At 45.1% G+C, this 576716-nt stretch overlaps 4 protein-coding genes and 2 long non-coding RNA genes across 12 annotated transcripts; 3 read left to right on the top strand and 3 right to left on the bottom strand.

Annotated features, from left to right (window-relative positions):
- Positions 1–48940: 48940 nt before the first annotated feature.
- LOC146026997 (uncharacterized) lies at positions 48941–54204 on the top strand. Its single transcript, XR_014454617.1, has 3 exons — positions 48941–49105; positions 53445–53571; positions 53893–54204. It is a non-coding gene; the product is annotated as an uncharacterized LOC146026997 (long non-coding RNA).
- Positions 54205–62221: 8017 nt separating this feature from the next.
- On the top strand, positions 62222–83408 carry LOC146026996 (uncharacterized). The gene is made up of 5 exons (XR_014454615.1): positions 62222–62386; positions 66914–67030; positions 73196–73322; positions 73865–73991; positions 83208–83408. It is a non-coding gene; the product is annotated as an uncharacterized LOC146026996 (long non-coding RNA).
- Positions 83409–136916: 53508 nt separating this feature from the next.
- On the top strand, positions 136917–155366 carry DNASE1L3 (deoxyribonuclease 1L3). The gene is made up of 8 exons (XM_083156255.1): positions 136917–137164; positions 142578–142666; positions 145743–145832; positions 145958–146070; positions 148035–148150; positions 148921–149078; positions 153016–153112; positions 153218–155366. The coding sequence occupies exons 1-8, from the start codon at positions 137033–137035 to the stop codon at positions 153317–153319; spliced, it is 897 nt and encodes a 298-aa protein (XP_083012381.1). The 5' UTR covers positions 136917–137032; the 3' UTR covers positions 153320–155366.
- A 12944-nt stretch (positions 155367–168310) lies between these two features.
- On the bottom strand, positions 168311–172249 carry LOC146026995 (protein SPMIP1). The gene is made up of 2 exons (XM_083158020.1): positions 171700–172249; positions 168311–168574 (listed from the first exon to the last, which is right to left on the bottom strand). The coding sequence occupies exons 1-2, from the start codon at positions 172121–172123 to the stop codon at positions 168456–168458; spliced, it is 543 nt and encodes a 180-aa protein (XP_083014146.1). The 5' UTR covers positions 172124–172249; the 3' UTR covers positions 168311–168455.
- Positions 172250–174524: 2275 nt separating this feature from the next.
- Positions 174525–398484, bottom strand: FLNB (filamin B). 4 transcript variants are annotated; one of them, XM_083156251.1, is made up of 47 exons: positions 398061–398484; positions 298245–298493; positions 297214–297311; positions 294958–295105; positions 292052–292170; positions 290031–290108; positions 286105–286267; positions 282014–282214; positions 274668–274805; positions 272255–272381; positions 266958–267094; positions 260917–261110; positions 259523–259636; positions 258894–259037; positions 254595–254718; positions 253069–253226; positions 251195–251285; positions 249203–249372; positions 241159–241276; positions 240780–241042; positions 236735–237332; positions 235446–235619; positions 232858–233020; positions 231248–231408; positions 229761–229928; positions 222449–222572; positions 220825–220981; positions 219508–219697; positions 212751–212998; positions 211827–211898; positions 210676–210778; positions 210422–210562; positions 208400–208528; positions 207670–207843; positions 205852–206010; positions 204816–205019; positions 204570–204722; positions 202751–202873; positions 197907–198173; positions 195412–195549; positions 193789–193904; positions 191009–191141; positions 185019–185195; positions 182987–183205; positions 179529–179588; positions 178808–179011; positions 174525–176832 (listed from the first exon to the last, which is right to left on the bottom strand). In XM_083156251.1, the coding sequence occupies exons 1-47, from the start codon at positions 398350–398352 to the stop codon at positions 176645–176647; spliced, it is 7869 nt and encodes a 2622-aa protein (XP_083012377.1). In that variant the 5' UTR covers positions 398353–398484; the 3' UTR covers positions 174525–176644. The 4 variants fall into 4 exon arrangements, with proteins under 4 accessions (XP_083012377.1, XP_083012379.1, XP_083012378.1 ...); XM_083156253.1 differs by lacking the exon at positions 211827–211898 and having other exon boundaries at positions 398061–398483; XM_083156252.1 differs by lacking the exon at positions 179529–179588 and having other exon boundaries at positions 398061–398481.
- Positions 398485–459278: 60794 nt separating this feature from the next.
- Positions 459279–573561, bottom strand: SLMAP (sarcolemma associated protein). Of its 4 annotated transcripts, XM_083156248.1 has the most exons (23): positions 572459–573560; positions 535205–535352; positions 532258–532330; positions 523809–523845; positions 521155–521217; positions 520907–521002; positions 518019–518090; positions 516276–516416; positions 513802–513939; positions 511165–511333; positions 511030–511080; positions 506618–506668; positions 492367–492426; positions 484625–484705; positions 482580–482639; positions 480642–480767; positions 479865–479939; positions 474894–475214; positions 474282–474399; positions 471842–472013; positions 470799–470933; positions 466143–466232; positions 459279–464172 (listed from the first exon to the last, which is right to left on the bottom strand). In XM_083156248.1, the coding sequence occupies exons 1-22, from the start codon at positions 572654–572656 to the stop codon at positions 466149–466151; spliced, it is 2469 nt and encodes an 822-aa protein (XP_083012374.1). In that variant the 5' UTR covers positions 572657–573560; the 3' UTR covers positions 459279–464172; positions 466143–466148. The 4 variants fall into 4 exon arrangements, with proteins under 4 accessions (XP_083012374.1, XP_083012373.1, XP_083012376.1 ...); XM_083156247.1 differs by lacking the exon at positions 466143–466232 and having other exon boundaries at positions 572459–573561; XM_083156250.1 differs by lacking the exon at positions 511030–511080.
- Positions 573562–576716: the final 3155 nt, after the last annotated feature.

Genomic DNA, 576716 nt, shown 5'->3' with positions numbered 1-576716 from the left:
TGGGCGTAATTGGGCCATTTGAGCTGCAAGATAGTAGAGGCGGAAGTCGGGTAGTCCCAGTCCTCCCGCCCCCTTGTCAATAGTTAGCTTTGTTAGTTGGACCTTTGGCCGAGTGTTATGCCAGATGAATGATGAAAGTTTGCTATTAAATGTTCTGAATAGTTTCTTGGGGAGAAATACTGGAGATTGTTGCACCTGGTATAACAACTGTGGGAGCAGGACCATCTTAATTAAGTTGATCCTGCCCGTCACTGACAGGGGGAGTTTACTCCATGATTTGAGTTTTGTTTCCAATTTACTCATTGTTGGGAGTATATTATGCTGTATATATTCCTCTGAGTTTCGCGATATCTGAACCCCCAAGTATTTAAACTTGGTTGTCCAGCCCAGCGGAACCGGTGACGGCAGTTCCTGGGGCAGCGTAGTACCTAAGTACAGGATATATGACTTCCCCCAATTTATTTTTAAACTGGAAAGTTTACCAAAATCTGAAATTACTTTTATAACCTGAGGCAGAGCCTCCCTATAGTCATACAGATATATTAGTACGTCATCTGCATATAGGGATACCACGTCTATACCCTGAGCCAATGGGTACTTAGCTCTGGTTCAGCACCGTGTAGCAGGAGCGTGTTTGTTTTCCCTGCTGGGGAGCTCTCCCATATCGTGCTCCTTACTCCCGCGCCGTCGTGGCCCCGCCCCAAGGGTTTTATGCCGATGTTATGTTATAAGATCTGAACTCAGCAGAGAGAGAAACGTCATACAGTGCAGTTATTTTGCTTATTTGTGCAAAATAAATATCGATGCAAAAGAAACCTATGGAGATCATGATTCCCAGGTATCCCAAAGCAATCCGAACAAGTAATGCTTTTGCTGTTCCGTCACAAGTACATAGTACTTGGTCTGTGGGAGACCCGGGACGGGGCCCGTCGCGCACCACTCGCTGCGCGTACTCACCTCGCTGCGCTCCGTCTCTCACCTTCGGGCCTGCGACGGTCCCGGTACCTTCCTCATGCTCCACTAGTTTCCGGAAGCGACTGCACCTGTAGGGGGAGCAAAGGGGGGAAACCCCCTAAGGGGGGGACGGGATGCTCATCACAGGCACTATTGGCCTCAGAATGGTTACACCCGCTTGTGGAACACGGCAGGTGTAACTGGGGTGGGGGAACGCTCCGGGGAGGGGAAGGAGCACAAACAACACGACAACAGATTCAATACAATCTCTACTCACCAGTCGTTTACTGGTCCGCCGTCACGCTTCCAATGCGGATACCGGCACCTGAAAATAAACTCACGTAACCTCCTGCTCCCTAGGGCAGGGCAATACACCAACGCGCCTGCGGCTTAACGCCCGCGCAACCTGCGGCCTGAAGCCGTCTTACGTAACTCGCGACCTAGCGCTGGATCCTTAGATGCCACAGCCTAGCGTCGCGCAACCTGTGACCTAGCGCCGGATCTCCCGATGCCACGGCCTAGCGTCACGCAACCTGGTGCCTACCGCCCGCGCAACCTGTGACCTAGCGCCAGATCTTCCGATGTCACGTACTAGCGTCACGCAACCTGGCGCCTAACGCCCGCGCAACCTGTGACCTAGCGCCGGATCTTCCGATGCCACGGCCTAGCGTCACGCAACTTGGCGCCTAACGCACGCACAACCTGAAAAGAACACAATCTGCACAGGGCCACGATTGGTGAACCCAAGTACAGCATACAGTACACGGTGTCAAGTAAAACAGTACAATGTAAAGAGACAACACTGCACCAACACCTAGCGAGGGCCTACCTCCCTCTGGCTGCTCCCAGCCTTACCACAATAACCGTTGTGGCGATACCTGAATTCGCAGCCTGTCGATACAGGCCTGTTACTTCTACGGGGAGGCCTCAGCCCTAGCAGGGTCTGGGCCTCGTACACAACCATGGCCTTGCGCCCTGCAACACAGATGGGCCTGGTGCCCAGTAACACATATGGGCCTGATGCCCAGTAACACAGATGGGCCTGGTGCCCAGTAACACAGATGGGCCTGGTGCACAGTAACACAGATGGGCCTGGTGCCCAGTCACACAGATGGGCCTGGTGCCCAGTCACACACTCGGGCCTGGTGCCCAGTCATACAGATGGGCCTGGTGCCCAGTCACACACTCGGGCCTGGTGCCCAGTCATACACTCGGGCCTGAGGGCCGACTATATGGTGGCATAAAGCCCAGGGCACCACTGGGCCTAATGCCCGACACACACAAGGGGCCTAATGCCCAACAACGCACAAAGGGGGCCTAATGCCCAACGCACACACCTGAGGTCCCCACGGGCCTAGAGCCCGACTATGGTCCCGCAGGCCTGATGCCTGAATTGGGCCCACGGGCCTTTTGCCCGAACACCTGGTGGTCTAGGGAGGGGACCCGCATGTGGACTTACCCGTCCTAGGGCCTTCCGCTGCACCAAGCCTGGTCCAGCCACGAGGGTGGTCCGTCTTCGCCGGAGGTGGGATGCTTCCCACCACCGCCGGGCTTCCTACAGCCTTAACCGGGGCGGCGGTGGCCGGGGCAAGCTCTTTTGCGTTGCACCCCGCCGCACCCGGGCTTCCTCCGTCTTCGCCGGCGGTCCCCGGCACTGTGTACTTCGCCCGGCGGGCGGCAGCGTGTAGTAGTTCTGCGCACACAGCTGCCGCCTCCCGGGGCTTCCGGCGGCTGTGTCTCTCCGTTCTCGGGCTGTCTCCTCTGCTCCTTCTCCGTCGCCGAACTCAGCTTCCCGCTCCCGGTGCTGGTTAGTTCAAACCAGCATCCGGGGGTGGGGCTCGTGACGTGGCGAGCCCGGATTGGCTCGCCGCCACCGCTTCCCATTGGGCGCCAGAGCGAGAGCCATGATTGGCTCTCCTTTGGCGCCGTATTTGAACTCCCTTTGTTAGTGGGGATCAGCGGCGAAGGCTCGCCGCTGCCCCCACACCCGGCGTCATTGGAGGGTCTGCTTCCGGCTCCCTGGGGTGGCGCCAGGCCACCCCAGGCCAGGAAGCAGGCGCCACCCAGCAGCAGGGCCAGTGACCGCACGAGTACACTGGCCCTGGCTGCAGGGGGAGGCGCCACCCGGCGGCGGCACTGCCCCTTTCGTCCCGGTGCTACTGCACCGGGGCGTACTTCTACATGTCCATAGTTTCCGATGTTATGATACATATTTTTTTTTTTTAAATAATCTTTATTTTTCTTGACACAATTCACATATAACATATATAGCCCCGATGGGGTGCACCAAGTAACAATCAAATACATAAAAAAAAAATTTTTTATACATACATCTCTTTCACTAATTTTAGGTGTATCCCCCATCCTCCCTAGTCCACCCGGAACCCGCCCCCCCTCCCCCCTTCGCTTGGTATGGTCTGAGATGAATTGACATTATGGCTCCTAGTTGTTATGCCAACTGGCTATTCGGCCGCTGCTATTCTGCATTGCTATATTTTATTGCACCCTACATGTTCCTTTTCTTAACAGCGCTATCTAACAATATATAGTGTATTCCCCAGTTCGGACAGATTTATTGTTTATTAATTTATTATTATTATTATTATTATTTTTTTTTACGCTTTAGGACTTTTAATGGCTATTGGCGTGTATATGCATACTAAAACAAAGTGTGAAAGGTGGTGGGGATATATGATCCCTCCCTTCTCCCTTTTTCTATAAACATTATTTGAAAGCACAATCTTGTTAATACGTGTATTGTGTTATTATTTGTACATATTTGTGTAATATAAATTATTATTCCTCCCCCCTCCCTTTCCCTTCTTTTTCCACCTTATTTAATAACCTCTTTGTAGCTATCGTGTATGTGCGTTTTGAAATTTTTTTACTACTAGTGCTCCAATTTTGGTGCATTATATTTATTTGTCTATCTATTGTATATCGTGAGTTTGCTGCCTATATTACTAGACCATTTCGTGACTTTTTGTGTTATATTTATTTTTAGTTCCGAGCCGCATGCCCTTTTTGTAAATTAATGGGAAATAACTCATTCCAACGATGCCACATTTTATTGTGTTTAGATAGCGTATCTCGGCTAATATAGAGGGATTTTTCTTGTTTGTAGGTGTATTTAACTAAAGCTTTCCAGCATGCAAATTTCGGGCCGTTTTTCGCCATCCAGCTCCTAGCAATTATTACCTTAGCTAAGGCGCAAAGGTTGGAAATATATTGCTTATCACCCGGTTCTAACTGCCTTGTATCTAATATATTGAGCAGGCAGCCTCTTGCTGACAGTACCGTCTCGGGGATGCCAGAGTCTACCAGGACTTGAATAACCTCCGCCCAGAAAGGTGCTACCATTTGACACTGCCATAGAAGGTGAAAGAAAGTCCCAGTCTGCTGATTACATTTAGGGCACAATATGGATGCCCTGCCATTAAATTTTACCATTCGAGTTGTGGACAGATATACTCTGTGCAATATATAATATTGTACCTGCTGCACCCTGAGTGCGTTTGTGGCGTAAATCGGATTGGAGACCGCCCCTCTCCAGTCTTCCCGCTCTATTGGCCCCACGTCCTGTTCCCATTTTTGCCTCAGGGCTTCCATTTGATCCTTCCCCTTATCCCGATTAAGTTGCTTATAGATCCTACTGACCAGTTTTTTTGCCCCGCCTACCTTTAATGAGCTTTTTATCGGGGATTCAAGTAGGGTTGGAAGGCCCACCGGAAACTGGGATGTCAATGCCGATTTAAGCTGCAAGTATCTATACAGGTATGATTTGGGGAGGCCAAATTTTCCACCCCTAGTTCAGCGAATGTTTTTAAACGGCCTGAGTGATATAGTTGACCGAGGGATATTATGGAGTACCGCTTCCATACTTCTTGAACTTCAAGTGTTCTAAGTTCATTGAATTACCAAGGGTCATCAATTGGGTGTTGTGGGTCAATGGTTTGGGTATTCATCATGCTGTCCACCTCCTGCCAAACTTGTATGGCTTGCTTAACTAAAGCTGGGTCTGCTGCCTGTATACGTGATTGCAGTATTCAGTTACTAGGGGAGCAGCCTGGTGAAGTCACTGCGACCACTGCCCACGCCAAGTCACTATCTTCCGTGTCCACTAGCCATGGGCGTAATTGGGCCATTTGAGCTGCAAGATAGTATAGGCGGAAGTCAGGTAGTCCCAGTCCTCCCGCCCCCTTGTCAATAGTTAGCTTTGTTAGTTGGACCTTTGGCCGAGTGTTATGCCAGATGAATGACGAAAGTTTGCTATTAAATGTTCAGAATAGTTTCTTGGGGAGAAATACTGGAGATTGTTGCACCTGGTATAACAACTGTGGGAGCAGGACCATCTTAATTAAGTTGATCCTGCCCGTCACTGACGGGGGGAGTTTACTCCATGATTTGAGTTTTGTTTCCAATTTACTCATTGTTGGGAGTATATTATGCTGTATATATTCCTCTGAGTTTCGCGATAACTGAACCCCCAAGTATTTAAACTTGGTTGTCCAGCCCAGCGGAACCGGTGACGGCAGTTCCTGGGGCGGCATAGTACCTAAGTACAGGATATATGACTTCCCCCAATTTATTTTTAAACTGGAAAGTTTACCAAAATCTGAAATTACTTTTATAACCTGAGTCATACAGATATATTCGTGCATCATCTGCATATAGGGATGCCACGTCTATACCCTGAGCCATTTGCAATCCGCGGATACCCATGTGGGTTCTTAATTTCGAGGCCAGGGGTTCTATTGCAAGTGAAAATAAAAGAGGGGAAAGGGGGTACCCCTGCCTTGTTCCCCTCCTAAGTCTGAACGCGGGTGATGTCCATCCGTTTAAGGAGACCCTTGCTGTTGGGTGATTGTATAGAAGTTGAACCCACTTGATAAAATTGTCCCCTAGCCCAAATTCCTTTAAAGTGGCCCACAGGTATGACCAATCCACAACATCGAATGCTTTAGTAGCATCTAACGATACTACTGCGGGTTGGCTTCCTGGTTCTAATGGCAGTTGTAAATGGGTGAATAATCTGCGTAGATTGACTGATGTAGATTTATCCGGCATAAACCCTGCCTGGTTAGAATGAATTATTTTAGATATATTTTTCTTTAATCTATTAGCCAAGATTTTTGCAAGGATTTTTGCCTCATTTGATAGCAGGGAAATAGGTCGGTATGAATCTAGGCTAGTTGCCTCCTTCCCTGGTTTCAAAATCACTATTATCCTTGCCTCGACCATCGACGAGGGGATCTCCCCTTCCTCGAAACATCGAGTCAAGGTAGCATGCAATTGGGGGGCAATTATATCTACATGTTTTTTAAACACTTCTGCCGGGATTCCGTCTAACCCAGGGGCTTTCCTATCCGGTAGGGTTTTAATAGCCTGGTACACTTCATTTAATTCTAACGGTTTTCCCAGGTCTTGACTTTCAGTTTGAGAGAGACAGGGTAGATCAATCCTGTCTAACTGGAGCTTAATTTCCTCTGGGTTAAGCTTAGCCTCAGAGGTGTACAGTATAATTCCTTAAAGTAATCGCAGAACATTGCCCCGATCTGGGGTGTATCGGATATCAACTGGCCTTGGGGATCGCTTATTGGGCCAATACAAGAGGGGGGGGGGGGGGCTTCAGCTTTCGCAAGGTATGCCAGATAACGTCCTGATCTATCTGATGTTTGGTATGCCTTGCAGGACTGGTGGATCAGTAGTCTGGAGTTTTCATCTTGAACTGCTTCCAGACAGATTTTTTGAGCTGTTTGCCAGTTCATTCTTGCTGTTTCTGATTTATTTAATATGTATTCAGATTCAAACCCCAGACACCTATCCTCCATTTCCTGCAGGCGCTGCTTCTTTGCCTTGTTGCTCTCTGCTATTCTTTTTCTATATACCCCGCGCATGTAGGCTTTAAACGTATCCCATTCAATGGCTGCTTTTGTTGATCCCTGGTTAGTCTCCCAGAATTCTCTCCAAAGTTTAATCATACTTTTGTCTTGCCCTAGGTAATGTAACCATGCTGGATTTAGCTTCCAATACCCCTGGTCCCTTTCTACTTCGTTAGAGAATTCCATCATTATAGGGGAGTGGTCGGATACACCACGTGGTTTATACTCTATATTCCTGACCATCGATCTAAAGGAATCCGATACCAACATTAAATCTATTCTCGAAAATGTTTGATAAGCTGGAGAGAAGCAGGAGAATTGTAAGGTTTTTGGATTTCGTTCCCGCCAAATGTCTGTCCAACCCACATCTCGCATGAAGTTAGCAAACGGTGTCCCCGATACCCCTCTGGAGGAATTAGTGAAGGGGGAATGGAAAGCCCATCCTACCCATCGCTGCTTAAGAGCCAGGAGTCTCCCTCCTATTAGACGTGTTTTGGAGAGACAAGCAATATCCACCCCGTATGTCCGTAGCTGGTTCATAACCAGGGAACGTTTGAACTTATTATTTAACCCCCTCGGTGTTCCACGCTATCAGCTTAACCATCTACACGATCCCTTTAGTATTTGCAACCAGTGTATATTGCAGTCTGCATCAATTGTTTCCTTTTTACCACATTGTAAATGTTTTATATAGCGGCCCTCAGCCAAGCATCTAGACATATTTCTGTGTACATAGGAACTTTTACTGATATTCCCTATTACCAAGCGACCTTCCTTCCCGCCCCCCACCCCCCACCCTGTATACCCATACCCTGTAGGCATACTTGAATCCCATCCCTCCCTAAAGAAGAAAAAAAAGAAAAACAGACATAAACTCCTCACTAACAAACACATTCTAGACATCACTAAGAGAACAAAAAACCCTTTAGGGGGGCTAAAAAATAGAAACATCAAGGGCCACCCCTGTGCGGGAAGAGCAAAAGAGGGGTGGGCTCCCCAGCAGGTAGCTTTTTTTTTTTTTTTATAATTCGATTTTATATCACATTCTAATATTTACTACACAGGCTTCTTATGTCCAGGACCAGCACTTTTTGTTTCCAACCACTGAGCTGCTTCAGCGGGGGAAGAGAAAAACATAGTAGTATTATTGTCCACCACCCTGAGTTTGGACGGAAATAGCATGGAATAGCTAAGGTTTAATTCACGTAGTTTTTTCTTAATGTCACCAAATCTTGCTCTTTCCCTTTGTACTTCGAGCGCGAAGTCGGGAAACACAGCAATCTTGTTTCCGTTAGATTACATTAGTGGGCCGTTAGCCCGAATTGAGCGTAAGACAATGTCTCTGTCAACAAAACTTAAAAATTTGACAATAAAAGTGCGCGGTGGTGCTCCAGGTGGATGGGGTTTCGGGGGCACCCTGTGGGCACGCTCGGCCGCAAACTGGGGTGTAAATGCTGTTTTTCCCACTGTGTCTAACAGCCAGTTTTCCACGAATTTCAGGGGATCTTGCCCCTCTGCGTTTTCGGGTAACCCCACAAATCTGAGATTATTGCGCCTCAATCTTCCTTCCATTTCTGTAACTTTGGCTTTTAGATCAGATGATTGCTGAGTGACATTAGACAATTTCCTAAGGCACTGGGCATTTGTATCTTCTAACAGTGATATACGCTTCTCGACCTCCTCCATACGCTCGGTTATAGCTTTAAAATCTGTTTTTATGGAGAGAAGTTCCGACTGCAGATCTTTAATCTGCCCAGATAAACGGTGCTCAGAGCTGGAAATGGCTTCAAGTATTTGTTGTAGCGAAGGGTCTGGCGCCTTCTCTGGACTTTTATGTTTTGTGGGGGTGGCATGTGGTGTAGTCGATGGGGTCTGAGGGGGGTTGCTGGGTTGGGATCTGGCAAATTTTTCTAGCCGGGCTGCTGTGGTAGCATTGCCGGTTTTACCCATGCTGTTTTTAGGTAAAGTGTTTAGGTTTATCAATCCTATGGACAGAGGTAAGTGCTTTGAGCAGGGCAATGTCCAGTTTTTAACACCCAGGCTGCTCACTCGGTCTTACGCTTTGGGGGTAGGGGCCGGGTTCTAGGCCCGCATATCCCTAATCTGCTCACAGTGTCAATATTTAGGAGTAAGATGCACCAGGAAAATACAGGAAAAAAGGAGAAAAAAAAAGAAAAAAGAGGATACAGGCTATACTGCACCCGTTTCCTGCGTCTTCCCTTTACTTATGGAGAGACCTGGGTACCCTTACAGCTATAGCTTTTGCTGGAGCAGGCCTCAGGATATGTCCACTCTGGGCAGGTTGATTGTGCTGGGGCTCCTGGTAGCCCACTGACCCAGCAGCCAAAACACAATACCAATATCTAGTGATGAAATGCACCAGGGGAAAAAGGATAACAAGAGGTATACTGCACCCGTTTCCTGCGTCTTCCTTTTATTTATGGAGAAACCAGGGTATCCTTGTAGCTGTAGCTTTTGCTGGAGCAGGTCTCAGGATGTGTCCACTCAGGGCAGGTTGGTTGCGCTTGAGCTTTGGTAGTCCACTGACCCGGCAGCCAAATCCCCTACAGCCCTTCCTCACTCTCCCACCAAGCCTCCGGACCCAGAAGCCACCGCTCGGCACTGCTTTGCTCTGTTTCGCCCGATGGGTACTTTCGTGGCTCCAGCCGCGGCAGTATGCCCTTCTATGTCCCGCAATGACGCGGGCTGCCGATTCCTTTACCAGCGTTTTGGTCCAGCCAGCTCCGGGACCTCAGGCGCAGCCGGGGCTCGGTCAATTCCGGACGTCGGGCGCAACGTGCAGTCACTCTGTCCCCGTCTGCCGCACTCTATGATTTCAAGCATCTGGACTGTATGGAGCCGGCATCGCGACGCATGGATCCAGCGACCGTCAGCAACTGCGGGGAGCCGGCTCAATGGGTACTTAGCTCTGGTTCAGCGCCGTGTAGCAGGAGCGTGTTTGTTTTCCCTGCTGGGGAGCTCTCCCATATCACGCTCCTTACTCCTGCGCCGTCGTGGCCCCGCCCCAAGGGTTTTATGCCGATGTTATGTTATAAGATCTAAACTCAGCAGAGAGAGAAACGTCATACAGTGCAGTTATTTTGCTTATTTGTGCAAAATAAATATCGATGCAAAAGAAACCTATGGAGATCATGATTCCCAGGTATCCCAAAGCAATCCGAACAAGTAATGCTTTTGCTGTTCCGTCACAAGTACATAGTACTTGGTCCATAGTTTCCGATGTTATGATACATATAATAATTGTACTGGAAATAAGCTGAAAGAACAGAAAATGAAGTCAGTGAATGGAACTTAAATTAACAATATATATGTAGCTTGGGTCCTTAAAACGATTCTCATTTATAAATAACTAAATGAGTGAACCCTTCAACCAGCGCTTGTATAGGAATAGAAGGATTACTTCCCTTCAAGTTTCATAAGGTGTCTCCTTCCTTATTTGTCAATAATGTGTCACAGCCTCCAAGCGATGTACCATGTGAAAACAAGGTTAGAGGATCATCGCATAACACAGTATTTTAATTGACACATATAAAAGCATACATCAAAACACAAAATCCAAACATTAAAAATGAGCATAAAGTGACGTAGTGCATAAAGCCAATGAGGTACAATTACCGGATGGTATTGAACTGTGATATTACAACAGTTCAAATGGGCCTGGCTTGATGCCAATGTGGATCCCGGGTCACATACAGGAACAACCAGTCCGTGGGTAATGGCCTCAGCAGATATACGACCGTCACTTCCACCGACGCGTTTCGGACCCTCAGCTGGGTCCTTTTTCAAGGTGAGTGCTCAAACAGTGTTTCCCCATCCTATTTATAGGTGCAAGTGTCCAATAACTTACAGTCTATCACCCGCGAAGTCGCGGGTGTACTTGAAGTCACTTCCGGGTGTACTAAAGCCGGAAGTGCGCTACGGCGTCACTTCCGGTCACGGAGACGCCACGTCATGAGATTGTAGAACCATAATCTCCACCTCCATGTCCCTCTCGGTGGATCAGGTGATTGCATTGTCCGGATCCTGTGACTCCAGATAGTCACATGAGCGCAAGTCCATGTTATATTTACGGAAGTCCATTTTTACTACTGGCAAACGTTTTGCCCTTATTTCATGTGCAAGTATATAAATATAAAAACAAGAAAAGATAATTAAAAACATGTAGCAGCATAATAGAGATCTTTACAATAAAAATGCAGTAACAACCAATAAATCATAAAAACCATTTCAACTCAAAATCGGCATTTATCCCATTGGGTTTAAGGCTGTTATAATTGTAGATCAGCTGCATCTCAGCTTTAGCTAGCTCCTGCAATTACCCTCCACAAATTTTAAGCCCATAAAAGTAGTAATGTGTTTAAGTGAACACGCATGGTGGGTTTTAAAATGTTGAGATAGGGAGTGTGTTTCAACCCCCTTCTCGATGTTCCTAATATGTTCCCCCATGCGTGTCTTAAAGGGGCGAGATGTCCTCCCAATGTAAAACTTATTACATGAACACCCAATGAGATAAATAACGTTCTTCACATTACATGTAATGAACTCACATATTTTGTGTTCTATACCATTTGTGGTAACCTTTTCTACTTTTTTGTCCCCTTTTATATTGACACAGGATTTACATGAGCCACACCTGTGGAAGCCCCTAGTTCTGATTCCTCTCCTAGGGTTGCCTCCTGGGTGCATGCTCTCTGTTAATTTATTCCCCAGATTGGGGGCTTTTCTATATACAAAAGATGGGGCCATAGGTAGTTCATTCCCTATAATAGGGTCTTTTTTCAAAAGGTGCCAGTGCTTTCTTACAGAGTGTTCCACTTTCTTAAGTTGGGCATTATAGTTGGTAATAAATGCCCACTTTTTTGTTTCATTTGGTTGATTAACGGTCTCCATTGATTTTTCTTTAAGTAAATCTACTCTATTAATATCATTAACTTTAGTAATGTTGTTAGTAACTTGTTCTTGGGCATAGCCACTTGCCACAAATTTTTCTGCCATGGCATTTGCTTGTTCAAGGTATACTTTTTCATCGGTGCAGTTTCGTTTAAGACGTTTAAATTGTCCCTGCGGTATAAAGTTCAATCAATTTTTGTGGTGGCAGCTATCCAAATGAATATAACTTAATGAGTCGGTAGGTTTATAAAAAGTCTTTGTTTTGAGACATCCTAGATCTTCATATATAGTGATATCCAAAAAATTAACCGATTTCTCACTAATTGTAAACATTAACTCTATATTAAAATCATTATTATTTTAGAAAGTACAGAATTCATCTAAAAGAGTACGACCACCTTTCCATAAAAACAATACATCATCGATGTAGCGGGTCCAGGACACCAGGCTCGCTCCAAATGGGGTATCTGCCCATATGTAGTCCAACTCCCATTGTCCCATGAACAGGTTTGTGTAACTAGGAGCGAACCTGGTGCCCATCGCTGTTCCAACCCGCTGTATAAAATAATCGCCTTTGAACATAAAATAATTGTTATTGAGGATAAAACTGACACCTTGTATTAAAAACTGTTGCAAATTAAAATCTAAAGTGCAAAAGGTCCTTGGTGTCTTTTAAGTGCGATTTATTAGATAAAACAAGTGGTTGTAAAAAATAATCTATGAATTCCGATAGATTAGCTGCTACTCATTCAATACCTGATACAATCGGACGCCCCGGAGGTGCCAGGGGGTCCTTATGTATCTTCGGTAAGACATAGATGACCAGTGTCATAGGTTCCATTATATATAAAAAACTCGCCTCTTTTTCTGCAAGGGTACCATTCTTTTGATAGATATCAAGGAGAATTTTTAAGTTCTCCATGATCTTTTTGGTAGGGTCTGCTCTTAGTTTTTGGTAGGTCTCCCTATCTTCCAACTGGCGATAGACTTCCGCTTCCTATTTATCAGTATCCATCACTACCACCCCTCCGCCTTTGTTGGCGGATTCTCATTTATATTTAACATCAGATAAAATACAGCAGGGGTGGATAAACTGTTCCTTGAGATCTATCAACCATTCATGATTTCCAGGCCACCTGTGGACCTGTAGAATGTGCCGGTTAGGAATGAATAAAGCACATAAATATAATTATAATAATGATAATAATAATAATTTAAACATGTGACAGTAATGACTGCACATGTGCTCCAGCTAGGTGGTTTGGAAGCGTAGATTATGCAAGCAAAATAGATTTATATTGTAAATCACACCAGAAATAAATAGCCTCCAAAGAGTATAAAAAGATTTTATACAAATAGAATACAGATTCAGGTCAGACCACAAACACATATATACAAGTGTTAGAAGACATTAATTATTCCCTTCTTTTATAGTGGTTTTCCACATCCAGATAAACATTTTTACAAAACAGATAATCACTGAGTCGCACAGTATCTCCTGCACCGATTAGAGATGTTTATTTTTGTGTTTAATCCACAGAGGTATCGTGCACAATAGACACTCCATTGCTCTTCTAATTCGAAGGCTCGCCGCTGCCCCCACACCCGGCGTCATTGGAGGGTCTGCTTCCGGCTCCCTGGGGTGGCGCCAGGCCACCCCAGGCCAGGAAGCAGGCGCCACCCAGCAGCAGGGCCAGTGACCGCACGAGTAAACTGGCCCTGGCTGCAGGGGGAGGCGCCACCCGGCGGCGGCACTGCCCCTTTCGTCCCGGTGCTACTGCACCGGGGCGTACTTCTACATGTCCATAGTTTCCGATGTTATGATACATATTTTTTTTTTTTAAATAATCTTTATTTTTCTTAACACAATTCACATATAACATATATAGCCCCGATGGGGTGCACCAAGTAACAATCAAATACATAAAAAATTTTTTTTTTATACATACATCTCTTTCACTAATTTTAGGTGTATCCCCCATCCTCCCTAGTCCACCCGGAACCCGCCCCCCCCCCCCCCCCCTTCGCTTGGTATGGTCTGAGATGAATTGACATTATGGCTCCTAGTTGTTATGCCAACTGGCTATTCGGCCGCTGCTATTCTGCATTGCTATATTTTATTGCACCCTACATGTTCCTTTTCTTAACAGCGCTATCTAACAATATATAGTGTATTCCCCAGTTCGGACAGATTAATTGTTTATTCATTTATTATTATTATTATTATTATTTTTTTTTACGCTTTAGGACTTTTAATGGCTATTGGCGTGTATATGCATACTAAAACAAAGTGTGAAAGGTGGTGGGGATATATGATCCCTCCCTTCTCCCTTTTTCTATAAACATTATTTGAAAGCACAATCTTGTTAATACGTGTATTGTGTTATTATTTGTACATATTTGTGTAATATAAATTATTATTCCTCCCCCCTCCCTTTCCCTTCTTTTTCCACCTTATTTAATAACCTCTTTGTAGCTATCGTGTATGTGCGTTTTGAAATTTTTTTACTACTAGTGCTCCAATTTTGGTGCATTATATTTATTTGTCTATCTATTGTATATCGTGAGTTTGCTGCCTATATTACTAGACCATTTCGTGACTTTTTGTGTTATATTTATTTTTAGTTCCGAGCCGCATGCCCTTTTTGTAAATTAATGGGAAATAACTCATTCCAACGATGCCACATTTTATTGTGTTTAGATAGCGTATCTCGGCTAATATAGAGGGATTTTTCTTGTTTGTAGGTGTATTTAACTAAAGCTTTCCAGCATGCAAATTTCGGGCCGTTTTTCGCCATCCAGCTCCTAGCAATTATTACCTTAGCTAAGGCGCAAAGGTTGGAAATATATTGCTTATCACCCGGTTCTAACTGCCTTGTATCTAATATATTGAGCAGGCAGCCTCTTGCTGACAGTACCGTCTCGGGGATGCCAGAGTCTACCAGGACTTGAATAACCTCCGCCCAGAAAGGTGCTACCATTTGACACTGCCATAGAAGGTGAAAGAAAGTCCCAGTCTGCTGATTACATTTAGGGCACAATATGGATGCCCTGCCATTAAATTTTACTATTCGAGTTGTGGACAGATATACTTTGTGCAATATATAATATTGTACCTGCTGCACCCTGAGTGCGTTTGTGGCGTAAATCGGATTGGAGACCGCCCCTCTCCAGTCTTCCCGCTCTATTGGCCCCACGTCCTGTTCCCATTTTTGCCTCAGGGCTTCCATTTGATCCTTCCCCTTATCCCGATTAAGTTGCTTATAGATCCTACTGACCAGTTTTTTTGCCCCGCCTACCTTTAATGAGCTTTTTATCGGGGATTCAAGTAGGGTTGGAAGGCCCACCGGAAACTGGGATGTCAATGCCGATTTAAGCTGCAAGTATCTATACAGGTATGATTTGGGGAGGCCAAATTTTCCACCCCTAGTTCAGCGAATGTTTTTAAACGGCCTGAGTGATATAGTTGACCGAGGGATATTATGGAGTACCGCTTCCATACTTCTTGAACTTGAAGTGTTCTAAGTTCATTGAATTACCAAGGGTCATCAATTGGGTGTTGTGGGTCAATGGTTTGGGTATTCATCATGCTGTCCACCTCCTGCCAAACTTGTATGGCTTGCTTAACTAAAGCTGGGTCTGCTGCCTGTATACGTGATTGCAGTATTCAGTTACTAGGGGAGCAGCCTGGTGAAGCCACTGCGACCACTGCCCACGCCAAGTCACTATCTTCCGTGTCCACTAGCCATGGGCGTAATTGGGCCATTTGAGCTGCAAGATAGTATAGGCGGAAGTCAGGTAGTCCCAGTCCTCCCGCCCCCTTGTCAATAGTTAGCTTTGTTAGTTGGACCTTTGGCCGAGTGTTATGCCAGATGAATGACGAAAGTTTGCTATTAAATGTTCTGAATAGTTTCTTGGGGAGAAATACTGGAGATTGTTGCACCTGGTATAACAACTGTGGGAGCAGGACCATCTTAATTAAGTTGATCCTGCCCGTCACTGACAGGGGGAGTTTACTCCATGATTTGAGTTTTGTTTCCAATTTACTCATTGTTGGGAGTATATTATGCTGTATATATTCCTCTGAGTTTCGCGATAACTGAACCCCCAAGTATTTAATCTTGGTTGTCCAGCCCAGCGGAACCGGTGACGGCAGTTCCTGGGGCGGCATAGTACCTAAGTACAGGATATATGACTTCCCCCAATTTATTTTTAAACTGGAAAGTTTACCAAAATCTGAAATTACTTTTATAACCTGAGTCATACAGATATATTCGTACATCATCTGCATATAGGGATGCCACGTCTATACCCTGAGCCATTTGCAATCCGCGGATACCCATGTGGGTTCTTAATTTCGAGGCCAGGGGTTCTATTGCAAGTGAAAATAAAAGAGGGGAAAGGGGGTACCCCTGCCTTGTTCCCCTCCTAAGTCTGAACGCGGGTGATGTCCATCCGTTTAAGGAGACCCTTGCTGTCGGGTGATTGTATAGAAGTTGAACCCACTTGATAAAATTGTCCCCTAGCCCAAATTCCTTTAAAGTGGCCCACAGGTATGACCACTCCACAACATCGAATGCTTTAGTAGCATCTAACGATACTACTGCGGGTTGGCTTCCTGGTTCTAATGGCAGTTGTAAATGGGTGAATAATCTGCGTAGATTGACTGATGTAGATTTATCCGGCATAAACCCTGCCTGGTTAGAATGAATTATTTTAGATATATTTTTCTTTAATCTATTAGCCAAGATTTTTGCAAGGATTTTTGCCTCATTTGATAGCAGGGAAATAGGTCGGTATGAATCTAGGCTAGTTGCCTCCTTCCCTGGTTTCAAAATCACTATTATCCTTGCCTCGACCATCGACGAGGGGATCTCCCCTTCCTCGAAACATCGAGTCAAGGTAGCATGCAATTGGGGGGCAATTATATCTACATGTTTTTTAAACACTTCTGCCGGGATTCCGTCTAACCCAGGGGCTTTCCTATCCGGTAGGGTTTTAATAGCCTGGTACACTTCATTTAATTCTAACGGTTTTCCCAGGTCTTGACTTTCAGTTTGAGAGAGACAGGGTAGATCAATCCTGTCTAACTGGAGCTTAATTTCCTCTGGGTTAAGCTTAGCCTCAGAGGTGTACAGTATAATTCCTTAAAGTAATCGCAGAACATTGCCCCGATCTGGGGTGTATCGGATATCAACTGGCCTTGGGGATCGCTTATTGGGCCAATACAAGAGGGGGGGGGGGGGCTTCAGCTTTCGCAAGGTATGCCAGATAACGTCCTGATCTATCTGATGTTTGGTATGCCTTGCAGGACTGGTGGATCAGTAGTCTGGAGTTTTCATCTTGAACTGCTTCCAGACAGATTTTTTGAGCTGTTTGCCAGTTCATTCTTGCTGTTTCTGATTTATTTAATATGTATTCAGATTCAAACCCCAGACACCTATCCTCCATTTCCTGCAGGCGCTGCTTCTTTGCCTTGTTGCTCTCTGCTATTCTTTTTCTATATACCCCGCGCATGTAGGCTTTAAACGTATCCTATTCAATGGCTGCTTTTGTTGATCCCTGGTTAGTCTCCCAGAATTCTCTCCAAAGTTTAATCATACTTTTGTCTTGCCCTAGGTAATGTAACCATGCTGGATTTAGCTTCCAATACCCCTGGTCCCTTTCTACTTCGTTAGAGAATTCCATCATTATAGGGGAGTGGTCGGATACACCACGTGGTTTATACTCTATATTCCTGACCATCGATCTAAAGGAATCCGATACCAACATTAAATCTATTCTCGAAAATGTTTGATAAGCTGGAGAGAAGCAGGAGAATTGTAAGGTTTTTGGATTTCGTTCCCGCCAAATGTCTGTCCAACCCACATCTCGCATGAAGTTAGCAAACGGTGTCCCCGCCCCCATTGCTGGGGTATGGTTACCTCTCCGTCTGTCTAATACTGGGTCAAGAATGTTATTAAAATCGCCTGTACATATCACCGATGCAGATGTATTAATTGCTGCGAAGGCAATAGCCTTAACCAATATCTCATACGAGAAGGGGGGTGGGACATATACCGCCAGTAATATCAAAGATAGCGAACCAACCTCACAGTCCAGAAAAACATACCTGCCACCTGGATCTATCTCTACCCGATTACTTTTAAACGCCAGTGTTTTTCTAATAAGTACCGATACCCCTCTGGAGGAATTAGTGAAGGGGGAATGGAAAGCCCATCCTACCCATCGCTGCTTAAGAGCCAGGAGTCTCCCTCCTATTAGACGTGTTTTGGAGAGACAAGCAATATCCACCCCGTATGTCCGTAGCTGGTTCATAACCAGGGAACGTTTGAACTTATTATTTAACCCCCTCGGTGTTCCACGCTATCAGCTTAACCATCTACACGATCCGTTTAGTATTTGCAACCAGTGTATATTGCAGTCTGCATCAATTGTTTCCTTTTTACCACATTGTAAATGTTTTATATAGCGGCCCTCAGCCAAGCATCTAGACATATTTCTGTGTACATAGGAACTTTTACTGATATTCCCTATTACCAAGCGACCTTCCTTCCCGCCCCCCACCCCCCACCCTGTATACCCATACCCTGTAGGCATACTTGAATCCCATCCCTCCCTAAAGAAGAAAAAAAAGAAAAACAGACATAAACTCCTCACTAACAAACACATTCTAGACATCACTAAGAGAACAAAAAACCCTTTAGGGGGGCTAAAAAATAGAAACATCAAGGGCCACCCCTGTGCGGGAAGAGCAAAAGAGGGGTGGGCTCCCCAGCAGGTAGCTTTTTTTTTTTTTTTATAATTCGATTTTATATCACATTCTAATATTTACTACACAGGCTTCTTATGTCCAGGACCAGCACTTTTTGTTTCCAACCACTGAGCTGCTTCAGCGGGGGAAGAGAAAAACATAGTAGTATTATTGTCCACCACCCTGAGTTTGGACGGAAATAGCATGGAATAGCTAAGGTTTAATTCACGTAGTTTTTTCTTAATGTCACCAAATCTTGCTCTTTCCCTTTGTACTTCGAGCGCGAAGTCGGGAAACACAGCAATCTTGTTTCCGTTAGATTACATTAGTGGGCCGTTAGCCCGAATTGAGCGTAAGACAATGTCTCTGTCAACAAAACTTAAAAATTTGACAATAAAAGTGCGCGGTGGTGCTCCAGGTGGATGGGGTTTCGGGGGCACCCTGTGGGCACGCTCGGCCGCAAACTGGGGTGTAAATGCTGTTTTTCCCACTGTGTCTAACAGCCAGTTTTCCACGAATTTCAGGGGATCTTGCCCCTCTGCATTTTCGGGTAACCCCACAAATCTGAGATTATTGCGCCTCAATCTTCCTTCCATTTCTGTAACTTTGGCTTTTAGATCAGATGATTGCTGAGTGACATTAGACAATTTCCTAAGGCACTGGGCATTTGTTACTTCTAACAGTGATATACGCTTCTCGACCTCCTCCATACGCTCGGTTATAGCTTTAAAATCTGTTTTTATGGAGAGAAGTTCCGACTGCAGATCTTTAATCTGCCCAGATAAACGGTGCTCAGAGCTGGAAATGGCTTCAAGTATTTGTTGTAGCGAAGGGTCTGGCGCCTTCTCTGGACTTTTATGTTTTGTGGGGGTGGCATGTGGTGTAGTCGATGGGGTCTGAGGGGGGTTGCTGGGTTGGGATCTGGCAAATTTTTCTAGCCGGGCTGCTGTGGTAGCATTGCCGGTTTTACCCATGCTGTTTTTAGGTAAAGTGTTTAGGTTTATCAATCCTATGGACAGAGGTCAGTGCTTTGAGCAGGGCAATGTCCAGTTTTTAACACCCAGGCTGCTCACTCGGTCTTACGCTTTGGGGGTAGGGGCCGGGTTCTAGGCCCGCATATCCCTAATCTGCTCACAGTGTCAATATTTAGGAGTAAGATGCACCAGGAAAATACAGGAAAAAAGGAGAAAAAAAAAGAAAAAAGAGGATACAGGCTATACTGCACCCGTTTCCTGCGTCTTCCCTTTACTTATGGAGAGACCTGGGTACCCTTACAGCTATAGCTTTTGCTGGAGCAGGCCTCAGGATATGTCCACTCTGGGCAGGTTGATTGTGCTGGGGCTCCTGGTAGCCCACTGACCCAGCAGCCAAAACACAATACCAATATCTAGTGATGAAATGCACCAGGGGAAAAAGGATAACAAGAGGTATACTGCACCCGTTTCCTGCGTCTTCCTTTTATTTATGGAGAAACCAGGGTATCCTTGTAGCTGTAGCTTTTGCTGGAGCAGGTCTCAGGATGTGTCCACTCAGGGCAGGTTGGTTGCGCTTGAGCTTTGGTAGTCCACTGACCCGGCAGCCAAATCCCCTACAGCCCTTCCTCACTCTCCCACCAAGCCTCCGGACCCAGAAGCCACCGCTCGGCACTGCTTTGCTCTGTTTCGCCCGATGGGTACTTTCGTGGCTCCAGCCGCGGCAGTATGCCCTTCTATGTCCCGCAATGACGCGGGCTGCCGATTCCTTTACCAGCGTTTTGGTCCAGCCAGCTCCGGGACCTCAGGCGCAGCCGGGGCTCGGTCAATTCCGGACGTCGGGGGCAACGTGCAGTCACTCTGTCCCCGTCTGCCGCACTCTATGATTTCAAGCATCTGGACTGTATGGAGCCGGCATCGCGACGCATGGATCCAGCGACCGTCAGCAACTGCGGGGAGCCGGCTCAATGGGTACTTAGCTCTGGTTCGGCGCCGTGTAGCAGGAGCGTGTTTGTTTTCCCTGCTGGGGAGCTCTCCCATATCGCGCTCCTTACTCCTGCACCGTCGTGGCCCCGCCCCAAGGGTTTTATGCCGATGTTATGTTATAAGATCTAAACTCAGCAGAGAGAGAAACGTCATACAGTGCAGTTATTTTGCTTATTTGTGCAAAATAAATATCGATGCAAAAGAAACCTATGGAGATCATGATTCCCAGGTATCCCAAAGCAATCCGAACAAGTAATGCTTTTGCTGTTCCGTCACAAGTACATAGTACTTGGTCCATAGTTTCCGATGTTATGATACATATAATAATTGTACTGGAAATAAGCTGAAAGAACAGAAAATGAAGTCAGTGAATGGAACTTAAATTAACAATATATATGTAGCTTGGGTCCTTAAAACGATTCTCATTTATAAATAACTAAATGAGTGAACCCTTCAACCAGCGCTTGTATAGGAATAGAAGGATTACTTCCCTTCAAGTTTCATAAGGTGTCTCCTTCCTTATTTGTCAATAATGTGTCACAGCCTCCAAGCGATGTACCATGTGAAAACAAGGTTAGAGGATCATCGCATAACACAGTATTTTAATTGACACATATAAAAGCATACATCAAAACACAAAATCCAAACATTAAAAATGAGCATAAAGTGACGTAGTGCATAAAGCCAATGAGGTACAATTACCGGATGGTATTGAACTGTGATATTACAACAGTTCAAATGGGCCTGGCTTGATGCCAATGTGGATCCCGGGTCACATACAGAAACAACCAGTCCGTGGGTAATGGCCTCAGCAGATATACGACCGTCACTTCCACCGACGCGTTTCGGACCCTCAGCTGGGTCCTTTTTCAAGGTGAGTGCTCAAACAGTGTTTCCCCATCCTATTTATAGGTGCAAGTGTCCAATAACTTACAGTCTATCACCCGCGAAGTCGCGGGTGTACTTGAAGTCACTTCCGGGTGTACTAAAGCCGGAAGTGCGCTACGGCGTCACTTCCGGTCACGGAGACGCCACGTCATGAGATTGTAGAACCATAATCTCCACCTCCATGTCCCTCTCGGTGGATCAGGTGATTGCATTGTCCGGATCCTGTGACTCCAGATAGTCACATGAGCGCAAGTCCATGTTATATTTACGGAAGTCCATTTTTACTACTGGCAAACGTTTTGCCCTTATTTCATGTGCAAGTATATAAATATAAAAACAAGAAAAGATAATTAAAAACATGTAGCAGCATAATAGAGATCTTTACAATAAAAATGCAGTAACAACCAATAAATCATAAAAACCATTTCAACTCAAAATCGGCATTTATCCCATTGGGTTTAAGGCTGTTATAATTGTAGATCAGCTGCATCTCAGCTTTAGCTAGCTCCTGCAATTACCCTCCACAAATTTTAAGCCCATAAAAGTAGTAATGTGTTTAAGTGAACACGCATGGTGGGTTTTAAAATGTTGAGATAGGGAGTGTGTTTCAACCCCCTTCTCGATGTTCCTAATATGTTCCCCCATGCGTGTCTTAAAGGGGCGAGATGTCCTCCCAATGTAAAACTTATTACATGAACACCCAATGAGATAAATAACGTTCTTCACATTACATGTAATGAACTCACATATTTTGTGTTCTATACCATTTGTGGTAACCTTTTCTACTTTTTTGTCCCCTTTTATATTGACACAGGATTTACATGAGCCACACCTGTGGAAGCCCCTAGTTCTGATTCCTCTCCTAGGGATGCCTCCTGGGTGCATGCTCTCTGTTAATTTATTCCCCAGATTGGGGGCTTTTCTATATACAAAAGATGGGGCCATAGGTAGTTCATTCCCTATAATAGGGTTTTTTTCAAAAGGTGCCAGTGCTTTCTTACAGAGTGTTCCACTTTCTTAAGTTGGGCATTATAGTTGGTAATAAATGCCAACTTTTTTGTTTCATTTGGTTGATTAACGGTCTCCATTGATTTTTCTTTAAGTAAATCTACTCTATTAATATCATTAACTTTAGTAATGTTGTTAGTAACTTGTTCTTGGGCATAGCCACTTGCCACAAATTTTTCTGCCATGGCATTTGCTTGTTCAAGGTATACTTTTTCATCGGTGCAGTTTCGTTTAAGACGTTTAAATTGTCCCTGCGGTATAAAGTTCAACCAATTTTTGTGGTGGCAGCTATCCAAATGAATATAACTTAATGAGTCGGTAGGTTTATAAAAAGTCTTTGTTTTGAGACATCCTAGATCTTCATATATAGTGATATCCAAAAAATTAACCGATTTCTCACTAATTGTAAACGTTAACTCTATATTAAAATCATTATTATTTTAGAAAGTACAGAATTCATCTAAAAGAGTACGACCACCTTTCCATAAAAACAATACATCATCGATGTAGCGGGTCCAGGACACCAGGCTCGCTCCAAATGGGGTATCTGCCCATATGTAGTCCAACTCCCATTGTCCCATGAACAGGTTTGTGTAACTAGGAGCGAACCTGGTGCCCATCGCTGTTCCAACCCGCTGTATAAAATAATCGCCTTTGAACATAAAATAATTGTTATTGAGGATAAAACTGACACCTTGTATTAAAAACTGTTGCAAATTAAAATCTAAAGTGCTATTTTGTAGGGCATTTGTAATAGCAGCTATCCCATGAGTATGATTAATTATCGTGTAAAGGGATTTAACATCTGCCGTGACCAGCAGGTAGCCCTCTTCTCATTCATACTGAGGTAATTTTTGCAAAAGGTCCTTGGTGTCTTTTAAGTGCGATTTATTAGATAAAACAAGTGGTTGTAAAAAATAATCTATGAATTCCGATAGATTAGCTGCTACTCATTCAATACCTGATACAATCGGACGCCCCGGAGGTGCCAGGGGGTCCTTATGTATCTTCGGTAAGACATAGATGACCAGTGTCATAGGTTCCATTATATATAAAAAACTCGCCTCTTTTTCTGCAAGGGTACCATTCTTTTGATAGATATCAAGGAGAATTTTTAAGTTCTCCATGATCTTTTTGGTAGGGTCTGCTCTTAGTTTTTGGTAGGTCTCCCTATCTTCCAACTGGCGATAGACTTCCGCTTCCTATTTATCAGTATCCATCACTACCACCCCTCCGCCTCTGTCGGCGGATTCTCATTTATATTTAACATCAGATAAAATACAGCAGGGGTGGATAAACTGTTCCTTGAGATCTATCAACCATTCATGATTTCCAGGCCACCTGTGGACCTGTAGAATGTGCCGGTTAGGAATGAATAAAGCACATAAATATAATTATAATAATGATAATAATAATAATTTAAACATGTGACAGTAATGACTGCACATGTGCTCCAGCTAGGTGGTTTGGAAGCGTAGATTATGCAAGCAAAATAGATTTATATTGTAAATCACACCAGAAATAAATAGCCTCCAAAGAGTATAAAAAGATTTTATACAAATAGAATACAGATTCAGGTCAGACCACAAACACATATATACAAGTGTTAGAAGACATTAATTATTCCCTTCTTTTATAGTGGTTTTCCACATCCAGATTAACATTTTTACAAAACAGATAATCACTGAGTCGCACAGTATCTCCTGCACCGATTAGAGATGTTTATTTTTGTGTTTAATCCACAGAGGTATCGTGCACAATAGACACTCCATTGCTCTTCTAATTCTAGGTTAAACTGGAACCTACCAGTCGGTTTCATTAGTCTCTCAAAGAAGCCACCCAATTGTGTGTAGGTATGTGTGTGTATACATACAGAGAAACAGTGGAGAATTGCTAGATGTAACAGGCAGTTGGTATAAGATCTAAACTAAGCAGAGAGAGAAACGTCATACAGTGCAGTTATTTTGCTTATTTGTGCAAAATAAATATCGATGCAAAAGAAACCTATGGAGATCATGATTCCCAGGTATCCCAAAGCAATCCGAACAAGTAATGCTTTTGCTGTTCCGTCACAAGTACATAGTACTTGGTCCATAGTTTCCGATGTTATGATACATATATATATATATATATATATATATATATTTTTTTTTTTTAAATAATCTTTATTTTTCTTGACACAATTCACATATAACATATATAGCCCCGATGGGGTGCACCAAGTAACAATCAAATACATAAAAAAATAAATTATACATACATCTCTTTCACTAATTTTTGGTGTATCCCCCATCCTCCCTAGTCCACCCGGAACCCGCCCCCCCCTCCCCCATTCGCTTGGTATGGTCAGAGATGAATTGACATTATGGTTCCTAGTTGTTATGCCAACTGGCTATTCGGCCGCTGCTATTCTGCATTGCTATATTTTATTGCACCCTACATGTTCCTTTTCTTAACAGCGCTATCTAACAATATATAGTGTATTCCCCAGTTCGGACAGATTAATTGTTTATTAATTTATTATTATTATTTTTTTTTTTACGCTTTAGGTCTTTTAATGGCTATTGGTGTGTATATGCATACTAAAACAAAGTGTGAAAGGTGGTGGGGATATATGATCCCTCCCTTTTCCCTTTTTCTATAAACATTATTTGAAAGCACAATCTTGTTAATACATAGAAACATAGAATTTGACGGCAGATAAGAACCACTTGGCCCATCTAGTCTGCCCCTTTTTTTAAACATGTTACCTCAAACCATATTTGATCCTTATTTTTAGTAAGGATATCAATATGCTTATCCCAAGCATGTTTAAATTGTACTACTGTATTTGTGTCTACCACCTCTGTTGGGAGGCTGTTCCACTTATCTACTACTCTTTCTGTGAAGAAATTCTTCCTCACATTTCCCCTGAATCTTCCTCCCTCTAGTTTCAGTGCATGTCCTTGTGTTCTGTTGCTCCTCTTCCTGTGAAGAATGTCTCCCACCTGTACCTTGTTAAAGCCCTTGATATATTTGAAAGTTTCTATCGTGTATTGTGTTATTATTTGTACATATTTGTGTAATATAAATTATTATTCCTCCCCCCTCCCTTTCCCTTCTTTTTCCACCTTATTTAATAACCTCTTTGTAGCTATCGTGTATGTGCGTTTTGAAATTTTTTTACTACTAGTGCTCCAATTTTGGTGCTATATATTTATTTGTCTATCTATCGTATATCGTGAGTTTGCTGCCTATATTACTAGACCATTTCGTGACTTTTCGTGTTATATTTATTTTTAGTGCCGAGCCGCATGCCCTTTTTGTTAATTAATGGGAAATAACTCATTCCAACGATGCCACATTTTATTGTGTTTATATAGCGTATCTCGGCTAAAATAGAGGGATTTTTCTTGTTTGTAGGTGTATTTAACTAAAGCTTTCCAGCATGCAAATTTCGGGCCGTTTTTCGCCATCCAGCTCCTAGCAATTATTTCCTTAGCTAAGGCGCAAAGGTTGGAAATATATTGCTTATCACCAGGTTCTAACTGCCTTGTATCTAATATATTGAGCAGGCAGCCTCTTGCTGACAGTACCGTCTCGGGGATGCCAGAGTCTACCAGGACTTGAATAACCTTCACCCAGAAAGGCGCTACCATTTGACACTGCCATAGAAGGTGAAAGAAATTCCCCGTCTGCTGATTACATTTAGGGCACAATATGGATGCCCTGCCATTAAATTTTACCATTCGAGTTGTGGACAGATATACTCTGTGCAATATATAATATTGTACCTGCTGCACCCTGAGTGCGTTTGTGGCGTAAATCTGATTGGAGACCGCCCCTCTCCAGTCTTCCCGCTCTATTGGCCCCACGTCCTGTTCCCATTTTTGCCTCAGGGCTTCCATTTTATCCTTCCCCTTATCCCGATTAAGTTGCTTATAGATCCTACTGACCAGTTTTTTTCCCCGCCTACCTTTAATGAGCTTTCTATCGGGGATTCAAGTAGGGTTGGAAGGCCCACCGGAAACTGGGATGTCAATGCCGATTTAAGCTGCAAGTATCTATACAGGTATGATTTGGGGAGGCCAAATTCCACCCCTATTTCAGCTAATGTTTTTAACCATGGGCGTAATTGGGCCATTTGAGCTGCAAGATAGTATAGGCGGAAGTCAGGTAGTCCCAGTCCTCCCGCCCCCTTGTCAATAGTTAGCTTTGTTAGGTTTTACCTTTGATATCGTCTCTGAGTGCCGCCTGCTTCGTCATTTATATATATATATATATATATGCATATATATATCCTCAACTATATCGGTGATGCCCCTAGTCACCTTGTGTATACAGGGCTTAAGTGTAAATGTATACCGAGAACATATTATCATGCCTTTTTCCATTCTTAGGTGCGTATGTTTCATAAAACAGATGATGAGGCCATAAAAGCAGACTACTCTAAGGTTACCTGGACTGCAGATTTGTCATCAAGTCAACAATCAAAGATGAAGCACAGCTAGAGGAGTCTTAAATCAGGTAATTAATGAATTTTAATTACTGATAATCTCTTCTTGGTATGTATTTGCACTTTAAAAATAGGTCTTCTTGTTAGGTACTCTTCTATTTTTCTACATTGCCATTTGTTAATGTAGAGCTTGTGCTGTGAATCAGCTTCATAAAGAGCGTCAAATTGCGGTAACGGACTGGGAGTGAGGGAAGAATCCCTTGGACCCAGAATTTTTTCATTCATTGCACTACCAATAGATAGTGATTTTTATAGACAGTGAAATAGATAGAGATAGATCAATCTATCCCTCTCTCCCTGTACAATAGTGCAGTTTGGCCAACAGGAAGGGGGGAAACCCACATATGTTTTTTTTTTTTTTTTATAATCATGAATTTTTATTTGGTAGCATATTATATATAATAACATACATTTTTGGATACACAGATTACAAGAGTACAGTGGATGTTTGCACTATATTATACATAGTAATAAGGTTAATTTTTCACTTTTACAGATTTTTGTTAATCGGGTGTTGCTTCTGTGGTGAAATCTGTTTACATTCCTGTATTCAAGTTTGAGAGGAACAGATCAGCTGTGTTCCAATATCGTGTATATACCAAAGAAATTTTTACATTTAACAATTGAACAGTAATAAACATTTTTAACTCAACACATTTGCATTGTCTTTCTGATCCTTACTGTGTGAATTTTCATTGATACATGTGAATACACACTTTACATAGCCTAGTCTTGTTTATCACACAAGTTTTTCTGTGTCAAAAATAGTACATAGGTAGAATTTGGGGAATACAGTTTGAACTTAGTTAGGGGTTGCAGGTTTAAGGGAGGAGGGGAGAGGAAAGATTGTGGGAGGGGATTTGGGAGCTGATTCTTAGAAGGTTGGAAGGGCTGTGGGGTAGGTGAGAGAAAGGAAATATAGAGGGATATAGAAAGAAGATGGGGAGAGAGGGTAAAGGAAAGAGAGAAGGTTGCGCTGGGTCTCCGGAGGTCACACAGGTCTTGCGTCGAAGAGCTTTCAGCTTGAGATTTTTCCGCTACATCAGGATCTGACAGTGTTTTGTATCGTCTTGAACTAGACGTCCGGGTCAGTCAGGAGTGTGTGTTTTTAGGGTATACATATGCGTAGTTGACGTGTTGTGTCTGGAGAGAGTGATTTGATGTAGTTATCCCATATATTGAGGAATTTTTTGTGGGTTTGTTGTTTTTTTGTGTGTGTCCCCAACCATGTCAATTTAAAAAACAAGAAAAGTTTGTCTTCAAAGATTTGCATGGAGGGCGGTAAGGGGGACAGCCATAGCTGCAAAATAGATTTTCTAGCCACGCCAGCTATTACTGAGAGGAATCTTTTTTCCTCTGGGTTATTGTGTATGCATGATTTTGTAACCCCCAGGATCGCCCATTCTGGGGAAATGGTGAACTTTATTTTCATTGTGTGGTTGATAAAGTCATCGACTTTTGCCCAAAATTCTTGTATTTTAGGACAGTCCCAGAAGCAATGTGTCAAATTTGCACGAGGGTGTGCACATTTAGGGCAGGAAGGTGAAGATGTAATGCCTATTTGGGCGGCTCTCGATGGAGAGATATAGCTTCGGTAGCATATTTTATATGTCATTTCTTTATAGGAAATATTTGGCATATTCTGTAGGGATTGTTGTAGTGATTCTAATATGTCTGGGTAGGTTAGATGCGGAAAGATTTCAATCCATTTATGAATACCTGTGGAGAAGTTACGTGAAAAAATGGGCATCCGAATAGTGGAGTAGAAGAGGGATATAAGTTTGGGTGTTTGGTTAGGTAATAAGAAGCATGCATCTAATGGGTTGGAGCAGTCCTTATTCGTTAGGTCCCTTAGAACTGCTTGGGCATAGTGTTGTGCTTGGTGTATTGCTAAAGTGTGTGGACTAGTGAATGTATACTTGTTCGTAATCTGGGAATATGGAGAGGGGTTTGAGTGTCTCAGTGTTTGTGAGTTGTTTGATTGAGGATAACCCCAAATTTGTCCAAGTATTGAACGGGGGGCCCGATTTCCCCTCTTGGAACGCTGGGTTACGCAGAAATGGGAGGTGTATGGATTTTTGGGAATTTAAGTTCCATGATTTGCGTATTTTATACCATATTGTTCTGGTGGACATCAAAATAGGGTTATCCCGTATCAAGGGGGGTATGTTTCTTTTGTACATGTGTAAGAAGGCTATGAGATGTAGATTTGGTATTAATTGTTGTTCCAGAGCCGAGTTTGCATAACTATTGGTGGAATTTAGCCAGTCTTTTATATATCTACATATTGCCGCTTGGTTATAAAGTGCTAGGTGTGGGAAGTTTATGCCTCCCTCTTTCTTGCTTTTTTGAAGGATTTTTAGACTCATCTTAGGTTTTTTGCCCGACCATATGAACCTGCGGACGGCGCTATTGATTTGAGATTCGTCTTTATTGGATAGTATGATCGGGAGGATTTGGAGGGGGTAGAGTAGCTTTGGGAATGATAGGTGAGCTCTCCCCAGGAAGGATAGTTGTAGGTCTTGCCAGTGGCGCAGTTCGGAGATAACTTTTTCTATTATTGTTGTTATGTTTAGTTTATATATCAAAGTTAGGTTTTTGGGGAGCCGGACTCCCAGGTATGGAATGCTAGTTGTGGCCCATGTCAGTATAGTGGACGTGCCCAAGCGGGACAGGTCTGGTTGGAAAGGGATAGGGCCGTAGATTTTTGTACATTTATAGAGAATCCCGAGATGGTGCCAAATTGTTCTATTTTTGAGATTACTGCTTGTAGGCTAGTATCAGAGTTTCCAAAAAACAACAAGAGATCGTCTGCAAATGCCAGGATTTTAAGTGATTTGTTATCAATGTTTATGCCCTGGAAAGAGGACATATTGTCTAGCAGGCGCAGTAAGGGATCTAGGGAGAGATTGAACAGGAGGGGTGATAGGGGGCAACCCTGGCGGGTACCCCTATGTAAGGTGACTGGTTTTCCGATTAGATCGTTGACTATTAATTTCGTGGATGGGTTGGTGTAAAATAGCCGAATGATGTTGACAAACCTCGTGCCAAAGTGTCTATGTTCAAGTACCCCATAGAGGTGTTCCAAGTTATCTTGTCAAATGCCTTTTCTGCGTCAAGGCTTAGCAAGATGTTATGTTTTTGGTTGTTGGCTTTGGCAGATGCTATGGCTGTTATCGCTGATCTCACTCCCTGGACGGATTGTCTGCCTTGTGTGAAACCTAGTTGGTGATGTATAAGTAAGGTTGGCATTATAGTTTGCAGTCGGGTTGCCATGATCTTTGCCAAAAGTTTGAAGTCCTGGTTTAGACAGGTTATGGGTCGATAGGAGTCTACTTTTTCTGTGTCTTTGTTCGGTTTGGGGAGTAGAATGGTATGGGCTTCATTGAATTCTGGGTAGTTTGGGTTTTCTTTCTGGAGAAGCTGGAATAACTCCAAAAGGTTGGGCAATATATCGGGTTTTAGGATTTTGTAGTATTCTCCACTAAATCCATCGGGTCCCGGAGATTTGTTTAGTTTTAAATTTTTTATTGCTGAGCTTAGTTCCTGCGCTGATATGTCAGCTTCCCGGAGTTTTATCTGTTCTTCCGACAGCCCTGGGAGTCCAGCCTCCTCATAAAGAAAGGATGCCGGGGAAGAGGGGGGGAGAGGCGGAGAGTATAGGTTTGAGAAGAATGTGTGGAACTGTTTGGCAATATCTGTGTGTGAGGTGCTAGATCCTGATTGAATTTTTAGGCGTGTTACGTATTTTTTTCTATGTTGTTGTCTAACCATATATCCCAATATTTTACCCGATTTGCCGCCGCAGTTGAAATATTTTTTTTTTCTAGTCTACTCTCAGTTGGGCTTCGTGATTTAGATAGGATTCCATAAGGGTCTTGTGGCGGGAGTACTCTGTTTTATTTTCCTCCGTTGGTCTGTCTACATAAGCTCGATATGCCAAATTTAGATTTGTAGAGAGATTGAGGAGTTTGTTTCTCCTGTCCTTTCTTCTGCGAGATATGTAGGCAATAATATGGCCTCTCATAACCGCTTTTGAGGCAGACCAAAAGAGGACGGGGTTTGATTTGTGACAGTCGTTATCTATGGAATACACCCCCCATTTTGATTCCAGGAATTTGCGGAAGTCTTCCTGTTTATAGAGGTAGGAGGGGAATTTCCATGTAAGGTTAGTGTTTACAGGAGTTTGTAGGTTTATATTTAAATGGATAGGGGCGTGGTCCGAAATTAGTATATTTTCAATTTTTGCCTCTGAGATTCTCGGTTGAATGGAATCCCTAATGAGGATGTGATCGATTCTTGTGAAGAGTTGGTGTACATGGGAAAAATATGTGTATTCTTTCTCATTGTGATGTAGTGTTCTCCAAGGGTCTAATAGATTATGTGTGGTCATTAGTATAGTTAGACTGTCTCTTTTCCTGTTGGTTCGCTGTGGGAGTGGTGGGGATCTGTCTAGTGAGGAGCAGTGTTCCCTCTAAGCTGTGCGCACGTGCGCGCGCACACAACTCAACGAACGTGCGCACAGACATTAGAACAGAGCGCACTAAGCAGCAGTGGTCCCTTTATGCAGTTGTGGACTCAATTAATGTGTGTTTCACCCATTAACTACATTGTGTGCTGTGTTTTGAATGTTTAAAATCATTTTGAAGTAAAGTTAACACAAATGCTGAAAGTCATTTTCCAGTTATATATAAGTGACACACAAAAATTTTAATTTCCTTCCAAAGTTGCGCAGCCAAAATCTTTTGCCGCACGCAGCCTTCGTAAAATTAGAGGGAACATTGGTGAGGAGTCATATGTAAGGTTGTAGTCTCCCCCCACTATAAGGTTGTGGGTGTTTTTTGACAATATTAAGTTGGATATTTTGGTATAGAAGGGTAGGTTTGGGGAGTTGGGTGCATATATATTCATAATTGTAAATATTTCTCTGTGTATTTTTAGGGTTAGGGTTAGTGTTAGGGTCCGGGGACCCCCTTGCCACCCCTACCTCCGTTGCCTCGAACCGGGATTGGCGGACGTGTGCAGAGAGCTAGGCTTCACCAATAATAGCCACGTCCGAAGGAGCCAGTTACTCCGGCTCCGACCCCGATGCCACCTGGTCTTATGAGAGGACAACACGGCCGCCAAGGCTAGCAGAGAGCAAGGGTATAACTATCTAAACCCACAGAAGGCAAGGAGCCCCCGGATACCCAGTGAGGAATACCCACGGAGGAACTACACAATAGTACGTGATAGATCCAGGGGAATAAACGTAACAATACGGGAAGGTGGTATGAATAAATATATAATAATTATAATGGTAGCAACAATGCTAAGTAGATGGTAAGCTATCACAGAAAGGATGGCAACAATGCCAAAAAGGTGGAATATAATAACAAGATAAACAGGCAACAATGCTCTCAAGATGGAATATAATGACAAGATAAACAGGCAACAATGCTCTCAAAATGGAATGTAATAACAATACCAGAAAAGGCAATGCTCTGGCAGAGACTTATCTGTAGCAGGACAAGGATCACAGCACTGGGCACGGCTTGTGACGTCTGGGACCAGGAACACTAAGGCACTCCAAGAGGATATCCAAAGCTATAACCGGCGTCTGTTCCCAGCAGACGCTGGCTATTTATTCAAACAGTGCCGCCTGTTTGTGCTGACGTCAGCCGCGCTGACGCCGCACGTTGCCGGATGTTTCAGGGAGGTTGCCTAGCAACCTCCCGACGCCGGGCCGCACAGGGGAGGAGGCTCGGGACGTTGCTAGGCAACGCCCGACGCTGAGCCGCACGGGGGAGGAAGCTCGGGACGTTGCTAGGCAACGCCCGACGCTTCCCTTCCAGAAGATGGCGGTGACCGCTGCGTCCAGCGGCTCTGGCGCTGCCTGCTAGTGGCGATGCACTCGGAGTCGCCTGGCCTTCGCAGCGGTGCCCGCTACGGCCCCTGACAGTACCCCCCCCTTGAGGAGAGGTCAACCGACCTCCAGCCCCTGGCTTCAATGGGTTTTGCCTAAAAAATAACTTTTTCAAGGACGGGGCATGAAGATCCTTATCCAAAACCCAGGACCTTTCTTCAGGGCCGTAACCTCTCCAGTGAACAAGAAAGAACAAACGACCTCGGGTAATCTTAGAATCAAGAACACTATCCACTACAAATTCCCTGTGGCCCTGACGAATGACCGGTGCCGGCCTGTGAGCACAAGGCCGATAGGCAGGTTTGAGTAAGGAAGCATGAAATGTGGGATTGACCTTTAAAGAACGTGGAAGCAGGAGACGGAAGGCCACAGGATTGAGTCTCCTTACAATCTTATAGGGACCAATGAACCGAGGACCCAACTTCTTCGATGCTTGATGGATGTTGATATTTCGGGTGGATAACCATACCCAGTCTCCAACCTTGAAAGAGCAAGGTCTCCTGTGACGATCGGAAAAGCGCCTTGCGGCCGTGGTCGCAGAGAGGAGAGCCCTACGGACCATAGCCCAGGTACCTCTCCTACTGGTCACCCACCTGGGATTACCTGTTCTGGCGGGAACAGGATCAAAAGAATTTGCCCGAGGATGGAAACCATAATTACACCAGAAGGGAGACATCTTGGTGGCAGAATGTCGGCCATTATTGTAGGCGAATTCTGCAAAGGGTAGGTTCTCCACCCAATTCTGTTGGGATTTAGAGACATAGCATCGCAGGAACTGCTCGAGTGTTTGATTAACCCGTTCAGTCTGCCCGTTGGATTGTGGGTGATAAGCGGAGGAAGGGCTAAGCTTAATTTGTAATGCGGAGCAGACTGACTTCCAAAACTTGGCAACAAAATGGACGCCCCTGTCTGAAACAATATCTGAAGGAAGGCCATGCAACCGAAAAATGTGGCACACAAACAAGGAGGCCAACCTTTCCGCGGAAGGTAAACCGTTCAAGGGAACAAAATGTGCCATTTTACTGAATCTATCTACCACCACCCAGATGGAGTCAAAACCCAAAGACTGTGGCAGATCGGTTATAAAATCCATGGAGATATTTGACCATGGCCTCCTGGGTATCGACAAGGGAATCAACTGACCTATAGGAGGACAACGGGGAGATTTATTTCTTGCACAGGCGTCGCAAGCAGACACCCATTCCTTGACATCTCTCTTTATGGTGGCCCACCAGACAGCCCTTGATAACAAAGATAAAGTTTTATCAATGCCAGGATGTCCCGCAGATTTACAGTGGTGAAACTCAAAAAAAATCTTTTTGCGGAGCTCTAAAGGAACAAAGAGTCTACCCTCTGGAACGGCCTTGGGAGCGGATGCTTGTGCCAAAATGACTTGATCCAGAAGGCTGTGAGTAAAACCAGCAATGATACAAGAGGCAGGAATAATAGGTTCCAGCTGTAAGTGAGGGTCTTGGAGAGCAGAAAAACTTCTCGAAAGAGCATCGGCAACGACATTTTTTGACCCTGGCCTGTAAGTAATAATAAAATTAAATCGGGCAAAGAATAACGTCCACCTCGCCTGCCTGGCATTAATTCTCTTGGCCGATTGAAGGTATGCCAGATTCTTATGATCCGTTATGATAGTAATCTGGAACCTAGCCCCCTCCAGCCAATGCCGCCATTCCTCCAAGGCTGCTTTAATGGCGAAAAGTTCCTGATTGCCTACGTCATAATTACATTCAGCTGAGGAAAATTTCCGGGAAAAAAAAGCACATGGATGTAAAAAGCCGTCCTGCCCATCCACCTGTGAAAGAACTGCCCCAATCCCCACCTCTGAGGCATCCACCTCCACGACAAAGGGCAATTCAGGATTGGGATGCCGCAAGACCCCGGCGGAGAGAAAGGCTGCCTTCAACTTTTTGAAAGCATTAGCAGCGGCATCGGACCAGACCGAAGGATTGGCACCTTTCTTGGTTAATGCAACTATGGGGGCCACAATGTCAGAGAAGAATGGAATGAATCTCCTATAATAGTTAGCAAATCCTAAAAACCTCTGAGTGGACTTGAGGTTTGATGGTTGTACCCAATCCTTGATGGCCTGAAGTTTTACTGGGTCCATTTGAAAACCCCGGGGAGAAATAATGTATCCCAGAAAAGAAATACTCTCCACCTCAAACTCGCACTTCTCTAATTTAGCATATAAATTGTTCTCCCTCAATTTTTTGAGAACTGCGCACACATGCAAGCGGTGTTGTTCCAAAGATGGGGAGAAGATTAGGATATCATCCAGATACACTACAACAAAAACTCCCCAAAACTCCCTTAAGACGTCATTTATAAAATCCTGGAACACAGCAGGTGCATTAGCGAGGCCAAACGGCATTACCAGATACTCATAATGTCCAGTATGCGTATTGAACGCCGTCTTCCATTCGTCACCTGCTCTTATGCGAATTAGATTGTACGCCCCCCTCAAATCGATCTTAGAAAAAATGGATGCCTTACGTAACTGATCAAAGAGAACTGAGATAAGTGGAAGAGGATACGAATTTTTAACCGTAATGACATTGAGCTGTCTAAAATCAATACAAGGGCGTAGGGAGCCGTCTTTTTTTCCCACGAAAAAGAACCCAGCTCCGACGGGTGACTTAGAGGGCCTAATGAACCCTCTTTTGAGGTTCTCCTCAATGTACTCCTCCATCGCCTTCTCCTCTGGAAGAGACAAGGAGTATAGTCGCCCCTTGGGAAGTTTGGCCTCAGGAATCAGATTAATGGCGCAATCATAAGGTCTATGAGGAGGCAAGACGTCTGCTTCCTTCTTGGAAAACACATCAGAGAATGAAGTATATGGTTCAGGTAACCCAGGAACTGAGGGAGTCACCATGCGGACTGGAAGAGCCAGACAATTATAAGTACACTGCTCACCCCAACTTAAAAGCTCCCCTGATTGCCAATCAAAACGTGGGTTGTGCAACTTGAGCCAGGGCAATCCCAGTACTATGGGTGAAACAGGACTACAAAAAATAAAAAAAGATAAGAGCTCGGAATGGGTAACCCCAACCTGGACCTGTAGAGGGATGGTGCGATGGGTAATGACTCCGCTGGGCAACCGATTGCCATCTAGGCCATAGACAGAAATCTCTGGTGACACGGGTATGAGAGAAATCCCCTGTTCCTGAGCTAATTGGGAATCAAGAAAATTACCCGCAGCCCCACTATCAATAAATGCCTGGCCCTCCCACCTATGGATCTCAGATGAAATACGTATGGGAACTAGGAGAGAATTACTGGAAGATATAAGAGATAGGCCTGACAAGATGTCTCCCTGCATCCTCAGGCCTTGGCATTTCCCGGACGCTCAGGACAAGAATTTACCAAGTGTCCCTGGACTCCGCAGTACAGACAGAGTCCCTGGGATCGCCGTCTTGCCCTCTCCTGTGGAGATAAGCGAGTTGCGCCCAGCTGCATGGGTTCCCCAAGATCGACGGTGGAATCCTTGGGAACACTGGGCAATGGCGCCAAACCTGCACCTCGTTCTGAACGTCTCTCACGGAGCCGGCGATCCACCCTGATAACCAGCTGCATGAGATCGTCCAAGGAAGTCGGTGCTGGGTACTGGACCAAGGAATCCTTTATTTGGTCGGACAGCCCAACCCTAAATTGGGAGCGTAAGGCGTATCTTGGGCCGGTTATAATGTTTGGGTCCGGGGACCCCCTTGCCACCCCTACCTCCGTTGCCTCGAACCTGGATTGGCCGACGTGTGCAGAGAGGTAGGCTTCACCAATAATAGCCGCATCCGAAGGAGCCAGTTACTCCGGCTCCGACCCCGATGCCACCTGGTCTTATGAGAGGACAACACGGCCGCCAAGGCTAGCAGAGAGCAAGGGTATAACTATCTAAACCCACAGAAGGCAAGGAGCCCCCGGCACGTTGCCGGATGTTTCAGGGAGGTTGCCTAGCAACCTCCCGACGCCGGGCCGCACAGGGGAGGAGGCTCGGGACGTTGCTAGGCAACGCCCGACGCTGAGCCGCACGGGGGAGGAAGCTCGGGACGTTGCTAGGCAACGCCCGACGCTTCCCTTCCAGAAGATGGCGGCACCCGCTGCGTCCAGCGGCTCCGGCGCTGCCTGCTAGTGGCGATGCACTCGGAGTCGCCTGTCCTTCGCAGCGGCGCCCGCCACGGCCCCTGACAGTTAGTAGTATGTAACGTCCTTCCGGGTTGATGTCTGTGTCTATTATCTCATAGTGCAAGCGTTTGTGTATGAGGATAGCAACTCCTCGTTTTTTACTAGTGTAAGGTGCAGCGATGCATTCTCCTATCCAGGGTCCTGCTAATTTAGCAAAGGGCCCTGCAATCCAATATGTTTCTTGTAAAAGAATGACGTCTGCACTAAGTGATTTCAAATGTCCTAATACTTTTTTGCGTTTGATGGCCGAGTTTAGCCCCGCTACATTCCAGGATAGGATGCGGAAGTCTTGTTTGGTTTGTTGGTGAGTGTGGTGTGTTATCCGATACCTGATTTTTGGCGGTGTCTGGTTAAGTTTGTCGTGTGTGTTGGAGGAGACATCCGGTCCCAGCAAGCCAGACGTCTCTGATCCTCTTCTATGTTGTTTCGCCTCGGAGGTCCAGCGCAAGGAGTAATAGAGAGAGAAAAGAGAAAGGAAGGATGGAGTGGGGAAAACAAATTAAACAAGAAAACAGTTAACCATGGTGCGTACATATTTTCTTTAACGTATTAATCATATTTTGCCGACCAAGTGTTCCTGGTTGGAAACATTCAGCCGGGAAGGGTCAAGAATAAACCCTATTGTCTCAGTCGATCGAACAATTATAATATTAAGTTACATTAGTGCCATTAGTAATTCAGTCGTTTGGAGGGGGGTTGAGATATACTTAAGCCTCCTGGGGGGTATTGAACAGCATGGATTTCCCGTCTACCAGAACTCTCAATTTAGCTGGGTATTGTAATGTGAATTTATATTTGTTTTCATATAGAAATTTACATATTGGGCTGAACTCTCTTCTCTTATTGGATACTGTTGCAGAGAAATTATGGAATATCAGCACAGGAAAATCTCTGAGTTTTAATGTGGGGGATTTCCTATAGAGGCGAAGGACGTTTTCCTTGTCTCTAAAATCTAAGAATTTGGCGATGACCTGTCTGGGTTTTGAGGCATTTGGTGCCCTTTCGGGACCTATGCGGTGCGAACGTTCAATTTGTATGATTCCGTTGGGGGTTGGAACTTTAAGGGCATTTGCTAGATCTACGCGCAGAAGATATTGTAGGTCACCACCCTTTATTGATTCGGGAATCCCCACAAACCGTAAGTTACATCTTCTATTTCGATTTTCTAGTTCGTCTATTTTGAGTGCCATCTCTTCCAGAGCCGCTGATATAGGGTCTATTGTGTTCTGGAGAGATACTGCAGTGTCTTCTAGGTCGCTTGTTCTGGTTTCCAATTCTACTATACGTTTGGTGTTTTTGTCGATTTTGGAAACTATAGAGTCCAGAGATGTTTGGATAGAATTCAGCTTCGCATCCGTAGATGCTTGCATAGTGTCCAGTTTTTTATCAAGTTGTTGGAAGAATGACATTTCTGGGGCAGAAGAGTCAGATTGTATCAAGGTAGGATCTGGAGGAGGAGAAGATTGTGAGTCCTCTGAAGTGCTGGGTTGTGTGCCAGTGGGTTCTTAAATTGTGGCTTGGGACCTGGTTTGTTTTGTTTAACCATATTTTGGGGTATGTGATATGGTTTCTGTATGAATCTGTCCATACCCTGGAGGGCGAGAGTTTGTAGACTTGTTTACTAGGAGGCTGGTGTGGTATTTCTCTTAGGTCATCGGAACATTGTGGCCCTCATGTATCTGAGCATGATGAGCGGTGGAACATTGGTCGGGCATTGAAGGTATTCACTGCATTAGGTTATGCATGTTTCTGCTTTTCTGTCTTAGAATGTGATTGGGTACTCATATATCGTAGGTCAACCAAGGCTGATTGTTCACATAGGTCTTATAGGTCCCAGTAGGTCAACATACAGCAGTGGTTAGAAAAGTAAATATGCTTTTGTTGTAGTGACACTGAATGAGTTTTGGCAGTTCTACCACTAGATGGCCGCAACATGCAAGTTGTGGCCAAACATAGGTTTTAAGCTTGTGAGCTTGCCTTAGGAAAGTGGTTCTTTACAACAGTTGTTTAATAGGTATTGGGGGGGGGGGGGGGGGAGTAAGAGATTAGGAGGGCGTAGATTGTACGTAGTGAATATAGTGGTGAATATAGTGGTGAACCGTATTGCAGGAACACTGTCACTAACAAGGTCTGCTCTTTGCAGCTTTCAGATAGCAGTACTTATATCTGCCGTGGGGTTTGCCTTTTGTTGTCCCAGTTATGTTATCTTAATTGGGTGATGTCTTGTGGTCTGGATGATTTCCAGGGGTTACCTGGCTGACCAGGGTGTTTAGGGGGAAAGAGGGCTGGAAGGAGGGGAAAAGCCGTATATGGCTGCAATGGGTTAGGATGTCAGTCCAGGCTGTGATTGGCACGTTTTGGGGGTGGTTGTGCCTGCCACAGGTATTTGTGGGGTATATGGATGTCAGCAGGGATGTCAGCGCCCGTTCAATAGAGGCTTTAGTCACAGGGGCCTGCCGCTTGTCTCACAGACTTATTTTGTCCGACTTGGGTCTGGTCGTGGCCCCCTGCAGTCAGGCCGCTCTGGGTGTGGTGGCGTTCCGGCTCACGCCGCACAGTGGAGCCGCTCTGTGTGGTAGGGGGGGGACTGTCGGGTGCTGACTCACCGCCTCTCTCCGGTGTCCTCCCCTCGGGTGTGCTGTGTGGTGTTCTCCCGCACTCCCGTTCTTTGCGGCCACGCTTCGCTTCAGGTCCTCTGCTCGGGCGCAGTGCAGCTCGGCTTGCTGATATGGAGATGGCGTCTCCCGGGATCTTTGCCGAAGCGCTGCTGGAGGTGAGCGAGGCCAAACGTCGCACTGTCAGTGCGGTCTCTTCTCCCGATGCAGTAGGCCCGGGCACAGGTTTGGTCTTGGCACCGGGGATGACGGCGGGGGAGAGGATCTGCGCTGCTGCTGAGGAGTGTGGAGGCAGCTCTGTAATGGCGGTCTTGGCGTTTCACGAGGGGTAGGCCTTGCACAATGCAGGCAGGATTCCGGGGTCAGTGTTGCTCCAGTCTTTCCTCTAATCTGCCATCTCGGTTGGCCAGAATGTCTCCTTCTTGTTTTTGTGAAGGAGACTCTTTTATGGAAGGAGGATGGGGCAGATGGAGATAGATTTAGAGTACAGGAGCTGGAGAGCAAGTCTAAGATGCGGCCATCGCGATGCTCCCCACATATGTTTTTTAGGCAGCGCAATCCCAGTAGATAAATCTATCAATCTACCTGTTTACTTCTATAGTAAATATATATATATATGCATATATATATATCCTCAACTATATCGGTGATGCCCCTAGTCACCTTGTGTATACAGGACTTAAGTGTAAATGTATACCGAGAACATATCATGCCTTTTTCCATTCTTAGGTGCGTATTCTCCATAAAACAGATGATGAGGCCATAAAAGCAGACTACTCTCAGGTTACCTGGACTGCAGATTTGTCATCAAGTCAACAATCAAAGATGAAGCACAGCTAGAGGAGTCTTAAATCAGGTAATTAATGAATTTTAATTAATGATAATCTCTTCTTGGTATGTATTTGCACTTCAAAAATAGGTCTTCTTGTTAGGTACTCTTCTATTTTTCCAACAGGAAGGGGGAAAACCTTGGACCCACATATGTTTTTTAGGCAGCGCAATCCCAGTAGATAAATCTATCAATCTATCTGTTTACTTCTAAAGTATATATATATATATATATATATATGCATAAATATATATCCTCAACTATATCGGCGATGCCCCTAGTCACCTTGTGTATACAGGGCTTAAGTGTAAATGTATACCGAGAACATATTATCATGCCTCTTTCCTTTCTTAGGTGCGTATTCTCCATAAAACAGATGATGAGGCCATAAAAGCCGACTATTCTGAGGTGACCTGGACTGCAGATTTGTCATCAAGTCAACAATCAAAGATGAAGCACAGCTAGAGGAGTCTTAAATCAGATAATTAATGAATTTTAATTACTGATAATCTCTTCTTGGTATGTATTTGCACTTCAAAAATAGGTCTTCTTGTTAGGTACTCTTCTATTTTTCTACATTGCGATTTGTTAATGTAGAGCTTGTGCTGTGAATCAGCTTCAAAAAGAGCGTCAAACTGCGGTAACGGACTGGGAGTGAGGGAGGAATCCCTGGGACCCAGAATTTTTTCATTCATTGCACTACCAGTAGATAGTGATTTTTATAGACAGTGAAATAGATAGAGATAGATCAATCTATCCCTCTCTCCCTGTACAATAGTGCAGTTTGGCCAACAGGAAGGGGAAAAACCCACATATGTTTTTTTAGGCAGCGCAATCCCAGTAGATAAATCTATCAATCTATCTGTTTACTTCTGTAGTAAATATATATATATATATATATGGACTTGCAAAAGGTGATCTGGAACTCCAATACCTTTGTGTACAAAAGCGGGTGCCACAGCCAAACGAAAATACAATTCACAGATGTGTCCAAAGGTTCCCCATGCCTGGCACTCCCCAGCAGCTCAATAAAGAGACCTACAGACGGTCTAATCGACAACGTTTCGGGAACTTTTTATTGTGTTCCCTTCGTCAGGACAACAAAAATATATGTTACAGAAAACATTTAAATGCACTTACCACCACCACCACGCTGCTACGTTCCCCGCCGCGCCGTTCCCTGGAGTCGCAGTGACGTCATCATCCTCCGCTCCCCTGACGTCTCACCCGAACACATGGTACTAGGCGCCGCTGGAGGCGCAGTAGCTTCACCTTTAGAACACCACAACAGTAACCTATAGCATATAAAAGATAAGAACGGTTTTAGCTTCAAAACACCAAAAATTGCGGCCATGCAATAACCTCCAACATAGTACAATAATAAGAAGCAGCATACACCTATGCATAATTGAAAAAAAACCTTGTTCTAACAAGGATGTACTTGGAGAATTACATTCATAATTTATGCATGGCCAAGCATGGTATTGCATGCTTGTCCTGAATAATCAAGTCAAGGGATAATGCACCATCGATGGTAATAAGACCTTACGATGTTTTAATTAAATCTAATGCATTTCTGAGTGACATGGACTCTAGAACCATGCAAAATAGCAAATGCAGTAGCAAATAAATAGCTTATACATGATGTCGAACCAAAAATATGAAAAAGTGTGAAAAACCAGAAAAAATCCACACCATTATCATAATTCAAAAACAACCTGAAAAAAATGTAAATGAAAAAATCTTTTTCCATATATAGATAGAAAAGTATATTTTCATAAAAATAAGCACAGCCAAGATAAATAGTGATCAACTATACAAGGCTGAGAACAACTTACGGGCTGGGATGTAAATTATTAGATATACAACCGTCACAAAAAAACATTTCAAGGACATCAATTCGTTGAGGCCCAAAGGATGCACCGTTTGTAATATGTGCATCCATTTTGCCTCTTTTTGTAACAGGATTTTGTTCCTGTTGCCTCCTCTATGGTTGGGGGGAACCCAATCGATCATTTTGTATTTTAATGTGGCCAAAGAATGGCCCAGTTCTCGAAAATGCCTCGCCACGGGCTGTTCGGTTCCCTTTCCCTCCAGAGCTTGTCTGATACTGCAGCGGTGCATTCCCATCCTCTCTTTAAAGGTCCTTGCGGTCTTCCCTATATAGAGAAGGCCGCAAGGACATCGGATGAAATACACCACAAAAGAAGTGGAACAGGTCAAAGGGTATCTGATCTTGTACCGCTTTCCTGATCTGGGGTGGGCAAACGTGTCACCCACTTCCAGATAACCACAAGTGGTACATCCCAGGCATTTTGAGGCATTTGGTGCCCTTTCGGGACCTATGCGGTGTGAACGTTCAATTTGTATGATTCCGTTGGGGGTTGGAACTTTAAGGGCATTTGCTAGATCTACATGCAGAAGATATTGTAGGTCACCACCCTTTATTGATTCGGGAATCCCCACAAACCGTAAGTTACATCTTCTATTTCGATTTTCTAGTTCGTCTATTTTGAGTGCCATCTCTTCCAGAGCCGCTGATATAGGGTCTATTGTGTTCTGGAGGGATACTGCAGTGTCTTCTAGGTCGCTTGTTCTGGTTTCCAATTGTACTATACGTTTGGTGTTTTTGTCGATTTTGGAAACTATAGAGTCCAGAGATGTTTGGATAGAATTCAGCTTCGCATCCGTAGATGCTTGCATAGTGTCCAGTTTTTTATCAAGTTGTTGGAAGAATTGCATTTCTGGGGCAGAAGAGTCAGATTGTATCAAGGTAGGATCTAGAGGAGGAGAAGATTGTGAGTCCTCTGAAGTGCTGGGTTGTGTGCCAGTGGGTTCTTAAATTGTGGCTTGGGACCTGGTTTGTTTTGTTTAACCATATTTTGGGGTATGTGATATGGTTTCTGTATGAATCTGTCCATACCCTGGAGGGCGAGAGTTTGTAGACTTGTTTACTAGGAGGCTGGTGTGGTATTTCTCTTAGGTCATCGGAACATTGTGGCCCTCATGTATCTGAGCATGATGAGCGGTGGAACATTGGTCGGGCATTGAAGGTATTCACTGCATTAGGTTATGCATGTTTCTGCTTTTCTGTCTTAGAATGTGATTGGGTACTCATATATCGTAGGTCAACCAAGGCTGATTGTTCACATAGGTCTTATAGGTCCCAGTAGGTCAACATACAGCAGTGGTTAGAAAAGTAAATATGCTTTTGTTGTAGTGACACTGAATGTGTTTTGGCAGTTCTACCACTAGATGGCCGCAACATGCAAGTTGTGGCCAAACATAGGTTTTAAGCTTGTGAGCTTGCCTTAGGAAAGTGGTTCTTTACAACAGTTGTTTAATAGGTATTGGGGGGGGGAGTAAGAGATTAGGAGGGCGTAGATTGTACGTAGTGAATATAGTGGTGAACCGTATTGCAGGAACACTGTCACTAACAAGGTCTGCTCTTTGCAGCTTTCAGATAGCAGTACTACTCTCAGGTTACCTGGACTGCAGATTTGTCATCAAGTCAACAATCAAAGATGAAGCACAGCTAGAGGAGTCTTAAATCAGGTAATTAATGAATTTTAATTAATGATAATCTCTTCTTGGTATGTATTTGCACTTCAAAAATAGGTCTTCTTGTTAGGTACTCTTCTATTTTTCCAACAGGAAGGGGGGAAACCTTAGACCCACATATGTTTTTTAGGCAGCGCAATCCCAGTAGATAAATCTATCAATCTATCTGTTTACTTCTAAAGTAAATATATATATATATGCATAAATATATATCCTCAACTATATCGGCGATGCCCCTAGTCACCTTGTGTATACAGGGCTTAAGTGTAAATGTATACCGAGAACATATTATCATGCCTCTTTCCTTTCTTAGGTGCGTATTCTCCATAAAACAGATGATGAGGCCATAAAAGCCGACTATTCTGAGGTGACCTGGACTGCAGATTTGTCATCAAGTCAACAATCAAAGATGAAGCACAGCTAGAGGAGTCTTAAATCAGATAATTAATGAATTTTAATTACTGATAATCTCTTCTTGGTATGTATTTGCACTTCAAAAATAGGTCTTCTTGTTAGGTACTCTTCTATTTTTCTACATTGCGATTTGTTAATGTAGAGCTTGTGCTGTGAATCAGCTTCAAAAAGAGCGTCAAACTGCGGTAACGGACTGGGAGTGAGGGAGGAATCCCTGGGACCCAGAATTTTTTCATTCATTGCACTACCAGTAGATAGTGATTTTTATAGACAGTGAAATAGATAGAGATAGATCAATCTATCCCTCTCTCCCTGTACAATAGTGCAGTTTGGCCAACAGGAAGGGGAAAAACCCACATATGTTTTTTAGGCAGCGCAATCCCAGTAGATAAATCTATCAATCTATCTGTTTACTTCTGTAGTAAATATATATATATATATGGACTTGCAAAAGGTGATCCGGAACTCCAATACCTTTGTGTACAAAAGCGGGTGCCACAGCCAAACGAAAATACAATTCACAGATGGGCCCAAAGGTTCCCCATGCCTGGCACTCCCCAGCATCTCAATAAAGAGACCTACAGACGGTCTAATCGACAACGTTTCGGGAACTTTTTATTGTGTTCCCTTCGTCAGGACAACAAAAATATATGTTACAGAAAACATTTAAATGCACTTACCACCACCACCACGCTGCTACGTTCCCCGCCGCGCCGTTCCCCGGAGTCGCAGTGACGTCATCATCCTCCGCTCCCCTGACGTCTCACCCGAACACATGGTACTAGGCGCCGCTGGAGGCGCAGTAGCTTCACCTTTAGAACACCACAACAGTAACCTATAGCATATAAAAGATAAGAACGGTTTTAGCTTCAAAACACCAAAAATTGCGGCCATGCAATAACCTCCAACATAGTACAATAATAAGAAGCAGCATACACCTATGCATAATTGAAAAAAACCTTGTTCTAACAAGGATGTACTTGGAGAATTACATTCATAATTTATGCATGGCCAAGCATGGTATTGCATGCTTGTCCTGAATAATCAAGTCAAGGGATAATGCACCATCGATGGTAATAAGACCTTACGATGTTTTAATTAAATCTAATGCATTTCTGAGTGACATGGACTCTAGAACCATGCAAAATAGCAAATGCAGTAGCAAATAAATAGCTTATACATGATGTCGAACCAAAAATATGAAAAAGTGTGATAAACCAGAAAAAATCCACACCATTATCATAATTCAAAAACAACCTGAAAAAAATGTAAATGAAAAAATCTTTTTCCATATATAGATAGAAAAGTATATTTTCATAAAAATAAGCACAGCCAAGATAAATAGTGATCAACTATACAAGGCTGAGAACAACTTACGGGCTGGGATGTAAATTATTAGATATACAACCGTCACAAAAAAACATTTCAAGGACATCAATTCGTTGAGGCCCAAAGGATGCACCGTTTGTAATATGTGCATCCATTTTGCCTCTTTTTGTAACAGGATTTTGTTCCTGTTGCCTCCTCTATGGTTGGGGGGAACCCAATCGATCATTTTGTATTTTAATGTGGCCAAAGAATGGCCCAGTTCTCGAAAATGCCTCGCCACGGGCTGTTCGGTTCCCTTTCCCTCCAGAGCTTGTCTGATACTGCAGCGGTGCATTCCCATCCTCTCTTTAAAGGTCCTTGCGGTCTTCCCTATATAGAGAAGGCCGCAAGGACATTGGATGAAATACACCACAAAAGAAGTGGAACAGGTCAAAGGGTATCTGATCTTGTACCGCTTTCCTGATCTGGGGTGGGCAAACGTGTCACCCACTTCCAGATAACCACAAGTGGTACATCCCAGGCATTTTGAGGCATTTGGTGCCCTTTCGGGACCTATGCGGTGTGAACGTTCAATTTGTATGATTCCGTTGGGGGTTGGAACTTTAAGGGCATTTGCTAGATCTACACGCAGAAGATATTGTAGGTCACCACCCTTTATTGATTCGGGAATCCCCACAAACCGTAAGTTACATCTTCTATTTCGATTTTCTAGTTCGTCTATTTTGAGTGCCATCTCTTCCAGAGCCGCTGATATAGGGTCTATTGTGTTCTGGAGGGATACTGCAGTGTCTTCTAGGTCGCTTGTTCTGGTTTCCAATTGTACTATATGTTTGGTGTTTTTGTCGATTTTGGAAACTATAGAGTCCAGAGATGTTTGGATAGAATTCAGCTTCGCATCCGTAGATGCTTGCATAGTGTCCAGTTTTTTATCAAGTTGTTGGAAGAATTGCATTTCTGGGGCAGAAGAGTCAGATTGTATCAAGGTAGGATCTAGAGGAGGAGAAGATTGTGAGTCCTCTGAAGTGCTGGGTTGTGTGCCAGTGGGTTCTTAAATTGTGGCTTGGGACCTGGTTTGTTTTGTTTAACCATATTTTGGGGTATGTGATATGGTTTCTGTATGAATCTGTCCATACCCTGGAGGGCGAGAGTTTGTAGACTTGTTTACTAGGAGGCTGGTGTGGTATTTCTCTTAGGTCATCGGTACATTGTGGCCCTCATGTATCTGAGCATGATGAGCGGTGGAACATTGGTCGGGCATTGAAGGTATTCACTGCATTAGGTTATGCATGTTTCTGCTTTTCTGTCTTAGAATGTGATTGGGTACTCATATATCGTAGGTCAACCAAGGCTGATTGTTCACATAGGTCTTATAGGTCCCAGTAGGTCAACATACAGCAGTGGTTAGAAAAGTAAATATGCTTTTGTTGTAGTGACACTGAATGTGTTTTGGCAGTTCTACCACTAGATGGCCGCAACATGCAAGTTGTGGCCAAACATAGGTTTTAAGCTTGTGAGCTTGCCTTAGGAAAGTGGTTCTTTACAACAGTTGTTTAATAGGTATTGGGGGGGGGGGGGAGTAAGAGATTAGGAGGGCGTAGATTGTACGTAGTGAATATAGTGGTGAATATAGTGGTGAACCGTATTGCAGGAACACTGTCACTAACAAGGTCTGCTCTTTGCAGCTTTCAGATAGCAGTACTTATATCTGCCGTGGGGTTTGCCTTTTGTTGTCCCAGTTATGTTATCTTAATTGGGTGATGTCTTGTGGTCTGGATGATTTCCAGGGGTTACCTGGCTGACCAGGGTGTTTAGGGGGAAAGAGGGCTGGAAGGAGGGGAAAAGCCGTATATGGCTGCAATGGGTTAGGATGTCAGTCCAGGCTGTGATTGGCACGTTTTGGGGGTGGTTGTGCCTGCCACAGGTATTTGTGGGGTATATGGATGTCAGCAGGGATGTCAGCGCCCGTTCAATAGAGGCTTTAGTCACAGGGGAATGCCGCTTGTCTCACAGACTTATTTTGTCCGACTTGGGTCTGGTCGCGGCCCCCTGCAGTCAGGCCGCTCTGGGTGTGGTGGCGTTCCGGCTCACGCCGCACAGTGGAGCCGCTCTGTGTGGTAGGGGGGGGGACTGTCGGGTGCTGACTCACCGCCTCTCTCCGGTGTCCTCCCCTCGGGTGTGGTGTTCTCCCGCACTCCCGTTCTTCGCAGCCACGCTTCGCTTCAGGTCCTCTGCTCGGGCGCAGCGCAGCTCGGCTTGCTGATATGGAGATGGCGTCTCCCGGGTTCTTTGCCGCAGCGCTGCTGGAGGTGAGCGAGGCCAAACGTTGCACTGTCAGTGCGGTCTCTTCTCCCGATGCAGCAGGCCCGGGCACAGGTTTGGTCTTGGCACCGGGGATGACGGCGGGGGAGAGGATCTGCGCTGCTGCTGAGGAGTGTGGAGGCAGCTCTGTAATGGCGGTCTTGGCGTTTCACGAGGGGTAGGCCTTGCACAATGCAGGCAGGATTCCGGGGTCAGTGTTGCTCCAGTCTTTCCTCTAATCTGCCATCTCGGTTGGCCAGAATGTCTCCTTCTTGTTTTTGTGAAGGAGACTCTTTTATGGATGGAGGGTGGGGCAGATGGAGATAGATTTAGAGTACAGGAGCTGGAGAGCAAGTCTAAGATGCGGCCATCGCGATGCTCCCCACATATGTTTTTTAGGCAGCGCAATCCCAGTAGATAAATCTATCAATCTACCTGTTTACTTCTATAGTAAATATATATATATGCATATATATATTCCACAGGATCCAACCCAGTCACGGTGTAGGACATGGGCATGCCCATGATGAAGGTGCATTTCTGAGCACCGAAACAGCTGTCGGCGGGACTTGATGCGGGACTTGATGGGTGGAATACTCTCACTTACTAACATGCTAAGTACACCCTCTCTCCTGCTTTTTTCATGATCAGTTTTTCATGATTTTTTGTCTGTTTCATGCACTTTATTATGCCTATTATTAAACTTTTGATATTTTTTGAACATTGGATGTTGCTGGCGTCCTAATACTGCATGTATTTAACATATAAGAGCCTGGCACTCCCCAACTGGATCCTATAAGTGTGCAGCCTAGCCTCAAGACCTCTCTATATATATATGCATAAATATATATCCTCAACTATATCGGCGATGCCCCTAGTCACCTTGTGTATACAGGGCTTAAGTGTAAATGTGTACCGAGAACATATTATCATGCCTCTTTCCTTTCTTAGGTGCGTATTCTCCATAAAACAGATGATGAGGCCATAAAAGCCGACTATTCTGAGGTGACCTGGACTGCAGATTTGTCATCAAGTCAACAATCAAAGATGAAGCACAGCTAGAGGAGTCTTAAATCAGATAATTAATGAATTTTAATTACTGATAATCTCTTCTTGGTATGTATTTGCACTTCAAAAATAGGTCTTCTTGTTAGGTACTCTTCTATTTTTCTACATTGCGATTTGTTAATGTAGAGCTTGTGCTGTGAATCAGCTTCAAAAAGAGCGTCAAACTGCGGTAACGGACTGGGAGTGAGGGAGGAATCCCTGGGACCCAGAATTTTTTCATTCATTGCACTACCAGTAGATAGTGATTTTTATAGACAGTGAAATAGATAGAGATAGATCAATCTATCCCTCTCTCCCTGTACAATAGTGCAGTTTGGCCAACAGGAAGGGGAAAAACCCACATATGTTTTTTAGGCCAGGGTGTTTAGGGGGAAAGAGGGCTGGAAGGAGGGGAAAAGCCGTATATGGCTGCAATGGGTTAGGATGTCAGTCCAGGCTGTGATTGGCACGTTTTGGGGGTGGTTGTGCCTGCCACAGGTATTTGTGGGGTATATGGATGTCAGCAGGGATGTCAGCGCCCGTTCAATAGAGGCTTTAGTCACAGGGGCCTGCCGCTTGTCTCACAGACTTATTTTGTCCGACTTGGGTCTGGTCGCGGCCCCCTGCAGTCAGGCCGCTCTGGGTGTGGTGGCGTTCCGGCTCACGCCGCACAGTGGAGCCGCTCCCACTCCCGTTCTTCGCAGCCACGCTTCGCTTCAGGTCCTCTGCTCGGGCGCAGCGCAGCTCGGCTTGCTGATATGGAGATGGCGTCTCCCGGGATCTTTGCCGCAGCGCTGCTGGAGGTGAGCGAGGCCAAACGTTGCACTGTCAGTGCGGTCTCTTCTCCCGATGCAGCAGGCCCGGGCACAGGTTTGGTCTTGGCACCGGGGATGACGGCGGGGGAGAGGATCTGCGCTGCTGCTGAGGAGTGTGGAGGCAGCTCTGTAATGGCGGTCTTGGCGTTTCACGAGGGGTAGGCCTTGCACAATGCAGGCAGGATTCCGGGGTCAGTGTTGCTCCAGTCTTTCCTCTAATCTGCCATCTCGTTTGGCCAGAATGTCTCCTTCTTGTTTTTGTGAAGGAGACTCTTTTATGGATGGAGGGTGGGGCAGATGGAGATAGATTTAGAGTACAGGAGCTGGAGAGCAAGTCTAAGATGCGGCCATCGCGATGCTCCCCACATATGTTTTTTAGGCAGCGCAATCCCAGTAGATAAATCTATCAATCTACCTGTTTACTTCTATAGTAAATATATATATATATAAATGGGTAGTGGAAGGTGCGGCACTCAGTCGACTTGTAATCCATACGAAATAAATACACAACTCACTGGTTGCTTAACAACGTTTCAAATGTATTACATTTGTCATCAGGATAAAGTACAAGTGCAATGAAACATACCTTTATAGACACAGACAGGGGAACAGTGTGAGAGGGCGGAGCAGTAGCGGCCGCCCCTCTGGTGGGGGAGTGACGTCACAGAGTTACAGCCCGCAGGCAACGTAAGGACGTTTGAGGGAATCACCATGGTAACATGAAAACATACTGTGAAAATAATACAGAGTTTCAGTATACAACGAGAGAATACAACCATAAACAATGTACTGCAGAAAGGCATGATCAATTACATAAATATGCAAAGGTGAAATACAGTTCACAACACATGAAATAGGGGACAGGATTCTGTCATTTTTAACGGAATACAGACAGCGGCAGAAATTCATTCAAGCCTCTAGGGGAGACAACATTAAGGCGATGTATCCAGCGTGCTTCGAGTTGTAACAGTTTTTTTGCACGATCACCTCCTCGGATGGAAGGGGGGACACAATCAATGATGCGGTAGCGGAGGGAGTTGAGCGCATGTCGACACTCAGCAAAGTGTCGTGCTACCGGCTGATCACTGCTGCCGCTGAGTAGGGCTTGTTTGATGGAGCTACGATGTACACCCATCCTTTCTTTGAATTTACGCTCTGTTTTGCCTATGTAGTATAGACTACATGGGCATACAATAAGGTATACAATGTAACAGGAATCACATGAAAAGCGGTATCTGATTTTATATTTATGGCCAGTATGGGGATGGGGAAATTCATCGCCTGTGAGGAGGAACTGGCATGTCACGCATGGACATCTGAAGCAACCGTTTCTGCTGGTTTGAAAGAACATTTTATTGCTTTTAGGAATGGATATTTGCGTTTTGACTAAAAGGTCACGAAGATTTTTCCCCCGTGAGTAACAAGGCATAATTGATTTATTGCTGAACGGAAGTGATTTATCACTTTGGATAATTGGCCAATGATGTCTGGTGGTTTTGTTAATTAGGGAGGAGGCCTGGTTGAATTTATTTACCCACGGGACTCTGGTATTCTCAAGGGAATCACTGGCAGAAACTTTGTTAGTTTTAGGGGTCAATAATGTATTACGATCCAATTGAAGCACTTTATGCTTATTTTGTAAAAGGGTTTTGTGGTCATATCCTCTATCAAGAAATTTCATGATCAGGGAATCAATTTGTTTAATGCTGTTGTTTCTGTCACTATTAATACGGAAGATGCGTAGCATTTGCGAATATGGAAGTCCGTTAATCAGACTTTTGGGGTGACAGCTTTGGGCTTTAAGAAGTGTATTGCGATCCGTACTTTTAGTGAACACAGTGGTGGAAATGAGATTATTGATGATATTAATCTCTACATCTAGGAAATGCAGTTGAGAATTACTTAATTCAAAAGTAAATTTAATCGGACCTGATTTGTTATTATATTCATTGATGGCATCAGTAAGGACATGCTGGTCCCCCACCCAAAACAATAGCAGGTCATCAATATATCTTTTGAAAAATAAAATATACCTGGAAAAAGTAGCATCAGCAAAAAACATGTCATGTTCGATTGAAAACATAAATATATTTGCATATGCCGGTGCTGCCGAAGAGCCCATAGCACAGCCCTTAGTCTGTAGGTAAAAGTCATTGTTGTATACAAAAAAGTTGTTAGTAAGGATAAGTTCTAGAAGCAGTAGCAGAAATTCAATTTTGGGCAGAGAAAAGTCACTTTTTGTCTCTAGAAATTTGCGTACCGCTAATAAGCCAAGATCATTGGGGATAGATGTGTATAAATTCACAACATCAATTGTGGCAATAATGCAATTGTCAGGTAGTGAAGAAAAGTTCTCAAACTCACGTAGTAGAGATGAAGTGTCCAGCAGGAACGTGGCTTCTTTTTGGATGAGTGGTTGTAGCTCTGCATCGAGGAATGTAGCGGCCGGTTGAAACAGGGAGCCATTTGCAGACACAATGGGGCGGCCTGGGGGCGATTGGAGGCTTTTGTGGATCTTGGGTGTCGTGTATAACGCTGGAACCACAGGATGATTAGGTAATAGAATGTCCGCAACCGTAGATGAGATGATGCCAGAATCCACTCCAATGTTAAGCACCTCTTTTAATTTGCTGGAACTGGAGGTAGTAGGGTTACATGTCAGTTTTCTGTAAGTGGAATTGTCCGAGAGCTGTCTCATCACTTCAGCATGATAGTCCTGGAGGTCTTGCAGTACTACTGCACCCCCTTTGTCCGCCGGGCGGATCACAAGATTATTGTTATTAGCCAAAGTGGAAATGGCTTGACGTTCAAGTGGTGTGAGGTTAGGGTGAACTTTGGGCATGTGGTTCATTGACAAATCCATGTCTCTTTCAATCAACCGAGAGAATGTCTTGATGCTGGCATTGTGGGTCTGCGGGTCAAACGTAGAGGGCGGGGCAAATTTCTTGATAGCTGGAGGTATCGGGTCAAGGGGCATAGGGTTCACCACTGCAGGTTTTAAATGGAAGAATTCCTGAAGTTTAAGTTTGCGTATGAGTTCAAACTTTTCGATGCGCCATTGCATCTCGTCAAATGGTACTGTAGGGACAAATGACAGTCCATGACTAAGAAGCTTAGTCTCACTGTCACTTAGATCGTAAGATGACAGGTTGAAGATTAACGTCTCTGCTGTATTGGCTGTCTGCCTCTCCTGTTTCTGCTGTAGTTGATGCCTCCTGCATTGACCTCCTCGTCGCGTAGGATATCGCCTGCGGCGAAACTGGCTTGCCGGGTACGTACACCTAAAGGGTGTTTACCTGTAATACATTTGAAACGTTGTTAAGCAACCAGTGAGTTGTGTATTTATTTCGTATGGATTACAAGTCGACTGAGTGCCGCACCTTCCACTACCTGTAACTACTTTGTGAAGGCACCGGCCGCAAGTTATTGCCTATCTCCAGGAGTGCCTAGCCCACGACTTCTATATATATATATGCATATATATATATATATATATCCTCAACTATATCGGTGATGCCCCTAGTCACCTTGTGTATACAGGACTTAAGTGTAAATGTATACCGAGAACATATCATGCCTTTTTCCATTCTTAGGTGCGTATTCTCCATAAAACAGATGATGAGGCCATAAAAGCAGACTACTCTCAGGTTACCTGGACTGCAGATTTGTCATCAAGTCAACAATCAAAGATGAAGCACAGCTAGAGGAGTCTTAAATCAGGTAATTAATGAATTTTAATTAATGATAATCTCTTCTTGGTATGTATTTGCACTTCAAAAATAGGTCTTCTTGTTAGGTACTCTTCTATTTTTCCAACAGGAAGGGGGGAAACCTTGGACCCACATATGTTTTTTAGGCAGCGCAATCCCAGTAGATAAATCTATCAATCTATCTGTTTACTTCTAAAGTAAATATATATATATATATGCATAAATATATATCCTCAACTATATCGGCGATGCCCCTAGTCACCTTGTGTATACAGGGCTTAAGTGTAAATGTATACCGAGAACATATTATCATGCCTCTTTCCTTTCTTAGGTGCGTATTCTCCATAAAACAGATGATGAGGCCATAAAAGCAGACTACTCTGGACTGCAGATTTGTCATCAAGTCAACAATCAAAGATGAAGCACAGCTAGAGGAGTCTTAAATCAGATAATTAATGAATTTTAATTACTGATAATCTCTTCTTGGTATGTATTTGCACTTCAAAAATAGGTCTTCTTGTTAGGTACTCTTCTATTTTTCTACATTGCGATTTGTTAATGTAGAGCTTGTGCTGTGAATCAGCTTCAAAAAGAGCGTCAAACTGCGGTAACGGACTGGGAGTGAGGGAGGAATCCCTGGAGGGCGAGAGTTTGTAGACTTGTTTACTAGGAGGCTGGTGTGGTATTTCTCTTAGGTCATCGGTACATTGTGGCCCTCATGTATCTGAGCATGATGAGCGGTGGAACATTGGTCGGGCATTGAAGGTATTCACTGCATTAGGTTATGCATGTTTCTGCTTTTCTGTCTTAGAATGTGATTGGGTACTCATATATATCGTAGGTCAACCAAGGCTGATTGTTCACATAGGTCTTATAGGTCCCAGTAGGTCAACATACAGCAGTGGTTAGAAAAGTAATACCCCTTTTCCACTTGCAGTCCCGGGTCAGACCCGGGAATGTGTACCAGGATGCTTCCCGGGACACTACCCGGGAATGTACCCTTTCACACTGCATTCAGACCCGGGATCGACCCGGGACAGCCCCATTCATACTGATCCCGGGAAATCACTGCAAATACCATATGAAATGGTCATTTTAACTAAAAAAAAAGTGATGACAAGGGTGTTTAAAATTATAATTTTTTTATTTGGTTTAGCACCTTTGGTTTGTAGGTGTAATTTTTATTTGCCTTTCATTTTACCTTTGTATAGACACAACAATAAAACAATAAAGAAACCCTCCTCCACCCGTACCACCCCCATCCCAACCGCCCCCGTCCCAATCCCGCCATACCAACCCCCCGTCCAAACCGCCCCCATACCAACCTCCCTCGTCCCAACCCCCCCATCCCAAACAAGAATTGCTTGAAGTTTAGCATTTCAAGCTAACCGAATGCACAACCAGTTGTGCATTAACACTTTAGTCAGGCATGTCCGACGTTGGCCCTCCAGGTGTTTTGAGGCCGCACATCCCAGTATGCTTTGCAATAGTTTTTGCATTCTCTAATAGCAACACTGTGGCGGAGCATGCTGGGATGTGTGGTTTCGGAGCGTCTGGAGGGCCAACGTTGGACATGCCTGCTTTAAGTGCAAAACAATGAACTACAGGTACATAAACGCATGCCCTCCAACATGGCCCATTCCATTAGGTACAAAATGCTCTGTTTCTGGACTTTCCTGCCAGTGGCAGTTGCAGAGTTGGAGCTGCAGCACAATCCAATGTTCAAAAAGGGGAGCCACACCTAATGCCACTCAAAACATCACTGTCCTGGACTCACTGACAGTTGATGTGACCCCCCTCTTTGAATTGTGGACTATGCTGGAGTCCAACCTCTGTAACTGCCACTGGCAGGGAAGTCCAGGAGCAGAACATTTTGTACCTAATGGAGTGGGTCATGTTGGAGGGTATGTAAACACTGAGGTAAACTAGTGCCGAGGCACTTTAAGTGCAACACAAAATGTACTAGTAGTGCATAAACACTGAGGTAAACTAGTGCCGAGGCACTTTAAGTGCAACACAAAATGTACTAGTAGTGCATAAACACTGAGGTAAACTAGTGCCGAGGCACTTTAAGTGCAACACAAAATGTACTAGTAGTGCATAAACACTGAGGTAAACTAGTGCCGAGGCACTTTAAGTGCAACACAAAATGTACTAGTAGTGCATAAAAAACGAGGTAAACTAGTGCCGAGGCACTTTAAGTGCAAAACAATGAACTACAGGTACATAAACACTGAGGTCAACTAGTGCCGAGGCACTTTAAGTGCAAAACAAACAAAAAAAATTAAGTATGTGCCTATAGCTTTAAGACAAATTGCGAAAAACTGAAAACTCTGAGGTTTGCTCATTTGCAGCATTGCTTGAACCAAAGTATGGTCCATGATTATATGTGGAATAACCCGGTTCAGGGTATTGTGAGCTGTGGTGTTGGTTAGGAGCTTTTGGATTATTGAACAAACTTTCCAGGAACGCCATGTTCATTTGCTGCAATTCCCTATGACGCTCAAGAGCCTCTCTATTCATGCGTTCCTGCATTGACAGGATTTTAGAAAGAAATGAGTCCTGCATTTCACGCTCGGCCTCTAAAAATTTGTCGATCCTTGCATTCTCCTGTGTGGACATAGCATTGTCCATTTCTCGGAGCTCTTCAACAAGGGCACTTGTCATGGCTCTAGCTGCTTGCCCCGCTTTGTTCATTTTCTTCGTTCTAGGTGGAACGTTGTAAACTGTAAAGATAAGATATAAATTGAAAATGACCATACATAAAAATAGCAGCTTTGGCAAACTATTTAATCAGTGGCGTAACTAGAAACATGTGGGCCCCATAGCAAAAGTTTATAAGGGCCCCTATTTCTCACCTAATGCTAAAAAATGCATAAAGCATATAATAATTTGACAGGCAAAATGGGCCCCTCTCAGCTCTGGGCCCCATAGCAGCTGCACCCCCTGCACCCATGGTAGTTACGCCCTTGTACACACTGCGACATCACTGCAGGTTATACTTTGATAACTGTATATTATGTCACACCCCCCCCCCCCTTCCCACAGCCTACAAGTCCCATCATGCCTTGCCACAGTTTTGCTATTAGGCAATGCTTAAACTGTGCCAAGGCATACTGGGATATGTAGTTCCACAACTGCTGGAGGACCACTATGCTGTGCATAACCCTATGCCCAACCTCCACCCCACCCCCAACCTAACCCTATAGTGTGCTATGTGTCTTTAAAAAATAAACTTACTGTTTTTCTGCAAAGTTGGGGAGACGGCACTTTGTGGAAACCCACTGTCAGTGGTCGCAGCTTCCACGACCTCTTCAACTGTGACGGATATGCTGCCATCAGGGCTGGGCAGGTGGGTGGATGTTTCATGCTCACTACAATCAGTTGTGTCCTCAATTAGCAGGGGTGATGAGTGGCAGACTTCACTTGTCTGTGTATCTTCAGGGCCTTGGCTGCTTTCTGCAGCAATGTACTGTGAACTTGAAGACAGACTCACAGGATTGCAGAGAGCTGTGTGCCCGAAGACGGTTGCGCAGATGTCATAATATTCCCACTCGATGCGGCCAGCCCCACTCTTTTTACGGTTGTTGTCATGCACCTTCATGAACTTCTTTCTCAGGGTCTTCAGTTTATTGACAACTTGCTGTTGTGTCCGGATCATGCCTCTGGCTTCAAGCAGCTTTGATATGTTTTTATAAACCACGGCATCTTTGACTGTGCCAGTAATTTGGCGTTTTATCTCCTCCTCGCCCCTTATGCTCAGGAGCTCTCTCACTTCCTGGTCCGTCCAGTTTGCCATGATGCCCGTCTGCTCCGATCTGCACATGTCCAGGGCTTCTCTTCCGCTTTCCAGTGCGATTACAGATGACATCAGCATTGTGAGCCCAAACAAAGCTCCAATCAGCAGCTTTTTTAAAGTCCCGTGTACCCGATCCCGGGTACGGGACCATTCACACTGGCCGCATCCCGTGTCGATTCCGGATCCTACCCAGGTCAGGACCTGTGTAGAGATCCCGGAATGCTGAACACGGGATATCCCTCAAAGACCCTTTCACACTGCACTAAATCCCGGGTTGATGCGCGTTCATGTGCAAAAACCCGGGATATTTTTGCAAGTGGAAAAGGGGTATAAATATGCTTTTGTTGTAGTGACACTGAATGTGTTTTGGCAGTTCTACCACTAGATGGCCGCAACATGCAAGTTGTGGCCAAACATAGGTTTTAAGCTTGTGAGCTTGCCTTAGGAAAGTGGTTATTTACAACAGTTGTTTAATAGGTATTGGGGGGGGGGGGGTAAGAGATTAGGAGGGCGTAGATTGTACGTAGTTAATATAGTGGTGAATATAGTGGTGAACCGTATTGCAGGAACACTGTCACTAACAAGGTCTGCTCTTTGCAGCTTTCAGATAGCAGTACTTATATCTGCCGTGGTGTTTGCCTTTTGTTGTCCCAGTTATGTTATCTTAATTGGGTGATGTCTTGTGGTCTGGATGATTTCCAGGGGTTACCTGGCTGACCAGGGTGTTTAGGGGGAAAGAGGGCTGGAAGGAGGGGAAAAGCCGTATATGGCTGCAATGGGTTAGGATGTCAGTCCAGGCTGTGATTGGCACGTTTTGGGGGTGGTTGTGCCTGCTGAGGATTGTGGAGGCAGCTCTGTAATGGCGGTCTTGGCGTTTCACGAGGGGTAGGCCTTGCACAATGCAGGCAGGATTCCGGGGTCAGTGTTGCTCCAGTCTTTCCTCTAATCTGCCATCTCGGTTGGCCAGAATGTCTCCTTCTTGTTTTTGTGAAGGAGACCCTTTTATGGAAGGAGGATGGGGCAGATGGAGATAGATTTAGAGTACAGGAGCTGGAGAGCAAGTCTAAGATGCGGCCATCGCAATGCTCCCCACATATGTTTTTTAGGCAGCGCAATCCCAGTAGATAAATCTATCAATCTACCTGTTTACTTCTATAGTAAATATATATATATATATGCATATATATATATATATATCCTCAACTATATCGGTGATGCCCCTAGTCACCTTGTGTATACAGGACTTAAGTGTAAATGTATACCGAGAACATATCATGCCTTTTTCCATTCTTAGGTGCGTATTCTCCATAAAACAGATGATGAGGCCATAAAAGCCGACTATTCTGAGGTGACCTGGACTGCAGATTTGTCATCAAGGAAAATAGCAAAAAACAATAAAAAATAAAAAGTAAACAGTTCCTTGTTGTAGGATGGCTCACACTCGCACAAAGCCAGTGTAATGTAACTGGCCGGAAAATAGAACAACAGGCTTCCAGCAGTGCTTCACACTGAAGCTAATATGGTTAAGTACTCGATGGGTTAATCACTTGCTTGATTATTGCTTTGGTTGTTATTGAAGCAAACAATGCGTCCCTTATCACACCAATATAGCAACAGCAGAAATCTTCGTGAGTGAAGAATCCTAATTGCAACACCCAGACAAAACAGTGGAATGGTATGTCCATATATATATCCTCAACTATATCGGCGATGCCCCTAGTCACCTTGTGTATACAGGGCTTAAGTGTAAAGGTGCCCATACACGTACCAATTACCCGGTACTTTTTGTGCTAAAATAGCATCGTTGTGCATATGTTGTGCATGGGATGCGATGCTATTTTAGCACAAAAAGTACCGGGTAATTGGTACGTGTATGGGCACCTTAAATGTATACCGAGAACATATTATCATGCCTTTTTCCATTCTTAGGTGCGTATTCTCCATAAAACAGATGATGAGGCCATAAAAGCAGACTACTCTCAGGTTACCTGGACTGCAGATTTGTCATCAAGTCAACAATCAAAGATGAAGCACAGCTAGAGGAGTCTTAAATCAGATAATTAATGAATTTTAATTACTGATAATCTCTTCTTGGTATGTATTTGCACTTCAAAAATAGGTCTTCTTGTTAGGTACTCTTCTATTTTTCTACATTGCGATTTGTTAATGTAGAGCTTGTGCTGTGAATCAGCTTCAAAAAGAGCGTCAAACTGCGGTAACGGACTGGGAGTGAGGGAGGAATCCCTGGGACCCAGAATTTTTTCATTCATTGCACTACCAGTAGATAGTGATTTTTATAGACAGTGAAATAGATAGAGATAGATCAATCTATCCCTCTCTCCCTGTACAATAGTGCAGTTTGGCCAACAGGAAGGGGAAAAACCCACATATGTTTTTTAGGCAGCGCAATCCCAGTAGATAAATCTATCAATCTATCTGTTTACTTCTGTAGTAAATATATATATATATATATATATGGACTTGCAAAAGGTGATCCGGAACTCCAATACCTTTGTGTACAAAAGCGGGTGCCACAGCCAAACGAAGATACAATTCACAGATGGGCCCAAAGGTTCCCCATGCCTGGCACTCCCCAGCAGCTCAATAAAGAGACCTACAGACGGTCTAATCGACAACGTTTCGGGAACTTTTTATTGTGTTCCCTTCGTCAGGACAACAAAAATATATGTTACAGAAAACATTTAAATGCACTTACCACCACCACCACGCTGCTACGTTCCCCGCCGCGCCATTCCCCGGAGTCGCAGTGGCGTCATCATCCTCCGCTCCCCTGACGTCTCACCCGAACACATGGTACTAGGCGCCGCTGGAGGCGCAGTAGCTTCACCTTTAGAACACCACAACAGTAACCTATAGCATATAAAAGATAAGAACGGTTTTAGCTTCAAAACACCAAAAATTGTGGCCATGCAATAACCTCCAACATAGTACAATAATAAGAAGCAGCATACACCTATGCATAATTGAAAAAAACCTTGTTCTAACAAGGATGTACTTGGAGAATTACATTCATAATTTATGCATGGCCAAGCATGGTATTATGCTTGTCCTGAATAATCAAGTCAAGGGATAATGCACCATCGATGGTAATAAGACCTTACGATGTTTTAATTAAATCTAATGCATTTCTGAGTGACTTGGACTCTAGAACCATGCAAAATAGCAAATGCAGTAGCAAATAAATAGCTTATACATGATGTCGAACCAAAAATATGAAAAAGTGTGAAAAACCAGAAAAAATCCACACCATTATCATAATTCAAAAACAACCTGAAAAAAATGTAAATGAAAAAATCTTTTTCCATATAGATAGAAAAGTATATTTTCATAAAAATAAGCACAGCCAAGATAAATAGTGATCAACTATACAAGGCTGAGAACAACCTACGGGCTGGGATGTAAATTATTAGATATACAACCGTCACAAAAAAACATTTCAAGGACATCAATTCGTTGAGGCCCAAAGGATGCACCGTTTGTAATATGTGCATCCATTTTGCCTCTTTTTGTAACAGGATTTTGTTCCTGTTGCCTCCTCTATGGTTGGGGGGAACCCAATCGATCATTTTGTATTTTAATGTGGCCAAAGAATGGCCCAGTTCTCGAAAATGCCTCGCCACGGGCTGTTCGGTTCCCTTTCCCTCCAGAGCTTGTCTGATACTGCAGCGGTGCATTCCCATCCTCTCTTTAAAGGTCCTTGCGGTCTTCCCTATATAGAGAAGGCCGCAAGGACATCGGATGAAATACACCACAAAAGAAGTGGAACAGGTCAAAGGGTATCTGATCTTGTACCGCTTTCCTGATCTGGGGTGGGCAAACGTGTCACCCACTTCCAGATAACCACAAGTGGTACATCCCAGGCATTTATGACACAGGTATTTGTGGGGTATATGAATGTCAGCAGGGATGTCAGCGCCCGTTCAATAGAGGCTTTAGTCACAGGGGCCTGCCGCTTGTCTCACAGACTTATTTTGTCCGACTTGGGTCTGGTCGCGGCCCCCTGCAGTCAGGCCGCTCTGGGTGTGGTGGCGTTCCGGCTCACGCCGCACAGTGGAGCCGCTCTGTGTGGTAGGGGGGGGACTGTCGGGTGCTGACTCACCGCATCTCTCCGGTGTCCTCCCCTCGGGTGTGCTGTGTGGTGTTCTCCCGCACTCCCGTTCTTCGCGGCCACGCTTCGCTTCAGGTCCTCTGCTCGGGCACAGCTCGGCTTGCTGATATGGAGATGGCGTCTCCCGGGATCTTTGCCGCAGCGCTGCTGGAGGTGAGCGAGGCCAAACGTCGCACTGTCAGTGCGGTCTCTTCTCCCGATGCAGCAGGCCCGGGCACAGGTTTGGTCTTGGCACCGGGGATGACGGCGGGGAAGAGGATCTGCACTGCTGCTGAGGATTGTGGAGGCAGCTCTTTAATGGCGGTCTTGGCGTTTCACGAGGGGTAGGCCTTGCACAATGCAGGCAGGATTCCGGGGTCAGTGTTGCTCCAGTCTTTCCTCTAATCTGCCATCTCGGTTGGCCAGAATGTCTCCTTCTTGTTTTTGTGAAGGAGACCCTTTTATGGAAGGAGGATGGGGCAGATGGAGATAGATTTAGAGTACAGGAGCTGGAGAGCAAGTCTAAGATGCGGCCATCGCAATGCTCCCCACATATGTTTTTTAGGCAGCGCAATCCCAGTAGATAAATCTATCAATCTATCTGTTTACTTCTAAAGTAAATATATATATATATATATATATGCATAAATATATATCCTCAACTATATCGGCGATGCCCCTAGTCACCTTGTGTATACAGGGCTTAAGTGTAAATGTATACCGAGAACATATCATGCCTCTTTCCTTTCTTAGGTGCGTATTCTCCATAAAACAGATGATGAGGCCATAAAAGCCGACTATTCTGAGGTGACCTGGACTGCAGATTTGTCATCAAGTCAACAATCAAAGATGAAGCACAGCTAGAGGAGTCTTAAATCAGATAATTAATGAATTTTAATTACTGATAATCTCTTCTTGGTATGTATTTGCACTTCAAAAATAGGTCTTCTTGTTAGGTACTCTTCTATTTTTCTACATTGCGATTTGTTAATTTAGAGCTTGTGCTGTGAATCAGCTTCAAAAAGAGCGTCAAACTGCTGTAACGGACTGGGAGTGAGGGAGGAATCCCTGGGACCCAGAATTTTTTCATTCATTGCACTACCAGTAGATAGTGATTTTTATAGACAGTGAAATAGATAGAGATAGATCAATCTATCCCTCTCTCCCTGTACAATAGTGCAGTTTGGCCAACAGGAAGGGGAAAAACCCACATATGTTTTTTAGGCAGCGCAATCCCAGTAGATAAATCTATCAATCTATCTGTTTACTTCTGTAGTAAATATATATATATATATGGACTTGCAAAAGGTGATCCGGAACTCCAATACCTTTGTGTACAAAAGCGGGTGCCACAGCCAAACGAAAATACAATTCACAGATGGGCCCAAAGGTTCCCCATGCCTGGCACTCCCCAGCAGCTCAATAAAGAGACCTACAGACGGTCTAATCGACAACGTTTCGGGAACTTTTTATTGTGTTCCCTTCGTCAGGACAACAAAAATATATGTTACAGAAAACATTTAAATGCACTTACCACCACCACCACGCTGCTACGTTCCCCGCCGCACCGTTCCCCGGAGTCGCAGTGATGTCATCATCCTCCGCTCCCCTGACGTCTCACCCGAACACATGGTACTAGGCGCCGCTGGAGGCGCAGTAGCTTCACCTTTAGAACACCACAACAGTAACCTATAGCATATAAAAGATAAGAACGGTTTTAGCTTCAAAACACCAAAAATTGTGGCCATGCAATAACCTCCAACATAGTACAATAATAAGAAGCAGCATACACCTATGCATAATTGAAAAAAACCTTGTTCTAACAAGGATGTACTTGGAGAATTACATTCATAATTTATGCATGGCCAAACATGGTATTGCATGCTTGTCCTGAATAATCAAGTCAAGGGATAATGCACCATCGATGGTAATAAGACCTTACGATGTTTTAATTAAATCTAATGCATTTCTGAGTGACATGGACTCTAGAACCATGCAAAATAGCAAATGCAGTAGCAAATAAATAGCTTATACATGATGTCGAACCAAAAATATGAGAAGGCCGCAAGGACATCGGATGAAATACACCACAAAAGAAGTGGAACAGGTCAAAGGGTATCTGATCTTGTACCGTTTTCCTGATCTGGGGTGGGCAAACGTGTCACCCACTTCCAGATAACCACAAGTGGTACATCCCAGGCATTTATGATTGCCTGGTTTACGTGTGAGGAAATTGGGGGCAGATTTCTTATATTTGGTTAAGTCATTACTGACGACCTTGTCCTTGATGTTAGCACCTCTTCTATAACCTGGCATCTTTCAACATCGGTAGGAGAGGATCGTGTGACACACTGGGCCAGAGATCCTTGGCTACAGAAATGATAGCGGGGGATCCAGTTGTGAATTCCATAGGCCAGATGACTTTTTTAGTGTTTGCTTCTTTCTTGGTCGGTTGTAGGGCTTGTTCTCTTGTTATTTGCAGGGCCCGTTGTCTCTCTTTTTGCAGATCCCGTGCATGGTAACCCCTTTGTAGAAATTTAGTTACAAGGTTGTCAATTTGTCGTTCTGCTTCCTTTCTGTCACTGCATATCCGGATCATTCTAAGGAATTGCGAAAATGGCAACCCTCGTTTTAGCGCTGCTGGATGATGACTTGCTGCATTTAGATACGTGTTCCTGTCGACATCTTTATAAAAAACGGAAGTGCTGATGACATTATTTTCCAATTTTACTGCGACATCGAGGTAATGAATACAGGAATCACTATATTCAGACGTAAATTTGATATGTTCGTCTCTGTGATTGATGTCCAGTAACAGTGCTTTGAGGTTCTCTTCTGACCCCTTCCAGAAAATACAGATATCGTCTATATAGCGACAGTAAAAGGTTATAAATGGAGCACAATTAGGGTCATCAAAAAACACTGACTTCTCGACCAAAAACATAAAAGCATTTGCAAAGCTAGGGGCCACTGAGGACCCCATAGCACACCCCTGTTTTTGACGGAATAGGGAGCCATTAAATGTAAAATAGTTCCTTGTGAGCGTCAGGGTCAATAATTCGATAAACAAATTTACATCTGGGCCTTTGTAGTCATTGCTGGTACACAAGAGCTGTCTGGTTGCCTCTAAGCCCCGCCCATGCGGGATGCTTGTGTATAGGCTAACCACGTCGATGGTTGCCATCAGGTTCCTTTCAGGTAGTGGTGAAAGAATGTTCAATTTTTGTCAAAAACAAGTAGTGTCCTTCAAGAAGGTGCTTTGGCTCTGGATTATTGGCTGAAGGTAGTAATCAAGGACCCGTGATGCAATGTAGTAAATGGATTCTCTGGCTGAGATTATCGGCCTGCCCGGCGGTTTTATTGGATTTTTATGGAGTTTGGGGAGACAATAGATCAACGGAATTTTGGGGTTTTGTACTACTATCCCTTCCTTGATTTTATCCGTGATCAGATTCTTGGCTACAGCCATGTCAAGTATGTCAACCAATTCCTTTTGATAAGCACGGGTCGGGTCTGATGATAATCTTTCATATACTGATGTATCTTGTAATTGGCCCTCCAGTTCTTTGATATAATTGTCAACATTTTGGACCACTATCCCACCCCCTTTGTCCGCTGAATGTATAATAATATCAGTGTATTCGCTCAGATTTTTTAGCGCTTGTTGTTCAGCAACTGACAGGTTCATCTTCATTATTGGACTCTTGGACTGTTGTTTAATGGTATTGTCCATTGAAGCAGTGAACTGTTTGATAGCGATATTGTTTGAGGGGGGTTCAAATGTTGATTTATTCATAAACGTAAGGTATTCACCTTCTGTGCGTTCTTGTTTGCCAAAAAATTATTTGAGCTTCAAGCCCCTGTTGAATTTGTATAGGTCGATTTTACTCTTAAAAGGGTCGAAGGGGTTAGAGGGGACAAAGGAGAGTCCTTTGTTTAGGACACTCTCCTCGCTGGTCGTGAGGATGCGGTCTGACAGGTTGAATATTAGGGTATTCTTCCCCGCCAGCGCTTTCCTCTGCCGCGCCCACTGCCCCCCTCTTCTTGTAGATTGCCTCTGGTGGCCGCTCATCTGTCCCTGGGGGTAACCCCTAAAGGGGGAAGTTTCGAAGTGCTTGGGGCTGTAAGGGAACTCTCACTTTCCGTAGAGGCCCCCGTGCTTGAAGAACCCGTATCAAAACGAGGTTTTCTATTGTAGCGGCCTCTGGTCTGTCTTCCGGATTGATTACTGTAATTCACCCAGGCATAGACTTTATTTTCTGAGTAGTCCCGATCAACTGTCGCTCTTTTAGATTTTTTGAATTTTAGAAATTCTGCCTTGTAATAGTCGACCTGTGTCGTCAGTTTTTCTAGCCACTTGGTAGATTTGTCTTGATTGAGACGTTCAAGATGGGTTTTTTCTAGGATGTTAATGTGTTCTCTTAAGTCCTTAAGCTCCCTTGAGGACTCTTCCACCACTAGTACAATAAGGTCAAATGATTCAATATCGCCGCCCACTTGCGGCAAAACTCACTGTTATGCCTGCCTATTGTGGGGATGTTTTTCAATCTAAACCCCCTTGGGATCTTTTTGTCCCGGTGGTAATCAGACAGTGTTACAGCATGTAGATAATAGTCCACCTCTCTTTTCTTTAGTTTTAAAATGTTATAGTAGAGTTGTTCACAGCTCTCTTCTCCTGCTGTATCAACCAATTTTTCTTTAAGTAGAATATTATCTATTTCAATGCTAGTGTAGATGTGCATGTCACCTAGGGGTAAGTCGACATTGCGGAAACCACCCACATCTGTAGATTGTGTGGACATATCTGGCAGTGTGTACACCACCAATTCATCCAATTGATGGACCAAGGTTAATTTGGAACAATTTTTAAAGAGAAACTTTTTATGAAAAAAGGAAAATAGCAAAAAACAATAAAAAATAAAAAGTAAACAGTTCCTTGTTGTAGGATGGCTCACACTCGCACAAAGCCAGTGTAATGTAACTGGCCGGAAAATAGAACAACAGGCTTCCAGCAGTGCTTCACACTGAAGCTAATATGGTTAAGTACTCGATGGGTTAATCACTTGCTTGATTATTGCTTTGGTTGTTATTGAAGCAAACAATGCGTCCCTTATCACACCAATATAGCAACAGCAGAAATCTTCGTGAGTGAAGAATCCTAATTGCAACACCCAGACAAAACAGTGGAATGGTATGTCCATATATATATCCTCAACTATATCGGCGATGCCCCTAGTCACCTTGTGTATACAGGGCTTAAGTGTAAAGGTGCCCATACACGTACCAATTACCCGGTACTTTTTGTGCTAAAATAGCATCGTTGTGCATATGTTGTGCATGGGATGCGATGCTATTTTAGCACAAAAAGTACCGGGTAATTGGTACGTGTATGGGCACCTTAAATGTATACCGAGAACATATTATCATGCCTTTTTCCATTCTTAGGTGCGTATTCTCCATAAAACAGATGATGAGGCCATAAAAGCAGACTACTCTGGACTGCAGATTTGTCATCAAGTCAACAATCAAAGATGAAGCACAGCTAGAGGAGTCTTAAATCAGGTAATTAATGAATTTTAATTACTGATAATCTCTTCTTGGTATGTATTTGCACTTCAAAAATAGGTCTTCTTGTTAGGTACTCTTCTATTTTTCTACATTGCCATTTGTTAATGTAGAGCTTGTGCTGTGAATCAGCTTCAAAAAGAGCGTCAAATTGCGGTAACGGACTGGGAGTGAGGGAGGAATCCCTGGGACTCAGAATTTTTTCATTCATTGCACTACCAATAGATAGTGATTTTTACAGACAGTTAAATAGATAAAGATAGATAGATCTATCCATCTCTCCCTGTACAATAGTGCAGTTTGGCCAACAGGAAGGGAGGAAACCTTGGATCCACATATGTTTTTTAGGCAGCGCAATTCCAGTAGATAAATATCAATCTATCTGTTTACTTCTATAGTAAACATATATATATATATATATATATACATATATTTTTCTATCATACCAATGGTGGTCACTGGGACAGTGGGGTGTGGGTGGAGCTTCAGCTACAGGCACCAAGAAGATTGACAATCTTTTTCGTGCAGCCCAGGCTCCTCCTCCTCCACGCCCCCCTACAGGCTTCAGTTTTTTCTTGGTGCCTCAAGGCACAGGTATCAAGGGACAGGGCTCCGTGCCCTGTCAGACTTTTATATTATTTTTTTCCTTTTTTTTTTTACAATTGGGAGACAGCCTGCGTCAGCAGCGCTGCTCCCCTGTGGCTGGAAACGGCACGCTGACTTTTACAGCCAGACCTGCCGTTTTTTCCTCGCGACACGGAGGAAGCTGCGCCCACCCACAGGTAAGCGGGTCCCTCTGAGGGACAGTCGTTCGCGGCGCGCACCGCTAGCAGCATATGTCACCAGGGCATGGTGCAGCCTGGTGACCCTGGCAGTGGCACCCAGTTGTTTCTGCACGGCCACTAGACCACCAGGGTGCCGCGCTGTGGAGCGCCATTTTGGCGCAGGGCACTGTTGGTTCCAGGGGAGGCGGGTCGGATCCACAGCTCCCCGCCTCCACTCTCAGAGCGGGCACAGTCACTGTTTCCCGCCTGAGCTCAGCTTCTCCACGTCCACTCAGCGTACAGTAAGCGCCATTACAGGACTTCGCTGTGGGAGAAGCGCACCAGGTTTCCTGCTCCTCTACACGCTACAGGACCAGGTTTTCAGCAGCCCTCTGTACCACACTATATTAGCGCTGGTCAGAGAGTATCGTGTTTTGTTTTCTGTCCCCCATCTGAATACTTTTTTCTGTGTCAGAGGGTGATAGTATACACTGTGTTATTTGTTTCATTGCATTAGTGTGTTTGAGGATTCTGTGAGAGTATGTCACAGAAGCCTTCCAAAGCTAAGCCTGTCAGGGAAGCTCCTAAGCTGCATGCGTACACATGTACAGAATGTAAGGAAAATTATTCCTCTGTGCAGGACCAGGCTGGTATGTGTGAGCGCTGCTCTGCACAGGACCCGCTTGGGGGCCCCTCAACCCCACAGGCAGTGGAGCCCAGTTGGGCTTCCACTCTTTCATCTGCCATGAAAGAGTTAGCTTCACAGTTAGCTGCATCCAGGGAGTCTGCTCAGCAACCTCCACAGCCCGCTGTTATTCCTAAACCTGCCTGGGTGCAGGGTTTCTCCTCCACCATTCAGGATTTAGTTCAGGTGTCGGCATCCTTACAGTCAGGTTTGAGGGCCCCACCTAAGCGCAGAGCCCAGGCTCCAGTGGTAGCCCATAACTCAGATTCTGGTGACGACATAGGTGACCAGGACATGGTCGACACAGATGATGATGTCGACACAGAGGATCCTGATAAGGAGGAAAGAATGACCCAGACCAGGGTGGATTCTTTGATAAAAGCAGTTAGGATGTCCCTTAACATAGAGGACTCACAAGCCTCAGCACCTGACGCCCTTCACTTCAAAAAGAAGAAGAAGGAATTAGCCATCTTCCCTTCAAATTCAGATTTAGAGGAGGTTTTGTCAGAAGCATGGCAACACTCGAACAAAAAGTTCCTGGTGTCCAAGCGCCTTATTTCTTTCTTCCCGTTTGCGCAGGCAGACCGGCAGAGGTGGGAGACTCCCCCACAGGTAGATGCATATGTAGCTCGCCTGGTAAAGGCAACCACTCTCCCCATACCTACAGTGGCTTCTCTTAAGGATCCCACTGATAGGAAGATTGAACACTGCCTCAAGGCAGTATTCACTAATGCAGGAGTCTCAGCCAGACCGGCCATGGCCTCGGCATGGGTTGCAAAGGCTATAGGCGCATGGGCAGACAGCCTGCAGGATCAAATTACCTCAGGTACCCGGCGCTCTGAATTGCTGTCCACAGTGGACCTAATCAGAGAGGGCGCCACATATTTAGAGGAGGCAGCAGTGGATGCAGCTGCGTTGTCATCTAAAATTTCAGCCTCATCAGTAGCAGCTCGGCGCGCTCTCTGGCTGCGTACATGGAACGCTGATTCCGAGTCAAAAAGGGCCCTTGAAGCCTTGCCTTTCATAGGCGAGGTCCTTTTTGGCCCCGAGTTGGACAAAATTGTAACCACAATAGCCACGTCCAAGATGGCTTTTTTGCCCTCGGCACCAACAAAGCCAAGATCCCAGTCCTTTCGGTCCTTCCGACCTCAGGGGAGGCCCAGGGGTCAGCCCTCATCGAGAGCTCAGCCCTCTGCAAAGCGCTCTTCGGCCTCCAAGCCAAAGCAGTCCTGGGCAGGACGCCGTCAGGCCCCTAAGCAGTCAGACAAGCCCGCAGCATGAGGGGGAGGCGGCTCACCAGGGCTTACCGGTGGGCGGTCGCCTGTTGTCATTTGCCAAGATTTGGCAAGCCACATCCACCGACAGGTGGGTGAACACCATAATTACTCAGGGATACTCCCTCTCCTTTCAGAGTCGCCCTCCAGCTCGGTTCTTCACAACAGGCATCCCCCTAGACCCAGAGAAAGCAAGGGCATTGTCCGGCTCTGTAAGCTCCCTACTAACAGCAGGGGTGATAATACAGGTCCCGCCCTCTCAGCGAGGGACAGGTTTCTACTCAAGCCTGTTCCTGGTAGGGAAGCCGGACGGATCTTACAGACCCATCCTCAATCTAAAGGGACTAAATGAGTATCTCAAAGTGCCCAGGTTCAGGATGGAGTCTCTCAGGTCCATCCTTCAGGCCCTGGAACCAGGGGACTTCCTAGCATCCCTGGACATCCAGGATGCTTACCTGCATGTACCAATAAGGGCAGACAGCCAGCGCTTCCTCCGTTTCGCAATCAGGGACTGCCACTTCCAGTTTGTTGCACTGCCTTTCGGATTATCAACAGCCCCGAGGATCTTTACAAAGATCATGGCTGTAATGGCAGCAGCACTCAGGACCCAGGGGGTGCGTCTGTTGCCATATCTGGACGACCTCCTGATCTTAGCCCAGTCACAAGAGACACTCCAAAGGCACCTCAAGCTCACAGTGTCCCTCCTCCAGATGCACGGGTGGCTCATAAATTGGAGGAAGTCCACCACAAACCCATCTCAAAGGATGGTGCATCTGGGAGCCTTAATAGACACCAGGGCCCAAAGGGTCTTCCTACCGGAAGACAAAAGAGTGGCTCTAAGAGACCTTCTAAAGCTCTTTCTAAAACAGTGCAGGGTCTCAGTGCATCAATGCATGAAAGTCCTAGGAAAACTGGTTTCATGCTTCGACATGGCAGAATTTGCCCAGTTCCACTCCCGTCAGCTCCAGAGGGAGATGCTAGGCCACTGGAATCGCTCCAGAACAAATCTGAAAGCTCAGACCTTTGTTCTATCCAGGCAGACCCGCCTATCCCTAAATTGGTGGATTATTCCACACAACCTACAAAAGGGGCGCCAGTTTGTCATCCCCCAATGGATGATCCTGACAACGGACGCCAGCCTCAGAGGTTGGGGGGCGGTCTTGGCAGAACACTCCTTCCAGGGACGGTGGTCAGGGGAAGAAGCAAAACTCCCTATAAACATACTAGAACTAAGGGCGATCCTCAGGGCTCTACAGAGTGCAGGACCACTGGTTCACTCCAGACCAGTGAAGATTCAATCAGACAATGCCACAGCGGTGGCATACGTCAACCACCAGGGAGGGACCAGGAGTTCAGCGGCAATGAGGGAGGTATCCTCGATCCTCAGTTGGGCAGAACGACATCTGATGGCCTTATCAGCGGTCCACATTCCCGGGATCCAGAATTGGGAGGCCGACTTTTTAAGTCGGCAGGACATCCAGTCAGGAGAATGGGCTCTCCACGAAGAAGTCTTCCAGGAGCTGGTCGCCAGGTGGGGACTCCCACAAATAGATCTCATGGCCTCGAGATCAAACAAAAAGCTCCAGTGTTACGGGGCTCGCACCAGAGATCCACAAGCTTACCTAGTGGACGCGCTCTCAGCCCCATGGCCATTCTCCCTAATTTACATATTCCCTCCAGTAGCCCTTCTTCCAAGAATCATCAGGCGCCTTAAGCAGGAGCAAGCCACAGCAATTCTTCTGGCTCCCAATTGGCCTCAAAGGGCCTGGTACACAGACCTTCAGGAAATGTCCATTCAACCTCCTTGGATTCTACCAGCCCGTCCAGACTTGCTGTCACAAGGACTATGCCTTCACCCCAACCTGCACAGCCTCTCCTTGACGGCGTGGCTCTTGAGACGGAAGTTCTAAGAGCAAAGGGGTTCTCCTTACCGGTCATTAAGACCATGATCGCGGCAAGAAAACCAGCCTCCTCCAGAGTCTATTATAGAGTATGGAATGCCTTTTTCGACTGGTGCGCTGAAAGAAGGCTCCCCCCGCGGGAGTTTAGCTTAGCCAGAATCCTGGCCTTTTTGCAAACAGGCCTCGATTTAGGCCTCAAACTATCTTCTTTAAAGGTTCAGGTGTCGGCCCTTTCTATACTGTTCCAAAGGAAACTGGCCACACGGATGGCAGTCCGTACATTCCTGCAGGGGGTCCTCCACATTCAGCCCCCCTTTACACCCCCAATCCAACCATGGGACCTAACCGTGGTTTTATCGGCTCTACAACATCCCCCGTTTGAACCGCTTGAGTCGATAGATCTCAGATGGCTAACATGGAAGGTTGTTTTTCTGTTAGCAATAGCCTCGGCCAGGCGAGTTTCAGAATTATCGGCCCTGTCTCATGCTTCTCCTTATTTAGTGTTCCATCAGGACAGGGCAGTTTTGCGGACCCGTAGGGAGTTCCTACCAAAAGTTGTGTCCAAGTTCCATATTAATCAGGACATTGTTGTACCTGCGTTTTCCCCGTTGGAAGACTCTTTGGAACTTTTTTCTCTAGATGTTGTGAGATCTCTGAAAGTTTATGTTTCCAGAACACAAAGCATTCGTAAGACTGAAACGTTGTTTGTCTTATACGATGCTAACAAGCGAGGTTGGCCTGCAACAAAGCAGACCTTGGCTCGCTGGCTGCGGCTAACAATCAAGCAGGCTTATTTATCCTCAAATAAGCCAGTCCCTTCTTCCATCAGGGCCCACTCCACCCGTTCGGTTGGGGCTAGTTGGGCAGCTCACCAGGGAGCCTCTGCAGAACAGTTGTGTCGCGCAGCCACTTGGTCTCCACCACATACCTTTATCAAATTTTACCAATTCGACACGTTCGCCTCAGCAGACTCTGCTTTTGGGCGCCGTGTCCTCAGTGCAGCTCAGGTGCGTCCCCTCCCGTAAAGGGACAGCTTTGGGACGTCCCACTGTCCCAGTGACCACCATTGGTATGATAGAAAAAAGGGGATTTTGGTCCTACCTGTAAAATCCTTTTTTCTGAATCCATGGTGGACACTGGGCGCCCACCCTAACGCACTAATCTGCAATGAGTGGGTATATACTTCACCCTCTGGAACCTTACACTTCCACGGTAGCTAGGTTTGCTTTTTTCTTTCCTCTTCCTGTTCCTTGCGGATAAGCTGTTGAACAAACTGAAGCCTGTAGGGGGCGTGGAGGAGGAGGAGCCTGGGCTGCATGAAAAAGGTTGTCAATCTTCTTGGTGCCTGTAGCTGAAGCTCCACCCACACCCCACTGTCCCAGTGTCCACCATGGATTCAGAAAAAAGGATTTTACAGGTAGGACCAAAATCCCCTTTTCCTCAACTATATCGGCGATGACCCTAGTCACCTTGTGTATACAGGGCTTAAGTGTAAATGTATTTCGAGAACATATTATCATGCCTTTTTCCATTCTTAGGTGCGTATTCTCCATAAAACAGATGATGAGGCCATAAAAGCAGACTACTCTCAGGTTACCTGGACTGCAGATTTGTCATCAAGTCAACAATCAAAGATGAAGCACAGCTAGAGGAGTCTTAAATCAGGTAATTAATGAATTTTAATTACTGATAATCTCTTCTTGGTATGTATTTGCACTTCAAAAATAGGTCTTCTTGTTAGGTACTCTTCTATTTTTCTACATTGCCATTTGTTAATGTAGAGCTTGTGCTATGAATCAGCTTCAAAAAGAGCGTCAAATTGCAGTAACGGACTGGGAGTGAGGGAGGAATCCCTGAGACCCGGAATTTTTTCATTCATTGCACTACCAGTAGATAGTGATTTTTATAGACAGTTAAATAGATAAAGATAGATCAATCTATCCATCTCTCCCTGTACAATAGTGCAGTTTGGCCAACAGGAAGGGGGGAAACCTTGGACCCACATATGTTTTTTAGGCAGCGCAATCCCAGTAGATAAATCTATCAATCTATCTGTTTACTTCTATAGAAAATATATATATATATATATATATGCATAAATATATATCCTCAACTATATCGGCGATGCCCCTAGTCACCTTGTGTATACAGGGCTTAAGTGTAAATGTATACCGAGAACATATTATCATGCCTCTTTCCATTCTTAGGTGCGTACTCTAAATAAAACAGATGATGAGGCCATAAAAGCCGACTATTCTGAGGTGACCTGGACTGCAGATTTGTCATCAAGTCAACAATCAAAGATGAAGCACAGCTAGAGGAGTTTTAAATCAGGTAATTAATGAATTTTAATTACTGATAGTCTCTTCTTGGTATGTATTTGCACTTCAAAAATAGGTCTTCTTGTTAGGTACTCTTCTATTTTTCTACATTGCCATTTGTTAATGTAGAGCTTGTGCTGTAATCAGCCAGAACTCTGGAAAAAGCAAAACAAAAATGATTGATGTAAACAAATTAGAAACACAAACTTTACATTGACAGTATACTCACAGGACTCCCCCTGGGCTCTGCTATTATCAAAAGGCACAAGTATGTGCTGTGATCGATATAGTCTATCAATGCCTTTTTCATCTTCTTTATCCTAAATCACAATTTTCCCTGGTTTGGCTCCTGGGCACTGAAGGGTGAAGCTTTGGCCTGCTGGAATTTGCACCATTTCAGTTGGCGCCTTTCATGAGCTGATTAACTTTAAATAATTCCACATTTTCTTCATACATTTCACGGCACTATTTTTCATTCATTTGGAGATCTTATCTAGGTAGGATGGTCTTTTTCTGCAGGGTAATGTGCAGCGCCTGATCTGGATCTCTGGCTTGCGATTAGTATGATATTGCTGAAATCTTGCTGGGACAGCGCCTGAGCCATATGGAGTCTCTTTTTTTTGTCTTAAGTAGATACCTTGGGAACAGTAAATACACCCAACAGGAGGGATAAACACACCCAACAGGTGGAAATTTGTCAACAGGACGGAACTCTGGAAAAAAGGAAAAAAACAATAATTATTGATACAAACAAATTAGAATCAGAAATGTTACATTTACAGTATACTCACAGGACTCTTTGGAGCCATCACCATTAAAGTCATTTTAAACAATGTATCTCAAGCTTCTCTCTTGTAGTCACATGTGACAAATGAGCCGGCACAGGAGTCACCACTGGTTTTGTCTCCATTACTATGGCCACATCTCAGACTTATGGGGCCTATACACCAGTGAGAGGGGATCACAGGATGAAAAGAACGTCTGAATTTGCTGACTTCTCGCTTCTTCATCGACTCATCCATACCCACAGGTGGAGCAGAAGAATGGTTCCTGGCATATAAAGCACTGTGCCGAAATCTCATCGGCAAACAGTTTGCAACACAAATATTGTGTAGGATACAACAGGCATTTATTATGCTGCAAACCTTTGCTGGGCAGTAAAAAACAGCATCACCGAAGTCTAAACTTCAAAACTGGCTTTTAAGTACACCGAAGGACGCGCTCAATTACTCCCCGCAATGTAATATGTGTCTCTTGGTACTGCTCTTGGGCTTAATCTATGGGATTAGACAATGGGGTCAACTGCCAAAACTTGTTGGGGTAACCCGCATCACCTATTATGAAAAAAGAAATGGGAGACAAGAAATAATAATAGTAAATAATAATAATTTATTTATTTTACTACTTACTTAACAGCCAGTAATCAGCCAGAACTCTGGAAAAAGCAAAACAAAAATTATTGATGTAAACAAATTAGAAACACAAACTTTACATTGACAGTATACTCACAGGACTCCCCCCGGGCTCTGCTATTATCAAAAGGCACAAGTATGTGCTGTGATCGATATAGTCTATCAATGGCTTTTTCCTCTTCTTTATCCTAAATCACAATTTGCCCTGGTTTGGCTTCTGAGCACTGATGGGTGAGGCTTTGGCCTGCTGGAATTTGCACCATTTCAGTTGGCGCCTTTCTTGAGCTGATTAACTTTAAATAATTCCACATTTTCTTCCTACGTTTCACGGCACTATTTTTCATTCATTTGGAGATCTTATCTAGGTACTGTAGGATGGTGTTTTTCTGCAGGGTAATGTGCAGCGCCTGATCTGGATCTCTGGCTTGCGATTAGCATGATATTGCTAAAATCTCTCTTTTTTTTTGTCTTAAGTAGATACCTTGGGAACAGTAAATACACCCAACAGGAGGCGTAAACACACCTAATAGGTGGAAATTTGTAAACAGGACGGCACTCTGGAAAAAGGAATAAAACAATAATTATTGGTATAAACAAATTAGAAACAGAAACTTTACATTTACAGTATACTCACAGGACTCCCCCCTGGGCAGTGTGGCAGCAGTCTCTGCAGTTACAATGGCCCACGTCGGAAGTAGTAGCAGCAAAACCTGATGCAGGAATAACATTCCTATACTGAGGAAGCTGATGCCGATGGTCTTTATGGTAGCAATAGCCTCTGGATCAGTAAATTGAGTTTTTAAGCCACTCTTTAGCACAGTCCGCCTTAATATAGACTTCCTCTTCTGTTGGAGCCAGCAGTAGTGCATTCCATTGTCACTGATTTCTACAGAACGGAAATTCAGACGCTCTCCATAGTCTGTTGTTACTCTGCGTTTGTCAAAAGGCCCAAGTAGGTACTTAGTAGTCTATCGATGCCCTTTTGCTATTCTTTATCCCAAGTCACAATCATTGAATTGATACCAAAGAGTTGTCTTTGGCGCTAGGGAGTATTGTGGTGTAGCTTGTTGCCCTGCAGCCACCGCGTTAGAGGATTGCCAGCCTCTAAAACACACAGAAGTAGAAAACAAAAACGTGGGGTGCTTGTGTGTAAATAAGAAAAATAAAAATTTATTAACACAAACAGCACATGTACCTAAAAACACGAAATCACAATAAGACACAAATTGATAAGCATTGGGCAGGTGAGCACATTTGAATGTGAATCCTCATTCATTTGAGAATGGGTAAATAGGTGGAAATGATTAAAAGTCCAATTTCTTTTTTTGTATTTGGAGATTAAATATCCAATTTCTCCTTTTCTGGACTTAATAAGTCTCAATCAATTGGCCAGTGTGTACACTTCAAAAATAAGGGCAATATCCCCTATAAGTAAGGGGGTTGTGACCATTCAAGAATTAGGAAACAAAGACTTCTGTAGCAACAGTGTCTGTCTTATATCCTATGGCTAGTTCTTACCGCACTGTGGAATGAATGGTTGTTCAAGCAGATTGCAGACTTGAATGCGCCGCAGCGCCTGCTCCCTCTAAGCCTCTTGTTGTGACTTATCTGCTGGCTGTAGACCCGACTGAGGCCGTCTCTTCGCCGCAATCTCACACTGCAATCGGTCCCGTGTGGCGCTCTCACAGCGTCCGTGGTGTGGGGTGCAGTTGGCGGCTGGCGGAGGCAAAGTGAGACGTCTGGTTACGAGGGGAAGTTCTGCATGTATCCTTTGGGATCCTTAGGAACGCGTTTTGCCGCACACTGGGCGGCTTTCTCAACCTGATGTGCACAGGTTATTTCACAGCAACACATGGCAGCACTGCTGGACTTAAATACAGCAGCACCAATGGACATATATACATCAATTTGTAACACCTGCCCCACGCCATCCGCAGACACACAAACACAGCTCCGGAGTAAAGATGGTGCGAATCAGCGTGGACTTACATATGATCCAAAACCCACGAGAATCTGACAGCAGGATGATCACGTTTTGCCTGGATCTGTGATCTGAGTCTGGCAGGAAAACCCAAGCCCGATTCAGATCCTGGCTTGGATCATGAAGTTAGGGGAGGGGGTTTGGATCTCAGAGATCCAAACTCGCTCATCCCTACTACATATTAATGAAAATATCCCTCCAAAAATGGCCACCAGCTTCAAAAGCATCCTTAACCCATGTCTACTCTGAGGCAGCCATTTTGGAAGGGATATCTCTCCCACGGTGCTGCTTCTCAGGCCGGCTGCTCCTCTTTGTAAAACAAATAGCGGGGTGGAGGCCTGGTAGAGATGTCCCCACAGTAACCGCAATGCCCACAAGCCACTGCAGGGTCTGTGGGTACTGTTGATATGCGGCTGAACCTGGGGCAAGTTGAGTCACTAGACCAGTTTCTTTCAGAAGTCATATTCTCACAAGCCTTTGTCATAGATTTATTCTTTATACTTTCTAATAGAACTTTACTTAATGACACATAATGGATTATTCAGAGCAGATCGCATGGCTGTGAATTTGTCGGCTGGGCAATAATCGATAGACTGCACATGCCTACAGCTCATAGTACGCATGTGCAAAGGCCTTCCTGCGATGAAAAATGTTAAACTGGACTTCCGGGGGGCGGACCTGAGAGGTGGCCGCGTTTTACAGGAGCTCTCCGTACCCGGTGCATTTAGACAGGGAGACCGACAGGGTACCGACCAAACCACCGCACCTGGGACACCTACCGGTGCTGGAGATACTGGTGAGGAAGAGGATTCGTTTCCCGGCTCATCACCGACTCGCTTAACCCCGAAGTCCAGCGTTTGAGAAAGCGCAATAGAGACCTGCCGCCATCTTGGAGGAGAAGCCGTGCAGGAGGCATACACCCGCTGCTACACACGGCTTACACCACACTCCCTGCGGCTGAAGCAAACAGCGGGAGAAGACTGGTGACCGCGGCTGTGTTGAACTGCGGGAGGAGACGGCAAAGCTACCTGCACCCTGCTGTGCTAGAGAGGGGAGCCGTTATCAATCTGACTGGGACGCGGAGCTGGGCCTTTCTACTTGGTGAGTGGACACGGAACAGTAACATAGCACTGACGCACACCGGCTGTGTGTTTGACTGGTGCCTAATAGGGGGAAACCACCCAATTTACCCGTGCAGCAGCTGAAATACGTTCTGCTACAGGGCCCCCTGGGAATACAGGAGCCAGCGCTACTGTAGCATATTATATCATAGTGCAAGATACAGAGGCAATAATTACAGCCTGCTATATTTTCTTGCCTTCCTGGACACAGTACAAAAGGGAAGCTCCTTACCAACTACCCTAATACCAAAACACTGTGTAGAGGAGTAAGGGTGGGAGACCCTGCATTTACCCGACTTGAAGCTGGCACTTTGTCCACATAGCAGCCTATTGAATACCTATACTCAGTGGAGTAATTCTTATACAAACTGTTAGTTTAGTGACGTCAACCACGCAGCCACTCCTAACTGGGACAAACACCTCTCACCATATGGAGAAATATGTGGCTAAAACACAGAGGACCCAAAGGGGTTCACAGCAGAATAAGGCAAAAGAAAAGCCACAAGCTGCTAGTTCCCCGGCCTCGCCCCACTCGCCTAGTCCACCTGACCCTCTGGCTGAGTTGAATGCTTCACAATCGTATAGTGATATATCTATTCAGAGAGCGAGGGAGATCTAGTGTCCAAGAGGGGAGAAATAATTTCTCCCCTCTTGGACACTAAACTAGCCCCACTCACAGAAGCAATCACCTCCGCGGTGAATCAGTTAAAGCAACATGCAACCAGATTAGATGAAGCAGAGGAACGAATCTCTACCCTGGAGGACGAGCTCCAGGAGACAAAAACCCTCCTAGCCGACCATGTCTCCGCAGTTCTAGCAATGCAAGATAGAAGGGAGGACATGGAAAATCGAAATTGACGCAATAACCTGCGCCTAATCGGTTAGGCCTAAAGATCTACTGCATCTGGTGTCCATCTGGTTACCTCAAACCCTCAATATCCGCATACAAGATAACCCTATCATAGTAGAACGGGCTCACAGAATAGGCCCAGAGAACAGATCTGCACAACAACAACAAAGACCACGACCTGTTATTTTCAAGTTACTCAATTATCTAGACAAATTGAAAATCCTGGAAGCCTACAGAAAACAGAAGGAACTGCTTTATGAGAACTCCAAACTCCTCCTCTTTCAGGATTTTTCACTTCAGGTATCGAATCGACGCAGGGAATTCACACCGATCTGTAAGGAACTGTTCACCCGTGGGATAAAGTTCGCTCTTCTATATCCAGCAAAACTGAGAATCATACACAATGACAAGCCACTGTACTTCGATGAAGTCCAGCCGGCAAAAAACTTCCTGCAGTCATTGCGACCATCTGGATCAAGCCCCACTGGAGGGGAGATGGGCTGAGGCAAAACAACGTCCGACTAAACCGTAAATATGTTATCTATTTCTTTATTTCATGATGGGAAGACCACTGGGACTCCTTCAAGACTTTATAGTTATCGTTATATGCTATTGTATCTTTGTCTGGTTATACAGGTTATTGGTTTCACCGCCTAGGCCTAGTTGGATTCATGAAACACACACAGTTGGGAAACTATATTCCTATTCTTGTTTGTATAGATGTCATGACATAAAGAGGGGCTATACCAGCACCTCAATTTGGGTACAGAAAACAAAAAAAATGGTTATAATGCAAAGTTAATTAATGTTTATATTCCTATATACGTACAGTGTTCTACATAGGTTACCACTATGTTCGATAGTGGACTACAGTAAAATAATTTTCACACCACTCTCCTCTCCTGAAGGCTGGGACAGGGGGGGATTTTTCAAAGTCACATTATATCTCATAATAATTAAAGCACACAGAGTGGGTATTGGATAACTATGGCTAACACTAACAAGATAGGGGATAAATACAGGTCTAAAACAGATATCAAATTTTTATCCTGGAACGTAGAGGGATTAAATACTCCGCTGAAACGGAAAAAAATCCTTCGACACCTTAGACTCTATAAACCTGATGTGGTATTCCTCCAAGAATCCCACTGGAAGGCTGGCGATCCTAATGTCCTGAGAGACAAATGGTTGAAAGACTTCAAATATGCATCTTTTACTTCTAAATCAAGAGGGGTGCTGATATTGTGTAGTAAATACCTTACATATGAAATCACACAAGAATGGGCAGACCCAGAGGGTAGATTTTTATTCTTGAAAGTTAATCTAGAAGGGGAGAAATACACGTTAGCATGCCTTTACGATCCTAACAATTCGAATGCTGATTTTTTCACTGACATCTTTACACACTTGCAAGATTGGGCGGAGGGACCGATATTGATAGGTGGAGATCTTAATATAACAATAAACCCCGACATTAGATGCCACAGAGAGGACTAGTGGTGGTGTTAGAAAGAGAACCCCTCCCAGCTTATCATTACTTATAGACACATTTCAGCTAATTGATCAATGGAGATACTATCATCCCACCGACAGGGAGTACACATTTTATTCCCACCCTCATAATACGTCATCCAGATTAGATTATTGGCTAATTCCTAGATCATTGTTATATAGAGTCACTTCTGCGGCAATTGGGGATATTCTGATCTCGGATCATGCACCCACTTGGTTCACCATTAAGTTGCACAGACCCAAAATAACCTCCACTAACTGGAGATTCCCGGACTATATGGCTAACTCTGCAGATTTTAAGAGACATGTGAACCAAAACATAATTAATTACTTTAATGACAACAAGGAACATAGTCAAAACATTAACCTTCTGTGGATGGCATCGAAGCCAGTTATGAGAGGTCATATCATCTCATACATTAGTCACCAAAAGAAAAAGTTGAACGCGAAATTCATGCAAGCCAGTGAAAGGGTTAAAGATACGTATTCCACCTTAATAGATACATCCAATGACCAAAATAGGAATCTGTATAAAAAGGCTAAATCCTATTATGACATGTTAAGTACAGAAAAGGCCCAAATGGATATTAATTTTCAAAAAAATAAGTACTTTCGTTGGGGCAACAAATCGGGGAAATTACTGGCAACAATGACAAAAGCAGCCAAAGAGTTTAAACACATTACTTCACTGAAATCACACAATGGTAAACTTACTACAGACCCAAAAGAAATTGAAAAAATATTTCTCAATTACTTTACGTCCCTATATGCAAAGGCACCAGAGGACACACAGGATGGGGAATCACTATTAAGCCAAATTCATCTAAAAAAATTACTGCCCGTAGAAAGGGAACAACTAACGCCACCTATATCAGAGATGGAAATTAACATGGTGGTCTCATCTCTGCCAACGGGAAAATCACCTGGCCCGGACGGCTACTCAGCAGCGTACTATAAAATGTTCCCCACTCTACTGACAACACATTTACTTACATTATACAACTCTATCCTTGATGGTGGTACAACCCCTGATAACTTTAATGAGGCAAGAATTAGTCTGATTCCTAAGCCCAATAAAGACCCTACAGATGTCTCATCCTACAGGCCTATATCTTTATTAAATCAAGATTTCAAAATATTTTCAAAAATAATGGCACAAAGACTCCAATTAATTCTCCCCGACATGCTTCACCCAGCCCAAACGGGTTTCGTCAGAAACAGGCAGTCAACTCATAACATTAGGATGCTCATAGCAGCTATAACGCAATCACAACTGGTGGGAGACCATGATGGCCTAGTCCTGGGTTGTGATGCAGATAAAGCATTTGACAGGATATCGTGGTCTCACCTAACTCGGGTATTTATTCACCAGGAATTTGGGCCTGAGTTTATTTTTTTTTTTTTTTTTTTTTTTAAACATGTATTTATTGGGTTTTTTAGCAAGTATTACATAGATTTACTACGCACAAGGTGTCTATCTGGAATACATGACAATAACAACGTCAGGACGAAACCACGTCCTTAGAGACCATATCAATAATAATAACAACAAGACATAGTCAATGGTCTCCACTTAGAGAGAAAGCAGAAGGGGGTGGATATCTTCTGGGTCGCACGTACCCGACGTCGTCCCGTCCGCACTCCAGTATCTTTATGAATCTGAACTTGCTTTTTTTTTTTTTCATTTGCTTAGCTTAACACATTAATTGACATGATATATCAATATGTAAATATATATGGGATGGGGGGAGGGCGGAGAGACAGAGGGTAAAAGTGGGTGGGGGGGGAGGGGGGGGGGGAACCTTCTTTTCTATTTGTCTATAATAGACAATTGATGTTGCAGGAATTGCACCTTATCTTGGTGCGGTATCTCTTCATGGTAGCAGGGTTAAAGAACTTGCTAGATGAAATTACCAGGTTGGGAGTACTGTTACTTGTGAATAGTGTTACTAGATGTTATCTATGCCCTTGTTATAACATTCAAATCGTGGTGTTTGGGGTTTCTTCAGCCGTCACCGCCTCCCAAAGTGGTCCCCATCTAGTGGGTAGTGTAGGTCGTGTGTCGTTTTGTAATTGAGCGTCATATCTTTCATAGTTCATTGTGCGTGTTAGAAAAGTAGTAAGGGATTCTAGCGTAGGTGATGATTTGCTCAGCCAGTTTTTCATTATAAGTTTTTTTGCAGCTGTGACTGTCAACGTCAAAAAGGGGATGAATTTAGTATCTATGGTTTGCAGCTCCCATACTTCAAAGTTGGCAAACAATAAGGGAAATGGGTGGATGTATATTTTCGTGTTTAGTATCGATAAGACATAATTAATTACTTTGTGCCAAAACTTTTTTATCTTTCCACAGGCCCAGACATTGTGGAAGAAGGTGGCCGGGGACACTCCGCACTTCTTGCAGGCTCCTGTCTCCTCAGGGGCGAAATGCTTCCTTTGGGCAGGAGATATATATGCTCTTTGCAGGATTTTCACATGTGTTTCCTGGAGTAAAGCTGATTTTAATATACGTAAAGTGGAGTTATAGTATTTGAAAAGTGTTTCGTATGACAATAAAAAGGGAATGTCCCCAAGCCACTGTCTCCTCGTCTTTTCTGCTATCTTGGGGGCCTGTATTTTTATGAGTTCTCTGTAAAGAGTTTTAATTTTGTAATTTGGCCTTTCGAATCTGAGTATAAGTTGGTGTAATGTGTTGTTTTGTGGGGTTAGGTGAGACCTATCTGGGAGGGATGTTGCGTAATGTGACAATTGGATAAGTGGGAATGTACTGAATGGGGATAAATTATACTGTTGTCTTAACTGAGCTGAAGTGAGCTGTGTGCCTCCCGGGTCAAACACTTGTGACACTAGCTTCAGGCCTCTATTGAAGAAGTGTTTGAAAACTGGGTTATCCATGCCGGGGGAAAACATGGGGTTTCCCCATATAGGCAGCCATTTAGATGTATGTGTGGGCATTTTTAGGGATTTACAGATGGCTTTCCATGCCAGGTTGGTGTCTTTAAAGAGTAGGTGTTGAGCAATATTTTTGGGGATTTTAGTGGTTGGTGTATGGAGGAGGGCTCCTGGGGAGAAAGGGTATAATAAGGCACAGTCCAGTTCATATACAGTAAATTTGCTGGTCTCGTGAAGCCAATCCATGGCATATCTGGAATGAAGTGCTCTGGAGTATTGAGGCAGGTTAGGGAGACCCAGTCCGCCCTCCATTCTAGGTAGTTGTAATTTTGCCATTGATATTCTTGGCTTCCCCGATTTCCAGACAAACTTGGTGCATGATTGCATGAATTGGTGAGTATCTTGGGTGGTAAGCTTCAGGGGTAATAATTGCAGCATATATTGTAATCTGGGTAAAATGATGGTTTTGATTACTTCTATTCTTCCTAGAAGAGATAGGGGGAGACCATTCCATGTCTCTAATGTTTGTTTGGCTTTTTGAATGTTTGGGTGGATGTTCAGTTTATATAGCATGTGTGGAGTGTGGGGGATTTGTATGCCTAAGTATTTGATGTGTGAGTGTTGAAATTTGATAGTGTTTAAGTCTGGGTTTAAGGTAAAGGAGGGCTTCTTCCCTTTTAGCATAAGAAGTTCAGACTTTGTTACATTAACCCTATATCCTGAAAAACTGCCAAATTGTTTTATAATGTTCATGGCTATTGGTAAGGAATGTTCTGGGTGTGACAGAAATAGCAGCATATCGTCTGCGAAGAGGGCTATTCTCAGGTCAATGCCTCTAATATTAATTCCTTGATAAAGGGGAGAATCGCGTAAAGTCACTGCCAGTGGTTCTAATGCAAGGGCGAATAGGAGTGGTGACATTGGACATCCCTGCCTCGTACCTCGTGATATTGGAAAGGGATCTGATATATTACCATTACACAGGATCCTGGATGAGGAGTCAGCATAGAGTGTCCGTAGCCAGCCCACAAAGGTGGCTGGGAAGCCGAATTTTTCTAGTGTAAGGAAGAGGTGATCCCAATGCACCATGTCGAAGGCCTTTTCTGCGTCTAGTGATAAGATTGCTTTTGTGGTGTTCGACACAGTGCACTGGGAATCACAAATTGCTGCAAGCACTCTCCTAATATTTGTCACTGGCTGTCGTTCCATTACGAAGCCTGTCTGGTCTCTGTGTACCAGTTTAGGAACTATCAGTTTGAGTCTTTCAGCCAGGATCTTGGTAAGCAATTTATAGTCTATATTTAAAAGGGAGATGGGTCTGTAAGATGCGGGATCAGATAAGTCTCTGCCTGGTTTGGGCAGGACTCTGATATTGGCTAGATTGAAATATGGTGGAGTTGCTGGGGCGCGAAGTATTGAGTTGAACACCGACGTCAGACATGGGGCAATTTTGTTTTGCAACAATTTGTAGTATTCTGATGTGAGGCCATCAGGTCCCGGTGCTTTGTTGGGTTTTAAGGAAGAGATTGCCTCTTGTACCTCTTTTTGGGTAATGTCTGAGGTCAGTGTAGCCCCCATCTCCGTTTGTAGTTGGGGAAGATGTATGTCCTCCCAAAAAGTTTTTGATTGCTGTGCATCTGACTTTGGTTGGGAGTATAGTTGTGAGTAGAATTTTTGCAATTCTTGGGCTATTTCTGTGTTTGATGAAGTCATAGTGTCATTTGATTTTTTAAGAGGATGGATGACCGCTGGGGGTCTTTGTCCTTTTAATAGATTGGAGAGAAGGCGGCTGGATTTATTTCCATATTTATGATATCGTGCCTCTTTTTTGAAAGAATACCAAGCCTCTATTTGTGACACTATGGCTTCATGGTTGGTGCGGGCTTTAGTATATCGAGTCTTGGTCGTGGGGTTAGGAGATGTTGTATAGTTTTGGTACGCTTCTGTAAGTAGTTGTTGTGATTTTACATAGTTATTAGTGAGGCCCCGTTTTTGGGATAGGGAGAAGGAGATTATCTCACCTCTAATTGTGGCTTTTGATGCTTGCCAAAATAGCACTGGATCTATTGTAATAGTGGCTTTATTGTCATCGTGATAATTGTCCCATGAGGCTATGATTTTTTCTTTTAATTTTGGAGAGGTGGAGAGGGCAGATGGGCATCGCCATGAGATGTACGTGGATTTTTCCTGTGTTAGTTTTAATGTGAAACGTAGTACTGCATGGTCTGAGATCGTGATCGGTTCTATTTTAACATTTTCGACCCGTGGAAGGAGTGTATGTGACATTAAGATATAATCTATCCTAGACAGTTGTCCTGTGGAAGCAGATAAGCAGGTGAAATCCCTCTCTGTAGGGTTAAGGACTCTCCATAGGTCAATTAACTGTAGCTGAGTTGCTAAGGCCTGTACTCCCAGTTTCGGCAGTTTTTGTCTGTTTTTATTGGGGATTTGCCTGTCTAATATTGGGGATGAAATGAGGTTTAGGTCCCCACCCAGTATCACTGATTCATTAAGGTAAGGTGTTAGCATTGAAATTATTTTTGTGAAGAATAGTTTAGAATATATGTTGGGTGCATAGACATTCATGCATATAAAGGATTGTGAGCCCTGTTCCATTTTGCACATTAAGTATCGGCCTTCTGGATCTGCTATCACATTTGTTATTTGTATGGGTATATTAGCTTTAGCTAAGATTACCAGGCCCCTAGCTTTTGATGTGTAGGGAGCTGCAGCCACCACTTTCCAACCCATTGCGTTTAGTTTGAGAGTTTCTGGTTCTGTCAGGTGGGTCTCTTGCAAAAGAGCTATATCTAAACGTAGTTTGTTTAAATAAATCAGTACATTTTTACGTTTTTTGGGGGAATTGATTCCCCCAATGTTCCAACTACCTAAGGATAATGTCATCTGTCATGTCTGTATGGTCGTAATCTGTCAACATGAAATGATAATCATAGTATACTATACCTCTTAAGTTCATGCAGTTTCTATAACCTGTGGATGCTTTTCCTGTATATAGGCTTAAAATAGGTTGGGGGGGTTTAGGTAAGGCAGAGGGTAAGGGGGGAGGGGGAGAAAAGAACAAATATAACAGTGATATTAACTTCCGAATTATAAAAATTCTGTTGGTAAACATAAAGTTTAGTCCTTATGGGAAAGGTCTGGCTCCTAGAGTCAGCCGCCCTTATATTACTATATAATGCAGTAGAAAGATAGTATAAATCTAACAATGATGCAGTTGCGAGCTCAGCTAACTCGCTTGGCATCAACTTAAACATAAACAAATGTAACACAATGCGAATATTATAAGGCAAACGGTGCTTATATATCTGTCCATTCCCTTATGGCTCTTCCCTTTTAACTTTCAGGTAATAGAGATAAAAGATCTTAGCATCCCTATTTGCGGCCTTGGACCAGTCTTGGGGTCCAGCCCCGAGTTCTAGTAAAAGGGTGGGTCTGCTAGTGGTGCCATTTTAGGGATTAGTTGTTAGAGTTAATACTCCGATTATCTTAATGAAATAAGGGAATGATGGTGGAGGGGGTCCCTCTTGTGGGGAAATCTTGAATTGCGGGAATCAGTCTCTATTCAGCATACACTGGTGGATAGAATAGAAAAAGTCCTGACATGGGCCAAATCTAGTCACAATCTGACATATTTCTGGAACTGTGCTGTTGGAAATTGGCTTCTTTCAGATACTCCTCGGCATCACCAACATTCATAAAGTCCTTGTATGAGGAACCATCGAAAATTCTAAGGCGTGCTGGGTACAGTAGTGCAAACTTGCGGCCATCGCGGATCAGGGCAGAGCAGACTGGTGAGAAATCTTTTCTTGCCTTACTTAGCTCCGCTGAATAGTCCTGGAATAACAGGATTTTGTTTCCCTCCCATGTTATATCTTTAAGTTTGCGGGATGCTGACCAAAATAGTTCTTTGTGCAGATAATTTAATGTCTTAAAGATGACTGCGCGTGGTCTAGCTCCTTCTTGCTGTCTCTGAGGCCCCAGTCTATGTGCGCGCTCAATCACCAGGTCTCCACATCTATCATTGATTTTTAGCATGGAAGGGAGTGTGAGTCTAATAAAATCGTATAGTTCCTGGCCTTTTACTGCTTCTGGAAGGCCTATTATGCGGAGGTTATTCCGACGCGACCTGTTTTCAAGGTCTTGGACCTTATTCTGTAATTGCTGGATGATTTTTGTATGGTCTGCCGTTACTTGTTTTAGCTCACACACTTCCCCAAAGGTCTCCCCCGCCCTCTGCTCCGTTTCCAGCATTTTCTGCTGTAATTGGGCTAACTGCTTATTGATGTCTGCAGTTTGAGCTAATAATAAGGGTTTCATAGCTGTGCGCATTGCCTCCACTAATTCCCCATATAGTACTGGGGCGTTGGGGTCTGGCGATTTGCGGGGTTTGGAAGCTTGGGTGAGGGGGGACCTAGAGCCTGTGGGTACCTGTGTGTCCTCGCCGGCGTCCTCGTCTGAGGCATATGTGCTGTGTGAGGGCGAGTCTGGCAGGAGCACGCTGGAGTCTCCGGACGGCGCCATCTTGGACGCGCGGTCTCCTCTGCTTTTGTCCCGCTGGCTGCGTGGTTTAGCGCCGGGCATGTCGGGGCGCTTCGCTTCTCGCGGTCTGGGTATGCCGCTGAGGGTCTGCTGAGGTGCTGGGGTCTTTCTGTGAGGCTTGGTGCCTTGTAAAGGTGATAAGGGCGGATGATCGAGCGGAGCCAGCTCTCCTAGCTGCTGCTCATCAAGCCGCCGGAACCGGAAGTCTGGGCCTGAGTTTATACATGTTTTCAACATGTTATATAAAGAACCTGAGGCGTCTATCACCATAAATTCCTTACATTCTCAAAAATTTTGTCTATACAGAGGGACGAGACAGGGATGCCCACTTTCCCCCCTCCTTTTCAATTTAGCCTTAGACCCTATCCTTAGATATTTTGATTCCCTTAAAGATTGGGAGGGCATGGCGGTTGGCACAGATGTATTCAAATTCTCTGCATTTGTGGACGATCTACTCCTTTATTTTTCTAAACCTAAACAAGCTATACCCACACTAGTGAGGGCTCTAGAACGACTGGAGCTGACAACAGGCTTTAAACTAAACTACTCCAAAACAACGGCATTGGCGTTGGGATCCCGGGCTAGGTTGGGATGGGGAAACAATTTCCCATTTTCATGGGCAACAAATACAATTAAATACTTAGGCATTAATATACATTCTGATATCAAAAAGCTATATGACCTCAATTATACTCCAGCGTTCTCAAAATCATATCAAGACTTCCAGAAATGGAAGGGCCTGCCGCTATCATATGTAGGCCGATTCCACCTATACAAGATGATAACTTTCCCAAGATTACTTTACTTAGTTCAAATGTTACCTATAATGCTCACAAAACAAGATTTGAAGATATTCAATAAAGCACTATCAAAATTCATATGGAGCGGGAAGAAACCCAGAATTTCTCTCTTTAAACTCCAACAGCAAAAAGAACTAGGAGGCATAAATTTACCATGCCTTAAGAGTTACGCTATAGCGGCTAATTATAAAATAGCAATAGACTGGATAAAGGGTAGTGACACATACACTAAAAAATCTAGAGAACAAGCCTTTAGTCCACAAAAAGACCTGATAATGTTATTACATACACATCCAAGTATAATCGAAAAAGACATAAAAGATAATATCTTACTAAACACAACATGTATAGCTTGGCGGGCTCTAAGAGCCAGCCAAAAACTGAAGATGTACTCCTCTTTATTCATGCCATTAAGGGACAACCCACTTTTCACTCCATATTCTACACACCCATGCTTCCTTGATTGGCATAAGAAGGGGCTACGTTACATATATCAGTTTCTAGATCCTAGTACTCTGAAACCTATGACTCGGCTACAGATACAAGAGAAATTCTCGAACACTCATTTCCCGCCTTTTCAATATGCACAAGTCCATAGCTATTTAACTATGACATTAAGGGATTTAAAACCTAACGACAAAAACAATATACTAGATAGCGCAGTTAGGAATTACTCAACCACACTATCTACCTCACAAATATATTCAAGATCTCGTAGGTTACTTAATGTTAACTCACCTCGGGTAGGCCTCTTAAAATGGCAGACTGATTTCCCCCATATCTCTATGGAAAAAATTCTTTCATCCTATGTCGATATGAATAAACAACTAGTAGCCACCACCTTTTTAGAAATGCACCAGAAAATACTCCACCGATCCTATTACACACCAAAATTAAAATTTTTAATTGGGGATTCACAAGACTCTAATTGCTATAAATGTCAGGCCCAAAATGCGGACTTTGTACACTGTTTATGGGAATGCCCAATTGTGGCAGATTTCTGGGAGACAACACAGCAATACATTAACACACAACTAAAAATACAATTCCAGGTATCAAAAGACTGGGTCTTTTGGAATATATATTCTAAACAAGACGAACGCAGGTTACCTAAGGGTACAAGGCTTCTGTTAAACAAAATAGCGGCTGCGGGGAAGAAGACTGTTCTCTCACAGTGGGTTGATAAGACACCAATCCCAACATCATTAATACACCCTAGAATCCAGTACCTTTTTACGATGGACTGGACAGAAACAATAACAAATAAGGAAAAGTTAGTGAGCAAATTCGTTGGCTCATGGTTACCCTACATACTAACCTTAAATCAAATGCTAAAAGATGCCCTGAGAAATAGCCTTAAGTCAACAACTTGGTACGATTTGGAGATAGTAGCAAATGGTGCACCCCCCTTCTGAGAGAATGGCCTCACGTTACCATATGACAATGTGTATATATCTGAGATAAAGTATGTATTACTAAGATATACCATGACTTGTAATTGTACGTCCCTATACAAATTGTATGCAACACCTAACCCACAGTGAATTGTTACGAACACTGTATGTTATGTACCTTTTTTTCATGCATTGAACCAATAAAACGTTTTGAAAAAAAAGAAAAATGTTAAACTAAACAAGTACAGTTCTGTTTATGTAACTGCATAGAGCGACCACTAGATGGAAACCTTACTTCACAGTTTCATTTCCAAGACTATTTTACCATTCATCTGCCCTTGCAAAATCAAGGTCTGGCTAATAAAATCAGAATCAAAACTTAGAGAAAGCATGTTGTAATTTTATGAAGCATATCATTTGCTCGAGCGGCCCTATCGGTAACTGGAGTAACCATTTGATTTCAAGGAAAACTTGAAATAACTGATTCATCTCAGAGTCTGGGAAAAAATATCCCCCCCAGAATTGGAAATACAATGCTGTTATCAGAACTGAAGTTGGGAGATAACAGTAACAGCTACAACATAGACCTACATTTTGCTCTAAGATTATTACCTATAAAGTCACACTGATGAACGTGGTACACGAATAGGATCCCGTTGTCCGGAAAAACTAACCACAGTCTTAAGCTGGGTACACATTACAAGAATTGCTCCATGAGCAATATTGTCGGACAATTTTCCTTGATCTTTCTGATGTCTTGGACAAATTATATTGTGTAATGCAACCATTGTGCTGTTATAGGACTTATTGTGGGAATATAAGAAAAGCTAGATAATTGTAATATTATATAGCTATCTGCAAGAATATATTCCTATTCAATCGTGCACTCCTAAAACAGTAGATTCAATATTGTGTGTTCCGATGAACCAATGCATACTAGTGATAACGCGTATTTAGGATTGATAATCCAATCTTATCTATATTTACTATTATTACCTTTTACATTATAATGGCAACGCTGAAATGATTGCACATGACACAAATTTGTAAAAAAAATGTATGACAAAGCTTTACTTGAAAAAATAGCTTGATTACAGGTATTTGCAAATGCAGACTAACACAAGAAACATGATTGATTAGCTAATACTTAAACAATAATTCTAAATCAAATCAAAATGGAAACCTATCAAGGACAGTGATCAGCTATTAAACCTCATGTCATAGTTACCTCCAGCCCCCTGCTTGCCTGACCTTCCTCAACTGCCTTTTTCTTCCTTTTCTAACTGATATTTAAACCTTAATCACATTAATTAATTCATTAATTACTCATAAGCAATGAGTTTTATTGGCTAGCTCTGCTTTCAATCATGATGTCATAATTGACCCAACACCCAACTTCCTTGTTACTGGGGAAAGATTCAGTAGCCTTGGGGTCTACGCATGTGGGGCCCTGTTCACATATTATTGATGAGCTTGTGTAGACTAGCTGGCTGTCCTTGCTCCATTATACTGTCAACACCACATTCTTAAGCTTCTAAAACCTAAAACAATTCTCTATAAGAAATCACTTTACCAGCACTGCTCTGAATGTTCAGCCATTTTATAATGTTTTTATGCAAGTCATGGTTGACAAAATGGTGGCTGCTTCTAACAAACACCTGCTGCTTAGCGCAAAGGGTAGGCCTCATACGCCGTGGCTAGTACCTTGTGCAACAAGCTAATGCCACCTGCAGCAATAAATAACAGTATTTGAGAAAACAGTGTAACAAAAGCGCAGAATTCTTGATGCGTTATTTCTGTTTTATCAGTCCATCCTCTGAACTTCGTCATATCTCCGATGAAAGTTCATATATCTCGCAAAATGCATCATTAGTCTCTCTCTTAATACATTGGAAAACCTTCTTGAGGATTTCCCTAATATACAGAGAAATCAATAATATTATCTTGGCAAAAAAACATTAAACTTCTCAAAGCATATATAACCTTGTCTTATGATAACCAGTTATTGGGGTTCAACCAAATAAACCAACTGTAGGGAATCACATCACTCACACCTGTTTACTAAACTAATTTTTTAACCCAAATAATTTTATTCAATTTTCATTTTAACATCACCATCAGTTTAGTATTTGTGATACTTGTATCATATTTTAATTATGTTCACAACTCCAATCAAATGTTATAATCTGGGGATTATGTAAATAAATGTTTCTTTTAATATACCATATGTTACGTGCAAATGTTCATGTTCACTGTATTAACTAGTAAAATACTTCTAAAAATGTACAATAGATCTTGTTTGTAACCATTTAGAAACCTTAAGTTTGTAAATATACTATAATCCTTGTGGTAATGTCCATGGCTTATGAGACAGTATGTTTGAGAAAACATCATAAGAAACAATTCAATGAGTACCCTTTTTATCTAGATCTTATTCTAGTACACCCAACTCTGTTACATGATAACTACATGTTTTGCTGTACTCCAAAATATCTCCTGTTATTACACTCTTTACCAATTTAATGTATTTAATGATCTCTAGTCTCTACATGAGCATTTCTCTAATCATGTTCATTTATTCAATTTTTTTAATACATGTGATACTTTCCTGATTATACTTTGGACACTTTGTTAATTTTAAACCTTGGGAGTCAGTAACCTCATAAGATTCACTTGTGTGAATCCTACATAGAAAGTGAAGTGTTGTTTGATTTGACTGAAATATAAGTAGCCATTAACCCAACATTACCGGAGTGATACCGTGGATGACAATATAACCAAAAATCAGTTTACCTTATATTTCTTTTTATCAGCTCATGTTGAGCATCCAAAGAAGAAAAGTCAGTTTGCATATAGATATTATTTTTGTACCATTGTTACCATATGTACTTAGAATGGCTCTTCTTTACTGATACCTCTCTAGATGTATTTTATCAACGGTTATAGTGTGGGAGTTCTTAGTTACTTTTATGTTATTACTTATATATTTATTTTAAACCTTCTAATTAGTTTAACATATTGGCTATCCGTATTTTTTACCATCCTCTGATGCATTCCGAAACCTGGGAGCATCAGTAGTAAAATATGTACGTGTGTTTGTGGATAATGTTGATAAACCACCTCTGCTACTTGCGGGTACAGGATCCACTATAACTCTAGCAATACCTCTTTGGTAACTCTCCACACCATCCTTGCCAGCCACTGCCTCCTGGTCACCCCTATTCACTGTTGGAAACAAAAAGTTGAACAAAAACAAATGGCCAGGATTGGTTTTGGCACACAACCCGCCGGGGCACCACTAGGGATGACCCTCGATTCCGTGCACCTCTTCTTGGTCGGAACTGAGGTGGCTTGGAATAAGCCCATCATCGAACAGGTTTATTAAGTTCAAGTCTGTATCACAGTTTTTATCTGCTCCAGTATCTTTTCCATCAACTGACTTCACCACCAGGTCAGAAACCTTCTTGCAGTTAGATGCGTGAATCCAAGTGTCTTTCTCAGCCACTCTCAGGGACGTCGAGGTCGTTAGCAGAACCTGGAATGGACCTTGCCACCGATCTACGAGACAACCAGAACGCAAGAAATTTCTCACCATCACATAGTCTCCAAGTTTTACTTCATGGCAAGGCCCCTCTGGCAGTCCCTTCATCAGCTCTACTTGCTTCCCTTGCAGATTCTTGAGGTGCTGTGAGAATTTTATAACATAGTCTGTAGTTAGGTCATGTGAAAGTGACAAGTCAATTGCTGGACTTATAACGAGATTAGGCCGTTTTCCAAACAGTATTTCATAAGGTGGCAAGGCGCTTTGGAGTGATGCGAATGCTATATAAAACCAGAGGTAACGCTTCAAGCCAATTCATGGAGGTGTCCACACCCACCAAAAATAACGTGTTCTCAATGTACTTTTTTAAAAAAAAATGTAACATGTTCAATTTTGACTAAAACCTTTTAGTGTGTGGTGAGTGCAACAAACCTTTTTTCATACCCATATATTGACTTATTCGTTAGAATACCTTTCCTGTCAAACCATGTACCTCTATGATTTTTTTTTTTTAATAACACATGAAACATCATATCTGAACACAAACTTCTCAATAAATTTCTTTGCTGTAAAGGATGCTGTACATGGGACAGCTGGGATGTTCTTGCTGATCAAGATAACATATATCAGATACCATTTAAATATAATGACAATTTTGTATGTATGTGAATTCAATACATTTATTTTTAACTTGAGGGATGTGAGATGGTTCTATAGGAATAATTTTCCTGAGTTCATTCTTCTGCAGATGCATTTGGGCCTCTGCATAAGATGAAATCAACATACATGCCCTCTCTCCCCACATGGGTCATCCCATGGGCAGCTTCTACTAATGATGGGAGAAGGGATTTGGGAGCCACTGGTCTGCCCTTGCCATCTCTCTATAGGCCATCAGCCTCTTGTTTACATCCCTTCATAATCCAAATGGTACGTTCCCGTTTAAATACACAACTCTTGATGCTTTATGAGCTTCTGCTGGTCAATTGTAAAAACATTAAATTGTATAGTGGTGTGATTCACAACAGTGGTCATCTTATTTTTGTTACTAAGTGAAACAAGATCACTTTATAACATGTGAGCTTGACACTTAACAACTACTACCTTTGCAGTAAGTTGCACAGCCTCAATGAGCTCCTTTACTTGCTGTGATATTAGCGTATTATGTCATAGCAAAATCACGATAGAAAATGAGGATCTTTAAATCCATTACTACTGCATATCCCGTATATGGCCATCGTGAGTCTCCTTGTTGGTGACAACTACAATCTTTGTAGATGGTAGTGGCGTGTCAGAGATATCAGGTCTGATGGAGAAATTTAGCTTTAAATATTCCTCACAATCATCTTCTAAATCCTTATACTCTCCCTCCATCCTCTGGGACTCCTAGGTCCCACAAGGTAACAGAGTAACAGGATTTAGCATACCATACCTGACGATGGTCAGGTCATGTGGCGCTGGGAGCAAAAGTTCCCAACGAGAGAACCATGCACTGGAAATGTGTCTTGTCCATGAGGAGTTCATTAGGAAAGATGTAGCATTAAATCTTTCGGAGCGGGCCGCACGCCACGCTGTGTGGACATCGTCCGAAGAAACGCCCACCGGACCTCCGCATACGGACGGACTCACACTGGAAGAACAGGGCGTGTTTACGGACGACATCCAAACCTTGCGTGTGCGGTGGACACACACATATTCTGCATGGTCTTACAGCGTTTGCACGGTCTTACCACGTCAGAACGGACAGGAACCTGGCCGTACGCACCGATGCGGTGTATTTTCGCAAAATTCACCACTCTTATCTGACCTCCGAAATCGATCACATGACCCATTTATGCAATTAGGCAACCTCATTAAAAAGTGTTTGTTTGCTATTGGAATCAATTAAATCCTAATACATACTTAAACACATTACTACTACATTCATTACAGACATTAACCCTTACATCATGTGAAGTTCTATTTATTCATTGTTACGTTTATCTAGTTTGTATGTATGCATATTATATCATAATTGCACATCAAATGCAATATTCTACAATGTGCTAATTATTACTAACACATACTTAAGGAAACTTAACAGTTATAAACACAGTGTGTGTGTATTTTGTTGTTTGGATAATGTTAATTGCTCTACAATTATAGTACATTTGTGTATTGCAAGGATCTGCACACTACAATAACATACATCTATATACAGTATGTACCTTTTGCTAATTAAAAATATTCTAAACAATTTACACATATACTGTTTAATGTAAAAAAAACACACAGACATCTTCTAACTGTGAGCAACTATTAATTTTTTTAACAAAATATTTAAAACTAAAAATGTAAAAACAACAAAAGTTACATCAGCAGGTCAGTTAAGTCCTGCAGATCTGCCAGGACCAGGTGCGCCCTCAGTCGCAGGAGGGCCCCACGGACACCCTCATCTGCTTGGGTAGGCTCATCTGTGGGCATGTTAAAGGGGGTAAAATTAGTAATGATATTCATGAATACATTTAACATAGTCATACATAAATTTAATAAATGCGAGGTGACAGGTGTGTGTGTGTGTGTGTGTGTATATATATATATATATGTATATAGAGACATATATAACTATATATATGACACATACTGTACATCTATACATACATGCATACATACATGCATACAAGGGTATCTCAGACCATCCTTACCATTGGTCGAATCAGGAATTTATACACCTCTGTGAAGACAACTATTGGATTACCACTGTTTGTTGTATTTTATACATTTTACTGTTTGAAATAAACATTTTCGATTTTTATGTATTGTTGGTGAAACATATCGAAGCGCACCTCTACACCTTTCATGCTATCTCTTTCTATCGGACCTCTATTAACAGCGAGGCCCCAGAGTAGTGCTGCTTCCCAAAGAGCGCAGGACAAGGCCACAACCCCCTTTTTTTTCCCATATATATATATATATATATATATATATATATATATATATATATGTATATAGAGACATATATAACTATATATATGACACATACATCTATACATACATGCATACATACTAGATGGAAAGCCTTTTTTTTCCCTCTACTCTTTACTCTGAAGAACACCTCACAGTCATAGTGCTCCTTCTGAATCCAAACCCACCCATGACTAAGCTATGAGAACCATGTAATGAGTTCCACCAATAACAACTCATAAAAAAGCGCTCAGTGTCTGTTCTCTGATGCAACGTGGCATGGGACTTAGTCAACTCTCAGGAATGCACAGTACATTTGTGCAATCATGCATGGCTTGGCTGCTGATGGTCTGCTCCATAAATCATTGTCATAATGCCAGGTAGGTGAAGCTGCAGCACTAACCCACTCCCATGCACAAAATCATTATTAAGACAAAATTAACCAACAATTATGTTAGCAAAGATACATGCAAACCACAGGGGGTGGTTAGCTAGAGGAGGGCCCAGGGGCACTGACCACTTGTGACTCCATTCTAAGCCACGCCTGTCCATACTCCATTTATGCCATACTTAATCTAGTTTAGAAATATCAATCAACTGTAAACTCAATTCACCTATATGAGGCTTCAGATTGTACGCTTGCAGCAGGGACATGTGCTTAGATGAGCACGTCATCCCTTTCTTCCAGGATACAGATTAACTACACAGGTTCAGTGGCAGTTAAAATCGACCTGAAAGCCATCCCCTCAACCTGTGTAATTAACATGTGTCCAGGATGAAAGGGATGGTTTGGACACCCTATCTAACCCCTAAGTGTGTCTGTTGGTACTCAGTTTGTTTTATGACTTTATACTATTGTAAAACACAATTGAATCACCAGTGCTACATAGCAAATAGTAGAAGAAAAAATGAATAATGATTCATTATGTATACATACCACTTTTGGGCGCCTGCACCACCTCACAGGCCTCCTCCTCCTCTTCTTCCCTGGCCTCCTCCACTGCCACCACCTCCTCCTCCACTGCCACCACCTCCTCCTCCACTTCCTCCCCTTCCTCCGGCACCTCCTCCGCCTCCACTTCCTCCGCCTCCCCTTCCGCCTCCACTTCCTCCGCCTCCCCTTCCTCCAGCAACACCTCCTCGGCCATCTCCTCTGTCACCTCCTCCTGGGCCTGGCCCGCCTCTGCCTCCCCCCGGGCCTGTCGTGCTCGATCCCGTGCTGTGTTGGAAAAAAAAAACATTGGGGTCATTGGGGCAGATGTATTAAGCCTTAACAAGCAATAAATGCAAAGGTGATAAGTAGAGATAAATGTCCAGCCAATCAGCTCCTTACTGGCTTTTATCAAACACAGCCTGTAACATGGCAGTTATGATGTGACATTTGGGCCATTGTATGCATCACAAACAATACTCCTAGACAATTACATATTATATCCACATTACAGGATTTCAAACAGGAAGTAGCACACATATAGTGTATGCCATGTTTAACTCATGATCAGCCAGTTTACCTTATTGGCTTAAAAAAGTTATGTATGCAATAATGTACAAATGCCCATTTAATGTGTAAACACTCACATCGCGCAATCCTGGTCCTGATTTGCTGGAGCAAATCTGGCTGTCGACGCCTCAGGTCTGACCATCGCCGCTCCAGCTGAGCGATGGTCCTCCGCACCTGGGTGCGGGCGTAGATTGGGCGACGGGCCACAGCATATGCACTGCGCTTCTGCCGATTTGTAATGAATGGGCCCGCACGCCCTAGCCTAGTCTCCATAACGGAGACCAGTGCCCTGAGCTCCACAGGCGAAAATGGGGCTGCTCTCCCATAGGTCACCATCTTAGCAATGGCGCAATACAAGCAATCATGTCCTGTAATTGGTTGTTCACAGTGATATTTTGTATTAACTTTATTGTTCATTTTTACATTAACAGCGTGTATGCGCCACAACAGACGGCTAAAACGTTGCATCGCAAAACAACACTTGCTGTAGCTTTGCATCACTGAGCTGACCTTGGCATTACTTAGTATCTACAAAACAGACAGGGTGAAAGAAGTTGGGAAACCATTATACTCACCAAACATGGCTGAAAACAACAGGTGAAATAGTGTGCAACACTATCCAGTTACACATAACTCTACAAGATACTAAAATAGACAGCTTTATTAGTGTGAAAGCTATACACCTGAAACATAGCAAATAGTGCAAGACCTTTTCCCAATATTAGGCCATGGTGCCATGTAAACACTTACCTTATACCGGCCCACACTAGAGATGTGGAATCAAATGTACCTAGCATCAAGGCAGTATTGAGAGACCTATCACATGTGATTTGGATGCAAGCACTGATTAATTTTGCCTGAGTGGTGGACTGGATTAACATATGGAATGGGTTAGTGTCATTTGTTGTACATACCAAACAAATGCACAGTACAAATGAACATTCACATATAGAGTTCATGTCTGGGGACAGTTGTAGGTGTTTATTTGATGTTCAAATCTGCCAATAAGTACTAAATCAGACTTTGAAAGTATGCCTGGTTTTGTACTTTTTGTTTGTCCGCTGGTATGGGCGTGGCCTATGCGCCGCACGGTGTACGCTGCCGTACGGTACGCTGCCGCAAAGAACGCAGGGTGTGGCTGATGTACGCCAATGACAGAAATAGTATATAAAGGTGTGCTAGAAAACCAAAATGTTGTTGCAAACATGGCTGGATCTCAAGCTGAGGGAGACCAAGAGTACCAGGAACTCATTGCTCGCCTGGACTCCAGCACCTCCTATGTGCCCCTCACCACAGACCAGCCAGTGGGAGAAGAGCAGGCATCTGGCCCAGCAACATCAGGCCAATCTACAGATGGCCAATCTGCAGCTGGGCCATCTTCTGCCTCAGCAGAATCATTGGGAACACAGCAGGTGGCTTCCCAACAGAGTAGCCTGGCCAGCACTTCAAGTACAGCGACAGGTGGCCGAAAGAGGCCAACAGAGGAACCAAGGAGCAGGAACATGGCATTCGAACTGCAGGAGCTTGCCATACTGGTACCCCGTGCACGGGATTGGATAGAGTGTCCACAGGACAGGTTGACACACACAAGGAGATGGAAGATTTGGGAGGACATAACTGTGGAGATTAATGCGGTAGCTCCACAAGTTCGTGACGCGGAGCACGTAAAGAAGAGGCAAGTTCATGTGTGTTACATTTGAGCAGAACAAGACCAGTAATGTTTTAATTAGATGTTAGATGGAGTTGGTAAATGGTCGGTCACGTTGCTAGGAGCAACAGACATGATTGCCATGTCACTTAGTCGATAGTTATTGTAGGGTGAGTGTGAATGTATCTTCTAAGGGTTGGTTTTATAGTTTAATATAATGTAAGTTATGTGTAATGAAGCACATGTTGTAATCTGTTGAAGATTGCAATTGCTGCTACAGCAAACATCAGGAGTGACATGTAGTAATATGTAATCTTTGATTGCAGGTGGCACGACTTCAAAACCAACCTCAAGAAGAAACTGACCAAACGGTGGGAACACAGCCACACCTCTGGGGCTGGCCCCATGCCAGGCCGCCTGAAGCTCACCCCCCTGGAGGAGATGGCAGAGTGCTGTATTGCAATAGAGGAGGTCCGGGGGGTGAGCACCATGGATAGTGAGGCCCCAGTGGACGTTTTTGTTTCTGTTTTAGAAGGTAATTTGTTTGCATGGCATAAGTGGTTTGTACTAATTTTCCAGGAATGTGTTGTAATTGTACGTTTCTCTTTCTTTCAGAAGCATCCCCACCGTTTGGTCGAGAATCTCTTGAGGAGGTGGAGGAGTCAGTGCCACCTGCCACCAGTGGCAGCCATGTGCAGCAGCAGCAGCCAACGGCCACAACAGATTAGGACAGGTGGGTGCAGATGAAAATACAAAACGGGAGTATACTGATGCGCTGTCAGACAGATAGATAGGGTGTGTTGGTCACTCCTTCTTCCTTGGTCCTGGATTCTGTCCAAGGTATTTACAAGCTCATGGGAAGAAAAGGAAACAGATGCACATAGACAGTGAAACCAATATTCCCAATTGGAAAAATAGCTGTATGTAGGTTCTAGGAAGAACACTGACCTGTCCAACAGGACCTATGTGCCCGTAAAGGTATCTTTTAAGCACCCACGTTTTCCAAATTCCCATGTACTTAATGCTCACCTTCTGGCAATGCCCTATATGCACATAGGGGTATCTTTCTGTTCCTGGTTTGTCCAGATCCCATGGAAGGGTTTGTAGCATCAAACTCATAGGCAGATGACGGAATAACAAAATTTTATTTTCACAATCCATGCAGCGATAAAAAAACAGGAAACATTGGACAAACAGCAGAAAGATTAAAAAATTCCAAGTAAGCCGCAGCAGTACGCAAGACAATTATCTCACAGTGGATATCATCCAATACCCTGTCCATTGCATTATTTCTACCTAGAGTTTCCTACCTTTTCCAAATGGATTGGTTGGAAATGTCACTCAACAAAGAAGCAAAAGCAAAGAAATTCTTTGCAATATGGCTGCCATATATTAGATCTTTGCCTTCTAACACTAAAACCCACCTTAGAAAGGCTGTACAGCTAACATCCTGGTATAACCTTACAACCCTTCAACTTAATGCACCCCCTTTTTGATTGACCCCCCCCCCACTTGGCACCCTCCTAGAAATTACTTACAAAATAACACGTGTGATATGATATGTACAACATGACTGTTATACCACCTATTGACAAACGAACCAACCGCACGTTCCCAAATGTTAGACTTTTGTTTACTTATTATGTTGGCTGAACAAGATATTGTATGAACAGATTCCCTGTACGGTTTTGTACTAAAGTTTTTCATGTACTTTGCAGTTCTTCAATAAAATATAAAAAAAAAAAAAATTCCAAGTAGAGCTTCACCTCCTATCCCTGCCAACTCTGCACTCACCCGGGTTTAGAGGAGAGTTGGTGCCCCCAAAGATGGCAAAAAAATGAAGGGCCAGAGGGGATGGATCTGCAAAACTGGAAACGTCACTCCACAACACCGACGCGTTTCGGACCTATGTTGGTCCTTTTTCAAGGTGTGGAGTGTGTGGATAGGGCAAGGATATTTATACCTGCCCAACAAACAGCCTCATACGGCAATAAACAAATCTGTACCGGAGTACCCAATTATAAAATTCAAATTCATAAAATATACATGAAAAAATACAAAAAGGACATCTCTATATACAATACATTATGTCAAGAAGACATTGAAATGGTGAACCGGAGTATTTACAATATCATTAATATACATTAGCGCAGCTATGCAGCGTCCATTCCGAAAAGTCTTTGTCACTTTTTCGTTCCCGCAATCCACCTGTTCCCGCTGTTTACATAGGTGTGCGGTATAGATCGCTCCCGCTGTCCTGATTTCCGGGTCTCCATACGGAATCGGCAGTGACATCTGCTTCCGGACTGTTGTGTGGAACGCAAAACATCACTCTGCTTGGTACTTCCGGTATTTCCTCGGCGACGCTTGCGTGTCATATGTATTAGCTTGAAACGCAGGTCACCGGGTTGGTTATTAACCATCATGATGTATCAGACACCATTATATAGATTGTTCCACATGTAAGAAAAAATGCATAAGATTAGCAATTGTCACATATTGCCGTAAAGCCCATATATAACAATACCAAAATTTTAAACATTCCTTTCCTTTGATAAAAAATATACAGTAAAAATCCATCGTTAATAAAACAATAAATATATAAAAAGACATATGCTGTATAATTTATTCTAAAAAGCATTTGAGCTCGAAATCCATATTTAGACCTGATGGAGACAGAGTTTTCAATGTATATATGGTCTGCATTTCTGTACGTGCCAATCTCTGTTCACAGTCATTAATCCGCCAGTGTTGCTTCACCACTTTTATCCCACAAAAGGAGACCAAATGTCGAATGTCACACTGGTGGACTTTCTTAAAGTGGTCCGACACATTGTTGGACTCCAGGCCTTTCTTTACATTCCTCACATGCTCTGCCCATCTAACTTTGAGGGCCCTGGATGTCCTACCGACATACTGTTTAGTACAGTTACATTGCAGTAAATAGATGCAGTTCTTGCTATCGCAAGTTATGAAGTCTTCAATAGGATATATTTTCTTTGTGTGGGTAGATTGATATTCCTGTACACATTTTATTGATCCTTTGCAGGATCTACATAAACTGCACATACCACATCTAAAGAACCCTTTTGATTTTATACGGGTAAGTGGTGATGGGATGTTAATAGCACTATTTACTATGGTGTCTTTTACATTCCTGGCCCTCCTGTATACAAACTTTGGGTTAGTATTAATATGTTTGGATAACAGGGGGTCGCTGGTGAGTACATTCCAATGTTTTTTTATCATACGTTCTAACTGCTTATGTTGACTTGTATATTTCGTAATGAACATTACATCAGGTATATTAGATTTTACTTTCTTGGGTCTTTCCTGATCCCTATTGATCAACAGATGTCTGCCTTTATCTTTTGCTTCGTCAATCATTGGCTTCTGGTACCCCTTGCTAAGGAATTGCTTCTCTAATTGCAAGGCCTGATTATTATAGACCCCTAGGTCAGTGCAATTCCTGCTAATACGCTGGAATTGACTTCCAGGTACACTCTTAAGCCAGTTAGTATGATGATTACTATCTGCATCAATAAAAGAGTTACAGTCGGCTTTTTTTATGTAATTTTTTGTTTTTAGCAGATCATTCTCAACATAAATGGTGAGGTCTAGAAAATTCACTGTTTCTGAACTAATATCAAATGTTAGGCGGATATTAAGGTCATTGGAATTTAAATGTTCACAGAACAGTTGTAAATCACGCTCGTTGCACCTCCAAATGCAAAGTATGTCGTCAATATACCGACGCCATAGCACCAGGCTGGCACCAAACGGGTGATTTTGCCACACCGCTTTGATCTCCCACCATGCCATAAAAAGAGGGAAAAGAGGGGGTGGACAATCAGAGGAGTCTAAACTCAATAATATTATTGTTATAAATGATTGTTAGGATGGCGAGCTGATATATAAAATAATGCAAAATGATAAATGAGGCTGATTAAAAGTTATTATGAGGCAGTGAGGATATATGAGTATAATGGAAGAAATCCGGGTTTTAATGCGAGGCTTGGAACGCATACTGAGGCTTGAAAAACACAAATAGAAGCGTGAGAGATATATATTTTCCATGACAAAAAAGATGGCCACGAATCTGAAAGGGATTGGTAATCCAGAATGAGGCTTGGATTCAAAATTAAAGATGGCCACCGGACCTGATAAATAAGGGTTACGGAAAAACGAGGCGTGACACGCAAATGCGGAAGTTCGCGCTGGGAAACCGCTCGAACGGACACCGCATAAAAGAAAAGAGGCAGACGCTATGGAGGCACCCAGCTGATGAAGCCGCTGATCCACTAAACAGGCGGAGAAACGCGTATTGTAAGCCTCGCAAAATAGCCCGGAAGCAGCCCAGCCCAGCGCCGCACTACATCTATGCACAGCTCGCACTGTGCAACAGGTCAGATCCATTGGACGGACACCACCTGGAGCCGGTCCCTTTGAAAAAAGGTTGACCATCCAAAGGATTACAAATATACACCTGGCTCAGATAAAGGGAGGAAGTCCAATAGGACATTACAGCAAAAACCTGTGAGATTTATCTCTTACATGCGGCCCTTGGGACTGGTAACTATCAAAGCCTCTATACTTGAAAATGCCTCTATGATATGACGAATAGTCATCTTATAACTTAAGCCTCAGTATACAGACACTTGAAGCTAATATCAGCCTTGCCTATTATATATGTTACATGTTGTATGTTAAGTATGTCTAGGAGAATGTTTTTCCTTTTTATGATGAATTGTATTTTAAAATAAATATATGCTTATCCTAATCTGGGTTCTGAATGAATAATTGTTTTTTGACTAAGCAGCGCCACCTAGGGATACCAGCTTGTAGCTGGATACCTGTTATCTAAGTTTGCAAACCCCACTGCCCGAAGAAGGATCAACAGCAAGTGGAGGAGGTGGATCCCACCAGAACACCACCGATGGATTGTAAGCTTTTGCCATTTGTTTGTAACCTGAGGTTTTTTACTTTTTTTTAAAAATGGTGTGGAAGTGAGCAAATATTATAATTGTTTTTTTTTATAGCAGGAATGCAGCTTGTAGAAGACATCCAGAGAGATCAGGCTCCAATGCGCGTCCATAGAGTCCGGCAATTGGCATCTGAAATCAAAGACCATCAGAACCAGTACCGGATCATGATGGAGCAGAGGATGATGGCCATGGAGAAACATCTGGAAACACTGGCCACAACGATGTCAGACATCGAGCGAAGACGCCAGGAGGATTGGGCCGAAATAGAGCAAAGACGCCATGAAGACTGGGTGGAATCAGAACGCCGTCATCGAGAGGATAACCAGGTGATGATGACCGGAATCTACAAGTTGGTTGAGAACGCGGCGTGTCAACAGGAGACCCTAAGGCAAATCTCGACCTGCCAGGCGCAAATCTCGGCAAGCTGCATGATGATCGCCAATTGCCTGCAGCGCAAATACAATACGGACTATGTGGGACAACCAACAAGAGCCACCCCTTCATCGTGGATTCCAGCAGCATCAACACGTCGACATCAGGAGCCTGTGCATCTCCAAACATCTTGGCCCGGATCTTCGCAGGCATACCAAGGGTACACTGGAATGTATCCACCTCCTCCACCCAAAGACCAAGGACGCCACCACGACGCTCATCTCCAGCACGATCTTCAACCGCCCAAAGGCCGGGACCGGCGGAGGAGGACCCTGCACAGTGAACACGGTCGTATATTTCCATTTATTTTAAATGTTATTTGTTTTTATGTTAATATTCAAACTTATTTCTTTTCTCCTACTTTCAGTTTGTCTTTTTATATGTTGTCTATTTATTTAACCCTTGCAAATTAAATTTACAGCTGTGTTCACAAAGGAGTTGGGCGTAACAGTTATGCAATGCATGTGCGTGCATGCATTGCGAATTGTTGGTAAATTATGAAAGCTCCTTACATTTGGTGGATGTAATAATGGGCCATAAAAAGAGCAATCTGATCCCACATTTTTACCCTTGCAATGCAAACTTTAAACCATTTTTTAACATTTTTCTAAATTAAACCCAGTGCATTCACCTTCTTTTGTTATTTTATTTCTACAGTGGTGGTGCATTGAACATTGATTGTCACAGCTTGAAATAACAAACCGGGAGGATGCCAAATGTACATTGCCTATTGATGAGTAATATACAAGCACACACTCTAAAATCTAATTGCTTTCATGTTCCCAATCAATGGCCCTTGTGCTATCGCACAGGCCAGATGCATTTGAAGTGTGGCTGACTTGTGCGTTACCACAACGGCTACTCTGCAACGGTGCCCACATCTTCCAAATGACTTCTTGTCCCCAATCAGGCCAGACGCATTTGAAGTGTGTCTGGCTTGTGCGTTACCACAACGGCTACTCTGCACCGGTGCCCACATCTTCCAAGTGACTTCTTGTCCCCAATCATGGCCCTTGTGCTATCACACAGGCCAGACGCATTTAAAGTGTGGCTGGCTTGTGCGTTACCACAACGGCTACTCTGCACCGGTGCCCACATCTTCCAAGTGACTTCTTGTCCCCAATCATGGCCCTTGTGCTATCGCACAGGCCAGACGCATTTGAAGTGTGGCTGGCTTGTGCGTTACCACAACGGCTACTCTGCACCGGTGCCCACATCTTCCAAGTGACTTCTTGTCCCCAAGCAGGTTCTTTAGACCTATATTAAATTTTTGCTCTCCTTTATTGCAGGTCATACCGACAGCAAAGATGAATAATTGACACCGGGATAATCTTTGCAAGCTGAATAATTTATTTGAACTTTAACATATGTTTAATAAATTTTAATAAAGTATTTAAAAAAAATGGACTGTGCTTTTTTCATTAGTATTATTATTCTAAAGGTTTAAGTTCAGTGTAATTTCATGTTCCAGTTGTGAATCTTTTCTTTTGAAGCGCCTGAAATAAATGATAAGGTTAAGTGTTAGAGAATTAGTAAATAATGAGTTGTTTTTTTAAATGCAGTCATGCTGGGAGTTTCCAGATTGGTGCGTGTTTGCAGTCACAGCTTTCATGGTTACTATTTCACTGACACTCCTGCTTCTAAGCTGTTTTTCAAATTCACCATTGTTGTTGCAAAATCCACAAAAAAGATTTCTGAAGGTGTGTCAGTGAAATATTTGGAGCAATCACCGCAAAAAAGACAATTCCTGGGCCAAATATAAAACAGGGTTGCCGACCCTCCCGGAATTTGCGGGAGTCTCCCGAAAATCGGGTCCTTCCTCCCGGCCCCCAGAAGGGTGGGCAACCCTCCCGGAATCAGGGGGACCCCCACTGAGCCCCCCGATCGCGGCATTTATATGCCGCAATCCGCGGGTCTCAGGGGAGGGGGCGGAGCTAAAACGGGACAATCGTGACGTTTTAGCCCCGCCCCCTCCATGGATAACTGTTATTTTGGCTATTTGTTGTAATGAGGGCGGGGCTTAATGACGTCACAGTTAAGCCCCGCCCCCAAAACGCGTAATGCAAGATTCCTCTCCGGGCTTCTCCCGGAGAGGATTTTTTCAAAGTCGGCAACCCTGATATAAAAGGGTGATAGTTTCAGAAAGTGAGTGAATTTGGGAGAGTTTTCCCATTGTTAAGAAGAAGCAATGAATTACATGGTCAAATCAACTTGGTTTTGCAGTTTAATTGATCGCTATTTTCAAATAAATGTGAAAACTCTCCCAAAATCTGACAAATACTCAAACTAGCCATATTACATTTGACATGCAGTGTTTTCACGGCTGAGAGGTAAATCAACATGGATAATTTATTGATGACAATCACCATTACTTAACCCCCACACCAGGCAACATACTTATACAGGATATACAACACAAGTGGATCCATACTCACCAGAGATTTGGTTTCAAGGAGACTGGCAGGCACACCCTTTGGTCCAGCAGGTCTTGTAAACTTTAGGGGTTCACCCACAGCAGCCCAGACGGAGCAGACCTCCCCGGCCAGAGACCAGCACAAGAAGCTGCAAAGAAGAAAGAAGGGGTTAGTGTTTGGTGACTGTACCCCAAACCCTCCCACCACCTGTCCCCCCAATCCTCCACCCATTCCCCAGGTAGAGCCATACTCACCAGAGATTTAGTTTCAAGGAATGGGTTTAGACTGGCAGGCACACCCTTTGGTCCAGCAGGTCTTGTAAACTTTAGGGGATCACCCATAGCAGCCCAGACGGAGCAGACCTCCCCGGCCAGAGACCAGCACAAGAAGCTGCAAAGAAGAAAGAATGGGTTAGTGTTTGGTGACTGTACCCCAAACTCTCCCCACCTTTCCCCAGGAGGAGCGATACTCACCGGGTAACTGCACAGTAGCCCTGGGAAAGGAGTCACGCACCCACACCTGACAGCAGCCATCACACATCAGGGGTTCATCCACTGCACACAGGATCCAGCTGCTTTTAGGGTCCTGCAAAGGTATTAAGCAGGAATAGGCTGTGGAGAAGAAAGAAGGGGTTAGTGACACCTAACAGGGCCCAAACCGTCCCCACCATTCCCCAGGAGGAGCGATACTCACCAGGTAACTGCACAGTAGCCCTGGGAAAGGAGTCACGCACCCACACTGGCAAGCAGCCACAACACAGGAAAAACAACCATCAGAAACGGAATAAAAAACGGCAACAGGCCAACAAACCAACACGCCCAAACGGAACTCTGGAAAACATAAATTAAGAAAAAAACTTAAAAATCATAAAACTAATCAAACAAGTAACAAACTTTGGACTAAAAATACTCACAGTGGGCAAAATACGACCGGATGAGTCGAGCTCTCGCATCATCTCGTTCATTCATGCCCTCGAGCAAAGCTGTTGAAAGGTCCCCATGCCGGAAAACCTCAGCATCCACGGTCACCGGCAAACGGTTTGCGATGCAAATGTGGTGTAGAATACAACATGCATTTATTATGCCACAAACCTTTGCCGGTGAGTATAAAAGGGCTCCACCGGTCATGTCTAAACATCTGAACCGGCTTTTAAGGACACCGAAGGTTCGCTCAATTACTGCCCTTCGCTGTCGTATGAGCCTTTTGGTAGCTTTCAGCAGCTTCACCCAAAGGATCAGATAATGGGGTCAGGAGCCAGTCCTTGTTGGGGTAACCCGCATCACCTATGGAAACCAAAAAAAAAAAAATTACATTATAAACAATTTTGGGATTTGAAGACAAATAAAAACAAAAAAAAATACTTACCTAACAGCCAGCCGTCTGGCATTCGGCCGTGCTCGAAATCGGTATACAGGGCAGACTGGCTTAAAATGAATGAGTCGTGGGCCGACCCAGCAAAAACCCAAAAGGAGGTTGGTGATCTTCATTTGGTGGTCGCAAACCACCTGAACGTTCATCGAGTGGAAGTTTTTTCGGTTCCGAAAACATTCCTCTGATGCACGCGGTGGTTTAAACGCCACATGGGTGCAGTCAATCGTGCCCAAGACACTGGGGAACTTCCATTTTGAGAAAAGGCCAAATTTGATCTCATTCCATCCGCTGTCTTGATCAGGAAATTTAATGAACTGGGTCGTTAATTTGCGGAATGCCTTTATGTCCTGGGCTATACAGCGTGAGAGGGTTGTCTGTGAATAACCGCATGTTTGGCTCAAAGTGGGCTGGAATGTGCCCGACGCAAAAAAATGCAACGCACCCAACAGTTTCTGGAAACCGGTGAGTGCGTGATTGCCCCGTTTCCGTGCGACCAGGTCTGGCTCCATGAGATCGTACAGCATATGGATTGCCGCAGACGAAAGGCGATAATTAGAAATCACCTCCACCTCGGTGAGATCACCCAGTTCACGCCTAGTACAAAACTGGCGTGGACGTGGGACTGAAACCCGCACCGACTCACCTAATGGAGCTATCGCCGGAATACTAGTGGCATGGTCCATCATATCTGCCTCCTCCTCCACACTGGCATTCAGCATGAACACAACATTAGTATCCCTGAACAGCTCCATTACTGTAGTCAGTGTTAAAGAAATTGCAGTGAAATGCAAAAAAACGCAAATTACCCTGAAAAAACGATTCCAATACAGCAGACTGCAAAAGCTGTGTAATCTCCTCAAAGGCCAAACGAAGGAGTGAGGTGGGGAGGAGATTCATGGGTAATTGAGGTGAATCATGGGTAATGACAATGCATTGTGGGAGAAAAAAAAATACCAGAAAAAATTAAATATATATTTATATAGCACTTCTACAACCATAAAATCACACAAGGGCAGCAAATAATATTAGATTACACTTGCAGAGTTAAATTGAACACTTAAAACCAATTATTTCAGAAGTTCATATAAAAGTTCACCATAAAAAGATGACGAGGGAAACTCGGTGAAGAACGGCGATAAGAATCAAGAAATAGATTCGCCAACTTCTCATTGAATACACTATTGGCGAATCCCAGCGAATCCCAATGAAAAATCCTATTGACAAAGCCCGGCGATTTGCAGCGAATAACATATGGTGAATTGTCCTTCATTCGCCGGTCGCCATCGGCGAATATAGCTCATTGAATAGGGTGATTCGCTTTTGGAGCTCCAAAAATCGCCGACACACACGAAAAAATCACAGATTCGCCATAAAACAGTGAATCTGCCTCATTGAATACCACCCTATGTGTAGCTTAAGTACATATGTGGGTGGACCCTGTTGCTTTCATTAAATGTGTGTGTGTGTGTCTGCATGTGATTGTGTGGAAAAATACATGTCAGGGTTTTGTGTGTGTGGGGGGGGGGGGGGCTGTTACAGTATCTGGTACCTGTATATAGATATTAGCATCTGTAGCTATATATATATATATATATATCTGTTATAGTCATGTGTGTGTATATGTGCCATTTGTATATGTTTCAGATAATTGTATATGTCTATACAATTTGTATATTCCAATATATGAGTGTTTGTGTTTATATACGTACATATATATATATGTTTATTAATATACACTGTGTACCTATGTACAGTATATGAGTTCAGTAGCATAGGGTGCAGATGGGTATGTAATGTAGTGGCGGGTATAGAGGGGTCACTAATGTAGTGGCGGGTATAGAGGGGTCAGTGATGTAGTGGTGGGTATAGAGGGGTCAGTAATGTAGTGGTGGGTATAGAGGGGTCAGTGATGTAGTGGTGGGTATAGAGGGGTCAGTGATGTAGTAGCTGGTGTAGAGGGGTCAGTAATGTAGTGGCGGGTATAGAGGGGCCACTAATGTAGTGGTGGGTATAGAGGGGTCAGTGATGTAGTGGTGGGTATAGAGGGGTCAGTGATGTAGTAGCTGGTGTAGAGGGGTCAGTAATGTAGTGGCGGGTATAGAGGGGTCAGTGATGTAGTGGCGGGTATAGAGGGGTCAGTGATGTAGTGTTGGGTATAGAGGGGTCAGTGATGTAGTGGCGGGTATAGAGGGGTCAGTGATATAGTGGCGGGTATAGAGGGGTCAGTGATGTAGTGGCGGGTATAGAGGGGTCAGTGATGTAGTGGCGGGTATAGAGGGGTCATTGATGTAGTGGCGGGTGTAGAGGGGTCAGTGATGTAGTGATGTAGTGGCGGGTGTAGAGGGGTCAGTGATGTAGTGGTGGGTATAGTGGGGTCAGTGATGTAGTGGTGGGTATAGTGGGGTCAGTGATGTAGTGGCGGGTGTAGAGGGGTCAGTGATGTAATGGCGGGTATAGAGGGGTCGGTGATGTAGTGTTGGGTATAGAGGGGTCGGTGATGTAGTGGCGGGTACAGAGGGGTCGGTGATGTAGTGGCGGGTGTAGAGGGGTCAGTGATGTAGTGGCGGGTATAGAGGGGTCAGTGATGTAGTGACGGGTATAGAGGGGTCAGTGATGTAGTGGCGGGTGCAGATGGGTATGTAATGTAGTGGTGGGTATAGAGGGGTCATTGATGTAGTGGCGGGTGTAGAGGGGTCAGTGATGTAGTGGCGGGTGTAGAGGGGTCAGTGATGTAGTGGCGGGTATAGAGGGGTCATTGATGTAGTGGCGGGTGTAGAGGGGTCAGTGATGTAGTGGCGGGTGTAGAGGGGTCAGTGATGTAGTGGCGGGTACAGAGAGGTCAGTGATGTAGTGGCGGGTACAGAGGGGTCAGTGATGTAGTGGCGGGTGTAGAGGGGTCAGTGATGTAGTGGCGGGTGTAGAGGGGTCATTGATGTAGTGGCGGGTGTAGAGGGGTCAGTGATGTAGTGGTGGGTACAGAGAGGTCAGTGATGTAGTGGCGCGTGCAGATGGGTCAGTGATGTAGTGGTGGGTATAGAGGGGTCATTGATGTAGTGGCGGGTGTAGAGGGGTCAGTGATGTAGTGGTGGGTACAGAGAGGTCAGTGATGTAGTGGCGGGTGTAGAGGGGTCAGTGATGTAGTGGCGGGTGTAGAGGGGTCAGTGATGTAGTGGTGGGTACAGAGAGGTCAGTGATGTAGTGGCGCGTGCAGATGGGTCAGTGATGTAGTGGTGGGTATAGAGGGGTCATTGATGTAGTGGCGGGTGTAGAGGGGTCAGTGATGTAGTGGTGGGTACAGAGAGGTCAGTGATGTAGTGGCGGGTGTAGAGGGGTCAGTGATGTAGTGGTGGGTACAGAGAGGTCAGTGATGTAGTGGCGGGTATAGAGGGGTCAGTGATGTAGTGGCGGGTATAGAGGGGTCAGTGATGTAGTGGCGGGTATAGAGGGGTCAGTGATGTAGTGGCGGGTATAGAGGGGTCATTGATGTAGTGGCGGGTGTAGAGGGGTCAGTGATGTAATGGCGGGTATAGAGGGGTCGGTGATGTAGTGTTGGGTATAGAGGGGTCGGTGATGTAGTGGCGGGTGTAGAGGGGTCGGTGATGTAGTGGCGGGTGTAGAGGGGTCAGTGATGTAGTGGCGGGTATAGAGGGGTCAGTGATGTAGTGACGGGTATAGAGGGGTCAGTGATATAGTGGCGGGTGTAGAGGGGTCAGTGATGTAGTGGCGGGTATAGAGGGGTCAGTGATGTAGTGACGGGTATAGAGGGGTCAGTGATATAGTGGCGGGTGTAGAGGGGTCAGTGATGTAGTGGCGGGTGCAGATGGGTATGTAATGTAGTGGTGGGTATAGAGGGGTCATTGATGTAGTGGCGGGTGTAGAGGGGTCAGTGATGTAGTGGCGGGTATAGAGGGGTCATTGATGTAGTGGCGGGTGTAGAGGGGTCAGTGATGTAGTGGAGGGTACAGAGAGGTCAGTGATGTAGTGGCGGGTACAGAGGGGTCAGTGATGTAGTGGCGGGTGTAGAGGGGTCAGTGATGTAGTGGCGGGTGTAGAGGGGTCAGTGATGTAGTGGCGGGTGTAGAGGGGTCAGTGATGTAGTGGTGGGTACAGAGAGGTCAGTGATGTAGTGGCGGGTACAGAGGGGTCAGTGATGTAGTGGCAGGTGTAGAGGGGTCAGTGATGTAGTGGCAGGTGTAGAGGGGTCAGTGATGTAGTGGCGGGTGTAGATGGGTCAGTGATGTAGTGGTGGGTATAGAGGGGTCATTGATGTAGTGGCGGGTGTAGAGGGGTCAGTGATGTAGTGGTGGGTACAGAGAGGTCAGTGATGTAGTGGCGGGTGCAGATGGGTCAGTGATGTAGTGGTGGGTATAGAGGGGTCATTGATGTAGTGGCGGGTGTAGAGGGGTCAAGTGGTGGGTATAGAGGGGTCATTGATGTAGTGGCGGGTGTAGAGGGGTCAGTGATGTAGTGGTGGGTACAGAGAGGTCAGTGATGTAGTGGCGGGTGTAGAGGGGTCAGTGATGTAGTGGCGGGTATAGAGGGGTCAGTGATATAGTGGCGGGTGTAGAGGGGTCAGTGATGTAGTGGTGGGTATAGAGGGGTCATTGATGTAGTGGCGGGTGTAGAGGGGTCAGTGATGTAGTGGTGGGTACAGAGAGGTCAGTGATGTAGTGGTGGGTATAGAGGGGTCATTGATGTAGTGGCGGATGTAGAGGGGTCAGTGATGTAGTGGTGGGTACAGAGAGGTCAGTGATGTAGAGGCTGGTATAGAGAGGTCAGTGATGTAGTGGCTGGTATAGAGGGGTCAGTGATGTAGTGGCGGGTATAGAGGGGTCAGTGATATAGTGGCGGGTGTAGAGGGGTCAGTGATGTAGTGGCGGGTGCAGATGGGTATGTAATGTAGTGGTGGGTATAGAGGGGTCATTGATGTAGTGGCGGGTGTAGAGGGGTCAGTGATGTAGTGGCGGGTATAGAGGGGTCATTGATGTAGTGGCGGGTGTAGAGGGGTCAGTGATGTAGTGGCGGGTGTAGAGGGGTCAGTGATGTAGTGGCGGGTATAGAGGGGTCAGTGATGTAGTGGCGGGTGTAGAGGGGTCAGTGATGTAGTGGCGGGTATAGAGGGGTCATTGATGTAGTGGCGGGTGTAGAGGGGTCAGTGATGTAGTGGCGGGTGTAGAGGGGTCAGTGATGTAGTGGCGGGTACAGAGAGGTCAGTGATGTAGTGGCGGGTACGGAGGGGTCAGTGATGTAGTGGCGGGTGTAGAGGGGTCAGTGATGTAGTGGCGGGTGTAGAGGGGTCAGTGATGTAGTGGTGGGTACAGAGAGGTCAGTGATGTAGTGGCGGGTGCAGATGGGTCAGTGATGTAGTGGTGGGTATAGAGGGGTCATTGATGTAGTGGCGGGTGTAGAGGGGTCATTGATGTAGTGGCGGGTGTAGAAGGGTCAGTGATGTAGTGGTGGGTACAGAGAGGTCAGTGATGTAGTGGCGGGTGCAGATGGGTCAGTGATGTAGTGGTGGGTATAGAGGGGTCATTGATGTAGTGGCGGGTGTAGAGGGGTCAGTGATGTAGTGGTGGGTACAGAGAGGTCAGTGATGTAGTGGCGGGTGTAGAGGGGTCAGTGATGTAGTGGTGGGTACAGAGAGGACAGTGATGTAGTGGCGGGTATAGAGGGGTCAGTGATGTAGTGGCGGGTATAGAGGGGTCAGTGATATAGTGGCGGGTATAGAGGGGTCAGTGATGTAGTGGCGGGTATAGAGGGGTCATTGATGTAGTGGCGGGTGTAGAGGGGTCAGTGATGTAGTGGCGGGTGTAGAGGGGTCAGTGATGTAGTGGTGGGTATAGTGGGGTCAGTGATGTAGTGGCGGGTGTAGAGGGGTCAGTGATGTAGTGGCGGGTATAGAGGGGTCAGTGATATAGTGGCGGGTATAGAGGGGTCAGTGATGTAGTGGCGGGTATAGAGGGGTCATTGATGTAGTGGCGGGTGTAGAGGGGTCAGTGATGTAGTGGCGGGTACAGAGAGGTCAGTGATGTAGTGGCGGGTACAGAGGGGTCAGTGATGTAGTGGCGGGTGTAGAGGGGTCAGTGATGTAGTGGCGGGTGTAGATGGGTCAGTGATGTAGTGGTGGGTATAGAGGGGTCATTGATGTAGTGGCGGGTGTAGAGGGGTCAGTGATGTAGTGGTGGGTACAGAGAGGTCAGTGATGTAGTGGCGGGTGTAGAGGGGTCAGTGATGTAGTGGTGGGTACAGAGAGGTCAGTGATGTAGTGGCGGGTATAGAGGGGTCAGTGATGTAGTGGCGGGTATAGAGGGGTCAGTGATGTAGTGGCGGGTATAAAGGGGTCAGTGATGTAGTGATGTAGTGGCGGGTATAGAGGGGTCAGTGATGTAGTGGCTGGTATAGAGGGGTCAGTGATGTAGTGGCGGGTATAGAGGGGTCAGTGATATAGTGGCGGGTGTAGAGGGGTCAGTGATGTAGTGGCGGGTGCAGATGGGTATGTAATGTAGTGGTGGGTATAGAGGGGTCATTGATGTAGTGGCGGGTGTAGAGGGGTCAGTGATGTAGTGGCGGGTATAGAGGGGTCATTGATGTAGTGGCGGGTGTAGAGGGGTCAGTAATGTAGTGGCGGGTTCAGAGAGGTCAGTGATGTAGTGGCGGGTACAGAGGGGTCAGTGATGTAGTGGCGGGTGTAGAGGGGTCAGTGATGTAGTGGCGGGTGTAGATGGGTCAGTGATGTAGTGGTGGGTATAGAGGGGTCATTGATGTAGTGGTGGGTGTAGAGGGGTCAGTGATGTAGTGGTGGGTACAGAGAGGTCAGTGATGTAGTGGCGGGTGCAGATGGGTCAGTGATGTAGTGGTGGGTATAGAGGGGTCATTGATGAAGTGGCGGGTGTAGAGGGGTCAGTGATGTAGTGGCGGGTGTAGAGGGGTCAGTGATGTAGTGGTGGGTACAGAGAGGTCAGTGATGTAGTGGCTGGTATAGAGAGGTCAGTGATGTAGTGGCTGGTATAGAGGGGTCAGTGATGTAGTGGCGGGTATAGAGGGGTCAGTGATATAGTGGCGGGTGTAGAGGGGTCAGTGATGTAGTGGTGGGTACAGAGAGGTCAGTGATGTAGTGGCGGGTGCAGATGGGTCAGTGATGTAGTGGTGGGTATAGAGGGGTCATTGATGTAGTGGCGGGTGTAGAGGGGTCATTGATGTAGTGGCGGGTGTAGAAGGGTCAGTGATGTAGTGGTGGGTACAGAGAGGTCAGTGATGTAGTGGCGGGTGCAGATGGGTCAGTGATGTAGTGGTGGGTATAGAGGGGTCATTGATGTAGTGGCGGGTGTAGAGGGGTCAGTGATGTAGTGGTGGGTACAGAGAGGTCAGTGATGTAGTGGCGGGTGTAGAGGGGTCAGTGATGTAGTGGTGGGTACAGAGAGGACAGTGATGTAGTGGCGGGTATAGAGGGGTCAGTGATGTAGTGGCGGGTATAGAGGGGTCAGTGATATAGTGGCGGGTATAGAGGGGTCAGTGATGTAGTGGCGGGTATAGAGGGGTCATTGATGTAGTGGCGGGTGTAGAGGGGTCAGTGATGTAGTGGCGGGTGTAGAGGGGTCAGTGATGTAGTGGTGGGTATAGTGGGGTCAGTGATGTAGTGGCGGGTGTAGAGGGGTCAGTGATGTAGTGGCGGGTATAGAGGGGTCAGTGATATAGTGGCGGGTATAGAGGGGTCAGTGATGTAGTGGCGGGTATAGAGGGGTCATTGATGTAGTGGCGGGTGTAGAGGGGTCAGTGATGTAGTGGCGGGTACAGAGAGGTCAGTGATGTAGTGGCGGGTACAGAGGGGTCAGTGATGTAGTGGCGGGTGTAGAGGGGTCAGTGATGTAGTGGCGGGTGTAGATGGGTCAGTGATGTAGTGGTGGGTATAGAGGGGTCATTGATGTAGTGGCGGGTGTAGAGGGGTCAGTGATGTAGTGGTGGGTACAGAGAGGTCAGTGATGTAGTGGCGGGTGTAGAGGGGTCAGTGATGTAGTGGTGGGTACAGAGAGGTCAGTGATGTAGTGGCGGGTATAGAGGGGTCAGTGATGTAGTGGCGGGTATAGAGGGGTCAGTGATGTAGTGGCGGGTATAAAGGGGTCAGTGATGTAGTGATGTAGTGGCGGGTATAGAGGGGTCAGTGATGTAGTGGCTGGTATAGAGGGGTCAGTGATGTAGTGGCGGGTATAGAGGGGTCAGTGATATAGTGGCGGGTGTAGAGGGGTCAGTGATGTAGTGGCGGGTGCAGATGGGTATGTAATGTAGTGGTGGGTATAGAGGGGTCATTGATGTAGTGGCGGGTGTAGAGGGGTCAGTGATGTAGTGGCGGGTATAGAGGGGTCATTGATGTAGTGGCGGGTGTAGAGGGGTCAGTAATGTAGTGGCGGGTTCAGAGAGGTCAGTGATGTAGTGGCGGGTACAGAGGGGTCAGTGATGTAGTGGCGGGTGTAGAGGGGTCAGTGATGTAGTGGCGGGTGTAGATGGGTCAGTGATGTAGTGGTGGGTATAGAGGGGTCATTGATGTAGTGGTGGGTGTAGAGGGGTCAGTGATGTAGTGGTGGGTACAGAGAGGTCAGTGATGTAGTGGCGGGTGCAGATGGGTCAGTGATGTAGTGGTGGGTATAGAGGGGTCATTGATGAAGTGGCGGGTGTAGAGGGGTCAGTGATGTAGTGGCGGGTGTAGAGGGGTCAGTGATGTAGTGGTGGGTACAGAGAGGTCAGTGATGTAGTGGCTGGTATAGAGAGGTCAGTGATGTAGTGGCTGGTATAGAGGGGTCAGTGATGTAGTGGCGGGTATAGAGGGGTCAGTGATATAGTGGCGGGTGTAGAGGGGTCAGTGATGTAGTGGCGGGTGCAGATGGGTATGTAATGTAGTGGTGGGTATAGAGGGGTCATTGATGTAGTGGCGGGTGTAGAGGGGTCAGTGATGTAGTGGCGGGTATAGAGGGGTCATTGATGTAGTGGCGGGTGTAGAGGGGTCAGTGATGTAGTGGCGGGTGTAGAGGGGTCAGTGATGTAGTGGCGGGTATAGAGGGGTCAGTGATGTAGTGGCGGGTGTAGAGGGGTCAGTGATGTAGTGGCGGGTATAGAGGGGTCATTGATGTAGTGGCGGGTGTAGAGGGGTCAGTGATGTAGTGGCGGGTGTAGAGGGGTCAGTGATGTAGTGGCGGGTACAGAGAGGTCAGTGATGTAGTGGCGGGTACAGAGGGGTCAGTGATGTAGTGGCGGGTGTAGAGGGGTCAGTGATGTAGTGGCGGGTGTAGAGGGGTCAGTGATGTAGTGGTGGGTACATAGAGGTCAGTGATGTAGTGGCGGGTGCAGATGGGTCAGTGATGTAGAGGTGGGTATAGAGGGGTCATTGATGTAGTGGCGGGTGTAGAGGGGTCATTGATGTAGTGGCGGGTGTAGAGGGGTCAGTGATGTAGTGGTGGGTACAGAGAGGTCAGTGATGTAGTGGCGGGTGCAGATGGGTCAGTGATGTAGTGGTGGGTATAGAGGGGTCATTGATGTAGTGGCGGGTGTAGAGGGGTCAGTGATGTAGTGGTGGGTACAGAGAGGTCAGTGATGTAGTGGCGGGTGTAGAGGGGTCAGTGATGTAGTGGTGGGTACAGAGAGGACAGTGATGTAGTGGCGGGTATAGAGGGGTCAGTGATGTAGTGGCGGGTATAGAGGGGTCAGTGATATAGTGGCGGGTATAGAGGGGTCAGTGATGTAGTGGCGGGTATAGAGGGGTCATTGATGTAGTGGCGGGTGTAGAGGGGTCAGTGATGTAGTGGCGGGTGTAGAGGGGTCAGTGATGTAGTGGTGGGTATAGTGGGGTCAGTGATGTAGTGGCGGGTGTAGAGGGGTCAGTGATGTAGTGGCGGGTATAGAGGGGTCAGTGATATAGTGGCGGGTATAGAGGGGTCAGTGATGTAGTGGCGGGTATAGAGGGGTCATTGATGTAGTGGCGGGTGTAGAGGGGTCAGTGATGTAGTGGCGGGTACAGAGAGGTCAGTGATGTAGTGGCGGGTACAGAGGGGTCAGTGATGTAGTGGCGGGTGTAGAGGGGTCAGTGATGTAGTGGCGGGTGTAGATGGGTCAGTGATGTAGTGGTGGGTATAGAGGGGTCATTGATGTAGTGGCGGGTGTAGAGGGGTCAGTGATGTAGTGGTGGGTACAGAGAGGTCAGTGATGTAGTGGCGGGTGTAGAGGGGTCAGTGATGTAGTGGTGGGTACAGAGAGGTCAGTGATGTAGTGGCGGGTATAGAGGGGTCAGTGATGTAGTGGCGGGTATAGAGGGGTCAGTGATGTAGTGGCGGGTATAAAGGGGTCAGTGATGTAGTGATGTAGTGGCGGGTATAGAGGGGTCAGTGATGTAGTGGCTGGTATAGAGGGGTCAGTGATGTAGTGGCGGGTATAGAGGGGTCAGTGATATAGTGGCGGGTGTAGAGGGGTCAGTGATGTAGTGGCGGGTGCAGATGGGTATGTAATGTAGTGGTGGGTATAGAGGGGTCATTGATGTAGTGGCGGGTGTAGAGGGGTCAGTGATGTAGTGGCGGGTATAGAGGGGTCATTGATGTAGTGGCGGGTGTAGAGGGGTCAGTAATGTAGTGGCGGGTTCAGAGAGGTCAGTGATGTAGTGGCGGGTACAGAGGGGTCAGTGATGTAGTGGCGGGTGTAGAGGGGTCAGTGATGTAGTGGCGGGTGTAGATGGGTCAGTGATGTAGTGGTGGGTATAGAGGGGTCATTGATGTAGTGGTGGGTGTAGAGGGGTCAGTGATGTAGTGGTGGGTACAGAGAGGTCAGTGATGTAGTGGCGGGTGCAGATGGGTCAGTGATGTAGTGGTGGGTATAGAGGGGTCATTGATGAAGTGGCGGGTGTAGAGGGGTCAGTGATGTAGTGGCGGGTGTAGAGGGGTCAGTGATGTAGTGGTGGGTACAGAGAGGTCAGTGATGTAGTGGCTGGTATAGAGAGGTCAGTGATGTAGTGGCTGGTATAGAGGGGTCAGTGATGTAGTGGCGGGTATAGAGGGGTCAGTGATATAGTGGCGGGTGTAGAGGGGTCAGTGATGTAGTGGTGGGTACAGAGAGGTCAGTGATGTAGTGGCGGGTGCAGATGGGTCAGTGATGTAGTGGTGGGTATAGAGGGGTCATTGATGTAGTGGCGGGTGTAGAGGGGTCATTGATGTAGTGGCGGGTGTAGAAGGGTCAGTGATGTAGTGGTGGGTACAGAGAGGTCAGTGATGTAGTGGCGGGTGCAGATGGGTCAGTGATGTAGTGGTGGGTATAGAGGGGTCATTGATGTAGTGGCGGGTGTAGAGGGGTCAGTGATGTAGTGGTGGGTACAGAGAGGTCAGTGATGTAGTGGCGGGTGTAGAGGGGTCAGTGATGTAGTGGTGGGTACAGAGAGGACAGTGATGTAGTGGCGGGTATAGAGGGGTCAGTGATGTAGTGGCGGGTATAGAGGGGTCAGTGATATAGTGGCGGGTATAGAGGGGTCAGTGATGTAGTGGCGGGTATAGAGGGGTCATTGATGTAGTGGCGGGTGTAGAGGGGTCAGTGATGTAGTGGCGGGTGTAGAGGGGTCAGTGATGTAGTGGTGGGTATAGTGGGGTCAGTGATGTAGTGGCGGGTGTAGAGGGGTCAGTGATGTAGTGGCGGGTATAGAGGGGTCAGTGATATAGTGGCGGGTATAGAGGGGTCAGTGATGTAGTGGCGGGTATAGAGGGGTCATTGATGTAGTGGCGGGTGTAGAGGGGTCAGTGATGTAGTGGCGGGTACAGAGAGGTCAGTGATGTAGTGGCGGGTACAGAGGGGTCAGTGATGTAGTGGCGGGTGTAGAGGGGTCAGTGATGTAGTGGCGGGTGTAGATGGGTCAGTGATGTAGTGGTGGGTATAGAGGGGTCATTGATGTAGTGGCGGGTGTAGAGGGGTCAGTGATGTAGTGGTGGGTACAGAGAGGTCAGTGATGTAGTGGCGGGTGTAGAGGGGTCAGTGATGTAGTGGTGGGTACAGAGAGGTCAGTGATGTAGTGGCGGGTATAGAGGGGTCAGTGATGTAGTGGCGGGTATAGAGGGGTCAGTGATGTAGTGGCGGGTATAAAGGGGTCAGTGATGTAGTGATGTAGTGGCGGGTATAGAGGGGTCAGTGATGTAGTGGCTGGTATAGAGGGGTCAGTGATGTAGTGGCGGGTATAGAGGGGTCAGTGATATAGTGGCGGGTGTAGAGGGGTCAGTGATGTAGTGGCGGGTGCAGATGGGTATGTAATGTAGTGGTGGGTATAGAGGGGTCATTGATGTAGTGGCGGGTGTAGAGGGGTCAGTGATGTAGTGGCGGGTATAGAGGGGTCATTGATGTAGTGGCGGGTGTAGAGGGGTCAGTAATGTAGTGGCGGGTTCAGAGAGGTCAGTGATGTAGTGGCGGGTACAGAGGGGTCAGTGATGTAGTGGCGGGTGTAGAGGGGTCAGTGATGTAGTGGCGGGTGTAGATGGGTCAGTGATGTAGTGGTGGGTATAGAGGGGTCATTGATGTAGTGGTGGGTGTAGAGGGGTCAGTGATGTAGTGGTGGGTACAGAGAGGTCAGTGATGTAGTGGCGGGTGCAGATGGGTCAGTGATGTAGTGGTGGGTATAGAGGGGTCATTGATGAAGTGGCGGGTGTAGAGGGGTCAGTGATGTAGTGGCGGGTGTAGAGGGGTCAGTGATGTAGTGGTGGGTACAGAGAGGTCAGTGATGTAGTGGCTGGTATAGAGAGGTCAGTGATGTAGTGGCTGGTATAGAGGGGTCAGTGATGTAGTGGCGGGTATAGAGGGGTCAGTGATATAGTGGCGGGTGTAGAGGGGTCAGTGATGTAGTGGCGGGTGCAGATGGGTATGTAATGTAGTGGTGGGTATAGAGGGGTCATTGATGTAGTGGCGGGTGTAGAGGGGTCAGTGATGTAGTGGCGGGTATAGAGGGGTCATTGATGTAGTGGCGGGTGTAGAGGGGTCAGTGATGTAGTGGCGGGTGTAGAGGGGTCAGTGATGTAGTGGCGGGTATAGAGGGGTCAGTGATGTAGTGGCGGGTGTAGAGGGGTCAGTGATGTAGTGGCGGGTATAGAGGGGTCATTGATGTAGTGGCGGGTGTAGAGGGGTCAGTGATGTAGTGGCGGGTGTAGAGGGGTCAGTGATGTAGTGGCGGGTACAGAGAGGTCAGTGATGTAGTGGCGGGTACAGAGGGGTCAGTGATGTAGTGGCGGGTGTAGAGGGGTCAGTGATGTAGTGGCGGGTGTAGAGGGGTCAGTGATGTAGTGGTGGGTACAGAGAGGTCAGTGATGTAGTGGCGGGTGCAGATGGGTCAGTGATGTAGAGGTGGGTATAGAGGGGTCATTGATGTAGTGGCGGGTGTAGAGGGGTCATTGATGTAGTGGCGGGTGTAGAGGGGTCAGTGATGTAGTGGTGGGTACAGAGAGGTCAGTGATGTAGTGGCGGGTGCAGATGGGTCAGTGATGTAGTGGTGGGTATAGAGGGGTCATTGATGTAGTGGCGGGTGTAGAGGGGTCAGTGATGTAGTGGTGGGTACAGAGAGGTCAGTGATGTAGTGGCGGGTGTAGAGGGGTCAGTGATGTAGTGGTGGGAACAGAGAGGTCAGTGATGTAGTGGCGGGTATAGAGGGGTCAGTGATGTAGTGGCGGGTATAGAGGGGTCAGTGATATAGTGGCGGGTATAGAGGGGTCAGTGATGTAGTGGCGGGTATAGAGGGGTCATTGATGTAGTGGCGGGTGTAGAGGGGTCAGTGATGTAGTGGCGGGTGTAGAGGGGTCAGTGATGTAGTGGTGGGTATAGTGGGGTCAGTGATGTAGTGGCGGGTGTAGAGGGGTCAGTGATGTAATGGCGGGTATAGAGGGGTCGGTGATGTAGTGTTGGGTATAGAGGGGTCGGTGATGTAGTGGCGGGTGTAGAGGGGTCAGTGATGTAGTGGCGGGTATAGAGGGGTCAGTGATGTAGTGACGGGTATAGAGGGGTCAGTGATATAGTGGCGGGTGTAGAGGGGTCAGTGATGTAGTGACGGGTATAGAGGGGTCAGTGATATAGTGGCGGGTGTAGAGGGGTCAGTGATGTAGTGGCGGGTGCAGATGGGTATGTAATGTAGTGGTGGGTATAGAGGGGTCATTGATGTAGTGGCGGGTGTAGAGGGGTCAGTGATGTAGTGGCGGGTATAGAGGGGTCATTGATGTAGTGGCGGGTGTAGAGGGGTCAGTGATGTAGTGGCGGGTGTAGAGGGGTCAGTGATGTAGTGGCGGGTATAGAGGGGTCATTGATGTAGTGGCGGGTGTAGAGGGGTCAGTGATGTAGTGGCGGGTGTAGAGGGGTCAGTGATGTAGTGGCGGGTACAGAGAGGTCAGTGATGTAGTGGCGGGTACAGAGGGGTCAGTGATGTAGTGGCGGGTGTAGAGGGGTCAGTGATGTAGTGGCGGGTGTAGAGGGGTCAGTGATGTAGTGGTGGGTACAGAGAGGTCAGTGATGTAGTGGCGGGTGCAGATGGGTCAGTGATGTAGTGGTGGGTATAGAGGGGTCATTGATGTAGTGGCGGGTGTAGAGGGGTCATTGATGTAGTGGCGGGTGTAGAGGGGTCAGTGATGTAGTGGTGGGTACAGAGAGGTCAGTGATGTAGTGGCGGGTGCAGATGGGTCAGTGATGTAGTGGTGGGTATAGAGGGGTCATTGATGTAGTGGCGGGTGTAGAGGGGTCAGTGATGTAGTGGTGGGTACAGAGAGGTCAGTGATGTAGTGGCGGGTGTAGAGGGGTCAGTGATGTAGTGGTGGGTACAGAGAGGTCAGTGATGTAGTGGCGGGTATAGAGGGGTCAGTGATGTAGTGGCGGGTATAGAGGGGTCAGTGATATAGTGGCGGGTATAGAGGGGTCAGTGATGTAGTGGCGGGTATAGAGGGGTCATTGATGTAGTGGCAGGTGTAGAGGGGTCAGTGATGTAGTGGCGGGTGTAGAGGGGTCAGTGATGTAGTGGTGGGTATAGTGGGGTCAGTGATGTAGTGGCGGGTGTAGAGGGGTCAGTGATGTAATGGCGGGTATAGAGGGGTCGGTGATGTAGTGTTGGGTATAGAGGGGTCGGTGATGTAGTGGCGGGTGTAGAGGGGTCAGTGATGTAGTGGCGGGTATAGAGGGGTCAGTGATGTAGTGACGGGTATAGAGGGGTCAGTGATATAGTGGCGGGTGTAGAGGGGTCAGTGATGTAGTGACGGGTATAGAGGGGTCAGTGATATAGTGGCGGGTGTAGAGGGGTCAGTGATGTAGTGGCGGGTGCAGATGGGTATGTAATGTAGTGGTGGGTATAGAGGGGTCATTGATGTAGTGGCGGGTGTAGAGGGGTCAGTGATGTAGTGGCGGGTATAGAGGGGTCATTGATGTAGTGGCGGGTGTAGAGGGGTCAGTGATGTAGTGGCGGGTGTAGAGGGGTCAGTGATGTAGTGGCGGGTACAGAGAGGTCAGTGATGTAGTGGCGGGTACAGAGGGGTCAGTGATGTAGTGGCGGGTGTAGAGGGGTCAGTGATGTAGTGGCGGGTGTAGAGGGGTCAGTGATGTAGTGGCGGGTACAGAGAGGTCAGTGATGTAGTGGCGGGTACAGAGGGGTCAGTGATGTAGTGGCGGGTGTAGAGGGGTCAGTGATGTAGTGGCGGGTGTAGATGGGTCAGTGATGTAGTGGTGGGTATAGAGGGGTCATTGATGTAGTGGCGGGTGTAGAGGGGTCAGTGATGTAGTGGTGGGTACAGAGAGGTCAGTGATGTAGTGGCGGGTGCAGATGGGTCAGTGATGCAGTGGTGGGTATAGAGGGGTCATTGATGTAGTGGCGGGTGTAGAGGGGTCAGTGATGTAGTGGTGGGTACAGAGAGGTCAGTGATGTAGTGGCGGGTGTAGAGGGGTCAGTGATGTAGTGGTGGGTACAGAGAGGTCAGTGATGTAGTGGCGGGTATAGAGGGGTCAGTGATGTAGTGGCGGGTATAGAGGGGTCAGTGATGTAGTGGCGGGTATAAAGGGGTCAGTGATGTAGTGGCGGGTATAGAGGGGTCAGTGATGTAGTGGCTGGTATAGAGGGGTCAGTGATGTAGTGGCGGGTATAGAGGGGTCAGTGATATAGTGGCGGGTGTAGAGGGGTCAGTGATGTAGTGGCGGGTGCAGATGGGTATGTAATGTAGTGGTGGGTATAGAGGGGTCATTGATGTAGTGGCGGGTGTAGAGGGGTCAGCGATGTAGTGGCGGGTATAGAGGGGTCATTGATGTAGTGGCGGGTGTAGAGGGGTCAGTGATGTAGTGGCGGGTGTAGAGGGGTCAGTAATGTAGTGGCGGGTACAGAGAGGTCAGTGATGTAGTGGCGGGTACAGAGGGGTCAGTGATGTAGTGGCGGGTGTAGAGGGGTCAGTGATGTAGTGGCGGGTGTAGAGGGGTCAGTGATGTAGTGGTGGGTATAGAGGGGTCATTGATGTAGTGGCGGGTGTAGAGGGGTCAGTGATGTAGTGGTGGGTACAGAGAGGTCAGTGATGTAGTGGCGGGTGCAGATGGGTCAGTGATGTAGTGGTGGGTATAGAGGGGTCATTGATGAAGTGGCGGGTGTAGAGGGGTCAGTGATGTAGTGGTGGGTACAGAGAGGTCAGTGATGTAGTGGCGGGTGTAGAGGGGTCAGTGGTGGGTACAGAGAGGTCAGTGATGTAGTGGCGGGTATAGAGGGGTCAGTGATGTAGTGGCGGGTATAGAGGGGTCAGTGATGTAGTGGCGGGTATAGAGGGGTCAGTGATGTAGTGGCGGGTATAGAGGGGTCAGTGATGTAGTGGCGGGTATAGAGGGGTCAGTGATGTAGTGGCGGGTATAGAGGGGTCAGTGATATAGTGGCGGGTGTAGAGGGGTCAGTGATGTAGTGGCGGGTGCAGATGGGTATGTAATGTAGTGGTGGGTATAGAGGGGTCATTGATGTAGTGGCGGGTGTAGAGGGGTCAGTGATGTAGTGGCGGGTATAGAGGGGTCATTGATGTAGTGGCGGGTGTAGAGGGGTCAGTGATGTAGTGGCGGGTGTAGAGGGGTCAGTGATGTAGTGGCGGGTATAGAGGGGTCATTGATGTAGTGGCGGGTGTAGAGGGGTCAGTGATGTAGTGGCGGGTACAGAAAGGTCAGTGATGTAGTGGCGGGTATAGAGAGGTCAGTAATGTAGTGGTGGGAATAGAGGAGTCAGTAATGCAGTGATGGGTCTAAAAAAGTCAGCAAAAATACTAATCCTTCATACACTAAAATTTAATTCAGAATCAAAATACAGGAAAAAGTATGCAATATGGGTTAAAATAAAAAAAGGAGGGGTAGCAAACTCAGAGGTCAGATATGCGTGAACTGTGTAAGGCCGCGCACCACATACCGCAATGTTTGCAGATGGGTGACGGAGTGCACAGCCTTTCCTAGCGTCCGGCTATGGGAATTCGACCACTCCAGGGGAAAATCGCTGCAATGGATGAAAGACGCTCGGTGTGTATGAACTGAGCGTTTTTCAGTCGAGCGATTTTTTTTTTCCCCATTATCTCTCGCCATACACACTGGGCAAAAACGCCCAGTGTGTATATGAACATTTAGAACCGAGGCCCGGGTGCATGCATGTGTGTTTGTATCCAAACTTCTGAGAATGCAGTTTTCAGAGGTTTCACCATATTTCTTGTATGCACTAAGCTCCGGAATGTGATACATACTTGCTTGTGTGTGCCCCCAGGCTGAAAAATGCCAGCCAGCCCCTGTTCAGCGTCTACATGTGCCAAGGCCGGCCAGGAATGTCAGCAGCAGTGGTCAGAGGCTCCTCCATGCACCGAGGCTGCGCCACATCAACCCACCCAGCTGTAAGATTGCCTTGTTGGTAGGAAATGGTGCCCCCAGTAGTGGCTGCCTGGAGTTCCTACCCAGGGGAAGGAGGTACTGTAGTAGTCTGTGTGATATGGCACGGGGGTGTATGGCAGCAGTTTATGTTTGAATGAGACTGTCAGTGCACGTATGTATGTTTGTATTTATGTGTGAATGTATGTATGTATGTATGAATCAGAGCGGCAGTGCATATATGGAGAGTGGCGGTGTATGTATGTATGAATCAGAGCGGCAGTGCATATATGTATGAAGGAGAGTGGCGGTGTATGTATGTATGAATCAGAGCGGCAGTGCATATATGTATGAAGGAGAGTGGCGGTGTATGTATGTATGAATCAGAGCGGCAGTGCATATATGTATGAAGGAGAGTGGCGGTGTATGTATGTATGTATGTATGAATCAGAGCGGCAGTGCATATATGTATGAAGGAGAGTGGCGGTGTATGTATGTATGAATCAGAGCGGCAGTGCATATATGTATGAAGGAGAGTGGCGGTGTATGTATGTATGTATGTATGAATCAGAGCGGCAGTGCATATATGTATGAAGGAGAGTGGCGGTGTATGTATGTATGAATCAGAGCGGCAGTGCATATATGTATGAAGGAGAGTGGCGGTGTATGTATGTATGTATGTATGTATGTATGTATGAATCAGAGCGGCAGTGCATATATGTATGAAGGAGAGTGGCGGTGTATGTATGAATCAGAGCGGCAGTTCATATATGTATGAAGGAGAGTGGCGGTGTATGTATGTATGTATGTATGAATCAGAGCGGCAGTGCATATATGTATGAAGGAGAGTGGCGGTGTATGTATGTATGAATCAGAGCGGCAGTGCATATATGTATGAAGGAGAGTGGCGGTGTATGTATGTATGTATGTATGTATGTATGAATCAGAGCGGCAGTGCATATATGTATGAAGGAGAGTGGCGGTGTATGTATGAATCAGAGCGGCAGTGCATATATGTATGAAGGAGAGTGGCGGTGTATGTATGTATGTATGTATGAATCAGAGCGGCAGTGCATATATGTATGAAGGAGAGTGGCGGTGTATGTATGTATGTATGTATGTATGAATCAGCGCGGCAGTGCATATATGTATGAAGGAGAGTGGCGGTGTATGTATGAATCAGAGCGGCAGTGCATATATGTATGAAGGAGAGTGGCGGTGTAAGTATGAATCAGAGCGGCAGTGCATATATGTATGAAGGAGAGTGGCAGTGCATATATGTATGAAGGAGAGTGTCGGTGTAAGTATGTATGTATGAATCAGAGCGGCAGTGCATGTATGTATGTATGAAGGAGAGCGGCAGTACATGTACGAATGAATGAGAGCATCAGTGCATATATGTATGAATGATCGTGGTAGTGTATGTATGAGAGAGAATGTCAGAATGTATGTCTGTATGTATGAGTGCGTCAGTGTATGTACAGTGTGTATGAATTAATGAAAGTGGCAGTGCAGGTATATACAGAGGGCAGTGTATGTATGAATGAGAACGGGAGTGTATGTATGAATGAAAGTGGCAGTGCATGTATATTAGGGCAGAGTAAAAAAAATGGTACTTGTGAGTTATCCGGGCTGCCGATTTTTTCATCGCGCCCGAAATCGTGGGCATCGCGTCGGTCGTGGCCGTTATAAGGAGCCGCGACGCGATGCCCGCGATTTCCCATAGACAGTAATGTTAAAAGACACGATGGACACGATTTCCGACCCGATTTCCCATAGACAGTAATGTTAAAAGACGCGATGGACCCGATTTCCCATAGACAGCAATGTTAAAATAAAATGACAATGTGAAATTGGCCAATATGGGCATTTCACATTGGATATGTTTTAAAAAAAAATGTTTCATGGCCCCCCACCACCGTTAACGCCACCCTGCTATTGACGCCAACCCGAAGCGTGGCGAGCGCAGCGAGCCCGCGAGGGGCGGCGGTACGCGTCCTCCGACCTTTTCATACCCCTACTATCCACTAGGGCGTGGAGTGAGAATAGAATAGTGTGGCGAGCGCAGCGAGCCACCGAGCCCGAAGCGTGGCGAGCGCAGCGAGCCCCGCGAGGGGACGCGGACACCTGTGAAGCCCGCAAGGGCACGCGGATACCTGTGAAGGTATCCGCGTCCCCTCGCGGGGCTCGCTGCGCTCGCCACGCTTCGGGCTCGGTGGCTCGCTGCGCTCGCCACACTATTCTATTCTCACTCCACGCCCTAGTGGATAGTAGGGGTATGAAAAGGTCGGAGGACGCGTACCGCCGCCCCTCGCGGGCTCGCTGCGCTTGCCACGCTTCGGGTTGGCGTCAATAGCGGGGTGGCGTTAACAGTGGTGGGGGGCCATGAAACATTTTTTTTTAAAACATATCCAATGTGAAATGGCCCTATTGGCCAATTTCACATTGTCATTTTATTTTAACATTGCTGTCTATGGGACATCGGGTCCATCGCGTCTTTTAACATTACTGTCTATGGGAAATCGGGTCCATCGTGTCTTTTAACATTACTGTCTACGGGAAATCGCGGGCATCGCGTCGCGGCCCCTTATAATGGCCACGACCGACGCGATGCCCCCGATTTGGGCTAAATCGCGGGCATCGCGTCGGTCGGGTGTCCTTAAGTTAAGGACAAAATCGGCAGCCCGGATAACTCACAAGTACCAAAAAAACAAAATTGAGAAATTCAAAATCGGCTATTGTGGGAAAGTTGTGACTTGACCTGAATAATAAACGTGCAAAACCTTTTTGATCTGAGTCAACATCTTCTGTTCTGGCAAGAGGCCTGAAGTTTCACTTTTTTGGTGAAAAAGACGAAAAATATGAAGATGCTCTGATCTAGTTAAAATTATGTCAGGATATCTTAGAGTGGTTTATTAATATACTTTAGCTTAGTAAAAGAGTACGAGCTTGTCCTAGTGCAAAGTGACTGACTTTTGAGGGAGAAAAAATCCCTGATAATTGACCCATTTTCATGAATATTGTGTGTTTTCTCCTGAACGTGTTAGATAATAGAAGAAGCACAAATACTCTAAATGGAATTTCAGTGACACTGTGTGAAATATAACACTGCATAATGGCCCTTAATTAGACCTGATTGCAGTACAAATTTGTTTTTAAAAAATGGGCAAAAAAATGCTGCACTGCAGGTGGGGCAGATGGAACATGTGCAGATAGTTAGATTTGTGTGAATTATTTTGTTTCTGTACAGGGTAAATGCTGGCTTCATTATTTTTACACTGCAATTTAGATTTCAGTTTCAACACACCCCACCCAAATGTAACTCTCTCTGCACATGTTACATCTGCCCCACCTGCAGTGCACATGGTTCTGCCCATTTTGAGAACAAATTTGTACTGCGATCAGATCTGAATAAGGGCCTTGGGCTGTTTATTGCTCATTATTGTGTTCACTGTATATGGATGAGAGCGACAGTGCATGCATGTATGAATGAATGAATGAGAGCGCCTATTAAGTGTAAGGGGGCCCCTTAAAAATGGGGCCCAAAAAGTTCTAGTTATGGCCCAGATGACCGGTACCCCCACTGCCGCTAATGACTGGTACCTGCTGCTGCAGTGGTAAAGATAGGACACACTGCCGCCTGCATTAATAACGGGACCCGCTGCCATCTGCGCGTGTGACAGGTACTTACTGCCATTGCTTATTAAGGAACCCCCGCTGCCGCCGGCTCTAATGACAGGGACCCGCTGTCATTTCTGCACTGATTATAGGAGCCACTGCCGTCGATGCTAATTACAGATACTCCAGCTGCTGAAAGCGTTAGTGACAGGGGTACCCCGCATGTATTGTGAGGGGAGGTAGAGAGGTTTGATTCAGCACATGAATACCATCTGCTGGGGGTGTGGAGAGATACAGTGATGCCTGTTGCAGCCCCCCTCTCATTGGCTCCCAGGGTATGCGCATGCTCGCGCCTGCACATGTGCAGACTCCGACCATTGGGGATAGGGCCGAATTTGGATCCAAAATAATGTGTCTGAATCGACCCCTCTTTTCACTCGGATGGATTAGGAGGCGCAAAGTAATTTATGTAACGCCTGCCTGCTCTCCCTTCTCTACCACCTCCTCTACCCCCCTCTACTCCCTCTCTCCCCCAAACCACCCCCTTCTCCTCCTACTCTTCCACCCCCTTCTCCTCCTACTCTACCACCCCCTTCTCCTCCTCCTCCTCTACTACCCCTTCTCCTCCTCCTTTACCACCCCCATCCTCTCTCCCCCTATACCACCCCTCTCCTCCTCTACCCCCTCTCTCCCCCATACAACCCCCTTCTCCTCCTCTACTACCCCCTTCTCCTATACCATCTCCTCTCCCCCTATACCACCCCCATCTCCTTCTTTTCTAAACCCCCTCTCCTCCTCTACCACCCCATGTCTTCTCCTCTAACCCGTTTCCTCCCCTACACCCCCTTCTCCTTCTCTATCCCCTCTCCTATACAACCCCCTCTTCTCCTCTACCACCTCCTCTCCTCTTTTACTAACCCCTCTCCTCCTTTAACCTGTCTCCTCCTCTACAACCCAGTCTCCTGCTCTAACAAGGGTATGCAGCCCTCTGCTGCCAGCACCGCAGATCAGGAGGAGGCCCATTGCTGTGGATGTCTAGGAGGAAGCCTGTCACCATGGATTGGAAGAAGGAGGCCCAGTGCCAGGGAGGACCGGCGCTGAAGAGAGGGAGAGCTGCCCAAAGTACACTCGCCACTTTGATTGAGGGGGAGGAAGAATAAGGAGCCGCAAAAGTAATTTCTGTAACTTTCAAACACCTGCTCTTCCTTCTCTACCACCCCTTCTCCCCCTATACCATCCCCTTCTCCTCCTCTACCACCCCCTTCTCCTCCTCTACACCCCCCTCTCCTTCTATACCATCTCTTCTGCCCCTATACCACCCCTCTCCTCCTCTACCCCCCCCCCCTCTCCTCCTATACCATCCCCTCTCTCCCTTTACCAACCCTCTCCTGCTCTGCCACCCCCTTCTCCTCTTCTACCACCCCCCCTTCTCTTCTTCTACCACCCCCCTTCTCCTCCTCTACCACTACCCATCTCCTCCTCTACCACCCCCCTTCTCCTCTACCACCACCCTTCTCCCCCCTCTCCTCCTCTACCACTCCAATTTCCTCCTCTACACCCCTCTACTCCTATACCACTCCTTCTCTTCATCTACCACCAATCTCCCCCTCTACCACCCACGTCTCCTCCTCTATCACCCCCTCTTCTCCTTTACCACCCCTGTCTCCTCCTCTACCACCCCCATTCCTCTTCTACCACCCCACCCCCATTCCTCCTCTACCACCCCCTCTCCTCTTCTACCACCCCCTCTTCTCCTATACAACCCTAGTCTACGCCTTTACCTCCCCCTCTAAAACCCAGTCTCCTCCTCTTTCACCCCCGTCTTCTCCTCTACCACCCCCTCTCCTCTTCTAAGCCCTTGTCTCCTCCTCTACCACCCCACATCTCCTCCTCACCCCCTGTTTCCTCCCTTACACCCCCCTCTCCTTCTCTATGCCCTCTCCTCCTATACCACCTCCTCATTCCTTTTACCACCCCCTCTCCTCCTCTAACCCCTGTCTCCTCGTCTACAACCCCATCTCCTGCTTTACTTCCTCCTCTCCTCCTTTAACCCCAGTCTCCTGGGGGTATTGGCGTGTGTATGTGGGAATATGGGGGGGGGGGCAGATAGTTTGACTATGGTGCTGAGATACCTTGCAGCAGCCCTGTAGCCCCTCCTCTCTCTTCCACTCACCACCTCTCTCCCCTCTATCTCACTCTCTGTGCCTCACTGACTCACTCCTCTTCCCTCTCACTGTCCCCATCTACTGTACCTATCACTCACTCCCATCCCTCCGTCCACCTTCCTTAGCTCCCTATGTCTCTCCCTGTAGCCACCTTTGTCTCTATATCTCTCCCCATCACCCACTGCATCACCATCTACCTCTCCCCTGTGGCACTATCTCCCCGTTTTCCTCTCTCTCCTGTCACTCTGCCTTTCCTCTGCCTCTCTCAATAATCTGTTCACTGTTACCCACTGTCTCTCGTCATTCCCTTTGAGGCCATTCCCTTGGTTTGAGGCCATTCCCTTGGTTTGAGGCAACGCCAACTGTTTTGGGAACATGCGCAAATAACCCCCCTCCCTTCCGGGTTACGGTGTCCCCCTGTAATTTTGTTCTGGAGCCAGCCCTGACGGGCGGTGTATCAGTGGCGGCAAAGCCGCAATGGGCCCTGCTGCTGGATGCGGCCCCACCTCCTTCCACCCCACCTCCTTCTCCCCATACGCTGCAGTAAATATAAGGCCCAGCACTGCTAGTTGTGGCGCCGCCTATTGTTATGTTGGCTCCGCCCATATGAGGCCACTTACAGACAATTGCCTATAAACATGATATTGTTCGGGTTGTGGGGTTGATGTGTTAGGATATTGAGCATGGTCATATGTTGTACTGGCCATATGGCACTTGTGTGTGGTCTTGTTGTGGTGCTTGGGTATTTGTAGGCATACGGCTAAACATACGCTCAAAAAATGTCATCTGCCTCTCATGCATTGCTGCTATTTGTGTCATAAATGAATCCCTGCATTTCTTTTTCAGATGCCAAAAATCTGGCAATTCTTTCATCTTCATGAGTGTTCAAATCGCTATACGCCTCACGTAGATGATCCACAATAATCGTTGCCATTGCTCTCACCGATTGTTTGGTTGCGGCTTTCTTTTGGGAACGTTATAGACTGTGAAAGGGATAAAAAATTATTTGTTACACACTGAGCATGTATAAACATTGCAGAGTTTAGCAAACACGTGTTTTGTGGCCTTCCGCCACCTGCACACTAGCTATACTGCAACATTACCCATTATGTTTTCTATCCTTTTTCAAAGACAGTTTAAAGTTATTGTGGGTGGTAAAATTGTTCTAGGTTGAACTCATCTATCCACACATCCGAGCATGTGTTAACATAGTTTTTGTGCTACACATGGACCACTGCGGCATATGACAGCATGCTAGGATGTGTAGTACCAAAGAAACTTGAAGGGCGATAGTTTTGACACCACAGCATGATGTGTGTGTGTGTGTGTGTTTGTGTGCAAATTTAACACTTACTATTGGAGCACAAAGTTGTGGGCTTGGGTGCCTGGGAAGTCTCTGGCAGCTTGGATACCTGTGAAGTCTCCGGCTGAGAAGCCTCTACCTCCTCATTTGCGGCGCTGATGGAATCATTGTTCATGCTAGACTCTTCCAAACTGCAGTCAGATATGAGCAGCATGGATGGTGGTCCACATTGTGAGCTGGGGAGGCTGTGCGGTGTTTCGGCATAGTCATCCTCTACTGATATCTGATTGTTGGCACAGCTGGATGATGATAGTGCGATGGGATTAGTTAGGGCACTTTTGCCAAAGACACTGTAGCATAGCTCATAATATGGCCAATCAATACGTCCTGCGCCACTTTTCTTACTATTATGGTCGTGTGTTTTCGTAAATTGTTTGCGTAGTGCCTTCAATTTGTTGACCACTTGCTGCTGTGTTTTTGTTATGCCTCTGTCTGCCAGCATAAGGGATATGTTCTTGTACACAACAGTATCCTTCACTGTTCCCGTCTTCTGCCTTCTAATTTCGTCCTCTCCACGAATATTAAGCAGATCTTTGATCTCACTGTCTGTCCAACTATGGCTAGATGTGTTTTTCTGTTGAAATACCTGCTTGTGCCCAGCGTAGGAGGGAATCTGCTGTGATGGCTGCTTGTGCCCAGCGCAGGGGGGAAGCTGCTGTTATATTGCTTGTGCCCAGCAAACAGAAGCTGCTTGTGCCCAGCGTACAGAAGCTGCTTGTGCCCAGCGTACAGAAGCTGCTTGTGCCCAGCGTAGAGAAGCTGCTTGTGCCCAGCGTAGAGAAGCTGCTTGTGCCCAGTGTTGCTGCTGCTGGGAAGCCTGCTCGTAGTCAGCGTGTCTCCAGCGTCTCCCAGAGTGTCTTCAGCAGATGACTTCATCTTCCGGTGCCCCTGAAGAACCAATGAACGGCCTCAGAGCATTACCTGGATACAGGGGCGCTGGAACGTTTTTAGGTTGGGGGGGGCAAGATATAATCTCATTTTGGCGCCCCCTAAATTGCTATATGTTACCCCCTGATAGTTAATGAAATATGTTTTCATCAATAGTAATAGAGTAAAAATACATGTGGGCATTATACACAGGGCAGCGGCATATACACGTGGGCATTATACACAGGGCAGCGGCATATATGCATGGGCATTATACACAGGGCAGCGGCATATACACGTGGGCATTATACACCGGGCAGCGGCATATACATGTGGCCAGAGACACCAGGACTGACATTAATCCAGGGGTTGTCATTTACTCGTAAAAAGTGGAAAAAGTGGCAGTGTCACCCCCAAACAGATTTATGTGATTATGTCTGATTATGATAATCAGACATAATTACATAAACCTGTTTGGGTGTGAATCCAGGGGTAAATGACAACCCCTGGATCTGTCAGTCACTGGGGAAGGGAGGGTGAGAGGAGCAGCATTTACCTTTAAGTTTTCGTTGTGGCAGCACAGCGTGATGGCTGCTGCTGCGGCTGTTGTAGGATGCTCCCGCCCATGCACTGATCCACGCGACCAGTCTCCCTCCCTACGGCCCGCATCACGCCCGCCAATCACTGTGGACGCATCACATCCACAGCCACTGTGATTGGCGGGCGCTGGTTCTCAAAATCTCCCCGCAGCAGTCATCCATGTGGGCGGCGGACGGCTGCGAATAGGAATCGGATTCTTGCTCGGCGGGCGGCTGCGATTAATCAGTAATATAGGCGGACGGGCGGGAGGCTGGATCAAGCTTAATCAGCCCACCGCCCGCCCGCCTATATTACTGATTAATCAGCCGCCCGCCCGCACAGCTATATTACTGCAGTAATATAGCCAGGCGGGCGGGCGGCTGTTAAACAATAAAATATGCAGCTGGACGGGCGGGCCGGACAAGCAGGGTGCGGGGGCCGTATCCGGCCCGTGGGCCGGAGGTTCCCCACCCCTGCTTTAGCGCCTCAGTAATTTGGGGGGGGGGCAAGCTGCCCCCTCGCCCCCCCCCCCCCCGTTCCGGCGCCACTGCCCGGATATAAAACCCGGGTAATGTGCGTTTACACTGCGCACAGACACATGTCATTGCCGTGTTTTACCCTGGTAGATACCAGGGTAGAATTCCCTGGTCTCTCTACCCGTGTTTTAGAAGAAGGACCCGTTGACACAAACAAAAAGCCGGTGTCGGTGCGCGTCCCCGAGCAAAAACCCTGGTAGAATTTACTAGTGGAAAAGGGGTAATATTTATGTGCAGTGTGAAAGGGGTTTAAAACGGTAATATACCGTTTCAAAATACCGTGTCTCAAACGTTTAGGCAATGTGAAAGCAGCATAAGTGAGATTACTGCTTACTTGGCCCTATCCCTGATACTGATATTATTCGGTCTTTATCCAAAAATATTACTGATATAAAACAGACTCCTATGCCCCATGTACCGTACGTCGTAAGTTTGTTTGAGCAATTTAAATATACAAAATGTTCTGTATTTCACTCAGCTCACTAAACATTAATGACCTTCTCTATGTGCAGAAAATATATTCCAGTTTCACCGTCAATAAATCACCCTATATAAATATGAAATCATCCTGGCTGTGGGACACATGAGGGATACAGAGAGAAGCACTAGGGTTGTGTAACAGCTGTGTAGTTCCTGTTTTATTACACGGGGCTTTCACATAAAAGTTACAGTTAGAGTCTGCACTTTGGGAGAGACAGAGCAGTGCTCAGAGTCTCTGTGATCCAGGAGATACAATCATGAAACTCGTCATCTTGCTGTTTGTCTTCTGTGTCTCTCAGGCTGCGAGCCTCCGAATCTGCTCATTCAATGTACAGACTTTTGGGGAGGCCAAAGGCTCGAAGCCAGATGTGATGGATGTGATCGTGAAGGTGAGGACTCTTTCCTAGTACAATCAATATTAGGATCTGTACTATAACTCTATGCAGGAGAATGTGGTCAATGCTGACATTCCATGTACTGTATACTGTAGATCAGGGGTTCTCAACTTCGGTCCTCAAGTACCCCTAACAGTGCACGTTTTCCAGGTCTCCATACAGAATCACAGGTGAAATAATTAGGGATGTGCACCGGCCACTTTTTAGGTTTTGGGTATTGGGTTCTGATTACCTTGAGGTTTTGGGTTCTAATGGGTTTTGGCAAAACACCTCCTAAGTGTTTTGTGTTTGGATTTTTGGGGGTTTGGGTTCTGATTTTTTTGTTAAAAAGGCATAAAAACTGCTAAAATCGCAGAATTTATATATTGTTTTTTTGCTCCTACGCTATATTAACCTCAATAACATTCATTTCCACTCATTTCCAGTCTATTCTGAACACCTCACAATATTGTTTTAGGGCAAAAGGTTGCACCGAGGTAGCTGGATAACTATGCACAAGACAGGTAGATACGTCAGCAATACTAGTATATGTGCACCAGCAGAATTTATAATAATTAATTTTATTATTAGGTACTGCTTGGCACTCAAGTGGCACACGTCAGAAACTAAACTACTAGGTGGGTAAGCAGTAGCACTGCCAGTGGTCACCACAAAAGGTAGTTACACACCACCAGTAGCACACTATTATGCAGTGCACCAGCAGAATTTATAATAATACATTTTATTATTAGGTACTGCTTGGCAGTGGCACTCAGTGGCACACGTCAGTGCACCAGCAGCATGGAATTATTTTTTACAGTCCCACACAGCACAAGTATTATTTTTTAATTAAATTAGATATAGCAGCCTAGTATGTAATTGTACTACTAGGTAGGTACACTTAGGCAGTAACACTGCCAGTGGCAATAGTGGACTGAGTAAATAATACTGGCAACCTCTATTCACAGTATTCAGTGCAGGCAGCACTAGTGGACTATATATAATTCAATTAATTAAGTATTTATAATATAGCAGCCTAGTAGGTAGAGAAAATAAACTACTAGGTAGGTAGGTAGGCAGGCAGGCAGTAGCACTGCCAGTGGTCACCACAAAAGGTAGTTATATTACACACCACCAGTAGCTTTATGTAGTGCACCAGCAGAATTTATAATAATTAATTTTATTATTAGGTACTGCTTGACAGTGGCACTCAGTGGCACACGTCAGTGCACCAGCAGCATGGAATTATTTTTTACAGTCCCACACAGCACAAGTATTATTTTTAAATTAAATTAGATATACCTGTAGCAGCCTAGTATGTACTAGGTAGGTACACTAGGTAGGCAGTAGCACTGCCAGTGGCAACATTTGACTGAGTAACTAAATAATACTGGCAGATTCAGTGCAGGCAGCACCAGTGGACTATATATAATATAATTAATTAATCATATAATATATATTACAACACAGCACCAGAGGTAGGCCCCAGCACAGAGGAGACAGTAGTACTACAAGTACACAGTTAGACTGTCCTCCTTGCTAGGGAGAGCCCACCCTAAGCAGAGAGGAGAACAGAGTACACAGCAGCACCATGGGAGACAGCCCCAGCGAATAAAATAATTACAGCACAGCACACCAGAGGTAGACCGCACAGAGGAGACAGTAGTACTACAAGTACACAGTTAGACTACACAGCAGCACTGAGAGACAGCCCCAGCGAATAAAAAAGATTGCGTTCAAGGTCAAGCTCAAGTTTAAGCCCCAGCAGCACAACCAACACACCCTCTCCCAACCCACTACTACACTGGAGTAAAGATGGCTGGCGCAGCAGCCACTATTTAAAGCCTTGCGAAATCCGGCGCCGGGAGATGTCGTTCTGACCACGCGGACGGACCCGAGTCAGGCGTGAATCTCTGAGCGCTGCTCGGAACCGGGCTCGGAATCATTACGTTCGTGGGGGCTCGGATCTCTGGAATCCGAGTCTGCACATCTCTAGAAATAATTAGCTCCACCTGTAGATCGTTTAAGATGTGTCAGTGAATAATAAGTGCACCTCTGTACCTGCCAGGTGGCCTGGAAAATGTGCATTTTTGGGGGTACTTGACAACCAAGATTGAGAATCACTGCTGTAGATCACTGGGGATTCTTGAATATCGTCAAATATATATACGTCTTGAAGGAAAAGTGCATTTTGAAAAATGGGAACCCCAATTTCAGCACCATTTAGGACAGGACTGGCCAAACCGGTCCTCGAAATCTACCAGCAGTCCACACTTTCCAGACCACCTATCTGGTGCACAGGTGCAGTACTTACTAACAGTACACACTTTCCAGACCACCTATCTGGTGCACAGGTGCAGTACTTACTAACAGTACACATTTTCCAGACCACCTAGCTGGTACACAGGTGCAATCATTACTAACAGTCCATATTTTTCAGACTACCTAGCTGGTACACAGGTGCAGTCATTACTAACAGTCCACGTTACCTGACCACCAAGCTAGTACACAGGTGCATTCATGACTAACAGTCCACGTTACCTGATTACCTAGCTAGTACACAGGTGCATTCATTACTAACAGTCCACGTTTTCCTGAACACCTAGCTGGTGCACAGGTGCATTCATTACTAACAGTCCACGTTTTCCTGACCACCTAGCTGGTGCACAGGTGCAGTCATTACTAACAGTCCACGTTTTCCTGACCACCTAGCTAGTACACAGGTGCATTCATTACTAACCGTCCACGTTTTCCTGATCACCTAGCTGGTGCACAGGTGCAGTCATTACTAACAACATGCTGCGCATTAATTCATAACTGACACATTTTACCGATTCACGGATGGTCTTAGAAAACATGAACTGTTGGTAGATCTCAAGGACTAGTTTGGTCACCCCTAGTTTAGTAGATACAGCTCCATTTGATCCCTAATGTTTTCTTGTCTGGCTCCAAAGTTATCACTGTAGGCAGCGCCACCAGACTGCATGGCCACAGACTCGCTAAAGGAGTCGATGTCCCTAATAATTGGGACAGTGCTGCATATATGTACATAGTTGATGAGGACTTTGTGATGACTCTGCTGGGCTTCTGCATTCTCTTCTGGGTGGCAGCTTCGCTTGCGATCATTAGTCCGTAGCCTGACAAATGGCAGCTGCCTAGGCGTATGTGCGTACAATCATGCATTGTCCATTGTAGTCAATGAACTTTGTGAACATACCGATAAATTATCTCAATAGACAGACACCAGTAGACTGTTTTACCAAAATGGGTACTGGGGGAGGGGTGGGTCACAGAATAGAGAAGTGTGAAAAAAAAGAAAATTGGAGGTGTTACTTGTACCAACCAATCAGATCCCAGCTATTATTTAGCAGACTGTACAAATTAAATGATACCTACATCCTAAATCAACTGAACAGATTTCAAGTCTGTACATTTAAATTATTTATTGCATCTGCTTCCCCTAAGGGTACAAACACAAGAGGTGAAGACCTTGCACATACCTTTCCCTGCAGGTCATAATGTTTTGGGGCTTTCAGTTACAGATGCTCCCTGGCTGCCAGTGTTAAATCATCACATATTGGGCCTGATTCAACATCAGTCGGACCTAGGGTTGCCACCTCTCCCGGATTTCCGGGAATCTCCCGATTTAGGTGGCAACCCTCCAGGAGGCTTTTTCCGTTTCCCGGATTCCGGGATTCACCCGGAATTCGGGTGTCTGAAAAAGCCTCCCTGCCCTATTCGCCGCCTCTTCGCGTCCCCAGTGCCCAGCCCACTGCAGCGCCTGCCAGGACTGCCTCCGCAGATGTCATCATCTCGCGAGTATTACCTGTAGCCCACCGCCCGCTGCATAGATCTGTGCTGTGCTGCTGCTAGCCTCCGGGAAACGTAGACCTCCCAGTATGCCCTGCCTCCGCCCTCCACTCTCCCCCCCCCCGGCCTGCCAGCTGCCCCCCAGTGCTGCCCACCCCCGGCCAGCCAGCTCCCTCCACCACCCCACCCGGCCTGCCACCCCACCCGGCCTGCCAGCACACACACACCCCCCCCAGCCTATATGTGTACATATGTATGTATACATATGTATGTATGTATACGTATGTATATGTATGTATGTAAATGTATACATATGTATGTCTGTATGTATACATATGTATGTACGTATGTATACATATGTATGTATGTATATGTATACGTATGTATGTATGTATGTATACGTATGTATATGTATGTATGTAAATGTATACATATGTATGTATGTATACATATGTATGTATGTATGTATGTATACGTATGTATGTATGTATGTATGTACATGTATACATATGTATGTATTCCACTTTGGAAATAGACCACTCCCACTTTTGGTATAATCCACGCCCCCTTTTCCGGAGCGTGCGCGCATTACAGTTATAGGGGTCAATCTCCAGGAATCGAGTAACAATAAGGTGGCAACCCTAGTCGGGCCGCAGAGAACCAATGGTGCATCACTGCATTTGGGCAAATATACGCATGTGCAGGGACGCCGTGAGATCGCCTTTGGCGACTATCACATTCGCCGAGGTACCCCACAGAGGGGGGGGGCCGGGGGCTGGCGCAAATCGGGGGGGGGGGGGCGGTTGTGTTTGGTTGACTCGCAAAGCTGCAAATTTCTCAGCTTTGCGAATCAACCTGTATGACTTCCTTAGTGAGGATGTAGAACCAGTGCTGCATAGGTAGGTGCGATGGGTGCAGTCTTGGTCCAGGGCAGTCCCACATTTGCAATGCTATTGTAGGAGAAATCATTCAGAAAATAGCGCAGCAGTCATTTTCTCTGTGATTGTAGTGTAGATTTATCTCTGGGAACATGGTGGTTGCACTGATAGACCCGCCCATGTGCACTAGATAGTAGTCTCCGAGAACACTGCTGGCACCATGTTTTGGAGACTAGCGCATGTGCAGTGTCTATGGCATTGCAGAGAGGAGAGGGCCCCTTCTTCTCTTAAAATGCTTCTGCAGTGGGATATGCTATTAGTGGCAGTGACTGCCACTAATAGGGTTGGCCAAGGTTATCCTATTAGCCCCAATGCGGCATCCTTTCCCCCCAATAAGCAGCCGTATGGAGACGCTATAACATATGTTTTCGCCTGATCGCGAGTTCGTTTGCGGGCGATAAAAACAGCCGCTAATTGGATAATGCGATAATGACCATCGGTCATTAAGTGTGATATTCTGCTGTTTTTGTTGGCCGCAGTTTTTATTATCCCAGTGGCTACAGGGATAATAGGATATCCCCCTTAAGAGGAAGCATGGACCATAGAGTTCAGTGATGCCCCTATTGAAGTGGATTCTATCCTGGAGGTAAACTCTCTTACTTTACCCACTGCATTATTCTTGCCTGCTGATCATATAATGTGGACATTGAGGATTACTGGCAGTCTCTCTTATTACTCAGATTATTTCCCGCTGTGACATAATGCTACTGATGGAGATCAAAGACAGCACCGACAAAGTCATCAAATCTCTAATGGCAAAACTCAACAGGTAACCTTATATCTGCATGGTGTATTGGTGATGCTGGGGTATGCAGAGTGGCAGTAGGGAGAGAGTGCTGTGAATCATAGGTTAGCGATAGGTAGAGTGCTGTGGATTACAGGTTGGCGATAGGTAAATAGTGCTGTGGGTCACAGGTTAGTGAAAGGTAGAGTGCTGTGGCTCATAGGTTAGTGATAGGTAGAGTGCTGTGGATCATAGGTTAGTGAAAGGTAGAGTGCTGTGGATCATAGGTTAGCGATAGGTAGAGTGCTGTGGATTACAGGTTGGCGATAGGTAGAGAGTGCTGTGGGTCACAGGTTAGTGAAAGGTAGAGTGCTGTGGCTCATAGGTTAGTGATAGGTAGAGTGCTGTGGATCATAGGTTAGTGATAGGTAGAGTGCTGTGGATTACAGGTTGGCGATAAGTAGAGAGTGCTGTGGGTCACAGGTTAGTGATAGATATAGTACTGTGGATCATAGGTTAGTGATAGGTAGAGTGCTGTAGATCATAGGTTAGTGATAGGTAGAGTGTGTTGTGTATTATATGAATGAATGAAGGTAGTTCATGTGCCAATAATTTTATAGTTACCACCATAAATGGTTAGAACATCAGGGTCTCATCTGGGGACCTGGAGATGGTACCGGTTAATTCCCAACTTGTAGGTCCAAAATACCTCGGATGGAAATGGAGCAGGAATGGTGGGTGGATGATGGAATGGCCACCGCCGTGAATCTCTGCCAAGGAGGTATGGACCTATGCCTCAGGAGGATTGGAGCAGGAGTGGTGGGTGGAAGATGGAATGGCCACCGCCGTGAATCACTGCTAGAAGAGGTGGGGACCAATTGGCCCAAGATGGTGAAAGCTGGTCCGGGATAAGATCACTGTTATGGAGCCTGGTGCAAGATAGTCTGGGCTCTCAATTAGGGTCCAAATGAAAGATAGGACTTTGGTGGATGTCAGGGTCTTGGATATGGCTCAACGCGTTTCGACATCTCAGCATGTCTTCATCAGGAGCAACTAGAATAAGTCCCTGTGTGCCTAGGCACCCTGGGGTGCTTCAGGAGACTTGCAGGGGTGCCTTGGGTTGGTGGACCAAGATCAATTCATATTATTTATGGTCAATGTACCAGGCAAAACCAGTGCTTGTGGCTGCCAATCTCTTATATATTTGGCTACATGTGTCAATCATCCTGAGAGTGTGTCTATAACGCTGGGCGGGGTCACACATGAAACTCCACCCCCCACTCAGCCTTATACATGCACACCACACATAATACACACACACACACATGTAGCCACATATATAACTCTATCACTCTGCCCCGGCACCTGCGCACACCCCTGTCTCGCGGGATCTTGAGCACCACCCACACGTTTAAGCCAGCACTATCCCACTCTCGCGGGAACTCCCAGTGCCACCCCAGCACGCTCCGCACACACAGTGCAGCCCTGTGCGCCCGCTGCCTGATACATCCTCCTGCTGCCATCCTGAACCGCTCACACCGCAACAGGCGCCTTGACCCTTTCGCACGATGACTGACACCCCTCCAACTGCGACACTACCGTACCCGATGCCTGCCACCACCACCCGCCGCGCAGACTAAGCTCCCACTCCCCTCGCACATGTCTCTCCACCGACGCCAGCCCGGCACCCAACAAGAGACAACACTGCCCACTATACCACCAACGGATCACAGGTAACTTTTGGACACTATTGTAACAACGCCTACACTCTGTACATATGCTACCTAGCCTGCAGCACAACAAATAACACCCCTTAACGCTACCGCAATCCACCCCCCCACCCAAAACTAATACCACACACACACACTCTCTTTCCACCACTATACCACCAACGCATGCACTTTACACCTACCTAAACTTACAGCACTCCAACAAAATCCATAACCCAACATACCCCTAACCCACAACACCACCCCCAACCAAAAACACAATTCACCAAAATACAAACATAATTAAAAAAAAAAACTTTATTTGTAAATTTAATGGGGCGTAGCCCCCTACGACGGTGTGAAGAGCGCCCGTACGGCGCGATGAATCACCTAGTCAAAATATATGTGGACAAACAGAAGCAAATCCTGTCCCTCACCAGATAACTGTGACATATACACACAATGCACTTAATTTAATATTTTTTTCTGAATTTCTCAATAAGAAGCATTTGGCCTAGGGGTGCCTTGAAAATATTATGTAATGTATACGTAAACTACATAAGTGACTCTGGAGCCCTAAAAATACACAATGCTTAATATCCCCACTATCCACGTCATACCCCCCAGTAACCACGTCGGCGTGGAGCCCGAAGCGTGACGAGTGTGACGGGGATTAGTGGGGGTATGACGTGGATAGTGGGGGAAAAATAGCTGGTCTATACTTACCCTCCTCCATCCCAGACACCGCGTCGATCCCCGCTTACTCACGCTGGGATCCACGGTGACTCCCTGGAAGCCACATTCAGTCCCCCTGCTCCGGCACTCGCCACGGACGATGTACGCAATTAGCGTAGTGCCGCTGGGGGAGCAGGGAAACCATGTGCTGCACTACCAGCGGCACTACGCTGAATTACGTAAGTGTCCGCTGTGAGTGCCGGAGGAGGGGGACTGAACGCTGCCGACGAGGAGTGACCGTCGCTGCCTCTGGGGAGTAACTGTCACTGCCTCCAGGGAGTCATCGGGGATCGTCGCCCGGAGGAGGGTAAGTATAAACCACACCACCCTGCTCCCAGTGCTGCCTCCTGTATTATCACGGCGCCGGCTACGCTGACAACGTAGCTAAGCCTACGTTGAAAACATAGAATAGCCGGGCACCATGATAATACACAAGTACCCATAATAACCAATGCAATCAAAACTCAGTGTTTATACAGATATTGACAGGTGTTTATACAGATATTATCATCACTAAAATGAAAACTTCACGTAATTAGGCGTTTTTGTGATAGACGTTCTGGCTGGTGTAAATGTACTGGTTGGAAAAGTAGACATAGCCATGCCAAATGTCATTAAGTCACCATAAAAAGTGTATTTAAACATCTACTGTACTTTATTGTATTTGTTATTTTCAGACAAAAACAGACAAGCAATGAATTTAATTTAATCATCAGCAAGAGGCTTGGACGCAATGCGTACAAAGAGCAGTATGCCTTTATTTATAGGTAAGTGATGCAATGGCAGCCATCTTGTTGGAGCTCAGCTAATACATTGCTAGTTTGCCTAAATCTCAGAGTAGATGCATCTTGTAGGGCAGATCAGCATAATAAATGTACCATTGCCATTGCAGGAAGCAGCTGGTCTCCGTGAAAGACACATACCAGTATCTAGATGCCCAGCCTGGAGATATGGACGCCTTTTCCAGAGAGCCCTTTGTTGTCTGGTTTACATCTGTCAACACTGGTAATTCTTCAGTGATAGCTTAAAAATGTTGCACCAGCAATTCTATACAGATCAGCCATTCTCTCAGTGTAGCCTATGACGAGTTCTCATTATGATGAAAACTCATTACATACTTATCTGGCCTTAAATCAAAGTAACATAGAAGTTGAGGTTAAATAAAGACGTAAGTCCATCAAGTTCATCCTACAGGACACATTAGAGGGTATGGTGTAATTGTGATATCCCCATTTGAATTACTTAAAATTTGGGCTAAATAGTGTTTATAGGTTGTACCCCTAAATGTTGTTTTTTTTTCAATAAATGTTTGTCCAACCTTATTTTAATGTATTAATTGTGTCTGCCATCCCCGCCTCTTCTGGAAGAGTTTCATGCCTTTAATGCCCTGACCGTAAAAAAAGCACAATAATCTCTAAGTATTCCTGGATACCATATCTTAAAATACCCTCAAATTTAAGGGTATTTAAGCTCACAGGTCTGAACTTCATTGGGTCATCTCGTTTTCCGTTTTTAAATATAGGTACTATTTCTGCAATTCTCCAGTCCTTTAGCACTATACCACACACGCTTTTTTTTAAATAAAAAAATGTAATGCAGAGGATTTGTCATGCCCAGAGCTATTCAATTACTAGCCAGTTTTCCTGTGCAGTCACTCCATGGCTAACCTGTTTTAAGTACCCTTAATCTATGGGTTACCCACATGGTAATCCCCAGATAGTGCATTTAGCACTGCTGCTTACTTGCAGCTCCTGAGCCTGCAAGGAAATGTCCACCTTACTGTAAATAGGTGGACATTTCCTTGCAGGCTCAGGGTAGCAGCATTTATTGAATAGTTTCAGGCAAAGCTTTAGCCACACGGATAGCCTTGTGGCTAATCGAGTCAGCCCCACTGAGTGCTAAGCATGGCTCATATGACTGATAAACTCCAATGGTGGTCATTTGCTGTGGAGGAGAATGCAGGGTACTTCTTTCCTAGCACGGCGCCAGCGATTTTTATCTTATGCATCGGGACCTAAAAAAATTGCGTCGATCGCATCGCATGTAACCAAATCGCATGCGATGCAATCAACGCGATTTTTACATTGGAATCAATGTAAAATGGTCCCTGAGACCCAATTTTACATTGGGCCCAATGTAAAAAGCCCCCGAAACCCCAATTTTAATTGCATACCCCCCCTATGCCCCCCCAATGTTAACGCCACCCCACGATGTACGCCAACCCGAAGCGTGGCGCAGCTAGCCCGCGAGGGGCGGCGGTATGCATCCTCTGACCTTTTCATACCCCCACTATCCACGTCGGCGTGGAGTTGATCTTATAAAGTGTGGCGAGCTCAGCGAGCCACCGAGCCCGAAGCGTGGCGAGCGCAGCGTGCCCCGCGAGGGGATGCGCATAACTTCACAGGTATACGCGTCCGCTCGCCACACTTTATAAAATCAACTCCATGCCGACGTGGATAGTGGGAGTATGAAAAGGTCGGAGGATGCGTACCGCCGCCCCTCGCAGGCTCGCTGCGCTCGCCACGCTTCAGGTTGGCGTCAATAGTGGGGTGGCGTTAACAATGGGGGGACATTTCACATACTTAATGAAAAATTGGGCCCATTGGCCCATTTCCCATTGTTCCCTATGTAAAATCACGTTGATCGCGTCGGTCGCATCACATGCCATTATAATGGCATGCGATGGACGCGATCAACGCGATTTTCTCTTTGCCGGCAATAAAGCCACTTAATTAACAGAAAATCGCGTCCATCGCGTCGATCGCATACCTTAAGTTACCTTAACTTAAGGTATGCGATCTACCACGACGGTGCGCTGTGCTAGAAAACAAGTACCGAATGCAGTGATTGTAAGATAGAATGGAGTGCACGATGTTATGCTGTACAGTATGTGTGTGTCTGTGCCCTTTAAAAGACTTGAATATTAAATTTTTATGATGAATATTTTCATTTTCCTTTTCATACACTAGTGGTGCAAGACTTTGTGATCATCCCGCAGCACACAACACCGGAGGCCGCCGTCCGTGAAATCGATGAACTCTATGATGTCTATCTTGATGTCAAACAGAAATGGAACACAATGGAGGTCAGTCAAGAAACATGTTCTGCATTAGCAATTATTCACCAAGCTTTTGATTAGTGCAAAGAGGGAAAACGTGTACATTAAAGGACAATGGGAGCTGTAATATACCTTTATGAGCTGAGGATAAATGCCAAAACAGCTCTGTATACATTCAAGAAGGCAAAAATTGCTCTACTGCATACTAGCATTGCTTGGAAATGTCACTTTACTGTTGGAGGTATACTGTACATATGGTTGGCCGGCTGTCAGAACACCAATGGCAGCATCCCGGTGATTGACTCGTCCACTGTATGTTTACTTTTAATGTGACCTTGGTGTTAAGCTACTTCCAAAAGACCTAGAGCCTTATTCAGATCTGTACGCAATGCTGATGTTCACGCCGCTGAGCATTTATCGGTAGACTGTGCACGCGCCAAGGTACTATAGGGAACAGCAGCAAATATATAGGGCTATGGATTGTTTGAGGAGGGCTCCAAACCATTATCTTGCCCAGGGCCCCATGATATTTGCTGCTTACTGAGCCTTACAGAATCACCCCCTTTGTCTATAGTAGTCCGAATGGATGGATTGGAGGATTTAGTTTAGCTTTATAAAAGGCAAGCTGACATTACAAGCTACACATAACAGAAGAACAGGAGAGTAATAACTTATATATATGGAGGCGTTTGTGTGCTGGTTGTACTACGAGAAGTCTGAATTGTTTTGCTGATGTCACAGGTTTGATCCCTAGCAGCACATATTGTACATAAATCATAACATTTTCCTTCCTCCAGAACTTTATCTTTATGGGCGACTTTAATGCAGGATGCAGTTATGTTGCTAAGAAGTACTGGAAGAATATTCGCCTCAGAACCAATGAAGAATTTGTCTGGTTAATTGAGAACACAATTGATACGACGGTGAGAAGCAGCACCAACTGTGCCTATGACAGGTAACACCTCCCAAGAGGCCATAGAGTCTGACAGAACAGGGCCAGAGTGGAAAGTACATTTGCGTTCAAATTATGATTACAGATTGACTGGGCCAGCATTAACCAGGGCTGTCAGGTTATCTCTGTCCTGAATCCTCTTCCAGATTTAGCTACTGAAACATGTTGTGCGTTGGTGTATCTGTAATGGGTGCAATGTATATGGTGCACACAGGCCCAGGGTTCAAATGACCCATATGGTACACCTTGCACTTATCATCAATTACTGTACTTTACTCTAAAGTGTCCCGCGTCGGTAGGGTGACCAACTCATCCCTTTAATCCGGGACACATATTAATTACACAGGTTCTGTGGCTGGCTTTCACCTGGTTTTAAACTGCCACACCTCAAGACTCCATTTCACCTGGTTTTAAACTGCCACAGAACCTGTGTAATTAATATGTGTCCTGGATTAAAGGGATGAGTTGGTCACCCTACGCGTCGGAGCAAGCAGAAACTACCTGGGAAATGTGATTTGGTCACCAGAAATATGGTGGATTACATATTTTCATGGGCTTGCATATGCATGAGTGTGCTCTGCCACAAAGGCAGGGGGAAAACATGGAGTTAAACCACCCATGAGCGTAGGTCCATGTCACAGATGCATACCTCCCAACTTTCTTGTCCCCGAACCCGGGACACTGCTGATGCGCGCCGGAAATTTCGGGGGCATGACCTAATTACGGGGGTGTGGCCTATACTCGCGCCCCCATTTTGCCGCTATGGGGGTATGACCCAGAGGCTCTGTGAGCCTCTAGCCATGCCCCCAGACCGCATGCGCACAGCGTTTATTCCCCGCTGCTTAGCAGCCGACAGGGGGGACTCCCAACAGCCCCCCCTCACCGCGGGACACTGCCGCCCGCGGGTGGGACAGCGGGACAGGCCCTAATAATCGGGACTGTCCCGCTAAAATAGGGACTGTTGGGAGGTATGCAGCAGGGCCGTCTTTTCGTATGGGCTTAATGGGCACTTGCCCAGGGGCCCCAGGTGCATAAGGGCCCTAGCCTGATAGCTGAGGATCCCCTTTTTCCAGAGATACCAGAATTTTGAAAATCGGCCCTGGGTAACTGGAGATATCCAACTTCAAAGCAGCAGTCCACATCCGACCTGTTAATTGCACTTCCTAGTCATATTTCTCAGGTTTTCTCTGACACTAGCCCCGTACACCGGTGAGATATATTGCTCAGCAATATATTGCTAGCAATATATTGCTGAGCAATATATTGCTCAGTTTCTCCTTTTCATCAGCGACCAGAGATGGTCGCTGATGAAAAAGAAACTGCTGGGGGGAGCCCGGCAGTGGAAATCAGCTGGTCGTAGGAGCATGTTCCTGCAACCAGCGATCACTACAGGGGTAAAAACGGGAGCGCGCACCTGGCGATATATCGCCGGTGCACACTCCCATCGCGGGCAATATGGTCGCGACCATATTTCCCACGATATTACACAAAATTGGGTACTTGTGTATTTTGGCGGTGCCCATCGCATCGCATACCATTACACATGCGATGGTATGCGATGCAACGCGATTTTGTTGGTTAGTGTACGATGGCATACAATTTTCAAATTGTATGCCATTGTACATGGCATACAATGCCATACGATGCGATGCGATTAAACATTGTATAAGCACCCTAATGGGTGCTTATACAATGTTAAGCACCGTAATGGGTGCTTACAATGTTAAATGCACCCCCACGCCACCCCCCCACTATAAACGTGAACCCGAAGCGTGGCGAGCGCAGCGAGCCCGCGAGGGGCGGCGGTACGCGTCCTACGACCTTTTCATACCCCCACTATCCGCGTCCCCTCGCGGGGCCCGCTGCGCTCGCCACGCTTCAGGCTCGGTGGCTCGCTGCGCTCGCCACACTAATCTATTCTCAACTCCACGCCGACGAGGATAGTGGGGGAATGAAAAGGTCATAGGACGCGTACCGCCGCCCCTCGGGTTCACGTTTATAGTGGGGGGGGTGGCGTGGGGGTGCATTTAACATTGTAAGCACCCATTAGGGTGCTCAAAAGCACCCTTTAGGGTGCTTATACGATTTTTCATCGTATAGGGGGTCAAAATCGCGTCGCATCGCATGCCATCGGGTACATGGCATGCGATGCGATATGTTCATCGCACGATGGTGAAATCGGGCGCCGCCAAAATACACAAGTACCCAAAATTGCCCCCACCCCCCCATGTGTAAGCACCTTTAGAGATTTTTTTTTCTCTGACTGAGAGTATATTCCAAAAAGTTGGGACTCTCCCCTTTCAGCAGCCGGTCCCTGCTCCAGCTCCAAACATCTGGTTTACGGTTTTATATTTTGGTCAATGCATTGCTCTGGCTCCTGATCTCTGATCCCCAAGTTCCCAGCACCTCCTGAAAGTTGGGACTCTAGGATTTTATACCATTGAAGGCTAAGAAATCTATTTCCAGATAATGGCGATATCTGTAGTCAAACAAGCTGCACTTCCACTGGAAAATGACGAATATTAAGCCCACTTCATTATACAACCCTCCCCTGTGTATAAAACACACACGTTAGTGTTCTCCCTCCCACCACCTGTGCAGTAAAGGAGTAATTAGCAGAAGTTACTGCTCCAGGTCCTATATGTTGAGTGGAAGATAGAGCACCCCCTGCCAACCGTGGGACATCATATCTGCTGCTGAGAGCACCCCCCACCCCTAGGAGGGGAGAATGGGTAAGGGCCAATGTTCCCTCTAATTTTACGAAGGCTGTGTGCTGCGAAAGATTTTGGCTGTGCAACTTTGGAAGGAAATTTACATTTTTTGTGCGTCACTTATATATAACTGGAAAATGACGTTCAGCATTTGTGTTAACTTTACTTCAAAATGATATTAAACATTTAAACATTCAAAACACAGCACACAATGTAGTTAATGGGTGAAACACACATTAATTGAGTCCACAACTGCAAAAACGGACCACTGCTGCTTTGTGCGCTCTGTTGTAATGTCTGTGCGCACGCTCGTCGGGTTGTGTGCGCGCGCACACTGGTAAGGGCCCCAGTACATTGCTTTGCCCAGGGGCCCACATTGCTGTTAAGACGGCCCTGGTATGCAGATGGATTTTGTGATTTATTTTTTTATTTTTTGGGGGGGCATACGTAACAATGGGCAACTGCTGGCAATTCAAAGCTGTTCGTAGCTGGTGGGCTGGTATAGAGCTGTATAAGGGGTTACTGATAATGATAATGATGATGTACTGTATAAAGCAGTGATGGCTAACCTTGACACTTCAGCTGTTGTTAAACTACACATCCCAACATGCCCTGTATCAGTTTTGGCATGGCCAAATAGCAAAACTGTAGCAGGGCATGCTGGGATGTGTGTCAAGGTTAGCCATCACTGGTATAAAGTGTATAAGAATTATGGTATTACATCTGCAGTAAGGTCATGTTGGGAAAGGGTAGTGTTCCATTTGTATATTATAATGGCATGCAGTCAGTCACAATGTCTACGTCAACAGTCACTAGGTCGACCACTAATGGTCGACAGTGACTAGGTTGACACCTAACAATGGTCGACACTGCCAAAAAAGGTCGACATAGTCAGGATCGAAGCCCGGAGAGGAGACTCTGCACCATTTCCAGGGCAGGACCAGAGCTTGATGTCCTCAAGCCTCACCCCCAGCACAGTAAATGCGGCGGCTGTTCAGGGAAGTGGGAGGAGCTAAAATGAGGCAATTTGCACCCACCCCCTCCCCGAAGACCTTCAAATACTGGTATTTCACCAGTGTAGGAGTGGGCTGCAGGGGAAGCCAGCCTTCCGAGGGGGCCAGAGGGGCACCCGATTTTCGGGAGCGTCCCTGGCCATTCCGGGAGGGTAGGCAACCCACAGATTAGACCATTTCCTGTACTGTGGGACCAAGCTTCTCTGGTTATTTCAGGATTGTCCTCCGTGGTGAGAAGCTGATCAGCTCTGTCGTGCCGGACTCTGCAGCTGTATTTGACTTCAGGGCGACCTATGGATTAACAGAAGTGCAGGTAAGTGATTGATCAGCAATGTAAACAGAATGATCCTACATTGTGTAATGGGTGTGACTTTATCTGGGATCTATTACACATGGAATGAATGTAACATTTTTTTAGGCCCTGGATGTCAGTGACCACTACCCTGTGGAGTTCCAGATGAGCAAATTGAAGAGTTCTTCACCTAAAGCTAAATTGTCCCGTAGGAAGAGACGAGGATGAAGTGTCCGAGTTGTTTAATTACAGTGGTGTTGAATTGATAGAGTAAATTCTTGTGAGTATCAGGGACACAATGGCTACAACACTGTCTGTAATTAATGGTGGCACTTAAAGAAATGCTCTGTTCAACCAGTAACAACATCATCTCCGCACATTCAGAAGCTCCCCCGCTCCTGCCTTCTATCTCATCTGTCCCTCCTCCACTGTTGCAACCTTCTACTCTGTCCAACCCCTCACCTGCTGCTCTCCTCTTCAGTCTCTCATTAATGGTATTGCTAGACTGCTCTTTCTTTCACATCACTCTGCCAGTCCCTCCACAGATTCCCATACCATTCAGAATTATATTAAAGGGGCCCCTGTCCCATAGAATTTGACAGCAGATAAGAACCATTTGGCCCATCTAGTCTTCCCCTCACAATGCAGTTATTAAATATATGCCCCATATAAGTGACCTAGTTCATTTTCTGTACCATAGTAGGGCCCTAATTAATATTCTGTCCTATAGTAGTGCCCTAGTTTTTTTTTTTTTAATCAACCATTTTAGTTCCCTAGTTTAATAATAGTACATGATATCGTATGGCTACCAGTACTGCTGCACAGTACCCCCAATGCACATTATGATACAGTATGTAGTGTCCCTAGTTCATATTATGCCACACTGTTCATACTGCTCCAGTAAAACTGAAGCCACACTAAAGTACTGTACCTCCATTTCATATTGTGTCAGATTAATGCCGCTGTTCTTATTATGGAACATTATAGTTCCCTCCATATAACAATGAGCAGTGCAGATTATGCCACATTATAGTGTCTTCCAGTTCAAATTATGCCACATTACAGTGGCCCCTTACCATTATAACTTCCACTACACACTTCTCTTGCTGAAAATGTAATGTATTACAATTCAGGCCTACTGTAGAGCAAACCCAATTACTTAGCTGGTAAATGGTAGCTGGGTATGGTATGCAACATTATGCCTGGGTCCAGGCCCCCTTAAGCATCTGAAACCCCATGCACCCATTAAAATTATGCCCATGCTCTTTAACCTCCATCTCCAGCCTCATCTCCTTCCCTGCATTCAGCCATTTAAAATACTCTCTTTAAACTCACACTGAAGCCTAGCAGTACCACAGAACCCCTATGCAACTATCAGCTGCCCATCTCATGTCAAGTACAAACCATCTTACCTTCTACTTCTAGTGCAAGGGCAGGGCCCTCCCCTAACTGTATAATCAGGGTTGCCTACCCTCACGGAATGGCTCGGAGGGTCCCGGAAAAGCCTCTCAGAATGTGGACAGTCTCCCGCGACCCCCGCCCCCCTCGGCAGGGGGGTTCGTGGGAGCAAATTACGTCTTTATAGCCATGCCCCTAGCTGTGCAATGCCTGAAATACCGGCATTGCATGACAGGGGATCTGGCCACGAGGACACAATCGTGCTGACCACGCCCCCACTCTGGATGATCCACCGGCCATCCCGCCCATTTCCCACCCCATCAGGAGCCCCGCCCCCGTCTGCCTCACTGAACCGACTGCCCTCTCCTGGAGGGAGCAGCCAGAAAGTAGGCAACCCTGTGTATAATACTATATATTTCATGTCACTATGGGCCTTATTCTGGTTGGTTCGGTCAGATGCGTGTTTTCGGACAGGAACCGAGTGTTCTACGCCCATGAAACGCGGGGCGTACACATATGGTAATGAGCCCAAACAGCCCTTCACGCCCCTCTCCACCCCATGTTCGGATTGCTGCAATCGATCGTTTTCTGTACAGAATTCACGCTGTATTCGGATGTACGCGGCGTTCGCACATGCGCAGATACGCCTCAGCACATGCGCAGACACCAACCATCGTCCGTCCGTCCGCATTCGGACCCATCCGACTCAACCAGAATAAGGCCCTATAAGTCAAATCGCTATGCCACTATGTATACTGTATCTATGTATACACTTCTAATAATGTATACACATGCTGACTTTATATGTCTACTCGATTTGTGTCACTATGCAATGGGACTAACACATTCCATTAAATAAATGCTGATAATAATAATATCATTTTTGTCATTTATCTCATTTGTCACATGACACATCACCCTCCCTGGGAGCCGTCACAGTAGCCAACTGAAGTGTTATGAAAAAGTGCAGCTCTCCCTTTTGTGCAGCTGCATCTCATGGAGTCACACTGCATCCATACACACTAATTAATGTCAGATACAGAAGGAAACGCCCTGCTTTTCTCTAGATACACTGACTAACGAGCCAGATGCTTGTGGCTAGTTTACAATGAAGTTGTTCAGGACACATTCACTTTCAATGCAAAACTAGAGAAATCATTCATATGTTAGCTCTGCTTGTTCTCTTATTAACCAGCTCCTAAGAAAAGCAGTTTTACCAAAGATTTGGTTATCTGTTCATTTCAGTCCTGGGGAAGAGGTTCTAAAGGGAAAATGCAGTAAAAACCCTGTTTTTTGGAGGTTTTAACGCATTTCTCCATGCACAAAAACCTGGTCATTGGGTTTTCGCAATGGAGAGTGATGCCAGCAATAGCTGGCATTACCCTATAGAAACCTATGGGCTTCTTTTCCCTTGTTGAGGGATCCATCACTCCTAGCATGCCCAGCGACCACTGCCATCACTATGCGCATGCGTAGAGGGACTCTTGGGTCTCAGACCTGGAAGTCCAACGATGGGGGCACATTTTAAAGGAAAGCTGTGTACGGGGCTTTAGAGCTCATTATTGTGCCTAGAGTACAAACCTTTCTATGGCCTACCACAGTGGTTCCCAAACTCGGTCCTCAGGACCACACACAGTTCATGTTTTCAAGGTTATTCAAAGGGTGCTCATTACTGACTGACACATTTTAAAAGATCTACAGGTGGAGATAATTATTTTACTTGATTATGGGGGTTATTCTGGTTCACTCCTTCTGGCAAATTCCTTCTTAAATGGACAAAAATCATGTGCACTGCAGGGGGACAGATAATTAGATTTGGTGAGTTATTTTGTTTCTGTGCAGGGAAAATACTGGCTGCTTTATACTTACACTGCAACATAAGTCCTGTACACACGCTTAGATTTGCTTTAGATTTGATGTTAGATTCGATTTTCTATTAGATCTGGCATTAGATCATCCCATTCAATTTGGCATTAGATCTGTACTTTTGCATTCGATTCGATTTCGATTTCACAATGTAGGCACAATGTACTCATTTGATTTACTGGATCGAATTTAAGATTTTCTTGGCTGCACAGTAGATTTTTCTATTCGATTTTGAGAAAACGGGAGCGCGCATCGAATCAAATGCAGATCGAAAGTGTCCTAAAAACCATTCGATGTGGATTCGATTTTGCTTCTATAAGCAAAATCGAATCGAAAACAGGGAAAAATCGAAGCTTGTGTACAGGGCTTTAGATCTCACTTATGCTGTGTACACACGGCAGCGATAGGGGCTGAAATCGCTGGGAATATGGTTGCTGAGCGACCATATTGCCAGTGAATGGAGTGTGCACCAGCGATAAATCGCCGGGTGCGCGATCCCATTTTCAGCCCCTGAATGATCGCTGGTCGGAGGAGCATGCTCCTCCGACCAGCGACATCCCCTGCCTCTTCACCCAGCAGTGTTTAAATTTTCATCTGCGACCATCTCTGGTCGCAGATGAAAACGGGACACGGGGCAATATGATTGCTGAGCAATATATTGCTAGCAATATATTGCCAGCGATCATATTGCCCCGTGTGTATGCACCTTTTGAAGTAAAACCCCACCCAAATCTAATTCTATCTGCACAAGTAACATCTACTTCACCTGCAGTGCACATGGTTTTGTCCATTTGAGAAGGAATTTGCCAGAAGGAGTGAACCAGAACATACCTCCCAACATGACCCTCTCCAGGAGGGACACAGGTGCTTCAACACAGGTGATGGTAATCATAAATGAATAGGGAAGTCCAGACACAGAGCATTGTGTCCCTCCTGGAGAGGGTCATGTTGGGAGGTATGTCAGAATAACATACCAGGGACACATTGCTCTGCTCTTGCACTTCCCTCTTAATCAGGCTTGCCTACTCTCCCGGAATTGACGGGAGGCTCCCGAAAATCGGGTCCCCCTCCCGGCCCCCCTGGAAGGTGGGCAATCCTCCAACATTGGCCAGGCAGCCCCCGCAACCCCCTTCCCTGCAGCACAAAATTACAGTTTTTTCGTGTGTCTGCGGCGAGGGGCGGGTCTAAAATGACGTGAATTGCATCATTTCGCAGCATTTTAGCCCCTCCCCAATTCTCGGACCCGCGAATTACGTTGTTTGATTGTAATGGGGGTGGGGCTTAAAGACGTCTGCCTGTCCCGCCCCCCTGACATGATGCTGTCGGATCTCCTCTACGGGCTTCTCCCGGAGAGGAGAAAAAAAAAGTCAGCAAGTATGCTCTTAATGTATGATTACCATCACCTGTGGTGGAACACCTTTCTTATCAATTAATCTGTTCCACACAGGTGATATTCATCATACATTCAGGGGGAAGTCCAGGAGCAGAGCATGGTGTCCCTCCTGGAGAGGGTCACATTGGGAATAACCCCCTATGTGAGGAGACCTGCAAAATATGCACTGTGTGCAGGGCCGGTGCAAGGCACCGGAGCGCCCCAGGCGAGTCGGGGTGGGGGCGCCCCGGTGCCGGGCGGGGGGGGGGGGTCTTGGTTGGTACCTGCGTAAAAAAAACTTCTGTCCCCGGCGTCCCTGCTGAGTGCTGGTGTAGGGGTGTCCGTGCCGCCGGGGGAGCCTGCGGCGCTGTTATCGTGTATACGCTTGTCGCGCCCGGCGGGGTCCCTACAGTGCATAGAAAATAACTAGCGCTATGCGCGCGGCGTTATTTTCTATGCTCTGTAGGGACCCCGCCGGGCGCGACAAGCGTATACACGATAACAGCGCCGCAGGCTCCCCCGGCGGCACGGACACCCCTACACCAGCACTCAGCAGGGACGCCGGGGACAGAAGTTTTTTTTACGCAGGTACCACAGTGCAGGGGGTGAGGGGCGAACTGCCGCCCTCCAGGTGCCGGCGCCCTAGGCAAATGCCTAGAGCTGCCTAGTGGTGGCGCCGGCCCTGACTGTGTGGGGTCCAGAGGACTGACTTTGAGAACCTGTGTTCCAGCACAATGGTTTCCAACCCTGGTCCTTAAGTACCCCCAACAGTGCACGTTTTCCACACAGAATCACAAGTGACATAATTAGCTCCACCTGTGGATCTTTTAAAATGTGTCTGAATAAGTGCACCTGCTGGGTGACCTGGAAAATGTCCACCCACCTCCACCTTCCTCACGTACTCACCCTACCTCTTTACCTCACCTGTGCTTCTGTCCTGTTCTTCCCTTCCTCTACTTCATCTTCAGTCTCCTCAACCATTTCGACACCTACTTCTGAACTGATGCTGATTTTAGTTCTACCAGCTATACCCCTATTTATGCGGTATTTTATCAACACACCCTGTACGTTACCTTGTAATTTGTTTTTTGTTTGCTATGTACGGCGCTGCGGACACTTTGTGGCGCCTTATAAATAAACGTACTACTGCTACTACTACTTGAGGACCAGGGTTGGGAACCAGTGGTCTAGCATACAAGCAGAGACCATACTATTGTGGCACGAATACAAGCAAAGCCCAGTTTATAGACCACCTTATTACATAGTTGCCGACTTTTGAGCTGCCCTCTCCGGGAGAGGGCAGCCAGCTCTGTCAGGCAGGGGGCGGGGCCATTTCCAGGACTGGAAAAAGAGGCGGTCCGGGGCGTGGCCACACAGATGATGGCCTGTTGGGGGCATGTCTACAGCGTCATGGCATTTTAGCCCCGCCCCCCGCCGTGCAATGCCGGTATTTCAGTCATTGCACGGCGGGGGGCGGGGCTAAAATGCCGCGATCGCGGCATTTTACCTGCGGACCCCCCCCCCGCCGAGGGACACTGGGGGGGAATATGCGGGAGGATTGCCACCCTTTCCGGGGGACCCGATTTCCGGGACCCTCCCAGCCATTCCGGGAGGGTAGGCAACCCTGCTGTATAACAATTATATACTGTACTAGTTACCAGCCGGACAAAAAGATAAACAACATTACAGTAATGATAGTACCAATGCCTCCATTGGGCACCGTCTATTGTGCAAGACACTTGAATTCCCCCTATAGAGGGGAGGAGCTGTGTTAGTGCCCTATCAAACTTCCCTGTTCCCTTCTCACAGTAAGCTCAGAATTCCCCAGCACAGATTTGTACCATTTGTTTACTAAAGCACAGAGGAACTGGTGTTCCTGTCCTCAATTACCATAAACACAGATGATACCGACATTTAGCACACACTGATGAGGTCATGTTTAATGATCACACAAATGTTCCAGATTATGTTATTTGTTGAAAGTGGAATTAAACGTTAAACAACAATTTACTCAGGAGAGTGAGACGGGATGAGAACCATATAACAAAGTGTTATACTGAAAAAACTTGTTTTGCAGATATCGTTTCCCTGGTTCCCTTTTTAGAAAAAAAGAAAGTTGGGGAGTTTTTATGTCAGTTTTACACATAAGTACACTGGGTCTGATTCATGCCTGTTAGCAAGGCTGTCATTTTTGCAGGCGGACAAATCCATGCTGCACTGTAGGTGGGGCAGATGCAACACGAGCAGAGAGAGTTAGATTTGGGGGAGTTATTTTGTTTCTGTGCAGAGTAAATACTGACTGCTTTATACTGAGGGAGCTGGCATCAATGCTCGCCGCCGAGCCATACACACTGGCTGATTTTGAGCTGAAAGCAGCTCCCTTTTACCGTTTGGGCTGCTTTTAGCTCAAAAGCCGCCTAGTGTGTATGGCTCGGCGGCGAGCATTGATGCCAGCTCCCTCATCATCGCCGACCGCCAGGGTGGACAGCTTTCCATTCCTTATGAAAAGCTGTGTACCCCCACGAAAATGGATTGCATGGGCAAAAATCGCTCAGTGTGTATACACTGAGCGATTTTCAACCAAGTGATTTTCGGCATCGTCGCTGTGCATACACGCTGGGCAAAAAATGTACAGTGTGTATGCACCTCTACACTGCAATTTAGATTTCAGTTTGAACACGCCTGACCCAAATCTAACTCTCTGGCCCTTATTCTGATTGAGTCGGATGGCTCCGAGTGCGTACGGACAGCCGATGGTTGGTGTTTGCGCATGTGCAGAGGCGTATCTGCGCATGTGCCATCGCGTCACACGTCCGAATATGGCGTGAATTCCATGCAGAAAAGGATCGTACGGACCCATCCGAGCAGGGGGTGTAGAGGGGTGTGAAGGGCTGTTTGGGCTCATTACCATATGCGTACGGCCCGCGTTTCATGGGCGTTCCCATGTAAACGCTGGGCATAGATGTAGCGTGTCCCATATTTGGCCGTCACTCGCCAGATCAATTGCACTGGCGAGCACCGGTGATAGAGACTGGGACGCGCGTGCATCTCACACCCACGTGCCCCCCGTGCGTGCGCGTCCCCTTATGGCGGCTTGCGGGGGATGGTGAATCTTCCGCCATCCCGTGCAAAGATGGCTCAAGCTCCATCTGTAATCCGGCTGTGACGCACGTGTGTGTGTGTGTGTGTGGGGGGGGGGGGGGGGGGCAGCTGACATAGCCGGATGTCAGCTGGCTGACCATATCCCTGCTTTCACATGGAAAAATGTTCTGCCTGACTGACCGCTCGGTCCATCATTCGATGGTCGGCGACCATCGGAGAATGGGGGAGGTTCCCACAGATGGGGGAGGTGTTCACATAAAACATCCACTCGCAGTCCATTCGCTCGGCATCTTACCGCATTTGGACGGTCTGTGCGATCCATACGGTAGGCGGGGCTAAGAACACTCGGTGGCCATCAGAAACACGCATCCGACCGGGTCAACTAGAATAAGGGCCACTGTGCACATTACATTTGCCTTCAGGACTACCATCAGAAATTGGGGCCTTGGACTGATTAAATATTCAGGGCCCCCTTTCCCTGTCTTGAAGCCCCGGCTTACCTGGTGAGACCTTCGGTGTCAGCAGCACTGGCCGCACTACTCAGCACCCTTTCTCTCTGGGCCCGAGGCCCACAGTTTGAGCTGCGAGCGACAGCACTGGGTTCTTCCAAGTCCCCAGGCTTTGAGTCCCACTCCTACCACATTGCTCTCCTTCAGCACTGACAGAGTTAGCCGCGGCTAGATGCCGCCCCCCTTGCCGTCACCACCCCAGCTTCCTGCCACTGTAGCCCCTCGTTGAGCCTCTTCCCCTGTTGGCCGGCAGGATCCGGTTGCTGGACCGGCTCCGGCAAATGAGAGAATGTGCCTCCTGCTACGGGTCCTGAGGAATTGCAGCATACTGGGGCACGGGTCCCGTGCAGAGCTATGTGTAAGGAGGGAGTTGATATAAACAATGGGGCTAGAATAGGGATGTCTCTGAGTCACATTTACTGAATAGCAGAATAAAAAAGTTTCAAGAGACCGCCATTGTTCTGGGTGAGCTCTGAGCGCAGTCTAATCTAAATTGCAGTGCAAACATAATGCAGCCATTATTTACCCTGCACAGAAACAAAATAACTCCCCTCAAATCTAGCTCTATATACATGTTACATCTGCCCCACCTGCAGTGCACATGGTTTTGCCCATTTTGAGAACAATATCTAAATATTAGGAATAAGATTAAAGGTGAGTGGTACCTGTAAGGAAGAAAAAAGTTAGTATGGAATGTTTAAGCCCTTTTGGGGAAAACTTGAATTTTTGTAAAAATGCCGTTTATATGTTTCCGTTGAAGCACTGTCCCTATCTAACCCTGCAATGAAGATGGTACCTTTTCCTCGTTTCTTCCGGCTTTCCTGCGGTGTTATCTGGAGGGCTTCTAAGTGCAAAGACTATCTGTGTGATAGCCGTTTGCGCTGATGCTCCGTCCGTGGCGTGTGAACCGGAAGTTGCCGGGAAGCTTGTGTTGCGGCTGTGGAGGGATCGAATGCGGGTGTAGGTGACGGCTTCTCCGGTGGTAGTCTCTGTAGGGCTCCAACGCGTTTCGTACGCCAAGCGTACTTTTTCAAGGATAAAAGATTCTGCCAGCTCTGTGGCTATTTATAAGGAAAAAACTTTATTGATAAAATGGAAGTAACTTTCCGGAAGTAAGGTGAAAGTGGTGGGAATCTCGTGCTTTTTTGATACTGCTGACTCCATCTTGGATTTTGATGATTAGTTGGTTACTTAATCCAATTTGATTTTAAGTTCATTTGGATTTCGTTGTTTTGAAAGCAGAAAGTTTTAGAACGTGAAGTGAATATAAAAAAGGGGAATATAAATATATTCCCCTTTTTTATATTCACTTCACGTTCTAAAACTTTCTGCTTTCAAAACAACGAAATCCAAATGAACTTAAAATCAAATTGGATTAAGTAACCAACTAATCATCAAAATCCAAGATGGAGTCAGCAGTATCAAAAAAGCACGAGATTCCCACCACTTTCACCTTACTTCCGGAAAGTTACTTCCATTTTATTAATAAAGTTTTTTCCTTATAAATAGCCACAGAGCTGGCAGAATCTTTTATCCTTGAAAAAGTACGCTTGGCGTACGAAACGCGTTGGAGCCCTACAGAGACTACCACCGGAGAAGCCGTCACCTACACCCGCATTCGATCCCTCCACAGCCGCAACACAAGCTTCCCGGCAACTTCCGGTTCACACGCCACGGACGGAGCATCAGCGCAAACGGCTATCACACAGATAGTCTTTGCGCTTAGAAGCCCTCCAGATAACACCGCAGGAAAGCCGGAAGAAACGAGGAAAAGGTACCATCTTCATTGCAGGGTTAGATAGGGACAGTGCTTCAACGGAAACATATAAACGGCATTTTTACAAAAATTCAAGTTTTCCCCAAAAGGGCTTAAACATTCCATACTAACTTTTTTCTTCCTTACAGGTACCACTCACCTTTAATCTTATTCCTAATATTTAGATATTGTTATATATTTTCATATACAGCCCCACCCTCTCCCCTTTCTTATCATACCACCAACCACTAAAATACCAACTCATTTAGCGCTCTTAAAAGAAACCCAAGTATCTCAAACCTATAGGAGCTGCTTAGTATACCAAGCGCGGAAACCAAATAACTCTCCCATTTTGAGAACAAATTTGTACTGCGATCAGATCTGAATAAGGGCCTAAATTTAAGTAGTGAGGACTTGATCAACGTACTACTAGAGGCTGGTGGCCAAAGATGGTGATGAATATGTGGACGAAGATGGTCGCTGAGTGAGTGAGAGCTTTAACAACAGGAGGGAAGAGGGCCCTGTTCTGTGGAGGAACTTACAATGTAGTAGGAGGGGAAGACAGATTACATGAGGTGCAAGCAAGTGGGAGGTGGCTTGATAGCAGGATGTAAGCAGGCAGAGATGATCAAGGCATGAGGCAGGGGTCAGAGGATAAGCCTCAGGACTAGGTTATGTAATGTAAGGGTACGCTTTGATGAATAGGTGAGCTTTCAGTGCCCGTTGAAGTGGCTGTGGATCAGTTGGTCACCAGCAAGTTGTGAGACAGTCATTAGGTGGACATGCATTTAGGTCGACATGAGTTTAGGTCAACATGCAGGAAGGTAGACATGGCTATAGGTCGACATGGTCATTAGGTCGACAGGGTCATTAGGTCGACATGGGTATGGTCAGCATTGAAAAGTCGACAATTACTTTTATTTTTTTACCGGAATGTCAACACATTCAACATTAGCACTCAAAATGAAATACCACCTGTCGGCACATGTTGTGAGGACATGGAGACTGAAGCGTAGCACCACGTCCCTTTGCATGGCTCGCTACGCTTGCTCACACGGTGCCTCGCTAGGGCATGAAATACCGTCTGTCAGCACATGTCTTGTTGACATGGACCCTGAAATGTACCTCCGCGTCTGCTCGCCATGCTTTAGGCGCAGTGCCTCGCTGCGCTCGGCACACTATTTTATTCTACCACCACGCCCTAGCGGATGGTAGGGCATGAATCGGCACATTTTTGCTAAAAAAAATTAAAAAACCCATGTCGACCTAATGACCCTGTCGACCTGACCCATGTCGACCTTCCTGCATGTCTACCTTAAGTCATGTCGACCTAAATGCATGTCGACCTAATGCTTGTCTGCCATCATGCTGGTGACCCAATGACCATATCCCGTTGAAGCCTTGCAAGGTTGGGGAGAATGTAATGGAGCGAGGGAGTGCATTCCACAGAAGGGGTGCAGCACGGGCAAAATCCTGAGCTCTAGTGTGGGAAGCAGTGATCAGGGTGGAGGAGAGACGACAGTCATCAGCCGACCGTAGAGGGCGGGAGAGTGTATGAATGGAGATGAGGTTCAGAATCAGCTTTATTGGCCAGGTATACTTGCGTATACTAGGAATTTGTTTTCAGAGATATATGGAGCAGTGGAATTAGAGATGGCCCTGTATGTGAGTGTGTGGAGTTTGAAGAGGATTCTGTAGGGGAATGGGAGCCAGGGCAGATTTTGTTGAAGGGAAGTGGCGGGAGAGGAAGATACTGTAAGCCTGGCTGCAGAGTTGAGGACAGATTGAAGAGGAGCCAGTTGGGATCAAGCGAGGCCGGTGAGGAGAACATTGCAGTAGTTGAGCCGTGAGATGACCAGTGAGTGGATGATAAGCTTAGTTGCATTCTGGGAGAGTAAAGGCCTGATGCGAGCAATGCTATGTAACTGGAACCGGGATACTTGTTTCCTAGCACGGCCACACCGATTTTGATCGGGTCGGAAAAGTCGCGTCGATCGCATCGCATGCGATGCGACCGACGCGATGGACCCGATTTTTACATTGATTCAAATGTGAATAGGGTCCCTGGGACCCTATTTCACATTGTATTCTATGTAAAATTGTCCCCAGACCCCAATTTTAACCCCCCTGATGGCTCAAATGCCCCCATTGTGAACGGCACCCCACGATTGACGGCAACCCGAAGCGCTGCAAGCCCGCGAGGGGCGGCGGTACGCGTCCTCCGACCTTTTCATACCCCTACTATCCACGTCGGCGTGGAGTTGAGAATATAAAGTGTGGCGAGCGCAGCGAGCCACCGAGCCCGAAGCGTGGCGAGCGCACGCGCATAACTTCACAGGTATACGCGTTCGCTCGCCACACTTCGGGCTCGGTGGCTCGCTGCGCTTGCCACACCTTATATTCTCAACTCCACACCGACGTGGATAGTATGGGTATGAAAAGGTCGGAGGACACGTACCGCCGCCCCTCGCTGGCACGCTACGCTCGCCAAGCTTCGGGTTGGCGTCAATCGTGGGGTGCCATTCACAATGGGGGGGCATTAATTAATACCCATGACGGGGGCATATAAAATGAGAAATGGCCCATATTGGGCCATTTCCCATTGTTTCCTATGTAAAATGTAGTTAATCGCGTCCATCGCATCTTGTGCCATTATAATGGCACAAGACCGACGCGATCAACGAGATTGCAATGTTAAAAATATTGTAAAATTGAACCCTATGGCAAAATCGCGTCGGTCGCGTCGCGTGCCATGTTAATGCACGCGACCGACGCGATTAACGCGATTTTGCCTTTGCCGGCAAAATGTACCAGATTTCAAAGGAAATCGGGTCCATCGCGTTACTCGTGTACCTTAACTTAAGGTACATGAGTAGTAATGACTGTGGCCGTTCTAGGAAACAAGTACCGGAACCGGCAAGAATGGGCCAGAGCTTGGATGTGGGGTGCAAAGGAGACGGAGGAGTCAAGAGTGACATCCAGGCAGCAGAGTTGGGGAACAGTGGAGATGATAGTGTTGTTAACAGCGATAGAGATATTAGTAGGGGGTGAAGCTCTAGGTGGGGGAAAGATAACGAGTTCATTTTTGTCCATATTGAGTTTCAGAGAGTTTCAGACATCCAGTAGGAGATGGCAGAGAGGAAACCTGAGAGAGAACAGTTGGGGACAAATCAGGAGAGCAGAGGTAGATTTGGGTGTCATCAGCATAGAGGTGGTATTAGAGGCCAAAGGAGTTAATGAGTGCACCCATGAAAGAGGTGTACAGGGAGAACAGAAAGACAGAACCCTGAGGGACCCCGACAGGAAGGATGGAAGGTAGTGCGAGAGGCAGAGATTGAGGTAAGAGGTAAACCAGTCAAAGACAGCGCCAGGGAGGCCAATGTTTTGGAGTGTGTGGAGGAGGCGAGGGTGATCCACAGTGTCAAGGGCAGAAGATAGGTCTAGAAGAATAATCACAGAGAAGTGGCCCCTGGATTTGGCTGAGAGCAGGTCATTTGTGACTTTCACCAGGGCAGTTTCAGTGGAGTGTAGCGAGAGAAAGCCAGATTAAAGGGGATCAAGGATGGAGTGGTCAGAGAGGTAGCTGGTGAGACGCCTGTAAACCAGCCGTTCAGTAGTTTAGAGGCAAATGGGAGAAGAGAGATACAGATGGAGCCCCTGTCAACTTTGCTCGGCTCCCACCAGAACCTCCCCTCTGGCGAGTGCCAGCAGACAGGGACTCCATTGAAGTGGGACGCGTGTGCATCTCATGCGCACGCGAGTCCCAGTCTTTTGGCGTCGGGGCAGCTGCATCCTGCCCGTATCCACTTCAGGGAGACGGGCAGGGTTAGGGGGGGTCGAGGTGGCGAGGGGGACCGTCGGCGGTGTCGGTGGGGATCTCAGTTGCCATGGGGCGTGCAAGCGTCTCTGGTGCGCATCCCCCCCCCCCCCGGCAGGAGCTGGCGGGGGCTGGCGATAACTGTAAGACACCTCTGTTGTAATGTCACGCCCCTTTCTGCAAGACCTCATACCCTTTTTGGTGCTGGCAATTTTTTTCCCCATGTGTATGGGGGGGATTTTAAACAGTTCACACTGGGAGTCAAATATTCTAAGGCCGGCCCTGGGTAGGACAATGGGAAGCCACTGCAGTCTCATGGACAGTGTTGTAACAATAGCGCCACAGACCCCGTGGTGGGGGGAGGTGCTGAATAAGTGTGGGCGCCTGTGGCCGTGAGTCAGGACTTGCAGATCTACTAGTCTGCGTCCCTACACACCTCCGGGCTCCTTTTGAATAATGTCCCTCACAAAATGGACGCCCCCTAACAGCAGACAGTTTTCGAGGATGCTAAAGGAGGAGGCGGCGGCCTTGGGTGCTCCCTTGCACCCAAGGCTGTGAAAGGATGATTATGCAAATCATCCATTCGCAGCTTTGTGGGGGATCACACCGTGTGAGGGGGTGGTAGCTGTACGGGCGGCATCTGGGTGACTCGCAAAGCTGCAAATTTCACAGCCTTGTGAGTCAACCAGAATAAGGGCAATAGTCCGCTTTCACATCCCACCTTGGACCCGGGTCGAGGTGTATTGTAAAAGCACCAAAGCTTATATCCCGCCGGGTCGAACTACCCAGCAATTCGACCTGGGTTATAAGAAGGGTTAAACCCAGATCGCCTTCTGTATAATAGGCAACCTGGGTTTAATGTAAAAAGCACTGTGCCAGGGTTGGACCCATTTTGCGATGTGAAAGGGGTGATAGAAGTGGTGATGCCACAGACAACCATCCACGCCAGGGGCTGACTGGGATGGAAAATCAGCCTGGGAAATTTCTGGAAGCAGCGCTCATGGAGGCGGGGTCTGTTGAGCAGGTCATTGGACACAGTTGCAGCCTTCCTGTAGTTATGCTAATTCCATTGCAATGCCCATTGCCCTTCTCTGGTGACCACTCTTTCACTTTAGACACCAGATTATTATAAACATTTATATATACGTATGTACCCGATGACTGGTGATTAGTAAAGATTGGTAACACTCATTATCAAAATGAAAAACAGTACATGTTCCCGACAGCAATATATTACTGTAACATGGTGTGTCATTTATAGCGAGCAGCATTTCGTCCTGAAGAACCTGTTTAGCAATAGTGGTAATTGATGCTGTATTGTTGCTACACGGAGACCCATTATTATGTGTGAATACATTTGCCTGGAATGTAGACAAATAATGAGATGAATCTGTTTAAGTCACTTGAGCCGGCACAGAAACATTTATTTACAGTTGTTAATCTGGTGTCAGTTCTCACCCAGGCGGTTACATTGTGAATGCTCAGTAAAACAGGTAACTAAGACAGTATAACGTGTATACCGCCCACAGCAACTAGCTGGTATATCACAGCATTCGGTCGGTGTTTGCAGGGACAGAAATTATGCCATTCCTGGTGTAAAATGTGTCTTTCACTATCCTGGATCTTCCATGGATCGGTGCCTTGAATTCCTTCACTACTTCACCTAGAAGAGAAATATGACGTTTTATAAACACAAATGGGCAACATTGTTATATACTGTACAAGACAACACAGACGAAGTAAACAGGTTAGGACTAAAGGCCCCCATTTACTAATGCCACTTCTCCGAGGAGAGCTTCCTGGGCAGCAGGCTAACATATGGTCCTTTTGCACAGTGGCGTAACTTTAGCCCGGCAGCCCCCGCGGTGGCGGGGAGGCGCTGAGGGACTGTGGGCGCAGATCTGCGGGGCTATAGTTACTAGCCCTCCCACCCACCCAAGTAAACTTACACAGCCCCCTTACCCCTCCGCATGCCGCCGCCGCTGCATTCAGGGTCCCTGCCGCAGCGCAGATCTTGTCCAGGCTCCGTCTCCTCCTGCAGTTCACTTTTAATGAAAAATAACTATCAGAAAATGGCTGCCCCTAACAGCAGACAGTTTTTTTGGAATGCTAGAGGAGGTGCGGGCCATTTTCTGATGGTCATTATAGAACTGCAGGAGGAGACGGAGCCGGGAGAAGATATGCGCTGCGGGCGGGACCCTGACTGCAGCGGCGGCATGCGGAGGGGTAAGGGGGATTTTAATCTCACTTGGGAAGGTGGGTGGGAGGGGGAGGGGGGGCGGCGCTGCCGATATTGGCGGGGGGGGGCGCTAAAATTCTTGTTACGCCACTGCTTTTGCATATGATATATCTTGTGTTCCCCATGGGTGCCGGACAGGTTCGATAGTCAAAACCCCGACACTTGGGGTCCCGACGGCCATGGCTATTCTCCCTCGTGGGGGTCCACGACCCTCAAAGAGGGAGAATATGCACTCGCCACCGTGCCCGCAGCATGGAGCTTTGTTGCGCTCGCCCCGCTGTCTAATTCTGGCCAGTCGGGATCCCGACTGTTAGGACCATATACCACACCCGTTCCCCATTACCCACTGCCGGGAGGCTGATGAGGTCAGAGGCACAGGACAATGCATCGGATCGGATGTAAAACACCTGCGATTTGGCCACTTCTCACACGATTTTCTGGCCCGATTGAGTGAAAAGTGGGCAAATGGCACTAGTGTATGGCCAGCTTGTTAAGTTAGCCATCTGTTAGCAGGTAAATATATATTCTCTGAACCTGTCATATCAGACATTGGGGCAGATGTATTAAGCCTTAACAGGAGATAAATGCAAGGGTGATAAAGAGAGATAAACATCCAGCCAATCACCTGCTAACTGCCATGTCACAGGCTGTGTTTATCTGTATTTATCACCCTTGCATTTATCTCGTTAAGGCTTAATACATCTGCCCCTTTCATTGCAATCCAGACTGATGTCCAATTTACTACAGTAAAGGTAGAGCAAGATTTAAACCAGGTACAGTGACTAGTACCCCTTTCACACCAGCCAATATTCCCGGGTTGGCCTCGGGAACAACCGCAACTAGCGCTGGTGTGCAACGTTCCTGGACCAAGTTCCTGGGAAAATTTGACATGATTTCAACCCTGCTAGCTAGCAGTGTTGGTCCTGCGACCATCCCAGGTTACTGGCAGGTGTGAAAGGAACTTACCCGGGTGGCGAGGTCCGGGGTCAGACTGCGGGGATTCGGGCAGCGACAGCTGGGCGCTTGCTGTGCCATTTGCCAGGCAGCGGGGTGGAAAGCGCTGCTGGATTAGAAAACATATTGAAAAGTCTGGCCAGACGCTCTCAGCCAATCAGCATCCGGCCAGTCTTTTAAAAATGTTTTCAAATTCAGCAACACTTCCCGCCCCGCTGCCCGGCAAATAGCACTACAAGCGCCCAGCCGCCGCTGGCCGGACCCCCGCTGCCTGGACAACAGAAAATGCAGGGACTAGGCCAATGTGAAAGGGGCCAACCCGGGAAGGTCCCTGCTTGAGCCCTGGACTGTATTCCCAGGTACTGTAAGTCCCTGCATTTTATGTTGTGAAAGGGGTATGTAGATGATTCGCTCCATGAGCAATATCGTCAATTATTTCCCATCAACGATATAGTGCATACTACACCCTGTGATGTCATCCAGTCCCCACTCTGTACATGCAGTCATTGAAGATATAGTGCATGCACACTGTGACGTCATCCAGTCCCCACTCTGTACATGCAGTCATTGAAGATATAGTGCATGCACACTGTGACGTCATCCAGTGCCAGTTAAGTACATGCAGACATTGACCATATACAGTAGTGCATACAAACAGAATGATATTGTTAGCTATATCATTCAGTGAAGTCATCATCCAGTCCCATTGACAATTTACTCAAATTTAGCATCACGTAGACGATGGAGAACATTGTTAATGACCCGCGGTAGCAAGCATCGATAATTATATTAAGCGTACACTCTAGACGATTACAAACTAGGGCCAATTGTAAATATTAGGATATAATAAATATCTTAGTGTGTATGGGGCTCAGCAGCAGGCCTCAGAGCTGTCACTAGTTTCAGTGGCCTGGCGGATATAAGGGAAGGGGCGGCTAGGACATAAAAGGCCCATCTAACCCACTGAGTAATTTGCCGTTTAGGCGCTAGGCTGTCCCCCTGAATCCCAGGTAGTAAATCATCACAATGAATTATTCAACAGTGCCTCTGGGAGAGTATGTCTCAACATCCTAATAAGTAATGGGGGTAGTCACTTTGTAATAATAAACTGTATAGAATGGGGCGCTGGCATATGTGACAAGACCAGAGAGGCTTGGCTAATAAAGAGGGCGGATAAGTCGCCATACTTTTCTGTCTATAAGCTACAGTTGTGCACATCTGACCCTGAGGATATAAGATCCCAGGAAATCCATCATCTTCCTGACATGACTGATATACAAGGCATTTCCACACAATGGTTTAAGGACCACCTGGTTGTGATATCTCTTCCTATAGACTCTACTTGTACATCCATTACCAAAGTATTTGCATAACAGAGTTGGCCATGGTGTGGTAGAGGTGGGTGGCATTCTTGGGTAGGAGTAAAACAAGTTGGTCCCAGAATTCCTATGAAATAATCCCCACTTATCTGAGACCTGCACATGGGCGTCTTATGTCAGCGTGACCGTGAAACGCGTATGGTATTTCAGATTACATCTCAAAATACTAGCGCCAGCAAGAGAAGTGATAGCAAATTGTTGGTTGCGAATCCTTACCTAACCTCCAGCCATATTCCCAAGAGGACAATAATGGGTATGGATACTTTTCTTCTGGGCCAAGCTGTTTCCTCTTCTTCAGATACAGGGACCTTCCCTTACCCTCCTTGGAGAAGCCATCATAGAGAACGCAGGAGGTATGAGGAGTAACTGGCCTCATTTCAGCCAGGTCCAGAGTATCTATGTGGTCATAGTCGGCCTCCTTGGTCCTGCTCACTAACGGCTGGGTTGTATTAACCAGAGGAGGGAGGGTGGTCTCTACCTGGGGAATGAAAACCTCTCTCCTCTTTCTGGTGGTCTCTGGTTGCGGTGTTCTTGGGCTTTCCTTGCTATGTTTCAGCTTCCAGGTCATCCTGGTTAATGTTTCCTTATCAATGAGCTCCTTCCAGCTGTTCTGGTTCCTAGTTGTAAGAAGGTCCCTCATGGTGAGAGCAGGTGGGAGGGGGTGGTATACGCTGACAGGAGCAGTGGAGGAGACCCAAAAAGAGGAGGACACCAGCAGCCTGGCCTGGGATATGTGATATCTGGCTGTGTTTACAGTTTACACAGATCTCCATGGCGACGGAACTGTGGAGAAACTGAGCAGGGAGGGGTTGGGTGGACAAACACTGCACAAAGGATCTCTAAACACAGGCCATGAATAAATGAGGACGCACAATGCCATCACTTCAAGCACTGCAGAAACAAACTAACACATTGACCTCAACCACTTAAAAGTTAATGACTGCAAGTCCTGTGATAACGTAACCTAAATAGCTAAAGGAATGTGTACTGTTTAATATTTAAAAAAAAGTTTGGTTTTGTTGCATGTTTTCAGAATTAAGTGAACATTTTTGAATCCATTTAGAAACCATAAAACCCCTCATATTGATTACTTACTGTATATACACCAAGATGCACCAAGCTTCAAAAGTGATAAAATGGAGAGTGATAAACAGCCAGCCAATCAGCACCTACCTGCCATGTCACAGACTGTGTTTGAAAAATGTCAGGCAGGAGCTGATTGGTTGGTTGTTTATCACTCTCAGTTTTATCACTTTGAAGCTTAGTGCATCTGGCCCTAAAAGTCTACATTTTATGGGCACCAATGTTTTCTATTATAGGGGGAATTTAATAGGATGAGATTCAGAAAGTGAGAGATTTGGTAAGAAATCTCCATTTTTTTTTTGTAAAGCAGCAATCATTTACACTGCAAAACCAGTTTGAAAAAAAACAAAAAACCTGGAGATTTCTTACCAAATCTCTCACTTTCTGAATCTCTCATCCTTTTAAATGTCACCCTATAGGATCAGGCATTTGTCCCCGATCCCATGATCGGGGACAAATAAACTTAAACTTGCTTTTGAGAAAATGAAATGCTGCAGAAATGCGTAAAGCTCTGAGAATTAGTTTCTCTTTATTGAAATTTCGACATTCATTCACAACGCACAAGCCCAAGCCACGTGACTTCTTTGTAGGGATGTCATTAAAATTATTGACAATATAAAGTTTAAATATTTGTAAAGAGGAATAAGAACACTTATTTTTGCCAGATTGTGTGTTACTCACTTTGGAATGTGTTCAGATGGAGATTTACAGTATTGGGCAATAAGCGGCTCTCCAGTTGTTGATAAACTACACATCCCAGCATACCTTGCCTTAGTTTTGCTATTTGGCCATGCGGAAATGCTGCAAGGCATGCTGGGATGTGTATTTCATTGATTGCTGGAGGGCCGCACATTTCCCCCCCTGATTTACACAGATACATATAGCAAGTATTCCCACATAGCGCATTTGCAGATGCAAAGTTATGCGGTTTTGCGTAACGCCCTCTGATGCGGAGTTGTACAGATCTTGGCAAAGAATATTATGGTACAAAACCATTACAGACACCACTTGTGTGAGTGTGATGTTCTTGTCAAAAAAGTACAAGAGGTAACTACTGTATACACATCAGTATAATCGAATATGAAGTCTACCTATGTCCCACCAGATTGCTTATGAGGAGGTAGCAGGCCCACTAGCTGCATGATCATTTTGACCCTTTCTCCCCAACGCTGTGCAATTCATATAGAATTCACATAGAATCAGGTCATCATGGTCCCCCCTGCCTCACAATGCTAGTAATACTCAGCATGCATGAAGGGGGCAGGGCTATGATTATGGGAATGTGTGTCCATGCTTTATGTTCCCCACTATAGTGTCAATTCCATATGCCACACCCCCTCATGCTGCACCACACCCCCTGCTGATCCAACAATGTCAGCAAGCATAGTTTGCGGGCGTGCCACCTCCACTTTGTGGGAGTGCAAAGGCCCCCGAGTTGCAGCAGGTGGGCTGGGTAACCTTAGGGTTACTCAGATGAGTAATGCAATGCTGCGTTTTCAGACACAGCAGCAGATTACACATGCATCTAGGAAGCATCTATTTATACCAGACATCCCCTGCTGCATTAGCAAGGACGCATCAGCTGTGCTAACGCCAACCAAACCACAATCAAGGCCTTATTGCAACTGGATTGCAAAACACATTTTTTGTCTACTGGACAAATTCATGCTGCACTCCAGGTGGGGCAGATGTAACATGTGCAGAGACCGTTAGATTTGGCTGAGTTATTTTGTTTCTGTGCAGGATAAATATTTACTCCTTTATTTTTACACTGCAATTTAGATTTGAACACACCCCACCCAAATCTAACTCTCTCTGCACACGTTAAATCTGCCCCACCTGCAGCGCATCACGGTTTTGCCCATTAGAGAAAACAAATATGCTTTGCGATCCAGTTGCTATCAGGCCTATAGTCAACTCAATAATGACGTAGCTGAAGAGAAACATGCAGCCAAGTGTTTGTATCAGATACTAAACCATTTATTCCAGTTTATTGGTCTCTCCATTTCAGGTTTACAAAGTAGTGAGTTTCACAGTGAGGCACAAAACACAGTCAAATGCATCAAATGTCCTGGTATGCCAGCTAGTGTATCCAAATAGTGTAAAAATGCATTGCATATTCTAGAAAAGATTAGAAGAAACGTCTGCTATAAAGTTATTTTACATAGAAAACAAAATACCGTACAGTATATCTATTAAAAATGACTTCTTTTGAGCATTGCAGCCCTGAAAATGTAACTTTCCATGTATCTGTGCTTGCGGTCACATAAGGAAAAGTCTGTTTTCCAAATTTAATATTTAGGAACCACAAAGGTACTTACAGGCCACATACGAATGGGCGATAGCAATTGGCTAGAAAATATCCATGACATACCTTTGCAAGTGCAGCCAATCAAGTCCCCCAGGTAGGATAATCCTATATTGGTCGGGACATATAGGGAAAGCATTGTAACCTCCACTCTCCATGACCAACACTACATGGTGAATCCTACACTGTGTTGCAGCCCTCCCCCTGGATCCACCACTAGAGAGAACATCTCCAGGACAGAGGTTGCCATATCCACTACAATCCGGTACTTACCCCCGACTCAACATTGAATGAGGATATCATCCCATAACCAATAATAACTAGGCTCATGTATGTGGCAGATGCAGAATCTCTAACCAAAGGAAAATATTTATTGGCTAACAAGCATCCACATGTATACACAGCGATACAAGCCATTTGTAAGTCCACATGCGTGGTTACTAAATCAGATACAGTACATTTATATAACTGTAATTTGGGCCAGGACAGAAGAACTTGTCCATGTGCTTGATAGTAGTGCCATTGGTTTGATGTATTTCCCTTTCATATAAAGCAGAGGAGTTCATTACCAAAATGGTGGTGCAATGATCACATGATTATCATCCATTATAGGAAGCATAGAAATATGCCGTTGTGGCATTATAAATCAGCACGGGTCCGATTGGCAACAAAGATAGATAGAGGCAGATGATCACTACACCCACGCCCTGCGCTAATGAGGCTAATCAGGATATATAAAAATAATGAAACGCGGCCCATCTGATCTCAGTGGGACCTTCTAGAACAGTAATAATTTATGTGCTGATTTCAGTTATTTTGTCTACAATAAAAATAAGCAGATTGATGGCATTGATAGGAAACCCTCCCAAAATATACATTCAGCCTAACATGTAAAAAGCAGAGACTGGAATATCATTTAGTGTTCTTGTGATGTGGAAGTGTCATTTCTGCAGTGGCATCCCTCCCAACTTTGCAGACAGGTGAAGAGGGACAGGTGCACGCAACAAAGGTGCCTGCAAATAGCGTAATTCCTGCGAAGCCACACCCCATTTTCTCTGCTGAGGGGGCCTAACAACGGCTATGTAAGCTTCTGGCCAGTCCCTCTGCTGCGGGAATAGACTCTGTCCGCATGCATGCAGCGATTATTCACCAGATGACAGGAGGAGACTCCCAACTGCTTCCCCCCCACGGGACAATGCCGGCGCTGGGACAGTTGGGAGGTATGCAGTGGTAAAGAGATCTTTAAATGGCCTTTCTGCTCATCTCAGTGACTGAACAGTCACATAGCACACAAGGCACAAGACTACTACTAAGTAGCACCATTCTCATTTCAGATGCTATATATAGGAGACAGACGGACGCTTACAGATAGGGGTAATCAGTAGTTCCATTACATATCGGACACTGGGTGGATGGAGGGAATCCAGTTTTAATTCATACAGATCTTTAAGAAACTTTAATTGGTCCCCTTACAAAATCATTTACTCAGAATTTTCCCCATGAACGAGTTATTGTACTTGGCATCCAATGGGTTAAACAATATTAACAAGTATAAATAAGCCCTTTCAGCAGTAGAGATTCGCTATTTATATTATAAATTGGACACCTAAAATACACATAAAATTTAAAAATTTCCCTAGTATAAAAAAAGTCACATAAAATTACAATGAAAGTTTTTGTTCATTTCTGAAGATCTTTCGATGTCCTCTCCAAGTGAGTCAGACGATAAAGGTCTTCTCGTTCTCCTGAATCCTGACAGGTAGTATGGATTTACGGGACGGTGACATGGAAGGGACTCCCTGGGATGTGCTCCTCCCCCCACTTTACCACCAGAGTGTAATCCCCTTTCTCCTTCACGTGGTAGTTGACATTATACTGTTTGTTACCCAGATGTTTTATAGAGACTTCCTCGCAGGGTATTGTTGGGCCATGTACACCGACTAGCAGCATGTTAGAACCTGCAAGGACACAGAGAAAAAGCTTCAGATTGTGAAATGTACTGTAAACATAGTCATCCTGTGACAGCATGGTGGTGTAGTGGTTAGTTGTGTTGGCAATCAGGAGCAGCTCCTGATTGGCTGTCGAACCGCAAGTGCCGATTGGCTCGCGAGCAGCCTCGAGTTTAAAAATATCCACGGACCTGCTCTGATACAGCCAGGTGGGTTGTCCACTGCTCTGCCCAGCTGTTGCCGTAACTGCACATGGTGATGGTGGGGAGGTGGAGGAAGGAAAGAGGAGGAGGGGTCATTCCCCGTGGCAACAAGCATGCAACCCCTGGCAAAGAGCATGAATTTTTTTTTTTGTCAAGCCCGGTTATAAGCTGATTGGTTCATACCAGCAGCAGCTACAGCACCGACTACCTAGTGGTATTAGGGGAGGGGGGCTCTAAGCACATATTAACATACATTTGTATACAATATATGTGCTGGCAGTTTATCTGGCCTTGGCAGCGGTGCTGTATATCACAACCTCCATGGTGAACCCGGGTCTCAGTCAGCAAGAATTAGGGTTCACTGTCCTAAGTCCGCCCCTGGCATGTGAAGCCTAATGCAGTTCTGGATTCTGCATGGCGGCTATGATATACAGCACTGTTACTGATTCCGGATACATATACGTTCTTATGTGTTTAGCGCCCTCGTTACCTCCTCTGCACTGAAGCTGCTGCTGGTTGATACTTTATCTCTCTGCAAGCTTGGATAAATCTTCCCCATAGATCATTAAATAATACACAATTACAAAATACAAAACAAAATTAACAAGGGACATTAGTGAATTGCTTGGGTGAACAGGAAAGTTTTGTGTCTATTTTTGAATGTTTCCAGAGTGGAAGCTTCTAGAACAGTGCGGGGAAGTGAATATAGGATTTGAAAAAGGTTTTTTTCTTTAAGGTAATATAGACAAATAACATGATATGTAGACAGGCCAGTGAAAGGGGAACAGCTTACATTACCAGGGGACCAAAGAGTAGTCATAATGAAAGGCAGACATACAGTATGTACATAAATATTAAGCCCCACACACACTACACCAGGCCTGGCAAACCTGTGGCCCTCCAGTTGTTGTGAATCTACACATCCCAGCATGCTTTGCCACAGTTTTAGCATACCCTAATATCAAAACTGTGGCAATGTATGCTGGGACTTGTAGTTTCACAACAGCTGGAGAGCCACAGGTCCGCCAGGCCTGCACTAAACATTTTGCTTGGGGAGCAATATCGTTAACGATACCATCGGAGCTCCGGGGCGAACTATATATCGCATACACACTGAACAATATCTTTACCGATCTATCAGTGACATCACCTGGCCCCCGCTGCCAGCATGCCTCGTTGACGATAAAGTCAACATTGAGCATTGAGTGATATCGCTCAGAAGTGTCAAAATTAGTGATATCATATATAATGTCACTTAAGCCCCGTACACACGGGGGAGATATATTGCTCAGTGTCTCCTTTTCAACAGAGATCAGAGATGGTCGCTGATGAAAGGGAACCTCTGCCGGCGGTGCCGCAGAGGTAATCAGTTGGTCGCAGGAGCAAGCTCCTGCGACCAGCGATTAGAACGGGGCTGAAAACGGGAGCGCGCACCCGGCAATTTATCACCGGGGCACACCCATCACTGGCAATATGGTCGCCTGCGACCATATTTCCAGCGATTTCAGCCCCTATCGCCCCCGTGTGTACACAGCTTTAGGGTTTATGGGGCTTTAGGGTATATGTCGATAACATAATGCAGAACTTACTTGCCAGTCATTTAAACCTAGCAGCCAGACAGATGAGCATTCATTGCCCACACCAGAAATGTATCCCAAATGGGTCCATACATAAAACCCCATCACAAACCGGGCTAACAGAATTGTTGGCGTTATGCGTACTGATGAACCTTTCTAAGCACAGACGTATTACTGAGGGCAGATTTCTGGCTGGTCTCTTACCTGCTTTACTGCAATCCACGGTGAACATGCTCTTCTGTCCCAGGTAAGCTTTAGACAGACCGGCCCCTTTCGATGTGACTTTACTGGCATCCGAAGCAAATCTGGGCAGCGCACTATACACAGTCTCTGTGGAGGCCCGGGTCACAGACTGCACTATGATAGATGAGGTTTCGCTGACTCCGCCAACACTGACTAGTCTCTGACCTAGGGAGTTCCAGACAGACAAATGCAAGAAGGAATTAGCACAGACATGTCGTTATAATGGTCCGATCAATTAGCCTCATTCTGCAAATGTAAGTTATCTATTAGATTACATGCAATACAACATACGACCACAGTATTATTGTTACAGCTTCTGGTTAAACTGTTAGGGAGCCTACATACATAGCGATCTCAATGGATCTCTTAGAAAATTCCCCTACATCGCTGTGTGTGTAGGGGGGCATAGCGATCGCCTGTTGATTATTATCGATCTATAATCGCCGGTGTAAGGGCCAGTGTTCTCACCGGAGAACACAGGCCCTGGCAGATTGCTCAGTGGCACATCGCTGTGCGCTGAGCGATCTGGGTAATCTAGCATTGCTCATAATGCTCATCTCCCTGTGTGTAGGCCCCGTTACAGTCTCTCACTAACAAAACATTTATCAGTGTGGTTAGGATAACAGACTGTTAAAAATGAAAGAAAAGATTTTAGAACATAGTGATCCGGATCTAATATTACCTTCTTGGATTGCAACATCCTGCATCTCCCTCCCCTCCAGCACTGAGGGGGTTAACTGACCTAAATAACAGATGTTCGCAAATGACATCTATTCTCGTGACCCTGTGCAGGTAACTTCAATACACACTACTATATAGCAGATATCATATATATAATAAAAATCAGCAACGTGGGTGTAATGCACAGGTTCTCAAAGTCGGTCCTCAGGACCATACACAGCGCATGTTTTGCAGGTCTCCTCTCAGAATCAAGTGACATAATTAGCTCCATCTGTGGATCTTTTAACATGTGTCAGTCAGTAACCTGGAAAACACGAACTATGTGGGGTCCTGAAGACCTAGTTTGAAAACCACTGTGATGTGTCCAGCCAAACATAAGGAAAGTATATTGACTGAATACAGGCCATAGAATTGGAGAATTAAGTAAATTGGTACTAAATAGTCACATGTTGTAATGGGATGTAGTCAATTTACCAAGAGTCAAAATACAGACAGTCAATGGGGCAGATGTATCAAGCTTCAAAAAGTGATAAAATGGAGAGTGATAAACAACCAGCCAATCAGCTCCTACCTGCCATGTTACAGACTGGGTTTGAAAAATGACAGATAGGAGCTGATTGGCTGGTTGTCTGAACTGTTGTAACAGAGCCAGATATACATAGACTACAAGAGGCTGATACATGTTCTCACTGATATAATGCAATGCTAACATATATCCGCCTGCTCCCTTACCAGTATATACCACCAGTACATCTCCTATATATTTGGCTACATCTGTCACTCAAAGTGGGTGTCTGTGTCTATAACGCTCTGTTCCTGGACTTTCCTCTTAATGTGTGATTGCCTTCATCTGTGCTGAACACCTTTCTGAGAAATTAACCTGTTTAAAACAGGTGATGGCAATCATACATTAAGGGGAAGTCTAGAAACAGAGCATTGTGTCCCTCTTGGAGAGGGTCATGTTGGGAGGTATGTGACAGAGAACCAGCCCAGTGAGCCCACAGACAGTGCCAGACACCCACTGCCTTCCCATGTTGCCCAGCACTGCTACTCCACAGCCACCAGGTGAGCGCCCCCCTCCCGCGAAACCTCCCCCGCGCGCCCCCCCCCCCCTCCCGCGATTCGCGGCAAAAACACCCGCTCCCCCGCGACCCCCCCTACCGCGATTCGCAGCAAAAACACCCCCGCGACCCCCCCTCCCGCGATTCGCTGCAAAAAGAACCCCCCCACGACCCCTCCCGCGAATCGCGGCAAACCCTCCCCCGTGACCCCCCCCCGATTCGCGGAAAAACACCCCCCCCCGCGACCTCCCTCCCGCGATTCGCGGCAAAAAGAACCCCCCCGCGACCCCCCCTTGCACGATTGGCGGCACCCCCCCCTGCGACCCCCCTCCCGCGATTCGCGGCACCCCCCCCCCGCAATTCGCAGCAGCCCCAGGATTAAATGGCACATGCAAAACACTGACATGGCTATGGTCGACAATGAAAAAGGTTGACATGAGTTTTTGAAGATTTATTTTTAATTTTTTCATATTCATTGTCATGTGTCGACATGGACACCAATGAAGTGGCACACTTATGTCAACATTTACATGTGTTGACCTTTCTGTGTTGATTTTTTCTTGTGGCGATTCGCGTCACCCCCCCCCCGCAAACCCCCCTCCCGCGATTTGCGGCACCCCCCGTGTCCCCCCACCTCCCGCAATTCGCGGCAACCCCCCACCGGAACCCCTGTGAACCCCGCCCTCCCGCGATTCGCGGCACCCACCCCCGCGACCCCCCCTCCCGCAATTCGCGGCACCCCCCCGTGATTCGCGGCAGCTCCAGAATTAAATTGCACATGGAAAACACTGACATGGCTATGGTCGACAATGAAAAAGGTTGACATGAGTTTTTGAAGTTTTTTGTCATTTTTTGAATATTTTCATATTCATTCTCATGTGTCGACATGGACACCAATGAAGTGCCACACTTATGTCAACATTTACATGTGTTGACCTTTCTGTGTTGATTTTTTTCTTGTGGCGATTCGCGTCACACCCCCCGCAACCCCCCCTCTGGCGATTCGCGGCACCCCGGCACCCCCCCGCGACCCCCCCCCTCCCGCAATTCACGGCAACCCCTCACCGGAACCCCCATGAACCCCGCTCTCCCGCGATTCGCGGCACCCACCCCCCGCAACCCCCCCCCCTCCCGCAAATCGCGGCACCCCCCGCGATTCGCGGCAGCCCCAGGATTAAATGGCACATGCAAAACACTGGCACGGCTATGGTCGACAATGAAAAAGGTTGACATGAGTTTTTGAAGATTTATTTCATTTTTTGAATGTTTTCATATTCATTGTCATGTGTCAACATGGACACCAATGAAGTGGCACACTTATGTCAACATTTACATGTGTTGACCTTTCTGTGTTGATTTTTTCTTGTGGCGATTCGCGTCACACCCCCCCGCAACCCCCCCTCCCGCGATTCGCGGCACCCCCCGTGACCCCCCATCTCCCGCAATTCGCGGCAACCCCCCACCGGAACCCCTGTGAACCCCGCCCTCCCGCGATTCGCGGAACCCAACCCCGCGACCCCCCCCTCCCGCAATTCGCGGCACCCCCCGTGATTCGCGGCAGCTCCAGAATTAAATTGCACATGGAAAACACTGACATGGCTATGGTCGACAATGAAAAAGGTTGACATGAGTTTTTGAAGTTTTTTGTTTTCATTTTTTGAATATTTTCATATTCATTCTCATGTGTCGACATGGACACCAATGAAGTGCCACACTTATGTCAACATTTACATGTGTTGACCTTTCTGTGTTGATTTTTTCTTGTGGCGATTCGCGTCACACCCCCCCACCCCCCCGCAACCCCCACTCCCGCGATTCACGGCACACACACACACCCCCCGCGATTCTCGGCACCCCACCCCGTGACCCCCCCTCCCGTGATTCACGGCACACCCCCCCCCGCGACCCCCCTACCATGATTCGCCGCAACCCCCGCCCCCGTAACCCCCCTTCCGCGATTTGCGGCAACCCACCCCGCGACCCCCCTCCCGCGATTCTCTGCAATCCCTCCCCTTCCGCGATTCGCAGCATCCACCCCCCCACAACCCCCCCTCCTGCAATTCGCGGCATCCTCCGCGACCCCCCCTCCCGCGATTCGCGGACACCTAAGTTGCAATACAGGCATCTTTCATACAATTCTAACCATATTTCTCATATACAAACGTTCACAAATTAAGGGGGCGCAGCCCCTTACGACGGTGTGAAGAGCGCCCGTAGGGCGCGATGAATCACCTAGTTATATAATATCTTCACTATATAATCCAGACAAGGCTCCGCCCCCCAGCAGTCTGTACACCGCATTCATATCCAGCCTCTGACTGAATTCCTCACGGAGCAACCTGTAAAACCTGCAGCTGCAGGTGCCCAGACACCAGATCTCCCGGCACAGTATAATCACCTGTTACTTTAGCTTTGAATGGACTACCAAGGATGTGGTTGGGACCCCCGTACTTCACTCCAATCATGTAATTTCCAGGAGCCATTGGAGTATAGAGGACATTGTAGCCTTCTGGGCTCTCCTTACATTCCATTGTCACTTTTGATGGTCCTTCGATGGTGACAGAGAGGGCCCCGGGCCCCGCCTTACTTGTGTTGATGGTGAAATCAGACTGCTTACCTGCAAAGAGATGTAAAAAAAAAAAAAAAAAAAAAGTTCCCTGTCATACTGGGGGAAGCAGTACTTCATATTAGGTGCGGAAAGACTTTCCATAGACAGTAATAGCAATAGGGCACAGACTGCAGCAGTTGCCACTGTGATACACTATGAGACATGTTAGCAATATATATATATATATATATATATATATATATATATATATATATATATATATATATATATATATATTAGTGTCAAAAAGTCGACATGGGTTTTTCACTGTTTTTGTCCCGAATGATGACACGTGCTCGCTATGCTCGGCACACTATTTCATTCTTCATTCTCCCACCACAGAATAATGGTTGGCATGACCTTTTGACTGTCGACCTAGCCATCAGCGACCTAATGCTTGTGTCGACATTCCAACCCTGTTGACATTAGCCTTGTCGACCTATTTTATACATCAACCTAAGCCATGTCGACCTTCAGTGGCCAACCCAAAGCATGTCGACCTATTAGGTGTTGACTGAAGGACTGTATCCCGCTGGTGGAGCCATGGATCTTATAGTCACACTCATTGAGTAAAGTTTCAAGGTTCCCTGCTTCAACCGTAAACAATTACCCATAAAAACCATTATCTGCAATACTGTTCTGTGTACTGGCCCATCAGCCAATGAGATAAGGCTGCATGTATAACAGACTGAATGAAGAACATCTGGTTTGAAACAAAGATCTGGCACTGGGACTGGACACAAAACATAACCAAGGACGTGCTTCAGGCTTATCAGGCACATCCAGGCGGACAGCGGGGGGGACGGTGCATCATTTCCGGACCATCAAACTGTCAACGCAGCGGACGTTACTCAGAAAATTCTGCTGTCTGCTAAGAACTGATATTCTATGGTTAGACAATGGGCATTGTGAAGGGACAACGAATGAACACAAGCAAAAGGGGGAAGGAGAAACTGCATTCACTTAATTCAAGCAGCAGATACCATACACTTTTTAATTCAACAGGGGTGTCCTGATAGGCTTATACACTTTTCACACCAGAAAATGCAGGGACTTACCCGGGAAAAGGGTCCCTGAATCAAGCAGGGACATTCCCGGGTTGGCCCCTTTCACACCACCCTAGTCCCTGCATTTTCTGGTGTGAGGGGGGCAGCGGCGTCCAGGCAGCGGGTGGCTGGCAACAGGGTCCAAACTGCGGGGATCCGGGCAGCGGGGCGGGACTTGCTGCTGGATTTTAAAAAATATTGAAAAGACTGGCCAGGTGCTGATGGTCTGAGAGCAGACGGACAGTCTTTTCAATATGTTTTCAGATCCAGCAGTGCTTCCCACTCCACTGCCTGGTAAATAGTGCTACAAGTGCCCAGCCGCCGCTGCCTGGTTCCCCGCAGTCTGGACCCTGCCACTCGCTGCCTGTACCCCTCTGCCCGCCACCCGGACCCCGCTGCCTGGTAAGTTCCTTTCACACCAGCCAGTAACTCAGGCTGGTCGCAGGAGCAACCCTGCTAGCAGGGTAAAATCTCGTCTAGTCGCTGGTTGTTCGAATTAACAAAATGCAAAGTGAATGAAACCCCCCTCCCCCAGTCCTGCGCCCTAGGGTGCAGCCTTATCAGCCTTTTGGTTTAGTAGACACTGACCGTGGACAGTCACTTTATATGTGGGATGGACATGGGCATGTTATTAGTACACAGAGCGCACAGACATGTCAGACAATGCAGCTTATACTCTCATTATACCAGCCAATGATATGGATAAGATTTCACAAGTAACCGGCAATAGGAAGTTTTAGGTTGAAACCAGTTAGATCCACATTTCCCTCACGTACCTGTGATTCCTCTCTCCAGTCCGACACCAGAGGCTGTAACAAGGGCTGGGTCACCCTCCTGCCCCGGTTCTCCCACACGTACTTTGAAGGGACTGCCGGGTACATGGCTGCCATTGAACTTCACATCAATTGTGTGTATACCATTCTCCCGTGGAACAAAACGCACTGCATATTTGTCTGGAAAAGCATTACACATCATCAGATCATGGATCATCCTTATTACATACAGAAGATAGGCACAAATAATTCACACTGCTTAATATTTCATATATTACATGGCATCTACTTTCTCACTGATGTAAGCACCTCTGGGGATTTTCTCCTGAATGGTGGTTTCATCATTGTGATCCTATATGAAGTTCACATTAGTGTAGTGTACTGTGTGAGGCACTGCAACACAGAATAATACTTTGCTGAACCCAGGGCTGTTTAAGGATCTGACCTCCACTGATGATATATAATGGGCAGTACGGGTGGTGTAATGGTTAGCATTACTGCCTCACAGCGCTGAGGTCATGGGTTAGATTCCCACCATGGCCCTAACTGTGTGGAGTTTGTATATTCTCCCCATACTTGCGTGGGTTTCCTCCGGGTACTCCAGTCTCCTCCCACAATCTAAAAATATACTGGTAGGCTGATCGGCTCCCAACAAATAAACCCTAGAATGAATGAGCATGTACATGTGGTAGGGAATATAGATTGTAAGCTCCACTGGTGCAGGGACTGATGTGAGTGTTCCAATATTCTCTGTAAAGCGCTGCGTAATATGTGTGCGCTATATAAGAAACTGTTAATAAATAAATACAATCATAGATGTATCATACTTTATGGTCAATGTAGAATACTTCCGCCATCTGTAGGAGAGAACCAGATGGTTTCCCTACATCGATTTTGGCACAGCATAAACAAATAGCCCGCCCCCCCCCCCAAAAAAAAATGCTTTGAAGCCTGGCACCCGGTCAGTTAGTCATAGAAAGGGGACGACAATCATTTGGTAAAACACATCCATCGCATGCTGTAGTATGCCACATCAATGGCCATCCCCCCAGACAACAAAAGTCAGGTTTTGACAAAACGGTGGCAATTTATTAAGCCCTGGATAGAAACAATAGTACAAACAACTAGCTCCTAACTGGAATTTTTTCAAACACCCTGTAGCATTGCAGTTAGGAGCTGATTGGCTGGTTATTTTTCTTTTTCGTCCACTAGGGGGCACAGGAGTTCACGCTGGGTATGAGAGGTGAGGTAGCAGAGCGTGCACCAAAGGGTTACAAAAATGTACCCAGCATGCTCCCTGCCTCCCTTCTCCCTCATAACCCGCCCCCTGACCCTGGGTCACCAGTTTTTTCTTTGGTGCCAAGGAGAGAGCAGCACCATTATCGCGGCTGTTAGAACAGCCATGGGTTAGAGCTGCTGCGGCAGTTGCTCTTTTAGTGAATCACCGGCAGCGCAGCTCCATCACTCGGCGGCGGCGACGGCAGCGCTGGCGACTGGGCTGGGGACTTCCGTCGCGGGACACTCTCTCGGAGGCTCCCGCATGCTGCACTCCGTCCCCGGGCAGGTAAGCGGCGGTTCCCTACTTGCAGGGAGCCGCGTCTAGCAGCGATCCCCCCCCGTTTGTATGGGAGTCAGCGGGGGGGCAGGCAGTGGGGGTCTGGACTGCTCCACCTTTCCACTAGATCACCAGGGACAATTAGTCAGGCTATGTCCCGGGGGTTGATGCCTGAGGGGGAGGTTAGACAGCCTGGTAACCTACAGCCATACACATTGGAAATGTTGTATATTGGGCCTGGTTAGTACTTGAGTGGGAGACCACATAGGAACACCAGGTGCTGTAGGTTAGTCCCTCCCCCACCCCTGGGGAAGTGCTGAGGCTTGCTCTCTGATTGCCCCAGGTGTCCCAGCTCCTCGTTAAGGTCCTAATCAGCAGCCATTCTGGCACATGCTGGGTTTAGAGACGGAGGCTGCTTAGATTCTCCCCCACACCCTGCTCCTGGAAGCCTGGTGTGTGTGTAGTATTTCTCCTCTCCTGCTGCTGGCTGGATTGTTGAGCTCTGCTGATGTCTTCTTTCCAATATCATTGGAAGCTTGAAGACAGCCTGGGATCTACAGCTAATGCTGTATATTGGGCCTGGTTAGTACTTGAGTGGGTGACCACATAGGAACACCAGGTGATGTAGGATTGCCCCAGGTGTCCCAGCTCCTCATTAAGGTCCTAATCAGCAGCCATTCTGGCACTTGCTGGGTTTAGAGACGGAGGCTGCTGGGATTCTCCCCCACACCCTGCTCCTGGAGCCTGGTGTGTGTGTGGTATTTCTCCTCTCCTGCTGCTGGCTGGATTGTTGAGCTCTGCGGATGTCTTATTTCCAATATCATTGGAAGCTTGAAGACAGCCTGGGATCTACAGCTAATGCTGTATATTGGGCCTGGTTAGTACTTGAGTGGGTGACCACATACAGACGGCGCCGGCCTTATGCTTGCTGGCGAATCGCCAGCAGCATGCTGCTGGCGATCCGCCAGCAACACGGCGCGCCATCTGACTGAGACGCGCGTGCGTCCCCCACGCACGCGCGTCTCAGTATCCGGGCGGCCGGCCGGCGAGGCGGACGCAATACTGTCCGCCTCCCGCTCGAGGGGGGCTGGGGGGACCCGAGGAGGCTGTGGGGGGGTGCGGGCGCCCGGTGTGGGCACCGGGCGACCGTCGGAAGGGGACGGCAGCACCGTCGGAAGGGGACGCGCGCGCACCTCGTGCGCGCGCGTCCCCTTCCGACACACAGATGGCGCGGGAGCAGGGAATGGCGAATGGCGTCGCCATCGCCATCCCCTGCAAAGATGAGCCCGGCCCCATCTGAACACCAGGTGCTGTAGGAGTACGGAGGGTGTAATGGTTAGCATTACTGCCTCACAGCACTGAGGTCCTGGGTTCGATTCCCACCATGGCCCTAACTGTGCAGAGTTTGTATATTCTCCCCGTACTTGAGTGTGTTTCCTCCGGGTACTCCGGTTTCCTCCCACAATCCCCCCCCCCAAAAAAAAAAATATATATATATTTTTGTCCCAGCTCCTCATTAAGGTCCTAATCAGCAGCCATTCTGGCACTTGCTGGGTTTAGAGATGGAGGCTGCTGGGATTCTCCCCCACACCCTGCTTCTGGAGCCTGGTGTTTGTGGTATTTATCCTCTCCTGCGGCTGGCTGGATTGTTGGGCTCTGATGCTGTCTTCCTTCCAATATCATTGGAAGAAATGAAATGAGTCGCCTGGCTTTGACGGGCTGGCTGTTGAGGTGTCCCTCTTTAGAGGTTTTCCGGGCACTTCAATCGTCTCCTTTCGAGCCTCTGGAGGAGGTGGATCTGAAATGGCTATCCTGGAAGGTGGCTTCTTGTTGACTATTTCCTCAGCACGAAGGGGGTCTGACATGAGTGCATTATCATGGAAACCGTCTTTTCTGGTATTTCACCCGGACAGGGCGGTTCTTTGTACCAAACTGGATTTTCTTCCAAAGGTGGTGTCTGAGTTTCACCTTAACCAGGAAATAGTGGTGCCTTCTTTTCCAGGTTCTGCTGAAGCTTCTCTTGATGTAGTCCGTGCATTGCAGATTTATCTTCGCAGGACTAAGTCAACTTGTAAGTCGGGTTCACTGTTTGTGCTTTATGGGGCCAATAAGAGGGGCTGGCCCGCTTCCAAACAATCCTTGGCGAGATGGCTCAGATCAGTGGTTCGCCAAGCGTATCTTTCCGCACTGATTACTCCCCCGGAGGGGATTACTGCACATTCTACCAGGTCTGTGGGTACATCCTGGGCCGCTAATCGAGGCGCCTCGGCTGAACAGCTCTGTAAGGCGGCTACTTGGTCCTCTTCCCAGACCTTTATCAAGTTTTATGCATTTGATACCTTTGCATCGGCTAATGCATAGTTTGGTAGACATGTGCTTTCCGCAGTCCAGGAGCGTCCCCCACCCGTGAGGGGACAGCTTTAGGACGTCCCAGCGTGAACTCCTGTGCCCCCTAGTGGACGAAAAAGAAAATAGGATTTATGGTCTTACCTTGATAAATCCCTTTCTTTGAGTCCATAGGGGGCACAGGACGCCCTCCCAGACGCACCTGGTAGCGGGGCTTCCTATGTAGGAAAGTTCCATGGCTTTAGGGCCTGTATGCTATGTGGGTGTGCGTTTGCTCTTCCTTCTTCTCTGGCTCTGCTCCTACCTTGGGCTTGCTAACGAAACTGGTGACCCAGGGTCAGGGGGCGGGTTATGAGGGAGAAGGGAGGCAGGGAGCATGCTGGGTACATTTTTGTTACCCTTTGGTGCACGCTCTGCTACCTCACCTCTCATACCCAGCGTGAACTCCTGTGCCCCCTATGGACTCAAAGAAAAGGATTTATCAAGGTAAGACCATAAATCCTATTTTCTTTGCATAGCTTATTAAGTAGACCCTAATAGTTTGAAAAAGGCTTGCACGCTTCTACAGAGTTCCCAAACAAGAAACAAAGTTACCTGTGGTACACGTCTGCATTCCAGGCACTGTACGATAGCAGCCTACCACATGTAGTCACATAGCCATCTACTACACTGTTACCAATGACATGTGGAGAAATCCCTTTAAACAAATTGTATACTTTAGTCTCACAATGGCATTTTTTCCCTTGTACGTCAGACTGCTCTGTCAGTACATTCAGTACCAGTCAATAGGTCAGCACCATGTGGCCGACAGATTCAAATGGTGGACACAATATATGACGACACAATTTTTGGGGAATTTTTTTCCACTTTTTAATACTTCACCATCCATGTGGACAACAACTAGTAAAGGTGACCTGTGTAGAGAGCAGAGGTAGGGGAGCGAGGTACCTTGTCCAAAGCATGGCGAGCCAGCAAGGGGATGTGCTACACTACTTAGGGCATCGTGCCGAAACCTACACATTAAAAACCCATAAGAAACTTGTGAGGACCTTTACATGTATTGGCCATTTACTCGTGTTGACCTTCTTCCTACTCATCTCCATCATTAACCTCAAGCCTCTAGTTGTATGTTAATTGAGTCCTCACTACTTATATTTAAGCTGTAGTGGGGCAGATGTATTAAGCCTTAACAAGAGATAAATGCAAGGGTGATAAGGAGAGATAAACGTCCAGCCAATCAGCTCCTTACTGACTTTTTTCAAACACAGCCTGTAACATGGCAGTTAGCAGGTGATTGGCTGGATGTTTATCTCTCCTTAACACCCTTGGATTTATCTCTTGTTAAAGCTTAATACATCTGCCACAATGTGTATTGAACTGTGGCGCTCTTTATTTGTACACTATTTTTGTTATTTATTCAATGTAATGCCAAGTTTTGTCTCCCTGTACTGTTCCTTTGTACGGCGCTGCGAAACACTTGTGGTGCCTTATAAATAAAATTATAATAATAACAATAAATAATACTGTATGTTGATCTTGAGCCTGAAGACCAACTGGGGTGAACCTAGACATGGCCGCCCTTTCTCTGTTGATATTCCACACCCCAGTACAATCTACTGTTATATCCTATCTGGGCAGAGACCAATAACTAGCAGTGAGTTACAGGCTTGTGAAAGTCACAGCTGGTCTTTTAAAAGTTTTAGGGGGTATTGAATTCCGAATCCGACTGTCGGGACGTTCCCAACAGTTGGATTCATGTCAGTTTTCGACCCGTTTGAACTAACTTGACAGTAACGTATTCAATGTTCCGAATGACGAGTGTCGGAGCGGCCTTGTTTTGATGGAAACATCCCATAAATTGTCGGAATCGGCCGCAAATTTGACAATTAACGGCCGCTTGCGACAATTCAGATTCGACTAAAAAAAAACAAAAAAACAACACACACAATCTGACAGCCTTCAATACTGTTGGATAATCTGCACAAGTACAGATGTATGATTATAGAATTGCCCCGCACATTGTGGCACATTTATGCTCCTGAGATGACACAAGGCAGCGTAGAAGAGAGAAATGCCCGATCACAGTACTTACCAGGCTCAAGCTCTGAAACATGGCACTCTTCCACAGCTCCCGATGGACTATGCACCTTAGCATCAATCTTGCCCTTTGCTCCATTTAGTCTGATGGCAAAAGATACCGGCTGATTCACCTTGAGGCCAGACTCCTGAAAAGTACAGTCACAGATGTTGGGCCTCTAATGAAAAAACCTGATTATTGTAACACATTAAAACACTGAAGGATACCCAAAAAGAGGCTCAGGGTTTTTTGGGGGGGACATTCCTGTTTTTTGGCCTCTAGAGAAGATAAAGCCTTCTGGAGAGAAAGACCGGCACCATCTAACCAATTATGGCTAGGGTGAATGGGGGGCAGTATCTAATTTGTCCCAATCAGCAACATTGGCAGGTATTATATACTGTTCGATAGAGTCTGAGGATCTCACCAGATATATACAGCATTATTAGTTGTAACAATCACAGTACATTTATATGGGAAGCGGTCATCTATTAGAATGAACTTAGGTCTACAGTCATTAGGTCGACCCCACTAGGTCGACTGGCAGGAAGGTCGACCAGACTTAAGGGCGACATGGGCCAAGGTCGACATGACTAAAGGTCGAATTTGCATAAAGGTCGACATGAGGAAGGTCGACTGGTCATAAGGTCGACATGGGGTTTTTCACTGTTTTTTGAGCCGACATGTGCCGACAGGCGGTATTTCATGCCCTACCATCCACTAGGGCGTGGAGGAGGTTATTAAAGCTGTGGCGAGCGAAGCGAATCACCGTGCCTGAAGCATCGCGAGCGAAGCGAGCGATGCGAGGGTCCGATTCTCATTGCCAACTGTGTCCATGTCGACATTCGGATAAAAAAACAGTGAAAAACCCATGTCGACCGTATGACCAGTCGACCTTCCTCATGTCGACCTTTATGCAAATTCGACCTTAAGTCATGTCGACCTTGGCCCATGTTGACCTTCCTGCCAGTCGACCTAGTGGGGTCGACCTAATGACTGTAGACCTAAGTTCATTCTGACAGATGTACCGATTCCATTTATATGTATGTTTAACATATAATTCTAAGTCTTCTCTCTAATACTATGACCATAGACATACTGAAGACTGCAAGAATAAGGATGTACAGTACATAGATGTGTCCAATATTGCTGCAGTTGTGCTAACCATCCCACCTTGGTGCACCAGGACCCATGTGACTATTTGCACCAGTTGACATTGGTTTGCAGCATTTTTGCTTGAATGTGCATCCTAATTACAATGCAGTGTATCAAACCACTTCACGAGACTGCACTGATCATTTTGTTACGTGATACTAGTATATTCGTGTGCGACTGAGTCTTAATCTGTATTTGTGTTAAGATGCAGTGGTCGCAGCATTTTTTTCATACCAAGTTCCTCCGTTCTGCGCATACAGATTCATAGCCAGTCACACACATATACAAGAGTCTACAGTGTCGTGAATAAGTGGTGTCGCACCGCATTGCAATTAAGACGCACATACTTGCAAAAACAATAAAAAAATGCTACACCACTAGGCGCAGATCAAACAGGTCACATGTTTTACAACAGACTTAAAAATATTTTTATGGCTTACATTCAATAAGCAGCAGCGCAGAATCGCATACACAATGATGAAAGAAAACCAGTATCAGACAGAGATTGGCTATCTGCAGCTTTTGATGAGCTACAACCGCAGTCCGTCTACAGCAGGACGAAGACAGCCAAGATTGTAGCTCACCAACGGCGTAAGTGCTGCACCTGGAATATGCAATTCACCAGCGATTTACTGGCTACCAGCTACCTGCGAAAGAGGGACCGAGTATCTCAGCAATCTGCAGAGACACAAGACAGTGTTGCTATGAAAGTGGTCACATTTGGTTTCCCTCTTTAGCAGGTAACGTTATTGTGGAGAGAAATGCTGCCAAAGGCCTTTAAATGAAACACAAGAAAGACACCATTATGCCACCATGACCAATTAATGACCCTGTAGACATTGCGGGATGTGCTTGAACAGATACTGCGGAGCTAGAATTCTGGGATGTTTATTGTATACCCTCTATTTCAATATAGCAATGTACTAGCTTATTATTCCTATGAGATTAGAACGATATATATATATATATATCATATCTATATATATATAGATGTATATCTATCTATATATATATATAGATAGATATATATACATACACACAAATATTTTAACACACTGTGCCCTATTAATTGCTATATTTCAATAGTATCTAATGGAAATGTTTTCAGTGTCCAAATGATAACGAAAATGAGTATAGGAGCCTATAGGCTTCTTAATGCAACTCACGCCGCCCCCACCCCACACAGACCCCTGCCGTGCTGTCCGGGCAGTGACCTCCTCCTCCCAGCAGTGTATATCCTTTTACGGGTGCAGGGAGGAGGCGGCGGAGCCCACCAGTAGCAGGGAGGGGGAGCCGCTCACCCTCTACTGGCTGCTTAGCAATGGGCAGCTCTTATGGCAAGAGCTGCCCGTTGCTATGCTAATCGCTTATGTTAGCTCATATGTGATTAGTATCATAGTAGTAGTAGTAGCAGGCGGAGGGGGCGGTAACTGGCGGTGGGGATTAGAGCACCCCGCCCCTAAACCAGGTATTAGCTTTGTTCTTTGCTGCTTTGCTACATAACCTATAAACTGGGGGCTGCCACTGAGGGGTACAGTGTGAGATTTGTGGTCTACGTATGGCTATAATTCTGCTAAATATGGAAACAAGGACTTAATGGGTCAACAGGTGGCATAGAGTAGAGATGTTTCCTTGTGCCTCACCTGAAGACTAGAGACAGTCAGCCTGCGGGCGTCATCAGATGGGGCGATGATGGGCACCATGAACGGGCTCTGGGGGATATGTTCATCATTGAACTTGATGATCACTTCGTAGTCACCTGAAATAAGGAAAACAAAATAAAGTTACATCACATAACTATTCAAAGTAATACAATAACAAAGACTAAGGGGCAGATGTATTAAGCCTTAACAAGAGATAAATGCAAGGGTGATAAGGAGAGATAAACGTCCAGCCAATCAGCTCCTTACTGACTTTTTTCAAACACAGGCTGTAACATGGCAGTAAGGAGCTGATTGGCTGGACGTTTATCTCTCCTTATCACCCTTGGATTTATCTCTTGTTAAAGCTTAATAAATCTGCCCCTTACACACAATGGGGAACATTTGAATAAGCTTCTGCAAATAAAGGGAGATCTGCTTCCATTTTATAAGCTGGACTAGAAAAATGGTGGTGGGGGGGTGGGGTAAAGAGATGTATCAAACCTTGGAGAAAGATAAAGATCTAACCAATTAGCCTCTGCCATTTAACAGTCTGTGGGGCACATGTACAGTATGAAGTAGTGATAAGGGGAAATAGGTGAGCCAGAGGAGAAGTGGCACATTGCAACCAATCAGCATTGGAGCAACATCTATAATTGGCATAATATAAAATTATACAGAGCAACTGATTGGTTGCCATGGGCCACTTCTCCTCTGGCTCACTTCTACTATTTTATCACTGCATCATACATCTACCCCAGTGTTTGAAAAATGACAGCTAGTAACTCATTGGTTGGTACTTTATCTCTCTCTCTCCACTTTCTTTCCAAGCGATGCTAAATCTCCTCAGAATGTTATTGGTTATCTTAATAATACTGTATGTGGCTGAGAAATTGCTAATTAATATATATAGGCGGCATCTACAACCTAAATTACTGGCACACTTATGTTAGGTACACACCAGAATGATCCTGATTGTCAGCAGATCGCGCGATGGTTGCACGATCTTTTGGATCAAATGATCTGCATACAATCTGGATCTGGATCCAGTTGAATGGATCTTTTACAGATCCTGCCTGCAGCAGGTAGGATCTGTAAAAATGACCAAACCACCAGCACATCAGATCGGAATCTGATCTAGCATGCCAAAACATGCCCAATTTACCTACAATCAACATACAATCAGTTGGATTTGGATTGAAATTGGGGGATTTGAGGCCAAATCGTTTTGGAACCTACATAAGTGCTGAATAACTACAGTGAACACAGAATCATGAAGCAAAAAGGCAGACAATCATCCCGAGATCGTAGGAAAACGCGGTAAAGTGTACGTCTGGCCTTTCCATGAAGCAATTTTGTTGTGGCTCTGATCCCTATGGGGCACTATATAAGCATGATGATGTGCCAGACACATATGCATAGGCAAACACATGGATGGTTTCCAGTTGCCTGGAAACTCCTCCTTCCTTTCCAGCCTGGCCAATGGCTTAAACAATGACCACTATAGTAGCTGTATATGATACAATTGTACCAGAGCTGCAGCCACAACATCCAGAATGGGATAGTTACAGCAATCTATTTCCTTTAGATTGTTACAGTAGGTATAATACACATGCAAAAACACACCAGGTTCTTGTACAACATAAGACACGCCAGAGGACCCATCTTTGCGGTCTTCAAAAGATATCTCTGCTTTGCTTGGACCCTCCACTGCAATGGATAGTCCTCCGGCTCCTGCTTCTCGTGTCCATATGCTGAATTCAGCTGAGGAGATGTAAGACAGGACAATTAGTCTGTGACATTGTTGGTATTAATAAGGAGATTTATGTTCTTACCTGTTAAGTCTCTTTTTTCGAGATCCATAGGAGACGCAGGGCTGATGCTGGGTAGTAGGATTGGAGGTAGGACCTGGCACCAAACGGGTTATACTATTGCCTCCAGGCAGCCCAGGCTCCTCTTCCCCTCTACCTCACCCAAGGCAGCCAGCTTTCAGTTTTAGTTAGCAAGCCCAAGGCAAAGGCTGTTGGTACCTCTCCGTTCCTGTCGGGATTACCCACTGCTCCACCGACATTGGCGGGAATAAAGTACGCTGGTAAAACCGTCTGCAGGCTCCCAGTGAAATCAAGCACACCTGCCTGGAGAGGCACCCCCCGCACTGGTCTAGTCACTGGTATGGTGGCGCCGCCAGGAATGGAGAGGTATCAACAGTCTAAAGCCACTGGCTTTCCCTGCAGGAGACAGAAGTTCCAATAGGAGCTCTAATTCAATTCAAGACATTTTTGATATCTGTATGAACTGGTCCAGTTATAAATATACAGGACAGTCACTACAAATATTTTGGCCTTTAACCAATCCGCTTCCCTCTTACGATTTTTAATGGTTTCCAGTACAGATGGAGTATCTGCCTTAAACCATTTAATAATCACAGGCTGATATTATCGAGATAGCCTTTCAGAAATATTCCATTAATTCACGAGATTTGTGAAATACTAGAAAGATTGTAAACTGTTCCCCTGATGAAGTCTTTGTAAGATGAAACGCATTGGGGCGTTGTTTATATTACCTTTGAAGAATCGAATAAAAGTACACTCTTGGAAAATTCATTTATTTCATGAACTTCTATGGAACATGTGGGCTTTTTAAAATGATAGGGGCTATACCACCATTTGGGGAATATATTGTGGTTATCGTTTCCTAGCCCTCAGTAAACCTGGTGGACAAGCATCCGAAATTGTAATTTAATTTTTATTAAATTACTGAGTTACGAACATTTCTGATCTCTCCACACTTGAGCGCTGTTGACACAAACCCCTTTATAAGCCATCCTGTACCTAATCCTGGGGGGACACAAACTGTACATAACAGTGATGCTGGAGCCCCTGTCCATAAGACATTCCTGTCCTAGCGAGATACAGCAGCGTTAATAGGACAGTACAGGCAGAATAACCACTGAGCAAATGTGGGCAAACTGCTCAAATAACCCCAGTAGAGGCTGGTATGAGCAAAACAGTGTGACCTGACCTTAATGGAGGAGAGGCACACGGGGGCCCGGGGACCGGCCAAGGTCACTCATTGAGGTGTGGTGCTGCAGCCCCGGAGGCCGGGTGATGGAGCAGCAGCGATGTTGTCTGTCAGACACCCAGTGCTGCTGCCCCGTGTAAAAAATAAGATACAAAAATAAATAAATCATAAAATGCAAAAAAGGGTCAATTACTTTCATCATTGTTGTAACCCGAGCTGTCAAGTATAATAATGTTACAATAACTTTTATTTTGTACACACATGTCTTTTCCTGTCAATAAAAGATATATTGGAAAAAAAAAATGCAAAAAAGGTTCTTACCCCCCCCCCCCACTGTAGAGAGATGCAACTGGCTCCTGCCATGCCTAACTGAAACTGAAAGCTGGCTGCCTTGGGCAGGGTAGAGGGGAGGAGGAGGAGCCGAGGCTGCCTGGAGGAAATAGTTTAACCTGTTTGATGCCAGGTCCTTCCTCCAATCCTATTACCCAGCGTCAGCCCTGAATAATTTTTTAAAAATAGTTTTTGATTGCTTTTCGACAGTACAGAGGGTATATGGCCATTTGGTCAACCTATATTCTGTCTACATTGGGTCGACACCTTTAGGTCGACAGGCCATAGATGGACAAGCCATAGGTTGACATGGCATAGGTAAACATGGACTGCAGGTCGACAGGGATTATAGGTCGACATGAAAAATTCCAATGAAAAAGGTCAACATGGTTTTTAAAAGGATTTTTTCCAAGAAAGGCAGCTATTCATATCCTACCATCAACTAGGGCGTGGAGGGAGGATAAAATAGTGCCCGTGCCCAAAGCATAGTGAGCGAACTCGGTGCACTTATACGGTGTCCATGTTGACATAGAAAACCCCCCAAAAATGTCACCATGTCGACTTTTTCCATGTGTGTCTATGGCCTGTCAACCTAAGGGTGCCAACAAAAATGTATGTTGACCTTCATTGGGTTGACCCATACAGAGAACACAGATTCCTATAAATAGCCCAAATTGTACAACTCTCCCAAAATATTGATTTGTACCAATTTCAATAAGAAATGAAAAACATTCTGCTGGACCCACGATGACGACAGACTGGTGACCTACCTGGAATACCAGCTTCTCCTCTCTCCAGACCCGGGCCTCCGGCCTTCACCTTCTCTGCTCCCCCTTCTCCCAGTGGTCCTACAGTGAACTGGAATGGGCTCCCTGGCAGGTGCTCCCCTTTGTATTTGACACTCACTGTGTGGACCCCCATCTCTTGCGGAATAAAGCGCACACATGATGTATTCTGGCCAAGGTCAACTATTTCAGCCTCATCTGTTCGCCCCGAGGGGCTGGTGACTACAGCGGACATTTCTCGCCTGTCGATTTCTAAGGAGACAAAGTAAAGGCCACATGAGCTCAGGCACTTGCTAAGAATACTTGGAGCTTTATGTGCAGAGCAATGGACAGGCACAGTGAATAAATCTCACACACACATACACCATGCCATACACTATAGGAGAAAACAGAGATAATGTCTAGTGCAGCCAGTGTGTCACACATGCTGTACAATCATGAGCAAGTCAGTTCAGTTGTGGTAGGGAGGTGTGTGGTTACAGCACCAATCAACTCAGGATGGACACAGTCTTAAGGTGCATACACACTGTACAAATTTTTTGACCAATTTCATTGAAAAACTTTGATGACCAATTTTCCCATGAACCCATTGTCCTGGACCAAAGATGTTGACGAAAGACGAAAGATTTAGCTACTGTTTATAGGCTTTTTTTGAAAGATATTCAAATTGAGCTGCATGCACCATTGATGAACAACTGGCAGGTATGCGCATCATCATTCGTCCTTCGTCGCATAAACACTGAAAGATGTTTTGACCAATTTCGTTCAGAAGGGCCAAAATGACCAAAATTGGTCAAAAAAAATTGTACAGTGTGTATGCACCTTTACTGAGGGGTAAAACTCAACTAATACTAACTAATTACCCACTCAACTAATCTATCAGTAGCGGACAAAACATCAAAGGATTGTTGTAAACTGTAGGGGTCCGCAGATTGGGCTACATTCAGGTTCTTCAGTTACATCGCGGCTATGACTCATCAGCTATGCTGGGTTCCCAGACCTTTTAAATTTTCGGTTCTAGACCTAAATAGATCTAAATCTCACCACAAATCTAGTTGATGTTCTAAATAAACCACCCAAATCTAAACCTATGGTGACAAAATGCACTAGAAAACCCAGAACAAAACGAAAGGGTCTTTAAGAAAACGTAAATCATTTTATTGATAATCATTTACAGTAAAAGGCGAATGCTGCACCTCACCTCTGTTGGGGGAATTCAAGTATTTAAGCGGCCAATAGTTAAAGGCAGATGGAGAAATTCGTGTTGCTCCATTTGGGCATGCACATCTTCCGGTGCTGACATTACTGTATTGTTGTTCCGTCATTTTGACGGAGTGGTAACTAGTCATATAATTATTACAATGAAAACTAAATAAGTGATACTGCAAGCTAAATATATTATAGGCTTGTGTACTGCACTGTGAACATTAATGCTGTATTAGGATTTGCTTATTGGGGTAGTCGCATTTAAACTGTAATTTGGATAAACAGTGCTATGTTATATTATATGAAATAATATTTTCTTTTTAGTATTTACTACTGACATCTTAAATCAATTGTTGAGTGGGGTGTTGACAACGTAATTACTTAGAATTTGATTTGAATTTGACGGCAGATAAGAACCACTTGGCCCATCTAGTCTGCCCCTTTTTTTAAACATGTTACCTCAAACCATATTTGATCCTTATTTTTTTGTAAGGATATCAATATGCTTATCCCAAGCATGTTTAAATTGTACTACTGTATTTGCGTCTACCACCTCTGTTGGGAGGCTATTCCACTTATCTACTACTCTTTCTGTGAAAAAATTCTTCCTCGCATTTCCCCTGAATCTTCCTCCCTCTAGTTTCAGTGCATGTCCTCGTGTTCTGTTGCTCCTCTTCCTGTGAAGAATGTCTCCCACCTGTACCTTGTTAAAGCCCTTGATATATTTGAAAGTTTCTATCATGTCCCCCTTTCCCTTCTCTGCTCTAAAGTATACATATTAAGATCTTTTAGTCTTTCCTGGTACGTTTTGTGATGTAGGCCATGCACCATTTTAGTTGCTCTTCTTTGTACAGTCTCTAATGTATTTATATCCTTCTGGAGATATGGCCTCCAGAACTGAACACAATACTCTAGGTGAGGTAGTACCAATGACCTATACAGTGGCATTATTACTTCTTTCTTTCTACTGCTGATACCTCTCCCTATGCAACCAAGCATCTGACTTGCCTTCTTCATTGCTTTGTTACATTGCCTACCTGCTTTAAGTCCCCTGAAATAGTGACACCTAGATCCCTCTCTTCCTCAGTAGTTTCCATTATAGTGCCATTTATACTATATTGAGTCTTTGGATTTCTGAGACCCAAGTGCATGATTTTGCATTTTTTGGCTATTTTTTTTGGTTTGTGTTAATAATTATCAATTCTGCAATGTTAATTATCAATTCTGCAATGTTATTTGATTGTATTCAGTAATATAAAATTAATGACAGCTATATATTTATTTTATTTATTACAAGTTTATTTTATAGCACACATATTCCGCAGCGCTGTACAGAAAATATATGAACATTTACATCAGTCCCTGCCCCAGTGGAGCTTACAATCTATATTCCCTACCACATGTACACGCACGCACACATTCACTCTTGGGGTAAATTTGTTCTAAGCCAATTAATCTACCAGTATATTTTTGGATGAAAATGTAAATACCCACTAAAAATGCCAGCGTCGCTCACAATTTGTTATATAAATTCAAATAATCAAAATGTTGTGTAAAAAAAGATTATATTTCCTATAAAAGTTAAAGTTAAACATTACAGGTCATTATGATGACTAAAAATGTTTTTGAATACATTTTATAAAAGTGGAAGAGGCCGCCCTCATTATCTACACTGGTCTTTGTTGTGAAACAAAAACATTTTATTACAATTCCATTAAGAGTATACAAAGCATCAACACAATTCCCACAAGCTGCGTGCATACATAAATAACATTTTTAATTGGATAACAGAGATTCCCAAATACATACATGCAATTTACAATCACACACAGTACAGTGATTTAATATGTGGGTGGCTGCCAAGATAAAAAGCTTAGCTCGGATTAATCACCTATTTTCTTCTTTGGAAAAAAAAAATAGTTCTAACACCAGCGCAACCGGTGTTAGGTGTAAATGGAGAACTTGGAAGTGATGTTGTCCAACTGGACCTGACCAACGCCTGTAAATGAAGAGGTCAGTGGCCATCTGACTGTAAGGGAGGTCAGTATTCGATTGCACTTTTAGCAAATGGCCCCAGTGCACATAGATCTATCTGGCTGATCCAGGGCCAGTTCTCTCCGGTTACATGCACTTTTACATTTAGAAACATAAGAACCTGCCTAAAAATGTAGGAGCCAGGCACATTTTAAAATCAATGTCATATTGTACATGCTAATTATCAGCAAGCCAAATGCACAGCCATCCCTTACTCCTAGCACACAGCTCAGGGTCTACCAGGCAGCAAACCGACCTCTGTCCACATCGCATCTCTGCTGCTACCACCACATCGTCCCCCCCATAATCATTCCTCTTATCCTATCCTGATTTCAAGTCACCCCCCTCATCTATCATTAATGCATTTACTTCACTCTTCAATCCCATAATCCTCCTATCAGCACATCACCCTCATTACTGTCACCATCATGTCCTACTTATCATCACCTTGTCCACATCATCATAACATCTAACCACACCATCGACAAAGACATCATTAACACACTCATCCTGGGCAATCATTGCCCTCCTGTCTGCATAATCATTTACCACATTCATCTATCATAAACCATAAGTAACCCTTCCTCATTTGTACCATTAACCTACTAACCAATACATCAACCCAGCCTTTATTGAGACCACCCATATAAATGCATCCCCCTCAGTCGCATCTACACTACTCCTTCATCTTTTCTGATACCCATTCAACCAATTAGCTTCTAGCTAGCATGTACGAGATAAAATGATAGGCAGTAGCGAATTGGTTGCTACAAGCAAGTCCACTCTTCAGAAGGTTCACTACATTTGCCCAGGGAGATCTCAGGGAGGGTCATCTTCTGACGTGTAACCAAGAACCTACTCCTCTGAGCACAATGCTCGGACCAGGTCCTGACTTCCACAGGGCAAAGAACCGCAGGAGTTACACAAGAATTATTATGTATCATGAAAGTGAGTTCATAATTAAGAAAACTAATTAAAAACATTAATGATAAAAAAAGCTTGTTTTTGATTAAAAGGATGGTGAGCGTATTGCCCCTCCCTCACTGCCAAAAACAAACAGAAAAACCAAATCTGCATGCAAATACATGAGCACGCCTGCAAGCAACAGTCCTGCGCATGCTGAGTATTACACAAACCCTCCGTCCCTACAGCCCCTGGCGCCATGGTTGGTTGGTTAGAGAGAGGGGATTGAAGAGTTTGCTCCAGTCCAGAAGGTGGCGCTATAGGCAGAGTCTGTGAAAGAGCCTTTCGAGACAAAGCCAGTTGGAACCAAGTAACTGAGAAAGCATATAACACAGAAAATACACATCGATAGACAACAGTGCAAGCAGTATATATAGCTACATTTTAGCGAGATAAGATACAAAACATAAACAAAAGATTTTTTTTTACACATAATTTAAAAAAAATTAAATATATGGATTAACTTTCGCTCATTGTCTCCAAATATAGAATGCATTTGACAAATGACAGCTCTCCCTTAAATACAGCCCTGGACTAAATTACTGAAGGCTACAGTATATATCACTGTCAACATGTAGCACACATTACATAGAAAGTTTAAGTGACGGATTAAAGGATAATCTCACCTGGGATTTTTAAATTGAGTTCACAGATGCCCCCTACTGTTGCCACACTTGGAGCCTTTCTCCGCCGTGTGATGCTCTCTTTCACTCTCCCTTCTCCTGTTACTTTGGCCGTGAAGGGACTTCCTGAAATAACATTCAAATCAAGCAGCATTAAACACACTAAAAAGTCACTAATAATGTCTAAAAGCAAACCACAGGAAACAATGATCAGGTATGTTCATCTAGCATACCTATTGTTTCCTGTGACGGTGCCATTTTGGGAGGGATATTTTCAATGGGACGGGATGCGGACAAGTTACCTGCAGGTCCTGGTCTAGAGGTTGCCCCATAGACCCCCAGTATGCCCATAGTGGGGGGAGGAGGTGGTGTCCAGAGGCCACCCTAATCCCCTGTTTACAAGCAGGTAAGGGACACACACACACACACACACACACACTTTATCCTAGTAATCCTAGTTACACCTCTGGTTAAGATCCCCTGATTCACACAGGGTTAACTCATTTTATATTGACATTTTTTGCAACGTCATCTTCGTGAAAAGGAAAAATAGTTGTTGAATGGATTTTTAGGCCCGTATTCAATGCGGCCGGCAAGGGGTTTAAACGGCGGGGATCACTGTTTAAACCCCTTGACGGCCTCACCGCTCACCCTATTCTATGTTCCGGGAAAATCCTTACTGTCACAGGACAGCGAGGATTCCGCCAAACAGCGAATCTCGTGGCTAATGCAGGGAGCATCTAGCTGCGAGTCTCGCTGTTTCTGGGGAATCAGCGTAAGTGGGGGGGGGGGGGGGGAGTCAGTTGAATACTGACAAGGTGAGCTGTGACAGTGAGCAGGCAGCATTGCTCATTGTCACAGCTCACCCCGGCATTGAATTTACCCCATATAGTGAGCGAGAAGAAACCATGATATATCTGGAAATTCCCTATATCCTTGAGAGTGGGGTACACATGCTATCTTGATAGACTAACTAAACCATTCTATACTTCCTTTGTGTTACCTAATTGTGAGAAAGGTGCGCACATCACTAACAGGGTGTCTCCTGAAAGGTGGAGGCCTATTCTGGGAAACCTTGATAAACACAACCTTTGCACTGGTGACTGTGAGTCACATTACACCCAACACCAAACCTTTTCCTTTTTTTGCATCCATTGAACCACAAGGGTAGTAGTGACGTCAGGCATCGATGTTGGCCAATAAGGCATGGATGAAATTTGGCGTTCTATTTCAACCTAATGGTGTTTGATTGGGTTGAGTTCAGGTTGAGCTCAATGCAGATTTGTCAATCTCTTCCACACCAAACTCGGCACAGTATTTTTTCATTGACCTCTTTAGAATGTCATTGTACACTACAGCATTAAGATGCGACTCCACTGGAATGAAGAGGTTTAGGCCAAACTATGATAAACAGCCCAAGATGATCATTCTTTCCCAAACAAACTTTGCAGTTGGCCATACTCAGGCAGAGGGCGTTCTCCTGGCATAGACCCAAATAACCCATCAGATCTGGACACATGGTTTGGAACACCCGTAACTGCATTTCCACTGCCCCAGAGTCTCATGGCATTGTGCTTTACAAAACACATACATTTGGTGTTGCAAAAAGAAACTTCTACCGAGTTTTTATTAAAGAGACCATCACCTATTCTTTAGTCTGAACCCTAGAAAGGAACAATGTCCATGGTGCTATAGTCCATATATAGATGGGGGATATTGTGAAAAACCTTCATGTGAACTGCAATCCTCAAGAACATCCTCACTGACAGACTATATAGAAAATAAACTATATATATTTAGTAAGTTGCTGGCATGGCCTCACCTGGGATGTGCTCATCAGCAAATTTGATGGATACAATATAAACACCCGGCTCTGTAGGACAATAAGAGACCTGGCAGGTTCCGTCATCTAAGTCTTCAGTCTGAATATCAACTTTACTGGGTCCTTCAACTGCTAAGGACAGTCCACCATAGCCTGCAAGAGATCACACCATTGTATTAGAGGACCCCAGAAAGGACACCAACACTTATATACAGAGAGAGTTTGACATAACAGATAATTGCTCACCAGCTTCTCTGGTGTCCACCACAAAATCGGACATCTCGAACGTACGACCCTCTGTTAACCCTGGTCCATAAACTTTCACCTTGCTGGCATCTCCTATTTCCGACTGGTAGACCATGATGGATATAGGACTGTTGGGCACATGACGGCCATTTTTCTTTATGCTGACCAAATGTTCTCCGACTTCCCGTGGAATAAAAGATATACCTGGAAAGCAAAAGGATGGATTGTTCGAGATGTGGTCACTTAGAAGCAGATTGTCCAAAAGAAGAGAACAGTATTCTAGTCCAGTACTGTAAATGTAAAGTATAATGAAAATGTGGACCAAAAGGAACAGGGCCAAGTATATTTAAGAAGGATGCTGATCCCTGGACTACTGGGTATATGTGGCTGAAAGGATCCCTATGGCAGCGCGCATGCGGAAAGCAGGGGCACTGGGAAAACCTCAGATACAGGGGAACTGCTCGGCCTCTCCCAGCTAGCGCTGCACCTAGGGGAAACCAATTCTGTTTGGAGCAAATTAAAGCGGCAATCCCATGAATGTAATGTGTGTTATTTTATTTTAACATAAATCTCTAAGCTACAAGATGACACTTGGTTTGTTTCTCATTGGTTCTGCATGGCTTGCAAAGTGTCATGTGACTATCATGACCACCGTCACATGGCAAATGGCCCTGGACACTGTGCCTGAGCTCAGGCTACTCTTTTCTGTGAAATCTGGCTCCTCCCTTCTCTCCCCATCTGCCATCACATGACCACAGAGGATTCCTACTCCGGGGAAGGAGCCAATTCAGGTAGTTTCGCCTTTAAATTTATTATGATTTTAAATCTACAGACACCTTACAGCTCCCTGCAACTCACAGGATACTAAATGCAGCCAATTGGCTGTACCATACGCATTACACATTCCTACATGATAAATATGTTAAATGTGAACTATACTTAAAATAATTAAAAACAAAAGAGAGGAACACATAAGAAAAAAAAAAATCATTTAATAAATGATCCGCTATATTACTGCATCACATCTACAGCCTACCAATATGGTTATTTGGCAGCCTCTTCAGTATGCACGGCTCATCGTGACCAGATGGGGCTTTTATATTGGCTGTCAGCAGGCTGAGATCCGTCTCGTTGATATCCAGCAAGAAATCAGCAGTGGAGCCCAGTTTGACTTGGGAGCGTCTTCTGCTGTCATCTGAAGACATAACAGATGACATGACTTCCTCTAATTAATCGCACCAGGAAAACCATCCATTACTCACATTAAACCGTACAGTCATGTAAATTAGATGCACAAGGCCAGTAATGAGCATTACATGTTCCCAGCTTCTGCTGTTCAGAAACCGTGCCTGGAACTAATGTAACCAAAGGAATTCCTTATGGGTTTCCGGGAATTATTTCAAGTATTTAAAACAGTTTATACATAAACTTCTATTTATACAGTTAATGACATCATTAAAGAAATTAAGAATTGATCTAAAGCAGTGTTTCCCATCCTTGGTCCTCAAGACAAGCTAACAATCCAGGTTTTAAGCATCGCTCTAATTGAGCACACACGACTTAAGCAGTATCCCAATTATTTAATTTAACCAACCTGGACTGTTATACCCCTTTTACATCGCATAAATAACCCTGGTCCGACCCGGGTTGTTGCTGGTTCGACATGTGATAGGGCCTATTGAAAACGCCCGAGTCCAGCAACCCGGCATTCCGACCTGGGTTATAGGAAGGGTTGATCCTGGGCCGCTGTGCAGCATGAATGGGTAACCCGAATTGGGCAACCCAACTCCCGTTCCCCCCCCCCCCCCCAATGATGTGGCACAGCTCCGCCCCAAACCCCGATTATGTCAGAAATCTTGTGGGAGAACTTGCATTACAAGTGCCGGATCGCTCCTGGCATGGGACCCATGTACAAATTCCAGGAGTGACCCGGCATTTGCGATGTGAAAGGGGTATTAGTTTGTCTAGAGGACTGAGGTTGGGAGACAGTGATCTAGAGCAATGGTTCCCAACCCTGATCTACCAGCGGGATGTCATTTTAATCGAATAGTACAGACCCAGCCATATGCCAATCTGGCAAAACATCCAACCACAGAGTTCATGTTGCACAGGTCTGGAGTTGAAATTGATTGCCAGTCCTATATTTTCCAGCATGCAAAATTGTATTTGATTGTCATAAAGTTGATTGTTGGTTCTAACCCCACACTCAGCAATAATGGGGAAATGTCAATATACTGTAGGCTGCCTTATTTGTACTAAAGTCTATAGGGTGATGTATCAAGCCTCGGAGAGCTATAAACTATACAGGTTGCCCTAAGTAACCAATTAGCTTCTGACATTTCAAAGACTGGAAAAAAATGGAAACCGATTGGATGCTTTGGGCAACTTCTCCACTTTGTCTCCAAAGCTTGATACAGGTTCCCCTATCACACATAATTTGTTAAAACAGAATTAAAATCATAAATTCCATTGACGAGCACATACAATATAGTTCAAATTTACAAGTACAGCTTTAATACAAGGAGCTATAGGGCCATATTCAATGAACCCCTGCACCATCCACTCACCCTATTCAACGGGTTTTTACAGCGAGGTGGAAACAGCGTGTGCGGCAGCCAAAATAGTGAGGGTCACGGATAAATGCAGCGGGCTCCCTGCATTAGCCGCAAGCCTCGCCGTTTGGTGTAATCCTCACTGTCAGAGGATGGCGAGGATTCCCCCAAACGGCGAGGCTCGCGGCTAATGCAGAGACTTAATTCTCCTGACGTTGGATGTGCTGTCACAGGAGACAGATGCTCATCACATTATCATTTGTAAGAGGTTCACATAATAGTGTCATTATGTTGTCATTTACCTGTAATTTTGGCAACAAATGGGCTTCCTGCAATGTGCGTATCATTGTATTTCACTAGGATGTTGTAGTCCCCAGGTAGCATTGGCAGGTAGGTCACACTGCAGGTTCCATCCTTGTTATCAATGCAGCTGATCTCTGCTTTGGAGGGTCCTTCAATTGCCAGATCAAGACCACCTGAAAAGTGTAAGGAAAAGAAAACAAAACAGAAAATTCACTGTGATTCAGCAACCATCTGAAAGCATTAATCTCAGCGTATTCCACTACACCCCAGTTGATAATTATGTATACGCATATATATATTACCATTTATTGCATATTTTTATTTTAGTTATAGAAAATGGCAATTAGTGCTTCTACTTTTAAACGCTCCTCTCTGGGAGAAGCCCGGAGAGGAGACTGTCAGCAGCACTCCGGGGGCGGGACCTGATGCAGACGTCATCAAGCCCCGCCCCCAGTACTGCAAATCCCGCAATTCGTGGGTCTTGGAGGAGGACCTGGGGCTGCATGCCACGATTTGCATCTTTAGCCCCGCCCATCCCCACAAAAAGTCATGAATCACAGGAAATTAACTCTGCCACGGTAGAGATCTGGGGGTGGGGGGTGGTTAGCCGGTATCCGGGGGGGCAGAGAGGGTGATCCAATTTTCTGGAGCCTCCCGGCCATTCCGGGGAGGGTAGGCAACCCTGATGTAGATAGATCAATACATATAGGATGTTATAGAAACCTCTACCTTCTCCCGCATCCTCGGTAACAATGGTGAAAGTGGCTGGCTTGTTGGCAACACCATAGATCAATCCTGGTCCATACGCTGAAACGCTTCCAGTATTTGGATAGTTAACAAAGAACTGTAACGGGCTCTCTGCAAATACAGATTGTGCATTTTAATAAAGCAGACAGGCAATATGTAACAGGAACACAAATGTCAAAATACAAATAAGAAAATAAGGGGGGAGAAAAGAAAGAAACTGGTAAATTAAAATGACAAGACCTCAGTATAGTGTGTGTGAGGTACTTTCACACTCCTGCCACAAGATGGCAGCAAAAGCATTCTTCTGGGAACTAATATGAATACCTGACTGAGAAAGGAAGCTGCACACCTGCACCTGTAAACTGACTGAACAGGTTTTTGCAAATTCCGTGTGACCTTGAAGGTTACATAAACTGCAGGTCGAAGATTTATTACTGGTTATTAAAACAGTTAAATAATGTTTAATATTTGAAATGTCAGTAGATTGAATTAAGTACAAAATGACATTTTCTTATCAAGTGCGGCTTAAGGAGGATACAGTTGGGGGAAAGAGTAGATAGGTCATCAATGTAACCAACTCTCCTTAAGCCCTAGACAGCAGCAGCATAGCTAATCTTAAGCTGGGTACACATATGTACAATTTCATTTTTCTTGCGACCGTTCGATCGACCGAATTCACGTTCGGCCGTCCGAAACATACGACCGATCTGCGCGTACACATATGTACAATTTTACTTGCGACGTCCGATGTACTCCCGTCCAAACAATCGCAAGAAAAAGATTGTACCACCGTACACACTCTCCCGTTCTGGCTATTCACACGATAAAAATGTACACAACATTATCATAATGGGCTGGATTAAAAGAGCATACCAAAACGAGGCGTGATCACGGAACAAAGAATCGTTCGTGTAGTACAGTGAATAGAGCCGTGACTAATCAGATCCATTGCTAGCTATACAGGATATACGTACGTACGTTCGTCTATCGGTGCATTTGGGCCTTTTTAATTATGAGCTTGAGGAGAAGGAAGGCTCGTGCGTGCATTTTGGCTGCTATGGCCATTAGATTGCAGGCTATTAAAAAAAGAAAAAGGACCAAGAATCGGAGCTGCTGGACCAGAGACTGGCTTCTGAGGAGAGACACCTTCTCCCACATGCCATTGCTACAGGAGATACGGGAGAACAATCCTGATGACTTCAGGAATTATCTCCGTATGGATGACGCTACCTTCATGGAGCTGCATTTTATGCAGAACAATGAACATCAAATATCTATCTATCTATCTATCTTCTATAACTATATCTGTCAGGAATGCACACACAACGATTATTTATTTCAAAAGGAATGCACACACAACGAATATTCTTTAACAGCATGGCGCGGAAAGTACGGGGGAGAAGACTTCCTGTTGTTTACATGCTGCGCTGATGGAGGGATGACGCAGCTAGTCAACACCCACATGGGCGTGCTGCTTTTGGGAGGAATGATCGCAGGAACGGGCTGCATATCGATCGAACGTGCGTACACATGTCACTTTTCTTTCGATATGGAGCCGTCCTGTCGGAAGAATATTAAGCAGCAAAGAACCTGCGACCGACCGACCGTGGACGGCCAAGAGCGTTTTTGGCCGTTTATCGATCGCAACGAAGGGATCGGGACAGCGTACACATATATACAATCGAACGGCCGTTCGTCCGCAGATCGGAAGAACGGCCCGACGATTGTACATATGTGTACCCAGCTTTAGCGGTAGACCTGGGGAAAAGATATAGGGAGAGCTGCAGCAAACCTTAGAAGCTGATTGGTATTTTATCTCTCTCCATCTGGCATTGAACAGGCTGTGACTGAAAATGATAGGAGCGGATTGCTGGTGGTCTTCTGACCACCAGCATGCCAAGCGCTGGCATCCTGATACCATCCCTGTGAGCAGAAGTCATCCATACAAGAGGTACAGTACATACAGCAGACACAGCAGAAATACGCCTGTCCGCTCCACCATACCTGGAATGTGCGCTCCATTACATTTGACATGTAACTCATGAAGTCCGGTCTCCGTTGGAACATAACGCACAGACACTGTTCCATCTTTGTTGTCAACAATCTCTGCAGGCGCGGTCTTCCCTGAAGGCATGACGACTTCACCTGTACGGCAGCAGGAATACATTATTACTACTTACATCACAGCATCCTGGTGAGGCTGATCACTACCTACTACTACTACTACTAGGTCTTCGCCTACTATTTCTACCTCTCACCTGTTATCTCTCCTGTTCTTATGGCAAACGGAATAACCAAATCGAAAGGTCGGAATCCCATCCCATTCATAGAGCCAACAGGAGCATATGCAGATTCCGACACCTGAAAGTGAAGATGCAATATCTGCATTACGAGGGGAGAACAAGCCTGTACGGTGCCACTGGCGATTATGTAAATGGGCCATGTGACTGAAGATTTGCTCTCTGCTCACATATAAGGATATTTTGTGACCAGCTCACCCCGCTTAATGTCTGGTCCCCTCCTTGCAGCATATAAAGCTGTGCCTTCCTCTAGACCAGGAATGGGGGAACCCTCGACCCTCCAGCTGTCGTTGAACTACACATCCCAGCATGCCCTGCTACAGTTTTGCTTTTTGACCATGCTAAAACTTTTGCAGGGCATGCTGGGATGTGTAGTTTAACAACAGCTGCTCTAGACCTTGACTGCCCCTTACAGCGGTGAGATGCACAGTGCTGTTTGGGTGAATACCACCACTACAATCTACTGCATATGAAATCCAGATCCACTCATCCCAACTGAGGGCATTGAGGACTGAGTTTGCTAAAACCCGAGATAGCGGAACCTCACAATCTTCAGACACATGGTAAATTTGCAAGAGCGCCAGCATGTATTCCAAAGAAAAAGGAAAATATTTTTTTAAAAAGCTAAAGACGGTTAACGACCCAAGATCTAAGGTCCCATCTGAAGCACGTGACGTCTGGAAAAGAAAATGATTTTTATATATATATTATGCAAGTAGAGCAGAGAATGACCTCATAATTGTAACATGATGTCACCGCCAATCAGGAATGAAGAATTTCAGAAGCGTAAATAAAATAAAAGTGAAATGAATGATAAGATCGTGCAATTCAGACGAGTCTGTGAATCAATGGTTTCTCTTCAGCGGCATACAGTATGTACAGGAAAATAAAATAGGTGATCCAGCTGTGACTTATCTTCACTTAAAAGGAATAACGTTAAGAAATCAAATATGAGGGGAATAAAATAGATAAATAAAAGAAACAAGGAAAAATGATCAATGTGGCCGAGAATGGCGCAAGCAGTCCCAAGAAGCAGCAATGTCATTTCTGTAATGGAACGGACATGGAAGGAAAGTGGATTGGTCATACAGAATTGAATATATATATACCAAGGGTTCATAGCCTGGAGGACAGGCATTTAGACTCTGCTCCTGAGCCACTACTGGGACTTCATCTGTAGCCTAGCGTGGTGGAACAAAATGGTTAAATAACAAAACAAACACCACAATCATCAACTGACACAGAAGACAACAAGCATAATACAAGTCAGCACTGGCGCTAATTATTGGATTCTATGTTTATACAGATGATCATGGGTAGGAGTAGAGGTAGGACTTCACAATTATAGGCTTGCAACACAGTGTTACAATATTCATTATCCAGGACTGTGTATGGTACAAGAGACTCCCGGGCAGGACAAGGCATCAATCCAAGGCAACGCCCAGTAGGATAATTTCAATAATCAGATAGATGAAAGCTCTTAAGCGCACACAAGTTATCTGGAACAGACACTGAAGCCACGACTCCAGCGCCTAGGCTTGTGTATTACATATGATCACAAAAGCTTTGTTAAGGCCCATTCACACTGGGCGACTTTGAGCTGAAATTCGCGCAAAACAGCAGGTTTGAGCGGCTTTCAGCTCAAAGCCGCCCAGTGTGTATGGCCCGGCGATGAGCGCTGCCGCACGCTCCCGCAACATCACTGGGAAAGCCGTTCATCTGCTGGTTATACCAGCAGATGAGCAGCTTTCGGGACGGCTTTGCATAGCACTCCGCCGGCACCGGGCAGGAGGAAAGCCGCTCAGTGTGTATGCACTGAGCGGCTTTCCCCGCATCGATGAACGCGATCATCGCTGTCCATACACGCTGGGCATAGTCACCCAGTGTGTGTGTGGACCTTTAGGCTGTTACAACTGCCGAGTTTTATAAGACAGAATGATAAACTGAGCACCATTTGGCTTAATGTATCCGGTTAATGTACCCAATAACCACCCATCCATAGAAAACTCACATACTGAACATAACCAACTTACCATGACAGTGAAAGGACTGTTAGGAATGTCTACACCACCGAAGCGGACATGTATGACATAGGGTCCGGTCTTAGCGGTCGTGTAGAAGATATCATAGGTGCCATCTTCATTCTCAATGACATCTGCTTCCGATTGCAGGCCATCTGGATCCAGTATGCTGCAAGTCACTTTGCCTTTTCCAGCAGTTGTGGCATCAACCACAAAGCCAACCTCCTCACCAGTCTTCACCGCAGGTTGTATGCCGGGCCCTGGAGTACACAGAAGGCTTAGGAGCGCTGTTATATATAAATCCCCCCCCCCCTCCCTCCCCCCAGAAATCGGTCAGCTTATTTATGGGCGTGGGCAGGATCCCAAACTTATGCAATGACAAACCAAGATTGTGGGTGGGAAAATGGGGACTATCCTGGGAACCAGCACAGATGGGAACAATATGGATATAAACTATTTCATTGACATTTTGGAGTAAAGAGGACTTTATATAATTAGGAATCATATTGTCCAAATTCCCTTTCACAGACAGTAGTAACAGAATAGGTCTCAAATGTCAGTCTGTATTCTATACATTATTAAAGGAACATCCAACAAGCTCACAGCCAGACGACAGAGAGCTTTGTATAGTGGCGTGGTGAAACATTACGGGCAAGGACACCAAGGGGTAGATGTATGAAGCAGTGATCAGGAAGAAGTGATAATGTGTCTGGTACTTTACCACCGGCCAAGCACCTTATCACTTCTCCTTCCTTATCACTGCTTCATACATCTACCCCCAAGTTCTCTCTGCCACTCCTGGAGGGTGCCGGACGGGTCCTGACAGTCGGGATCCCGAAAGGCATTCACCCGACGTCGGGATCCCGACTGTCAAAACACCAACAGCCGGGTTCCCGATGGTCACCTGCTATTTTCCCTCATGGGGGTCCATGACCCCCATAGAGGGAGAATAGAATAGGTGGCTCGCGTAGCAAGCCACCGTGCCCGCAGCGTGGCGAGCCCGCAAGGGGCTTAGTTGCGCTCACCATGCTGTCTGGGTCCGGCCAGTCGGGATAATAACTGTCGGACCCTTATACCACACCCCTCCTGAATGCAGTGAGAGGAACATTTTAGTGCACCGTCCTGCTGTGTGTACAGTGACCATATTGCACAGTGTACCATTTTCATCAGTAACTATAATCAAAGGAGTGCGCTCCTTGCGATTTATTGCCCACAACACACAAGAAAAATTGTAAAATGGTCACTCGGCGACCATTAGCCAGGCTAAAACAGGTGTATGCTATTCACGATCAATCACATGTTGCTAGGCAAAAACACTATGACAATGATTAAAAACTGGGCTTGTAAAAAAAGTTCTTTCAAACCAAGGCCCTTATTCTGGTTCACTTGCAAAAGCAAATTCCTTCTTAAATGGACAAAACCATGTGCGCTGCAGGGGGGCAGATGTAACTTGTGCAGAGAGAGTTAGATTTGGGTGGGGTTTTACTTCAACGTGAGATTTATTTAGCAGTGCAAAGATACAAAATAACTCAACCAAATCTAGCTCTCTCCGCAACATGTTACATCTGTTGAACCAAAATAAGGGCCCAAATGTTTAATCCCACCACATTGGTTTGGTTGCCTTTAATTTGGTTGCCTTTAATTTTAGGTATATTATTTTACGCATCTGCTTTATAGACCTATATTTTATCTAGGCGCAGTTTTCTCCCCAAAACGTCCACTCCCACTCAATCACAATGCAAACGACCAGCACACAGAAATTGAAATTGCAGGAGTTCATCACAGCAATGGCCTCGCACATGTATACTGAGAACCGAACACATGTACAGGGTATTGGTAATCAGCCACTGTCCTGTATGTCGACACTGTCAACATGGACACTGGAAAAGTGTGTATTCTCGCACCGCTCGGCACACGATTATATTCTCCCTCCACACCCTAGAGCAGTGGTTCTCAAACGGTGGGTCCTGACCCCATAGTGGGTCCCAACCTTCTCAGCATGGGGTCGCGACTCCATGTTGCTGACCATCAGGCTGATGATCTGTCTGCTGACTACACATGTGATGTGTTGGCCTTCTGCAGTAACTTGCTGGGGTCCTGTCATTATCTTTATTGTCTAATGGGGTCCCAGAACAAAATAGTTTGAGGACCCTGCCCTAGAGGATGGTCGGGCAGGAAATACCGCTTATTGGCACACGTCAGCTCAAAAAGAGAAAAAAAAAAGTGAAAAACTTGTGTAGTCCTTCCCATTGTCAACCTAACCTTTTGATACTGTCAACCTTTTGCATGTGTCAACCTAAGCCCTGTCGATCTTAATCGTGTCGACCGAATGACTGTAGTGGTTCAAAGGCAATCTGATAGTGAGCTAGCGGGGATTGGCACAGACCTAGGACTGTTTAATCCCATCTCCCTGAAGATGAAGATCCACAGGGTAAGTAAGGGACTAAATACTCTCTCCAAGTACAAATTATTAGACATAAAATATGGATTAGCCCCAAAGAACATTTCTGAAAATGCACAATTGTGGTGTTTGACTAACTTGGTTTTGTATCAGACTTCTGCCGGCACAAGAAATGACATGCAGTTACTGTAACGGAGAGGTTCCGTGAGGTAATGTGACAGGTTCTCAGCCCTGTCTGGGTGACCAAACTCACAGGAATGCATCTTCGTCAGAATCAGACTGAGTGTGTGTAAAGAAAATAATGGAACAGTTGGAGTTTCAATATCATCAAGCCCAGAGAGGAGACAGTCAGCAGCACTACGGGGGGCGGGGTCTGATGTAGTCCTCAAGTCCCGCCCTCCAGTACTGCAAATCCTGCAATTTGCGGGTCTTCGAGGAGGGGGTGGGGCTAAATTATGTTGTTTGCCTCTTTAGCCCTGCCCCCTACCTGGGGGGGGGGGAGGGGGAGGGGACCCAATTTTAGGGAGCCTCCTGGCCATTCTGGGAGGGGAGGCAACCCTGCTTTTAAGTTGGACCACAATGGATGTCATGTACAAAATATAAACAAACAAGTTGAGGAAAAATGAAACAGGAGCCTCTAATGCAGATACACTGATGGGAAAAGGACACTTGGGTTTAGATATTTGTGTGATTAAACAAGAAAACACAAAAATGTGCTGGCTTGTACCGTACGTACATATCCTGTGACCTTGTAAAGAGAACTCAAGTACAATACTCAGCCTTGAAATATCCCACAGTCTGCTAATGATTAATTAATGACCGGGCAAAGCCCAGAGAGACTTTACTATTACAGCACTGAGGTGCCAGACTGATCACTTCCAGCTTCTCTCTCACCGAGGACTCTGGGGCTAGTTCTGTGACATTTTCAAAATATTTTTTTTTATTTATTTGCATTCAGCCAGACTTTGGTAGTCAGCTAGAACTGCTGGTGTCAAATCCAGATATGTTTAATACAAAAGGAAAGGAAGTAATGTGGGGCATTCAAATATTTGTATTAAACAGTGTGTATAAAAAGACAGCACGTATAAGGGATTATTCTTGTAGCAGGCACTAAAAAACACTCACTGCGGAGTAATACCGATGGATAATACAATGAGCTGACAGTATATATGTGTAGTCTAAAAATAAATAGGATTACGGCCGTCCTGTAGGAAGTCCCATACAAAGTTCCTATGAGTCAGCGTGCCCAAGAGTTCATGACAGTCGCCTTGATGGGAAATCGCACAATGCGTGGAAAATGACGAAGTGTCAGCAGCAAAGCAGCTGCAGTGAGGCAGAACGCAGCTACTAATCCCAGGAACTGCTCCAATGGGAATACAGTTAGATAAGCAATAAAATTACACAGAAAGTAAATAATTCATTTTAACGTTTGCTGAAACGCTCTACCAAATTGGGACAACGAGTTTCACAATTAAAAAAAAAAAATGATTGAGAGTATCAGATTCCTTTCTAGGTGTCATTGGAAATAAAATCAACCTAATTTTTCTTTTGTTTGCTACAAATTCCCTATGGAGAAATCTACAGCCCGCAGAGCACAGGACATACGTTCTGCTCGCTTGGAAGGAGTTTATATGTCTACAGAAGCAATACAACATGATTGCAAAGACATAAAACATAACAGCCCTATCATATCTTAGATTTACCATATAAAAGGTGCCCATACACGGTACAATTGCTGGGTGCGATGAGATGCACGCGCCCACACACATCTCCAATTGTTTTTTATAGGATTTGACTATTTAACTGATTAATTGCTGCTACCATTTTTCCTTTTTTTCTGATTATATTCTAGGATTGACTGTCCTAGATTATAGCATCTGCTGGTTATAGAAGATCTTGTCATAGGGCCACTATTCACCCTCTATGGCAGGGCTGGGCAATAGCGATGCCAATCCCGGGGCATTTTTTCAATCCCGGGAATCGGGATTGAAAAATGCTCAATCCCGGGATTCCGGGATTGGCATCTCTAATCAGTTTAGGCAAAAAAAATGCTACAAAGAAGCCCAGTCCCCTCCGCTACAGCCGCCCCGCACATTCATTTACTCACACCGGCGGCCGGGAGCAGGGCAGACAGGGCAGGAGCAGGAGGCGTCAGCGGCGGTAGCAGCAGCAGCAGAGCCGCCCGGAGGTGCCGACGCTGCCAGGTCCAGTCCAGGTCAGAGATGATTCTGGAGCGGGTATGGGCAGTCCGACCTGCGCAGCGTGATGGTCAGAGGTCACGCTGCGCAGGTCAGACTGCCCATACCCGCTCCAGACTGCAGTCTGGGGATCAGAAACTCCTGGGTAGCGTCTGAGCACTCGTTCAGACGCTGCCCGGCATTAGATATGCGCATGCGCATATAATCCCAAAATCCCGGGATTGGAAGATCCAATCCCGGGATTCAAATCCCGGCGTTTTTTAGGCCAAATCCCGGGATCCCGCCGATCCCGGGATTGGCCACCCTACTGGGCAATAGCGGGCCTCCAGATGTTGAGGAACTACACATCCCAGCATGCCTTGTATCAGTTTCAGCATGGCCACATAGCAAAACTAATGCAAAGCATCCTGGTATGTGTAGTTCCTCAACATCTGGAGGGCCGCAATTGCCCAGCCATGCTCTATGGGGTTCTATATAGTTTTTGACATGCCTAAGGTCAGCACTGATGGAAGGTCGACACCAGCATTAGGCTGACAATGGCTAGGTCAACAGTCAAAATGTCAACATGGGTTTTTCACTTTTTTTTTGTCCCGAATGTCAACATGGCCGATATGGATGCCATATTTTTGCGCCGCATCCTCTCGCATGGCTTGCTGCACTCGCCATGCTTCCAGCGTGGTGCCTCGCTAAGCTCGGCACACTATTCTATCATCCCTCCGCGCCCTAGTGAATGGTAAGGCGTGAAACACCGGCCTGTTGGCACAAGTCGGCTCAAAAATAAAAGTGAAGAACCAATGTTGACCTTTTGACTGTCCACCTAATGCCCATGTCGATCTTCCATCCATGTTGACCTATTTCATAGGTCTACCCAAGTCATGTGGACCTTCAGAGATGGACCCAATGCATGTCGACATTATATGTGTCGAACTAACAAGAGTATACTGTAGAAATCATACTGCATGTGTTTTTGTTCAACTCTGCCTTGTTACAACTCACATTAAGTGTATATATGTATCTGTAGTGCTCCTGTTTATTCTGTACTGTAGGAGTATTGGGAGGAGACTTTAAATGATTGAGAGTGTTGTCATAGGAACGATAGCCCCCACGCCTTTGCCTCGGACGCAGCACTGCACATAATAATAGTGTGGACCAATATACACTGTAGCAGCACTCTGGGCATCAGACCGGCCCCTGTAATGGGACTCCTCACTACAGCAGCACAGAACACTTCAGGACTGGGAAAGAGATCACATGACTTTACCTGTAATTTGATAACACAATGAACAAGGGTTGCAATGGCTCCCTGCAAGCTAGTTTCTCCGGCTTTGACATTTAATGGACTCATTATAATGTGGAAGATATATATTGCATTATGTGTGTGTACTCTGTAAAATCTATATACATTTATTCATGTGATTGGTCACTTGTTACGGGACTGCATAAGGACTGACGGAACTGCATTTAAAATCAACTTTGCCATTTATTTCCGGGACAAGCCACGTGGATATAGCTAGCCCATTGTATACTTCATTACAGTTATCCCAAAATGTGCTCGGTGAGTTCTTGTATTGCGTATTACACATGACGACCTTTTATGAAGTATGTTTAAAATAGTCACCATGGGGGAGATGTTTTAAGGTCTATAAAGAGAAGAAATGGAGAAGGTGCCAAAAGCAACCAATTTAGATTCTTCTTATTATATTACTAGCTAAAAGCCAAAATGATGGCTAATAAACTTTAAACTGTGACAGTTTTTACTTTCTATGACTGTTTTTAGCCCACAAACTCCCCACCCCCAGTCCCCATCTGCTCCTACCTCCAATCTCTGTCTTAACAGCTCCCTCTCCCCTTATCCAGCAAGTTTGAAATAAATCGGTGTCCCTGTAAAAATTGCTTTCACTTTCTGTTATGGCATCTTTTAGCACACAGAGGAGTCATTTGGTCTGTTGAGTTGCCTCTAGCGGTACTTCAGCTCATAGAGGTGAAGAGTAGTGAGCAACTTCTCCTCCACTAAAGTAGGGTTGATACATCTTCCCTTAGTCGAATACTAACCTATAATAAGAATTAGGGGGCACCTGCTCGGGAATCACAATTTGGAACTCTGTCACACAGTGAAATGAATATATTCATACACCCAATGTGTAGGTGTGTTGCAGAATAAGGTATGTACCTGCAGCGGTGCACTTGCTGGCATCTCCTGAGGCTACTGCCCGGACTCTGTACGGAGAGTAAGGAATATCATCACCACCATATTTAACGGCCACCTGATAGCGCCCCGTTTTGTCAGGAACGTATGATACAGCATAGGTTCCGTCTTTGTTGTCCAGGATTTCAGCCTTCTTCGGTTTACCTTCTTGGTCCTGGTAGTGATGGAGAAAAGGGTTAAAAGAAAATATAAAAAATGTACAACAGACAAAAAAAACAACTAAACTCTCATTAAAGACATCATACAGCTAAGGAAACAATACAAATCACAATGTTGTTCCAATAAAACAAACATCAGTGAGAATTACGGCTCCCTTGGAAGCCAAGGAATGGCCATCTTCGGTTACACAAGCATGCTTTGAGAAATCGGCCAGAGTATCGCTCTTTGTCCATCTAACCAAGTTTCTAGGAATATCCCCTCAGGCTCAGTTATGTTTTCCTTAAATTCCTAAACAAACATCAATGTTTCTTGGTTTAAGTGATTTGCACTTTGTAACTAACAAGGGGGAATAGTCATAAATCCCCTGCATCCTGTAATGTCGGACACTCAACTCTAGCAGAAACATCTCAGGCATCTGTTTTGTGGCAAAACGATGTCTACTAATAGTGTAACATTAACGTTAACAAAAACACCCATTTAGTTTGGGACATTAAGATATTTTTGTAAATATTTGCTTAGTTTTAAGTATATTTGAGAGTTTAATGTTTGCTTTCCTTTCTTTAGGGATTATGGTTAGACATGTATCTTCCAGGCTAGGAGCTAGATAAATGGTCCTCAAGAATAACTTTAGGGCTGTAAGCTGTGGCATAACAGCAAGGACTTCCAAGACGGTGCTTACAGAAATGCTGCAAGTGCCAGGAGTTACACCAGGAGTACAAAGTGAGTACAGGGAGAGTAATAAGGTGCTAAGAAGTTGGTATAGGGAGGAGGGTTAGGGGTAAATTTCTACTCTACTGCAGGGGTTGTACCTCATTGGGCAGGGAGCAGCACTGCTGGAGAGAAGATGGGTACAAGGTTAGAGCTAATGTTAGCTGAAACTGGGGGCTGTATGGTTCCACCAACAGTATCTGCTGCTCCAACTTTCCAGAGAGGGTGGCTATTTTGCCAGTACCTGGCCCTACACTTTCTGAAGGCATGCCTGGGTAAAGCTTCAAGCATATGTTTCATACATTCAGCTGCAAACACTTGCATTGAGACAAAATCTTAAAAATAAAAATATTAGGTAGTTTAGTTGCAAAATAAAATATTTCAGCATCCAAAATCCATACAACCATAACTTACAGTAATTTGGACAGAGAGAGCTCCCAACCCAGCATCTTTGGCATTAACTGCAAAGTCAACAGGAAGACTGGCCGGAACTCCTTGGGAGCTAAGACCTGGGCCGCTGGCAGTCACCTTGCTAGGATCGTAGGTCGGAAGTACCTTCACCTTGAAAGGACTGTATGGAAAATCAGACAAAAGTCATCATAACATGCACACTTTAGGGGGAGCACTGGGCCTGTGTTGGTTGCGCTCAAGGTTTCACGTCAAAAGACAAATCTATTACAACCCTGATAAAACAGGCCCCTTTCACACACACTGCCAGGCCCCGGGCAGCAAAACCCCGCACGGCCAATGACCACAGCCCGGCAGCCGTCCTTTCCAGCGGGGACATCTGGCTACAACCGGGCGGCCAGGCCGTGGCCGTCCCGTGTGAATGGACACAATCATGTCCATTATTAACTACTGTGTACAGCACGGCTTTTACCAGTGTGGTGTTGCGCCACCCGTAGTAGACATGTGGCCTGCTTTACTATAGCATATCCATTAGCAATCTATCTTACTGTTATTTCACAATAAGTGGCTTTGAAATAATTCTGTTCGAGGTCTGACACAAGCCCATAAAAGATACCAAAAAGGTCTTGGTTCCCCCAATGTACATTAGTCACATCTTCACCAACATGCCCAAGCATCTGCACTAGAATATGGATTTTGCAGCACTTGTACGGTATAATGTTTAACAGGATTCTGTTTATGGATGAAGAATAGGAGGGACAGTGAGGGAAGGTCAGGAGCAGGATTCATTGTCGCCAGTAATGTGGAGGTAATGAATCATTTATGAATGAATGTTAGAGACAGCCTGGTCACCTTACAACACATATTGAAGGTGGATAATTTGCTACCATAGAGGTTTGTGTACCTAAAAATACACTGTATACATCCAGCCTGGAAGGACGGACTCCATTTGTCTGTATGCATCGCAGAACAGGAGAAATATCCCCAAATAAGTGAATTTCTTCTGTATCACTATATATATGAGATTGCAGAAGTATAATATAATCATATATTCTACCCACAATATATACAATAACAGCACAGTAGGGTGGACAATCCCAGGATCAGGATAGGCAGAATCCTGGGATTTAGGCCCAAAATTGCCGGGATCAGTTTGCTCATGTGCTTTTGACATATTAATGCGTTTGGCTCAGATGCTGCCCAGCAGCCAGGTTGTGTGGCTGCACAACATGAATTTAGGCCACGCTACGCAGCCACACACCTGCTCCCCCCCGTTCAGCCGCGTCCTCCCACCTGCTTGCTAAAGGACTGCTGAACAGCAGTTCCCAGTGGGGCTGGGTGTCTGGAGGCCAATCCCGGGATTGAGAGCTTTTCAATCCCGGGTTTAAAAAAAAAATTGCCTGGGGTGGCTTCACTAGGGTGCTGTGTGCCTTTACACATCAAGTACATGATATGTAGGTGGTCAAAGCTGGCGAGGCCCTAGTAAGTTGTTATATTTCATTGCTGCAATTAAAGAAGTGTTAGAACCTGGCATGACTCATTACTCATGCCCTTATATGGGCTACTTGTTCAGTAGATGGTATCGGTATGTGAACCAGACATAATTAAGTAGAGCCAGAAAATAATTTACCTCCTTGGAATCTCCTCATCTGCATACTGGACAGACACAGTGTACGGGCCTTCGACGGTAGGTGTGTAGGCCACCGTATGTGTTCCATCGCCATTATCCACTACGTCCACTGGTTCCACAACCCCTATAGATTGAGAGACACTTTTAGAACCAGGTTATTGAGCAGACTCATGTGCTGGGGTTTGCAGAAACTGACTCTAGTAACTTCATCCAATCCAACAAGGAGACTATAGGCCAATATTATTCAATATAAAATGGAAATCCTTTGGGTTGTCTCTAGGACAGGAAGATTCCTAAACACTACACGATACAGAATTTCTTGTTCTCCTTAGTTTCATTTGGGATTGCAATGCTCCAGGAAACTCAGTATATATAATATTTGCTAAGGTTTTCTAGAATAAAAAGTAGTTTCCAGTATAAATATAAAATGAACATTATTTTATTGGTATTAAAAGAAAATACTTGCATGTACGTTTTGACCACCTGCATTATTTGTGCACTTGGCCACGGAAGTTTCTCGTCCGCTATCGCAGAATAAAAAAGTTTCAAGAGACCGCCATTGTTCTGGATGAGCTCTGAGCGCGCAACCGGAAACCAACGGGGGGAGGCTGACATGCAATACGGGGAACCCTTATGCACAAGCAATACAGGGGCAAACTTACAGCTATTTCACTATGGCCCTTATTCAGATCTGATTGCAGTACAAATTTGTATGGAAATCGGCAAAACCATGTGCACTGCAGGTGGGGCAGATGTAACATGTGCTGAGAGAGTTACATTTGGGTGGGGTGTGTTAAAACTGAAATCTAAATTGCAGTGTAAAAATAATGCAGCCAGTATTTACCCTGCACAGAAACAAAATAACTCACACAAATCTAACTCTCTCTGCACATGTTACATCTGCCTCTCCTGCAGTGCAGCATGGTTTTGCCCATATTCCAAATAAATTTGCACTGCGATCAGATCTGAATAAGGGCCTATGGGTGGAAACCACATTCTCATTCCTAGAAAAGGTGCCGGGGGAGAGTCCCTTTAAAACAATAGACAGAAATGATGGAAATGAGAGTTCAGTTGATGCAGGCGTAAGAGACAATAATACTGGGACTATCACTGTAGTTGTAATTGGAAATTGAGTTGAATGATCTGGGTGATTCTGCATTTTGTGTTTGGCCCAGGGTTATGCAGTCAGTTAGTGCAGTCCTCAGTATTATTAAGGTGCTTTTCCTGTATGATGTACATATCGGAATAATTTATCAGGAGCAAATCAAGAGCCAAGTCATTATTTCAGAGAGAAGCTAGAAGAAGCCCGCATGCCACCCAGTTATGATTATGTAACCAGCAGCAAGCTATCCTAGATTACATACACATCTCATTAGGATTTGCAAACTCAGAAGATGCAGCAAGCACACTCAGCAATGTAATGATAAAGTACGTATAAAGGTGCCCATACCATAGCTGCCTACCGTCCTGCATTCTGCAGGAGACTCCCTGAAATAGCAGAAATCTCCCTTTCTCCCTCATTAGTCTAGCAATCTCCCTCATTCAACCTTGCCCACATTACACTGTTACATTTTTTGGGGGGAAAAGGAATGAGAGATAGATACATTTACATTGAATCATCAGCGCCATTTCCCAGCACTTTACCAAGTACAGTATCTCCAACTAACTGCTTTGGGCTCATCTACATTTGGATAGAAGTCATTTTAAAAGATTCATCTCAAATGTAGCAGTTTACACCCACGCTTCTAGGTGCCACGTTCACAAGCTCTTCTCACAATCTCTCCATATATGGAGCTAGACACACCCTTTAGGAGGAGCATGACACGCCCTCAATGGGGCGCTTGGCAAATTTCTACTGCCAACTATAATCTCCCTGAAACTAGTTTTCAAAAGTAGGCAAGTATGGCCCATACACGGTACAATATTCCCATACAGTACGTTTTGAACTAGATCACATCGCATGCGATGCGTTCAGGACCTAGTTCAAAAAGCACAGGCTGCACAGACTTTATATGCTGTGCGATGGGATGCCCGCCGGAACGCGCATTGCATCGCACAACACCCTCCCACCATGTATGGGCACCTTAAGTTTAGAAACTCCCCTGCATACTGTATTTATCTGTATTAAGCTGGTTGCAATAAATTGTGACTCAGATCTATTTCATTATTTGCCAATTTAAACCCCATCAACTCTACAGACGTGGACGGTATCTATCTATGTCAGTTGAGAGCACAAATGTATTGACCGTACTATTTTCATTTTGTTCCAAGAGGGTGAGATGTCCAGAGGTTAAGGGCCATTTATAATCGGAGGCTTGTTTAGCAACACATGAGGAACCAAGGCAACTTATTGATTGCACCATGGCAGTGAGGTGTTCCATTGGCTTAACGTGATTGCAAAACACCAGGATCAATGAGTAACCTTGTCTTTATCTGACTGCTCCTATTCTGCGCTGAATCACCATGGAGATAAGAGCTTTCACACTTTAAAGTCAAACTATGACCCAACGTAAGTAGTGACAAAGGCGTTCAATCTGCCAAAATGGTAGCCACACCTAGTCTAATCAAATCGTATTGGGTAAGATGAGGGCTGAGTCCAAATACAATTGTCAGATAATTTGGCAGAATTGTCTGACCAAAATTGTATTGTGCAGACAGTTTGAGGCTGAGAGCTAGACTTTGACAGAAATATGGTAGCAAGCAGCTTCTATTTGATATACAAGAAATTTAAAAAGGATTGTCCCTATTATAGAAGAAACAAACATAATGGAGATAAACACATTTTATAATAGGAAACTTTATATTAACAATGGTACTAGGCCCTACTATTAACAAGGGTACTAGGCCATTACTGTTGCTAACTGCTTGTTGCTCATCTGGTCCAGCAAAGAAACAGCACCTTATGGGGCCTACACTTTTGAAGCGACAGAGTCATTAGCTCGACACAAGCATTAGGTTGACCTGGGGAACGTCGACATGGGGGTTTCCCCCATTTTTTGACCCGAATGTCGACACAGTCGACATGGACATTGAAACGTAGCACCACGTCCCATTGCACAGTGGTTGATAAATACTTCCCTAGTGGATGGTAGGGCATAAAATACCGCCTGTCTGCACATGTCGGCTCAAAAAAAGGGGGAAAAACCCCATGTCGACCTTTGACTGTCGACCTTCCATATAACGACCTAATGCTTGTGTCGATCTAATGACCCTGTCCACCTAACCCATGTCGACCCAATGCTTGTAGACCTAGTGCCCATATCCCAAGCTGGGAACCATCACTTATAACAGTATAACAGCAGAACTTTCTACTTTTAAAAATCTGCTCATATAAAACTTGCTAACTTGGCAAATGCAGAGAACCAGCACACTTTCCACACGGCCCGGGACTTCAAAAGGTCAATTTGCACCAGTTTTTAAACCAAGTTTCACATTCCCCTGTGGTATCAAACATTTATTCTCACTTTCCAATCTTGTACTCTTGTTAAAATGTGCACACAAGGGCTCGATTGTTCCATGTTCACTACAGTAATCATCTGTAGAATACTTGTCAGTGGACACTATTCAACAGGATAGCCTGCTGCATCTCAGGTGCGTTCCCACGGGGTCTGTAACACAAGCCAAATTGCCTGCACAGAGAACTGTGTCTACTGTTGTAGATCAAGGCTGTGACCAGTTTGTCTTCACACAGACTAGTAAAACGGAGCTTATTTAGGGGGAGGTTGGTGGTGGAGGGGGTGGTCAATATTGAAGTATCCCAGCGCTGCTGACAGGCAAGAATACCATTAGCTGCTCCATGCTTTAGATTTAGGGTAAAAGTACTGTATTAAGCATTGGAGAGTGATAAAGTGGAGAGGGATAGAGAGGGAGATGTACTACGCATTGGGGAGAGATACAGTGAACAAACGTACTGTACCAGCCAATCAGCTCCTTACTGTCTTGTTAAAGGTTGTTTAAAATATGGCAGTTAGAAGCTGGTTGGTAGTTTCTCTCCACTTTATCATGCTCTGATTCTTAGAAACTATATATATATATATATATATATATATATATATATATAAATATATAAAAGGTTAAATACTCCTCACCTCTATGAGGTGAAGTACCGCCACTGACCACTAGAGGCCAATTGACGGACCAAATTACTTCTTTGTATGCTAAAATATGTCATAACAGAAAGTGAAAGCATATTTAGCAGGGACACGGATCTGTTTCAAACATGCTGGATATCAAGACAGAGTTTGGAGGGAGGAGCAGATAGGGACTGGGGGTGGGGTGGAGAGTTTTGGGGCTAAAAACTGTCACAGCTCAAAATGAAAGTAAAAACTGTCACAGCTCAAAGTTGAAGTACATTGCAGAAGCCGAGCTTTTAACTAGTACAATAATAATGCTATTGATGGAAACTTTGGGGGTATTAAATCTGTGTCCCTATTTCCGCCAGTGGAAATAGCGGGACTCGCCTATTCAATGTGGCAGTTTCCAACAGCAGTGAAGGCTTTCAGAGTCGGCTTTTTTTTTTTTTTTAAGTCAAATCTGAATTGTCGGAAACGGACGATAATTGTCAAATTCACAGCAGATTCCGGCAATTTAGCGACCATTTCCAACAAAACGCGGCCGTTCCGGCACTTGACAGTCAGAACAATGAAAACAGACTGTCGGATTACAGTCAGAACGGGTCAAAAACAAACGTGAATCCGACTGTCGGGAACATCCAGACAGTCAGATTTACTGTAAGCCGGTAATAATGGAAACTGCCTTTTGAAATATGCTAGATTAGTTTTGTATAATTAGAATGTAGATTTATCACAAACAGTGGAAGTAGCCATTATTTGGGCAAAATTTATTTAGACAGCAATTCAATTTCACAGAAGCTACTGATGAGTGGGATTTTATATGGTGCAATGTGAATGTTAGCGGTGCTCGTTAAATTACACAGCTGTGTGAGGGTAACGGTGCCAATTAAAATTGCGCTGTCACTGTCAGTTATTGTGTATCTGGCATAATTAGTTACCTAGGGCCAATTACTTGGCAAGAGCCGGTTACAGACATGAGAACGCACCTTTTTAAAATTTATAGAAAATCATTTCTAGACCAGTGAATATTGGAAGATTTAAAGTGGTAAAGAAACAATGATTCCGAGCCTAGGAAAGTAACCAGACAAGATAAATAGATAAATCATGGACTGATTGCAATCCCCCTTTTCCTGGAGCAGATGACATAGTCCAAACCTGGCTCGTTTGCATCTCGCTTGAAGTCACCCTTAAAGAAATTTGAAATGGCTCTCATCGGGCTCCGTTTGGTAAGGGAGACTGCGTCCTCCGCTAGAAATAAATACGGTTATATGCGCCTCACGGAACAACATTAATATTCATAATGGACCTGGAACACTTGGACCTCATTGTCTAGTTAACACAGAGAAACTCATTCTGATGAAGCCATATAGGGCCACATGCATCAAGCTTCAAAAAGTGATAAAGAGCTAGCCATTCAGCTCCCAACTGCCATTTTACAGGCTGGGTTTAAAAAAATGACAAGTGGTAGCTGATTGGCTGCTTGCTTATCACTCTCCTCATCACTTTTTTGTAAGTTGATACATCTGGCCCATAAAGCCTGGCATTTTTACAGCTATCCCTCCCTAATATACCTTATCTAGTATTGCTATAAACTAGACTGCGTGTCATGGAAGATGTCCCTCCCAGGTACCTACAGTACCATAAATATACCTCTAATAGCAGTCTCAATAAGCAAAGGGTCAGCACTGACATACAGTAGGATTGGTCATGGTCCATAATGAAGGACAAGGAACATCCAAGTGCAAAATGAGATGAACATTACGTCCAAAACAAAGAGGCCTCTAGAGTTATCACAGCTTTATTTAATGCCAAATATATGTATAGTTGATATAAACATTTCAACATTAAATTATCATCATAACCTTCCGATTTTTCTTACTCTCAAACTCCTGTACACAAACCATACATAACATGTGCCAGACTATATTATAAAAATATTATACACACATCACATACACATCAGAGTATCACATATAAAGCTGTACCTAAAAAATATAAAGTCTAAGCACTAAGCCTTGAAGAGATATAAAGTGGATGTGGATAAGTACCAACCAATCAGCTCCTAACTGCCATGTTACAGGCTGTGTCTCCATACACTTTATCACTCTCCAAGAGCTTAGTACATAGACCCCTCAAATTGTTAATACATTAAGTTCAACAGACTTCATGTTCCAAGTGTGAAGTCAGTGGTACCATGAGAAGTGGCATACTGTACACGCAATAGGCAATACCTCCCTTTCATTGTCATGCTGAGTCTGCCCAATGGCCCATTGTGTACTGGAAGAACCCTGGGGGGGGGGGGCTGGTGCAGATCATCCTCTAGACTAGCCTATCACATCTGGTTGGCCAAGGAATTGTGTCACTATACTATACATAAAATGTAATTGCAGAAGTTAAACTAAAGAAGGAAACCATAATTGGTGCCTTACAGTATAACATATTGGGAGTGGACACTTTATATAGTGGTTTCCAGAAGTGGCCAAGAGACAAGTAGATATTATTCCTAAATTACAACTGATCATTACTTGTATGGATTACATTTCTATGAAGATTGATGGACCAATATATTCCATGGATACTTAAACTATTCTACCAGATAATGGATTTGCCTGGATCCAGAATACTACGTTATTATTCTGTTGTCCCCAAGGTGTCTGCTACATTGAGTGTACTGTACTGTTGGCCAAACAATTGTTACATTTACATCTATACTATTATATGTAATAGTATAGGTCTTTTGGCATTTGTTGAGTTGGATGGGATGTCTAATATAATATGTGTAGAATATACTTTTAATTTACTAGTCTTATTTTAATATCTTCTGAGACTAGTCTCTAAGAACTTTGATTAGGGTCAAGACCATTGTGTTATTGATGTTCTGTTTCTACATGCCCATGTGTCACCAGGTTTGTAGCAGGCCTGGAGTGTGGCCAATGAGGCCATCGGAATGATCACAGCTGCACACATTTCAGGAGATGGATGTGCTGATCTCGTGGAAACTTATGACCTCTACAGTGTGCTACTAAGGAAGGGCAAGGTCATGATGATGTTAGGGATGGATATCAGCCAAGCGGGAAACCACAGGCAGACACTGATGACAATACTGATGAAAGCTTAATAGCTCTGCAAGCCTAATATTAGAATTGATACCAACTGTATTGGGAGAAACACGATTTGCAGAAATAATCTACTTGTGGCCATCGGTTTGTGATTACGCAAATACTGAAGGACACTCTTACCTCTTGGCCCAGCCACCACCACGTTAAGAGGAGCAACTCCAGCTTTGCCGGTGTCTACTGTAAACTGTTGGGGAACTTTTGCCCGAACAGCATTTCCCAGCCCGCTGCCAGCTACCTTCACTTTGCTGGGATCTACAACATCTTTTGCAGGTACCTTGAACGGACTTCCTATAACATGACAAAAAGGAAGAAACCTTTAAATTGGTCACAAATTTCCCCACACAACCATGCAGGTACCTACTGTAGTAAGATTATTGCTATACCTCTAATGAAAACTTGAGTCCAGACTACAATATTTGAAGGACACCTCATGATATACATTTTCTAAAATACACAATTTCATCAAAAGTAATGGGACATATGTACAAAGCCTTGGTAAGAGATAAAAAAGAATACATAAAATTACCAATAAGCTTCTAGCTGCCATGGTACATGCTGAAAAATGACTGGTTGATTGGGACTTTATTTCTCGCCAAGATTTAGAACATGGCCGCTATGTAGCATTGTATTAGCGTTGCAAAGCGGCAATTTGGTCATCATTAGGATTCTGGAGCTTGCTGGTTTGAGAGGGGTGGACCTTTGCAAGTGAACTGAATGCCCATAAAATACAATTCAACTTCCAGAGAGTATATTAGACTGAGCCACGAGCCAGGTAGGCCCAGCAATAACCAAGTTTACTGTGGCAGTCTAAGGGGGTATCACTCTGATATCCCTGGTCCTACATTTGTGCATCAGACAAACCATTCGGATCATTTCAGCACAGAAAGTTTGCAAAATTGTCATTCAAACTATGGCCATTTCCAAGCAAACAATGAACGGCAGGTGGGGCAGATGTAACATGTGCAGTGAGTTCGATTTGGGTGGGGTATGCACAAACTGAAAATTAAACATTTGTGGGTTACATGCAAAAGCAACCAGTATTTACCCTGCACAGAAACAATATAACCCACTAAAATGTAAATCTCTCTGTGCATGTTACATCTGCTGCACCACCTGCAGTGCAACATGGGTTTGCCCAACTATGTGCTGTTTGGCTTTGCTTGAAAACCTGAAATCAGGCCCTATGCCTGCTAATTTACAGAAGTCAGTACTCCCCTCCTGACATGGCAATCCGCTGCAGAGGAATAAAAGATGACATACAGGATATACTGTACGTCGTTAAGTATGAATGTACCTGTCATTACTGGTATATTATTCAAATATATCATTTCCAGCACAATATAAACTTCACCCCCTCTATGCGCCGGGACATTAAGGCATATAGAAAAGGAATAGGTTACATATAAAGTGAAATAACACATATTACATTTAATTATACTGTATTTGCTCCATTTTAAAAATACTGACATTACAGTAATATAGATGATCTACCATCAAATATAATTAAGTTAACACAAAGCCTATACTTTATACTGTATTGGGATATCCTATATCTATTTACAGCAAGACAGACTGCATTAAGTTTAGTTACTGGAAGCTTATTTTACCTGGAATATGCTCTGAGTCATATGTAATATTCACATCATACTCTCCTGGGGCAAATGGGGTGTATTCAACACTGCAGCTTCCATCCTTATTGTCCTTACAAGACATTTTGGATTCTGACGGACCCTCGACTGTAATCCCCAGACCCCCAATTCCAGCACCTCTGCAATAAGACAGTTAACAGGTCATTTAAGCAAAAATAGCTTAAACTCAATATCTACCAGCCTAGCATAAGGCAACAAGTTCATGTACAGTTTAATGGCCTATTGCTCCACTATAATAAGATCACCACTCTGCAAACTACACACAACAAAGTATCGCACAGAAAATTGTTGTCCAGTAATGCAATTGGAATGATGGATTCAATACAATGCTATATCCCAGACAAAACACAGCACAATAAAAAACTTTCCAAAGAAACGTGTGGTCAAAGTGATGCATTGTGGGAGCACTGTAAGCCATATTTATTTAGTCAGCATTAGTAAGTTAACTGAACAGTAAAGTATGTATTTTTTTTATAATTCATGAATAAAACATAAATGAAAGTATAATAATATATATTTGAATAAGACGCCACACGTGTTTCACAGCGCCGTACAAAGGAACGGTACAGGGAGACAAAACCTAACATAACAGTAAGTAAATAACAAAAATATAGTACAGGTAAAAAGAGCGCCACCATTCAATACACATTACAGCTTAGAGGTAAGTAGTGAGGACGTGATCAACACACTACTAGGGCAGGCATTCCCAACCACGGTCCTCAAGGCACACCAACGGTGCAGGTTTTGTAGATATCCAGACTTGAGCACAGGTGACTTAATTAGTATCTGAGGGATTCTGATTAAACAATCTGTGCTGAAGCCTGGATATCACTAAAACCTGCACTGTTGGTGTGCCTTGAGGACCGTGGTTGGGAATGCCTGTACTAGGGGCTGGTGGCCAATGATGGAGATGAGGATGTGGACGAAGATGGTCACTGAGGTTTGAGTATAGGAGAGCTGTGAGTGAAATGTGAAGAGAAGTGGGCTTTGACAACAGGAGGGAAGAGGGCCCTACTCATTAGATTACAATCTAGTAGGAAGGGGAGACAGATTACATGAGGTGCAAGCAATTGGGAGGTGGCTTAATAGCAGGATGTAAGCAGGCAGAGATGGTCAAGGCATGAGGCAGGGGGTCAGAGGACTGGTCCTCCTACATAATTACTAAATTATATTAGTATTTATTGCATACATCTGGCTAAAGTTTACCATTTATACACATTAAACCATAGGGAGTGTGGTATGTTTTTGTGATATTCTGATGTATCCGGATACAGCAATTAGAAGAGTGCCACCTGTGGGAGATTTTGTAAGATAGCAAAAATAGTATGTGACTTGTGGCCTCTTGATTACTGTGGATCATGAAGTGGTTTCATTGCGCTCCTGATGGGCTGGATAATATGTTGTGTTAATGACGCCTTAAGGCTCATCTCTGATTATTTATTAGAGAATATACTTGAGTTTTTGAAGCAGAGGTACAATGCAGTGGGGCCTATTTTAGCATGTATGCAATGCAGTTCATTTACTTTCCTTTTTAATATATGGTAACATGGAGGTTGATGATTTTGTACCTTGTTATTACAGAGAAGGCATTTGGTTTGTTAGTGAGAGCCTCCTGAAGTCCAGGTCCTTGAGCCTTTACCCGAGAGGGAAAACAGCCTTCCGTCACTCCAACATTAAATGGACTTTTCGGTACAGGTTCATCATCATACGTCACCTTCACAGAATGGACACCTTAAGAACACAATAACTTTATATTAGAACTTCGATCCATAACACGCACTATACCTACAGCAACCATTGTAGCCAAATACAGGACAATCAGCTCAGCCTCAGCTCAGTAATGAAGATATGGGAACCTGCTCTCCACTGTGTTAATCAAACGTCACAATGTTTATTTACAGTATTTGAAAAATACATCAACGTTTCAGACAGCCAGGTACCTTTCCTCAGTGAAGGCACTTGGAAGCCCAGAACATTGCTGTACGATATATTTCAAGTGCTCTAAGTAAACACTTTGATGTTTGAATCGGAACTTGGAGTGCAGTTTTCCATATCTTACACTGCATCTATCCTGGCTCCCTTCATAAAACACTGGAGTGTCCATTTTCTCTATAGCTACTTGTATACACAGATGTAGCCATGCTCTGTTTCCCAGTGATGCATCCTATTCACAGCATAGCTGGCAAGACTAGTGTGCCCATGTCCACATGCATGTTTCGACCTTGCACCTCTATACCAAAGGGGAAACCGCTTGCTCCCCATAAGGCTCTGGAGTACATTAGCATGCAGCCTTAAGTTATAGAAGTTCCCTGCTGTAATCAGGGAGCAGCTTGGAAGAGACTGTGTGGGTGTCAGGCAGCCAGTGAGAGCTGAGAGTGGGGGAAGTGGTTTGGGCCCTCTACCAAGCTGTCTACTCAGGTTGTGCAATAATGATAAAGTAGAGGACATCCATAATAGACATTTGAGTTTTAGTAGCCCATTGCCCAGAATGAAAGGTGTAATCCAAGTAGATGCACATTCAAGTTGGGCATTGAACTCTGGAAGAAAAAATATGAGTTACATGAGTTAAGCCAATAAATTAACTTTTTAAATATTGGACTATGCGTCATTGTCATTTCTCAGTTGTGGTTTCCTACTTCACAGACATAAAATTTCTGTAACCACAAAGTAAAGAACCAAAAAAAAACAGAACTGGGATTAGAATAAAAAATGTGGTTTGAGGTTATGAAACTAAAAAAAGAAATAAAAATTATTATTATTATTAATACACTTAAGTAGCTTCTAAGTTATACATGGGGCGTGTGTGTGTGTGCGGGGGGGGGGGGGGGATGGATCACATTCTCGCGATGCTTAATGATGAGAATATGACACTGAACAAGTGGGCAGATGTATTAAACCAGGCAAAGAGATGAACTGGAGATAAGGTGGAAGGAGATCACGCACCAGCCAATGAACTTCCAACTGTCATATTTCAAACACAGCTGATTGGCCGGTGCGTTATCTCCTTCCACTTTATCTCCAGTTTATCTCTTCACCAATCTTAATACATCTGCCCCAGTAGTCGGTGGGACTATGTTGATGCACTCCTCTTCCAAACCATGGGTTAGTCGATGGTGCCCCGGTAGCTACAGTACTTTGCTCTCTTGGGAGTCCAGTAAAGCTTCTGGAAATTCAGACATTCAGGGTATGTAGTCAATGGGGGTTATTCTGGTTGATGCGCAGTAGGGCTGTGTTTGCACGGGGACATATGTTTCTGTACTGCACATGTGCATACACAGGGTGTGTGCACCCATGGCGAACAGACTGTTCGCTGGTTGCACGCACCCAGGACAGCAGGCAGGGGGTGAAAAGGGGCGTGGGGCAGCATGTGGCACCATTAGCATATGGGAATGTCCAATGTTTCATGGGTGTTCCCATGAGAACGCTGGACATTATTATGCTAATGAGGCCAAGACAAAGGTATGGGGGATGGGCAGCTGACATCACGGGATGTCGCTGACCATCGAATGATGTGGGCGGATCCCACAAGGCTGCAAATGGATGTTACTGTGTACCATCCATTCGCAGGCCCTGCAAGCTAATCACCCTTATGAATGGATGGCGCCAGCCAACCATTCGCAAGGCGGGGTTTGGTGGACTCACAAGGCTGCAAATTTGCAGCCTTGCAAATCAACCAGAATAACCCCCAATATGTTCTGCATAGGGATACTGTGCATACTCATATGTCAATTCCATTACGTAGGGCAACCGGAAATAACAGAGCCACCAAATCACTTATTGCAATGGTTGTAAAAGAACAGGTCTAACATATTTAAGTCTGTATAGAAAGTTCCCGGAGCTTCACAACGTCTGGGACAAGGTTTTCGTTTTCCTAAACCACACTTATGAAATATATGCTTTGACTATAGATATTTCCCATGCAAAGTCTCCCTGTCTGCAAAATCTGACCCTTGACTATTTTATTTTGCCCCTTGAGCCTGCTTCCCATACAGAGGCATGATCCCCAGGGTATCTGTGCCAGTTACCAGTCTTTGCCTCTGGTGCTATGTTACTGGCGAACTCCAATAAAGAGGTTCTGCAGCAGGCATACTCTATTTCATAAAAACACGATCCACTTATTTTCAACCATTATATAGTCTATGGTGTTAGAGGTTACCTTTTTCAAAGGGTGTGTACTCCACGTCATATGTGCCATCATCGTTATCTTTGATTAGACAATCTGTGGATGCCCCAGATGGATTGGTGATTTTGGACTTGATGTGGTTTCCCCCAGTCCGTGACAGAGATCGAGCGTCCACCGTAAAATTGGTTGTAGCTTCTCTGAAAACACCTGCAAAAGAGCATGGTTCCATAACACATTGATACAATATCGCTCTATCTATTTAAAAGAGAAGCAGAAATAATCTATGTATAGTATAGTTGTTCCAAACCATATTTTAACAAAAGTCAGAAAAATAAACCACTAGGCAGAACCAGATTAATTTAGGAGTGATTATTATTATTCAATGTGCTGTTACATCTGTTCCAAGCATGCTAGCCAGGAGACCACATATTTCATAATCACGGACAGTGTAATGATCAGCATTACTGCCTCACAGCACTGAGGTCATGGGTTCGAATCCCATCAAGGACCTAACTGTGTGGAGTTTGTATAGTCTCTCTGTGCTTGCATGGGTTTACTCTGGGTACTCCGGTTTCCTCCAACATTACAAAAATATACTGGTAGGTTAATTGACTTCCAACAAAATTAACCCAAGAATGAATGTGTGTGCGTGTACATGTGGTAGGGAATATAAATGTCCAACTATTTTTTGTAAAGCGCTGCAGAATATGGGGGGGATGCTCTAACATCCGCGCCCCCTTACCGCTGCCCATCGTCGGCTACCGAAACATAATTATTGCATATGATCTAACATATGCGATAATTATGACAAAAGACAGCTCTTGCGTTAAGAGCTGTCTTTTGCGGTGACCCAGCGATGAGCGGTGGGTCCCGGCGGCTCCCCCCTCCCTCTCTTATCCAGCCTGGATGCTGCTGCTGCAGGGGGGGCTGGGCTCTCCTCCTCCTCCCTGCACCCGGAAGAGGATCACAGTGCAGGGAGGAGGAGGTCACAGGTCCGGGCAGCACAGCTTGGTCGCGTTAGAAGCCCACAGGCTTCTATGGGGCATCGCCAGATATCACCAGCCAATCAGCTCCTGACTGTTCCTTTTTAAACCAAGCCTGTAACTTAACAGTCAGGAGCTGATTGGCCGGTGATAAAGCACCAGGCACTTTATCACTTCTCCTCCCTTATCACTGCTTCATACATCTACCCCTAAATTCCTTTCTCATACCACTCTGTGCATTCATCAACTGCATTTCTGTTAAATTTAAGGTTAAGATGCAGTTGTATTATTTATCAGAGTAAGTGATACATGTAGCCAAGCAGTATGACATTATCTTACCATTGTCTTCTACTCCAGGTCCAAATACTTTGATTTTACTGGTGTCCACCGATGGGTCAATCTTAACCCTGGAAGGAAATTTCGGCACTTGTTCACCTCCATATTTCATAGACAATGTATACATGCCAGCAAACACTGGGTGGTAGGTAACGGCATGAGTTCCATCACTGTTATCCTGGATGTAAACCTCTGCTTTGGAACCAGAATCAGACACTGCTTCCATTGTCAGAACTCCAGGACCCGCTTGTGAACAGTCCACATGAACCAAGCCAGCCTCCCCTACTTTGCCATGCTCTAAGCCGGGACCTTTGGCGATGACTTTTGTAGGATCAAAGGGCATTTCAATGTCGGCTTGGAAGGGGGAACCAGGAATATGAGTCTCTTCAAAAAGGATATTGACAAAGTATTCCCCAGGTGTGGTAGGTAGGTAGGAGACGGAACACGTGCCATCGCCATTGTCGGAACATTCAATTTTGGCTTCACAGGGACCTTCAACAGTTAGGCCCAAACCTCCAGTGCCTGCTCCTTTAGTGTCAATGGTGAATTCTGCAGCCTGCCCAACAAGCCCACCTTTCAGGCCCGGCCCATACGCTTTAACCTAAGGGAGTAAAAACATTCAGGTTTTACAGAAAGTTCTCAAACTAAATCTTTTTCCATTGGCTAAGTCTTCAGTTACTGACTCTAACACACAGCATGAATAGTACTAAGAGCTGCTGAAGGTCAACCTTATGGGGAAAGAAAAACAACCTAAAAATAAATAAGGAAATGGAGGCCATTACACAGGAGTTTGCAGGGCAGCATTTCAGGTTTTGCTGCTAGACATTATTCTGTTCATAACTTTGCCTATATGTGGATTCAATATCTTTTTTTTTCAGATTTGTTGAGACTGTAAGGGCGATACTTGTTAAAAAAATAAAGTAATACTGGGTTTCCAATCTAGCCACTCAAGGCACCCCAACAGTCAGGTTTTAAGAATATCCATGTGTTGTGCACAAATAGTCTAACCCATTGGTTCTTAAACTCAGTCCCCAGGACACCAAACAGTGCATGTTTTCCAGGACATCTGACACAATCCCATGGGAAATAATTCCAACCAATCAGCTCCAGTCAGTTGTGTTTGTAAAAGGAGAGTTAGAAGCCGCTTAGTTGGTACATTATTTCCAAAGCGGAATGCCTTAAGGACCAGTTTGGGAACAACTGCCTTAATGGATCTGAGGATATTATGCATGATCTCCTTTGTCTTTGTGTTCATTGTATTATGGATGCCAAAATGACAGACTAACTAAATGGACAGCCTGCTGTGATAATCGTGATAAGCCACCATTTCATCCCTTCCTAGTAATCCTATCTGAAGTTATGCACTTTGCAAAGCTTTCACTTTTGATGGGCTTATTAACTCCATACATCAAGTGCGCAACTACCATTGGTGCAGGGAGTGCAGCTGCTATGGGGCCCACAGCTGAAAGGGGCCACTTTCCTTGTCAAAATGACATGCTATGTACATTTTACACCATTGGATGGTATATTGGAGCCCATACAAACTTTTGCAAGTAAACATATAAACACTTGGGGTGAAATGTAATAGGATGAGAGATTCAGAAAGAGAGAGATTTGGTAAGAAATCTCGAGGTTTTTTTTTAAAGCGGCAATCATTTACACCGCAAAATCAAACTGGTTTTGCAGTTTAAATGATTTCCGCTTTAAAAAAAAAACCTGGGGCGAAATGTAATAGGGTGCGATTTTTAGACATGTGCGATTTTTGGTCAAAAACGTCCGAAATCGCACATTTTCCGAAAATCGCACATTTAATAGGTTGAAAATCGCGGTAAAAAAAAATCGCACTTTTTACCGCGAAATCGCACTTCTGGAAGTTGCGATTTTTAGTCACATTTCAAATCGCATCCAGATGTTTTCCCATTATAAAGTATACAACTCGCAAATGTAATAGGGTGCAAATTTTGGTAAACGTTACCAAAAATCGCAAAAAAAATAGACCAGGTTCTGACAGGCGAATTTGACAGAACCATGCACAGATCATTGAGATCTGTGCATGGTCCTGTTAATAAAAATGTGTAAAAGTGTTTTTATAAAAAAAAAACGGCGTGGGGTCCCCCCTCCTAAGCATAACCAGCCCCGGGCTCATTGAGCCGGACCTGGTTCCAAAAATACGGGGGGACAAAAAATCTGGGGGTCCCCCGTATTTTGAAACCAGCACCGGGCTCCAACAGCCCACGGTGTCATGCCACAGCCGGGGGACACTTTTTATACAAGGTCCCCCGGCCAAAACATGAGCACCGTGGCTGGTCAGCCTTGGACGGGGTACCTGGAGGAGTGGGGACCCCCCCCAATAAAGGGGTCCCCCCCCCAGGCTTCACCCGTCCAGGGCTGAAGCCCGGGGCTGTCACCGGCGTCCGTGGCCAGTGGACGCCGGCCTGATAGGGTTAAATCGATCATACGTTACATTGCTTTATACCGGAGAACTACAAGTGCCAGCATGCGGGGCATTAATGAGCCCGCTGGGACTTGTAGTCCACCTGTAAAAAGAATGTTTATAAAAAACACACACAGAGAAGTAAAAGTTTATTACACACACACACCTCACTTTTACACCAGCGTTACTTACCATTCCTGGATCCAGCGCTGGTCTGGCTGCTTCACAGCCGGCTCCCCCCGCACTGACAGGCAGCGGGGAGAACCGGCTTTCTCCGTTGCCTCTAACAGCTTCTGTAGCGCTGTTCCAGCGCTACAGAGGCTGAGAGCGCGATTGGCCGATACATCTCCATGGAGACGCATAGCTCAGTCCTGATTGGCTGGGCTATGCGTCTCCATGGAGACGCATAGCTCAGCCAATCGCGCTCTCAGCCTCTGTAGCACTGGGACAGCGCTACAGAAGCTGTTAGAGGCAACGGAGAAAGCCGGTTCTCCCCGCTGCCTGTCAGTGCGGGGGGAGCCGGCTGTGAAGCAGCCAGACCAGCGCTGGATCCAGGAATGGTAAGTAACGCTGGTGTAAAAGTGAGGTGTGTGTGTGTAATAAACTTTTACTTCTCTGTGTGTGTGTTTTTTATAAACATTCTTTTTACAGGTGGACTACAAGTCCCAGCGGGCCCATTAATGCCCCGCATGCTGGCACTTGTAGTTCTCCGGTATAAAGCAATGTAACGTATGATCGATTTAACCCTATCAGGCCGGCGTCCACTGGCCACGGACGCCGGTGACAGCCCCAGGCTTCAGCCCTGGACGGGTGAAGCCTGGGGGGGGGGGCCCCTTTATTGGGGGGGGTCCCCACTCCTCCAGGTACCCCGTCCAAGGCTGACCAGCCACGGTGCTCATGTTTTGGCCGGGGGACTTTGTATAAAAAGTGTCCCCCGGCTGTGGCATGACACCGCGGGCTGTTGGAGCTCGGTGCTGGTTTCAAAATACGGGGGACCCCCAGATTTTTTGTCCCCCGTATTTTTGGAACCAGGACCGGTCCAAGAGTCCGGGGCTGGTTTCAGAAATACGGGGGACCCCTATGCTTTTTGTCCCCCGTATTTTTGGAATCAGGTCCGGCTCAATGAGCCCGGGGCTGGTTATGCTTAGGAGGGGGGACCCCACGCCGTTTTTTTTAAAACTTTTTTTTTTTGCACAAAATCGCATTTCTGAAAATGCGCACATTTTCATGACTAAAAATCGGCCGAAATCGCGGCAAATTGCATTTTTTGCCGCAAATTCACATCTCATCACATATGCGAATTCGCGGCAAAAAATGCGATTTTTAAAGGTGCGATTTGGTGTGATTTTTTTTTAGTCTAAAAAATCGCACCCTATTACATTTCGCCCCTGGAGATTTCTTACCAAATCTCTCACTTTCTGAATCTCTCATCCTATTACATTTCACCCAAAATATTATCTACCAACATATTATATATCCTGCTGCTATTTGGGGTCTTTTTTTCACATTGGTGGACATTTACATTATTACTGTTTTACTGGTATTTACATCTATAACTGAGAACCTACAACAAGATACAGTAGACTGACAAACACTGATATGATTCTGGGTTACCTTTGTAGGATCAGGCGGCAATGTGGCTTCCACTGTGTATGGACTTCCCGGCACTGGGTTCCCATCATAGTTCACCTCCACATCGTACACACCTTCCTCTTTGGGGATATATTTCACAGAGCTGGATTCTTTGCCAGGAACTGGCTCCACTAAGCACGGGACAGATTTCTTGCTGGGACTGGTCATTTTGACATCAAGTTTACCTTGTCCTCCAGCTCCCTTTGTGTCTATGGAGAACTCCTGGTCTTTACCAACTTCAACTCCTGAAAGAAGACGGACAGAGGTTTAATCAGAGACAACAGTGTACCTGCAGGGCGCTCTCATCAGTCAGATCCCCCCAGAGTACACTTTTTTGTAAAAGAAACCCACAAACACTTACTACTATCTAGTCCATTGATCTTGATCTTGCCGAGGTCCAAGGGAGCCGCCACCCCCACTGTAAACGGGCTTTTATGAATAGGGTCCCCTCCATAGTTCACGTCTACTTTGATCTTTCCCTAGAAAATACAGTTTTTATAATGGCTTAGTCCCGGACAAGAGACAATAGAAAATACATTGCATCACAGACAAACAGACACACATTGAAACATCTGTGTATTATTAATGGAAGTGCTAAGAACACAATTAAAAACTAATTCCCGGTAAAGTTAACACTGCACAAGCTAAAAACACTGGCACAAAGTAAACTGCAAAAAAAGGCAATAACCAAATCCTTACTTTCACATGATAAAGATTACAAAATCAATTTGGTTTCTGTCAGGGTGATTCCATTGTTTGTCACACCTTTGCGGGGCTGTGGTATAGTGTCCCGGCAGTCGGGACGGTCAGGATACCGACATCGGTATCCCGACTGCCGGTACTCCAACAGAGGGCCGAGCGCATTGGAGCCCCTTGCAGGCTTGCTGCACTCGCCACAGTTTATATTCTCCCTCTTTAGAGGTTGTGGACCCCCGCGAGCGAGAATAGCCCCTGTAAATTGGGATCCGGACTGTCAAAGATTTAACAGTTGGGATTCTGATGTCGGTGCAATGCCTGTCGGAATCCCAATTGGAGGTCATCCGGCACCCATTTGCAGAAGGGCCCTCTAGGGTAATGGAATGGTAGGGTGCCCATTTTTAGAGGTGTGGCCAGCCACCAGTGATGGTGTGGCTAGAGTCCTCATACCGACATGGCTAACCATTAAAGAAGTGCATGGTTTGTACCTTTTGATAAATATATATAGTAAATACTACTAGAGGCTGCATGATAATATCCATACGAATAACAGCAATGCACTGTAGTACTGTGCAATAGAATATAGCATGCGTATAATGTATAAATTAATTACACAATTTGGATCCTGAGCTATGGAGGAGGCAATGGGCCCTCTTGGCAGTGGGCCCCACCAGGGTTTTCCCCTTTGCCCCTGTAGGCCAGTCCGGCCCTGCTTATAGCAACCAACTCCCAGGGCCGGCGCCACCACTAGACAGCTTTAGGCATTTGCCTGGGGCCGGACACTGGAGGTCGGCATTTGGGAGCAGCTCCTCCCTCCCCCTTGGAGCCAGGTGAGCGGCGCCTGCATCAACCCCGTTCCTCGATCGGGGTCCGACTCGGCGGCGGCCGCATCTCCCTGCCACCTGTGCTTGGCGGCGGCAGCATCACTCCCCCTCCCCCCCGAGACTTGGTGGCGGCTTCTTAGATACTTTAGGAAACTTTTATTGACATGATTCATACACATTTTTCCTTTATATATATATATATATATATATATATATATATATATATATATATAAATATATATACATATATATATATATATATATATACACACACACATATATATATATATATATATATATATATATATATATACATACACACATATATATACATACACACATATATATATATATATATATATATACACACACACACACACACACACACACACACACACATATATATAATGTTTTTTATTAAAATTCCTCATAGCCACAATGTTTCTGGCCGGGCCTAGAGAAGGAGTCATGTTCTTGCTCCGTGCGAGCGCCGTAAGACCAGCCATACATCCTCAGAACGACGTCATCCAGGCCCGAAGACAACAGCAGCCCGCAAACTGCATTTCTTAGAGTTCTCTTACAAATTGCTGGCACACAGACAACATAACAAGCTTGTTTAGTATGGCTTGGCGCGTGTGCTACATGTTCTCTGACTATCTCCATGGCTGCCAATGAGCCTGAGTACACACACTGCTGAAATAGCTCAATTGTAACTCGCCAGATGCATTTTCCAGTCATATTTCTCCGGCTGAAGGTTTTATGTATGAAAAAAAAAAAAATGACAGACACCTATTTAATTGAGCTGTAATTAAGGAGAATTGAGCTGCCATATGATACTTTCTCCACGTCATCGGTTGTTAAAAATAACCAGAGCACTGCTGTGACCAGCACTAAGGACACGGCACGTCTACTGCTGTTATCTGGAATGATAAGACTTTCTTTTCCACATTTGGGGTTAAATCAGGGTAATTGGACACATCGGCATGAAGAGCTTTTGCCACGATAGATGTTCTGTACCATTTGATGTGAATGTTAGAAGCCTGATGGGATCACGGCTGTCAATCCCTGCCTACAGCCATGATCCTGGCCCCATTGAATCCCGCATAACGACAGGCGGGATTCAATGTCCCACCTGCCGATGGGCGCAAAGGGGGCGTGGCCGCAAAAACGGCCGTGGATTGTTGATCTGCGGCCTGGATAATGACAATCCACGGCCGTTATTGGCAGAACGGGACCGACAGCTTCTGAAGTCGGGTCCGTTCTGCCGTGATCCTGCATCAATGCTGTCGTTAATGACCGCATTGAATAGGGAGCCGCCGCTATTTCCCACGTTGGAAATAGCGGTGGCACATTGCATACCCCCCTTAATACCTTTGGACCAATGTTACAAATATTATTCCCATTAATGGGCTAGATTTTAGTGATCATCAACAATTTTGGTTGTGATCACCATCTATCTATCTATCTTAAAAAAATATACATATATACAAGGCTAACTACCACCTAGCCAAAAAAATTTGGTGCCGCCCTGTCCAGTAAAGTTAAGACCCTCCCAACCAGAGCCGGCCCTAGGCATAGACAAACTAGGCAATTGCCTAGGGCATCTGCCATGCCTAGGGGCATTCAAGCCTTCCTAGGGCTGTCTCTGCCTTGACAGCGGGCACTGACAGAGGTATATAGCAGGCTAGAGGGCTCCCCCTAAGCTCTGTCAGCAGTGCACCCTCCCCTGCCTGCTAGTGGTACCTGCGCTTCTTCAGCACGAGAGGGTTTTCAAAAGTGGGTGTGGCCACAGGGGGTCTGAGATTAGGCCACGCCCCAACATTGACTATGGGTCACTACGTGCTATGTGACTTTGGGTCACTATGGGCTATGTAATGTGACTATGGGTCACTACACTATGTCATGTGAATATGGGTCACTGTGCGCTGTGTAATGTGAGTATGGGTCACTACATGCTGTGTAATGTGAATATGGGTCACGTCACAGCCATTTTCCCAGTGATCATTACCGCCGGTCTGCCAGAGCGATGTTGAGGTGAGTAGAATGAAATGGGTGCAGGGTGTACAGTATGTGGGGCCCCCAGGAGACTGTGTGCGCTGCAAACCTTGAACCAGTGCCAGTGGATGGTGGGTGTTGCTGGCTGCTGCTGTGATCTCTTCTGCTGGGTTATGGATGCTGAATCAGAGGTGGAAATAGCGGCAATGCTAAAGGGGACCAGGCCAACTTTTGCCTAGGGCATCATATTGGCTAGGGCCGGCTCTGCTCCCAACCCTGACACTGCCTTCTCCAGAATCCTCAAAAACTGTCTGCTGTAAGGGGGTGGCCCTTTTTGTGAGGGACATTTTTCATTAGCAGCAAGAGGAGGGCTGACACTGCAGACACGTAGATCTGCAGGTCCCGGGAACGATAGACCCAGCAGACCATCGGCTCCCACGCGTACTCAGCGCCTCCCTGCCACCACACGGTCTGCGGGGGCTATTCACCACTAAAGGCCACTCAACAAGCCTAATTACTCCTTTGTAAAGCTCAAAGAGAAAGTAAAAACTGTCACAGCTCAAAGTGAAGGTACATTGCAGAAGCCATCAAATAAGAATTCTGTAATTAAAAATATTTACTTATTCTAAACTGCTTACTATCAAAGTGCACGGTTGCTGCTGCACCAAGGAAATCGCTATGATGTGGGTATCCGGTAGTTATACTGACAAGGATAAAAGAAGATATTTACGAAGTAGATGGAGATAAAATACCATCTCGTACCTGCCATGTAAATGACAGTTAGTAGCAGATTGTCTGGTACTTTATCTCTCTCCATAGCTTAGAACATATCCCCCTCCCACTCTCCAAGGTTTAGTATGTGTGCCTCACAGTCTTTTCCATCAGCATGCATTTAGGGGGTTATGCTGGTTGACTCGGTTTGTTCGCCCGGCATGCGAATGGGCCCCTCTCAGCTCTGCCCCCTGTAGCACCTGCACCCCATGTACCTTTTGTGGCTGTGCCCTGGAATATAGTTTTGCAGGCTTTTTTTGGTTTACAAAATGATCACCATTTTTTAACCCTCTGAGTGACATCTGTGAGAGATGTGAAAAATATCCGCTAAAAATGACGGTGTCTCTCATATTTGATATATAAATTCAAATAAAAAAAATTTGTGTAAAAAAAAAAAAAGTTTTATTTCCTATATAGGGTAAACATTATGATGAATAACAATTTTCACATCTATTTTGACAAATTCACTTGGCACTAAAAGCGGTCACACTTTATAATCACGATGACAAACAAACAAACCAGATGCCAACCACTTTGGGCAGGCAGCCTAGCATTATAAAATGTCCTTTTAAAAATATATGGCCTAATACAGACCTGATCACAAATGTAAACTGTGCAGAGAGAGTAGAGCTGGGTACACACTAATAGATTTAACTGCAGATCCATTTTAGCTAGAAAAGGCATTTTAGCTACAAACTGGCAAAATAACTTGCCCAGCTCCTTCAGAACAATTTCCCTCCAATTAACCAGTAATAAATCTGTCCTATATAGGACAAATTATTGTCTACACAATTCTGGAGGCAGTTTCTGGTTCTGGTGCAGTTAAAGCAGGATAATTATTCCTCTTTCTTATTGATCTGACTAAGAAGCTGGCCTCTTTATTACCCCTGAAATCACATTATACTGTACATACAAGTATTAATGTAGTTAACGGTCTGAGATTAGCAATGTCAGGTTATCAGGCTGAATATCATTGCACCCTTGCTGGATTCAGACAGGCTGAGTGGTTATCAGGCAAAGTGGTCGCCAATGAACCTTCATTGTGAACTTCTTAACCCTTTCAGGTCCAACGTCTCGTCAGGCTCAACAACCCAATGGTGAGCCACTTTATAATAAGAACATTAACATCGTTCAACATTCAGTGTAGACCATTTTTGAAAAAAAAAAATACAATTAATTTAAACAAGACTGTTTGAATTGCAAAAAAAAAAAATTTGGACTGCAAAAGGTTAAGCAGAAATTGAATAATTAGGTCCCATAAAAAAAAAAAAATTGGTTTCATGCCATAGCTTCTGTACTCCCTCTCTACTCTGATGAGCATGTATGCCCAGGAGGTACCTAGTTCCTAGAGAGGACCTCCTCTGGGCCCACAGCAGCAGCTTCCCCTGTAGGTCAGCCCAGTAGGTTATCCACTCTTCCTGTTGTAATCAAAAAGGAAGTTCTTAGAGGGACTGCTGGGCTTACATCACACAAAAAATAGCAGGAAAAATGTGGTATAGGGCGGGATGTATTAATATACATCGCCGCCCTTCGCCTGCCAGCCGCCGCGATGCTGCCGCATATGTACTAACATATGCGGTTAGCATCGGGTTGCGGTGACGGAGACCCCCGCGATACCTGTAATGTGGTGTGCGGGGGTCTCCGCCACATCCCGGCGGCTGTCAGTGTCCCCCTGCGTCTCCTCCTCCCCCCTGTGACACCTGCTGGGGGAGGAGGCGATCGATGGAGGACGGGAGGGGGAGGGGGAGGGGGGTTGCGCGGGCGGCGATAGAAGCCCATAGGCTTCTATAGGGCATCCTAGGGTACCCAGAGGGTGGCAATACCCTGCCAGGTGGAGCGGACGGCTAATGGTACATAGGAAAATGCGGTAAAACCCCCGTTTTTTTACGAATTTTCCCTTTAGTACATCCCGCCCTTAGTCAGACCGTTTGGTGTGTTTTACAGTTCCACATATTGGGGACACCAACAGATGCTGCAATATCTTGAAGTGAAGTATGGTTAGACAGCAGTAGCATAATAGACACACCCTTTATCTCAGAGAACAGTTATGCTGGGTACACACAAGATTATATGTCATCCGATGTGGCAGATCAGAGTGACATATGGGCACATAGTCTAGTGTGTACCCGCTATGTAACGGATGATGTGAGCTCCTGGGCATTGTCCGCTAGCTCCTCCATCAGCCCTACATGCAGGGCCATCAGAAGACTTTGCTAGCGAGGACATGCAGCTGAATGTAGTATAGCCGGCCCTGCCGGAATCAGCAAGTGTGCATGAACTCGCTGATACTGACTCAGACACCTGGTCCGATGCCGCCCTGGGTACTCATCGGCTTTACACACAAACCAAGAGCTTGCTTGAAATATCCTCTCCATTGTTGTAAATGTTTTCCATCAACCCAAATTACAGTCCTATAGGAGCTGTCATTAATTAACATGTTCTGCTTTGTTTATCTTTGCTGGCTTGTGGATCTTTTGCATATACAGTAATTATGGAACATTCCCATATTAAAAATATATATTTATTTTCTGTTCTATATTTCCCTAGAAAATATTCCGTTTGATGGAATTGGACCAAAGTCACATACACCACTGGGAATACTCAACGGCAGTGGCGGAACTCCCGGAGTCAATGGAGTCATCTGCCGCCGGGCGCCAGCCTTAAAGGGGGCACTGGCTCCATTGCCTCCTGGGAGTCCGGCCAGAGATTCCACAGCCCCTGTGAGGAAAAGTGCCCCACTCAATAGGTATGATGGTGGGTTGAACTGAAGTCGGAGACGCGGCCGTCAGGCAGTGTTACACTGAGCTAGCCCCAGCGCTAGAATAAGAATTTCAGGGGGTGGGGCGGCTACAGCGGCGGGGAGTGTGTGACAGCCGGAGTACTAATTAGACAATTGGAAGTTTCCAATTAGTTCAATTAGCATATAATAATTCACCTTCTGAAGCAGTGTGTTATTCCTTCAGCATTAGGATCTGGAACCCTGCAGCAGTGGTGAGTGTAATGAATGTGTGCGATTGTGTGACTCCCCCCACACACACATGCAGCGGCTGAAACTACATTTCTCAGCAATCCCCGAGCCTCCCAGCAGCCCCCACCCCAGTGCAAAGGTGGAGAGAAGACCACTGGCAGCCAAGAAAATGCCCTTTAAAAATGTTTTCTTTTCATTTGAACTCTCGCTGCAATGTTTTACAACGGGTATCTGGAGCACGCATAGGGGGGTATTAAATATTGGGTCACGGCTGTCGAGCTGGCCCAACAGCCGAGACCCTGTCTCGTTCTCGGTCTGCTCGACCAAGAATTTGCTGGCGGGATTCAATGTCCCACATGCAGCGGGACGAGAATGGGGCGTGGCCCGAACTGCGGCCGGGAAGAGGCGAGCTGCAGCCGGGAGTTCGTCAATTCCCAGCAGTTCTCGGCAGAACGAGCCCGACAGCTTGTGATGGCTGCGGGAGATTGAATACCCCTTATAACCTCAAGTTGTTTTTTTTTGTAAAGGGCAAAACCTTGCCCCCAATTGAATAGCCCCTATTTAATAGACTATATACAGCCAAAACAGAGGATAGGCATGAAGCTCCCATAGCAATAGCATCTAGCTATCCCTTTATAGAATGCAAAGAACACCGCGCATCAGAACAGAAGTAAGTAAATGACAATGATTTGACATCTTTCCCCTGATTTATTGGCCTGATGCTTCAAAATCACGGACTAGTGTATGGCCACCTTTATGTGTCTTAATAGGATTACATGGTTAGCTACTATTTTACTTTTGACAGAAAGTAAACAACCAATTTTGTATTGAGTTTGTTTTTTTAAGTTAAATATTTATAAAAAATTCAGAAACTCCTTCATTAAAAAAATAAATAAAAAATGTATGCAATATTTTAGAAATGGTAAAACGTTTAGGCATAAGGGTTTGGTGCATCAAGCAGAGAAGTGGGCAAGTGGAGAAGTTTCCCATAGCAACCAATAAGCTACTACCCATCATTTTATAGATTGTGCTTGCTCAAAGCTGATTGGTTGATCTGGGCAACGCCACTGGTGCTCTTCCCCACTCTTTTCAATGCTTGATGTATCAGCCCCGATGAACATTACTGAGCCAGCATTCCATTGTGTAGATACCTGCTGAATTGGTGTGTACCGGACGGTGTGGGAGTAATCGTAATTATCGATAATTTCAAAATCTTTAACAGCATCTCCTGGGGAGGGTCCATTGAAATGAACATCAACAGGGGCTTTTCCAGCACCTTTGGTAAAGACTGTAAAATGAGTGGGTTTTCCATTTTCCACACCTAGAAAGAAAATATAATAAGCATAATGTATTCACTTCAATCTGGGACGAAATTCTGTTTACAGGTAACTCTGGGGGAGAGTTCTAAAACATTGGCTAAAGTACCAATAAGCTACTAATGGTCCTTTTTCAAACCTAGGGCTAGATTCTCTAAGCTTCAAAAGTGGTACAATGGAGAGTGGTAAGCAGCCAGCCAATCAGCTCCTGCCTGACATGTCACAGACTGTTTGAAAAATGTCAGGAGCAGATGGACTGGTTGTTTATCACTCTCCATTTTTTTTTTTTTAGAAAAATATTTATTGTTTTTTCACAAAAATTACAAATTAGGAAAGAGTACAATTACTTGACATTGAAAATACAAATATATATAAGTAATATTCCTAAATAACAAATATATTTAAGTTTAATTTCAGATACAGAGAGAAATATTAAGTATCATTTCTAGATTACATCAAACACAGGGAAAAAAGGGTGAAGGAAATATGAGGTTGGGGGAATGACCAGACAAAATTTTAAAAGATTTTAGATCTTTAGGGTCTGTACTTATTCAACTTATTTTTCTATAAGCCAATATAAAATTTAAGAAAATAGGGGCACTTGATAATTGTCTAAATGAAAACCATGAAGTCGTTTCAAAAAGTTTATAGACGAATGTCTGTGTATCTCTATCCAAACTGTCAATGAATCCATTTCGTAGCAAATTTTTGCACCCCCTGTTCCACATCTGGTAAGGTGGCTCTTCGTTCAAAATACAAGATCTTAAGTAGCATATTTTTAACTGCAGATAATAAAGGTGCGCTTTCTTTAATCCAGTGTATGAGGATCTGCTTTTTGGCTATTACTAAAATGATGGAAATCACCGAAGTGATTCTTTTTTTTTCCCGGACCAAGGAGACAATCCTTAAAGTCAAGAAATAAACAAGCGTTAGGTTCTTTTCTGACTTTAATCCCAAATGTTTAAATTTATATATTCTACCACTTTATGCCAAAATCTTGAGACCTTGTTGCATGTCCAGAAATTATGAAACAAATCCGCCTTACTTATCTTACATTTAAGACAACAGACAGAATCTTCTGGAACCATATGTGCTCTCTGATTAGGCGCAATGTATGCCCTATGTATCACTCTCAGTTTTATCACTTTTGTAGCTTAGAGAATCTCGCCCCTAGTCTGTAACATGGCAGTTAGGAGCTGATTGGCTGGCATTAAAGCAGGAATGGGGTACCTTGGGCCCTCCAGCTGTTGATGAACTACACATCCCAGCATGCCCTACTACAATTTTGCTATTTGCCCATTCTAAAACTCATGCAGGACATGCTTGGATGTGTAGTTCTACGACAGCTGGAGAGAAGAAGGTTCCCCATCCCTGCATTAAAGAGATACCACAAAAAAAAAATTAGTCTGCGTGGGGGTTGCACTCAAAGAGGCACCTAACACAGCACACAAGCAGGAGGCACAGTGAGGCAGATGCCAGAATCTGTATTACACCGTGTACCAGGGGTGCATTGTGCTTCCCCTCCATTTATATTTACAGAACACAGGCACTACATAAGTGACTACAGCATACTGTAAAACTGTGCACCCTGGGGCTTGTGCTTCAGCACCCAACATATCTACTTCCAGACTGCTTAGTGTCGGAACCAATAATAAGAAGGAAGCCATATAACATTATCAGCTACATCACAGGACATCATCATCTGAACACAACTTACAGTAGCTGACTAGAATTTAGCTTGCAACAAATGGTTGAGAAGAATATGACAATCCAGTAAATATACCCCCAGTATAGTACACAAATGCCTTAGAATTTACATGACCTTACCAGATTTACTAAGCCCCGGACCTTCTGCCTTCACTTTGCTGGCATCATGTGAGGGCTCAACTCGGATTCTGAATGGGCTAGATGGAATTTCCTAACAAGAAAGAAGTCCAAAGTCTCAACGACAACTTCTCATTTATTGGTTGATAGAAAAATGATACATGTGAGCACTAAATATAACAAACCCCCCCCCACCCCCCCACCCCCGTGGTGATAGCAAATAGAGGAGTTAAGGTAAGAGGGAGGCTATGCCCCTTTACATCCATCACATCTCTCATTGGCTGACTGACAGTCCTTATCAGATACATAGTATAAAAGCATGCACACATATTAGGGGGAATGTAGTATATATAAGTATATATATATAATATATATACTACATAGTATGTAGTATATATAAGTGGACACACACATAATGGGTACATAGTAAATGCATCAAAGCTTAGAGCAATATAAATTACAAACCAATCAGCTTTCTGTAAAATGACAGGAGTTGATTGGTTGATACTTTATCCCTCTCCAAGCTTTTAGAAACATCCCCATTTTATAGTAAAGGACACTTATTAGAGTGTACAGAAGGACAGGGGGAATGGGAGCAACAGGGGTATGAAAAGAGGAGTCTGAAAGAACAGGGAAAGGTTAGAGAGGAATGACGGGGAAAATGAAAGGAGAGAGCGAGATTGAGATTTGCGGCAATGGGATGAGTGAGCATGTGAGTCACTCGCGCATCTCCGTCTCGGCAAACGGCGCAGCGAGATGGGTCAATAAGCGTTGTTCCATCTGTATATGTCATTTACAAAGTTTTTGGGATAAAAGTAGCCAATTAAATGAGCCTACCCACCAAACGTCAAAGTAACCTCACTGGGTAGATCCCAAAAATGATATGGTTTTACCTTGAATGGGGCAGTCACCCCCAAACCACCCCAGCACACCGCACAAATAAAACAATAGTAGTGAAATATAATAATATATTGTTATATTAGATACAGATGGAACCTCGCTAATCCATCCTGCAAGTGTCTTGTCTCGGCGTACTGCTCACTGAGAATGGGACACATGTGACCCCCCCATTTGCGGCAATGGGACACGCAAACATGCAAACAGAGCAATCTGACTTGCAATATAAATGCTATCCTTTTGTGTGGTGCCCTGGGGTGGTTTGGGGTGCCCTTTGCCCATGGGGTGAACCCATATAATGTAACGGAATGTCACAATAATGTTACCTTGACAGAGTAGAACATCCCATTATACGTACAGTAGCTAAGGTGTGCAGTCCAGACCACCTCCCCTCAATAGAATACACAGATATGCCAGCTTTGACAATAGTTCTATGGGATTGTGGCATAAAGAATCTAGAAACCTGCACAGTGTTGGCAGGGCAGGCGACAGGGGGGGTCAAAGGGGACACCTGTACAGGGCCCCAAGCTTGTGAGGGGCCCCTAAGTTCTGACGGCTGTAAGCATAGCTGTGGCAGTGCAGTGCCTAGAAATGGTTTATAAAGGCACCCGCCTGGGTTCCTGTAAGGGTACTTACAGTATTAGTGATTATTGTGTCTTTTGTAATAATAAAAAACACATTCAATATGCAGTATACTAAAAATATTCTGCTCAAGGGGGCGTGGTTAGGGGGCCCCAGAGATATCAGTGTACCGGGCCCCAAGATTTCTGTTGCCGGCCCTGAGTGTTGTAAATGACACAATACCATCTCTCACATATGTGCTATAGCAAAAGCACCACAAGGAGGTCTCAAAGGAGACCCGATGTCACGTCGCTATTGTTCTAAGTGACTCACTGTAGGTTGCTCACTTGGTAATGCCCAATGCACGCTGCACAGCAAGGTCATGTGAAACGCAAGCTTCCCTGAGAACACGCACTCACCTCTGCAGCGAAGAGAACTTTAATGGTGTACCGTCCTGCACCTGGGGGCATGTACTTAACGGTAAATGTGTCATTTGCATTGGGGATGATATCAAAATCAATGTCTTCTTCATCATTGGTGGCATTGGCATCACACTTAATTCCAACACTAACGTCACCTGAAATAAACAGTGCAGTCCTCAAACATGTGCGGGAAAGGGTATCCGGGATGATAGGTCCACGGTCAAACGGTCGACACCATATGGTCACATGCATCTGGTTGACATGGTCAAAATGTTTCAATGCTTGACATGTCAATGGTTGACACATATCTTTGGGGAGTTTCTAGCAGTTTTCAACTATTTGGGAATGGTAACCTGCGCAGAGTGCAGCAAAGGCACCATGCCCGAAAAACATGTCGAGCACAGCGAGCCTGAGAGGGACAATAAAAAAAACCTCATGTTGACCTTTCCACATGTCGACTATTTCCAGGTCGACCCTTTTCTCATGTCTATCTTGTGCAGGATGACCATTTTGGGTCGACGGTTGACCTTTTGAACCAAATCCTCGGAAAAAGGAATCAAAGTTCAATTGTTCAACATTATTTAATTTGGTACTTGTGTAGTATCACGGCGCCCATCGCATCGCATACCATTTGGCATGCGATGCGATGCGATATCGCGCAATGTTAACCAATGTCATACAATTTTTAAATTGTATGACATTGTATATGGCATGCAATGCCATACAATGCGATGGGATGCGATTTTAAATTGTATAAGCACCCTAATGGGTGCTTACAATGTTCAATGCAGCGCCACGCCACCCCCCCCACTATAAACGTGAACCCGAAGCGTGGCGAGCCCGCGCGTCCTACGACCTTTTCGTTAGGGTGCTTATACAATTTTTAATCGTATAGGGGGCAAAAATCGCATTGCATGCCATCGAAGCATCGTGCGATCAATATCAGGGGCACCGTGATAATACACAAGTACCTTTAATTTATATACACACACATCTATCTAATTATATTACTAGTAGATACTGTGTTTTTAATCAAATTGTATTAAAACTAAAAGTCACAGGTGACAACGGATTAAAAATAAAATTCAATATAAATGTCTGAGACAATCTGTAATGCAATCAGGAATGTGGGAAAAGCTTAATCACCATTGGTAACATCCTTTGAAGTGTACAGTAGCTAAGCTATCGAGGAGACAAGCATCCCATGTGTCACTGTGTGAAATGACTGGTTTTGTGTCAAACAAAGCTCTCACTACATGCGTTCCGTGATTGGAAATCCATCTTATTGTATATCAAGTCAATCATTGGTAAAACACTGTTACGGTCATTCTGAAATGTCCAGTACAATGGCATCTATTCATACTTCATGGTAAATAATATACGGGTTGTGGATTTGAAATACATGAAACTTCCTTTGAACACAAGGAGACACATTCACTGGCCAAATGATATAAAAGGTAAAAGGATTTCTATACATTGCCAATATCAAGTGCAACAGACGTTACATAGAGGAAGTACTGTACCTTCTCCAGCCTCCGTACAGTCCACTGTAAAATGTGTTGGCTCATTTGCTTTTAAACCGGATTTCTCCACACCAGGGCCGAAAACCCTGACATTTTGTGGATGGCTGCCTTGTCCGATGTTCACCTGGGTGTTAAAAATATTATTACTATTATTATTATTATTAATAATAATAATGATTATGAAAAAGAAGCGAGAAGCAACTGAATAATACACAGGTTCTCAAAGTCGGTCCTCAGGACCCCACACAGTGCATGTTTTGCAGGTCTCCTCACAGAATCAAGTGAGATAAATAGCTCCACCTGTGGATCTTTTAAAATGTGTCAGTCAGTAATGAGTGCACCTGTCCAGTGACTGATCTGGTCACAATGAGACAGTCAGATACACATAGTGGCCACCTGCAGGAAGATAATCTTGTAGCATCCACCAATCACAGAGGGACCGCCGATCCCTCAGCATCCCTGAACCCTCCCCCACTGTCTGCCATACTGCTAAGCACTGCTGGTTGGTCAGCACAGCAAGACCCCCACCCAGGGGCTGTACAGTGGAGCAGCCACACGAGAAAGAGAAATTATCCTGCCCCAGCCCCTTTGTGCAGGCATGTCCAAACTGTGGCCCTCCAGCTGTTGTGAAACTACACATCCCAGCATGCCTTGCCATAGTTTTAGCATTCCCTAATAGCAAAACTGTGGCATGGCATGATGGAACTTGTAGTTTTACAACAGCTGGAGGGCCATAGTTTGGACATGCCTGCCTTAGCGTATACCTGGGAAATTCAAAGTCACACAGAAAACAAATATGCAATGGTTTCTGGGGTTTAAATGGTAATGAAACGAATTTCTGAACTTTGAAAAAAAAAAATACAAATATTTTGCAAATATTAAAAGATTTCAATTATTTAGCAGTTAAGTGGTTAAATATGAATACAAGCTCTGTTCTGGTGCTCAGCTCCTTACCTGAGATCACTTAGGGAATTAGTTAGGGGGTGGGGGCTTGGAGTTCATTTTTCTTTTTGAAAGATTGTTGCTGGATTATAGAGTAGTCAGAAAAAGCAACTGCTTCCATTACACCAGGGTTGCCGACCCTCCCAGAATTACCGGGAGTCTCCCGAAAATCGGGTCCCCCTCCCGGCCCCCCGGAAGGGTGGGCAACCCTCCCGGAATCAGGGGGACCCCCACTGAGCCCCCGATCGCGGCATTTAAATGCTCAGAGGAGGGGGCGGAGCTAAAATGACACACTCGTGTCATTTTAGCCCCGCCCCCTCCATGGAGATCAGTGTTTTAGCCTATTTCCCATAATGGGGGCGGGGCTTGATGACATCACAGTCAAGCCCCGCCCCCGAACGGGTAATGAAAGTCTCTCCGGGCTTCTCCCGGAGAGGAGAATTTGAAAGTCGGCAACCCTGCATTACACCCGAATGTCTTATTATGCTTTCATATTAATCCCTGAAGAAAGTCACTAGTGAAATGTACCAGGAAATCCTCGAGTCCAATCTACATTTCACTGGGCTTTCTGACTGCAAATCAGCCAGAGTAAAGGAGCCCATAGACGCTCCGTTGCATCTGGCTCCGTTTTGTACTATGCGATGCGCGCTCCCGCGCATCACATAGTATGGTACAAAAAGTATGTGCTGCACATACTTTTTGTACTAGGTACACATCGTATCGGATCGCAGTGCATGTACACTGCATGCACTAGGGATGTGATCCGATCCGATGTGTACTTTAAAAGTACAGAACGGACCGAAAAAACGGACCGTGTATGGGGGGCATTACATCTGTATGGGATAACGTGTAATCCAATCACAGGCTTAAGTGTAAAATTTACTGAGCCAACAGATAGGTGTGTGCAGTTACTTCTATGAAGCCCCCTCTCATCCTCCTAAAATCCAATCCGTGTGTCTTGCATTATTGAATGACGTTACCTTGCATAAGAAATCTTAAGGTGCGTACACACGGCTGCAATTATGCATTAAATCGCTGGCAAAATGGTCGCTCAGTGACCATATTGCCAGTAATTTAATGTGCAGCCAGCGATAAATGGCTGGGAGCGCGCTCCCGCGGCCAGCGCTTCATGGTCGCTGGTCGCAGGAGCTTGCTCCTCAGATTCTGCACAAAATTGCAGGTCGCTGGTGCACAAAGCACTGTGCACCAGCGACAAGCGACACTAGCCTCCTGCGCCGGCCGGGTACCCGCCCACCCGCCTTGTCACTCACCGCCCACCCGACACGGAGACACGGAGCCAGCCCCTGCTTCTTGCTCCGGTCTTCCATCATTACCGCACACAGCAGCAGCTCCCCCCATCAGCACACTACTACACAGCCGCACTATCCAGTAAGTGCATAGGCTGTAGTAGAGGGCATTGGTGTCGGGCAGCATGATTATGTTCATGCTGCCCATCGATGGTGATTTGCACCATCGGTGGGCAGCATGAGCATTACCATGCTACCCCTCACCAATAGTATCTGAGCAGAATTAAAATGAAGGGGGCATTGGTGTCGTTCAGCATGATTATGTTCATGCTGCCCATCGATGGTGATTTGCACCATCGGTGGGCAGCATGAGCATTACCATGCTGCCCCACACCAATAGTATCTGAGCAGAATTAAAATGAAGGGGGCATTGGTGTCGTTCAGCATGATTATGTTCATGCTGCCCATCGATGGTGATTTGCACCATCGGTGGGCAGCATGAGCATTACCATGCTGCCCCACACCAATAGTATCTGAGCAGATTTAAAATGAAGGGGGCATTGGTGTCGGGCAGCATGATTATGTTCATGCTGCCCATCAATGGTGATTTGCACCATCGGTGGGCAGCATGAGCATTACCATGCTGCCCCACACCAATAGTATGTGACCAGATTAAAAATGAATAAATAAATGAATAAAATGAATAAATGGATTTTTTTTGGGGAGGGGGGGGGGGTTGGGGCAGTGGGGACCGGTGGCAGGGGCCGCACGGCCGTCTTGTGCCCCCACACCCCTGGTGGGAGCGGGGCACTAGCGGCTGCTGCCGCTAGATTATCCTGCCCCTACAAAGATGACCCCTGCTACATCTGTAGGTACTTGTGGATTATCACGGCTCCCATCGCATGCCATCGCATGCCAAATGTAGTGGCATGAGATGGCATGCGATGGGATGCGATTTTAGCCGATTTTTGGTGATTTTTGGAAAAACCACATGCGATCGCATCGCATACAAACAAATCGCATGCGATGCGATTGCACCCAATTTTGCACTGAAATGCATCCAAATGCATTGAAATGTGTTGGAAACATGTGAAATGCCCCCAAATGTCATTTTTCATAGTGTACCACCCTCACTATCAACGTCAACACGAAGCGTGGCGAGTGGACGCGGACACCTGTGAAGCCCGCTAGGGGATGCGGATACCTGTGAAGGTATCCGCGTCCCCTCGCGGGGCTCGCCATGCTTCGGGCTCGCTGCGCTCGCCACACTTCGGGTTGATAGTGGGGGTGGTACACTATGAAAAATAACATTTGGGGGCATTTCACATGTTTCCTACACATTTCAATGCATTTGGATGTATTTCAGTGCAAAATCGGGTGCAATCGCATCGCATGCGATGCGATTTTTTTAGCATACGATGGCCATCGTGGGAGCCGTGATACTCCACAAGTACACCATATACAGACTTCCCACAACCCATGTCAATCATAAATGAATTTAAATAGAGGGTAAACAAAAATCTAGTCAAAATTGCTAGCAATTTTCATGGAAAATTGCTGGTCCCTCTGAAAAACTGGACACTGAGCAATATATTGCTGAGAAATATATTGCGGAGATATATTGCAAGTACACCGAGCAATATATTGCTCAGCAATATATTGCAAGCAATATATTGCTAGCAATATATCTCCCCTGTGTGTACACAGCATTAGGTGTGCCACCCAGATTCACCCCAAATATTATATATAAAACTACTTTTCACCTCTATGAGGTGAAGTACCGCCACTCACCACTAGACGGACCAAATAACTCCTTTGTGTGCTAAAAGATGCCATAACAGGAAGTGTAAGCAATTTTTGCATGGACACTGATCTGTTTCAAACTTGCTGGATATGGACAGAGGGAGTTGTGAAAACGGAGATTGGCGGTAGGATAAGATAGGGACTGTGGGTGGGGGGAGAGTTTGTGGGCTAAACTGGTAACAGCTCAGCTTGAAAGTAAAAACTGTCACAGCTCAAAGTGAAAGTACATTGCAGAAGCCATCATTTTGACAGGATTTCAACTAGTATACAGTATAATTGGTATTTAATCAAAAATGTTTCAACTTACCCTGAATGGACTGTTGGGCACACTGATGCCCCCCCACGTAACAGCCACGGTATGTTTGATTGGTTTAGCTGGGTTGTATGAGCAGGCGTAAGTGCCGTCTGGTTTGGGCTTTGTGTAGATATCCACAGGATTGCCTTCTACATCCTATGAAAATAAATAAAACATCCACTGTATAAATGGGAATCAGCCGCAACACGTGTTTTTATTTGCTTCACGCTGGTCATGTATGCCTCATCGCTCATCTGTTTTCTAATGCTTATTGAGACTACAGAAGGTTTCAGTTTTACGGTTTCATCACTTTATTTTCATTAGAAAAAGGAGCTGGTCAGCATATATTGTGCTGGTGCGTAATAAGCAGCCACTCCAGGAGCAGGCTGCCAAGAAGACTCATTTCAGTTTGACGGAAAGAAGTTCAACAGACGCCAAGAGACGCTCAGCTAGATTTCAGGCTGGGACCCCACAGTCAGGGCTGCACAGTGAGCCATTATACCAGCCTGTCTCCACCAGAGGTCAATCACTTTGCCTGGAATTCCACCATGACCCCCCCCCCCCCACACACACACACACCACCCCAGCACACATACAGTACACCTTGTATCTCATTGTATAACCAACACATTGTTTCGTACTTGTGCGTAGACTTTTAAAGGAGCATTTCCTGCTTCTTTCGGATCGACAAAAAATTCAGCTGGGTTATTCACAATGCAGCCAGTTTTCTCCAGCCCTGGGCCATATGCTTTAACCTGCAAGAAAAAATAAATAAAATAAAGACGGTAAAAAAAAAAGGTGAATTTCATACCTTTAGATTCTTTTGAATGCATTGCATTGTTTTTGTCTAGATTACAGAATAAATGACCATGTTTATTTTTAGTCACACTTTATACACTTTATATATTTATACAAGGGGATCTCACAATATTGTACACTGGGACCCTGTCACACAACAAACATTATTACAGGACCCCAGCAAGTTACCACAAAATGGCCGCCACATGTGTAAATAAATCCTTACAATGGGCGATATCGCTACCTTGGAGGGCGCACAGTGTGTACTCGATGTTGGGACCACAGGTAATAATTGCCGGTGAACAGTACAACGTTAACTTCTCTTCCCATGTCTGGCAGAATAATGCATAAGCTCATCTTCTCAGGTACAGACTCATTCACCGATGATATATGCCACCATTTATACTATGACCTTTTGCATAGACACATTCATAGACTATAAGGTAGCTGACAAGTTACATGGTTCTCACAGCTTCGGAATCTGCAGCCGGCAGCTGTACTCAGTTAGCGTCTGAGCCGTCAGTAAGCGGTTTTACTCCGATACATTTCCTGTCTCACAAGTACAGTCCAATTGCCGGCACGTCGCACAGTTATACGTGCATGAAATGTATTATACAAATGATTCAAAAATATACAACATTCCTTATCCTGACAGGCTTCAGCGACATCATAGGTGGAAAGTCTGAATAAAACAACTAGCTCATTAAATAGGAATTTGATTAAAAGAATAGAATATTTTATGTTCGTTAACGTTTAGCCACTAGAACCTTCCAGAATGATTTACCAATTTCTCTACAATTTTCCAATTCAGCATCAATTACATATAAGATTACATTAGTGCTTAATACACACAAAACAGATATTTTAATCTGTCCATGTACCCTGACCAGCTAGAACTGTAAGAGTTTAACTACTTCCTTCTATGATCTGTTGGGGGTTGGCACCGCAGTTTGACAAACCAATCAACGCCTAAAAACGAACACATCCACTGAGATCTCAGCCACATGTAAAAACTATAAATAAATAATCTAGGAGGGCTGACTGCATATAAAAGTGTTGCTCATTATGCGGTTTTGCAGCAGGTGTTTTAATCCGTGATTAATTGAACGAAGAACATCGTATATCTGCCCATACATATCCATGCTCCAGTCAGAGACAAAAAAAGAAGTAGCTACCAACAGTAAAGAAGCCTTTAAAGGTTACAATTAATAGATCAAGCATTTTTAAGTGTTCTTGCCTTATCCGGGTTGAAATCTCCTGATGCTGGTTGGATGTACGCCATGTATGGACTATTCTTAATATCTTCATCATCACACATGACATGGACGGCATATTCACCAGGTTCTTTTGGCCAGTACTTGACATCACAGGAGCCGTCACTTTGATCGTCACATTCAATCTTCGCTTGAGATGGACCTTCGATGGCGAATCCTGTGGTATATATGGGAGAACAATAAAGGTGTGGAATGCACTGAAGTATTAGGAGATCTATAAAGTAAAACTCCGGACTTGAGAACGTTGGCATGATAAAGCCGGTAAACCATCACATCGAGGCATCATTTATCCCTATGTGCCACTATGCTAAATAATCACAACTCTTTGATCACTTTAAAGCAGGCATGTCCAAACTATGGCCTTCCCGCTGTTGTGAAACTACAATTCCCATCATGCATTGCCACAGTTTTGCTATTAGGGAAGGATAAAACTATGGCAAGGCATGCTGGGATGTGTAGTTTCACAACAGCTGGAGGGCCCACCGTTTGGACACGCCTGCTTTAAAAGCATGCCTGTAAATCTTATCCAATGACACCAGATGCCCCTTTTGTGTGGTCATCTCGCACAGCACTAATAGGCTGCCACATCTGCGGCCAGCCAGGAACGAGACACAGTCAGCTGGCCAAGTTGTGATTCAAAGCCCCAAAAATGCAAAATCAACTCAGAATGATGTAGATCCATTTCTAAAAATGTCCTCTATAAACAAACTGCATATTTCTTTCCACAGGATTCATTGACCTTAAAACAAGGTCCTCCTGGCGTAGCTGTACAATACAGGTTTAGGAAATCTACGCATGTTCTTGTGAGTATGCATATGGAGAACCTAGAATTAAGAAAAAGGGAAAAGAAAGCCTTTGTGACCTGTACTGGATCCTTGCAGGATTACGGTGTCATTATGTTAAGTATCCTGAAGCGCGCTGGTTACAGCGAAACGCCGTTCTCTTTCATCATGGTATTACAATATGAATATGAATGGAGGTTCTTGGCAGACTGCTCTTGTAGCCAGTAGCTTAGTTTTCAAAGCTCATATATATTATGTTTCAAAATCTATTAATTCCAGAACACTGGGATTGGACTAGTGTTACATGTATGAGAAAATGTATTTAACAAACTGGTATGGGTCATTGGGTTACCAATATTAGGTGGACATGCATTGGGTCAACCACTGAAGGTCAACATGGCTTACTTAGGTCAACATGTGAAATAGGTTGACATGGCTAAGGTCGACAGGGTTGGAAGGTCAACACAAGCATTAGGTCGACAGTTGGACGTGGGTTTTTCATGGTTTTTGTCAAATGTCAACATGGACACCGTCAAAGTGTACCGCGTCCCCTCACATGGCTCGTAGCACTCGCCATGCTTTGGGCATGGTGCCTCGCTACACTTGGCACACTATTCTATTCTCCCGCCATGCCCTAGTAGATAGTAGAGCATGAAATACCGCCTGTTGGCACATGTCGGTGAAGAAGCTGAAAAACCCCATGTCGACCTTTTGACTGTCGACTTAGCCATCATCAACTAATTCTTGTGTCGACCTTCCAACCCTGTCGACCTTAGCCATGTCGATTTATTTCATGTGTTGACCTAAGCCATGTCAACCCAATGCATATCGACCTTATATGTGTTGACCTAACGACCGTATACCTAAAATACATCCTGCAATCCTATGCTGACAGGGGAAGGTGGTGACCGGTGCCCTCCGAATACTCCATAGAGCAGGCCTGGCCATCCTGTGGCTCCCCAGCTGTCATGCAAAGTCCCAGCATAAATTGCCACAGTTTTGCTAATATGGAAAGCTAGAACTGTGGCAAAGCATGCTGGGATTTGTAGTTTCCCAATATCTGGAGAGCCACAGATTGGCCAAACCTGCCATAGAGCAATGTGGTAGCACTCAAGACAACTTAGTAGCCCTTCTGGTATTTATACGTTTCAGAACCTTATGATCTGATATCAGGAATTCCTGATGAAAGAACATAAGGTTCTGAAACGAAGAGATACCAGAGAAGTTATTAATTGTATTTGCATGTCATCTTGAGTGCCAATATAATAAATATATATATACACACGATACAAATATACTGGTATTAAATATTTTAATAAAAGAATGTTTGTTACATACAGTACATCTCTAAATCAGCATTACACTTGTGGGGGGCAATTATCGGGAAGTCTGCGGATCGGCGAAAAATGGCTGCAGATAGTTAAAAGACAGCAGTGAATTCGAAAATCCCTGGCCATTTCCGACAAAACAGATCCGACTTTTGAAAAAGTCGAATCTGACACCCTTCAATGCAGTAATTGAGGGCAGCATTGAATACTGTAGGTGAGTGCCAATATTTCCCATCAGGAAATATCGGCACATATTAAGTACCACCAGAAAGTGATTTAAAAAAATAAATTACTGCTTTTAAGAAACAACGAGATCAGTAAAATAAGACCCCACTTATTTGGCAAATCTGACCAATCCAGTAGTTTTAGATCAAAATATGATAATCAACCATCTAGATGTTTTGACAATCTTTTCATTTCAGTTGCCAAAGCTGTCAGTTGTTGACAAGGTTTAAAATTATCGGGCAAATGTAAATGTAAAAGTTTATTGACTGGCATAATTTATGTGGCCAGTAAAAGTTCATCACGGCTTGGCAAACCGGATCACAGCCCACAGAGGTAAATAAGACTTATTTATTATATTAACAAGCACTGAGGCATGCTGAAATATTAGATCGGTACCTTATGTGAACTGAAATGAAAAACAGACATTGGTCATGCAGGACGCAAATGATTTCAAAGCACTATTGTGCTCTGTCTGATGCCTGGCATAGGTATCAGATTAAACATTCTACCACAAGCCTGACACTGCCAATGGTTCAGGGGTTCACACTTAAAGCTCAACCCAAGGGGAATGGGTACTGTGACATATTTGTGCTGTACCGAATCTAGCTGGGAATCGGGTGTCAAACTTTAAAAAAATCAGAATATAATAAATGATTATTCATTATGCCTAGGGGTGAATACAGTAATGCAATTGTAATAAGTTTCTATTTATATCTTTTTTTTTGCTCAAATATTATAATACAATATTTTATCTGCACAGAATCTAAGAAAAAAAAATGAGTACAGTAATTAATTACTGGAGTACTCCAGTAATGACCCTAATTAATCCAATGCATAATGTTCTAGACAATAAAGCGTAACGGCCTCTACCATAAATCCAGCACTTCAAACAGTATACATTATGGGGGTTATTCAGATTCAATTGGTCCCCCGCGCCTTCGCATAGGGGACCGATTGTTTGCGACTGTGCATAGGTTTATATGCACATGTGGAGCCGCCCACAGCGCTTGCACACAGAAGTCTAGGCGGGGGCGTGGTGCTGCGGGCCGGGCAATTTGCATACGGGCACATCCAGCGTTTCATGGGCCTACCCATGAGAACGATGGGCGTTCCCATGCAAATTGCCCGGTGACGTGAGTGCGGGGGGGGCGGGCAGCTGCCAGCCCTGTCCTTGCACAAATAACCCACAGGTCTGAGACACCATAGAGGTGTCTCAGATCTACGAACGCTGAAGAAATCATTCGATGATCGCCGAGGCTCGCGAGGCTGTGAAATTCGCAGCCTTGCCAGTCAACCAGAATAAGGGCCAATATGTATGAACTGTAGTTCCTACTGAAATGTGTTTGCTACCACGATCCTTCAGGTTATTACACAGTGCATTCATTAACCTTTACATGCTCTGGTTACATGATGGACAAGCCACTCAGACTTCATAGGCAAGTAGGGGTAATTTGCTTAAATGTCTATTTAATCTACACGTTACCATGTTGCCCAATTATCAAGGAATTTTAGCTATTTAAAACTCATTGCTCATGATAAATGGTTTTCCACTGCCATTTATCAAACACATGACAGTTAGGAGCTGATTGGCTAGAGCACCATGTATCATACACAATCAGTTTTGAATAGCTTAAACCTCTTGACAAATACGGGGATATTCAATGCAGGGTCATGACTGTCAGGCTGGCCCGATAGCCATGACCCTTTCCCAATCTCGGCCAGCTTGACACTGATTTGGCGGGAGGATTCAATGTCCCGCCTGCCGAGTGCCAAGAAGTGGGCGTGGCTATTAAAAGCAGCCGGAAATCGTCGAGCTGCTGCCGGGTGCTCGCCAATTCCCGGCCGTTCTCGGCAGAACGTGTCCGACTGATTGTAAAGTCGGGCACGTTCTGCCGAGATCCCGGTTCAATGTTGTCGGGGAAGACAGCATTGAATAGGGCCCCACCGCTATTTCCCCTGTCGGGAATAGCAGCGGGGGATTGAATATCCCCCATATGCTCCTATATCTGAAGAATAAATTTGTTATCGGACTTTAATGAAAGAAATAAATAATTGTTCCACCACACTTCACCAACCTCACCAATAAGTCACCAATAAACTGGTAATGTTTTGAACAAGGAGCATGCAAATAATTAACAGTATAATACCTGTCTTACACCAGCTTACAACTACCACTGGCCTTTCAAGTTTTAGCAACAAAAACATTTACTCTCACATATTTCACTGCAACCGCCTCACAACAGAATGAGGAAAAATAATGTTCCTTTCATCATAAAGCCATCTGAATTCCGCAGCACAAAGGGAACCATTCACTTCACAACTATTCAAGACATGTGGCATCTTTGTGCATCGAGTCTCTTTCCCCTACAATAATTATGGCAGAATTACGGGCTGTTCAATGGAAGAACGTAAGGAATATGTAACGGATATTTTTTTCTTACGTTTGCGTATCAATATCTTGGTACACAAATGAAGCAAAGGGTCACACATTCTCATCTGTTAAAAGAACATGGTACAAGTACAAGAGGTTCCTTGTCTGGACTATAATGGACAGGAGTCAGCAAGTAAATGCCATACTGATCAATGCCTGTTTGTCCAATTACTCCATACTCGATTACATAGAACTCTAGAATCATTCGTCACTGTAATATATCTCTAGTACACGGTGAGAAAAGTCTTGCAAGAGCAGAAAATTAGTCTGAATGCCCGTACACACTAGGCAACTTTGAGCTGAAAGTCACTCAAAACAGTATGTTTGAGAGGCTTTCAGCTCAAAGCCGCCCAGTGTGTATGGCTGCTGTGTGCTCCCACAACATCGCCGGGAAAGCTGATCATCTGCTGGTTATACCAGCAGATGAGCGGCTTTCAGCACGGCTTTGCATAACATTGCGCTATGCAACGCCGTCCTCCCCTCCTCCGTCGGCGCTGGGCAGGCGGAAAGCCGCTCAGTGTGTATGCACTGAGCTGCTTTCCCCGCACATCATTGCTGTCCATACACGCTGGGCATAGTCACCCAGTGTGTATGGACTATTAGATACATCTAACCATCAGGAGTACAAAAACAACTTGAGCAACAGGCAAAACGTTAGTAGCAAAGGCATAACTAGAACTCTTTGGACCCCATAGCGAAATTTGCATCGGGCCCCCCAAAGGCTTTGGCCCCATAGCAGTTGCATCCCCTGCACTACGCCACTGGTTAGTAGTATGGTTGAGACAAATACATAAAATATGGATATTTACTGCGTCACAAAATGCTAGTAAAAATTAAAAAATGTTTTTCCGAAACTTTTGACTACAACATCCATTATTGTATGAAAATATTAAGCAGAGTTAGACAACTGGTCCATAAATAACAGCTACTGCTCAGTACATGGGATAGCCGCTGCCAACCAAAACGGATTTTCAACCATTTGAATTCTAATTGGACGGGCTAAAATATGCCTATACTTTATATATAGTACAGTATATACAGAAACACTGTGCTGAAAAACAATAATTCAATCCTACAAAAATAATATAATTCACTGCAAACAGAATAGAAAATAACAGAGACTGGCAACCCAGTAGGTGTAAGCAATAGATACCAAACAGCAATACAGACTGGATACTATATGATATGGTCACATTGTAAAATTAGAAATAACATACAAATATATTCTTAAGACTTACCTAATGAGCCCACCTCCGTGCCAATGGACTCCACAACAAAGTCTGCCGATCTCCCTACAACACCCCCCGAGAGCCCAGGTCCCCATGCCCGGACTTTCTGAGGACCGGCTTCTGGTCCCACCTGGACTTCAAATGGGCTGAAATAAAGGGAAACAAACACTGTTATACAATATGTACGGCATATTGTGGTTAGAGCATTTTGCACATAGGATAACATCAGTGTGTTAGAAGGTTAGACCGTTACTGTACATTATAAAAAAAAAAAACATTTTGGTGCTAAAACACCTGATTTATTACTTGTCATCTATGTAACAGTTAGCTGTGACTTCGTTATTAATGTAAAGAATTGTAATTCGCACTAGTGTGATGTGTTGGGGTGGTTGGTCGGTGCTGGTGCTGCTTCTCACTAGTGTGATGCGTTGGAGTGGTTGGTCGGTGCTGGTGGTGCATCTCACTAGTGTGATGCGTTGGGGTGGTTGGTCGGTGCTGGTGCTGCTTCGCACTAGTGTGATACGTTGGGGTGGTTGGTCGGTGCTAGTGCTGCTTCGCACTAGTGTGATACGTTGGGGTGGTTGGTCGGTGCTAGTGCTGCTTCTCACTAGTGTGATGCGTTGGGGTGGTTGGTCGGTGCTGGTGCTGCTTCTCACTAGTGTGATGCGTTGGGGTGGTTGGGTGGTGCTGGCCCAGGGAGTCCCAAGCTCTGGACTTAAACCTTAGGAATGTTATTAACCCACCTGATAAGGTAACCTGGCAGTGGTAGGTGGGCCAAGATGTATGGGCAAAAATTATGCTAAGAACCTGTTTTACTCAAATTTAAATAGCAGGTTTTATTATAATTGTTTGGAACACCATTGTTCTTGGTGTTTAAAGCAGCAATTTTCAACCGTGGCTGTGTGAAATCCCGTATAGATTTTTCCTGGGTAAGTATGTAGATGGTTTCCTCTTCTTAAAAGATTACACGTTAGTTTTCAAAGACTGGTTTTCTTTTATTATTCGTTGAACAATGTATTAAACAGACAATATTACAGTGTAACTTTCCTCTCGCAGGAGTAATTACATGAAATACACTACCATTTCAATGCAAATTTTATTAAACCGGAACCTGTCTGTTCTCCACTTGAATTCCTCGGTTATCAGCCTCTCACAATAAACATAACATAGTATCCTACCTTTGACGCTATAAATAACAAAGGTAAATGCAATAACACTTAGGTACCCTACACTGTAGGTGAAGTATGTAATAAACCACAGACCAAGATATAGAACTTATTGCGCAATAAGGTATACTTCTATAAAGTTTAGAATTTTCTAACTGTAACTAAACCGTTATATAAAATGTTTCTAAGTTGAACTGTTCCTTTTTCTTAGGGTTAAGCTGCTAGGCACCGATTACAATAGACGTAGAGGTAAGTTGACTGTAATTTCCTGCTCTGACTCTTTCTACTTTAGTCGTTGTAACGCTGTATCTGCTACTCTGAAGATCCTGTTGGAGGCGTCCCCTGGCCCAACGTAAGCCGGGTTTAGCCCCTGGTGCTTGACATATAATTTCCTTCCTGTATGCTACGAAGTGTTCCCTGGCTCTAGCAGATATGTTGTGCCTTCCTTGTGTCGGCTAGGGAAACTATAATGTCTTCTGAGGCGTCCCCTGGCTTCTTGCTAGCCGGGTTTAGCCTCTGGTGCTTAACATATACTTTCCTTCCTGTATGCTACGAAGTGTTCCCTGGCTCTAGCAAATATGTTGTGCCTTCCTTATGTCAGCTAGGGTAATTATAATGTCTTCTTAGGCGTCCCCTGGCTTCTTGCTAGCCGGGTTTAGCCTATTATGTATATATATATGTAGAGGTGAGCAAAACACAAGATAAGCGTCTACTAGTACAAATTTCTCAAGCTTCACTTGTATTGGATGCTTTTCAAGACACAGTTACTATCCCTTAATCAGCAGCTGTATTGTGCAACCGTGTATGGGTGATGCGTTGTCACTGTGAGCTGAACTACTGTGTATCAGCAGCGATAGTCTGCACTGGGGATGTGCTGTCACTCAGGACTGAACTACTGTGAACCAGTAGTGATAGTCTGCACTGGAAATGTGCTGTCACTCTGAGTTGAACTACTGTGTATCAGCAGCGATAGTCTGCACTGGGGATGTGCTGTCACTCTGAGCTGAACTACTGTGTACCAGTAGCGATAGTCTGCACTGGAAATGTGCTGTCACTCTGAGCTGAACTACTGTGTACCAGTAGCGATAGTCTGCACTGGAAATGTGCTGTCACTCTGAGTTGAACTACTGTGTACCAGTAGCGATAGTCTGCACTGGAAATGTGCTGTCACTCTGAGTTGAACTACTGTGTATCAGCAGCGATAGTCTGCACTGGGGATGAACAATACTGCCTTTTGCCTGCACTGCGTGATTTACAATGGGCGTTTTATTTACTGCCTCAACCTGCGCTGTGTTGGGTATAATTCTGAGACTTGCTGAGGGAGATGCAGGGTTAAAAATGGGCTGGAGCAATACAGACTCACCGCGCCCCTCTCTCTTTCGTTCTGCCTCTAGGTCCGCCCAGTCTCCGTCTCTCCTGCCGCTTCCTAATATGGCTGCCTGTCACTCAGGCCGCGCCTTTCCCTCAGATGCCGGCCCAGACCTGCCTCTCCACAGCCAGGTCCACGAAGCCGCCTCCTTCCCAGCGCTGCCGTCCGCCTCCTGTCACGAATGCGGCCCGCCTTCTCAATGACGCGACTCCCTCTGTCATCAAGATGGCGCCGTCTCCTGCACCCGCCGCCGGACTCCGCTCAGCGCTCCCGGAGGTGAGCACAGCCAAGCCACCGGAGTCTCTGTCACAGGTATCAGTCCCCCTCAGCACCGCTGTCCGCCTTCCAAAACAGCTGCGTAGCTCTGCTTTTTACACTTTACTTCAGGGACCTTGCCTGTCAGCACCGCGCTGGTGTTCACACCAAGCTGAGGGGAATCTCACTTAACTCCACTAACGGCTCTCCCCTATTTATATCCTTCGTTTAGGCGGGCTGCTCTGGGGCTCGCGCTGAGCGCGAGCACCCCAACTTTTTTGTCCTTTCACATCTGTGTTATTACTTCGTAACGACGGGTCCCCCCTTCAGAGCAGGGAGAATGGTATCATCCGCTGAGGTCTGCCATTGGGCAGGCTGTCCGGCACAGTACACTTCCTCTTTACAGAGGGGTGTTAGCTTATATGTCCCTGTTAACTGACAAGAAATAAAAGTCTTGTTTTCCTTTATGATAGCGCATGTTGCCTTCTGTGAAGGCATTTACTTATAGAGGTGTGTCCATCAATTCACAAGAGCTGCTATTTTCTGTGAAAGTCTGTGTTGCCTTCTGGGAAGGCATTGCTACCTATATACACTCATCACAGCTGCCTTCCGTGCGGTCTGTGCCACTACTGCTTGCTGGGTTTTTTACTTGCGCGTCAGCCACAGGGTACTTCCGCGGGACAACAAGTGACCTTTGGTGACTCATAGGTCATTTCGCTGTCCCACCTGGTGTGCCTGCCTGCACACACTGCTGCTCCTAAGTCCGCCCCTTCTCTTCTATCCGCCACTGCTCCTCCACTCGCCGCTGTTCCAGTGCACCAGGTATGTGGACTAAGTTGGGGCTGTGGCCTCTTGTTTACATGTTTAAATGTACATTTAAACTGCTACTTAGTTACAAATACATGTCACAAATATCTAGCCACTGTGATAACAGATGTTACATGCCACATCAGGCCCCTTTATATAAGCTTACATCCTCTGGAACATTCCCAAATCATTACAAAACACAAAAGAATGAAAGACAAAAATAACTCCACAGTGACCTTTGCATAGTGATCACATACTAGGACTTGGTTAATGATTCTCCCTGTATATAGGAGGGTACATATGTGCAAGTAATATGCTGCAAGTATTTCATTTATACCCAGTTCCTGGGAGACTTCCTGGCATTGTTTAACGTAATGTAAAATTTGGTAATTTGTGACTTTTCATACTATTAGCAATCACTGCCAATCCCATTACAGTCCAGCCGGGTCACTTAGCATCTCAAAAGAAAAAATGTCTTTACGGTCAGAGCAGTCAAACTGGCAGACACAATAAATGCGTTCAAAATAAGGTTGGACAAACATTTATTGGATAAAAACATCCAAGGGTACTACTAAGAATCATATTCTGTCTTTTACAAGGGATAAGCTATTAAAACCTAGGTTGAACTCGATGGACGCAAGTCTTTATTCAGCCTCATCTACTATGTAACTACGTAACTATGGGCCTTATTCTAGTTCACTCTTTCTAGAATAAGGCCCTATGTAACAGTTATCTTACTGAAACAGAAAGTCAGTCATCTACTGTCAGAGTTGCCAACTTTTATGCTGCCCTCACTGAAGCAGGGGGGCGCGGCCATCGCCAGGAGGGGAAAGTGCTGGTTCGGGGGTCATATTGGTGGGGTGTCTAGAGAAAATGCATCATCTTAGCCCTGCCCCCGCAGTGCAATGCCGGTATTTCAGGCATTGTCTTGCGGGCGGACCTAAAATGCGGGCGGACCTAAAATGACACAATCACGTAATTTGACCCGTGGACCAACGCCCCCCTTTCCGGGGTGCCGGGAGGGGGACCCGATTTCCGGGACCCTCCCGGACATTCCGAGAGGGTAGGAAGCCCTGTCTACTGTGCACAGGATAATGGCCTGATACAATCCTGACCTGACAAACATTAACATGTATGTCAGGCATGTCCACACTATGGCCCTCCAGTTGTTATGAAACTACAAGTCCCATCATGCCTTGCCAGTTTTTCTAATAGGGAATGCTAAAACTATGGCAAGGCATGCTGGGATGTGTAGTTTCCCAACAGTTGGAGGGCCATCGTTTGGACATGCCTGATGTACTGTATGTGAATATCCTGCATAGCGGGACACCATGGGAACCTTGTTGAAAGTACTTTACACAGTAAATCAATGTGCGGTACATAGAACAGTGTGTGAAAAGCAGTAACCATGACAACAAGATGCTTTCACTGAGCAAATGTTCCAGGTCTCACGATAGTCCCTAGCTGAAAATCAGGGATGAGGAAAGAGGGAGATGACATATGTTTCATAATAAACAGATGCAACTCTTATAACCAAAGATACATGAGGAGTTATTTGTCACCATATGCCATAACAATTCTGCATACACTCGGGAAATGTTTGTGTGACATATGTTTCATTATGGGGAACTTCCTTTACTAGGTCATTGGAAAATTCCACATTTCAAGAAAAGCCTTCAACGTGGTATTCAATATTTACATCTTCTTACCTTTTAGGGATCTGATGTCCACCCCAAGTGATGGTCACCACATGTTTCCCAGGGTGCAGGGGGTAATACTCAAACAAGTGCACGCCATCTACCGCCTCCAACTGTTTCACAGGCTCGTCCAGACCCTCTGCCAAAACACATCAGCACAATGTTAGCTTTATCTCCGTGCAGCTTACAGCCACGCGGAGAAGACAAATGAGTGCTCTAAATAGACATGGTGGAATTTCCAAGCATTGGACAGGATGCCCACACTCCTACATTGTAGATGTTCGGTATTACGCATGCTAAGGATATTCCTGGAATGTCTAATAATTCCAGCACTGCCAACAGCTGTGCAGATCTATGGCCCAGTAACAAGGACCCTGTATTATATGTACAGTATATACACGTGCACGATCCAGAAGGATAATAACATTAAATATGTCACACCTGATGGGTGAATGATCCAGTTGTCCCAACTCTCTTATATTACAGGTCATTTACATTATAACTTCAGCCATTGGTACATGTATGCAGTTACTGAGTGCACACTCAACACCTATAACCAGCAGTGAAAATGACCAGGCTGCTGGGCAAACAATACTATCACCCTTGCCTTCCAAAGCTTCACAATGTGTATATGCACATGTGATCAAATCTACACAACCATCTTACATGATATACTCACTTGAAAACCATGTTCAACTGAAATAGACTCAGGTATACCCTTTTCAGAGTCTATAAATACCCGGTCATTTTGCCGGCCCTAGTCTGACCCCCCTCTCATACAGAAGAGCAAATTGCTGTGTTAAACATTTCTACCCAGTAATTTGCTGATGAACACTGGTATTTCTTCTGAGTGAAAAGGGACAACAAAGGTCAAAATTCGCGAGTCAAAGACCATCTTAAATTTGTGGGTGGAAGACCCGGGAATTTCAACCCGAAATGTTGATCCTTACACACAAGAAAAGGACCCATGTTGAACGGCAAAATTAGCAAGTAGAAATGTTTAACCTGGCAATTCGCTTTACAGTGTGAAAGGGATATTATAGAGTAATGCACGCAAGTCATAGTCATGCAACTCTTGCAACCTATTTAGTACGTATTGTCTAAATACTCTGCGACAGGATGAAGACTGACTACTACAACGTGCCTCAGACCACAAGACCAAGAGCTATACCGCAATCAAAACTGTCACCCATTGGTACCGGTCACACAAAACTCACAGAAGCCAGATACTACTGTACATTGCACTGTGTCCTAGGCAAATTGAATGAATAATTACAAAATTACCTAATAGCTGATAACAGCCCATGACTCCAGTAAAGTACAAATGGTGACAATTATAACCGTATACTGTACATAAAAATACCATAACTATACATTTTATAAAGGAGTACAAAATGACTTAATTGAATAATTGAGAAATCTGTATGGTGGCAAAAAAGGCTAACAGTAAATACAATTTCTGAAACCAAACTACAACATGCCAACGATGAATCTAACTACCTCGCCATTACCACAACAAGGTGGCATAACACTCAGCCCACCAACAACCACCAAACTTGGATATCTATCCCCATCCTCCAATGACACAAAAAAAGGCCCACAAGTCCAAGTGGTGCCGCTGAACCCAGTAAGGTAATATAGCTTATCCTGTATATATATAGTAGATCACATCTAAGAACTATTTAAACAAGAAGACCGCTTTCCTGCCACAAGACACATACAAGGGTGAGTGGAATAGATTAAAAAGACAACGGCATCAGACATCTTGTACTATAGAACCTTTTCTCTACCCACAATTTATTCTACCACAGAATTATTGGCTTGGGGAAACTATCTCTCCGATTATCAAAGGGACTGACAGGCGGAAACCGCTGATCCCAGGAGAATGCTCCTCTGACCAGCTGGTCATGGGAGCGCGCTCCTGGCAATAGTTGCCCTGTACACATGGGGATATGGTTGCTTAGTGACCACCCCAGAGTTCCCGGCGACAGTCGCCCCGTATCACCCTGTGTGTACGGGAATCAAGTCTAGGCCTGCAATAGTCAGTCATGTATAATATAGTAAACTGAGATCTCAATTTCCGTGGCCATAAAATCACGTTCACTTTAGTGTCGCGCTGCAAAAGAAATCAGAAAATAATCTGATACAAACAAACAGCAGGACCAATCCACTCACAGAGCATTACATTCTCCTCAGAGAATAATAACAAAACACAATATAGTTCTTCAGGGCTCCCAACAAATAAACGGTTATGTCCACTTCTTGCTACGAGAGTGAAGACAACATGCTTCAGCTATCCATTACCTAGAAATGTTATTTTATCTGGCAAAGGCAGAGCAGAGATTTCTGAATTAAAGTATTATATTAAATAAACCCAAAGATCGAGGGAGTGTTTGCAAATGGTGTAACAATAGCACACACTTACTTGGCCCTTTCACTGAGACATGGAGGTCACCACTTCCTGCAGGCCTGGTGTCGACCTTAAAATCAGCAGTTTCTCTAATCCTGACGCCTCTGGGCTGCAAGCCACGTCCGCTGGCTCGGCAAGCATTCGGGTTGCAGGCTGTTGAAATAAAAAGTGATAGGAGCCATGTTGTCAGTTATTCATGTAATGATAATTCTCTCTGTGTGATGCCGACATCTCCATGCGTTATGAGTGGTGGCAGAATGAGGACCAGAGAGTGAGAAGTAATGGTGAGCATGCCAGGCCCTTTCATAGAGCTGGTAAAACATTTCAAGGGCAACACACAAAACATGCAAAATAACATAATGTATATATACACACATACATTATACAAGGCCAGGGGCTTAGTCAGCGCTTTACTTTGAAGAAGTCCCTTTCTCCTTTAAAAGATACAGTACTTCTCTCGGCAATTGTTCATTTTATGCCCCAGTCAATTTTATACCCCATAGTAATGCCCTAGTTAAATTTTATGCCCCATAGTAATGCCCTAGTTAATTTTATGAACTATAGTGGTACCCTTATGTTTTGCCACTTTGTAGTACCCTTATTCACATTATACCACACAGTGCCCCCAGTTTATATTATGCCCATGGTCAACAATTTTGTACGAACGAAAGAAAGAAAGAAAGAAAGAAAGGGCAGATAGTGTAAACTATTTTTTCTGGTTAAAACTCTACTGGATATGTTGACCACATGAAGGTCGACATACATTAGGTGGACCACTGAAGGTCGACAGGGTCTGAAGGTCAGCACAAGCATTAGGTAGAAAATGGGAAGGTCGACAGTCAACAGGTCACATGAGTTTTTCACTTCTTTTTTTTTAGCCGACAGGCGACATTTCATATCCTAACAGTGGCGGATTCAGGGGGGGGGAGGGCACCTGGGCACTGTAATTTCTGACATAGCTCATTTTGTAGATGAGGACCATGGCTTTCCAAGGAGCCTGGCCTCACATCGCTAGCCCCCAGGGAACCGGAGATACTGCCGGGGAAATCCCCCTACCCCCCAGCATCACAGAAGTTTGTGGTTGATCTCATTCTAACCCAAATCGCTGGGCCTTCAATCTGATACCAGGCTGGTCCATAAATGGTTCAGGCAACAAATAGCCCAGTTTCACAGGACCAAAATCATTCAAAGCCAACTCAAAAGTTCTTCAATACACAGGGCCCAATCCATTCTAAATAAAAGCTCTCTGTGCAGTGTAATATCAAAAGCTGACTGAGGGGGAGCTGTTGCGCATGTCCATCTCCTCTTACGCTGCTTTACTGTGGAGCTTCCTATCTTCCCTCCTCATTCGCCACGCGGACACAGTCACTGTCAGTGGTGTGTTGGGCAGTACCTGTGTTGAGTCGTCACACAACTTTGTCAGAGAGAGGGGCAGTGGGCAATAGGCACGAATGATGGGAAAGGGGCATGTAAGGACAGGCTGGGGGGAAAACAGATTTTTTTGACATATAGGTAGGAATGTAATGTGCAAAAATAAGTAACTATGACTCTCAGAGACAGGCCAGACAGCCTCTATTTGGCCCAAACCTCTTATTTTTAGGTTTTATGCATCATACATAAATAGATTTTACCTAGGCTGCAAAACTCATAATTGCATTACCACTTGTACATTGTGTGGTTTTAGGATGTCAGTGCTTTGTGGAGCATTTAGAATAAGCTGCATGTTATGGAATCTTGTAACTGAAAAGGACGATGGCGTGAGGCACTGAAGAAGCTGGAAACCATGTAAAGTGTATTAGAAAAGCTGGAAATCACAGTAAATGCATTGAAAAAGCCGGAAATTATAGTAAATTCATTGTAAAAAAGCCGTAAACCATGTAAAGCAGGCATGTCCAAACTGTGGCTCTCCAACTACACATTCCAGCATGCCTTGCCATAGTTTTAGCATTCCCTAATAGAAAAAATGTGGCAAGGCATGATGGGACTGCTGGAGGGCCTTAGTTTGGACATGCATGATGTAAAGTGTATTAGAAAAGCCGGAAATCATAGTGGCGCCATGAGGCATGCCTCTCTAGTATGGCCGTTTGAAGACTGTAACAGAACTTTTAAAATAATACTACATACTCGCCTATATCTGCCATAGAATTCTGACAGGTTTCAGATGCAATATTTACTGGCCTACTAGCAATATACTGTACTAAAATGCTAATTGTAGGTATGTGAACTATCGGACGGATTCGGATTTATATATGCAAACCCAATGGCTTATGTACAAATGTGATTTTCGCTGGCCTGCACACGCGCAGAACAGGTTCTGCAATATTATTTGCTGACCCACCCAGCCCCCCTTAGCAGCAGCAGATTTTATATGGTGAGCCTTTTGCGGGCAAAGCTGTGACGGCATCTCCTATGTGCAAGATGTTAAAATATATTGTCAATGGTACATTTAGATTTAATGTTCTTAAAAACCTCATTCGCCTGTCAAATCGCTGCTTTATTAAATCAATTAAGAAAGGAGTGTTTCTATACAGAACACCACCAAAGTGCGTTTGCTTATGAATTAGTTGCTCTGCCTCCGATTCATTCATTATTTTTTATTATATTACAGTATGTATTTGATTGGATGATCTCAGCGGAGACTGGTTGGTCATGTGACCTGTATTATTTTGGTATATATATCCAGCCTCTCAGCTACCCACCTTTGATAAAGCTACCCTAGTGTAGCGAAACCAATAAATAAACCTTAAATGTTGCCTTTCATTAATATACTGTATGTATAGTACTGACTGTGCACTACACAGCTTCTCCGGCTGATTAATACCAGGTAAAGTTTCCATGTGTCAGTAATTAGAGGGATGAGCTGGCAATCCTGTGTGGGAGGGCCATGTCTGGTAACCTGTGACACTATTTACATAAATAACGTTACTCCTATCTGGTTACATTGCCGGAGGTGGCAAAACCAAAACTAATGCAGGGTACACCCCACGACGACCCGCTCACGATGCACATCGTGAGCGGGTCGTCAGTGTCTCGTCCGACCCGCTCACGGTGACGCGGGGGGGCACAACCTGCTCACGATGTGCACCGTGAGCGGGTCCGATCCGATCGCGACCCGCACCCGGCTGTATGGTCGTCATTGAGATCCTACCTGCAGCAGGTAGGATCTGAATAACGACCGACCGACCCGCGGGACCGCGCATCGGATCGGTATCGGTCCACACCAGGACAGAAAAGGGCCCAATCACCACACAATCTACATCCAATTGGTCGGAATTGGATCTAGATTGAGGGGATCGGGCCCTAGTCATCCTGGTGTGTACCCAGCATTAGATAGTGAGGGAAAGATTTGTGTGTTATGTCGCAGACAGAAGTAAAATAAACTACAGACCATTGGGTAGTTACAGTTATCATCTAAACCACACATGGAATGAATGTATATATTCCACATAGTCCTATAAAGCGCACTGGGTGAGTAATATAGTCATGTCTAGGCCGCAGAATGAGCAGGGCATCTCAGGTCATAGAGTAATGGCAAGTCAATGGCTACTGTAACCGGGACCGGCTCTTACTCATTGTGTGGTAGCATACTGGTAATTGGACTACAATTCTTGGAAAATCTAAATACAGCATCAACTTAGATTTTTCACATTTCTGTGCTCCAGTTATTCTGTTTTATTTAAACCTACTTCATAAAGCTGGTTTTGGAACTATTCCTTATTTCTAAATATTTAAATATATATGCATACCTCCCAACTGTCCCGCTTTCCGTGTGACCGTCCCAGTTTTTGGGGATGTTACCACATCCCGTCCGGGGCCAGCAATGTCCCGCGGTAAGGGGGGGGGGGCACTTGGGAGTCCCCCCTGTTGCCCATTAATAGACGCTGTGCGCACAGCATCTATTCATGCCCCCACAGTGGCAAAAACGATGCGTTGCCTTGCAGGAGCATCGCGTGTACAGGCCACCCCCCTTACCGCTAGGCCGCCTCCCCAAAAATTTTGGCCGCGCCACAGCATCCCTTCTTGTACCTCATCAATGTTGGGAGGTATGTATATTTAGGCCAGTGGTTCCCAAATTGTGTGACTAGACACCCCATGGTGCCACAAGGCTCTCACACACGGGTGGAGGCTGGGCAATTTTGACTAAGCAATTTTGCTTAGTCAAAATCTCCCAGTTGCTGCCGGAGAAAAGCCGGAGGCCATCTCCAGCTGCGGCCCGCATGTACAGTGGAATAAACACTGCAGTGTCTGCAGGCAACAATATTTTGACTATTTGGCTGGACAAAAGCAACGCTGCAGGGACCCGCTTCGCTATCGCCGGCGTGTACATGCATGGCGTTGGTTTCTGACAAAAATTTGCCCCGTATGTGCATGGCTATACACGGGAGCCTTCGATTGAAAGCCTAATACCAAATTAAATTATGTATGGTCAAGTAAAAGGCAAAACCCAGAGCTAATCAGAAGCACAACTGGATACGATCACATATCTGGTCCTCAGGACAACAGGTAGGAACAATTTGCTTAACCCTTTGAGTGCCAAGTGAATTTGACAAAATAGGTGGGAACATTGCCAAGCAAACATTTTTATTCATCATAATGTCCTGTAATGTTCACCTTATATAGGAAGTATATTCTATTACACAACATGTTTCATTTGAATTTATATAACAAATGTGAGAGACACTGGCATTTTTTAGCAGATATTTTGCACATCGCTCGCACAGATGTTGGCACTCAAAGGGTTAATTTAATATTTTTTTTCCCCCAAATGTATCCAAAAAAATGCAGATAGTCTAGGGCACCGCAACTCAAGAAAGTTTGTGAACCACTGTTGTAGGCATAGCAGGGGTAGGGTTAATTTAATAATAAACCAAGCCATGGGCTATGGCATTTTATTTGATATGTGCACTATGTGTTGGGGATGGGGTGGCATTACAATTATAACAGAATTCATTGACACTCAAAACCACCCATGATCTATGGACATTTCATGCACCACTTGTAGGGGGAAGGGGCGGTATGCGGGCGCGTAATTTACTTCTGTCACTGACCATAATAAAACAAGTCGTATTTAGTCAGTCCAACATTTCCCAGTAACTACACAATATTTCCACTGTACCAGACCATACACCACCTGGAGTGGAATGTGGATGGGGCACATATCCAACTGTATCTGCAAACCATTTAGAAAGCGCAATAGGATAATTGGGTAAGCTTACTTGCTGGTTGGTCAGCCTCTTGGCCCAGGCACATGCTGATAGGTCATCTATTTTAGTAACTGATAAATATTTCCACTGTACCATAACATGTCACAGACCCTCTTGAGTGGCATTTGAAGCATTAATACATGGTCAGTCTGTGTGTGTCTGATGTCCACACAGGTGTCCACACTTCCCTTAAAAAATGTCAACCAGTACTGAGGAAATATTATTAAATGATGGGATATTAATAAAACATGTATCGAGGAGCCACCACCAGCAAATGGTGCCCCTCCCCCCCCCCCCCCCCAGTCACATGCCTCACTTCTGTAATAGAAAATGCCCCCCAGAGGCACAAAGAGAGGTAAAATGAGCAACATTGTTAATAGTTTCCATATTATACAAAAATGCAATGGTTCATAAAATACATTGGCACAAATTGGCATGACCTAATAGCCAACAAAAACAGGTACATCTCAGGGAAGCAGGTACATGCTACTGGCCCCTAGACAAAGGGTATTAGGTATCTATCCTCACAATATATTACATTATTAATATAGAAGGATGCAAAATGGCTTTATGAAAGGGATTCATGGTTAGAAGGGATGGGCATGCACCACAGATGGTCAGAGAGACCCAAATGACTAATATAGCCGCACTCTTATCCCCATAAAACCAATAGAGTATAAAACAAAGCTGATCTAAGTCCAAAACAACATACATATATTTGTGAATTGAATTATATATATATATATAATTTTTCTTAACGAGAACAGAACTGTGCAGGCTTGTTGTGCAGAGTGATATTGTTACATCTGCAGAAACATAACAGTGGGAAGGGATGAATCAACGGAGTCTAGATCGGCAATGATGTAGTCAGCCACTCTTGGCCGGACACATCTAGTTAGACGCTTAAAGATAGTCAACAGTGTCCCCTAGTAACGGTCGATCACGTCCCATCGATCTGATGCTAATTTTTGTTACTGTCGATCTAGACACTGTCATCTACCTTTAGGTGTGTAAATAGACGCGATCAAACAAGAGTGGTCAACCACATCAATGTTGAACTAGACGCTGTCAATCTGCTATACCAGAACAATCTCTAACACATCAAGTATTAGATGTACAGCTCTAACTAGGTCTACTGCATGGCCCAACATTTACTACTGCAAAATAAGCCCAACCGCCAATAAACTGCCACATTTCCTTCAGGTCACCTCAAGTCCAGACAATTTTGAGGTCCACTATGAAAAGGACAGTTCCACCATAAGGCTATTATTATTATCAGCAATTATTAGACATATTTGGGGATTTTTCTCCACCAGTTGCACTAAATATATTTTTTGTCTCTCCAAGGTAATAAATATCTTTTCAAGTAAGAGGTTGGGGAGTGAAAATGTGACACTTTGTAGTGTAAGACACAGGGGTAGGGGGTCAACACAACATAGTCACAAGAGCAGAAGTCTGAGGAACACAACATCCTGCTGAGTCTTACCAACCCTGTCCTGAACACAACTATGAGGCTTAAGCAGAGACGTCCATTATCCCGCAAAGGTGGAGAAGATCAGAATTGGGGAGCAGAGATCTAGAAGCGCAGCAGGAAGGAGGAAGCAGAGAGAGCAAAGCAGTAGAAAGCAGAACAGAAATATCAGAGCAAGAAGCCATTTGTCAAAAAATTTTACTAGCCAGAAAATATTGCAAAAGTAAATATTGTGGACAGATCACAGAAACCGAGATTCAAGCAAATTACATTTAGAAAAGACTTAGCATTTGTGGAATAAAACTCTACATTTGCTAGTTCTATATAGAAAAAAACTGTATGCATATAGAATTTCAGAAAAATAAATGCTGTCTCATCTCCCCTCCACCCCCCAAACAACTGGCAACACTGTAGTTTTGGTGGTTACATTGATGACATAATTTTTATCAGCAGTCGACTTTATTAATATAGACTATATGATACACGTTTGGCTCCGCTGATTGGATATGGAATAAGATTAATGAAAGTCATCCAATCATTAGAAAAACGGGAGCCCAGATATTACATATGTACCGCATTAATTTAAGATACAAAGCTTCATTTATTGAATATAAAAAAATATTATACAATCATCCTTAAAATAAATCCAAAACAAAATGTGAGACGTTTCACCGTTCAGTACTCACCTTCCCCAACAATGACCACATAAGGACTTTTGGGCGTGGCTTCCCCACCAAAGCTGATGCCTACACTGTGCGGTCCAGCTTTTACCGGTTTGTAGGTACAGCGGTATACACAATTTCCTTTATCTTCAAGAGCAACATCAACTGTATTGTTCCTCCCCTGTGGGTCTGTCACCTCTATGCCAATATCGCCAACTCCTGCCCCTATAGTGAATACAGAGTTCCACATTATTTCAGTTGATAATATTTTAATCATGGTGCATGGACAGATCACACATATTCTAATCCAATTGTTATTGCAAGTAAACACTATTCAAATATACTGTAGAATGTCCAAACTTTTTTTCTATATAAATATCACATCATAACAAGTAATTAATGAAACAAAAATACAATTTTTATATTCAGCAAACAGATTATGGATTTTTACATATCCATTTAGACAGAGAGCCAGGACTCTCCTACAGTACGTTCCTGCACCTTCTCCACACATTCCATACAGTGAATAACTGTCTGCACTCTAATTGGTGAGTAAATTCAACCATTCACCAATCAGCATGCTCACAGTTATTGACTGTCTGGCTGCAGGCTCGGAGGAAGGTAGAGAATGTTGCTGCTATGATTCTGTGTCCATGACTCCCATGCTCAGAAGCCCCTAGAATTGTGGGTCCACGGGCAGCTGCCCAGTCTGCCTACTGTATATGTTAAGATAGCCCTAAGAAGAGCACCTTTTAGAGACACGTGGGAAGCAGCATTAATGCTAACAGATTGATTTCACAGAAGACAAAACACTGACTTTTTACTACTAGATCAACTAATCCCAAATGTTATTCTTTGTTCCATCTCCAGGTTGCTGTGGGGTTTTAATTCATTGATGTGTGCTGCCCTAGGACAATAGCCGACTTCCTGTTTTCCTATGAGGTTTTCATGTTACTAACAAACTTCTTTAGGGAATATTCTGCAGTGACTCTTAGTGGTATACAGTTACTATGACAGAGCCGGACTCTGGAGAATATTTACATTTTGTTGTACTGTTCATAAGGAATATCTAATACTGCTGAGAATGAGGTGGAATAATGCTGCTTTCACACCGCAAAACCTGCTTTGACCTGGTTTTTGAAACGTTTCTTAAAACGGGACAGAGCAAGTTAAACCCCTTTCACATTGCATGTTGTAAACGGTATATTACTGGTTAATTACCATTTTTGTACCTTTCACATTGAACCTGTTTTCACCCATAAGAAGTTGTGGTTGTGGACAGTGACATTATGCAGGGATCCAGCCTAACACCTTCTACCCCCCCCCCCCCCCCCACAGGGGCAGCCTACCATCCAGCCCATCCAACCCCCCCTCCCCTGGTACTTGCCAGCATGGGAATCCGGGCAGCAGGGTCCATGCTGGGGAGGCAGCGGGGTCCCTTCGGCTAACGGGCAGTGTGCGGCAGGGTCCCTGCGGGCTGCGGCGGATGAGAAGTCTGCGGCGGATGGGAACTAGGATTGCTACTAGTTCACATCCACCACAGGGACCCCGCCACTGACTTCCCACCCGCCGCAAGGACCCTGCCGCACACTGCCCATTCACCAAAGGGACCCCGCTGCCTCCCCAGCAATGCATGGACTCTGCTGTCCACATTCTGGCACTGGAAAGGTACCATGGTAGGGGGGGACCGGTGTGGGGTCCAAAATACCGGTTCAGACCCGTATACACTGCAAAAATAATGGGTCTGAACCGTGTAGGATCCTTCTTTATACTGTTTTGAATTACCGGGTTTTCTTGAACCGGTAATTTAAAACTTTCACACTGCAGCTATAACAATTTTGAAACGGTTTAAAATCTGCAAAATACCTGGTTATAGCTGCAGTGTGAAAGGGGTATAAGGAGTGCACAGAAGGTTTAACTAACATTTACCATTATCACTTCATACAGCATATCTTTACATAATATATTGCAGAGTGCTTGTGTGGGTCACCCGGCGGGGACACTGTAGGAGTCTCGGCTTTCATCTACACAGTGCTCACCAGAAGGCACGCATAGTGTTATTTTTGGCTCAGCAACGCTAGTTAGTGTTCAGTAGAATAAGAACATCCTTTGTGTTTTCTGTACTAAAATTAGCAACGGAGGAGGAACTGGCTAATATTTCATCCCTGGCTATTTTACCAGAGCCCTCGTTCTGGGGAGACAGAGGAGCATGGAACACAAACCGATATACACCAGAGTAATTATTGCGACGCAAGTCATTTTCAGTTTGTACATACACAATCTTAAATTATTATTTATATATTCAATTATAATAGAACAGAAGAACAGGATTCAGATTTTTCCCATTACCACTGTTTCTACCTTTGTCTTATAGTTGCTGACTTTTTGGCTGCCCTCTCCGGGAGAGGGCAGCCAGCTCAGTGAAGCAGGGGGCGGGTCCATCGCCGGGAGGAAAAAAGGGGCAGTTCGGGGGTGGAGTCTCAGACGGGCTGCCCTATTGGGGGCATGCCTAGAGTGATTGCGCCATTTTAGCCCCAACCCCCACCGTGCAATGCTGGTATTTCAAGCATTGCACTGGGGGGGGGGGCAGGCAGAGCTAAAATGCCACGGTGGTGTCATTAAACCCACGGGAGGTGGAGGGCAATGCGGGATGGTTGATCCCCCTTTCCGGGGGGCCGGGAGGGTGACCCGATTTCCGCCATTCCACCCTGGTTTGAGTATTGTGTACGCTGGCACTTTGAGGGTCTTACAGTATTAAACCTGAGTGCTGTATGAGCACAGAGCAATTTAGTGAGGTCTAGAATGGCCACCTTAATTATTTTGTCTGTTTTTATTGTCTAGCAAAATAAGTTTCGGTTTGGAGGCAGATTCTGTCTGCCCCAGTGACTCCCTAATCTGTGCAGGCTCCTCGGGCATCCAGTCATGCCCAGCTTACAGAATAATATACAGTACATGATGAAAACAAGGAAATATCTAACACAGACTGGAGAAATGTGCTTTCCGCATCTATGTTAGCACGGCATACTCTACTGGCTGTGACATTTCCTAAAGGTGGACTGTTTTAGCACATTTTAAACTCGAGAAGACATATACATTTTTTGTGAGGTAATTGAATGAGATGTGCATATATCCTCTATATACAGTACATTTACATGCAACATCGCACGTATTCCTGTGCACCTCAGGTCATGAACCAAACAGGCAATTTTGCAGGAGGCTTTGGGCCTAATTCGGACTTGATTGCATTTTCTCAAAATGGTCAAAACCATGTGCACTGCAGGTGGGGCAAATGTAACATGTTCAGAGAGAGTTAGATTTGGGTGGAGCGTGTTACCCTGCCCTATCTGCTCTATTGAAATGGAACTTGATTCATCTCATTATATTTTCACCCACCAGCCCACCCAAATTGATCAATCTCTTCTGGGAGAAGAAGGCAGCTCTTGTAGTTGGGCAAAAATTACAGCCATGCCCAGAAAGGACAAATGCTCCCATCATCCAACCAGGAGACAGATGACAATTTTAAATATGAATCAGATCCTTTGGAGTCCATAGATTAAATGGAGCAGATAGTCGTCCATAGTCTAGTATGCAGTTAGTGGCTGGACAATGTCTAAGTAATATGATAGTGACTAGGACGGTCGACATACCTTAAGTCAACACAACCTTACGGTCAACATAGCAAGTTCCACAAAAGCATACGGTCAGCATAGGCAAGGTCAACATGACTTTTTTCATGATTTGTTTCCCCACCCAAAAACACCCTTATCCCGCAACTGTATCAGCAACAGCTGTCCTTTAAGACAGCATACAAAGCCCTGATAGGTCTGTGGCCAGCATTGGGGGTGTGGCTAGTTTCAGGTCCATGTAATCCCTTTCCAGACTAGCAGTGGGACAACGCTGAGAAATTACTGTGCCATTTCTATTCACTATATGTACAATAATTATTTTCAGCACAAGTAATAATACATCCAGAGATATAATCGCTGCATCTGCAGGCCAAGCTCCCTGTTGGCAAATACTTGTCCATAGCAGGTGCAATGCAAACACATGAGAACACCAGCCCCTTCAGCTTTGAAAAACAAACAACAAAGGAACATGAAGAGAACAATACACACCTGCCGTGTAAATGTCAAAATAAGTGGGTTTATTGGCAATGTTGCCGGTTGGTTCCAGGCCGGGCCCTTTAGCTGTCACTTTACTGGCGTCTCCCTGAGCCTTCTCAACGTTCACTTCAAATGGACTCTTTGAAATGTGCTGACCAGCAAACAGCACAGTCACCTATAAAACAGAACATAAAGCACAAGGAGTTTAGGCAGCGCACACAAGCTTGGATTAACTAGCAACAGTTTCATGCGCAGGGCTCAGGAGTGTGAAGAGATTGATACAGCCATAAAACAGGGGCGGGCTGTGGCCTGCCTTAGCATGCTACGTTCATTTACCAAACCAGAGAAGCTCTTTTAGCAACACCAGATTTTCATTTCTTTCAAGACTTGTCTGGGACCATAACAAGCTTTGTCTTAAGGTGCCCACACACTAGAAAGATCTGCGATCATAAGATGTGCGCATAAATTAGCCTAATTAAATTAAACAGGAGATAATCTTCCATCTTCCAATTATTACCAGATATAGTCCTGATTTATTATGCACCACAAAAAGGTATATGGAACCCAGGGGTAGGGTACTTGTGGATTATCACGGCTCCCATCGCATGCCATATATAGTGGCATGCGATGGAATGCGATTGGATGCGATTTTTGCCGTTTTTACAAAATCACATGCGATCGCATCGCATGCGATTTGATCGCATGCGGTTTTTTTAACAGAAAAGCATCCAAATGCATTGAAATTAGTATCAAACATGTTCAATGGCCCCCAAATGTCATTTTTGAGGCTGTACCACCCCCACAATCGCGAACCCGAAGTGCGGCGAGCGCAGCGAGCCTGCGAGGGTCGGCGGTACGCATCCTACGACCTTTTCATACCCCCACTATCCACGTCAGCATGGAGTTGAAAATAGAAAGTGTGGCGAGCGCAGCGAGCCCCGCGAGGGGACGCGGACACCTGTGAAGCCCGCGAGGGGACGCGGATACCTGCGTCCCCTCGCAGGGCTCGCTGCGCTCGCCACGCTTTCTATTCTCAACTACACGCCGACGTGGATAGTGGGGGTATGAAAAGGTCGGAGGACGCGTACCGCCGCCCCTCGCGGGTTCGGGTTCGCGTTGATAATAGGGGTGGTACAGGCTCAAAAATGACATTTGGGGGCCATTGAACATGTTTGCTACTAATTTCAATGCATTTGGATGCTTTTCTGTTAAAAATCGCATGCAATGCGATTTTTTCCCGTGCGATGGCCATCGTGGGAGCCGTGATACTACACAAGTATCGATGTATGAAGCAGTGATAAGGGAGGAGAAATGATAAAGTGCATGGTACTTTATCACCGGCCAATCAGCTTCTGACTTTTAAGTTAGAGGCTGGGTTTAAAAAAGCACAGTTAGGGAGCGGATTGGCCGCTGATAAAGTAGCAGGCACTTTATCACTTCTCCTCCCTTCATACATCTACCCCCAGTCTCAGACATACGAACGTAAAACTAACAATACATAAAACTAAAAGAATGTGCGGAATATTGAGGTCATGGCTTCATTGATCACAATGGATGGGTTAAGCAATTAACTTTGGTTTGTGGGTTTTCCATTGACGTAATAATGTACCACTAAGTTACAAAAGATAAAGAGTAAATGTAAATCTACAAAAGCAGCACGGATGGTGTAATGGTTAGCATTACTGCCTCACAGCGCTGATTCACACCTTGGCCCTACTTTTGCAGAGTTTGTATATTCTCCCCGTACTTGTGTGGGTTTCCTCCGGGTACTCTGGTTTCCTCCCACAATCTCAAAATATACCGGTACGTTAAGTGGTTCCCAACAAGATTAACCCTAGAATGTCTGTGTGTGCGTGTACATGTGTTAGGGAATATAGATTGTAAGCTCCACGGGTTGGGATCATTTGGTCTACAGCATGTTCGTCGAAAAGCATTAGGTCGACACCGTTAGGTCGACATGGGTCTAGGTCGACACAAGCATTAGGTCGACAGTCAAAAGATCGACATGAAGTTTTTCACTGTGTTTTGACCCGAATGTCAACATGGACACAGTTTCCAGTGCACCGCATACCCTCGAAAAGCTTTGGGCCCTAGTGGAGGGTGGGGCATGAAATACTGCCTGTCGGCACATGGCGGTTAAAAAACCCAGCAAAAAAACCCATGTCGACTTTTTGACAATGTCGACCTAACGACCTATCGAAATAAACCCATGTTGACCTAGAACCATGTTGACCTATCCACATGTCGACCTAACGGTGTCGACCCAATGCTTGTTGACCAGCATACTGTAGACCCAATGACCGTATCCCAGGCCACATGTTCTTTGTAAAGCGCTGCAGAATATGTGTGCGCCATATAAAATAACTGGTAGTAATAATAATAATTAAAAAATTTGGTTGAAAAGTATTCCACGGTTTGCGGTTGGTTACATCTGCAGACTGTGCTACCTCCCAATCCAATGCTATTTCAGGAGTGTGAGACACAGAATATTGCTTTTATTTAGTCAAAACTTTGGAGAATGAGGAATGCAGTCACATTTCTCAACAATCAACGCTAAATCCAGACACTTGAAAATTCACAGTTACAGTACAGACAAGACGGGCCGTTAATCCTTTACATGCTGACAGGGACATTTAACAAGGAATTACTGACATTAGTACAGGATAACGGCTGCTCCGTATTTCTCATTACGTGCCAGGATGTATGCCGTCTGTCTCCAAGAAGTGAAGGATGTTTTTCTAGAGGCATTTGTATTCTATTTGTTTACTGTATAAACATTATTGTGTAGCTAAGGATGTCAGGCATATGAGTGCGGTATTATGCACAGACAACACTTCAAAATACACAAATTGTGCCCTTAAGTTATAGGAAGGAATAAGCAAGATGCCGAGTACAGCTGAAGGGAGATTTCAGTATCTGCGGATGTCACACAACACACATATATCACCCGAAAGCTTCTCTTACTTCTACAACCACGCAATGAAAACAGATGTTTACATGTGTAGGAATTACGCTGCAAGGAAACCAATGAATCACACGTTAGACGATACTGTACTTTGACAAAAATAGTTTTGTATCCTTAACTTTGTCAAATATCACATTTCCTGTTTTGAAATTAAAAGTTTATCAAATCATTTTGAAGAGAATGTATTGTTTCACCAGATCACATTTATTATCAGGTTGATCACTTGGCTGTTTTGACCAACTGTAATCTCATCTAACAAAGGGCTATATATATATATTTTATACGCTATATGGACAAAAGTATTCAGACGCCTGACTATTACACAGACGGACTGTAAGGACTTTGTGTTTAAATACATATATATCAATATGTAGTTGATCCCACTTTTGCAGCAGAATGCGGTCATTAGGTCAATGGTCAAAAGGTCAACCTTTAAAAAGAAAAAGGGTCGACATGGGAAAAAGGTCCCACGTGGAAAAATATGTTGACCTTTTTCAAGTGTCAACCTTTTGACTGTCGACTAATAGTAGTCAACGTTTTGACTGTCGACCTAATGAACCACACCCTTTGCATCTATAACAGCTTCCACTCTTCTTGGAAGACTTTCCACAAGATTTTGGAGTGTTTCTGTGGGGATTTGTACCCATTTATTATATAGAACATTTATATGGGCGTATTAATTACAGCGGCGCGTTTCATGGGCATATTAATTACGGCTGTGTGTCTCATGGGCATATCATTTATTGCTGAGCGTCTTCTAGATCTATAGATTTGCAGCATTACCACATGGAATGGGCGGTATATAATGAAGTCATTGCACTGAACAAGGTTACTTATACAGAACTCCTGTACCCTACACAGCTCTACGTCGGATGGCATGCAGATTGCTCCGTGTAGTGTAACATAAGTGGGAAGTACTGTATGATGCAGCATGTGGTCTGCCCCTCCCCCCCATCACATTGTATAATGTTACCTTGTGGATCCCGGTCACTTTCGGTACATACTCCACAGAGAATGTCTTGTTCTTGTCGTTGTTGGGTGTGACCGTGGCCTTGATAATGACAGAAAAGCCATTAGTGATAAGCAAGTAACAGCCATATTGTAAATACTAAGCATAGTCCGAATAACTCTTAGTACTGGATATAGAGCAGAACATGAATATAGTCATGTTAGACAGTCACTTTTTACATAGCTACAGCATCAGGATCATGAACATGGAGAACTGGTGTGGATGGAAAGGTCTACAGAGGTGGTTCCCAAACCTTTTTTGAATCACAGCACCTCTAGGCCAAAAGATTCTTATTGGGAAATTCAACATAAAATAATATTAAGTTATGTAAATAGTGTTTATAAGTCATCCTTGGGTTTAGTTATGTGATGAGGGACAGAATTCGGTACTTGTTTCCTAGCACAGCACCCACGATTCCATCGTACGACAACTTATTGCATCGCATTGCATGCAATATTGCGGCATGCGATGTGATTTTTAATTGTACAAGCACACAGATGGGTGCTTGCAATGTGATTCCATAGTGTCACCCCCAGTGTCAACGCCACCCGCACTATCAACGCCAACCCGAAGCGTGGAGAGCACAGCGAGCCCCGCGAGGGGCGGCGGTACGCGCCCTCCGACCTTTTCATACCCCCACTACCCACGTCGGCGTGGAGTTGATTTTATATAGTGTGGCGAGCGCAGCGAGCCACCGAGCCCGACGCGTGGCGAGTGCAGTAAGCCCCACGAGGGGACGCGTAATAAGAGCCCAAAGTGTGGCGAGCGCAGCGAGCCCCGCGAGAAGACATGGATTACTTTACATGTATTTCGCGTCCCCTCGCCACGCTTCGGGCTCGGTGGCTTGCTGCGCTTGCCACACTATCTAAAATCAACTCCACGCCGACGTGGATAGTAGGGGTATGAAAATGTCGGAGGACGTGTACCGCCGCCGCTCGCCACGCTTCGGTATGGCGTGGATACTGGGGGTTACATCTCATTGTAACCACCCATCACATGTCATGGCATTTGCTGGCATGCGATCCTATGCGATATTTCATTGTACATATATATATATATATATATATTAGTGTGTTTGGGCCTTGACTTTATACCAAGAGTTTGCTTTCCGATAATAGCAGCAGATTCCAGAAGTGCCAACACTCAGTAAGAAACAACAGAGTACTATACAAATGTTCAGCTATGAGACTGATTGATGACTGCGATTCTAACGGTCTCTTAAAGTGAAAACAGTACCAGGGTTCTTCCTACAATTATAACTGCACTGTTTTTCAACACCCACAGAGATGTCAATGGAAGGGTCACATATCTCGCTTTTTCAGAATCCTAGCAACACCACGATACCATAGAGTGCTGATCTCATGCACTGGATGCAGTACAAATGTCCGTCTGCCTTGTTGGTATGACAGCCAACTTATATTACAAAACCCCACATCAGAAATTGGGCAGGAGGATACAAATAGGAAATCTGGTCAAATTAAACCAAGCGGAGCTTCCCCCACCTTGTCATCAAGTGATACCCAGCGCCCACTTCTTACCCATTAGAGTAGAGCAGAGCAACATGTGTGGCACCAAATTGTAGCATCAGAGCTTAGCGCCGTACTCCTAACCTAATACCTACATGGCCATCAGCTTCACAGAAAGGAAGCGGTTGACTTCTGTCCACCATGTCAGGTGCACCAGCATATTAAGGGTACGTGAGGATGACAATGTAAACACTGAATGCTACTTAATCAGCGAGGTTAACCTCCTAAAATACCGGTGCCAAACTAGGTTCCCATACCGGTAAGTGCTGGTACCGGCCAAGTCGGACCCTGATTAGTCCTAAAGCCTTGCACAACTTGGTGGAACTAAGAGTGTCACATTATACGAAGAAAAACAATTCATTCATTCAGACACTTTTCCACTAATACATGTGTAAGTGAGCACACGCTCCTAGATTACACATAATGGTCAATATTCCTCTGTAAACAAAGAACACAGACCTCTTCTCGGATTCCTTCAGGGTCCTCCACAAAGACCAGAACCTCTCCTTGTCCAGCACTGATGGTCTCCACAGTGAACGGTGCTGGTCTTTTCACCATGTTCCCAGTTGGGTCCACACCTGAAAAAACATATTACAGACCTATAACTTTTGTAATGGTACAAATCACTGGCGTGCATTACTTGTTGCCTAAACACACACCACGATACGAGATGAGAAGCAGGTACAACAATTATAATCCTAGACTCAATTAGAAACGGTAGTTACCTCAATTTTAGACAAGATGATCATCAACAACTATGCTTGTTCGAATCGGGGAACCAGCTCTGTAGATTAGTCATTTATAGGCATAAGATTTCTTGTTTTAAGCCTTTTTTTGCAACATAATCTTCTTACATTCTAAGCTAAGTGGAGGTATTATGTAGGGTGTGGCTGCCATGCTGCCAGTTTAAACACAACAAGTGTCTTTATTATCACCCCTAGTGACTAATCAGAATTCTGTGAGAAGATCTGGAAAACATGGCTTGTAGGGAAAAGGAGAAACTTTGCTAAGAGTAAAATGGGTCAGAATGAGTCACACAAGTAATGGGATTGCTTTAAATGAAATGGGCAATAAAGCTTAAACATATATTGTGGGGGGGGGGGCATAAAAAAAATATATGTTTCATGTTTATTAAAGGGGACCCGTCAATTTCCTGATTTTCTGGAAGAACTGCTTAGTGTCTACCTTCCCCGTTTGGCATAGAGTCACTAGAGATTCAACATGACCCAGACACCAGGAAAACTAATCGTGCACAGTAAGTAGATTGTGGAAGCAGTTTTTAATGACCTAATCTGCACATTCAAATTCAAAAGAGAGGTTGGGCACCATGTCCTATAACTAGTTCTCCACTGCTAATGTTTTCTTTATGTCATTATTATTAGATTATCCTCCTCATTTAAATATATAATGTATTATATAAGACGGCACTCTCCCTGCCCCTCAGAGATTAAGTGCTATACCGCACACACATATATTTTAGTCTCCATTGCATCAGCAACCAATTTACCTACCAACATGGTTCTGGACTTGTACCCAGTTGCATTCGCAACAGAGCATTTATACTCAGCGGATCTGGGAAAAATGCTAAGGAGGCAACAGCTGTTATTTGTACATTGATGCCCCTGGTAGCGTCACTGCCAGTTGCTTCTTCACAAGGACATACCAAGGACAAGGACATGCCATCGGGTCCTGTCTGAACTAAGCCATCGGAGCTTTTATAACTGCGGCGACACAGTCAAAGCCAAAAGACACGCCCCTTAAACAGTCACAACACTTCAGACTTTGATTAGACACCCCCACAAATGCCAATTTAAACTGTGTCTAAATGCGTACTGCTAGACCAATGGAAAGCATGTGTGATGGAACTGATCAACATCAACTGCAGAAGCATCGGCATTGCAACAGTTTGCGTCACCTCTAAATAAGTCCGGGCTGAACAAGTTTGGGGGAGGTTTATGTCATGGCAGGGAGACCCTGTGCTGGTAGAACCCCCAAATCCGACGCGGGCAATCCACCTGGCATCAACGGCTACTTTCAGTTTGCAAATGAAGCCTGATGCATGATAAATAACCAGATTTTACAGTTGGAAATGCTGCTGATTACGTCTGTTTTTTATTAATGTAAAATGAATCTAAACACAGACCTTTAGTAAACATATTACCTCATAATTATTTTCTCCAGATTGTAAGCAATTATGAGCAGGGCCGTCTCTGCAGTTTAATGTCTGCACCTTGTCTGTTCTCACTCTATAAATGTATTTACAAACAAGCTACAGAACGACGCTGAGCAATACCATAATAATGAAATGGTTCTCTCACTATGGTATATTAAGAGCAGGTTCACTAATGACATGTCACTCTGTTTTCTCACCACGCCTTCTGGAGAACACAACTTTCACCTCAGGATTAGGGAGATTCCGAACATGACTCTAAGATGATCATTTGAGCACTTACACAACACTAAAGTAATACTATAACTACTACACGTAAATGCATTCTGCAAGGCTGTGTGAATGGCTGAAGAGGTGTCATTCTCGTTTTTAAACCATTTAAAAAATATATATTTTTGGATTTAAAACAAGGACTGGAATAATGGATTGGTGTGTAACATCAGAAAATCTATTGTAATAACAGTGTACTGTATGGACAGACTAACAGGGACTACTACAGAGAGCCTTAGGGTGGTATTCAATACCGGGCAAATTTTTCGCCAGGCTAAAAAAAAAAAAAACACGTAAATTTTCCCCCTTTTTTGGAAAAATTTGATTTGCCCTATTCAGTCCCAGTGCTGATTTCTTCACGAAGATTGGAGATCTATTTAACATGGGATGTTGCTACAGTATGAGCAACCCATTTTAGTAATTTTCCCCGTGTAGATCTATCATCCGGAACCGAAGAAAGTGGTAGAAATAAACAAATGTGTATTTGCTGGTCAAACAAGAAATGTAATACTTCATGTAGGCAGGGTTCCATATACCACAGACTGTGTTTGATGGCGATGGCACACTTTTACTGGATGCCATAGGCAGGGCCGGTGCTAGGCACCAGGGCGCGGGCGGCAGGCATAGAGTAACTCCACGGGGGGGGGGGGGGGGGGGGGGGGGGGGGGCAGTGTGACATGTCTTGCTCCATGGGGGGGGGGGGCTCTCCATGGGGTGGCAGCGGCGGTGGCGGAAGATGTGTCGCTCCATGGGGAGGGAGTTGGTGGAGGGGAGAGCAGAGAGGCTGTGGACCCTCAACTTCACCTTCATCCGTGGCCTGCTCCCAAGTGGCCGCAATCCAGTGGCTGGCGCCCTAGGCAAATGCCTAAGGCTGCCTAGTGGTGGCGCCGGCCCTGGCCATAGGTAGCGAGAGTGAAGTTCTTACCTCGGCCGTAAGCCCTGGCTTTTTTAGGGTTCAGCTTGGGCTTCAGAGGCGCTCCAGGCTTCAGCTTCGCTTTCGGGAACTGAGACAGGTAGGTCATGACAGAGTGTTCATCTACTCCGGGGTGAATGATCTCCTCTGGGGCGATCACCTGAAAACACAAAAGTCTATTTTATTGAAAGGATGCTTATTCCTTACTCACTCATTTGGTAAAAGCAGTACACACCAGCCGCAGCCAACACTTACCAGATATGAGATCACACGTGTGTTTTCTCCAGACATGTACATGCTACTTTGAATAAGCTTTGTATTCACATGGTATGCCTGCAGCATTCACTATGTACGCGTGTAGCAAGTGCCCGCAGGTCAGCCAGCCACCATCTCTATTACATCATGTGATCACACTGGGGGAGATTCTCTAAGAATCTCCGCCCCCTTCGCATTTATAATTATCGCACATGTTGTAACATATGCGATAATTAAGGCAAAGGACAGCTCTTGCGTTAAGAGCTGTCCTTTGCGGTGAGAGTCGCCGGGTCCCGGCGGCTCCCCCCTCCCTCACACACCCGGCGCTGCTGCTGCTGCGCCGGGCTCTCCTCCTCCCTGCATCCGGAAGAGGATCAGTGCAGGGAGGAGGTCACAGGTCCAGGCAGCACAGCTCTGTGCTGCCCGGACACAGGTGAGGGGGCGATGCGGGGCGGCGGGGGGTCGGCGCAGGGCGGCGGAGGGTTGCGGTAGAAGCCCATTGGCTTCTATGGGGCATCGCTAGATTTTTCTGGCGATGCCCCCCGCCGCAGCATCCCAAAATGTGGTAAAAACCCTGATAACGGGGTTTTTACCGCATTTTTCGCTTACAGAATCTCCCCCAATGACTGTTACGTAAACTAATCCATCAGATTCGGCCAATTGAGAACAATACTAACTAAAGTAAATGCTTCATAGGTTTTTCTATATACACTATACAGAATAATAAATTTACAGTGCCTGAGTTAATACTGTTAATACTGTTTTTGAAACCATAAAATACAACCCTCTTTAAGGACCTTTACACAAGGTATGACCTGCAACAATGAAGCAGCAAGGTGCTGGTGGGCTGCACATGACATCACAGAGGCCGCACCTATCCCCAGGACCACCTACTGCCCATCACTGCGTCAAAATAATTACTCTGGGGAAGATTTAACAACCAGTGATATTCTTGTTATCATTCATTATGAATTTTAAATGGTGCCCCAGCCAATCAGCTCCTGTCATTTTTGGTGGATGGCTGGATCGGTCCATGGCTGGGGTGATGGCTCAGGATTAGGGGCAGGCAGCTGTTTCATTGTTTACTTGTTTAACGTTTTTTTTTTTATTTATTTTCTTTTAATTTAATTTTATGTTGTTTAAGTACTGTTCTTTTTTTTTTTTTTTTTTTTTGCATCATGAATGATTTCATAGTTGAATCATATTTTATCTTTATATGCATCTTCTTTTTATGACAAGATGTTATTCAGGGACATGCTCCCTTTATTATTTTATTGCCACAGGAGACTTTCTTGATTCACCTTTATGATGTAAGCGGTGGTTGTGATTTGTGCCTCATCTGTCTGGCTTTTGTTTTTCCATTGCATAATATGTACTGAACAATAGGTTCAATAAAACATATTTTGAAAAAAAAAAAAAGCCTACAGCAACCTAAAGCTCATTTGCACATACTTTTTGAACTAGCTTTAGATCTTATCGCATTGCATGCAAAACGCATGCGATATAGCCCAAAATGCATGCGATAATCACAGCGTGGTATGGGCACCTTGAGTTTAACTTTCTAGGAATGTACAGCAAATGCTAAACAAGTGAATATACTGATGGAGCCGCTGTCATTCAGCGGGGTCCGGCGGTCGGATCGCCAACCACCAGCCGCCGGAAGGTGACTCGCGCACCCCCTTGCCCCCTTCCAGCTCCCCACCGCCTCCCCGTCACTGTCCGCCAGTCCCCACACTCCACCCCTAACTCTGACCATCTCCCAGAAGCTGAAACGGGCAGGGTTCACGTCCCCCACCGCACGGAAACAGATTGAGTGCCTCTCCGTTGGTGATAGCCAGCGGTAGCATTCTGGCGAGCCCTGGTGCTGGCTGAGAGGCACTCCATCAGTAGTTTACTTTGAGTAAGAAACTTCCCCTAGTACCAGAGCTCTTGACAGCCTTACTATTACAGTCAGTCATATCAAAGGCTGATATATTGCAAATAACAGAACAGTAAATGTTTACACGTTATTACCTGAGGGACGCCCAGCCAATCATCTGCTTGTTGCATGGCTTCCCGGGCATTATCAACCGGCTTCTTGGGGTCCCACGTCTCCCAGTCAGGGCACAGACCTACAGAAAGAGATTACTTTAACTGGATGCTGCCTTGTTTTTTATTATTATGTTTACTGGAACACCATCCTACGTCACAAGTACAAAATAGACAGAAACCATACTGATTATCATGCACATACAAAGGATGTGAATGTGGCCTCAAAGTTCTTACCAGGCTGCCCAAACCAGGCAAACTCAATTTGAAATTGATTCTAGTAAGCCAAAAATTCACACAATTGAATCACCACTATTGACATGCACGCGTGTACCTTCTCCGACTTTGCTGACAATGGATCTTCTGAAAGGCTACATACACACCTACCTATAATATCTCCATTCAAGTTATAGTTTTGGTTTTTAATGTGGTTATAGTGCCCATACAGTACACCCGTCAGTGTTCTGGACAGCAGAATTGCATACGATACATTGTATGTGATCCCAGCAAGGCCTGCAGGATCCTATAGATCTATAGTACAGGCCTTGCGATCTCTGGCTCCGATGTGCCTGGGACCACACACTGGATCAGAATCGGAGGTGAAAAACATACAAATTGACACTTTTCTTCCGATTTCTCGGACCGATCTCTCAGAATAGGGTGCCTATAGGATTTTACAGGTGTTTCCTGGACAATGAGTGTTTCTCTCATTTGTATTATCATGCCCAGAACATCCATTGTTGTATTCAACTGTTATTCTCATTTACCCACACAACCCATTGAATTGTATCCTCATTACATTGGACAGCAGTGCTTCTAACATATACATATAGAGTATGTGGAAGTCATTTGTTATCACATCTGTCTGCGTGTGTGAGTGCCTCATCAAACTGCAGCAAATATTTAACCTTTTATGTTCTAGGTTCTCAAATTTCCAGACCAAGTTTGCTGTACCCAAATCTCATCAGAAGAATGGTACGCTGACACAGAAGTCAGGAGCACATACAATACATTACCTGGAGCACAGCTGTCGACCAGGGCACCCAGGGCTTTCCCATCTTGCCAGTTCTGGCTGAAGTTGGTAATCGGCAAGTGAGGGATTTTGTTCTGAATCCAGCCCAGAAGCCTCTGTTTTGGGGTTTGGTTTTTAGTCTCTTCATCGCCCTCATCTTCCCAGACGGGCATAGAGATGGAGTAGTGCAGAATGAGGGTCCAGATAAGACCTAGGATCAGCTTCAGGTTCCCATCCACAATAGCTTTGCTGTCTGAAGATAGAAAAAGGGGAGGATGTCAGATCTATAGTATCCTAGAAATCATGTACTGTACATATTATTGATACGTTAACGATTTTCCATAGATGATATGAGAGCTCCTTGTTTGTGTTGATATCACATGTGGCCAATAAAATTAGTTTGTGTTTACAGCCTAGAATAAAATGTCCAATTGTATAGGTCAAAATCTATTAGTTCACCAGTGTTTTGGACCTATCTAAATAATCACTCACGGAGACCATATTATTTATTACATCACTTTACGTTAGGTGCCTAACTAGGCTTAGATTTCTTTTTCCGCTATTACATCCAACTCAAGGTCACCAAAATAGTTATCACTTGGGATGCGGTCATCTATTAGAATGAACTTAGGTCTACAGTCATTAGGTCTACCCCACTAGGTCGACTGGCAGGAAGGTCGACCTGACTTAAGGTCGACATGGGCCAAGGTCGACATGACTTAAGGTTGAATTTGCATAAAGGTCGACATGAGGAAGGTCGACTGGTCATAAGGTCGACATGGGTTTTTCACTGTTTTTTGAGCCGACATGTGCCGACAGGCGGTATTTCATGCCCTACCATCCACTAGGGCGTGGTGGGAGAATAAAATAGTGTGCCGAGCGTAGCGAGGCACCGTGCCCGAAGCATCGCGAGCGAAGCGAGCGATGCGAGGGTCCGATTCTCATTGCCAACTGTGTCCATGTCGACTGTGTCGACATTCGGATAAAAAAACAGTGAAAAACCCATGTCGACCTTATGACCAGTCGACCTTCCTCATGTCGACCTTTATGCAAATTCGACCTTAATTCATGTCGTCCTTGGCCCATGTCGACCTTAAGTCAGGTCGACCTTCCTGCCAGTCGACCTAGTGGGGTAGACCTAATGACTGTAGACCTAAATGCAGTCTGACGAATGATCCCATTCCTTATCACTTACGGGACAAGCCAAGTCCACCGCCGCTTCGCAAAGGGAACTTCCACATAATAATTTCCCTCAACTCCAAATAAAGAGCTAGTCTTATTTTTGTATGAAAACCTAGGAGAAAGCGTTACAGATATAACCCCATCCCTCCCCCTCCCTTATATTGTTTGACCTATATTATACTTATGTTTAATAGCATATCTAATGTTTGTAGTTTACACTGCGATTACAATGTATTGAAATTTTCAATAAAAATGTAATAAAAAATAAAAAAATTACAGATCTACAGATTTTTTATTTTATTTTTACAGTGTCACATATCGGACTAGGGATGCCAATCCCGGGGCATTTTTTCAATCCCGGAATTCGATCCCGGGATTGGCTTCCCTAATGCAAAAACCCGCCCCGTCCGCCCGCATATTTACTTACAGGTGCGGTGCGGCCAGGCGGATGCAGCCTGGGTGGGTGGCATGATGCAGCCTAGGCGGGTGATGGTACGGGGGTCAGCCTCGGTGGCTGGGCGGTCTCGGAGGCGGCGGGAGGTCAGCGAGTCAGGCTGTTGTGTGGCTTGCGCAGCATGACCTCTGATGATGTCACGCTGCGCAGAGCCGCACTGCCCGGGATGGGAGAAGCCAGGCAGCATCTGAGCACTAGCTCAGACGCTGCCAGGCATTACACTGCGCATGCGCTGTCTAATCCCGAAATCCCAGGATTGGAAACTCCGATCCCGGGATTGGCCACCCTACATGGGACGTTTCTACTAATTTTCATGGAATGAACCAACCGTGCCATTGGCTAGATTAGGAGAAAACATGGAGGGCCAGATGTACTAAGCTTCAAAAATTGATCAAGTGGAGAGCGATAAAGAACCAGCCAATCAGCTCCTACCCTTTTTAAAACCCAGCCTGTAACATGAACGTTAGGAGCTGCTTGGCTCGTTGGTTATCACTCTCCTCTTTTCACTTTTTGAAACTTAGTACATCTGGCCCAGTGAGAGGCGACCGCAGTATACAGAATCAAAGTGAAATGATGTAATCATTCAGTATTAATAATATAAACATTACCAAGATCATAACACGTTGAGAAACAAATGGTCTCTTCTGGGAAAAATAGGGAGTGTACTACATTCTACACAAATACATGTACGCTTACAAGGATTGTAAATAGGTAGTATGTATCATGAGCTTAAGAGAAAGAAACAATGAGGATTGAACTCTGAGAGCAAGTAAGTCCCCTAGTTAAGCAGTGTGTGTCAGCAGCATGTAATTACACTAAGCAGCCAGTGGCCGTAACACACTCAGCATGCTAGAAACATGTGTCAAGCAAAACTATTTCTACCCATGAAATTGATTTGACATGAGACATAAAACTAAGATTACAGTTAATCCTTACTGAGGGCTGATGCTATGGATTTGAAACGGAGCTGCGAACACGATGTAGAACAAGGTTACAATACAGCATTACCCGACAAAAGGAACAACATTAAAAATTATATTATTTAATAGCTAAGCATGCTCGAAGCAAAAGATATGAAAGCTAGTCTGCTACCTTGTGATTACCTCTGTGTTTCTGTATGTGTGAAAGAGAAAGAGATGTAGTGTCACTCGCTACCAGCAGATGGCAGTGTTTCAGTTACACACACACACACACACACACACATATATATTCACTGCTCTGAAAATGGAGGAGTGAGAGGTTTCTTTGAACACTGGTGCGATACCTCCAACTGTGATTATTTTCAGAATAAGAAGGATTTTGGTCCTGAAAGAACGCCTGTTGTATAGACCTCACTTTAAGGTCACTTTGTGTTATACCCCTGATGAAGTCGTTTTGACGAAACTCGTTGGGTTACTTTAAATAAAAATAATATTTTCTGAACAGAGTCCACGTTTCACTTCATACAAGGATTGGATGATCACATCATGTTCTAAATTACATTGTATCTTATGTTGGGATAGGTGATACACTTAGAGCACACATTGTTGTTCTGTCTCTCACTAACAGGAGAATCTCATTGGAGGTGCTGCTTGTAGTTATAGCGCAAAACGGAGGCCATTTGTCTTTTTTGGTGAGTATAGATAGATATATATATATATATATAGATATATATATATATATATATATATAGATATATATATATATATATATATATATATATATATATGATACCCAACAAAGGGTACATGTAAATACATGTGCCCAAAAATTGTTTGTGGTCTCCACATCAACAGGTGAGGAGTGAAGCGCACTCTCCAGTATAGCAAAGTGAAAACTTGGGTACTCTTTACTTAGTTGGGCGCCCGTCGCGGTCATCGCGGGTACATTTATGTCTGGCCGCGACGCGACCGACGCGATGCCCGCGATTTCCCATTGAAACCCATGTTAAACATGGAAATCGTGTCGGTCGCGTCGCGGCCGGCCATAAATGTACCCGCGATGCCCGCGACGCGATGCTCCCGATTTACCATAGGAATCAATGTTAAAAGGCGCGATGGACCCGATTTTACTGTTAAATGGCTCAATGGACCCGATTTGGCCATAGGAATCAATGTTAAATGGGCCACAGAGCCCATTAACCCTTAAATGTCCCCCCCAATTTTTAACGCCACCCCACGATCCACGCCAACCCGAAGCGTGGCGAGCGCAGCGAGCCCGCGAGGGGCGGCGGTACGCGTCCTCCGACCTTTTCATGCCCTACTATCCACTAGGGCGTGGAGTGAGAATATAATAGTGTGGCGAGCGCAGCGAGCCACCGAGCCCGAAGCGTGGCGAGTGCAGCGAGCCCCGCGAGGGGACGCGGATACCTTCACAGTTAGACGCGTCCCCTCACGGGCTTCACAGGTGTCCGTGGCGACGCCGACACCTGTGAAGCCCGCGAGGGGACGCGTCTACCTGTGAAGGTATCCGCTGCGCTCGCCACGCTTCGGGCTCGGTGGCTCGCTGCGCTCGCCACACTATTATATTCTCACTCCACGCCCTAGTGGATAGTAGGGCATGAAAAGGTCGGAGGACGCGTACCGCTGCGCTCGCCACGCTTCGGGTTGGCGTGGATCGTGGGGTGGCGTTAAAAATTTGGGGGGACATTTAAGGGTTAATTGTGCCTATTTGGGCTCTGTGGCCCATTTAACATTGATTCATATGGCCAAATCGGGTCCATTGAGGCATTTAACAGTAAAATCGCGGTCAATCAGCCTTTTTAACATTGTTCCCTATGGAAAAATTGCGGTCATCGTGGGCATCCCGATTTACCCGCGATGACCGCGATTTTTACCCCCGACGCCCGCGATTTCCATCGCTGGCGCCCATCTAGGTAAAGAGTACCAAAACTTGTTATAGACAATAGAGTATTTTATTTCAGCCAATGCTTATATCCAACATAGATAGCTTATTTGCACATATGCCATGGGGCATATATATGATAATAAAACACAAAACAAAGTATCTACTGTATAACGCTCCAGCCCAAGCAGACTGGGGAGGTGATCTGAAACAAAAAGGGCTCTGGTAAGTACAACGGCTCTTGGCCAATGAAAAGGTCCATTCGCAGTGGAGTACCACCCACTGGCTACTAACTTTAAGAAGAATAAAATAAGCAGAACCCCATTGGTCCATGACATAAAGAACAGACAGTAGGATTTTACCACATCATGTCTACATCTGAAGCAAATTTGTATATTTGGTCATGCAGGGGAAGTACTCCAATAAAATGAGACTATATACACAAGCTTATCCCAGCCAATAAAGTTCAGTTCTATTTCTGTCAACTTAAATAATCAAAATAAAAAGTTCTGTAATCAAGTGCAGCACCATAAAGTATGTTCTCCTACAGCAGTAGCAAGTGCCAAGTCATAGACAGCACTAGCTGCCAAGTCCCAATCTCCTCCTGTATAATACAAATGAATGGCAGGGGCACGAAAGTGCCCAACAAAAAAAAAAAAAGAGTGTTTTATTAAGAGTTCACTGAAAAAACAAATTCATTATCCAACCTTTTTTCTCTGACGTACCCCTTGATTAGTCCCCCTCCTTTCAGTACATAAGAGTGGAGTGGAAGTAAGCAGTATGCATTGCCTTAAGGAGCCCATACACGCTCCGATCCCGGTGGTGCGATGTGTGCTTTGAGGTGCGCGCTCCCGCGGCACCTCATCACACAGTACAAAAAGTATGTGCTGCACATACTTTTTGAACTTGCTTTTAATCACAGGCATGCAATGCAATGGATGCTATTTTAGCCCAGAACGCACACCGGGATCGGAGCGTGTATGGGCTCCTTTATATTAAGGAGTAGCGGAGGAGTAGTGTGTGGACAGGATAGGGTCCCTCTGTATCTGGCCGCTGGCTGTGTACTGTCTCTGGGGTTCCTGCTAACGCCTGTAGGATTATTGCCGCTGCTTCCCCACCCGTGTCAGCATGGGGCAGATGAGAGCAGCGGGGGTAGCTCCCAGTGGATTGCCGGTTGGGCAAAAGCATGAGGAGATGCTGATGATGATGTGAGCGGAATCGGAATTGCCAGAAAGTGATTAATGTCTTTTCAAAAAAGTTTGAAAATCGACTTTTTGACCACATCGACCTAGACAATACATACTTAGGCACTGTAGACTTTTCAACCGCTTCCCAGAGGACACAGCTTGCTCATTACTCCCCGAGGCTTGGGAACACCTGCTACAATTAAATAATTTGCCAAATAATTTATTATACACAGATGTCTCACATCTAGAGAAATGTCTGTATCATTTCCTCATCTTTCTGACCCATTGACTTCATGTAGTCCCTGAATCTGCCCTGACTAGTTCAGTGAATGATTACCGCACCCTTTAGAATTAGATCTGATTACTTTCTCCTTTCCAAAAAAGCTCTCCTTATTCAAAACAATGAAGGTCACATAGGACAAGTCTGGCCATACATACATCAATGGGTAAAAAAAAAAGGATATCTAGAGAACATTAGTGAGTGAAACTCAACACTTTGGGGTCTGTGTACCAGCCAATCATCTCCTAACTGCCATTTTACAGGTTTTATTTGAGAAAGGAGTTGGTACTTTATCTCCATCTATTATCTCCAAGGCTTGGTACATAGACGCCATCACCTTCTCCAAGGTTTGATAAATCACCTCTTAGCAGTTTCTCCCATTTAAATCTATCTCAACAAAGAACCAATATATGGCACGAATTTATAGAACGCCTATAGAATTTCTGTGTAAAATTACAATCCGGGCCCTCATATATCTGTGTATCAGATTCAGACCTGATCGCAAAGCTGCTTTGTTCTTAAATAGACAAAACCATGTTCCACTGCAGGTGGGGCAGATGTAATGTGCAGAGAACGTTAAGGCCCCCATACACTTCTCCGATATGGGACAATTTCACCCGATTCCGAAGGATCGGGACGTGAAATTGGGGGAAATCGGACCAAATCAGATGTGTTTGACATCCGATGCGTGTGTATTTGTATATGAGCTGTTCAGTGGAGCTACCGGGGAAATTGACGGTAAATTGGGTCCATCTTTTCCTTAAGACAAGTCAGAAAAGTGTATGGGGGCCTTTAGATTTGGGTGGGGTGTGTTGAAAGTGAAACGGAAATCTAAATTGCAGTGTAAAAATAAAGTAGCCAGTATTTACCCTACACATAAACGAAATAACTCACCCAGATCTAACTATCTGCATGTTACATCTGCCCCACCTGCAGTATAGTTTGGTGCATTTGAGAAAAAAGCAGCTTCGCGTTCAGGCCTGAATAACCCCCAATATCTAAGCTGATTTATTATGGTGTCCCCCTCCCAACACTGCCACCGCATAAAGGATTGAAGATTTGTGACTTGGTCACTTAGGCATGACTAATGGAATTAACACATAAAATAAGTTCAAACAATAATTATCCTGTAAAACAGAATGAATGACTGCGTGACCTGCACCAACAAGCTCTGCGTATGAATATTGTTTCTTTCTGTTATAATTGTCTGGAATTCCACATATTATATAGAGATGTTGAAATCAAACAGTAGTCACGGAGGTTCACTATGTAAAGCTAATTCCTTAAACCCTGCACGATACACACATCCTGTAAATACCACATCCTTACGCCACTGGTTTCAGAACTAAAAAGGAAAACCTTTGCTAGTAACAAAATATTAGGACCAGTCATACACCAGATTGCTAGCTGTTGTGACAAGAGCTGCAGGTTTTTCTATTTTCCGGGTAAGTAAAACAAGACATTTTTTTCCCTCAGCACACTGAGCAATGCTAGTAACCAATCTAGAACACTACATGATAATAGAATTCAGAGATATTGGTTACATACACCTGCGCAGGTATATGTAACCAATATCTCTGAATTCTATTATCATGTAGTGTTCTAGATTGGTTACTAGCATTGCTCAGTGTGCTGAGGGAAAAAATGCCTTGTTTTACTTACCCAGTATTTAACCCCTCCCTCATGCACCTGGGAAATGCTACTGAACTAATTGAGCATCTACCACTATCTGTATGTTTTTTTTCTATTTTCCCCCATTATTCTTCTCCTGTCCTAAACCACCTTGCTTACCTTTCCCCAATCGGTCTTTCCTTGTGTCTTTTCCACATCACGCAAACCCACCCAATTCCTCCCTCCTTGCCTCCGTTATTCCCCCACTGTTCCTCCTGTGCACATGCACACATCGCTTCTTTTTTTCTGTCTCATAATACAGTAAATTAATTTCTAGGGCCTTATTTTGGGACTTGTGATAACATAGTCATTATGAAACCAATACCACTTTCATAAGACTCCACAAGGAACCCAGGTTTGCCCTGGAATGTGTGTTATTTATTTATTTATTTTTGGTTCACAATAAGATGGGTCCTTCTACATTTGCCACAATAACTGCTCTGCTTTTGGTTCTGATGACCCACTGTACCACCTTCATCATTTGCCCCATGACTGATGCTGTGACTGCCCCACTGCGTGGGTTCCCTTGTCATGTTGTCCAGCGCCTGCAATTGATCAAATATACAGGCATACCAAACAGCCAATCAAAGCATTGTATTAGTAACCAGGAAAATCCATGGTACTACGCAGAATCATGGTACCAGGTCACTAATGTGGACTGGGTTGTGTGAAAGGGGTACAAGTCACCTGCCATTGCTGCGTAAACTGTGATAGAAGCTTGCTTACAGGTGGAAACGAGACAACAGGTAGATGTGTCAGAGGGCTGTGTTACATGTGTACTAAGCCACAGTTCATGTGAATACAGCTCAAATATGGTGCAGGAGTACTGAATAACTTCCGTTTTACCTACGCTGAAGATGGATAGGGGCCTAAGCAATGGTCTAAGTGCACATTTTCAAATGTAGACGTTTTAAAGTCTGCCGGGTGTGTACAGCGCATATATCTTGTGCATAACTGTTAAGGTGCCCATACACGTTACAATTATTGTATACAATATTGTATACAATATCGCATCTCATCGCATATCGGTTTTGTGATGAGATCAGATGAGATCTAGTACAAATAGTATGTGCTGCACATACTATTTGTACTAGATCTCATCTCATCTGATCTCATCGCAAAACCGATATGCGATGAGATGCGATATTGTATACAATATTGTATACAATAATTGTAACGTGTATGGGCACCTTTACAGTAAGTGCCCAATACCACTGGATGACAAACTCAGCAACAATGGGATATCTGCCACTGTGGTTGGTCTACCTTTGGATGGTGAACCAAGCGATGCAAGATCAAGGGGTGCACATGTGCATCTATCTGGCTCTCACTATTGGGTAGGCTTCCAGATTATAGATTAAGCACTGCCTATTGAAAATTAAAGAAGTCACCCAAGATCTCTTGGAAAGTAATCTGAAAGACACAAGATCCTACTGCCCTTTATACGGTCATAGAACTCTACAATTACTTTGAAACCCTTTGAGTGCCAACATTTGTGAGAGATGTTCAAAGAATCCACTAAAAAGGTTATAGAAATTCAAAATGTGTAAAAATAGATTATATATCCCATATAAAAAGGTAAACATTACAGGTCATCATGATGAATAAAAAGGTTTGCTTGGTCATTTTTACACCTAATTTGACAAATTCACTTGGCACGCAAAGGGTTAAAATCCATGAACATTTATCCCATAGATTTGCACCTGTTAAAACAAAAATAGTTGTATGATATAAACACCGTTCTCGATAATGGTTTCTGCACAAATGTGGTTTTGCAACATAAACACAGAATAAATAAATAACTGAAACGTAGCATTGCACAGATGTTAACGTAAAGGAATAATGGTTGGAACACCTCCCTTATTCCATAGAACCAAAACAGAATTCAAAGCGGTTCTGCGATGTGAGATTTATAAGACTTTTTAACCCTTTCAGGCTCAACAGCCCTAGCGTAGATCCACTTAAAAAAAAAAAAGAACATTAACATCATTTAACGGTCAATGTAGACCATTTAAACCAGACGGTTTAAATTGCAAAAAAAAAAAAAAAATTGGACTACAAAGGGTTAAAGAACATCTTTTGGGCAGTTTGTAATCAAAGACATTACAAGTGTATACATTATAGTTACCTGCTCCCCACCCAACAGAATAAAAATAGTTTAAAAGTATGTTTTATTACAATAATTGGAGCAAATAATCAACTTTCTTTTGAAATCATTAAGATTGGCAAACCCTAAATTACGGGAACAATGGATGATCAGCATAATGTCTCCATTACGACAATTACTTGACACTACAAAATAACGCCACCATTACTCAATGTAACCACTGTATCATCCTATAACAAGAGCCGCCATTATAGAACCAGCTTTCTGTAAATGTCATTTTGGTACCTAATTTAGGACAATTGCTTAATCCTAAAAACATAGCGTAATTACAGTCATATCCTCAGAAACTCACTTTTACTGTACGCATCTCTTCTATATGGAGTTCTAATTATATGGGCAGCCTGGAACATTTATGTTATCCCCATGATAACGTCATGGGAATAATGTCTAAGATGTTGGACTAATTTTAGCGTTTACGGAAACAGGTGATTAGAGTTTTACGATATTTAAATGCTGATCACTTCCGGAACACAATGGAACCTGGAAGAACAATCAGAAGACAAATATAAACACATACAGGGCCTTATTCTAGTTCATTCTTACTGACAAAATCCTTCTTAGATGGACAAAACCATGTGCACTGCAGGGGGGCAGATGTAAAATGTGCAGAGAGAATGAGATTTGGGTGAGTTATTTTGTTTCTGTGCAGGGTAAATACTGACTGCTTTATTTTTGCACTGCAATATATAGTAGATCTCACTTTGAAGTAAAACCCCACCTAAATCTAACTCTCTCTGCACATGTTACATCTGCCCCACCTGCAGTGCACATGGTTTTGTCCATCTAAGAAGGATTTTGTCAGAAAGAGTGAACTAGAATAAGGCCCACAGACACAAAGGGCCTAATTCAGACCTGTTTGATAAGCTGCCTATACTCGCAGCCTAGCGACACCCACCGAACACCCCCCCCCGCCACCCAAATCCCCTCGGCTAGCATGCGAGGGGATGTGTACATCCCTTCACATACATGTGAAATATTATTTGATTTTTGATTGAACATCGAATGTTTTTTTTTCCTCCATTCGCAGATAAAAGTGAGTCTGAACTGACGTTTATCTTTGCCGATGACGGCTGAATTCAGGGCTGGCATTGTAGTCATGTGACGTCAGCCGCCCGTCCCACGAAGGCATCGACACACCTGCTTTCCCAGGGGAACGCTCAGTGTTTTCATGGGGACGCCCATAGAATTCTGGACGCTCCCCTGCCTGTCCCCTTCCCCGACGGTGCGAACACCTCAGCCCCATACTTACATTGTAGTTTAGGCTGAAAAAAGACGTACACCATCAAGTTCAACCTGTGGTTGGTTAGAGCGTATGGTCTATTTGTTATATATATAGAATCCCAGTAAAAGCGCGGCACTCCAAATAAACCATGTGGCGGTGGGTAGAAGATAAGCACTTTAATAAGCAACGTTTCGATGCTACGCAGGTTATTTCTATCTGTGGGTTTAGAGTAAAGGCTAGTTGAAACATTTCCTTCCTTGATGGATATACATACATCTAAGAAGTGTATCACTTCTTTACTGAAAGAGAAGGTGAACTTACAGTAATTGGCTTATAACAGCTGTCACCCTAGACCTACTATCAGGAGCCTCCCATACTCCCAGTTACTGAGAGTCAGGAGGATAGTGTCCGACCCAGTAATGACAAATATCCAGATGGAAGAAATGATAGATTGATTTCTGGAACGGGGGTATCCATCCACTGAATTGCAGGCTACCAAGGAACGTGTATTGTCCATTAACCGCAATGATTTGCTATATCCCAAGCAGGTAGAATCCAATACTGAAAAACGGTTGCCATGGGTAACCACTTATACTCACCACAGTCCTGAAACCACTAAGATAGTATGGCAACACTGGCCACTACTTCAGGCCGATGCACAATTAGGACTTAAAGAGACATCCCTTCTTTCCTAGCTTTAAACGATCCAAGAATCTCAGAGACATCTTGGTAAAATCAGATGCTTCTCCCAAAAGTGTAAAAAAAAACATCTACTAAATTGGGTTGCATAAGGTGCACCTGCACCACTTGCAGCTTTATGATTCTGGGGGCCTTTTTCAATCACCCCCAAACTGGGAAACCGATTGCTATTCGACATCTGCTGACTTGCAATACTACACACACTGTAGATCAAATTATCTGTCCCTGTGGTCTCTCTTACATAGGGAAAACAGAAAGACCCTTTAAAGAAAGGATGACAGCCCATAGGTCATCGATACGCATTAACAAAAGGGTCAAGTGATCAACCGGTTCCCCGGCATTTTATTGAGGCTAAACATAATCTGTCATCTTTAAAATATAGAATGATAGACCACATTCCGGCCTCACTTCGAGGTGGGAATAGGGGACTATCATTGTTGAAATGTGAGGCACGCTGGATAGCTAGACTGGGTACGGTATCCCCCCGGGGACTTAATGAGTACTCTGGTATTAATGTCCTGTTATGAATGATGAAAAAAATACTTTTTCTATTTTAATACAATATATATTTAAAACCCTGGATTGCAGATAGTCATATTGGTATATGATATTTAAAATTCTATTCTTGTCTTTTTAGTTAGGTTATTGGTTATTTTGATTTCCTTTTCACATAATGAGTCTGCCAAGTTTGCAGACATTACCCGTGCCACTGTATATTATATATATATATATATATATATATATATATATATATATATATAATTTTTTTTATATATTTTTCATTGTATACATGTTTTATTGCTTGTTTTTGTTTTTTCATGTTTTTGTACTAATTGTATACGATGCATTACACCACCAGGTGAGATTCCATCCAATCTATCCATCCAAAGATTGGGATAAGGGAGGGGCGGAATCTCATCTGCACGTTGCTACGCCAGGGGGTGGTCCCCCTGACGTAGGATACACCTGTTTGATATATATATGGTTAAAGTCACTCGTGTTTTAAGCCTGAAGAAAATACCCACGTATTGAAACGTTGCTCAAATAAAAGTCTTTTGCACTATCTATATGGTCTGGTGTGCCGCGTCATTTTGCCGTCTACATTCACCCCTGGACGAAGGCACCTGCAAAGTTGAGTATTTTTGGAAGTGTGCCCAGCGATACAAGAAAAGTATATATATATATATATAGCGCTATTCCCTGGGTACTGCTACTCCAAAGAATCAGGCGGCACTCGGTTAGTAGTAAATCAAAATAAGTATATTGTGCAAAGTTCACATGTTAAGCCATCAACGTTTCAAGACCGGATCGGTCTTTTCATCAGGATGCGTGACATAAAGTGCTGTAGTGCTGGGAAAGAAACAAAGAAAGAACAGAGCTGTGAGCTCTCATGAAAGCTCTCATGTCACGCATCCTGATGAAAAGACCGATCCGGTCTTGAAACGTTGATGGCTTAACATGTGAACTTTGCACAATATACTTATTTTGATTTACTACTAACCGAGTGCCGCCTGATTCTTTGGAGTAGCAGTACCCAGGGAATAGCGCTATATAAACCCCACTGAGGAAGGCACCAGTGCATTAACCCCTCCGACGAGAGTGCCAGACAACCAGACTCCTATATATATATATATATATATATATATATATATATATATATATATATATATATATATATATATATATATATATATATATATATATATAATTTTATTTTGTTTGCGTATTTCGATTTCGATTTAATTTTGGACAAATTATCATTATTGGTTGTACCCCTGGATGTTTGTCCAAAGGAAAACTAATTATGATCATATTATTAATGAGCATTTTACTCATTTAACCCTTTGAGGTCCGCACCAAAAAAAAAGTTGATTACAAACGGATTTCTCAACCGTTTGGTAGAGGCCTATATCTCAAAAACTGTGGGGTCTCATTTAAAAAAAAAACTATTGATTGGTTGTTGGTTGTTGTTGTTAATATTATCCTCAGTGAATAAAAATGCAAAGACAATTTTTTCCTTTGCTTTTTTTGTGGTTCGGACGTCAATGGGTTAAGGGCCATGTATTTCGGCACAGGGCCAAATTGACTATAAAAACAGAATTTACGTCCTGATCAACATCAAACAGAACAGGATTATATGATTACTTAGTCGTTTAATTGGTTTCATTTAGCACAACTTAATACAGGGTTTAGCAGAGAGAAGGTTTTCATCATGAGAAGATTTGTACATAAACAATGCAGCGCTCTCTGTTTACCACCATTTCTGTCACCCAGATGCACAGTACAGTCTTTGTATCACTGGGAACTGCGGAGGGTTGGTGGGCTGCTACCAGTGTGCAATGCTGGCACACACAGACCTTACAGCATGTGTGTGGTCTGCACAGACTCACGCCACTGATCCTTCGCTTTGGCTTATTATGTGTTTTACTGTTGCTTGTTTATCGTATTACTTTTACTTTCTTATAAAAAAAAAAGTGAATGTCATGAACAGCAAATATTATGCTATCCAATAAAAGCCACATGTTAACGACATTTTAATGAAAAGCATAAACTAGGTTGTACATCCAGCACCCGGTCCTGTGAGCCAGAAATGTCTCTTTGCACTGATGAGTACACTAAGTAATGATGTAGAACCTTATATCCTGCACGCAGCAAATTATTTTCACATTATATCCATCATTTTTCTCCATGACGAATAGTTAAGGCAGACATTTTCAAAAACCATCCAAAAATTCACAGCTAGCCGCATCGCTGAGACATGAGCAGCAGTTTCTCTCTCACCACCTAACGCTCTTTGGGCTTTGATAAACCTCCTTCATATGCGGAACATTTCCCTGGCATGGTTTGGGTCCAGTCGCTGCTTTCAAGACTTTCTACCTTCAAGTATTTCTCTGCAAACAAACTTCCCAAACTCCTGAGCAAATGACGTAACTTTCATATACTAATCAATTCCCAAAAAGTTGCACACATACACTCACACAGCCCTCTGACCCCAAGCCAACATTTCTGTGTGACCGAGAGAGGTGTGCCACATTCTATATATATAGAAAAGGTACCAACCAATCAGTTCCAATCATTTTTCAAAATACAGCATATTTTACCGTTGCAATATGGCTAGAACAATACGCTAATGGACCTTCTTCAGGTCAGTATGCTGGCATGCGGATTTGCATGCAAGCGCAATGTTTTTGAAATGCGCATTTGTGTGCATGTGCCAGGTGAGTGCATCCATGGCAAACATATTGTTCGCCGGGTGCACGCACCCAACATTGCGGCTGGTGGGCCGGGGGACACACCAATGGGAACGCCCAGCGTTCCCATGAAGATGCTAGGCGTTCCCATGGAAATCACCCGGTGACGTGGGTGGCAGGGGCCGGTAGCTGACATCACCGGATGTCAGCCGCCTGCCCACTTCCTTCAGAATGTGCACGCACATCTAAGGTCGCTCTGAGCAACCATCAAATGATGTGGATGTCCCCCCGCAGGCTGCGAATGGTTTATGTAAAACATCCATTTGCAGCCAGTGCGTGCGAACACACGCTTCAAATGGGCGGTGGCCAGGCCACCATTCGCAAGGCAGGGTTTTGTGTACTCGCAAGGGTGCAAATTCGCAGCCTTGCAAATCAACCAGAAGAACCCCCTATATGTAGCACTTATCCTCATGCATCAAACACCTACAGACTGGAAGTTTACGGGCAAGTCCTCTTACATCTTTGTCTATTATTACCCAGTCCTATATTATTACAGATTTTGTTCACAATTGTAATGCACAACAGAATATGCTATTACTATATAAACAGATAAAAGTAATAATAACAGATAGTGCCAAGCAGGTATCAGGTATCCTTCAGAACACTTTCTATACAGGACGCACTGGCCTCAGTAAGGGTGTTTATATAAAACTCCCTCGCTTCCCCTGCCCTCTTTTGCCATGTGTTTATTTAATTAGGCAAAACCGCTCTGATGTGTACCCTGATTTGGCTTTAACTGGATTCAGAGAGACGTTTTATTTTGTATCCCAGAGCAACAAGCTAAAATCACATCCCTGGCATAATTAAAATAAACACGTTAGCTAGAAAGACAAATGTCAGCAATTACAAGAATTGAGTACAGTGTGAAGGTCTGCGCTAGTGCCGGTGCATGCAGTGGCAAAGGCGTCTACAGTATCTGGCATAGTAAACAGAACTGGTTAACAGAACGAATAAAGTGCAACACTTTCTTTACCGCAGTCTCTGAGCATACATGCAAATACACAAAACCAATATATCTGGCCGAGTCTGCCCCTGATGGGCCGCTCCCTGGTCACACCTTAGATTTCTATCACATCTGTCTTTATAGCCAAATCACAGGAGTGGTTTTCGAAAACCAAATAAAGACATCTAGTTAATAATATTTGGAATTAATTCTGACCTAAACTATGCAGCCTTTCCAGCACCGATGTCTGCCAGCGAAGGCAGGATCCATGTGTGCAGGTGCTACAGGCAGGATCGGAGAAAGCACACATGGTTAGGAGAGATTCCGGTACAGGATGGACTCTTATCTGGTGATATAGAACAGTCCACAGCTACAGGACACTTTCCTCTATTGCGAAAATAAACATACACAGTGCTCAACTGATACAGGACACATACTGTAGGTGGTTCCTCAAAGTAAATTATAACCAATTCCCCAAAGATCCACATTTCTCTTGTATATGATCATTATTCCACCTTCTAAAAAACATTTTGTCAATCAGTGGAAAAATAACATATTTGTAAATATGCCTTTCAAATTCCATACATCTTTGGTTAAACATATGAACAGTATAACCATTGTTTCTATACTTGTATTACTTAGCATGAGTGAGAGCAGATGGATCTTTTGCACTGCTGCAAGTTCACAGTAATGGTGGCTATGATCAATGTTCGTGGAATGAAAGAGAGGCTGGACATGCATAGTCAATGGTTGTCAGGGTCAATAGGTCAACATGTAAATGTAAATTGATATCCTAACCCTCCCAAGAGCCAAAATGTAACCCTTCCCTCTGACAGCCTAACCTCCCCGCAAGTTCCTAACCCTAGCCCTACCTATGGAGCATAAGCTTAACCCTTCCCACTGGCAGTCTAACCTACCAATAGCAAAACTCTAGCCAGACCCCTACCTATGGAGTCTATTCCTTCCCACTAGCAGCCTAATCCTCCCTCAAGTGTCTAATCTTAGCCCTACCTCTGGAGCCTAAACTTTTGGTAGCAGCTAGTCCCCAGGCCATGGATGTAGCTTTGGACCACGTGAGCGATAGAAGCAGCAAGGTCTTGGAACACCAATTTCACTATGCAAGACACCATCTAGTTCTTTACCACTGGGCCAGAAGTGTGGCAAGTGGAGCAAACCCGGGCAGGTACACATTGGGTGTCCTGTTGGAAACATTCATGCCGCGCCTGCGCTCCTTGTCCCATCAGCCAAAATATCTACTGCATGTGATCGATGTACAACCCTAACCCTTCCCCAGGTTCTTAGCCCTAACCCTTACCTCTTGCAACTTAACCCTCACTCAAATGTCTAATCTTAGCCCTACCTTGGGAGCCTAACCATTCCCCAGGTTAGTAACCCTATCCCTAACCCCTCTATCTGGCAGACTAACCCTCCCCCAAGTGCCTAACCCTAGCCCTAACTCTGGGGCCTAACCCTTCCCTCTGGCAGTTTAACCCTCTCCAAAGTGCCTAAATCTAGCCCTCCCCCTGGGGCCTAACCCTTCCCTCTGGCAGTCTAACCCTCCCCCAAGTGCCTAACCCTAGCCCTACCTCTGGGGCCCAACCCTTCCCTCTGGCGGTCTAACCCTCCCCAAAGTGCCAAACATTAGCTCTACCTCTGGTGGCTAACCCTCCCCCTAGTTCCTAACCCTGCCCCTTTTCTTTGGCAATCTAACTCTAGCCCTTCTTCTGGAGGCTAACCTTCCCCCAAGTTCCTATGTCTTAAGGGACTTCTCTGAGGGGAGAAGTTGTATGCGATTCCCCTTGAATTCCCCTTGCGGTCCTTTTGCATATGATGTATCGTAAGCGATTCCAGAAAGTACTGCGGGATCCATCAAATTCTTAGTGCAGCATTTGTGATCTCCGATGCGCACGGCACCGTGCATCGGATAAAACACATACGATTTGACTCGCCACACTATTTCTCTGCACGATCTGTCAAAATCGGGCAAAAAGGGCCCAAATTGTACTAGTACTATTGCCTTAACCCTAAAAATCATGAAAAACAACATTACAGTATCATTGTTAACTGCCAAACTTGTGGCCGTCTATCATGCCTATCACATGATCAATGAGATTGCAAATGTCTCCATTGTGAGACGAATAAAGGAATTCTATCTATCTAGGAATTCTAAGATACTGTATGTGTCCTAGCCTGAATACCACATTGTCCCCATGTAATCCCATAATTATTATTTCCAAATTAATAAATTTGTGCTACAAAATCTATATTTGTAATGTAATCCTCATCCTGATTTCACCCAATTGCACTTTATGAATTTAATATTTATACAATATCTAGTTATTAATGCCTCTTTGAAAGTTTAGGATCTGTTTAATTACTTTTGCCACAAAGTCTGGAAGTTATACTGCTGAATGTACGTCACTGAATTCCACAGGCTATAGGATACTGGCTGTTTACATCATGCATCTATTAGAGAAACAGACAGAACTTAATTAAAGTAAATTACGGCAGGGATTCTGGCTGAATGGAATGGGCTTGTCCACCCTAATAGATTTAAAATGATTTCAGAATTTTAGGTTACACATATTGCTTAGTTGATAAATAGGACCAGCTGTAAAGTTATGCCTCACGGCCAGCAGTCCTGATACGTGTCCTTATAGCTGGTTGCTAAGCCAAGAAAAGTATAGCAACCCAGCTACCAGGGCCACGTCCACTAACGTAATGCGGAACACCATGCTGTACATTTATTTTGATCGCCTAGCCAATTGCCAAGCATGCAAATTAGAGATTTTGAAAACCACATGAAGATAACGTGGAGGATCTGGTCCAGGTTTTAGAGGAGCAGCAGCAGGGAAACTTATGTGATCGGGGTTGGGCTAATTAGCAGAACCTGTGCTCTCCTGATATAAGTGTTTCCAGGGCGGAGGGTCATTGCTCCTGATGGTGCAATAGCTGCCCAAGTAACATGCCAGGGTGTGGGCTACAGTAGTGATCACTGGAGCTTTCTGAAGAGTTTGTACTTTGCTGTGACCATCCTTGCTTATGCTGATTACCTTGTAATATATACTGTATATACACACACACAGACTGCAAGCTTAAGGGGTTAAGGCTAACAAGGTATAAAAGGTTATAAAACAGGTCAATACCAGCTTGTTGGTTTTCTTAGGACAAATCATGTATACAGATGTTTCCACATACATCTATTCTCCATGCGATACAAGTTGCATTATGCATAACGAATGAGTAAGCTTGGTATCTTTTTTTTGCAACTTTTTCCCTTAATTCATTTTTGTTCCAAACAGTATAGCCAGACACACACCAGATGACCCGCACCACGGCCAATATTGCCACGGGTGAAGAATCTTGTGCATACACACTGGACAATAGCGTATATGGAGCTTTAGAAGCTTATTGGTTAGTTCTTTATCTCTCGCCAAGACCTGATAAATACCACTCTTAAAGTTGGAGAAAACCCACGCAAGTGTGGGGAGAACATAAAAACTCCACACAGTTATGGTCATAGTGGGAATCGAAACCCTGACCTCAGTGCTGTGAGGCAGTAATGCTAACCACTACACTGTCTGGGGGCCCCCACACCCGCCTGTGGTGGCAGGTCACGGGTGGCAGGCAGTGCGGTCTGGCAGAGCAGGGTGGGTAGCGCTGGTGGGCAGGGGGTCCCTGCGGCATATGGGAACTAGTTACTGCCGATGTTCAGAGGAGGAGACGGAGACAAGCAGGAGGCAGGGACAGTTGTCACCCTGTCACCCACCCTCACACTGCCCAGGTATGGGGAAGGGGGCGGGGGGTAACACCTCCATCCGGCGGAGGGTGTGTGTGTGTGTGTGTGTGTGTGAGTGTGGGGGGGCATTTTCTAACCCATGCAGTCAGATTAGAAAATGCCCTCAAATCACCCCCTGTGTAGGCAGCATTAGTGACAAGACATGCTGTATGTATCCCAATATATTTAATGCACCTACCCCTGTAGGTAAAACTTGTGCAAGAGATGGAAAATCTGCTATTAAGTTGGATATATAGCAGACATTAGACAGAAAGGGACTTTGGCAGTTACCTGTACAGCTGTACTAGGCAACAGCTAGACGCCAAACCCGTTATTCTGAGCACGAGCAGGTCAAAAGGTTCTTCAGAATGTGCAAGCCAACTAGTGTACAGGGGACAAGGTGTTATTATACGGAAAGGATTCAGAACCATATAGCGCATGTAATGTGTAAAGAAAACATGTTTGATGGCTAATCCCCGCTTGCCTTTTTTTCTACTAAATTACGACATTCTCCCTCAGTAAATCTCACCTGAAACAACATATTTTGTATTCATGTTTCCTCTCGCATGTGGCTACAGAGAGAGGGATTCATGGCGTACACTGGTTCTCCACAGAGTGTCCACAGCTCCCTCACTCCCGACCAATGTTCCCTCTAATTTCACGAAGGTTGTGTGCGGCTAAAGATTTTGCCTGTGCAACTTTGGAATGAAATTTACATTTTTGTGCGTCACTTATATATAACTGGAAAATGACGTTCAGCATTTGTGTTAACTTTACTTCAAAATTATATTAAACATTTAACATTCAAAATACAGCACACAATGTAGTTAATTGGTGAAACACACATTAATAGAGTCCACAACTGCAAAAAGGGACCACTGCTGCTTTGTGCACTCAGTTGTAATGTCTGTGCGCACGCTCGTCGAGGTGTGTGCGCGCGCACGTGCGCACAGCTTAGAGGGAACACTGCTCCCGACCTCTCAGACTATCACCAGAGTAGACCAATAACCCAATGATGTGCAAAGCCGCTCCGGTAATACTCCAGAGTTTTGACCACAAAAAGAATTTTTGGAGGATATTTACGTTATCTTTGTATTATTCATATCATACTATGGTTTTTATATTCCATAATCAACACTGAATCATATACATGTATGTGTGTAAATCTGGCTCTGATACAAGAATGTGCTTCCCCTGTCATTGAACCTCACCACGGGTGTGGTATAGAGGTCCGACAGGGGGATCCGGATGATCAGTATCCCAACGTTGGAATCCCGACTGCCAGTGCTCTGACAGGGGGGAGAGTGCAAAGAAGCCCCTTGCGGGGTTCTATTCTCCCTCTATGGGGGCCGTGCTCCCCCCACAAGGGAGAATAGCCTCGGTCAGTCGGGATCCCCCCTGTCGGAGCACCGGCATTTGGGAAGTCATCCGGAACCCCCTCACCGCACCTCAATGAAATAGACACAATTTGTTATGATGATCATAGCTAAGTAAAAAAATAAAGATTGACTATGGTATCCAGTCTACGGCTCTACGATGTCTAGATTGACCACAATACAGAGTCACCCTATGGAGGCACGTTCTGCATTTTAACAGCTTACCACCATTTTTCAAGCTCAGCCTGTTGCTACTTTGGGGTTAATGTATGACACAAAAGAGAGTGGAGAAGTTGCTGATGACAACCAATCAGCTTTGAGATAGCATGTATCATCTACGATAGGCAGAACCTATGAGCAACTTATTCACAATGTTCACTGCTTGATACATCGACCTCTAATAGCTCTTCATTCTATCTCAAGCTTTCATAAAATACCCTCCTTAGGAGTCAAGAGCGACAATCTATATTTAAGTGTGTGCTTTCTCCATCTGCAGACACCAACATGAACACAGTCACTGCAGTCTAAACTGACTTTTATTTCTGCCAAATAGGGGGCGGGGCACTGACATCATGTGACATCAGCCACCCACCCCCGGAAAGCAATCGGCCCTCCTGCGTTCCCAGGGGAACATTCAGCATTTTTATATGGACGCCCATAAAACACTTGGCCTTCCCCTGCTCCACCTCTACCATCTCACTTCCACCAGCTTACTAGCAGCAATCAAATCTGGACCCATTGGGTACGATCAGCCCAATGAGTTCAGAGTTCAAGACCCAGTCAAGACTTTGCAACTCCTCTAATTCCATTACTGGTAAGCACTTTGTAAGTTGCTTCGGTTAAAGGCCACCGATTCCTGTCTCTCAGCAGCGATACAGACTTAATTTCTCATTGCAACACTTCCAAGGGGATCACTCAATCTTTTGAACAAGAGCAAGATGGTTTATTCCGCAGCAGTTACTGAGAAAAGATTTAATATGTCCCCAGAGAATGGCATGATGGTTCTTCAAGTCACGTTGGAACAAACATTTCACAAACCATTGAAGCTTGTTTCACTTATTGGGCTGAAGGCCACGAGAACCAGGAGTGAATACGATTATTGCTGCCAATTTTACAGAAAATTTCTAGGTAGACCTTTCCTCTTACACAAAATGATGGAATTTAGAGAGAAGAGTTTTGTATTAAAGGTTGAAAGGTGTAAAGAGGCCAAAAATAGATCCATTTAATTACACGTAGCTCATGTTGAAGAACATTCACAGCTACTCTGCTAAAGGGTCAGCCAAGGTATTTTCTACATAAAATGTATGACAGTGGAATACCTACATTGGTGTAAAAATTGACAAAACGATATTGTTCTCAGGACCTTATACAACGGAAAGGAGATTATTTACTAAGCAGCTGCTTGTAAAAGCCTCAGCTTCCCAGCATGGCTGCATTTAATGTAAAAGAGCAATACTTTTAATAGTAAACATGGAGTCTTAAATTTCAGACAGATCGATGTATCAAGCTTCAAAAAGTGATAAAGTGGAGAGTGATAAAGAGCCAGCCAACCAGCTCCGAACTGCCATGTTACAGGCTGGATTTTAAAAATGACAGGTAGGAGCTGATTGGCTGGTTGTTTATCACACCCGTGCTTTATCACTTTTTGAGCTTGATACATTTTGACCTTACTCTGCTAATGACTGGTTTAATTTAAGAATGGAATGGAGACTAAATAAATGGGGTCTCTAAAGTCAGCAAAACATCCCAAAGAGTGTGATGCTCTGTCAAGAACCCAATCTGATGGAGTGTCATTATCTGGAACTACTGTAGTCCCAAAACAGTGAGTGCAAATCTGGGTTTATTAGAGGGTGAACAAGGGGTTGAGACTTCAGTGTAGTCTAGGATTGTACCCTACATAGGGCTATATTCTCTAAGCTTCAAAAGTGATAAAATGGAGAGTGATAAACAGCCAGCCAATCCAGTGGCGGATCTAGCACGGGGCAATAGGGCCCCCACACTCAAGTGCATGTACGCCGCAGCTGCTGCATGTATACCCATGGCCGCACAGCCCTGCAAGTCTCTCAGTCTTGTGAGATAACCCAGGAGCCAGCCTGGGATCGCGCAGCCCTGCGTCTGCCCCGGCGAGTCTCGCGAGACATCCCAGGAGCCAGCGCAGCCTGGGATGATGTAGGCTGTGGCGGCGCGTCCGGATCTGCACCATTTTATTGAGCGTCAGACAGTGCAGCACAGAGCACTGAGAGCGGCAGTTCCCCGAATTCCGGAGCCTGCCCAGCAGCAGCCAGAGCCCTGGTGTGCCCGGCTCCTCTCCTGACTCCCTCGCTGCTGGGCTTTGTCAATTTGCACCCCGGCCCTGGTCCATGCAGACGGTAAGGACAAACATAAATACTATCCGGAAGACCTGTAACTAGGTGTCTGCATGCTCATAGTAAATGTGAAAGACTTTACCCATCCTTATATTTGCTTATAAATTTGCCATCCACGCTGTATTGGTCATACCGTTGAAAATCCTGCAGTTAAAAATATAAAATGTAGAAGAAAGGGTAATACAAATTAAGGTGAGGTATGACCATGGACTTATTGGTCCACAGAGAAAATTGAGGAGGATGACACTGGGTTGGGAAGTAGGGTGGTACAAGAGTAGTAAGGTATGAGGGATATTAGGGTGGAGGATTGGGGCAAGATGTGAGGCCTTGTCGGATATATGCAAGCGTATGGCAAATTATAGAGAATTCTACAAGGCTATGACCCAAGTTAGAGATAGTAAAGGGGGGGGGGGGGGGGAATTGACAAAATGAGCCAGGAAGTGCCTCAATCCCTCAAACAGTGCCTCTGGCAAGTTCCATCCTCTCCAACCCCGAGTTACAGCCCTGATGCCATCTGAAGTGTGTTGGCGAGATAGAAATTGATTATGTTATTTAAAAATAGAAATATCACTTTTATTGATAGGGGCCCCCACAAGTTTGTTGTCCAGGCCCCTAACAGACCTTAATCCGTCCCTGAGCCAATCAGCTCCTACCTGCCATGTCACAGAGTGTGCATAAAAAATGTCAGACAGGAGCCGATTGGCTGGCTGTTTATCACTCTCCATTTTATCACTTTTGAAGCTTAGAGAATCTGGCCCATAGACTTATAGACCTGTCAAAAGCTACAGCAGCGGTTCTCAAACTTGGTCTTCGAGACCACACACGTCATGTTTTCCTAATTTCCTCATAGAAATGCAAAGTAAGTACACACCTGTGCAGTTTCCAGGTGACCTAGTTCAAGAACCACTGAGGACCAAGCAATAAACCTACCTCCATGGCAGAGCTCAAAAACATTCTGCTGCCAGGAGTCCCATTCTTGGACAAGCTATACCAAGTATATACCAAGTAGGTAAAAAGAGATAGATGTAACCCCAGCATCCTCACACAAGACGTGTGCTCACATTATAATAATTCACAAGTGATTACTTCTTAAGTTCCTGTAAAACAGGACTTTGAAGTTGAGAACACACAACACCACCAATAAGGACAGCAACAATTGTGTTAGCTAATGTTATCCCACGTTTTCTTATAGGACACTGGGGGACAGGGTGAAGGGGGGATAAGAGGGGAGGGGGGGGGGGGGGGTTTGGGGAAATTGTTTCTGTACAGATTTAAACATTCTCCCCAATTTGTTCTACATTGTTCCCAGAATACAGTCTATAAATTGAAGTCAGATGAATAGAAGTCCTGAGGGAAGCGGGAAAATTAAATAAATCTGTATCTGGACACAGAAATGGCCTCACTACAATCTTGGATAAATGTCTTTAAATCTCCTGACACCAGCACAAGCTGTATGTCATTCTAGCCCCAACGCTCACGGGGCTGGATAAAAAAATACAAAACAGGTTTTTTCAGTTTACAGATCCAAATCTCTTTGGCCAAATCTTCCTGGAAACTATTAACCAGACTGAATTCCAGAGGGGGTATCTGCTGGAATGGTCAGCAAGTGTGTGAAGATCTACAAATATTAAAGGCCTCGATACACAGGTCTGACTTGTCTGAGGCCGTTTTCCCTTCAACTTCCCCGGCAGGGCTACATTCAATTTGGCAATTGATGTACCATTTTTTAAATGCTGTTTTGTTACACAAATATCTGGGTTTAGCCAACATTCAGAAGGAAATTCAATTAGCAGCAGGATTTATTGCAGGGTTTTAGTCTTCAGGTTATTTCCCAAGGTAAGCCATAATGTAGATACTTGGTTAAGTGATCATACCTATGCAATCACCGCCAATGGTAGCATCATGACTAGCGCCACAAGCACTGGTTAATACACAGCCAATGGGAGCATCGTGACTAGCACCAGAAGCACTGGTTAATACACAGCCAATGGGAGCATCATGACTAGCGCCACAAGCACTGGTTAATACACAGCCAATGGGAGCATCGTGACTAGCACCAGAAGCACTGGTTAATACACAGCCAATGGGAGCACCGTGACTAGCACCAGAAGCACTGGTTAATACACAGCCAATGGGAGCATCGTGACTAGCGCCACAAGCACTGGTTAATACACAGCCAATGGGAGCATCGTGACTAGCACCAGAAGCACTGGTTAATACACAGCCAATGGGAGCATCGTGACTAGCACCACAAGCACTGGTTAATACACAGCCAATGGGAGCATCGTGGCTAGCACCATAAGCACTGGTTAATACACAGCCAATGGGAGCATCGTGACTAGCGCCACAAGCACTGGTTAATACACAGCCAATGGGAGCATCGTGACTAGCACCACAAGCACTGGTTAATACACAGCCAATGGGAGCATCGTGGCTAGCACCACAAGCACTGGTTAATACACAGCCAATGGGAGCATCGTGACTAGCACCACAAGCACTGGTTAATACACAGCTAATGGGAGCATCGTGACTAGCACCACAAGCACTGGTTAATACACAGCCAATGGGAGCATCGTGGCTAGCACCACAAGCACTGGTTAATACACAGCCAATGGGAGCATCGTGACTAGCACCACAAGCACTGGTTAATACACAGCCAATGGAAGCATCGTGACTAGCACCACAAGCACTGGTTAATACACAGCCAATGGGAGCATCGTGGCTAGCACCACAAGCACTGGTTAATACACAGCCAATGGGAGCATCGTGACTAGCACCACAAGCACTGGTTAATACACAGCCAATGGGAGCATCGTGGCTAGTACCACAAGCACTGGTTAATACACAGCCAAAGGGAGCATCGTGACTAGCACCACAAGCACTGGTTAATACACAGCCAATGGAAGCATCGTGACTAGCACCACAAGAACTGGTTAATACACAGCCAATGGTAGCATCCATTTCTGTGCACACCTCAGGAGGGTGCAATCACAAATCCACACTATGTGCAGTTGTGCACCCTTGAGGTAGTCGCAGGTTTACCGAGGGAAATAACTGATTAACTGTCGGAACATAACCCAGGAGCTTAAACCCCACAATAACTCTCCTGGCTGATTAAATCCACCTTTTAGTGGTCTATTTTTGATTAGTGATAGAAATGAATTTTTGTTTTAAAATATATATCTTCACTGGTCTATTCTAAGGGGATGCATGTGTGACCCGGCCAGCACAAATTTACACTGAAGTTCCAAAAGTTATAGCAGTATGTATAGGTAATGGTAAGTGGTGCCACCGTACTGTGATATCTTGAAAATGCCCAGACCTGCATCAGTGATATGACCCATATTCATAAGGTCAATGCAGCATTCTTTAGCTTCAATAGGCTATGGGAGCAGAAACCCACAAGAGCACCTATTAACACTATGACACCAGTCACCCGGGTTCATGAGATCACTAATTGGACCCTGGAGGACTGGTAACATGTAGCAAAGTCCAATGAGTCATGATTCCAGTTGTTTTGGTCTGATAGGAGGGTTTGGTGTAGACCCCAGTTGTCAAGAAGGCACCGTGCAGGTCATGGTGGTTCCATAATGGTGTGGGCTATGGTCTTGTGGCATGGGCTGTGTCTGCCTAAACATGTCGTCGTTCTGGTATCCGCTATGTTGCATTGGTTGATGGACATTCTCAGCACTTCATGGACTTCATGTACCCCCACCACTATGGAATATTCCAGCAAGATAATGGGCAGTGTCATCAGCCCCAAGTTGTACAGAATCTGAGGGTAAATCTGAAGAGTTCCGACTAATGTGATATGAACCCAATCAAGCATTTATGGGACTCGGTGAAGAGGTCCCTACAGTATATCAGGGAGCTATGGGAATCTATCTAGATGACATGAGTAAATATGTCACCAGAGTTCTCTTGGAATCTATGCCAAGCCGAGTTGTTGCACCTCGCTCGGCCAAAACAGGTCCTGCATGATGCCAGACACTTATCTTAGAACGTTTTGCTCTTCCCTCTACATATATAAGGAATTTGTTTTGCCTTTTATCTGTTGTTCTGTTATTGCCATGACAGAATAAATAATAAACTATGGAAATGGCACAGCACCAAGAATCCACCAAATCTTACCACTAGCCTAGACAAAGCACATAGTGATTATATTTATAGAAATTTGAAATAAAACAAAAAAATCTGGCAGAGACCCAATAAGCATCGGCAACTGCCAAGAGTCTCACGGGCAGTTACCAGAGCGAAACCATTTCAGGGAAGGATAGTGAAGACAGACGTATCATGATGTCATTGGTATTTCTGTGCAGTTTGTCCAATGGGAAATCTGAATGACTTGAGAACGTGGTATAAAAATGTATTAATTGTCCCACAGGAAGAATGAATCTCTAAATCTGAAGCGAGCGTGTAACGCACATCTATAAATATATCAGTGAGGAAATATTAGGTGCATTTTATTCATGCTCACCAGAAGCGTTTCATGTGATTGGTGAATTAGCATTACTAAGGCAAATGATTCCATCTCTCAGCAGCAGAGTCGCTCTTGCTAACTGATGAGCCGTCCCTTCTGGTGAGGACGCGGAACACTCAGCCCCCACTACTGAAAGACTAATTACACCTGGCAAATGTTCCCAGCATACATATCTTTATTGTCCAGTGTTTTATATCTAAGTAAGATCTCAATGCACAGAGAGTTAACTCAGGGGTGTAAGTTCTACCAAGCTGCCCCCCCCCCCCCTCCCCCCTCAACCACAAAAGAAATGTCAGATCAACATTTCGGTTTTAATAACCATTTTCAAGATCACAAAATCAGATCTTGAAAACAGTTTTGTGATCTTGAAAACGGATATTAAAAACCAAAATGTTGATCTGACATTTATTTATTGTCCAGCGGCTGTTTTACGGAGTACAAGACCCTTGAGTGCCGCTCCAGATGTTAAACGCGATCGGAGGGGGGATCAGAGGGTTGCTGCTGTCAGTGATGGCAGGGGGGGGGGGGTCTGGAAAGGTGCTGCTGGGGGGGTGTTTGGAAGAGTGCTGCTATCAGAGAACGCTGGGGACACAGTTGAATATCCCCAGCAGAATGGGGAGCCGGCGACAGAGTAGCGGCAGGCCAGCAGTATGCCGTCGACAGCCGCTGAAGCTGGTATATCACAGAGCTGCTGACTACAAGTGTCAGACAGCGAAGGAGCCCCTTCAGGGCTTGGCACCCTGCAGCTGGAGACGCAGTTGCCTGTGGGAGTTCCTCGAATGGGTTAACCTAATGACTGATGGTGGATTAGTAAGTCAACAACCAGTTCTAAAGCTGGGTACACATATGTACAATCGTCGGGCCGTTCTTCCGTTCTGCGGACGAACGGCCGTTCGATTGTATATATGTGTACGCAGTCCCGATCCCTTCGTTGCGATCGATAAACGGCCAAAAACGCTCTTGGCCGTCCACGGTCGGTCGGTCGAAGGTTCTTTGCTGCTTAATATTCTTCCGACAGGACGGCTCCATATCGAAAGAAAAGTGACATGTGTACGCACGTTCGATCGATATGCAGCCCGTTCCTGCGATCATTCCTCCCAAAAGCAGCACGCCCATGTGGGTGTTGACTAGCTGCGTCATCCCTCCATCAGCGCAGCATGTAAACAACAGGAAGTCTTCTCCCCCGTACTTTCCGCGCCATGCTGTTAAAGAATATTCGTTGTGTGTGCATTCCTTTTGAAATAAATAATCGTTGTGTGTGCATTCCTGACAGATATAGTTATAGAAGATAGATAGATAGATAGATAGATAGATAGGATATGTGATGTTCATTGTTCTGCATAAACACTTAACATTTATTAAGAAATACTGACAAAAAATACTGTGAACACTTTGTTTATTTGAGGTAAAACGGTGGTCGGACCTGAACAGAGTGTCACATACAGGTGCTTGTCATGACATAAGTGCCACGTGAAGGTGTAGCAGGAACGCCCACCCACCCAGAAAACATCAAACACATTGGAACATGCGAATAGCCAGATCGGGAGAGTGTGTACGGTGGTACAATCTTTTTCTTGCGATTATTTGGACGGGAGTACATCGGACGTCGCAAGAAAAATTGTATATATGTGTACGCGCAGATCGGTCGTATGTTTTGGACGGCCGAACGTGTATTCGGTCGATCGAACGGTCGCAAGAAAAATGAAATTGTACATATGTGTACCCAGCTTTAGGCCGATTCACCCTTAAAAACTGGTTGCCAATTTAAATGTACCTGCAATTTCACTGATATCCCATAGCTTATATGAAACCAGAAGGCTATAGCATAAACTCGAACTTACACCTGCACTGTATTATGCAGAACATAAACCGCACTACAATGTATCTGGGAAACCACCAGGCACATTTCGCACCTTGATTTTAAATTGTGGCGGTATTGATGGCTCATACCCAATGCAATTTTAAGGCAGTTAAGTATAATGGAGCCCACACACGCACCGATCCCGGCGTGCGTTGTGGGCTTAACTAGCACACATAGCATCGCATCGTACGCCTTGTGCATACGATGTGCATGCGATGCGATGCTATGCTAAAAAAGGCTAGTACAAAAAGTATGTGCAGCACATACTTTTTGCACTGTACGATGAGGTGCCGCGGGAGCGCGCACCCCATCGAACAGCATCGCACCGCCGGCAACGGTGTGTGTGTGGGCTCCTTAAGGCAAACAAACTGATATTTGGATCGCAGCTCATTCAGACTCTTTCAGAAAGTGATCATTATCAGTGAGTTGTAAAATGCAATTATTCCTGATTCTTCAACAGTTTGCCAATCATAGATGTATGCTGATCAGCATGTGATGTATGGCCAAAGGTTGAAAGGGGGTGGGGTGGAACAGTGTTCCACTACCTATAATGATGAGGTGGAACTAATTCAACCTCCACCTTGGCTCTGCACAGTAATTATAACAGACAAGCTCTGCCTCCTATTGAGGGGAGCGGAGGAGGAAATGAGTTTCACCGCCTCTCCAGGACCACTTTAAGGGCCAGATTTATTAAGCTTGGAGAAGAGGTAAACTGGAGATAAAGTGGAGAAAAGGTAAAAGGAGATAAAGCACCAGCCAATCAGCTGTGTTTGAAAAAGACAGTTGGGAGTTGATTGGCTGGTGATTTATCTCCTTTTACCTTTTCTCCACTTTATCTCCAGTTTATCTCTTCTCCAAGCTTAATAAATCTGCCCTTAAGTCCTGTGTATGGCCAATGCAGTGGCGTAACTACAGGGCCGCAGCCCCCGCGGTGGCGGGGAGGCGCCGGGGGTCTGCGGGCGCTATTGTTTATCCCCCAGCTCCCCACTCCTTGTGGGTGCAGTGGGGAGCTGGCAGGGGGTCCGTGCGGCGCGGGGGTACCACTACCTGCGGTCGGGAAGAGGCTGGACTCTGGATGGAGGTCCCTGCGGCGCTGAGTATGACGTTGCCCGGGTCCCTGCAGTGAAGTGGAAATAATGCGCTACCGTTTTTGTTACACCACTGGGCCAATGTAAAGGTTAAAGGGCATCCCAGTAAAAGCCCAAAGTGTATAAAGTTTCCTGTCACTGGAATATTTACACCTAGATAGTGGTAGTAACCTACTGAACCATACTGTCAGTAGACACCACAAACATGGCAGCAGCTCCACTTTATCCTTCTATGATTTAAGTGTTTATTTGTTCTGCGCTGATGAAAAGGGAACAAGCTGACCTATGTAACAGAATAAGGCTACACAATGAAAATGCAAAAATCAATAAACGCTTGTGTCCAGCACTTATGAAGACAATACTCTTTACTAGTAAGATTGGATATCAAGTGACAAATTCAATAGCAATGATCTACGCCCTTCCCAAGAGTATTGTTACTGCTTTCACCCAATATATAAAGTCATCCGTCTGAGGCAGTCACTGCTATTCCAGAGTTCTGACAGACAATAAGTAGAACATTCACATCGTCTATCATTGTGCAGTGAAGCATAATCTCAAGATTTAACTACTGTTAGGTCTACATAGACCTTATACACATACATTACTAAGCTGCAAACTGCCACAAAACGTAAAAAGAAAGAACAAAAAAAAAAACACAACAAAAGCATTAAATGTTCAAGTCAATTATAGAAAAAGTGTAGAAATACAAGAATGTTGGAGTAAAACTAGAATACCGGTCTCAGCAATGATGTTCTGGTGGTGCCATTTGTAAATCAATTAAGCAAAAACCTCAACTACACTAGTGCAATGGTTGTTAAAATAGGATTTTAATACCTACCGGTAAATCCTTTTCTCGAAGTTCTTATGGGATACAGGGAGTCGTTCATAACGATGGGGAAAAGAGCTTATCCGAAGGAGACAGGCACATATAAAAATGTATACAGGGTGTACTGGCTCCTCCCCTCTGCTCCCCTCCCTCTAGCTTCAGTTCAGTGAACTGTGCCGAAGGAGAAGAACAATATGAGAGGAATATGTGTATATTTACCGTGGTGAGATTCATCCAGCACACCCAACATTCAACATAACAGACCACATTAGCAACCCCATAACCTGGGAAGTCTAAGGGCCTAAGAACATGTCAACATGACAACTATTTTGAACTGTGTTCCAACTGCAACAATGTATAGAATTATCACCTAAGTGACAATTTACACTCGTGGACCTTTAAGGTACACTATGTAAGATTAAGTTACCTAGGTAACCTACACCCTATGTCCACCAGGAACTAGAAGGGTAGCAGAAGGACCCAGTATTGGTCCATATCTCACAAAGTGAGCAAGGCAAACCTCCGCACAGAGGCGGGTGCCCTGTATCCCATAAGAACTTCGAGAAAAGGATTTACCGGTAGGTATTAAAATCCTTTTTTCTCTATCATTCTTATGGGATACAGGGAGTCGTTCATAACGATGGGGATATACCAAAGATATCAGAACGGGCGGGATTGTGCGGAACCTATTGCCGCAGCACCGCTTGCCCAAACTGAGTATCCTCAGTGGCCAGAGCATCAAACTTATAAAATTTGACAAAAGTGTGTTGGCCAGACCATGTGGCTGCTCTACACAATTGTAAGGCCGAAACTCCTCGGGCAGCCGCCCAGGATGTCCCCACGGAACGAGTAGCGTGAGCTTTAACCCCAACAGGCATAGGCAGCTTTGCTACCGCATAAGCCTGTTTAATGGTTGCACATATCCATCGTGCAATAGACTGCTTGGAAGCAGGACGTCCAATCTTTTGGGCGTCATAGAGGACGAAAAGTCCATCAGTTTTTCGAATCCTTGCTGTTCTCCTGATGTAGACACGGAGAATCCTTACTACGTCCAAGGACATCGGCACCTCAGAATGAGGCCCACCAGCAGGAACCACAATTGGCTGGTTCACATGGAACACAGACACCACTTTGGGCAGAAAACGCGGGTTAGTGCGTAATTCTGCCCTGTCCTCAAAGAATATCAAATAAGGACTCTTGCAAGTCAACGCCCCTAGCTCCGAGACCCTCCTAGCCGAAGCTAGGGCCAGTAAGACCACTGTCTTCCAGGTTAAATATTTCAGGTCAATTTCCTCCAAGGGCTCAAACCAGGAGGATTTAAGGAACTTCAGCACAACATCCAAGTCCCACTAGGGGGTAGGGGCCACAAAAGGAGGCTGTATATGCAATACTCCTTGCAGAAATGTCTGCACTTCAGGAATATTAGCCAGTTTCCTCTGGAAGAAAACTGATAACGCAGATACCTGCACCTTCAAAGAAAAAGGAAAATGAATAAGACACTCCTTCTGGCGCAGCAGCCAAAGACAATCTCAATGCTTGATGGGGAGACACCCCTCCCCCAACAACATACACGATACAAAAATTTCAAACAGAGATATCTTAGCGCTTATACAGATTAGTACTTCCCTTTAGATGGGTAGTTATATCCAAGATTGGATCTTCTGGTGTATATAGGTCCAATTCTTTAACAGAGAGTCCTCATATTCACGAATCCCGTATTAAATATGGGGAAAAAAATACATAAAACAATGTTTTTAGGAAAGTTCCAAAATACATATATTTGTGTCTTGATCTGTTTTTTCACCCATGTGCTTGGGCCTATTAGACTTGTGTTAGCAGACCCTTCACCAATATATGAGGGTTTTCGTACCCAACTCACATGGATGATGGGCAAAAAACACCTATCAAGGTATCTTTTATATGTGGAATAATTCCCAAATGATTGGTATACAGATTGGACAGTGCAAAATGAGGTGCGTACCCCGACTCACTCAGCAAGGTGTTAGTACGTTCACATCAAGGTATCTTTTAAGGAGACCAGGGCAATGGAGTTCCACAAGACACTTTATTAACATCGGTCCTCCAACAACAGGATACACCATAAAACAAACAATAAAAAGTGGTGAGGACCACAAGTGGTTCCAGATATTTTGAGATCAGGCAGATATTAGAGAGACAAAGTCTACAACCTGGAGAGGTGTCCGGACTCGCTTCCCAGGTCGTCTTGACTTTGAGCCGTGTTCTCCAATCTAGATCCAAGTGGTGTCCTTCTTCTCTGCTCCCCTACGCGTTTCGACCCTACCTGGGTCTTTATCAAGGTGTGCAGAGTGTTCTCAGTAAAGGGTTTATATACCCACTAGACAGGAAGTACAATCCCTTCCTGTTTCCTGTCATACATTCTGATTAAACGATGTAAAACACTATAAACAGTCCAAACATTACATGGTGTTTTTGTTTATACATATTGTTGCATTTAGGAACCACTCATATGAAAATATAGATCGCAATATGTTTAAATCAATCTATAAGTGCAGAATCGCAGCGTGCGTTCCATTGCACTTCCGCGTTCCACTAACCGGATATCTGGTCTGTGTAGTGTGGTCTGAGATAGATGTCCTGTGGAGCGCAAAACGGAACGTTCCTACGCTCCACGCATCATCTTACTACAGGAACCGGAAGCGGAACATATACGTCACGCGGCCCTGAGTCGTGGACCGCAAAATGCGGAAGTCCTTGCGTTTCAATGTCCTCCGCGATATCCGGAAGTTCCTCTAATTGACCTGCGCATCCATGGTAACATAGCACGCTGTAATGGAGCGCAATTATGCATTTCAAGATAGCGATAAAGTGCATGATGCTTAACCCGCTAAAAAAAGTGCATGGTGCTTAGTTATTCCCAAATGCAACACTATCTATGTACATATATAATATATACAATTATCTTTTAAAAAAACCTTTTCAAGGGATCATAAATACATAAAAAAAAATCATATAAAAATACAAAAATACAAAAACTGGATAAAATACATAACAGGGTGTATAAAATGTTATGTATTTTATCCAGTTTTTGTATTTTTGTATTTTTATATGATTTTTTTTTATGTATTTATGATCCCTTGAAAAGGTTTTTTTGTTGCATTTGGGAATAACTAAGCACCATGCACTTTTTTTAGCGGGTTAAGCATCATGCACTTTATCGCTATCTTGAAATGCATAATTGCGCTCCATTACAGCGTGCTATGTTACCATGGATGCGCAGGTCAATTAGAGGAACTTCCGGATATCGCGGAGGACATTGAAACGCAAGGACTTCCGCATTTTGCGGTCCACGACTCAGGGCCGCGTGACGTATATGTTCCGCTTCCGGTTCCTGTAGTAAGATGATGCGTGGAGCGTAGGAACGTTCCGTTTTGCGCTCCACAGGACATCTATCTCAGACCACACTACACAGACCAGATATCCGGTTAGTGGAACGCGGAAGTGCAATGGAACGCACGCCGCGATTCTGCACTTATAGATTGATTTAAACATATTGCGATCTATATTTTCATATGAGTGGTTCCTAAATGCAACAATATGTATAAACAAAAACACCATGTAATGTTTGGACTGTTTATAGTGTTTTACATCGTTTAATCAGAATGTATGACAGGAAACAGGAAGGGATTGTACTTCCTGTCTAGTGGGTATATAAACCCTTTACTGAGAACACTCTGCACACCTTGATAAAGACCCAGGTAGGGTCGAAACGCGTAGGGGAGCAGAGAAGAAGGACACCACTTGGATCCAGATTGGAGAACACGGCTCAAAGTCAAGACGACCTGGGAAGCGAGTCCGGACACCTCTCCAGGTTGTAGACTTTGTCTCTCTAATATCTGCCTGATCTCAAAATATCTGGAACCACTTGTGGTCCTCACCACTTTTTATTGTTTGTTTTACGGTGTATCCTGTTGTTGGAGGACCGATGTTAATAAAGTGTCTTGTGGAACTCCATTGCCCTGGTCTCCTTAAAAGATACCTTGATGTGAACGTACTAACACCTTGCTGAGTGAGTCGGGGTACGCACCTCATTTTGCACTGTCCAATCTGTATACCAATCATTTGGGAATTATTCCACATATAAAAGATACCTTGATAGGTGTTTTTTGCCCATCATCCATGTGAGTTGGGTACGAAAACCCTCATATATTGGTGAAGGGTCTGCTAACACAAGTCTAATAGGCCCAAGCACATGGGTGAAAAAACAGATCAAGACACAAATATATGTATTTTGGAACTTTCCTAAAAACATTGTTTTATGTATTTTTTTCCCCATATTTAATACGGGATTCGTGAATATGAGGACTCTCTGTTAAAGAATTGGACCTATATACACCAGAAGATCCAATCTTGGATATAACTACCCATCTAAAGGGAAGTACTAATCTGTATAAGCGCTAAGATATCTCTGTTTGAAATTTTTGTATCCTGCACCTTCAAAGAGCCTAGGCGTAGGCCGAGATCCAGACCAGCTTGAAGAAAGCTAAGAAATCTTTCAAGTTTGAACTCTGATGGAGAAAACTTTCCCTGTTCGCACCAACCCACATATCTTTTCCAGATATGGTGGTAATGTGCAGCTGTTACCGGTTTCCTTGCACTTGTCATAGTTCTGATGACCGAAGTGTGAAACCCTTTCTGAGTCAGGATCTGCCGTTCAACTTCCAGGCCGTCAAACGAAGCTGTTCCAAGGCCTGGAAGACGCACGGTCCTTGCATGAGTAGATCTCTTTGCAGGGGTAGGCGCCACGAGTCCCTTTGCAGACTTAGAAGTTCCGGGTACCACGTTCTTCGTGGCCAGTCTGGGGCCACCAGAATCACCTCGGTTCCGTCTCTTCTTATCTTCCTTAGCACTCGAGCCACTAGGGGGATCGGTGGGAAGACATAGACCAGGCTGTTGAACGTCCACGGTATGGAGAGGGCGTCCACTCCTTCTGCCTGAGGGTCTCTTGCCCTCGAGAAGTACCTGGATACTTTCCAGTTGTTTCTTGATGCCATCAAGTCTACCAGTGGGGTCCCCCACCGAGCCACCAGAGAATTGAATACCTGGTGGTGTAGACTCCATTCCCCGGGGTGGAGCTCGTGGCGACTGAGGAAGTCTGCTTCCCAGTTGTCCACCCCGGGTATGAAAATGGCCGAGAGCGCTTGGCAATGACTCTCTGCCCAGGACAGGATCTTCGATGCTTCCCTCATACAGGGCCTGCTCTTGGTCCCGCCCTGTCTGTTCAGGAATGCCACAGTGGTGGCGTTGTCTGATTGTATACGGACCGCCTGACCGCTGAGGAGAGGGCCCGCCTTCAGAAGTGCGTAATACACAGCACGTAACTCCAGGCTGTTGATATGGAGGCGTGTTTCCCATAGGGTCCACTTGCCCTGAAAGGACTGACCCATGGTCACTGCCCCCCATCCCGTGAGGCTTGCATCCGTGGTGACTAAGACCCAATCCTGGATGCCAATCCGACGCCCTGCCAGCAGGTTGGGCGTGTGGAGCCACCACTGTAGTGACAGTCTGGTCCGAGATGACAACGCAATACGCCGGTGCATCTGGTGGTGTGAACCGGACCACTTCCCTAGGAGATCGAGCTGGAAAATCCTGCTGTGAAACCTCCCGAATTGGAGAGCCTCGAAAGAGGCGACCATCTTTCCCAATAGGACAATGCACTGGTGCACCGTCACCTGGGGGGTCCTTAGCAAGTCTGTGACCAGCCGCTGGATGTCCAACACCTTGTCCTGTGGCAGGGACACTCTCATGAGAGCTGTGTCCATCACCATGCCCAGGAACTGGAGTCTCTGTGAAGGGATCAGAGAAGACTTTGCCAGATTCAGGAGCCAACCATGGCCCGACAGGGTCTGTATGGTAACTTGTAAGGCTGTCTGTAGTTCCTGTGGCGACCGCGCCTTTACTAACAGGTCGTCCAAGTATGGTATCACACAGATACCCTTTTTTCTTAAGACCACCATCATCTCCGCCATCACCTTGGTGAATATGCGCGGGGCTGAGGACAAGCCGAATGGCAGTGCGCGAAACTGATAATGCTCGTTTAGCAGCGCAAACCTCAGATATTTCTGATGAGGGGGCCATATTGGGATGTGAAGGTAGGCGTCCTTCACATCTAAGGACGCCAAGAACTCCCCCTCCTCCAGTGCCGCTATCACGGCCCGCAAGGACTCCATCTTGAATTTGGTTACTTTCAAGAAGGGATTCAGGGATTTTAAGTTCAGAATTGGGCGTACTGACCCGTCCGGTTTCGGAACTACAAATAGGTTCGAGTAATAACCCTGCCCCCTCTCTAGGGGAGGGACCCTGGTTATTACCTTGGCCTGTACCAGCTTTTGGATTGCTTGCTGCAACACCACTTGGTCCTCGGGGACGCTGGGAGGCCTGATTTGAAGAACCTCTGAGGTGGCTGAACTGCAAACTCCAGCTTGTAGCCGTGCGTAATAAGAGCCTGCACCCAAGAATTGAGGCACGAGGCTTCCCAAACCTGGCCGAAGAACGCCAGTCTGGCTCCCACCTCTGCCGGAGCTAATGGTGGAGCCCCACCGTCATGCTGCTGGTTTCCCTGCAGCTGCCCCGGATGGCCGCTCTGCGGTGGCTGAAGCGGATGGCTTCCTGAATTTACCACGGGAGCCTCTAGCAGCGTTTGAACCACCCCTGGCTTTAGGGCGGAATTTACTTGCCCGAAAGGACTGCTGGGAGTGAGCCTGAAAAGGACGCTTCGGCGCCTGTGGAGTGGATGGTAGGAAAGTGGACTTTCCCGCCGTGGCTTTAGAGATTAAATCGTCTAAATCACTCCCAAATAACCTGCCACCTGTGAAGGGGAGGCTTTCTACACTCCTTTTGGAGTCAGCGTCAGCTACCCACTGCCGGAGCCAGAGGGACCTGCGCCCTGACACTGCCATGGCTGAGTTACGGCCGTTAATGGCTCCTAACTCCTTCTGCGCTTCACACAGAACTTTAGCAGTGTCCTGAATATGGTGTAATTTCTCAGACACCTGTGCTACTGTCCTGTCGCCCAGAAGACCTTCCTGGATCTGGGAGGCCCACGTGTATATGGACTTGGCCATATAGCAACTAGCTAATACCGGACGCTGACACGCGCCACTAGCAGTAAAAATGGACTTCAAAGTGTTTTCAACCTTTCTGTCCGTGGTGTCTTTTAATGAAGACGACCCTGGTACTGGGAGTACCATCTTTTTGGCTAAGCGAGACACAGAAGAATCAACCTCTGGTGGCTCCTCCCACACCTTACGTCCCTCAGGATCAAAGGGAAACGTGGACTTAAACTTTTTAGCCACTTTAAACCTCATTTCTGGGTTATTCCACGCTGACTTGAATGTACTTTCCAGGTCAGCCTGCTCAGGGAAAACTACCTGTTGCTTTTTCTGAGTAGCAAAGAAGGCATCCCCTGCTGTGGATTCAGCCAAGGGAAGGTCCAACACCTCCCTGATTGCCATAATCAATGGCTCTGTGCCCCGCAGTAGTGACTGTGAAGCATCAGGCTCGTCATCACCTGCGTCTGCATCCTCCACATCATCATCATCATCCCCATCGTCAGCCCCGGAATCAGGGGTTTGAGAGGGGGCCTTTCTCTTACGAGTATCCCCAGGGGTGGGGGTAATTACATCCACTCTGGCAGAGAGGATAGCCAGCTCCCTTTGTACTCTCTGGGTCTGTGCTGCAGTAGCAGTTAACTGTGTAGTCACAGTTTCAAGCATGGTTTTTATACCTGTAGCCCAGGCTGGCTCCTGTGAGCTGTCCTGTGTGCTACTTTGCTGCCCAGTTAGTTGTGGGGGGACCCCAGTACTTTGAGGGGACATGCATGGCTCACAAGTAACCTGTGATGAAGATGCTGGCACAAACTTATCACTGCACACCATACATGTAAGTTTCCTCACCATTGTGACAAACAAACAGTCTCCCCTCACACAGCGCGCACACACAGTGGATATGCAGTGTGAAATTAACCAGATAAATACTATGTGTAGCCTTATCTGATCTGTACAGCTTAACAAGCCAGTGGGGTGGTGTACAGAGGATAATGGAGGAGACCAATACACCTGATAACCTTAGCTCTCCGATTAGAAGAGCTGGTAATACAGTACAGTAATCAATAACAGCACTTTACAGTGTAAGCAGGCAAGTGCACAAGTACACAAGCGCTGAAAACCTGAAGCTGTCTCTGCAAGCAGATTCCCTCTGATCCACACCGCTGAGGAGTGTCTGGAGCAGTATAATGGCGTTTCCAGCAGCCAGGGAAGAAGCAGGAAGCAGGTTTTGGCGCCCTCACAGAGCTGGTCTCACTCTGGGTAAGCTCCGTCCAGCGTAATGGCGCCGGAGCTTACCTGCGTTTTATACTGAGACTGACATTGGGGAATGTCCAAATCCTCTTTGGTAACTGCCCTGGACAAAACAGGAACTGTACCCTGTCTCAGTGTAGGCAGGGGGTTACGCGGTCCCTGTGCAGGGCACCGCCATACCGCCGCCATCTTGCCGCACAATAACCCGGGGACCCCACGGCGGGGAACCCCGGGGTAATACTCACCACTGACGTCTTCAGACTGGACTAGGGGTGTGCGGCGTGCCAGGGGTGTGCGCGCTGCAGCGCAATGCCCGCGGTAACATCACCCACTCAGGACGGTGGTCCTGTGGCAGGGACAGCTCGGTACCTTGAAGTGGCCAGCAGCTGAACCCTTCCCCTAGTCTCCCACGACGCAGGACTGCTGTTAAGTCCAAACAGCAGCCCCAAAATAATAAAGAAAATAAAACAGAAGAAAAACTCTCTGGAGCTCTTCCTGATGCGTGCTTCTCCTGAGGCACAGTTCTCAAACTGAAGCTAGAGGGAGGGGAGCAGAGGGGAGGAGCCAGTACACCCTGTATAAATTTTTATATGTGCCTGTCTCCTTCGGATAAGCTCTTTTCCCCATCGTTATGAACGACTCCCTGTATCCCATAAGAATGATAGAGAAATTTGTATTTTTTTTAATTAAGGCACCTTAAGTGTAACGGCACCCCATAACCAAAAGTTTCTTCTTCAGAGATTCCGGGAAAAAAAAGTGGACAGCAACAATCTGCAGAGTAACACTGATGCCCAGAAGAGTTTTTCGGCATCCAAGTATTTGACCTTGTGCTATTTTTCTATGGCTCTAATATTGACATCCAAGATCAACAGATGCAGAGTTTTCAGTAAAGAACGATCATCCACAAGAAGACCTGGTAATGAACGGCTTTACAGCCTTCGCGTCTTTTTCAGACTGGTCCGTATGTGATCGCTGTGATGTGCAAGGAGAACAAATGAGAGTGGGCTTATGCCATGTGAGGAGTGACCATCTGTTCCCAAGGTATCTGCTCAAGATGAAAAAAGAGGCTCCATGTGGCTCAGGCGCTGTCCCAGCAAGATTTAAGCGATATCTAACTAATCGCAAGCCAGAGATCCAGATCAGGTGCTGCACATCACGCCATCCTACTTCCCAGATAAATTCTCTAAATGGAAAAGTGGTGCTTTGAAACGAGTGAAGAAAATTTGGGATTATATTCCTTTCCGTAAAAAAAAAAAAAGATACCAAACCCACTGAAGGTAACAACTCAAATGTTGCATATTCCAGCAGGTCAAAGCCTCACCCTTCAGCGCCCAGGAGCCAAACCTAATAATGGCTTAATACTTCAGTTCAGTTATCCAGAGGCTATTGCTACCATCAAAAGTATTGGATTAGGCTTAGTCAGTGTTCATCTCGCTCAAGAGTGGCCAACCAATAAGAGGCATTGAGGCAGATGTATTAAGCCTGGAGAAGAGATAAACTGGAGATAAAGTAGAAGGAGATAACGCACCAGCCAATCAGCTGTGTTTAAAATATGACAGTTGGGATCTGATTGGCTGGTGCGTTATCTCTTTCCAATTTATCTCCAGTTTATCTCTTCACCAGGCTTAATACATCTGCCCCAATGAACCAAAAAAAAGAGTTAGGGTAAAACAGAGACGATACTATGCAAAAATGGGCATGTCCTAGTTTGCACAAGGCAAACTATTTTTAAATGGGTCGAGTCCTAGCTATAAGCAGCACATTTATGATATATAAAACCATATTGTAACACCTTGGCTTCAAATAAGCAATACATTTATGTATTTACAACATCTTGTGATACATTTATTTTAAACGTAGCGACCCATTTAAGCACTGACAGGTAACAGTTTATTGGCTGGTTGTTTATCACTCTCCATTTTATCACTGTTTGAAGCTCGATACATCTGGCCCCATCTGTGGGGGAGATGTCGTAAAATTAGGCAAATATTGGACATTGTTATTCGGGTACACTGCAGCAATCACAAACAAAGGACCAGTTAGCCCTGTCAATGATCCTTCTAGGTAGAATTGGATTTAATGCGACGGATCGTTAAAGGGATGCCAATGTCAAAACATCTGTGCTTACGCAGGGCCGGTGCTAGGGTGTCCGGCGCCCTCCTGCAAACCATACATTTTGCGCCCTTTCACATTGCCATTGCAACAAGCTACAGCCCAATTGTGGGAGTGTATGCAACATGCGATCCTATGGGGGATCTCGGGTGCATGTACATGTATGCATACATCATCTCAGTGCTGTGTCTGCAAAATGTTGCAGGCACTAAAGGTGCCCATACATGCTGCAAGAATCGCATACGTTATGGGCTAGATTGCATCGCATCGCACGGCATGCATGCATGCAATGTGTGTGCGATGCGATCCGAAAGCAGTACAAAAAGTATGTGCAGCACTCATGACTGAGGGGGAAAGGAGGGGAGAGAAGGAGGAGATGGAAGAAGAGGGGAGGAGATAGAGGGGGCGGAGTGTTGAGGAATGGCAGTGGCACTGGCACAGCACACTGAGAAGAGGGAAGGAAGGGGAGGCGGCGCTGCTGCCTGTTCATCATTTGATTGACAGCTGACAGGCGCAGGGAGCAATGGGTAGGGGGTGGATCTGGACATGACATGTCATCCAGGCATTTACAGACATCGCTACATGCCTCAGCACAAGTGTCCGTGAGGAAGAGGGGGCAGGTCGCAGGAGGACAGTGTGTGCGCGGTGCAGGGAGATGCTCAGCCTCTCCATACTGCCGCCCGCTGTCAGACAGGCGCTATGGGCGACGTGCAGGAGGCAGTGACAGTGACAGTGAGGGATGAGGCATCTTTAGCAGAGCAGGGAGGGAGACAGCGCCTTTTCAGCATGGCGCCTCCCTGCTTTGCAGGAGCTGCTGAGTGGGTAGCGCCGGCCCTGAGCTTACGTGTGCCAAACACTAAGGGAATGGATATGTACCTACAGTATATGTATGCTATCCTTATGTGTTTCTTCAACCTTTAAGACAGCGTGGGCCACATAAAAAAATCCAGTGAAGCCCGTGGGCCACTAAATTCTTCTGCTGTATATTGCACAACCCCATAAAATCACAGCTCCCCTATAACGTCAGCACAGTCCTTTATAGATAGACCGCACAGACCCGTCATAGATATGTGCTGAGTATGGGCGGCTGTGAAAACCAACACAGCGCCCCGCCCCCCAACACACACACACACACACAAACGCACACACACAATAGTCATCACAAGGGATGTTTCTAGACAATCCGGGAGAACGAATTACCTGATTATCTGACACACACACCACCACCCCCCGGCTTGCTTAAATTAAGAGAACAAAAGTCAACTTAATTAGATCATAATCATATTTTTTTTTGGTTTACAAACTTCGTCCAGGATCCTCCCGGGGTATATACATACATTGATTCAATCAGAATAAATGATCCAAAACAAGTGCGATTTAAGATGACAAATAGAGAGCTTCAGCCTGTTTCTCACTAAGGCGCACGTGCAGCTACACATCCTGTTCTCATAAATGTATCCTTTCCAGCATAATCCACCTGTAAGCTTCACTTCCATTCTAAACCAAAACACCGCTTGTCCGCTCATCAGAAACCATTTCCTGAGTCCTTGCACTCCGCAGGAGCACACATTCTGCCCAGGACACAAACAGAGCTATTATTATTCAGGACAATGGGCCCAGCATACCTTGTATAATGGAGAATTTTTATCCGGTGAGGTCACCTCCTGCAAGGGGGTCCCAGAGACACTCCAGTGAATTACTGGACCCAGCCATACCCTTGCTCAGTAAGTTAATTCTAAATAATATTACAGCGTTACTTACACCGACATTTTTATTTCTGCAGCCGTACATGAGAACTGCAGGCTGACGTGCAAATAAGACCTGGCTATAAGTCTATAAACAGAGGCTGCTGAGGTATAGGGTATTCAGGGCGGGATCTATTAAAATACATTACCACCCCACCGATGCTAGCACATATGTACTAACATATGCGACTAGAATCGCAATGCGGTGACGGAGACCCCACCCGATACCGGTGATGTGGTGTGTGGGGGGGGTCTCAGTCACATCCCCGCCGCCTCCTCCTCCCCCGCAGTCAGAAGGACCTCCAGCTGCGTTGCTAGGGGAGAAGGATTTTACTTTCCGAGTCCAGGCTTCTCCTGGAGCCTAGGAAGATAAGCCGGGGAGGCATCTGTGGTGGGCAGCGATAGAAGCCCATAGGCTTCTATAGGGAATAGCCACCCAAAGGTGGCGATAACCTGCCCGGCGAAGACGCGTCGGCCGGGTTTCCGTACATTTGAAAATGCGGTAAAACCACCGAAAACGTGGGTTTTACCGCATTTTTACCTTAGTACATCCCTGCTCTCTGTGCCTCAGTGTAATGCTGCAGCAACTAGCTTTACATACTATACAGCTGCTCTACAGGGGAGAACATAAGGAACATTTATGGGTCAAAAGATAAAAAAACACCTTTTAACCCTTTGAGTACCAAGTTAATTTGACAAAATAGGTGTAAAACTTTTTATTCCTCATAATGACCTGTGATGTTACCTTATATATAGGAAATATAAACCTTTTTGTACACAGCATTTTATATTTGAATTTATATAACAAATGTGAGCGACGCTGTAATTTGTAGCGGATATTTTGCACATCTGTTGGCTCTCAAAGGGTTAAGCAATAACGTCTCTTCAGTGCTTCCATTCTGTTTCCATTAGTAGTGGAAGTAAAGCTGTAAACATTTGCGAGACTGCTGTCCCAGCACGGCAGCCATGATAAATAGCCCCAAATCTAGTTATGAAAACAATGCAAATGGCAGCTAATAAAAGAACGTTCGTTCTAGCTTTGAAAACCAGAAAAGTATACTATAAAACTGGCACATTTTACCTCAGTCATATAAAAATGTAAGACCATCATTGTCAAGCTGTATAAATGTGAATATGTGTATTATAACTGCACGAGTACCCATGGGCTTTTCTGTCCAACAATATCTCCTGTGATGGTGACCCTTCCATTCTACTTACAGCCTTGGCTGAAAACCAGGAGAGTGGGCGAATGAGCGCACCCTTGCATTAACTCCACCTCAATTTTAAATTGGGGTTTCTAGGTAAACACTAAAACCTGATTCATGTACCAGTCCCCGTAGCTCCAGCTAGAGGAGTAAAATTTAGCAACGTACAAAATTGGTTTCAGTTGATAGGTCGACAGTTTGTAGGTCAAACACTATTGGTCGAAGAGTAATATGTCGACACAAGCAAGAGTTTGACATGCTAATGGTCAAAACAGGAAAAGGTTGACATGAGTTCTTCAGGATTTTTCTTTCTTTTTTTTTTTTTTGCGGACTTGTTCTTAATTTTCCATCCATGTTGAATAGCCATAGTGTGCTGAGCATAAGTTCGGGCACTGAGCCTGAAGAATGGCGAGGAAACGAGTTACACTACTTGGGGGTCCACGTCGATAGATGCCTACAGACATTAAAAAAAAACGTGAAAACCTCATGTCGAATTTTTGCTGTGTCTGCCTTTTCCATATTGACTCTTGCTTGTGTCAACCATCTGTCAATGTCGTCCTACTGCATACCAACCTTTTTTGACATGTCAATCAATAGCGGTCGACTTAATAATACACACCCGTACAAAATGATGTATGAATACTGCGTTAACTGCAGCATTACCGACATACTGATTGCCCAGAGATGTTCTTCACGGTCATTGTGACATCACTTCCTAACACGTGACCACTCCTTTCTCCTCCATACTCCCTGTCTGCTAAGGACTAATGACTTGGCTCCAGGGAATGATTACTTTGTCATATGTTCTATTTATTAGTAGTTGCACATACTGTACCTCTATGTCTCACATTACAATATTCTTTGTGTAGAATGATTGCTTTAATAACAGCAATTATGCTGGACCGTAGGTGGATGAAAAGTCTCAAAATCTGCAGACTCCCAATGACATCTTAATGAGGAGAATATACTGTAGAGCCGGGGATTTAGCATGCAATTATCCCTACCGTCCACATTCAGGATGATTCTGTATTGGACAAGGCTGGGGCTGTACACAGGTTCCAGGTTACTGGAGTGGCAGGGTATACACAGTTCTACATCATACAATATAAAATATTGGGCTTAATCCAAGCTATGACATCACAGCCACTAGATGACAATTGCTGCTTCCTCATGGTTTAGTTCTGATAGGAAAGCAGGAGTTGATGTCTAGATACAGAGATGGCAGTTATGCTGCGATACTTTGATACGCTGTCCAGTAACCCACAGACCCGTTCCTGCAATTCACACTCCAGGTTACAGTACCTGCAGACTATTTGATGCAACTACAGGTTCCAGAAAAAAATTAGCGTTCTCTGTATTCCTAGTGTTCCTGTACAGGCAGACAGAACTACAGGTCACATCCAGACCCTGTTCATTGTATTCCTAGCACTTCAGTTCCTGAAGCCAGCAATGAATTCCACAGGTGTCAATAACTAAAGCTGGTTACCTTAATCCTGTTACCCTTCCCACTAAGTTTCAGACTGACCTCTGAAACAAGTGCCAGGTCCAGCCTGGCTATAGTCATTGCCTGTCTCCTAAGTATTCCAGTTGGTCACAGTCTGACTTGTACGTATTCCGATCAAGTGTCAGTCTCTCCTCTAAAGCAAGTTCCTGATCCAGTCTCAGCCAGACTTCAGTACAAAATCAGCCAGTTCCAATTGGGTCTTAGGAGAGTTCCAGACCCAGTTTGTGTACCGGTTCCTGGCTACATCCTGCACACAGTACCCACCACTAAACTCCCTACATCATCCCCGAAGACACAAACTAATCCAGACCTGACCTTGAGGAGTGAGGACGGTCCCAGTAATCATTTGGTGGGAAGAGGGGCCAAAATTGGTTGCATATGTGTTATCTTGAATAGACGACTGAAATGTCCTCATCCATGGTCTCCAAGCAAGAGAACTGTACTACTTATAGCTGGTACAAAATGCAGCTGCCACACTGTTAACTAACCTCCCCCAATAAACACCAATAGGATGAGGTGTACTAAAGCATAAATACTGCAGATCCAAATGTACTACAGCCCCGAAGTGGAGGGTACCAGCAGCTATAGCTTATGGGCTTCTTTCTGCTTTGAACTTTGTGAGGAAGCCAATCAGATCCCTCCATTTATGCTCCGCAGTCACTCGGTGCAAGCAAAGAGCGACAACTATATTTATGACCCACATCACTAACGGTAGCTATTATCGGGGAGCTGCCCTTTGAATTACTAATTGGATACGCGATTAGTATTAACATGATGTTTGATAGCAGCTACCGCAAGTGGTTGGTTGGCCCATTATCTACTCCTTCCACTGGTGTTCATTCTAGCGCCCCACACCCTTTGCAGTTCCTATTGCCTGGGGTGTCGCTCTCTACTGTGATGCTTCTAGTACATGTCTGGTCTTCAATTCAGTGTTAAAATACAGATCACATGGTGCTAGAAACAACACAGCAGAGAGCGACAACAAAAGGCAGAAAATAACTACTGGACAGTTTTTGGAAATTGCAGGGTGCTAGAAAGAACGCAATGTAAGATGTCGAATCTAGATCAAGATAGGCTTCATGACATTCATTCTACATGACCAGGGCCCGGGGTACCATAAAACATATTCTGATTCATCCCTGTCCCGAAATTACGGCAATTTGTAGATGTAGGACTTGTAGCAGTACCTTGTCTAATGGAAATCACCTGGGGGTGGAGCTTCTAGCCGGTGCGGTTCCACTTTAGGACTCACCCTTCCCCGCACAGTTTTAGAGGCCCTAACACCTAGACTTCTTCTAGAACTCTTCAAAAACCCAAGACTGAACCAATTCTCTTATGCCCCTTTATTATCTCCATGAGCTCAGTATTTTATTAAAACTTTTTCTGTACTTCATTGTTCTACTACTGTATTATGTTAATTCTATTGGTTAAGCGCCTTCAGTGCTTTTGGACAAAAGCAATATATAAATAAAATGATTATTATTTTGCTACGCGTGTAAGTGGGAAGACAGAAATGAATCGGCAGCATCTGTTTTACAAATTTTGCTCTGTATGTAACAGCCCAGGTTTAGCAGCCGCCTCTGTCATAGGATAGATGCCAATGACATGTGACCTCCTGGACCACACACGTCTCATTCACTCAAGGAGTCTATATATAAAGTATATTCAAAAACCGTGACAAAGATAATAACATTTGCGATCACCACAATATCATTATAATCCAGAGTCTGGGGCTATTACTTTCTTTTAGTAGTATATAAAAATTATATTATTTCTTTCATACAGTATACTGTACTTCTAAATAAAAAAATAAAAAAACACTGGGAAACAAATTGTATAATATTTTATGCATTTTTTTCAAAGAGTTTCTTCAGTTATCTCCATATTGGGATGACAGAACAATGACTTAGATCAGGAGTGGGGAACCTTTTTTGGGCCAATTGTATGGTGGAAAAATCCTGCGGGGGCCATATGTAAAAATTTCTCTTACAAATTGTACTGCTGCAGCTGTCCCACGCTCCAGCGGCTGCACCTGAATAGGACTGACAGTCTCCGGTTGCTGTTGTTTAAGAGGAATCTCGCAAGAACTACCGACCTCTCGCAAGAAGTCCCCTGCACTTGACTGCCGGCAAAGTCGCTGGGTGGGTAGGAGGGCCACTCAGGCCCAGGGCAGCCGAGAGGGGGGGGGAGCGGGTACTAATTACCCGGGCCCAGGCTTGCTGGAGGGGCCCTGCAAGGGCCCTGGTCCGACCCCTCCCTTCCCCCTCCGTCCCTCTCAGGTAGCAACAGTAGCACACACTTCTACAGCATGTGCTGTGCTGATAGCAGGCTCAGCATGAGTGTCTCACTGACAGCGAGTGAGCTCATACTGAGCCTACTGTCAGCACAGCACATGCTATAGGTGTGTGCTGCCGAGTTTAGCATTTTTAGAGGTTTCTTTCACCCTCCTCTAAACATTTTGGGGGTGTGGCCTAAGTGCGGGAGGTGGCCACACCTCCCACACTTAGGCCACGCCCCCAAAATTTTACCGGGGCCCGACATTCCTCTCGGCTGCCCTGCTCAGGCCAGCTACGGGGGGCGCATACGGCCCCAGGGCCTGAGGTTCCCCACCACTAACTTAGATGGTGGTTGTATATAAACCATTGTAGCCTCAAGTACAGTGGTTCCCAACCTGGGGTACTTGTACCCCTAGGGGTAATCTGCAGACCCGGTTGGGGGTGTTTGAAAATAATATTGATAATGGCAGAAGAAGAAGAAAAATAAGTCTCCCGATGGCGGAAGGCATCTCCCATTGCCTTAGAGATGAACAACGTTGCGTCACTTCCGGTTCCGTTTGCAGCATCATCATCATCAGCATCTCCTCATGCTTTTTGCCTGACCAGCAATCCGCTGGGAGCTACCCCCGCTGCCCTCAGATGTTTATCTGCCCCATGCTGACACAGGTGGAGGAAGCAGCGGCATTAATCCTACCGATGTTAGCGGGTACCCCGGAGACCGTATACAACCAGCAGCCAAACACAGAGGGACCCTATCCTGTCCACACACTACTCCTTAATATTAGGACACACATAAGGATACACTTCCATCCACCCAAAAGTGCTGTGGATATTTCAAATTGAAAGGAGGGGGTACACATAAATGAAAAGCCTAATCAAGGGGTACCCAAGAGAAAAATGGTTGGGAACCACTGATGTAGTAAATAGACCTTTTTTAAACAACATAACCTCACCAAGCAGTGCACAAATTCTATAGCTGTGCACACCGTAGACAGACACGGATATTTTGGGCATAAATAAGAATGAAAAAGAAATAAATAAAGATAAAATAAATGCCAATTTAAAGGTATACTGTACAATACTGTAACTCTCTTAGGGCCCCATTCAGACCTGCTCACTGTGTAAGTGTGTTCAGAGTCCAGAGAGCAGGGTAACGCTGCCCCGCCTTACGTACCCATATGCAGGGCTGCAAACAGATGTGCTTTGGCTGTTAGAAGCAAGAAGTATAAAACAAACTAATAAAAGTGTCCTATTCTTCCTTTGCGTAGAAAGCTTTGGGTAATAAAAGTCGGCTCTATTTGCAGCTAATGGCTTATTTGGACAGCAGCAGTGGACAATGACAGAGTATGGCTGGGTGCAGCTAAATCAGCCAAAGTGTTGTTACAAATGTTCTGTCTTCAGTTTATTTTCATCATTTCCAATACCAGGGAATTTGCTGAAGACAAAGCTTCTTGTGCACGGGTGGAAGCCAGCTTCATATTACCTCATTTCCCTCCTGTGTTGTGACAAGGTATGAAACAACCATTTCCTATTCTATATTGACTAAAGTCATAAAACCACTGTATTTGCCACACAAGTCCATCTGAGCATATAGTGCACACAAAGCCAAGGACACACGTGAGGTGTAGCGAGAAATCCTTGCATGAAGGGCAACGGTGCGAATTACTGCATACAGAGAGCACCACCCCGAAGGACAACAATGGGGGTTATGAATCAGCAACTACTGTATAGCAGAAAAAATAAACTATAAATGGTTTTAAGACTGTAGGGACTGGATGCAGTGATCGCTGCCTCATCATTATGACATTTTCTGTTGTTTTATGTTCGGTCAGGTGATTTGCAATACAGGGGTAGATGTATGAAGGGAGGAGAAGTGAGCCGGAGGAGAAGTGGCCCATGGCAACCAATCAGCACTGAAGAAGCATCTATAATTTGCATAATATAAAATTATACAGAGCAGCTCGCAAAATCATTTTGCAGATGTGGATTCAAGAGGACCCTCCTACTTTGAGAGTTTTTAGAGAGATGTTCTTTATTTTTTATATGGATTGGCTTGAGGCCGCCCTTCAAAAAGAAACTAGCACAAAAAAAACAAAAAAACAACAACTTTCAGATACCTGGGGCAGTTATTTGAGATTCTACTGCTGTCTACTAGAGAAGCCATATTTCATTACTTTCCAAGAACTGTTTGGTATGAGGAATGTGTTTTGCTCAATGACCCTTTAACTTCGTCTGAATAATATTTTTATACATTGTACTAGCTCAAGGTTTGTTATGTATTCTTATTGTTTTCATTGACTGGACAATTTAGCTTAACTTTTTTTGGCCTTTTAATACATGTGTTTACCATCTTGTAACCTCTTGAAGCTTTGACTAAATAAAACATTTCTAAAAAAATAAAAAAAATAAAAAATTTATACGGAGCAGCTGATTGGTTGCCATGGGTAGTTTCTTATATATCGCACACATATTCCGCAGCGCTTTACAGAGAATATTTGAACAATCACATCAGTCCCTGCCCCAGTGGAGCTTACAATCTATGGGCGGGATGTATTAATATACATCGCCGCCCTTCGCCTGGCAGCCGCCGCGATGCTGCCGCATATGTACTAACATATGCGGCCAGCATCGGGTTGCGGTAACGGAGACCCCCGCGATACCGGTGATGTGGTCTGCGGGGGTCTCCGTCACCTCCCGGCGGCTGCCAGCGTCCCCCTGCGTCTCCTCCTCCCCCTGAAGCCGGTTGTCCTCCCGGCTGTGACACTTGCAGGGGGAGGAGGAGATCAGGAGGTGGGGGGGGGGGGGGGGCGCGCGGACGGTGTACGTCGGGCGGCGATAGAAGCTCATAGGCCATGCGAAAACGGGGCGGACAGGTAATGATAAATAGGAAAATGCAGTAAAACCCCCGTTTTACCGCATTTTCCTTTTAGTACATCCCGCCCTATATTCCCTACAACATGTACACGCACACACAGACATTCTAGGGTTAATTTTGTTGGGAGCCAATTAACCTACCAGCATATTTTTGGATTGTGGGAGGAAAACCCACGCGAACCCATGACCTCAGTGCTAAGAGGCAGTAATGCTAACCCTTTGCACTGTCCGTGCTGCCCGAGGCAATTTCCTTCCCAAATGGACAAAACCATGTGCACTGCAGGTGGGGCAGATGTAACATGTGCAGAGAGAATTAGTTTTGGATGGGTTATTTTGTTTCTGTGCAGAGAATATACTGGCTGCTTTATTTTTACCCTGTAATATAGATCTCACTTTGAAGTAAGACCCCCACCCAAATCTAATTCTCTCTGCACAAGTTACATCTGCCCCCCGCAGTGCACATGGGGGTTATTTTGGTTCACTTTTTTAGGTTCAAATTCCTTCTTAGATGGACAAAACCATGTGCACTGCAGGTGGGGCAGATGTTACTTGTGCAGAGAGAGAACAAAATAACTCACCCAAATCTAATTCTCTCTGCACATTTACATCTGCCCCCCCCCCCTTGCAGTGCACATGGTTTTGTCCATCTACGAAGGAATTTATCAGAAAGAGTGAACCAAAATAGTCCCCATGGTGTTGTCCATTTGAGAAGGAAAATTGCCTCTGCTAGTGAACCAAAATAAGGGCCAATATGTATCACTGGCAGAGGTTACTGCCTGGTTATACCTGCCGCTGTGAGTTTACACTGTGCCTGCAGGCCGTGGGACAGGAGGTTTCAGCCAAAATCAAATTATTTGATCGGCCATGTAATAAGCTAGACTACGGACTATGTAGCCTCCCTGCATATTAATATATGCTTATGGGTCTACACTTCCTCGATTACTTCTTCTCTCAGCATAATTTACAGGTCCAGGCAGATGGCTATTTTCCGATGGTTTTTTTTAATCGAGCTTTCCTATTTGGGTCACCTGATAAAAAGCTGCATGAGCTCTCCCGATAATGCATATGTTCAGTGATACCGGTGTGTTTTTAGCGACCAGAGCTCAGTTTTTGCTGGAATAATATCCACGATAGGACGCAGCACGGTTGACTTTTCGGGGCATTGAATGTGTGTGACCGTAACACCAGGACTCTGGCTTCTGTCTGTAGCGTACTCTCACACCACATATACGAGTGTTAATGTATTGGGGGTTCTTTTATCCAAAGCAGCTTTATTTCAATCTTCCAATAAGCTTCTTACAGTAATAGTACGACAGGCGTTTTACATTTAAAAACGACATGATGCTTATAATCCCGGCACACGAGCGGCTTGGATACTGCCATGTACTGTGACATTTATAAATAGAGTATGAATAACTTGGAACATCAGCTACAGTATAACAGGGTTGCCTACCCTCCCAGAATGGCCGGGAGGGACCCGAAAATTGGGTCCCCCTCCCAGCCTCTCGGTTTCTGGGGGACCCCCGCTCCCCCCTCTGTTCCTGCCTACCTCACCCCTGTCCGCGCTGTTTAAATAACCGGATTGGCCGATCTCCGATGAGGGGGCGGGGCTAAAGTGGCAGAATCATGTCATTTTAACCCCGCCTCCTCGGCGGCGATTGGCAAATCGGTGCATTTTCCATCATAGGGGCAGGACTTAATGACGTCACGCTCAAGCCCCGCCCCCCAAACTCCAGCTGAAAGTCTCCTCTCCGGGCTTCTCCTGGATAGTAAATTTAAAAAGTCGGCAACCCTGCAGTATAATGCTCGTTCTGTCACAGTTAGTGCAAGCAAAGTAAACTCCCCTCAAATATTAGCTACACTGTGTAGCCTACACATAAAATCCCGTCAATATGACAGATTCTGCAATGTACTTTAACTTTGAGCTGTGACAGTTTTTACTTTAGCTGTGAACTTTTTTAGCCCACAAACTCTCCACCCCACCCCAGTCACTATCTGCTCCTACCTCCAATATCTATCTTGTCAGCTACCTCTCTCCATATCCAGAAAGTTTGAAACAAATCAGTGTCCCTGAAAACATTGCTTTCTCTTTCTGTTATGACATCTTTTAGCACATAAAGAAGTAATTTGTCCCATTGTGTGGCCTCTAGCGGTCAGTGGCAGTATGTTAACGCATAGAGGTGAGGAGTAGATAGAACACAATCCAGCCTTCACTCCAAATCTATAACACAGCTGGGAAATTATTATTTATTTATTTCCATTTTATGTTATAGAATTCCTTTTATTCGTCTCACAATGGAGAAATTTACAATTGTTACAGCAAGGTTCAAGTACAGATAAGGGTGAAAATAGTAAATAAGATAAGAAGTCCAAACAATATAAATCTAGAATCTAAGAACATGTAGGTCTCTACAGACCATGACAGTTGTACATTCTGATTGCAGCAGGTAGAAAAGACCTGCGGTACCTCTCCGTTGAGCATCGAGGGTGAAGCAACCTATCACTGAAAGTGCTACACAGATCCGTCAAAATAATTTTGAGCGGGTGTGAAGCATTATCCAATAATGATGTTATCTTGCTGATCATTCTCCTCTCACCCACAATCTCTACAGAATCCAAAGGCATTCCTAGGACAGAACTGGCCTTCCTCACCAGCCTGTTAAGTCTCTTATTGTCGGCTGTTGAAACACTGCTGCCCCAGCAGACCACTCCGTAGAATATGGTTGATGCCACAACACAGTCAAAGAAGGTCTTCAGGAGCGCTCCCTGCACTCCAAAGGACCTCAGTCTCCTCAGCAGATAAAGTCTACTCTGCCCTTTCCTATACAAAGCAGCAGAATTATCAGTCCAGTCCAATTTATTGTTCAGATGAAAACCCAGATACTTGTAAGTTCTTACGATCTCAATATCCATTCCCTGAATACTCACAGGAGTTGGGGGGGTATGCTGACGTTTCCTGAAATCAACTACCAGCTCCCTAGTCTTCCTCGTATTGAGTTGAAGATGGTTCCCCTGACACCAAGTGGCAAAGTTCTGCACAAGTTCTCTGTACTCCCTATCTTCGTCATCTACAATAAGGCCCACAATAGCAGAGTCATCAGAGAACTTTTGTAGATGACAGGTTGATGAATTATATGTGAAATCTGCAGTGTAGAGGGTAAAGAGAAATGGTGCCAAAACCGTTCCTTGAGGTGCCCCTGTACTACAAATAATAGTATCAGAATGGCACTCGCTGGTCCTCACATACTGTGAGGACACATGTTGTGTCCAGAATTACCCATAAGCACCTCTGGCTAGTCAAAGTGAAATGTAACAGTCAGGGTACTAAACTATTTAGAACTAGTTTTGTTTGTTACAATAGTCATAAATTCTTCAAAAACAAAACCTCATGGCAGTTGCTGGTGGTCACCGGGGCGAGATTAAGGGCCTCATGGAGCTGAAAAAGGGTCTATTATCGGAAGTGGAGGAGGGGAGAACCCATACACAATATACCACATAAACCCCAAAAAAAAAAATGTCAGAATTGTGTGGAAAATAGAGATGCAATTTTAATACTGTACCATGGCCAGCTGATGTCAGTCCGGTGAGCAACGTGCCATCATGACGATGGGCCTATTTTTGTAAAATCCTGGAGCTGCAGCTCTTTCGGCCCCATTGTTAACCTTTTGATTGCCAACGTTGCTGTGAGTGAGATGTGCAAAATATCTGCTAAAAATGCCAGGGCTGTAGTCAAGGAACATGAATCCCTTTAGTTATTGACGGCAAATGACCTGAAGTCAGTGAATTAAAGTTTAGTTAAACATCGCGCAAAAACAAAACAGTCGCTGTGTGTTTAGTGGACAATTTCACATCTTTCACAGCAATGTTGGCAATCAATGGGTTAATCAGGCCCTGGTGGTCAGTTATGGTTACAAGGTTCTAGATTTGGAGAAACGGTTGTGACGTTCAACAACACCTTACTGTATCTGTAAGTGCTGTGACACAATTCTAGGAACATAAGACGGGATCCATCACTGGATGGACTGCTATTGGTGGACATGCATTAGGTTGACATGAACAATTGGTCAACACGGTAATGGTCGACAGATGAAATGGTCGACATGAGTGCCACAATATTTCGCATTTTTTGAATTTTTTCATACCATCCAAGTGGACTAAGATTGGGAAAGGTAAAGTGGCCCAATGCTTGGCAAGTGAAGCGAGCACTAAGGCCCTTATTCTGATTCGTGCGGTACGGCCCGCGTGCGGCCGTACCGCCGATGTTTTCCGTCTGCACATGCGCAGAGGTCAATCTGCGCATGTGCAGGCGAATTCGCCGCACATAACGTTACTACGCCGCAAAGGGGGCGTATAGGGGAGTGAGGGGCTTCATGCCCTCATTTCCCTATGTATACGCCCCGCGTTTCATGGGCGTTCCCATGCAAACGCGGGGCGTACGCATGCTAATGAGGGCATGACGCAACTCATGGGGGCGGAAAGCTGACGTCGCCGGATGTCAGCTTTCAGCCCCCATACAAGCTACCACACGGACGATTGTCCGTGTGGTCTCAGCTTGCGGGAGCTGCCGGGGCGTGCGGACCTGCCTTCGATGGTCGACGACCATCGAATGCAGGGGGCAGCTCCCAACATGGTGGAGGCGTACGCCCCGCCATTTTCATGCGGATCGGCAGCCGTCCGTGTACGGACGGCCGTGCCGATCCGTCTTGTAGGCGGGGATTCGTCTGGTGCGGTCGGAGCCGCATATGCGGCTCGACCGCACCAACCAGAATAAGGGCCTAAATGAAGGGCCACGTGTTCATATGTACACATTGAAACTAAAAGAAAGCTGCAAAGAACTTGTGTTGACCTTTCAATGTGTTGACATTTGTCTTGTGTCAACTGTTTTCCATGTCGACCGTGTGCATCCTATGATCCATAACCACATAAAAGAATCAGAAAATACCAGATTTTAGGTAGGATAAAATAAAATTTCGATCAGAAACAAAAGTTATGAGCAAGTACAAAAAAGGTGCACATGAAAGAGTTGCTGTAGCCAACGGCAACCAGAAATCAGTTAATAGCTAGTACCATTTAGGCAATAGAAGGAAGCGACTGATTTCTCCCAGACACAGATGCCATTCCTCAACACCAATTCGATCCTCATCCCACAACTAACCGGCATAGTCATGTACGCTGGAAGCAGGTGCACGCTGCAGTGATCGGGACACAACTCCCGATAGTTGGGACATTCTCCTGATTGTTAGGGTCAATCAATAAAATTGGGATAGTTGGAAATTGTACACTAAAGGCTATGAGGACTTGTTCTGCGTCTACCACACTATGCGCAAATGGCCACATCTGCCCAAAGCCTAAAGGTCAGTGTACATTAGCATTAGAGGGATCGGATACAAGGGAGAAATTACATCAGACGCCTGACTGGATACTGCCCAAATTATATGTATACCTGATTTGCATCCTCCAGCACCCCAGAGGAGGTCCCCAGTATTAGTATTGGTCCTGGTGGCATTAGCTGAATGGTGAAACGGTATTTAATTCTGAAGGGCAAATTTTTAGATGTGATGCAACACTACAGCTACTGCAGTAATACATCACTTCTTAAATTTAGCCTTTCAAAATGAGAATATGTAGAGGGGACGCGGAATACGAGCCCGAAGCGTGGCAAGCACAGCGAGCCCCGTGAGGGGACGCGGAATACATGTTATGTAATCCGTGTCCGCTCGCCATGCTTCGGGCTCGTATTCCGCGGCCGCTCACCACGCTTCGGGCTCACTGCGCTCGTCACACTATATACAATCAACTCCACACCGACTTGGATAGTGGGGGTATGATAAGGTCAGAGGCCGCGTACCGCCGCCCCTCGCGGGCTCGCCACGCTTCGGGTTGGCGTTGATCGTGGTGTGGTGTTAACAATGGGGGGGGCATTTGACATAGTAATTACCCATCAGGGTGCGTATACAATTAAAAATCGGGTGTCAGGGACCATTTAACATTGGATCCAATGTAAAAATCGGGTAGAATCGGTCGCATCGCATGCAATTTGGTCGCATGCGATGCGACCGATTTTTCTGACCCGATGAAAAAAAAACGGGCGCCCAGATGATACACGAGTACCTTATGTCCGTTTCCAACGTCAATTCAATAGTCGGAATTTGCATTTCAGGCAGAAACGTCGACTTCTTAAAAAGTCAACAATTAAGATTCGACTTTAGAAAAAGTCAAATCTGCATGCCTTCAATGTGGTCGAAATGGCTGCATTGAATAGATGTGTGCCTATATTTCTGAAAATATCGGCACACATTGAATACCTTCCCATCTACTTTACCTATCATATTAGCAATGGAAGTAGTCATTATTCCAATGCTGGTTTGATCAGGGGCTTGGTGCTGAAACTTTGCAGCAAGACAGCAGTGGGAACTTTGTCCTGCTCTACACTTTTTAAAAAAAATGATGTTTGACACATATCAGATGAAAGCAGAAGACTGAGGGAAAGTGATGAATGACATAACAATGCAGACGGCTAACCAAACACTACGTGGTCAGTCAGACATCTGCAAATGGGGCTTTGGCACTGAAAAGAGACATCACGCAGGAACATCTGCTGTAATATTCTAAGGTAATATTCTTTAAAATAATCAAGATAGTTTAAAACAAGCAAATTCTGTTCCATGACAAATCTTACCAATGTCAGCAGTTTTATTAACATCTGGCGTACACATCAATGCTTGAAAAGTGATAAAGTGGAGAGAGTAAACTACCAACCAATCAGCTCCTGTCAACTTTCAAACACAGCAAGTAACATTGCAGTTAGGACCTGATTGGTACTTCAAGCGTTGATATATGTGCCCCCTGTTCTTTCATCTCAGTCATCTCCCACTATATGTAGAGAAACACAGCCCTCTTTTTATTGTACGTGGAATCAAATTTAGAAAGTAGAAAAATGGATCGGAATTGTTTTTTAACTACACATTTATATTTACTAATAAATCATTACAAATCACAAACATTCCTATTTCAGTCCCTGCTACAGTGTATAACTTAAGGCCCCCTTACACTTGTCAACTTATTGTCTCAACAAATTGAACCTGATTGACTCGAGATTTATCCTATGTGCAGGAGGTTCAATCTCTTCCAATCTCTTGGTTATACTCAATGGCACAGGATTGTGGATTGTGTCCTACACATCAGGCACATAAGATTTTGTCAGACGGCACATCAGATCTCGTCAGATAAATTGACTCAAATTGGATGAAATCTCACAAAATCTCACAAGTGTAAGGGGCCCTTTACAGTCAATGCAGCAACCCTACAGTTCATTGTAACCAGATGAGATCCATGGGGTTGGGATCATTTGGTCTATTGCATTATGGTAGAAAGTCATTAGGTCGAATCCATTAGGTCGACATGCTAAAAGGTCGACATGATTCTAGGTCGACATGGGAAAAGGTCGACATGATTCTAGGTCGAAAGGCCATTAGTTCGACAGGTCATTAGTTCGAAAAGGTCATTAGTTCGACATTGTCTATGTCGACATTCACAAGGTCGACATGGGGTTTTTCACTGTTTTTTTACCTGAATGTCAACACAGTCGACATGGACACAGTTTAAAGTGCACTGCATCCCCTCGCATCGCTCGCTGCGCTCGCTATGCGTCGGGCACGGTGCCTCGCTACGCTCGGCACACTATTTTATTCTCCCACCACGCCCTAGTGGATGGTAGGGCATGAAATACCGCCTGTCGGCACATGTTGGCTCAAAAAACAGTGAAAAACTCCATGTCGACCTTGTGAATGTCGACATAGACAATGTCGAACTAATGACCTTGTCGAACTAATGACCTGTCGAACTAATGACCTTTCGAACTATAATCATGTCGACCTTTTCCCATGTCGACCTAGAGTCATGTCGACCTTTTAGCATGTCGACCTAATGAATTCGACCTAATGACTTTCTACCATAATGCAGTAGACCAAATGACCGCATCCCGATCCATGGAAACACGGAGAGAACATGTAAACGGACATACTGTAAGGTACTCGTGTATTATCTGGGCGCCCGTTTTTGGTCAGAAACAAACCCTTGACCAGCTGGTTTGTTGCCCCTATGCACCAATTAGTAAATAATATCTATAGGTGTGTGTACATGGTTTCAAATAGAATACTAATAACATAATACTAGCGATAGTCAGAGGATATGGAAATCATTAATGCTGGTCTATAATACTGCACTGAGATGGCTTCAGTCACCCCAGTAGCCCCAATCTCAAAATATGCATCTTCTTGGCAAAACTACTGGAGACGACACAGCTGCATTGATAGTATACGCAGACCATTAAGCTGTTATTATTATCGTTTGTTTAGATGCGCCACAAGGTTTTCACAGTGACTAACAATATGTACATGAGCAAAAAAAAAAACAAATTGCAGTTTAAGGCAATTTAGGACAAGTACACAGTAACTATAGTTGCCTCTGCCCTGTCCACAAAACATTGGACAGGTCACTGAAGCAACTATTAAAAGGTGTCAGATATATATTTTCTAAAAAAAAAAAAGCGCATGAGGAGAGAGGGCCCTGCCTGTGAGAGCTTACATTCTAAAGGGGAGGGGCATAAGGACAGGAGTGACACAGAAGGGGTAGCAGGGAGCATAAACAGGTTAGGATGAGAGATGGCTGGGTTTAATGAAGTATATGGAAAATATGCAGAGCCGGCCCTAGCCCAAATGACGCCCTAGGCAAGATTTTGGCTGGTGCCCCCTAGCACCGCCACTAGTTCCACCTCTGACCCTGCTCCCCTTTCCCAGCACCATCAACCCTTCTCATAGCAGTCATCATTTTGGTGCTCCTACCCGCAATATTTTAAATAGAAACAGTGCACACATTCGGTGCGCAGCCCAAACAGGGGTGTGTTCTTGCTGGGAAGGGGCATGGCCACACAATAGTACCCCCAATTCAAATTAGGCCACACAGTAGTGCAACTTTATTCACATTATATCATGCGATGGTGGCCCTTATTCACGTTACATCACACAGTAGTACCACTTTACCTTATATACATTACTCCTCACATTATTCACATTATACCCTTAGAAAAAAATCCTGAGAAAATATTGTATTTTAAGCACCTCCATGGCCATACTGCAACCCAGCACAAAGCAGTGTGTGCTGGGCAGAGGAGAAGAGCTGCAGCTGCTGCTGTCCCTTAAGGGGAGGGGGACATCAGGGCCCCACTGGGCCCTTCCATCAGACTTTGGCCTGGGTAATTTGTACCCCCTACCCCTTTCTCTTGGCACCCCTGATAATACCACACAGTAATGCCCCTTACACATGACACACATTATTAATGTCCTTATAACCATAATGCCCCTTACACATTATGCTAACCTTTATTAATGCCCTTCATACACATAATGACACACATAATGCCCCTTACACATATGTTGCACATTATTAATGCCCTTATACACATGACACACATAATGCCCATTACACATATGTTGGACATTATTAATGCCCTTATACACATAATGACACACATAATGCCCCTTACACATATTTTGCACATTATTAATGCCCTTATACACATGACACACATAATGCCTGTTACATATATGTCGCACATTAATAATGCTTTTACACATGACACATATAATGCCCATTACACATATGCCGAACACTATTGCACAACCAACCCACCTGCAGTCAGCACTCGCACAGCTGCTAACACTGTGACCTCTGCTTCTGCTTGGATACAGATGTTTCCTCATACATCTTGTCTCAATAAAAAAAAAGGGGGGGTCAGTTACCAAAGTTACTGAAGGGGCGCCTCTATGAGTGGCCTCAACCAGCGGCTGTCAATAAAGGGATTGTCAGTCCCTATAGAAAGTAGAAAAGAGAGGGGTAGACTGCGCTTATTGATGACAGAGTGAGGAAAATTAAAAAATTAAGTTTTTAATACTACAATAGCACGCTACAATGTAAACACATATAATACAATTTACACAGTAGATCTTGTCTCAATAGTCCATGCAGCTCCTGGCCAGTTCTGCTAATGTTGGGTGCCTTTTTTGCTGAAAATTTGTCTTATTTGCATTGTTATGACCAACCCACACAAGGAGCTTCCAATGATTAAAATGATATGCAGCATGCCTATATTCTGTGTGCGACTGGCTCTACCTGCATACGGAATGCTATGTTACAGTGATTTCCATGAATACACTATTTCATATGTAGATACAGCCTCACTCACACACAGAATATAGGCATGCTGCATATCATTTCAATCAGCAGAAGCTGCTGATGCCCCTTGGCATTCCAAATGCCCTAGGCAATTGCCTAGTTTGCCTATGCCTAAGGCCGGCTCTGAAAATATGGTACGCTAATTTGTGGCACATCTGTCATGCCGAGCGTCTCTCACCGTACAGCGGAAAGACGCAAGGTGTCTGAGGACACACCTGTATCAAGAAACACAGACCTGCATTGTGTGGACTAACTTTACATGCTTGATCAGAACCAGCACCTAGCCTGGCTAAACCCATGGACATCACCTCACCCGCCTCTCAGATGCTGGGCTAACCCAGGAATGAATAGTTTTCATGTCCTGAAAGCTATAGTATGTTGGCAATGGTCACCTAGCTATTTAAATGATTAGAAAGCCCACTAACCGCTCCTTCCTCCCCCCCAACAGGACCCCTGTAATCTGTAGAACACAGCTGAGAACAGGTCTTGTCTATTATACTAACTCCACAGCCAGCACACGATATGATACACAGCGCTGACGAGTGATAGTCTTAATACGTATTACTGGCTGATGACAAGGTGAGGAGTGAGAATCCCTGCTAGTCACCATGCTGTACTGATACCCGACCAACACGGAGGAACAGAAGCCTCTTTATATAGAGTCTACATTCCATCATGAGCACTTCTTCCATGATGTCACAAGCGCTGTACACACAGGTTACAGCTGTAGGCATTTGTCTACTTTATTTTCTCTCTAAACAATGTATAGCACATGTAGATCTAATTTAACAATTAGTGGTTGCTAGGGAAGCAAATCCTGGGCATTCGGGATTGAAAAATGCTCAATCCCAGGATCCCGGGATTGGCTTCCTCAATACAAAATGCCCAGGCAGGCGGTGCAGGAGTAGCGGCGTGTCTGGGAGCAATGTGGGTGTGCAGGAGTGTGGCAGAGCGGCCTGCGCAGTGTGACCTCTGACCACGTCAGAGCCACAAAGCCAGAGTGGGAGAAGCCGGGCAGCGTCTGAGTGGGTGCTCAGACGCTGACCAGCATTAGACTGTGCATGCACAGTATAATCCCAACATAGGAATCTACAATCCCGGGATAAAAATACTGGCACTTTTGGGGCCAAATCCAAGCATCCTGCTGCCTCCGATCCCAGGAGTGACCACCCTAGTGGTTGCCTATTTAGGAACTACTATATTCAATACAGTAAGTGTAATATTTCATTAAAAACATCAAATCTATGTAATACTGTAGATAAATCTTAGACTTAAAGTTTGCATTACCTGCTGCCGTATAAAAACAAACGGATACACAAACTATATCCAACAGCAACCAAACCACATCACCGGTGCCAACAGCAACCAAACCACATCACCGGTGCCAACAGCAACCAAACCACATCACCGGTGCAATGCATGTGTGCTAGCAATGTGTGCTAGCAATGTGTGCTCTGTGCGTTCCATGCTTCAGTACATCACTAAGCGCAGCACCCAAATCTAACTCTCTCTGCACTTGTAGCATGGTTTTGTTCATCTGCAGAAGTTGCAGCCTTGCTACCAGATCAGGCCCTATCTTCATTACTCTAAAGTCTCTGGCGTCCACATGTGAGAAACATTCCATCCATTCACTCCAAGCTCATTTGTCTAATTAGCATGCTACCAGCATCAGCAGCTATTTCACAGACTCTAAATCACACGGGCTATTTAGGAGATTTCACATAAGTGGGAAATTCTGTTTTACAGTTCACAAAGTTGAAGCAGTGATTTAAGGAGCAGGGGCTGAACAGAGGCGCCCCTGTGTATTGTAGCATTGCCACTCATGTGCAAATACCTGACCACTGGCTAACTGCTCCCCTAACCACCAAATGTACACAAAGCTCGGAGTTTCCCACCCTGCCTCTCTTCTTGTGAAGAACGCTTTGCTCTAGAGAGAACTTTCCAATCTATGAAAGGTTCCGAGTTTGCTTTTGGGTGGAAATGCAGAGGAAAGATAAACTCTTAGCGCTTTCTGCTACGTCTCTCACTGAATTAATGACCATGTTCTTGTTGACTTTCAAAGAAAACAAGACAGTTGGATCAATCGTCAGGATTGTCAAAGATTTGTTCCAGAGAAAATACGGTCATTACCACTGCCTTTAGTAATCTGCGGCAGAGGGTCAGCTGAGGGAAACATTACTAGCCACAGCACCTGGTTATGGATGATTACAGCAAGAATTGTCGAAGAAGAAGAGTGTCAGCTTCAAGGCAAATGGTAATAAAGTAACCATAGCCCTTGGTTATCAAACATTCCTCATTTATTTACAGTTTCTTATATAGCACAGCATATTCCATTGCTGGAGCAACAGTGATAAAACAAACTGGGTAGAAACAAACTGACAGAGGTAGGAGGGTCCTGCTCGCAAGCTCACAATCTATAGGGATAATAGGAGGGATACATAAACCTCTGAGCGTCTGATGCTCCCGCCATTCTTTTAACCCTAACAGACTAAGAAACCCACCCTTGAAACCGCCCCTCCCTTTTCCCTTCACCTGGAATAATCAAACGGAGTCATTTTTTTGGGGCAAATTAAAGGTCACATTTATTAATCAGATTACAAATATAATCTTACTCGCTTAGGTGGCAAAGATAGCACTGCGGTCCACCAGCCCTCCAACGTAACTGAATCAAGCCGCCCGGGGAGGGGGGCCCCTTCTCGCAACTGAAACCTGTACCCGCCCGGGGCCCCCCAATTGCCCCCCTCGACGCCAGGCCTTGGATCTTGCACCCCCTCTTCTGGGGTGCCTCCGTTTCCTGGCGCCAAACTTTGGCTGGCCCGCAGTACTTCCGCCTCTGTTAAGACCATCTCTGCTGTATCTAGCACCGCCCAGGGTCCCCCAATTGCCCCCTCCGATGCCAGGCCTTGGATCTTGCACCCCCTCTTCTGGAGTGCCTCCGTTTCCTGGCGCCAAACTTTGGCTAGCCCGCAGTACTTCCGTTTCTGTTAAGACAATCTCTGCTGTAACTAGATGCTGTTTGGATGTTGCTCCTTCTTCGTCCAAGGGTGGGTGGGTGGGACAATCCTTACTGCGTGCACTGCTTGCTCTCTCTGATCCTCCCCCATACCTGTCCTGTCCTTAAGTATGGGTCTACTCCCATGGGGAGGTGCCTACTACCTGCTTCTCTCTTTCCTTCCCCCTATACTTTCCCTGCTACCTCCCTGCCCCCATCCTGATAACAGCTAGACAATGGGAGCACTTCATGGCCTTGGTAGCCCAGACTTATAGTTTATGGTCTCTTCTGGCTAATCGCCGTTCGCTCCTTTTAAGTATAGGATTCCATAGCATGTCCGTCCCACCAGATTATAAAACAGTCCTGATGGGATGCAATTAGATATGAATGCTACTGGAGGTTGTGTGGGTGTTCCTGAATATGATAAGCTCGCCTGAAGAGGTTAGTTTTCAGGGAACGCTTGAAAGTTTGGAGGCTATGGGCGGGATGTATCAACATACATCCGCGCCCTTCGCACGGCAGCCGCCGCGATGCTACCGCATATGTACTAACATATGCGGCCAGCATCGGGCTGCGGTAACGGAGACCCCCGCGATACCTGTGATGTTGGCTGCGGGGGTCTCCGTCACCTCCCGGCGGCTGCCAGCGTCCCCCTGTGTCTCCTCCTCCCCCCTGAAGCCGGATGTCCTGCCGGCTGTCACACCAGGGGGAGGAGATGATCACAGGAGGACGGGAGGGGGTGGGCGCGCGGACGGCGTACGTCGGGCGGCGAAAGAAGCCCATAGGCTTCTATAGGGTATCGCCACCCTCTGGGTGGCGATACCCTGGCCTGCGAAAACGGGGCGAACCGGTGATGATACATAGGAAAATGCGGTAAAACAGGGGTTTTACCGCATTTTCCCGTTAGTACATCCCGCCGTAAAGGAGAGTCTTAATGTACGTGAAATGGCATTCCATAAGGCAGGTGCTGCCTGACAAAAATCCTGCAAGTCTGAGTGGGAGCAAGTAATGAGTGTGGATGAGAGACGCAGATCTTGTACCGAGCGGAGAGGTCGGGTGGGGATATATTTTGAGATAAGCGAAGAGATATAAGTGGGTGTAGTCAGAGTAATGGCTTTGTATGTAAGTAGAAGTATTTTATATTGAATGCGGTAATATACAGGCAACCAATGTAGGGACTGACAGAGCGGATCAGCAGACGATGAACGTCTAGCCAGGAAGATCAGCCTCGCAGCTGCATTCAGAATGCATTGTAGCGGTGAGAGTCTTTTCTTAGGAAGACCGGTAAGGATCAATGCGTGATATGAGTGCATGGATTAGAGTTTTTGCAGTGTCTTGTGTAAGGTACGGACGAATTTTGGATATGTTTTTTAGATACATGTAACATGATGTAGAGACAGATTGAGGTTCCCAAATATCAGACTATGACAGCCTATAGATTGTTAGCTTGCGAGCAGGGCCCTCCTACCTCCATGTCGGTTTGTATCTGCCCAGTTTGTTAAATCACTGTTGTTTCCAATTGTAAAGCGCAACGGAATATGCTGCGCTATATAAGAAACTATAAATAAATAATAAATACTTGACTGTATTTTTACTAAATACATTGCTCCAGGTGTGGCGAAACCAACGGTCCATGTTTTCTCAATCACTTAGCTGGTGCACAGCTGTAGTCATTACTAACTGTCGCATTCCCCAGATCGCCTGGCTGGTGCACAGGTGTAGTCATTACTAACTGTCGCATTATCAAACCTGCTGCATTCATTCCTACTATAGATCCACAGGTTGCCTGACACACATGAACTGTTGGTAGATCTTGATGACCGGTTTGGCCACCATTGCATTACTCTATTTCCAGGCTTCCTTCTTTACCTACTGGCCTACTCTACCCGACTGCCCAGACACACATTCTAACTCCAGGCAGTGCACAGAGAGTCCTAGGGAAGTAGGTGACCCTCCCTTATCTAACCCACTACCAAGTGAAACTAGCAGACATGGAACAGGATTACGCAAGTGAATCAGGCCACTCTCACCTCGCCAAGTGTGACCGGCAGTTCATGGCATCAGGAGGGAGGTGGGTAGAGAAGTTACCAATAGCCCCACAGTGGGCATGGGCAAGTACTTTCAGGAAACTATCCCGAAGGGGTTAAACTAAAACTTTCCTCCATGTATTTTATATCTTAAACCATTGTTGTCAGTTCTATGTCCGTGGCAAGAAAATAATACACTCCATCATTCAGAACATGGCTGAAAAGCACAGAAGTCAGAACAATAGAGCAACCTTTTTACTGCGAATAAAAAATGATACAAGCCGATAGAAGGATTATTTCTTTAATTAAAAAAAAATTATATAAAAAGTAAAAAAAAAAAAACCACGTACTTGAATAAAAGCCGATGTGAACGATGGCTTTTATTCAGCTCCACAAGTACCAATAGTAATGAATGTGACATCTTTGCCTGTGTCTCATGTATAAATATGTATGGAATATACAGGCTGAAATGTATCAGCAGTGAGGACATTAGGAGGCTGACCCGCTAGGCACATCAGCCCATCTGGTAGTGATCAGACAGGGCCAGCTGGCCAGCGCGCATGCCTGGAAGCCTTTGTATATATTTCTGTAACAGCACCTCAGACCTTCCTGCCTCGCAGCAGCTTATAACGTGGGCCAGCTAATCAGCGAGCGTGCTAAACTATAAACACATCTCACCTTTCCCAGGCCTTACGCCGTGCCAGGAAGGCATGCAAAAGGCTGAGAGCCTTTCTGGCTTGTTCTCAGGGTTTGAATGACCTACTTGGGAGCAAGCAAAGCCCTGATTAGTCTCCAGTAAAGCAGGTATTAACCATTCTAGCATCCTTAGAAAGTCATTCCTATAATCGCTGTGTTCCCACAGACGCCACTACCTCGAAAGGTCATTTGATGACTGGGTCATTGGATGCAGCAGTTGTAACTCACAATTTCACAGAGCTTTGGGGCTCGGAGGTAGAAGTAATTATGTTCTATACACTGCCCAGACTACTCTGGGTCATATCTGAATGCCAGTACATTCACTTTCTTACGCGTCACAAAGAGTTGTCTGGTATTGGTGCCATTGATGGAGAATCTGCACATCTGGGCACAGATGTAAAAGATGTCATTATAGTCCTAGAAAGCAGAATAGGACACAAGAACAAATTTGTAGGAAAAAACCCTAAAAATTCATTCGTAGTGATCACTGTTACAGTATTTTCTGTTTCCCGAACTTTGTATATGATTATTCCAATAGACAATGCAGGGTGGTGTCCTTCCAGAAGCATTCATACCCACCGTATATACTTGAGTATAAGTCGACCCGACTATAAGCCGAGGCACCACAAAAAACTGTGAATAGTTATTGACTCAAGTATAAGCCTAGGGTGGGAAATGCAGCAGCTATTGGTAAATTTCCCTGTATAATAATACAAGGACACCACAGGCTGCTCCCCCTGCATAGGACACCACAGGCAGCTCCCCCCTGCATAGGACACCACAGGCAGCTCCCCCCTGCATAGGACACCACAGGCTTTGCCACTTCTCCCCCTGTACAGATGCTATTATTACCTGTGGGCAGGGCTGGTGGTAGACATCACAGCACCCCAGGCAAAGACCTGCTCCACGAGGGGAGGGGGGGCACGGGCGCCGCTGTCCTCCTCCAGTGTCCGCTCCACTGGGGGGGGGGGGGGTTGCGGCTGCCACTGAACTGCTTCAGGGAGGTAGCGGGGGTGCTGCGCTGCTGACCGGCTCCACGGGGGGGGGGAGGGGGGAGAAGGGGGTACATGACCACCGCTGACCTCCTCCTGTGTCCGTCGCAGACTTACTCCACGGTGCTGCCCTGTAGCGGCCAGGCCTCCTGCACTACACATGTCCTCAGTGCAGGAGGCCAGCAGCCATGTTCCCTATGCTGCGACCATGTTATTAAAGCCACTGACTCGAGTATAAGCCGAGGGGGGGCTTTTTCAGCAAAAAAAAAAAAAAGGGCTGAAAAAAATTTGTACAGCGTCATTATCATACAGGAATAAGTGCATTACACTTAATGCACCAAGTGTGATCTTTCAACTTTATAGTGGCTGATGTCCTCGCTCTTCCCCTTAAATCCACTGACCTGAAATAACAAGGCAAAGACACTTGTATTGTGAATTATAAGGTCACAGCATTTATACAGTTTTGAAATAGACTTGATATCAGATGATGGCACTGCACGACATTAGCATATGCCACACTGCAGGGTACCTTCCCGGAGTATCGTCTGGATGCCATATCCCAAAGCAGCACTGCTGCCCACAGAATGCTGTTCCACGCCACCCTCCTCCTCCATGACCCTCCCTAGGCAATGGAATTGCTGTTATATACTGCTTACGCTAGGCTGGTTGGCAGGGTGCGGCATCCAGTCTGATTTTGGAATGGCAAAATGCCCCCCCCCGCCCTAATCGGGGTGCTCTACTAAAACCGCATGTCATTGTGGTGTCCTATCGCCACTGCATGTATAGATGTTGTGTGTATGTGCACTGAATCTTGTCACACTAATGTGGGAGCTTGGGGAAAGCCCATCGCCTTTGTACGTGCTGGACACACCCCCAAGAGTGACGCTGACGGAACAGTGTGCCCCTCCCAGACACACACTTTGTCTGTGCATGCAGTTCCATTGGCCGAATCCTAGCGTGAACATTTGCATATCCCTCCCCACACCTGCCTCATTGTTAATTCTGGCCCTATGAACCTATACATACATACATACTATACATTATTATTTTTTTGTTTATGGGTATCCTTTTAAGAATGGTCTTGGTAAACAGAAATCTTGAATTAGCGCTATAAAGTAGATCCATTGAGTGCAGCGAGAGGGGAGGAGCCTTTTAATGACTCATATGGTTCAAATATATATACTGTACACTCGGAATGTGGTTTTAAAGGGCGGAACCACAGGTAGCACATGAGCCTCCTCAACATCCCGATCCCTAACACCCTTAGGTTTATTTAAGGACTAACCATATCATTCATAGCTACAGCCACAGAAAATATGTTCACACCCCAGGTACACAGTGCACATCCGTTTGATAAATTCCCAAAGCGTTTGCCACTCTAGAGTAATCATTAACTCCAGGTATGTGTACCCATACACAGTAAGTGGGTGTGAGGCCCAGAGAGAAGGATTTACTCAGATTATTCAGCGTTTGGAACGATGAGTTCATCCCGATAGTATTTGTGCCAGGGATCTGTGAAACTGAGGCCACATTAATTAGGAATCTGACACAGTCTGGCAGGCTGCAAAACTTTTACGCTGAGTTTTTTTCTGTTTAAGCCTTGGGTGTTGGCATTTCTTGTGTCAAAAGATAAGAAAGGAATCTCATCTATTATTCTGCTAATACATGAAGATGTATAAACTCCTTCATAACCGTTTTATCTATTGTAAAACAAAAATGGGCCTTTGTGTTGCATTCTTCCTGTAATTGATGTTACTAACAAAGCATCAACTAAAAAGTTTTCCCATTTTATTACTTTAGGCAGGATGCACTAAAATTCAGTGGTGCATGCCGTCACGCATCGCGGGAGTGTCGCATCCATAATAATCGCATGCCTATGCACCTTATTAATGCAAAGGACAGCTCTTTTGAGAAGCACAGTCCTTTGGGGATGCAGTCAATATACCTACAATCAAAATCCCAATGGTCAAAATACCGACAACCATTAACCGACGGTCAACATACCGACAAGGTCAAAATACTGACACAAGCTGTAGACAGGTCAAAAAGTCAATATGAGTTTTTCATGATTTTTTTTAATTGAAACCAACTTGTTCATACTTTACCATCCCAGTGGACATGGAGGGGGAATATAATAGTTTGCCGGGCGCAGCGAGGCACCATGCCCAAAGCATGGCGAGTGCAACGAGGGGACGTGGTACATACAGACCCAAAAAAATATGAAAAACTGGTGTCTACTTTTTGACCTGTCTATATTTTAAATGTCGGTATTTTGACCTTGTCGGTTAATGATTGTCCGTATTTTGATTGCAGGTAAATCATACCGAACCTGTCCTTTGCGATGGGGCCTCACCACTAGTCCTTTTGTGCATGCGCAGAGTGATGGTGGTGGCAGCTGCGGGGCCTGCCAAGAGGGATCAGTGAGGGTCAGCACTGTGAAGAGAGGCCCATAGGCATCTATATCGTAGTAATGTCAGCTTTTGTTGGCCTTACTCTGCAGCGAAAAGCCCAATGTGTGGGATTTGGTGCATCAAGAAAGCAGTAAACCCCCCACAAACAGGGAGCCCAATCCACATGGAGTCCGATTGAGAATGGTACACTCATTGGAGGCCCAAGTGCTCAGGTGTTAACACCCCTCAAAAATGTGAAAAACACAAGTCTGCATTTTCATGTGTCGATTGTCTGCAAGTCGACCTTTTTGGTGCCGGCCTACCATACCACACCCAAACAGGTAACAGCTGTAACATGGTACAGTTCAGTCACTATTATCAAGTTAGAGGATGTATAAAAACATGGGTAACTAAAACTTGCTGTAACCTACAGTATAGAACGCATTCACATTATACAATATTTCCAGTACAAATAAAAGCAAATGTCTGGTTGCCATGGTAATCAGCACCTTCAGCATGGTTAATAGTTTGTATATACTTTGTATAAATAAAAGAGGGGGGGGGATCATAAACTGAACCCCCCCCCCCCAACGCAATCAGCAGGATTAGTGATATTATAAACAGGCATATATATTCCACATTTGCAATATCTAACCCAGTCTCTCTCATTTTCATTTACAAACACCAAATTATGACTTCCAAATCCCTAAATCTACTGACACGCTTCTCAAACACGCCAATGAATAAAAAAATGATTTATCGTGCCTTTAGTATTACACGTTGCTTTTAAGTTTCTACCATTCTGGCAACTTGATCTTTCCGAAAAATCAACTAAAGGAAAAAAAAAACATGTTTATAAAATTCAGAAGAGAGAAATTAAAAAGGATTAACTAGATTTTCATCCTCTGGGGCCTGTATCGGATGCAGATCTTAAACTTGACCTTTCTGAGCACAAATTACAGGCTGTTAAATCCAGACAGCGTTACATGGAGCACAATGGAATGCTTAAACAAAAGGAAATCCTTTATTTCCAACTTTAAAAAAAAAAAAAAGTAAGATGGACAAACAGCTCTGACCTTAGCCAAGCGCAGTGGCTGATCTCCATCCTGAGGCATGAGAGAATGCAGCGATGATAGGGCGTGATGCATGACGCATCGCATTCCACCCTGCCACTCATCGCATGCAGATCACTGTTTATTAGCGATGTATGCATGAATACTTCAGCAAAGGACAGCTCCCTTGGGGTGGGATGTATCTACGCTATAAATTTTACCATGTCTCAGAAATTACACATTGTGGAGATTTGGAGATCCAAATGCTAGGGATCCAATCAGATCCCTCCCAGCACCCCAGTGACACATGCACAGACACTTGGGTCCTTTCATCGGGAGAACTGGCCTTTGCTGAAATGCATACAGCGTTAATAAACACCAATATGCATGCAATGAGTTGCAGGATTCATCGCATTCACAATGGGGATGCAGTTAAGATCCCGGCGGTCGGGATCCCGGCGTTCAGAATCCCGACCGCCGAAATGCCGACACTTTCTCCCTCCTGAGGTGTCCACGACACCCCTGGAGGGAGAATAAAATAGCGTGCCGAGCGTAGCAAGGCACCGGGCCCGCTGCGTGGCGATCCACGTCCCCCCCTTGTCGGCATTTCGGCTGTCGGGATTCCGGCGTCGGGATTCTGAACGCAGGGATCCCGACCGCCGGGATTCAATACTGAATCCTCACAATGTATCATGCATCTTCCATGATGAGAGCTGTCCTTTGCAGTGTGGGGATTTCCAGGTTTAACCCCTTGAGTGGTGGGTTTTGCTGGGGCAGGACAAACCTACCAGGGCAGGTTTGTCCTGCCCCAGCAAAACCCACCACAGAACATAGGAAGGCCCCCCCCCCACCTCTTGTACGCCGGAGCTCCCGTGCCGCCGCTGCCCCAGCCGCCTGTCACAGTCAACATTGACCACAGGCTTGGGATGTTCGTGGCGGTTCAGGAGGACTCGGGCGCCTAAACTCCTGAGCGCTCCTGAGTCCCCCCCGAACATCCCTGAGGGGAGGCTATCTCTGACGTACAATCACCGGAGCGGAGGGGATGGGGGCCTAGAGGTGGTGCGCCAGTGGTGCACCACTGGAGGCACCACTGGCGCGCACCTTCTGCATAGTGGTATGCCTGGAAATTTTCCAGGACAGCCAGCTGCGGCATACCACTCAAGTGGTTAAGAACCGGTAGTCTGCCTGCACATGTATCCAGTGCTGAATGTGCCAAGGGGGAACTGGGAGGGATGGAATTCCATAGGCATACCCACCTGGTCCCTGCTCTTGAAATGATGATGTTTCCGGGCTTATAGTAAGCTGCCAATCCTCCAAAAACTACATTTAGTCAATGTATGGCGGCATTTTTAGCATTGATGAATGACAGTTATTACTGAAATGTTTTGTTTTTTTGTCATTCCAATTATTGCAATATTACAGTATGCTGGTCTGCTGTCCAACACTGGGGGTGCATAAAATCTTAAAGATCAGTAAAGTGAAGAAGTTGCCATAGCAACAAAATCACTTCCCATCTCTACTTTCATAGACTATGCTAGATAAAGGGATAGTTAGACATTTATTGGCTATCCTATAGCTACAAATCTGCTAACGCAATGGAAATAATCGCTCAACTTACTGTATTCTTTGGGGCTGTGGTTTATACAAAGCTCTTCCTCCAAAATATGCTGTGCAGTATGTAGGGAGAAATGAAGGGCCCTGGCCATATAATATAGATTCGCTCACCCAGTACAACACCATTTAACACATCAGTCTGCAGCTATTTAATACAGGGTTGCCTACCGGAAATCGGGGTCCCCCTTTCAGCCCTGTGGAACCAAAGATGCGAATCGCGTACTTGTAGCCTCACCCACCGATGTCCAATGCATGAAATATCGGCATTGGACGTGGGGGCGTGTCCGCGAGGATGCTATCGCATTTATCACACCCCTAAACATGTAGTTTATTCCGGCAAACTGGGAATTTTGACAGCCGAAAACCACGGACCCCTCTAATCTCCCTGTACCCCACCAGCTCTACACACCAGAGAGATAGGAGTACCAATGCAATGCATCTTTTTTTCCCATCCTGTTTCCTTTATATGAAGGTGGGATGGCGGCAGTGTTCAGCATTCAAGCCTCCTGCTGGATCTATGGCAGGGTTGGGGAACCTTTTTTGTGCCAAGGGCCATTTGTATGGGGAGAAAATTATTCGGGGGCCATATGTAAAAATTTCTCTTACAAATTGGCCTGCTACAGCCGCCCCACCCTTCGGCAGCTGCCGATGAATAGGACTGACAGTCTCTGGCTGCTGTTGATTAAGAGGAATCTTGCGAGAACTACGACCTCTCACAAGAATTCCCCTGTACTTGACTCCCGGCAAAGCCGCGCGGCGGGTGGGCGGGCCACTCAGACCGGCTACGGGGGCCACATGCGGCCCCCGGGCCTGAGGTTCCCCACCCCTGATCTATGGGCTTGTTTCCCTCCAGGTCACATCACTTACAAACTCCACAAACGCAAGGTGGTCCAATTAAATTCGGCAATACAAGCAAATGGAATATTTGCTTGTATTGGCGAATTTAATTGGACCACCTTGATCACCTTTCTTCCTCTTCCTATAGGGTAAAACAGCAATTTGTGTATGGAACTGCTTAACATTAAACCACAGAGAAAGATAAAGTACAGAGATAAAGGGGGATATTCAGGTAATTGAATGACTTGGACCTACAGTATGTGTTTTTGCTGACACACCTCGATAACAAGACACATTTTCTGGGATTTTTTCACCTGCCTCAGACATTCAATTATCACCATGACTAATATCCCTCTAAACACCCACCAATCAGCACTTTCCATATATCAAATACAACCTGTAACAGGACAGTTAGGGGCTGATTGGCTGGTACTTTATCACTCTCCAAAGATTAGTTTCTCTTCCCCACTGCCTGTAACATGACAAAAGATGATTCTTTTGTACTTTATCCCCAAAGCTTGACACATACACCCATATATATATATCTTGAGATCAGCAGGACAACGCCCAATCCTTATCAACTGCAGACACATTCAGGCTGATAAGTTTATTAATAATACTTCTTGTACTTATTTTTATTTTTTTTAGAAACCTAGAATTTGATGGGATATAAGAATCACTTGGCCCATCTAGTCTTCCCTAAACACAAGTACTGTATACAGATGGAGCGCCTCTCATTATTGCGCCGGGATCGCCATAATCTGTTCGCCGGAGGAGAGGCGCTCCATCTGATTGAGACGCACGCGCGTCTCAGTTTCCTGTCGGCGGGGGGACGGACAGGGTTAGGGCGGTAGTGGCGGCAAGGCAGCGGGGACCCGGGGCGACCCTCGGCGAGGTGGCGGGGACCCGGGGGGGAGAGCCCCGTTGTAAGCCGCGCGCGTCCCCTTACGGCGGCTGGCGGGGGGATGGCGGATGCCGAATCTTCCGCCATCCCCTGCAAAGATGGCTCGAGCTCCATTTGTATGTACACTTAAGCCCCATACACACTAAAAACACCCATTTGATTGCGATATTGGTCGATTTTATCTGATTTCGAAGCATCGGCCCAATAAATCGGATGAAAAGTGGCATGTGCGTGTTACCTCCGGATCCGATACGAGGTCCAGTGCGCATGGGATTGGGGCCAAAGATGGATCCGATAAATCTATAGTACTGGCCGTACCATAGATTTATCGGATCCGCAGCCCTTGCACACTTCCTCACCCACTAACTTCCTACTGTTCAGTGGTTATGCAGTTATGTAAGGGTGACTGCAGTATTCTGCATTTCTCAACTGGGACCTTAAGGCCAAAAGAGTGAAGAAATACACACTGTAAGTAATAGGCCATAAATAATAGTTTTGTGGAACACTTCATGGCCAAAGGTACATTTTTGTAGTTTGCTCTTTAAAGGCGTAACTGGAATGCAGTTTATCAGTCATTGAGAAAACTACTGTAATTTTTCTTTGCCAGTGACACAGGGTGTGCCAGAAGCCTTTATCTAAGTTTACTCCCACCATACAAACAAGTGAGGTCTTACTCAGAGTCCATAACAAACAGCAAATATGTCCAAATACAAAGCTCACGAAAGGCCACATTCCAGGCAGGAGCTGCTGGGCTCCTCCGCAAACTAGTGCTCTCTGCATGCCAGCACTGATGGTAAATCTTGGCTACTGTACAACTGAGCACAGAACATTCAGCAGAAGGGGTCTGATAACATTTATTGTATTCAGTCTTCAGCTCCCACTTTTAAGTTCTGAGGTGGGAGGAGACAGAACAACCTGTCGCCATCACATCAGAGATTTTAGTTTGCCTTAATCCATCATGATGAATGCATTAATGCTGGATTGCAGCGTTGTATGAAGAGGTGTGAGTTCTCTTCATACCAGCTACATGTATTTATGGAACAACGCAAATTGAAACTCTACTACATGGAGTGCTGTATGTGTAGGACTCCACTAAAGGGATTCCAATTGGACTGTTTGGGCCAGATGCACCAAGTTTCAAAAGTGATAAAACGAAGAGTGATAAACAGCCAGCCAATCAGCTCCTACCTGCCATGTCACAGACTGTGTTTGAAAAATGCCAGACTGGACCTGATTGGCTGGCTGTTTACCACTCTCCATTTTATCATTTTTGAAGCTTAGTGCATCTGGCCCTTTGTCTGTAGTGCAATTAAGCCTGGTGACTTGATAAAATGGCCTGTGATAACGCACCAGCCAATCAGCTCCTAAATGTTACAGGCTGGGTTTGGGAAATGACAGTTAGTGTGGCCATACATCAGAAAGATATTGTACCCAATCATACAATCTCAATCGATTGTAAGATGGATTGTATGCAGATTGTGTGCACATCTTGTGTACACAATCAATCATAAGATGGATTGTATGACTGATTGTATGATGGATTGTATGCAGATTGTGTGCACATCTTGTGTGCACAATCATGCAGCAGATGGATTGTATGACTGATTGTATGATGGATTGTGAGTAGATTGTGTGTCCAAAAACCACCAAGGACTGCAGGGGATTTCAAGGGAAATTGTACACAATCGTGAGCGCAATCGATCTTAAGATCGATCTTTCTGATGTATGGCCAGCTTTAGTAGCTAATCGGTGATAACGCAATTAGCTCCTAAATGACACATGATGGGGTTGGAAAATGGCAGTTGGGAGCTGATTGGCTGTTATTACCGGACACTTTAATCACGTCACGGAGCTTAATACATTTGCCCCTCGGTTACAGAGGACTTCCACAGTACATCACCATCTGTACCTAGTAAGGACAGAATCATAAGGTCTTTCTGGGAGTCCCAGTGAGGAAAGGAATCACAGAAAACTTGCTTTTCAAGCTGCCATCAGAAGATGAATGTGCAAGGCTGTGGCACGGAACGTGGGAATTAATAATGACTCTTCTCTCTACTAATTATACTATACCCTTATATTGGGTGGGGTGACAGACACAACAGCCAGTGGCGTAACAGGAAACCCCCTACCCCTGATAATCATTAAATAAAAATCTGCCCCCTATTGCCAGGAGGTTACATACTCATTACCAGTGGTTAGGTGCACACAGGCACTTCCCGGGAGCTCTGAACGATCTTGCACTACCCTGACAGACACTATGGAGGTCCAGCAGGACCTCTAGCATCTGTCTCCTTCAAGGAGGCAGCCATTTTGGAGGGCCGTTTTAGCAGATTCCATGCAGATGGCCAGACCGCATGGGATCTGCAGGAGCCCTGTGTCCTCGCGGCATCGGCTCCCTCTGCCAATGGTCTGTTCTATTGACTTAAAACATGCAAACATACTATGTTATTAGTACAATAATTCTGTGTATATGAATGGAATTGACCACAGAATAGATTCCCCCAAATAAACAAAGTACATTACTTACATTTACCTGAGAAAAGGACTAATTCAATCACCCCCAGATGATCGCATCTGGGAGCGGCCACTAATAGTAAAGGCGCAGTGGTGTAACTACTGTAAGGCAGCCCCAGCTGCTGCTTCGGGGAGCAAGCAGCAGGGTCTGTGTGGGCGCCGCACACGCTTAACACACTGACATGCTGCTGCCTGCCGCTGACTGAGCACCGGAGGCGAGTCAGCCGCAGCGCGGGTAGGGCCATGGCAGAGATGACAAATTCCCCCACTGATTCAATTGACTGTACACAGAGCCAGCTATTGGCTACTGTGTACAGGATACGCTTGCTAGGGCGGCCTGGGATGCGCCCATTCGCATCTGAACAAATATGTCCAAAATTCCTCATCACAGGATCACCAGTGAATGATTTTTATACTGGTCACCAGTCATCGCAGGCTCAGTGGCCAGAGACTTAGTCGGCAGCTGCAATGAACACAGGCCTATGCGGCCAGGAGCTGATGTCACACACCCTCCCCTAAACCACTTGGAAACGCCTAGCGTTTCCCTGACACTCCCAGCGCTTATTTCTGGCACGCATGCTTTTTGCTTAGCACATTCACTACCTGGATGGTTTCCACCCCCAGAAGCTTACTTCCTGTCAACCACCGCGCAAACCTTGTGCGTATAGAAATAGTGGTATGTTATCATAGCGTGGCCTTGTGCATGCACACTATGGGTCGTACGCACGCACAGTGTATCGATAATCGGGCGCCATGTGAACAGGACTGAATCGGCCCTTAGGTGCATCTCATAGCCGTATTCATTTCTCCCAAACACACAAAGTAGTGTATACAGTATGTTACTGGAACAGCCGTTAGCCACCTGGAGGACAGAACGTTACTGATTGCATGAAAATCAATCCATATAACCCAACGAATGCGCGCATTTAAACATGAAAGACTTTTACAAATGGAATGATCTGCTCAACAAACTGCTTGCGAACAGCATCCACCCCCACTATCAGTATAGGCGCCCACACACCAGTAACATGCACCTAAATGGCGGAGCCATGGGAGGATTGCGAAAATAAAATGAATAAGTAAATGACAAGTGCTGTAATCATTACAGTCACCTCCCTTAGTCTGCAAATGTTCTCAGGCTCCCTTTATCCTGCATTGGACATCAGACACTTGTGATAGTAAAACTAGGGACTATAAACTGGGCTTATTACAGTCCACAAAGAGCAGATGAGCTTTATCCCATAGCAACCAAATATTAGTAATGATAACTCTGAATAAGGCATAAACAATAATCTCAATACAAACCGCCCACATGAAGTTATACAACAACCAATTAGAAGACCTCTTTCATGTTTATCAGTCAGATTATGATTAATGAGACAGGCGTAATTAACTGCAGAAGAATGTAGCAATCATTTCATTTCTCTGGAACTAGAACAATTACTGGTAAAAGGTCCTTGTTTTATTGGAGCAGGTATAGCAAATGGGTCGACAGCCCAAAGGTAAGCACAGTTTAGTTTGACACAAGCAAAAGGTCGACCTGGGAAAATAGCGATACAGGAAAAGGTCGACATGAGTTTTAAAAAAAAAAATGTTTGTCTATGTCAGTGGTAGCCAACTCGAGAGCTACCAACAGTTCACATTTTTCAGCTCACCTCACAGGTACACTTGTTACTGACTAAGGGCGGGATGTATTAAAATCCATCGCTGCCCTTCGCCGCGATGCCAGCGCATATGTACTAACATATGCGGCTGGCATCACGGTTCGGTGACGGAGACCCCCGCGATACCTGTACTGTGGTGTGCGGGGGCTCCATCTCCCTGCCGCCTTCTTCCCTCATGCTGGGGACAGCTAAGCAGGCAGTCCCCGGCGCCTTCTCCTCCCCCTGCAGCCAGAAGAACGTCCTAGGGGGAGGAAGGGCTTACCTGGACTAAGGTAAGCCGGGGGGGGGGGGGGAGAAAGTCGGCAGGTTTGCGGCGGAGGCGTCGGGCGGCGAAAATAAGCCCATAGGCTTCTATACTATGCAGTATCGTGGCGGCGGGGTTTTAATACATATGAAAATGCTGTAAAACGGGGGCTTTACCGCATTTTCCCTTTAGTACATCCCGCCCGAACACATTATAAAAGATCGACAGGTGGAGCTAATTACTTCCCCTGTGATTCTGTGAGGAGTCCTGGAAAACATTAACTGTTGTTAGCTCTCGAGCACTGGAGTTGGCAACCCCAGGTCTATGTCAACATGGACACTGTATTGGTGTAAAGTGTCCCCTCGCTTGGCTCACTGCGCTCAACGTGCTTCAGGGTACGCCATTTTATTCTCCCTCTTTGCACACTGGGATGATAAAGTATGAACAAGTTGGTAAAACAAAAAAAAATCATGAAAAACTCAGGTCGACTTTTTCCGTAGCGACCTTTGACCTGCCGATCAATAGTGGTATTGACTGTCACCTAACATACGCATAGAAAATACCGGAGACAATAATGCTAACTATACTATAAAATAGTATATTTCAAATTTTTTTTTTTATATGGACCACCCTCTATGTGATGTACAGTAGTGAAAAGGTCAACAAATAATGGCGATAATGATCAACAGGCAACATGCTGACAATAGGGTTAGGCACTAGATGGAGATTAGTGTTAGGCACTAAAGAGGGTTATGGTTAAGGATAGAGGAGAAATACCCAAATGCCAGAGGGTTTGAGGTCTGATGGAGAAGTCACACATGAGTCTATGTACTAAGCCTTGGAGAGAGAAAAGTGTACGGAGATTAACTACCAGTCAATCATCTCCTAACTGTCGTATTACAGGCTGTGTTTGAAAAATAATTCTCTCTCAAGGCTTAGTAAATAGACCCGAATGTCACATGACTGCCAGGGCCAGGAATACGCCACTGTAGCTGTTAAAAGCAGGTAAGATGGGTACACCACGGACAATAATGTATGTTGACATTCTTTTGTGATGACTTTTCATGGTCATCAACATTCATCATATAGACCTCATAGCACACAGAACATAATGCAAAATAGTTGCCAGCTAAATAAAAACATTACAATGATCTACTGGCATCATTTTACCAACAAGCAGATTTCTTGAGATGCATCCTGTTTGGAACGTACCACAAGACACCTCTCATCTGGATAAGCCCTTCAAAACCTTGACCTGAAATCCCCCGAAACACATGCTCGGTGGAAACTTAATTGGAATTTACAACCAGTAACAACAAACACAAATAAATCAAAGCACATGTGTACTCCGTAACACTTCACATCTCTAAATCTGCCCAACAGTATTTACTACAACGAGTGTCCCCATAACTTCTCTTCATTTCTGTTTACACCAGGGAGAAGACTCAACAAATACTACTGTAGCCACAAACATGACTCAATGCATGGAAAGAGAGAAAGAAGGAAAGCTCCGTGTATATGATGAAAATGTTCATGGGGTACATTTTCGCTCGCATCCCCCTATAGGGCCGTCATTTGTACATTATGGAATTTTGTACAGTTTGGAGATCACTATCAATTAGGACTTTTATGACATATGGTTAGCACAGTACTATACAGAGTTTCTCATAGCTGGGAAGGGAGTCAAACAAGCTCAGTAAAGGGATGGAAGCAGTATGGGGACTGAGGACTTGGCCTCGGGAGCAGAGAAGGAGTCCACACAATACCTCATATACAACATAATACATGAATTGCTTCCATGAAGGTTTGGACCTTCGATTTCTGGGCTCGGTACAAACGTTTAAATATAGAAAACTCTTTTGTTCTTAGATTTGTTCTATTAGATTTCACCCATAATTTCCAGGAGGAGGAAAGACAGTACCCAGGTCTCTCTGGGGATCCGGGCCTGCCGAGTAGGTGCACCATCCGTGGGTAGAACGAACGGTGTAATGGTTAGCTTTACTGCCTCACAGTGCTGAGGTCATGGGTTCAATTCCCACCATGGCCCTAACTGTGCGGAGTTTGTATATTCTCCCTGTACTTGCGTGAGTTTCCTCAAGTTTTATCCCACAATCCAAAAAGCATAATGGTAGGTTTATTGGCTCCCAACAAAATGAACCTGTATGCGTTTACATGGGGTGGGGAAAACAGATTGTAAGCTCAACTAGTGCAGGGACTAATAATATATAAATAAACCATATCAATAAGGCAGTTGACGCCCCCAACCCCCACCCCACGGGTTCTCTACCTGATTAGGTGACATGGCACTGAAAGTAGGTGAATGGACAGGCTGTGGAAGTTGCAAGGCATGTGGTAAATGATAAACATAAAAGTGGAAACAATGACCATAAGTAAAGCCCAGAACACACCCCAAATACACTCAGATGTGCTAGGCCTTCAGCTAGGTGGCCAAGCCTAGATTAGTACATTACCCTCACACATGTTAGCTAGATTACTTTTGGAATCATAAAAAAGCAAATTGTTCATTGTACAGACCGCATTTATCATCCATACACAAAGCCAGACCAATATCAGCTGATGAGAAGTGCCCGGCTTTCAGCCTGTGGCTCATGACATCATGGGGGCCTCTGCTCGCAGCTTTGGGGGCTGGCTCAATTTATACTCTCTTGATAAAACATGAGGTCTTGTAATTTTTGGCAATGCTAAGGCCTTATAAAATAAAGAACATTTAGCTCTAGAAAAACACATGTTGACCACATCACTAGCTGTCTGTAACAATAGAAACTTTGATCACTTGATGACTAAGAGGATCTAAATGTAGCCAAATCTAAGTAGGAATGGACACTTTCCAAGGCAGAGAATTGCTGGTTACTATTAGGTAAATAGACTTAGAGTGGGGGTCCTTGGGGGTCCTCGAGGTGAGCTTGCACTGTGATTTATGTGGAAAACTGATGAAACTTTCACCTCAATTAGTAGTAACAACATTGGGGCTCAGTTTCACAATAGTAAAGAAATTACATTACAGAGGAAGAACAACATACAATGGATTACATAAACAGTTCTCAGACTGCAAATACTCAATAGGATATTATCTTCCAGAACTACTGGTTTCAGGGAGAAAGTCTTTAAAGAAGCCCAATGTAAATATGGCAACAGGAAGTTGTCAGCAGCCACCCAACTCAAACGTTTCTAGGTGGTACAATTAACGCTACTTAATAACCTCTCAATCAATCATACTTCAATCACCTCTTATTTCCTCCAGTGTTCAATACATTTAGTAAATGAATATCCTGAGATTCCTCAGCGGTACTAGCAGGCTGGGTGGCTTTGCAACATGTAATCAATACAGTGCAGCTGATTGGTCGGTCTATGGTAGAACTGCTCTGTATCAGTTCGTGGTGTTTTTCCCACATGGTCAGCCTCCCGACTTCTCAAAAGATAGAAAGTTTTTCTACTTGTGTGAATATAATCTTAACACTCATATTGCTAAAACTTTACAAAATGGTTAATATAATAGTTCTCAAACTGTGTGACTAGGCAGTCTGGGTGCCACGAGACTCTTGCAGAGAAGCCTCAGTTGGTGGTCCAGAAATGATGACCGGCGAAGGGGGAAACTGACGCTGGCATCCCAATGGAGGGGATCCTTACTAACCCCCTGCCCCCATTTCTAGCTTCCTACTTGCAGACCAAACCTAACCTTCCACCCCTCACAGCCTAACCCTCCCCGATAGTGCCTAACATTAGCCATCCTACCTCACCAGCTAAACCTTATCCCCTCTTTTATATCCCTAAACCTAACCCTCAATCTCCGCAGTCTATCCCTCAACTTCTGCCATTAGTCTCTACTATCCTGCGGCATCAGGGGTTAGAATGGAACCAAGATCCACCACCTGTAATGGTGAGGTGGAACAAGTAAGTGTATGGACAGGCTGTGAAAGTTGGGGGGGGGGGGGAAATCAGGTGGCAAAGGGGAAGCAGTTCCACCATCTCCCTATTACTACTTTAAGCCCAATGCGGCACTGACTCTACACAGAAAATATCCTGTTATTGAACAGCTGAGCCGACAGAGGGAGACTCCTCTGACTGAAAATGAAGTGTGTGGGGGCCCCAGGATGGCCACCCGGTGCCCCTCCCATTAATCTGGCATGCATGTAGCCCACAGATGTAAGGCATCTTTATTTTTACACTGCATATTAGATTAAACTTTGACTACACCCCACCCAAATCTAACTCTCTCTGCACATGCTATATCTGCCCCACCTGCAGCGCTGCATGGTATTGCACACTTGCTTGCTATTTTTTAACTTTATTTACAAACATGAAACCCACACAATATGTGCAAGCAGATTTCATAAGGTTTGTATGCAAAATACCATTAGATATCTAATACAACCAGCATATACAGTATAGAACTTTAACATGCCCATGTTAACATACAAATTCACATAAAAGGTTTCAAAAACCGCTCTGTACCACACAGTATGCAGGCAGGAAACAGGTATACAGCACATTGATTTTACACAATAAATTACAATATTAAGTACAGAGTGTGCTGACAATTTCCTTTCTATAAAAGAAATGCACTAAGTCTGCATTATTTTACAGGAAAACCATCTGGATATAATAATTACTCATATCAGCTGTTCATCTGCATAGATGGTATTATTTGCTTCAAGTTTAGTCAAATCTTTTGAGGCTTACATGAAATTGGATGAGGTCATTTTGTTACCTCACCAGTAATTAAGGCGGATTCATTGCTGGTTAACACTTGCAGATAACCAGAGACCCAAAGCAGTGTAGAACAATGGTTTTGCATGAGATAAAGTTTATGCACCCTGGGGGCATCATTCAGAAATGGAGGAAAATGGACGATGGTACCAGCACCGCTGCATATGTAGCACCTGCGCCATCCACCGCCAACCCCCATCCTGACCCCCTTAGTGCAGAGAGCGCGAAATATGCACAAGACCATAATTATGCAAATTGAAAAATGATTCTCAAATAAGCCGCAAGTTGCGTTTGCCTCCAACTCTGAGGGTGAATGGATCAATGCTTGGAGAGTGCTAAAAGTACCAATCAATCCGTTTCTGTCATTCTACAGGTGGTATATGGAAAGACAGAAGCGGATTGGGAGGTACTTTATCGTTCTACAAGGTAACTGGCAAGTTTCCTGCCAGTCTCTAATTACTACTCTCATCAACAGCAACATCCAACATTAGTCTTGTAGTTTCCAGAGTGCAGCGGCACACAGCTCGGGAACCACTGGATTAGTGTATTAGTAAAAAAGGAATAATGGCAGCATATTTTGACCACTGAATTCTCTCTGGAAGTCGCTCAAAATTATTATTTGATGTACAACCAGATTTGCAGCTGGACCTGGAGTCTTCATAGAAATGCTAAACATCTGCTGTTCCGGGGTGTGATCAAAAATCATTTATGCAAAATCTTCCTGATTTTCATTTAGAGCCTTATTCTTGTTGATTCGTTCGCTTACACATTCGCTCGCAGCCGAGCGAATGGACCGCACACGGGGAGCAAAGCCACATGCTCAAGCTATTACCCAAATACCCAAAAGTGAGCTTCCCATGTTTCTACCATGTAGTCAGTTAGTTAATTGATTAATGAGAGAAAGGTCTATGCTGCATGTGTCGCGTGCAGCTGAAAGTAATTTAGCTATTGTGCGTGTTGATTGTCCGAGCTATTGCGGGCCCGCTAAGGCAGCTGGGCTGCGAGGCGTAAGTGTTTTTTTCATGCACATGTTTCTCATGTGAAACGGTCTGAGTGCTCGGTGATTCAAGCGAGGCCACCGCCCAGCACTTGTTGCCATCACCCATGTATACGCCCCGGTTGCTGTCTATTTTTGATGCCGTGCCCTACGATACACCCACATTATGCCTACTGTGTCTGAGCGTACTCGTCACAGTATTTCTGTTCGTAGAGTCACGTCCGTGCACGGCTGATTGAACCTGCACATGCAAATGGTATGTATGCGCAGTAGGTTCAAAAAACGCGCTCCGAGCAAAGTTGTATCCGAGCAAGTCAATCAGAATAACCTCCGTATTCCGTTTTTTTGTTTGTTTGTTCTTTTATGCAACCATTTTTTGTAAACCCCAGTTATGGCCTTTGTATCGCTTGCATTCTATTTGTTTGTAAATTGAAATGATGGCGTGTTTTTACACATATTGACCTGTTATACGGTCTTCATTGGCATAGTCATCTTTGTATTCTTCCCACCATTACGCATAGACTTTGGCCAATTATTAGGTTTAGACCCTGTAAATATAATTTTATTATTGTTGTTCACAGCAATAAGATGTACATTGGAACAGCACTAAATTTTCAATTTACACATTTTCCACTGTTCTAGGCCCACACTAGTAAATGGTTAGTAAATTTTATTATTCAAATTTCAGCGATATCCTTCTAATCGCAAACCAGAGTTCCAGATCAGGCGCTGCACATCATCCTGCAGGAAAACGTAATCAAACTTCCTACATAAGATCTCCAGCTGGATAAGTGGTGCCTTGAAACGTATGAAGAAAACTTGGAATTATATTCCTTTCCTCCCAGAGTTACCCAGATTACTATAGGCACCAATTCAAATGTACAATATATGAGCAGGCAAAAGCCTTACCCTTCAGTGCCCAGGAGTTAAACCAGGGCAAATGGTGGTTTTGAATAAAGAGGGGGATAAAGGCACCAATAGACTATAAAAAAAAAAAAAATCGATCACCGTACCTACTTAGGCCTTTTTAAAAACGCAGAGTAACAGACTTTGAACTTCCGTTCTGTAGAAATCAATGACACAGGAATGTGTGATTGGATCTGTTTTGTTGAAAACAGCTGTGGACAGTCAAATTCACAGCTGTTTCTCAACAATCCATGGCCCTTGTCACAGACATGCCCCTTTACAACACTCGACAGGCGGAATATTGAATTCTGGCTGTCGAGTTGCAGACAAGCTGTCTGAAAACGGCCTCAGATAACGACAGTTGGGATGTTCTGACTGTCGGAATCACACATTGAATACCCCTAATGCAGCCCACACACGCGCCGATGCCGGCGGTGCGATGCTGTACGATGGGGTGCGCGCTCCCGCAGCACCTCATCGTACAGTACAAAAAGTATGTGCTGCACATACTTTTTGTACTAGCTTTTTCTAGCACAGCATCGCATCGCATGCACATCGTATGCACAAGGCATACGATGCGATGCTGTGTGTGCTAGTTAAGCCCACAACGCACACTGGAATCGGTGCGTGTGTGGGCTGCATAAGGCTGGATTCAGGATCACTGTGCTAAATAATTGCTTAAGAACTTGGTTCAGTGATCCAAAGGCTTTTGCTACCATGAAGACCATCGGCTTAGGCTTGGCCGGTGTAGTCATGTTCATCTGGCTCATTGCCTGTGTCAGGTATGGCAACTGCTACTTTTTATGTGGGCCATTATAACTGCAGAGACTGCTGCCACACTGCCCAGCCACAAGTCATCACCAAAGGCCGCTGCTGTCACACCCAACTAACATCTATAACAACAACAAAACCTCCAGAGGCCACAACAACTCTATGTGACTCACATAGTCAGTCCCAAGCCCGGATAAATGGGGAGGGATGGCTTCCATGGTGACAGAACGCAACCAATGAAAGCACAACTCTCGAAAACCACAGAAAAAAAACTAGCAAATACATCTGGGCCCTACCCAGTGGACTACCAACCTCAACAATTGCAAAACATTCATTTACCAATGAATTTTAATGATGATGAATAGGGCCTCCAAGTCTTCTGTACTGATATTTTTAAGGTGGTGTGGAGGAAACCATGCACAAACATGATAGGGTTGTCTACATCCATAGCTTTCCCTTTTTCAAACAGTAATAGATTAGATCAGTGGTTCCCAAACTGTGCGCCTAGGCTCCCTGGGGTGCTTTGGAGCACTTGCAGGGGTGCCTCAAGTTGGTGGTCCAGAATCAATTAAAGTTATTTATGGCCAATGAAATAGGCAAAATCAGTGCTTGTGGCTTCCAATTAAGAATATGTGGGTAAACAGAAGTGAATCATGTTACTCACCACATAAGTGGACCTAAGGAAAACATTTAAATCACAACTTTTTTTAAATATTTTTCCTCAAATTAGTAACCAACTTTTGGCCTAGGGGTGCAGTGAAAAATATTCTGATACTTTAGGGTGCCGTGATTCAAAAAGTTTGGGAACCACTGGATTAGATAGTACAATAGTGTTGTTGTTATTATTATAGTACTGTAGCTATAGAATACTAAAGTGATGTAAAACATGATTAGTTATATGTACCAAAACTACAATAATAGCAATCTACTTTTTTTTAAGTTGAAAGTAGATCAAGTTTGGAACCCAAGCATCTGGTTGTGAGGGAGAATCACATGTTTATAAACACATAATATAATTACATATACTCAAGTAATTAGTTTGTAGGCTATTCATTTGTGTTCAAACAATAATAATGTGTGCTCTTGTGTTTTGATTTAACTATAAAAAAAAAAAAATATATTATATATATATATATATATATATATATATATATATATATATATATATATATATATACACATACACACACACACGGTGCATTTTTGTTTTGATAATTAAAATAAAAGCGTCAAAACATTTCCCTCTCTCGCCATTCTGTGACGCAGACATTGTGTCTCCGGAACTGGGTAGTCGTTCGTCATATGGGCATGCTCCCGGGAAAGGCTAGAGATTCCCTTTCTACACTGTTAATATGGGTGTGAGAACAAATGGGTCACCTCCAAACATAAAAATGGAAGTTGTTTTTCAGAAGCGTAATGTTAAAAGGTTTCTGTCAGTGAAAGAAAGTACCACGCCCTGCAGCTCATGTTTATGAGAACAGCGTTTGGGTGAGATCATTCCTGGCACAGCCTACAGTCAATGATATATGTCAGAGAAAGGAGACTTGGAACGGTTCTTTAAACCATACAGGCGTCCATAAATGTTCCAAAACATGACTTTTTATGATCATATTACTGCTGGAAGTTTTCCGTGTCCAGCATACAATAGTACGTAGAGCTTCGGAGCTGCTTTTATTGGCATCGCCAAGGTTTACTGCCTGTACTGGTATGAAGAAAAACAAAAATAAATAATAAAGACTGATTGATAAACCCAATACAGGTGGAGCCTCCCATATCCAAAAAGCTGGGGACCAAATATATTTTGGATATCAGATTTTAAATAGCACAATTGCCCAAACTTGATCAGGAAAAAAAAATGTATGTATATCTTGGGTGAAAATTTAATAAGACAGGAGTTCTATTAAAAAAATGGGATGTTTCCCATAGCAACAAATGAGATTGTATTATCTTCTAAAATGTGCTAATTAAAAAAGTACATTCTGATTGGTTGCTGAGGGAACATTCCATCTTTTATAGAACTTCCATCTCCGTAAATGTACCCCTTTGAGAACACATAATGGTTCTTTCTTACACAACTAGAACAAATGACAGGAAGAATTAGTCAATAGATCAAATTTATTTATTTGGCGTTGAAGGGAATTATTAACAATGTTGGCTTGCAAACAGTACTTTTACATTCTATATGTTGTATTATTATTAATAATAATATTGTTAGACATATTGGAGACAATTGTGATACACACATTGCCCATGTATTGTATTATATTGTTTAAGTTTCACTTTTAATTTACTTTATTCATTTGTTTGTCTTTCTATTTTGCATAAGAAAAAGATTTTTGAGATTTATGTGTAAATTTCTGTATGTAGTATTGGGAACGATTTTGATATATTTCTCTGTAGGACATGAGCATGGTTTATATATGATATATGTGAGACAGGATGGACACCTTATCTGTTGATACTCCTTATTTGTTTGGAGAATTAAAATTCCAACGTATATGCTCGATCTTTAATAAAAAGACCCATAAACATGGTGCAAATTGACTATAAACACCCCCCCCCCCCCACCCCATGGCAGGTGTAAACTATGGCACACACCCATTTGGGAGGTGTGTCACAGCTTACAACTGCAATCCTAACTTAGGGGGTTATTCTAATTCACTCTTTCTGACAAAATCCTTCTTAGATGGACAAAACCATGTGCACTACAGGGGGGCAGATATAACTTGTGCAGAGAGAGTTAGATTTGGGTGGGATTTTACTTCAAAGTGAGATCTATATTGCAGTGTAAAAATAAAGCAGCCAGTATTTACCCTGCACAGAAACAAAATAACTCACCCAAATCTAATTCTCTTTGCACATTTTACATCTGCCCCCCTGCAGTGCACATGGTTTTGTCCATCTAAGAAGAATTTTGTCAGAAAGAGTGAACTAGAATAAGGCCCATGGTTCTGGGGCCCATGCTGTGCATCTGTGGGTAAAATGATCAACCAATGGTTGAGTCTTGCACGAGCGGCAGATCCAAGATGCTACAGCGACAACAGTTGGCTATAGTCATACAACCACTGTGGAGGTCACTTGAAAGATTTTTTTAAACAACTTTATATAAATCATCAATTCAAAATACATAGACAATGTATGTTCACTTTAACATTTTCATTTGAGCAAACTGGACTGTGAATGTAATACTAGAAGAAAAAAAAGGGTAACATTACGTTTTGGGATACATTTTATTTACTCATACACACACAAAATAGTACATTAGCAGCACACATACACATAGATCAGATGGATTGGAATGGTGGGTGATCAGGACCCATTAGTCATATATTTCTCATTCACCAACAGACCAACAATTCAGCCTTGCCATAGATTTATTGCAGATTTCTCACTGAAACTCAGCTGCTTTCGGTCTAGTCTTCCTCCCACCCACCCACTCAGACAGGTATCCATAGTAATCCTTGTTTGTGTTCATCAGACATCAAACCATACATAAATACATGGTTTCAGAGAAATGTCAAGCACCCAATAGCCATTAGTCAGACATATATGTACTATAGTGGAGCAAAGAGGACAAGAGGTGCCCTGACCACATAATGGTAATATATCCTCAGTGGCCTAAACCCCCATTCACCAATGCCGATAGGTACCCAAAGTCTAGGGCCAATGAGAGCAGCAGAAATCCTTCCCTGAAACATAAAGAAGTGCACACAGGGAGGGATGTATCAAGCTGCATATTCAGTGGTACAGTCAGAAAATTACCTCATAGATAGATACTAATCACCTACATAGGACTAGCATCGCAAAGAACAGCCCTCCCGATAAGGACTTCTGGGTTTCAGTCCCGGGACTCCTTCTGCACAAGTGTACATGAACAGGCTGCTGCGGGGTATGAAATGAATGAATTTTGAAAATGAGAGTCCTTTTGAAGTTCTAGAACAGCCAATACCAACCTTAGTCCTCAATGCTCACCAAGGCTGAAAAATACACATTTAAAGATATATCCACAGATCAATTGATCTGCACATATATCTCTAGGCCAGGGATGGAGAACCTTCGGCCCTCCAGCTGTTGTTTAACTACACATCCCAGCATGCCCTGCAACAGTTTTAACATGGCCAAATAACAAACTGTAGCAGGGCATGCTGGGATGTGTAGTTTAACAACAGCTGGAGTGCCAAAGGTCCCCCATCCCTGCTTTAGGCAGATCAGGAAGCGTGCCCTGCATACAGCTGCCCATCATTCATAACTAATGTCACAAATGGGCAGGTATATACACATGCACCCGCCCACTGGAGCGGTTTATCACCAACACCTGTGCAGAGGTAGTATCGGCAGTCTGCGAATTGCCAGGACAGAGTACGATACACCGATTTATCTTTCGATGATTTGGACATCAGTTGTGTTGCACAGCTGACAATACTCCTGTGAATGTCGTTCACAGACTTATTGCTTGTACACACTTGCATACGGACCAGTGATATCTCCGCCAGTACCTTACGCACCAGTCCAGGTTTATGTGATATCCATGTTTTAGCACAAGCGACTTTTATTATATAAAAGCGAAGGTACTTGTTTAGTTATTGAAGTACTTGTTTAGTTTCACGGCGGCCGATAGATCGGATGTGATATCGGCTGATATATCGTCTGATCCGATGCGATTTTTTACATGTTCATAACCCCAGTATCCACTACACATGGAGTTGATTTTATATAGTGTGGCGAGCGCAGTAATCCGCATCCGCTTGCCACGCTTCGGGCTCGGTGGCTCGCCACACTATATGATATCAACGCCATGTGTAGTGGATAGTGGGGTTATGAACAGGTAAAAAACCGCATCGGATTGCCCGATATCGCATCCGATATATTGGCCGCCGTGAAACTAAACAAGTACCATGTAGATAATAGGCAGTGCTAAGGTCATTACTTTAATGCTCAGTCAGAAAACAGGTATTATGAGGAATAATACACTCAGTAATATAAGCTATAAATGCTACAAGTCACCTCAGATTTCCATGATCGATATAAAACATGAACAGTGCATAGTCATACTTCAACATGTGATGAAATCTCTGTGACAGCCTCTGCTGATTGGCTAATATTTGGAAACATGACTAGCTGTAGAGAGAGCATTATGCAAGCTCAGATACAGTACAGTCTTTTTTACTGCAACTCCAACCTACAGGGGGTGCCGGACAACTCACCAACAGTCGGGATTCCGACAGTCATTACCCCGACGTCGGAATCCCGACTGCTCCCTCGTGGGGGTGTCGTCCCCCATAGAGGGAGAATAAAATAGGTGGCGAGCGCAGCGAGCCACTGTGCCCACAGTGGGCCCACAAGGGGCTTCATTACGGCCCCTCCCCCCCGCAGTGCAGTCGGGATTCCGACGTCGGAATCCTGACTGTCGGAATCCCGACTGTCGTGTGTTATACCACACCCCCTACAGGTGCATACCACCCAACATGATCCTCTCCAGGAGTCCAGAAACAGAGTGTCCCTCCTGGAGAGGGTCATGTTGGGAGCTATGTAGGTCATACTTGCCTACCTGACCCTCTCCATGAGGGAGAAAATGCTCTGTTCCTAGACTTCCCTGGTCATGTAGGCAAGATGATGTAGGTGCATCCCAAAACATGTACCTCCTAACATGACCCTTTCCAGGAGGGACACAATGCTCTGTTCCTGGACTTCACTCTTAATTAATGATTGCCATCACTTGCATTGAAACAGATTTCTTATCACTTCAACACAGGTGGAACCATAAGTGATTTAGGGGTGAATTTATGAAGCTTGGAGAAGTGTTATCTATCCCCATAAAGAACATTGGCCCTTATTCTAATTAACTCCTAGAGGCAAATTCCTTCTTAGATGGACAAAACCATGTGCACTGCAGGTGGGGCAGATGTAACACGTGCAGAGAGAATTAGATTTTGGTGAGTTATTTTTTCCTGTGCAGGGTAAATACTGACTGCTTTATTTCTACACGGCAATATAGATCTCACTTTGAAGAAAAACCCCACCCAAATGTAACTCTCTCTGCATATGTTACATCTGTCCCACCTGCAGTGCACATTGTTTTGTCCATCTGAGAAGGAATTTGCCTCTAAGAGTGAACTAGAATAAGGGCCATTATGAGCAAGGTGATAATGGTTCAGCCAATCAGCTCTTACCTGTCAATTTACATATTGTAGCTGATTGGCTGAACCATTATCACCTTGCTCATAACGTTCTTTATGGGGATAGATAACACTTCTCCAAGCTTCATAAATTCACCCCTCAATGAGCCATTCACAGTTTCACTGTACCGGCCATTTAGAGGGAAGTCCAGGAACAGAGCATTGGTCATGTTGGGAGGTATGCCAAAATCCTGGCCTGTCCACTACACTGAAGGCCTGTCTATTAAAGCCCTGATCTAGAAGAGCCTACTTATAGGCACATAAAGACCTGTACTTTTTCCAAACTATAACTCAAGAGATAAATACTTAAGGTTTCTTAAAGGAACATGATGGGAGTAATTAGCTTCCAATGAGAGATACGCAACATGAAATATTTTCTTGCATTCATTGACTACTATAGGGGCAGCATTTAAAGCAGATTCATCTGCTCACACTTGAAATTATGCTGCCTGCACTTCTCATTAGCAAAGGATTGTGGACATTTAACCCGTTGAGTGCCAAGGAAATTTGACAAAATAGGTGTGAACATTGTCAAGCAGACATTGTTATTCATCAATATGACCTGTAATGTATACCATATACAGTATAGGAAATATAATTTTTTTATTTTTTACACATTTTTTTTTTATAATTTATATAACAAATGTGAGCAACGCTGGCATTTTTTCTGAACATCTATCACAGAGATGTTGGCACTCAAAGGGTTAAACATATGGCAGACAATTTCCTTATGCATCAAAACAAGTGAAAATAATGAGAACAGAATTGTGAATGCATACAAATACACGGACATTCATATCGGGTCATACATTCAGCCATCATGGCCTGCTCAGCTAGAGTAACCTGTCATCTCACCGCCCACGTGAAGTCCAGCCCGTGATACAAGGGAGCTTATATGAGCTCACCGCAATGTCTGTTATTAGCATTTCCAACCTCAAATTACTTCATACATGCTAAACTTGCATTCAAATAGTGCTTTACTGTAGAACTGGTACATTAAATTCTCCCTGTCTTGTGGAACCAGAAGTGTGAAATGGAAACATCTCCGCTAGAAGTGACATCTGTGCTGTAGAACAGATGCTACCGTTTTGGTAACGGAATCCAATCACATGTGCAATCACAAGCAATGACAAAAGGAGTATATAATGACCAATCACTGGATTTGACAATGTACCCATCAGGTCTGTATGACTTAGGGCGGGATGTATTAAAATACATCGCCGCCCTTCCGCCGCGATGCCAGCGCATATGTACTATCATATGCGGCTGGCATCGCGATGCGGTGGTGACGGAGCCCCCCTGCGATACCTGTACTCTGGTGTGCGGGGGGTCTCCATCACCTCCCTGCCGCCTGGCTCTCCCCTCACGCCGGGGACAGCTAAGCAGGCTGTCCCCGGCGCCTCCTCCTCCCCCCTGCAACCGGAAGGATGTCTGGCTGCTTCACTAGGGGGAGGTCAGTGAGGCGGCGGCGGGCGGCGAAAAGAAGCCCATAGGCTTCTATAGGGTATCGCCACCCAAAGGTGGCGATACCCTTCAATGTGGTATCGTTTTTGATACATTGGAAAATGTGGTAAAACCGGTGTTTTACCGCATTTTCAGTTTGATACATCTCGCCCTTAATCCCTTCAGTTGTGTTTTTTTTTTAGGGAGCGCTCCCCATTGGGCGATTTTTTTCTCGGGGGAGCACTCCCTGAAAAAAACCCAAAACACTGCGTTTCCTGAGTCCAGACAGCGCCGCTGAGCACTCTATAAGCTGCTGCCTGGCCCTGCCCCTGGCAACCTGGTTGTGTGCAGTGTGACATTCGTAAGATCGGCTCAAAAAACAATGAAAAACCCCATGTGGACCTTTTGACTGTCTACCTAGACCATGTCGACCTAATGCTTGTGTCAACTTAATGACCTGTCAACCTTGTCCCATGTTGACCTAGACCCCTGTCGACCTTGCAGTATGTCGACCATCTTTAGGTCAACCAACCGACCGTATCCCGTGTCAACAGTGATATTAGCTGGGAAAAAAAGATTCCAGAGACACATCTTTAAAATGCCAACTTGTGGCTGGAAGTAATGGACACCTGTCAATTGTAGGAGTCACATAACAGTTATAGTAATAGGTGTACTGTCATTAGCTTGTATACAATTCAGTCTGGAGCCTTATGATAAACAGGAGATAATGATTTTATTGCCAGAGTCTCCAATGTCAGTATATGATTTTACATGCTAACAGGCACTGAATGCAAGTGCTGAAGGATGGAGCCAAATCTGTGCCGAGTCTGTGAAACAAGAATGTACTGTGCAAACACAGGAACACGTCAGCTTGTATCAGCTGTGACCCCAAGTACAGTACCTGAGTGGAACATAGGATGCATACTACAATACTGGTCTTATAACAAGGCTTCTCCTGCCACCCAAACCAGGATCATTAAGTGAATGCTGCCTGGTGGTGGATCAGACTATCTGTGCAGGAGCCAGGGGGAATCTAATAAACCCAGGAATAGAAAACTTGCACTTCTGACAGTTGATGCGATAAGCGTTAATGATCCCCTTTCACATCGCATAGCTGGGTCAGACCCAGGACCGGAGCTCTCACATTTAACCCAACTCACCCACTATACAGAGGGCAACCGGGTTTAACCGAGACTGGAAGGTCTCACGCACAGGGAACTCCACTCTTGTTCTTACCCTGCATTTTAGTTATCCACAGTGCATTCACACAGTGGCCTTTATTCAGATCTGATCGCAGTACAAATTTGTTTGGAAAATGGGCTAAACCATGTGCACTGCAGGTGGGGCAGATGTAACATGTGCAGAGAGAGTAACATTTGTGCGAATTATTTTGTTTCTGTGCAGGGTAAATACTGGCTGCATTATTTTTACACTGCAATTTAGATTTCAGTTTCAACACACCCCAACCCCACCCAACTTTAACTCTCTTTCTCTGCACATGTTACATCTGCCCCACCTGCAGTGCACATGGTTTTGCTGATTTCCAAACAAATTTGTACTGCATCCAGATCTGAATAAGGGCCAGTGAGTGACCCTAAACCTCTCTCTCTCTTTGGGCCAGATGTATCAAGCTTCAAAAAGTGATAAAATGGAGAGTGATAAACAGCCAGCCAATCAGCTCCTGCCTGCCATTTTTCAAACCCAGCCTGTACCATGGCAGGTAGGAGCTGATTGGCTGGCTGCTTATAACTGTCCATTTTATCACTTTTTGAATCTTGATACATCTGACCCTCTGAACCTTCCTAAAGCACTGCGTTATGAATATTAATGGCCACTTAAGTATTTGATACTGTTATATTTGTAAGTATTTGATACACATGTAGCGATTTAGGGGCATTTAGCCTATTTACCAGGTAGGTGGGTAGGAGCTCTATAAATAAAAGATAAGTGGAGGAGGTAACAAAAATAAATAAATAAATAAATCAACGACATAGGGGTGTAACTGTAAAACTATTTGGTAGCATGCAGTGAGCATTTGTGAATACTTTCCAAAGCATTCAAAGACATTGGACATTCTAAATTCAAAGCACACAGTTATTACAGGTCAATCTCCTCTACAGGACATGCTTTTTGACACTTAAGGTCCCATACACACTGGGCGACTTTGCCCAGCGTGTATGGAAAGCAATGATAGCGTTCATCACTGCGGAAAAAGCCACTCAGTGCATACACACTGAGCGGCTTTCCCCCTGCCCGGCGCCGACGGAGGGGGGGGGATGGCGTTGCATAGCGGAGCGCTATGCAAAGCCGTCCTGAAAGCCGCTCATCTGCTGGTGTAAGCCGGGCCATACACACTGGGCAGCTTTGAGCTGAATGCTGCTCAAACCTGCTGTTTTAAGCGACTTTCAGATCTAAGTCGCCCAGTGTGTATGGGCCTTAAGGGTGAAATTTAATAGGATGAGAGATTCAGAAAGTGGTAAGAAAGTGCCAATCATTTACACGGCAAAATCAAACTGCAGTGTAAATGATTGCCGCTTTAAAAAACCTGGAGATTTCTTACCACTTTCTGAATCTCTCATCCTAAATTTCACCCTAAAGGTCCATACACTCTTGTCGAATTTGTTTAGCATTAGGGTGGCCAATCCCGGGATCAGCGGGATCCCAGGATTTGGTCTTAAAAAGTCTGCGATTTCAATCCCGGGATTGGTGTATCCAATCCCGGGATTAGACTGCGCATGCACAGTCTAATGCCGGGCAGCGTCTGAACACTCGCTCAGACTCTGCCCGGCTGTTCCCGAATCCTGACCCCTGCGCGCAGCCTGCGAAGCGTGACAGTAGAGGTCACGCTGCGCAGGCCACACTGCCCACTCTGATGCAGCCTTCTCCTGTGCCGCCCCTTCCACTCTCCTCCGCACGCCCGCCCGCCTCTTCGTTCTCCGGCTGCTGCGCATTCTGTTAAGAAGGAGGTGCACGAGCCTGGAGGCACCTCAGAATCCACTCCCAGCCGGCCACCTGCTAAGTAAATGTGTGGGTCGGCCGGTGTGGGGGTGGTATATGAGACACGGGTGACACCTAGGGATGAGCATTTTTCAATCTCGGATCCCTACTCAGCATGTACTGTATGGACAATGATAATGGGGAAAAAAAATGCTGGGCTGAAAACTGATGTGCATACACACTAAGCTATTTTTGCCCTTCTGATAAATTTTCCCGGGGGTGGGCGACTTTCCATAGCACAATGCTATGGACAGCCATCCACTCGTCACTCATCTGTTGACAATACCAGCAAATGAGTGGTGGTGGCCGGCAGTGACGCAGGAGCGCGCTCACCGCTGGCCCCTACACACTGATTGGCCTTTGAGCTGAAAGCAGCTGAACCGTCAAAGCTGAATTGGTTTCAGCTCAATATCACCAAGTTAAATTTAAATGATAGACCTAAATTTCAGAAATATAATCTTTACTTAATGTGTAAGGTTTTGCAGTTTAATCAGATCTAGTGCAAACGTTTATACTGGAACAACAAAGGGCATACCTTACAAACCTACCTGCACCAACAACATCATAAGGTAGACAAAGACTAGGCTATAGACTAGTGGTGTTAAACTCATGACCCTCCAGCTGTTGTGGAACTATACATCCCAGCATGCCCTGCCACAGATTTTATATAAAGGATTGCTAGAACTATGGCAGGGCATGTTGGGACGTGTAGTTCCACAACAGCTGGAGGGCCATGAGTTTGACACCACTGCTATAGATCCTTGATGGCTAACCTTGACACTCCAGCTGTTGTTGAACTACACATCCCAGCATGCTTCTGCATCAGATTTAGCATGGCCAAACATTAAAAGCGAAGCAGAGCATGCAGGGATGTGTAGTTCAACAACAGCTGCAGTGTCAAGGTTAGCCATCACGGCTATAGAAAGATAGATAGATATATAGTATATAATGTGTCTCATATACAGCAATACAGGGCCAGATTCTCTAAGCTTCAAAAGTGATAAAATGGAGAGTGATAAACAGTCAGCCAATCAGCTTCTACCTGCCATGTCACAGACTGTGTTTGAAACATGTCAGGCAGGAGCTGATTGGCTGCCTGTTTATCACTCTCCATTTTATCACTTTTGAAGCTTAGAGAATCTGGCCCATATACCCTTTTGGCAGTTCAAGGCTGAAGCCCAGCTAACAGCATGAATCTCTATGATTCCGCCTCACCTGCTCCATTTGTTATGCTGTGTACCTGTAGTTTGAACAGGCCCCACCCTTCCTCACCTGCAGCCTGCACCAGTGGCTGCAAACGCCTAACACACAAAAGACAGAAGGATCCAGACAAAAGGTTTATAATCGTTCTTCAAGTTCTCACAGCAGTGACAGAATGTGAGTGTGAAACAGACAGGGTCTAGGTATAATAGACAGACCGCAGGTGTGAACGGGACGCCTGATACTTGGCACGTCCCTGTCATGTCGCTTTATGACCTACCTGAACATAAAAGCACTAGCAAATACAGATCCAGAACAACATCTAAAAGTAAAAAGCAGCGTAATAAACTTAAAATGAATAACTTCTGGAAACAGGTGACCAAAAACGATCCAATATATGCAGACGGTATAATACAACAGCAACTCGCTTTCTTTTTTCTTGCACTTTGCCACCGCAAGGGTTAGGTTACCTCCCTGTCACAGACACGAAAAGTGCACAGATCTCTCATTACCTGGTGATTTCACCCACTGAGAACAAAATTAACCCTTTCAGGAGCAGCCCCTGCCCAGAGGACAGGCAACGCAGGAATGAATGAACTATTGTCCAGTGTAGCTCAGCACAGACAGTAATGTCAGGGTTACAGCAGGTAATGACCCATGCAGCACACATACATGATTAGCAATGCCAATTTAATGAGGTTCCAGGCTGCAGGGGGTGTATCGGGGATCATGCTCACCTATGGACACCAGCTTGATGTTCTCTTTCTCCAGGAACTCCAGGGCCACGGAGACGTTCTCCAATTGCATCTGGCTAAAGGTGGGTCTCTGGTGGTACTTTCTGTACATCCTCTTCTGGCTCAGCACCTCCAGCAGTGCAATCAGCCGAAGCCCATCGCTCAGGTCGGTCTGCAGGTTGCCTATCCTCTTGTTCACACACTTCAGGTGCTCATTGCACCAGCGGGTAAAGGTGTTCTGCTGGATCTTCTTCCAGGGGGCATCCTCAGCCAGGTCCTTCTCAGTCACCGGCATGGTGCACGTTACTCTGGGCAGGAGATGGTGGGGAGAGCTGCTGTTCCTCTGCTGGGTCTATAGTAGCTGAATGCTGCTGCTGTCTCCTGGCTCAGCTTCCTCTGCACATGTGCAGGGCTACTCCTCCTCCCAGAGTTCTCCCACTTCTGCTGCCCATTGCTGGGCCAGCTATGCCACCTGCTGGTGCTTTGGGGTTAGAGTTTCCAATAGTCCCAGCATTACCACAGGAGTCTCGCTCACCATTCCCCCAGCCCTTGCTCCTGTAGTGTAATAAATGGCCTCTTACATAGTTGCTAATTGTCCCTCATTTCCAGGGATTGTCCCTGGTGTTACTCCCTGTCCCTATTTTTACCATTTGACCAACTGCCTAGAACTTACTTTACTTTTCCTGAATGTGAGAGCTCATGATCTGTCCTTATCCTATGTCCTTTATAACTTAAAGGACGGTGTAGTGGTTAGCATTACTGCCTCACAGCGCTGAGGTCATGGGTTTGATTCCCACCATGGCTCTAACTGTGTGGAGTTTGTATAGTCTCCCCGTACTTGCGTGGGTTTCCTCCGGATACTCCAGTGTACTCCCACAATCCAAAAATATACTTATAGGTTAAGTGGCTCCCAACAAAATTAACCCTAGAATGTCTGTATACATGTGGTAGGGAATGTAGACTGTAAGCTCCACTGAGGGGATATGGGTCGTTGGACGGACAGCAACTAGGTCGACATGGGGTTTTTCAATTTTTTTCCGAATTTCGACACAGTTGACACTGAAACTGCAGCACCACGTCACTCGCATGGCTCGCTGTGCTTTGTTATGCTCGGCACACTATTTTAGTCTCCCACCATGCCCTAGTGAATGGTAGGGCATGAAATACCCCATGTCGACATTTTGACTGTCGACATATTGCTTGTGTAGACCTAATGACCTTTCGACCTAACTCATGCCGACCTTATGTCATGTCAACCTTGATGCATGTTGACCTACTGATGTTGACCTAATGCTTGTAGACCTAGTGACCGTATCCCCCACTGGGGCAGGGACTGATGTGAATGTTCAAATATTCTCTGTAAAGCGCTGCAGAATATGTATGCGCTATATAAGAACCAATACATTAACCCCTTCCTGACACAGCATGTTTTTGCCTTCCTGACAGAGCCCTTTTTTTCAAATCTGACATGTATCACTTAAGTGGGGATAACTTTTTTTTGCTTTTACTTATCCCAGTGATTTTGAGATTGTTTTTTCGTGACACATTGTACTTCAAGTTAGTGGTAAATTTTCGTCGATACAGTCTGTGTTTTTTTGTGAAAAATACCAAAATGTCGGAAAAAAATGGAAAATTTAGCAATTTGCAAAATGTTAAATTTTCTGCTTGTGAGACAAATAATCATACCACTCAAAATAGTTAATAACTAACATAGACCATATGTATAGTTTATGTTTCCATCATTATTTCAACTTCCTTTTAATTTTTTTGGACACTAGGAGGCTTACAATATGAATAGCAAATTTTCAAATTTTCAAGAAAATTTCAAACACTGATTTTTTTAGGGACCAGTTCAGTTCTGATGTGACTTTGAGGGACTTGTATGTGAGACACCCCCATAAATGATGCCATTTCAAAAACTGCACCCCTTACAGTATTCAAAACAGCATTTTGGAAGTTTGTTAACCCTTTAGGTGTTTCACAGGAATTAAAACAAAGTGTAGGTGAAATTTCAAAATTTCATTTTTTTTGCAGATTTGCAATTTTAATACATTTTTCTAAGGAACACAGTACATTTTACTAGAGAAATGTGACTAAAAATTGATTCCCCCAATTCTTTTGTTTTCATAAATATCCTATATGTGGCCCTAGTGTGCACGTTGACCAAACCACAGGCTTCATAATAGAAGGAGCACCTACTTGATTTTGGAGCCTCCTTTTTATGAGATTATTTTTTAGGCACCATGTAGGTTTCTAGGCACCATAAGATGCTAAAAGTTAGGAACCCCCCCACAAGTGACCCCATTTTGCAAACTACACCCCTCAGGGAATTCATCTAGGGGTATAGTGTACATTTCAAACCCCCAGGGGTTTCACCAATTGTGGTACAACTGGGCAGTGAAAATGAAAAATTAATTTTTTTACACAAAAATGCAGTTCTGGCTCCAAATTTGTCATTTTCACAAGGAATGAAGGAGACAAAGCACCCCAAAATCTGTGCCCCAATTTCTCCCGAGTATGGCAATTCCTCATATGTGACCAAAAAATACCAGTTGGGTGCATGGCAGGACTCAGAAGGGAAGGAGTGATTTTTGGATTTTGCAGCTCAGATTCTGGTGGAATGTTGGTGGGTGCTATGTCGCATTAGCAAGACCCCCGAAGCACCAATACAGTGGAACCCCCCCACAAGTGACCCCATTTTGCAAACTACACCCCGCAGGGAATTCATCTAGGGGTATAGTGCACATTTCAAACCCCCAGGGGTTTCACCAATTTTGATACAACTGGGCTGTGCAACTGAAAAATTACATTTTTTACACAAAATTGCAGTTCTGGCTCAAAATTTTTCATTTTCACAAGGAATGAAGGAGACAAAGCACCCCAAAATCTGTGCCCCAATTTCTCCCGAGTATGGCAATGCCTCACATGTGACCAAAAAATACCAGTTGGGTGCATGGCAGGACTCAGAAGGGAAGGAGTGATTTTTGGTGGTGGAATGTTGGTGGGTGCTATGTCGCATTAGCAAGACCCCCAAAGCACCAATACAGTGGAACCCCCCCACAAGTGACCCCATTTTGCAAACTACACACCTCAGGGAATTCATCTAGGGGTATAGTGTACATTTCAAACCCCCAGGGGTTTCACCAATTTTGATACAACTGGGCAGTGAAAATGAAAAATTACATTTTTTACACAAAAATGCAGTTCTGGCTCCAAATTTGTCATTTTCACAAGGAATGAAGGAGACAAAGCACCCCAAAATCTGTGCCCCAATTTCTCCCGAGTACGGCAATGCCTCACATGTGACCAAAAAATACCAGTTGGGTGCATGGCAGGACTCAGAAGGGAAGGAGTGATTTTTGGATTTTGCGGCTCAGATTCTGGTGGAATAAATGGTGGGTGCTATGTGGCATTAGCAAGACCCCCGAAGCACGGTGAAATGATGAACCTAAAAATCCATAGATGTGTGGTATATTTTAAAACACTCCTTTATACATAGGCCGGGTTTGTCGGGGCAAGTGTCACACTGGAAAATAGTTTGCTTTCTTATTCCCTTTTTATAGCAAACTTTGCACCTTTTTTGTGTCCTGCCCTTTTTTCCAGTGGAGGGGATTTCATCAGGAAAATGCTGCCCTGGTACAATACGGGGGCCAGTACTAGAAGTACTGGGGCCCTCTGCCTCCTGGTTCCCAAATATTAGGCCCTTTATGACTTCCTCTTGAAAGTGCATAAATGTCCCCCTCTGGCTGGTAGAACGGAATAGCACGTAAGCGTTATACAGTGCCATCTGGATGATATACACGGCCAGCTTCTTGTACCAGATTTTTGTTTTCCGCAGGGCACTGTACGGCTTCAGTACCTGATCTGAAAGATCCACTCCGCCCATGTACCTATTGTAATCCAGGATACAATTAGGTTTTGAGGTGTGGGTACTGGTACCTCGTACAGGGACGGAGGTGGTACTGTCTCCGTGAATTGTTGTCAGTATAAGGACATCCCTCTTGTCCTTATATTTGACCAACAACATATTTTCGGTGCATATTCCCCTGCTTTCACCCCTTCTCATTACTTGGGCAATGTGCGTTTTTGGGAGGCCTCTTTGGTTCTTGCGCACAGTACCGCAAGCTGCTGTACCTCTTGAACCAAGGGCCTTAAACAGGGGGATGCTGGTGTAAAAGTTATCCACATAGAGGTGATAACCTTTATCCAGGAAGGGGTGCACTAAATCCCAGACAATTTTTCCACTAACACCTACGAGGGAGGGGGGGCATTCTGGCGGTTCAATTCTTGAATCCTTCCCTTCATATACCCTAAACCTGTGGGTGTACCCTGAGGTGCTTTCACACAGCTTATACATTTTTATGCCATACCTTGCCCTCTTACTGGGAAGGTACTGGCGGAATTTAACCCTTCCTTTAAAATGTATAAGGGACTCGTCTATGCAAATGAATTTATCTGGGATGTACATCTCTTCAAATTTGGCACTGAAGTGATCAATGACCGGCCTGACTTTGAATAGCCGGTCAAAGGTGGGATCATCTCTGGGTGGGCACTGTGCATTATCGTTGTAATGCAAAAATCTAAGGATTAACTCAAAACGATTCCGGGTCATGGCCATACGGTAAAGTGGGGTGCTGTACAGAACATCTGTACTCCAATATTGCCTAATTTCTGGCTTTTTTACTATGCCCATATGAAACACCAGACCCCAAAACGTCATCATCTCTACTGCATCTACAGGGGTCCACCTAGCAAATGATGACGTGGGGTTTTGAGCAATAAACTGCTGGGCATATAAATTAGTTTGGTCCACCATTAAATTTATAAAATCATCAGAGAAAAATAATTTGAAAAAGTCAATTTCTCTGAGACCTGTTGAATCAAATTGGATTCCTGGGATGGCCAAAAACTCAGGAACCTGGGGCTCAAAATTGTCTGGTGGTGGGGTCCATACGAGATCAATTATTGGGGGGGGGGTCTCAGCTGCTCTACGGGGGCGTCTTTGAGGGGGTCCCTCATCACTAGAGGAGGAAGAGGAGCTTAAGATGAATCCTTCAAATTCCCCGCTTGCCTCACTGGCTGTGTCAGAGTCAGAGGCAAGCATGGCATATGCCTCCTCCGCTGAATACATTCTTCTGGATGACTGGGATGACATTTGGGATGACATTTGGGATGCCATTTTTATTTTTGTGTTACTGGTAGTGAAATGTTTCAACACGTGTATAGTGTAGGGGGGGTACAAACTTGATTTCAACCCGGGGGGTATGTAGTGTGTAGTGTGTATGTAGTGCAGAAAAAAAAAATACTTTATACAGGAATTTGATCCCAATAAAAAAAAAAAAATTGAAGGGGTTAAAAAAAAAAAAATTGAAGGGGTTAAAAAAAAAAAAAAAAAAGGTCCTGCGCCAAAAATTGAGCACAGATGTTGGTCAGTAACGTCCGTCACTGAACAGCGCTCAAAGGCAACAGGAATTTGATCAAAAAAAAAAAAAAAAGATCAACCCTGTGCCGAAAAAGCTGATCAGTGATGTACGTCACTGATCAGCGCACAGTGGCCACAGGACACCCACAAAATCACAGTGTGTGTAAAAAAAAAATTAAAAAAAGACCCCACAGCACCCTCAAAAAAAAAAAAAGGTGATCAGTGATGCGACACTGATTACCAGTGAGGGGCAGCAGGTGCACAACCTTTGGTGCAACTGACAGTGCAACTGGCAGCAACTGACAGGTATATATAAAAAAAAAAAACCTCTGCACCCCCAAAAAGTTGCTGATCACCTCAGATATAGTGATCAGCACAAAAGGCGGGGGCAGCAGACACAAAATATAGCACTCTCTATCAATCTCTGTCACTATCTCTCTCTATCTCTCTATCTCTCACTATCTATCACTCTATGACACTGCAGCAGCAGCACTGACAGTTATATATATGAAAAATAACCCCTGCACCCCCAAAAAGTTGCTGGGGGTGCACAAAAGGGGGGCAGCAGACACAAAATATAGCAGTCTCTATCACTCTCTGTCACTATCTCTCTCTATCTCTCTATCTCTCACTATCTATCACTCTATGACACTGCAGCAGCAGCACTGACAGGTATATCTATCTAAAAAAAAAACCTGCGCCCCCAAAAAGTTGCTGATCAGTTAATTTATACTGATCAGCACAAAAGGGGGGGCAGCAGTCAGTTATATAAAAAATATATAGCACAATCTGTCACTATCTCTCTATCTCTCTATCTATCTCTCTATCACACTGCAGCAGCACAAAATATAGCACTCTCTGTCACTAGCCCTCTCTATCTCTCTCTATCTCTCTCTCTCTATCTCTCTATCTAAAACTCGATGACACTGCAGCAGCACAACACAGCACAGCACAACACTGGAAGTCACAACAAGTAGCAAGATCCCAAGCAGTGATCAGGTAAGTATTTTGCAAGGTTCTGGTCAGTATATCGCGGCAGCTAGGCACGGTGACCGCACTGCACGCAATTCCAGACCGGAATGGCGTCTGCAGTGCAGTCACCGTTAGTTTAAACCCCCCTCCATGGCTGTGATTGGTTCGTCGGTCCGACGAACCAATCACGGCCTTTGGGGGCGGGTGGGGTGAGGTGGAGTGACACCAGTGTCACCCTTACACCCCGCGGTGATTGGTGCTGTACTTTACAGCACCAATCACCTCCGATCCCTGTGTCACCGGCGAACGTTATTCGCCGGTGACACAGAAAACGCTGTGAATGGCTGTTCACACTGAACAGCCAATCACAGTGATCGCCGACGGGGGGGCGGCATCACAGCCCCCCCTGGGCATGCAGGGACATGTCTGCTGTCAGGGACAGCAGACATGTTTAAACTGTCACCGCGTCTATAGACGCGGTGACATAGACGCGGTGACAGTTTAAAGCCATGACGTACATTTACGCCATGTGTCGGGAAGTACTTCCCGACCATGACGTAAATGTACGTCAAATGTCGGGAAGGGGTTAATAAACATATAAATATCTGGTTAAATTGCTATAAAATGCTGCTAAGTACAGTGAACACACTGTAGCGGGGAGTGTTGTCAGTGGCGTAACTATAGCCCTGCAGCCCCTGTGGTGGTCACTTGTGATTCCAGCCAATCGGCAGCGTCATTAGCGTACTTGTGCTTTTGCCTGACCAGCAATCCACTGGGACCTGCCCTAAAATGGATAAATGGTGGCCGGCCTCCTAACAGTTTGTATTTGCACAGCGCCGTGTACAAATTAGATTATAGATCTGTACCAGGGCCGGCGCCACCGCTAGGCAGCTCTAGGCATTTGCCTAGGGCGCCAGCCACTGAAGGGCGGCAGTTCGCCACCCCCACCCCCCGGATGGAGCTGGCAGGAGCGGGCAGGGGGGTTTGTGCGGTGCGGGGGTACCTGCGGCGCTGTGTATTAAGCTGGCGGTGTCCCTGCAGTGATTAGGAAACCACTAGCGCTAGTGTTTTCAAAATCAGAAGCACTTCCCGCGCCGCCGCCCTGCGGACAGCGCTAGTTACCAACTAACCTAAGTCCACGAGATCCCTAGCACTCACCCGGCGCAGGATCCACCGCTCTCACTCGGCTCTGACTCAGCAGGAGGTAGCGTAGGCCGGAATTCAGACAGACGGGGCCGCAGGGGAAACCAGGCCGCAGGCTCCGACCAGGCTGCAGAGGCACCGTAGCGGGCGGGATAAGGATGGGCTCACTCGACCAGACGGCACAGCAGGTACCCCTAGGGTTACCACCTAGTCCCTTTAATTCCGGACACATGTTAATTACACAGGTTCTGTGGCAGTTTAAAATCAGGTGAAGTGGAGTCTTGAAGTCAGCCAGCCACAAAACCTGTGTAATTAATATGTGTCCGGAATTAAAGGGACTAGGTGGTAACCCTAGGTACCCCTCAGACCCACCCCCCATCCCCCCTCCCCCTGGGGTGCTCCCTGATCTGTACCTTTTTGCCTGAATTCTATTTTTCTATTCGGTTTCGATGTTGCGGGGCCAAGCATCGGATAGTGTCTCCTGGTTCTGCAAATTAAGTGTCACTCCTAGCAATTGTTCCGCCCCTTCTGAGCCAGCAGGTTACTGTGCACAAAAACAACGAAAATCTGGCTTCTTAGTTTCTCTCCTTAGTTTGTCCCAAGAACAGGTGTGATCAATTTACACACACGGTATTGGGCAAAAAAAGGGGGGAGAGAAGAAGAAAAGCCAAATAATCGGGCGCACAGACAAATAAAGATATTAATTAATACTCAAATAATAATTGTGGATAAGTGTTACTTGCTGCTCTCAATTAAGGCTCTCTACAGTCCTTAATATTACTACATATAAAGAAAAGAAAAACAATGTCTAGAGACACAAGAAACACTCAGGCTTTAACTGTTATAAAATTATTATTTATTAATTAATAATATGATACACACAAAAGGACCATTAATAAAAAGTTATATATAAATATACTTTCATGTATAGATCCCCCAATAGTCCAATTAATATAAATGTATAAAAAAGGAAGGTAACACGTTGCCAATTGCTGCCAACTGATGGTACTTCAGTAAACTCTATTGACCATATACTCCAATATCCAATTATTTGATGATCTCTCAGATTAGTATTTCCACGGGAAAATAATACTTCCAGACTTTATATTAATTTGTAAGGGTGGACACAGTCCAGGTAGACCCATTTTTAGTTTGAGAGAGTAGTTTGATCTGTAGCTTATTGGCTACACATGGAGGGATGATAGCGGTCAATAAAAGGTAGTTCAATATAGAAAAGGAACCTGTATAGCTGTCGCTTTAAGCCTCACTTTATGTGGCTATAACCTCCGATGCCTTGTGTGAGGAAACAGTCCGGCAGAACAGTGTAGTAAGGTACCTTCATTTCTATAGTCGCTGTTGTTTCCTCAAACCTGAGCGTAGTATCGAGACCAGCTCACTGCGTCAGGGAGCAGACCGCACACACTCAGCTAGGGGCGGACGCTGCAGGGAATACAATCACACAGCCACTGTTATATATCTACCTCTGTTCCAGATGGATAAATGCCGGCATTCACCGTACTCCACTTGTATAGCTGTAAGTCCAGTGTCCCCAGACACTTTTAAGAAGGAATTCCTTTTAAAGCGCAGACAGTAACAGGATGGCAAGGTCCGACCTTAACCCCTTACCGACGCAGCCTGTTTTTGCCTTCCTGACAGAGGCCTTTTTTTCAAATCTGACATGTATCACTTAAGTGGGGATAACTTTTTTTTGCTTTTACTTATCCCAGTGATTTTGAGATTGTTTTCTCGTGACACATTGTACTTTAAGTTAGTGGTAAATTTTGGTCGATACAGTCTTTTTTTTTTGTGAAAAATACCAAAATGTCGTAAAAAAATTGAACATTTTGCAATTTGCAAAATGTTAAATTTTCTACTTGTGAGACAAATAATCATACCACTCAAAATAGTTCATAACTAACAAAGATCATATGTCTACTTTATGTTTTAATCATTATTTCAAACTCCTTTTATTTTTTTGGGACAATAGGGGGCAGCAGAGTCAAAATTATACACCAAACACAGTAAACGCTGCTTTTGGATGTTTACGTTTGACCAGCCAATCGCAGCGATCGCTAAGGGGGGGGGGCATCGGTGCCCCCCCTGGGCAATGAGGGAAGATGCCTGCTGTCAGGGACAGCAGACATCGTCCCTCTGTCACCGCGTCTATAGACGCGGTGACAGTTTAAAGTCATGACGTACATTTACGTCATGTGTCGGGAAATACATCCCGACCATGACGTAAATGTACGTCAAATGTCGGGAAGGGGTTAATCTCAGGCAAGTAGCCTAGCGGGAAAAGTGTACACCGTGATGCAGTACAGAACCCACCAAACGCAGAGCCCGAGAATCCATCTGGAACTCCGGAACAGGACACTGGACTGCTGCCCTTGTGGTGACTGGTAGCTACTGCCCAGCCATCACTCATGGGGAGAAGTCAGAGGTGCCGGGGAACTAGCTCAGGGAGGCAATGCCGGGCCCGGCACACTTGTTTCCACAGCCGTGGCAGATAAAAACTGCCTACAACTCTTAATATGTGCCGCCCCTAGGCCCGCACAGGCCTAGTGGCAAGTCCGTCTCTGGTCAGCATGTGAGGAGGGCATTGAAGGGGTCAGCATGTGCTGCGAGGAGGGAAGTGAACGGGTCAGCATGTGCTGTGAGGAAGTCAGCAAAAGAGTCAGCATGTGGTGTGAGAAGGGCAGTGACGGGGTCAGCATGTGCTGTGAGAAGGGCAGTGACGGGGTCAGCATGTGCTGTGAAGAGGGTAGTGAATTGCTCAGCATGTGCTGTGAGGAGGGCAGTAAAGAGGTCAGCATGTGCTGTGAAGAGGGTAGTGAATTGCTCAGCATGTGCTGTGAAGAGGGTAGTGAATTGCTCAGCATGTGCTGTGAGGAGGGCAGTAAAGAGGTCAGCATGTGCTGTGAAGAGGGTAGTGAATTGCTCAGCATGTGCTGTGAGGAGATCAGTAAAGAATAACTCCCAATGAGAGAGAGTGCCATGCATTCTAGTGCTTTATGTTGGCTGGCAGGTTGAGGGATTTCAATTATTTGACACATTGTAAATGCATATCCTTATTCTCTATCTATTTATTCTCTTTTTCAGCCAGGTTTTAAAGTTATAGAGAACTACTGTACCAACAGAGCCTAGAACACCAGCTGGCAGGTTGGATATAAATGGTCTTGTCCTTCATGTAGTCGATACCCCCCAGCATGGTGAAAATGGGTATGGCACTACCTGGGATGCCATACTTACTTATTTCTTTATTTAGAGTTATTTATATGGCGCAGCATATTCCATTGCACTTTACAATTGGAAACAACAGTGATAAAACAAACTGGGTAGAAACAAACCAACATAGAGGTAGGAGGGCCCTGCTCCTAAGCTTACACTTTTCAGGTGGATGTGGATTCATGACCACATCCACCTGGGAGCATGCGCCTTGGCAATCACAAAGACCGCCTTCCTACAGCGGGTGCCTCCTCTGTCATTTTCTGGATTTGCATCTTTCTGTCACTACTAACAGCACCAGTCTCTACTACTTGGTGCTATTCACAGTTTACAGTGTGCTCCTGTTATTAACTGCCCTATACACACTCTCTCTCCCAGGATGTTTCCCATGCAGTATTGCTGTCAAAGACTTTGTTTCTACACAAAGACAAGGGTGCCGCCATCTTGCCTGCAATCAGCTGACCAATGCTCAACCACTAAAGCTCTGCATGAGCATATGAACATCTAAGAGCTAACCAGCACCAATGACATTGATAACCTAAAGTAGCATGTGTATTACTAGCCCATGCCCTGGCGGTGACAGAAACAGAGGGCTACATATATTAGTAGTTTACAAATGTAATCATCATTTCTAACAGAGTATAGAGATCAGAGGTAGGAATTATAGGAAACCGACAGGGTAAAGGGATGGAGGATATGTGGGTAAAGATGTAAGAATGGGGATCGAAGGACTTCCTGTCCCGCTGCATTAAATGTACTGATGTTATTGTGACCAGGGCCCAAGGTACCTGCAGCAGCTTCTGATCCCTTATTGTCCCACTCGATTACTGCGATCGGTTGATGAAGGACTACTAACAGTACCCAGAATTTCCCTAAATTCATCTGGGGGTCGAGCTTTCAGCGCTGTGGCTCCAACTCTATGGAACTCACTTCCCCGCTCAGTTCAAGAAGCTTCTACTTTGGAAACATTCAAAAATAGACTCAAGACTTTCCTGTTCACCCAAGCATTTCACTAATGTCCCTTGTTAAGTTTGTTTTGTATTTTGTGCTGTAAAAGTCTAATGCAAGCACTTTGAGTCCTATTAGGAGAAAAGTGCTATATAAATAGCATTATTATTATTATTATTATTATTATTATTATTATTATTATTGTCAATAAAGGAAATGAAAATGGTCAACCATGAGTAGCTGTCGATTCATTGTAACATGTCAAATGAAATGAGGTTTAAACAGGGTTGCCGACTTTTTCTGTCTCCTCTCCGGGAGAAGCCCGGAGAGGAGACTTGCAGCTGCAGTTCGGGGGGCGGGGCTTGAGCTTTACATCATTAAGCCCCGCCCCCAGGATGGTAAAACCCCCTAATTCACTGATCGTCGTGGAGGGGGCGGGGCTAAAATGACACGATTTTAGCTCCGCCCCCTCCTGAGACCCGCGGATTGACGTATGTCAATCCAAAAGTATGGGGAAAACGACGCAATCGGGGGGTGGCGTGGGGGTCCCCCGGAATCCGGGAGGGTTGCCCACCTTTCCGGGGGACCGGGAGGAGGACCCGATTTTCGGGATCCTCCCGGTAATTCCGGGAGGGTCGGCAACACTGGGTTTAAATGAAAATAGTATCTTATATTGCTTTACACTACCATATAAATATTGCATTACATTACACCATACCTTCCCAGGAAATACTGCTGTTTGTATTGGGTTTGTGCCATATACCTTGTGACTCAAGTGTGAGCAAGGACTTGGCTCTTATACTAAACAGTGTGTTTTAACTGACTCATATCTTTGTAGAAGCCAGTATGCCAACACCTGTACTGTACATGTCATTCCAATTCTAATGATATCTTAGGTCAGCAAGAGATTAAATAACATTATGGGGTGAATTTATGAATGAGTGTTAAAACTCGTAAGTGATAAAACTCATTACATAGTTAAGGTGCGTACACACCATCTCTGGTCGCTGATGAACAGGAGAAACTGAGCAATATATCTCCCCCGTGTGTACGGGGCTTTAGTCGTTAAGGTCAAATAAAGACATGTGTCCATCGAGTTAAACCTTGGTTAGTGTGTATGATCCATTTGCTACATCCCTTATTATACGTTGTGTATTCTGATTTATTTAAAGACAGATTATACTGTAATTGTTATTTGTTTCCCAGGATGTTTTTACCCAATAGATAATTGTCCAACCTTATTTCATATGTATTTATTGTGTCTGCTGCCACCACCTCGCCAGGAAGAGAGTTCCATAGTTTTGCTGCCCTGACCATAAAAAAATGTTTCCTTCTAAGGGAACAAAATCTTCTTTACTCTAGTCTAAACTCATGCCCACATGTCCTAGAGTCCTTCCTCAAAGTGAAAAGGTTGCCTGACAGTTCCTTTGATATATTGTACATGTTTAGCATGTCTCCCTATAACCGTCTCATTTCTAGCATAAATAATCCCAATTTGTTCAGTCTGCCTTCATAGTTTAAATTCTCCAACCCCTTTATTAGCTTTGTTGCTATTCTTTGGACTTTTTCCAGTTCTATAATGTCCTTTTTATAGTGCGGGGCAGAGAATTGTACTCGCATAATTACATTTGAGTCCCTAGTCTCCATACCCCTTCTTATACATGCTAGCAACCTGTTGGCCTTATTTGTTGCTACATGACACTGAGCAGTGAACCCCAGTTTGTTATCAATTTGGACTTCTAGATCCTTTTCGAGTTCTGAAATACCCAAAGCAACCCCACTAAGGTTATAACTAGCACACTGATTATGTCTCTAAAGATGCATAACCTTGCATTTACCCACATTGAACCTCAATTTCCAATTTTTTGCCCACTCATCTAGTTTATTAATGTCATGCTGAAGCGTGGAGACATCATTGATTGTTCTAATTACTCTGCTCAGTTTTGAGTCACCAGCAGATGGAAACTTTGCTGAGTATACCCACACCAATATTGTTAATAAATATGTTAAATAAAATGGGCCCTAGCACCGACCCCTGTGGCACTCCACTTAGTACTGGTATCATACTTGATACTGCACCGTTAACAACTACTCTATGTTCTCTATTCTGCAGCCAGTTCCCTACCCATCGACACATTTTTATCCCTTGTCCCAAATCCTCATTTTATTATCAACCTTATCAACCTCTTATGTGGCACTGTATCAAACGCCTTAGCAAAATCCAGGAAGACCACGTCTATAGTATTATCATTATCTAGGTTGTTGCTGACATCTTCATAAATGCCTAATACATTTGTTTGGTACGAGCGATTTTCACAAACTCATTTTGGTTAATACTGATTAAACTATGGAGCTCTAAATATTTTTGGATACCATCCCTTAAAAATCCTTCAAATAATTTACCCACTATTGATGTTAAGCTCACAGGTCTATAATGCTTGGTCATCCTTTTTTCCTTTTTTGAATTTTGGTACTACCTCTGCTATTCTCCAGTCTTTCGGCACCTTACCAGATGAAAATTAGTTTTCAAAAATGTAATACAGAGGAGTTTCTAATTCCTCCCTTAAATCCATTAGACCAGTGGTTCCCAAACTGTGTGCCGTGGCTCCCTGGGGTGCCTCGGGACACATGCAGGGGTGCCGCAGCTTGGTGGTCCAGGACCAACTCAAATTATTAATGGTTAATTATTTAGGAGCAAAACAAGTGCTGGTGGCTGCCAATCATAGAATGTGAACAAACAGAAGCAAATCCTGCCCTTTACCACATAACTGCCGCTAAGAATCGCATATAAACCCAATCTAATAAAAAAATTTGGACCTAGGGGTGCCGTGAAAAAAATTCTGATTCTCTAGGGTGCCGTGAATCAAAAAAGATTGGGAACCTCTGCATTAGACCCTTGGATGAATCCCATCCGGCCCTGGGGATTTGTTTGTTTTGATTTTGCTGAGCCTCAATTTTATCTTATCTGGCTTAAAAACAATATTAAGATCTAATTGGCTCGTCCCATTTGTGGTACCTGTATGTTCCACTGTCTGCTCTGTCTACTCTCCCACTCTCACTGATGGGGAAAAATGTATTTAGCAGTTCTGCTTTGTTCTTATCCTCAGTAAATGTATTTATTCACAGCAGGACCACTGACACCCAGCTGACATTATGACCCTGATTGACAGTGAACATGACCAATGAGATTCACTCTCCATGTGGGAGTGGCCCCCTCTGAAACCCTCTTATACCGGAAAGACAACATGCTAAAACATCCTTGACAAAGGCCCCCAGTGGGCAGAAACGTGTCGGAACACACCAGACCACTACAGTCTCCTCCCCACACTAGGGAGTTCAGCGCACGCCACTCCACTGACTTCGCGCTCCCGGCAGATGCACACAGCCTGATCCCGGAAGTCGTGTCTGTCAGTGTAGCAGCCCACGTGGATCACCAACGGCGTGCTGCAGGGCTCTGCAGACGCCAGACAAGTTTCCACTGACAGCGAGGGATGGTCGGAGTAAGGAGCAGGAGCCAGCTACGTGCCGGTGCACCACCAGTGGTGCAGGGACACCAGCCCCTGGTGACACTATTGGAGCACCAACGGTATCGAGTAACTTTGTTTCCCACCCACCCACCCCGGACTGCCAACCCCCCCCCCAATATTCACTGCTGCACAGAACACCTAGCCCGGTGGACTGGACTCAGTGCAAGCCCACCCCCGCTGGATACCTGGAGACCCCATCATCCCCCACCCGTCTCCCAGTATCACACCGGAGGGAGAGTCATACCAGACCGCAGACACACAGTGCATCGGTACTCTCCCCTCTCTTCCCCCACAGCACCAGCACTGTCAGAATATTTTGGTTGCAGAGCAGTTTATACCTACACACTGTGTCCAATACCAATAAATTCTTTGTGCTTCACCCACTCATATCTGCATTTTTCTTACCGCCGACATAACACACCATCCCACTTATTTGGGGACACAGTTATAGAGCTAGTGCGCTGTTCATTATCTATCTATTTATCTGCACTCCTTTGAGCCTGGACAACTCGACCAAGCTGCCAGCACCCAGGTTGAGCGCTACTATCTACCAATATTGCCCAGATTTATTTACGTTGATATTGGTTAATGGGCCTATGTTCTCTTTTATTATTCATTTGCTATATATGTATTTGAAAAAAAATATTTGGATTGGTTTTGCTCTCTATGTCTATGTGCTCTTCATTTTCCCTTTTAGCTACTTTGATTACCCATTTACAGATTTTATTTAATTCTTTGTACTTACTGAACGCCTCCTCATTCCCATTAGCCTTGTAAATTGTAAATGCTCTTGTCTTATTGTTTATTGCTGTCCTTACTTTTGTCCAACCCTGTTGGCTTTTTCTTATTGGTTTTTACCCTTATTACCTTTTAGGATATATTTAATAGTTAATGATTCAAGAACATTTTTTAGGGTTTCCCACATTTCCTCTGCATTCTTCGCCTCAAATAACACTTCTCGTTCAATTTCTTCTAAAGATTCCCTGAAAAATTCAAAGTTTGCCTCCTAAAATTTTATATTATTGTTATATTATGTTGTTGTTTACAGAAGTTGATTTCTTGTGAGACCATGTTGTGGTCACTGTTTCCCAAATATTCTATTACTTTGGTATTTGAAACTAAATCTATATTATTTATTAATACTAAAGCCAATAATGACCTGTTATGAGTCAGGGCTTCAACCGATTGTGTATGTCAAATGGTGCTCCATCCAATCAGCTCCCAACTGCCATTTTTCAAATATATGACAGGTAGGAGTTGAACACATGATAATAATAATGTACAAAGGGCAGATGTAGCCACTAAATATACACCCTGACCTGTTGCCTCAGGCAATGGCAGTCCTCTGAAGTGATACATTTGAATGACACATTTGAAGAACCTGTTTGTTTAGTCACTAATCAGTGACGTCTGTTGGAATCCACTCTCTGGTTCTGTTGGTGAAGGAACACAGTACAGTTTTTTGGGAAAGGCAAACATCCTAGACTTGGTTTGTTAATCATCAGTCAGAAAACAGCTGACAGGAAAGGTGAAAGCATTCCACACTGGGGTAGATTTATTAAGCTCGGAGAAGTGATAATCTGTCTGGTTTTTATCACCGACCAATCAGCTTCTACCTGTGAAGCTACAGGCTTGGTTTGAAAAATGACAGGTAGGAGCTGATTGGCCGGTGATAAAAACCAGACAGTTTATCACTTCACCGAGCTTAATAAATCTACCCCACAGTCTAGACATCTCTGACACTGTGCTCTTATAGATATTATGGCGCAAGTCTGAATGCAGGTTCATCTTAGCATACTACGCCTGAACTGCAGCCAGGTATGCAACTTAGACCAGCCACTTGTGGTTCACATCTACATCAGTCAACTCTCATTGGTGGCTAAATGGGTGTTACTGGGTTGTAAGTAGGTGGCAACAGGGTGTTCCCTGGTGAAAAGTCTCCTGCGGGTGTGTAGCGAGAACTATAGTTGTGAGTTTAGAATGTGTATTCCATTTTCTGTTCCCATCTTCTGCACCAACATGTGGTAGCTGTATGTGCCATACTAATGGTACTACTGCTCATCAGTACGTCTCTTTCAGTGGCCATGGTCCTGCGGTGTTTATACACAAAGGCCAGTAGCGAATGAGACGCATAGCTTCATTTTGGTAAAACAAACATGGACATTTCTAGACAATTTGTCTCCCATTGTGAACAGTTAAGAATGCACCCCCACAGTTAAAAAACAAAAGTAAAGTGAATGTGTGTGCTCCATAGGGGAGTGGCATATACCCCAGTGACATATACCCCAGGAAAAAAGCATATACCCCAGTTTTTTATCCTGTATTGGCCACCACAGTACAAATTGGAGGCAGAGAAAATAAGTAGTCAAAAAAAGCATGTTGCAGTTTTGTTTACTTGGAAGCAAGTGAAATGAAAAACATACACTAAAAAAACAAACAAAAGATGGGCATGGTGTTAATAAATCAAAAAAGGGTAGGTTGGGGAAACAAAAAAGTCCATGGGTTCTCCTCCGTTAACTGTGGGGTTCCCAGATATTTTTATTTGGGGATTGGACTGCAATGTCGCTGTAGGGGGATTCCCCATTGGGGATCAGGTGGTCTTTTAGGGATCCCTTCACAATTGCATAGGCCCCTCACCTGAAGCCTATGGTCGCCTTACATGGCTTCAGGTGTTCCTTTATGAACCCCTCTAAAATACCATAGACTTTTGGTGGTCTAGTTCTGCGTCATGTCAATGTTTCCACACTGTGTGCAATGGGGTGAGCTACCTGCGGCATCCCTCTGGACAAGCTCCACTTGTGCAAATTGCTTAATTCACAGTTGGTAGACTTTACTGTAGGGATCAGACCGGTCCTGGCTTCCGCTTTGTGCGCTGGTCCCCGGGTGTGTGTACTCCTATTCCAGAACACTATTCCCCGGGTGCCTGTGCTCAGGATTCCGACTGGTGGTGCAGCATGTCTTCTCTGGGCGGGCGCAGGTGGGCTAAGTCTATGCTCACGTGCAGAGGCGTAACTAGAACTTTGTGGGCCCCATAGCAAAATTTATAATGGGGCCCCCTAACTCAGGTCTCTACTAAAACACACCGTTTGTGACCATCATCAGTGGGAACAGTAACAATGTGCCCCTCCAATAGATACTTTAAAAATAAAGAATGCACACATTATATAAGAAGGTGTGTGGCCTCGCCTCAAAGGGTAATGCCCCTTTATGACACATTATGTGACACACCACAATGCCATTAAACATTGCACGACCCACCCCAAAGCCCAATACACAATATGCGACACACTGCAAAGCCCAATACACATTACGCCACATACCGCAAAGCCCATTACGCGACACACCGCAATGCCCATTACGCGCCACACCGCAATGCCCAATACACATTACGCGCCACACCGCAATGCCCAATACACATTACGCGACACACCACAAAGCCCAATACACATTACATGACAATTACAATCTTACCAATATTCTTTCTTATTCTGTCCCACGCTGCTCCTCTCTGCATCACAGGTGCTGGAGTATGAGAGATCTGCGCACCGTCACCGTACTGCTGGGCATGGGGGGGGGCACTGCTACTCCCCCCTAGTACTGTCTGCTCTAGCCTCAAGCAGCGCTGCGGCATTTTGAATTTGCCGCTCTCCTGAAGTTAATCACAGCTCACGGATCAGCAGCCAATCAGACTGCTGATCCGTGAGCAGTGATTAGTTCACGGACAGCGGCAGATTTCAAATGCTGCTGCGCAATCACTAATACTATACTTAGTTTGTTTCACTGGGGGGGGGGGCATGGGGAGTTTTGCCGGGGACCGCAGAGGGTGTAAACGGTGGGGAGAGTATCAGCGGCAGCGTGAGGCTGGGGGAGGTGGTGGCTGTGGTGAGCGGCTGTGCTTCTCTAAACACAGCCACTGACCATCATACTTCTCACTGCCAGGCTGGATTCCTCCCTCTGCCTCCCCGCGCTGTCAGTCCCCACTGCCTGCGTCAGCGTGCCAGAGCTAGGCACTCAGTAGGCAGCAGCGCAGCACACAATCTCCCACAGTTTCTTCCGGACTTGTGTCCCGCCCCCCGCTCAGCTTCTTGTTTCCCTCCAGCTAGCACGCAGCTTCACACAGGCAGTTGCGGCAGCCGCGGCTCCCTCAAAAACTAATAAAATATCTTAGCACAGTGCAGGGTAGTGCTAGCTGTCCATCGGGCCCCCCCAGCCGCCGGGCCCCATAGCAGCTGCACCCCCTGCACCCACGGTAGTTCCGCCACTGCTCACGTGTATAGCAAAGTATGAACAAGTTATTTCACCCAATAAATCATGAAAAACTAATTTTGACCTTAAAAACTCGCATTGACCTTTTTCACATTGACCTTTTGACTGTTGACCTTTTGACTGTCTACCTAGACACTGTAGATGTAATGCCTGGATAGCGATTTCACATAACAGCCATGTTGTCTCTTCATGAATGCTATAAACCAAGCATGGCCAAACTATGGCTCTCCAGCTGTTGTGAAACTACAAGTCCCATCATGCCTTGCCACAGTTTTGCTATTAGGAATGCTAAAACTATGGCAAGGCATGCTGGGATGTGTAGTTTCACAACAGCTGGAGGACCATAGTTTGGCCATGCCTGCTTTAAACAATAAAAATTACTCAGGTGCTCTTGTATATTATATTAACCTCTTTTTGTATAAGTTAATGAACAGCTGCAGACACAATAATTATGCCTGCGGAAGCATAAAAAGATGTCTATAAAAGAACCAACCAAAATACAGATAAACGAGTTTCTGCTCTATCCAATAGAAGCAGGCCTATTAAATAACAGACACAAAAGATTGATACCATATCATTAAAAATATCAAGAATTTATTTATCAAATAAATGGAAATCTTCAACTATTATTCCCTTTACATGAATCACAATATCAATAAAAATAAATAAACAAAATACTTACCCCGTTCTAATTGCCTGAAAAACCCGGGTATTTGGCAGGGCGAGCAGTAATTTCCCATGTCGCGTCTCTGTGTGAACGCGTCTTTGTGAAATTCCTGGGTGTTAGGCCCCAAGAATTACACACTGTTTTTTTGCAGGGTTTTTCCTAATACACGGGTGTACGGCAGTCTGAACAGCACAGACATGGGTTTTTCACACAAGATGCAAAAAATCAAGCTCATTGGGGGATGAAATCAGGTGACATGTGACGTCCATTTAATGCTGCGCAGAGGAGAGCAGAGATGTCGCACTGGAGGAATGAGGAAGTGTTGGAGCTGCTGGTTGTGGGCGAGATTCATTAAACTAAAAATGCCGTCAAAACCCCGTTTTCGGGATTTTACCGCATTTACCGCCGGGGCTTCGCTGCGGGGGGTTACGCCAGTTCTAGATGGCGTAACCCCATGGAAGCCTATGGGCTTCCCTTCGCGTCCCCCGCCTCACCGCCAATTCGCAACGCACCCCCCTCACCTGTGTCCGGGCAGCCTCCTGCTGTGCTGCCCGGACCAGTGATCTCGTCCTCCCTGCACCGCCTCCGGGTGCAGGGAGAAGGAAAAGGAGCCCTCACACAGCCGTGTGAGGGCTCAGGGAAGGAAGGGGGACCCGCAGCACATCGCCAGCCTTCGCTTTGGCGTTAATAATCGCATATGTTACTGCATATGCGATTATTAAAACTGCGAGTGCCGGCGTTGTGCTGCGGGGGGTATTAGAGAATCCCGCCCTGTGAGAGGAGAAAAGGAAATCAAAAAGAAAGTAACTGACACAGTGAAGGACTCCACAGTTTACTACAACATTGCCAAAATCCTGTCTGCCCATGGCAACAGGTAGTGAATAAACTGAAAGCCCTGCAGAAGCTGTATTCTAAGGTCCATGACCTAAACAGGAGGAAGAGTGGTGGTGCCCGTATAGACTGGCCATTTTATGACCAGTGCAATGTCATCTTTGGGAACTCTGCACCTGGCTAACCCCATATCACTGTCCTCCTCCAGCAGTTATGCTGGCAGTGCAGCAAGTGTCTGTGAAGAGAATGCAGCAGCAGCGTCACCCATTGACCTGGAGGCCATAGACAGTGAAATGGATTCCTGCTCAGTCCATGGTGAAGCCCAACATGACGTCCTGGATTCATCGTTTAACTCGCAGCATTCCGCTGTAGGTCCATCATCATCGCCTTCACCAGTACAGCGACCGCCATCAGCTTTGATTGACCACCATCAACATCTGCAACATCGCTCCCAACTGAAGGAAGTGCAGCCCTTGAAGCGACGCCACAAACAGAGAGTGCACGTCCGCATTTATGCACCAACAGTAAGTTTAATACTTGACCACACACCAATATTACACAGTACAATATTTTTGGATGTAAAAAAATTGTCGCGGCATGTAGCTAGTATGTAGGAGGGAACAGGCCTCAAGCACGTATCTGCCAACACTGCTTTTTTATTTATGTATTTTTCCTATTTAACACCAACATGCATGTGTGTAGTGGAGATCTGATCCAGGCCTGTCAGCAACATTGCTAACAGGTCTGAATGAGAAGTCGGCCACAATCCCCCCTGACCATCCTGATAACTTACCTAACCAGGTATGCAGTCCTTATGGTGGGTTCCGAGTGCATGGGCACCAACAATGTCATTTGGAGCCATATTAGGAGGAGATGTGGGTCCTGATATGCCACATGGAGTAGCTCTTAGTTTGGATATACCAAGTAAGGAGTCATTATCATGTGTCTCCTTGCTGGTTAATCGTAGACCCAATTTAGGGTAATGGTGGTGTGGGGTGCGGTGCCCCTGGACTGGTTGGGCTGGGTGGCTTTAGTGCGGCACGCCCTTACATTCATACACAATTCACTAAAGGACCCCTTACACTTGTGAGATTTTGTGAGATTTGATCCAATTCAGGTGGATTGAGTCAATTTATCTGACAAAATCTGATGTGCCTGATGTGTAGGACACAATGCACAATCCTGTGCCATTGGGTATAACCAAGAGATTGTAAGAGATTGATCCTCCTGCACATAGGATAAAGGGGGGGCCTTTACACTTGTTCAACTTATTGTTCAACAAATTGAACCTGATTGACTCGAGATTTACTTTGACGAAGTCTCTATGACGAAACGCGTTCGGGGCGTGCCTGTGTGACGCTGTCCCTGTTCCACCCGGTGTCTGGAGTATCTGGAGTCCGTAGAGGAGAAGGTGCCCGGCGTGCAGTTTTATCCGTGGAGGATTTGACGCTCAGCGTGGAGTGCTGGGATCCCATAGGAGTGACGACCGCAGATACCGTGTAGTGGTAGATATTAAAATCATGTGGTAATTGTAGGCCACAACTGAGGATTACTTTGGTACGCGTACCATCCTTGTGTGTTTTAAAGTGCTTAACGTTTTTTAGAATAAAAAGGTGCCCCCTCTGTCATTTCTTCCTTCTAGACATCTAATACCCGCTGGACAACGGGTCTCTAAAACAGTGGGGAGCGACGGTCAATAAAGTGACCTAGTGTTGAGAACTGGAGTTGGTTTATCTCAAAAAAAAGGAACTGCTGTTTTCTTTTCTACTAAGAGGACTTTGTCTGTGGTTGAAGCTGCAAAAGGAACTCTGCATGATTTGAGAGCGGCCATACATCTTTACTTGGTTTGATATATATATATATATATATATATATATATATGTAGAAGATAACCCTTTCACTGCGCTATGGCAGAATTTGTAGGCTTCAACTCTATAAGTCCCCCCTGTTAGTGGGGGAAGAAGAACAGAGAAGGCGCACTCTATATTCTTGTTTATATATATATATATATATATTCCCAAAAGAATACAGCGGCACTCAGGGACTTAGTAATGGTGAAAGCAGGTGAAGTTTACTGGTCAACAGTTTCGGGGATTACGCCCCTTCGTCAGGACCTGAGGAAGGGGTGTAATCCCCGAAACTGTTGACCAGTAAACTTCACCTGCTTTCACCGTTACTGTCTCTGAGTGCCGCTGTATTCTTTTGGGATTCTACACATTGGGCTGTTTGCCTAAACAGAAGGCAACAGAGCAGGATACCCCACGGAGGGGCCGAATGCCGGGCATCAGGATTGGTATATATATATATAAATATATATATATATATATATATGTATATATATGTATATATACATATACTGCTCAAAAAATGAAGGGAACAATAACATAACACATCCTAGATCTGAATAAATGGAATATTCTTATTAAATACTTTGTTCTTTACGTAGTTGAATGTGCTGACAACAAAATGACACGAAAATTATCAATGGAAATCAAATTTATTAACCCATATTACTTTTTATTTATTGCCCCAGTAAGTCCATTTAGCAATTATCCTTTAGTTGGGTGAGTGGGTGGGTGGGATATATTCTGTGTATAAGGCCATTTGAATATCTATGCCTGCTGGGTTTTGGGGGGTATTACCCTGCTACAATGTTTTCTATGCGGATTTCGGACACAATATTATACTAGCATTGGTAAAATTTGTCTAATTGTAGCCACTGGCTACTGACCATTGCCCCGGGCTGTCCATATAGTTGCTATCCTATATTTGAGGGGGGGGGGGGGGAATAAGTTAGTTTTTTTGGGGCTATAGTAGCTGCTTTCGCCAGCTAAAGGCCACTAACTTTCTCTCCTCATTGGTTATAGTTAGTATAGGATTAGTTGGTTACGGTTACAGGGAATAAAGTACACCTAAGTTGGGGTGGGTAGTACAGGGTGATGGGTTTTCTGGGTGGGTTGGTTTTTTTTGGGGGGGGGGGGGGGGTTGTTTTGTTAGTTGAGGGTAGGTTAGATTTAGACCATTTAGTGGCTGGATGTCTAATACTGATTTTTGTGCTATAAAAATTTCTTTACATTTACATTGGCTGCGAGATGGTCGTATATGCCAACTGTGATACGTGGGACTTTGTCGCTATATTCCTTCTTTGTAATTGTCTGCCCGAATGGCGCCTACGGGTGTTGACTTTACTTCTATATTGAATGCAATACACCATGGTAAACTGATAATCCTGCTAACATGTACACTTTTGATCTGTATCTGCTTTCATATGCGAAATTTTTATGTACGATGTACCTTTCTCACATATGCACACTGTCATAACTAATGCGTCCAGCCGCTCTGTCTATGTTTATTGGTATTGTCAAAACTTTCAATAAAAATTACTGAATTTTAAAAAAAACAACAGTTCTTTACTACAAAAATATGCTCTCATACATTTAAGTTAACAGCGTAGAGTTAGTTCATTCAGTATCAACGGGTCTATGCCTCAGAACATCCGGAAAATAGCTTAACAGCCAGATTCCCAGGAATCACGTTCAGATCACGACCAAACACAGACAGCAGTGGTGATGAAGCCACGCCCAATGCGTTTCATCCGATTGGACTTCGTCACCCTCTGTTCTATATATATATAGTCAAAATGCCCAGCACTCCTGTGCCCACAGGGTCGGCTGTGTAGACTTTCCCGGGTGCCTGTCCAGAGGAGGGATGTCCTCAATTGATATCAAATGAAGAAAGTTATCACTCCGGGACTTCTGTGTAACACTTTAGTAGTGCAAGGTGAATGCCGTTTCGGGTATATACCCATCATCAGGACACTTACAGTGCATAAAAACAAAGTGCATTTTATACATACCAACATGTAGGAGCTCACCCGTCTAGCGGTCCATCGTCTGGCTTCCTGCTGCAACTTCCGGTCCGAATGCCGGAGGTGACTTGACACCGGCCGTGGTATCCCTTCCAAATGCTGGAGCAGCACTGTGAAAAATTCAAACAAAAAAGTAATGAGCAAATCGTGAAATGGTATCAAACAATCAAGTCATGTAACATATTAATATAGTGGAAAGTGTTGTAGCATAAATAAATATACAATATTAATCATAGTTAAAATATTTGTATAAAGTGCATGAAATAGTGCAAACCCACCACTAGATGGCAGTGTTCCCCTGTTGACATCTTCAACAGGTGACACTTCACTGCCACTATTCAATTATTTAATAGTGTGTGTCTATATTAAAAAACCTGAACAACCTTTTTTGATCATTAAAAAGAACATTAAATATTATTATGTACCCTCTATTTACAAAAATGTTAATTAATAAAAATCTTTTGGTGACAAAATATAATAGGAGAGAAGTATGGGGTGACATTTATTAAAAATCGCTGTTGGGTTTTTGGCGATTTATATCGCAAAAATGGCCGTTTTTTTTTTTTTTCACCAAATCGACTACTTAATGGGTGGCGATTTGCGGCATAATCCGCACTTTTTGCCGCTAATTCGCACTTTCTGAAGTGGCGATTTACAACATTGCATCCAGATGTTTTCCCATTGAAAAAGATACAAATCGCTAATTTAATGTCTGCCGCATTTGGAAATCGGCAGCAAAATGCGATTTTTGCCCAAAATAAAAACAGACCAAGTACAGGGTGGCGATTTGCTTGAAATCGCCAGCGTTTGAGTGTAGAAACGGTTAAATATCTCACAGGTGACCCACATAGCACTTACTAACTCCCCTACATATACTCCCACATGATTATGGACACCTGTGAGGCTGTTTGAGATGGACATTTTGCAGAGTGGACTGGAGGTGCTAGTGTGTGAGCTGGGGCGTTTGGAGGAGCTACGCAGGAGGGATGCTGCTGCTGCCCACCAGATCCAGGTACCCCGACCACTCCGTGCTTCTCATCGGTACCGTGCTAGGGTGTACCTGGACTCCCTCTCTGATCAACAGGTGGTGGACATGTTTAGGTTGAACCGACAGAACCTGTTGAACTTATATGAGCAGGTGAGAGATGATTTGGACCCTTGTGGGGGGGGGGGGGGCAACTATGCAGTGTCTGGGCTGCAGAAATTAATGTGTGCCCTCCACTTGTTTGCCACAGGCTCCACTCAGTCTGTGAGCTCATGGGCCTTGGGGGTGTCACAAGCCACTTTCTCTAAACATTTTTCTCAAGTGTTAAATGCATTAAAGAAGCTGTGGCGCACATATATCACTCACGTTGTGAGTCCGAGTGGCAGGACCTGAAGGTGGCATTCTATCGGCTCTCAGCATTTCCAAATGTTCTGGGAGCCATAGACTGCACCCACATTGGGATTCGGGCCCCGCACGTGAGGGAGCATGTCTATGTCAATCGCAGGGGCAGACATTCCCTCAATGTGCAGGTGGTCTGCGATGCCAACTTCAGAATTCTCAGTGTGGTTGCAGGCTACCCCGGGAACTGCCATGATGCCTATATCCTGCGGCACTCAGCTCTCTGGGACCGTTTCCACAACAACACCATGCCAGAGGGCTGGCTACTTGGTAAGTCACTTACCACTGTTTACATGCTGTTTGATTACCTATGTCTTTCCCTTTAACATCCATGTGTGGAACCTTCTAATCAAGAGTCATTTCTGTTGTAATCTCTTATATATTTGGCTACATCTGTCACTCAAAGTGTGTCTGGAGCTGTAACGCTGGGTTGTGGACTTCCATCTTAATTTATGATTGTCATCACCTGGTTTAAACAGGGTAATTGATAAGAAAGGTGTTTAAGCACAGGTGATGGTAATCCATAAATTAAGAAGAAAGTCCAGAAACAGAGCAATGTGTCCCTCCTCGAGAGGGTCATGTTGGGAGGTATGCACCTCCCTCCCCCCCCCCCCCCATTCACGGCATCCCCACGATTAAATGGTACATGCAAAACACTGACATGGCTATGGTCGACAATGAAAAAGGTTGACAAGATTTATTTTTCACTTTTTCAATGTTTTCATATTCATTCTCATGTGTCGACATGGACACCAATGAAGTGACACACTTATGTCAACATTTACATGTGTTGACCTTTCTGTGTTGATTTTTTCTTGTGGCAATTCGCGGCACCCCCCACGACCCCCCTACCACGATTTGCAGCACACCCCCCGCAATTCACGGCACCCCCGGGCACTCCCGCGATTCGCGGCCCCACCCCGTGACACACCCCCCCTCCTGCGATTCGCGGCACCCCGCGACCCCCCTCCCAAGATTCGCGCCAAACCGCCGCCCCCCCCCCGCGGTTCACGGTGCCCCCCACGACCCCCCCTAGCGCGATTCCCCACCCCTGACCCCCCTCCTGTCATTGCGGCAACCCCCCGCGACCCACCCTCCCGCGATTCACTGCAACCCCCCCCGCCCCCCCCTCCCACAATTCGCGGCACCCACACCCCCCCCGCGACCCCCCCTCCCACAATTCACGGCATCCACCCAAGACCCCTCCTCCCGTGATTCGCGGACACCCCTCACCTCCTCCCTCCCCCCACCCCCGCGCGCGATTCACGGCAACCCCAGGATTAAATGGCACATGCAAAACACTGGCACGGCTATGGTCGACAATGAAAAAGGTTGACATGAGTTTTTGAAGATTTATTTTTCTTTTTTTTAATGTTTTCATATTCATTCTCATGTGTCGACATGGACACCGATGAAGTGCCACACTTATGTCAACATTTACATGTGTTGAACTTTCTGTGTTGATTTTTTCTTGTGGAGATTCGCGGCACCCCCCACGACCCCCCTCCCGCGATTTGCAGCACACCCCCCGCAATTCGCGGCACCCCCGGGCACTCCCGCGATTCGCGGCCCCACCCCGTGACAGCCCCCTCCTGCGATTGCGGCACCCCGCAACCCCCCCCTCCCACGATTCGCGCCAACCCCCCAGGCCTCCCCTCCCGCTGTTCACGGTGCCCCCCACGACCCCCCTACCGCGATTCCCCACCCCTGACCCCCCCTCCTGTCATTGCGGCAACCCCCCGCCCCCGCGACCCACCCTCCCGCGATTCACTGCAACCCCCCGGCCCCCCCCCCACAATTCGCGGTACCCCCCCGCCCCCCCCCACCCCCCGCAATTCACGGTATCCACCCACGGCAGCACCCCTAAGCCCCTCTTTAGTCCCCCGTATACTCACACACCCCTATCACTACCCAGCTTCCTGCTCTCCTGAACCGTAACTTCCACCACTGGGGAGTCGCTGACGCTGTTTTGCCCACATGCCCCTATCATGCCTCATAGCCCAGCCTCCTGCTCTCATGCACCCGAACTCCCACCCAGTAGGAGGATACACTGACTAAGGGCCACCATCCTGTACTCCTGTACTGCCACGCTGGACCCTCACCCACTGGCAGAAGCTGCACAGTATCTCCCACCCTCCTCTTTAGTCCCCCTTATGCCCACACACCCCTATCACTACCCAGCCTCCTGTTTTCCTGTGTCGTGACCTCCGCCAGTGGGGAGCCGCTGACTCAGAAACACCCTACTATACTATTGCACACACACACCTAAACAACACGCACACACAGCCCCCCCCCCACACCCACAAATGTCACTGTACCATCCACACTATCAATGTACATCTTACTCTGTAACCGCTTTTTAATTAAACAAAACAATACACACCCCCTTCCACATCATATGCTCTCTATTTAACACATTTCACCTATAACTCAAGTTGCAATACAGGCCATCTATCATACAATTCTAACCATCTTTTTCATATACAAATGTTCAAAAATTAAGGGGGCGCAGCCCCTTACGACGGTGTGAAGAGCGCCCGTAGGGCGCGATGAATCACCTAGTTGTTTATACCAGGCAAAACAATGTAGTATAGGCTGCTACTATTATGTACCAATTACCCACATGATATGTGACCACACAAATCCCTTTACATGTTAGGTGACTCAGGATATGGGTGTCATTCGTGGCTCATGACACCTCTGCGGAACCCACAAAGCCCTGCACAGCACCGCTACAATGCTGCACATATTGCTACCCGCAATGTAGTGGAACGCACAGTGGCGTAACTTGTGTAAGGCAGCCCCCGCCACTGCTTGGAGGAGCGGGGGCTGCGTGGGCGCCGGAAGCCTCTCACTCTAACCTGCAGAGCTGAGGTAAGGTCCGTCCTGTCTCACTCCGTCTCTCTCCCTCCCTTCCTCCCAGCAGCAGCAGCATTACAGGCAGGAAGTTTGTCTGTGTACACAGTACACACAACCTCCGTCCGCGCAGGCTGGACAGCTAAGGAATCGTCCCTCTCCCTGCTTTCTGTTCTTGACTGTCCTGCTCCAGCGGCTGCCTTCTATTCCCCTGCACTCTGCACTCTGGTTACAGAGCCCTCCCCTTCTACAGGCTTCAGCGCAGGAGCTGAACACAACAATAAGGTTAACTCTTTCAAAACCTGGTTTTCTACAGTGGTATGCAAAGCATTCAGTGTCTGTGTCATCACATGTCAGCATATTTGTGTCAGTGTCTGGGTGTCTGTATTATGTCTCTAGATATCAGCGTCTGTCAGCATCAGTGTCTCTATGTGCAGTCCGTGTGTCAGCGTATTCCTGTGTATAGGCGTCTTTCAGTGTCCATGTGTCAACATATGTGTCTGTGTCGGCGTCCATGTATCAACTTGTCAGCGCCCGTGTTTTAGGATCTGTCCATTTGTCAGTATCTGTCTGTTTGTCGCCGTCTGCGTGTCCATGCGTTAGCATCTGTCTGAGGGGCTGGGGGCATGCCAGAAGCTCACAGAGCGCTTAGCATGCCTCCATAGTGATGAAAACGGGAGGCATGGCTTGTGGGAGCATTATTCCCAATTAGCCTTTCCCCCTCTCAGTGAGGTCACACCCTTTTTCTGGCGGCAGTGCGACTTCGTCGACAGCGGACATCTCGCCCGAGTTCAGTGTAGTGCGAGATGTCTGCTGAATTCTGACGTTTTTTTAAAGGGGAATTAGCTTACAAGGCAAAACCATGCCTTGTAAGTTAATTCCCCTTTAAAAAACATCAGAATTCAGCGGATATCTCGCACTGCACTGAACTCGGGCGGCATGAAATTCAGGCCATAGTGTAGGGTGCATTTAGATTTGTGGAGTATAAGTTTAATGACGGCATGTGGCATATAGTGCAAGGGACATTATGATGTGTGACGTAATGTTTAAGGGGCATGGGGGGGGGGGCGCCAGAAACTTTTTTGGCTGGGGGGAGCAAAATTTATAGTTACGCCACTGGGAACGCACCTTTGGGGTGCTGAAAAGCCGATTTAGGTGTTTGGACAGGTCAGCAGGTACACTGCTATACCACCCTGCCAAAATGGTTTTGGTTGTCCAGGCTTGCTGCATGCTGCATAACATAGCTTTGGGTCAACCAAATTATGTAGATGTGGCCCCTGCAGCAGTCGTGCAGGAAGCTCAAACTACTGATGTTGTAGTGCGAAGTACACGGAGGGGGGATGTGGTTCGTACACGGATGATCCTGCAGCATTTCACAGGTAATTTGTGTGTGTACAATGAATAGTAATGGGGTACCTGTAACACACATACATTGGTAACATTACATTTTTCCCTGTCCATGTTAATTGCCCAGAAGCAGACCAACAATAATGGCCAACCCCTGCAAGCTACCCCACCACAGCATAATTTATGCCTGGCAACATGATAACACCTATAACAATGTCAAGTAAGTACTGTAGTTTTCTGTGTGTACAAATGTTGGCAAATACAAATTAACATAGGCTTAATGGATGGAGGTGACATGGATCATTGATCTCAGGTGCTTGAAATGTTGCAAAACAAGTGGCGCCTACATACAGTATGCAATTCCCAATGCTTATCCCCTTCAAATGTGACCATTTCCTTAAAATTCCATTACAAATAAGCACACACAACCCAAAGTCCCGTGTCTGCTAAAATGTGACTAGTTGACAATACATAATAGAACAGTGTGGGTAATCATTTGTAAAGAATGACAACAAGTTTGCTGGATGCAAATAATTTTTACTTGCAGAAAAATTTAGCCATAGGCCATAGCATATGAAACATTTGCAGGAACAATCACTGCAAGAGTGAATGAAAAAAAGAATGAACATGATACACATGTAAATGCAAAGAAGATTATTCATGTTTAAATACAGCCCGGGTACTAGCACCCTTACCAGTAGTGGCAAAACAATTACAATAAAACCAGCAGACAAGGGTGGCGGACTTGTCATTATGAACACTATAGATTACAAAAAAGAAGCCGAAAAATTGATATCAGATAAGACAACTTATAAAAAATTATCCACAGATCCCACTTAAAAATTCTAAAAAATACTCACAGACCAATTACAAGAAGGTTTAGAAACCGGAATACTAACAAAGAAAGAATACGATTTTATTAATATTCAAAACCCACGGATACCCACATTTTACCACCTTCCGAAGATCCACAAGGATCTGAGGAACCCCCCCGGCTGACCAATAGTGTCGGGAATAGGGTCATTATCCTCGAACTTATCAAAGTACATAGATAAGTTTCTACAGCCGATAGTAAAACAACAGAAAAGCTATCTAAAGGACACTTCACATGTCCTTCAAATCCTGAACAACATAGAGTGGAATCAATCATACATTCTTTGTACCAGTGACGTGAAGTCTTTGTATACTTGTATAGACCACGAACTCGGTTGTGAACAAACACGATACCATTTATCCACATCAACAGAAATATCCAATGCACAAATCAATTTTATAACGGCACAGATTGATTTCATATTAAATAACAACTACTTCTGGTATGAAGGCGACTTTTATGTACAAGTAAAAGGAACTGCAATGGGGACTCCTTTCGCACCTTCATATGCAAATCTTTTTGTGGCCCAATGGGAAAATGAGCAAATTTGGTCAAACAACCTTTACCATAAAAACATCAGAAGTTGGCATCGATATATAGATGATGTTCTCTTTATATGGGACGGCACGATGGAAGACCTCGAACTCTTTAAGGAACATCTAAATACAAACAACTATGGCCTAGAGTTCACCACGGTAACCAGCAAGGAAACAATAGTCTTCTTGGATTTGGAGATCTACATAAAAAACAATACAATAATGACTAGAACTCACAAAAAACAAGTAGATGGCAATAACATTCTGCCCTACAACAGCAATCACCACAGGAAATGGGTACAGAATATCCCCAATGGTAACTTCAGACGAATAAAGAGGAACTGTACTGAAATAGAGACCTATGATATACAAAGTAAGGCTGCAAAACAAGAATTCCTAAAAAAGGGATATCAAGAATCCACACTAGAAGCAGACAGAATTAAAGTACAGCAAATGGATAGAGAACAGATGATCCAATATAAAAAAACAAGAAACTGAAAACCAAGACCCTCAAATCACATTCATCATCCAGTACAGCAGTAACCACAAACAGATAGAGGATATATTTAATAAACATTGGCACGTACTACAACTTGATCAGGAATTGAAGAAAATCATACAACAGAAGCCTAAAATAATATACAGACGAGCAACAACACTGAATCAAGAATTAACAAGTAGTTTTATCCCGATAGAACAAGAAAAAAGAAAAATAACCTCTCCAGGCTTTTTTCCGTGCCTCAACTGCATAGGATGCAGAACAACAAAACAGAAACTATCAAAACCAATTCAAAGCATTGTCTCCCACCAAACGAAGAAAGAATATAGATTAAAACAACAAACAAGTTGCGAATCAATAGGAGTCATTTATGTACTGGAATGCCCGTGTAAACATCAATATGTGGGCCAGACAAAACGAAAAATGAAAATAAGATTGGCCGAACACATACATAACATAAAAAGAGGCTTAGCTACTCATAGTGTTTCAGATCATTACGCAAAACATCACAATAAGGACCCATCAAGCCTAAAATTCGCTGCAATACAAAAAGTAATACCACATTGGCGAGGAGGAGATATCGTTACAGAATTACGAAAAAATGAGACCAAATGGATCTATGAACTAAAAACTCTCACTCCCGCTGGCTTAAATATAGATATAGATTTAAATCCCTTTCTTTAACATATATATAGAACATGTGCTTGCCGCCGAAAATGATGACAACTTCCTCCGTTCCCGCAGATGACTTCCGGGACGGACTTTTGTATTTTTTAAATTTTAAATAAAGTTTTTTTAGAATAAAAAGACAGCCCCTGCAAGGGCTCTGTATCCTTGACGAAGAGTGCTAAACTTGAAACGCGTTGGACACACATTGCCGGGAGCGTGGAACGAAGGACCGGAAACACGCTACCCGAACTTCCGGTCATTACGATCGGACGGAGAAGCCGGGTGAAGCTGACGCTGAGACATCGAGAGTGACAGCTCTGCACGGACATCCCCGCAAGACATCCGCGAGGTATTGTAGGGAAAGTGTAGATCTGTTTCACCCAAGCGCCAATCCCCGGAGCCTCCGTTACAAACGCAAAAAACTTAACAGTACTCTAAGAAGAGCTGTATACATTGAAACTTTTAACTGTCTTCTTTCTCCACAGGCAAGCACATTTTACACATATCTTTTACCTTATATCTATTTTATATTTTACACTGTATATGTTTTATGTTTTACTATAGCGCCTTATAAAACCCCAACCAACCATTCTTTATACTAAGGCAGCTCTTAATACCGCTAGCGCAGAAACGTACACCAACTTCACCACCACCCCTAGTACGGACACTACGCCGTGGGGGAGTAGTGGGGGACCCACTCATGGGTGTGGAGGATACACTACTGCTTTGGGTAGAGGTGGTTTGGTGCTGACCTAACAAAGTAGTTGCACTGAGGCTGATTTGCGTTTGTAGGGACATCAACGCAGTTGTTTGCCCATTAATTGCTTGGGTCTGTTCAACCATATTGGCATTTAGACCTCTAAAATTAGTAGTTTGACCCTGAATGGCTTGGCCAATTTCTGCTAAGCGTGTGTCTAATGTAGAGACAAGACGAATTTGTGTCCCTACATTAGCCCGCACACTTTGAGAAATTCGTCTCATTTGCAGAGCTATGTTCCGCACATACCCCTTCACCGTTTCTAGTTGGGTGGTCTGCACCTCCATAAAAGCGAGTTGTTTCCCCTTAAAAAGATGGATGGATTGCGCCAACTCCTCCGCACTAGTGGGGGTGTTGGTGGCTGCAATGATTGGGGGCTGCTGCCTATGTGACTGCGTAAAGGGGGCCTCATTGACTGGGTGTGCTTGGTTTTGTGCAGGCTCCAACGATGGCACCGTCTCCAGGATGATTTCACTCATGTCATCCATATTTTGCATGGGTACCGTTGGTTCAGGCATCGGTTGTGAAGGACCTACACATGAGAAAAGAGTGGTAAGTATGCTATGCAGATTGGTGTATGGTGGGTCATGTTACCTTAGTTGGAATGGTTAGGTGTTGCTCATGCATTATGCATTGGCACAGGCTACTGTGGTGGGGACAGCCATGTGTGAATTGTGCAATGTGTGTGTGTAACACTATGATATCTCACCTGCAGACTGGACAGTGTGAACAATCGGATGTGGCTGATGTTGGTCAACAGCAGACTGGGACTCCAGAGCTGGAGCTGTTTGAAAGAAGAAGACATTTTCCATTATTATCATTTGCACCTAACTGGCACTTTTCGAAATATGCCGATAAAAACTTTACCACAATCAAACTTTTTTACCCTGATATGATTACATAAGGAATGTGAAGACTTTGAACTGAAGTGGTTATTTGGGTATTATGACTGTGAACGATATTTTGAATCCACTTGCAAATAACAGGAAAGACCAGCAGATTAGACATGTAAAAGTGACTGTAAAGTGCTTTTCCAACTACCCAGAGGATTGATATGGATTAACAATCAAGTACACTGCAGGCCTACAGTGTTTAGGACAGCACACATTAATTGGATCTGTGGAACTACATAACCCAGCAAAATGCACAGTCCATTATTTAGCAATGCAAGGTAGCAAAATGTGATTGTGCTGGGATATGTAGTTCCACACACAGCAATCTTTTGGACACATAAAGCATAGCACCATAAGAGCATGCGCACATGACATAGCAAAATGTTACATTGACATGTGTGGACACTTACCAGTTGGCGGTGGAGTGGGGGGCCTGTCTGTGTCGGCAATGTGGATGCCGGGAAGCACCTCCGGTGGGATGATTCGGCGTAGCAGCCTCTCATAGGCCTTAAAGCGGACCTCCTGCCTAGGGCCACCTCCTGTGCGACAGGCCTCTTTCTTCTCCAGGGCAAGCTTGGCTTTGAGGAGGCGCTTGATGTCATTGTATCGCTTTTTGACGTTGCGCGCACACTCCTCTTGTGTGTGCTAACTGCATTTACCGCGGAGGTGATACTGTCCCACATCCCCTTCTTCCTTGCCACACTTTTGCGATGATGGTGAGGACCAAGTAGGCGGTCATACAGGGGCAGGAGTGCACGCACCAGGGCCATATTCTCCTCATAAGAGAACCTGACTTTCCTCCCACTAGCTGTACGAGCTGCATCATCCTCCTCCACATTTCCAGCCTCACCCTCTTCCTCCTCCTCCTCCTGTCCTGGTTCTTCCCCCAGCACCTCCAAGTCAGCTTCCTTTGCCTCCTGCACAGGCCAATCCACCTCTGAGAAACCCCCCTCTTGCAGCTCCTCCTCTGTGTGCCTGGCACTCTGTTCCTCCTGTGAGGACACCTGGCTTGTGCCTGCTTCCTCCTCATCCTCTATAGCCACCTGCTCAGCTTCCACCATGTGGCCTCTCCCTGTCGCAGCTCTTGCTGGGAGCATGCTGGCTCTTCCTGTCCTGCCTCTGGCAGTGCTGGCTCTCACTCCCCTACCTCTCCCAGTGGTTGGGGTATTTGGGCCCAAGCTGGCTGTCCCTCTGCCTCCTCTGCACCTAATAAAACCTCCTCTCCATCTCAAACGCCTTACTCCCTTTCAAGGGGTAAAATGGCGTCTGCGCCCTTTATATAGGGGGTGTGATGCGTATTGCAAGGGACTAAGGTGGGCCAATGGTGGGCCAATAGGTTAGCATGTTGTATGGGCTGTTCAGGTGTATTGGTGTAAATTGCATTCCAGTTGGCCGCAAATACGCACATGACCTAACCCGGAAATCGCACTTTTATGGCGTATTACATCGACTCAATTCGCACCTTATCGCCATGTATCGCACTTTTCAAGCGGATTTGCGCCAGCCATTCAATACGCGATTTCTGGGAAAAAATGCGATATAAAAAAATGGCGATACACGGCGATTTGAGTTAAAATCGCATTTTCACAAAAACGGTCAACACAATAAATTCCGCCCATGGTGTTATTTCTTAAAAAAAAAAAAACTTTTCAAAATTAATTGGCATATCTATATTTAATAACAGACACTTAAGTCACCCATTTGTTTTATTACTCAGAACTCGACGCAATTGAAATAAAGACTCGGACACAATAACTGGACTCGTAGACAATAAATAATGACTCAGACAACTGTATAAATTGGAAAATTAAGGTCACAGCCAAAATTTATTCAATCGAATGGCTGGAATTAAAGAATTAAAAAGTCAAAAGTGGCCAAGCAGCATGGCCCCTCGGTAATAGCCTATAGATAATTAAATAAATGGACGTGGACATTACCATGCCCTGCGTAACATTACAGAGTAGCTCAATTTCCCCTTAACTGGCAGAGCACTGGTCCCTCCCTAAGATGGTGACCTGGTCCTCCCCTAAGGTAGTGACTGACTCGCCTCTCTCAAAGGGGAAGTTCTAGTCAATTTCTGTCACACTAATCTATTTTCAACCGAGGAGCCATGCTCTCCGCCAAAACAAGGCCGCCAAAAAACAGGCCAAAGTCTGCCACTTTAGCTAATGACCCGTCTCTATCCAGCACTTCCAACAAGGCTGTGACAAACAGCTTCATGCCCTCCTTGTTTAAATGCACTCCTGTTTCTGACCCTGGCCTCCTGCTTTGGGCATTATTCCTACTGCTGAGGGACATATTGCCCAGCACACATAACTGTGTTTGCTGGTGTATAAATTAGTGCATTCATATTAGTATTAGTATCAGTAATTAGAAATACAATAAGATCATATGTACAAATTAATTTTTTTCAGTGGTTCATAAATCGTTACAGTATATGATACATTTATGAAAACATTTTTTCAATAATTTATAATCATAAGAATTAAAGTGCTTAGTGCCCGTGAAAAAATAATAAGATCGTAACCAAGTTTAAGGAGAAAAAATTCTCCAAGAAGAGATACTGTGAATTAGGATACATAGAATATTTACAATTATAGTAACTTTTTATCTATTAATTAATGTATATACATAGGATGAAATTAGTAAGGGTTTAGTGCCCGTGAATTAGAAAAAATGTAAGAAAGAATTTGTATCCAAGAAAAGATACTATATCTATACTTTCATTTAAACCCTTTGGATACTGAGTGTTCAAAGTATAAATCCAAAAAGTTTCCTTCTTTGAAAGGGCCAAATCTCTATCTCCTCCTCTCGGATCTATGGGAATATGTTCTAAAACAGTGAAAGAGAAATTCTGTTTCTCCACTATGGAGTTATGTTTTTCTTTATAATGTCTAGGTCGACTGTGTGAGGTAATTTTGTGTTTGATATTCCTTATGTGCTCTTGAATCCTAATTTTAATTTGTCTCTTAGTCCTTCCGATGTAGGCTAGTCCGCAGCTACAAGTAATGTTATATATTACATAAACAGAATTACAAGTTGTGGATGTATTTAAAGTATATTCTCTTTGATTAACAATACATTTGAAAGGTTGTTTCTCCACAAATTTGCAACAAATGCAGTGTCCACATGGGGTACATTTGATATTACCCCCTAAGAACGTTTCTTTCTTCTGTGTCACCTCTACTCCAGTTTTAATTTTACTCGGTACAACTATGCTTTTCAGATTTTTCGCTCTTCGAAAGACAACATGTGGTTTGGAGGGTAAGTGGGGACCCAATACACTGTCCTTTCTAAGTATATCCCAATGTTTATCTAAAATCTTTTTGATTAAATGGTTTTCTTTATTAAATTGAGTAATAAATGGTCTTTGATGAGAGAAGTTGGATTTTTTAGAAGATTTTGATTTATCGGAAAGCATTTCCTCTCGAGATCTTTGCGCTGCCTTTTCTTTAGCCTCATCAATTCTTTTAGGGTCCTATCCTCTTTCTTTGAATCTTTCTGCAAGCATCATGGCCTGTTGGTTGAAGTCCTCCATGTTGCTACAATTTCGTCTTACCCTATTAAATTGTGCAAAAGGAACATCGTCCTTCCATCGTAAGTGATGGCAGCTATTATATGGGATGTAGCTATTAGCATCGACCTCTTTGAAGAATGTTTTAGATGACACTTTTTCTCCTACAGTGCCCATAAGGACTAGATCCAAGTAATCAATGTTTTTTTGAAGGATTTTGGAAGTGAACTTTAAATTGAAATTGTTAACATGTAGAGCTGCTATGAAGTCCTCAATTTCGTTAATTCCTCCACTCCACACGAAAATGATGTCGTCAATATAACGCATGTAGAATTTTATATGTTGTTGGTAGGATGAACCATAGACACATTGTTCCTCCCAGGCCCACATTACTAAGTTGGCATACGATGGGGCAAATTTTGTCCCCATCGCAGTGCCAGTTTGCTGCAGATCGTATTTCCCATTAAACTCAAAGAAGTTTCTTGTAAGGATATATCTAATACATATCAGGATTAACTGAATTTCTTACGTCGATTTTCTATTGTCTCTTGACAAGATGGTTTGTACCGCTAAGATCCCCTTTTCGTGCGGGATAGATGAATATAATGCCTGCACATCAATTGTCAACCATATGTAATCTTCTCTCCAATAGAAATCTTTTAGTTTAATTAGTAACATGGTGGAGTTGTGATATAACCCAATCACCTGTAGGTGTATGTGGCCGGTACCTGAGACTCCGGACTCCTCTTCTGGCACTGCTCTGCTGTGTCTTGCCGGCTTCACTCGCCTGCAGTTCGGAGGGTGGAGAGACAAGGTTCCCCGGGGAGAGCAATACCTCAAAACAACCCCACAAACCGGTCAGCACTATTAGGGCGGTGATCAGAATATTTTATTCAGACTGCTATGAAGTGCAAAATCACCGTTACCACAGAAAGATTTATCAGTGTAATGACAATAAAACAGAAGACCAATAACAGGTACACAATCTGCACACTAAAGTTGTCAAGTATTACGAGAGTAACAGGAAATGTTCTACAGTAGAAATATTGTGCGCAATGGGGCCAGCTATAATACCCGTAGGCCACAACTCACACAATATTCTGTTCCAACAATACCGCCAGCGATCTATGCGCAGCTGAACGTGAGGATCTCACATAAAAATAAAGGTTTGCAAATGAATTTCTATAAAACTGTAACACTGTACACTAGCACAAACAATAACAGAGGTCCATAGATCAAAAGATGCTGAGTCCCTGAACTGCGCAGTTCACTAAAGTAGTAGGGTACCCTTTGGCCTAGGTGCACCGTGGATAAGTCAAAAGCTGATAATGGGTCCTGTGATCCACAACAAAAAGTCCCTCGGGTACTGGAGGCTTAACTTTCCATTAAAACAAGATCCTAGGAAAGTACTCTGTCCCTCACACTGTAAGGTGGCCAGGCTCTTAATTAGATGTCCCGTTTGTGTGTGTGAGTATTCTCACGTGAGGAAGGGGCAACGTGACACTACACGGCAGTGCAGGCCTAGGTAGCAGAAGGGCCCCTGATGGGGCGGCCCTGGGTAGGCGGTTTCTTGGGTAGCCTTGGAGGCAATGATACACAGTTCCTGGGGCAGGATAGGGCGTCTGGCAGAGCCTGGGGGTGTAGTGGCTGTACTTTTAGCAGGGATGCTGCCCAAGGGGTCAGGGATCGCTGTGGGACACCAGGTACCTGAGTTCTCTTACAGGGTGCCAGCGCCTGCTGGTCGCGATGCTGCAGCTCCTGGGCGTCTTCAGTGCTGACGGTGGACCCTGCGGCTGGACTCTGTGCTGGGCGGCGTGCTGCTGCGATTCCCCCACGCTGTCGGGTCCTGTCGATCACCGCCGGCGTCTTCTCCAGTCAGACACGCGTCGCTCCCTCTCTCTCTGCTCCCTGCGTTGCTGGCCAGCCGTGACGATGCCGCGCCCTCGTCCTGCTTCTCCTCCTTGCGCTCCGGGTAGGTACGTCTCTGTCTCCCGCTCTGCTGTCGCGCTCACCACGTGGAGATTCTCTCTGCCTCGATCTCTCCTTCCTCGCGCTCTGCTCCTCCTTTTTTCCAGCCCCGCGCCACTTGTAACATTATCTTCTGCCTGGCAACAGGCTAGGACGACCCCCGCCATCTCGCGCCCTGCTGAGCCACCAATGAAAGCGGTCCCTCGCTGAAGTGGGCTACAACTGAGCCCCGAGTCCCTGGCCACCATCTTGACAAAGGGCAGGCTGCCCATCCATGGCGCTCCGGGGCATAAGGTACCCCAATCCTAGAGTGCCACACGCTCCCCCGCTTGAAGAATGCCAGTCCGCGGGCATTATAGCGGAGGTCCAATAGTCTCCGGGCTACTAAACAGCACGTTTAGTGCCACAAATGTCTATGACAGGGTGAACAACTGTACATTCGCATGGAAACAGTCCAAACACATACAAAAAAAAACTTTCAATGACTGATAAGGATAGGCACTTTACTGTCTATACCTCAAGGGCGGGACACCCTTGGTCGTGCGTTCTGACTTGCGCGTCCAGATCGCGGGCTGAGGTACCTCCGGGGAACCGTGGTCCGGCACTGGTGAGTGCTCTTCTGCTGCAGGGTGGCTAGCCACCGGCACAGGGGGCTCCCATGGAGGGAAAGGTACTGGAGCACTCATGAAAACTAACAGATCAGTAGGGTTATCCCAAGGCATGCCCCCCCAGGTTCCCTGCCCCTCCACCTCAGGCGAGACTCTTGGTGCTGTTGGGACTTCGGCAGTGCAGAGTTTGAGCTGTTCCCTTGACACCACGCTGATGGGCCCCTCGGGGGTCTTCTGGATCTCGTAGGTGTGGCGGTCATCCGTGGGGGTTCTCACGATGGTGTACGGTTCCGCTTCCCACATGGCGTCCAGTTTACTTGCACGGTGGTTCCGCTTCTTCCATACGGGGTCTCCCACCTTCAGTGACACGGGTCGATTGCCAGAGTTGTAATCCCTACCTTGCCGGCGCTGGGCGCCCTCCATTCGTTGCGTAACGATTTCTCGAGCGGCATCAATCCTCTGCTGATGTTCACATACCCAGTTGGTCTGAGGCCGGATTGGGGGGCCCTCTATCGGGGATAGTTCTAAATCTTGTGGAAGCCTGCCCTTACGGCCAAACATTAGGTAGTACGGAGTGAAGCCGGTGGAACAATGTTCGGCATTATTATAGAGGTACGCCAGTTCTGGAAGCAAGGTCGGCCACTTATTTCGATCTTCAGCGGACAGGCTGCGGAGCATGCCGATGATGGTCTGGTTAGCTCGTTCGCAGAGCCCGTTCCCCTGGGGGTGGTAAGCTGTTGTCCGGATTTTTCGGCAGCCGTAGTAGGAGCATAGCTCGTGGAAGAGTTGGGACTCGAAGGCGGGCCCCTGGTCCGTGAGAATGCAGTCGGGGTAGCCATAGGGTCGGGCGAAATGCTTGAGGAATTGCTCCGCGGTGGTCTTGGCGGTGAGGTCTCGGACTGGAACGACCACCAGGAATTTACTGTAGTGGTCGGTGATGGTCAAGGCATATTGATGGCCACTGGAGCTGGGTTCGAGCTTGACGTGGTCGAGGGCCACGATCTGCAACGGGTGCTGGGTTGTGATGGAATGTAAGGGGTCCCTCTGGGAAGCGTCAGGGGCCCTCTTTAAGCTGCAGGGGACGCAGTCTCGGCACCACCTTTCGACGTCCTCTCGCATGCCCACCCAGAAGTATCGGGTGCGCAGTATGGCCTCAGTCTTCTGCACCCCGAAATGGCCGGACTTGTCGTGGTATGCGGTCAGGAGCACTGGGGCCTGTCTTCTGGGGACAACCACTTGAACCGCGGGGTGGTGCGTGCCGGGGTCTACGCTATCCCGAATCAGGATACCCTCTTCTTCACGAAATCTGTCGCGGTGTCTCAGCAGTTTCACGAGCTCAGGGTCAGCGTCTTTGCGTTGGTGCCTGTCTAGCTGACGGCGTTGGCGTAGCAGCACCAGGAGTTCTTTGAATACCGGGTCTTGGCGCTGAACCTTCCTCCAGTCGATTGTCGGGGTGTCTAGTAGTCCACCTCACTGGAGGCGTGGCTCTGTGGCGGACAGGGGGTCTGAGGTGACCACGTTCCTTGCCTTGTATACCCTGAATGAGGGCATCTCCACTTCTTCGCTCGGGTCCCCTTCTTCTTCGGGGGCGTCGAGTACAGGCAATCTGGAGAGAGCGTCGGCATTAGCGTTGGCCTTGCCGCTGCGGTAATTGGTCGTTTACCTATAGTTAGCGAGGCGCGACATCCACCGCTGTTCCAAGGCTCCAAGTTTGGCATTTTGCAAATGGACTAGCGGGTTGTTGTCAGTCATGACCACAAACGGGGTGGCAGCGAGGTAGTGCTTAAATTTTTCCGTCACGGCCCACACCAGGGCAAGCATCTCTAGCTTGAAAGCACTATAATTTTCACAGTTCCTTTCGGTCTTGCGAAGGCCTCTGCTGGCATATGCTATTACACGTTCACGCCCATTCTGGGTCTGGGAGAGTACAGCACCGAGCCCGCGGTTGCTGGCATCCGTGTAGAGTTGAAACGGCTTGTCGTAATCTGGATAGGCCAATAATGGGGCGTCTATCAGGGATCTTTTCAGCTGGTCGAAAGCCTGCTGTTGGTCTTCTCCCCAGGCGACGGAGGCCGACCCCCTTCGTTCATGGCCCGACTGGCCTCTCAACAACTCATGCAGGGGGGACGCTACCTTTGCAAAATTCTCAATGAACCTTCGGTAGTAGCCCACGAAACCCAGGTAACTGCGGACCTCCCTGACGGTCTTGGGCGCTGGCCAGTCCTTGACGACAGTGATTTTCTCGGGATCGGGCATCACACCCTCTGCACTAACAACGTGTCCGAGGTACTGTACTCTGGGCTTTAGCAGGTGACATTTGCTGGGCTTCAGCTTCAAACCGCTTTGTATCAGTCTTTTGAAGACCTCGTCCAGGTGCCGCAGGTGGTCGTCATAGCTCTTCGAGAAAATTATCACGTCGTCTAGGTAGAGGAGCACCATCTCGAAGTTATGTTGCCCAAGGCAGTGCTCCATCACACGCTGGAACGTGGCGGGGGCGTTACAGAGTCCGAAGGGCATCCTGTCGAACTCGAACAGGCCCATTGGCGTCGTGAAGGCCGTCTTCTCTCTGTCTTCTGGGGCCATCTGGACCTGCCAGTACCCGCTGGTCAGGTCAAGGGTCGAGAAGTATTCCGCCGTTTTCAGGGCCGTGAGCGATTCCTCGATCCTAGGGAGCGGGTAGGCGTCCTTGTGTGTTACGGCGTTCAGTTTGCGGTAATCCACGCAGAAGCGTAGACTACCGTCCTTCTTTTTGACGATCACAAGGGGGGCCGCCCAGGGGCTATGGCTTTCTTTGATAACACCAGCCTCCTTCATTTCTGTGATCATATTCCGGACAGGCTGGTACATGGCCGGTGGGAGGGGTCGGTGCCTTTCTTTGACCGGGGGAGCCGATCCTGTAGGGATGTGGTGGTATACCTTCTCGGCTTTGCCGAAGTCACTCGGGTGTTGGCTGAACGCGGCAGCATTCCGTTCGACAACACGGAGGACCCCCTCTTTCTTTTAGGCCGGGGTGTCCCCATCTCCGATCTGTATGGCTGCGTACCAGGGGGGTTCGCTGTCGTCCCCCTCTCCTTCCATCACCCCTTGTTGAGCTGCCGTGGCGCTTTGCCCCAAGATGTCCTGGAAGTCCACCCAGCTAATCCTGGCCACTTGACAGTACTTGTATAGTTTGACTGCGTATGGATGTGGGTTCAGCAGCCTCACCGGTACTCTCCCTTGGACCACCTTCGCCAAGGTTCTGGCAACTGCGAATGGCTGTCGACCATCTGGATCGCAGGATTCGACCAGGGCTTCATAATCCCTGCCTCCCGGGCCCGTCCTGGCCTTGCACCAGACGACTTGCTCTGAGTTTGGTCGCAGGAGAATCGGGCGGTGGTCTGCGATTCGGGCCTTCCCCACTTCTCCTTGCTCGTTGATGAACTTCTGCTGACCCGTGATCAGTCGCACTGTTTGCTGCAAAGCCTTCCTCTCTTGGGGGGGGGGGCTGTTCTCATTTCCCACCGTAATGCTTCTACTACTTCATCCGGGCAATTTCTAAGCACGTTCATGCCCAGTATGACCGGCGGTAGGTATTCATTGGAGTTAGTGGTGACTAGGAACCCCTGTTGGTCCAGGGTGGCTTTTCCCACTTGTACATCAGTTTCCCAATATCCTTGGAAGGTGATGGGCTGGCCGTTGCTGGCTAGTAGGTGTAACCAGGTTGCGGGGGGAGACACGATGTCTTTCTGTGCCCAGTGCTGTAGGAAGTCTGTGATCCTGATGGTGGACACCTGTGACCCTGTGTCCAACAGGGCTGTCAGCTGTACCCCGTTCACCCTGATGCTCAGGTGGGGGCATTCCCCGACGTACCGGGGCCACCATTCTGCTGGTGGTGCCGGACCGGTTAGTGAATCTCCTCCCGAGGGTCGGTCCCTTGCCTCGGGGTCCCCTCGTTTAAAGTCGTTTCTGGGCAATTTCTCTCAATGTGTCCGCTCAGCCGGCACTTTCGGCAGATTGGTCGCCCCTGCTGGTCGAATTGGTCAGATGATCTTCGGCCGGACTCGCGGGTGACTTCCCATCTTGGGCGATTCCTCGGGCCACGGTCCTGCCGCCATTCCCCTTGTCGACTTCTGCTTTGGTTTCTGTCCAAGTCTTCTAGTTTCTGCGACATGCGCGTCACATTATTCGTTAGTTCGGACATCTGGCGAGTCAGCACTTCGAGCGGGCTTGGTTCCGCGGGGGCTTGTGCCTGTTGGGTAACGGCCCTGTTCATGTATAGGGTGTCCGTGATTTGCCCTTTTGGGGCCTGGTAGCAGGCTTCTCCTTCCGTCGAATCCTCATCTTCATCCCGGCCACTCTGGTTCATGCCCAGGATCTGTAGGGCGGTCTCTTTAAATTTGGCGAAGGAGCTGTCAGGTTGTTGCCGCCTCCACATGCGTAATTGCGACTTGACTGCCTCCTCTCTCGCTCCTTCGATGAAGAGGTTGGTCAATGTTTCATCTACCAGTTCCTTCGGTGTCTTTTCCCTCAGCTGTATGGCCTTCATGGCTTCCTGCAAGCTTAGCGCGTATTCCCGCAGAGGCTCGTTCGGTCGCTGCTTTCTTGAATACAGGCGGCTCTTCAAATCGGCTATCGTCTTTGATTCAAAGATCTCCCGCAGTTTTTCAAAGATTTGTTCTGCCGTTTCTTTTTCGTTGGCCTCCCACGTCCTTACTTCACGTAGCGCTGGGCCTCTCAGTTGCCCCACCAATATTTCTACCGCTTGTTTGTTGCCGAGCCAGTACAGCTGCGTCATGGAAAGTATCCGGTTTTTGAATTCCTTTAGCGTGTGCGTCCCTGGGGTGTTGTTTCCCGAGTACGTCGGTACCCAGGGTGCGCCAAAGTAGTATGGCATGGTGATTGGTGCCGCTGGATTTCCTTCCCCAGGTGATGCAGGAAGTCGTCTCCTCCTTCTGGTTGATGTGGGCGCCTCCGATTGGTCCGAGTCCGACATCATTGAATCCTGTTCGCGGACGCCAAATGTGATATAACCCAATCACGTGTAGGTGTATGTGGCCGGTACCTGAGACTCCGGACTCCTCTTCTGGCACTGCTCTGCTGTGTCTTGCCGGCTTCACTCGCCTGCAGTTCGGAGGGTGGAGAGACAAGGTTCCCCGGGGAGAGCAATACCTCAAAACAACCCCACAAACCAGTCAGCACTATTAGGGCGGTGATCAGAATATTTTATTCAGACTGCTATGAAGTGCAAAATCACCGTTACCACAGAAAGATTTATCAGTGTAATGACAATAAAACAGAAGACCAATAACAGGTACACAATCTGTACACTAAAGTTGTCAAGTATTACGAGAGTAACAGGAAATGTTCTACAGTAGAAATATTGTGCGCAATGGGGCCAGCTATAATACCCGTAGGCCACAACTCACACAATATTCTGTTCCAACAATACCGCCAGCGATCTATGCGCAGCTGAACGTGAGGATCTCACATAAAAATAAAGGTTTGCAAATGAATTTCTATAAAACTGTAACACTGTACACTAGCACAAACAATAACAGAGGTCCATAGATCAAAAGATGCTGAGTCCCTGAACTGAGCAGTTCACTAAAGTAGTAGGGTACCCTTTGGCCTAGGTGCACCGTGGATAAGTCAAAAGCTGATAATGGGTCCTGTGATCCACAACAAAAAGTCCCTCGGGTACTGGAGGCTTAACTTTCCATTAAAACAAGATCCTAGGAAAGTACTCTGTCCCTCACACTGTAAGGTGGCCAGGCTCTTAATTAGATGTCCCGTTTGTGTGTGTGAGTATTCTCACGTGAGGAAGGGGCAACGTGACACTACACGGCAGTGCAGGCCTAGGTAGCAGAAGGGCCCCTGATGGGGCGGCCCTGGGTAGGCGGTTTCTTGGGTAGCCTTGGAGGCAATGATACACAGTTCCTGGGGCAGGATAGGGCGTCTGGCAGAGCCTGGGGGTGTAGTGGCTGTACTTTTAGCAGGGATGCTGCCCAAGGGGTCAGGGATCGCTGTGGGACACCAGGTACCTGAGTTCTCTTACAGGGTGCCAGCGCCTGCTGGTCGCGATGCTGCAGCTCCTGGGCGTCTTCAGTGCTGACGGTGGACCCTGCGGCTGGACTCTGTGCTGGGCGGCGTGCTGCTGCGATTCCCCCACGCTGTCGGGTCCTGTCGATCACCGCCGGCGTCTTCTCCAGTCAGACACGCGTCGCTCCCTCTCTCTCTGTTCCCTGCGTTGCTGGCCAGCCGTGACGATGCCGCGCCTCCGTCCTGCTTCTCCTCCTTGCGCTCCGGGTAGGTACGTCTCTGTCTCCCGCTCTGCTGTCGCACTCACCACGTGGAGATTCTCTCTGCCTCGATCTCTCCTTCCTCGCGCTCTGCTCCTCCTTTTTTCCAGCCCCGCGCCACTTGTAACATTATCTTCTGCCTGGCAACAGGCTAGGACGACCCCCGCCATCTCGCGCCCTGCTGAGCCACCAATGAAAGCGGTCCCTCGCTGAAGTGGGCTACAACTGAGCCCCGAGTCCCTGGCCACCATCTTGACAAAGGGCAGGCTGCCCATCCATGGCGCTCCGGGGCATAAGGTACCCCAATCCTAGAGTGCCACAGAGTCCCTAAGGTGTGAGGGATTCTCTAATACATAAGGTTGGAGTTGGATGTCAATAAAATGGGAAAGGTTACTACTCAATGATTAAACACCAGCCACAATAGGTCTTCCCAGGGGGTTTTCCTTATTTTTGTGTACTTTAGGAATAGGATAAAAAATAGGTACACAAGGGTGTTTCCACAGAAAGATATTCATATTCTTCTTTACTGATAAGGTTTTTCTTCAATGCTTCCAAAAGTATTTGTTGTAATTCATCTTGAAATTCTGCAGTGGGATTACCTGAGAGTTTGAGGTATGTCTCTCCATCATTAAGAATTTTCTCAGCCTCTTTTATGTAGCCCTCTGTGGATTGTACCACCACTGCTCCACCTTTGTCAGCATTTCTGACCACTATGCTGGCCTCTTTCTTCAGTAATCCTAATGCTTTTTTTTTTCCTGGGGAATGAGGTTGCTACTGTATTTAGTGTTGATTGTCTTGATCTTTTTAAAATCATCATTCACTAAATTAAAGAATATGTCAAGATGGCTTCCTTTGGACTCCACCGGATAAAATTTAGATGGATTAGAGATTCTGGGAATTTTTCTTTCTGTAATTTCTGGTAAGGGATTTTTTAGAAAATGTTGTTGGAGTGTTAAATTTCACACAAATTTGTTTAAATCAATGAATAGATTGAATTTATCCAGGTGACTATCCGGTGCGAATTTTAACCCCTTATTCAGTATTGAGATATGTGTGTCTGGTAATTCCCTCTTAGAGGGGTTAATAAGCCCGGTCTTTGGTTCATCAGGAGAGATAATCCTTTCCTCTTTTTTGGGCTTTTTTCTCCCTCTGCATCCTCTTCTTCTCCTCCATTTAACATTCTCTTGATCCCTTGAGGCGAGTCTATCCTGTCGAACAAAGTCTCTTCCTTCTAAAATCTTGTTAGTCCCTTTGTCTCTCCTAAAAAACGATTAGAAGATGAATGTTCGCAAGAAGGAGATCTTCTTGTTCTCCTATGTGGCGGTGTTCTGTACCTTGGACGTCTTTCTTGTGGTCTTGCATCTATATATCTGGATTTGTATGAATTGTCTTGTCTTTCTTTTTAAGACGGAATTCTGTTCCTGCGGACATAATTATAATAGCGCGGTGGTGTGTGCCTGTCATTTCTTCTTACCCTTTTGTTATCTTCTTCTCTATCCGAATGTGTATGATATCTGTCTCTATGATTTTTATTAAAGACAGGTTCCTGCCATCAGGATTCATTGGGTCGTCCTCTTTGTTCATAGTTGGACCAATTGTTGCTATCATAATTAGAATGGTTGTCTTTAGAATAAGGGTAGTTGTTAATATCCCTCTGCTCTTTACTTGTCCAGTTGTGTATCTGTCCGTTAATGTAATCATTTTTGTCACGTAAAAATTTCTTTTGTTTACGTTGAATGATTTCATTTTCCATTCTCTCCAATTTTTGTTGAAAGTCTGTAACATCTTTTTTGAACTCCTCACCGTCTGAGAACTTTTCTATGAGCTTATCTATTTTATTTATTTCTCCTTCAAGAAATTTCCTTTTTTTCTTTCATTTACTATCAAGGAAATAAGTTTGTTGGAACATTCCTCCAAAATCATGTTCCAATTTGACATAAATGTTTCATTAACGTTTCCAAGAGTGGGTGTTTTCAATATTTTAAGACCTCTAGGTATCCTTTTTACTTCTAGATATTTCTCTAAAGTCACAATGTCATACCAGCTTTTCAACTCTCTGATAGCTAGTTTTTCGACATTATTTAAATGATTAAAATAATCCTCATCATCAGAAACATACACATGCTCGTCTTCTTCCAGAAAAATATTCTTAGCTCTAAGAGATCTTTAAGATCTGTCATTAAACATCAGCATTTTTACACAGCTGCAAACTCAGGTCACTAACAGTAAATGTTTAGGAGAAAAATATAAAAAAGACCCTTATTTGCGCTAGTGAGAAGGAGCGGCACTCTATAATTCCTCCCTGTTAGCGAAGGAAAGAGGAAAGAATGAATAGAAATGGGTATAGAGTGCGCTATTAGCCACCACCTTCAAAGTGTAAACCTTACACAATATATGTTCAATGTAAAAAACTTTTTATTAAAAATGTGAGTTCACAAATCAGACATGGCGTTCCAGTTTCTTATTTCAAGGTGGAGAAAGACCCGACGCGTTTCATCATAAGACTTCATCAGGGGTGTCGTTACTGAATAATAATAAAAAAACGGTTGACAGTGGAAAAGACCCCTTGATGAAGTCACATCGACGAAACGCGTTGGGATACCTACCTCCTATCACCTCATAAGTTAAGAATTTATTTTTATCAGCGATTTCTTTTTAAATATGTAACCTTTTTTATATATGTATTTTTTTTTATATATATCCCCCCCCCCCCTTTTTTATATATACCCTCTTTTATACTTGGGTTCCTCTATTACCAACTTTTACTGTGCAATATATGTCCATTTGTATACACCTGTTTTTTTACTATTGCCATACCCTTTTATTGTCATCCCATCAAATATTCTACTTTTTATCTAAATTATCTAAATATTCTACTTTTTATCTAAATTATTTTATCTAAATTATCTACTTTTTATCTAAATTATCTTTTTATCTAAATTGTCCTGAAGAAGGGGTTTAAGTCCCCGAAAGCTTGACATTATATCTGCTTTCTTCATATCGTTATTTGCCTCCTGAGTGCCATCATTTCTTTGGAAGTTGTATTGTTCACCATTTGGGCACCGGGGACTGTTGCTATGTATACAGAGTGCCGGCAGTTTTGGAATCTATATATATATATATATATATATATATATATATATATATATATATATATATATATATATATATATATATATATGCAAAGTGGTATGTCCTCTGCGCCTTCAGTGTTTTTTTTCCAAATATGAACAGTAGGTGCTATAACAATCCTTAAAGAAATGTTATATTCTGCGTACCAGCAAGTAGCAAGAAATTTGCATGTAGCAATTTCTCTCTCTTGAAGGGGTCTCTCTCGTTCCTCTCTGTCCGTCTCAGTAATGTGTTTCAAACATGAGGGAAGTGATACGGAGAGTAGGTTATCATTTGCCCCGAGAGAGATAAATAAGGTGACTTTGTGGATCAACTATAAATATTATAAGTGCTTGTGCATGGAAGATTGGTTGGTGAACAACGCCACCTTGTGGTTAGATTAAAATGCACACAGTGGTCACCTTGTGAGAAAAACTAATTGAGAAGGATTAAATGTCATGAAACTCACACTGGGATTATATGTGACCAGGTGATGATTCCAGCAGGTATCCTCCAAGGCCCTTAAAACCAAAAGATTCTCTTATGTATACAGCAAATTGTAAATATATATTTATTTCAAACATGCTGCATTCATTACTACTATAGATCCACAGGTTGCCTAACAACATGAACTGTTGTTAAATCTGGAGGACATGTTTGGCTATCCCTGAATCACAGTATTCTAAAAGAACCTTAAATGCTACACTAAGCGCTTTCCTGTTATGTAATTGTATGTTTGTTCTTTAGACTTGGTCTAATAAAAAGCACATGTTTACAGTGGTTCATTGTACGGAGGTGTGTGTGTCAGGGTTGCCTACTTTTAGAGGAAGCAGGGAGCAGGGCCGGCGGGTGCGACATTAAAGAGGCAGGGCTGGAGACGGAGCTCAACTCAACCTAGTGTGGGGACATGGCCACTGCAATTACATCATTGTGGCCACGCCCCCATTGTGAAATGACAATATTACAGGCATTCCACAGCAGGGGCGGGGCCATGATGATGCAATTTGAGTAACCAGGTTCCTGCCAAAGGGGTATTTCAGGATGCTGGGGGGAGGTCCCAATTTTCAGGAGCCTCCTGGCCATTCCGGGAGAATAGGCAAGCATGGTGTGTGTAATTAAAAATAAATAAAGCTCATCCACGGTCTGAGTCAGTCAGGAATATATTGGAGGCATAGGCGAATCTAGGGGGTGGTCCGGGGGTGCACAGGACCACCCATTAGCCCATTTTGTAGCTGAGGGATGGGGCTTTCCAACGAGCCCAGCCCCGTGTCTCTAGCGCCCTGGGAACCGGAGATACGGCCAGGCAAAGCTGGAACGTTTTCCCTATAGGATAACATGGGACCCGCTAATTCCGACCCCCACCCAGTTCAACGGCTGACAGTTCCCCCTTCGGCATCACTGAAGTGCGAGGTTGATCTCAGTCGAACCCAAATCGCTGGGCCTTCAATCTGATACCAGACTGGATCCATATGGGTTAATTGGTTCCAGTTATATTGAGGTTAAACCGTTTTTTTTTTTTATTAAATGTAATTTCATGACTGTTTATGTTCTTTGAGGGCAGATTTCTCCCCCGACGTCAAAAAAACAGCACGCACAATATTTCAAATGACCACTCGGCTGGAGGGGACACCAGGAGGGGAGTTGGAGCGTTCTCTGCGCTGCGCTCTGCTCCTCTCCCCATAGAAGCAGCTGCACCGCTCTCCATCTCTCCCTGCAGCAGCAGCGAAGGCTCATATAAAAATTTACAGTAAGTGGCACTTTTGGGGGCATTGCTTAAGGGATGCTACAAGTGGCGGTATGTGGGGGCATTACGCATAATGTGTGGCTTAATGTGTAAGGGGCATTACGGTGTGCAGCATTATGTGTAAGAGGCATTATGTGTGCAGCATCATGTGTAAGGGACATTATGTGTGCAGTATCATGTGTAATGGGTACTATGGTGCACGGCATCATGTGTAATGGGTACTATGGTGTGCGGCATCATGTGTAATGGGTACTATGTTGCCATCAAGCAAGAACCCCCTAGCAATAAGCACATAGGTAAGCAGCACTTATGTGGCAAATATGTAATGGACATTACGGTTTGTTATATAGTATGTAATGGGCATCATGATGTGTGCAACAAAGTGTAATGGGCATTATGGTATGTGGCCTTATGTGTAATTGGCATTACGGCATGTGGCTATTACGGAGTTTGCTAAAATGTTTAATGGGCATTACTGTGTATGGTCTAAAGTGTAATACCACACCCCTTTTTGTGATGCCACGCCTCCTCACGAAGGCCACACCCCCTTTTTGCAGCGCGGCTATGCCGCGCAAAGGTCCCACTGCTGTTGTGTCTAGATCTGGGACCACCCATTACCATAATTCTAGATTCGCCTATGATTGGAGGATACCTGCTGGTGTACAAATGCTATAGTCCTCAGGTTCAGTCATTTCAGTTTGCAGACCAGACACCACCTTATGAATCTCCAGATCATTATTTTTTTCCCCCAAAAAATTGCTAAATCCTGAAGTGTTGGAATATCACCATTTAGAAAAAAAGGTACCATGATTATATATATATATATATATATATATATATATATATATATATATATATATATATATATATATATATATATTAGTGGTGGGCAACGATTAAAATTTTTAATCGCGATTAATCGCATGAAATTTTTGCGATTAACTACGATTAATCGCACTGATAGGCACATAAGCGCCGCTTACCTAAAATCTTGTTGCCAGGGGTTCCGTGCTCGTTGCAAGGTGGGATTACATGCGTGTTGCCAAGGGGGATTGCATGCATGTTGCCATAGTGGGTTCCCTGCTTGTTGCCAGGGGAGGGTTACTAAGGCCACAAACCGTAATACCCATTACACATTGTGCCACACATCATGATGCCCATTACATACTATATAACTAACCATAATGCGCTGCTGATCAGCATTCTTCCTCTGGTCAGCTGTACATGGAAAAAGATTGTATTTATGGACCCAGTCACAACATCAGTCTCTGCTTCGTTGGACCAGCTGCTCAGATGCAGTGTTGGGTGGTGCAGGAGGGGAAAACCTGTGCCTATCACATGTCCCACCCTTTGCTACATGTAGTTCTGCTCTCCAAGCATTGGGAGAGGGTCCTTTCTTTAAGTAATAAATATAAGTATGCAACAGAGTATAAAACAAGGACATGGGCATAACGCACTTTTTATTTTGTCATTTTTCTAGCAGATCAGTGTAAAACTACAAATGGTTCCTACAACAGTGACACAAACACAACTAATTACACAAAATAGGCATTATCTTGTTATTCAAAAGGAAGAATGAACTACAAGTACCAGCAGGCATGTAATACTGTATACACAAGATAACTTATAAACTGAGCCACATTGGAAGTAGTGTACCCTCAGTGGCAAACGCAGGATTTTCAGAAGGGGGTTTCCAGAGGGGCGGAGCAAAGCACGGAGATGGATATATATATATATATATATATACACACACACACACACACACATACATACATACATACATATATATATACATACATACATATATATATACATACAGGGGCGTCAACAGCCGTGTAGACCCCTGGGCATAGCAATGTATTGGGGCACCTACCGATCCTCCAGCGGTAGGGGTGGGGGAAGCTTTGATGTCCCCCGGGTGGTAGGGGGTATTATATCAACCGCTCAGCATGTAGGGCCTGGATCAGTCATTTCCACTAATTACCCCTTTACTGCACAGATGGTGGGAGATAGGGTGGAAGAAGGGCACATTGGGCTTAATGAAGGGGCCCTGATACATAACTTCCAGGGTGGTAGAGGATGTTTAATACACAGAGGAGGGGTGTATAGTGGAGTGGGCTTATTATTCATACTTTTCTGGTGGGAGGACAGCTTGCTTGACTGCAGATATCTCCAGTTCCCAGAAATAGATTTCTTAGATTTTAATGGAACTAAAAACTAGATAATCCCACCTACCAAATGGTATTGGGGACTAGGGGATCAGAGTTCAGGAGGCAGAGCAAATCTGCCAACGAGTATATAAAACTACATACCAGGTGTGTGGAGCTGGATCAGTAACCAGCTGCTGGAAGGCTGATATCTCTGGTTCTGGGCACAGAAGAGACAAGCTACTCATGTCGCTCAAAGGGGGGGGGGGGGAGTTCCAGCTTTTGGAATATACCCTCAGAAAAACTCTAAATCAGACAGAACCTGAAATATCTGACTGGGAAGAGCAATTAACAGGCTTGGATGGGGACCACTGTTTTGAAGTCAGATATCTCCGGTTCCCAAGGGCCGATTTTTAAAATTCTTGTACCCATGGAAAGAGGGGACCCTCAGCTTTCAGCCTAGGGCCCTTAGACTCCTGAGGGGGTTTCTGGGTACTCAGAAACCCCCCCTGCGTGCGCTACTGATCCTGGGTTGACAGCTAAATCGTATGCTGCTCCTCTGGTATAGTAAGTGCCCTGTGTAAATAATTTAACAAGTGATATTGCATACACAGGGTTGCAAGTGTAAGCTAGTTAACAAGCGATACAGCATACATAAGACCACAGAGATAGTAATGCTCATTTCTAAGCTGACAGCTGAAGGAATTTACGCTGTTTCCCCGGCATGCAGGGATGTCAGACAGCCGTACTCGTTACTTATCAGCCCGGCTGGAGACCACCGGAGGGGGGGGGGGGCAGTCCACCGCTGACTGGGTGGTCTGGGGGAAGCGGATGAGGTTATCTACTTACGGACCAGGGCCTGGTATGTGAGGAATCTCTTGGGGGTCTGTAAAGACACAGTGATGCGGCCTCAGCCACAATCAGTTAATCAGTGTTTTACAATACTGAGGCATTGGAGCGGAGATGCCCGCTCATGCACAGCGGGACCTACTTTCACAACCTGAATTTGGCTCCCGTCCCCAGACCTCTGGGAGGTGTAGTTGTTATTCTACAGCTCACTGGTGCCAACAATACGTGCAGCGGGCGGTGAGGGACTACATTTCCCGACTGTCCGGCGCTAGGAGGGTCAGAGGCTAATGATCTCTAGCAGGGCAGTCACGTGTGGCTTCTGTTGATCTATTTTCCAGGGCACAGTGCGGGCCTTCCTGTCCCCCGGCTTCCTCCATCCGGGTTCATCCTGATCGACGCATGAATTGGGAAAAACGGTACATTCGGTACAATCGATATTTGCCGGTACAGACTGTTAAAAAACGGTACTGTACCAGCAAATTCGGTACAGTTGGAGGGCATGCACCCCCCTGCGTTAACTGCGTTAAATATTTTAATCGCAGTTAATGTTACAGAGCATTAACACGATATTAACGCGTTAACGTGCCCAGCACTAATATATATATATATATATATATATATACACACATCCATACATCCATATATACAATAACAGACGGGCGGCACTGAGGTAATTTGTATCCAAACCAAAGAAGGTTTTAATAGTGCAAGTGGCAACGTTTCGGGCAGCGCCCTTTTATCAAGCCAAAAACAACAAGACTTGTTGGTTACCTGAGTGCCGCCCATTCTGTTGCATATTCGTGCAGGAGCATTCCTGCTCTCAGGAAGGCATCAGGGCAGCATATTTTTGATTGCAGAATCAGGAAGTGCCAGATACCCGTGGTTATAATATTAATATAAATATAGAGAGAGAGAGGGAGAGGGACATCACTGTCCAGCGCTTCAACCATAAAGGATTCTGATCTGCTCATTATTAGTCCAGCATAAAACTTCTTTTGAGGAAATTAAAACCTTTGACAAAACACAGTCCCTGTAAAGATGCATAAGGTACATCGACAACTTGGTATGATTTAGAAACCATAGCAAATGGCGTTCCCCCTTTTTGAGGATATGTCATATACTGGCAAAATTCTAATAATGCTTAAATCCGGGATATTAATGCCTTATATGTATTGACCCATGAATGACAATTTTGACTTGATGCTGATTGATTGCCCTGTTCACATATATCATGTCCTCCTTGTGTGATAATGACAAAACTGTAATATATTTATTGTCTACTGCAGGGGTGGCCAACCAGTCAGAGGTAAAGAGACGAAAAATATCGGTAGTCAAGCTAAAGAGCTGACATCATGCATGCACCGAAGGCGCATGCACCAAAAAAAGGGGCGTAGTCTATTTTGACCCCTTGGGTGGGTGTGATACAAATATGCCTCCAATAGTGCAGTGCCATATATACATATGCCCCCAATAGTGCCAGATACACATATGCCCCCCACGGTGCCAGGTATGCACCACACAGTGCTGGGTTTGCCCCCACAGTGCCACAATCTGCTATGCCCCCACAGTGCAAATTTCCCAGCAGCAGCACTCACAGTTGTTGCTGCTGCTGCCGGGCGGGGAGAGGACAGTCTGGTGTCCCCCTGTAGTCCTCCTGTCATGTCACTGATGGGAGGAGAGCACAGCACACCGCACGTCTCCTTCCCCCTCACTTCCCTGTGACTGGGCCGTCCACCAATCAAAGCTTGCTGGCCAGCTCCTGATTGGCTGCTGGCCCACGAGCTATGATTGGCGGACGGCCCAGTCACAAGGATGCACAGTAAGGGGTAGGAGAGATGCGCGATGCGCGCTCACCTCCCCTAAGAAGAAGGGATTCAGGGAACCGGCAGCAGGGGGGACTGGGACGGACGGTGGGCAGCAGTGGGAGCAGGAGCCGCACTTTACAAGGGGAAGAGCCGCATGAGGCTCAAGAGCCACGGGTTGGCCACCACTGGTCTACTGTATGTTATGTGTTGCAACCAATAAAATTTTTGAAAAACAACAATAACACAGTCCGTGTGTGACAGGTGGCCGCTATGTTCTCTGTTGAAACGTTGTTGTATCATCTCAAAATGTTTACTAGGAAAAGAATGAGAAACAGCGCTCTTTAGTGTAATAAGTTGGTATTCACACTTCTGGATATTCACACCTTTTTCACACTTTACACACCATTTGCCTGAAAGCGCGCTTAAGCCAAGTGAACACCACCGAACGGATCCTGTCCTGAGGCTACTACGGATCACTGTGTTCCTGCTATAGACCGCCGGTCGGCTACGTAGAAGGTGATTCCAATTCAGCACAGCACAAGGATCCCATTACCCTGAGGGGTTACAGGCTTGTTTTTATCTACTTCATGTGAGTGTATTTAATATATGTAATTTAGGTATGATTGCACTATATGCTTTATTGAGCCCCTAGGAAAATACTTGGGAGGATCTAGTTGGAATAACAAGAAAGTCCATCTTGATATGCACATTAAATCCATTTACATGTGAGTGTATGGATTAATAATAAATCTATTCCTAATTCAGACAATGCTGCACTATGGTCCTTGTTGATTGAGTTTCTTTTTGATCAGAGGAAACATCACCTTGATATATTTTTCCTTGTGTGAACTCACCAGTGGGTGTACAAAAATCTCTTTTTACTACATGTATTCTATAAGCTTGGGTGAAGGCTTATCTGTATCATCCTGGGCAGAGCCTCACTATCTGCGCTGTGGGTATCAGTATCCTTGTTATTTCTAACCTAGAGTCCATAGTCCGGCACTCGGCGGGCTTAAATGAAGGCGGTTACCACAAAGAAGCTGCTTTCAACGTTTCGGGTTTAATTAATAGGAACCCGTCATCAGGATGATATACATACAAAAGTGCAGTGGTTTACATTCCTTATATAACTGTATGTGGTGACAAGCTGCATCAGGTCATTTCCGGTGACGTCATCCGTGCCCGCCCCCGTTGCCAGGGGCACCTGATGTGATGCAGAGATTTAAATAAATGTGAATAGTTAAAAATTAGTGCGGCAATATTAAAGGGAATTGTGCTTAAATACATCAGACTGTGAATGCTGAAATACGGACCGTTCATCTGTCTCCTTCAAAGAGGATACCAGTGATCGGTAACTGAGAACATTAGTCTGACAGAATTAAAATGCGGCACATTTAAGTCAAATAACCATCACAGTTGATTTTTATTCTCATTAGCTGCACTCACATACAAGTTTTTATTTGAACACATCCAGCACTCAGTCCATTTGATCATGGATTGGAGATCCCTATGGTGCCTATATCTTTTAACACCCAAAACCATTAGAGAGATTGAGAGAAAAATCTTTTTAGTACATAAGATACAGTCATACAGTGATATTGGTATGCCTACAAGTAGAGAGCAGCAATATGAAATACTGGGTACTTGTTTCCTAGCACGGCGCCCACGATTTCAATTGTATGCCATCGGTTCTGAAAAATCGGTCGCGACCGACCCGATTTTTACATTTTACTCAATGTTAAATGGTCCCTGAGACCCGATTTTACATTGGGTCCAATGTTAAATGCCCCCCCAGACCCCAAATTTAATTGTATACCCACCCTGATGGGTCAAATGCCCCCCCATTGTTAACGCCACCCCAAGATCAACGCCAACCCGAAGTGTGACAAACACAGCGAGCCCACGATGGGCGGCGGTACGCGTCCACCGACCTTTTCATACCCCCACTATCCACGTTGGCGCGGAGTTGATTTTATATAGTATGGCGAGCCCCGCGAGGGGACGTGCATTACGCATCCCCTCACGGGGCTCGCTGCACTCGCCACGCTATATAGAATCAACTCCACGCCAACGTAGATATTGGGGGGTATGAAAAGGTTGGAGGACGCGTACCGCTGCGCTCGCCACGCTTCGGGTTGGCGTTGATCGTGGGGTGGCGTTAACAATGGGGGGGGGGGGGGCATTTGACCTCATAAATAACCATCAGGGTGGGTATAACATTAAAAATCGGGTCTGATGGGCATTTAAAATTGGTTCCAATGGCAAAATCGGGTCGGTCGATTTTTTTAATTTACCGCAAACGTCTTTGAAGGGCTAAAATCAGGTCGGTTGGGTCTGATCGGATCCCATCGCATACCTTAACTTAATGGCATGCGATGGATATGACAGGCGCCCTGCTAGGAAACAAGTACCAAATACTGTTTAAGCTCTCCTCACAGCTACGACATTAACAGTTTTGGATTGTCCACAGATCTAATTGAATTTCCTCTGCCGCATTTTAACTCTTTGTCACACTAATGTTCTCAGATACCGATCACTGTTATCCTCTTTGGAGGAGACAGATGAACGGTCCGTATTTCAACATTCACAGCCAGATGTATTTAAGCACAATTCTCTTTAATATTGCCGCACTAATTTTTAACCATTCACATTTATTTAGAGCTCAGCACCGCATCGGATGCCCATGGCAATAACTGACCGGAAGCCGCGGCGCATCATGCCGGACGGAGCCCTGGGTCCCTGATGCAGTGCGTCACCACATACAGTTATATAATGTATGTAACTCACTGCTCTTTTGTATGTATATCATCCTGATAATGGGTCCCTATTAATTAAACCTGAAATGTTGAAAGCAGCTTCTTTGTGGTAACCTCCTTCATTACAGCTGTTAAGTAGGAGTTTGAACACCCACTTTTCAAGTTCTTGGCACTTTCAGCATGACTGAAAACAAGACAAGGCAGAAATGGCTGGAACCACTATCAAGTTTTCGTGAGCGCTAGATTGGCCACACTCAACTAAGCTTGCATGAGCTGGAGCTATTAAAGCAGATGTTTTACTCTTGGAGAATACAAGACCCCTATTTTTTAGGATTAAAAATTAATGAATTAAAAACAATCTGAAATTGTATACATAGGAAAAAATAAACTAACAGAACAAGTAGAATATAGACCGGCATCATGGACAGTGTAATGGTTAGCATTACTGCCTCACAGCGCTGAGGTCATGGCTTCGATACCCACCATGGCCCTAACTGTGCAATTGTATATTCTCCCCGTACATGCGTGGGTTTCCTCCTACAATCCTAAAATATACTGGTAGGTTAATTGGCTTCCAACAAAATTAACCCTAGAATGTATGTGTGTGTGTGTGTGTACATGTGGTAGGGAATATAGATTGTAAGCTCCACTGGGGCAGGGACTGATGGGAATGTTCAACTATACTCTGTAAAGCGCTGCGGAATATGTGTGCGCTGTATAAGTGACGTAATAATAAAGAAAAAAAAACCTGTTTCCTTTCTACAGAGTCATGCCTATACTATATACTTGTTTTAACTGTCCATAGTAATGTGGATTTTTTTTTGTGGGGGGGGGGATTGTGATACCCAGGTATACCGAAAAAAGCAGATAAAAATGACCTCTGAAAAAAAAAAAAAAAAACGTGTATGAAAACGCTTGGTATTCAGCTACACTTGTGTGACACTACATTTTAAGTAAACTAAGCTGTATAAAAATATTATCTTTTTCTTGGTTTTAAAAAATAAATAAAAATAATAGACAAAGGGCAGTATTCAATACGAGGGTGAAACCGGCGAGGGGGTTAAATGTCTGTTTAACCCTCGTGCCGGCCGCTCTCCGTATTCAACGTTCTGTGGGAATCCTCGCTGTCACAGGACAGCGAGGATTCCACCCAAACAGCAAGGCCCACGGCTAATGCAGGGAGCCCGCTGCATTTAGCCGCAAGTCTCGCTGCTTCTACGGCTGCATACGCCGATTCCCCCTCACTCCAAAAACGTAGCGAGGGGGAATTGGCGTATGCAGGGCGGGGGATCGTCAGTTGAATACGGACAGGGCGAGCGGTGACAGCGAGCAGGCAGCACTGCTCACTGTCAACACACGCCCCCGGCATTGAATACACCCCAATATGTTTTGCTATGTAATATATATATACATGCAGTGTCTCAATTTAAAAAAAAAAAAGAGAGAAAAAGATAAGCTTGTGAAAAGGGTCCGTGTTGCCTCTGCCTGTTTAATATACAAACTTTTTTTAGCCGTTGTGTTTAATAGGTTAATAAATTAAATTTAAAAAAAACCCTCTACCAATCCAAATCAATCTGGTTAAACTGAATATTAACTATTAATAATAATAACTGTTCTATAAACTATTAGAAGCACATTTCAAAAAGTTATGTGAGCGCACACCAACACTGCTTAATTGATATTATATAATAGCATGAAGATTAGAAGAACGGAAACAAAAATCAAAACCACATTCCAAAAATAAAATACCACAAATATTCCAGAGTAAAGTTATTTATTAAATCATGCACATCACAATTGTTAGTGCAAATAGTTTAATCTGTGCTCCAGAGATTCTATGGAACCTTTTATATCTTTACAAAATAGATTTAAAACAATTATTTACTTAAAAAAATGTAATTCTGAAGTTTAGCATCTCAGAACAATATATGCAATAACCTATATACAAGAGGTACCATGTACCACTGGCATAGGAGTGTTGTGGTCGGCGTGGCTTGCAGTGGTGGACAGTCAATGAGAAGGCATGTTATGTGTGCGCTAAACAAACTCTCACAACGAGGAACGGAAGATACAGAACTTCTTGGACGTCACCCTATATATTCCTATACAAATCCTATACATGTGCCGGTGTCTCCCACATCCAGTAATACAGTACACGTTTGATCTGAAGGCAACATTCTATCGGATGTCACATTTGCAGTCGTGGTTCTGGAGACACTAAAGCGGTTTTAGACCCACAAGAGATCTAGCAAACATGAACATATAGAAGCTTATTCAATTCCACAAAGCAGATGGGAATCATGGGCTGTAACCTTAGCAAATAGATACTGGCTTTTTATAGTCTATTTACACTAAACTCATTAACGCTAAGTAGTTGCTATGTGTTACAGCGCACACGTGCGACTTGCACTTGGATATTGCATAAGTGTGATGGAGTGGACCGTGTTTGTGCATGGTGTTAATGAGGCACCATGCAGCCAACAGTGGAAACCACCAATGGTGCAATTAAATATACTAATCGTTTCCAGAAAGCAAAAAATTATTTCATCCATTCTGGATTTTTCTTCAAAATATATCCACCAAAGCAGCTCTCACCATGTGGAACCCACTTGCCAGAGCGTGGTAGACCTAATGGATTAAAACGAAGGCCATAAATCATTTCATTTTGCTATAATACTGGGGCTATGTACACAATGCACTATGGATGCGTAACCATATTTATAAAGACGAGATGTAGTGAGACGTGGTATAAAAATACGCAGGGAAATTTCGGGGGTTCGGGACTCTATAAAAGGCTTGGAAACAGTTTGGATTAGAGAACTTGGTGTAATTATCTGGGGAACGTGACATCACCCGGTGAGATCTCCAGGGGGATCTGTGGAACAAGACATCACCTGGGCATAAAAACAGGGGATCTCATTACATCGTGTGGCAAAATCACCAAGGGATCAGTGGAACATGAGCCACGTGGTCATATTACAAGGGGATCTGTGGAACACGACATCATCTGTTCATATCAACAGGGAATCTCATGACAACATGTGGCCAAATAACCAAAGGATCTGGTGAACACAAATCATGTGGTCACATCATCAGGGGGATCTGTGGTACTTGACATCATCTGGTCATATCACCATGGGATCGCATGACATCATTGGGGTCATATAATCAGGACATCTGTGGATTGTGACATCATCTGGTCATATCACCATGAGATATCATGACATCATTGAATCATATAACCAGGACATCTGTGGAACATGACATCTTTTCACTAAAGGATCTCTTGGTCATATAGCACCAGACTATATTGGTGTGATTCTGTAATGCAGCAACTGTCAAATTATGAAAATATCACGTTTTAAGATTATCCACCAATGTATCTGCTCCATTATTCTAAATGAGTTACTTGAACCTGATGTTCTACCACCAGTTTCAGTTGATAGATTGTAGACCAGGACCACATCGGCAAGTTATTGATCAAGGGAAATTACACACATTAAAAACACATTTTAAGAAAGCATTTTATATTGTTTGTTGTATAGAAATGTGAATGATTTTACATGTAGATTGACTGAAGCTTCTGCACATACCGATTGGCTCATGATCAAACCAGTCCTAGGTCATGTTAGTTGATGAAATATAACCCTGGCTTCTCAAACACACAGATATAATCTATAATAGTGGTTCTAAATAAATGCCTGATAGACAGGACAGTGCTCAGTGTTCAAACTGCAGTCACAGGAAAGTAGTGGAAGTAGTGTTATTACCCCCCCCCCCTCCCCAACATTACTAAAACACCCTGATCAAACTTCTAATATCTGTATCAAATCTGATTGGTGGAGGCTTACAGTGCAGGGAGTGAGGAACCACTAGGGACAGAGTGTTGTAACTGCTAACGTAGTGCCCAAGAACTTTGAAATCAGAATACTTCCATTGGATAATGTCCAATCAGCAGAGTCCTGTAAATACTAACTAAATGTAAAACCCATAATACCGGAATTCAGTTATAAAACGTCAGCTGTTCCTATAAAACACCAATGAATAACTCCAGATAAAAATGATAGAAAGGGCCTCAAACAAAATGACATAACAGTTTCTACAAGCTCTTGAACCAGATCGCGTGTGCGCCCTAAATCTGCGCTGGGAATTTCAATCCACATTTTCTACAGTTATATTTACTGAATATATGAGGAGTCGTTACACTAAAGTGCAGAATATAAGCAGCAAATAAAACCGCTTTTAAATCACAAATAAAATACTGCAAAGTAACAGCTTTCCTGCACATATGTGACCTGCAATGTCATTTACCAATAAATAACAGTGACAGTCCAATAGTGAGCCCTGCAATAGATTAATTTAGTTATGGAAATCCATGTTATTATATAGGAATTATTTGGAAATTGTTACTTTTGCAGCATATATATGTTAAAAGTACACATTACATTTGTTTTAAAAAAGGCCAACTGTCTGTTTGAGAATCCAGAAAACCTTTAGGAAGAGAGTTTAAATGTGAGACGCAATAGCGGAGATTAGTATCTGTTCAAAGTTACAAATACATTACCGAGAGATTGCAGATTCAGGATTGGAAAATTGGGGATATGTTTAATTTCCCCAGCTTTGCGCTGATCATCGATGGACACCGATCGGATCGAGAAGATGGTCAGATCGGGGAAATGGCTTCCTGATAAATGGGGCCTTAACTTACTCAACTTAATACAACCTGCTTTGAATAGGAAGAAGTGATTGGACTGTCCATTTCCTGTCAAAATTTTTTTTTTTAAACATTTGATTGTTTTTCGGAACAGCTAACAGTCCTAGGGAAGACCAAGTGCAAAGGCCCCTAATCCACTACAGTGAGGCATCGCATGCTGTACCTCGTAGGCGATACCCAGCCTTCTCACAAGGTGGCAGGAATGCATACGAAACATAGTATGTGGCCATTTGCATATGATGTATCGTATTGCTTTCCTTTTCTTAACTGCGGGACCCCATGGATCCTTAGTTTGGCAGCAATTATCTCTGGCTCCGGTGGAGCACATGCGATTTGTGCCCTTTTCATCTGATTTATCGTCCCAATGCCTTGGAATAGGATGAAAAGGGCCCAATTCAGACTAGTGGATGGGGATCACAAAAAAGGTCTATGCACATACCTTCAAAACCCTTTTCTAATACTCTGTTGTAGTTGGTTGATCAATTAAAACTTAAATATGGATCCGTATTTGAAAGGGATCGTCAACACCCATCCTTTTAGAATCCATACCCCCCCTCCAAAAAATGACATCAACATCGTCAACCAGTAATCTACTTTTACACAGAGACAATTGCGGCTAATTTTGTAATTCACCATGTAAGCATATATTATAAACACATGTTACAGTCCTAGGATTTATACATCATTGGCGACTAGTGCTAGAACATAACATGTATTTGGCAATCCCCATTAGGTCAACCAGCATGTATATTGTTCCCATTCAGACAGGAAACCCCTTTGTAGCAGTGTAATTATGAAACCAGCGATCACAATCTCTCCTTGTAAAACAGCCCACTCGTGCCTTTATCTCTACGTATGCCTGCTGTGTACGCCCTTATTAATCCTGATCGCAGGAGAATGTGACTGCAATGAGAACACTGTATACGGCAAACACGCACGTAGCAGCTTTGTGTTACTACAATCTTCACACATATCTTTATATCATAGGGTAGCATAGACTGCTCCTGATAAATAGGGATTCATTGAGCAGCCTGCCTCCTGTGGGAATCCCCTGTGAACCCATCTGCTGAGAAACCGCGTCTCCTCCTGGTGTGAGGACAGGCAGGTTCCGTTGCCGGCACAGGATTTCTTCAGCGAAACACTTTCAATTTGCAACAAGAGATGTATTACTTTCAGACAAATGAAAACGCATGAGGTCATCATTGTGCGACTGCTATATAGAACTGGGACATGACGATAGAATACGGATACACACAGAGTCTAAACTGGAGCGCGGATGGGAAGCGCTATAACTAATGTCCCAGCATTTGGACGCTGATTGGGATGGAAGCGAGGGGTTTCCTATTTGACAGGAGCGTGTGCCGGACCGCTCTGTGACAATTGAGGATAGCAGGCAAATGATATCAGCCGCTTACTGCTATACTTGGATGAATGTGTTTCTTATGGCAAAAAGTATATATAAAGTCTTTTTTTTTTTTTAACAATAAGATTCAAGAAGAAAAAAAAAAACGGCCACAAACCCAAAGCATCATAAATAATTTGGTACCAAGGGGCCTGCTTGAGGCCCTAACAGTATTTCCAATACCACCAAAACTAGACTTGAAAATTACATGAACAGTTGCAAGCAAGGTTCTTTCCTACGGTAGAATAAAGTCGTGTGTTTATTCCCCTGCTGGACAATTACATATATTACAGTTTAAAGCAATTTCCCTACTGCTGTTCTCTTTCAGAGATCTGTGGGTTTTAAGAGGTAAAAAGGAAGAGTAAGGATCAGATTTGTTTGTCTTCTCCAAACATGAGCGGTGTCAGCGTCAACGGAGAACAGTACATGGCTTCAAACAGCAGTCTCACGGCGTGCCTCTGCTGAGGCCGGGGTACAGCATTACCGCAGTCACTGCAACCAATGCCGCCATCACAGTCATCCAAGGCCACTGTCTCTGTGGACGAAGCATCACACAAGAAGGTGTTATTAGCGTGCAGTAATGGAAGTTAGGCTGGAATAATTCATGTTAACATTAAGGGCAGTCATAAACATTGAGAACCAGACCATATACAAATGCCTCCAGGCAGACTGCAATAAGCTTATCCAGAAGCTAATCCCCAAAACATAACTATTGTGGAAGATACGTTCTGTGAGTAGCTGTATTATCCCAAAATAATAACGAACACACTAGACTTCTTTTTTATTTACGATAATAGGAGTAAGGATCAGAGTTATGAAAAAAAAAAAGATAGAGCTGAAACTGAAGGCAATGGCGCCTTTATTTATAAACAAATCAATGTAGCGTTTTGGTATACGAATGGAAGATAGACTGTAAACTGAAAGTCAATAGGTCGACACCAAGTGGTCAACAAACAACAGGTCTACATAGTCCAAAGGTCCACAGTTCAATAGTCATCAGATTTAGGTTGAAAGGGTCAAAATGTCAACATGAAAAAGAAAATTATGATTTTTTTTTTAAATATTTCGGGTTAAACTGCCAAAAGAGGCAGCCGTTAGGGTTAAGCATTAGTGGGTGGGTTAAGTTTAGGGTAAACAAACAGTGTCAACCTTTTTTATGTTGACCTTTTCAACACCTGACATAAGTTAATGTTGACCGTGTAACTACCAACACTTTAGACCTGTGGTGGTCAAACCGGTCCTCAAGATCTACCAATGGTCCATGATTCCCAATGCCCCTAGCTGATGCACAGCTGTAGTCATTACCAACTGTCACATTCCCCAGATCACCTGGCTGATGCACAGCTGTAGTCCTTACCAAGTGTCACATTTTCATATGTGCTGCATTCATTCCTACTATAGATTCACAGGTGGTCTGAGATCCATAAACTGTTGGTAGATCTTGAGGACAGGTTTGTCCTATCCCCGTGCTTAAACCGTGTTGACCATCTGGTGTCAACCAACTATCTATACACAGTTAATACTTTAATCCGCACCCAAACTCTACATGAAATAGAAAATGACATGACTAAACTGAGTCTATGTATCCAAAACAAAATCTATAGTTACATCATTCCTGCTCAGAAGGAAAATTTCTTAAGACATGTTCTACAAATATAGATGGGGCAGATGTATTACGCCTGGAGAGGAGATAAAAGTGAAGGTGATAACGCAGCAGCCAATCAACTCATAACTGTCAGTCCGCAGCTGTCAGTTAGACGCAGACTGGCTGGCGCATTATCATCTTTAATTTCACCTCTCTCCAGGCTTGATACACCCCCCCCCCCCATTACCGAACGAGCTCAGCCATATTACCATGTTACTGTCTATACAGTCCTCCAATGCACACATTTATCAGCAAACGTTTATTGCAACTTCTCCACAACGCCAGACACAACCCTTTAATGCAGAAACAGGCTAACTTCGAGCAAAGGATATGAAGATGAAGCGCTGAGAAAGGCAGTCGGCTCATGATTTGCAAAAAAGTCAAGGGGAACAGATTTCTGGATTGCCTACAAAGACGATCTATTCACCAAACACATTCTTACAAGGACAGAGCACTGACTCCCGGGCATCTCTACCAGTGATAGGAACGCTGCGGTCAATGCTCTGCAAGCTTGCAGAACCGTTCGTTGATCATCATCCCCAGTAGCGGGAACCAACGTACACAAAACTTTTTGAATTTAGATAACTCAGCTAAGCTGTCAGCGAGCACTTGTACCCTTCTGAACGCTCCTCTTCCCGATGTGCTGGGCACCTGCAGACACTTAGACAATAATAAAACAGTTATTGAAGGGGAGGTCAGTGTTCAGCAAACGAAGAGGAAGTGACAGACAGATGTTAAATGATTAGTAGGTCCTGGTTACTCTTGCTGTGGACAGCTTGTCCTGTTATCTGATCATGCATTGGGTTACAAGGATGGGACATGTAGGTGGATAGTGAAGGACAGACAAGAGCAGTGTGTACCTTTCTCTACCACAATAGGCCGTAACACCAATACAGGAAAGCCACGAGTACGCCGAAGAATACGGCTGGGACGGGAAGTAACGAGGAAGGCTGAAGAAGGGAAGGGATATTAGAAATCACTCAGATGTTTCAAATTAGGATAAATCTAGAGAATGTGATTTTGTTGGTAATTGGACAACTAAGCATTGAACTGCCACCTGCAACTCACAAACCCAATTTCAGAACATCCAACACAATATATTTCATAAGTAACACGATGTATGGAAAAGTGTTTAGCTAAAAACAATGACAGTAAACACTGTTCTCTTACTGCACCGGGGGAAGGGGATTAAATAATAATAAAGTATACAGGTGCTGTAAAAGCTACGGTATATCCAACACTCACAGGACCATCGGATCGAAAACACATACGATGGGACACTTTACAGACAATATATCGGCCCATAAAGGTCATAATCTAATGAAATCGGGCAAAATCGATCTAGTGCTGGGGTAGCCAACCCTAGTCCTCAAGAGCTACCAACAGTGCATGTTTTGCAGGTCTCCTCACAGAATCACAAGTGAGCTAATTAGCTCCATCTGTGGATCTTTTAAAATGTGTCAGTGATTAATGAGTGCAGCTGTGCAGCAGCTAGGTTGTCTGGAAAATGTGAACTGTTGGTAGCTCTCGAGGGCTAGGGTTGGCTACCACTGATCTAGTGTATGGGGACCTTTAGACTGCAGTTGTTTTTTTTTTTTTTTTTAAGTTTCTAAACTGCTTCCCTTTATATCCCTTAAGTGTTTAACCCATAAAGCCCCAGCTGATAGATAATCGGATTGAGAGGAAAGGACAACCCGATATTCCTGTATAATCAAAGACCAGATCAGAAGGGAAGGCGTCCAGCACAGACCAATGCAGAAGAACAGGATTTAGCCTAAGTACAGAAACTCTGCTTATTCCGACATTGGGACAGTGGGACATACCGTGCCTCCACTAAGGGTAACTGCTCTTTGAAATCAATGACCTGGAACGTCCTGAACAGTTACCCCTCCCAAAACCCCATGCAGCACTAGCCAGGAGGCAAGCATCACCCGGATGAAGCAGTCACATTCCCCAAAACAGGAATATCTGCTCTAAAGTGTGCCTGCCATAATACAAATGTAATAATCTCAGAGTGGAGTAAGGAGGAATGTGGGGCAAGATTAGCAATACCAGTGTAGTGGTCCAATCAGGAACCATCTATTATTTCTAAAGCACATTAGAGCTCAGATGGCATTCTGGAGGCTGCTATCAGATGTTCCTCATTAAACTATCTTGGAAACCAATTTGGACTTCCTATGATCACACGTAGATCATAGTTTGACAGACCATACTGTAATAGGTTCTTCAAGAGGTGCATACACATTTACCTTTTGGAATAGATCGCATGGCATCTACGTCAAAATGCATGGTGCGCAATGCACCGTGTGTGGCCACCTTTAAAACAATTACATTTGAACTACACTGTTTCGCTTATGGATCCCTGTGTTTATTACCCTAAGTACCAATCCCACATACAAGCAGGAGATAGGTGGAATAGTGATGGAGACATATGCGCCAGTATTCACACCTTACATAGAAACTAAGGGGGGTATTCAGTCCCAGGTCATGACTGTCGGTACGTCTTGACAGCCGTGACCATGGCAAGACAATTCATGGCCATTATCGGTAAAATGGGTCAGACAGCTTTTAAAGTCAGCCCGTTCTGTCAATCTGCCTCTTCAATGCTGTTGGGAAAGACCGCATTGAATAAGCGCCCGCCGCTAATTGCCCTGACGGAAATAGCGGCAGGGACGAAGACTTTGACGGCAGATGAGAACCACTTGGCACTTCTAGTTTGCCCGTTATGACCTATCGCTGTGATGCCCCCCTGTGACAGAACATGTTACTTTGTCATTTATATTGTGTTAGATGTTTGTGGTTGATTGACTTCTATAATCACAGAATCATCAATTGATTTTATCTGTAATCTATGAGAAAGGTTAATCTTCGATATCAAACATACTATACAACACAAATGGTGCCTCAGCTCACATTTAATACCAAACCCCTACACAGCCAGTTACCACTGGTGTATCAACAATGAGCGCAGGGTGTTTGGGGCACTCAATGAATTTACCTACGTAATCATCGGAACAATATACACACAGTATGTTCTAAACCATAACCAAACATAAGACATTGTTGTAAGTAAACTTTATAGGTCAAGATGTGAGGCTCCCCAATACTGAAATGTGCATTAAATACACTTAAATATACATCACAAACACAAAATGCTTAATTATTTGTTTTTAAATATGTAGTCCTCTCTGTGAGGGAAGTGCAGCAACTGAGGACTGGTGTGGTACCGCCCATACGATGCATAAATGGTGAATCCCATAGGGGAAGGCAGGGTGATTGAGATAGAGGCCATCTTTCCAAACTGCTGGGATGCTATTGGGTGAAACAGCTTTGGCGAGGGATCCGTGAGCCACACTCCAGACTTAAGTGCTGTAGCTGTGCACGGTGAGGTTTATGTTAGAGTGAGTATATTCTGTACAGTGATCTCTATAACCAGATGCACCGGAACACGTGACTTCCCATGCATCGCACACCAAGGCCAGATCATTTTAAGTAACGTGCACGTCACAGACTAACACAAGCCAAACATCCTAATGTACAGTAACTTCGTTCTCTTGACAATAACAGTATACACCCTGCTGTACAATATAGCTGTCATGGTTCTTTATAGCAGCAAGCAATACTAGGTAGGAGTTTTTCTGCCAGTGTACTTTATGAATGAGAATGGAGTTTGACTGTTACAGTAACCATAAAACTGCTAACGAAAGAAAAATGGTGGTTAACGCATTGGGGAAAAAACGGGCAACTCAAAATATTCGATATTGATACTTATTTTCCTAAATAAAAATGCAGATAAACTTTGTTACAGTGATTATTAAACATAAAAAAAGCTATGTACTCTGGGACACAAACCATTACAACGATACCGAAATGAGAATTTCATAAGCAGCTCTGATAAAATAATATTGGATTTTTTTTAGTCATATTAAAACCTTTTAACATAATCCACTAGGGAACTAGAACAATGTGGTAAAGAGGTGTTGGATGGAACTCAAACTTTAAGAAACGAGTTTACTTAGACCAATCTGCTCTCCCGCTATATTCCCGTCAGGAAGACCTCAATTATTTCACTAACAATGAATGAAAGAAAGCGTAATCTGAAGAAATCCAAGCAATGTAGAGACCAAGCCTTTTAGCATTCCCAAATCAGAAAGAAAAAGGAGTCTGGAGAGACTAAATGAACGAATGGAAAACGCTTTCTGGAATGCAAATGCTCACTATGACTTAACAATTAGGGCTTCAGAAGGCATGGTATTAAAGACGGTCCTTGGATGACAATTCTCTAGGATTGGAAAGCAACTGGTATTCAAGGAAACGGATAAACCAGACTAAGTTCCTACAGAACACACATGAAATTAATTCAGACATGCTTGTAATATCTACGTCTGGTTGACTCCACCTGCATAAAGCAAGCATTCTGATGGATGAACAATATTACTACGAAGAATAAAAACTCCACCCTCCCTGCAATAAACACTGAAAATTACTAATACCGAACCAACGATTTTGACAATTTAAGAGGGGTAGTTTGCAGACTTCTTGTTCCCTGCCTGATCATTTATCTAAGATACTGCAGTAGCATTGTCGGAATAGGTGCTTTTCGGACTGCCCTTAAATGTTGAACACTCTAAACTCAGACATTTATTGAACTCCTGTATTGACCGACATCCCTGAAAGAGACATTAATAAATGACTGCTCCACACCAGAGAGGAATAGTGTCCTAGTGCCATATCAAGGAGGCCCTGCTGAGGATGCCCTTCTTTAACCAGTAACAAGAGACCCAACAGTGACAGGGAACAACCTGAAGAACTGGTTGTTCAGACACTGAAAACACAGTGCCAAATGCATGTGTGGCAAACTGAACCAAAATCAGATTGAGAACTGGTATCGTTTCTCAATCCCAGGATAATTACCAGTGGCAAATATACTGGATAGCAGTTCTTAGAAGTCCTAAGGTTGGCTTCATTTTAGCAAACATTAGAATGGACCTTTGATAACGAATATAAGAGATTAATTACTGAATTGTTTTACTGGATTCCTTATGCTCATAAAAGGGCCACTTCACTAGAGTCTCCGAAACTGAAGCTAATAAAGCAAATCTGAAACAAGTAACTGTGCATCGTCTATCGATTTTAACACCATATATTTTCCTGTATCAGTGCTTTGAACCACAGACTTCAACGATTCCACCGGTAAGGATTCAGCATGAAAATATTCAGAAATAAAACAGACTTGGGGCACTTCTAAATAAATACAGATTTTTCAAGTAATATAGAGTGAAGGAGTTGGGGCTTTATAGTCTTAATGTTCCCAAGATCCATCCAGCACCTCTATCATTGCTCCAATGTCTCCCAATGGATGTGTGTGTGATATTCAGCAGTACTGAAGTTCCTTGTATGATACAGGAGACCACAATTACTGCAGCCTGATAGGAGGCGATTTGCGGTGCGGCAGGGAATGTGCTCGCTAACGACGATATATAGGAGCATCTCTTACTGGCAGAGGGAACACTTACATTATTGCCCTTCTCTTGCAGCAGCTTTAGCTTGTCTTTACATTGCTTGAGCTCGTCAACAATCGTTTGCTTTTCTTGTTCCGTTTTGTCAAACGTCACTTTTAGCTCAGATAACTTAATTTGAGTGTTTTCATACTAAAAAGACAAAAACAATGAAAAAGAAACCGAATGATAAACCCAACAGTCATCCGTTACTGGAATGATTACATTGCTATTTTTAATCTTATTTAGATTTAAAAATTCTCACCTCCACAACAGTTCGTAACAAGCACAGAATTAGGTAACAGATTTATTCTGCGCACAATTTAAAATGAAACACTGCGTTCCCGATTCCTACTATGCCTAACAATCAACAGGGGTATTCATTGTGTGCTGATATCGGCACTTTTTCAACAAGACTAGGTCACTTTTGCATCTGACCGATTCAATCTATCCGATTGTCGGAAAACACGTGGATCGGCCAATGTTTTTGTGTCCAAAAGACCACAGGTTTGACAATTTAGCAGTCGTTTTAGACAATACAGATTCGACTTTAAACTAAGTCGAATCTGCTAGGGTGAAAATTGTGACAGAAAATTCTGTAATATTAAACAGCAGACTATGAGGGGGAAAAAAATAAAAAAATTTTAATGGATTTTGCTGTTACATGGTGATTCTACAAATGATGTTGTGCAATAACCATAAGCTTCCTCCATAATTTAGTTAAGAATTCACATAAATGGTCACCATTTATGTGAATTCTCAACTAAAATTATGGAGGAAGCTTATGGTTATTGCACAACCTCATTTGTAGAATCACCATTTAACAGCAAAACCAATTTATTTGCCAGAGAGCCTTATTCAAATAGTTTTGGTAATCTATAGGGCAGAGAAAAGGGTAGTAGGCTTAGGCCGGGTAGACACTAGAGCGATCTGGGTCTGTCTAAATAAGAACAGCTTGTGAAGTTTCAGCCCAACTATGGGCCATGTCCATCCCAAAAAATTAAGAAATTAAATAGTATAACAATGTAAGGACACAACACACAGAAACCTGTCCAACCTACCTCTTGCTGAACGCTGTGTACACGTTTCTCTGCCTCTCTGAGCTGAGTTTTCAAGTTATCTGTTTCCCGATGACTCTGCTCTTTCAAGCAACCCACCTGGTTTTCAAGTTCTTTCCGTGTCCTTTCCAGGACACTGAGGTCACTTGTGAGGTCCAGAGACTGTTTCTGTGAGCTGAAGTGTACATAGGAAGCAAACACACGCGCATTAATGCGACAAGAACATACAATTGTAGATTTTAACCAGGTTTCTTTTTATATTGAAAAGAAACAATGAAATGTCAAAAGTTGCCTCCTTCTAAGTAAATATTCTGCTTGTGATAATTAGGTACAGAATACTTGTGACCATCCTGAGTATAACAGAATAGCAATCTCAAGGCTTGATTCAGACAATACATCTGTACAGGCATACCCTGAGGAACTACTGTATGTTCTGTCATGGTCTTCTCTGCTATTTTTAAGATAGTATGCAAGGCAATGTATGAATAATCAGTAGTGCTGAGTGTTCCGACTTCTGCATCAACCCAGTTGCAGGTATTATTGCACGCTCACGTTCCTGGCTGTGGTAGTTGCTGCCTTTGGGCTACATAGGAGATAAAGAGATCTCACGCATTTCCTGTGAGTAGTCTGAGATTGAGATACAGCGCATCAGTACTAGGCTAAAAAGGCGGAGAAGGAGGAGCATAATGACCATATCCTTCATCTACCACTCAAACCCCTTTCACACCGCACCGGACACAACCAACCTAGCATTTCCACCCACTGTATAATGGGCAGCCCATGTTTACTGTGAAATCATTGAACCTGGTTCAGTCCCGGGATCAAAATCCCAGGTCTGGCCAAACATTGGGATATGAAAGAGGTATGAGTGACCAACATCATGTCATGAATTCATAATCTAGAACCAGGGAAGTTTAAGTGATAACTATATACCATGTACAGTAAGACCAGATAAATAAATCAAATATTCCTATGAAGAAAAACATAACACTGCACTTGGTTCATAATGCAACAAACACAGAACTAAACCACCAACAATACAGCTAATGACTTGGTGGTATTTCTGCAAAGAGATAAAAATCCCAGTGTCTGCGCTTTTGTCTGTATAGAGTGCAATATGGCTGAGTCACCGTTCCACACAATTTTTAATAAATGATTATTTAATGATTTGTAAAAAATCTCATTTATAAAACATATAAAAAAATACAATAAATAATTTTCACACAATATAAAATATTATTGAATATTAGAGTGAAAAAGCTCACATTGGAGCAAAACTAGTTAGAGGATCCTGGCACCCGTGGAGAGAAGTTACTTTTTCCTGTGAAGTCCACCATTGTTGTCCCATATGCTTGTACTCACTGCCAATTCCGCCAGAGACATCGATTACACAGGCGGCCACTACACGGACACCGAGTTCCAGCTTTGTTGTTACCATCAACTGTGCAGCGGGTGAGAGACGCAGCACAGTACGCCCCACGGACACACCGCACTAGCCGGAGGTGAGACCACCCACTGCTGCGGGTGAGAGACGCAGCAGTACCGGACTGACATCACACTGCTGGTTTTCAGGTGGTTCTCTTACCTGGCAATTCATCTTGCATTCACCGCAAATTAGCAGGTAGCAGCACTGGGGGCAGTGAACACTTCACGGAATCGTCCCTCAGTCTCCCTGCTTCTTTCCATCTTGCTACAAAATATTTACTGGAGTCCGTGAGTACCACATATGTGGAAATATTATCCCTGCTAAATAACCAAATACGCTTGGAGACCGAGTAGTTTATTGGCAACCTGGTGAACAATCTATATTCCGTATTCACATATGGAATTTGAATAATTCCCGGGGACATTCATTTTTATCTTATATAATTTTTATGCATATATATTTCGTATTATTTATTTCTATATATATTTTTGATCTTTTTTATTTATTTTCATTAATTATGTTATAGCTTGCATATAAACCAACAGAAATAGGTGGCCACCTAAATTATATGAGCATTGTCCATTTATCCATCTAATATTCAATAATATTTTATATTGTGTGAAAATTATTTGTTGTATTTTTTTATATGTTTTATAAATGAGATTTTTTTACAAATCATTAAATAATCATTTATTAAAAATTGTGTGGAACGGTGACTCAGCCATATTGCACTCTATACAGACAAAAGCGCAGACACTGGGGTTTTTATCTCTCTTTGCTGTTCTATAGAAGGTAAACTCACATCTGTGTGGGGTAGTTTCCTTCTAACTAGGTGTGATCGCACAGTTACACCACCCCGTCTGCAGCTGAAATCATACCAGGGAGTTTCTATTTTTATTATTTATAAAAAAAAAAAAAAAATTCATATATTCACATTAAATGATACACAGCGCCTAAAATAGGAGGGTAACCTCAAGGAAGTTTTGGTGGTATTTCTGCATTGTGCCCTGCCCTCACCTGCAAAGCTCATGCTCCGTCCTCTGGCTCTTCTCACTCAGCACTGCATTCTCCTTCTGTAGAGATAGGCACTCCGCCTCCAGAGAAGTGACCGTCTGCTTCAGCTCCTCCAGTTCCGCTGAGGATGACAGAACACATAACAGGCAACTGTATTATATCTAATAAAACAAGCTCCCTATATTTATGTACCGGGGTCTAAAGTCATTGGTGTAGATGGGTCAATATGGCAGGGAGGTGTTATCCGCACACCACTCCCCCCACTTTCCCATGCATTACTATGGCGGCGTGTGCGGTATAACATATTGGCGATACTATATATGTAAGATGCCGATTTATGCAGCAATGTGTGACGTTCTGACATCGGCAGATAGCTATCGATTTCCTTTTGGTGGTGGGGGGGGTTTTGACGGACGGAGACATTAGCATTAGGGTGTGCGCTAGCAGGGATGACCTGGGGGGGGCCAGGGGGAGTTGATAATACATCTCCCCCATTATTCTATGAATGTTAAGAAGAAATGAGAAGAACTGGAGTACAAGGAGTACAATGAGTTATTTAAAGTTACCCCCAGCTTTTTATGTAACTATCCAAATATCAACAGAGACTTCACCAACCTTGCAGCCGGGCTGACTCGCTCCTCTGTTGGCTCTCCTGATCCTTGCACTGGGCCTGGAAACTGGCTTGCAGACTGATAATTTCCTTCTCGTTGTTAGAGGCGGTTTTCCGCCAGTGTTCCAGCTCGAATCGCACCTCTTGCAGCTCTCCCTGAAGCTCTGCTATCTCGTTGTCTCTTTCTGTGGCCATCTGTTCCGAGACGTGTTTCAGGATAGCGATCTCCTCCTGGGCATTCATCAGCTCTTCCCGGGTGCTGGAAATGTCATTCTCCTTCTGTTCCCGCAGGAATTCAATCTCTTCCTGTAACCTGTGCAGTTCAGCTGAATAAAGAAGCAATGGCCACATTGTAATATCAGGTGTGCAGTCTACTGGACCCTAGTATAGAATGGCAACTGTCAAAGAGGTTGTGCTAAGAGTCAATGGAGCAGATGTAGTAAGCCTTAGAAAGATAACGCGAGGGTGATAAAGTGGGATAAACTTCCAGCCAATCAGCTGCTAACTGCCAATAATTTTAACACAGCCTATAACATGACCGTTAGGTGCGGATTGCCTGGACGTTTATCACTCTTTAGGGGTATTCAATCCTGGATTCCGACTCTCGGGAACATTCCGACAGTTGGAATCTGGGCCATTTTTCGTGCCTTCGGACAGGAACTTGACAGTCGGTATTCAATGTACCAACTGTCGAAAAGTCCGTAAATGGACACAGATTGTCGGAAAATGCCTTCAATGCCGTCAATGGAGGCAGTAATGAATAGGCGTTGGCCGCTATTTTTGCTGGTGGAAATACCAGACAGCAGTGAATACCCCCTTTATAAAAACTGCAAAGAATGATACTCGGCGCTGCTGATTGGCACTAATAAATAATATCTGATGAGTGAATAAATTTGCGGACACACTGCTTAAATTTGTATCAATTTTTATAAAGATATAAAAAGGGGAAAAACAGTTAAGGCCCATACACACTTGAAGATTTTCATTTCAAAAGACTTTGCCAAAATCTTTGATAGCTATATCTTTCACCAAAGTAGTGCGTACACACTGAGCTATTTTCCCCAAAGAGCAAGAGATTTTCAGGAGGCGAAAGACTTTGCTGAAAATCTTTCATTATAAATGGTCTGGGTTTGAATTCCAAGGGTTCCATACAGTGGCGGATTCAGGGGGGGGGCACCCGGGCACGTGCCCCCCCTGTCATTTCATTTTGTAGCTGAGGACCAGGGCTTTCCAACGAGCCCAGCCCTGTGTCTCTAGCCCCCTGGGAACCAGAGATATCATCTGGCAAAGCTGTAACGTTTTTTCCCCATAGCATAATATGGGACCCGTCAATTCCGACCCCCACCCGGTTCCGACGACTGCCAGTTCCCCCCCTGGCATCACAGAAGCTTGTGGTTGATTTCATTCAATTCCAAATCGCTGGGCCTTCAATATGATACCAGGCTGGTCCATATCGGTCAATCGGTTCCAGAGATATTACGTGTAAACTAATTTTTTTATTTTTGAAATGTAATTTCATGGCTGTTCATGTTCTTTGATGGCAGATTACTCTGGAACCAAACGTTTCAGTTTCACTGAAAAAAATCATTCAAAGCCTACTCAAAAGTTCTTCAATATGATACTTGTCTCATGTAAATAGATCAGTTGGTTCCGAAGATATAGCCGGTTAAATAAGATAACTGGTTAAAGGGGGGGAGGGGTGGTTTTCTCTCCCCCTCACACAAGAAAATGCAGGGATTAGGCTGGTGTAAAAGGGGCCAACCTGGGAATGCATTTTCTGGTGTGAAAGGGGTATAATTTCAAATAGCCTGGACCTGCAGTGCTCTGAATACAGCCAGGCTCTGCCACTGTCAGTGGCTATCACTTCTGCCTGGCAGCTGTCCGCCATTTACCGCGAGCATGTATTCCCCTTGGCAATGAGCATGTAATCCCACATGGCAATGAGCATGGAACCTCTGGCAATGAGCATGAAACCCTTGGCAATGAGCATGTAGATAAGCAGCACTTATGTAGCATAATTTTTAATAGGCATTATGGTGTTTGACATAATACATAATGGATATAATGGAGTGTAACTTAACGTGTAATGGACATTATGGTGTAAATGTTTAATGCGCGCCTTTGGTGGACAATGTTCCTGTTTAAGAAACGTATTGTGAATTTTGGCTTAATCTGTGTGGCATTATGTGAATTCTGGCTCAATCCGTGTGGCATTATGTGAATTTTGGCTCAATCCGTGTGGCATTATGTGAATTTTGTCACAATCCGTGTGGCATTATGTGAATTTTGGCCCAATACGTGTGGCATTATGTGCATTTTGTCTCAATTTGTGTGGCATCATGTGAATTTTGGCTCAATCCGTGTGGCATTATGTGAATTTTGGCTCAATTCGTGTGGCATTATGTTTATTTTGGCTCAATCCATTTGGCATTATGTGAATTTTGGCTCAATCCGTGTGTTATTATGTAAATTTTGGCTCAATCCGTGTGGCATTATGTGAATTTTGACACAATACATGTGGCACTATTTGGATTTTGGCTCAATCCATGTGGCATTATGTGAATTTTGGCTCAATCTGTGTGGCTTGATGTGAACTTTGACACAATCCATGTGGCATTATTTGAATTTTGGCTCAATCCGTGTGGCATTATGTGAATTTTGGCTCATTCCATTTGGCATCATGTGTAAGGGGCAAATATAATGGGGTCTAGTATTTTGTTGCATAATGTGTAGAAGTTGTATATGGTGTTGACAAGCCCCCTGTTGAGTGGCCACACCACATTTTCCGGAGCGTGCCTTCGGCGCGCGCAAAACTACATCCTTCACTTTTGTCACCATGGTGGGCCTGCGTACTTTAAATGCCAGGGCCTATTTTTAATCCCATTCCCACCCTCTCTCTGCCACTCTCTTAGCATGTACACTGGCACCACTAACACCGCCCCCCCACCTAAACCCTCTTTTATCATGGTGCCCCCCCCCTGTCATTTTATCCTGGATCCGCCCCTGGTTCCATATATACAGTACATTGGTGGCAGTGGGCATATAAATATATAAACATTGGTGGGCAGTGTTGATACTAATTTATGATTTATGCATTGCTGGCACAGACCAGCAATGTATACGTTACTGCCAACACTGCCCATCAATGTTTATATATTTATATGCCCACTGCCACAAATGTATATTTATTTAAATGCAACGCCCCCCCATGTGCCCCTGGAGTGACTCGGCGGCCGTCACCACATCCCCCTCCAGCCCCTTCCCTCCCTCGGTGAGTTGTGGCCGCATAGTTCCCCTGTGGAGCAAAGCGGGTAAGCGCCAAAGCGCCCTCCCTCCCGCCTGGGGCGCCCCGTGCCCTACACTATCCATAGCCGTCCCCAGCAGATAGCGACGCACACAGCTGCCCACCAATGTTTATATTTTATATGCCCACTGCTACCAATGTATTCATTTAAATGCACCAACAATATATTATAATATATTATAATATAAATATATATATATATATATATATATATATATATATATATATATATACACACACACAAAACGTACGAGGTCACTCACAAGATTTGTAATGCTGCACGGCGGCAGACTTGCAATAAAACAGACAATTGACACAAGGCTGTGTTTCGTAACCACTCGTGTGCTGGAAACTTTTTCAAGACCGTCTTGAAAAAGTTTCCAGCACACGAGTGGTTACGAAAAGCGTTGACGTCAGCAAAAGCTCAGTGTGAGGTCTCCTGTCTGTTTGCCTAAGTTGGACCACGCTAGATGCTATCAACTGTCACCCGTCGTGGAAGTGCTGCCGGCTCACCAGGCCCCTCAGCACGGACACCACGCACCGCTTACCTACATTGTCTCCTGCACTGGAAGCGCCGTCGGCATACAAGACCATTCAGCGCGGACACCGTGCATAACCAATCTACACCCATCTCCTGCATTGGAAGTGCTGCCGGCGTACAACTCCCGCCAGCACGGACACCGTGCAAAACTTGTGTTACCATCACGGGCTAACTTCCATAACCGGCGCAGCTATAATCAAGTACCGGCTTTTCAACATCATAAGCCGCTCTGGCTGCCTATTAACCGGCGCTCCGTGAGGATTGGACAATACACCTATTAGGTGAGCATATTACCAACAAACACAAACTGTTTTTTGCTCCCCAAGAAACGTCCTCCAGATAACCTATGCGTGCTTGGTCCCTTATTGCCCATCTAAATCACTTGCGTTTTCATTACACGCTAAAGGGATTGGCTTGTATTCTATTATAGTGGCTACTATATACCTACCTTTAAAAAACGTATATATTGGCACGAACTGTCCACTTTATACATCAGCAGAACACATAATATTCTGCATAACACTGGAGACCTCTCATTCAGGATTGTTACTACATTTTAATTGTATCTTAATGTGTTGATACCAATTGTTACTTATATGTGTATGTGACTGTCTAACTGTTTTTCCCCTTTTTATATCTTTATAAAAATTGATACAAATTTAAGCAGTGTGTCCGCAAATTTATTCACTCAGCAGATATTATTTATTAGTGCCAATCAGCAGCGCCGAGTATCATTCTTTGCAGTTTTTGTCTTTTCTAATGAGCTCGGGTGATCTCATTTAATACTGGCAGCAGCTAATTGTGTATTTTTTCATTATTATCTGTATACATATATTCCTTTAATTAAACTAACCATCACTATTGATTGAGCGCCAGGATTTTTTGTTTTCTGGGGAGGAGTTATTAACTCCATCCTAGTAACAAGAATAACCTCCTGTTTTTTTACCCCCTTTATAAACCCTTGAGTTTATCTATTTTTAAGGCTTAATACATCTGCCCCAATAAATGAATGAATTTCTTAACATCATCATGAAATCGCACGTGATCCTAGACCTGTTTCTCAGCACCGAACACGTGATCCTAGACCCGCTGATTACTTGGATCAAGTATTGCAGTTATACTGTTTGATACCTTGGAGCTGTTGAATCTGCTTGGTGGACTCCTCAGTCTGTTTCCTACTGGACTTCCGCTCCTCTTCTAGAAGTGCTGCAAATAGAGAGACATATAAACACATAAACCTCAGTTAGACGGAGAGCATAGTGTGTTCTGTTCTAAGAACTAAGGCTACAAAAGGGTTTAAATTGCCAAAAGCGGGGAGGAGGAACCTTCGGCCCTACAGCTGTTGTTTAACTAAACATCCCAGCATGCTCTGCAACAGTTTTAGCATGGCCAAATAGCAAAACTGTAGCAGAGCATGCTGGGATGTGAAGTTCAACAACAGCTCGAGGTTCCTCATCCCTAGAATAAAGGATAAAAAAAGGGGCAGACTAGATGGGCCAAGTGGTTCTTATCTGAAGTCTATGTTTCTGTAGGGGACACTGGGCTCTGTGGTGAGAATTTTTGTTACTACACCATAATTATTATGGCCCCAAGTAGCTACAACTATTTAGTTTGCTTCTACACTAATTTGATACACAAGGCTAAAGAAGCAAAATAAATTTGCTGTTAATATGCGCACTCAGGTCAAAACCAAGGTTGCCCATTGATGTTGCAGAAATCCACATAGCTGTATGTAATGGGTCTCCTTGATCTAACTGTAGGCTGTCAACCCAATGCATCTTACACATCAGGTCAGAGAACAGACAATAGTTCTGGCTAAATACCACACAACCAGGCTAACATAGTGGAAAACAAGCCAAATCACCAGCATTGCTCATAGGACTATAGTGGCTGATGAATAGACCTCACCTTGAAGTTCTAAGCATTTCTGTCTGCTGGACTTTGCTAGATCCTGGGCCTCAGCCAACTCTTTGCCCAGCTGCTGGATCTCCTGCTTTGCATCATTAGAACCAGACTGAACGTGGTGCAGCTCATCTGGAACACAAGAGGGAGACATAGCTCTCAATTAGGTTATTCACTCACAATATCAAAGATCAGACTACAAGGGGATACAAGGATGTATGAAAAAATATATACCATATTATAGGAGGGTACCAGGTTTTTTTTATAGAATACAGGATGTAAATATGTGAGCTTTAGATGCACCCCACATATGTACATGTGGACACCAGATGGGTTTGGGCCAGTATGGGGTAATAGGGCACAATGTACCCTCTCCGTACTTTCCATAGCACAGAGATATTACATGCAGCTGCAGCCAGTAGTCCCCACCCTAACTCTGGGTTCCAAATCTATGGGCAATGAAATACACTGGGTTATGTTTGGACCTCCAAGAGAACACTCTAGCCTGGGGCTTGACAGACAAGTGCATTGGTCAATTGACAATGAAGCTTTAAGGTCCATTCACACTGGATGTTTTTGCGTGTATGGATAACTATTATAGGGGAAAATCGCTGGGCTGCAAAAACGCTCAGTACAATTTTCCCGGGGGTGGACGGCTTTCCATAGCGGGACACTACGGAAAGCCGTCCACTCCGCCGCTCATTTGCAGATGAGAGACCGGGGCAGCGGTGATGTGGGAGAGCGCATCACTGCTGCTCATCTGGAAGTCCACCAGAGTGTATGGGACTTCAGACAGATTTACTAATCCACTGTCCAGTTGGTCTGTGGTTGAAGAAAAAACTTGGAAAGACAGAAATAAATTTGGCCAATTATCACCTCATTGCCACAATTATTGGATATAGCAGGATTCTCTTATGGCAAGTTAGGACAGGAATTTTAGTTATATATACTGCGTCTCTCCTCATGTGACAGTATATCTTCAATAAGAAATATTCTCACCAATAGTGGATGTTATACAGCAAGTTCCCTAAACAGAGAAAGCCTATAGTAATGACGTACTACTGTATGGAGCAAATGCTTACAATCTGCAGTCCATTTTTGCTTGACCTGCCTGGAGAATTCTAAAAGCTCATATTAAATTCAGGAGTGCCATCTTTCTCCTTCTCAGAACTTGGGTAAACAGTAAATCCCCAGCTTCAAACACATTGTGAAAGCTCACATTTACCTCCTCAGAAAGGAATGGTTGCCATGGAAATGGGAGATCACAAGAAAGATAATCACTCAAAGGCTCCAAAATGAAGGTGGCCGTACTCTACTGCAATGTACCGCAGCAGTGTATGGCCACCCAACCCCCTGAGCTATCCGGGACCTTCCCGGGCAGCAAGTCTGACCTCAGACTCAGGGTCGATGCGCACGGGACCGTGCATCAGACCTGAGGGGGGCGTCAAACACATCTGATTTGGGCTGATATCTTGGGATCAGATGAAAACTTAATGACTTTCTGATCTCTACTTGCGCTGATCTTTCATGAAGTTTTTGGGAAAAATCCTTTCACCGTCTGACAGAAAAAAGGTAAAATTTTAACCCTTTGAGTGCCCACATCTGTGAGAGGTGTGCAAAATATTTGTGTCAACATGTCTGTGAGAGAGGTGCAAAGTACCAGCTAAAAATACCAGCGTCGCTCACATTTGTTATATATAAACTTAAATAAAAAATGTTATGTAAAAAAGATTGTATTTCCTATATAAGGGAAACATTACAGGGTCATTATGATGAATAAAAAGGTTTGCTTGGTAATTGTCACACCAATTTTGACAAATTCACTTGGCACTTAAAGGGTTAATAAGGGCTTTGGTCCCAAACACCAACACCACAGTGTTGCTTATGGGCGTGTGCATGCCAGCATCTATGGGAAACATACATTAGAGGAAACTGAAACCTCACCTTTCAGTATAGTGACTTTGTTAAGTGATTCATTCAGCTCTTGTTCATCCATTTGGCCGTCTGTGGAAGATACAAAGATTACACAAAAATATGGATTTTTTGGGACTCATGTCCTTTTGTCATAACCCACTAGGTCCTCAAGTACCCCCAACAGTGCACGTTTTCCAGGTCACCCAGCAGGTGCACAGATTGTTCAGGCACATTTTAAAAGATCCACAGGTGGAGCTAATTATGTCACTTGTGATACTGTGCGGAGACCTGGAAAATGTGTACTGTTGGGGGTACTTGAGGACCAGGGTTGTGAACCACTATACTAGGGAACAACGTAACAATGGGGTATAGAGATGCTGGTAGGAGCAGTGCAAAGTGACTAATACAGCCTCAGGGCAAGAGAACTAAAAATGACATTAGAAGGGAGAAAACCAAAATATAAAAATGTTCTGAATAGAAGAACATGTCAAACTAAACCAGAGTGGAGGGCTGATGCCCAATATCCACCAATGGGCTATGGGAAAAGGCTTAAATGTAAAAATGTCATGTTCTTGAAGCAGTGGTTCTCAACCTCCCCACAGCAGTGCACGTTGTCCAGGTCACCTGGCAGGTGCATAGATGCATTCTAAAAGATCACAGGTGGAGCTAATTATTTCACCTGTGATTATTTGTGGAGACCTGGAAAACGTGAACTGTTGTGGTACTTAAGGACCGAGGTAGAGAACCATTGCTTCAAAGCATATTGAGGTATCGCAGAACAACGGGGATATAGTAATGCATTTCCTGAGTGTGGGAGCTTGGAGCAATGCACTGCAATACATTTGAAATGAAGAATTATTTGTTGATGACAAGCCAATGGATGACTAAGCCTTTGTGAGGGTTTGGCCAAATTACTAGATTGCAACAAGGCACAGACGTTCTGCAGAGAACAAGTGCCCCCACTGCTCAGAAGCGTACATTGTTAACAATAAAGTGCGTACACAGTAGAAAATATCATTTACGAATGATGATATGATATGGAGTTCCTGTTTTTGAATCCTCTCCTGGGTACAGGGCCGGTGCAAGGCACCGGAGCGCCCCAGGCGAGTCGGGGTGGGGGCGCCCCGGTGCCGGGGGGGGGGGGGATGTGTACCTGTCCTGCGGCTGTGTATATAAAGCTTGCGGCGGCAGCGGGGGGTCCCTGCAGTCAAGAAATAACCAGCGCTATCCGCCTGGCTACGCGGAAGTGCTTCTGTTGTGAAAACACTGGCCGGACGGCGCACGCTGATTGGCTGAATCTCAGCCAATCAGCGTGCGGCCAGTGTTTCCACAACAGAAGCGCTTCCGCGTAGCCAGGCGGATAGCGCTGGTTATTTCTTGACTGCAGGGACCCCCCGCTGCCGCCGCAAGCTTTATATACGCGAAATGCCGCCCTCCAGTGGCCGGCGCCCTAGGCAAATGCCTAGATTTGCCTAGTGGTGGCGCCGGCCCTGCCTGGGTATGTAACCCAAAATCAGTGTAGAGTCAGTAGGAGGCCTGACCAGGGCTCTCATTGGCCAGTATTCAATATCCGGGATCGTGGCTGGCAGCGAATCCGGTGTAGGATTCGCTGCACTTTCGCCGCAATTCTCCCTTCAGGGAGATTCGCCCGGCAGCCGCCCGGCTGACTTATTCAAAGCCTCAGGGGCTCTCTGCGCGTTCCCTCCACATGATTCGACAGTTGGTGACCATCAAATGATGTGGGTGTCGCCCCATAGGCTGCAAATGGATAAAAACATAGAATTTGATAGAAGATAAGAACCACTTGGCCCATCTAGTCTGCCCCTTTGGATGTTTTGGCAAAACATCCATTTGCAGCCGTGCGGGCAACTGGCATGCGAGAGGGAGGGGGCGCGGACCATCAAGGGGGGGGGGGTGGTTTATGTACACGCAATGCCGTTGCAAAAAAATCAAATCCAATGATACAGAGATAGCTGATTAATGCAAGACCGGAGGGAGATCACACAATGACAGTATACAGCTAGGTCTCAATGTGCCAGCCCTTGCCTTATATTACACTAGGAGATGGTGAATACCTGTAGTGTCGTCACTGCTCTTCTCCTTGCTGGGACTGAGTGTGTCTGATAAATCGGAATCTTTCACGTCTGTCGGACTCCCTACAAAGGTCACACACAAGAAAATGTTGGGTAAGTCAGCTTTATTTATTGTGAGCACAGACATATTTATCTATCAGGAAAACAAATTGGGGGAAGATTAGTACTACTGGCCAGAGGTAATCCACTCATGTCTCTGCACTAGCCTGTACACACAGCTGTTGTAGAGGACATCCTAACACACATTACCACTTACCTGCTACCGGCACCTGCACGGTTTTCTTCCATTATTCAGCCTTGCAACAGATATTGGCTAGACATCACTGAGCATACATTTTAACAGCTTATATCCTGCTTCCATTTTTGCAATCTTTCACACTATATTGATTAAGTGATCCTAAATATTTCCACCTCTTTATGTTCATAGTACCATTATATTGCTATTTGGAATTGTTGTCAATATTTGGAACGCCCCCCCCTTCACTTGTCCTTCCTGTTCACTTGTGTGATCATCCATCCATCTCCTCTGCACCCTTAACAGACTCCTCCTCCCTCTGTGTTATGCATCCCTCTAGACATCCTGGCCATCTTCCTTTGCCAGTCCCTGCATATCCATTTCACTCCTAGCCCCACTCCACCATAAACACCACTTATTTTTCACTACTTCTACATCTCTCCTCTTCCAAACCTTGTGTTCGTCTTGTCCTGCCCCATTACTCCTCCTCAGCACATACAACATACCAGCGACACGGCCAAACTCTTCCATACTCCAATCAGTCTTCCCCAACCTGCACCCTTTATAACACTAAATATGTACAGTATGTAATAAACTTAAATCGCCAATTCCCTAGATCTTCTTCCTCATTGTAAAAAACAAAACAAAAAACCAGGCTCTGAGTGTCTGACAACTTCTGTTGTCCTCCGTTTTTTGGGCTTCTCTTGATCACCTACATTCCTCAACCTGAAAACTGGCAAGGAGGTAACATAGGAGTCCTCCTCTCCCACCAATGCACATTCCTCCCGAAGCATCTATTTTTTTTTTTATTCCACTTGACCCACCTATTACGCAGAGTTCATTCTCCCGTGATGGTCATCTACCCAACCTCCCACTTACGATATAATATTACTGCCTGGCTCCTTCTCTTCCTGCTGCCATGAACTCTACCTCTTCAATTATTATGCATTCCTTCCATTGATTCTACACCTTGAAAACAGTACCTTGCACCTCATCTCTTCATAAAAGTATAGCAGCCCTCCGCATACCTCAATACTCTTACCTCCCTGTAATACCGCTTTTATACTAAAATCCCAGTTCCAACCAGGGATATGGAACACTGTCCCAATCATGGTCAGGCCACCGCTTACACTGCGGTGCTGACTGGAGACATTCCCGGGTCAGAATATTATACACTGAACACGGTACAGGGGGATGCAGTCAATTTCCCGGCGTTCAGAATCCCGACCGCCGAAATCCCGAAACTTTCTCCCTCCGTGGCTAATTTATTCACCCATAAAGGGAGAATAAATTAGCGTGCGGAGCGTAGCGAGGCACCGGGCCCGCTGCGTGGCGAGCCCACAAGGGGGGGCGCTCCACGTCCCCCCCTTGTCGGGATTCCAGCGACAGGATTTCAACCGCCGGGATTCCATACCGATTCGGTACAGGACCTTTAAGGGCGATGTTTGGAGCGAACATCTGCAAGCGCTGGGAAATGTGCTGGTCAGGACCACTGGGGCGCCTACATCATGCTGGTGGCAAGCCCAGATCTCTGGAAGCTGCCAGGTAGCCACAGCCTCTGTGCAGTGAACTGGCGCTGCATGCATGTGGAATACATTCACCTTCACCCTGGTACAGCTTCCACCTGCACAGCAGGGCAGACGGCATCAGACTGCATGTGCCCTGTCCCCCAGCCTTCCAACCTCCTACAATGATTGGGAGGCATGGGCTCTCCCATTGCTGTAAACGGGTTCCAGGTCCCATGACCTGCATTGCCATTTTACCGTGCCCACAACACGGGTCCATCCCATGGCCATACCTTCTTGATTCCCGGGTCACTGGACCTGGGTTATAATTTTTTTGGGGGTGGGTGGGCCATTTCCACTAAGGCCCGACCTTCCACCTACTTTTTTCCCAGTTTACATTCCTGGTTATGTCTTGTAAGCTCTCATCTTCCCCTGTTCTCTACCTCTAGAACCATACCTGTGCACCCTGTCTTCCAGTTCCCACCCCCCTCTGACCCTGCGTATCCATTTACTCACTGCATACAAGAATTCCTACACCCCATTCTCCTAGCTATACTCCCCCCCCCCCCCCCCCACTAACCACATAATACCAGCTTGCAATTAGTTGTATCGCTGCTATCCTCTGTACTGCTGTATTGTTATCCCTGCACAGTGCCGTGAATACCTTGTAATACAATGTAAGTAAAAGGTGCCTTATGTCACTGATGCATATATACCAATCTCAGCTGTTTCAACTATACTATAAATACATCTAGTAATGTAATACCAATTAGTGTATGATAATTGGATGTTGTGCAATCTTCACAGTAACTACTCACACATAATCACTGCAAACCCCCCCCCCCCCCATCCCAACAGCCCTCAGCACAATTTCCTCCACCGACTCTACAACTGGTGCTTTACTCCAGTCTAAAAACACTCACAGCTAATTAAGGGAACAGTAATATTGTTCACAGCAACCAGATGACTAATTGCACATGATAAATGACACAACCATCTGAATGGTTGCTAAGAATACCTACCCCCTCCTCCTCCACACACATAAGTGCCCCCCCCCCCATGCAATGTTACTCATCTATCTACTTCTACTTACTCAGTGCTAGACATCACTACTTCTAAATTAATCCATTATCCATATGCCCCATTTCCATTCTCAATCTATGACATAACCCAATTCAAGCTCCACTGTAAAACCCCAGTTATGACTGGTGCACATGAACAATTAATCACAGTATAATACGGGACACTTGTATAGACAGAAATAAAACATGTGTAACGCTCAGCTAGCCCATGATTTTATACAGGAAGTCTGCACAGGTTACTATGCCCTCCTGCACTGGTTCCCACACAGTGCCGCACTATGCTACACATGAAATGCGGTCGGAAGTGGGCGGACCCTGTTCTGCAGGATCTGGCCACACTGCTGTGTGTGGCCACAGACAGCCTCCTTGTGCCGCAGCAGGCCCCACTGAATGGGTCCCACAGCACCACTATGTGTGGCCACAGCCTTAGGAGTTCTTGAGGACCAGGGTTGGGAACCACTGCTCTACTGCATACAAATAAAACTGGTGTTGACCCTGGTGCTCTGTACAGTCTGAGCCAGAAACAGTGATAACAAGCATAGCAATGTGATCAGAATCGACCAGCACAGGCTGTGGCTCATCACAAATGCCGGAACCTTACAGAGTCGGCCTTTGTCACACAGCGAGGCAACAGTGCTTTGTCTGTACCCTGTTGGCAGAGGATGCCGCTACCCCATTCTAATCGGTCAAGCGTTCATAAAGCGGGCAGCACAGCCAACCTTGTCCCCATTGTGTGCACAATAAAAGGAAAAAGGAAAGGCGGCAGAACGGAAACAATTTACTTAATGAGACTGGCAACCTAAAATGAGGTATTTCTACCAGAGTGTTAGAACAGCTACGGCAATGTAATACAAAGAACTGGCTCACTGAACTGTAGGCATCACAATCTACAAGCTACGTCTGATAATTCATCGCCAGGGCTTCATCACCTTCAGGCCCAAGGGGAAAAGTGATAAAATACTGGAGAGAGATAAAGTGTAGAAGACGCTCTGAGCAACCAATCAGCTTCTGACATAGCTTGTAAAAAGACAAGAGTTCATTGGTTGTTATGGAAACTTCTTCACTTTATTGCTCTCCTGGATTTCAAACATCTCCCCCTAACAGTCACAGCTGCCCGTGGCAGTGCAATGTACAGTAATATAGGGATTTGTGCTCACAACTACTGCTGCTTGACGCTTTGTTACAGAGAGGTACAAGCAGGTACATTTCATAAGGCACATATATGTGGAATTGGCATTGCAGTGGAACTACAAGTCTCAGCATTCCCAGCAAAGTAACAGACCCTTTGTCCTGACTGATAAACAAATCAGATTTAGAACTGATAACAGTAAAGTAGGGAACAATGCTGAAGAAATCCCTGGCACTAGTCAGCTCTGGGAACAAGTGCATCCTGCAGTACCATGTAAGGACTGGAGCACTGTGCCACAAACCCTTTGGAATGAGTGGATGTAAGGAGGAGCAAGACGCAGAAGGGGTAACGCCAACACCCAGACTGCTGGTCAGACTCACCCTTTGTGTACTAGTCATCCGCAGCAAGAGAGGGGGATGGTGTATCCGCTCTCACCTACAATCTATCCAGCACATGGAACTTGCCCAAAATAGAATCACTTGTGTTAAGATAGGGTACAACTGCAGCCAGGGTTTTCTGATGTGTGAAGGGAGGGGGAGGGTGTCCTGCGGCATTTCAACCCATATTTTAAACTTTTGTATAACCTGCACTGTATAGAATTATACTAATACATGGGTGGTAGCAAGAGGGATAACACACGTGTGTTCTACATTATATGGGGAGACCGGCTGCTTGCCATTTCATGGAGGCAAACAAATACCTGCATTATGTCACATTGCCCTCTCTCGTGTCTTGGGTGTTATTGGACCTGTTTAATGTTATGTTTAGGATGCAATGAGACCAAAGGTGAAAATCCAAATCGGAGCTTCCTACCACAATCCGCTAATTTGGAAATTGGACTTGGCACAGTGGCACAATGGTTAGCAGTGCTGCCTCACAGTACACTGCGCTGTGGATTTAACGCATAAGAGCGCTGTGTGCCGTCCTAAGACTGGACTAATAAAACACACTGATTATAGTATATGTATGACTAATGTACGTGTATAATCTGATAGTAGATTACAGGACCATCCGGGACAGGGACTAATGAAGACAGTCTGGAAGAATATTGATATAGACCAGGGGTAGCCAACTCCAGCCCTGAAGAGCTACCAACAGTTAATGTTTTCCAGGTCTCATCACAGGTGAAGTAAATAGCTCCACCTGTGGATCTTTTATAATGTGTCAGTCAGTAATGAGTGCACCTGTGTACTTGTGAGGTGAGCTGAAAAACTAGCACTGATGGTAGCTCTCGAGGACTGGAGTTGGCTACCCCTGATATAGACCACGGATTCTCAAAGTCGGTCCTCAGGACCCCACACAGTGCATGTTTTGCAGGTCTCCTCACAATCATAATATGAAATAATTAGCTCCACTTGTGGATCTTTTAAAATGTGTCAATGAGTCATAGGTGCACCTGCCGGGTGACCTGGAAAACATGTACTGTGTGGGGTCCTGAGGACTGGAGTTGGCTACCCCTGATGTAGTCCATTAAGCAGTTATTGCAATCATGTCCATTATCTCTTATATATTTGGCTACATCTGTCACTCAAAGTGGGTGTCTGTGTCTATAACGCTCTGTTCCTGGACTTTCCTCTTAATGTGTGATTGCCTTCATCTGTGCTGAACACCTTTCTGAGAAATTAACCTGTTTAAAACAGGTGATGGCAATCATACATTAAGGGGAAGTCTAGAAACAGAGCATTGTGTCCCTCCTGGAGAGGGTCATGTTGGGAGGTATGTGACAGAGAACCAGCCCAGTGAGCCCACAGACAGTGCCAGACACCCACTGCCTTCCCATGTTGCCCAGCACTGCTACTCCATAGCCACCAGGTGAGCGCCCCCTCCCGCGATTTGCGGCAAAACTCCCCCCCCGCGCGCGCCCCCCCCTCCCGCGATTTGCGGCAAAACCTCCCCCCCCCGCGCGCCCCCCCTCCCGCGATTCGCGGCAAAAACACCCGCTCCCCCGCGACCCCCCCTACCGTGGTTCGCAGCAAAAACACCCCCGCGACCCCCCCTCCCGCGATTCGCTGCAAAACCCCCCCCCCCCCACGACCCCTCCCGCAATTCGGGGCGGCACCCCCCCTGCGACCCCCCTCCCAATTCGCAGCAGCCCCAGGATTAAATGGCACATGCAAAACACTGACATGGCTATGGTCGACAATGAAAAAGGTTGACATGAGTTTTTGAAGATTTATTTTTAATTTTTTTAATTTTTTCATATTCATTGTCATGTGTCGACATGGACACCAATGAAGTGGCACACTTATGTCAACATTTACATGTGTTGACCTTTCTGTGTTGATTTTTTCTTGTGGCGATTCGCGTCACACCCCCCGCAACCCCCCCTCCCGCGATTCGCGGCAACCCCCGTGACCCCACACCTCCCACAATTCGCGGCAACCCCCCACCGGAACCCCTGTGAACCCCGCCCTCCCGCGATTCGCGGCACCCACCCCCACGACCCCCCCTCCCGCAATTCGCGGCACCCCCCCGTGATTCGCAGCAGCTCCAGAATTAAATTGCACATGGAAAACACTGACATGGCTATGGTCGACAATGAAAAAGGTTGACATGAGTTTTTGAAGTTTTTTTTTTCATTTTTTGAATATTTTCATATTCATTCTCATGTGTCGACATGGATACCAATGAAGTGCCACACTTATGTCAACATTTACATGTGTTGACCTTTCTGTGTTGATTTTTTCTTGTGGCGATTTGCGTCACCCCCCCCCCACAACCCCCACTCCCGCGATTCACGGCACACACACACACACCTCCCCCGCGATTCTCGGCACCCCACCCCGTGACCCCCCTCCCGTGATTCACGGCACACCCCCGCGACCCCCCCTCCCATGATTCGCCGCAACCCCCGCCCCGTAACCCCCCCTCCCGCGATTCGCGGCACCCACCCCCGCGACCCCCCCTCCCGCAATTCGCGGCAGCTCCAGAATTAAATTGCACATGGAAAACACTGACATGGCTATGGTCGACAATGAAAAAGGTTGACATGAGTTTTTGAAGTTTTTTTTTTAATTTTTTGAATGTTTTCATATTCATTCTCATGTGTCGACATGGACACCAATGAAGTGCCACACTTTGTCAACATTTACATGTGTTGACCTTTCTGTGTTGATTTTTTCTTGTGGCGATTCGCGTCACACCCCCCCTGAACCCCCACTCCCGCGATTCACGGCACACACACCCCCCCGCGATTCTCGGCACCCCACCCCGTGACCCCCCCTCCCGTGATTCACGGCACACCCCCCGCGACCCCCCCTACCATGATTCGCCGCAACCCCCGCCCCCATAACCCCCCTCCCGCGATTCTCTGCAATCCCTCCCCTCCCGCGATTCGCAGCATCCACCCCCCCCACAACCCCTCCTCCTGCAATTCGCGGCACCCACCGCGACCCCCCCTCCTGCAATTCGCGGCACCCTCCGCGACCCCCCCTCCCGCGATTCGCGGACACCTAAGTTGCAATACAGGGCATCTTTCATACAATTCTAACCATATTTCTCATATACAAACGTTCACAAATTAAGGGGGCGCAGCCCCTTACGACGGTGTGAAGAGCGCCCGTAGGGCGCGATGAATCACCTAGTACAGAATAAAGACCAAGTGCAGAGAAATGATTATTATTCTACAAACAAGATACACAATCATTATGTAGTGTATAGTTACAGTGTATTACTAAATGAGTGAGAATATTTACATGCTACCTCTCAGAGAACAGTTACCGTATATTAAACCATTCCATTCTATCCCAATACACACAGGACACATACTGTACCTTTCAGAAGCTGGCTCTCTTGCTCTTCTTTGGTCAGATGCTCGTCGTCTATAAGTTTGTCTGTCAGAGAGAACAGAGGCTGGTGAGCGCAGTACAGTGAAAGTCATCTACTTGCACACAAAAGTTGAGCACATTCCATGCCCTTATATAAAGCCTGGGACAGAGCCCACCCATCTGCAGGCTGGGCAGAAACCTGGCCACTGCTGCACAGATACAGCAACTGCAAATTGTCCAAATTCTAAATCCTGATAGACCTGACGTTACCGGGGACATCAGCTATTGCACTGGGCACTCGAAGGCTGGACACACATACACTTTGTTACACACAAAGCTCAGCAACCAATACATAGAAGTATAGAAATGTATAAACATATACTACAATTACTGGCAGATGAGCAGAATCGGCCATTTACAGATAATCTGAATATAACACAAGAACGGACTGCGTTATCTTGCAGCCAGACTTTGGAACTAACGCCGAGCACTTATTCCCACTTCATACAAAAAGAATTTGGCAGCCAACTTTGCAGTGTGTGAATGATATACAGTTCCATTAATGGTCATAAAATGAACTTCTGCTCAAAAGATGATCAAATGAGTAAAACAAAAAAGCCAAGCAAAAAATACGCCCTACTTTGGATTTTCCTAGATGTGTTCTGTACAATGACAAAACCTTTTTTCTCTTCACAATGGATAACAAGGGTTCTGATACAATGGAAACCAGGACACCATTCGCTCTTCTTGTGGGCAGATGACTGTTTGTCATTACAAAGACTGATTGCTCATCAAATCTACAAGATCTTTCTAGAAGACATATGCACTAACATTTATTAATTACCAGTTTCTTATATAGCGCACACATATTCCGCAGCGCTTTACAGAGAATATTTGTACAGTCACAGCAGTCCCTGCTAGAGCTCACACTCTATATTCACTACCACATGCACACAGACATTCTAGGGTTCATTTTGTTGGAAGCCAATTAGCCTACCAGTATATTTTTGGACTGGGGGAGGAAACCCACGAAGCACAGGGAGAATATACAAACTCCGCACAGTTAGGGTCATGGTAGTAATGGAACACATGACCTCAGTGCTGTGAGGCAGTATTGCTAACCATTACACATCTGCAGTGAAAATACTTAGATCTTCAGATATCAGACACTGCATTCAGTAGGTTTTATAAGTCAAATCATAAGGGGCTATGCTCAACCTCCCCCTAGCTTCTCGCTGCGTGGAATGCTGGAGCCGCAGGCTAGTATCAGCTGGACTCTTACCCCAGCAGGAGACTTGCGATGAAGGGAGAGGTTTGTGTCAGGGAGGATGGAGGGTGCAGACACCTTTTCAGTGGGCAACAAATTGTAAGGCATCCTAACTCACACAGGGGTATGTATGAAGCAGTGATAAAGGAGGAGAAGTGATAATGTGCTTGGTACTTTATCACTGGCCAATCAGCTACTAACTGTCCCTCTTTAAACTCAGCCTGTAACTTAACAGTCAGGAGCGGATTGGTCAGTGATAAAGTACCAGGCACTTTATCACTTCTCTTCCCTTATCACTGCTTCATACATATACAACACAGTGAGAAGCTGCGGGGATGTGGAGCATGGCGTTGACCACTATGCTGACATTAATAGTGGCCACTCTGGGCTTATATACAGTTGGACTACATTCTAACAGGCAGCTTGCACTAATATAGAACCACACTGGGATCAAATGTTGCAGAACTTAAAACACCTAATTCAGACCTGGTAGCAAGGCTGCAATTTTTACGTATGGACAAAACCATGCTGCACTGCAGGTGGGGCAGATGTAACATGTGCAGAGATAGTTAGATTTGGGTGGGGTGTGTTCAAACTGAATCTAAAATTGCAGTGTAAGAATAAAGCAGGCAGTATTTACTCTTCACAGAAACAAAATAACTCCCCCCAAATGTAACTATATGCACCTGTCACATCTGCCCCACCTGTAGTGTAGCATGGTTTTAGCCGGACTTCGCTAGCAGGTAACCACTGCAGGTACTAACACAGGGTAATATAGGGGACAGACTGCATGGGCCCACACTACTGAGTAACCAATGCTTCCTGATTGCTGGGTGCAGGTACTAACACAGGGTAATATAGGGGACAGACTGCATGGGCCCACACTACTGAGTAACCAATGCTTCCTGATTGCTGGGTGCAGGTACTAACACAGGGTAATGTGGGGACAGACTGCATGGGCCCACACTACTGAGTAACCGATGCTTCCTGATTGCTGGGTGCAGGTACTAACACAGGGTAATATAGGGGACAGACTGCATGGGCCCACACTACTGAGTAACCAATGCTTCCTGATTGCTGGGTGCAGGTACTAACACAGGGTAATGTGGGGACAGACTGCATGGGCCCACTCTACTGAGTAACCGATGCTTTCTGATTGCTGGGTGCAGGTACTAACACAGGGTAATATAGGGGACAGACTGCATGGGCCCACACTACTGAGTAACCGATGCTTTCTGATTGCTGGGTGCAGGTACTAACACAGGGTAATGTGGGGACAGACTGCAAGGGCCCACACTACTGAGTAACCGATGCTTCCTGATTGCTGGGTGCAGGTACTAACACAGGGTAATGTGGGGACAGACTGCATGGGCCCACACTACTGAGTAACCGATGCTTCCTGATTGCTGGGTGCAGGTACTAACACAGGGTAATATGGGGACAGACTGCATGGGCCCACACTACTGAGTAACCGATGCTTCCTGATTGCTGGGTGCAGGTACTAACACAGGGTAATGTGGGGACAGACTGCATGGGCCCACACTACTGAGTAACCAATGCTTCCTGATTGCTGGGTGCAGGTACTAACACAGGGTAATGAGGGGACAGACTGCATGGGCCCACACTACTGAGTAACCGATGCTTCCTGATTGCTGGGTGCAGGTACTAACACAGGGTAATGTGGGGACAGACTGCATGGGCCCACACTACTGAGTAACCAATGCTTCCTGATTGCTAGGTGCAGGTACTAACACAGGGTAATGTGGGGACAGACTGCATGGGCCCACACTACTGAGTAACCGATGCTTCCTGATTGCTGGGTGCAGGTACTAACACAGGGTAATGTGGGGACAGACTGCATGGGCCCACACTACTGAGTAACCGATGCTTCCTGATAGCTGGGTGCAGGTACTAACACAGGGTAATGTGGGGACAGACTGCATGGGCCCACACTACTGAGTAACCGATGCTTTCTGATTGCTGGGTGCAGGTACTAACACAGGGTAATGTGGGGACAGACTGCATGGGCCCACACTACTGAGTAACCGATGCTTCCTGATTGCTGGGTGCAGGTACTAACACAGGGTAATGTGGGGACAGACTGCATGGGCCCACACTACTGAGTAACCGATGCTTCCTGATAGCTGGGTGCAGGTACTAACACAGGGTAATGTGGGGACAGACTGCATGGGCCCACACTACTGAGTAACCGATGCTTCCTGATTGCTGGGTGCAGGTACTAACACAGGGTAATGTGGGGACAGACTGCATGGGCCCACACTACTGAGTAACCGATGCTTTCTGATTGCTGGGTGCAGGTACTAACACAGGGTAATGTGGGGACAGACTGCATGGGCCCACACTACTGAGTAACCGATGCTTCCTGATTGCTGGGTGCAGGTACTAACACAGGGTAATATAGGGGACAGACTGCATGGGCCCACACTACTGAGTAACCAATGCTTTCTGATTGCTGGGTGCAGGTACTAACACAGGGTAATATGGGGACAGACTGCATGGGCCCACACTACTGAGTAACCGATGCTTCCTGATTGCTGGGTGCAGGTACTAACACAGGGTAATATAGGGGACAGACTGCATGGGCCCACACTACTGAGTAACCGATGCTTTCTGATTGCTGGGTGCAGGTACTAACACAGGGTAATGTGGGGACAGACTGCATGGGCCCACACTACTGAGTAACCGATGCTTTCTGATTGCTGGGTGCAGGTACTAACACAGGGTAATGTGGGGACAGACTGCATGGGCCCACACTACTGAGTAACCGATGCTTCCTGATTGCTGGGTGCAGGTACTAACACAGGGTAATGTGGGGACAGACTGCATGGGCCCACACTACTGAGTAACCGATGCTTCCTGATTGCTGGGTGCAGGTACTAACACAGGGTAATGTGGGGACAGACTGCATGGGCCCACACTACTGAGTAACCAATGCTTCCTGATTGCTGGAGAGACACGTGGCAGCCAAGCTGGCAGGATGGGACTCTCTAGGGATTCCCTCAGAGGTGACTTACAAATATTTCTTCACTCACCCTGTGCGAACCTGTCCAAGAAGTGCCACCTATCTGAAGTCACATATGCTGCTCTCTATCTCAGTCAGTGTGACCGCAGGTGTCGCTGTTGGTTACTGGCACGCAGGAGAGATCTTGATGAATCATAGTCCATGAAAGTGGACACCAGGGGGAATTAGCAGGGACAGAAATAGACCTGAGCTGTCACTGGCAGACGCACTGATGGAATGATCGGACTTCCACAAGTCACTTTATGGGAATAAGTACAGACATCGTCCATCCACAGCTAGAACATCAGGGATCTCCATCGGAAAGAGGATGGTGGAGAGGAAGCATAAAAGGAGGCTTCATTTGCTCTCATAATGAAACTGTATTTTCCTAATAATAATCGTATTTATATAGCGCTCTTTCTCCAATAGGACTCAAGGCGCTTAACAGATAGAATGAATGTAATACAGTACAGGAACAGAAAAGCTTTTCATAAACAATACTAGGGAATAATAGGGAACAATGGAAATGCTTGAGTAAACAGCAAAGTCTTGAGTCCAGTTTTGAAGGATTCTTGAGGGATGGTCTCTACTTTGTGATTTTCCCGGTATTTGGAAAGTTTCCAAAAATGGGTCTGCCAGTGTCCAAAAACGGCACTTAAACGGTAAACGGTAATATACCGTTTAAGAGATGCGGTGTGAAAGGGGTTTTCACCTGGCAGACCCATTTTTGGAGAAACGTTTTCAAATACAGGGTCAAAGGCAGTTATGCAGTCTGAAAGCAGCATTAGGGGGGGTACACAGCAGAACGATTAGGGCTCAATTTCATCAATCTGGATCCAATTCCGACCGATTGGATGCAGATTGTATGTAGATTGGGCATGTTTAGATCCAATTCCGATCCAATTCCAATCCGATGCGCGTCCCCGCTGTCGTTTGGTCGTTTTACAGATCCTACCTGCTGCTGGTAGGATCTTTAAAAGATCCATTCAACTGGATACAGACTCGGATCGGATTGGGATCAGATTGGATGCAGATCGTTAGCAGATCGTGTGCTCCAACAGATCGTGCGACCATCACACAATCTGCTAACAATCTACTAACAATCAGGATCTTTCTGGTGTGTACCAGGCCTTAGTTTGCTACCATCTGCAATCACATCATATCCTAAGAATTAGATTTGATTATTATATATATGGTAACGATACAGATTCATCACGGAATGATAACAGGAGGGAGAACTTTAGCTTATGATCATTTATACCGTCAAGAACACAAGTTACAAAGTGTCAATAAATAGGAGCAGCGTGTTCTAGCAGAAAGTACAGTCATGAAGCTGACTCACCGCAGCAGCTGCAGGTTCTGTTTCCATATTACACGCTGTACTTGTGTACATGGCGGGTGACGACGTGTTACACAGTACACTACATTACATTATAGCCAGAAACAATGCAAATCTCACACATGGGGCCTTATTCAGATCTGAGCTCAGTACAAATTTGTTTGGATAATGTGCAAAACCATGTGCACTGCAGGTGGGGCAGATGTAACATGTATAAAGAGAGTTACATTTTTGTGAATTATTTTGTTTCTGTGCAGGGTAAATACTGGCTGCATTATTTTTACACTGCAAATTAGATTTCAGTTTCAGCACACAACACCCAAATTTAACTCTCTCTATACAGGTTACATCTGCCCCACCTGCAGTGCACATGGTTTTGCCCATTTTCCAAACAAATTTGTACTGAGCTCAGGTCTGAATAAGGCCCATGGAGAGAGACATGAATGAGCAACTCCTCTCAGCAGGAAAGGTAGAGATGTGTCCTCCTACCAGTGGCATAAGTTTGTCCCGGTTGCTCAGAGGCAAGATAAATATTGGTGCCCCTCAAATAGCTCAATCAGTAAGGTGTCTGTCTCTATTAAGACAGGTCATGGGTTCTAATACAGGGTGTGACACCAAAATGATGATAATAATAACGATATTAGGAGTGTAAGACAGCCATAGAAGCGATATTGATGGCTTCTAATTAACTGATTCAAACTCGCATGGGAGGAGAGGTGCCCCCTTGGGAGCAGGAGCCCGGAGGCAGATGACTCCATTGCCTCCCAGAGTTACGCCTCTGCCTCCTGCATCATTGCTGCAGTATCAAACCCCTCTGCCAGAATGCCAGGTCCCATCAGCCCATGCTAACATCAGTCATTTTCTCTGCCGAAAGTGCGTTGTTGTCCCAACTCAATGAGTATAGAAAGCAACAGGAGACTGACAAGTAAAACCTATCTAATTAAGACAGATTACACTTGTATATCTGTGTGTGTCTGAGCATAGGTGCCGATTTATGTTTTTTGCTGGTGGATGCGCAAGCCAAAAATAGAGGAGTGGCTTCATGGGGAAGGGGTGTGGCCACACAATAATACCAATTTATATTACGGAGCACAGTTGTCTCCAATATTCAAATATACAGCAAAAGAGTTCCACATACATAAATGCCCCCACAGTGAAGGTACATAAATGCCCCCACAGTGAAGGTACATAAATGCCCCCACAGTGAAGGTACATAAATGCCCCCACAGTGCAGGTACATAAATGCCCCCACAGTGCAGGTACATTAATGCCCCCACAGTGCAGGTACTCTGCAGCATACTGTTTCCCAGGTGACGGGTCCGGCAATGTGGGTGCTGCAGCCGCAAATTAGCAAGTTAATATGGTGGCCCAGCAGCGGGACTCGGGCCCGTGGGTGCTCATCAATTTCCGTGGGTGCTCGGGCCCTTGAGCACCCACAGAATCGGCACCTATGTGTCTGAGTATGTATGCGAAGTGTTACAACGTAGAAGCAGATTGTTTTTCCGTAATACAAATTCTATTCTACTCTGTATACAGACTCAGGGGTATATTCAATTTATGCCGGATCCATTCCAAAATTCTTTTGACGGAATGGATCAGCATCCATTATTTGGATTTGGCCACTGTTTGATGATCACCCGGCTGGCGTGGGGACCACGTAAGCGCAACGACAGAAGGCGGCTCCGGGTGAGAGGCGATGGGAGGGTACGGGAGGCCGCGGTCAATATACCTGGTTTCCGGCAGGTTGTAACATTCCGACATGCTGAAAAAAAACAGCCAGCACTGAATAGGTCGGAATCCCTTCCAACCTATTCATGTCGAAAACCGCGGTATTTTGGCAAGACTGCAGTTTAGACATCAAGTGAATATCCCCCCCCCCCCCCTTACTGGCACACCGCAGCCTATTTTTTGGCAAGTGTGTCAAATCAATAAATCACAGAGGATTTTCAATTTTTGGAGCAGATCACAGATCTGCGCACTCCTGCTGTGTGTGCAGGTAAGTGAAGAGAAGATAACTGAGGAAGCCACATATAACCCCAGATACCGGTCACCAACCTGTCATACAATTTTAGCAATAGAAATATAAAACTTCAAACATCGTTGCCCAAGGTTCTACTGAACTGGATATATTCATTCTCACACTGGGCAACCACAATATATGGGGTTCAGAAATCAGGGAGATGGGGCTACTGTCCAAGAATTATTGCTACAATGATTCTGGAACATACAGCACGCTAGCCTCACGCAGAACAGACTGTTCGTCTGTGGATAACTACATACGGGATGCAGTTTAAATCCTGGCGTTCAGAATCCCGACGCCGGAATCCCGACCGCCGAAATCCCGACCGTTTCTCCCTCCGGGGGTGTCCACGACACCCCCGGAGGGAGGATAAATTAGTGTGCCGAGCGTAGCGAGGCACCGGGCCCGCTGCGTGGCGAGCCCGCAAGGGGGGGCGATCCACGTCCCCCCCTTGTCGGGATTTCGGCGGTCGGGATTTTGAACGCCGGGATCCCGACCGCCGGGATTTCATACTGAATCCCTACATACATTTAAGTGTAGGATTAAACATATGCTTCATATGATGCTAAGTATACAACGGCAGAGATGGAAAGTAAAAAGCAATACAAGGTTACATATAAAGCTGGGGAAGGTAGAAGGGGTAGGATGTAACCGGACCCTAAACAGGATCGGGTTTCTCTCAGGTTAACACCATGTGTGCAGATTATGGTCACAGGTTCCTCTGCCAAACCATCTGCCCACATACAAATGTCTGAGCCCTGAACCCAGCCACATCCGGGAGTGTGGCAGCAGCACTGCAGCCTCTAGTGCCCAGCAATCGTCTGAGCTCTGCTCTCACCACAGCACTAATCAGTGTGTGACAGGGTTCCTAAGATTACTTCTGATCAAGCCCCGTAAACATGTTAATCGTGTGAGCTGTAAGCTTTGCAGCATTCTACAGGCCTTCAGCATAATGCTCGCTTATATAGGGAACCGAATAAAAGGAATATGGCAAATGGTCAGTAATAAACTTCTGTACATCTCTAATCTAATAAAACGTCTCCACAAATGTAATGACTGCCGGATATACACTATTACCTTCAGACAATATGTAATCTGGGGATCACAGCATCTAACACACACAGTTCCTTATGCCCAGTGACAGACAGGGATAAAGCCAATCCCTACGTTCACCAGGGGAACAGAATATTTGGCATTTTGTGCAGATTAATGCAGTCACAAAATACAGTATATGAGAGGATGCGGAGATGAACACACATTATACACTATTGCTGCAGTCGCACCAAACATCCATTCTCTGTGCACCTGGTACCCTGTGACTCCATGCATGCCGAGCGTCATTTTTGCACAAATGTGTCTCCTAATCATTTAAGGATGCAACAATACCTCAGAGACTGCACCGATCGATGTGAAATCATATATCTGTGTGCGACAGAGTCTGAATCTGTATATGTAGTGCTACTATGCATTGGCCAAGGCCCCTGTGCTGCGCACATAGACCAAATGCCGTCACACACAGATAAACAGGTGTCGCATCTCTGCCAGGGAAGTGTCCACCTTCATTAACCATTCTGTCTCCTTCCACAATAGATATAGCACTGGACGTTAAGGACAGGTATATTATAACTGAAAGCTACAGAAATGCAATGAATTCCCATTGATAAGTATTTACTGTACTGAGCGATTTAATTTAGAACTGATAAACGAGACTGCAGTAAATCTTACCATAAAGCATCCATTATATTCCAGCTATAGGTGATAATGCTGCACTAAGTGCCAGGCTGGACAGAATTAATGGAAGGGGGAAATTCGGGGTCAGGTGTGAATTAATAGAATGACAATGTCTAAGACCGTCATTAGGTCAACACCATATGGTAGACATGCGTTCCGTCGACAAGTATAAAAGGCCAACACTTATAATAAATTGTGTTCCAGATGTAGTAGCTTCCCTTTTATCTGACCCCATATCAGTAGTAACTGCTCACAGGTTACTATTCCCAATAGATAGTCACATGGATTGTACATAGAGGAGAACATAAATCTGGAACAACAAACCTAATGAACATGTCGACCATATGGTGTTGATCCCAGAGACTGAATTTATATATTGTCATCCATCATCCGCGTACCTTCTACCCCCATGTTCCGCACAGACATGGTTATTGCCTATGAAGTGGGTACAGAGCCAGGTGGTGGGGAGTAATGGTGGTTGGGGGGAGTAAAGAGAGATTGCGGCATGTCTGGAAAGGTCTCTGTATTGTTGGATGTTAGGAGTGTGCCTGGCGATGGAGTGGGAATGGATGGGGATGGAGGAGTATAGTTGAATATGCTTGGTGGAGAGAGTTAATTAGCAACTATTTTACTAACCAAAAAAGTTAGTTTGGGAACGAACTTAAAAAGTTTGTTTGGTCCTTGTTTAGTTTCACGGCAGCGATATATCGGATGCAATATCGGCCGATTCGATGCGATTTTTTAACTGTTCATAACCCCACTATCCACTACGCATGGAGGTGTGGCGAGCCCCACTAGGGGACGCGGATTACCTTGCTCGCCACACTAAATAAAATCAAAGGCAGGGTGGGGGTAGGGTTGGAAATGTAATGATTTACGTTACTAAAACGGATGATGGAATTCAATCATGTGTTTGGATATACTCATCAGATTGGTGGCGTTTGGTTAAAGGTGAAATGTTTATGTATTAATGGTTTTTTTTGCAACTAACTCTTAAAAAAAAGCATGACAGTATGTATGAAAATACATACAATACCTGGCAGTATCTTAAGGTGTCCACACACTAGAAAGATTTGCGATCTTAAGATGTGCGCATAAATTAGCCTTAAAATCTTTTGTCTGTCCTGGACAAAAAAGATTTAAGGCAAGCGCACATCTTTACCAAAGATTTTTCTTAAGATCCCGTGTGCGTTCCTATGGATCTTTTGTTAAATCTTCTGATCTTTCGTGCAGCACGTAAGAGCAGAAGATTTAGCAAAAGATCCATGGGAGCGCGCATCGAACCAATATCGGCCGATTTCAACCGATTATCGGTAAACATTGGATGCTATTTTGGCCGTTTTATCGGAAATCGGCAAAAAAAATCGTTCTAGCGTGTGGGCACCTCTAGACTATTGCTCTCTAAGTATAGATAGATCAGCAAATATCGAATCCACAAAGCAGAGAATGAAGGTAAAAAGCCTGACGTTACTACATATCGCCTACAAGTTACAAGCTGGAGGAACCCTCTCTTGTGTAGATAGGAGTATGGAATCTTCCGGGGGCAATATGGTCATAAAAATAATACTTTATAATAAACTAAGAGAGAAAGGTACAGAATCCAGAGATCAGTAATAAAAAGAAAGTTGGGTATTTTTTACCTAGAACGGCGCCCATCGCGACCATCGAATGCACTAAAAAACGGGTGCGATGCGATGCCCGCGATGGCCGCGATTTCCCATAGGGATCAATGTTAAAAGTGAGATTGGACGCGATTTTAGTGTTCAATGCCTCAATGCCCGCGATTTTTACATAGGAAACAATGTTAAATGGGCCACAGAGCCCAAATAGTCACCGTTAAGTCTGAAATGGCCCCCACAATTGTTAACGCCACCCCACGATCAATGTCAACCCGAAGCGTGGCGAGCGCAGCGAGCCCGCGAGGGGCGGCGGTACGCGTCCTCCGGCCTTTTCATACCCCCACTATCCACGTCGGCGTGGAGTTGAGAATAGAATAGTGTGGCGAGCGCAGCGAGCCACCGAGCCCCGCGAGGGGACGCGTATACCTTCACAGTTATACGCGTCCCCTCGCGGGCTTCCCAGGTGTCCATGGCGACGCGGACACCTGTGAAGCCCGCGAAGGGACGCGTTTACCTGTGAAGGTATCCGCGTGCGCTCGCCACGCTTCGGGCATGGTGGCTCGCTGCGCTCGCCACACTATTCTATTCTCAACTCCACGCCGACGTGGATAGTGGTGGTATGAAAAGGTCGGAGGACGCGTACCGCTGCGCTCGCCACGCTTCGGGTTGATGTTGATCGTGGGGTGGCGTTAACAATTGTGGGGGCCATTTCACAGTTCAAGGGCACTATTAGGGCTCTGTGGCCCATTTAACATTGTTTCCTATGGCCAAATCGCGGGCATTGAGGCATTTAACAGTAAAATCGCGTCCAATCACAGTTTTAACATTGATCCCTATGGGAAAATCGCGGGCATCGCGTCGCACCCGTTTTTTATGTGCCCGCGATTTTTTACCCCCTACGCCCGCGATGCCAATCGCGGGCGCCGTTCTAGGTAAAGAGTACCGAAAGTTTTAGCTCAAGCATGTCCAAACTAGGGTCCTCCAGCTGTTGGGAAACTACAAGCCCCATCATGCCTTGCCACAGTTTTGCAAATAGGGAATGCTAAAACTACGGCAAAGCATGCTGGGATGTGTAGTTTCACAGCAGATGGAGGGTCACAATTTTGACATGCCTGTTGTAGAGGAAGTACAGACTCGCTAACATCCGACACACATAGCCAACTGATGGAGGATAATGCACAAAGAGGAACGCTCACAGAGAATGCTAGAACAGATCTGCACAGCTGGTTTGAGACTAGAGGAGTGGGCAAAATGTTAGCGTGTCTCTATAGAGAGCAGAATCACAGATACAGAAAGCAATGGGCACTTTGTTCCGCTAATGACTGTGTCAGCACATTTTATGAAAGATGATATTCCTCCCTGAACACTCACACCTGCTGAATGGTATTAGGCCATGGAAATGGCACCCAAGGTATTACGTTTCTATTTTGACATCTCAAAAAGGGGGAACTTTCACCCTCTGATGAGAGGGACACTCATTACCCCAATGGTAAACCCCAAGATAGAACCAATTAATAACTAACTGCCTTATAAATTGATTGATACTTTGAAGGCTGACCTGTAAGTATTCAAATCACAATTGGGTATAATCAAAACTTCAATGTTTATAGAACAATATGGACTTCACGCCACATATTAAACAAAATACATATCACTTTCACATAAACAAAATAGCACTTTACCGAATAAAGGATCTGATGAGAACACACACGTTGGCGGTGGTTACTGTCTGATCCATAATAGCTGCAGATGATTAAGCAGTCCCTTCCTATCCGCAGACCGCTCAATCATCTGCAGCTATAATCGGACAACCGCCAACATGTGTGTTCTCATCAGATCCATTATTAGGTCAAGTGCTCACAATTTCGGAATGTTTATTTATTGTGGACTGTATTACAATGAGTATTAAATTATCTCCGACATCTACAATATGTATTTTTGGAGGTCAGATATATTCTTTAGGAAAGATCCACTTTTCAGTATCTGTTTTTATTATCTAGTATTTATTCTTTATTATATAGATTAGATAAACGTCCACAGGCCTGTCAAACTATTTAAAGCCACGCATTTTTATTTATATAAAAAGATATTTTTTAAAATATCTTTACATATATATGTGTTTAGAAAAAGGGGCTAATTTTCTGGTATTCTACAGACTAGGATAGACTGGGATAGAACCGCCTTTTGCAGCACACCTAGGCCAATACCATTTACGCGGACACAATTTCCGGTGGAAATCTTGGACGTAAGACTGAACATGATAATTGCCATCCTACATCATACCGAGCAAGCACAAATTATGCCTGGGATGCCCGATGCCAAGTATTTTACGGCAATTTACAAATGTTTAATAGTTTCAATGGACCTTTAATTTTGTTAAATGGCAACCTGTGTCCATATAAAGATAGGCGTAAGGAAAGTTTTAAGCCCAGTTTTTCCCAACCTCAGACCTCAAGGCAGGACTTAAGAAAGTCTTAAGGAATTAAGAGGTCATATTTTAGGGATATCCAGACAGATGGTTAAATTAAAATAACTAATATCATTTAGTCACCTGTGCTCAAGTATGGCTATCCGGTATGACTACCCTTATGCTCTTGCCCATAATTACTATAATAGAGGCACAGGGCAGGGCTGTGGAGCTACTGGCACAGGTTAGAAGCCGTGGGTTAAACACTTTGCATGCCAACGTTGCGGTGAGAGATGGGAAAAATATCCGCTAAGAATCCCTGCGTCGCTCACAGCGACTGTTCTTTTTCGGTGCGATATTTAACAAATTTTCTCGACCCTGGCATTTTTTGTGGATATTTTGCACATCTCTCAGCAATGTTGGCACTCAAAAGGTTAATCTAGGTAGACTGCATTACCCAGCTTCATATTACTGAAACTTAAATACACCATAGCGTTTCTATGCTTGTGTTAGCACCTACACATAGGGGGAAATTTACTAAGATGTGAAATACACTTCACAGGTCATGTGCTATGGGCAACCAATCAGAAGCTACTTCTTATTTTTTTTTCACCCTCTAGAAGACAGTAGACAGGATGTGATTGGTTGCCCATAGCAACATGACCTGTGAAGTGTATTTCACATCTTAGTCAATTTCCCCCATAATGTCATATGGGAACCCCATAGGGTATCTGGCTTCGGAGTCCTGTATAGTTTTTACTAAAATCACTGACAGTATTATATCTAACACACTTATGCAAACACACATAACTGCTCACTAATAAGTAATTTTTAGCAAAAAGGAACATTTACCTTTATCAGCATTGCCGTTGATTTTAGGTTTGAAGTCATCTACTTGTATGCCTGTGATCACAAAATATTAATGTTCAGAAGAGAAAAAGAAATGTTTTACGGTTTAGTTACTAAGACTGTTCACAAAAAGATCCATCCCTAGGTCAGTGGTTCCCAAACTGTGCGCCTAGGCTCCCTGGGGTGCCTCAGGTTGGTGGTCCAGAACCAATTCAAATTATTTATGGCCAATGAAACAGGCAAAATCAGTGCTTGTGGCTTCCAATTTTAAAATATGTGGGGAAACAGAAGCGAATCGTGTTCCTCACCACATAACTGGACCGAAGGATGACATTTAAGCACAACTTATTTCTTTAAATTTTTTAAAAAATTATTCTTGGTAACAAACTTTTGCCTTGGGGTGCCCTGAAAAATATTCTGATACTCTAGGGTGCCGTGATTCAAAAAAGTTTGGGAACCTCTGCCCTAGGTAAAGCAATATAGAGAAAACAAAGTTATCCAATAGCACCATCTGCTGGATTCAGGCAGGTACTACAGAATTTTGCAAAAATGATACTTCGTACATACTCCAAAAGCCCTGAGGACACAGACAGGTCATTTACGCTATCTTTAAAAAAAAATGGGCAGATAACAAAGAATGAGACTAATTCCACCTTCAAAAACAGAGCGTAACAACCAGGTACAGAAATGTAGCGTTTGGAAAAACCAGTGTTGCTAAAGTCGCAAACCATTACACTTCAAATTTAATGAATCAAGGGAAAACTCCAGTTCTCTCATTCTGCCTTTAAGCAATATGTTGTACGTACTTAACTAACAGATACAATTATCAGTTTGCGATATACAACAGTCTAATGCAACTGAATTCTGTGGATAGACTTTTTGTTGCACTGTCTATTAGGGCCAACCTGGCCAGCGGTTGTGAAACTACAAGTACCAGCATGCCTTGCTATTAGGAAATGCTAAACCTGTGGCAAGGCTTGCTGGGATGTGAAGTTTCACAACAGCTGGAGAGTCACAGGTTGCTCAGGTCAGGTTCTCTAAATCAGGAGTCAAACGATCCTCAGTACCCCTTACAGTTCACGTTTTCCAGGTCTCCCGGCAGGTGCACAGGTGCATTCTTTATTCATTGACACATTTTAAAAGATCCACAGGTGGAGCTAATTTTTTCACTTGTGATTCTGTGAGAAGACATGCAAAGAAAGCACTGTGTGCGGTGCTGAGGACCGAGTTTGGGAACTTGTGCTCTACACCAGTATGTGATCTAGAACACATGGCGTATTAATCAGGCTGTGTGTGTATGAAAAGTATTTACTGATGAGCGAGCAGTGACCTTGTAGAGATTTAACCAACAGCCCACTGCCTCCAAGCCTGAGATGCCCACATCCCTAATAAAGAGGACACAATGAGAAACCATATAGGAATAAAAGGGGGTGCAGCTGTAGAAACTATTAGTGAGAAGGTGCGCTAGTCGTCTAGGCCAACCTGTGGCTCTCCATCTGTTGTGAAACTACAAGTCCCAACATACCTTGCTAAAGTTTTGCAATAATAGAATGCTAGAACAGTGGCAAAGCATGCTGGGATGTGTTGTTCCATACATCTGGAGAGCCACTGGTCGGCCAGGCCTGTAGTAGACCTTTACAATAACGAAGACTACTGCACTCTCATCAGTCATTTCATATAGCAACAGCACCGCTACAATGCTAGAATAAGGAAGCACTCCACAAACTTTATAAATGTGCACATTGTGTTCTTTAATAAGTTTCCAACGTTTTAGGACAAATAAAATATTTTGGTACTTGTTTCCTAGAACGGCCCCACGATTTTAATCTTATGCGATCGATGCGATCAAACTATTTTTTAATTGTACATGTATCCTGATGGGTGATAAGTATGTTATATGCACCCCCATTGTTAATGCCACCACCACTATGAACGCCAACCCGAAGCGTGGTGTCCTCCGACCTTTTCATACGCCCACTATCCACATCGGCATGGAGTTGATTTTATATAGTGTGGCGAGTGCAGCGAGCCAATGAGCCCGAAGCGTGGCGAGCGCAGCGAGCCCCGCGGATAACGTCACATGTATTCCGCATCCGCTTGCCATGCTTCGGGCTCGGTGGCTCGCTGCGCTCACCACACTATATAAAATCAACTCCACGCCGACGTGGATAGTGGGGGTATGAAAAGGTCGGAGGACGCGTACCGCTGCGCTCGCCACACTTCGGGTTGGCGTTAATAGTGGGGGTGGCGTTAACAATGGGGGTGCATTTAACACCCAATGGGGGTGCATTTAACATAGTAATCACCCATCAGGGTGCCTGTACAATTAGAAATCGCATGCCATTGCAATGGCATACAATGTGATGAGATATTAAAATTGTACAGTGCGGCTCTTAGGACCCGAAAATCGGGTCCCATCGCATACCTTAATTAGTGGTATGCGATGGCATAAGATAGGCGCCATGCTAGAAAACAAGTACCAATATTTTTATTAGGATATTCAAGATACCTTAAGTATCCTGATGGTGACTTTATTTGCCTGTTCTTTAGCTTTATATACACACAAAGCTGCCATCTTCACAGCAAGACAGCCAAGCATAGCTACACTATACAAAAATATAACTCCAGCTGCCAGTTCTGCTCATTCCAAAGCGCAGTACACACTGGCAGATATTTCTGTCGGTCCGACGATATGTTGAGACGTTTACAGGCACTAATATCTGAGCTGGTCACTGATTTTCTGCCACATCACACTGCATTTGTATATGTCCAGCCACAAGAAGGATGACATGGAAGATCTGAGCAGATTATTGAGACTACACACACACACACTACTCAATATCAGAAGAATGGGGCTGAGATTTTTAATTTGGACCAACAGAACGGAAAATTTAGCATTATTCATAAGCAATACACAATAAATAAGGCGGATGACCCAATTATAGGCAAATCCTTCCAATAAAGTTATAGTGGGTACCTAGCTTAATGCTTTTGGATGAATAAAGGTCAGAATACCAACGTCAGCATCCTGAAGGAGGGAATCCCAACAGGGATCAGGCAATTATAGTTCCCCTCCCACTGACGTACCCTAATCCTCCCTTCTACCAGCCTAAACCCCCGCAGCCTGCCCTTATTATATCCCCATACCCCGCCACCTAAAACTAACCTCCCTTTCTACATGCCTAAACCTTTCTCCCCACTAACCTAATCCCAACCCAATCTAACCCTATATCCTCCCAATGTTGCCTAACCCTTTCTCCCCTCTAACCTAATCCTAAACCCCCCCCCCCCCAGTGCGCCGGTCTTCTGACATCAGTCTATATATATCTATGCACTGCACAGAAGAGAGGCACGTTGATATTCAGCCTCAGCTGCAGTGCTCTGACCTGCCCGTCTTGTCAGAACAAACTAGTCTTCAATCCAATGAAATAGCTCTCTCACTCCATCTAACTATCTATGTATATGCACCAAAGAAAAAGATAGCAAACAAAGCTGCTGCGATTTGGCGGGCAGAAATATTGCAGCAGAGTAAATAAATCCCAAACATACCATTGTGGTTTATTACGTTGATTATTCCATAATAGCTTTAAATTTAGCGTATAGGTAGGATCGTAGCTGGGTGTGGTATATTTCACTGACAGTCGGGATTCCGACAGTCATTACTCAGACGTCGGAATCCCGACTGCACAGCGGGGGGACCGCAATGAAGCCCCTTGCTGCGGGATAGGTGGCGAGCTGAGCTCCCACCTATTTTATTCTCCCTCTATGGGGGTCGTGGACCCCCCACGAGGGAGCAATCGGGATTCCGATGTCTGAGTAATGACTGTCGGGGAGTGTTTTGTTTTAATTTATTCATTTGAATTAAACACATCATGCCATAAGTTAAAAGTGCCCGGAAATGGGATACACCCTTAAATAGACATTAATGCTATAATTATTTTCCCTACTATTTGCCTAATAAAGTATTTGACAGACTTATATTGAATTTAAAAAAAATCTCCCTAATAGTCTTTAACTATTTTCTATGATGGTCCCAGTAAGGCAATATTGCCATTCCGTAGAGTAACCATTGCTTGCCTTCTATTACCCATAAAAACTATCTTCTGTAAGTCCATTTGAGCAGACTGAGGTGACAATACTATCACAGCTTGGGGTTTGGTCCTTGCCACAAGTGATGTGTGACATCATTGGGGGTATGAGGAGGTCCCAGAAAGACTGCCACCCCCCACCCCCTGGTAATTCCAGACTTGCCCAAGGAGGTTACAGGGACTTGCAGGTTACAGCCTAGTGGCAGATGTGTTGTACAAACAGGCTGTGAGAGCCTTTACCACACTGGGTACAAAGCTTATGTCCCAGGGTAGCTCCTTCCTACCAGCACCAGGGATCCTCCGCTGCCACCTACATGTAGCACTTACCTAAGCTGCTGTTCTCCGTAAGCGTTTTCTCCTGTAGATGCTCTAATCGTACTGCAATCAGAATTTCAAAAATAAAAAAAAATTGCAAAAACAAAAAGAACAAAAAGCAGCAGAGGGTGGAGAGGGAGCGCTCACCTTGTAAGGCGGTAAGACGCTCATTGGTGAAATCATTGTCCGCTTGCAGGGCCTCGATCTTCGCTTGTAGTTCTTGCTCCTTCTCCTCCATCTCATCGATCTTGAGTTGTAGTTCCTTCTTCTCAGTCAGGCCCTTCTGCTGAATCTCCTCTTGCCGGCCTTCGGCTGCCTGTGGGCAGATGGAGAGTTGGGGATACTATTGATCGCATTCTTCAAGTGGGGCGAACAAAATTATTTCATTACTGAATGAAAAGCCTACAGTTCAGGGGGATACGGTCACTAGGTCGACATGGGTTAGGTCGACAGAGTCATTAGGTCAACAGGGGAAGATCATCATGCAATAGGTTGAAATGGGGTTTTTTACTTTTTTTTTTGAGCCGAGAGATGGTATTTCATGGTCTACCATCCACTAGGGCGCGGAGGGAAAATATAATAGTGTGCTAAGTTTAGCGAGGCACCGTGCCATGCGAGGGCACGCGGTGCCACGTTTAAGTGTTAGTGTCTGTGTCGACATTTGGGACAAAGAAACGGTGAAAACCGCCATGTCGACCTAATGACCCTGTTGACCTTCAGTCATGTCAACCTTCAGTCATAACCAAAGCAAAAAAGGAGCAGCTTTATTTAATTTGTCCCTTTTTTTCCCCCCCAGATTTGCGACTCAGTACACATGCGTTAAACCCTGGTTTAACGCACGCAGCACCAAAAAAAATAAAAACCAGGACTATTTGTAGGTTTTCAGTTGATCAGTAAGTATATTGTGGTGGTCTATAAATATGGCACAACAAACATTTATTTGATCCCCTTGCACCTGTAAACGCATCTCTAAGTAGGTGGTCTCTGTCCCGCTGGGCACAGTCTGGTGACACGAAGACACAGTGACAGGAGACATATGGAACTGGTAATAAACAGATGGCGCTTCCAAATGATTGGCTCTCAGGTGCCGAGAGCATGCGGAGAAATATTTCTAATCTCTCAGTCTATAAAACTCTTAAAAAACAATATCAGAATCTGTTACAATAAATCTATGTGTGTAGGGTGGGCACAATATATGAGAAGACTTCCAAATACAACATTTCTATAAAAGTTCTGAAATAGCTACTAGATGGGTTTTATTTTCAGAATAGTGAAACTTGACCAAGTGTGTCCCATACGGTCTGTGTGTAACTCTAAACGTACACTACATCCTCAGCCTATTACACGCTCCTCGCACACCTGCTCACCAGCACTTATTTCTACTCGTGACCTATCTTAGACCACACATCACGGGAAGGCTCATAACGCAGACAGATGTTGCCTAGCAACCGGCTCCACATTACAAAATATGCTGGGAGGCTTTTTTAACAATAGTCCACATAAATATTACAAAGGATTCTATTGTTTAAAGAATTGGAAACAAAAACATTAACACTCTGTATACACTTTATTAAAGGACTGAATGGAAGTCCCATTGACAATGCTGGCAGAAAATTATCCAATATGAAATGCCAATTGCTTAACCAGACACCTGTCACAGCAATGTATACCCGCCCCGCCCCCCCCCCCCCCCCCCCAACAAACATGACTACATAGGAACATCACCCAGAATAGTGTAGGATTACACTGAACGGACATGAAAGCACGTCATCTGCAGAGAAATAGCTTTTACTCTTTTCAATTGCAGTCACAATAATTGTCATTCAAGAAGCCAGTGTCATAGCCCCCTTAATACTGCCAATTACTGACCGCGATATTCTGTAAGGCGCTCAGTGTAATAATCAAAAGCGATAAGGGTCAGGTACAAAATGCTGGTGGTCAGGATCTAGATGCTCAGAATGCCAACAATGACAATACAGATGGATCCTGGTGAGTAATCTAATGCCCGGTACATATGGGGTGACAGGAGCTGTGTGCTGAGTGATCTAGTGATGTACAGACCACTCAGCACACAGCAAAGCACCAGCGATGTGTGCCAAGTGATCTGTCACTGCCTGTGTTCTCAATAGGGAGAACACCGGCGATGACTAGATTTATACTGCAGGTCAGGTGATAGTGACGCACGGGACCACGTATCACCATCGCCGGGGGCCATACACACGGAGCGATCTAGTCAGATCAAATATATATAGGGCTCTAATCACCCTGTGCATATGCCCCATAACTATTAAGGTGGCCATACACTGCTGCAATGTCTCGCAGCAGTGTACGGCCAGCCGATACCCCGTGAGCCGCGCGGGACCTTCCCAGACGGCAGGGACACATGCGATCCATCACAATTGGTTGTGATGGATCGCATGCGACACTGCCTACCGCTGGGAGGTCCAAGGTCAGGTGTCCAGAAAGCCAGCAAGTTCAACCAGCGGCTCAGGTCCGTTGCGCACGGGAACATGCATCGGACCTGAGGGGATTTGATGACCCGATTCGCTGGAATCAGGCTAGTGTATGGGTGCCTCTTGCAGTCTGAGCCTAACAGCCACCATCGTGATCTGTCAGCATTGGGACTGCCTGGTTTACGCTTTAGGGTTCCCAAATGCATTCATAAAGCAGAGCAGGGAGTTCATTTGCATAACTGGAAATGTAAAATAATGTCATTACATCGAAAAACCTATGAAAGGCTTAATTACAAACCTCAATTCCCAAATCAGTGCCCAAGTTAATTACCTTGAGCTTGTCAGCTAGATCTTTGATTTCATTTACTGCCCCGTTGTACTTGTTGGCCAGCTCCCGCAGCTCCTCCTGGGTCCTCTCGTTCATCTCCTTCAGGTGGGTACATTCATCTTCTGTGTTACTTAAACTTCTCTGGAATTACAAGACAGAAGTTCTCCAATATTCAGTTACCAATGTATGGAAATGTCATTATCAGGAATACACAAATTACATAAGGGCATATACTGTATTTGTTAATACACAGTATTTAAAAGGAAATAAAAAAAAGAACAGAAATTCATAAACATACTTATGACCTATTTCTGAATGTACACAGATCTATACCCTTTAATTCGAGGACTTAAAATGTCACATCAATAGTAAGTAGTATACTTGTGCTATCCTGGAGAACCAATCCATAGTAGAGTATCCAGGTCTTGACCTGGAGAGTATGCCCATAGTAATCCTGCAGAGCATGTCCATATCCCTGAAGGCATGTCCATAGTAATGAGTAGTAGTACGCAATCCTGGAGAACAAGATAACAGTAAGGAGTAAATGTGTGATACCCTGGAGAACCCATCCATAGTAAGAGGCCATCCATAATGAGGAATAGCCGGGTGTTATCCTGGAGAGCCCGTCCATAGTAAGGCGTAGCCGGGTGTTATCCTGGAGAGCCCTTCCATAGTATGGCGTAGCCGGGTGTTATCCTGGAGAGCCCGTCCATAGTAAGGCGTAGCCGGGTGTTATCCTGGAGAGCCCTTCCATAGTAAGGCGTAGCCGGGTGTTATCCTGGAGAGCCCGTCCATAGTAAGGCAGAGCCGGGTGTTATCCTGGAGAGCCCGTCCATAGTAAGGCAGAGCCGGGTGTTATCCTGGAGAGCCCTTCCATAGTAAGGCGTAGCCGGGTGTTATCCTGGAGAGCCCGTCCATAGTAAGGCGTAGCCGGGTGTTATCCTGGAGAGCCCTTCCATAGTAAGGCATAGCCGGGTGTTATCCTGGAGATCCCGTCCATAGTAAGGCGTAGCCGGGTGTTATCCTGGAGAGCCCGTCCATAGTAAGGCAGAGCCGGGTGTTATCCTGGAGAGCCCGTCCATAGTAAGGCAGAGCCGGGTGTTATCCTGGAGAGCCCTTCCATAGTAAGGCGTAGCCGGGTGTTATCCTGGAGAGCCCGTCCATAGTAAGGCGTAGCCGGGTGTTATCCTGGAGAGCCCTTCCATAGTAAGGCATAGCCGGGTGTTATCCTGGAGATCCCGTCCATAGTAAGGCGTAGCCGGGTGTTATCCTGGAGAGCCCGTCCATAGTAAGGCAGAGCCGGGTGTTATCCTGGAGAGCCCTTCCATAGTAAGGCGTAGCCGGGTGTTATCCTGGAGAGCCCGTCCATAGTAAGGCGTAGCCGGGTGTTATCCTGGAGAGCCCGTCCATAGTAAGGCGTAGCCGGGTGTTACCCTGGAGAGCCCGTCCATAGTAAGGCGTAGCCGGGTGTTCTCCTGGAGAGCCCGTCCATAGTAAAGCGTTGCCGGGTGTTCTCCTGGAGAGCCCGTCCATAGTAAGGCGCAGCCGGGTGTTCTCCTGGAGAGCCCGTCCATAGTAAGGCGCAGCCGGGTGTTCTCCTGGAGAGCCCGTCCATAGTAAGGCGTAGCCGGGTGTTATCCTGGAGAGCCCGTCCATAGTAAGGCGCAGCCGGGTGTTCTCCTGGAGAGCCCGTCCATAGTAAGGCGTAGCCGGGTGTTCTCCTGGAGAGCCCGTCCATAGTAAGGCGTAGCCGGGTGTTATCCTGGAGAGCCCGTCCATAGTAAGGCGTAGCCGGGTGTTATCCTGGAGAGCCCGTCCATAGTAAAGCGTAGCCGGGTGTTATCCTGGAGAGCCCGTCCATAGTAAGGCGTAGCCGGGTGTTATCCTGAGAGCCATGTCCAGAGTAGTAGTATGCGATCCTGGAGAACCAGTCCATAGTAAGGAGTAGCAGTGCGCTATCCTGGGAGACTCATCCATAGGAAGGAATATCTATGTGCTATCCCGGAGCACACTAAATAGTATGGGGTAGCAGTATACACTACAGGAAAACATGTCTATAGTAAGGAGTATATTTTTTGTTATCCTACAGAACACACCCATAGTAAAGGATTTTCTTGTAGATCAGTGGTTCTCAACCTCAGTCCTCAGGACTCCCCAACAGTTCACGTTTCCCAGGTCACCCTGCAGGTGCACTCATTATTCACTGACACATTTGAAAAGATCGCAGGTGGGGCTAATTACGTCACTTGTAATTCTGTTTGGAGACCTGGAAAATGTGAACTGTTGGGGTGTCCTGAGGACAGAGGTTGAGAACCACTGTTGTAGATAAACAAAACCAGGGGTCTGTCCACCTGATGTGATGGAAGGTGAAGACATAAATGTTGTGAATATGGGACTTTGGTTGAAAACATGATTTCGTCAACCAGTTACATTATTCTACTTTAAAAATAGAGCTTCTTTATAAATTGGGTACATACCTCCACCTCAGACAGCTTCCGTACCACCTCAATTTTCTCCTGAAGAACTCTCCTCAGAGACTCTTTGGCTGTCGTCTCATAATTGTGTTTGTCTTCTTGTAACGCTATTAACTCTTTCCGAATCCCATCATCTGTCTGATTCTGCAAAACACGTAGTTCTCTGTACTAGAAAATCTCCCATAACATACAGAACCCAGAAACTTCAGCAGAAACTTCTCATGAAATAAATGGTGAAGATATTTTCTTAAGCATAAATCATTTTTGGATTTCCCAAAATCATGTTACTACAATAACAGGTCACGTGACATTTTAACACCCTCCTTCTAAGCATGTATGTTCATAGCACCCCCACCTTTACCCTGTGCCATCATAAAGAAGGGCGGCTGGCTGTCACAGATCACGTGATTTTCGCTTTAGATCTAAAAAGCAATTATGTTCTAACTGAAAGCCCCTTCAGCTATAGAAGCGAGAGCCAGAAATAATGTTGTATAGGGAAGTCTGGTTAAAGAACACTTCATAGAAAAACAGAACAGAAACATTGTACAGAAAACAGGATTCCGGTTTTAGCCATACAAAGTTTGTATAAAAAGTAATGAGACCTATTATTTTCCTGACACGACTGTACATCGCAGCGTGCATGCTACAGGCGGGTTCGATGGAGGGGTAAGTCAGCTTCAACACGTACCGAACGTCATTCGCCTACGAGCTTCTGTGTGGTCCGTATCGTAGTTTTAGTGGACCTCAGTTGAAGCTTAAAAATGCAACATTCTATCTAACAGCGCTACGCCATTAAATTCTGTGTGGGACTTGGAAAACCAGAAAACCAGCTATGGAGATGTTGGCCAAGGTCCAGAAAGTGTTCGGGAGTGAAAGCCTATCAGAAGCTGCCGTTTCATGACAATGCACCAAACCACACCAGCTTCGAAGCCAACGACTACCTGGCCCGGAACGGCATCCGCAGCCCCCCTACAGTCCCGATCTGGCCCTGGAGGACTTTTCCTATTCCCCCCGAGTGAAGACAGCCCTCAAAGGACACCGCCATGGGACAGTAGCAGAGGTCAAAGCGGCTTTGACGCACTGCTTGAAGGACGTTCCGGAAAAGGACTTCCAGAATACCTTCTGAGCGTGGACAACTGGTTGGCAGAAGTGTGTCTACGTACAAGGGTCTTATTTTGTAGCGATGCCTTCAATAAATATTTTTTCCCCAATTTGGTCGCATTACTTTTTAAACAAACCCTGTATAATTAGATGAACTGTAAATGGAGTGCACATATAAGTGACGACTACTTCTAATTTCATTTTAGTATTGGTCTCTTGGGTTAAGCTGAAGTGCACATGGCTCACAAACCATTAAAATGAAACAATCTGGACCGGACCACCAAGGGAGACCTGAGTCATCCTTGGCTCTACAGCAATATATAAACCTAAACACAGATAAGACAGAAAAATTTAGAATAAGTGTTCATTCTAGCACCCTGCACCTTCTCTTTCTGCCTGCGGTGTCAGTCACTAGTTTGGTGCCTCTAGCACAGTCTGGCCTATATCTGCACTGATATACAGACCAGACCGTTCGAAGCACCACAGCAGATAGTGACACCTCAGGCAGAAGTGAGGAACTGCACAGGGTTTAAAAGGTGCTGGGTGTTAGTATGAACACTAACACAATGCAATGAAGAGAGTTATGGACACAAAAACATGCCTTGAGATAGACAACGGTGCGCCAGAAATATACACAGCACTCACTTTTGAGTAAGCCTGTAACTGATTTCCCATAACTTCCAGCCGTGATAGAAGCCGGTCTTCATCTATTAGAGCCTGGATAGAGAGCGAACAGTCAGGTATATGATCCACAAGACAAATATGAGTTATACTGTGAATGGGTCTGCAATAGCGATATAATATTATATTAATAATTAAGTACAGTACTTATCACGTGGTCACAAACTCGGCCATTACAAAAATGTTTAGTTCAGCGATTGGTTTGTAAATTCAAGGGTGGATTATATCTATTGTATATCAGGCCAGGCCTGAAAGCTACAAGCTATACTACTGTATATCATGCCTTGCCACAGATTGGCTATTACACGCTGAGATGTGACGTTTCAAAACTGCAGGTCAGCCATGCTGGTTTTAAATCCACATCTGCTTACACCTGGTTTGATGACCCACTAAGTGAATCCGGGAGATCTACTTGTACCTGTGTGCTTTCGCCCCTTGCTTTCTGGGATGCATTAGTAGATTGTTCTGCACTACTCTGCCCTGACCAGGACTTGCATACTGACCCACTGTAGCTTGCGTTGCACCAGCCCTGATCCTAGATTGTGCTTCGGACAAGGATGCATATTAAGACTAAAGGCTAAATGGAATAAAGGGGGGGGGGGGTTAAAAATGCAAATTAAACTGGAAAATATTGTGCAATTCCTGCAATCTAAGTTTGGTGCATTCTCAGTAAAAGATATACAGTCAACCGTGCTATAAATGTTATGTGTAGCAGCTCAATGTTTCCTGGGTTCTGTGTACCCTGTATTGTTCTAGTGCAGGCATGTCAAACCTGTGGCACTCCATTTGTTGGGAAACTACACATCCCAGCATCCATTGCCACAGTTTTAGCATTCCCTAATAGCAAAACTGTGGCAAAGCATGCTAGGACTTGTAGTTTCCCCAACAGCTGGAGGGCCACAGGTTGGACAGGCCTGTTCTAGTGTGTACATGTAAGGCACTGCGAACGATAAATAAATAATCATAATAATGTACAAATTATCAATAAGTTAAATGAGCACTAGAAATCAAAGTAAAAATAAGAATAAATAGCGCCTGTAAAAAGAAAATAGTTATTAATAATCATTATGTGTACAGCTCATTTTGGAGTTGTGTAGTGTGGGACCGTTTTCCCAGTCTCTCAGTCCTCAGGACCCCACACAGTGAATGTTTTCCAGGTCTCCTCCCAGAATCACATGTGAAATAATTAGCTCCACCTGTGGATCTTTTCAAATGTGTCAATGAGTAATGAATGCACCTGTGCACCTGCCGGGTGACCTGGAAAACGTGCATTGTGTGGGGTACTGAGGACCGAGTTTAAGAACACCTGATCTACACTATACACTATGCTGGGAGTTGCAGATCTTAAGATAGGTCTTATTTGCTGCACATAAGAGCTGAAGATGCTGCTAATGACCAGTATGCTGGGAGTTGCAGATCTTAGGATTGATCTTATGTGAAAATACACCCATAAGATCTATCATGTGTCTGGGAAGCTGTTGGGGAAATCGCTGGATGACTCGGATCTGATGCTGGTCATCCTGATATATGAGGCCAGCTTTAGAGTACCTCGAGAACCACGCTTGGGATACACTGGGTTAGACTGAAGGTGAAAGCAATTTGCAATGGAAGCAAGGCTAGTCCCAAAACACTTGTGTGATATAAATATACAGCAATATACAACGGATAACATTGGGCAACAAAGAATAAGAAAAAAATAAGAGAAAGCTAATCTTATAGTGTGTACACACGGTGCGATATGGCTTCGGATGTTGCAGATATAGTGTGCTGATTGTGTGCTTTTTTAGGGCTTGCGAGCCCGATGCGTGCTCCCGTGTGAGTGAACATCGGCAGTCAAATAGAGGGCAGCCAAGACTATATAGTGCAGATCTGCACTATATAGTCAAAATTGTGCCTCTGAATGCATGCCGTGCTATGCGATTCCCGATGCGATCTGATCATATCGGGACTCGCATAGCACATCATATCTACCATGAGTACACACATTATACAAGGTTCACTTCCGAATATCTACTATGTAGCAATAGCGTATTGCACGTACATCATTACATGTTACTGATCTGAGCACACGAGCAGGCACAGTAACAGTAGTAATGGGCCCTACACACATGCCGATGTGTGCAGGGCTACCTAGCTATGCTAGGTCGGGCTGTTCTGCGCCGCTATCGCCTAGCACACAGAGCTGACAGCCCACACACAGAGCGAGCTGTCAGCTCTGTGTGCTAAGCGAGCGGACAGCGCCAGTGTTCTCCGGTGGGAGAACCCTGCCGATGCCGAGATTGATGGACACTGTCCATCAATCTCGGCCACCGATAAAGACGCGCGGGGACGCGCACGGATGCCGATACAGCCCCCACACATACACCGATGTGAGGGCATTTGCTAAGCGACTTTGCAAAACTAAGCAAAATCGCTTAGAAAATGCCTTAATATCGGCATGTGTGTAGGCCGTCTAAGAGTGACGATATCTACCCCCATGTGCCAAAGCAACTCCGTGTACAAATTGATCTTCTATTTCTTATGTACGGACTCGCTCGTAGGTGTTTAAGTGTGATAAGAGCATTATATTCTCATTTTCTGGAACAAAGATCGCACGCTACAGATCCTCCCTAAAGATGTAGCATGGATTCAACTCAGAAGGCAGGTAATACTGTACTTTTAGGAGGATCAGCAGAGGAATGGAAGAATCATGTTACGGCTAGGCTAGCTTTACGGCACACATCTTTACTGATCATGTATTCTCAGGTTATGGTACATCCGTAACCAACAACAGGGTATGAAGCCAGTATGGGGTAATTGCTATTGGCCTCTAGAACAGTCAGTGCAGAGAAAGGAAGTGGACGCTTTGATACCTGCCAACTAGTATCTGATGCTTCCTGTGTATTGGCCAGTAGCCTCTGTAGGGTGGCCAACTTCTGTTCCAACATCTGTTCCCGATGTAAGGCCTCCTGCGGGAAGAACACACATTGTTAGAACAGTAGATGTCTCTCGTGCGGCACACTGCATGTACAAGAACAAATTATGAATCCGCAAATAAATATAAAATATGTTCAATGAGAGAAAATTTTTCTAATTATCACGTTATTAAAGTGGATTTTACCTGTAGATACTGAGAAAGTTGGAACAGTTCCTGAGAGTACATACTGGGAGTGTGAGCAGCAACCTGTAGTGAGAGCAGACAGAAACACAACCTGTAACACACACTGTAGCGCTGTGACACACAAATCAGGTCAGGGCAGTTTCAGCTTATAAAGGCTCATATGGACTAGAACAGGAAGCCCGATAGGGGCGGATTTATCTGAGCAGTGCACAGAGAAAATGCAGAAGAAATCCAAATATAGAAAATGAATAAAAACGTCAAACATGTGAGATTTCGAATAATAGAAAAACATAACAAAAATAAATGGACAAACAAGAAATACCCAATCATATATCCTCAAGTTCTGCAAACTTTCAAAGGGTAAATGGTACTGAAACCAAGTTAAGACGACTGCAGGTAGTCCCTTTCCAGAACAATGCAAGAGGGAAAATCTACACTATAGAGCAGTGGTTCTCAAACTGTGGGTCCTGACCCCAAAGTGGGTAACGACCATCTCAGCGCGAGGTCATGACTCCATGTTGCCGACTGCCAGGTTGAGGACTATAATCTCTCAGTCAGTGATCCAAAGTGTCTGACAAAATTCTAAAGGTGCCCATACACGTACCGATTACCCGGTACTTTTTGTGCTGAAATAGCTTTGCATTGCATGCGTTGTGCATGCGATCAAAAGACAGTACAAAAAGTATGTGCAGCACATACTTCTTGTACTGTGCGATGAGATGCCGCGGGAGCGCGCATCTCATAGCACACATCGCACGGGAAAATCGGTGCGTGTATGGGCACCTTTATTGTCTGACAGGGTTCCAGATCAAAACAGTTTGAGAACCCTGCTCTAGAGGAAAACCACTCATCAGACAGGATGACATTTCCATGGGGGTTAGCATTCGAGACATTCTAACAATGACAACCAGTAACATGCTCAATGTCAACATTTTCAACTGGTCCACCATATATACCGAACCTTACATAGGTATGTTTCAGGTGTAATTGTTTTGTTTCATATAAGGTCTGTATAAAAAAGGGTTTGGGTCACTAGGTAGACAATCAAAAGATCTACCACTATTGGTTGACAGTCGAAAGGTCGACATGCATCAGGTAGAAGGGGTCAAAAGGTAGTCAGAAAAAAAAAGTCAACATAGTTTTTTGACTGTTGGCATGAACACTATTCTATTCTGCCTGTATGCCCACTGGCATGGCAAATTTTAAATATGAACAAGTCAATTCATGTCGACCTTTTGACCTTTTCCACGTGTCAACCTTTTGACGGCATACTGTATAAAAACTGGTGAACAAGACAAAAGGTGTTGCAAGCAATAGTACCCAGTCAGATGGTCTAATTTTTCTTGTACCATTTTATATGGGATACGGTTACTAGGTCGACAAGCATTGGGTCGACACCACTAGGTCAACATGCATGAAGGTAGACATCACTGAGGGTCGGCATGGGGTTAGGTCAACAGGGTCATTGGGTCGACACCAGCGTTAGGTCGATAGTCACTTTTTTTGAGCTGACATGTGCTGACAGGCGGTATTTCATGCCCTACCATCCACTAGGGCGTGGTGGGAGAATAAAAAATAGTGCAGGGAGCCCGAAGCATGGCGAGTACAGTGAGCCATGCAAGGGGACACAATGCACTTTTTTACGGTGTCGACGCGGGTCAAAATAAGTGAAGACCCCATGTCGACCTTTTGACTGTCAACTTTCCCCATGTCGACCTAATGACCTTGTTGACATAACCCCATGTTGACCTTCAGTCAGGTTGACCTTCATGCATGCTGAACTAATGGAGTTGACCCAGTTGCTGTCTATACAATGATCCATACTCTAACATATACACTTTGAAAATCTATACGTCAGGGTTGTGACCGAAGGAATGAGGATTCTCTTGTCTTCAGCTGCTGCCCGATGTTTGCTATGAAATATCTGCATTTATATTATTGGATTTTTCAGAGATGATGTGAAGTACTATATACTGTCTGACCTGGCATCCCGATATATCCATATGAAGAGAGCGTCTCTCCTACATAACTATATCTCTATCTATATTTTTTCCCCCACAAACCAACCCTGCTGACATGGTCCCGCTAAGCTGAGACACAAGCTGTGTTTTGTATAGGGCACAGCATTGGAAAGAACAGGGAATGTGATCACAACACAGAGGGCAGCCCTGGTGCCTGACCCGAGGTGTAATTACCAGCTGCTGCCAGCATAAGTCAACGCAACATGGGATCAATGCTGAGTGGAAACACGTGCACCATTTATGAGGGGGATCACATGAGCGCTGCAACCCAAACCGCGTCAGGTAGCGCTCATCCCCTGAGCAATGTACCAGCAGTAACAGGACGATGAAGTAGCAGAACATTCTTCGCCGTAATCCCATACTCCTGAGAAATCCTGCCTACAATCCCCATCCTACCTGCGAGCTCACTGCGTTCCGCTACAGCTGAGCAGAAACCGTAAAACCTGAAATACATTATTCGCTGCCCTTTGCCATCTACGGGACTGTCGCAGAGTACACAAGATATCGAAGGCAGAACACAGAGGAAGGAATTCATGTCAAGTGATATCATCTGAGCAGACAGGGGGAGGGTAACGCCGAAAGTCCCTTAGGATATATAGTCAAGATCTATTAGCCAAAGTGTGGAGACCTTACCTTGTCGATGGGACTGGGTAGCGCAGCTTGGATGACACTAGAAAGAAAGGGACTCCGAGTCAGAATGTAAACACAGAAAAATCAAGAGCAATAGTTCAAAAATCCTTGTTGCCAAGTCTGTAAATATTTAACTGGATTTGTCAGGACTCACGTTAAATCTGAAAGGGAGCGGCAGCATGGGAAAGAAATTAACTCTGCCCTGGACTTTCCTTCTCTGCTCCGTTCCAGAGCCCGGCTCCTAACAGGTCACCTCTGCCAGGGGCTCTAACGTGCACAGTACGGCTTGTACATGGTTAATGTTAAACCGCGTCACCTCGTCGGCACCCAACTGGGCACCTCTCAGTGTCAACAATACAGTCCAGACCCAAAATGGTTAAAGGTGTGGATCTTATTTTAAAGCACACACAACCTTTCAACAAGTCTTTTCATGCTGGACTCTGCTGGCGGCTGCTTTACAGCGATTTCGGGTATTCGGTCATTATGGGAGGCTTCAAAACACAGAATGACTATTAAACATACTAATTATAGCAAAAGAAGAACAGGTTTGTGTTGTGGATACATCTGAGGTAACCGCACTTCTGTGGCATAGATACACGGAGACCCTCACAGCAATCTGTAGAGAAGAACTGTATCTTAAAGGAACTAGGCTATATGCAAGCTCTAAGCCAAAACTAGGACTTCTGGCGCAAACCGCAGAAGTCAGGTCAAGGTTGCCTAAAGAATTAAAAGGATGGAAAAGCCTTATTACTTGTTAAATAATGTTTTAAAAGAGTGTATTAATAGTGTATTAAACGACTGATCTTTTTGCTGGTTATACTAACAATAATCCAACCCAAAGGGTTAAATTTACTAATGGTGATGTTGTCTATAGCAACCAATTAAAGTCGGTCTAATTTTCTAGGATGCGATTGGTCGCTATGGGCAATATTGCCTTTTGTAATTTTCAGAAGCTTAACTAAATTTACCCCTGATCAGTTGAAAGGGTGCCGGACGCGATCCCGACAGTCAAAGCGCCGACAGACAGGTGCCCGATGGCCACCCGCTATTTTCCCTCGTGGGGGTCCACTACCCCCCATAGAGGGAGAATAGAATAGGTGGCGAGCGTAGCGAACCCGCAAGGGGCTTTGTTGCGCTCGCCATGCTGTCTGAGTCCGGGCAGTCGGGATCTCGACGTCGGGCTAATGACTGTCGGAACCCTACACCACACCCCAGTTGAAAAACAATAGTAAATTAGTACAAGCCCAAAGTAGCAATACCAAATGGATTTTAAAATAATAAACTATAAAAAAAAGAGAAAAAGAATAACTGCCAAGAAAAGCAAATATTACTGTACAAACTCTGGACGCATCACCAGCCATGCCAACGATGATTCAGCCCAAAGCAGATTATTTACATTCACAACCTACAAATACTCCTACACCTGTCCACAACTGTATAAAACATAGATGCTTCTCCCTCCATAACACACCACCGACAAGCCACTAAAAAGAATGCTGACAGGGGCTGCGTAAGTATGCCCTCTCCCCCTACCGGCAGCCTGACCCTAACCCACCCTACCACAGACTGACCCTAAGCCCCCTATAATTCACCCATAATATATGGTATACAGAAAATTCCTGCTGAGGGGTTACTAACACTGCAGTCCCCGTTATTATGAATGGGGACCATGGTTTTGGGGTTTGGCCATGTCTAATAGACTTCATTAAAATAAAATGTTATATAGGGGTTTCAGATGCGGCTGCACAAGCATGAAGGGTGTCTGACAGACATCAGGGTATTACGCACTTCCGCACAATACACAGCCTTGTCAGAATTAAGCTAAGAGTCGTCTTTATTTGGGGTCTCTAATGCGCACAGTTGAGACAGACAGATGAAGAAACGGTTGTTTGTCCATAAAATCCAATAAGACAGCTACTCTATCAGATTGTTGGGTACGTTTTTGCTTTTTAATGAAAAGAAAATATTTTGTTCCGTTAACTTAAAATGATTGAGAACATTTCCATACGGAGATGAAACGAAAGCTGAATTGCTGAACAATATATTACTTATCAAGCTAATAACGGATACACCTGAAATAACAGTCACTGATACCTCTGCCAATGTGTAGCTGTTGGCTGACAAATTAAGGCTATAGCGTTCCGCTAGCTGGAGCAGAACAAAGGCGGAGTAAGTGATACGCTTGTAGTCTCCTAGTTAACCAACATGTTTTTTACTAATTGATCACATTAAGGGTAGCTTCAGGCTTGCTATATCAGTATCATCCACCCGCAGAGGAAGGCAGTGATGTACAACCTGATATACTACAAGGGCTATATGTCCACCTGTCTGAGCTTGTTACCCTGTGTTTCAGTAAAGAAAGGACTGACGCCCCTCGGCACAGTACATACCTCATATGAGGGAGCTGCATGTACCATTCCACTGAATTCAAAGGTTAGGAACCACATTCAAAAAGATTCCTACATTACACAACAAGTCCAGATACATAAATGGGGAACTAGATGAGGATCAAAGCAGGGAACCCTAAGAACCTGTATTCTCAGTCAGGGGTAGATCTATGAAGCAGTGATAAGGGAGGAGAAGTGATACAGTGTCTGGTAATTTATCACCGGCCAATCAGCTCCTATTTAAACCCAGCCTGTAATGTAACAGTCAGGAGCTGATTGGCCGGTGATGAAGTACCAGGCACTTTATCACTTCTCCTCCCTTATCAGTGCTTCATACATCTACCCCTCAGATGCAAGCGGTTAGTAATGAGGACTGGCCTGTGATAGGACGGCTATTATTACTCCTGACCTATTCCTTCCTCCCTATACTGTAGCAGTGAGCAGAGTATGTGTTACTGTCCTCAGTTTATATTCCCGGGACTAGTAGAAAATCGGCTTGGTTTAAATAAATAAATAATCATTATTTTGTTTGGAAATAAATTGGTGCCGGGTGGTGTGAGGAGTTGTTTCTGTATAATGCCATGGTAAGCAGATCTGGGTGTGGTCTAACAGATCTACAGTGTTTACATAGACAGTCATTCTGTGAATACCATAGGGTCGTCAGGGTAAAATGGTCGCTTAGAGCAGGGATGTGGCACCTTCGGGCCTCCAGAGCTGTTTTTGAACTACACATCCCAGCATGCCCTACAACTGTTTTAGTATGGTCAAATAGCAAAATGATAGCAGTGCATGCTGGGATGTGCAGTTGAACAACAGCTGGAGGCCCGAAGGTGCCACATCCCTGGCTTAGACACTGGTCTAAGTGTTTTGGGTATAACGTTTCTTCATATGTGTAAAATTGTGTATCAACTATAGTCATGTCGATCATATAATGTCGACATATTAACCGAATACCAGCAGATTCTGTCTGCACCTATACAGGCTGTAGACTCTGCCCTCTCCTTAATGTACTGAAGCCTTAAATTGGTCCCAGGTTGCTTCCACACTTCACTGAATCTGCCTCTGCGTTTTAGTGACAATTGAATATTATTCTAGCATAATGGATTGTATGGATCTATTCTCCTTAAGCTGGGTTCCCTCTGTGGCACTCGATAGAGGCTCGAGCCAGGCATGCGGCCTGGGCTGGTTCTACAATGAATGGAGGATCCTGTGATGTGGATTTCCCTGGGGATCAGCTGAGTTTGTCTAGCCTTGGTTACAGCAGGAGTACCCCACTCTCGCTGTCCACCTGTTTCAGTGGAAATAGCCCCAGCTATTTGTGCTGGACTGGGTGAGGAATTTTGTAGTCACCTCTGGAACTCCCTGCAGCCAATGGTGTATTGCATACAGCACATTGGCTGGAAGCCTCACTGCTGGAAATGGGCTGATGAAAAATGGGAAAAGCTCAGTGCCGTTTGCTTCCTGAACTCAATTACAAACCCAAGTGCCCAATGCTGGTACTGGGATGATGAAAAAAGAACACAGAGGATCTGCTATTAACAACCAATCAGAACCTAGGTTTATTTTCAAAGAATTTATTCGATAAATGATAGCTACAAGCTGATTAGCTCCTATTGGCCTCTAGGTTTTATACAACTCTACTTTAATGCATTGCCTTTATAGGCTTACTCTATGGCTGCCTGTAATTTTCTGTTTCATGTCAATTAAACAGAGGAGGTTCACATGAAACTAACTACCTTCATTTAAAAACGATCCATGTATATTTCATAACATAATATAGTAATGTTCTGCTTACAATGATTTTTCAAGTAGAAGGAGATGCTGTGACATGTAATCAAAGGTGGGGTGAACCGTTAGCTGTACTGAACCAGCAAAAGGTCTGCTGTAGCGCCATCATGTGGAATGGTACCGACACTACAGCAACACAGATAAACCTGTCACATGCACCAACACGTGTATTTACTAATAATGTACACCATTATTTATATGCACTGGTTCACACAAGACGTTCTGACTAGTGTCATCTGACAACAAGACCAAAGGAAGCTGGTTTGCAACACATAAAAGATTCTAGTTAAAAGAAAACAACTGTAATTAAATATAATTAAAAATGGCTGAGTGACCCCCTTATGCAATAAAGCCATCCACTCCTGCGCATCAACCTGAAGAGGAGCATGTTGTCCACCAGGTGGTGCCATACTAGTGTCTGTTATCGGACCTCCGTCCGTAATTAAACATTAATGGCAATTAGGTGGATCCTTTTAGTTTTTCTTATTCTCTGGATTTATGCAACTCTCATTTTCTATATTCTCTGGCCTTTAGTTAATATTTCCCAGCGCATGTGAATGAACCTTGGAACTGCAATGCAAGCATTTCTCGCCCCTGTCACACATCCTATATCTACACGGTAGCTGGTAGTGAAGGTGACATGCTTATCACCATTTGTTTACTATGATCAAGTACAGAGATAGACAGAAGGTCACCTCGAGAGACTCTCACACACTTTAACGACACCTTGCTCAGTTAACTCCTTAAAAATAAATTAAACTTTTTTTAAAAATGGTGTCCTATAGTGTAAATAGGTGTGTACATACCAGTACTGTAGTATATAGTCTCTGCAAAACAAGATCCAGATAAAGGGTCATGACTGTCGATCTGATCTGTCCCGACAGCAGTGACCCTGGCTGCTTTCAATTTGTTTGAAAGCAGCCAGGGTCACTGGATTCAATATCCCAGCTGCTGCCAATCGGCGAAAAAGGGGCGTGTTCGCGTAAATGGCCGTGGATTGTCGATATTCGGCTGTGATCACGACAATTCACGGCCGAAATCAACAAAATGGGCCTGACTGCTTTTAAAGTCTGGCCCGTTCTGTCGATCTGCCTCCTCAATGCTGTCGGGCAAGACTGTATTGAATAGGCGCCCACTTTTTCCCCTGTAGCAAATAGCGTCCGGGATTGAATACCCCCAAAGTCTTTAATTACACTATAGTAAGGAAGAATTACCGAATATAGCTACAAGCCGCTCAGGCTCGTTACACATTTAGCATCTGCGATAGCCCCTACGATATATAGCATTTGATCTTCCTTGAACTCCCACAGCAGCCCCCCCGGGAGTCCTTTTACATACGATTTATCGCATATGAAGGACTCCCAGGGAGCTGCCAGGGAAGTTTGAGAGAAAATATGGTCCGACTTGTGCCTCAGACAAGGTGGACCAGGGCCTTAAGACATCGCTGCAGTTTGTCAAGCAGAGTTATTTGGCATAACTATTTGAATGCAAATTAATTTGAACTGCTGATTATTGGGCTTAATTTCACAATGAAATGTCAGATTTTAATATACTGTACAACCTTGCATTCTCTAGTCTTTATTTATATTAATAAAACGTATACTATTTATCCTTCTTTACTAACATTTATCAATCGTGTACAAGCATACTGCAAAGCTTTAGCATTACTAAAGACTGTAATAAACCAATTTTTGGTGCCTCCTCAGGTAAGGACGCTATGATATAAGCCAGTGCCTCCTCAGGTAAGGCCGCTATGATATAAGCCAGTGCCTCCTCAGGTAAGGCCGCTATGATATAAGCCAGTGCCTCCTCAGGTAAGGCCGCTATGATATAAGCCAGTGCCTCCTCAGGTAAGGCCGCTACGATATAAGCCAGTGCCTCCTCAGGTAAGGCCGCTATGATATAAGCCAGTGCCTCCTCAGGTAAGGCCGCTATGATATAAGCCAGTGCCTCCTCAGGTAAGGCCGCTATGATATAAGCCGGTGCCTCCTCAGGTAAGGCCGCTATGATATAAGCCAGTGCCTCCTCAGGTGAGGCCGCTATGATATAAGCCAGTGCCTCCTCAGGTGAGGCCGCTATGATATAAGCCAGTGCCTCCTCAGGTAAGGCCGCTATGATATAAGCCAGTGCCTCCTCAGGTAAGGCCGCTATGATATAAGCCAGTGCCTCCTCAGGTAAGGCCGCTATGATGTAAGCCAGTGCCTCCTCAGGTAAGGCCGCTATAATATAAGCCAGTGCCTCCTTAGGTAAGGCCGCTATGATATAAGCCAGTGCCTCCTCAGGTAAGGCCGCTATGATATAAGCCAGTGCCTCCTCAGGTAAGGCCGCTATGATATAAGCCAGTGCCTCCTCAGGTAAGGCCGCTATGATATAAGCCAGTGCCTCCTCAGGTAAGGCCGCTATGATGTAAGCCAGTGCCTCCTCAGGTAAGGCCGCTATGATATAAGCCAGTGCCTCCTCAGGTAAGGCCGCTATGATATAAGCCAGTGCCTCCTCAGGTAAGGCCGCTATGATGTAAGCCAGTGCCTCCTCAGGTAAGGCCGCTATAATATAAGCCAGTGCCTCCTTAGGTAAGGCTGCTATGATATAAGCCAGTGCCTCCTCAGGTAAGGCCGCTATGATATAAGCCAGTGCCTCCTCAGGTAAGGCCGCTATGATATAAGCCGGTGCCTCCTCAGGTAAGGCCGCTATGATATAAGCCAGTGCCTCCTCAGGTAAGGCCGCTATGATGTAAGCCAGTGCCTCCTCAGGTAAGGCCGCTATAATATAAGCCAGTGCCTCCTTAGGTAAGGCTGCTATGATATAAGCCAGTGCCTCCTCAGGTAAGGCCGCTATGATATAAGCCAGTGCTTCCTCAGGTGAGGCCGCTATGATATAAGCCAGTGCCTCCTCAGGTGAGGCCGCTATGATATAGGCCAGTGCTTCCTCAGACATGGACTTTACCGGTTAAAACACAAAATTGCATATTTTTCCAAGTTTGGTTCAGTCAGTTTTGAGACTATATAAAGAAAATAAATGAAGCCGGTATTGTGTATGTGAGGTAATTGGGTCGGATAGACCAGAGAATGTGGTTGGAGAATTGGATGAATTTGCATACAAAAGGTGAGCTTTCAACAGATGATTGAAATTTGGGCTGGGGGAAAGGAAAGGGAGTTGTTGTACAAGGGTGAGAATGAGCATGTAACGAGGATGGGGCACTTAAATCTAGTAAGAAAGGGTTTACTATGCTTTAATAAGCCTGCAGGAGTATAGTTACACATACATACTCTTAGCAATCGTTCCTATTAAAATGCAGACCCAGGAGACTGAAGTATCATTCAGATTATCACCTTTTATATAACCGCTGAGGTCCTGACAACTGGTACACAGGTACCACCGTCCTATAATAAGATTATTCATGCTGCTCTGCTTTGCTACAGATAAATCAGACGACTGGGATAAACCCTCTGGGAGATAGAAGTGTCTCATAATCATAGGTGTGCGCACATTGAGTGTTAAGGGTGCACAGGCACCCCCTAATGCTGTGCCCCTACCCACACACTTATTGCTGCTAGTAATACTAGCAATACCTTTTACTAAAGACTTTTGCTTTTTAGACCTGTATTCCATTAAAATAAGCACCCATCAATCAATTAAGTGTGTTTTGCATTATTAATTGTATTACACCATTGTCATATCACTACATATCGGTGTTATCCAGATATGATTTTGACTTTATTTGCATGTACTGTTAAAGTAATTAGAAGATTAAAACTGAAATAGGCAGGATATAATGGTGATTTATATTGTAGTGAGTAGTGCACGCCTGATTGGCGGTGTTAGACATGCCCAATAGGTTGTGCTTTGACAGTGCACCCCCTAATAAAATGTGCTGCGCACGCCTATGCTCATAATAGCACTGAGAGTTGCTCAAACATCTAGGGGTTTGTATTAGCATAACACGATCGAACAGGGCTGCAGAAATGTACTAGATCCATGTAAAATGTCATCACATTGACTCATCTGAAATATCCTGGTTCCCGAGGCATCAGGTACACTAATAGCGGTTAATGAAGGCACATGCAATAATCATGAGAATAAACGGCTCTTTAGCCTAGGAAGTGCCTTGAACATTGCTCAATGACACTTCCTACAGGACAGGAGGAAACCACAAGCAAGCCAATAACCGCTGCAGAGTAATTTGTGAATGAAGCACCAGTATACGTCAGTGTGGGAGGGGGTTAAACCATTTTATTAGAAATTATTCACCTATACAGAGGGAATTGATGGACACTTACTCTGATCGTCGTCTGGTCTCCAGTCCATCTGGCAAAAACAGCTTTATCGTGGACACTATACAACCATGGGTCACTGTAATACATAGGGAACAGATTACTATCACCGCTCAGAAGCTTTTTTAAAAGTAATTTGCTGATAACTTTTAATAGAAAAAAAAAGGTACTTGCTTCCTAGCAGGGCGCCCAGTTTTCTTACGTACGCTACCATAGCAAAATCGCATTGCATCTCATGGGCCATTATAGAGCCATGCGATGCAATTTTTTAATGTAATTTATTCACTGCTCTGTTGGCCCTAGGGCAGCGGTGGCCAACCCGCGGCTCGCGAGCCACATGCGGCTCGCCCGCTTGTAATGTGCGGCTCTGTAGGGACGTGCCCCGGTGCTGGGACAGCTCCCCTGCTCCCAGCACCGGACAGCTGTCTGATCCCTGCGCCGCTAATGAAGCGGGGAGCGGCGAAGCGGCGGTGGATGGAGCGGGGTTTTGAATTTGGCGCCAATTCGGCTGCCAATTCAAAACGCCGCTCGCTGTGGTTTGAACCTCCCGCCTTCCGGAAGACAACCAGGGCTCCTGAAGACGAGAGAAGACTCCAGGGGGGGAGAAGAAGTCCAACGGCCGCTGAAGAGGCCAGAAGACGCCGGATCAAAACAGAAGATATCCGGCGCCTTCTGCAAGAAGAAAACAAGCGGCGGCGCCGCTGGCCAGAAGGAAGAAGATGGCGGTCGGAGAGGCCAGCGGGAGTGGGATGCAATAGAGCCGACGAAGCTCCCCTCCGCGGCCTCTCCCAACACCAGGTAGGGGCCTTTGGCCACCTTCCCCCCATCCACCCTAGACCACCGAGTGTCGGGCACTAGGCCCGTGGGCACATTCAGGCCCTTCCGGCCTGTGGGTGCATTAGTCTGGCTTTCTTGGCCCGTGGCTCATTTGTTTGTTGGGCCCTCCTGGCCCCTCAGGGAATAGGTGGGCCCTTTAGTTAGGAAGCTGGGCCCTCCAGCATATGTTATTTGGCACTGTGCGGGCATATGATATTTGGTACTGTGGGTGCATATCTGGCACTGTGGGGCGTATACGTGTGTGGCACTGGGGGCATACCTAGCACTGTGGGGGGCATATCTGGCACTGGGGGCATAAAGTTTTGGTATGTAGCCACTTCCCCTTGTCATATGACCACGCTCCTGGCCACTCCCCTGTCCACGCCCCTTTTTGGCACGCATGATGTTGGCTCTTTGGCTTGACTGCCGATATTTTTCGGCTCTTTACCTCTGACCAGTTGGCCACCCCTGCCCTAGGGGATTGCATTGCACCTCCCGAAAAATTGTATGAGATTTTATAGGGTGCGATGCCAAGCCATTAGCTATACACTTGTATGACATACAATGAGGTTTCACTGCCCCCCCCCCCCCCCCCCCCCACTATCCACGCCACCCCAAAGCATGGCGAGCCCCGCGATGGGCAGCGGAGAGCATCCTCCCGACCTTTTCATACCCCCACCATCCACGTCGGCGTGGAGTTGTCTTTATATAGTGTGTCGAGCGCAGCGAGCCCCGCGGAATACATGTAAAGTAATCCGCGGGGCTCGGTGGCTCACTACACTATATAAAATCAACTCCACACCGACGTGGATAGTGGGGATATGAAAAGGTCGGGAGGACGCGTTCCTCTTCCGCCACGCTAGGAAACAAGTACCGAAAAAAATGATATCTGTATTCAGTTCTCATCACCCTCTATTCATTACTCGGAAGACAAATTGTTCAAGGGATTACAGTCTTCACTTTCCTTTGTTTAATTGTACAAAGCACACTAATACACAGATGTGTCCTCGTACATCCAGCCATAATATGCCATGCAGCGCAGGAAGCCTGGAATTAGCGAGCTGCCAGGTCCCGTGCCGATCTGCTAATGTTCGGCATCTTTTCTTAATCGAAAATGTGTCACCCACAAGTTCCGCCACTGCACGTCAGCATTGTAGGACATGACATTACAAAACAGGTCACAGGTTGCTTGGCTTTCATTGGTGAAGCCTCAATAAAAGGTATCATGTTCCATGGGGGATGAAAAGAGTAGACCACATAGCAACCAATCAGCTTATTCCTATCCTTTTATAGAATCTGCTTAACAAATGCTACATCAAAGCGGATTGGTTGATACGGGCAAGTTCTCCACTGCTTGATACATGAAACCGCATGGAGAGACAGGGTAAGTACACACTAAAAGATTTCAGGCTGATATTTCGTTCTGATTTGACAAAACACAACGGTACTTATGAGTTATCTGGGCGCCCGATTTTTTGATTGTATGCCTTAAGTTAAGGCATACAATCAGATGCGATGCGATATCGCATCGCATGCGACCATCGGATGCGATGACCCGATTTTTCCATAGGAATCAATGTTAAAATTGACGGAGTCCATTTTAACATGGAATTCAATGGGAAAAAGGGGTCCTTTTCATACCCCTACTATCCAAGTGGGCATGGAGTTGGATATAAACCTGTGGCGAGCGTAGCGAGCCACCGAGCCCGAAGCGTGGCGAGCGAAGCGTGGCGAGCGAAGCGAGCCCCGCGAGGGGACGGTATTCTGTGTCCCCTCGCGGGGCTCGCTACGCTCGCCACGATTCGGGCTCGGTGGCTCGCTACGCTCGCCACAGGTTTATATCCAACTCCATGCCCACTTGGATAGTAGGGGTATGAAAAGGACCCCTTTTTCCCATTGAATTCCATGTTAAAATGGACTCCGTCCATTTCAACATTGATTCCTATGGTCGCATGCGATGCGATGTGCCCGATCCGACCCGATTTAGAAATCGGGCGCCCAGATAACTCACAAGTACCAACACAACATATTGGCTAGATTGTTTTGGTTTGGAAACCGCTGCGGTTGAGGATAGGAGTCCCAAAACATTGGATAAGTTAAGAAACAATGGGTGAGTGGAGCTGAAGAGCTCACTTACCTTTCCTGGTATTTTCTGTGACATCCACCCCAAACTGAATGATGTCACCGGAGAGAATCTCACATGGCGGGCTTTCCTCAGACCCTCGACTCAACCTCTGGCTGTTTATGAAGGTACCGTTACTACTTTTAGTGTCTTGAAGGTAGAACTGCAGGCAAATAAACACAATCAAATTTAAAATCCGAGACAAAACCGTAAATAAGCCATGGAAATAGCTTTATATGGTACACAGAAAAAGAGGATCTATGAGGAAGGCATGATAGGCAGAGAGACGTTTAATAGTGTGCAGCAGGATCTGTACACACTAATCAACAACAAAACTGTAAAAAACATTTTCCTAATTGTGATTGTGTAACAATAATGGTGTAATGTACATTAAGGAGTAAATTCTATATAAAATCACCAAACATCCATACAAAGGCCAAAGGGGGCAGTACGGATGGTGTAATGGTTAGCATTACTGCCTCACAGCACATGGGTTAGATTCCCACCATGGCCCTAACTGTGCAGAGTTTTTATGTTCTCCCTGTACTTGCGTGGGTTTCCTCCGGGTGCTCCGGTTTCCTCCCACAATCCAAAAATATACTGGTAGGCTAATTGGCTCACAACAAATTAACCCTAGAATGTATGTGTGTGTGCGTGTACATGTGGTAGGGAATATAGATTGTAAGCTCCACTGGGGCAGGGACTGATGTGAATGTTCAACTATACTCTGTAAAGCGCTGCGGAATATGTGTGCGCTATATAAGAAACTGTTAATAAATAAATAAATAAAGGCTCAAAATGTTTACAAATGTGATTAACAAACAAGTGTTCCTAAATGTGTCAGATTGTATTTACGGGAAATTTTACATATATAAGCACCAACTTTGTCCTACAGATTAATTATAATCGGATATGTTAATTACAACCAGTGATTATGCTAAATGCTTGTGTTGATGAACAGCTCCCCCTACTGTGCAATATAGAAATCACTTCTTAGTTCCAGCCACATTGTGCCTATTATCTGAGAAAGAGCCAGAAAAACATCTAAAAAAAAAACCATTCCGAATTGTTTACATTATGCATTATACATAGTTAAAAAAAAAAAAAAAAAAAGAAAAGTAACACATCAAACAAATAGATTTATTGACTCTTCAGAATCCTGCAAAAATATATTTGAGACCAACTAAAAGTAATGAAGTCTTTAGAGATGTACTTTTAGGAAGTCAAACAAATTTAAAACCTTGTTTTTCCTTTCAATTGGTTGCAAAAGAGTTCAAATTAATTTCCAGGAGAAAGACGCTAAACGGCACAGATCATTCACATCCTGCACGCTTACTAGAGCTTTCATTCTTAGAGAATATGGTAATAGAATATGGGGCAGATGTACTAAGCCAGTGATGGCTAACCTTGACACTCCAGCTGTTGTTGAACTACACATCCCAGCATGCCCTGCCTCAGTTTTAGCATGGGCAAATAGTAAAACTGTAGCAGAGCATGCTGGGATGTGTAGTTCAACAACAGCTGGAGTGTCAAGGATCACCATCACTGTACTAAGCCTTAAAAGTGATAAAGGGGGATATGCTGGTTGATTCGCAAGGCTGAAAAGTTGCAGCCTTGCGAGTCCACTAAAGCCCTCCCGACCCGTTGCAGAGCGTATTCGCATGCAGGGCCTGTGAATGGATGTTTAACAACGAATGATGTGGCACATGCACGCATATCTAGAGGAAGTGGGCGGCCAGCTGACATCCGGTGATGTCAGCTGTCTGGCACCGACGTCACGGGCCAATTACCATGGGAACGCCCATCCACTGCCGCCTCACAGCCCCCGGCCATGGTTGCACGCACCCGGTGTATGCACATGCGCAGAAATGATCCTGCGCATACGCCCACCATCGGTCCCCGTGCAAATGTTCTGGTCCGTGCGAAAGGACCAGAATAACCCCTAAAGTGTAGTCAAAAACCACCAGCCAATCAGCTCCTGTCACTTTTCAAACCAAGCCTGTAACATAGTATCTAGGAGCTGATTGGCCGGTGTTTTATCACTCCTCACTTTATCACTTTGTAAGGCTTAGTACATCTCGCCCTATCAACTTATGTGAAGTGTATGCCATGCTTAAGGCCATGTTTAATAAGGAGTGATAGTCTTATCACTTGCTTCTAATCTGAAATGGTGATCCAACCATCAGCTCATATCGGCCATGTGCTTGCAAAAAAGGACAGTTTGGAGCCGATTGGTTAATGAAGTATTTAAAATGAATAGCGAGTGATAACAAGAATATCGCTCATTATTAAATATCCCCCTCAAACCTTGGAAAGCGCATTCACAGCCCCACAATAGACGAAGCTCCTCAGTGACCCCTCGTATATACAGCTCTGCACGTGATCAGTTATTTCCAGCCAAGAGGCCATCTGTTTGAGGTACCAGGCTCAGTTTCATGCACTTTTAGCTCTCTGAAGGCCGGTCAGAGACTCACGTCAGCAGGTTTTATTGTAGTCTTGGGACTCCTAGGACAATTAGCAAATCCAAATCTTTCATGCATGCTTCCAGACTGCATGACAGGTTCTGCAAAAGGCTAACCCTTTATTAGCAAAGACTGCGTCAGGTGGGCTTGGTAACTGCAATCCTTTTAATGTACTAAACGCTCTAACATCCACTCGTGCTCGATGAGCAATTCTATAGGATCTAAAGAATGATTTTAAAATTTAGAGTAAAGTGCAGGCTGCATAGCATAATGAGGTTCACTGCTAAATATAGCAAGTGTACAGCAACGCCCTGACGATGAGGACACCCTCGCACATAACGCACTCAGTGGGGAAATGCAGAGACTTAGATCATGTAGACACATACTAGATACTGCAGCGGTCAAAGGTCATTGCTAAACAAATGGAATATATTTTGGACCAGCCACTATAATAACCACATTAGGTACTTGTGTATTATCACGGCGCCCCCATTTCCATCGCATGTCATTGTATAACCCCCCAAAAAAATCGCATTGCATGCCATATGATCGCATGCAATGCGACGCGATTATACCCGATTTTTACATTGTACACCCACCCTGATGGGTACTGACAATGTTAAATGCCCCCCCATTGTTAATGCCACCCCACTATCAATGCCAACCCGAAGCATGGCAAGCGTGGCGAGCACAGCGAGCATGCGAGGGGTGGTGGTACGCGTCCTCCGACCTTTTCATACCCCCACTATCCACGTTGGCGTGGAGTTTACCTTATACAGTGTGGCGAGCGCAGCGTGCCCGAAGCGTGGCAAGCGAAGCGAGCCCCGCACATTACTTCACAAGTATTACACGTCCGGCAGCCCGTCACTTCCCAGCTGTTCTCGGCAGAACGAGCCCGACAGCTTGCGAGGTCGGGCTCGTTCTGCCGAGATACCCTGCTCAATGCTGTTGAGGAAGACAGCATTGAATAGGGCCCGACAGGAGAGGCTCGCCAGCGATTGAATACCCCCTAAAGAGAATGTATTAGTAATACGAACAGAGAAAGGGGCTTTTACTTGCTCACTAGATCCTGCACCATGTGGCAGTGGTTACCATCATTGTCCAGGACACCATAAAGTAATATTAACCAATAGCGTCCCGAAAAAAAACATCTAATCCACAGTTATTTTATAACGCAACCCAAAGAAATAAAAGATTTATTTTGGGGTTATGTTTGGGTACTCTTTACCTAGAACGGCGCCCATCGAATGCACTAAAAATCTGGTGCGATGCGATGGCCGCGATTTCCCATAGGGACCAATGTTAAAAATGAGATTGGACCCGATTTTAGTGTTCAATGCCTCAATGCCCGCGATTTTTACATAGGAAACAATGTTAAATGGGCCACAGAGCCCAAATAGTCACCGTGAAGTCTGAAATGGCCCCCACAATTGTTAACGCCACCCCACGATCAACGTCAACCTGAAGCGTGGCGAACGCAGCGAGCCCGCGAGGGGCGGCGGTACGCGTCCTCCGACCTTTTCATGCCCCACTATCCACGTCGGCGTGGAGTTGAGAATAGAATAGTGTGGCGAGCGCAGCGAGCCCGAAGCGTGGCGAGCTCCGCGAGGGGACGCGGATACCTTCACAGTTATCCGCGTCCCCTCGCGGGCTTCACAGGTGTCCGTGGCGACGCGGACACCTGTGAAGCCCGCGAAGGGACGTGGACATATCCGCGTCCGCTCGCCACGCTTTGGGCTCGGTGGCTCGCTGCGCTCGCCACACTATACTATTCTCAACTCCACGCCGACGTGGATAGTGGGGCATGAAAAGGTCGGAGGACGCGTACCGCCGCCCCTCGTGGGCTCGCCACGCTTCGGGTTGACGTTGATCGTGGGGTGGCGTTAACAATTGTGGGGGCCATTTCAGAGTTCAAGGGCACTATTATGGCTCTGTGGCCCATTTAACATTGTTTCCTATGGCCAAATCGTGGGCATTGAGGCATTTAACAGTAAAATCGCGGTCAATCACCGTTTTAACATTGATCCCTATGGGAAAATCGTGGGCATCGCGTCGCAACCGTTTTTTATGTACCCGTGATTTTTTACCCCCGACGCCCGCGATTCCAATCGCGGGCGCCGTTCTAGGTAAAGAGTACCTTTGTTTGTTTTAAATTTAGCTTTGTGGCAGAAAGTAATTTTTTATCATAATGTTCGGAAGTGGTTCCCAAGTTTCTTATTGACAAATTTAGAAATAGATATTATATTAAGTAAATTGTGATTATATAGATGTTATCCTCAGGTTTATTTACGTCGCGAGACAACATTTGCTTGTCCACGTGTCCACATTTTATGATTGGTAGCCAATTGCAGCGGTTTTGCCTGTTACAATGACCAGAATTTTTTGAATTTTTCCTGGACCACCAACTCAAGGCACCCCTGCAGGTGTCCCAAAGCACCACAGCACACAGTTTGGGAGCCACTGACCTATAGTATTCTGATGCTCTACTTGCGCTTGTTGGTGCACGGTGCGATATTTTACTGCAAGACTATAGTGCTTTACACATAACTGGGGATGGGACATCTAGAAGGGTGCTAAGTTAAAAAGGTGTTGCAGACAGAAAAACAAACTCAATAAAAAAAAATAAAAAAAAAGGTCAGAGCCCAATAAGTTACATTGAACATCATCATTTTTTTATGTGCACTAATTTGCAGAAAAAAAAATAGACCAAATCTGTCGGTGACCTATTTGATCTTGCTTATATAAGCAAAATCGAATCGGAATCGAATGGACATCAAATGGTTTTCAGCCACATTCAATCCCAATGCGCAGGATCAAACATCGAATAGAAAAATGGACCGTGCAGTCAACACTATATAATACAGAATTTGAAAACAATACACTACACACTAAGTACTGTATATCAGGTGCAAAATCTTCAAATAAGAAAAATGTAATTATTCACTCTATAATTAATGATCACAGCTACAAACGATTGTGCTGCTCCCAAAAGAATCACTTAAATTCAACCAAACTACATCAATTAAGAGCGCGCACTGTGTTGATCTATAATTACTTAATGAATATAAAATATTAACACATTAATAAAAACCATACATAGACAATAAAGACATGAATAATAAAAATCAATTGATGATGTCCAGCATTATACCACACAATTTAGCAGAATTTCCCCAATATATTGGTCCTTCAATTTTTACATACAGTAGGTTCTTTCTTGCTCTTACCCACTGGATCTCAAATTGAAGTCTGATTAGAAGTGGGGAGCTCCTATTAAATTTGGTGTAGCCACGTTAAAGTGCCTCCAGATGTTTTATTTGAAGAAAAGGAGGATCTCCTTATTGGCTGCACTTAAACTTTGTGCATTAAATGGTATCAGAAAGAAATATTCGGTCTGTCACAGTCAATGGAGCTTAGAGGACAACCTGCTGGTATGGATGGAATGACAGCAGAGGGAGAGGGGATGCTGCGGAGATGTAACTTAATTGTTCGCTACAACCGGCGTGGCTCTGTTGGAATTGGAGGCGACGCCAGGAGCAAACAATCGCACTAACACCACTTGATGTCCTCACCAGTATAGCGCACATGCATAAGCCAAAAAAGTAACAGAAATAGCAAAACATATCTCGGCGAAATCCCGTGCAATTTGACGGACAGGAAGTCAGCTTTTGGGGGTTAAGTGATGTTTTTTGGGAGTATCAGAAAAAAATGACGACGTGAGCAGGTGTTTTAACGGAGGGCCTGTGTAGTCAGCGCCAGTCTCGGTTGCAGAGTTTATTTATTATTATATATTATCAGTTTCTTATATAGCGCACACAGAATCCACAGCACTTTACAGAGTATAGTTGAACATTCATATCAGTCTCTGCCCCAGTGGAGCTTACAATCTATATTCCCTATCACATGCACACAGACATTCTAGGGTTAATTTGTTGGGAGCCAATTAGCCCACCAGTATATTTTTGGATAGTGGGAGGAAACCGGAGTACCCGGAGGAAACCCACGTAAGTACGGGGAGAATATACAAACTCTGCACAGTTAGGGCCATGGTGGGAATCGAACCCATGACCTCAGTGCTGTGAGGCAGTAATGCTTACCATTACACCGTCCATACTGCCCCAGTTGTGGAAGGGTCAGACCTGCTCGCATTTGCACAGACTGGGAAAATCATTGGATGGTTTCGTGAATGCTGTGTGGATGTGCGACAGAATAGTGGATTGCAACATTTTCACAATTCACTTGCAGACTTACACAGGGCAGAGTTTCACAGTGTGGGTGGTGGCTAACTATTCGCAGTCCTCTGCAAATTTACAGATGAGCAATCAGGATTGAATCTAAATAGGAACCAAGCAGTCACCTAATCCAGGTTTTACTGTACACTTCAGCACATAGAACGCATGAACCATCCCAATTTCTTCGGATGAACGTGTCACAGATTTGCTGAAAAAATGTGAAACAAACTTACCCTATTTATAGAAATAATACAACTACCCAATTTATGTCCAGTTCACCAACAACAGTATAAAAATAGAGGAGTCAGTCTGGCAATCATTGCGCGTCAGACATAATTTTCTCGCTGTGTTTACAAACAGACTGGATTTCATTCAAATACATTCCATGTGAAACCTCCTAGGCAATGGTAAGCAGCTGTCAGCACATATACAGTAGAAAAGGAATAGCACCAGAATTCTAAATACCCCAGGGGAAAAAGTGTAATTGCAAAGGTGGGTAAGTTTTACTGCCAAGCTTAGGTCATGCATAAAAAAAAAAAAAATACAATTTGAAACACGTTTCCATTAACTATTTTAATGTGCTGTTGGGGTACCCTGCGCCTTTCACTGTCAGAGCACGGTCTTTGCGGATATAAACAGCAGCAGTGGTCAGGTTCCTGTCTCTCCTAACCAGCATCTCACTCCTGAATGCCTGGGGTGCTGTAAATATTCCAACAATCTGATTAGTTTGAGATTGCCCCAGTGCCCACCCACTTAGTAGCTGGGAACACCTGAACAGGCATTAAACGAAGGCAGAGTATAATTAGGTGCACGGATCATCATTTGTGTTCATTCTAGAACCCGCCATCTTTGAAAACACATGCAGTTCCTGTTCCCTACCTGGGGTGTTGCTGTCTGCTGTGGTGTTTCTAGCACAGGTCTGGTTTGCATATCATTGCTGATATACAGACCACACTGTGCTAGAAGCACTAAAGGCAAACAGCGACACCCCAGGCAGGGAAGTGGAACTTAATGGGTTTTCAAAGATGGCGGGTGCTAGAATGAACACTCATCATCATCATCATGACAGTGGGTACTCTTTACTTAGCACGGCGCCCATCGCGGGCATTGAATGCACTAAAAAAATCGGGTGCGATGCCCGCGATTTCCCATAGGGAACAATGTTCAATGCCTCAATTGACCCGATTTTTCCATAGGAAACAATGTTAAATGGCCCACAGAGGCCAAATAGGCACCCTGAAGTGTGAAATGGCCCCCACAATTGTTAACGCCACCCCACGATCAACGTCAACCCGAAGCGTGGCGAGCGGCGGCGGTACGCGTCCTACGACCTTTTCATACCCCCACTATCCACGTCGGCGTGGAGTTGAGAATAGAATAGTGTGACGAGCGCAGCGAGCCACCGAGCCCGAAGCGTGGCGAGCCCCGCGAGGGGACGCGGGTACCTGTGAAGCCCGCGTTTACCTGTGAAGGTATCCGCGTCCCCTCGCTTCGGGCTCGGTGGCTCGCTACACTACTCTATTCTCAACTCCACGCCAACGTGGATAGTGGGGGTATGAAAAGGTCGTAGGACGCGTACCGCCGCCGCTCGCCACGCTTTGGGTTCACGTTGATCGTGGGGTGGCGTTAACAATTGTGGGGGCCATTTCACTCTTCAGGGTGGCTATTTGGCCTCTGTGGCCCATTTAACATTGTTTCCCATGGAAAAATCGGGTCAATTGAGGCATTGAACAGGAAAATCGGGTCAATTGAGACATTTAACATTGTTCCCCATGGGAAATCGCGGGCATCACGTCGCACCCGATTTTTAGTGCATTCAATGCACGCGATTTTTTTACCTGCGATGCCCACGATCAAAATCGTGGGCGCCGTGCTAGGTAAAGAGTACCGGACAGTGTAAGTAATAGCGAAACTTGTAAACGTCTTAATGTGAATTCTGGAAACTAGAGGCACCTCTCTATTATGGGAACTATGGTGTAAGATGCATTGATTAGGGTAATGATTAATGCCAGTGGACTACAGAGCGATGTCACTGCATGTCCTACTATAGAAGCGGATCCACTGCCAGCGTTTAAGTAGTATGTCTACGTTCCCAAATCCCAGCAACTAAAATCATAAGGACTTAACAAGGACACACAAAAATAACACTGAGAAACTTGTTAAAAGACAGATTGTCAACTGGGTCTGCAAAAAAAAAAAAAAAAATCAGACACCTGGTACACATTGTTGCTATTTATATATATGTAACTGATGCATGAAGAGAACCTCTCACGCAGAGTAGTGATTTCACATACATAAGGCGCTCAACAGCTGAAGACAGTCCAGTGTGCGATGTCCATTGTAACACTCTGCACCCATGCAGTTCCTATTTCCTGCGTAGGATGCTTGGCCCGCCCCAACAGTTAATGTCGGTGTTTCTGGTCCGTCCGCCCCCCCCCCTCCCATACCACAGCACCCTGCCCCGATCCTAGAAGGATCTGCTTGGACCCCAGGGGCACTGCTTATACCAGTAGCCCACACCCCCAAGGTTATTACAGTATGACAACCACAATAATTACTATTTTAAGTCTCCTAAGAATATTTTGGTATCGCTTGTCATTAAGACGTACATTAGCTAAATGCACACACCCATCACATCCTCTCCCTGGTGACTTTACGGGTTTGGGTGGGGGAGATGTTACAAAGGTAAACTCTCCTAACATAATTAACATTTACCATTACAATGTAGCGTAATGGGTGATGCTGAGCCTTGGGAAAACATCTTCGCTCTTGTTCTAGAATGTTAATGTTGTTGGCAGGTAGACAAAGATCAATCTCACTCATGTCAGCTACTAAGGAGATTATGATATAACGCAGCCAGTAAGTGTGTAATAGACAGGGCTGTTGACTTGAAGACAGGTTATGAATTGGAACAAAGTGCAGATATGAGAAGCATTCCTTCATAAATCAAGAAGTGATTTCTACAGCAAGCAGAGCAATAGCTGACCGCTGAAACGACCAGACACTACCTGTTCCAATTACAGAGAGACTTTGGGTGACCTTCATGCAGCTACAGTATAGCCTTTCGCTAAGCAAGCGCCATAGAGAGCGTCAATGCATGGCAGACACTGCTCAACACTAGGTTCAAGGTCACTGGGTGTCTCTGACCTATTCAGTGCCCTGGGAGGACAAACGCGTTTGGCTCATTGGGATGACCCAATGTTGGTGGACATGCATTGTGTTGACTACTGAAACTCAACAGGTCTTAAGCAGACATCTGAGATTGGTGGACTTGGCTAAGGTCTACAGGGTTGGACAATGGCCAGGTCAACTGTCAAAAGGTCGGAGTGTAGATATTTTGTCCCGAATGTCGACATGGACATCGTCTAAGTCAACGGTTCTCAACCTCAGTCCTCAAGGACCCCCAACAGTACATGTTTTCCAGGTCACACGGCAGGTGCACAGGTGCACTCATTCACTGACACATTTTAAAAGATCCACAGGTGGAGATAATTACATCACTTGCAATCCTGTGAGGAGACCTGGAAAATGTGGGCTGTTGGGGGTCCTTGAGGACCGAGGTTGAGAACCACTGGTCTAAGTGCACAGCTGCACTCGGCACACTATTTATTCTCCCACCACACCATAGTGGATAGTAGGGCATGAAATACCGCCTGCCGGCACACGCCAGCCATAAAATAAAAAAAAAGTGAAAATCTAATTTCGATTTGACTGTCAACCTTGTCATTGTCGACCTAATGCTTGTGTCGACCTTCCAATCCTGTCGGCCTTAGCCATGTCGACCTATTTCAGGTGTCAACCTAAGCCCTGTGTTGACAGATCCGATGCGAGGTCCCATGCACATTTCGCCGGAGCCTATGAGCCGCCGGGGCTTCGGAATAGATCTGCTGGATCACATCCAAGCCGGGCAAGCTTGGCTGCGATCACATGCGATATAACGTGAAAGGGTCGCATATGATATATTCCATTTAACGTGAAAGGGTCGCATATGATATATTCCATTTAAATCATATTATAAAGAGATGTGACATTATTATTATTATTATTATTATTATTATTATTAGCTGCCCATATCACACAAGTCCATCTGTACACCAAATATTATTGCCCTCGGACAAGAGATCACACAATTACCGGTCAACACAAAACCACCATATATACACGCCACCATTTAGACATGAGTCAGTCACTCTCAGCAATGTGTCTTTTGTTTTGCGACAGTATTTAGCAGGCGTGTCAGAGCCCCAGGACCAAATAACCCGTACAACTGCCGCCAGCAATTTATGGTTTCTACACAATATACGCAAACCCGAGGAACGTGCCAGCAACACTCCTGAGGTCATCTATGGCAATTTCATAAAAGTACAGGAGAATGTTTATACTGGATATGCCACTTAGCCATTGTTAACAGAAAAGTCATTTATAATAAGCCCTGACACATTCCTGAGTTTATCTAAACCATGTCCCACAGAGAAGGATCTAGATCAGAGGTCTTCATTAACATAACGCTAGGAGACCAACGCTTTCTGGATGACCAAAGTGTTTCTACTGTAGAACATTCTCTAAGAATGACAACACAGCCACAGCCCACTGGCATGGACAAAAATAAAAGTAAGAACGTTACAGTCCCATCTGGAAAGACACCAAAACCATGAGAGAAACACCGGAATTAAGACGCTTTCTGAATCAAGAGACGTGGTTGTGGAAATACATGATGCACTAATCCCCAGCAGCTCATCACCTGAGCATTCTACCTTAGAAGGGAAGTATTGTATTTATTCTTATATAGGTTTAAGCACCATCGTGGCTTTGTACTCTTAGATTGAGCACCATCAGAAGTCAACTAATGTATATATCATTGGTAGGAATGCGTTCTCCACATGTAAACCGGCATTATAAGTTTCAAACTATATTAATGGTTTTCAGTGAAGCGACCTTTCTTCCATACACTTTGTGTACACACAATGGGCAGTATTCAATGCAACCGGCGGGGGATCACCGAAAACAAGCGATGCTGACCGCTCACTGTATTTAATGTTCCGGGGGAACCCTCGCTGTCAGAGGATGGTGAGTATTCCCCCAAACAGCGAGGCTCATGGCTAAGGCAGGGAGCCCGCTGCATTTAACCAGGAGCCTCGCTGTTTTAGCAGCCGCACGCGCCGTTTCCAGGTCGCTACAAAAACCCAGCGAGGTGGAAACTGTGTGTGCAGAGGGGTCAGTTGATTACTGACTGTGCGAGCTGTCAGCACAGCATTAAATATACCCCAATTTATTGATATACGGTCACTAGGTCAACAGTCAAATGGTTAACACATGAAAAAGGTCGACATGGTCATTAGGAAGGTCAATACAGGGTTTTCACATTTTTGTTTTTGGAACCGACATGTGCTGACAGGTGATATTTCATGCCCTACAATCCACTAGGGCAGGGGTGGCCAACCCGCGGCTCTCGAGCCGCATGTGGCTCTCCCCCTTGCTAAGTGCGGCTCCTGCTGCCCTCCGTCCCCGTCCCCCCGCTGCCGGTTCCCCGGCCCGAATCCATCTCCTTGAGGGGAGGAGAGCGCGCATTGCGCATCTCTCCTACCCCTTAGTGTGCATCATTGTGACTGGGCCGTCCGCCAATCAGAGCTCGCGGGCCGGCAGCCAATCAGGAGCCGGCCCGCAAGTTTTGATTCGTGGATGGACCAGTCACAGGGAAGTGAGGGGGGAAGGAGACGTGCGCTGTGCTGTGCTCTCCTCCCCTCCGTGACATGCAGGAGTCGGACTGCAGGGGGACGCCAGACTGTCCTCTCCCCGCCCGGCAGCAGCAGCAACAACGGTGAGTGCTGCTGCTGGGAAATTATCACGGGGGGCATAACTAGCACTGTGGGGGGGCATATGTGGCATTGTGGTAACTTATCTGGCACTGGGCACATAACTAGCACTGTGGGGGCATATGTGTGGCATTGTGGGGTATATATGGCACTGGGCGCATAACTAGCACTGTGGGGGCATATGTGTGGCACCGTGGGGCATATATGTGTGGCACTGGGGGCATATCTGGCACCGTGGGGCATATATGTGTGGCACTGGGGGCATATCTGGCACCGTGGGGCATATATGTGTAGCACTGGGGGCATACCTAGCACTGTGGGGGGCATATCTGGCACTGGGGGCATAAAGTTTTGTCATGTAGCCACTCCCCCTTGTGTCATATGACTACTCCCCTGACCAGACCCCTTTTTTGCCGCGGCGTGCGCATGATGTCGGCTCTTTGGCTTGATTGCCGATATTTTTCGGCTCTTTACCTCGGACCGGTTGGCCACCCCTGCACTAGGGCATGAAGGTAGAATATAATAGTGATGGGACTGTCGAAATTCAGGACAAAAAACGTCAACAACCCATTTCGATCTTTTGACTGTCGACCATCCCAATGTCGGCCTAAAGCCTGTGTCGACCTTCCGTGGTCAACCTAATGATCCATAACTGATTGATTTGTAGAGGGCAAAATGAACAGTATTGGAATAATATGTTATATATGATTTGAGATGAATTGTATGTATTTTTGCACAGGTGCACTTCCCCATTATTTATTTACACATCTCCCCCGCTGTGCTCACCGCTCTCCTGCTCTTATTATACTCGGCCTTTTCATTTTAACTTTCGACCGTCAAAAGCTTTTATTGCCATGGCAATATCGATGTCGGTCATTGGCATTTCACTTCTGTGCCTTGTTTGCAGTATACTTTATTTAGTAAGAATGAAAATAAAATATATACTAAAAAAGGAACAAAAAAAAAGGCCATTATTGCATTCAGTGTAAATGCCATTGGTGTCCATTATTCCAGTGCAGTGCTATTACAGGTGCACATTACAGTAATGGATCTAAATTCCCTTTACACTCAAACAGAATTAATAGATTACTATAGTAATAATCCAGCTAAACCTATGCAACATTTACTATGGACAATACTAATGGCCACAGCCAAATACAGATAAAAGGTGCCACTGGCTAATGTATACAGTGCAAGTTTTACAGCATGGAAAGGACAAAGTCTTCTCTTTTTAAACTTAATTTCAGCTTATATCTCAGATGCATTAACCTGCCAAGACTTCTCTATGTCCATTGACTAAAGTAAAAATAAATTGCAAACAGGGAAGCCTTAAACAGCAATAAAGAGCCTTGGGCAAAGCAAGCACTAAGGCCCCTCCCACGACGGTATGCTTGGCTTCCGCCGTTCTCCCCGCTCAGCACCACACTGTGACTGTATGCATGGTGTTCTACTTCCGCCCCCCAACTATTGCAGGTCATTCCCAACCCCCCTATCCTGGATGCAATGGCGGAGGCTGATGTCCTTGTCCTCCCACCTTGGTTCTTGCATTGCTGGTGCTCCTAGGTGGTGGGGTGCCATTTGGGCATTACTGCCCGTGGCTGTAGGTGTTTCAGGCATAACATTTCTTAAATGACGGTTACTGGCCTGGGCCCCTTGGACAACTGCCCATTGAGCCCATACGAAGAAAGGGCCCTGGTTTCAAATGTTCTCTACCAGCTTTCTCTATGTAGTTCTTACTGCAAATACAGACATCAATAATTTGGTGACAGATTAGACAAACTACAGAATATATACATTTCACAAGTACCTTTGTACCCATTTATTGCATTGCACTCATTCTATCAGTACACAGCCTCAGGCACAGTAACATGACTGGAATTTACAGTTTCCATCTGAACTGGCAGGATTATATAACTTTCCATAGAGCAGCGGACATTAGAAGCTGTGCCCTGTATACATATTAGCAGAGAGGACTCTATGCAGCACAGCTAGAACCTACACTACAGGGAGACCATAGTGAAGGGATCCTAACTGAACACATAACATCTTGCTCTTATTGATACAGTACAGTCCACATTGGTGTAACTCCCACAGCGAGAGTGGTCATTGTAATTCCAAACGGTAACACAAGCTGAGAAGTTGTAGTGAGCTCATTAGGTTTATCCCATTCACAGTCTGCTAGAATGTGCTAGCAGGCCAGGATTGCAGAATTCCCTAGGGCCAATATGCCTGATACAGTTACAGCTGCCTCCTAACGCATGAGGCCCATAGTACTGATGTCAGTGGATACACAGCTGCCCATCTCATCACCTTTCTAACAAGGATCCTGCTAGATCTGCAGTATTTGATTATTTAGCTGCATGCATCATCTACAGTAGGTGAGTACGTGCGACACCCACCCACCAGATTTAACACTTACGTTAGTGGGAAATAGAAGAATTTTTTAGTGGTAAGAATTGTAACAAATTCTATTGAGTGACCATGCCGCAAGGCCAACTAGAGATTTTTACAGACTCGTGGGAGTACGCAATTGCAGGTACACACTGCACCATCCGGGCCAAATGTCATTCCGATTTGCATTGAAATGACATCTTACAGCGTACATAGACTCATGGGAGAAGAAGTGTCCGCATTGGCATTGAGACGAACCATGACAGTTTGGTTTGCAGCATCATCAGCATCTCCATGTGTTTATTTCTGAATAGCAATCCATTTGGAGCTACCTATGCTGCCCTCATATGCCCAGTGTCGACACAGGTGGAGGAAACACTGACAATCACCTTACAGGTGTTAGGGGGAACCCTAGAGACAGTACACAGCCCGCGGTCAGACACAGAGGGACCCGATTCCTGACCGCACACTACTCCTCCGTCACTCCTTAATATAAGAGCATGCATATAAGGATAAGCATCCCGCTCAATTCCACTCACTCGTAAGTACTGCGGCTATTTCAAATTGAGAGGAGGGGTACTAACTGAAAAGCCTAATCAAAGGTTACAGAAGAGAAAAAAGTTGGAAACCGCTGGCCTAAAGGGAGACACAGCAACCCATGCCAACAGAGCAGCTGATAATAGGAGCATACACACTTGCCCATCAGCCACACATGCAAGCTCCTGCGACCAGCGATTAGAATGGGGCTGAAAACGGGAGCGCGCACCCGGCGATTTATCGCCGGGGCACACTCCCATCACTGGCAATATGGTAGCCAGCGACCATATTTCCAGCTATTTCAGCCCCTATCGCCCCCGTGTGTACACTGCTTTAGTAGGGAGGGCCATGCACTGGGATATTATGGGAGAGCAGCTGGTCCTACACCTCTAAATCACAAAGAAGAATGCAGACCATTGACAACGATGGATGTGTTTGGCCTCAGTCAGAGTGTACAGTACCCATGGTAAAGCATGGAAGTGGAGACATTATGGGGCTGTTTCAGAAGTATAGAGATGTTCGTTCATAACTCTGTGCTCCCTACACTGTCGCAGTTCTACGGAAGCGACAAATGTTTTGATCAGGATGACAATTCCACCAGTTATGTTGAGAACTTCTGGTATGAATTTTTAGCAATTGGGTGCGTTCTAGGCTGACATAACCTTCTTCAGTGTCACAGTACTGTAAACTGTACTTAAGGTGTGATGTGGAAAACTTACCACCTAGTGTTGACCAGGACCTCGCTAAGAAAGGTGACAACAGTAATCTCTGCACGTGGTGGACCTACAAAGTACCGACATCAATAAAATATTGATAATCTATTTGCTGTCAGTGTCCAATACCACTGATCTACATCGGAGAGGGAAGGGAGGGAGGGAGGGAGGGAGGGAGGGAGAGGGAAACCTTTCCAACCTGATCAATGATTGGCTCCACCTGCATGTGTGGTCATGTTAAGTTCTAGATCCTAGAACACTGAATAGACTAGTCACAAAAGATCTAAAAACAGGTCTACAGTAATGCAGCAATAACCTGGCATTTATACCAGTTTACATCACAATGTAAAACTCACATCACATTTGTCAACTAACACCAAGACGTAAGCCACGTTTAAATCCATGGTTACGCTGAGCAACCTGTTATCCAGCAGAAGCTAGGAGGCCATTTGTTAGCAGGACACATAGTGCGGTCACAAGTGTTTCGCAGCTGTCGCAATGCCAGTCATGGAAGTCTTATTTACCATAATTTATTTATAGTGCAAGCTTATTAAGTTCCATTTTACCATTGTATAAAAAAAGACTGTTATATGGTATAGGGTCAGATTTACCAAGACTTGGAGAGAAATAAAATACCAACCAATCAGCTGTCATTTTAAACGCAGGCTTTTGGGTGCCCAAGTATCCCCTGTTGGGCCTAGTACTTACATGGGTCTAGCCGCTTAATGTAGATAAATCAAGTGCAATTGGATGCAACAAGTGTGATTATGGCCTCTACTATGTGTCAGTGAATTTATATAAAAAATATATATTTTTTTATATAATATTATATTTAGTGACATACATGTGCAAGCATGGCCCAGTTGGCCAAACTACAAGCTTATGGTGGCACCTTGAGAACCAGATAATTTGCAATAGAAAATTATTAATATTGAATACTTAACCCCACCCCCTCCCCCACCTGACCCATCGCACCCTACTCCAGACTAGCATTTTTAAAGTTATGGATGTCCCAAAGCAGATTATTGAAAACCTATTTAGCAGATCACAAACCCCACCCCCTCCCCCACCTGACCCATCGCACCCTACTCCAGACTAGCATTTTTAAAGTTATGGATGTCCCAAAGCAGATTATTGAAAACCTATTTAGCAGATCACAGCCCTTTAGTTGTGTGTGCCTCGCATACCTTGCAGGATTTGTATGAGCTACACTATGAAAAAACACAAAAAAACGTATCCAACCTTTTTTACACGCTTATACAAACTGTATGAAGTAGAGAAGAAATACATTAAGCTCTAACAGGTATTCGGACAGAATGATGGCATACCACAGGGAATATTGTTAAACAGTGGGAGATAAAATCCATATTACCATTAAAAATGCTGCCTTTTTTTTTTCTTGACAGTTAATTGACTCCCACTTGTTTCATTGTAATGCACGCTGATCACACACTTGTAAAACAGAAAATCATAGCTGCAGCTAGACAGGTTCAGAGCGGTTACATAAAAGTAGCACCGCTGAAACCATCACTCACTGGGAGGAGACACTTAACAAGAGGTGAAACTGCCACATTCTAAATGAGGTGACATCCAGGCTTTTATAAAGGCCTGTACTTCCCTACCGCTCCCAACCATCCCCTGACAATCTACCACAAGGACTACTGTCCATGCATGGACTACTGACTGGAACCTGCTTTAAATGTCAAGACCTTCCATGCTTGATAGCTCACACCTATCGTAAAAACCACACTGGATCCTTATTACCTTCAGAATCCATATGAAGTACCATCAAGACCCCCCATCATACATCTAAAATCTGCCCTTTACTCCAGCTTAAATACTCAGCCACTAGGATTGCCATGTCTTACTCCTGCCTACAAGGTGTATTTTCACTACAAAACCTCAAATCATCACAGCAAATTTACTAATCAGCAGGTAGAAAACTAATGATCTTCCCTAACAGGAGTTTATTCCAAGCATTTACTTACCAATATTACTCCTGAGTTATCCTTACCTGACCCATGGTAAAAATCGAAATCCATGGTAAACAAAAAGGAAGTATGTATAAGAATATTGTACAGTCAGTGGCGGCTCTTACCCTTGGGGAGGATGGGGGCTGCCGCGATGTGGGCCCCCTCCGGTGCTGCCACCACTGCTGTGCTCCCCACTGCTGCCGGTCCCAGTCGCTGTTCCCCTGCACGGGGCCAGTGCATGCGCAGTAACTTCATACATACCGTGCATGCGCTGGCCCAAGCCTCCATGGGCTGCCTTTGCATCAGCCCCCAGAGGCTTAATCAGGTTTCTTAGTCCGGCACATGGGCAGCGGCGTCCACGTACCTGCGCAGAACCCGTCTTCAGGCCTTCCCCACAGAAAAGCATCCTGGAGGGAGGGAACACCTCCCAATGGGACTGCCTTGATTGACTGGCAGGTCAGTCTTCCAACAGGAAGTCACTGCCAGTCACAATGAAGCCAGAGAAGTCTCACAGACTGCATCTGGCTTCATAGGCAGAGAACAGTTGTGGATTTACCTAGGGGGGGCTGCAGGTAAAAAAAAAAAAAACACCACTGATATTGTAAGTTCTAAACTGGAAAATCACAACATATGCAACAAAATCCATTACATGTGATAAGGCAGGCAAACAAAATACAGTTATGTACTTATGCCTATGTAAAACGATGAAAGACTAATTTAGTTTATAAATGCTTTACAGTTGGCCGAGGAAGGCCTTGCAGGTGACACTAGTAGCACTCATTTGGCATGAACGAGACCGGAGTTTTCTACGCCGGCCTAGATGGCGCCATCGTTCAGGTGTGCACAGTCACCGGCGCAGACATTACTGTTGTTCTGTAATTTTTACATGCTGATAACTAGTACAGAAATAATACCTAGTAGCTGAAATGTTAACATACAAATAATAAAACTGAGGGTGGGACACAGATTGTACCAAGGATTTTGTCTTAAATGCCTATTTTATTACTTTATCGTTTGTGGGCGAGATCTCTGGCAATTGGTGAAGTATTTCTACCCCACCAACCCGCCCCCCCTTTGCAGGCTAGCCCATCCGCATCATAACCCTATGGCGAGGTTTAAAATTTTTTTTATTTGAAATAACTTTCAACATTGTCAACCTTTTCGCTACATCTGATCCATGACAGGGGTGAAGGCTCTTTACATACATTCTGGAAGTATCAAGAAGCTTTAGAATATCTCCTCCCTGTGAATGGTAACATCTATAAAGTAATTCTTGGCAATCAATCATCAGAATAGAAACAATCACGTAGGACGCTCTGGGAGTTCAGTGATGAGAAGCACAATCCAACAGATAGCGTATAGGGAGCGTGAACTCTTAGCCTGGAACACGTGAGCAATGACTACAGGCTGAACAGTCTCCAGGGAAACGAGGAAATCTAATACCGGAAACCAATCGGTGAAACCTCTGCACTTGGAAACGTAAAATGAAATCGTGTAAATAAACATCCAGTATTTTGTCGTCATCTGCAGCAAAACAGGAAACAGCCAAGTGCTTAGATCAGAGTCAGCGCTGGGACCAACAGAGTGCACAGAAGAATGTAACCACATGGATAAACACTGATTCTAGTGGTCGGTTACAGGGAAGTGATGAGCGATTCCCAGGCACGAATAGGAGGCCACTGTTCTGCCAAATAATCCTAACATCTATAGATGTAACGTATACTATACACACCAGACTCTTACTCAAACTTTTCCTTAGCATTCCAAAAAATTCCTCATTATGCTAAAAATAGGAATTTGGTACTCACCATTAATTCCCTTTCTCCGAATCCAATGGTGGACACTGCAGTCACTACGCTGTGGACAGACTGGTGTCTTGGAGGAGTCTGTGTTGCAGCCCTGTCTGCTGTGGCGGGTCCCTGTCACCTATAAGCCAGGATCAAAAGCGCACTCTTCAATTCACGTAGCAGGCAGCCAGCAGCCCTGACTGCCTGTACACACACACACATATAAATAAAAAAAACGGTCAAAAAGAGCACCCTGAATAAAGGAGCCCCAGACCCAGGGATCCGATTCCTCTGGGCACATTACTAAGACTGGAGTCTGAGAGGGGGGGGGAGATACAGGGGGAGTAGCCATACCACACTTCACTTCATTATGCTGACTCCTCCAAGACACCACTCTATCCCCAGCCGTGCCCCCTATCGCATAAAGGAGAAATAGTCAGAAAGAAAATATACAGACAAATGCACCATACATCTCCAATCAATAAGAATCCTGCAAGACCGAAGTGGAAGCCCCACTTCTCCTCGGCAGGGATCAAGGTAAAATCTGACCATCTTCCTAAGATTAATAAGTTCCTATATCTACCCAATGGTAAAGCACAGAATGGGGGGGGGGAGGAGTTAAAGTTGTGACGGCAGAAATTTTAGTACAATTGTAGTGTACATTCTAGCACCCGCCATCTTTTAAAACCCATGCAGTTCCTCTTCCCTGCCTGGGGTGTCGCTGTCTGCTGTAGTGCTTCTAGCACAGTGTGGTTTGTATATCAGCACCGATATGCAAACCAGACCTGTGGTAGAAACACCACAGCAGACAGCGACACCCAAGGCAGGGAACAGGAACTGCATGGATTTTCAAAGATGGCAGGTGCTAGAATGAACACTACTATTGGGAATACTCAATCAAACATTTTGCTAGGATACTGCAAGGATATTGAGCTCTATAAAAAAGGTATATGATGTGCCAGATAGAGCAGTTCATAAATGGGAGGTCACTAAACCTTGCAGAAAAGTCAATGGGCATCTGATTGGGCACCCGACAGATGCCCATTCCTACAGACATCCACTAGTTGGTGCATGCAACAACTGAATCATATCATATGGGGTGAATTTACTAATATGGGAGTTCTATTGATCATGCCATCTTTGATAGAACTCCCATATTAATAAGTGTGTGTGTGTGTGTGTTTATAATAATGCCCATAAAATGTAAACATAGGTATAATCCACAAAAAATAGAAAAGTAGTTCACTTTCAATTGAGGTGGACCATTAGACATTTTCCATACATGTGTAGGAATGCATTAATGATCACATTGTGGTTTAACCACAATACATTCCGGTGCTTGGACCCTGTGGGTACCAAATAATGCCATCTAAAGATGATGTCTAAAACCTGTCCCATCACCACAAAAGGACAGTTCTTACTGGGTGAGCTGCATTTTGCTTAAATCTTAATGGTCAAGGCCTTAATAAACCATGGCGGTCATTGTGGGATGAATTGCATTAAAGATATATATTTCCTTCTCATGGAGTGAAGAGGTATAGCCCGATCTCCCCCATAATGGCACGCATACACCAGGGTGCACTCTTGCTTGAAATAGGGGAATCCCCATAGTAGAAAAAAAATGGCAAGCTTGAACGAAAATGAGCAAAAGTATCAAGTGAGTAGACCAGGGATGGGCAATAAGCTTCCCTCCAGCTGTTAAACTACACATCCCAGCATGCCTTTCCTTATTTTTGCTATTCAGCCATGCTGAAACATGCAGAGCATGCTGGTATGTGCAGTATTTCAACAGCTGGAGGGCCACCGCTGGTGTAGACCTTCTGTAGCAATGGGGTTAAAAGAAATGATGTCATTTAGGTGACATCATTGGTTTATAATGTTAGGCTGAGATGAAAGGCTGACTAGTATCATTTATAGAAACTTTGTATAACCCATTTATAACACTACTCAGGCCTGTTAGTGGAAAAAACGCTAATATGTACAAACTACTTTGAAAACAAGCAATTAGCGCATCATACGAATGAACTGAACACAAGGAAGAGCCAAGCAATGACCCAATGTTAGGGAGGGGAGTCAACACAAGGTCTCTCTGGCTTTTAATCTAGAACAGCATATTCATAATATGTAAAGATATGGAGCATAAAACAAGATTCAGCAATTTCCTGTGTAGGACATAATGCTTTACAGCTGTGAGAGATCTGCCTGTACCTTACCCTGAAATAAGCGCCCACCTCCCCTCCCACATCCACTAGAACACAGGAGTTCGCTCCAGCACAGCATCATGTAGGAGAGAGCTGCAGACACAGACAAGCGCTGCCTGAAACGTGATGGGAAAATGCTCTGTTCCACAGAAGGCTGATCTCCAGCTAGAACACTATAGCAAGGACAAGTTTAGTCCCAACACAAGATTTTCCCGCAGGAGTACCAAACCTAAAAAGCCATCTTGAATCATTGCTCCTTCATACAAATAGGACATTTGCAAAAATAACTATATTATATCTCCTACACACACACACACACACACACACACACACGGGTGACAGCCATTTTATTTATTAAAGCAATATTCAAGGGAACACCATGACATCACTGACGCACAAAGCCGCCAGTGCTAGTTAATGTTGCGTCATGCATCAGTGATGTCAGTGGATGTGAGAATGCATTGGCTGCGTGCTATGGAGTACTGGAGCAGCCCACAGTATAATTTGCTTCATTGTTCAGGTGACAGGTGCTGGTTAATTCATTCATTTTTTTTTTTAATGTCTCACATTTCTATTCCACAGGACAATGCTGGGGATCAGCCCAGATATAAAGTCCACTGCTAAAACATACGAAAGGGAAGTCCAGGATGATTATTTGGATACAGAAGTGTAATTTTAAACAGAGTATCGGACGTAAATCAGCCCTGCAATATATAGGGCAAGGGTTTCCAATCTTTTTTGAATCACGGCACCCTAGAGTATCGGAATTTTTTCACGGCACCCCTAGGTTAAAAAAAAAAAAAAAAATGAATTACAGTAGATTGGGTTTATATTTGATTCTTAGGGTCAGTTATGTGGTAAAGGCAGGGGGTAAAAAGTGGGGGGGAACGGGGTGGAACTGAGTTCCACCACCTCTAATGGTGAGGTGAAACATTTTAACCTCCACATTGACCCTGCACAGTAATTCTCACAGATGCCAAAAACCCTACCACTGTCTCTGCCTAATGGGGGGAGGGGAGGGGTGTTAATTAGGTGGCATAGAGAAATGAGTTTCCCCACCTCTGCATGACCACTTTATGCCCTGGGTAAAGGGCAGGATTTGCTTCTGTTTGTACACATTTTATGATTGGCAGCCACCAGCACTGGTTTTGGCCATAAATAACCATAAATAATTTGAATTGGTCCTGGACTACCAACCTGGGGCACCCCTGCAAGTGTCCCGCGGCACCCCAGGGAGCCACGGCACACAGTTTGGGAACCACTGATATAGGGCGATATTATTTGAATCCATAGAAACGGCCTTAAAGCTTCTTTTATGCACAAACTTTCATCTTTGTGGGAACTAGGTCACAAAACCCTAATCACAAGAACTACATCAAGAATTATAGTAAACGGTATCTGCCACCGATACCTTTCAGTGACGTCACCGGGACTGACTAAACATGCAGGTTGTTTGGCTATATTGCCAACTTGACCTGCATGTTCAGTAGAGGTCACACATCGTTAATGACACATGGGAACATGCACCCATAATGAGGTGCAAAATGGTTAAAACAAAACTGGGAAACACAAATTCATGCTGTCACTAAATCAGGGATGGGGAACCTTTGGTCCTCCAGCTGCTGTTTAACTACACATCCCAGCATGCCCTGCAACAGTTTTAGCATGGGCAAAGAGCAAAACTGTAGCAGGGCACGCTGGGATGCGTAGTTTGACAACAGCTGGAGTGCCGAAGGTTCCCCATCACTGCACTAAATGAACCCACAGTAGCATATATGGTTCTGCAGAGTCACAATAAAGGGGTCATCTTGGATAATGTAGGGGCTGGGATGAATACTTCAGTTTAGATTAAAACCAATAGCTCTCCAATATCTAGTGCTGGTCATTAAAGGTTTTATTATTACTGCCAATAGCCTTTCACACTGCAAGCTTCAGGGTGTGCGGGAATTCCGGCATGTCTGCCACTATTTTTAAACCGGCAGTCATTTACAAGGCAAAACAAATCTGGTTATGCCTTGAAAAGGATTGCCGCTTTAAAGACATGGACAGCCTCTCCACAATTCCCACACAGTTGGCAGCGCACAGGATATTAAGGAAGACCCCACATCTGAGAAGTATAAGGGGCCGCCATTAAAATTGATGAGAATTCAATAATAAATTAAGTTTAATTTTTTTTAGAACATAGAGGGGGAGTTGTATTAAGCCTTGGAAAGAAAAACTAGAGTAATTACCTAAAACAACTAATTTTAGGGGCAATATAATTATTTTGGGTGCCTATAGTGACAGGAGCTATTGAATTGTTTGAGCTACAGCCCTGTGCTGGTTCAGACTAACCCTTTTTCGTTCCCCAAATAAATGACCGCTACAATTCAGGACAGTGCAAGCAGAAATCTGCGATTAAATGCAGCCTTAAGGTTGGGGGCTCAAACAACGTAACTGCTGTCTAGAGAAGCCAATTGGTTGCTTCAGGCTATTTCTCCACTTTATCTCTCTCCCAGGGTTAAAACATATGCATTACATATATGTGTATAAAACCAGGACTACATACATTTTCATTCACTATACAAACCAACTAAGTGTAACCCTACACAAAATGCCACAGGCTTCAGAGGCCCTGTACACTACACCATAAAGACAGCTGAAAGGGGAAAAGGACACATTTCTCAAACATCCATCCAGCCCAAACAAGTATATGTACAATGATCGCAGACTGTAAGGAGTAAAGCCCCATACACACCATGTGATCGATATGGTTTACAATATCACCTAGTGTGTACACTCCATACTGTTAACGATGTGTGACTTTGCGCATCGTTAACAGCCCTCATTATCGATGGTCATGTTGCTACATGACTGTCGCTCCCTTTTCCCCCCAGTATCGGCAAAGGTGTATGCACCACCAACAATATCAGTGTGTAACGTGGTATCATGGACGGTGTAACGGTTAGCATTACTGCCTCACAGTGTTGAGTGTATATTCTCTCTGTGCTTGTGTGGGTTTCTTCTGGGTACTCCGGTTTCCTCCCTCAAACCAAAAATATACTGGTAAGTCAATTTGCATTCAACAAAAATTAACCCCAGAATGTCTGTGTGTGCGTGTACATGTGATAGGGAATATAGATTGGGGATACGGTCATTAGGTCTACAGTAACTAGAGCGACAAGCATTGGGTCCACACCACTAGGTCGACAATCACTGGGTCGACATGGGCATAGTGGACGGTCAAAAGGTTGACATGGGGTTTTTCACTGTTTTTTGAGCAGACATGCGGTATTTACTCTAGAATGTCTGTGTGTGCGTATACATGTGATAGGGAATATAGATTGGGGATACAGTCATTAGGTCTACAGTAACTAGGTCGACAAGCATCAGGTCGACACCACTAGGCAGACATGGGTTTAGGTCAGCATGGAGTTTTTCACGGTCTTTTGAGCAGACAGGCGGTATTTCATGCCCTACCATCCACTAGGACGTGGTGGGAGAATAAAAGCATATGCGATGTCGCTAGTGTCGACCTTAAACCATGTCGACCTAGTGGTGTCAACCCAAGGCTTGCCGACCTAGTTATGGTCAACTAAACAAAACCAACCCATAGATTGTAAACTCCACTGGGGCAGGGACTGATGTGAATGTTCAACTATTCTCTATAAAGCGCTGCAGAATATGTGTGCGCTATATAAGAAACTGTAAATAAATAATAATGTTTGGAATTGTAGAATTGGGTACAATAGGCATTAAGAGCCAGATGCCCTAAGCTTCAAAAGTGATAAAATGGAGAGTGATAAACAACCAATCAGCTCCTGCCTGACATTTTTCAAGCACAGTCTGTGACATGGCAGGTAGGAGCTGATTGGCTGGCTGTTTATCACTCTCCATTTTATCATTTTTGAAGCTTAGATCTGGGAAGGTTGAAACTCACAAGGGGTAGAAGACATCAATTTGGAAAGGGAGTAATTACTGACTAATAAAGGTAATTGGAAACTTCCAATTGCCTAATTAGTCCTTAGGGGGGTGCTGCAGGGGTGCAATGGGACCTACACACACATAGAGATTTTGCTGAGCAATGCTAGATCGCTCAGCACATAGTGCTGCACAGCGATGTGCCAGAGTTCTCCATTGAAAATACTGGCCCTGAATGGTGATCTAACTAGATTTCTCCAGCATGCTAGATATTAATCGCCAGGCAATAGAGACACATGGGGCGGCACATTGCTATCGCTATGGACATTATCTAAGTAATCTAGTCTAATGAAGTCCGATTGCTTAGAAAATGTCCTGAAATCGTCCCACGCCCCAAAAGAGCAAGATCCCATTTTTTCCCCTCAAAATATAAATTATATAAAAAAAAAAAAAAAAAACGACGATCTGGAGATCGGGGGTTAGGGAGACAATCTCCCTAATTGAATAGCAAAACTGAGGGTCGATAATGATGTTCTCCATCGTCATGTAAGCATCTGTTGCCGCCAGCATTGATAACTTTGTATGCAATTGTAGATGCTGGAATCCCACTGATTGCCTGCGTCTGCCAACATTGCTGGGTACACACATTGGGGGAAATTTACTAAGATGGGAATAAGACTTCACATGTGATGTTGCTATTGGCAACCAATCAGAACCTACTTATTTACTTAGCACCCTCTAGAGCAGGGCTGGGCAACACCGGCCCTCCAGATGTTAATGAACTACACATCCCAGGATGCTTTGCATTAGTTTTGCTATGTGGCCATGCTGAAACGGATGCAAGGCATCCTGGGATGTGTAGTACATTAACATCTGGAGGGCCGGTGTTGCCCAGCCCTGCTCTAGAGGATAGTAGACAGGATCTGATTGGTTGCCCATAGCAACATCACATGTGAAGTAGAATACACATAGTAAATTTCCACCAATGTGCAGTATGTACCCAGATTTAGACCAAAGGAACCTGTAATCCTCCATCTCTTACACTACAAAACTATCACTTACTGGACACCATAAAGCCAGTGTCTCAAACTTGATCCTCAGGACCATAAATAGCTCCAGTTTTCCGGGTCACCCAGCAGTAGCACAGGTGCATTCATTACTCACGGACATATTTTTAAAGAACCACTGGTAGAAGCCAATTATTACCCTTCTGAGGAGACCAGGAAAACATGAACTGTTTAGGATCCTGAAGAGAGAGTTTGTGGTCTACAATAATTCATGTGGCTGTAGCACAAGGGCAACTGTGATTAGCGGATGGTGGAGTGGGGCAGGCATTGTCCTATACAACACAGCAGCAGTAAAGTGACCTTCAGGAGGTCCATCAGAGAATATATGGGATAAAACATTCCAAACATTTCCAGTCTTATAATCCAGTGTACAAAACAAGACCATGGAATATTTCCTATTCTTGATCTGGACATGTGAGTAACAGTCAGGGCTATAACTCCATGGAGTTGCCTGCCTCCTTGCTCCAAACCCTGAAGGGGGCACCTGCATGTACAGCAGCACCTGTGTGGTTCATCGCAAGATCCAAGTGTTACTGCTGCAGAGTTAACTGGCTGTATCCTAGGAGCCCTGAAAACAATTGTAATAGGGGATGGGACAGCTCTCGTCTAATCCCGCTCAGCCTGTGCTGCAGCAAGCAAGATGGGACCCACTGGTGAACGCCAATTCTGCACCATTTATTTCATTCCGTACGTCGTGTGCGCTCCCATAATGTGTCAGCATGCCTGTATATACATACACGACTTGTTTTCCCCTTTTCTAAGGGGGAGCAGCAAACTCCAACTTGCCTCCGGGCATTTGGGTTCAACATGCCTTTGGTAATAAGGCACAGTATACACATCTTTAGATATGTAACAGCACCAGATGGCTGTTACAATAGGGAAACGCCACTGAGAAGAATACCATATCATGGTCAAACAGGCAGAAACTCAGCATCAGGGATGGAAAGCCCCGCACACACGGGGCAACTAGAGTCCCATGCTGAGCAAGGTGCTTAAGTACAGATCACTCACATCAGTGCGCACATGCGAGGTACCTGCAATGTGTTCTGAGCAGGGTTTTGCCTATGCTTATAGGCAAAAAGCTGCAATCTAAGCAAGATATACAGTGCATGCACTACCTCATTGCCATAGCTAAAGGGTGTACATACAGGCTTAATAGGCTAAAGTGACCTAGTAAGATCGCTTACAAATAGGGCTTAAACCGCAGTCCATGTTACAGGTTGTGCTACAGAGTCATGGGAGAATTCAATTGCTTTCGGACCACCACAACAAAATGGATGCCAGAAGCCAACGTCTGCTCTACATCCATATATAATTACAGCCATCTGTAAGAGCTACCTTTCCATAGAAAACAATTAGTAATATTACATACAGTACAAACACAGGCCACAATTAGTGCTCTGCATTCTGTATGTAGCTATATATGACCTGATGGACATCAGCTGTCTAATACGCTTCCACAGGCAGGAACAAGACTACCGCCCAATCACATTGTGCACAAGGTCAACAGAGCCCTGTGTCAAAAACAAAAAGAATCATCCATCTACAGTGAGCCATGTGGACCGGTAATGACTAACCCAATTAGTATACAAATGAAGATTCGCATCTAGCTTGCCAATTAGCTGTGTCATCCAGAAAATATTTATGTAGGGTTGAAGAAGACTGTTTAGGCCAATTTAATGTCTGCAAATGCAAAGTATTGCAACAAAACTAACAGCAGTGATATTAGGGTGTTGTCTGATCATTCTAACCATAGATACACTAAAAATGGTTTTCATATACAGTCAGGAGCAGAACAGGGTGTGCCGAGATACCCTTAAGTAGATAAGACAAAATATAATTAACCAAGTGTTCATTCTAGCACCCACCATTTTTGAAAGCCCATGCAGTTCCTCTTCCCTGCCTGGGGTGTCGCTGTCTGCTGTGGCGTTTCTAGCACAAGTCTGGTTTGCATATCAGTGCTTATATTCCAACCACACTAGTAGCACTACAGCAGACAGCGACACCCCAGGCAGGGAAGAGGAACTGCATCGGTTTTCAAATATGGCAGGTGCTAGAATGAAAGATATTAACTCACCTGGAATACATCAGTCGGTTAACGGATTATTAAGCAGGATGTCAGTCTGACCATAGATAAACAAACTTACCAACTGTTGGCACAAGGTGTTGTGCTTGGCTTCACAAGTGAATGGGCCTTTGCAGCATGTACGACCACCCATACACACAGCACAATGCAAAGAGAGATCTGCAGTCAAATGTGCTGCAAAGCTGCAATATGTCTGAACAACATTGTTCATGCTGATACAAACATGCACGGTATATCAGCGTTCATTTGAACGGTTTACATATTGGCAAGATTTTTCCCTTCTGCTCAATGGGAGGTTTCTGTCCACGCTGAGTTCGCCTTAGGACACCCGCGTTACTGTTTCACAGGTGTACCCCCCCCCCCAGTCAAACTCCCCACCTGCCACTGTTACAGACTGTAGCAGCCACAGACCGTTAACGTCACAGGTGTACCCCCCCCCCCCCCCCCAGTCAAACTCCCCACCTGCCACTGTTACAGACTGTAGCAGCCACAGACCGTTAACGTCGGCCTATCTCAGCAGCCATCTTTGTTCATACTACTTGAGATCATTAAACCGAAGGGGTACATTTACCAACTGGCAACATTACCAAACAAGGATTTTTATGATTTATTTTATTTGACTGTTCTTAGGATCTATAAAGTGCCACATTTTTTTGAGGGACAAAACCGTGTTGTGAATTGAAGTACTTAGAGCAAATACATAAATGTTGATACTTTATGCACCGGGTATGGCTTAACCCCTTCCTGACAGAGCCAGTTTTTGCGTTCCTGACAGAGCCCTTTTTTTCAAATCTGACATGTATCACTTTAGTGGGGATAACTTTTTTTTGCTTTTACTTATCCCAGTGATTTTGAGATTGTTTTTTCGTGACACATTGTACTTCAAATTAGTGGTAAATTTGGGTCGATACAGTCTGTGTTTTTTTGTGAAAAATACCAAAATGTCGGAAAAAAATGGAAAATTTAGCAATTTGCAAAATGTTAAATTTTCTGCTTGTGAGACAAATAATCTTACCACTCAAAATAGTTAATAACTAACATAGACCATATGTCTACTTTATGTTGCCATCATTATTTCAACTTCCTTTTCATTTTTTTGGACACTAGGAGGCGTAAAATATGAATAGCAAATTCTCAAATTTTCAAGAAAATTTCAAACACTGATTTTTTTAGGGACCAGTTCAGTTCTGATGTGACTTTGAGGGACTTGTATGTGAGACACCCCCATAAATGATGCCATTTCAAAAACTGCACCCCTCACAGTATTCAAAACAGCATTTTGGAAGTTTGTTAACCCTTTAGGTGTTTCACAGGAATTAAAACAAAGTGTAGGTGAAATTTCAAAATTTCATTTTTTTTGCAGATTTTCAATTTTAATACATTTTTCTAAGGAACACAGTAGATTTTACTAGAGAAATGTGACTAAAAATTGATTCCCCCAATTCTTTGGTTTTCATAAATGTCCTATATGTGGCCCTAGTGTGCACGGTGACCAAACCACAGGCTTCATAATAGAAGGAGCACCTACTTGATTTTGGAGTCTCCTTTTTATGAGATTATTTTTTAGGCACCATGTAGGTTTCTAGGCACCATAAGATGCTAAAAGTTAGGAACCTCCCCCACAAGTGACCCCATTTTGCAAACTACACCCTTCAGGGAATTCATCTAGGGGTATAGTGTACATTTCAAACCCCCAGGGGTTTCACCAATTTTGATACAACTGGGCTGTGCAAATGAAAAAATTTAATTTTTCATTTTCACAGCTCAGTTGTATCAAAATTGGTGAAACCCCTGGGGGTTTGAAATGTACACTATACCCCTAGATGAATTCCCTGAAGGGTGTAGTTTGCAAAATGGGGTCACTTGTGGGGGGGTTCCACTGTATGGGTGCTTCAGGGGTCATTCAACCAGAATCTGTGCTGCAAAATCCAAATATCACTCCTTCCCTTCTGAGTCCTGCCATGCACCCAACTGGTATTTTTTGGTCACATGTGAGGCATTGCCATACTCGGGAGAAATTGGGGCACAGATTTTGGGGTGCTTTGTCTCCTTCATTCCTTGTGAAAATGAAAAATTTTGAGCCAGATCTGCATTTTTGTGTAAAAAAATGTACTTTTTTACACAAAAATGCAGTTCTGGCTCAAAGTTTTTCATTTTCACAAGGAATGAAGGAGACAAAGCACGCCAAAATCTGTGCCCCAATTTCTCCCGAGTATGGCAATGCCTCACATGTGACCAAAAAATACCAGTTGGGTGCATGGCAGGACTCAGAAGGGAAGGAGTGATATTTGGTGGTGGAATGAATGGTGGGTGCTATGTCGCATTAGCAAGACCCCGGAAGCACCAATACAGTGGAACCCCCCCACATGTGACCCCATTTTGCTCACCAGATTTTGGAGGGGGTCTGGCGCTGCGGCTGGTGGGGGGGTGGGAGGGGTGCTGGCGCTGCGGCAGCCGGGTGGGTGGGAGGGGGGAGCTGGCGATCGGTGGTGATCGGTGCTGTACTTAACAGCACCGATCACTGTGTTACCGAGCGGCTTAGCCGCCGGTAACACAGAAAACGCTGCAATTGGCTGTTCACATTTGAACAGCCAATCGCAGCGATCGCCGACCGGGGCTCAGGGACAGCAGACATCTCCAAACTGTCACCGCGTCTATGGACGCGGTGACAGTTTAAAACCATGACGTATATATACACGTCTTCGGTCGGGAATATCTATCTGTGTATATATATATATATATATATATATATATATATATATATATATATATATATATATATATATATATATATATACACACACACATACACACATATATATATATATATATATGTGTATGTGTGTGTGTATATACACACACACATATATATATATATATATATATATATATATATATATATATATATATATAATCATTTCATTTTATTTTTTTCATTTTTACACTGTCCCTAGTGCTGCTGCTGCTGGCGGGGGGAGGGAGGGGGGAGGCAGCGCTGCGGCGCATAGCAGAGGGAGGAGAGCGGCTGCCGGGTGCCGGGTAAGCACATAGTGCTGCCGGGTGGGAGGGAGGGGGTGTCCGCGGATCGGTGGTGATCGGTGCTGTACTTAACAGCACCGATCACCACCGTTTTCTGTGTTACCGAGCGGCATAGCCGCCGGTAACACAGAAATAGCTGTGATTGGCTGTTCAAATGTGAACAGCCAATCACAGCGATCGCCGACCGGGGGGGCATCCCTGCCCCCCCCGGGCGGCGAGGGGGGATGTCAGGGGGGATGTCAGGGACAGCAGACATCTCCAAACTGTCACCGCGTCTATAGACGCGGTGACAGTTTAAATCCATGACGTACATTTATGCCATGTGTCGGGAAGTACTTCCCGACCATGACGTAAATGTACGTCAAATGTCGGGAAGGGGTTAATATATAAACCAATTAAATTCCTGTGTGAAATCGCCGTTTCTGTACCGCCGAATTCTTAAACAGATATCGATACGGAGTGAGAATTCTGTATTATTTAAATGCACTACATTTGTTGTTGCAAAGTAATAGTCTGTAAAGAAACGGTGTTGGAGAATCCATAGCTAATGAGGCCTACACGGGGAGATGCGCTGCTAGAGCGTTCTGAGCAATACTAGAGTGCTCAGCGCGTGGCGCTGCATAGTGAAATCTGTCAGGGCCAGTGTTCTCTGCAGATCCCGGCGATTAGCTAGATTTTTCTAGAATGCTGGAAATAATTTGCCAGCGCAATAGCAATGTGCGGAGCCAAGCATCACTATCACTATGCACCTATACCAGGGGTGGGGAACCTTTTTGGGGACAAGGGCCGTTTGTAAAATGCCTCGCGGGCCATAAATAAAATTTTTTAAAAAGGACAACACACTTACAAGTTCACCTGCAGCAGCCGTCCCACACTCCGGCGGCTGCCGCAGTTTAAGAATTGCCGGTCTGTGTGGTCCGACGGCTGTGCAGGAAGTATAGGGGAAATCTTGCAAGAGGTCGGTAGTCCTCGCGAGATTTCCCCTGTACTTGACTCCCTCCGCAGCCACCGGGCAGGTGCGCGGGCCAGACAGACCGGCTGCGGGGGCCGTATACGGCCCGCGGGCCGGAGGTTCCCCACCGCTGCCCTATACACTGAGCAAAGTTGGGCGATCTAGTAATATCGCTTAGAAAATGACTACATGCGCAGACCCCATGAAGCTAGCTACACACTACACAATTACAGGGCCGATTTGACAAATAATCAGGTGATTGGGCCATATTGGGCTCTTTCCGTTGCCACCAAAACATTGTGCCAACACATCCATTAACATTTGCCATAACTCAAGAGCATGCATCTTAGATTTTGTGAAAAATAAACCGCACCTGAACGAATACATAATAATATTGACTCAGTCTCCGTTACCATGCTACATTAGAGCACATATCACTTTCCATTACTGTGATGCTCTCCTTGGAACACATACAGAAATGCAAATTGTATGCAATCATTGTTGCTTGTCACCACACGTGATTCTGCGTTATAGATTCATTCATCCTTTGTCAAGTCTGATGATTAAAAGCACAGCCTGCTTACACTTGGTCGTTGACTGAATGACAGAATATTCCTAGGAATGTGGGAGGGGAGGCAGAGCTGGACACAGATCAGCCGCACTTACACCTGCACGGAACTGGATGCGGATATCGGCCCTATAAGGCATCCATTCATTATCACTCTTTGCGTTCAATTAGATCTGGTACATAGAAACAATGGGCCATATTCAATGCCGCCGGCGAGGGCGGCAAAAAAACATATTTTTCAAATACCAATTTTAACATTCTTTTGCTAAAGCTGAAGTTCTAATACTTACAAAAAAACAAAAACGTTGAACCTGTTATTATATAGATCGATAGATAAAAGAACGCAAAGACATGACGAACCCAATGTGCGAGACATGTACAAATGCATATATGTGCAAGTATTTGCGGGGCAGGTCTTGGCAGCTGCGCGACGCCACGTGCAGCCGTTGAAATGGGAATATTGGCTGCGTTTCGCAGCTAGGGTGCTACCCTAAAGAGGCGAGCAATTCGCTAACCAGCGAAGTGTTCATATCTCCGCAATTGCGATTTTGTACGCATATCGCGGGAGGGACCCAGCATGCGAGGCGTTCTTGGCCTGTGCTGGACAGCCCCATCGCATGCTAGTGAAAGGATATATAGTTTAGTGAATTCTCGCAAAAACGTCAACTCATGCTGAATTAGGCTCATTGTCGTTTCTCAAAAATCAGTTGAACAGAAGAAATAGAAGGGACGATAATGCAATTGGTCTAGAAGGGTGCGGTTAGCTAGAATATCAACTATGGAAGTACAGAGACATCACAAGACAAACATTTTACATAGAAAAAAAAAATACTGGTTTGCTTTCTGTGTAGTCAATAGTACAAGCTGCTCCTCTCCATAGACTACACACCGTCAGGCATTACCTTACCGCAACTATTTATCTCCAGCACACCGCTGGCTGCATACTACTGACTCATCCCCGATAGGAAATAAACACCATGTTGGCAGTGCCACCAGCCAGTGGCATTATCACATAAAAGTTATGCAGCTTGTTCAAGTTTAACCAGCTTTTAGGTTTTTAGCCTCTGTAGGAGGATTTGGGATTAGAAAAAAAAAAAAAAAATGTCTGTCAGCGACAAACGCAAACATGACAAAGAAAACGTTTCTAACCCTTAAGTTCTAAAGTGTTTTTTTTATGCATTTTGAAGTTGATCTCTCAGCTTCCCACAGTAAATTGGTCTGGATCAGTCTGTAATTTGTTATTAACTGGTATCATCACCGACTGACCAGGATGACGAGAGGAATAGTGAACTGATACGTTAGAGAAGTGGTTCCTAAATGCAGTCCAGATCTAAGGATAATCATGCTTAGGAACAGATGACTAAAAGGCCCACCATAGAAGTCACCCGCGAACCCCCTTGAACCGCCAGGGAACCTCCAGGGCAGTAGCACCGCATATGATCAACCGTTTGCAATCCTTTTGCATATGATCAACCGTTTGCAATCCTTTTGCATACGATAGATCGTATGCGATCCCAGCCAAGCCTGACTATAGTGCAACTTATGCAATCTTCAGGCTTCGCTGCAAGCTCATGGGACTGCACATCACACCAGACTCGATGTCAAACTCATGAAATTTTGACACTTTTCCTCTGATTTATCACTGAAATTGGATGAAAAAAAAAAAAAGGAAACCAGTCCAAATCGCCATGGAATTGCCCTAGTGTATGGGTACCTTTAATAAGTACATCAGTTTGATTATGCAATCAGTAAACAAACAGGGATATCCCAAAACCCCAGATTGTTGGGGTGCCTTGAGCACAGCATATTGGAACCACTATTCTAGAGAATTTCAGTCCTCTAGAGTAAGAGGTAATAATTTGTAATGAATGATAAAATCGACAAATTGCAGTTACAGAAATCCCGGCACTCGTGCCACCATAAAGCCCTACTATAGGCGAATTTATGATCATACATCAGGAGGGTGCGGGCAGAAATCCACAATATGGAAAACATGCACGGTTAGGATGTCCAGGGACCAGATTTGAGAAGGACATGACCGCCTTCAAATCAATGTACAGAGAAATGCATTTACTTCCAGAAATCCCATACTAGATAGTTTATCACCATAACACACGGTGGGTTTAAGCTACTGTAGGTTCTAAATGCACATAATAATGCTTGGTAGCGGAGCAGCATTTCCAGAAAGCTGATTTAAATTGATTGGCTACAAGACCATCGTAATGCCCACATAGACCCAAATGAAACATCTGTCCTGAAAAACAGATAAACAGGACCTCAAAATGTAGAATAACTTAGAACAGGCAAGTCCAAAAGGTGGCCCTCCAGCTGTTGTGCAACGACACATTCCAGCATGCCTTGCTATAGTTTTAGCATTCCTTAATAGTAAAACGGGGGCAAGGCATGATGGGACTTGTAGTTTCACAACAGCTGGAGGACCATAGTTTGAACATGCCTGACTTAGAACATGAATAATCAAAACAAAAGCTTCATCTTGCACAGCTGTCAGTGCACCCCTGTGAATGGCTATATAATGGTGGGTGGGATGCACTGCAGGAGAGACATGGGGTAAGGTAGGTATAACTAGCACTGCAAATACAAAACTATGAACACTGAACTATTATTGTCACCATCTCTTGTGGGTTTTAATTACTTAAAATAACTGGGATTTTTCATGAGTCATACTTGTCAAGATCAATGCAATTTAGGAGTGTATTGCACAAGATACACCCAATAATTTCCCCAAATCAACAACCCACACTGCAATTGTTTCGATCATTTTGACAGCTGTAAACAATTCGCCAAACTCCGGGTCTAAAATATTTGACAGGCCTAAATGCCGGTCAGTATTACATTCAAAGTATGCTTAGGAGAGTCAACTTCTCGTTTGACTTGTTATAAGTACAAATAATGCTTACTAATGTGTTGCAGTACAGCGAGGCCCCAATTAGGATCTAACCAACTGTTCAGCAGAATCAAACAGGCACAAGTCCTCTCCTTCACCTATGACAGCACTATCCAACAAGACTTGGGGGCAGATGTATTAAACCTGGGGAAAAGATCATCGAAGGTGACAATGCATCAGCCATTCTGCACTTAACTGTTAAGTTACAGGCCGGTATTGAAAATGACAGTTAGGAACTGATTGGCTGGTGCGTTAATACATCTGCCCCTTGGTCCACTGCTCCCAAGCAAACGCTGGGCCTTTTCTGTGTCTATCAAACAGAAAAACCACAAATGCCATTGAGAAGCATCTGAAGAGACGGCATGGTTATAGCTGATGACTGCCACAATGTTCGTACTCTAGGCCCCCAGTGTGCTCAGCAGGAGCAGCTGGAGGTGTAAATCTATACCATCACAGAAGGACATACATTTCCATTTTAAGGAAATTGGATCTCCTCTTTCCCAAGAGAAGCAGAACCTGTCCCTGAGGTTTTCACTGCCAGCATAGACTGAAATTAAGTAACTGCTCCTGGGAGAGCAGGGTCATCACAAGCTGGGCACCATTCAAACCTTTATAGCACATTAATCCAGATTCCGTTGATTACCTTGCCAGTCTTGTGATCAAACCACACCAGTGCATGGTTCCTGGAGAGCACCTTACAATCAAAGGTGGCATTATTTTGCGCAGGGCGGCAGCGGGCCACCGAGCGGCCAATCTTGACGGGCTCGTCCAAGTAGACATGCCGCTCCTGAAAAGGGTGCGAATTTGGGCGGCAGGTGAAGATTGCAAAGGCTGAAGGCATCTGGGTCAGCTGTGGTAGAGGATCACTCCAACTGGAAACAAAAAGGGACAGGAAAATCCCTAATCCAGACTATCCACCGCTGGTCGTTACCAGACCTCCAGATATTCCAATGCAAAGTGATTACTGATTCATAACACACTCTGGCCAGAAGGACTTTGGGGCAGTCTGCTAACTATCCTTCCAGTTCCACAGCCAATACCCCATACTGGTCCCATGAAGGACCACCAGTAGCAGATAGAAATAATTGGTCTCCAGGTATCCAGCTTTCAATCCATCATCGGGAATGGTGCAGATAGAAACATCTGCCAGCCTGGTGCCAACCCTGTGCCAATGTCCACAATCTGCACATCCACTCCTCTCTGTAATGGTGCAGTGGGTGCTGTGCCAGGCCAGTTAGGGTGTGTGGCAGTGGGCAGGAGGCGAGTCCCAGCTAGCCTGCAGTCACATCCAGCAGGCTGCCAGCCTCCATGCCCTGGCAAAGGAGTAAGAGGAAGGCAGGTGAGGAGGATCTGACAGGTGGGAGAGGTGCAGGCACACAGCTCACAGGACTGGCGGCATCCTAAGAACAGGCGGCAGGGGAGAGTCTGGGTGCAGGGGCCCTCCCCCGGGGACAGGGCCGACTTCCCCCCGCTGCAGGAGTCTCCGGGCACGGCGGGGAGTTACGCGAGCAGCGGTGATAGGGTTAACACCTGAGGTGACCCTGGGGCGGAAGTTATGTAGCCGGGTACCGGGTAGAGCTCAGCCGGCGCCGCCCCTACCATGGGACGGAAAGTCCTCGTTCGGCTTGGCGATCCGGCAGCTTAGTGGCCCGCAGCCCCGCCGAGCTCCCCTTCCTCCCGCGCCGCCATATTGAATACGAGCGACCTCCCCACAGAGCCGCACAGCAGCCGGCCTCCTGCGTCACCGCAGCACGGGGCGTAGAGTGGTGGGCGGGGCGACACGATCAGCCAATCAGCGGCCGCCAGTCGCTAAACCGGCCCACTCCAAACTGTCAAAGGAAGACCCGCCCATCCCCGGAGTGAGAGGGAGAGAGCCCTGCCCCGGTGACCGGAGCGCTGTGACCCGGCCTTGTCCGCTCCTACCCGCATACGTGACTCCGGTGTGACGCCGCACGCGGTGTTTTTGTGGTGTTTCTGCTGTTTTGGGGGAAATCTTTGTTTTATTTTTAGTGGTGAAGGACAATTGTGTGTTATTGTGTATTTGGGGTGTGATGTGCTGCCTTTCTGTAGAACATTCATTAACTTTATATCTTTTACTTCTTTGTTTTCAACTAAAGGGGGTGTGGTGTGTTCAGTCGACGTGCATCTGGTCGACATGAGACTATTAACCTGTTTGGCATGCCAACAATGATTGTGTCGACATGGATGACATGTCAGAGTGTCAACTTGATGTCTTATTGGTTATGTACCTGGTCTAACCAGCTGTGACATCACTTCTGGCATAGACCTCTGTTGCGTCAGTTTTGGTAAGTATTTTACCCCTAACCCTCCTCCCATTTGCTTAACCTGAATCTCCCCCTGCAGCCCTAACCATTCCCTCTACAGCCCTAACCATTCCCCCTACCATTCAGATGTTTACATTTATTGCCGAATGTGACTGGGTCCAAAACAAAGAAAGCCTCTGCTTTATTGGTACCCCCATATACTGGACTTATATATTGGTTGTAAATTGCTTTTAACAGAATTGCTAGTTTCCATGCATGTGTACTGCCCGACTGTCTACATGCAAAATAAGTCACGCATAGGGGGTGACATTTTTGCCCAAATGACCCCTATTGCGAGGTCTGCTACTTGGACCCTCTTTAATCATGACCGTTGGATAATGTACTGTAATAGTGTTAGACAAGAGGCCGGGTGTGTGTGCCCTCTGGGGAACTGCATTGTGTTCTCATTATTTCCCATTAATATCTGGTAACATTTAGTGATTTCCTCTCCCCATTCCCAGCAGTAGATGTAGTCTTTATTCTAGCACCTGCCAACTTAAAACCCATGCAGTTCCTCATCCCTGCCTGGGGTGTCACTGTCTGCTGTAGTGCTTTTAGCACAGTATGGTCTGGTCTGTATATCAGCACTGATATGCAAACCAGATCTGTGCTAGAAACACCACAGCAGACAGCGACACCCCAGGCAGGGAAGAGGAACTGCATGGGTTTTCAAAGTTGGCGGGTGCTAGAATGAACACTAAGATGTCTTGCATCAAACCTTCTAAAGTGAAGGTGTTGCTCCTAGCAACCAATTGCATTCTAATTATCACTTTTTATAGAATGTCCTCTGTAAATGATGGCTAGAATCAGGTTATGGGAACATCTCCAATTGTCCTTATTTAAAGAATTGATAGATCTCCCTAATTGTCTTGTCACCAATCTTTGCCTAGCACAAACAGGTGGGTGCTCCTTGTTATGACGATGGTAAGAATAAAGCTATACCTCCTAATATCGACTCTCCCTGGAGGAAATACTACCAGACCTGGGTTACTTTGGCTTACCATAAACAGCGCTGATTTAACGTGAATTACTATTGTCCTTTAAAAATCAATGGTGAAACCTTCCATCAACAGCTTTATAAACCTGGCAAATAGTAAATATGGCACCTGGATTCATGTGTAATACTTTGCTGAGGGTACTCTGCCTCTGCTACTTTTATACGCGTACCCACCTTATTATAGTATCATTAGTCAATGACCACACCTCATCTCAAAATAGAGTGAAGAAAAATTACTTTTGATTTAAGCTATAGATTGTAATTCAATCTTTCATTTGCTAATTGTTGGTACTACATTTTCCTTACACAGGTGTAATAGAAGTTAAATAGGTACTTGCGCCCATTACGTAGTTTACGTAGTGGTGTATTCAGAATACAAATACAGCACTAGGCTGGCTACGTAAATTACGTAAGTGGCTCTGGAGCCCTAAAAATACACAATGCTTAATATCCCCACTATCCATGTCATACCCCCAGTATCCACTTCGACGTGGAGTTGATTTTATAAAGTGTGGCGAGTGCAGCGAGCCCAAAGCGTGGCGAGGGGACGCGAATATGCGTCCCCTCACAGGGCTCGGTGACTCGCTGCGCTCGCCACACTTTATAAAATCAACTCCATACCGACGTGGCTAGTAGGGGTATGATGTGGATAGAGGGGGTATGACGTGGATAGAGGGGGTAAAATGTCTGGTCTATACTTACCCTCCTCCGACCCAGGCACTGCGTCGATCCCCGCTGACTCACGCTGGGATCCACGGTGACTCCCCGGCAGTCACATTCAGTCCCCCTGCTCCGGCACTTGTACGCAATTAGTGTAGTGGCGCTAAGGGAGCAGGGAAACCATGTGATGCGCCGCCAGCGGCACTACACTGAATTACGTACAGCATTCGCTGCGAGTGCCGGAGGAGGGGGACTGAACGTTGCCGCCGGGGAGTGACCGTCGCTGCCTCCTGGGAGTAACCGTTGCCGCCGCCGGGGAGTCATCGGGAATCGCCGCCCGAGGAGGGTAAGTATAAACCACACCACCCTGCTCCCAGTGCTGCCTCCTGTATTATCACGGCGCCGGCTACGCTGACAACATAGCTTAGCCTACGGGCGCCCTGATAATACACAAGTACCGTTAATTATGCTGGTTATAGTTGTGGTCCCCTTAGCTAAGCATAGTGGGCCTAATTCAGGCCTGATTGCACGGCAATGAATTCACAAGCCTGGCGATTATTTATAGACTGCGCATGCATTTGGGCCATAGTACGCATGCGCAAGGCCATTCTCTATCCAATCCTGCTCCTTTCTTTAAATGCTGGCCATTTGCAAGGTGATGGACAGGAAGATGGCATTTGGGGGGTAGTAACTGTCCAATTTCTGGGAGTGTCAGGGAAAACGCAGGCACGCAGAAGCGTTTTTAGGAAGGGGGCAGGACATCAGCTTTATCCCCTATCATCCTATTTCTATTGCAGCCACCGAGTAGGTCCTGGGCTACGCACACACTGCACACAGTAAAAACTCATTAGATGCTGAGCGGCTTGCGAATGGATCTTCAGCTATTCTCAGGCTTGCGATATTTTGGCAAAAGACGCGCT

The sequence above is a fragment of the Crinia signifera genome, chromosome 8 (genome assembly GCF_055691185.1).
Source record: "Crinia signifera chromosome 8, ASM5569118v1, whole genome shotgun sequence".
NCBI classification, from domain to species: Eukaryota; Metazoa; Chordata; class Amphibia; order Anura; family Myobatrachidae; genus Crinia; species Crinia signifera.
Note: the sequence above shows the minus strand (reverse complement) of the source record. Positions and strands in the feature narration are given on the sequence as shown.

Excerpts from the sequence above, each read along its gene's own strand:
- DNASE1L3 (XM_083156255.1), top strand. The coding sequence starts at position 137,033 with ATGAAACTCGTCATCTTGCTGTTTGTCTTCTGTGTCTCTCAGGCTGCG. Across the intron at positions 149,079-153,015 it reads ACCAACTGTGCCTATGACAG|GATTGTCCTCCGTGGTGAGA; the intron begins GTAACACCTCCC and ends TGGTTATTTCAG. Across the intron at positions 153,113-153,217 it reads ATGGATTAACAGAAGTGCAG|GCCCTGGATGTCAGTGACCA; the intron begins GTAAGTGATTGA and ends ACATTTTTTTAG.
- LOC146026995 (XM_083158020.1), bottom strand. The coding sequence starts at position 172,123 with ATGAGGGACCTTCTTACAACTAGGAACCAGAACAGCTGGAAGGAGCTC. Across the intron at positions 168,575-171,699 it reads GGAATATGGCTGGAGGTTAG|GTGAAGTAGTGAAGGAATTC; the intron begins GTAAGGATTCGC and ends TTTCTCTTCTAG.
- FLNB (XM_083156251.1), bottom strand. The coding sequence starts at position 398,352 with ATGCCGGTGACTGAGAAGGACCTGGCTGAGGATGCCCCCTGGAAGAAG. Across the intron at positions 229,929-231,247 it reads TGACTCAGAGCATATTCCAG|GAAGTCCGTTCAAGGTACCT; the intron begins GTAAAATAAGCT and ends GTCATGTTATAG. Across the intron at positions 193,905-195,411 it reads TTATGTTGTACAAGAACCTG|GTGACTACGAAGTGATCATC; the intron begins GTGTGTTTTTGC and ends TCCTTATTTCAG.
- SLMAP (XM_083156247.1), bottom strand. The coding sequence starts at position 572,656 with ATGCCTTCAGCCTTTGCAATCTTCACCTGCCGCCCAAATTCGCACCCT. Across the intron at positions 511,081-511,164 it reads GCGTCTTACCGCCTTACAAG|TACGATTAGAGCATCTACAG; the intron begins GTGAGCGCTCCC and ends TTCTGATTGCAG. Across the intron at positions 470,934-471,841 it reads TACACAGCGTTCAGCAAGAG|TATGAAAACACTCAAATTAA; the intron begins GTAGGTTGGACA and ends TTGTCTTTTTAG.